Source organism: Hippopotamus amphibius, chromosome 10 (genome assembly GCF_030028045.1).
Source record: "Hippopotamus amphibius kiboko isolate mHipAmp2 chromosome 10, mHipAmp2.hap2, whole genome shotgun sequence".
Classification (NCBI taxonomy): domain Eukaryota; kingdom Metazoa; phylum Chordata; class Mammalia; order Artiodactyla; family Hippopotamidae; genus Hippopotamus; species Hippopotamus amphibius.
This window is the reverse complement of record NC_080195.1, coordinates 110517202-111081503: the sequence shown is the minus strand read 5'-3', so window position 1 is coordinate 111081503 and position 564302 is coordinate 110517202. Positions and strand designations below refer to the sequence as shown.

Here is a 564302-nt window from a genome sequence, read left to right as displayed (position 1 = left end):
GGGATTGAACCCATGTCCCCTGCATTGGCAGGCGGATTCTTAACCACTGCGCCACCAGGGAAGCCCTACCTCTGCACTACTGTTACAATGAAATGCAAACAGCTTGGCATGGCTTGCTAGCCTTGTCTCCTACTACCCTGCAAACCTGCCCCATGAGCCTCAAGATCCAGCCAAGGGAAGCAGAAGAGAGTGAGAAGAAGAGAGAAGAGAAATGTACTGAGGGCTTTGTGAATAATCATTGCTATCATCTGAGTGTTTGGGTGGCCCCCAAATTCCTATGCTGAAATCTAACCCCCCATGAGATGGTATTTGGAGGTGGGGGGTTGGGAAGGTGATTGGGTCACAAGGGCTCTGCTCACTTTGCATATGGTCCTTATAGTAACCTCACCGGCTCTCCGAGCCGATACCTGGGTCTTTATTCCTGGGCTGTCATGGTCAGTTTTGCCTGTTTCTAGAGACTCTAAGTTTCCTTAAGGCCCAGAAGATTCCCCTTCCACCTAGGCCTTGAACATCCTTGGGTGAAGGGAGTATCAGGATCTTTTAGAGGAGATGCAGGCGGTTCCTTCCAGGCTGGAGAGGCTGAGATTGAAATGGGCTCCACAGGCTCAGTGGGTGTCAGGATCCTGGCTGGTTGATTGCAAGACCTCCTCTTCCTTCCCAGAGATTTCCAGAAGAGGCAGCCTGGCCTGGTCTGTGGCTATGGTTACTGAATCATGGACTTACCAGGAACAGAAACAGTGGGTGGCCCTCAGAGGGCATATCTAACATAGCTGGAGACACTCCAGGGCTGGTGAACAGGGCCTGACCTGTGTCACTGCACTGAACTTGGAAGGCTCTCAGTGGATTCCAAGGCCTGGATCTATTCACAGACACAGAGCTCTCCTCACACCACCCATCTGGATCTGAGCCTTCCAGCTGAGCGCCTCCAAAGGGCTCTGAGTTCTTTCCTGAGAACTTGTGCATCTTTCAGGGTGAACTGGACACAGGCTCTCTATTAATACCAATTCCAGGGGGCTCAGACACCGCCAGGATCTACTGGAGATGGGGCTGCCTCCTGGGGTCGGATTATAGAGCCATGTTACAGAGGAAGCTACGACAGGAAGTTTGGGCTGTGCCACCACAGTGGGGTCTCTTGGTTTATTCCAATCTCATTTCAGATGAGAAAATGTGGGTCCCAATGTGAGTTTCTGAGAGCTTTTAGCTGTAGCATGTACTAAGGCTCAGATGCACCACCTTCACTTCCAATGCCTCAGTTCCTCCCGTGAAACAGAGATAATGCAACCTACCCTGTCAATTACACAGATACTGGAAGAGCTGTGTCCCTGTCTCCTCCCTCTCCCCCACCTCCCATCCACAGAGATGTATCAGGTGGCAGCCACGTGCCAGCCACCTTTCTAGGCGACTAATGAAGAAAAGAGATGAATATCTCAGCCCTCATGGAATTTATATAAGAGCAGGGGAATATGCATGACAAATAAGCATAACAAGTACGTGAAGTATTTAGTCATTAAAATGACCATAAGTGCACTACGGGTAAAGAGGGGGGGAAAAAAAAGGTCAACAAGGTAAGGAAAACCAAGTTAGAAATGACGAAGGACCCTTAAGAGGGTCTAATGCACTGGGTGTCAAATCTTTTTGTCTCAGGATTCCTGTGCAGGCTTCAAATTCCTTGTTTATGTGGATCCTGTACATTTTTTTAAAAGGAAATTTTTATTTTTATTTATTTGTTTTATTTATTTATTGGCTGCACTGGGTCTTGCTGCACACTGGCTTTCTCTAGTTGCTGTGAGCGGGGCCGTCTCTTCATTGTGGTGCGCAAACTCCTCATTGCTGTGACATCTCTTGTTGCAAAGCACAGGTCTAGGAGCGTGGGCTTCAATAGTTGCAACACATGGACTCAACAGTTGTGGCTCGTGGGCTCTAGAGCTCAGGCTCAGTAGTTGTGGCACACAGGCTTAGTTGCTGTGTGGCATGTGGGATCTTCCTGGCACAGGGGTTGAACCTGTGTCCCCTGTACTGGCAGGCAGATTCTTAACCACTGTGCTGCCTAGGAAGTCCCGATCCTATACATTTTTACCATGTTAGAAATCAAAACTGAAAAGTGTTGACAATATTTATTTATTTATTTAAAAATAATGACAATATACCTATTACATGTTCACATGAATAACATTTCTTAATGAAAAGTAACTCTGGGTTCGAAAACAACAAAACATTAGCATGACCCATGGAATTGTTTTACATTCTTGGAAATCTTCGTAATGTCTGGCTTAATGGAAGGCCCTTGGAGTCTCATATCTGCTTCTGAATTCAATCCCTTGTAACATCAGATTTCATGAAGCCTCTGAAATCTCCACTGGACCCTTATGAGAGAGTGAGAGTGAAAAAGCATGTTCTTATGTAAGTCTTGAGCTCACAGATGCCGGGAAAAGGCTCAGGGACCCCTAGGCACCCTTTGAGAACCGCTGCCCTGGTGTATTCCAGTCTCATTTCAGATGAGAAAACAGAGGTCCCAATGTGAGTTTCTGAGGGCTCTCAGCTGATCAGTAGCATGTGCTGAGGACCAGGTGCACGAGTTCTTACCTTAGCCCAAGATTCTCTCCCCAGCATGAGGTTTATTTGTTGCTAGATCATTTTAATGCAAAGCAAATGCAGAGGTGTTTCTGCTCAAAATGAAGGCACAACTTTTGAAATAAATACGGTACCAACTCAGTGGCCACCACAGCCCAAGGTAAGTCATAAGGGCCCGAGGGACACAGCTGTCAATGGCATGTTTACCACTCCATCATCTCACCAGCGGGCCCTGGCTCGCACAATGCCCCTTTGTGCTTTCTGAAAGGCCTGTGTGTTTTAGGTGTAGACTTGGGCAGGGTGAGAGGAGTCAATTACAATAACAGCAAATACTTCCTTTGATGAATGGAACAAAGGTGATTTAAGCTGCATCTTGAGGGAAGAAGGAGAGGTAATGAGCTGCTCTGTGTCAGCTGGTCACACTTAGAAGAGCATCTCACCTTCTGGACAGGTGTATCTGACACACCTTGACTTCAGTCCCTGGAGGCCCCAAGCTGGGTTCATCACAGCCAACTAGTGTGACTGGATCAACTCCTCTCGTTCAGGGACTGGTGGGACATAGTTGCCAACTGTCACCATTTGATTTCTTTTCCTGGAAGAACAGGCCCTTGGGGCCAGTGTGGTCTGAACAGACAGTGCCTCCCCCGAGCTCCCCAGGTGTTATAGGCATTAGTCATCTAGGTGTTATCAAAATGTAGAAAGTCCTGGCTGGGTTGGGAGTGAGTCACTGGACCATCAAAACCAGTGAGACAAACAGAAACGAAATAGAAAAATCAATATGGTGTCCTTCACCTGATAGGCTGGCAGGGATTGTGCAAGCAAAGATTTCATCACCCAGAAGGAAGGTGATGTTCCCGCAGCCCCCAGACATCTGCACCCAGCTGATGGGGCCTGGGGAATTTGTGAGGATCTCTAAGCTGGTGCCTAAGACCTGTTCTGTTCATCCACTACCTCTCTGATCTCTCAAGGTAGTCTGTCTCCCTTTTAGAATGTAAAAATGTAAAACCAGCCACTTGGGAAGGAGGAAAGGGAAGGGGGCTTTGCAAGAGAAAGAAATGGGTTGTTACTAGAATTAGGAAGACCAACTGCACAGTTCTAAAGTTGATTCCTTTAACAAACAGCTTTCACTAAGCACTTGTATTTTAAGATTTTACTTCCTTGTTTTTCTTCAGACGTTTTTGATATCATAAAAGAATTTGGTTGATAAGACTTTTATGGCCATCATAAATTTGAATTATTAAATATTTACCATGTTTACTGAGACTCTGGAGTAAGTTTAAGGTGACATTTAATGTACTGTACTCTATAAAATAGTTCATTTTCTTGTTTCCCTTTTCAAATTTTCAGCTTTTTACTTTGTTCATAAAGCTGTACTGTAATTAAGCATACATGGAAAAAATCTGGACCTGTAAATACTGTCTCATGAGAGGGCTCAAGAAGAATGCCAACTTAAAAAAAAAAGTTGTTGCATTAAAATCTAGAGAAATGATCTAGATGAAAGTTAGAATATGTAGCTAATTTCACACCATATTTAATGCTAGTGTTAAATAGTTTAAAGAACTATTGACTTATTTCTGTTGAAATGACTTCAATACCCTCTCTCTCTCACTGTAAGACCTGGAGATTGTTATTGACGACATTCACTCATCTGCATCATTTGCCACTGGGATACTCACCTAATACCCTGACCTTAGACTCTCTGCATTGGGTCAGTGTTGTGAGGGTGTGTAAGGTGAGAAGCTTTGCTTTTGTTTGTGTCTGACAAAGTCAATGCCCCTCTTTCCATGTATCCTAAGGACTTGGACCCCTTACTCGATTTAGCATGTTCATCAGAACATTCTAGATCTACCTGAATCAGAATCACTGTGTTTTCCCTAGGGGTGTAATATAGTGAATGAGAAAAATATGTATATTTTTTGGTCTTCGTTGCTGTGCATAGATTTTCTCTATTTGCGTCGAGCAGGGACTACTCTTCGTTGTGGTGTGTGGACTTCTCATTTCCGTGGCTTATCTTGTTGTGGAACGTGGGCTTCGGGTGTGCAGGCTTCAGTAGTCGCGGTGTGTGGGCTCAGTAGTTGTGGCTCGAGGGCTGTAGCACGTGGGCTCAGTAGTGTGTCGCATGGGCTTAGTTGCTCCGCAGCACGTGGAATCTTCACAGACCAGGGCTCGAACCCCTGTCCCTTGCATTGGCAGGTGGGTTCTTAACCACTGCACCACCAGAGAAGTCCTAGGCTTCTTAATGATGCATTTCCTGCTTCTTCTTATGTCATTTCACTCAGCAGGTAGTAGATGCTCAATAAATATTTAGTGAATGAATGTCAGGAACAGATTGCAGGAGAAAAAAATATGTATTACAAAGTCATTAAGCCATACATTTCACAAGAAAATTCCCATCTTTAACAAAAAAAACCCACAAACACTTAAAAAATGGGTGCTTAGTGGTGGATACTCAGGATGAGCAGGAATTTCAGGAGAAACTTGAGAAGAGTTAGGCAGTCAAGATACAGAGACGGAGACCATGATGACCCCACTGCGCTCACAGGCACCTGGCTTGACCCTCACAGGAAAAAATGATATAAGTCCCCCTGGAACCTCCATCCCCTCAGCCTCGAGGGCCAAGGTGATCACTAAACTCTGAAGCTTTCGGTATTGTTGAAAGAAATTACCAGGCCCCAGGTGGAGATGCTCTGGCCCCAGGGGGACCACCTCAGCAAACCGAAACAGACAACTTTGATATCCCTGTAAATGGTCTGCTTGACCAGAAACGCAGTGTCTCTGGCTGGCCACTCCCCAAACGCCACACCAACTCTGGGCTCTACACTCACGTCCTTGCTTTTGGTTCTTTAGCCTATAAATGCCTCCTGCCTTCCACCCCATTTGGCCGTTTTCCTAATGGAGACTGTCCACTTCATGAACAGTTAAGTAAAATTTGTATCACCTAAGTTGTCTTCTTTAATCATTTTTCAATGGTACCTTTGGGGCCTGTTAAAAGAGGAACTAAGGCATATTAAAATTTTTTGAGTCTCTTTGAGCAAAAATTTATTCAAATTGAGCAGCACCAGACTGGAAATGGTTCGCACCCCTCCACCCACTGGTCCCAGAGAAGAAAGATACAGATAGAGTGTGGAGGCCAAGCCGGGAAATCACTGGTTGGTTGTGGCTTGAGGCATAGTTGGCTGCTTGTGGCTGGTTGTCCTTAGCCTTTCATTTCAGAAGCTTGAGGCATTTACAGGCTTAGGTTCTGGTTTGCTTAGGAAGCCACGCCAGGCTAATGGGCTCCTTGTTTAATTAATTTAACGGGCCTAAACTGCCACATTTGGGATTAGAAACCTATAAAAACTTAATTAGGACACAGTTTTTAAAAGAAATAGTTGACCCCCAAACAGCCACATTTACATTAATATACAGTATGCTGGATTACTTTTTAAAATTTTTTTCTTTTTCTTTCTTTTTTTGCAACTGGATATTTTAGTTTACAGTGTACTAGAGTGTAATTCAATTCAGTAGCAACCCAGTGGATTAACTCTTCACACTATACGAAGTGTGAGTTCTGTTTTGGATGTATTTTGAGAGACAGCCAGATGGTGTGGATTAGATCCTGGCATGGATCAGATCTTGGCTTTGCCTTTCACGAGCTGTGTGACCTTGGGCTAGGTGCTGACCCTCTCTGGGCCTCAGCTGTAACATGGAGATCCTAACACCTACCTCAGTGGTGTGAGAATCAGTAGCCACTCTGATGGTTGATTGATCTATCTATGTATCCATCTTCTATCTATCTAGCTAGCTAGCTTTCTGTCTATCACACAGTCTATAGACTAGGCACAATGTTTTGGCACAATCTGTGCAGGAAATACAAATGCTGTCATTGACTACACTGCATCCAAACGTGATTCAGTTTTATGCCTCTCTCTCTCTTTAATTGAAGTATAGTTGATTTACAGTGTTGTGTTAGTTTCAGGTGTACAGCACAGTGACTCAGTTATATATATACATGTATCTATTTTTTTCATATTATTTTCCCTTATAGGTTATTATAAAATATTGAGTATAGTCCCCTGTGCTATACAGTAGGTCCTTGTTGGTCACCTATTTTATATGCAGGAGTGTGTAGGTGTTAATCCCAAACACCTAATTTATCCCCCCCGCCCCTTCACCTTTGGTAACCATAAGTTTGTTTTCTAAGATTGTGGGCCATTTTCTGTTTTGTAAATAAGTTTATTTGTATCTTTTAAAAAAAGATTCCACATGCGAGAAATATCACATGATATTTGTCTTTCTCTTTGATGCCGGAAACTCTGTGCACTGGTGCCAAAGCAAATCTTGGAGGCAGAGTCTTGGGTGACATAGAAAAGAAGAGGTTTATTGCTTTGCCAGGCGAAGGGGGATCCAGCAGGCTCTTACCCCTCAAAACGTGTGTCCCACTCGGGAGGATTTGGCGAGGCGTTTTATAGCAATAGTTCAAGGGCAGGGTTGCTGATAAGATTGGGGTGCATGCAAGGCCTGTACTCATTTAATCTGGTCTCAGGTCATCTCTTGATGAGCTTCTCTGGTTCCCTTAATCTGGCCTCAGGAGGTCTTTTCTGGAATGAAGAATGCTACACTTCCATTTGTTGGGGGTGTCAGTTCTATAAAGAGCTCAGAGATATTGTTATGTGCATCCCTTGAGGGGGAACCAGGACCTGCCCCAAGGCTGTTTCTTGGCGGTTCCCCCCTTGATTAGCAACTGTTTGAATCTGCCCTTTGGAACTCAGGGAAGGTCATGGAGAATGGAATCTGTTCCCTACAAACAAGGAACGGGGGACACAGAAAGCCTTCTGTTTCCAGGAGCCCCACGGGGTGCTGCTCAGTTTCATCTTTCTGACTTACTTAACTTGGTATGATCATCTCTAGGCCCATCTGGGTTGCCAAAAATGGCATTATTTCATTCTTTTTTTATGGCTGAGTAATAGTCCATTGTATATATGTACCAGATCTTCTTTATCCATTCCTCTGTTGATGGGCATTTAGGTTGCTTCCATGTCCTGGCTATTGTAAACAGTGCTGCAATGAACATTGGGGTGCACATATCTTTTCGAATTATGGTTTTCTCTCTATATATGCCCAGGAGTGGGATTGCAGGATCATATGGTAACTCTATTTTTAGGGTTTTTAAAAAATATTTTATTTATTTGGTTGTGCCAGGTCTTAGTTGTGCAGGCAGGCTCCTTAGTTGTGGCACATGGGCTCCTTAGTTGTGGCATGCATGTGGGATCTAGTTCCCTGACTAGGAATCGAACCCAGGCCCCCTGCATTGGCAGCTCGAAATCTTATCCACTGCACCACCAGGGAAGTCCCTATTTTTAGTTTTTTAAGGAACATCCATACTGTTCTCCATAGTTGAATCAATCTACATTCCCATCAATAGTAGGGGGGTTCCTTTTTCTCCACACCCTTCCTAGTGTTTATCATTTATAGACTTTTTGATGATGGCCATTCTGGCCAGAGGGAACTGTCACCTCATTGTGATTTTGTGCTTTTGTGTGAAGTAGGATTGTTTACTTCTCTCATCTGAGAACCTAGTATATTGACGGGAAGTTTGAGAATCTAGTAGAACCTGGTAAAAATGGAAAACTGAGAAGAAATGGTAAGGTATTGTTTTCTGGTCTTGGTTCTGTCCTACTGCTATGTAATAGGACAGAAATGAATTTTAGAAGTTCAGTTTAATTGTATCTGACAATGGAGTGAATCAACCTACTGTTTTAAATAAGAGATTATGGCCCCCAGGCGATGGGTAGCCACATGGGCACAAAGCCCATTTCTTACCCTATAAAATGGAAGGCTGAAGTTCTGAACCTCCCTTTACTGTAAGTGGGGAAGATTAATGAGACAATATTTGTTCAGAGCCTGAATGGAGGAAATACTTTTAACAAAGTCTGTTTCTTCCTTCTCGGAAGACCTTCTTTAAGTTATGTAAATAGAAACTATTTTGATTTAAATAGAACCCACTGCTTGGTGAGCAATGAGTGATGCTTCTGGCATGCCCAAAGTAAACCACTGGGTGAAAATGAAATTGCGGTCTGAAAGCCCTCCTCTTTGATAAGGACTTGATCAAACTGATAACCTTCCAGAGAGAGGGTTCTCTCTCCTTTCCCCAAAGAACTAAATTTGACTAATATACACACAATTTAAGGTGCCAAACAAATCCCTTACATTTAAAAGTTTTCTATCTATGATTTCAGGTGTAAAATGGTAGACCAGTGCCCTGCAGCCATTCAGTCAGTAAAGCTGGAAATTCTGGGCAAGAGTTTCCCTTTCTAACTGGGACCCTTCCTGCAGATCTCACTCTAAGTGTCACCTTATAGGGAGAACCTTCCTGACCTCAGGCTAGGTTCCATTCTGAGCAAAGGTTTCTGGCAGCAGGTGGTGGGACAGATGCTCAGGGCAGCTACAAAAGCAGAAAGGAACTTTTGCAAATTTCAAGGTCGCCTTGCTCTCTCCTCCTTTCCCATGCCCCTCCTCCCCTAACCAATGTAAGTGCCACTGGGGTGTTCAGAATGCTAGTTCCTTCTCCTAGAGGCTGATTCTTCATCCTGGCTTTTCCCCCAGATGGATGAGTGATGATCCTTGAGAACCTCTCCCCTTCCCCCCAGAGGTCTGGCTTCAGTTATGCTGCAACATCTTTCTTCTAATTCCCATCATGGCAGATTGTGAAAGCCAGGGAGGTGGACCTGAACCCCAGCCCTTCACTCCGCACTCCATTCCTGCCTTCAGATGTTCACCACCAACTGTTACAGGGAACCGGCCATGATCCTCTTAATTTCACTCTGCAATAATTAATTAATGCAGATTTATCCGCAACACAATCAACTGGGTGGGGTCTTGACGATTGTCTCCTGAGTATACAGAAAGAGGCATGGAGGTGGGGCTGGACTGGAGGTGGTGGGTCACAGCAGGGAGGTGAGCAAATTCACATTCCAAAAACATCCTTCAGGCCCCTGTGGAGAACAGATGAAAGGGGGAAGCCTGCTGCCTCATGAGGCCAGGTTAGAAAAGGGCTGTGAGGTAAGGGGAGAGGAGATGCAAATGAGCATTGCTGAGTCCAAGTCAAGAGCCAGTTCTTTATTGTGGAAATTGGTGAGAAAAAACCATCAGTACTATAGGACTTCCTAGGGGGCATAGTGGTGAAGAGTCTGCCTGCCAGTGCAGGGGACATGGATTCGAGCCCTGCCCTGGGAGGATTGCACATGCTGCGGAGCAACTAAGCCCGTGCACCACAACTATTGAGCCTGTGTTCTAGAGCCCGTGAGGCACAACTGCTGAGTCCATGTGCCACAATTATTGAAGCCCATGCACCTGGGGCCCGTGCTCCACAGCAAGTGAGGCCTCTACAATGTGGAGCCTGCACACCACAATGAAGAGTAGCCCCCGCTCGCAGCAACTGGAGAAAGCCCATGTGCGGGGGCGAAGACCCAACGCAGCCAATAAATAAAATAAATAAGTAAATAAATTTATTTTAAAAAAAAAAGCACTATAGTACTGAGTCCAAGCTTGCTCTGCTTGCTGCATGACAGGCCAATGAATCGGAGACAAGGTATTGAGACAAAGAATATGACTTCATTTGGAAAGCCGGCAGACTGAGAAGATGGCAGACTGTTGTCTCCAAAAAACCATCTTATCAGGGTCTGGATGCCAGTTTGTTTTATAGAATCAGAGAGGGAGAGGCTGTGAGGAAGTAAATTGAAAGGGCAGAATAGAGAGGGAGAAGTTGTGAGGAAGTAAAGTGAAATGGCTATCACTCTTGCAAAACATCTCTGGGAATGACCAGCCTCAATGAGGGGATATGTTAATTTCTTCTTTTCTGCAGCCATTTACACAGGTGGGCAGGGCAGATTGTCTGCCTGTGAGCTGAACAGAGGCACTTTAGTTTAACATTCAGGCAGAGGGGCTGGGTTCCCTGAGGCAGGCCATCATGTATCATTATAATAACAAAAGCAGCGAAAAGCATAGGTTAAAGTCAAAGAAAGATCTAACATGGAATCCGATTTAGCCCTTCCCTGTTACAGTACCAGACCACATTCCAGGTTAAAAAATAACAACCAAAAACGGTGGTTAGGATAACCAAAACAGCTAGACATGTGCGGAAATAAACAAAGACTACCCAAGTTTGAAAAGCAAAGGCTATTTATTGCTAGCTGGATGTAGCAAGGGAGTTGGCCACCATCACTTACCTCTCTTGAGCCCTCTTGCCTGACCCAACAGATACAGAAGGACCACGGAACCATGACTATAGATTCACCTTCTTGCCAAGCATTCATATAATATTTGCCTACATTGTACACATACTGGGCTAAAAGACAAGCCTCAACCAATTTCAAATGATTGATAAATTGAAGACCACATTTTCTGGCTACAATGCTATTACATTGGAAGTCAACAACAAAAAGGTAACTAGAAGAAAACCCAACTGATTGGAGTTGAAGAAACATAGTTATAAATAATTCACGATGTACAGATCAAAGATATTGTCTTTGCTATGATTTCCATCACTAAGTACCACAGACCAGGTGACTTAACAAAAATCTACCCTTTCCCACATCCTTCTATTGTTAGTTTTATCCAAATGTATTTAACCTATTTTATTTTATTTACATAATTTTATGTGTCAACTTGGCTGACCTAAGGAATGCCTAGGCAGCTGATAAAACTTAATTCTGAGTGTGTCTGTAAAGGCATTTCTGGAAGAGATTAGCACTGATTTAGTGGAATGAGCAGAGATTCACCTTCACCAATATGGACAAAAAGGTGGAGGAAGTGCAAATTGTCTCTCTCTTCTTTAGCGAGGACATCCATGTCTCCTTCCCTCGGACATCAGAACTTCTGGACTTCAGGCCTTTCTGGTTTTTCAGCTTGCAGTTGGCATATTGTGAGACTTCTCAGCCTTCATAATTATGAGCCAATTCCCACAATAAATTTACTTTTATGTATCTGTATGTATCCTGTTGGTTCTGTTTTTCCAGAAAACCCTGACTACTACACATATTATTTTGCTTGAGATACTCAGAGTTGGTTTTGCTACTGATAACCCTAGAACCACAACTATCTTAGACTTTCACTTCTGCTATACCACTTAGTAGCCATATGACCCCATATGAGGAATTTAACCTCTCTGAGCTTTAAGTTTCTCATCTGCAAAAGAAGCATAATAACAAAAAAAATGCAAAAATGTTGAGAAGATTAAATTAAACACATAGGTAGAATATCCTTCCTTGTGTCTCAAAAAGGAGCTGTAGTTCGATATAGCAGAGGAATAATTATTCTGTAGAATGAACACCATGATGCTAAGCTAGGTTTCATGTTGAATATCAACAAAAATAGCCAGCTGCACTCTCCTTTGGAACTGCCAGAAAGGAGAGACAACTTCTCCTGGCATAAATTCCAGGAATTCACAACTTTTCTTCCTAGAAGCTAGATGATATAACCCTCTTGCTCTGATCTGATTCTCAAGAAGAACAAAGCAGTTAGTCATTGCTACCACTTCATCAAAATCCTGAATATATTTGAATACATGGGAAAACAGTCCTTAACCTTACTATGCATGATGCTGGTTCATTTTAAATTTTCCCTCTGAGCGTCCCTCCCATGCTGGCATCTTTGTTAGCTCTTCTCTTCGTAATCGTCTCTTCTGTATCAGTTGTTAGAACTATATTTATAAAAACTTGATGGGAGGGTAATAACATGTTTCAGAATGTCAGAGTTTATTCATATTATGATTCCTGTTGTTAGAACTGCTTTCTATACAATTGGTGTTACTTTTCTCGTTAGTGTTGTCCCACTGTCATTTCTAGCACTTCCTTCTCTTTCATTAAAAAAAAAACCAAAACAACAATAACAATAACAACAACAACAGCAACAACAACAACAATTTATTTTCTAACAGTTCTGGAGTCTGAAAGTCCAAGATCAAGGTGTTGGCAAGTTTGGTTTCTCCTGAGGCCCCCCTCCTTGGCGAGCAAATAGTTGCCTTCTTTCTGTGTCTTCACCTGGTCACCTCTTCATCTGTGTGTCTGTGTCCTAATCTCCTGTTCTTATAAGGACACCAGTCAAATTGGATTAAGGACAACCCTAATGACCCTGTTTTAACCAATTACCTCTTTAAAGAATCTATCTCCACATACTGTCACATTCTGAGGTACTAGAGGTTGGGGTTTCAACATATGAATTTTAAGGGGACATAATTCAGCCCAAAGAGATGACCAGAAATTCTTTGCCATTTCTCCCACCCAGAGGCAGGGTCTGTGTTCCTTCCAATGAATCTGTGAGGTCTCTGTGGCTGCTTCGAGGAACAGAATATGGCTGAAGTGGTGCTGTGCCAGTTTCCAGGTCTGAACCTTAGACTGGCAGCTTCTTTCCTCTTGGAGCATTCTCTCTGGGAACCCTGAGACATCTTGAATTAGTCCAACCATCCTGAGACTACTGTGCGGCAGATGCCATGGGTGGACACAGCAGCCAATAGTCTCACCTGAGCCTACCCATCCCTCTCAAGATGCAAAACATGTAAGGGGTGCTGTCTTGGACCCTCCAAGTCAATCCATTTACCAGCTGAATATCAGCAGTTACCTCAGTCAACATTTAGGGGGGCAAAAGAATCATCCAGCTGAAAGTTGCCCAAATTCATGACCCACGACCTCATGAGAAAAAATTAAATGATTGTTGTTTTAAATTGATAAGCCTTTTTGTGTGTGTGTGCAGCAATAGATAACCAAACCAAAATGTCAAAGAAGAAATCATAGTGGCAAACAGAAAATATTTACAACTGAATGAAGAGGAATATACTAAATATTAAAACTTGGGGGATACAGCTAAAGCAGAACTTAGAAGTACATTCTTAGCTTTAAATGCTTATATTGAGGGGGAAGAGGCTGAAAATGAGTGAGTTAAATATCCATCTTAATATACAAGAGAGAGAATATCAAAATAAATAAACCTGGGATCCAAGTCTGCAGATTAGATCTTTAAGAAGTCAGTGGGACCCCTGAAATTGCAAAATTTTGTGTGCATGTGGAAGAGAGTCCACACATCTCAACAGATTTGCAAAGTTTCTCTGGGCTGGTTGCACAGATTTTTCTCACTTCTTTATTTAGTTTCTTTAATTGCTGCAGCCACTGTGGCTGTGGCTTTGGGGGTTACTACTTTTATGTGGGTCTCTGTGTTTGAACTGTTGTTCATTTCTCTTTCTCAGAAAGAGATGACAACTCTGTTAATCTAATCATAAAAGTAATGCAGGAAGCCCATGGTGCCTCTTATTTTGCTCAGGTCTGTCCCCTGGTATGGGCTCTCAAACCTGGCCTACTCTTGGCCACCATTATTACCCAAGTCCCTAAAGGTCCCTAATGATACACCTTGGCTCCACTGGTCCTCAAAGCCCATCTACTTCTGGCTACCTGACTTTGGCTACCATCCTGATGTTGAGTACCCTCCAGGCTCTGTCCACTGTCCACAGTCACACTGCTCCATTCAGGATGCACCTGGGCACATCATATACTTGCTAGTCTTTACTTCTTGTCCTGCCCTGCACTTGGCCCATGAGTTCCTCTCACTACACACTACCTTTTGTGCACTGATAAGAAGGAGTCTCAGGGGAGAAGAAGGACAAGGGCTCTAGACTCAGACTGACCTGAGTTTAAATTATGGCCCTACATCTTACTGGTGTGTCACCTTGGCCACATAATCATACCTATTTCCAATTTCTCACATTGCTATTGTGAAGGCATAGGAAAGGAATCGTTCCTCAAAAAGTTAAACATAGAGTTACTGTATTAACCAGCAATTCCACTCCTAGGTATGTACCCAAGAGAAGTGAAAATGTATGTCCATACAGAGACTTGAACATGAATGTTTATAGCAGCATTATTCATAATTGTCAAAAGGTGGAAACAACCTGAATGCCCGTTAACTGACAAACTGATAAAAAAAATTGTGCTGTATATGTACAACGGAACATCATCATTCAGTCATAAAAAGGAACGAAGTACTACAACATAGATGAACCATGGAAATATTATGTTAAGTGAAAGAAGCTAGTCACAAAAGATCTCATATTGCATGATTTTTTTCATATGAGATGTCCAGAATAAACAAGTTGATAGAGGCAGAACATAGATCAGTGGTTGCTTAGAACTGGGGGAACTGAAGGGATAGTGGCGTGATAGATAATGAGAACCAGGTTTTCTTGAGGTGATGAAAATACAGCTGACCATTGAACAACGTGGGGGTTAAGGGTGCTGACCCTCTGTGGACTTGAAAATCCAAGTGTAATTTTTAGTCAGCCGTCTATATATGCAGTTACTCGTATCTATGGTTCCTCCACTACTCAGTCTCAATTCCGTGGATTCAACCGACCAAGGATCACATGGTACTATAGTATTACTGTTGAAAAAAATCCTGATATAATTGGACCTGCACAGTTCAAACCCATGTTGTTCAAGGATCAATTTTATTCTAAAAAAGAAGCCAGACACAAAAGGTCATATATTGTATGATTTCGTTCATAGGAAATGTCCAGAAGAGGCAAATCCATAGGAAAGAGAGCAGATGAGTGGTTGTAGGGGATGGGGGGAGAAGAGAATGGGGAGTTAGTATTTGATGAGTACGGGGTATTTTTCCGAGAGGTGGGCAAGGTGGATAGTGAAATAGTTCAGGCAGGGGGGCAAGAGGACTTCCTAGAGACACTGTAGTCTTTACTACCCATGTTGTCATTCATCCAGAAAATACTCTACTGGGTTTCATCTGTGAGGCGGGCACTGTTCTCCCCTCTGGGGCCCTTGGGGACCAGTATAGGTAAGGACCTGTTTTGTGTTGCTTACAGAGACTTCCTGCAATGCACACGTGTAGGATGAATGATGGCATGCCTTCTGATTCCAAGACTCTGATTGCTTTACAGGTTACAGTCTCACCAGCCTCAAATTTCAAGTCCTGTGTATTAGTTTCTTATGGCTAGTGTAACAAATTACTGCAAACTTAGTGGCTCAAAACAACACACATTTATTCTTTTCCAGTTCTGGAGGTCAGAAGACCTAAAATCCAGGTGTCAGCAGGGCTGCACTTCTAACAGAGGCTCTAGTGGAGAATCTGTTTCTTAGCCTTTTCCGGCCTCTATAAGTCATGTGCATTCCTTGACTAATGGCTCCTCCTCTGTCTTCAAAGAATAGCATCTTGAAATCTCTCTCTGACCTTGGCCTTCCATTGTGATAGGTCCTTCTCCGAGTCAGGGACTCCTGTCTCGCTCTTATAAACACTTTTGTGATTACTTAGGTTCTACCTGGATGATCCAGAATAATCTCCCCATCTCAATATCCTTAACTTAGTCATATCTATTAAAGTCCCTTTTGCCATAGAAGGTAACATTCAAAGTCTTGGGAATTAGGAATTGAAACCCTTGCGGGGAGGACCATCATTCTGCCAACCACACCCTCCAAGACTAGATTTCATTCCCTTGAGCCTTCTTCTCTCTACTCCCCAATGGAAGTTTCCACTCCAGCCAAGCTGGGTTTCTCACAATCCTGCCCCACGCTCATCCTGGCCTCCATATTCTCTTGTCCCTCTCTTGCCCCCTTTTCCATGTTCTCACCATCTTTTAGGACCTCTGGAAGCCCGTTTTTTTCTGGGAGGAAGATGGCAGCCCATCTCCTCCTCCTCCTCAGATCCTTCTCATCCACTGTAAACCCAGTAAGACCCTGTCATCTTCTTTATGCCTCTTATCTCTTTGAGGGCAGAGACTGAGGCTCAGTCACTGCTGGTTGGATTAAATAAATTTCAGAGCAATGCATTGTTTTACCTAGTGAGAAAAGAGTCATGAGGCACTCGTGTGATGTCAGTAACCAAATAAACGAAGACATAACAGTATGGAAATTGTGAGCAGTCTGTACCTCATTGAACGGAATGAGTGGGAACAAGGTGCGGCTGCCAACGGGCTTGGGTTGGCTCTCAAAAAGAAGCTCCTGGTCCCTGACTTTTGAGTCACTGAATTACTAGGGTGGGCTGTGGAATCTCACACTTGGCTGCCTCTAGGAATAGGTTAACATACTATCCCTCACGGATGACGTGGGTGCAGCCGTGCTTATTTAGAATCAGGGAATGAAGTGAATAACCTTTTGCTCTGGGGATCTATGAGCATCAGGTCCAGAGTGAGCATCCCACTCTTTTCACTCCCCATTTCTTTTTCTCTTCCCAACGGTGACCCTTTGGGACTGATTTTGAACTACACACCTGATCAGGAAAAAATCTGAAAAAGAAGTTACCTGTATGCTCGGTGGTGTCTACTTATACTTCCCAGAACTAGAAGGATCAATCAGGATAAATGCTAAATGCTAGCTGCTGTAACCATAGCCAAATCTCAGTGTCTTAACATCATAAAGATCTGTTTTCCCTCCTCCACAGCCTGATGCAGGCTGCGCAGCTCTCTCCCAGGTGGTAACCCAAGGATCCAGTCTCCTGACATCTTACGAAGCCACCATCTTCATGCACGACCTTCAGGGTCATGATGCAAGAAGGGCGTGCACCAGAGATCACGCAAGGAGCTTTATGGCCAAGGCTACAGGTACCTCCCAGACCTTCTGCCCACTTCCCATTGGCCAGAACCCAGTGAAATGGCCAACCTAAGAGCAAGGGGTGCTGGGAAATGCATCCTTCTGTGTGCCCAAGCCAAGGACATGCAATTATGGACATCCTGCCTTGCCCACCTCTGCTTCAGAATGTCCACACAGACCAAGCATCACCTGCGGCTGCATCTGAATGTTTAATTAATATGACATTTTATCCCAATACTCACTATGTCTGGTGGCAAGGAGACCACCAGGCCACTAACTGCTGATTGTATTATATCAACACTGTAGAGATGCTTCTGCAGCTTCCGATAACATGCCGAACCTATGCATGCAATCCAGAGGTAATTTCCTATAAATAATAATGCCTGGCAGAAGACCTAAATAGACATTTCTCCAAAGAAGACATACGGATGACCGATAGACACATGAAAAGATGCTCAACATTACTAACTATTAGAGAAATGCAAATCAAAACTACAATGAGGTACCACCTCACACCGGCCAGAATGGCCATCATTAAAATGTCTACAAATAACAAATGCTGGAGAGGATGTGGAGAAAAGGAAACCCTCTTACACCGTTGATAGGAATGAAAATTGGTACAGCCACTATAGAGAACAGTATGGAGGTTCCTTAAGAAATTAAAAATAGAACTACCATAGGATCCAGCAACCCCACTCCTGGGCATATACCCAGACAAAACTATAATTCAAAAAGATACATGCACCCCAATGTTCATAGCAGCACTATTTACAGTAGCTGAGACATGGAAGCAACTTAAATGTCCATCAACAGATGAATGGATAAAGAAGATGTGGCACATGTATACAATGGAATATTACTCAGCCATAAAAAAGAATGAAAAAATGCCATTTGCAGCAACATGGATGAACCTATAGATTATCATACTAAGTGAAATAAGTCAGACAGAGACAAATTTCATATGATATCACTTATATGTGCAATCTTAAAAAAATGAACTTATTGTAAGTTACAAATGAACTTATTTACAAAACAGAAATAGACTCATAGACATAGAAAGCAAACTTATAGTTACTAAAAGGGAAGGGTGGGGAGGGATAACAGGAGTTTGGGATTAACAGATACACACTCCTAGATATGAAATAGAAAACCAACAAGGACCTACTGTATAGCACAGGGAACTGTACTCAGTACCTTATAATAACCTGTAATGGAAAAGAACCTGAAAAAGAATATCTGTATCTATATTGTGATTGGGGCTGTTTTTTGACTTTCTTTTCTTCTAGTTTGAGAAAGAACCCAGTTCTAGGTCATTTGGCTTCATGACAAATGAGACGAAAGTGGAGCTCTTCTACTTTAGACCTCAGCCAGCCTGTGTGTCCACACCTGCATGTGGTCAGCTAGGATGCCATGCCCTCAAGGTCAGAGGCGCCAGCCCTCCCTCCTGCGTCCACTGGCTGGACGGGGAGGGGACTACCAAAGACGACCCCTGGGCAGCTTTCCAGCCTGTTTCACCCTCCAGCTCTGGGCTCCTCCCACCCCCCACCCCCCACCCCCCCACCTCAGTCCTCAGCCCTTGCAAAACAGCCACAGTTTCCTTCTGGGGAAAGCTCCATTCAAGGGCAACGATCTTTGCCACAGGATCCTGGAAGGAAGCGAACCTGCTTTGCAGAGTCTGGTAGAATTTTTTTACCATATAAAGAGTAGTAGAGTAAAAACTCCATGCTTGTCTTCCGTCTCTCATTCCTTTAGAGTTCTGAATGCTTTACTGCATCACTCACACTCGGCGAGGGAATGCGTGTGAAAATGCTTCCTAGCACAGTGCCTGATACGCAAAAAATGTGAATTGCTCTATTTATAAATGACCTTTCTGCCTGCTTCTAGTTTTCTCGATAATCTCACTGAGAGTGTCATTCGCACTGAAATGCAGATTCGTTTATCAGCTTTCTGATCTCAGGTTCATTGCCCCAAGAGAATGAGAGGGAGGCCTGTTCCCAGTGAGGACCGTGGTGCTACGGCCGCTTTCGCTCCAGGATCCGGCCGGCTCCTAGCTGGTCTCCCACTGGTGTCAGCATGACTGACCCCCAAGTCCCCAGTGACATTTCCCAACATCTCCTACTGAGTACGCGCTGAAATAATATTCTGAAGCAGTCTGAGTCCAGGAGCCTTCTGGAATGTTCTTCAAATGAATCAATGAATACCATGAGAGTGTGTGAGTAAGAGAACATATCACAACACAGGTTAGTGGATGCTCTTTTCTACCATGTGCTGTTCGTACATCTGGTTCCACAGCACAAAACAAAATTTTCTCTCTTCCACCCCTTACTGTCACAGCCCAGTGAAGAGTCACCTACTGGGAAAAAAAACAAATGAAAGCCAAGATGTCTTTGAACTTAACCGTTTTATGAGTTTGCTTGACATTTTGGTCTGGGACATCTGTCTTTGCTTAAAAGCACATCTATTTATATCAACAACCATTTACATTGAGTCCTGGGAGACTGATTCACACAGATGTTGCATGATGTGGGTTTTTAATACAATTCACTCTGGAAAAAATGTGGCATTCATTTCTACTCTACTCTTCCCCCAGTCAAGTTAAATCTTAGAAATCTTCTAACCTTAGATTTCTGGGTACGAAGCATGCATCCTTTTGGCTTTTGTAACACGTGACTCATGTTATTCTGTGATGGATGCACAAATGAATCATTTTTGTACTATGGGGGCTGGAGGACAGTACTCCTTCAGGAGCCGGCTTGCTTAAAGACTGGTCATGAGATTACTCATTCAAATAGAGACCAGCACGAAGGCTGAGAGCTGCATACCCAGTGATATTTATACAACAACTGCCTTGGCCCAGAGCATGGGGCCTGGGCAGATTGGAAGCGGGTGGGGAATGCTGAGACTGGTGTTACAGAGCATGACAATGCCAACGAATCAGGCACTGATGGAGAGTTGAGGAAGAGAGACCCAGGGTGGAACCACCCTCCACTGCAGTTGAAAGTCATGCTCATGCAATGAGATTACTTGCACACGCAGACTCTTCTGGTCTCTTCTCTGTAGGGCTCCACTAGCTTCAGGTGGGAGGGCTTCCTGCTTTCAGGGGTCTGCACTGCCTTTCAGGGAAGCAGATTCACTAATAGAACCCTGTCCTGTGTTGGTCTGATTCTTCTTCTCGCTGCCCTGTATCCATCCCATTTATCGGTGCCTACAGGAGACTTAATCCTATTCAACTCATGTTTGTCTTGTATTTGTGCCTAAAGAGAGTTCCTACTGATGGGATATAATTTGTGAAGCCATTTCTTCCTTATTCTGTGAAATGATATATGTGAGTTTATATGCACAAGGACCTCTTTTCCTGGAGGATGCTTTCTACTGAATCGAGGTCACTTAAAGGGAACTTAATTAAGATCAGGAACATGATTTCATAGACCCAGTGGGAGAAAAGTGACAACTGGGACATCATCTTGAAAATAAAACCTTAGGGAATTCCCTGGTGGTCCAGTGGTTAGGACTCAGTGCTTTCACTGCAAGGGACCGGGTTCGATCCCTAGTTGCAGAACTAAGTTCCTGCAAGTTGTGCAGTGTGGACTTTAAAAAATGATGAAAATAAGTATCTTGGTTTTTAATTAATACATTTTAAGTTATAATTGCAATGCCAGCCTTCACGGCACACAGAACAATTTCAGTAGTCCCTCAATCGTGTTAACTTCAGGAAACCTGTTATTCCAGGCAAAGTTTGAAGTTCCCCTTTGTCATCAGCTTGCATTGTTTTTGCACATTGTTTTCCCATGGTTTCAGTATTTGTCTATTAATATGAGTGGTGTACACGCTGACCCGATAGTCTGCAATCAAGACTGTGTGCGGTGTGGAGGGGTTTGAGTGTCAGCTACTTCTTTAAGTGGACAGTTCATTAGAGAATATTTAAGAGTTATGGTTACTTTGACTTTGCCATGCAAAACTGTCATAATTCTAAATTCAGCAGGAATACCCTGTTAAAAAAAGACCCCTCTTTGATACATGCTGGTGTTTATATGAGCAAGGCACTATTCTCATTAATTCATCTGAGCCTCACGATAACTCTTTTAAGTGTGACTGCCCCATTTTATAGATGCGAATATCAGAGGCTCAGAGAGGTTAAATAATGCACCTGATGTCACACAGTGGATAATGGAGGAGCTGAGATCCATGATCACGTGTGCCTGATTTCACCACACGTGGTCCTAACTCCTCTACACACTCATCCAAGTCAGTCGTGCTGGGTGGCCAACAATCTAAGGGTCAAATCTACCCACCAACAGTAACCTGCCTTCGCTTTTCCAAACCTCCAAATCTCTGACCTGGACTAAAAGGAATCCCTCTCAATTCAGCTGAAAGGTAAGGCCAATGGTGGAAGCTGGTTTACACCAAGCCTGACACAGGACATAATTTTAATTCTGTGTGCCTCTGTTGTAATCCACCCCAGTTCTCTCACTGTCACGGAGCATCTATCTGTACTTAAGAGCATCAGAAACATAGGCTCACAAGGAACAACTTTCCAAGAACAACAGAAAGCCTAGCTGGCAGTGACTGTCTCTAGAGACCATGTGTATTTCGTTGCTGGATTTGAACGAGTTGACATCTACTTTGACTAAGGCGCTGCAGGAACATCACAGCTATTCCTGTTTTCTGATGAACTTTCCAACAGTATTTTGCAGCGTCTTTGTTGTCAACCACCGGATCAGGCAGTCTGCAGCCCGACACTGAGGAGGATTTTCACTTGCTCTTACTGTGCTCTATGAAAGACGCTGGTAAAAATGTCAAATCCTTCCTGGATGTTGAATGTACAGTGGGGACTGCGAATGCACTGGTGCAGTGGACCTGAGTCACTGGGTGTTTGTTATGGCGGCCCGTGATTGGCTGCTGGGCTGGGTGGCCCCGCCCACGGGGAGTGATGCTGTGTGAGGTGATGGTTTAGAGCAAGAAATCTGGTCCGGGACAAATCAGACCTTTGCAGGTGAGTTCTCCAGCAGGTGAACCTCAAGATCAGCCCGAGGAGATCTTGTGCTGGCCAGATAACCGTTTTCATCTTCCGTTTCCTCACTTCTAACTTGTAAAAGATAGCGACACCAGGATCCTGAAAGTATTGCAGAATCAGGTGAGATTTAGCTGGATAAAGTACGTGAGAATGTATTGTTAGCGATAAAAAGCTGATTTCTAGGGAAGGGCTGATGAGAAGCGAGCGCACTTTGCACAGGAAGTGAATTTTTTTTTTTTTAATTTAAGATTAGTGATATTATCTTTAGGGATAATATCATGTTGCCATGTTCGAAGACACTCTTTTGGAAGAAGACATCTGGGCATACAAATGCAAAAGAAAATCAAACCTAGTACTTTCCAACTTAGAACTTCAAGGAAACAAAGCTTCCGTAAACTTGAGAACTGAGAATTGAACTTCTGAGACTGATACTAGACCATATCCTGCAAGACTCTAATAAACAACCCTCTCACCATCGTACTTACCAGAAAGGTAGTTTATATGATGCATTTAAGTTTGAGGTACACCATTACCCCATTGCAAACCCCTGTTTAATGAACTACATTCCAAGCCCTGTTAATCATTTGTGTAGGGTGGATATTTGGATGTGACGTATCTGCAATTAGGCTTAATTAAAACCACCCACTTAGAGCATGCTGAAAGGCCAGCATTTAAAAATAGGAGCTGAATAATTAGGGTTGTTAATAGGAACTGATTATTTAGTTTATGATAGCTTACAAATAAATGGGGATCAGTGGTTTTCTCATGTCTAATGGAAACACAGAGAACAGAGCAAAGCTACTTTGGAGGGAACCCCTCATTATAAGACCAAGAGCGGCTATCATTCTGCATTTTCCTCCAAAGCATCTTTCCTCCAAAGCATCTGCTGTGTCAGTACTGCGCCCTGTGAGTGTTAGAGGAAAGCCCCCCTCCTGGGGCAGAACAAGGCCAGCCAGGTGGGGGCTGGAGTCAGCCTCCCAGGACCCCTGGATGGAGCCTTCGAGCTGGGTCTGAACTGCACAGCCCCAGGGGGCAGCCCTCATTCCCGCAGGGGCCTTGTAGAACTAATTCTTCGTCATCTCTGGTACTGTGATTACTGCGTGGATTTTTCTAAGGCCACCGGTGAGCCTCTTGATGAAACTCCTGGCTAACCCACAGTCTATTACTCCCTGCCCTTGAGTAAACAGTTTATGTACACAGTGCTGCTGCTGTCTGAGATGTGCCACATTCTTCTGCCTCGCTGGGGGGCTCAAAGAGGTTCAGACGACTTACTAAGACAATGGTGACTTTGAAAGCTGGTGTGAAGCAATGAGATACCCAACCTGTACCAGCACCCAAGGTGACCTCAGGAGTACGAAATCCATAGCTGTGCTTGGGTGGGGTGGGGGTGGAGTGGTGACAAGTTAAACTCGTGCAGGGCACCGGAAGCTAATACCTATTAGCTGGTACCCAGTGATAAAAGGGGAGATGTTTCTGGCCCTGGTTTTTTCCTAGGCTTGAACTGGATGTTACTCACAAAAAATTCAGAATAAGTAGGGGGTGTGTGTGTGTGTGTGTGTGTGTATGTGCGTGTGTGTGTGTGCATGTGTGTGTGTATGTGTGTGTGCGTGTATGTGTGTGCGTGTGTGTATGTGTGCATGTATGTGTGTGCGTGTGTGTATGTGTGCGTGTATGTGTGTTTGTGTGTGTATGTGTGTATGTGTGTGTGTGCGTGTGTGTGTATGTGTGTGTGTATGTGTGTGTGTATGTGCGTGTGTGTGTATGTGCGTATGTGTGTGTGTGTATCTGTGTGTGTGTGTGTGTGTGTGTGCATGTGCGTGTGTGTGTGTATGTGTGTGTATGTGTATGTGTGTGTATGTGCTTGTGTGTGTGTGTGTGTGTGTGTGTGTGTGTGTGTGTGTGCGTGTGTGTCTTATTAGGCAATGAACCATAGAAGAGGCTAAGTTTCTATTCCTTCCCTTTACGATGGAAATAACTTTAAACCTTGTTCACCAAGTTCACAGTGTCATTTCAAGCTACGAGTAGGTTCATTGTGAGGTACACAGTGGTGCCCAGATTAGCTCCATGAGAATCAACCTTCCCCTCCAGCGTCTGAAGTCACGTCTTGCCTGCCCCAGAAATCTGGTTCTGAGTTTTGGGTACCACTGTTTACCTCTACCTCGTAGTTTTACAAGTGGAGTAAATCTCATTCAAAATCTTCACTCCAGCGTTTTTGTGGGGGAGTTGGGTCGTTGAGTTTAGATTGGTTTACATTCACAAGAAAATGATATGAAGCTGTTTTGGATGTGTTTATGAAGTTGGTTAAATAGGCTTTCACACCCGTTATAAACAAAAAGCAAAAAGAAAAGCTGTGACACAGGGTTTCTCAGCCTCATTAGCTCTGACATTTTGGGCTGGGTCATTTTTTGTTGTTGGGGGGATGCCCTGTATGCTGTAGGATGTTGAAGGGCATCCCTGACCTCCCCCAACTAATGCCAGTAGCAGTCTCCTCTACCCCCACCCCAGGGTGACAATCAAAGCTGATTCCTGGCATGGCCACATGTTCTCTGGGGGGTGGGGGGCAAAATTGCCACGGTTGAGAACCTGATACAACATGATTTATCGGGGTAGGGGAAATTCATTCTGCCTTTCTCAGTGTCTAAAATATCTTGAATTTTGTTTTTCTGAGGTCCTCAAGGAATTACTGAATCTCAAGATTGTTTATCCTCTTCAAGAAGATAAAGTCTTTTGCTTTCTTTTTCTTTTTTTTTTTTTTTTTGCTTAAATACAGATTTATTGCAAACCAACACCGGAGACAAGGTGATTTCGCAGGCAGGCACCCCGCTTTCCTTGGACCTCAGCTGACAGAGCTCAGTGGCCAAACTGCTGCTGCCGTGTCTGAAGAGAGAAAACAGGCAGAGTGCACAGTCTCCAGGGCCCAGGCCGGCAGCGAGGGGCAGAGGTCGCCCACAAAACAGCAAGGGTGAGGGCAACCAGAAATCGGCAGGCATGTGCAACCAGCAGCACCTCCCCCAAAGCCCACCGCTCCCAGATGCCTGTGAGCTGCTGTTACAGCGGGCGGGGTGAGGAGAAACACAACACTGAAAATCAAATCGGGCAGAAGGAAGACAACTGACCGCGCAGTCCACGGCTCCCAAAGTCTCCCAAATAGCCAAGGTGCAGGCACCATACCCCACCTGGTCACGGCAGAAGACGCCACGGGGTTGGTGGAGGAGAGGAGGAGACAGAGGTGTGTTGAGAATAGTTCTCTCACAGACACGTGCCAGTGAGACCTTTCACTATGTGAGGCGGGTGTGCAAATCCCGAGGGCGCTGAAGAGGGGCCTCAGCAGCTCCGCCACCTCTTTTGCTTTCTTAAGCTCTTCTTTTTGGTCTGTATTTTTGTTTCTCTATGCCATTTACCTCCTAACATTTTAAGATTTAGAAATGAAATTGTACATTAGCCATCCTCACACTAGGAAAATTAGGTCTACCTTCTATTTGACTCCACATAAAAACATATCATTTCCCCTGGCTTTTCAGCTCCTTTATACATTGACAAAATGTCTAATTATCCATAACTGTTGGCTCTTTTGGGAGCTTCACTAGGGATCACTTTCTCCCAGCCGCAGAAGAAAGACTTCACACACATATGGTGGGAAGCCTTAGCATTAAAACTGGCTGATGAATTTTTTCTTCTACCTCTCCTCTTGATCCCCTTCAGATCCATTTCCTCCCAGCCTTTGTGCTGTGAAAAATTCACATGCTGAAAACTGCACCCACGGAAACATGTGGTATATTTCCCCAGGGCGCATTGTATACACAGATATCTTCCAGAGCTACCCCAAGACCGACTTACAGTTATTTTCTGAGATAAGTCTCCCCTCGTTGATGTGGGAAGATGTCAGTAACGTACTAGCGAGTGAAAAAGGAAGTTGTCAGACACTGTGCTTTTAAAATACAATGAACTGAAACAGGCAGTGTTACAGCATGTCTGCACGGGCAATGCAGAGTCTTCCGCTCAGCAGACTCAGGGCATGTTATATATAGTAGTTCCTGGGGAGTCCGAATGTGGAGGACAGGTTTTGGGGGTGAAAACAGAGGCAGAGGCACTTCTGTTTTGACTTTATACACTTCTATATGGTTTCAGCGTTTTGAATCACCATGCACTAACTTTATAACAAATCAGTGAAACACTTTCTCTTTCATTAAAGTGGCACTTTTGTGTTTTCACTTCTGACCCCTTTCCCTTCCACTTATGACACTATCTTTCAGTTACACTTTGAATAAGGGCTTCATTTTTTTCACTAGCCAAGGATGCTCTACAGCCCAGGATACCAGTAGCCGTTTCCCCTGGCCTCAGCCTACCCCACATATGTAATGGCGTGGGGGTAAAATTTGACATCATTTTCTAAATGTGTCCAATGTGCCTTTTACGTGGCAGCAGGGGCGTTGGGCACAGCAGGCTGGGCAAGGCCCCCCCCCCCCCCCCGCCTCCCTGCTTTCTCCCTGGCCTGCCCCTGCAGGGCTCAGAGCTAAGATCTCCACGGTTAGAGACCCCTGAAGAGCACAGGTGGGCAGAGGCAATCGGCTAATGCAAGTGGGGATGTTTATGCGGATGGAGAGTGAACACACAAACACTCCCAATCGAATGGCCTGAAAACAGTTACTTTCAGCAAGATCAATCAAAATAAGCACAAGGAGAAAAGGCTAAAGGCAGAGCAGCAGCTAAACTCAAGCCTTACCCTTGTGACTTGGATGCCGTGTGAGTATCCTGGGGCTGCAGTACCAAGGTTCCACAAACTGGTAGTTTTGGAAAGCTATTCTTAAAGTTTTGGAGGCCATCAAGGTGACAGCAAGGCGGTGCTCCCTCTGAAACTTGTAGGGAAGGGTCCTTGCTTCCTTTCCACAGCTTCTGCTGGTTTCTAGCAAAACTTGGCACTCCTTGGCATGTCGACACAACACTTTAGTCTCTGCCTCTGTCTTTACGTGGTCTTCTTCCTGCATCTCTGTTTCTGAGTCTCCTCTCTATATGGACAGCGGTCATGTGGGATTAGGGAGGGGCCCACCCTAATCCAGTATGATCACTTCTGAATTTAATTATAACTGCAAATAATCCAAATAAGGTCATGTTCTAGGGTACCAGGGTTAGGACTTCAACATAACGTTTTGGGGGACAAAATTCAACCTGTAACAGGGTCCTCCACAGACTTCGTTTTTGGACCGTGGTCATTATTGCATCTTCCTGGTCAGACCTAGGCGTGGGGACTGGGGAGGGTGCTGAGTCCCTCTGCAAGTTTCCTCTCTGCTGGCATTTCACAGCCCCTTTCCTAGTCCCCCTTCATGTGCTTGAGACTTCTCCCACACTTTCCTCTTGTCCCGCAGAAGTGATGCCAAACCTGTGACTCACCTGCCGTGCGCTTTGGGTTCCCATTTGGCCTCTTTGAGTTTCTCCAGGAGAAACATGAGGATATTGGTCTAGAGAGCCTCCAAGTTCTCTTCCTGGGTTTGTTAATAAGGGTGATTAAGAGAGAAACCCGCGATCCCTACCAATTATCTCTGGAAGCAGTTTGTCTATGAATTGCTCTAGAGAGGGCATTTCAATGGAAGGGGCCTGAGACTCTGATACAACACAAATCACATGTGATTTCAATTATATGAAATGTCCCCAACAGACAAATCTAGAGACCCAAAAAGGAAATTAAAGTTGCACAACTTCATGAATCTGTTAAAAAAAAACCTGGTGTATGTATTTTAAGGCTGAATTTTATAGCAGGTGGATTATATCTCAATGAAAAAACATTTTTTAAATCCTGGAGGAAACAGAGACTGTGCCTGCTGTTAACATCTTCAGAGAGATGAGAAGATTTTCAACTCTGAATAAAAAATGGGATACTATAAAAAAGCAACGTTTAGAAAACAACATCCAAAGGTCCTTTGGAAAAGTAACAACATGATGGCAGACATGGAAGACCCAGTGGAAGGGTTGGAAGGTATGGCTGAAAGATTTCATCAGAAAATAGAACAAAATAACAAAGAATGAAGAAGGGGAGAAAATGTAAGAAATTTGAGGCCCATTCCAGGAGGTGCAGTGTCCAGCTGGAAGTGTCCAGAAGGAGGGAACAGAGAAGATGGTGAGGGGTCTTCAAAATACAATTCAAGGAACTTTTCCAGGAATGAAGGTTGAAAGGGCCCAGTGCGATGGGTAAAAATAGACCCACAGTAAGGCCCAGCTTTGTGGAATTTCAGACCAACCAGGACAATAGAAGATTCTGCAAGCTTCCAGGGAATGAAAAAGAAAACACCATATAAAGAATCCAGACTTTATATCTAGACTCAGAATGGCTTCAGCTTCCCCAGCAGCAACTCTGGGAATGAGAAGGTCATAGATTGTTCTGCAGGAAGATAATTTTCAACCTGGCATTCTACACCCACAGAAACTATCAATGATGTGCGAAGGCAAAATAATGATATTTTCAGAAATTTGGGGCAGCAATTACAAATAATAAGTTAGATATTCATCCTGCAACAATGATTGAACTTAAAAATAATCCTAACACATAAGCCACCATGAGTTAAGATCAACAGAAACAACAAAAAATAAATTCATAAGAACTGGAAAAAAAAAAGTCCTAAAGGAAAAGAGTCAGAAACACAGTGAGATGCATGATACCAGGTACCAGGGCTTACGCGAAACACAACATACATCTTGTACATCCCACAGATGGTTGGCAAACGTGAGGCCTGGTGTGGAGGGGGGAAAGGAAGAGGGAGGAGAGTGGTGATGGGAGGGAAAGCGAGGAACGGAGAGAGGAGAGGGCAGCTAGCAGATGGCGTGGGGACCCCTGCGCCTTCTACTGAAGTCACCTCAGGACAGCACCCCAGCTTTGCAGAATTTGAAGAGCTTTGATGAAATAGCAGGAGCCCCACTCTAGCCCTGGGAGATGTTGCGTTGGCGTCTTCGTTGGCTCCAGCTGCCATAACAAAGCACCACAGACTGGGTGACTTGAACAACAGACACTTACTTTCTCAGTTCCAGAGGCTGGGTTCCTAGATCAAGGTGTTGGGTGCTTTGGTGTCTTCTGAGACCTCTCTGCTTGGCCTGTGGATGGTTCTCTTCTCCCCGTGTCCTCACACGGTCATACCTCTGTGCGTGTGTGTGTCCTAAGCTCCTCTTCTTATAAGGACACAAGTCATCTTGAATTAGGACCCACCTTAATGGCCTCATTTTAACTTATTCACGTCTTTACAGAACTTATCTTCAAATAAAGTCGCATTCTGAGGTACTGGGGGTTAGGACTTCAATGCATGAATTTGGGGATATATAATTTAGGCCGTCGTAACAGCTGGACAATCTTCAGACATCCAGTTTCCCCACCTCAAACATGCACAAAATAACAATGCCAAGCTCTTGGAGGCATTGGAGAATCAGCTGGATAAAGTGTGCAAGAGTATATTGTTCAAAGTGAAAGCACCAAACACACCTCGATTATCATTTCTGCAGATCGAGGACCCATTTTATGTGATATTTAATCTTATTAAAGATACGTTGGAACTTTTCCCCACTTTTCATCAGAAACCACATTAGCAGGGTTTTATTTTAAAATGTTTTTCCATCATGCCATCTCATAGTTTTTGCTTGGATCTGATAGAGCTTGATCATTTAGATGGTCAGTTTCTCTCTTGTGGGCTGCCTGGTGGCTGGCTGGGTCTGGTCAAGCATCGGGTAAGAAGCAGAAGTTTTTCCCTACAGTTCTTCTCCTCACTACCCACCCAAGAGCCTTTATCCATAGAAAAACGGGCTTTTTCTTTAGTATACACAGAAGCACACATGGAAGTTTGAGCTTTTTTTGCAGTTTTGAAACAAGGCTGTCATTTATGTTTTTGCCAAACTTGGCGTTTTATTGTGGATGTTGAAAGGAGCCTCCTTTTCTTAGATGTGAGGCGCCCTCTCTGCCGGGCCTCCCATGTAACACAGTATATAATGATGGGTTATTGGGGTCAGAAACTTCTGTGGGACTGCGTGGGTGGAAAGATCTTCTAATGAGAAATAGAGTCCAAGTTTGTTGGCATCGCGGTGGGAGCTGTTTACATGCAAACCTGAAACCCAACCAAACTGATGGAGTGAAACTTTCCAGGCCCTCAAATGTCATCGTACAGAGCAGTACCAACAAATACCAGATAAACAAGAACAGCTGTGGGAAAGCCCCTGAAACTACCAACCGGGTAGACAGAGGCTGGCAAACGGTATGTGTCGGGGGAGGGGAGTGCTCCAGAAACTTCCAGAAATTGCTGGTTGGTCACGATAAATTAATGGAGACATCCTGAAATGATTTTCTTGTTTAACAAGTATGTATCTGTGATGCCCAAGTGCTGTGTTAAGCCTTGTGGGCACTCACACATGAGACGGGCATTGTCACTGTTGTCAGGGGGTTGCCGGTGCGTGTGCGTGTGTGTCGCATCGGGGAGAAAGCACAATCAAGATGGCTTTTGTGATCATAAAACTGGGTGAGGTGGAATGTATACGTCTGCTCAGTGTAGTTCTTCCCACCCCTTTTCCCTGGTCAGTCCTTACCAGGAAAGATTTATTTTGTCCTGTTTTATTTTTCTTCAAAGCATATGGAACACGATGTTACATCTCACATGCGTTTGTTTACCATGTTGGGTGTCTCCATTCCCCTCCAGTCTGTAAATGCCACCAGGGCACCTACTTCCTTTTATTCCCAGCACTGGGAACGACGCCCTGTATATTTAGGCATCGTAAATATGTGTTGAGTGAACAAATGCAAAATGTGAGGACAAGACAACGTGAGAGTCCTGGGGGAGGGACTGAGTCTCCCTGAAGTCAGGGGACACACATTTCAAGAGTCCTACACCCACGAGGGTGAGGGAACTGAGGATTCTAGTTCCACTAAATGGTGGAGAATCTGGGCTGAAAAATGAAACTGTGTGCATCTTTATGTCACACTATGACAGATAAAATATTGTATGATCCAAAGATTGTTTTCCAAATCTTCCTTGGGTAAGTGGTAGAGGCACACGGAAACCTGTGAATGGGCGTGGGACCTGAACAAAAGAGGAAGTGCAACTGGTACTTAGTTTATGAGAAACAGTCCCACTAGCAACTGAGGAAATGGGAATTTAAGGAAAAACCAGTTTTTAACCTCTGAAATTCACAAGAAAACATAAAATGGCATGCTATTCCCCAGTCCTAGCACGGACAGGGTAGACACAATATTCAAAGTTAGGTAATAATACTCAAGTATTAATGTTGGTTGCTTTATGATGGTGGAATTATGGGAAATACTTCTCTTTGTTTAGCCTTTAACATTATTTCATTTTATAGACACATGCACATATGCACAAATGTATACCACTTATCACTGCCGTATAGGGATTCCGGTTTGGGCTGTGGCAGGGCAGGGGGGTCTGCTGCCCACACAGGTGAACATAAGTGGTTTACAGGAATAATGGGGGCGTAGGAACTTCAGAAACCTTCCCGACAACTTCTACCCCCTCAAAACAAACGTGGTTAGGAGACGCCGACGACGACTTCTGTGGCTTGTGGAATCTGTCATCATTTTGTGGGAACTCTTGGAACTTGTGCTTCTTAAATGTGTTCATGAACTTGTCAGATCATTCATGAAGAGGGATGTTATCACACCGTTAAGAAAGATACCACGAGGGTGCTTCCTGACAGTAATACCGGCCGTAGGGAAAGCACCATAATGCTTGCAAAGGCAGATAAAATGGTTAAAGAAGATCAGATCCCAAGAAACAGGGTGGCTGGAGGTGAGCAGGGGGCAGGGGGCAGGTGCACAGTGTTCACGTTTCTGGACATTTGGGAAAATCCATTTTCAGAAGTAACTTTTTTAGCCAAAAAGGTGGACTCGACCACCTCCCTCCTGTTACTAAAGTGTGAGAAAGACTAGGCTCAGGATTCCTCCATCCAAGGACAAGCCCTTTCTCTTACTTGTTATTGAAGACAACAAACTTTCATGAAAATGAATTGATGAAGACTTAGTCTTTGGAATGAATTGTGAGCAATTATATCAGCCCAATCTAAAAAAAATATGTAAAAAGTCAAGGTCCTGAAATAGGAACATGAGCAATGCCATGCAGACCAGCATGGAACCGGAAGAATGTGGAGGAAACAAAGTAAAGCCAAAGAACTGAAAAGATCTCTATAACCTGGAAAAAGCAGAATCTCAGTTGGATCAATACTAGAACGTTCCCATAATCTCACTAACGAAGAGTTCCTCAGAAAGAGAACCTGGAAGGGTCTACCTCAATCCAACAGTACAATTTTACAGTTATTGTATATGCTTATCCTCAGGTTAATGAACAAGAAAACAGACATAATTTTTACTTATGAACATGGATTCTATCATCAACACATTATTTTGCCACTAAAACAAGCATGGCTGTGCACACATGGGGCTTAAGTTTAAGAGAGGAATTTCATATTGCAGTAGTTGGCTAGGTAATTCAGGGCAGCCAGAAATTCTGGTGAAAATAGTTTAAAACTTTTTTCTTCCATTGACAGAAGAATGGATAAAGAAGATGTGGTACAGATATACAATGGAGTATTACTCAGCCATAAAAAGAATGAAATAATGCATTTGCAGCAACATGGATGGACCTAGAGCTTGTCATACTGAGTGAAGTAAGTCAGACAGAGAAGGAAAAATATCAAATAATGTCGCTTATATGCAGAATCTCAAAAAATGATACAATGAATTTATCTATAGGTAAGAAATAGAGTCACAGATGTAGGAAACAATCTTACGGCTGCCAGGGGGAAAGGATAGGAGGGGTGAATTGGGAGACTGGGATTAACATATACACACTCCTACATATAAGACAGATAACTAATAAGAACCTGCCGTGTAGCACAGGGCACTCTACTCAATACTCTGTAATGATCTGTATGGGAAAAAAAATCTTAAAAAGAGCTGATATATGTATACATATAACTGACTCACTTTGCTCAACAGCAGAAAGTAACACAACATTGTAAATCAACTATACCCCAATAAAAACATTTTAAAAAACATTTCCTAATATAGATTTCTTGGAATTTCCTAATAAATAAAGGGACTAATATATTTGAAATTAAAAAAAAAAATTCTTGGGAACAACAAAAAGCCAACAAAATAGTAAAGAATTACCTGGCCAAGATGCATGGGGGGATGAAATTCCAAGATGGTAGCCTGGACCTTAGGCTGCTTTTTTTTTTTCTCATTCCCACAAGGGCATCAGAAAGGTAGAGAGGCTGAGCCTCATGGAGATAAAACCATGGAACCCAGCGTTTGTCAAGAGGGGAGAGGAAATATTAAAGATAAGAGTAGGAATGAATGAGTCATATGTCTCTATAACAAGCACTTAATAGAGCAAATTAAAAAAGCCCAAGCCAAAGTTCTTTAGAAAGATTCACGAAAGTGATAAATCTCTGGCAAGACAGATTAAGAGGAAAGAAAAGACAGAAGACACAAATAATCAATACTAAGAATTAGAAAGGAGATAATATTATAATTTCTATGGTAAGTGGATATAATGGTTAACTTTGTTGCAAAACATTTAAAAATTAAATAATAATCGACAAATTCCTAGAAAAATGCAACCTACCAAAGTAACATTTAAAAGAATAAAAGTTAGAATAGTTCTACAACTATTAAAATAATTGAATCCAGAATTTAATACTGGCTACCTACCATGCCACCCACTCACACAAAAATTCTTGGAATCATAGGGCTTCAGTGGCAAACCTAACAAATATTTAAGGAAGGAATATCACTAAAACTACACAAACTGTTCCACAGAGTAGAAAAAGAGAACCACTTCTCAACTGCTCAGAAAAGCATATCTCTGATACAAAAACCTGACAGAGACATCACAGGAAAGAAAAATAACAGGCCAATCTCATGAATGCTATATAGATGCAAAAATCCAAAACCAAACCTTAACAAATCAAATCCAAAAATATAGAAATAGGATAGCACACGATAACCAAGTTGGGTTTAATCCAAGAATACAAGATGGGGAATATCTGGAGAAAAAATCATTGTAAATTTGCCACATTAACAGAATAAAGAAGAAAATAATAAGGTCTTCTCAGTAGACACAGGGAAAGCATTTTATAAAATTCAACATCTGTGCATGAGAAAACGTCTTAGCCTATCAGGAATGGATAGGAACTTCCTTGATTTGTCAGTTGATACCTATAGAAAACCTATAAAGAAATCTCCTCCATTATAGTACAGTGTTGAAAGCTTTACCTTCAAAATCAGCAACAAGACAAGGGCATCTTTATTGTTACTTCTAGTCTCCACTGCATTGGAGCTCTTAGCCACTGCAGTAAGACACGAAAACTACACACACACACACACACACACACACACACACGTGTGGTGAGGCAAAAAAAGAAACACAATACATAAGGTTTGCAAAGGAATAAATAAAATCGTAAGTATTCCCAAATGATATAATTATGTACCTAGAGAATCAAAAAACGAATTAGGATTCAGGTTGATTAGTCATATTGGTAAGTAAGTTTAGCAAGACTGCTTGATATGAGGTGTATATACAAAACTCAAGTTACCTTACAGAAAAATGGACAAAACTTGAAGATGTTTGACCAGGAAGGATATTCAAATGGCCAATAAACATGGGAAAAGATGCTCAACTTCATTAGTAATAGAAAATACAAGTTAAAAACATAGAGAGATTCTACAACATGCTCATGAGTAGCTGAAATTAAAGGGACTCTCCATATCAAGAAGAAGATAGGGAGCAATGGGACTCTCTCCCATACACTGCAGTGCTTATAACTCATGGAAGCAGTTTGATGGGAGCTACTAAAGTGAGTATGTGTGTACCTTCTTTCTTAGCAGTTCCACTCCTTCGTAGATGCACAGAAGAAAAGCCTGTCTGTGTTTCCCAAGAGACTCGCCAGGAATCTTCACAGCAGCATTATTCGTAATAGCTTTAGACTGGAAGCAACCTAACTGTCTATCAATAATCGAATGGATTCACGAAAATGTTTTCATATGATGAACGACTCTACAGCAGTGAAAGTAATCGAGCTACAGTCACATGAACACGAATGGTTCTCACAAACAGAATGAAGAGCAAAAGAAGGCAGACAGATACTCAAGAAAATCCTTGGTAGAATTCCATTGACGCAGAGGTTTAAAACAGGCAGAAGTTACCTGTGGTGTTAAGGGAGCCATGTTTAGGTGGTAAAACTATAGAAGAGCAAGAAAATGTTTCGCAAGAGTCAGGAAAGGATAACTGTTGACTTTGGAGGTGGGGAGGGTGTAGTACTAGGAGGGGACCCTAGAGGCTACCAGGTGCTCCCGATGTTCTTTTTCTTGACCTGCAGTGTTGTTACACAGGTGTGTGTGTGTATGATATTCATTGAGCTTCATTTCTTATTTGCGCACTTTTCTGTTGTGTAGTATATTTAACATGAAAATTCATAGCACAGACTCTCTACATATAAAAGAATACAAAGTTATTTGGGTCTAGTATTGGCAATGTTTAGGTATCCATAGTGAGGAAAGTCAGGTAATCTATACCAGGGTGCCTTGATGAGGCTCGGCTCCACTGTGTGTGTAAGTCATTACGTAACCATGGTGATAAAGCGCACAGTCCTCGCGATGAGGATGAACAACCCATCACTATGACTCCATGTTTGCACGGCACTTCTGGGGGCACTAAACACAAAGGGAAGGTCAGAGATACAATGTTTCCAACAAGCTTTAAAATTCACCTGGTCTAAAGAAACAGCAGTGCTACTGAGACAATAGGACAACAGCCGAGGGGGCCCGTGAGAGAGAACATTTTGAGCCGTTGCCAAGGCTAAAAGACAAAAGATTCCATGAGTCATTGAATCCACACAGCAGGAGCCCAGCGTACAACCACTGCGGCAAATAGGGAGTCCACATTCAAAGCAAATCTACACGGGGTTCTCTGGCATGTAGGTCAACAGATCCCAGGAGAGAACGTGCTCCTATTGGAATGTTGGTGATGAGAGACCACAGTGACCAAGTTGACAAAAGGTGCAGGCAGTGCAATCCTCTGCCTTACAGGGACCTTGGACCAGATGGTCCATTATAATAAACTTCCATAAGAATAAGCTATATGTGTGTGGTGCTTTGTAGCCTACAAAATCTGTTTGCATACATCAGTTTAATCTTCTTTTCAATCTTGTTGGATAGGGAGATCCACTGTTATTACTCCCATCTGCCACACAAGGAAACCAAGTCTTGGGGAGATCACGTGGTTTTGCTCAGGGTTGCATAGCTGGTGATAGGACCCAGTCTTCAGCATTTCAATTTATCATTTGCCCCCTTGCGTCAATGATTCTCAATGGATGGACCTTGGAGTGACTCCTAGGGGTGCACAAATCCGTAACAGTGATCAAATAATAGCTCATACACTCATACACACAGACCACCATTTTTACATGTATGTATTTATTGCATGTAATAAAAGACAGTTTTTCAATGCTGTTAAAGAATTCACAGTGCCTTTTGTCATTATAGTTCTTTGTTAATTAAGTAGCTCTACAAACATTTATTGAGCACCTACTATGTGACAGGTGTTTTTCTAAAAGCTAGGGACACAGAAGTGAATAAGACAGAGAGAGATCCTGTCCCCTTGGAGTTTCTTTTCTTGTTAGGAGAGAAAGTCAGTACATGAGTCGAGTAGTAGTATAGTTGAGAGGGGATTAAGTGTTGTGAAGAAAATGCAGCAGCTTTAGGGGAGAGTGTGATTGTGATGGAGTGAGGGTGGTAGGGACACCCCCCTCTGGAAAGCTGAGAATGCACAGGCCCCACAAAGCCTGCTCCAGCAGCAAGAGATGCAGGAAGATCATTGTATCAAGTCAACATCCATTCACGCGATGCTGGACATCCACAAGTCCTTGGCGGCAGGAGGGAGGGGTCACTAGGGAAACAGTTTTGTCAAAGGAAAATGATAAAAAAAAGTCACTAAAAGCATTTCCTTCCCTTGATGGAATTGGAACTATTTTTATAGCTTGAAGAGATTGGGGGCAATTGGGGGCAGTTTATGGAATAATATATCACAGTGCTTTAAAATCATAGACAGTTCTCGAAGAGAATTATCTTGGATGCTGTTAATGATGACTGATTTTGGGGGACAAAATGTCATAGTTCTAAATTTAAGACTCTGAGTGAGCTTAAAAAATCTGCTTAATGAAACATCAGCACCTGAAATATTTGACTTTCTTGCCCAAGGAGCTCTCACTTGGCCATCATCACGACTGTGTGTGTCACACCCAACTTGGCAAGTTTCACGTGGCAGGCTAAAAGAGGAACTGCCTTCCACCAAGATACTTTTGAAGCAACAGATACAGTTTAATTTTGTTTAAGAACAATTAAGGACAGATCATCTTGGCTTTCAGCTAAAGATTTCTTCTAGCCAGAGTTTTCTCCAATTACATAATAAATAATGGATGTCTCATACTTCAGATTATTTCCACATTTGTTGTGCAAGCTATAGCTTGTCTTTGAACGTAAAGCACATTCGGCTGTAAACTGGGAACAGAATGTTCTTGAGACTTGGAAACTCTATGTACTTTGCTTTCTTCTTTTTTTAAATATTATAGAGCTTGTCTAAACAAATTTAGCTCAGACTTTTACCAATCCTAGTTAAGACAAGGAAATGATAAGGTAAGCACCGCATTAAAAAGACTTGAGAGAGAGAGAATTAAAGGGATGAGATGTTATTACATTTTTGAAAAAAAATTTTTTTATCGGAGTATAGTTGACTTACAATGTTGTGTCACTCTTTTTTTAGATTCTTTTTGTATATAGGTCACTGCAAAATATTGAGTAGAGTTCCCCGTGCTATACAGTAAGTCCTTATTAGTTATCTATTTTACACATAGTAGTGTGTATATATATCAATCCCAATCTCCCCATTCATCCCTCCCCCTCTCCCCCCCACCCCGCCCCAGTAACCATGAGTTTGTTTGCTACATCTGTGAGTCTATTTCTGTTTTGCAAATAAGTTCATTTGTACCTTTTTAAAAAAGATTCCACATATAAGCCATATCATATGATATTTGTCTTTCTCTGACTTAATTCACTCAGTATGACAATCTCTAGGTCTATCCATGTTGCTGCAAGATATTACATTTTTAGGACAATCAACCTGATTTTTCCTTGCAAAGTTTTCAGCAACTGTCCACCGTGGCAAAGGCAGAGATCAATCATCTTCTCCATTTCCTGAAGATGCGGTGTGAGGTGCCTGGGTGGCTGTGGGCTTACCTGGCTTGTCCCCAAGGTGGTCACCTGCCCATTCTCCTCTCACTCAGAAGAACCACTTGCTTTCTGTGCTCGCTAAAGCAGCCCTGCCAATTTCACTGCCCATCAGCTTTTTCAAAAGCAAAGTGAGTTATTTTTTCCCCCAGAGATACAAGAAGCAGAATTACCATAGGAAGCAGAGTTCCCTGTGGCCCACCCTATGGTGAATGTTGGTGTGACTCCCCATTCTTCTCAGGAGGCCAAGTTGTTACTGGGGCCTCTGAGAAAGTGGCCCCTCCTGGGAGGTGGAGGTTTGTCCAGGCCCGATCTTGCCCTGTTAGCAGTGTCCTGTCCTGGGGAATCTGGCCCAGTCTATCCTTTCAGTCTTCCCAGGGTGACAGCAGGGACACAGAGAAAATGATCCTGGGGAGAAGGAGAGCCACCTTAACCCTGCTGGCCCTTGGAAGGGGGGCATTTATCTGTGTATCACAGGAGGAAGCTGGGGCTCTCAGGGGGAAGGAGCCCTTTTGACTCGTGGGAGGGGATCCTGCAGAGGCCCTCGGAGTCCAGAGCCCCTGGGTCATTTATGTGATGTGTCCCAGGTGGTGGGTGGGGTCCCTCTCTGCCCCATCCCTGTGACTCCCGACAGGACCCAGCCACAAAAGATGCTGGAAAACGTAAGTTTCTATCCTGCCTGCGTTCCCTAAACACCCCTCCTTTCGCTTGGTGGGGTCTGAAGTGGCCTCCAATGGGGCACCTTCCCTCCCGACAAGACAAGAGGCTGGGAATGCAAAGAACGTGGCAACTTAATTCTCGCCACGTTGTCAGTGTCGAATCTGGTGGCTTTCACCCCGAGAGTCATTTTCAAAGATGGCTGAAGCGGATGGAGAGATGCCATTCTGCTAAAGTGCAGGGCAGGGCTCAGCAGAGAGCAGGGGAAGCAGGAGCAGAGAGAATCCCGGGAGGTCAAGGGCAAGGTCGGCTCTGCCAACACACCGCCTTTCTTTGCTGGATTCTTGGGGACTGACTCCTACTCTAAGCCGTGGCTCAGGGAGGGATGCTGTGGTACAAGATGCTCCCTTCCAGGTGGAGGCCAGGCGATATGGCCCTGATGAGGAAAGAGGAAAAGAGCTATGTGGCATCCTTAATGTGCAGTTGCTGCAGGTGAAAATCTCCTCACCTGGCCTGAGTCCCTGTGGGTGTGCATTAGTGTCTGGTCCCCCTTAGGGCCTTACAGATGCCTGGTGCCAGCCTCCCATGGGACGTATCCGGATCCTTCCTGGTCAGGAGACATCTGCTCTCATTTCTCACTGGAGGGATTGTCTTCGGTCTGGCATATGTGTCCACGGAAGCCACAATCTTGGCTCCTGGGAGAATAAGTACATGGCTCTTTGCAGAGGGGAGAGGGGAGAAGGCATGAGAGGATGTGACCGAGTAGAACTGAGTTTGGAAATGATGCGATGGGCTGGATGGATTTTGGAGGAGAGAGATGGCAAGCATGATAGAAACAGGAAAAAATGAGAGAGGAGATAGAGGGGTTATTGGAAAGACCTGGAGAAGCAGCAGCAGCAGTAGGTGAGAGGTACCCAGGAGGCTTTCAAGAATTTGAGGAAAGGAAAAGAAGAGGTCTAGAAAGAGATGAACGAAACAAAGAGAAAGGTTAATGGGCAGACACTTGAAACACCAAGCTCTTAGCTCGATTCCCTTGTCTGTTTCTTACCCGTCCAGGGATGGCCGGCTTGTCGTGCACTGAGGTTCTGTGCTTGTTAAATCAGCAGGTGTGAAAGCTCACCACACCCTGGGTGGCGCCTGTGGGCACATGTTCTTGGACTCATTGCTCCGGTGGTGGCCTCGTGGCTCGTGGCTTCCCTGGGGGGCAGGGAGGGGGGTGTCCGTTCTGTGTGGTTCTGAGAGTCTTCCTTGAGGTCCATCCAATGTTCTGCAAGCGAGAGTCCCTGTTTTCAGTTCCTCCCTATGTGACTCACCTACGGTAGTTCCTGATCCAAGCATCCAAGCGCCGGGCGTTCACCTAATACGTCTCCCTGCGTGATAGGCTGAGTCGTGTGCCTCCCTGCTCCCACTCCCTACACGCTGAAGTGCCCACCTCCTGGACCTCCAAATGTGGCTGTATTTGGAGACACGGTCTTTAAGGAAGTAAATGAGGTCATTACAGTGGCCCCAACGCAGTCCTTACAGAGAGATGAGGTGGGACACACACACACGGGAAAGATCTTGTGAAGACACAGAAAAAAGACGCCATCTACCAACCAAGGACAGAGATCTCAAAAGAAACCAACCCTGCCGACACGTTGATCTGGGACTTCCGGCTTCCAGAACTGTGAGAAAATAAATGTCTGTTAAGTGAGCCTCCCAGTCCATGGTACCTGTTGTGACAGCCCTAGAAGATTGATACAACCTCCCTCATTTTGCCCCAGTTACGCTGGCTTCTTTGCTTCTCCCCGGACACACGGGCAGACTCCTGCCTCAGGACCTTGGCGCGGGCTGCTCCCTCTGCGTGGAACGCCCTTCCCCCAGACTTCTCAGAGCTCCCCTGCTTCAGGTCCTCCCTCAGAGACCACCTTCCATGACCTCTCTAACTAAAACCGGGAGCCCCCATCTGTCCCAATGCCTTCTCCATCTACCTTCTTTCCTTAGTGCTGATCACCCCTGAACACGCTACATCTTCCACTTCTCCTGTTTATCATGTCTCCCCGCTGGATGTAAGCTCCCTAAAGGCAGGTGGTTTTCTGTTTTGTCTGCTGTATATCCCAGGCCCAAGAACAGTGCCTGACACGTGGTGGTAGCTGCATTTTTTGGGGGGGGATGAATGAATGAATATATTGCTTGCTCTCCGTGTGCCACATATTAACACAATCCTCACAAGCAACCCCTAGAAGTAGGCTATCTGTCATCTCCACCTGAGAGCAGAAAGGTTAAGTCACCCACCTGAGGTTACGTTCTGTGCTGGCAGAAGAATGGGGATTTGAACCCAGGCAGCTGGGCTCCAGTGTCTTGGCCCCGAAACCTGTTGGCCTTGGACCAAAGGTTGACTGCCCCGTGCAGAGGTAGAGCTGGGGCGGGGGTGGGAGGTCCCGGGCAGGGGGCTGGAAATGGAGATCCAGGGCCTGGGTAGGGGGACCGGTTTGGGACCATCTACAAATGAGTGATGTTTGAAGCCCAGGTCCAGGGCAAGACAAGACCATGTTGAGGCCCTGACCTCTCCTTTGTTTTTAAGGAGGTGACCCCTGCCTACATCAAGTCACACATTTTAAAATGCAGCCACATCTCATCTCACATACGTATGTACATGGCTATAAAATAATTTGAAAGACTCTTTATACATTTGTTTTAAAAATGAGTTGTGTTATGCTTGACTCAGATGTCTAGGCCCTTACTCTGTATACTTAGGGATGCTTTCAAGTCATAAAATCAAACTTACACATTATTTTAAAATATAATGGAATTTTTTGAACACCAAATTTGGTTATTTTAAAGGTTGATAAATGCTGTGTTATGTACACACTCAAGCAGATTGGTTTTGTTTCTATAGTTTTCATATTCTGGAGACTGTATATATTTTTCTTTCACTGAATTTTAAATATTTTTTGTAGTCTTGTAAGAAGCTTGAGACCCAATGGTTACATTAGATCTGAGTGAGGACCACCCAGGGGAGCCAGGCCTAGGGGTCAAGGCCACAGGTTCTGAAGCCAGGCTCTCTGGTGACCTAAACAAGTTACCACCTCCCTCTGTGCCTCAGTTTCTTCTACAAAGTGGAAGCGATGCTAGTATCACTAGGCTGGTAGGGGCTTGTGAGGGTGAGGATGAAATGAGTTACAAGTAAGCATGCACTCAACAAATGTTGGTTTTTTAAAAAAAGGTGTTTAATTCATGTTTTCCTCTTTTTCCTAATGTGTGTGTTTTAATCTCTTCTATCATCTTGTTTTTCTGACATTGCTGACCAATTTTACTTTTTATTGCACGTAAACTTTAGACACAAAACAACCTCCTATCAAAGCAGAGCCTGCGTTGGAGAATTTGAAATAGGTGTTAACAAACATTCGTTCTTGTTGTCATGGGATGGAAGGGTGCTGGGGACAGCCTGAGGGGGCCCATATGTCAGGGGTGTCAGGAGAAAGTGGAGGCAGGAAGAGGAGACAGGGTGGGGATGGGGTGTGGGGGTGGGAGGTAGAGGGGATGGAGGGGAGGGTAAGGAAAGAGAGCTTTTGATACAGGAAGGATCCCTTCCAAAGATGGGACCTAGCCTGAGACACACTGACAAGTAGAAACAACAAGAATCCCAAGAACGTGGGAGGGGTACGCTTTCACAAATCTCTGTGATCCATTTGGGAAGAAATGAACCAGTTCACGTGTATAGACATTTAGCATATACAGCATTTGCACATTCATTCAGGACCAGAAAAAACGATCACACGCTGTGCAAAGTGATCTTACTAATCAGTGGGAAAATTTTCCATTGTCCTGTGACCTTAAAAAGATGTTGCCAGAAATTAAAAGTTGTCTTCTAAGTACCAGTTTTAAATGTGTAAGGAAGTTTTTAAAAACATAAAACTAATGTTTATTTCATACATTGTAATTTAAACACTAGAAGCATGGAGAATCAGCGTGTTTTATTTGTCTGTAAGAGCTCACAGAGAGTAGTTTGAACTGCTCCTCCCCATAGAGAGTGTGATACCGAGTGAGCAGTGCTCCTTTGCCTTGGCAAATTGCCATAGTCCATCCTAAGTCTGGGTCAGCTTCCCACATTTTAGCTTTTGTGTTTTCAATGTTGTGAAATATCTGCGAGAGTTCCTTTAATGACAAGATTTTTGCTTCCTCTGGGACATCCTTATTCTTTATATCACAACCACTGAGCTCACTGATGTCATTAAGTGGCTTTCACTCTGTTCCTCTGGCTGTATATCTAGAAGTTTCTGGAACAGTGATGGTGTTGACTTCCCATGATCAGCTATTTCTTCTATAACTCCATGTACATTTGACTCATATTTCACCTCAATATCATCCACTTTTTTTCCTTTGATATACTTCCTTTTTTTTTTTTTTTGGCCAATTCCACTTTTCAATTGTCCATTTTTGTAAAATGTCATGTGGGTTTATCAGTGGGTTACAAGGAAGCAACACAACTACACACTTTGCTGCCTGTGTGTGAACTGAATCACAGATGTGCAGTGACCGGTCAACCACAGGCTGAAAGAAGTGACAGGATTACTGTTTAAGCAGACACTTGTGGAGTGAAGAGCTAGCACCAAGGTTTGTACCCCATGCAATTACTCACGGCTAATGTACCCTGGCAAGCAAGATTTGGACCATGTTGTTGGGGAACCAGTGTTATTTAACTAGACCACAGTGAGTGAAATTTGTATGTGTAGTAACAAAAGGAGGACCCCATCCTTTAACTAGCTAACATTGATGACAGTGCTTTTCAAAAGGTGATGATTAGCTGGGGTTCCTACTGCTGCTTCCTTGCTCTGGAGACCACCTTCTACTGAAGATAAGATCTGAGTTTCTATAACACGCTACTGGAGTGAGGGGTTTGAGCCCAGGCTCAGCTACTTTTTCCTCTGTGTGAGTTTGGCACTTGCCCAAACCCTCTGTGTCTCTGTCTCCTCTTTTGCAACATGGGGATAGAATTAATAACACCTGCTCACAAGGTATTTGTGAGGGTTAAATAAGGTAATATACATAAAACAATTACAACAGAGCCTGGGTCATACTATGAACCGTAAATGTGTGAACTATTATTTTTATTCTTTAAAAATAGACTACGTTGGGCATTTCCTGAGTTTAGGGGCAATGCTAAGAAAACTAAAGGTATTGCCTTATCAAATCCCCGTAATAGTACTAAAATATCATTCATGAATCCCCTCTTCACAGATGAGGAGACTGAGGTTTGGAGAGATATTTAATATTTCCATGGCCACATTGGTCTCAAATCTGTCTGAATCCAAAAGCAAAGCTTTGAATCACTTTGTTAGATTTCTTCAGTCATAAAAACTCTGAGGATATCTGGCTGACAACCTTTCCCATACACACAGTTACCGTGCACTTACATCAGGTAAATGTAATACCTAAATTATTTCTTGTACAATCAGGTGACACCTATACATGTCTTTATGTTGTTACCATGGTCATAAGAATTGTCTGTATCCTGAAAAGTAGATTTCTGTCTTCTGGTTTATTCTTTAAGGTTTACATAAATTTAGGTCCTAGAACAGTTCTCCTTAGCACAAAATCTGGAGCTTACCACCCTAAAACAATAGAAATAACTTAGTTCTATAATTTCCGGGCAGCTTCAGATTAAATTTCTTTCAATCTACTTTGAGGTGTAAATATTTCTCCTGGGGAATCATTGGGTTTGGCTTTCTAATTTGATTTAGAAAAAAAAGGAAGTGGAATCTCTCTGTTTCTGGAGAGCAAGGCATTTCAGTGCATTTGGGAGATGTTCACATATCCGTGTAGGTGTTTTTAATAAGTTAGTTCACCTAATTGTATTTCCTCTCCACTAGAGAAGAAATGTCCTACCCTGATGGGTTTAATCTTCCTAAATTATTTGCTGGTTTTAATTGTGCTGTTTCCCACAAGCACATAACTTCATTATAAGATTGTTATGCTTTGCTGTGAAAAGCAAGCTTTCATGTCAGGAATGCTGGCATTCAGATGTTTAGAAGGAGACAAAAAAAGCGAGCTTATTCATCTTCTCAAGAGTGAGCAGAAAAGCGCCTGAATGTCCACCTGCCCCAGTCATTGGGGTCTTTGGAAGGTGTGGAATGTGAGGGGCCTGACCCAGTGAGGGGCTGAGGAGGACCCCTCGACCTGTCCAAAGACAAGTCCATGGGTCACTAAAGACTCACACTCCAAAGTCTGGGATGATGGTCCGTTGCCAGGAACACCTTCACTTCAAAACCCATTTGCTTTGGATAAAATGATAGCAAAGCAACTGACCTATAACCCTGCAAGGGATTCAGGAAACGTGTGTCCCACTGAACAATTAGTGTCTGGAGTTACATAGTGAGCAGTTATTTTTGTAATGTTGTTGAAAGATATTATGCCCATGCCAAATAAAGGAAGAAGCAGAGAAAAAGGAAGCACAGTTTTGCAGCGGTAGGAGAAAGATGGATGTTTTTGTAGTGTGAAGGCTTCAGCTACAGGAGAGGCTTCTAGTCTGTGAGATGCTGAACTGGCCCTGTATTTGCAAACCTACATGTCCCCTTTCCAGCTTTATCTTCCTCCAAGGACAGCAGGGTCCAGAGGGATGTCCTCCTGCCCCAATACCTCAATTATGAAACCACCGAAACTGCTCAAAGCTCGGATGAGTTCAGAAGTCCAGAGACACCCCGGGGGTCACAGCAGGTGCTTAAGAGGGTGCCGGTGGTGGCCAACAGTGGCTGGCACTTTGGACAATGCCCACAACAGGGAAACAGTGAGAGGGCCATGCAGAGGAGACAGACATGAGGCCCCTTACTGATTCTGCCCCAACGATTCCCATGGGTCCTAAGCTGCTGAAGCAGCAGTGTGGAGTGATGGACCCAGACACCACTTCTGTTTTCTTGGTAACGTATCTGCTATGCTGGAAAAAGGAAAAGAAGGAAGGGTTATTTATAAATGTGGGAAGTCAATCCCACTGCTTTAATTGGGAAATTAATGGCCTAACAGCAGAGCCAAGGACAGGAAGTGAACCCAATTCTGAGCCCCAAACCCTGGTCTTCCACTGCACCATGGTGCCTGTTAGGGACTAAATTGTGTCACCACTTCCCGAATCCTATGTTGAAGCCCTAACCCCTGATGTGACAGTATTTGGAGATCGGGTCTTTAAAGAGGTAACTAAGGTGAAATGAGGTCATATAGGACTGGTGTCCTTATAGGACATGAGGGAGCTCTCGCTCTGCACCTACAGAGGAAAGGCCTTGTGAGCAATGCCAGCACCTTGATCTAGAATGTCCAGCCTCTAGAACTGTGAGCGAAGACATGCCACTCAGTCTGTGGTATTTTGTTATGGCAGCCAAGGCAAATCTGGTCCTTAGGAACCACTGGTGGATGGGGAGAGGCCCAGGAGGCTGGGGGCTGAGGGGAAGGGCAGTGCACGGACCACTGGGGCCCCGTCAGGGATCGTCCTGGAGACGGAGGGATGAGTGGGGAGGGAGGAAGTCCCATCACCATGTTAAACGCCTCTTTCTTTGATGATAAAGGGAAGAAGAGTGAAAAACCCTGTAAGGAAATCCCAGATAGATGAAGGATCATGGATTTCTAGCTGTGCTTGGGAAAGGGAGTGGAGGAAGCCAGCACCACAGTCTAACAATGACTCATCTCTTTGCGCTTCTGATTCCTCAGCTGTAAGATGGGTTAGTAATAGTAACTACCCCGCTGGGATGTTATGAGTCTTAAACAGGTTAATATTTGTAAAGAGCTTAAAAAATGAGTGTTTCTACAGACTCACAGACATAAAGAACAGACTTGTGGTTGCCAAGGGGGAGGAGGGAGAGGGATGGCGTGGGAGTGTGGGATTAGCAGATACAAAGTATTATATATAGAACAGATAAACAATAAGGTCCTACTGTATAGCACAGGGAACTATATTCAATATCCTGTAATAAACTATAATGGGAAAGAATATGAAATAGAATGTATATGTATATGTATAATTGAATCACTGTGCTGTACACCAGAAATAAACACGTTGTAAATCAACTATACTTCTAAACAAATTTTTTTAATTATATGAAAATATGCTGTTTCTAAAGTAAAATAAAAGAAGATAAACTTAAAAGAAAATAAAATGGAATAGAATAAAATAGGACCTAACATTTATTGAACATCTACTACGTGCAGTCACCATGCTAGGTATTTTAGACACAATGTCTCATTTAAAAGTGTTAGTAAAAACAATCTAAATTAAAGTGATATGTAGTCCTCAAAACAAAAAAAAAGAAAAAAGAAAGAGTGTTAGTAAACTAATGGTACAGGGTTCCTAGTACAATCTGTGACATATTTCAGTGACATGCATGAAAAACCATAGGTATTGGCTGATTTACTTTGTTGTACATCAGAAACTGACAGAATACTGTAAAGCAATTATACTCCAATAAAGATTTTTAAAAAAATAGGTATGAGGTTGTAATACAAGCTTTATTTGTTAGTTCCCCAACTAAGGACTTTCTGCCCTAACAGCCTCAGGCAAGGGAGGTATATATTGAACAGATGCTAATTAAATGTTGATTCCACTGATAAAAAGCAAACAAGCCAAACAACAATGAACACTTTTGGTTTCATAGAATTAAGAGAGATATGCTGATATTGTACATCTGGTTTTTCTAGGCAGTACAATTAGTCATCAAATCTCAAGAAGGAAAATCAAGAGGCTTTGTCTACTGGGCATGGCTATCTCTTATTTACCCCTCAGTGTCCACATACGCCTCTGATTTAGGAACCTCAAGAGGCCCCCTCCTAGAGATGCAAAGGGCCTGATTTTATAGACAAGATTATTGAATATTTAGCTACTTTTGCAGAACAGAATTATCCTTTCAATTGTACAAAGTCTCGCAGGTAGGGTAATGCTTCCTCTCTTTCTTAGTAACGGTGCTATTTTTCGGCTTTGTTTTATTTTACTTTAGTTCTTATTTTTAGTTGCTTAAAGTGCTCCAGACATAGCTGTGTATCCCGCACATGTAATTGTGCCAGGGAGGTGGTTTCATACTGTGAGGAGGAGAGGGATTCCAGGTGACCTCAGTGACTGGGTTCCTTGTAAGGATACAGGATGAGGAGGAGGGATGTATGGAGAGAACAGAAAGCCCACCTCCGCCCGCGCCACAGAGAAACAGCCCCGCGGAGCCTGGCACCACAAAGAAACAGTGCCCACCTGAAACCCCAATCTCCCATCAACCCCTGCACTCTCACCAATCAGAATGGGTGCTGGGCCTTGCCAGGAGTGGGGTTCTGAAGACAAAGTGGGGCTGGGGGATGCCCCAGGGGAGAGGCTGGTGTGGCTGGGCAGCTGGGCTGCGACACTTACCAACCAGTGTGGACGTCACGCAGGCTGTGAGCTCTGGGTGCATCTGGACCAGTGGCGCCAGCCGCACAGCATCCTGGGCCGTGCGGAGGCTCCTGTGACCCCCTCCTCCATGGAGGTGGCCGCCCCCTGAAGGTGCTGCCCTCCTCTGCTTCTGTGCTCCTGCTGCTGCCTCATCAACGGCCTCTCAGACCCATGCTCTCTACTCTGTGTGTGTCTGAGGGTCTCTGTGTCACGTTATGGCTCTGTGGACTGTCTCCCTGGGCCTCCCATTAAACTCTGCATAATTCAGCCCAGGGCCCACATAGGCAGGAAGCTTATGCCAGCTCACCTCAGCACCCCCGTGTGCCTCTGGTAAGGTGACGACCCTGACCTGCGGCAGCCTTGTGATACTTGTGCATAAGGAACCACTATGGGTTGGCCCAAGAAGGGGGCTGTGGGTCTGGTAGGCACACTGGGCTTCTTAGAGGGGAGGAAGGCAGCAGGGAGTCCCCTCCATGGCTTTTTCTGTGTGTGTATGCAAAAATTTGATTTGGAAAAAACAATCAGTAAAGAAAGAAGGCTATGAAATAGGCTATGAAAAGATGCTCAATGTCACTAATTATTAGAGAAATGCAAACCAAAATTACAACGAGGTACCACCTCACACCGCTCAGATTGGCCATCATTAAAAGCACTATAAGTAATAAATGATGGGGATGGTGTGAAGAAAAGAGAACCCTCCTACACTGTTGGTGGGAATGTAATTGGTGCAGCCACTTTGGAGAACAGAATGGAGGTTCTTTAAAAAACTAAAAATACAGTTGCTATATAACCTAGCAATCCCACTCCTGGACATAAATCTGGAGGAAACTGTAATTCAAAAAGACACATGCACCCCTATGTTCACAGCAGCACTATTTACAATAGCCAAGACATGAAAGCAACTTAAATGTCCATAGACAGATGAATGGATAAAGATGTGGTCCATATATACAATGGAATACTACTTAGTCATAAAAAGTAATGAAATAATGCCATTTGCAGCAACAGGGATGAACCTAGAGATTATCATACTAAGTGAAGTAAGTCAGAAAGAGCAAGACGAATACCATATGATATCACTTATATGCAGAGTCTAAAATAGACACAAATGAACTTATTTACCGAACAGGAAGAGACTCACAGACATAGAAAACAAACTTATGGTTACCAAAGGGGAAAAGGGATGAGAGAGAGATAAATTAGGAGTTTGGGATTAGCAGATACAGACTATTATGTATAAAACAGATAAACAGCAAGGCCCTACAGTAGAGCACAAGGAACTATATTCAATATCCTGTAATAAACCATAATGGAAAAATGTATGAAAAAGAATATGTATATACATGAATATATAAGAATATGTATATATGTACATATATACACACATACATATATGTGTGTATATGCAAATCCCTGAATCACTTTGCTGTACACCAGAAACTAACACAACATCTTAAATCAACTCTAGTTCAATTTAAAAAAATAGAAAAGAGAAAAGAAGGCCAGAAGAAAGAAAGATGCCAAAATCCTACCTGTGGTGGGATTACTAATTTTTTTTCTCTGCATTTTCTAATTTTAAAATACTTTTGAATGATGATGGCCATACATTGCTGCATGTTTGCAAGAGGGGGGTGAGGGGGTAAGGAGAGAGAGGAGGTGTAACAGCAAGATAGCTATTTTGACTGATGATAATTATGATATTTTTAGTTGAAGTAAATTTTAGGCAGAATGATTCCCTAAGGAAAAAGCACAAGATACGAGAATGAATTCTGGGACCTTCCACAGCAGGTGAAAAACCTGGACATCATAGATTTGTTGTTGTTTCCCTAAAGCAGTGTTCCTGAGAACTTCCTAAAGGGTATATTCTTTAGAACAATTGTCTCAAGACAATTGCATGATAAAAATGATTCTAGGGTTAGATGAATTTTGGAAATGACCATCTGTTGCTGAATCCTTTTTTAAATTTAGTTAATAAATATTTATTGAGATCTTACTATGTTTGAGACACCATCCAAGACACAGAATATTTAAGAAGACACAGTCTTCACCTTCCAGGTGCTTATACTGCAGACACAGAAGGAAAGCAGGGTACCCAGGGGTAGGACCAATATAGTTGCTATGGTGACACAGACAGACACCCACCCTGCCATTCCAGGTCAAGGGCCCTGACAAGTCTTGTGGTTAAGAAATCTACTTCATTTCTCTTCATTCCATCTTGTCAAACCTTTCCATATAACATAGTTTGGCTTCTCTTAAAAAATCCACAGTCCAAGCTACGTGTAAAAGAATGAAATTAGAACACTCCGTAACACCATACACAAAAATAAACTCAAAATGGATTAAAGACCTAAACGTAAGGCCAGACACTATAAAACTCCTAGAGGAAAACATAGGAAGAACACTCTTTGACATACATCACAGCAAGGTCTTTTTTGACCCACCTCATAGAGTAATGGAAATAAAAACAAAAATAAACAAGTGGGACCTAATGAAACTTCAAAGCTTTTGCACAGCAATGGAAACTATAAACAAGACGAAAAGACAACCTTCAGAATGGGAGAAAATATTTGCAAATGAATCAACAGACAAAGGATTAATCTCCAAAATATATAAACAGTTCAGGCAGCTCAATATCAAAAAAAAAACCAACCCAATCAAAAAATGGGTAGAAGACCTAAATAGGCATTTCTCCAAAGAAGACATATGGATGGTTAAGAGGTACATGAAAAGCTGCTCAACATCACTAATTATTAGAGAAATGCAAATCAAAACTACAAAACTACCTCACACTGGTCAGAATGGGCATCATCAGAAAATCTACAAAGAACAAATGCTGGAGACAGTGTGAAGAAAAGGGAACCCTCTTGCTCTGTTGGTGGGAATGTAAATTGATACAGCCACTGTGAAGAACAGTATGGAGATTCCTTGAAAAATTAAAAATAGTATTACCATATGACCCAGCAATACCACTACTGGGCATATACCCAGAGAACACCATAATTCAGAAAGACACATGCACTCCAATGTTCATTGCAGCACTACTTACAATAGCCAGGACATGGAAGCAACCTAAATGTCCATCAACAGATGAATGAATAAAGAAGATGTGGTATATATATATATATACAATGGAATATTACTCAGCCATAAAAAGGAATGAAATTGGACATTTGTAGAGACATGGATGGACCTAGAGACTGTCACACAGAGTGAAGTAAGTCAGAATGAGAAAAACAAATATCGTATATTAACACATATACGTGGAATATAGAAAAAATGGTACGGATCAACCGGTTTGCAAGACCGAAATAGAGGCACAGATGTAGAGAACAAACATATGGACACCAAGAGGGGAAAGCGGGGGCGGGGGGGATCGAGTGGGATGAAGTGGGAGATTGGGATTGCCATATAGACATTACTAATAAGAAAGAAAATATCAAATTGTACACTTTAAATACATGCAGTTTATTGTATGTGAATTATATCTCAATAAAAGTTTCTTAAAAAAAATCCACAGTCCACACTTGGGGAAACACTGCCCTTTAATAAACCCAATAATTCAGTTCAAGTTGACTCCAAGCTTCTCTAAAACAGCTGCAGGGAAGCTCTTGTATTTGGATCGTTTGGGACCACAGTGGGTTTTGCATGAGTGAGGTAAGGGAAGCTACCCTGTTTCCCTTTCTTCCCCCTTCCTTCCTCAACTGACTGGAATCTTGAATTTTTATGGGAGAGGCCAAACCCTTCTGTGCTGCAATGAAAGATAAGACATAAAAAACAAGTCGCTGTTGTGACCGAGATACATACCACATGCGAGTGGAGGATACCCAAAGTGGTATAGAGGGTGTGTCTTTGTCTAGGGAGAAGGAGAAGGGCATTGGGGGGTGCGTCCTGGGAGCCTGGGTGTTTGCGGACGGAAGCTGTACTAGACTCGCTTGCATGTGGCTGATCTTTGCACTCAGATTAAAACCCACACCTGCAGCTCATCATCCGAGGCCTTGCAGGAACCAGTCCTTCCTGTCTAGGGATGTCATCTTGTGTTCTGACCCACTAAGCTCCAGCCGCACCGACCTTTCCAGTCTGAGACTCACCAACCAGGCTCTCTGTGGCCTTGGCCTTGCACCCTTAGCTGCCATCGTGGCTCCTTCACTCCCTCAGTTCTCCTTTTAAGTGTCCCTTCCCTGTGAGGTGTCCCCCTGCCCCATTTCCTCCAGGAGCGGTCCCCTTTCCTCCCTGGAACCACGAGAATAAGGAGTAATCTACGAGTCTGCATGGCTCCCTCATTTCCTATCTGTTTCCTGCTTCACCTCCTTGGGGTGCAGGTTCTGTGTTGTCCCCACTGGAGAACTGAGCTTCATAGAACCAGCCCCCTTAGAATAGGCTCTGAAATATTTGTTGGGTGAATGAATGGTTGATTGGCTTCCATTCGGTTGCTGGAAGGAGGAAGGGATTGGTATATAATAGTTGATGATGAAATATTTGTTCATTCATTCCCAAAACTCATTACATTTAGGGCTGAATATTAGGCTATTTCTCCTGTTGCCTGGGGCTCTAATGGGATACTGAAAAACCCAAGGGAAAGTCAGAGCTGTTGATGGCTGGTGGCTTCAAGCCCCATCCCTCAGGAGGGTGTGGTTGGCCTAAGGGTGATCAAGAAAAGCCCTGAGCAGAGGCATCTGGAGTGTTCAGTAGAATCCTGTGGGGTGAAAAGGAGGAAGGTCTTCCTTGGTGCCCAGAACACTCAGAGGAGAAAGGCAGCCTCTGTGGGCTCCTTACATTTCATTGTTCTAGAACTGCAATGTGAGAACAGGAAGAGCCTTGGGGAGACTCTGGTTCAGTCTCTCTTTTTTTCAGGTATGAAATTAGAGGCTTGAGAGATGAAGGGTCTTCCTCCTCATCACTCTGGGTCAGGACCATGAACTTCCTCGAGCCTTGAGATTCCAGGTCCCAGGGGCACATCGATCACTCTTTGTTTCTTGGGGTCCAGACACATCTTCTAAAAATTCTTTCTTAGACGCAAATTGTGCTCAAACTTGTTGCATCATGTGAGTTTTAATGTTAAATCTTAGAAAAGAAAGAAAGACTTTTTCACAACTCACCAAAACCACTTTTGTTCTGCAGAGCAGGAATATTTTACAATTTAGCTGCAGTTTCCTGGGAAAATCCCTATGTGAAGTCTGCTTACAGAGAGATGACATTGTCCTACTTTCATGTGTCCTGGTAAGACTGGGAGACAAAGGCCACCCTTTAGCTGAATTTTAAAGGCTAGAAGGAAGTCCGTTTCAAGGGTAAGAAAGCTCCTTTGATGCAAATAGAGTGGACTCCAATGGTTTCATTTTAGAAATCACAACGTTATGCAACTGTAGGATGGCCAGTGTAATTTGATTAAACAAACAGGCAAACAGAAAGGGGAAAGCCAGGAGGACATGGTTTTATGCCAGTTAGAGCTAATGAGGGCGTCTTGCTTTCAAATTCTTATGTGTGTTTTAATTCTCCAAAGTTCACTGCTTGAATGATGCTGCTTATTGTAGGTTTACTGCTGGCACAAGGATGAACAAAGCTTTCCCAGAATCTTTCACAAGTTCAGCTGCTAGCTTCCACCTCACATCACCATCCAAGTCCTTGTTCACCTTTATCATCATCTACCAACACACTTTCAAGGAGCAATCTTTATGTTTACTTCTTTAAAAGGAACCTTTGTCCAGAGTTGACATTGGATGGTTCAACACATCCCTGATCTTCTCTTTCCTGAGATCCAAACATCTGTAACTCTTTTTTTTTTTAACCTCAAACTTCTGGACTGAGCAGGCATTTCAGAAAGGATTTGCCAAATGCTATTAAATCTTAGAAATGTGACTGGCACAATTGAAGATATCCAATAAATATTTGTTGAACAAAAATATTGGAATGTCAGTTAATGGGGTGAATGGGCTTGGTCATTGCAAACTGCCACTTCCCATAATGCTGGGAGCTTGAACCAGCAATCCTTTTTTTTTAAGCTTCTCTTAAGATGCCAAATTGAATGTATTTTTAAATGAAGAAGAAGTATCTTCTTTTCCACTTCTGTGTTCAAATTCTTCACCTTGATCCTCAAAGAAGATACAAAATTAAATAAACTCTGGAATTTTGTGGAGGTTTATGTTTCTGAAATAAGTGGACGTCAGCTTTTATTCCCTGCTCAGTCTGTAAGTCTCTTTTCCACATGGCCATTTCCAGATCCAAATTGCAAAAAAATGTTCCAGATATCCTCAATTCAAATACACTTCTAAAAGCACATTTCTGTTAATGATATGGTAGCTTTGTCTTTTGTTTAGAGGAGAAATCTGGATTTGTATTTCTGGAAGGTACTTTCAACAGAGATATTGGAAAAAAATAATATTTTAGATAAATCAAAACAACACATACAATTTAGTGTTTTTCAAGTACTATTTTGGGCTGTATAAAGACTAAATCCATAATTTCTATGAAGAATGGTTGTTTTGTAAGCACCATATTTTGTCAAGACTTTTGTCTGACAAAATTAAATTCTTTAAAAGTGATCCTTTTTCCAGATTTTGGAGTGACGTATACATGAAGAGGCCATGTAGCTTGATGGCTTAGGGCATGCTGGAGTCAGAAGCCTGCTTTGGAACTCTGGCTCCTCCACGTAGTAGGGGTGTAGCCACAAGCAGTTTATTTATCCTCACTCTCCCTTATTTTCTTTCCATCTGTAACATGAGAACAATAGTGCCTCTAAGTACAACGGTGTTTGTGAGACTAAACGACTTAATACACATTAAACACTTAGAGATGTGCTTTGCACAAACTAACTGCTCAGTTAACTTTGTGAAAATTTGGCAAGTCTGGAAAAGTTCAGTGGAGAAAATAAAGCCCCCCATTTCCCACCAGTCACAGAACCACCTAAATAGCATTTGACTTTCAGTCCTTCCCTATCCATTTTATAACCTGTGCGAGAGTGCCCTATTTATAAAAATGTTCAAATCTTTGTTTCACTTAGCCTGTCACCAGCATCTGTTTATATTATTTAAATTATTTGTAAACATTCTGTGCCCCATCCATAATTTTCTTAACTATTCCCCTATTTTTGGATACACAGGTTGTTTCCCCAAACATCCAAACACATTTAAAAAAAATCCCAAACGCAGTTCCTCCCTTACTATACAGAGCTATCTCTAAACTAAAGAGCTGTTTTACCCTCTCTGCTAGTAAAGTAGCCTGCGTTTTTGAAAACCTTACAAAACATGATGGATTAGACAGGATTGTTGAGACATGGTGGGAACGAAGCTTTTTATCTGTGTGTTGGGAAAAATATGTTTCCAATGAGAAATAGTAATGGAGTAAAATTACACTAAGCACCTTACATGTTCTTGCCCCAGAATCGATCTTAAGTGCTTTACACGTATTAACTTGAACCTCGTAGCCACCTCAAGAGTGGTGATGATCTCCATTTAACACATGAAAAAACTGAGGCACTAAAAAGCTGACTGACTTGCCCATGGGCATTACTCTAATAATTTGCAGAGATGGGATTTGAACCCAGGAAATCTACCTCCAGAAGCTGTATTCCCAGCTACTTAATCTACATGGTCTTTTAATGTAGGGTTTTCATTCTGGGTATTTCATCAGGAGCGCTCCACTGCTGCTTGCCTTCCGTTAGTCTTTAGCGGGAAGAAAAAAGGTCAAGGAAATTTTAGTAAACTGATACTTGTTCTGAATCTAGTGCCCAAAGCTTAGACGAGCTTTCACATAACGAACTATTTAGGCATTTGGTTTTCTGAACTCTAATTTAGAGCTGGATCAAAACATCAGTGGGTTGCTTCCTACCCTGTTTTAAATTGGGTTATGGTATAACGTTGAGAAAATGACTACATTATTTTCAAATAAGCATTTCTTTTTCTTTCTTTTTCCCTTTTTTTTATACTAACCATGACCTTGGATTTCATAGAAGTGTACATTTCCTGTAAAGAATGTGTGCGGTAGTAAAAAATTGAGCATCAACTGTCTTTTCTGCATTGGTGTTCTCCAATCAGCCACCTGGAACACATTTGAACAACATACTTTCCATTTTTCTGCCTCCTCCAAATTGCACAATGAAGAGATCATATCCCAACATCTGCATATACTCTTGGGGGTTACAGGAGAGTTGAGTTTGGGAAGAGACTCCACATGCACAGATACTCAAAGGGCATTTCCTGGGGAAAGGAGTCTTCGTTTTTCGTTCTTATAGGACTTGGCTTCTCCCAGAAGCGCGAGAGCCCTTCTGAGTTTGAAAATGAAGTCAGAGAGAGTTTGCAAGGGATAAGGGACAAAATGAAACAGAAAAATAGGAAATGACACGACAGAGTATCTTGTTCTCTTCTCTTACTGAGAAGTCTATCGTGAAGAGTGTTTCTGGAAGAGGTGTGTGCTATTCTGCTCAATTTATTCCATGGCTCAGCCTCACAAAAAGTGGTGATTGCCCTGGAGGATGCTGGCTTTTTCTCACTCTTTTCATTACTCTTCCTTAAGGCACCGTTGCTAGCCACAAGCCTCTCTCTTTGTCCTTCCCTAAATTTTCAAGGAATTGAATGAAGTTTTTACAATTATGACTCCAATTAGAGGTTATTTAGAAATTAGAAATGAATCCAAATGTACACATCTCTAGATAGTTTATTTTATTCTTATAAAGGGTAGGGATGCAGAATAGGCTTTATTCTCTGAAAAGACTAGAAAATGTTGGGTTTCAGGAACACTCCAGTTTAGAAGTAGTTTTTTGAAAAAAATATGCAGACAAGCAAAATGTACAGTCCTAGCTTTTAGGAGAACTTCCTTCCTTAAATTGAACTTTTGCCTATGTGATCGTATTTTTTTGGGGGGGGGTTATTTAAAAAAAGACAATAATTACCCATATTTCAACAGTGACTGGAAAGACAGATCTTTTTACTTGCAAAAGGCAACCATAATTTTGTAAGGTAATAAAACACGGCAGAAAAACAATCACTTTGAATACATTTGCATATGAAGGGAGAATAAACGTAACTTGAAAAGGCCTCTCATTACAGCTGAAAGACAGAAATGGGGGTTAATTCTAAAATGCTTAATCCCAATAAGCCTGTCTAAGATTTGGTTTTTGTTCCTCGCTTTTACCTGCACAGCGGGTTCTAGGCTGCACGCTGGGCGGGAGGCTGCAGGGTGCTCGTAGGGACCCAGCCAAGCGCCCTCTTATTTCCAGGGCAGGGCCTGTCATTCGTGCTGCCGAGGGGCAGTAGCTTTCGTGCAATCCGTTTCTTTGCCCGCAGCTGCTCCAGGTGCTGCGCTTGGTCCTGGCTGTTCTGGCGTTTCCTCGTATCCAGTGGCCAGGTCTCCGTCTGGGGCGCCGCACTCCTTCTGGGCCCTTTTATGCGGCCTTGTGCAGAGCCTGTCTTCTCGGCATGGCTTCCAGATGCTTCTCCCATTCACCCCAAAGCGATGTTTCTGAGCATCTCAAGTCCATTCTCTGACGATGGTGTTTGGAGAGCATCTTCAGGATCCGCGCTTCCCGGGCCAATTTAGAAGCACTATTTGTCTCGAGCGCCACCGCCTGGCTGAAACGGGAACGACCTCTGCCCGTTGCTGAGGATCAACTTGGAAAATGGCTGCAAAGGCACTTCTAGTTTTTCTACAATCCTCGTCCTCATCCACTCTCTGTAAAGTGACTATGATGGAGATTCTCGCTGACTAATGCAGGTAGTTTTCCTCCGAATAGCTCTACACGTTTCTCTTGCAATAGTTTGAGTTTAAAGATACTGAAATAAGAACCCAAGCTGTTAACTAAAAATTATAGAAATTGTATTATCTATAAAAGGGGTGGCTAAAAGATGCTTTGGTGATATAAGCATACAGGACCATTCAGGAAGTACTCTTTTCTCACCTATTTTCTCAGCATCCTCTCTACCTCAGGGCAGGTCTAGATGGAAATGACTCAACCCCTCCATGGTCCCCAAACCACCTGGCATCCCAGCTGGTAGATGGCCAAGTCACAGCATTGATTCTACAGACCCAGGCTCCAGATGAGCTGGATTGGAAGGGTTTAAGAAGTGTGTACACCCCAGGGTGTGTGTGTAGTGTGTGTACACATGCTTTGCGAGCTGAACCCCGGAGTACTAAAGCAAAATTTAGGAATTCTACTTAGGCTTATTTTTTATCCCAAACTTCAACATGTATATTCTATAATGTATGTAAAATTATTAGAACTCTTGTCATATATCATTTACAGATCAGCATTTTAAAAGGTATTAGGAGTGTGGGTTAAATGTTCTACTGATAGAAGTTTGTGACCAAAATGCATTAACATTTTAAATGTCTAAAAAAGAGTTACAATTAAGAATGTTCTCAAAACAGTCCTAACTGGCATTGCAAGGCAATGTAATATATATCCAGGCAGTTGGAATGGGGCCTGGCCTGCAGGTAATTTCGCCAGCTTCTCTCTCTGGGTGGGGGTCTGGAATGAGATTAGACTCGGAAGGAGGTTCTAAATCTGACTCTGAGAGCCTCATTATGAAACCTGGGTAAATCATCTCACATCTGTGAGGCTTCTCCTTTGCTAAACAAATGTGTAAAGAGAAACAGCTAAGTGTTGGACACCAGGTGGGGTGGGTGTGTTGAGGATAATAAATGATAGGAGATTGAGCTTATGTTGAGGTGTTCAGAGTCAAGGCTAACTGAAAAATTATAGGACAGTTCAAAATAAAATACAAAGAAGATTAAAAGGAAAGGATCTAAAATGCCTATAGGAAGACGAATTATAGACACCTCTGAAGCTCTCGAAGATCCTGCATTTGCTTATAAAAGTTTGGTGCCCTCTATGTAGATTATCCTTACCAATTAAAAAAATTAGAAAGGGGACTTCCCTGGTGGCACAGTGGTTAAGAATCCGCCTGCAGGGGACATGGGTTCGAGCCCTGCTCCAGGAAGATCCCCCATGCCACGGAGCAACTAAGCCCATGCGCCACAACTGCTGAGCCCATGCACGGCAACTGCTGAAGCCTGCATGCCTAGAGCTCATGCTCTGCAACAAGAGAAGCCACTGCACAGAGAAGCGCGTGCACTGCAACAAAGAGTAGCCCCCACTCTCTGCAGCTAGAGTAAGCCCACACACAGCAATGAAGACCCAACACAGCTAAATAAATAAATAAAATTAAATAAAAATAAAATAAAGATCAACTGCTTAGAAATTTTTAAATGAAGAAAACTCTACTTTGAAGAGACACATGCATCCCAATGTTCATAGCAGCGCTATTTACAGTAGCCAAGACATGGAAGCAACCTAGGTGTCCATTAACAGATGAATGGATAAGGAAGATGTGGTACATATATGCAATGGAATATTACTCAGCCATAAAAAAGAACAAATTTTTGCCATCTGCAACAATATGGATGGACCTAGAGATAATCATGCTAAGTGAAGTAAGTGGGACAGAGAAAGACAAATACCATTTGCTGTCACTTACATGTGGAATCTAAAATATGACACAAATGAATAGAAACAGACTCACAGACACAGAAAACAAACTTATGGTTACCAAAGGGGAAAGAGGGTGAGGAGAGATAAAGTAGGAGTTAGGGATTAGCAGATACAAACTACTATACATAAAATAGATAAACAACAAGGACCTGCTGTGTAATACAGGAAACATACTCAGTATCTTGTAATAACCTGTAATAGAAAAGAATCTGAAAAAGAATATATATACTGTATATATACATATAAATTCTATATATACAAACCGAATTAAAATCCTGCATACTTGAAACTAGCACTACATTGTAAAGTAACTATAGTTGAAAAAAAATAAAATAAGTAACACACAAAAAATTTAGAACCTTGTGTGATAAATCTGCATTGTATATATCTTTGACTATATCTTTTTTTCCAAAGTGGATGAAGAAAACAGAATTAAAGATCCAAGGGTTGAATTGCCGTTTTTCAAAGATCATTTTTGATATTTGTTTGGACAAAGAAACAAAAAACTCCAGTTCTAAAAGGACAAGTGGGAATATCTTAATAAGCAGCCCTGGCCTTGGAATGGTGACATAAATTGTTCTTCAAGTGACAGCTTTGAATGAACTCTAAAACAAGTATGGTCCCACTGATGTGACCCAAAGCACTGTACCGGACAGAAATCTTGTCTTATTTTAAGAGAAAGGCAAAAGACAAAGACCTGTGTTTTTCGTTTCCCTATGACTTGCTGACAGCTCTCAAATTTACTATTATTTTTATTTTAGATTTGAAAACAGAGACTTCCCTTTGAACAGCTTGAGGCCAGGACATTTTATTGGTTTTGGATCTTGTCTGCAGTGAATAGCAACCTCCTCATCACATGGGTCATTTGGTGACTGCGTGGGTGAGAGAAATCATAATTTGACCACGATTTGGAAATGTTCTGGCAGTTTCTGGAATCACTGAAGATGCAGTGTGTTATTTGCTTTGCAAGAGAGTCTGTGGGTGGCCAGAAGTTGAGGGGTGGAGAGGTAACATCCCAGGCTGGGGAATCTCACCTGGCTCTTGGTCTACCTTCTCCTATTTCTGAGGAAATGCTATTTGTTGTTCCTGCCGGACTTTGCCACTCATCTTGGGCAAGGCACCCAGCTGAACTGGGCCCTCTTTCCTCATCTGTAAATTCTGGGTTTGGGTGCATAGGGAGGGCAGCATGACTGAGCCAAGAAACCACTAGTAACGGGGTTCTGGGGTTTTGTCTGCCCTGGTGGGAATGAGTGTTCGTCAAGCCTTCTGGGAGCATCACTTGGAAGCATGGACCGCATGCTTCGTTAGCCACATGCACACTTTCTGACCCAGCAAGTCTGCCTCTAGGAATTGGCCCTAAGGAAATAGTCTAGTGATGAACACAGAGATTCACGTACATGCTAGTTTGCTCCCCAAATCTTAACACAAGCTAAATGTTTAAGAGTAAGGGCATTTCTAAATAAATTAAAGCAATTTGTTCAATGGAATATTGTGTAGACGTTACATATTAGGTTTTCAAAGCGTATTAGCACAAAAAATATTCGTTATATAACATTAAGATTGTAAAAAGTAAGACAGAATGTTGAACAGTGTGATACTAATTTTGCATCAAATATTTGAGACATACATTTGCACGAAAGAAGTCCAGAATAAAAACAACCACTGGGGAACGGTACTTCTAGGTGATTTAATATTCTTATTTTTTTTTCCCCTGAATTTCCAAATTTTCTTCAATGAATATGTATTTTTCTTAATAATTGGAAACAACATAAAGTAAAATTCTAAACTCAAAACAACATGGAGTTCGTGGTCTGATCACCTCTGTGACTAGTGTGATAGTGGACGTTTCTGGGACGGAGAGGGAGAGTAGGAAAGTGCTGTAGACCATGAACTCTAGAACCAGACTACTTGGGTTCAACTTATGGCTGCACTTCATCTTGTTTGCATGGCTGGAGTGACCCCCTTAGCCTCTCTGTGCCTCGCTTTCTTCAACTGTGAAGTGAGGATAGTAGTAGTACCTGCCGAGAGAGTTATCGATCAACATATGTAAATCCCTGCTCCAACGTATGTAAATCCCTGCTCCAACATATGTATATCCCTGCTCCAACGTATGTAAATCCCTGCTCCATCATATGTAAATCCCTGCTCCAACATATGTAAATCCCTGCTCCATCGTATGTAAATCCCTGCTCCATCGCAAGTACTCAGTGAGTGTTAGTTACCATCATTAACATCTGTAAAGTGGAAGAACTAATATTGATTGAATAAATGTGTCTTGAGCACCTACTCTGTGCCAGGCACTGTCCTAGGTGCTGGGTATATGGCAGTCCAGGTGTAATTGATGTTGGCAGTGACTCTGCTCTTACGAAACTGTGTTTTAGTGTGGAAGGCAGACAACCAAAAAAACAGGGGGGTTAAAGTGTTAAGAATAATGAGAGAGAGAATGGGAGAGGTATGCTTGTCAGGGAGGCATCGGAAAGTAACACTGGAGTAGAGAATGAGTGGGCATGGGGTGAGCCAATCAAGTATATGGGAGAAGAGCATTAGGGGCAGAGTGAAAAGTCAGTGCAAAGGTCCTGAGGTATGCTCGGCTTGTTTAAGGAAGAGCAAGGAAACTGTATAAGATTGGGTTATCCCAAAAGCAGACTCTGAGACAAGGATTTCAGTGCAAGTAGACTGCTTGGAAAGTCATCCCAGGGAGGTGGGTAGACAAGTGGGGAAGTGAGATAGGGAAAGGAAGGAGGCAAATCTGAGGGGCATTGATGAATGAGCTGTGGGCAACTGCCCAGGACCCTGGACATGTCAAATAAGCCCTCGGTGTTGTCCCACCGGAGGGATGAGGAAACAGGGGTATTGATCCTCCAAATCCAGTCTGTCATTAGCCAGCATGGTGGCTTTCACTGAGTATGCGCCCCTTACAGCAGAGCAAGCACTCAAGCCGAGAGTCCCGGGTTCTTCGAGCAGGAAATCATCACCTGGGCTGATGAACTAAGTACTGAGGGATGGAGATAGGACATTGCCAACATCTGTCACAAAAGCCAACGTAGCTAGAGTGGAGCCAGCAAAGCTGACTGTGGCAGGAGTTCCATTCAAAGAGGTAAGGGACGGGGGTGTGGATCTCAGGGTGCTGTGGGCCATTGTAAGGAATTTTATTCTGAGTAATATGAGAGTCATTGTAAAGTTGTGAGCAGAAGAACGGCATGATCTGGCTTGTCTAGAAGGACAGTCTGGGTGCTGCATGGAGAATGGCGTGTTGGAGGGCAAGTGGAGAAGCAGAAGCACCAGTCAGGGGGGCGACAGTCAAAGTCCAGGTCAGGAAGGATTGTGGCTTTAAGTTGAGTAATAGGCATGAGATATACTTTTGGATTCTGGATATATTTTAAGCAAAGAGTCAAGGGAATTTGCTGATGAATTGGATGAGAACTGAAAGAAAGACAGGAATCAAGGACACTCTAAGGTTTTAACCTGGGCAACTGGTAGAACAAAGCACCCATTTTTCAAGATGGTGAGAGGTGGGGATGATGAGAGGATAAGAGTGGGAAAGAGGAGTTTGGCTTTCATTTATTAAATCACAGGCATTTATTAGGACTCTATCTCATCTTGGCTCTTTTCTGGGAATTAAAAGAATCTGTTTGGTGTCATGAGCTCTCAGTGAGTATTATTTTCCCTACCCTATTCACTTTCTCAAAGCTCTTTACAGCTTGCTTTTTGTATAGGTGTCCTACGGTCATAATCATGTTGTGTCACAAACAAAAGTCACAGTTTCATACAACAAAGAGGGTTTATTTTGAATCTTGTGTCTGGGGATCAGGTGGTCTAATCAAGGCTCATGTGCTCTTGGCTGGGTTCGCTCATGTATCTAGGAATTGGCTGGAAGTCAGTTGATCTCGGCTCAGCTCTGCCCCTGTGACTCTCATCCTCCTTGTGGGACCAGCAAGCCAGAGGGGGCTTCTTTTCTCAAGAAGGCAAGTGGAAACACATGAAGCCATCTGATACATCATCACTCTCATATTTGTTCTGTTGGCCAAAGCAAGTCATGTGGCTATCTGTAAAGCTAAGAGACAGCAAAACATATTCTTCCTTAGTGTGTGTGTGTGTGTGTGTTGGTCGTGGTTGTGGGAAGTGAATATTTGTGAACAGTAATCTAACTTGTAATCACCCTCTTGCTGATAACTATTAAATACTCTTCAGCATGCAAAATATCTTAACCCTTATTCAAAGAGCACCAAAGTTTGATCCAATCATGGTCAAGACTTGAAGGTCAGGATCTCATGATCTACATTGGGCCAGATGTAGTAACTCCTCTTTACTGGAGGCTTTAACATAAAAGAACAAGTTGATTCCTCCTCTCTACAAAACAATATAGTGAAACAGGCAGGGTAAGCACAGTGAACACACCCATCCAAAAGAGGGAAGAGTGGCAGTCATTTGTCCATAGCAATTTTGAAATCTTGCTTGGCAAACATTTCCAGGTCCTATGACATTGGGGTTGGTGAATTTTCCCTGATTAACACCAGGTTCAGTTCCCTGGGTATGGTTCCTTATTCCATTGTTCACTATGGCTCATGGCTATGTTCTCTGAGCTGTCCTCTCTTTTGCATCCCTTTTCTGAGACACTTCTGAAGAGGATTTTGGAAGATATGCTATTCTTGGTGACTCAGAACCTTTCTTGGTCTACTTTTTGTCTGCAGAAAGTTGGAGGCTGAGATGATTAATTTTATAGGTCAATTTGTCTAGGTCAAAGTACCCAGATATCTGGTCAAACATTATTCTAGATGTTTCTGTGAAGATATTCTTTAGATGAGATTAATATTTAGATCAGTAGATTTGAGTAAAGCAGATTTCCCTACATAATGTGTGTGGGCCTCATCCAACTGGTTCCTTAGTAGGCAAAAGACTGACTTCCTCCAGAGAGGAGGGAATTCTGCCAGCAGACAGCCTTAGGAGCCAAGCTGCAACACCAGTTCTTCCTTGGGTCACCCTGTGGGCTTATCATGCAGATTTTGGACTTGCTACCTTCCGCAGTCATGTGAGCCAGTTACTCAAAATAAACTATCATCTATCTATATCATCTATCTATCTATCTATCTATATCTATCTATCTATCTATCTCTATCTATCTATCTATCTATCTATCTATCTATCTATCTATCATCATCATCATCATCATCATCTATCTATCATCTATCATCTGTCTATCTATCTATCTATCATCTGTCAGGAGGTTCTATGGGTTCTGTTCTTTTGGAGACTGGTACAGAGTCCCAGAGATTTTTTTGTTTGTTTGTTTTGTTTTGTCTTGTATTTTGAACAATCTCTTTTACCCCAGCTGCCAACATTTTGCCTATATGGCTGCCTCAAAAATGTTGTTGTCATATATATTTGGCTCCAGTCGACTCCATGTACCGAAAACCACACACATAATTCATTCTGAGATGTTCATCTCTCAATGTACTTATGGGTATTATAGGAACATCAGGTTGCCCTTGCACCCCACCCTTATGTTTTAAAAAGTCTTTTTGTCCAAATGAGAAACATCAGACCTCACCTGAATTCTTACAAAATTCATAACAGAAGACCTTACATCCATCTGCTTAATTCAGTCTTTACTCTGAGGCCAGGTCTCACTGAAGGTGTCATTGTTGCCAGGCTGTATGCTGATGTGAAAATATTTTGCTACCCGGAAAGGCTGGAAATGAGAAACATTTTTATTTTCTAACTCAGCAAGTTCTGAATTCCTACATTCCCTCCAAATTCTGCTTGTAGACTGGCCAGTTCTTTCCCGATCTCAGCTCTTTCTTGAAGTAACTCATCATATGTGCTAAAAGCAACCAACTCACACTTTTGGTATTTTGTCTAGAGATCTCTTTGTCCAGGTTCACAAGTTCATTAGGTACATTTTTTCATTTTCTCCTCGCACCATGGATTAACACTATTTCAGCCTCCTAAAATGGTTTTCTCACCATTTTCTCAGCGTCTTTAAGTTTCTCAACCTCCTGCCACTCATCCCTCAAACCAATTCAACATACCTTGGATTTTGTTAGACTAGCACTCCAATTCTGGTACCAATGTTTGTTCTGGTTTCATGTGGCCAAAGCAATGCTGTGTAAGAGGCACCTACACAACCTCAGTAGCCTACAACAGTAAGCATTTGTTTAACTCCTGCATCTTGGAGTCAGCTGGGGGTCAGCTAATCTAGGCTGGGTTTGGCCAAGCAGGTCTGATGATTTTGGCCAGGTTTACTCACACATCTGGGGGTCAGCTAGTGATGAGCTGACCTGTGGTTGGTTCATCTGGGGCAGTTCATTTCTGCTCCATGTGTCCCTCTTCCTCTCCCTCAGCCAACAGTCCAGCCTCGTAGTTTAGTTTCCTGCCAATGGTAGAGGTAAAAGAGGGTGAGTGGAAACACATGAAGTCTCTTAAGGCTGAAGTTCGGGATTGGTACTTGTCTATTCTGGTTCCACTGATGAAACAAGGCACATGAATAAACTTTAATCCAAGCGATAGGAAATATACTCCACCCTGTATGAGAAGGATGGAGAGTGAATATGTCTGATCAGTAATCTAATCTTTCCATTCCTCAATCATTCCAATGATGCTGTGTTTCTAGAAAATGTTTTACCAGAATCTCCAGTTGAATGGTCCTGTGTGGGTCTGAGTTAGAGTTAGCCAGGAGAGAAGCGTGTGTGATTTTTTGAAAGGCAGTGAAGCAGTGCCGTCGCTCTCTGAGGTCTTTGGAGCATCTGGACGTGGAGGTGGGTAGACACAGGGGCCTGGTGGGTTTCAGTCGTCTTCTCCCTTCTCTGCTCCCCCTGATCTTGATCCTGACCGCTGGCTTTCTCAGGCTCCTGGCTGCAGACCAGAGGTGATAGCAGCCCTCTTCTCCCCAAATCTGCCTTTGTGCTCTCATTTTAACAGCTGGAAGTGATTGACTCTCACGCTGATGGGCTGGGGTCTCCAATGATCCTCTCCCCACCCTTCCGGATGTCGGCTTCCTCAGCTCCTCCCACAATTGTGGAAGTTCTGACTCCCATAATTCCTCTATCCCATGACACTCACCTTGACCTTGCTCCCCTGCCTGAGCCCCACCCGACTGAAACAGCCCCCAAGGCGTCCACAACCCTATGCTTCCTCCACTCCCGTGACTCAGCCATGGACCCCGTGTCCTTGTTCTGCCTCTTGACTGCCCAGCAGTTCAACATCTAACTCTTAAATGCTCCCTCCTTTCCTGAAATAATCCTCCTTCCACATCCCTTTATTTTTTTTTAACTTAAAAAAATTTAAATTTTTATTGAAGTGTAGTTGATTTACAAATGTTGTTTTAGTTTCAGGTGCATAGCTAAGTGATTTAGTTATACATATACATATGTATCTATTTTTTTCACATTCTTTTCCTTTATAGGTTATTACAAAATATTGAGTATATTCCCCTGAGCTATACAGTAGGTCCTTGTTGTTTATCTATTTTATATGTAGTAGCTTGTGTATGTTAATCCCAAACTCCTAATTAATTCCTTCTCCCCACCCCCCGTTTCCCCTCCTATGTCCCTTTAAATAGGCTCCTCTTCTCTGCTCCCCACAGTTCATCAAACTGAGATAATACCTGTTTCCTAGTGGACTCCAAATTGTTATTAGGTCATTTCGTCGTTTTACACCTACATCTTTCAGCAGGACCTCTGAGTGATGGCGTGAGTTTCAGGCTCTGTGACAGTCACTAGGAAGCCTCTCGGGCACTAGCTAGGGCTTTACATAGTCCCCTCAGGAACAAGTGGCTTTTGATGCCTCGGAAGCTGGGCTGGAGCTGGAATTCCCTCACTATTACGCTGCTTTGCCTAAATAAGTTTTGCTTTTCCTTTGGATAACAGGGAGGCTTTGTCATAAATAGGTGGGATTGTAAAATCCAGGTACTTTAAAAACAAATTGATGATTCATGATAACTTAGAGGAGTGGGATAGGGAGGGTGGGAAGGAGTCGCAGGAGGGAGGGGATATGGGGATATATGTATAAATACAGATGATTCACTTTGTTGTACAGCAGAGACTGGCACAACAGTGTAAAGCAATTATACTTCAATAAAGAGTTTAAAAAAACCCAAATCAATGTATTAGAACTTAAGTTTCTAAATAAAAACAGATCTTATCTGAGTAGTTACCTTGTGAGCTTACACCCTTACTCATAGGAAACCTTGCAGCAAATCTCTATCTTTTTCATAGGCCTTGTTCGGAATCTCATAAGTGGTGGCAACTGATCCCATGTAAGGATGAGCTCAGTCTTTTGAAACAACCAGAGTCAGTTAGAGTAAAGTGAGTTGTCAGGGTGAGTGAAATTACTATATCAATAAAAAGATTGTTCTGAAAAGCCACGTCCAAGAGGTGCTCGGGGGCTGTTACGATCTCTACATGTGAACCCTGGAAAAACGTCACAGTCTTTCCAAGAGACACATTGAAGAGGGATAAATGAATTTAGAGGTTGAATCTTGGTATTTAAAATCGTTCGGGTTTTCTGAAGCCTGAGACCGCTATTGTATTTTTACTAGTAGGTCTTATTGATTAAAAACCATCACTGGAAATTCTTAAACATCAAACTAATATTCCCTTTACTTCTGAACTAACACACTGCTCCTGAGAGTTTTTGTTTCCTTTGCTAGCAGAGTTTAAACAAGGCTGATTTGTCCTGGAGGGAATTAAAGGGTATGATCAACAAAGAGCACATGCTGAACGAAACACGGATGGTTTTGCGTCTTCCGACTCCGGAAGTGACCTGCAGGTTTCTGGCCGATCTCTCCAGCCAGGCAGAATGTTTTTGCAGTTGAGCTCAATCAGCATCATTGGGAACCCCATCAGCAAAACAGAAATGATGAGACACTGATATGAAACTGCATCTGTGGGTACAAAACAGACAGATATTGGTGATTTAATATGGTTAACCTAATACTTCCACTAGTTTCCTGCCTATGCTCCCCGCCAGGCAAACCCAGCTGGGATGCAGCAGGGAGGGGAGCCCAGCCTGCAGAACTGAGCAGGGGAAGGGGGCTGAGTGTCCACTCGGAGGCAGGAAACTTGGAAGTAATGTCCAGAGCATCCCCCCCAGATGAAGACCAGGTAGGCTTCAACAAAAAGAGCATCTCTGAAAGAGAGGACCACGACCTGGTCAAAACGGCATTGCACGTAAAGTCCTTCCCTCATTCCCTCCATCTGCTCTAAAAGCCATTCTTCTAAGTCCTGGTGGCTGCAGTCACCAGGAGGCACAGGCCCATTGGGGCCACACAACTCTGGGGGGCAGAGTGCTGTGTGGACATAGTGGTGGAGGTGGACTTTTTGTTATCATCACACCAGCCCTCGGTCATTTGACATCACAAGTATAATTTAAGATATGTCTTATGTCTGAGCTGTATGACCAAGGGGCTATTTACGCAGTGTAATTTGAGGAGGTTTTATAAGTTGAATTGTGTCCACCAAAAAGATACACTGAAGCTCTAACCACCCCCTACCCCCGCCCCACCCATACCTGTAAAATTTACCTGATTCAGAAACAGGGTCTTGGCAGATGTCAGCACATTAAGATGAGGCTGTACTGGGTTGGATGAGTTCTAACCCAATAACTGGTGCCCTTAAAAGAAGAGGGAAATTTGGACACAGAGTGACACAGACACACAGGGGACATCATGTGACAACAGAGGCAGAGATCAGTGTGATGTGTCTACAGACCAAGGACCATCAAGGACCGCTGGCAGCCACCAGGAGCTGGAGGAGGCAGGAAGGACGCTCTCCTAGATTCTTCAGAGGGAGCCCAGCCCTGCCAACACCTCGATGTCAGACTTCCGGCCTCCAGAACTGGGAGGGACCACATTTCTGTGGTTTTAATCCCCCCAGTTTGTGGTCATTTGTTATGGCCGCCCTGGGGGCTCACCCAGGAGTTGTCTAGCAAAGGTGGGTGTCTGAGAGAATTGACACCTGGGTAGCTCTGGGCCTGCTCCTCAACTTCCAGATTCTTCCCTCTGTTCCTCTCCTCCGGGGTCACCCATGCCTGAAACAAATGCTACTGACATGGCTTTCCATTCCAGAGGGCAGGTGAAAGGCCCATCAAAATCTCGTGTGGTCAAAAAATTCCACGGGGTATTTTAAAGACAGACAAGAGAAGGAAACATTTCCCTCCTTCCCATGTCTTCCTCCCTTACCTGTATGTTATTGGTTGATAGAGGTGTTAGAATTAGGAAGCAGGTTGTTCAGGCTCTCATTTGATCCTTGAACATTTACTGGTTTGTGGTCTATATGGCTTCGGGGAGTAGGAAAGCACACTGCAGTCCCCTTCCTTCCTTTTGGAATGTGTCTCTGTTACTTTATGACAAAATGTTCTAACTGGGCTGGGTTGATTTCATGCTCCTTTCAACACTATGCAAAAATGTGTGAAGAATGGATGGGAACTCAGTCCCAGCTGGTATGAATTATTGGCTATCCTCTATTTTCCAGAAAGCTGTTGTTGAACATTTTTACAAAAAGCAACACCTAGATCTTTCTATGTATCTCTGTCTCTGTCCTCTATGTGTACCTCTCAAGAGCCATCGGGCTAAGAGAAAGGAAACTCATTCCAAATTAGACAAATAGGGAGGAAATACCCGGTTAGTTCAACAGGATGGAGTAGAAGCCGGTTGGTCTCAACCTCTCAACCAGCGTTTCTGAAGGGTGTGCTTCCAAGTGTTCCGTTCTTGCTGGTGCAGAATCATCCCAGCATGACCTCAGCCAGTAAATACAGGTAGGGACCCCCAATTATCGTGACAAATGAAACCCACCCTCCAGCCACACGCACACCCTTTATCCCCAAAAATTGTTCGTCTCAGATGCTGTTGGTGTCCTTGGATGTCATCCTGACACAGACCACTGCTTTCTGTGAACACCTGAGACTTTCTGACTGCAGGGTTGCTGCTGGATGATACAGAGCCCACTCAGATGCACGGGACAACTGCGGGGGCTGGAGAATCCTCCCTGCTGGCCCTGGATCAGTGACGGATGCCCCAGCTCCTCACCTCGGTTGGGCGACCTGGAAGCACTGTCCACTGTCTTCCAGAAGCAGCCAGTGGGCTTGGGCTCCAGTTGCCTACGTGGTAGCTGACTCCTAACACTCTTGTGTCAGTTTCCTATTGCTGCTGTGACAAATGATCACACCTTAGTGATTAAAACAACAGGTACTTATTATCTTACAGTTTTGGAGGTTAAAAGTCAGGAATGAGCTAAGGATCAAGGTGCCAGCAGGTGCATCTGGAGGCTGTAGGGGAGAATCCATTTCCTGGCCTTTTCCATCTTTTAGAAGCTGCCCACCCTCCTTGGCTTGTGGCCAACTTCAAAGCCAGCACCATTGGGCTGAGTCCTTCTCATGCTACCATCTCTCTGCTTCTCCCTCTTCTCCCTCTTCTTTCAAAGACCCTTGTGATTACTTTGGGCTTACCCAGATAAGGCAGGATACTCTCCTTATCTTAAGGCCAGCTGATTAACAGACTTAGTTCCATCTGCAACTTTAATTCCCCTTTGCTTGTAATCCAACATATGGACAAATCTCAGGATGCAGACATCCTGGGGGACCATTATTCTTCCTACCATTGTACCCTTTATTGGCTTCCTTCCCTTCTCTGTCTCACTATTCCAATTCCGCATTGGTCTTTCTTGGGACCACTTCCCAAATAAACTACTTGCACTAGAAGTCTCATCTCATAGTCTGCTTGTGCAGAAATCCAAGCCAAAATGCTATCTAAAAGGGAATTTCAGACACTCAGATCCACTGGCATGGGACGCCAGTGCATCATCAGGACTTAGTTTCTCTGTGTCCCTTGGCTCTTCCTCTCACCACGTTTTACTGGTTGGCATAATGGCTAAGGTAACTCCAACTAAGCCAACAACCTTCCAGACTCTGTTCTTTGGGGAAAGAGTAACTTTTGTTCACATTCTGAGATAAATTCTAACTTGACTACTTTAGATCATGTATCTATCCCTCACCTGATCCTTAAGGCTGGAGGACTGTGGTGTTTTACTTGGCTAAGCCCGAGTTGCATCCTCCACTCCTGGAAATGGGGGTTGAGCCTCACCCAGGGTTCATGGACTCCATGGACTTCATGGAGTGGAAGAAGATGTGCAATAAAAATATCAGGAACTTCTACTCAAAGAGGCAGCAGTGAGTGCTGGAAAGGCCAATAACAAATATCAACTACATCGTCTTTTCTTTCTTCTCCTTAGCTCCCTCTTCAAGCCCCGCTGCATAGGGGGCCATGCACCTGTGCTTATATAACGCAGGACGCCTGAGCGGCTCCTAGGGAACATCCAGTGAACACATTCATTTCATAGATTGCAAAACTGAGGGCAAAACAAAGGCAAGGAATGGCTGTTGGTTGCACACCAGCTTTGTCAGAGTCTCCCTTGAGAATACCTGTCTCCTGATTCTAGACCCTGGGACCTGTCCACCACTGTCTGACCTCTTCCAGGCTAGCCTTTTGTAGCTCAGGTCAATTTTGTATTAAAAATGGATACATTTGAGATGATAGTGGGAGTTATCTCCCTGTTAGTAATTTATGTTCACTTATCTTTGTTTGTTTGCTTTTGTCCTTGCCCCAGATACACTTTTGTCACAAGACGCACACACTGGTGACATGGTGTAGAAGCAAATTGAAATGTGCATTCAACAGACCACATGAAAGAGAGTCAATGTGCTTTGTGATATGGATGTAATAGCTAATTTCATATGGCACTCAAGAAATGTGGCTTTGATTATGACAATGATGGTGGTGGTGATGATTAATAATGAATGACTTTAACAAGAAAAATGTCTTACAACTTCAGAAACTGCAATACATTAGATATTCATGTGGAGATAGAGAATCTCCTTTGGAACCCTTAGATGATGACATTCTTTTCCAAGAATTAACACCAGGAAATAGAGATCAGCTCCCTCCTTGCATCATTTATAATATGCATTACAAATTCATGAAGCAGAATTATGAGAGGAAAGGTACTCCTCTCTCTGAAATATGTTAGTTAGATCAGCTGTAAATCAGTTCAGTATTTCTTGGGCTTAGTTCTACATAGACGTCTCTCCCATCTTGAGTGCTTTCCCGAATCTCTACTACTTGGTTATCTCCTTTAGGTCACTCATTGTGTCTCTCAATCTTAGTTTTAGATGAGACCTTCAGCCAATTGCTTCCTTGAGCTGCTTTCTTTGAAACAAAAATAAAAATAGAAACCAAAAGCAAAACCAGAAACAGCTTTCCATCCGGCCTCTTCAAAATAATCCTCAGGACCCTGGGGAGGGGTGTGAAAGAGCGTGAACCTGTGGGTACACATGCTTTTGGTTGGCTGCGTGAATGTGCACGGAACATTTAAAGTGATGATTAGAAGTCAAAGTTTCTGTAAACTTTTCCCTTCCCCCTTGCAAATGGCAAACACCACTGTGGGACAGAGAGAGCTTTGTACTAAGAGCTGGTAGAGTGAAGGTGCACAAAGATAGACACTGGACCATTGGACCTTGGACTGGACTTGGGTTGGTGATGGTGGTGGGGAAGGCAGGTGGTCAAGTGGGAGAATATTTTATTTTGATCTTATTTTCTTTATGTTTTACTATCTTTAGGTTGGTTGAGTATAAAACTCATAAATGCACCAGAGTATCTTTTTTCTTTTGGTATTTATTTCTAGGCCAATTGTAGCCCAACATATGAAGAGAGAGCAGGAACAAATTGCACTGTTTAATGTAAGGTAGCAGTTAAAATTGGAAGGAGAGGTCTGCAGACCTTGACATCTTTGGGCCTTGGAGTTTTAATCTTTAAAATTAAAAAGTTGGTCAGGGTATCCCTAGGGCCATTTCTCAGCTCTAACACTTTAGAATTCATTGGGATAGGTCCCCGTGTTACAATTCTCAGAAACTTCTGCCTGAGGTGGTGCTAAATTAGTGAGGGGATATCCAACAAATACCCTCAAGGTAGCTCATTGGGAGGTGATGGAAAGGACCAGTTGTGAGAGGGGGATGGACACTCCCACCTGTGTCCAGTTGTCATACAGCAATCTGCACCTGTTTTCATTTGTAAATTTGGCCACCACCGAGAAATGAAATCATTGTCAGGCTTGAAATACAGAGACCTTATAATGATTAATCTTCCACATCTATAATTCATAATATGGAAGAAGAGTTGGGGGGAAGGAAAAGCATTTGGAAAGGGTAATGCTTTTATGAAGCAAGCTTTATTGAGTTTACTTAAAGATCACCCACACGTTTGTTTTTATGCTGTTAAAATGTTCAGGGAAGGAAGAAAGTTGGAACCGTTTAAGAAATACCTGGAAGAATTCCACAGTACAATGGAGGAACCATTCAGAAATCGACAGTGGTCCTGCTGGGTGAGTCAAAATCATAGGGGCCAGGGAGGCAGCTTCATGTCTGCATTTTGGGACTTCATTAAGGAGCCATGAGGTGTGCACACGTGTGTACACACACACACACTTACAAACATACACGCAAACAGTGCAGGGTAGAGCTCCTCTAAATAGAGGGCCGAAGGCAGTCTTTGCAGATACAAATTATTTCTCCCCTTAATAGGGGAGATAACAGTGGGAAAGGGTGATTTCATGCCTCTCCACTGATGAGCTGCTGAGGGCCCAGTAGTGAACCCACGGGCCCCTGGGGGCTTTGTCTGTGCCCCTGCAGGCTTGTCTGTGAGAAGGATGAGGGCTGAAGAAAGGAGAGCCTAACATAAGGAAACAGGGCTGAACACCAGGTAGGGTGGGTGATAGCCAGTGTCTAGGAGTTTGCATTCATTCTGAGACAGGCTGGGACCTGGGACCTGGAACCCTTTGCTGCAGTGCTTGCACCTGGACAAATGTCTCCTGGAGCAACAAAATACAAAGAAATTATAAGGGACTAAAAAGACTTGTGTGTATGGGCAGGTGCGGCAAATTATGGACAAAAGATACAAAACGACCAACCCCGCACCCCTCCAACCGCCACTTCTGAAGAACCAGGAGCAAAAACAGGGTGTCAGAGCAAAAGCAGGGTCCTGTGCATGCCTGCTGCACTCAACACCACCAAAGGGGTGGGCAGACCACCTAAGTCACCCCTCTGACCCAACCTCTGGACACACTCCTACCATCACTCCATATAAAGAACCAGCTCACCAACCCCCCTCCTTCCCACCTACCCCCATGGAGCAAACAAGGGAAACTGTTGCTTATTGTCCCTCCTGCCACAGCAGGGGCCCAAATAAAGCCTGGCCTGAACTTCTTGTCTGGCTGCTAATCAATTTTTATTGATTGGTGAAGACCAAGAACCCTGGTCAGTAACAATTCTACCACTTGCTGTAAAATAATTTAAAAGCAGAGACTAAAAATTCAATTTATCAATAAGGAGGATTCTTGGTGCTGTAGTTGTATATGTTTGCAGCAGATAATGCCAGCAGCTCACCCCAAATTCATGTTTTCCCCCTTCTTTCTTACTAACATAACTTTCATATGGCCTGGAAATCCAACCACGAGCTAAGGAAAAGTCACTTCCCCAAGCTTCTCTGCTGTTGACGAAGCCACGGGCATAGCTTAGGGCATGGAGAAGTAGCTGCTAATCTCAGGACGGGCAGCCCCTCCTGAATCGAAAGGAATCACCTTTTTGCCTTTTACCTGGTGATCCTTTTTTCTTTTTCCCACTGGATGGTGATCATGTGAATTGTGAGTGAAGCTGCCATCTTGTAAGAGACACGTTTCATTGAAGGAACATGGCAAATGTGTTTAAATGTCCTGGATTAAAAAAGGAACAGTGGTTTCCAATGAGGCCAAGAGTCACATGGAGAGCACCTCGAACATGCAGGCAGTGCTTTGTGATCTAGCTGCCTCTCACATGGTTAACCTATGTAGCATGGGCTAAGGTGATTATCAGCAACTTTGTTTATTTAATGGTAGATAATGCTTCTAAGGAGTACTGGGGAAGGCTGGCTGGCATTTTACACATCATTAGAAAGATGCTTATAGTGATGGTATATGAAAGACAACACCATGATTGTTGGCTAACCCAATATTCATTTTCAAACTCTCTTTACTTTTGCCCACCTCCGTTATAGAAGCTGGAAAGACTGATCATATTTTCCAGCCTTTTATGTGCCTATGGTGACCATGTGTCACGGTTCAATGGGACATAGCAAAAATCTTCACGGGGAGGGTTCTGGGAAGGAACAGATATGGCTGCCTTGTTCTTCTTTCTTCCTACCTTGAATAAGGATGTCATGCTGGATCTGGGGTAGCCATCTTGCCATCACGAGTGCAAGGCGGTGAAATTGGCAGAAACACTGTCATTGACACTACTGAGCTGCTGAACCAAAGATGACAGCCAATTTCTGCAGAATTCTGAAAAAAAGCTCTGTTTGTTTCCATTATTGTAAGTCAAATTTTTCTTTTACTTGCAGCTCACAGTATTCCAGACTAATACAGTGTGAAAACTAAGAAACAAAAATGCCCAGCAGGATATGAAAAAATTAAGCTTCAATAATAAATAAGTGAAATTTGACAAAGATTTGAAGTAACGACCACACTCAGTGCTTGGGAGGCTGTTGCAAGATGTGTCCTCATTCCCTACTGGTGGCATTATAAATGGGTAAAGATTTTCTCAAAAGGTGTGGATGAATTTATGAAGAGCCTTCAAAAATTTTCTACCCTTTGACCAAGTAATTTCACCCTTAAGAACCTATCCAAAGGAAATAGTAACAGAAACACAGACTTACATGAATTATTATCCAAATTTTGTAAGAAAAAAAAGTATCTTCATAGATATAGACTGTTAGGTAAGAGTACAAAAATGTTAAGAATTGTTATCTCTTGTTTTCAGTGATTTTTTTCCCCCAATTTTTTTAGAATGGACATGTATTCATTTGGAATTAGGAATATACAGCAGAAGTCATTTAAAAGAATAATTGTACTGAATGTCCTTGAAATCTACTGCTTTTGTGGAAATAACGGTGAAGCATCTTCACAGGATCACAAGTCCTTTTCGTTTATTTATTTATTTTTTTTAAGAACTTTTATTGAGATACAGTTAACATACAATAAACTGCATATATTTAGAGTGTACAATTTGGTATGCCAGTCTCCCAGTTCATTCCCTCGCAACCCTCCCCGCTTTCCCCACTTGGTGTCCATATGTTTAAATTTTTAGATTTGTTACTGAGATACTGAATTTACTAAACAGAGTCATCATATAAAAGAAACACTGGCTACAACTGCACGCACTCATCTACTCACTTGAACTTGACGATGGTTCTGGGAATTATGTAAGGATGTTTTTACTTTTTGGAAAGGCAAAGAAAGGAATAAGTATCTTCCTGAAGGTCAGTCTGCCCGTGAGAGGCGGAGCCAGGATCCGGGTCGACTGATTGTAACCTTGAGCTCCCTTTTTTTTAAGCTCTTTATTGGAATATAATTGCTTTACACTCTTGTACTAGTTTTTGAGGTACACCAAAGTGAATCAGCTGTATTTATACATATATCTGCATATCCCCTCCCTCCGGCGACTTCCTCCCACCCTCCACGTCCCAGCCCTCTAAAGCATCACCCATCATCGAGTTGATCTCCCTTTGTTATACAGCAACTTCCCACTAGCTATCTGTTTTACATTTGGTAGTGTATATCTGTCTATGCTACTCTCTCACTTCGTCCGTCCATTTCCCTTTCGTCCCCCACCCCAGCCCCATGTCCTCAAGTCCATTCTCTACATCTGCATCTTTATTCTTGCCCTGTCACTGGGTTCATCAGCACCATTTTTTTAGATTCCATATGTGTGAGTTAGCATACGGTATTTGTTTTTCTCTTTCCGGCTTACTTCGTTGAGCTGCCTTTGGACACCAGGATTTCTGTCCTGCACGGGTAAAATACACACGCAGTGCAGGCCACAGCTGAAGTTCCCTGTAATTGCAAAAAAGACCAAGGAGAGGAGCTGGTTTTACATCCAGACAGGAGAAGGGTGAGGGAGGCAACTGCAAGATTATACACACTCTGAATGCTTACTTACACAAACCCCTCTGCTCACATCTGTAACATAACCAATATGCAAAAAAGAAAATCTATTTTTGAGCTAAGTGCCAAATCAATCATTGATAAAAGAGAATAAACTACAAGTATGTTAAGTTCTTTAGGTCTCTATCAGGGGATTTGGAAGAGTGGGAATCAAAATTGTGTGTGATCCAGAAGACCTGCAGAATCATGTTTATATAAATTATGGGCAGAATTTAAGTGGCTGTGTTCACATTAATTTCCATTCTCTCCATGTACACGGAATGCCATGGCCAAACTTTTCATTTTAGAAATTACCTTTTCCTTTATAGATAGGAGTGACTGAAAACACTGTAGGTTAGAATATCCTTTTTTTTAAAATAAATTTATTTATTTATTGGCTACATTGGGTCTTTGTTGCTGCGTGCGGGCTTCTCATTGCACTGGCTTTTCTTGTTGTGGAGCTCGGGCACTAGGCACGTGGGCTTCAGTAGTTGTGACACTCAGTCTCAGTAACTGGGGCACCTGGGCTTAGTTGCTCCGAGGCATGTGGGATCTTCCAGGATCAGGGATCGAACCTGTGTCCCCTGCATTGGCAGGTGGATTCTTAACCACTGTGACACCAGGGAAGCCCCAGGTTAGAATATTCTTAAATAATGTTGTGCATAGGAAAGAGAGAGTTAAAGTGCGAGGGACGATATACTGTTCTCTCGTTTTTCAGAGAGATGAAAATAAATGCCAAAGTGTGAAGCAGCAATGATGGAGTTTTTGCTAGTTATGAGCAGTAGTTAACGGGGGTCTTTAAAACTGAACTACACGTAACAGAAAGCTGGCAAGTTTCTGCTAAAAGTAACCAGGCACAACAAACTTATCTTCTCTGTGTCAAGTTTGCAAGGTCCCAGCCCCACTTCCTGCTTGGGCTCCTAGACCCCACTCTTGCCCTAACTAGCTAGGCGGCCCCCCTCTCTCAGTAAAAGCCAATGCAAAGCAAACTCAGAGCGATTAGAAGTAAGAGGGTGAGGATATTACATTTCGTTATGGACTACTGCCTGATTTTCGCTAAGCTTATTTAGATTTATTTTACACTCTGGACACCTGAGTTAGTGCTTATTTTTAAGTTGTCAAGGGATACCTTCAGAAATGAAAAAATACGGCTTCTCTATTTATATAGACCTTTTCCTTCTCTGTTCACTTTGAGTTCCTTTGCCCCCTGTTTTTAATTTATGACTTTTTAAGTATCCCTTAAGTAGCAGATGTTTAAACACTTTTTAATCGGGGAAACTGCGAAGTGTAATTGCTGGGTTTGGCAGGCAGCCGTCTGGGAGTCCCTGGCCGGCTGATAAACGTGTTCTATGCCATGCCATCTCCCCCCCCAGAAGCAGCGAGACCCTATCGCAGCCTGCAGACGTCTTTTGTCAGGTTTGGGAAGAGTTCTTCAATTAATCAGTCGAATTGGCTTCCATTGAAAGGACACGTCAGGGAAACATCAGCTCCTACTGTTATAGGAGGATAAGGCAGAGGCTGGATCTGCACCCTGAATTAAAATGAAGACTCTCCGCATTCTGGGGGCAGGGGAGCCGAAAGCTACAAAGCGTGTTTGTCTGTTGGCTTGACTGGAAAAGCAAAGATGGAATCAATTAAGACACCAAACCATGTGTCTCCACTGTGAAGTGTCACGTGCGTTTCTGGTTGATTGTTCTCACCCCATGAGCCTGCCCGGGGCAGGCGAGGGAAGCAGTGTGGAGGAACATAAATGCCAATTCTCTACGCCGGCCATCTGTCTGGTCCTTCCAGAGTCTTAGTGAAAAGTGAACATTTCAAAATGAACACAGTAAGACACGGCAAGTTCTTCTTTCAGAAAAATCATCCAAGGGGCAAAATGGCATGAGTTGGTCACACAGGAACTCACTCACTTTGGGTGTTTTCTACTACCTACCTTTGACCCTAAGTGTATTCTGGTACCTACCTCTGTCCCCAGATAGAGGCACAGCAGCAAACCCGGATGTGGTCCATGCTATTTGCCCAGGGCACAGGGGACAGTGATGCAGTTCTCACCAGGAGGGAAGGAGTAGGGGAGGGGTGGTGCCAGAGAACAGGGACCGTCTGTGCTGCTCTCTAGCCGTGGGACCTGGGACCCGTCACTTACACCAGCTGTGTTCCCTCTCCTTGTTCCTGTAACAGGAATAATGATGGTCCCCCCACCCCACCCAACCTGGAACTTAGCAAGACTCTCTTAGGGGTTGTTTGTTAGAAATGCAAAGTCTGAAGCCAACCCAGACCTACTGGATCAGACGCCCTGAGCGGGGCTCTGGGCATCTGCATTTTGAACTATCTCTGTGTGTTCAGAACCACAGAGGTCATGTGGGGGATCCCTTCTGGACTGAAGACCCCAAGGCTCTGTATGATCTGTTGCCTGTGAGATGAGGGTGGAGGCAGATGACGCCCTGTCCCACTTTTCGTGTTGGCCTCGATCTACTTGATTTCTGCCTGGGATGCTGAGGCCCTGGTCCTGTTCCTCAACCACACAGTGAGCAGTAGTGCTGGCAGATACAGGGTCAGGGAGCGTGTGCCTGGGAGGTTAGATTCAGGGTGAGAGGTGCTGGGGCGTCCAGGGGCCTTGGGGGAGAGGAAGCATCTCACCAAGGTTTGTCATTTTCCGGTGCTGTCAGGTCCAATTTGAGGAGGAGGGAATTGCAAGGTTCGGGATGAAGTGGTGCCCCCAGCAGTCAGAACCCCGAGGCCCAGATGAGCAGCTGTGTATTCCTTCCCTCAGTGGTGTGGCCTCGGGTGAGATCTGTGCGCTTCTGTCTCTTCCTCTATGAACGGAGGATAATAATGTCTGATTAGTTTGCCCTGTGGGGCGACTTGAGGCTCCAGTGAAACAGGACAGGGATGTGAAAGTGTTTTGACAACTATACAGTTTTATCAGAAGCTCTTTTCTCCACGTCATGACCTGGGTCCTCTTTCCCTGCAGCTCATTGCTTTGGCCCTAATTAGGTCTTTATTTTCATTCATGATGGATAATGGGTTTGGAAAAGGTGGATGAGAATCTAAATGTTTTTCCCCATCAAACTGTACCTCCAGGAAGAATTTTGGCACCAGGGGCCTTGTGGGGATCTATGAAGACCACATTGGGCACTCCAAACACGGAATTCTGCACCCAGTCCTGCAGGCAAAATTAGCCAATAGCATCGCCACCTTTCTTTCTAGTTTTCTGTAACTATGATTTAGAAGACCATTTTGAACTCTCCCAATCTGACTGCTTGCTTTGCAGACCTCAAGCTCCAGCCCCAGACACAAAGACAACAGCCTTTGGGAGATTGTTTCACCAGCTCCCACACCTGTATACAGTTAAATTGCTTGTTGAATCGGTCACTTCCTAGGTGCTTCTGTTTCTCTGATCAAACTGATATAAGCATCATCCTATTTGCAAGACTAGATGGGGACCCACTGAGTGTCTTTCGTAACAGGCAGCTCCAGGCGTACACTCTTTAGGTACCCCTTGGGTTGAAGTCATTCTATTGTCTGACGATTCCATCTGGTTTGTGTAGATGAGGTAGCCCATAAAGATTCCAGCTAATTTCCTTCTCTCCATTCGTTGCAGCTTGATTGAATTCTGGGTTCTTTCCACATTTCCCTGTCTTTAGAGATTTTGAAATGATACCTGAGCAGTGACCAATGTCTCTCCCAGGCACTGGCACACAACTCTGGTGTCCTGATGTAACCAAGTCTTTGGAGGAGCAGGACTTGGCTTTGTTTGCAGCTGACCCTTTCTCGGGGGATCTCTGGGACCCCGCTTCCAGCATCCACCTGCCTTTCCATGAGGCAGGTGATGTAGGCTCCCCTGCAGCAGCTCAGCCTGCCCCTAGTTGTCAGAGGTCCTCTCTCCCAGAATCTCATTGTTGTAGTCCCAGGGCCCTTCCAGGAGGTCCCCCTGAGCAGACTTTAAGATCTGCCGTCTCTCCATTATAACCCACATCTGACCCATGGGAAACAGCCCCAAGTCCTGTGCACCCATCTGTGGGAGTGACCTCGTGCCCCCTGCAAACCATCTCCCACTCCCTGCCCTGCTACTGCCACAAACCTACAGCCCACAGCTTCTCATCTTTGGGTTCTTTGTGCAGATGTCAGACATCAGCCCACCAGGCCTCCCAGAGTCCAGGGCACACGGAGTGCCATCTCCAATCCATCCTACAGAAGTGTGAAATGAAGAAAAATGGCACACTTCCCCTTACCACCCCCACGGGAGTGTCTTGTAGTTTTCTCCAGGGAAATCCTTCTCACAAAGCCTCCATCTCCCATGCCTGACCGCTTTTATAGCCTTGATGTGGGTGAGTTCTCGAATTAGTTCTTGGCTATGTAAGATATTTACACTGAGGTCAATTTTACCATTTACTTGCAACCTGAAATCTACCGCTCCTGGCCGCCTTGGGGAAAGTGTCCCAGGTAACATCAGGTCCACAGATAGATGATCCTTCAGCAATGCCTCCCAGGGAGATGGTGCCCTGACTACAGTGTTACGTGTGGGGTCTGGGCCACAGGGAAGCCCCTCAGGGGAGAAAGGGGCATCAGAGTCCTAGTCTAATGACCACACATTAGATTCCCCCGACTCACTCTAATGGCTGTGATTTCAGGCTGGTCCAGCTGCCTTTTGACCATAATTTGTCTTCCTGCATGCATCTGCCTGAGTGAGGGAGGGGTGGCAGCACTACTCAGCTATCTGACAGTTATGCTTCTCCTTGCAATTCATTCATTCGTATCATGCCATGCTTTCACCTGACACTCCTCTGGGAAGAGCTGGAAACCCACGGGCCAACGGCTTAGTAAGGGCGACCCTCCCGGCAAGATGCTCCTTACTCTCTGGCGCCCCCAGCCATGCAGTATCCGGCTGTGCACCTTTGCTGCATCCTCCTCCACTCATTTCTCTCCGGTTGCATGTCCTTCTCCTTTGCCTCAAGCATTCCCCATTCATCAACACTTTTCTTGTCTCTGTCACTAGATGATCAGTGACTCGGTGACATAAAAGGCAATTTTTCAGACTTCGTGAGGTTTTGGGACTGCCCGGAGCTCAGACTGGAGCTTACCAACATTTGCTGAGAAGGATCAAGTTGGATGTTTCCAACGGCTCTGAGCATGAGAAATATTCTCAGAAGGGCAAAAACAGTAGAGAACTTGGCTTTAACTGAACTTTAATGCATAAGCTGGTATCTTCCAACCACCTTCTTCACCGAGGAAAGCTGCCATCTTAGAATCCCTCTGAGGAAGCTGGTTAGCAAGGTGCCCAAAAGTTTCCCGAGGCCGGGGCTCTGGGGTAGCTGGGGAGGCAGAGCCAGTTAGCGGAGACAACCACAAGGTCTGTGTTGTACCAGCCACCTTCCATGAATTCCCAGTTCCGCTCTCCCAAGAAATCTGTGTGGTAGGTACCCTCATTGGGAGTCCCCTGCACAGGCAGAGGTCTGGTGATGTTCATATCACGTTCGAGGTCACACCACTCCTAAGCGGTGGGGCTGAAATTTGAAACAGGAAGTCCTACTCCTGAATCCTACAATACAAATCACCATATTGTATTTTAATGGCTTTGCAGCCTGGGGGGAGAGGTACAAATCCTTGTCCTGCTACTGTGATTTGGGACCAATGACTTGATTTTTCTAAGTCTCAGCTTCTAAACTGAAAAGGAGCATAAGGCTCAGTTGGCTGTTATGGTGAAAAGAGAGAAAAGGACCAGCTGGTAAAAGAGGCTCCGCTCCATCCTCTCCCCTCAGCCCTGCGACACACAAGGATGGTGTCTAGTTTATCCTGGTAAAGGATAAAGCGATAGATGCGCCTGGATGGTGGGTGGGGGTGAGGTTCTAGGTTGTGGGTGCACCAGCGTGATGTGGGGCTGAAACTTCTAGAAAAGGAACATCATCTGAAGAGACCCGTCGTGTGTGTAGCTGGCAGTTGGGAGTCCAGGGGTGAATGAATGCCTGTCTTTGGCAGGTGTGGCCAGGGCACAACAGTGGGCCCCCCCTGGCCTTTCACACCCGTGACATCGTGTTCATCTTTCAATTGCATTCCTTTTTTTCCCCTGACTTCTATACTTTTTCCCCTTAAAAATAGAATTTTATTGATTTTTCTTTTTTAAAAAAGTAATTTATGTTCATGGGGGAAATTTTAGAAAGCAGAGGTAAGCAAAAGTAAAAGCCTTAAAGTCATATACATGTTAACCTTTCATTCACCTGGACCGGTGCCCCCTCAACCTCTCATCCTTACCCTCCTCAAATGAATTCCTTCTCTGCACTTAAGCCACTGATCTTTTTAAAATACAACAAGGTCCTATTGTACAGCACAGGGAACTATATTCAATAGGCCATGACAAACCATAATGCAAAAGATTATGAAAAAGAATGTATATATATGTTTCTCAGTTGGTAGTATAAATATGTGTAAGCTACTCTCTTGCTTCGTCCTAGTGGGAAGTTGCTATATAACAAAGGGAGATCAACTTGATGATGGGTGATGCCTTGGTGGGATGGTGGGGGGAGGGAGTCGCGGGAGGGAGGGGATATGGGGATGTATGTATAAATACAGCTGATTCACTTTGGTGTACCTCGAAAACTAGTACAAGAGTGTAAAGCAAATATATTCCAATAAAGAGCTTAAAAAAAAAAAAGAATGTATATATGTATACAACTGAGTCACTTTGCTGTAGAGCAGAAATTAACACATTGTAAATCAACTGTACTTCAATTAAAACTAAAAAAAAATAAAATGCAAATCTGATCCCATCACTCTCCCACCAAAAAGCCATTCATCCTGCCCCTTTGCCCACAGGATGAAGTTGAAAGTCATGGCCCTGCCTCCCGGCCTTGATGACCTCCTCTTGGAACCACGTGTTTCTGAACTTCTTTCTTCTCACCTTTGTGCTCTGCCCGCTTTGCCTGGCAAACCCCCCTCTCCGCCCTCGCCCACCACTCCAGGGTGAGCCTCGTCATCCTCCAGGTCTCAGTGCAGATGCCACTTCCATGACCTCCACTGGATGATGTTGGGGGCTTCTGCTCTGCACCCCGACTCCCCGAGCCCTCTTCCCTCAGCATATGACAGTTCACGCAGGCTCTGCGTCCTGCCCACCACTTCACTGCCGGGAATGTCTCTGGTCTGATTTTACGAGAGGTCGCTGGCAGCTCTTACAGCAAGACAGACTCAGGGCCTCTCCTCTCTTTGACCTCTAAGTGTTGAAATGCCCGGGACCACGTCTGAGGCCTCTTTTCTTCCCCATCAACACTCCTTTCTCAGGTCATACTATCCTTTTTCATAGCTTTAATGCCATCAGGGTGACCAACCGCCATGGTTTGGTTGGGACAGAGGGGTTTCACGGGGCATGGGACTTTGAGTGCTGAAAACCAGGAAAGCCCCAGGCAAACTGGGATGAGCTGGTCACCTTAAGTCCCACGCAGGGCTGGAAACTCCACAGATTTGCATCTGCAGCCCCGGTCTCTCCCCTGAGCTCCAGACATGAGGCTTTAATACCTAATTCCATTCTGACATGTCATCAGCGTCTCCAAGCTGAGGTGGCCCAGACAAGGCTCGCTGTGGTCTAGACTCTGCCCCACTTCCCTTCACACCTCATCCCACCCTCGCCCTAACTCACTGGACTCCAGCCATTCTCAAACATGCTGCCGACTCCCCACCCCAGGACCTTTGCACCTGCCATCTCTCCTGCAGGGCACACACTCCCCTCCTCTCCTCTGCTACCTGCTGCTTTTCCCACCAGTTACTCCCTAATAGTTACTCCCTTGGAGAGCCCTTTCCAGATCTAAAGCAGCCCCTTCCCTACTATTTTCTCAGTCACATCACCTGCCTTATGTCTCTCATGACACCGTGACCAGAAATTATCTTATTCATGGCATCGCTCACTTGTTGACTGCCGTTCTCTCCCTCATTCTGCCTGCCCTCACTTGGATGTAAGCCCATGAAGGGTTGTGTCGTGTTCATCTACAACAGTATCTGGCACATGGTAGGCTTAAAAAAAATTGATAAATGAAAGGATTAATCCATATATTGGAATAAGATGTGCTGGAGAGGCAGGGCAGACCAATTTTCCTAAAACAGGTTCTGCGTCAGAGTACATTATTCACAGAAAAAATGTTACCACTTTTCCACCACTTTATTTAGTTATGTGTCCTCTCTTGATAAAGACAGTTGATGGTGGAACAGAGCATTTCCTACCTGAGTACTGATGCGGAGAGCAAATTGGGAGAAAATTTGTCCTTAGCCCTGGAAGATATCATCTAACATTTTACTTGATGACTCGGACTGAAGATTTGTCGGGTTTTTTTTAAAGACAACTTTTCTAGAGCACTTTTGGGTTCATAGCAAAATTGAGGGGAAAGTACAGAAAGTTCCCACATGCCCCCTGCGCCCACATGTGCACAGCCTCCCCCACTGTCAACAGCTCTCCCCCCCAGAAGGGGACATTTGTCATAATTGATAAACTGCATTGACGCAAATGCATAGCTTACCTTAGGGTGCGCTCTTGGGGTTTCACACCCCATGGGTTTGGGCAAATGTGTAGTGACATGGACACATCATTAGGGTGTCACGCAGAGTGTTTTCACTGTCCCCAAATCACTTGAGCTCTGCCTAGTCACCTCTCCCACATGCCCAGCAACACTGATCTTTTTACTGTCGCCATAGTCTTGCCTTTGGACGATGTCATAGAGTTGGAATCACACAGTCTACAGCATTTTCAGATTGGCTTCTTTCACTTAGGAATATGCATTTAAGGTTCTTCCATATATGTTCATGGCTTGATAACGCATTTCTTTTTAGCGATGAATTCCACGGTCTGCACGTGCCGCAGTTTATTTATCCACTCGGCGGCTAAATATTCCATTCTCACCAGCAGCGAATGAGAGTTCCCACTGCTCCACACGGTCGCCAGCGCTTAATGTTGTCAGTGTTGCAGATTTTGGCAGTTTTAATAGGTGTTGTAGGTTCGTTGATTTTTAAAATAAGAAAAATAGGAAATACAAAGAACAGAACATTTTCTATAACGTTTCCAGACATAGATATCATTGTTAAGGTTCAACGATGATTCTTCAGGATTTTTTTTTCCTGCGAATACAGGCAGACCTCATTTTATCGTTTTATTGTGCTTTGCAGATATTGTATTCTTTACAAATTGAAGGTTTGTGGCAACCTTTGTCTGTTGGCACCATTTTTCCTACAGCATTTGCTAACTCTCTGATTCTGTGTCACATTTTGGTAATTCTTGGAATATTTCAAGCTGTTTCATTCTTATATTTGTTACAATGATCTGTGATCAGTAATCTTTTTTTAGATTTATTTTATTATTTATTTATTTATTAATTACTTTTTGGGCTGCATTGGGTCTTCGTTGCTGCACACGGGCTTTCTCTAGTTGCGGAGAGCAGGGGCTACTCTTCATTGCAGTGCGCAGGCTTCTCATTGCAGTGACTTCTCTTGTTGTGGAGCATGGGGTCTAGGCGCGTGGGCTTCAGTAGTTGTGGCATGTGGGCTCAATAGTTGTGACTCACAGGTTTAGCTGCTCTGTGGCATGTGGGATCTTCCCAGACCAGGGCTCGGACCTGTGTCCCCTGCATTGGCAGGTGGATTCTTAACCACTGCACCACCTGGGAAGCCCCAGTAATCTTTGATGTTCCCATTGTATTTGTTTTGGGGCCACACGAACCGTGCCCATGTAAGACAGCAAACTTTATCAGTAAACGTTACCGTGTGTTCTGATTGCTTCACCGACCGGCTGTTTCCCGTCTCTCACCCTTTCCCTAAGCCCCCCTATTTTCTGAGATACGACAATATTCAAATTAAGCCAATTAACAACCCCACAATGGCCCCTAAATGTTCAAGTGAAAGGAGGAGTCAATGCATGCAGCAGACTTCACTGTTGTCTGATTTTAAGTAATTGGCACAGACACGCCCTCTCAGTTACCACCCTGATCTGTTGGCAGCCATCAACATCGAGTCACAACCCTCCACCAGCAAAAAGATGATAACTCCTGAAGGCTCAGGTGACAGGTAGCATCTTCTAGCAATAAAGCATTTTTAAGTTAAGGTACATACTTTTTTTTTAGACATAACTCCATCGCGCACTTCATAGACTGCAGGATAGTATAAGCATGACTTTTATATGCACTGGGAAACCAGATGTGCTTTATTGCAACGGTCTGGACCAAACCCCCAATATCTCTGACGTATGCCTGTAGGTGTATTCGGATTTTTATAAAACTGATGTAATTGTACATGTTTTGTTTGGTAGTTGCTGTGATTTTTACTTGATAATATGCCATGATAATGTTTATACATCACTTTTAATAGCTGTATGAGATTCCATTATATATACAAGTCTTAATATATTTAACTAATTCTGTATTACTGGAAAGTTAGATTGTTTCCAAATTTTTACTATTATAAACAAGGTTGAGAGAAACACGCTAGTGAATTTCTCTCTGCATAGATTTTTGTTGTGGTTCCCTCTTAATAAATTCCTTGAAGTGAAATTAGGGGGCTACGAATGTTTTAAAACCTTTGATATTTGCAATCAAATAGCTCTACGGGACAAAGGATTAACCTCCAAAATATACAAGCAGCTCATGAAGCTTAATACCAAAAAAGCAAATAACCCAATCCACAAATGGGCAGAAGACCTAAATAGACACTTCTCCAAAGAAGACACACAGATGGCCAACAAACACATGAAAAGATGCTCAACATCACTAATCATCAGAGAAATGCAAGTCAAAGCCACAGTGAAGCATCACCTCACACCGATCAGAATGGCCATCATCACAAAATCTGGAAACAACAAATGTTGGAGAGGGCGTGGAGAAAAGGGAACTCTCCTGCACTGTTGGTGGGAATGTAAGTTGGTACAGCCACTATGCAAAACAATTTGGAGGTTCCTTAAAAAACTACAAATAGAACTACCATATGATCCAGTAATCCCACTCCTGGGCATATACCCAAAGAAAACCATAATCCCAAAAGAAACATGTACCATCATGTTTATTGCAGCACTATTTACAATAGCCAGGACATGGAAGCAACCTAAATGCCCATCAACAAACGAATGGATAAAGAAGATGTGGCATATGTATACAATGGAATATTACTCAGCTATAAAAAGGGATGAGATGGAGCTATATGTAATGAGGTGGATAGACCTACAGTCTGTCATACAGAGTGAAGTAAGTCAGAAAGAGAAAGACAAATATTGTATGCTAACTCACATATACGGAATCTAAAAATGGTACTGATGAACTCAGTGACAAGAACAAGGACGCAGATGCAGAGAGTGGACTGGAGAACTCGAGGTTTGGGAGGGGGCGGGGGGTGAAGGGGAAGCTGAGACGAAGCGAGAGAGTAGCACAGACATATATATACTACCAACTGTAAAATAGATAGCCAGTGGGAAGTTGTTGTATAACAAAGGGAGTTCAACTCAAGGATGGAAGATGCCTTAGAGGACTGGGGCGGGGAAGGTGGGGGGGACTCGAGGGAGGGTGGGGGGGAGTCAAGGAAGGGAGGGAATACGGGGATATGTGTATAAAAACAGATGATTGAACTTTGTGTACCCCCAAAAAAATAATAAATAAATAAATAAAAGTAATTTTAAAAAAACCAAGCAGATGTCATAAAAATCCAACAGAATATTACACAATTATTCACATCTATACAGTTGAATGCAAAATAAAATAGTTTAAGAAGTGTTTATCATTCTAAAAAAAAAATAGCTCTACGGCAAGGTTAAATGAGTTTATATTTCCCAGCATAGGAGAATATGCTCCAACTTCACCAATTTTAAGTTGGTGAGTTTCTTTTCTCAATCTTTGCCAATTTGAATTATACTTTACTGTTGTTTGATTTTCACTCTGTTGAGGATGGGGAACATGGCTTTTGGTATTACCTTCTGGAAGACAGAGCAGGATTTTTTTCTCTAGACTTTCTTAGGTGTCAAGAGGAGGAAGCATCCTGGGGCGGGGTGGGGGGGTGAAGAGGAGACAAGGGGTGGGTGGGTGGGATGGGGTGGGTCTGAGGGACAGCTAGTGCTGAAGGTGGTCACCTGAGAAAGGTCACTGCTACTGCTTTTGCTGCTCCTTAATTTCCAGATGGCGGGGCAGAGATGGGCAATGACGTCCCACAGAGTCAGGGGGAAACATTTCTTTCATCCTAATTTTTAGCATCATCCCTCACACCTAGCATAGCACTTGGCATGGATATCCTGCTCTTGTGGCTAAGGCTGTGGGGCAGGAGAGTTTCTCTGAATCTTTGAGGACTTACTATGGGCAAAAGGATCTCAAGGTCCACCCCTGGGGTCAGACGGGATGGAGATCCACAGGGGCCAGCTCAGCCAGAGTTTTGCAAAAAGGGTCTGGAGTTTACTGACAGCATCTCCAGCTTCAGAAGGTGGACCAAGACCTCCCACTGCCGCTTTCCATGGGGACGAGCCAGGGGGGCTGAGGCTGACATCGGTGGGGGAGGCAACCAGGGAAGGGCAAACAGCTGTGCTCCCATTAGGGTGAGGACCTGGGGAAGAGAGCTTCCTCTGCCTGCAAGTAACAGTGAACACAAATGTCCTCTGTCACTATTCAGTCTTGGTCACCGAGTGGCTTGCCAGAGGCGCCCTGTAGTTACACCTAAAAGCTGAGCCTTAAAAATGTGCTGACTGCCCTGATGTTTGAACAGATGCTCTGGCGGGAAAAGGAAGAAGAAGCATAAGGGTGAGAGTGAGAATGCTTCGGCAATGGAAGAGGGTGAAATTGCACTGGAAAGGCAGAGAGAAGTGGCAGTGATTTACAAAAGAAACAGAGAACCTGGATTCTCAAACGTGCAAATGTGTTTTGATCTCAGTGTTTTTTTTAACTCATAACAAATAAAGCCAGATAAATAAATAAATAAATAAATGTGCTGGCTGCTAATCTGCAAGGTCCCAGGGCTCTCTGAGTCTCCGGTGCAGTCCGTTGTAGGACAACCCATGCCTTTGCCTTTGCAAAGAGGACCAACATCTATAATGGTCTATTAAAAAAAGGAAAAAAAAGGAAAGAAAGGAGAACAATTTCGTAAACATTTTTCTTTGGAATTTTCACAAGACTCTGATGTTTTGTCTAATTTGAATCGTTCGTTGTTCTTTTTGGTTTGAAATTATGGGAGGTGCATGGAAATGCAATCCGTCGGACTCTCTCAAAACCGGACTTTCCAAATGTTTAATGCTTTCCTTGGCCAAATGGCTAGCACACCCAGAATCTATTTCCAGAACTGTAGAGAGATTCATCCCTCCTTCCCTGCTTGCCTGGGTGTGGACCCCTGGCGAGTGGTGGTGGATCGTGTTCACCCCAAGAGCACACTTTCTTAGTGAGCTGGAAACAAGCGCCCACCCAGAGGAGCACGTGCATCGCTTTTTTTAATTGTCCATCCCCTCTGATTCCTGAAAACACACGTGATGGAGATCTGGTGCTGGAAACACAAGCAAATGAGCAAGCAGCCTTTCTAGAAAGGTTTTATGCAGGTGTGCTGAATGAATCTCTTGGCAGGCAATAGCACATTCAATCCGGAGATGTCAAAACTTTGCTTTTGCTTTTACTTAGATGTTCTTGTAGCAGTAGAAGGTTGAACTAGGTGTGTGTGTGTATATATATATATATATATATATATAATTTATTTAATTTATTTATTTATTGGCTGCATTTGGGTCTTCATTGCTGCCGTCTTCCTTGCTGCACGTGGGCTTTCTCTAGGTGCAGTGAGCAGGGGCTACTCTTTGTTGCGGTGTGTGGGCTTCTCATTGTGGTGGCTTCTCTTGTTGTGGTACACGGGCTTAGTTGCTCTGTGGCATGTGGGATCTTTGCAGATCAAGGATGGAACCTGTGTCCCCTGAATTAGCAGGTGGATTCTTAACCACTGAGCACCAGGGAAGTCCCCAACTAGGTATATTTTTGAACCAGGCAGAGCACAGAAGGAGCTTCCTTTCATGCTCACTGACAACAGTTCAGTGTGAACGAACGCTAATCTTCCTGGATTTTAGACACCTTATCTCCTCATAAGGAAGTGAGGAAATGTCGGAGGGGGTCAGCCCACTCCACAGTTACTTTTATAGGTGATTGATACTTTCACTCAATTATTTATTCACCAAATATTTATTTAACACCATCCATTCACAGGGCCTGGGCTTATTGTTAAGAAGAAGATGAACAAGGCAAAATCAAATGAATTTGCAGAGGCAACAGGATGGGCGCTTTTGAAGGTCCGGAAGCCTTCATAGAGGAGGTGACTTAAAAAAATTTTATTAAAATATAGTTAATTTACAATGTTGTGTTAATTTCAGGTGCACAGCAAAGTGATTTGTATATGTGTGTGTATATATACATATTTATATTTATATATATATTCTTTTTTAGATTCTTTGCCATTATAGGTTATTACAAGATATTGAATGTAGTTCCCTGTGTTTTACAGCAGGGCTTTGTTGTTTGTCTATTTTATATATAGTCGTGTATTTCTGTCAATCCCAAACTCCTAACTTATCCCTCCCCTTACATTCCCCTTTGGTAACCATAAGTTTGTTTTCTATATCTGTGAGTCTATTTCTGTTTTGTAAATAAGTTCATTTGTATCATTTTTTAAAAGTCTACATGTAAGTGATATCATATAACATTTGTCTTTGTCTGACTTACTTCACTTAGTATGATCATCTCTAGGTCCATCCATATTGCTGCAAAAGAAAGTGACTTTTGAATGGGGTCTTGAAGGATGTATTGAGGTACAGCAATGCCTGATGTAGGGCCAAGGGATGCTTATTGCATAAGTATCACACTCGGCTTTTTTAAAAGGCTATTCCTGACTGAGAATCTTTTCGACATGTGTGGTTGGTGTTCTCCTTGGAGAAAAGAGGATGACACAAGAAAACACACAGCAAATGTCCATCAACAGAGGAATGGGTAAAGAAGATGTGGTACATATATACCATGGAATATTACTCAGCCATAAGAAAGAACGAAACTCGGTCATTTGTAGATACATGGGTGGACACAGAGACTGTCATATAGACTGAAGTAAGTCAGAAAGAGGAAAACAAATATCGTATATTAACGCATATATGTGGAATCTAGGAAAATGGTATAGATGATCTTTTTTGCAAAGCAGAAATAGAAACACAGATGTAGAGAACAAATGTATGGATACCAAGAGGGAAAGGGGGCGGTGGGCTAAATTGGGAGATTGGGATTGACACATACGCACTATTGATATTACGTATAAAATAGATAACTAATGAGAACCTACTGTATAGCACAGGGAACTCTACGCAATGCTCTGTGGTGACCTAAATGGGAAGGAAATCCAAAAAAAGAGGGGATATATGTATACATGAGGCTGATTCACTTTGCTATACAGTAGAAACTAACACAACATTGTAAAGCAACTATCTCCAATAAAAATTAATAATAAAAAAAAAGAAAACACACAGCATACACATCCCACACCCTATTCAGATGGAGAGGAAACATGAAAAAGCCATGGTGATTTTAATACGGTTGTGAGTATCCACTTTTTGCTTTTATCCATTGCCAATTGTTATTCTGTTTTCCGTTAAAGATAAAGCAGGTGGCATTGCTAATTAATATATAGTTTTTAGTTAGCGTGTGTACTGTTTTATTTTTTTCTCTTGCAATATTTTTTGATTTGCATTTTTAAAGGATGGACATACAGCAGTGATAATAACAGAAGTCATCATGTATCTTTGTAAAGCGCATGAAATTAATATGTATAGTTGTACTTTAAATAGGGACTTTAATGCATTCGAGAGATGTCACGTTCGCTCTGGTGGTGAAGCGTGGAGGGTCAGGCAATATCAGGTCTAACGGGAAGCCTCGGGGGTTTCTAAGCAGAGGAGGGACTTGCTTCTGTTTACATCTTGGGAGGAATGGGAGGCGGAGGCCCTTGCGGAGGCTCCTCCGGTGGTGCAGGAAGGGCTCAGATGCAGGATGTGTGGTGAAGGCGAGGGTAACAGGATTCACTGATGGATTGGATCTGGAGCATGAGAGGAAGAGAGGAAACAGGGACAAGGTCTAGGTTTCTGCACTGGGCAACTGTGCAAAGGTGCCATTTACGGCCACGAAGAGGATCCAGGGGTCCTAGGAGACACTTGGGAGGAGGTGATCAGTAGTATGGTTTGGGCTGGTAAGTGGGAAATGCCACCCTTAGATTGGGTTCCCTGGAAGCAGAGCCTGAGCTGGGGATTCTCGTGCAAGTGATTCACAGAGGAGGAGCTCCCCGGAGAAGGTGGTGGAAGACTGAGCAGGAGAATCAGCTGGGCAAAGACATGGTTGCAGCTGAAGTCTCATCTCAGCCTGATCCCACAGGGGACTCTGGGACATGAATGGCATCATGGAGTTGTCCCTCTTGGATGCACAGAGGCTGAGCTTCTGTGTCCCTGTAACAGCCAGTCATTTGCTAAGGTACCCGTTCACCCCTTCTAAGGTATAATCTCCCCAACATTTCTGGGTGAGGGGTTTTTCATCATCCAGAGCATCTTTCATCAGCCAAGGCAACACTCCAGAAAGGATGCAGCTGTGCACTATGAGCAGCCAACAGCCCCTGGGGGAGGGACGCCCTGGTCTGGTGAAGGTCTAGGACACCACCTAGCAGACCACCAAGTAGGAGTGTGGAGCGGGCAGCTAGAGGTCAGAAAGGAAGCTGGAGATGGGGATTTAAAGCTAGGGGATTGGCAGTGTCTATGGTGGCAATTAAAGCCATGAAACCAGCCAAGATCAAGTCAGGAGATAATGTGGATAAAGACAGAAGAGCCTGAAGAACTGAAACCTTGGGCACCTCCACTTTCAGGGGTTGGAAGAGGAGGAAGAGACTAGTGAGGTTAGGAGGACAGCCTGGGCAGTAAGGTTCCCTGAACATACTGTAAGTAAGAGGAGGACCGAGAAAGGACCACGTATTTGGGCCAAAGGGAGGTACCTGGTGACTCAAGGAGAAGAATCAGATGAGTGATGGTAACCAAAGCCAGGTCAGAGCGGGCTCCACAGAGGAGGTTTCGGAAATGGCAGAGCAGACTGTGAACTGGAGATTGTTTGCTCTTGCTGGAGTGAACCATGCCAGAAGCAGGGCGGGGGCGGAGAAAGGCAGTGATGATGGGATGGAGCAGAGGGGCGGGGGCTAGCTCATCAAGGTCTTTGGATGCCATGTCAAAAAAGCTGGGATTTTAGGCAATGAGAAGAAAACACTGAAGGATTTTAAGGAGAGAACAAATATGGTGGGATTTGTATCTTGTTCTGGAAATATTTTATGCCCTTGTACGTAGGTTTGCACATCTACACTGTACACTCTTTGTAAATTTATGGGAAATCATCACAAAGGTGTATCTCTGTAACTGTGGTTCCACTGTATTTTCCTGCAGTTTAAAAGAGACTTCACCTTTTTAAGTCTCCAGCCAGTTTGGAGGCTCACTTTCATTTTCTTTCAACTTTTTTTTTTTTTTTTTTTTTGAGCTAATGATGTTAGAAAATGAAGCATCAATGAGAAAAACTGGAAAATTATTAAAAATTTATCTGATGAGTTTTAAAATTTTCAGCATTTTCTTTCTGATGCATCCAAGGAAATTCTTCTGTGCAAAATAGGTCAGGCATTGCTGTCAGATAGCCCTGAGAGGTTGACATGTACAATTTTACCCAGATTTGGGCCAGCTGAGTTCAAAACAAGAACCATAATTTCCCGGAAACATCTGGTTCTCTAACCACCATCTGGCACGATCTTGGTAACTCTTAACTGTTATTTTGTGCCATTTTATCGATCTTTGTTTATTTTACAGTATTCATTCATCTTGGAAAGGAGTCCTTCATGCTTATCAGAACTCCCTTCTTTCTAGTCTTCTTCCTCTTAAAAACAGTACAGCTAACTCTTACTTTTGTTCTAAGAAAGCAAAGAAAATGTTTAATACTTAAGCTCTCAGGCCATGCTGACTTGGTAGAGAAGAGATTTCTTCAGTATATGTGTGTTGCCTGAGGGGGCATTAGAGTTTTTTGTTAACCAAATCTTATTGACTTTCGGACTGCTGGTGGGAATATAAATTTGTGCAACTGCTTTGGAAAGTTCCTTGGCAGAATCTACTAAATCTGACTGACAGTCCACAAACCCTATAACCTAGCAGTTCCGTCCTGGGTGTGTCACAAAAAGACAAGTACAGGAATGTTCACAGTAGTACCAGTCATAATAGCTCCAAACAGGAGCCCATCCAAATGCTCTTCAGCTGTAGAATGGACACATTGGCTGTGGTATATTCACACAATGAAACACTACACAGCAAAAAGGACAAGTAAAATATAACCATATATGACAATACTATTGAATCTCTTAAGCATGGTATCGGGCACGGTGTACACTATAAGATCACATTTATATAAAGGTCAAAAACAGGCAGAATGAATCTATGGAGTCAGAGGTCGGGTTAATGGTTCCCTCTGGGGACAGTTAGTGGCTGGAAGGGTCACAAAGGAGAGATTCTTAAATGATGGTCATGTGCAGTTTCTTGATCTAAATGCTGGTTCCTCAGGTGCATCAGCTATGGAAACCCTTCAAATGTACATTTTTGATTTGTTCCTTTTTCTGTACTTATGTTATACTCTAATTAAAGATTTTTTAAAAACCCAGAAAATATACACAGAAATTAAAAAATAGAAAACACTTAAAAAAACATGAAACAGATGATTGTGCCTGTATGTCAGACAAAGCTGGACTTTCTTACTGGCTTCATACCATTGCAAAGGGTATTAGATTTCACAACCTTGGTTGTATTCTTTTCCCTGGTTTAGGCCCAAAATGTAGGGCCCCCAGGCCCCCCTTTTTCTTTTTGAGGATGCTTCTTTGAGAGACCTATCGGCGAAATGGTTCACATCAGTTATCACCTTTGAACACTGATCAGTTTGTCTCCCGTGTGATGTCTTCCCAGACTTCTCAGTCTTCACCAGTTGCCATCTTTTCCTTGACTCTCAGGGAACACCAGGTCCACTCCTCACACTAACCATGACCTGTCTCCTTGCATTCTTGCTCTGTACCTGTCCATTCCACATGGCGTCAGGGGCTCTGTCAGTGCAGCTCCTGCAGAAGACCAGAGTCTTTGCTCCCTCATCTGTGTGACCACTGGCCCCACAGCCAAGTTCCTGATGGACACTTGGTAAATGGCTTCTGTAGGATTCCCTGGTGGGTTGTTGAATGATATTCCCTGGGTAGTGGTGGTGTGAATGCACTGTTGAACACATCCTAGGTCTTAGAAGCATCCTTCTAAAACAGAATCTGTGCAACCTGAGTACATGTCACTCTGATGTATTCTATGATAAATATGGCAGTTTAGTTCTGGGGTTGGTTTCCCAGCATTTTTGAAGGTTGTGTCATTTGATTACCTGGAGACTTTCCCACCAGGGAGAACTGTGACTGCTGCTCAAATGCTCTCGGCTTCTCCTTGATTGCAGCCGGAGGGATTGGATTGGAGGGAGGATTTATGTGCCCTTGACTACCTTACCTACAGGGGAGGAGAAACGTGTCAGATCCTTTTCCTTTTTAGCCATCAGACTCTCAATTACTCATGACAAGAGCGACATGTTCTCAACTTCCACCCAAATTAGACCATCTCACATTTTCTCATTTCTTGTTTTGAGCTCCATTTTCCTCCTGGCATCCAGTTTTTCAGAACATTGGTTTTTATAAACCCACAATATGCTACACATTGAGCATATTAATCCCATTGTTATCAAGCTCTCTGAAGACTGAATAAGACTGAATCATTTTCTGATTTAGAAAAGATATTTTTTTCCCCATAGTGCTATGTAATTTGACAGGCTTCCTTGTGAATATCAGAGGGTGCAGAGTTCACATTTAGCATGATTATACTTCATCCAGAAGAAAGAATTTTCCAGGTGGTTTGGAAGTCTGAGGGGCAATGTTTGGGAGACGAGGACAAATTCTCAGCATATAATTGATTGGAAATGCCCGTTTGGTCCTTTTCTTTTTTTAAAAAAAACACAGTCCGTTTTTACTTTCACCTCTGTCCCCTTCTGTGTTGTCTGAAACTTCTCTTCATGGGGTCTAAACCCCTGACTTTTGGATGCAATTTTTAGCACTTTTTAGTGCTGGGGGACAGTATTTCTAAGACAGTTTGTACATTAGATACAAGCATAAAATTGCCATTTTTAGTAGGTCAAAAGTCATCAAATATCAGCAATTTCATATGGCTTAATCTAAACATTGGTTCTTGTTATCGTATTTATTCGTAAGTCAAGTAAGCGTTCAACACTTATCAGGCATGTGTCCGACACAGTGCTAGGTTGTGAAGATACAACAGGGAATAAGGCAGAGCCCTTGCCTTCCAAACCCTGATGGGGAGCAGCTGTACAAACAGGTTGCTGCACCAGAAGAGTCATGGTGGGGCACTTAAGCCAATGCTGGGGCGACCCTTAGGGAAAGCAATGACCCTGCAGAAGGAGTGGAAGTTGGCTAACTGAAGGGGGAACAGGAATTGTAAGAATAACACTTCTGTTCTGGAATGTTCCAGGGCCTGGGGTGGTTTATGGGGAACAGAACATACTTGGCTATGGTGGAAATAGTGTAAAGGGGGTATTGGGGAGTTCTGAGGCCATGAAGATGGGTTGGCGTGTGTGAACCTTGGTATGGCTTTGGAAATGATTCCAGGGTAACAGGGAGGAGAGTTTTAAACCGAAGCATAGTTTATGCCATTCTGTGCCCATGCTGAGGACTAGAAGGAGGAGCAAAATTTCTGGCAGGGAGGACCACTGGGATGGAAGCCTGAGTGTACTTTTCCTTTGTTCTGTTGATTGTTCTTGGGGGAGTCACTTTATTTAATTTTGGTGTGAAAGCAGAAAAAAGATGGAGGAAATCTGTTCATGTTGATGACACAGTTCAGGAAGGAACCTGTTCCAAGGCCGTTGTGGGTGAAAAGGGCAGAAGCAGTGGCCTCAGGGCTTCAAGTGACCCAGGCCACTGCCTGTGTAGTGGGCCAGCCAGGGCCAGCAGGAGGGAGGACCTCAGATACTCAGCACAGCTTCTGGGCAGCTGTGGGGCAGCTTGTCCAGCTACCACAGGCAAGGATGGCAACCATTTCCTTGAGCTTGGAAGTCACACAAAAATACCAAGACACAAGCCAGTGCCCCAAGGCAGAGTCCTTCTTAACCGTATAAAGGAGGCATAAAAGTACACAAAAATGCAGATGGAAAAGAATTACATGTATGTATAGCAGAACACCTTATACTGAAAAATTGTCCCAATCTTTTAGAGGGAGGAAGAGTAGGACATAGGCAGAGACCTGCTTAAACACTTAGGCTGAGTGTTGCTTTCATTTATAATTTAATATTAAAATTTGAGTCTCTAAAGCACATAAATTTATCTGATCCTGTACTGTGCTTTGGCTACCTCCCCGAGCCCCCTGTTATTTTTCCAAGCTGGTCTAAATTTTCCAGGTTGTTGGAAACGCTGGTTATCCTGTGGCCTTCAAGAACATCTTACATTAAAGCCAGTCACACTGAGTTATGGTTTTTCCATCAAGTAAACCTTTTCACCAAATTGCCCACGGCTGAAACTATTTTCTGATAGATAAATATTTTCAAAGTTCCACTGTCAAACCCAGTTTAGAAATGTCAAGTTTGTAATGACTGTACCCACTGGTGTCTTTTTCCTTCTTATGGCACTTTTTTTTTTTTTCCAGAGCAACAAATCTGGGGGAAACACGTAGAGATCCACATATTAAAATGATATTAGCAAAGAAAGAAACAATGGCTTCTTTGTGATAATTTCTAGTTATCCAGAGGAGAAATCTCTTCATACCCTTATTTTTAAAATCACACCCACTCTTGTGCTCAAATCCAGCTCCTGTGCCCGTGACTGTTATGACTTAGTATGAACAGCACAGAGCGGCAAGAGATATTGTTTACATTCTGCAGAGTAAGGGGTGTGTAGTGTAAAAAGTCTGTGGACCTCACTTCCAAAAATCGAAAGATATTCATCTTGTCTGGCAAAGGTTAAAGAAGGGATGAAGACAGACTTTCTATCGGAAACTATAAGCCAGATGGTTTCAAGACTGGTATAAAGTTGGGCACAAACGAAAACTAACGTACTCTCGTTGTGGGATGTATCTAACGCACTCTCGTTGTGGGATGCATCACAGGATGTTTTCTGGTTTCTTTATAGGTTTATTCATCTGACCCCTGCCCGAGGATAATAGCTCCTTGCGGGGCAGCTGCTACCTCACCACTGTAACCCCAGGTCCCGGTGAATGCAAACTTTGGTGAACAGGTATTTAAGTAAGTGAACAAACACATGAAGGAAGAAGAGTGAAAGGGGTCCAGGAAGGTGCTTTTTTCACGTAACGGTTAGGGACTGAGGTTTCTGTTCCCCTCAATGCCTCCCCAACTCCCCCCCCCCCCCCCCATTCATGTGTTAAAGCTCCAGTTCCCAGTGTGGCTGTATTTGGCACTGGGGCCTTGAAGAAAGTAATTAAGGTTAAATGAGATCAAAGTGTGAGCCCTGCTTTGATAGGATTAGTGTGCTTCTAAGGAGAGATACCTGGGAGCTCGGTCCCTGTCTCTCTGTGAGGAAAGGCATGTGAGGACACAGTGAGAAGGCGGCCATCCACAAGGCAGGAGGAGAGACCTCACCAGGAACCCAACCCCACCAGAATCTTGACCTAGGACTCTGGCGTCTCCGGAACAGTGAGAAAATACATTTTCTGTGTTTAAGCCTGCCTGTCTGTGGTGTTTTGCAGGCCAAGCAGACTGTGCGTCTCCTGGAATTCAGTTGGAATGTGGACTCTAGAATCAGCTCTCCTCGGCCTCTATCAGCCGGCTGGTGAGCAGCCCCTGGTGAGAACTCTTCCGTTCATCTTATCCATAAACTATGAGAAACTTCTCTCTTAATGGCAAAGCTGGTGCGCCAGGCAGAGGGCCGTGATCTCAGGGCTGGAGTGACAGGGGCCACGCCCTTCCCTTAGAGGAGGTCACATTTAGGACCAGGGCACTGGGCAGAAAACTGCCAGGTAACTCAGAAAAACCGCAGTTTCTTTTTAGTCCTTGGAATCAGAGCAATACCATGTCACACAGCCCTCCTGGGGGCTGCACCCCAAGTTCACATCCTGAGCCGTTTAATATCCTAGGGATAGCAGTGCTGAGTATTAGTCATCTTTTAAAAATTCATTTAAGGAAGTCAGCGGTGAGGATGGGGCTGCATCGTGGTGGACATAACCTGAGAGTGATTATGTTCTCAGAATGAAAGTATCTTACCCGGCGGTGGTTTCTCATTTGTGTTGCCAGTCCGTAATACGGTTTCCTCTTTAACCAGTCCCTCTCGGTCTGTTTCTCTGATGGAAAGTCTCTGTGACCCATGCTGACCTGCCTGGACCGTTCTCGTCTGTGGGGTGCTGTTGGCGGAGATGGCCCTGGCTGCCCAGAAGACGAGGAGGTGTCTGATTCCCACAGATCACGTCAGCTTCCTGCCACCCTTTGGTTTCACTCCTGCCTCTGTGCTCTGGTTTCTCGCGGTGGCCTCACACCAAGAAGCTCTGCAAAAACTCAGTGCTTCAAAGCGAGCTCGGCTTGTGTCCCAGATTGGGAGAGGGGCAGAGCAGGGACTGGCAACCCCTAGGTGTCTGCGTGGTGCCGTGCACACTGGGCGCATGGAGGACAAAACAGCATTTCATGGCCATGTCCAGAGGACCTGGGCTGCTCTTGAACCTGTGACCCGGTGAAGAAAGTCACTATCCAATTACAAAGTCATCCAGGGGACTCGAGCGAGCAAACTGATGACGTTTGGTGAAGTTGCCAGCAAGTAATACTAAGGTTTGCCCGGGACTCATGGCCAGGAGATGTCCAGGTGGAGCTGCGCACCTGCCCTGGGCAGATGCCAAACTTGATTTCCATGCAGAGAGAGCTGTTGTCCCGCATCACTGCCTCTGTTGCAATCTGCTGACCTGGGCACCCTGAGTGAGTTCTTCAGCCCACAGCCCTTGCCCTCAAAGATTTTCCAATCGGAGATGGGGCTGAAGTGATGACGCATCTTAGGTCTGAGCCGACACGCCAGGTCTGAGCAGAGTCAGGCAGTGTCTCCTCCCCACTGGACTTAGTACTTGGGGAGAATATCCCATGGATATGTCTCTATTTTCCAAATATGGGCAGCATGTGGGTATGATGAAAACATAATTAACACCATGATTTAAGATGAACAGGGCAAGGCAAATTCTCGCATCCAAGTCAAAGTTTCTAATGCTATTTGAAAATTCCTTGGCATGGGACACATCACAAATACAACATGTACCTTCTCTCCATAACAAGGATTTCGTGATGCCTTATACTTCCTCTGAAAGGTGGACACCCTCTCACATGGACTTACCAGAGATGCACTTGCTGATTAATTACATACTAGAATGAAAAATAACATCACCAGCCTCTGCACGTATAGCCTGCAAATCCAAGCCACTATTCTGCACCTCAGAGATTTCCATAACTGTTCTTCAAGCAGCGGGTTGGATTTGCCTTCAGCACAGAGTAGAGAGGAGCCTGTAGTTCAGGAAATGGTTTTTGCAATAAAGAGATATCATCACACTGTGGGTTTTCAATCCCCACTCCAGCCACATTCAGGGAAGCTTCGCTGGGTACCACCCAGAGCTCTACGAAGCCGGTAAATCAGCGACATGGTATTGAACCTGAAACAGCTAAAGAGATGCTTAGGGCTGCTGCTGCAAGGGGGTGGGTGGTGGAGGGAGGGCACAGAGGCTGTCTAACAGGAAGTGTCGTGGTGTTCGTGTTTTGGCTCCATAAGAGAGCTGTTCTCAGCTCCTCTCAAAGTCAAAAATGACCCTGCCTACAACCAGAGGTTTCAACTCTAACCGCCACCCTTTGGCCAGAGCAAGGAGAAATCCTAATCCTAAAGGAGACTCTGACCAAGGGGAGCCAAGACTTGGAAGACAGTGGTGGGGGCTCCCCACTGAGCTGTCAACTCTCAGAATGCATTTGAAGCAAGGCTTTTCCGGAAATCCGTCGAAAAGGATGCAGGGCTGTGCAGGGACAAGCGGGTCAATATGGACCAAAAGGCACAAATCAGAACCTGAAAGGAAGAAACAGACATAAGGTGAAGAGGACTGTGTTTCACCAGGAGCAAAAAGGGATGGGGTCAGCCCACGAAGACCCCCAGCCAAGTCCGACCACCACGATTTCGAATGGCCTGTGAGCTCAGAAGGGTTTGATATTGTTAAATGTCGAAGAGAACCAGATGAGGAATCTGACACGTGCAGTGTGTATCCAAGACAAACGTCAGTGTTTATCTTAAAAAGTTTTACTGAAACTCCACCCCACTCGTTCTTTTGCATAGAGCTACCCTCACGGGACAAAGGCAGAGTGGAATATATGTGAAGAAGCAGGACGACTCACAAAGCCTAGAATGTCTGCTGCCTGGCCCTTTCGAGGAGAAGTTTTGCTGACTTCTCGATCAGAGCACCACCAAAGAGAGCGCCGGGGATCCCAGTCCACTGTATGGCTTTTATAGGATGTCGTGTCTGTTAAATCAGAAATAGTCCTCAGAGTACAGTCTGCCATCTTTCTGGAGTCTAGTGTTGGAGCATCTGAGATGTTGTCAGGAGTGTGATAGGGAAGAACAAATCTGACTTCACGTGAGATCTGCTTCTTCTACTTTAATCTTTGTCTTCTATTGCTTTTGCTTCCAGTTAAGCATGTTGCCTATAGCCTGAAATATACAGGATAGCCCAGTTCTCAAGGCTCTGACCTTTAAAGGTGTAACACTTTTCCATTCATACAGAGATAAAAAGTTGCAGGACAGAGAATAACCTGTCTTGCTGGAGGTTTACAGGAGCATGCTGACCTGACCTACAGGGACAGCTGCAAGAACAAAGGATCCTGACACCACGAAGTTTGCAACAACCAACCACACCCCTCTCCCACCTTGTCTTTAAAAACACTTTGCTGAAACCCCTCGGCAAGTTTTGCGTTTTGGGGGGCATGTACCACACGTTCCCTTTGCGTGGTCCTGCAATAAACATTTCTCTGCTCCAAACTCTGACATTTGGATATTGTCTGGCCTCACTATGCATTGGAAACACGAACTTGCATATGGTAACAGGAAGAGCATCTGGTCTCTGAATAGTGGTGTCTGCAGTAGGCAGGACCAGGGAGCAGCACCCCTTCCACAATTCACATTGGTTTTCCTCTCTCTGCATCTACCTGGGGGCTAAACGTGGAAGCAGAGCGCCTAGAGGGGTTACATAGATTTAATGACTAAGAAAGCCTAATATGTGTTAAAATTACAATGTAACAGACATTTATCTCTTACTTGCACCTTCCATCTGCAATGGGGAAGTGGTCCCTCCCCCACCCCCACCCCGAATTCATATGTTGAAATCCTGACCCCAGTACCTCAGAACCTAACCTTATTAGGAGACACGGCTTCACAGAGGTAATTAAGTTAAAATGAGGTCATCTGGGTGGGTCCTGATCCAGTAGGACTGGTTTCCTTCTAAGAAAAGAGATTAGGACACAGACACACGCAGAGGAGAGATGGTATGAAGATACAGAAAGAAGATGGCATCTGCAAGCCAACACCTTGATCTTGGACTTCTGACCTCCTGAGCTGTGAGAAAATAAGTTTCTATTGCTTTAAACCCCCCTGTCTGTGGTACTTTGCTACGACAGCCCTAGCAAATAAATGCACCACCTCATTCAATGTTAGAGTGACATTCTCCTTTTTTTTTTTTTTTGACATTCTCCTTTTAATATGCAAACATTTCTTCATGAATTGTTTCACATTTCTTGTCTAATTATTCACAGATTTTGTATAAATGATGATTCATATTTGAAGTGAAGGAAACAGCACTGATAAAGGGTGAGAGATTTTCATAAGTCATCTGGGCTGGTGGCTGGAATATTTTGAGTAATTTACTATAGACACTGTGAAAGCTGTGCAGCTGTTTTGCTTTAAACGTTAGTTTCTTCCATAGGGAGTGGAAAATTACTCTAAGAAGTGATTCTAAAAAGTTGATTCTTGTTCTTTGTGCCAAGTTTTCCAAAAGAAGCTACAAAAGAGATTGTCTTTATCTGGGGGAATTTTTTGAACCGCCGCCTCCTCGCTCACTAGAGTCTGCCCGTTTTTCGTCTCCACCCCCCACCTCATCCTATTGGGCACTTGTTAAACAAATAATACACACGCCCAGGGTTGGATGTGGGATTTTTATGCAGGTTTTTAAAAATAGCGGAACTGTGGGCAGAGGAATGACCACGGGAAGTGATTCACTTCCCCTGGTCAGTTTCTCTGACACCTACCGAGACCAGAGAAATACAAATAATGGACGGACTCATGTTGGAAAGTCATGGCCCCGTCTCTTGATTCCTGTTTCTGCCAGTGAATAACCCAATCCAGGATGAGCTTCCTTTGCCACCTAGACTATGTGTCTTTGAAGTCTGGGATCACGCTTCCGGTGCACGTCTTCACTCTGGTGTGTGTATGGCACTGTTGATACGAGTGGACTCTAACTATAGCAGAGACGCTTTCCCCTCCGCTTTTGGGGAGGTGATGGGGGCTCATGTTGCTGGTGCGGGTTCCCGTCGGGGGTCCTTGGTCTGCTTCAGTCCAGTTTCGGCAGACCTTCCACAATGGTTCTAACCATTTTGCCTGGCCTTGGTCCTAGACTGCATTTGCTTCCCTTAGGCGGTGGTATGACCGGATGAGTGTGTTTATGACCATCCTGAGCCTTGCCTGGTGTTTACAGATTGTGTTTTCTCCAACAGGGTCTCGTTAGTGTGCACCAGCCAATTCTGGAAGGTCACTGGCACCCTTCACTGAATTTGATATGTGGGCCATGGAACAGGGTTCAAAGACCCCACAGGCTGACAGTGAACCTTCCTCAGGGACCACTCAACCTGAGAAATCAGGAAATAAGATTTGACCCAGAGAGTTAATAGTATATAAGCGGCGGGGTAGGTCTGGGCCTTTGGAAGCCTTCTGTTCTCCTTCCTTATTCTTATTTTCAGAAGGGGTGTCATACACTATTGTTCTACTAAATCTTTAAGCCTTGAGTGAAGAATGGTTTTTTGAAAGATGTAAATATAGATTTTTAAAAATCACCCAATGAGGAGTTTAGAATAATGGGGATTAAAATATATAAATGAAGTGAGCAACCAAATCACAATAGTTACAAAAAAAATCTATCAGTGGCCATTAGGGGAAAAAACTCTTAAATCACTTGAGATGTTTTGGAAAAATATGAGGGTGAGTCAAATATTATCTGCACTCTGGCTATAGAATTAAACTAACTTTTAGAAAAGACAAGTATATCATTTTTCGACATAATCTCTTTGCTTTTCAATACACTTTGTGCATCTGTTGACAAGCTTTCGTATCCCCTCACTAAAAAATGTTTTAGGCAGAGCTGCGAGCCACGAAAGCACCACTGTCTTCACTTCTCCATCACAAGTGAACCTTCGTCCTTGTAAGGCTGCTTTCAGGGGACCAAACAGGTGAAAGTCCAATGGAGCAAGATCAGGACTATAGGAAGGATGCTTAACACCTCAAAATGAAGTAATCCGTGACAGACTTAGGTTTCCAAAAGTTTCTGAGAGATGGGTACTGAAACAACTCACAGAAGAGCATAAACAGAAGCTTTTGCATATCTGCAAACAAAATTTGGACCAGTACTCTAAGGAAGGTGAAAGTTCCTTAAAGAGAATCATTATTGGTGACCAGACATGGATTCATCACTATGAGCCTGAGAGTAAACGGCAGAGTATGGAATGGAAACATCCTCAATTGCCGACCAAGAAAAAGAAGTTCAAAAGTCAACCATCAGCTGGAAAATTGATGCTTACCGTTTTCTGGGACTCTCAAGTGCCAGTATTGGAATATTATCAGGAAAAAGGTTCAGCAATCAACAGTGCTTGTTACAGTGAGTTGCTTATTGAAGAACTGAAGCCTAAACTTCAGATTAAACTCAGAGGACTGCTATCCAAGGGCATTGCGATCTTGCATGACAATGCACGTCCGCACACGTCTGCTCACACTGTCAACACTCTGCAAAAACTTCGTTTTGAGGTGTTAAAGCATCCTCTCTATAGTCCTGATCTTGCTCCATTGGACTTTCACCTGTTTGGTCCCCTGAAAGCAGCCTTACAAGGACGAAGGTTCACTTCTGATGATGAAGTGAAGACAGCGGTGCGTTCGTGGCTCGCAGCTCAGCCTAAAACATTTTTTAGTGAGGGGATATGAAAGCTTGTCAACAGATGCACAAAGTGTATTGAAAAGCAAAGAGATTATGTCAAAAAATGATATACTTGACTTTTCTAAAAGTTAGCTAAAATAAATTCTATAGCCAGAGTGCAGGTAATTTTTGACTCACCCTCATAACTTTTAGAAATTACAAAATTAAAAGCATTATTTTTAATTCAACATACAAAAAGCAATGTTTTCTTTCCACATTCTGGTTAGGAAAGAGTTTGGGGAAGGAATATAAGAGGGAAAAAAGGAAGAGAGACGGGGGGTGGGAAAGATAGAGTGGAGGAAACAGGGCTGGAGAGGAATGTACCGGCAGGCTGGATGGCTGCTAAACGAAAGGGCAGCAGGACCCACAGGTTAAGTCAGAGACGCGCAGTGTGAGGAGCAGGGCAGGGCTAGAAGTCCAGGGACATTTTGAAGGGCTTGTAAATTATTCTTATTGCAGGCTGATCCCCAGCCCTGCCGGCCCTCCCTCACCCCATCCTATATGTATGACTGCCATCTGAACTGGAAGCTGGCTAGTCACCCAACATTTGGAAGTTTTCAATGGCTCTTTATCCACAAACACGCCAAAGTGGCATTTGAAATGGATGGTTTCAGACAGGGTAGGAAGGATGCCCTCCCGTGGGTCAGAGCAATAACCCCCAAGGTCTGGAAGAAGAGAGACAGGACAGAGGCCCTTCAGTGTGTGGGTCTCCCAAGACAGCCCACCAGAGGTTCTTAAGCTGGGGTGTACAAACCCCCGGACACAGTATCCCCAACGGTAAGGGATCGGGTACGGAGTGTTTTCCTGGGAGGCGGTGCTCGTCCTCCTCGCAGGATCACTGAGTCAGGCTGCGCCCAGGCGGGGGGGGGGGGGGGGGGGGCTGCCCAACAAGAGATAAGGCCCCTTCCAGCAGGAAGAGAAAGGGGGACAGTCATGAAGTTTGGTGTACAGCAATCCCATGGTCACTTCCAACTCCAGGAACCTCTGGTTCTGTGATTGAACAAAAAAGACTGGAGTGCTCACTAGCTGTCATTAAAATGTTTTTTTTTAATTATAAAATTCAAATGTAAAAAAAGTCAGCAATTCAGAAGTGTACAAAGAATAGGGGAAAGTACCATCTTTAATCCCATTCCCAGGCGATCATCCTAGTTCAATATTTGGGATATATCCATTTATTCTTCTATACTAAAAACATGCATAGTTCAACACAGAAAACATACCACACATAAACATAGATGATGTCTTTTGTAAGCAACTCACTAATTCTATTTGCCATCTCATGGCAAATAGTAGACTCATTGCTGTGTCAGTACCTACCATCTATTTTACTCCTTTAAAAATTTTTTTTGAAAAAATTATGTGTCCTGGAATAAAACACAATAGAAGAAAAAACGTGATTGGTCCTAAGACTTCAGCACTGTTAAGATCTACCGAGGGACTGTTGAGGGTCCAGAGAGAGGACGGCGGGGTTATTTCTGGCTAAATCCACCAGCCTCCCCCTGGGGTAGACTGAGCTTTTCATTGAATGTCTGAAAGCGGCAGCCATGGGAGCTCTTTCTCAAGGCTGCCAGGGGTCATGTTCTCGCAGGCACCCCCCTTGCTGTGATGCTTTCTCCTCTCCTACCCACGAGCCTGAGTGATCCCATCTCTGATGCTCTTGGATGTAAAAATCTGCTTGTGGGAAAGGCCTGGAATGTCGGCTCACTCTGGCTGTGTCTGCCTGTAAGTGACAACCGTGGAAACCCAAGTTCTGGCCCTTGGACAGCACATGTTGGAATGGAACACGGGGTGTGAAATTTCCACCAACGTCACAAAGACTGCTGTTGGGGAACGCTGATACAGTCCAGGCGTTTTCCTTCTTATCACCTCCGATTTTCAGAATCCCTAGGAGGAAAGTAATTACTATCTTTGCTTTATAGAAAAGGAGAATAAAGCCTAGAGAGCTCAAGGACCTTGTCCCACGTTGCACAGCTTGTAGAGGCAGAATTCCTTTTGGGGTCTCCCTGTGCCCTTCACGCTGCACCCTGCCAAGTTGGTGAAGGAGGCATTGCCCTCTGCAGTCACGCCGTGTGGCCTTAAGGCAGGCGCCTGGCCAGAGTCAAGCTTGCCTGTGGTCACTTAGAAAGTGGAGTCCCTGGCTGGGGTAGGATGCTGGAGGCCTTGTGTTCTCTCCGACTTCATGGGACCACGACCTCCAAAACCATCCTGGAAGGCAACCTCCGTTATCACGACCCACCTCCCTACCCCCTGGGCCGCTGGTCTCATAATAGAAACATTTCCTCATTGGTGTCTTAAACACTTGGGATCCAAGTTTGGCATCTAAGCCAGGGTTTTGGTAACACATATGTCACTCCCGGTGTCAAAGTCTTCTGATAACCTGGCTTGTCTATTGCAGGTCTCACGGCAAGTGTCTTTCATTGTAAACTATTTCGAACTTTCTTTGGAGGTCAAGGGTGTTCCAAAAAAATGGTAGAGGGGCATAGGAAAATTGGGTAGAATTCAGAAAAGAGCAAAAGCAATGACTGAAGATGGAAAACAGGGCTCTTAGGACAGGGGGTTAAGGTAATTATTTGTTTCCCGGAGGGACGTTGAGGGGTGGCTATCATTCTTAGGATCTTGGTTGGCTTCTGATCACTGACCAGCGATTCCTAACGCCACAGACAAACAGGCTCCGAGCCCTCTTAGGGGGCGTCCTGGCCAGATGTGGTTACTGCTCGCTGGTCCAGCCTCCTCTCACTCTTCAGAGCCCTTTGGTACCTGCCTTTCCTTTGGTTCTTGGAACCGCCTTGTGAGGGAGGGCGAGGATACTTACGGCTCTTCCACTTACTCTCTTACCAGACGCCGGCTGAACCTCCTGGCCTTTCTGTGCCTCGGATTCCTCGCCAGCAACAAGATATTAATTGTATCTATCTGGTGAGTAACTGAATTAATCTATGCAAATGTTCAGAACAGTGCTGGTCACATTGCAAAGACAATGTAAGTGTTAACTATGACTGCGGTTGAAATCAGAAACAGCGGAGCAGGGGAATGCAGAGACTTGCACAAGGCTTGGACGAGACTTAATTTTTTTAATTGATCAGTTTGCTGTGTATTAATGGGGCATGATTTATGCAGACGAAAATGAGGTGCTGGATGAGCTCTGGCCCTGCGGGGACCACCGCCCGCCCCCCCGCCCCCCGGTGTGTTTCCCGTGGCTGCACCGCGCATGGTGGATGGCAGGGGTTACCCCACTTTACTCAACAGTCCTTACCGAAGGGCGCACAGAATCTAATGTTAGAAGGGGCCCCTCATCTTCGGTGTTTTGTCCCCACCACCACCAGCATCACCCCTGGGCCCTGGTGGGATGACGGAGTCAGCCCTGGATCAGAGTCAGGGAAGTATTTCCGGACTCCTCCTCCTTCTGGTCCAGACTCACTGGCTCTGCAGCGGCCTCCTCTCGGTGCCCCACTGTCCCTGCTCCCTGCTGTCGCCAGGGAGCCTTCCACAAGGCGACCCAGCCCCGAAGCCCAGAGCGCCTGGCACCTTGACCACTGTCCACGAGGGTCCACCCTTCCTGGGCCCCTGCTGTTCTCCAAACCTGCCACACGTGACCCCTCCTCAATGATGTCCCTGCCCTCCTCCCTTCCTTCCTCCAGCTCCTGTGCAACAGTTGCTGTATCCAAGGCTTCCCTGATCTCTGCGCCTCCATGTCCTCGCTGCCCCTCAGTGTTTATCAGTGCCTGGCACCTGTTTATCACCTGGTGATCTCCCCCTCCACCCAACGGCAAATGCACGCTCCGCAAGAGCCAAGATTTGGCTTCTCCATTTCTGGTTACCAACGGGGAAAAGTCGGGGGATTAATTACGGGGAAAAGTCGGGGGATTAATTAGGAGTTTGGGATTAACAGATACACACTTCTATGTATAAAATGGATAACCAGCAAGGACCTACTGTATAGCACAGGGAACTATGGTCAGTATCTTGTAATAACCTATGACGGAAAAGAAGTCTATGGATATGTGGAACTGAATCACCTTGCTGTACACCTGAAACACTGTACACCTGAAACATTGCAAATCACCTATACTTCAATTAAAAAAAAAAAAAAAAAGGCAGCCTGAGGTTGAAAGTGAGGGTGTCCTCTTCGTGCCTCTACCCCCCCGCCCCCCAACGAGGCTGTGGCCATGTGACTCTCTGCTGCCCCCTCCTAGGGGCGGTCAGAGTGGGGCTATTGCTCAAGGGATTTTTAGAAGAGCTCTGCTCTGGCTGGGGTTAGTAACACGGTGTTGGTGACCTTGGAGGAGAAAAATATAACAATCCCCATGTTCACCACGGCCTTCCTGATGTTTATCATTTTCTTGACGTTTACGTGACGTAACTTCTCCCCGTGACTATTAGCAGGACGTGTGATTTTGTCACCCGTACCGTTCACCCATAGTTTCCTGACACATCGCACTTGCTGCAGGTGTTTTGGTAGGTGGTTTTTGCTTATCATGGCATTGCTATTATAACTATCAGAGGCACCAATAGATCATTTTGTTGAATGAGTTAATAAAGAAACTTGTCGACCACGAATTTATTTTTGTACTATTTTGATATCAAAATTGATTGTAAAATAGTACAATCAAGATCATTGATTTGCTTTGAGATCCTATGCACTCTACTTTATGAATTTAGAAACATTTCCTGAGAAGCAGTCCACAGGTGTCACCAGAGGGCCGAGGGGATCCACGACACGCAGAGAAAGGGGTTCCTGTCTGTAGGATTGAGGGTCCCATCGAGGAAGAAGACGGAACCTTGGCTGTGGGGAGGGGAAGCTCTCCTACAGACCAGGAGCCCTGGCCCCTACCACTCAACCTTGCTCCAGGTAGGGCCTGGGGCTTGGGCCAAGAGTGACCTCGGCCTTGACATGAGGCAGCTAAACCCTCCTCCCCAACCAGGCCTTTCCATCAGCTCTCTCATCCCTTCCCTCCAATTCTTCCATTCCAGTCCCGCCTCTTCCCATTAAACACCATGAAGGCCCTCTTATCCTCCCAGGATTTGCTGCTGTCAAAGAGGGAGACACACGGCCCTGCCCTTCCCTGGTTGTCAAGGTGAGGACATCTGCATGAAAGCCCTTCCAAGCCAGCTGCCACTCCTGGGCACCCAAGTCCCTAAACTAGACAGAGCCTTCCTATTTTGGACAAACCCGAAATTCATAAAGACAGAAGATCAAACTTGCCTATCACGTTCAAACAGAACATCAAACTGTTGTGACGAGTGAGTCTCTAAGTCTAAAGCAAAGATTTGCAGAAAGGATGCTGGTAGGCAAGAGAGACTTGCAGAAAGAGTAAAAACAGTTGCACGTGTTGGCAGATCATGAATCTGACTATGCTCATGAAATACCTTCTTCTGTTTAGTTTCCTTAGTGGAGGCTGGAGAACGTAAAGGAGATGATAGGAATTACTTTATTTTGGCCTCAATCATAAAGGCCACTGTGAGAACTTGGGCAAGCCGTTAAAACGTATTTCGTTGCTCATTTTATAAACCAGTCATTCTTTTCTCTCTCTCTGTATCTCTCTTTTTCTCTGTGTCTCTATCTGTCTTTCACATACACACACACACACACACACACATGCACACGTTAGTTAAGGATAGGGTCTGACCCCCTCCCCCCCACCCCTTTCATTTCTCTGCATAAAGAGCCCCCATGGCATGGAAGCCCGCACACAGCACCCTCTGCAGATTCAGCTCCTGGCTATGGCCTCATCTCCTCTCTCAGGTCCCAGGAATATTATGTGACCAAGTGTTAATATCTGAAAAATGCTTTGAAGTCTTGGGAAAAGACACTATATTAAAGGATTCTTAAAAATCATTATCCTTCCTGAAATGTAGAACCGTGCCCAGCAAGAAGGCTGTGATTGCAAGGGAAGTCCAAGCTAATGACTTAGAAGTTATCATTTTAACGACAAATCAACTTGAACTATAAATTAGATCCTAAAATAAGCCTTCGGACCTCAGAGTCCTCAGCTTACTCTTGAGTAAGTCTTTAGAATAGAAATGCGTCTCATTTCATGACATGTATAACCTACTTTCACATCTAAATAGTCTTCATAGAATGTGACCATTTGCCAAATTTAGAACACGCTAAACATTTTTTTTTTTTGGAGGACTGAGAGGAATCCTGACTTTCCTGAAATAAAAAAATCACGTTGCAAAATGCAGGGAGGAAGATATCCCACGTCCAGAGTATATACGGCTGGTTTAGTCGCCACCGTCCAAACGCGCCATCTGAGCATCTATTTTTCCAAGCAGTTGAGAGAAATGATGTGTACATTTTTCACGTGTAATTAGGCAGTGTAAGGCGATCCGCGCTGCCGCCGGGCTGCCGCTGCCCTCCCCGGGTGAATGGCTTCCAGATTTCACCCCCATCTCTTCTGTCTAGACTCTACGTTGCTACTTTTTTTCTTCCTCGCTTAAAACAGACTCCAATATAAAATGCCAAAAACAGAAGTTTGGTCCCTCTTTCTCATAAAGATGTGGGACAGAGCTCACTCTGCCAGACAAGCAGGGGCCCCAGACTTTCATAAGACACGTGTCGTCTGAAGCTGGCATTAAAGATTGTCCAGGCGTTTCAGCGGGTCATGCAAACCTTTTTTTTTTTTTTTTTTTTTTTTTTTTAAATATGGTTTTCATTAAGAAAGGGAGTATTTCTAGAGAGGTGTGGTTCGGTTTGGAGGCAGGGGAGGGCTGGGTAGGAAGAGAGGCGGGGAAAGCTGCCTTCTGAGTTTTCCAACAACGCTGTTATTGAGTCTGCTGCTGAAATGTACATTGTCTTATGAAATGGCTTTCGGGGAGTGAAAAAATTATCTCATTCTCTTACCAGGGGCAAATCTTGTTGAGTGTGCTGACAATTCACATTAAAATCCAGCCACTTAATAGAAGAAAATGGAGACATTCTTATGACACTAATGCCATTTTCTATTAATTGCAAGAATTTTTATATATCCCATTCTGGGGGTGGGGGAGGTAAAAAAGTCATTTTTTAAGGCTTAGACTTAAAAAAACACTCTTACTATGGAATTTATTTAATAAGATGAGATATTAGAAAAATGAGACAGGTAGTTGAAGGTCCACGTGATCTGAGCAATAAGGGTTGGGATACATTCATGTTCTGGTTGTTTAAAGCTGCCTTGTGTAATCTCATCCAAAACTCCTGCAGTTTCTATGGAGATGAAGCCCATATTCTTCTGTTTACCAAGCTGCTTCCATATGGGATTAACAAGCAAAGACAATTATATAGGAGAGTCATTTTTAAAGAAAAGGATGATAAAATAGTGCTGTTTATTGGGTATCAAAATAAAATAATATTTTCTCAGAAAGTTGAAGATGGGTTTCAGTTTTCACTGAAACAAAGCAAAACAGAAGTAGCGAACACTCAGTATGAAAATAAGCTTCAAATTAGTAAATGATAAGAAAATTCAAAGACTTCTGTGTATTTTCTTTTTCTGTCTCCCCCTCTAGTCTATTTTAAAATATACCTCACAACGTGGTACCCACGGGCCTGTTAACTAGAGGTTTAAAACCCGAGAACCTAGTTGTAGCTTGTGTTATAAGCTCTTTAGGGGTTACTGCTAGCCTTTTACTAAAAATGTGCAAAATCTTCCTTATATTATAGAACTTAGGTGGAATTTTCAAATATTCAGAATTGGTTAATTTGCTGAGAACTTTTTTTTAAAATCTACTTTATACATCGGTACTATGCAGGCTGTAGAAAATCAAATGTAACGGAACCATTTCAAAGGCGATTCAGCAACAACCGAGCTGAAACAAACGATTCAACAATACTTTAAAAATTTCTGCATGCGCCAGGGCTCCAGAGAACTCAAGAACTAGAAAAAGGGGGAGAATTGACTCGATTTTGAAAAGTCCTCAACCTCAGCGAAAAGACCAGCAGTCCTTCAGCTGAGAAATGACTCATGGGAAGAGGTAATGAAAAGCTGGTTGTATAAGGCAGAAAGAGACAAGCAGTAAGAGAAGAAGAGGGTTTCTGACACCTTGAATGAGAGATTTTTGTGGGCAAAGGTGGTCCGGGAAGGCCGCACAACATGATTTCACTTTTGAATTCATAACCAATTTTCTTAGCAGTGTGTCAGACCCCAGCACTAAATGTCTCCTTAAGAATATCATAAGCTCTTTAGGAGGCATTGCTAGCCTTTTATGGAATCTTATGCAAATTCATGCTTAGATTATAGAACACGGGCTGAATTCCCAACTCTTGAATCAAGAAATACAATAAAAATCCAAATATCTGACATATGCATTGTGTCGAATACATTTTATTCTCTTACTCCCAATTTAATTGTGTATGTTTGGATTTTCTCTGATTAGGATAATAATATGTCTATAAAGCAGGGTTTAACTTTAATCTACGGAATTTGTATTCCAAGATTTATCTGCTTTGAACCCTGCTCATTCACACAGGGATTTTATTTATAACGACATCATCGGTGATGTTGCTTGGACATCTCAATACAGCTTCCTAGACAGATACAGTTTGCATCTACTTACAATTAAGTGCCTCTGCTGAGTGAATGAGATCTTATCTAATATGTTTGTGCATCTGGGTTCATCTTCTGAACCAGTCAGTCTCTCTCTCTCATTACACTTAGCAAAGCCCTCTGCAAGGATGAGCTTGCTGACCTCCCTCCCCCAGCGCACGTGAATTTCTGGAGGGCAGAGGCATATCATCTCTTCATCTTCTGTGCCTGGCGCGATGCAGACACTTGCTAGGTGCTCAGTGTGTGTGTGCTGAACGCTTCAACGGATGTGTGCTTCTCTAGTTGGTGCCGGAGCCTCTTTCAGTAGAATGAAGAAAGCACAAAGGCAGTAAATCCCAGTTTGAACCTCTTACAGGAAGCCCAGCTTGGTTCCCGAGGCCAGAAAAAGATTTTGCCTGCAGCTAAACTCTGTAATAGTACTCTGCCCTTACTTCTATGGCCCTCATTTTACATATCCTTTTGCAGATTCTTGAGGAGGCGCCTTAACTTCCTTATAAGGAAGTGAGCCTGGGAAAACTGGGATCCTTTTGGTTCTACATCTCTGTATCCCGCCTTGCACCAGGCATGGGAAAGCGTGTGTTGTGGGTGGGAGGTAATAGTCTCTAGACTCTCTCCTTTCCGTCGGTCGAAGGCGTCACGAGTGGATGGATGGCAGGGCATCATGTTGGGTGTTTCTTTACGCAGTGCTGTGCTCACAGCCCTGGGGGAGCGGCAGTTTCTCTCTGGTGGTTTCATGAAGCTTTACTTCTCTGGAAAATATCTCAATGCTCTACTCTGTCTTTACGTGTCAAATGACCACCACAGATTCTTCTGGAAGTGACAGGACATTTTGGCCAAACAGAGGCTGAGCAGCCTGGCAGAATCCTGGCTTGTAACTCAGGCTCTGATGTATCCATTTAAAATGAGGAGACACGAAACCCCAGGAAAATCTAATGATGGATTTAACTGTAATAGAATGGAGAGATCTCTCTTCAAGGCAGAACCCGAGGTCCAATTCGCCAAACGGACGGGCCTGGAGCCCGCTGCAGGCCCGTCATAGAACACGTCTGCCCAGACAGGCACAACAGCCTACGGCGCAAAGCGTGCCATCTGCATGGGCTCAAATTCTGCACGTTGGTGCATAATTTTTTATTTTTTTCTGTTCACATCGGAGAACACAGGGTTGGAGTTGTTTTCAGAAGACTTAAGTAGCTCTCATTTAAATTATTCAAAAGTTGTATTTGGCTGAATGTTGAGTTTCATTCCTTCTTAAACTGGGATCATTTCCAAGGATTGTTAAAAAAAAAAAAATCCCAGTGACTTTAGCAGTGAAAGAATGTAACTACTTTGGTGATAGACCCGTAGAAACAGACAGCTAACTCAACAGACGTGGTCTGGTCTGGGGCGATGTAGCTGGCAGTTGGGACCTGGGGGCTGGTGGGGCTTTGCTGGAGCGCATGAAAGGGGCTCAGTCCCAGGAGTGGCCGCATAGGTGGTGGGAACTGGCAGGGGTGGGGGGAGGCAGAGCTGCCATGGCTTATCCTGGCCAGGGCGGGGGCGGGGGGGGGGATCATAAAAAGTATGTAACTTTCATCCTAATTGCCAAGAGTAAACGGACGGCTGAGGCTGCGTATTCATTAGCCATCTGGCTCTCCTGTGCGGCCGACAAACAATACGAAGAGGGAAAACCACTCTTTAGAACTGAATGTTTTGGAGAAAAAGTTCACTTTTTCTTTTCTTTGGAACTGGGTTGTGAGGCCCTGGATTCTGGGGTTGTCTTTCCACGATGATGATTTGGAATCCTCTGCTGAACCTCCTTATCAATGAACAGAACTCTGGATCTGATTGATTAATGGAATGAATGCAACTGATCTGCTTCAACTCAGACGCATTGGGAAGAGAGTGTGTGTTTCCACAAATATATATATTTTTCTATCATCATCTATCTATCTATCTATCTATCAATCATCTATCTATCTATCTAATCTATCATCTATCTATCTATCTATCTACCTACCTATCATCTATCGATCATCTATCTATCAATCATCTATCTCTGGAACAACTCACATAAACTATATTATGCTTTGTTCTTAGCTCCAGTGTATTTTAATCCAAGGCAAAGCAGATCCAATTTAATTCCTTTCAAACCGATTTAAAAAACATTTATTCAATATCTGCCACGTGCCAGGCTCTGAGAGTACTCAGATAAATAGGACAAAACCAAGCAGCAAGAAGCCCACAGTCTGGCAGGAGACAGAGGCAGACGTCACCAGCATCCCATGCTGAGTCCCATAGTGGACGAGCTGGCCTGTGGGGGGGAGGGCAGCGTGAGAAACCGCCGCGACCGCCCCGTGCAATGCCCTTTGCCACGTTCTCTCTGACTTTCGCGGAAGGATGCCCAGTGGGTCCGTGTTGCCCTGTGAGTTGCATGCACTCCATGCCGGGTGGGGCTTGCTTCCTCTGACACCATGAGTCATGCAGTCGGGGTCACCCCTGGGCAATGCAGATGACACCATGTGTATTTTACCCTGACCTCCCAGGACTTCTTTCTGTGAGGGGAGAGGGTTGTGCTGTTCGCGTTGCTGGTGATGGTTGGAAGGGTGAGGTCCTTCTGGATAATAGGGAGCTTTGGGCATTTTTAGACAGTGGCAGAATTGCCACCTTCTTTGCCACCAGCTGCCTCACCAGGCAGGTTGAGAGAGGGCAAGGCCCCAAATCTCTAAAGGTCCTATTCTCCACAGAGGTGGCCTTCTAGCACATTCTGGGTTCTAGAGGTTAGTGCTGGCCATACCACCTGGGCCTTGGTCCACCCCTGGATCAGGTCCAGGGGTCCACTCTGCCCCAGCGCTGGCAGGATGAGGGTCTGGGCGCATGTGACAACAAATGGGCACTTGATGATGTTTTGTATGATGCCCATCAAATGTAGACTTGAGACAGGGGTTAGAGATCGAGAAGTTTATCTGAAGAGTGATCCCAGCAAGCAAGAGTGAGGGGGTGGAGGAGAAGGATGGGGAGGGTAAACCAATGGAAAGAACGTGTTCTGGAGATGGTTACTGGGCCAAGCGGCAGTCATGGCCCAGTTCCATGAAAACCCTCTGAGGAGCTGTGTAGAATGCATTTCAGAGTCGGAGCTGGGACATTGGCCCACCACCTCACAGTTGAGGGGTGGCCTTTGGGCATCCCCGGCACTCCTGGGCCACCTCGCACAAGGGCTGAGCGAGCTCTAGGCAGGCTTCTCCAAGCAGTCAGAGATGCTCAGACAGAAACTGTGGGTGCAGGAGGAAGTGGTCCACCACACTGTGGGTGAGCTCCAGAGGCCCTTGGGGGCCAGGGCAGGGTGTTAACTGCGTTCATCAGATGTAGATACCAGGAGGTGAGTTAAGTCACAACTATGTGAGACTTAGGATGTGATGCTAAAGGCCCGTGAATCAATAGACATTTGTAAGATGGACTATCTTTCCAGTGCTGTGCTTGATGCTATGAAAATGAAAATGGTAGGCTATGTGTGCACTGTTAGAAAAGAGTGGGGGAGGAGTCTGGGTGTATTGAGAGATTCACGTAAGAAAGTGATGGGTGTCAAATTGGGAAGAAAACCGGGACCCAGATTGTGGGTCGATATCTACGTAGAACAAATACCTACGTCAAGGAGTCGCAAATCTTAATTCACACCACGATTTACATGTTCAGAGAAAGGTGATTTCTTCAGTGACTCTGAGCTTCCTTCTCTGTCCCACCTGCTGGTTAGTAGGAAAAATGTTTGCTTTACGAGCGGGTCTGGTTTAGCACTTTCAGCCTGACCCAATAAATTAAACAGTTTCTCTAGGCAGGGCTAGGCATCCCTGGTCTTCCCTAAATGGTGTCCAGATATGTGGGGTTGGGATGGTCTATGGCAGCCACGGTTAAACACGAGTTTCGTTTTATTTTATTAAAAAAATACCCAATATGTTGTAATGGATATTTGGTAACATATATAAAAAGAAGTTACTAGGAAAATGAAATGAAAGAAAGACATCAAATCCAAGCTTAACTTTTTCTAATTAGATTGAGCAGATGGAAAATTGCTATGGAAGTTTCTATGCGCTCGCTCTTAATTTCCAGACTTATCATGATGGTCACAGATTTCACAGACTGGTACTCATCCAGGGACCACGCTTGGAGTAGCCCTGTCTCCTGGAAGAGCTGGGGCTCTCAGACACGAATCCTCAGGTTTCAGAGGACGGTCCCTGATGCTCCGGGTTGCCGCTCACCCTGCTGGCAGCCTTGTGACCACAGCTGTGGCTGGTGGGGCCCACTGTCCACGCCCCTCCTGGGCACCTCTGAGGCTTGGCCGCACCCTCCACCTGGCCTGTGAGCCCAGAGGTTGACTTTCAATGGTGACAGTGATCTTGCCTCACCATGCGGGCGCTGGGGACCTCAATTCAGAATCCATGCCACAGGGGGACATGTGGGTCCCCCTGTGTCACTCCTGGCTCTGGGGCGTGGGAGCCTCTGGGTCCCTCATTAGGGATTGGGTGCTGGAACCCCCTTTTCCCCGCTGTTGGCCTCACGTCCCTGCATCTCTGTGCAGAAGCAGAACAAGGCAATAGGGACCCAGACTTTCTTATTCACAACTCCTCCCTTTATCTCTCACCAATCCATGGGCCTCAGAACGGCCTGGGCTTTCCCCTGTATTAGGCTCTCCTCTCCTGAATCCAAAGGCCCAGCTAAATCTCAATAGCAAAGAGGACTCTCATCTCCAGAGGACTCCCTGAGGGGGGCTCTCTAGGCCTGAGCAGTGCCAATGAAAAGTCCCGAGGGTCTTAGAGAAAGGAGCTCTTGTCCTGCTCCTTAATCCTCCCTGCAGGTCAGAATCTTCCACCTTTCGTTGCTTCTGCAACAAATCCTAATCCCCCTCCCCCCTACATGCAGATAAATACACCTGGAGGTGAAGAGCTTGCCCTCGGCAAGGCGTGCCGGTGATTTCCAAATTCTCACCTGGTGACACCTAGAAATGCATCTGGAATCTACCAGTCTGGACGAGTCTGGCCAAGATGTGCTCCTGAAGGTTTCTGAATCTGGCTGTGGTGTCAGGAGCTGAAGGCCCTTTGGCAAGATGGTGCTTGGTACAGTGCTGGGGGAGTGGGTGGGCAGCTAGGAGACAGCCCCCATGGCCAGAGGCTATAAACCCCCAAGTGAGAGGCCTGGGCCCTGGAAATAGAGAAAGCTGGGGTCCATGGGAGCTGTGGTGACTCCGTATGGCCCATGGTGACCATTTAGCTATGGGCCAAGTGATGGGCAGGTTCAAAGGTCAAATCTTATTGAGTATTTCTTACTGAGTTCCAATGTGTAAAGAAACTGGTTACAAGAAACTGGCACTGTCGCAAGGCTGGGAAGGCTTGCTGGAGGGCAGGAATTAAATCAGGCTCAGGGCTGGCCAAGAGGGGTCCAGAAGGAGGCTTTGAGTAAGGAAGGGTGACAAGTTGGCCACACAGTGAATACTCCCAAGACCTGAATCTGAGTCTCAACTCACTTTGGAGCCCTTTGAACTTGGAGCATCTCCAGACTTGTTACTGCTTAGTCACCTGCATGATAAACATGCCTGTAAGAGCCTCACAGATGGTAGGTCACAGTGAAGATGGGAAGGACAGTCCGAGAAACGGGGACAAAATGAGGAAGAAGTCCCAAGGTTCCAGGATTTGGGGACTGAATGAAGATCGACACTAAACACAGAAAGAGGGCACTCTGGACAGACAACTGTTTTGGGGGAGGGAGTTCATCTTGGAAGTGTATTTTCTGGAATTATCTCCTTGGATGGAGATTCTGAACTTCCTTCCTTATTCATTGAATGACATTTCAACGGCTGAGATCATTAACCCTGGAGGTCCATGCAACACCCTGGGGAGTTTAAAACATCTGTATTGGTGCCATAGGTGCTCCTGTCCCCCAGGATTCTGATTCACGTGGTCTGAGACGGGGCCCAGAGGATGGCGTTATTTTGGAAGCTGCCAGGTGATTCCGATGTAGTGGCAGTGCTCTGATCACTGCTGTATAGACTTCGGTTCTCCACCCACACCTGGACTGAAACCTAAGGGAACCTCTGCCCAGAGGGTGCTGCTCTCCCTGCATGGGTGCACGGAGAGAAGCAAGAGGTGTGTGCTCAGGGCTGAGTGAACAGAGTTGTAATTTCTAATAGGTGCCCTCAATTAATTAATCAGTCACAATGTCAAAAAGCAGGGAGATAAAGATGAGTAACCCAAATTCTTCCCTGGGAGGTCCTGTGTTTAGTCTATTTGAGGTCATCCACTCTCATAGCCTCAGTTAATAGATAAGAAAATTGAGATGTCAATCAAGAGGCTGTGACTTGCCCAAGGTCATAAGGCTAAAAAGGGCTGGATTCCTGTTCTCACACCTTCCTCATCAATTGTCTGTGCATTTTATCTGAAATAGACTTTTCACCCATTTCAATTATATCAGGTCACCCGTAATCATAAAATAATAATCTTCTACTCTAGGATACAAAAGAAAGTCAGTAAGATATTGATTTTATTTGCATGGAGGCACTGTTATGCCAAGGTCTTTATCAATACAAAAAAAAAGTCACCAAGAAGAAGTCGTGTCAATTTTCTAAAAATGCAACTATTTTCACACTCATGAGTAATCACACTGATGAAAACATACATGACAAAATTGTTCATTGATAGAATTAGTGTCACAGGACGTATGGAAAGCTCAAGAGCAAATAAACATTATCATTGGAAGAGCTGCAGCAAACCTCTTGACGTGCTCTGTGCAATTCCATTTTAAAACTGCAAATACGGTCTCTGATCTGTTTTTGTATAACCTTTGTCACCAAAGCGCACTGACAGACATACAATGTGTTTCATATCAGCTCATCATGTGCATTATGCAAGTTGATAGGAATGATGCATTATGCAATTGTATGCAGCAGTTTGTGGTCACCACGTGTTATTAAGAAATGCTGTGTATACTGCAGGCTTAAACTACATCTGTCAGCGATTGAAAAAGTGCCTCAGAGGATAAGAGTGTTGCATGAAATTAATTTGTGAGGGTAAAGAGCGTATAAGACTGACTTAGCAGCTGATGATAAAAGATCATGGTGATAATGGAGATGCTTTTGCAGTGGGCTGAAAACTCTCTGAAGAGATTTACACCTCTGTCCTATCCTGTTCACTTACAATCAATGACAGAAGTCAGGGAATGGGATGAGGATGGTGGTGGGGAGTGGGGCCCCAGAGAAGCTACACTTAGAACCCTAACTCTAGAGTTCTAACCCTTCTTCCCTTCCCTTCCCTGTCTTGGATTGTGCCAAGGGAATGGGAGGAGCCCCATCTGACCCACCTCCAGGATGAAAAGAAGGTGCCAATTGATTTTGTGGGGGCTGTAGGTGAGGGGGATCTGGATGCCCCGAGAAACACTGAAGACGCTCATGGCAAGAACAGTGGGAAGTGACCAGTGGCCGAAGCACACGTATTGTCTCCTCTCTCAAACCAGAGCTGTCCTTCCAAAGGGCTTCCCGCCAGGTCTGAGCTCACCCAAGACGTGAAAAGTGTCAGTGTGGGGAATCTCACTCCAGTACCTCGTTTAAAACCGAATCCGAGACTTCCTCCCCTGTGAGCCTTTACTGCAAAGGGATGCAATCCCCTTTCCATATATAACACATGCACACTCAGAACCGCTAAGCCATAAAGTAAGCTCAAAGACACTCCCTGCGAGGACTACAAAGACCAGACCTTACAAAACAATAACCAGGAGTTTATAACTCATAACTCCACGCACGTGATATTAAACATGGAAGGGTTTTTGAACTGCAACCTTTACATCCCAATCCAATAGTTCTTTCAGCTTTGAAATATCCACAATCTGAATTTTATAGGGATTATTTTTTATTATAGGTAAAGCAATTAAATCTCCATATTGAAGGATGTAAACCTTTTAAGGCCCTTCTCAGAATATCAAAAGAAAAGAGGGGCTTATATTTAACAGGTGTGACAACCCAATTCAGGACATTTCATTGAACAAGAACTTGACATTCTCCAGTAACAAATACTTAAATTAATCCAAAACATCTTTCGGATAAAAGGGATTTCAAAAAGAATTAAGTCGACCACAAAACTTTATATAGAAAGATCATCTCATGTATGAAATACTTTAAAATACTAATTCTTGTGGAATGTGTCAAGCAGTGTTTTTATAAAATCCTTCTTTTTAAATTATATTTTATGAACTTAGAATGACCATATTTCCTATCTGTCCTGTAGCACGGAGAGCTGGTGAATGTGTCTCCAGTACTTGTGTTCTGTTGCTCTCTCAAATTAACTCAATTGATTTAACTAGTTGAAACAGATTTCCTACTGTTTGACATTGATTATGGACCAGACTGAAGAGAATGCTGTGGTAGAGGATGAGGATTAGATTAGATGACAGGAGGAACTTCCTAACTGCAACTGCAAGATACAATCAGTTGGAGGAGATGGTGTCTTAACGTTGCAAAACTCTGGGACTCTGGGTTCTAAGATTTTTCATTGTTAATAACCTCAGCTTTGAGAGTGGGCTTAGTATGTACTTTTGTCTTTTATGCAATTCTCTTTCTCCCTTCTCCTCCCCTCCCTGCCCCCCTCCCCCCTTCCTCCTCTGGAAAGTGTGTGGAGAGGAGGCTTACTTGTGATGCCTCTCTCTGCAGTGGTATATTTGGGGGGATGGAAGAAAAGTAGCGAGGGGGAGCCACAGATGACATTGTTTCAAATATTGTGGTTTTTCTGAACTCATTTTTTTTCTGTTCTCAACAGTGGTAACTTGGACCTCTGAAATTATATTAAAGTACAGTTCTTTATTCATAAAGCACGCACCTTTGTCAGTTAGCACACAATATTACTTTCAGCATTGTTCTATATTATTAGACGTGATGATGCTGAAGGAACTTTGCTAGGGTAATGTATCAGAAAGCAGAGTCATTGCCATGGACTGCAGATCCCATTGGTCAGGTTGAGAATCTATTCACTTTAAAGCACTCCGCTAAACGATAAGGGCTCCCTCTGTGAGTTTTGGAAGATTTCAAAATACAGTGAGGTTTCTTGGATCTGGAATCTTTGGAGAATAATTCTAAAGAATAGGAACCAAAATATGCAATTGAGAGTTAAGGGGAGAGGCAGGTTGAATATATTTGAATATATTTGAAGACCACGTAAATGGCAATATTGTGACTTCTGTGATACTAGCAAGCAATTCAAAAGAGTCAACCAATTTTGCCAATTTTGATCCTAGCACAGAATGGGAAAACTTACATGACCCTATCACTAAATATGCACGTTTTAATATGCATTCTGCTTTTTGTACCAGGACCTCAGAAAGAAAAGGATTGCATGCTTCTCAGAAACTTAATCTGTTTTTCAATATTTATTTTTATTGGTATCTTCTTCTGGCCACCTATGGAGAGGTGGGCTTGCATCCCATCTACTACGGTGTGCTTGTTTGTTCAAGAAATTTCCTAAGAATGCATTTGTAGTTTGTGAAGATTGTCCATTTAAAAGAGAAGCACTTCCCTGGAGAGCGTGGAATGGTAGATTTTCATATCAATGGCCTCATTTTGGCATCTCTAGGGTTAAAGAACCTCTTGGAATCTATAGGTTCTGGAGAAGGCGGTTCCTAAACTCAGCTGCTTAGACCCATCCTATTTTTTCTCCAGCAAACAGGAAACGGAGCCCTGAAGGGCTTCTTTTTTTTTCAAACTGGAAAATGTGTGGGGAGGGGGCATACTCGTGATGCCCACTTACAACCCTGAGCCTGACCCAGACTTGGGGGTCTCTGTGTGTTTTTTCTTCCCTCTCTTTTTTTTCCTATTATTTTGGCAGACTTTTTGGAATGTCTGGGAGCTAAGGGCTTTGCTTCATGGAGCAGAATTCTGAAGCAAGAAAAAGAGAAAGTTATAGACTAAACCACAGAAATGTAAACACGTCTGCAGCTAAAATAACTCCACTTTCATTGAAAACACTCCTCCTTCACAATCAGACTTCTGTGTGCTATGGTCAATAAAACTGCATGTTAATAGTGACCAATTAATAGATTATGTTGCCTGGCCTTAAAAGTTGAGGGAGTTTTAATTATTATTTTTCAAATTAAAGGAGTGCTTATTCCCTCCCTTCCCTTGGCTGGGGGGTGGGGGGGGGACTTAGCTTTTCTTTCTGGCTGTTTGCTGAAATTCTTGGCTGTTAAAGTTTGGAGCGGGAGGGACACGAGTAGTTTTCACTTGGTCTGAAAGGGGAGAGTCTGCAAGAGGACGCTCTGGGATGGGTTCCTAGCGATCAGGCAGGGAGGGTCGTGACGGTCCCCGCGGGACATGAGTGACGAGAAGCAACACTCAGGTAAGCGCGATTTTGATGTCAGAATTCACTTATAACCTGAAACATCGGGAGGGGCTTCGCACAGTGCCCCCGGCCCGTTGAGCCAAACCTCGCGCCGCCCCCCCACCCCCCACGCCCCGGGAGGCTGTATCTTGCGGACACTGTTCTCAGGAGGGCTGCAGTCACCGCGTCTGTCCATCAGGCCAGGGTGTCTCCTGGACATCTTGGCATCCTCGCGACCGCATCCCGCTCCTCCTGAGCCGCCTGCATCCGGTCCCAACGCTCTCGGGATGCGCGGGTAGTGACTTCAGGTCTTACTAAAGCCGGCGGCACCTGGCACCGCGTCTCTTCATTAATCTGAGGGCGACGTCGTCTTAATTCTGATCAGCATCCGAGACAGTCGGTGGTCATTTCAAACTTCTCCGGAAACAAACAGTTTTAACTTTTAATATTTGTAATGTGTGTTACGGCTGAGGTTGGGGGAAAAAATTACTTCTCACTAAGTTCCGAGGAGCAGGCACCTCGGCGGCATCCTCCACCTCCCGGGCCCTCCCCTCCCCTCCCCTCCCCTCCCCTCCCCTCGCCTGTTCTCCGGTCCTCGCTCCTCTCCCCTCCTGGAGGCGCGTCCTGGGTTCGTCTCCCGCCGCCGCCGCCGCCGCCGCCGCCGCCGCCGGGGCCTGGACTCTGGCTCACTTTGTCCCAGGCTCCGCTCCTCCTCCTTCTCCTCCTCCTCCTCTTCTTCCTCCTCCTCTTCCTCCTCCGAGCCGCCAGCTGCTTCCTAAAGCCAAGCAGGGTCCAGACCTGCCCGCGCTGCCACCCCTCCCCAGCCCGAGGGCGCGCTCACGGACACGCGCGCTCGCACACCCACGCGCGCACGGACATCCACGCGCAGCTGGACTCGCGCGCGCACGGACATCCACGGGCACTTGGACACGCGCGCGCACTCGTACCCACGCGCACCGGGACACGCGCGCCCCCGTGCCCCCGCCCCGCCCCCGGCGCGCACTCCCGGATCTCGAGTCGTGCGTCGGGGAGACAACCCTGCTCGGCGATTGGCGGGAGCCGGAGCCTCCCGGAGGCCGGCGCGCACACCATGGGCTGAGCCCGTCGGCGCCCAGGGACTCAGTGCCGCCCGGCTCGGCGCCCACGGCCAGGCACGCGCGCGGGCGCACGCGGGCGCGGACACGCGCGGACACCCACGTGGGGGACACGCCCTCCCCCGACGGCGGCGCTCGCCTCCCGGTAAGTCCCGCGCCCCGCGCGCCCAGCCCGGCTCCCGCGCTGGAGGACGCGGCGGTGGCGGGGACTGTGGCGGCGGGGTGACCCGGCTCTTCCGACGGCGCGACCCGGCTCTTCCGACGGCGCCGGCACAGGTGGGGTGTGTGACGCCGGGAGGGACGGCTTATCATTGCCCAGGTCCTCGCGAGGCGCGCGAGGCCGGGATGGAGGGAGAGGAGAGGAGACCCCTGCAGTCGGCGAGGGCCGGGAAAGCAGACCTCGGGGGCCGCGTCTGGGGCACCGAGCAAGAGGTTATTTGTTGTTGTCTGGAATGGAAATAAGGCTTGAATTAAAGCCCACGGGGCTTGGCTGTCACTGCCGGGTCGGTGTTTCTGTGCGTGGAATCGCCCTCCGACGGCGCCCTCACCGCGCGCTCCTAAACCTGGACTTAGTCCCTTTTCTCTGCACCTCTGTCTGTCTTTTCACCTTCTGACATCTCAGCCTGCAGCTGTTATGTTTATATGCTTCCCGTTTACCACCTTAACTGGGAAACTTAGCGTGTTTAAGAATGATATATATATATATATATATATATATATATATGTATATATATATATATGTATATCAGCTAGCCGCCTTGGTTTCTATCTGAAATCCATCATCCATGTATCGCTATTATATATCGTATAGATGTTTTTACAAAAAGTACTGCATAGAGTTATTTGCAACATTTTAAAGCACTTTGAGAGTATTATTAATATCAGACTAAACTGCCCAATAAAATGGATAAACTAATGCAAATGTGAACTTAATAGAGTTCTTTCTGTATGCGTTGAGATAATTTCGTTATCCTTCCAAAGAACGTATTCATATGTACCACAGATTTCCCACTGTGCATGTTTCTGGAGCTTCCATCGTTCAGAAAACTTTCAGTGTGATTAAAAAAAATTTTTTTTTGTCTTCCCTGGGTGACATACATAGGGAATAGAGTTTATTTACCATTGAGATTATTTTTGAGTATTTTCAATTCTCTCCAAATAGCTTAGAGCCCTTGACCGGCCTCAGCTACCCGTCACCTTATCACCAGGAGAACTGTCACATTCCTGGGGTTAACCTTTGCTGTGCCGGCAGCAGCATGCGCTTTCATCTGTGGGAAGATCAGGCAATGGAAATTACATAAAAACCCAACCAGATACATTAACTCACTGTGTATCACATTATGAATGAGCTAGTCATACTACTGACATACTGGCGGAAACAGGATGAGCTATGCAAATTTGTGGCTGTTATGCAAAGTTTTCTAATTCTGAAGAAGGGCTTTAGGAATTGTACACATATCGCAAATACTGTTTGCGGTCTGGTACCCCAGGCTTCAATTTGCATCAGGGACTTTTGGAAATTACACTAAACTAGCAAACTGGTATTATATCTTTTTGAGTTATTTAAGAATATATAATTCCAGTTATGCTTAACATTTCGATTTCTTCTCTTTTCTGACACTTTGTAATTACTTCATTTTATTTTTAAAAATTCGGGGTAGCATCCTGATATATTATTTTCCACGTATCTATTCTCTCATGATGAGTTCTTGGTGATTTACTCTGTTGTGCCTTCTTTAGGTAAATTTTTGAGAATTCTTGTTTACCATTGGATTATGTAATGGTGCTGCATGTACACGTGTTAATAAGCATTGCCTACTCCAGTTCTTATTATATGTTTTGGTATTAAAGACAAATCTTGTTAAGTTTCTAGTCTCATAAAATCAGCTATTTTATTTGTGGTAAGGGCTGAGATCCCAGGGGAGTGCTAGGTATATGAGTAAGATGTAAAGCCTCTTTGAAAGATGTCAACCTTGATTTTGAACTTTCATACTATTCTAAAATTTTATATATTGTGCATACGTGGAAGATATTATATTTCGTAAGTAGGTAATAGGAAACTTTCAACTTTTTTTTCTAAAATTAATATTAGCTCTGGTTTTTCCTTGTTACCTATCCTTAAACAGCAAAAAATTATAGAGGGGGGGCGGATTCATTTCTTCACAGGACAGGGGAGCTCATGTTCCTAAGATCTTTTCCTATTCCCCAGTGAAAAACCAGAGCAGGTCAGCATCAGTCATATGACACAGAGGGTGGGGAGACAGTGTCATGTTAAATAAATGTAGAACTCCATTCAGGAGGTGTCGACAGAGAGACCCCCACGTCTAATGAGACTGCTAGAGCCTGGGAAGGAAGATGTGGTCCAGGTAACTTAGATCAGAAGGAAGTCATTATGAGCAGAATCCCAGCTTTGTGATGCCACAAGTCAGTTCTCCATTTAAGCTGGGGGTTGATCTCTCTAAATGCAGGTCTCTTTGTCACCTCCTGGCTTGATCACCCTTTGCTTCCCAGGCAAGTGTTTCCAGTGAGGAGGAGAATGCCAAAGGGCTTCCATTTTCTTTCCCTGTTGTGTAAAGGATACTGGGGCATTCCCGGGGTGTATCGTTCTTCAAAACACAGTCTTTGTTTATGATCTGCACCTTCAATTTGAAAGTCTTCAAAGCTTTCGAGTTGCATCTGTAAGAAAAAGAAGCGGACCCAACAGAGGGATTCAAATATTTTGGACACAGTTTCAGAGAATTTTGATACCTGGTAGTAACAGTGTGAGTTGGAGTCTTGGGGAGACTTTGAAAGTCCCTGCAGTAGTTGGTGACGCTCACACACAAGGTCTCCCAGCCGTCCCTGTATTGTTGATGTCACGATGGCATCTTCCTTTGTACTTGTTTGCACCGTCACGTGGCTTAGGAGCAGTTAATCAGTTGTACATTGTGCATTGTCAATATACACCTTCTCACATTTATTGATTGAAAGCAGTTATTCTGTAGATAAAAACAACAGAAGTCTCCAAAGGCGAGGCTGTGGTCGGCACCAATTTTTTCAAAATAGCCTGGGGGAAATGTTGCCCTTTTAACTTTTTACCTTTGATTTTAAACATTTTAGTATTTAAAGGAGAGAGGATTCGGTGCTCTATGTTTGTAGCATTGCAGATCTAGTGAAGGTAGTGAAGTGATCTAAAATTACTTTGCTAAATTTAAGTGTAAGTAAGATGTAGACACCACCAAGTAATTAAAGGGTGCATCTAAAAATGGAGCACTGGGTCTGAGTTTCAGATTTAAAGTAACTTTTAAGTTCTTCTATTTTGACAATAGCCTGTCATAATCTGGAAGACCCTGATTGCGTATGAGAAACAGTAATTTGACAATGAAAGTAAGGGGTTCAGTTACCTTGACTCAGTGCATGGTCAAAAGTGTGAGCAAAGGAAGCTTAGTTATGAGACTTTTTCCTATTTCAGAATGGCCGTGGGTGAAGCCAGAAATATCTTCAAAGTGCGTAAAATAGGCCTTTTGAATTAATTTATCACTTTAAAAAATCATAACCCTAGAGAATTAGATGGGAGATCTGATCTAGAACAAACCTTTAGCATGTCTAAGGGTTTTGAAAACCTAGATCTGTGGGTGCCTCCTGTTACAACATACTGTCTAATTTTGAACTGTTTAGTGGGAATGAGATTTTCACAGTGTCTTATATGGGGTTACTTTTAGTGCTACTATTATTTCAATAATTAGTCCTCCAGGGAAACCTACTCTAGGGGAGAAAAGCATTCCTCCAACAGATAGGAAGAAAAACATATATTGTAAAAAATAATAAACAAACAAAAAACAAAACCCACAGAATGGTTAAAAAAAAAAGAAAAGAAAAATAGGCACATCTACGGTGATTTTTCAAAAACAGGAAACCCTAACTTTCCCTTGATTAAGGGTTTGGCAAAGGTTCCCAAACCTTCATTTAAAAGTGAAGAAGAGTGTTTGCCTCTCAGTTTGAGCTCAGGGGAGTGAAGGGGTTCAGCCTTGTGTGGTGGTGTATTTGCTTGGTTATATTTCCGCTGAGTGATTCTCCGTCCTTGGTGGGGAGGTTCGTTTTCTCCGTGACGGAGTGGAAATGTGGGTTATGGAGCCTTGGGGCTTTACGAAAGTAGTTAAGTTGCAAAGTAAAAGAGAGACGAATGTGCATGTTTTTCTGTGCTCCGGGCGGGTTGGTGGGGCGGGGTGGGGGGCGTCGTGTCCACCTCGAGGCAGGATTAGTTTGTTAAAAGTTGTAAGCAGCATCGTGGAAATGGATTAGCTGGTGTTGTGCACCTTTCTGTCTGAACTAAGCTGGACGTCAGGCTCTGTGCTCTTCTGAACAACAGGAGAAATCCAAGATCTTGCTCTGTTAATGACCCGTTGCCTTAATATAATCAGTGGATTGGAACAGGCGACAGAAAAGTGCTGTTCCCTCCTCTCTGTGCTACCGAGGCTTGGAATTCTGCTTGTGCTGGAGCGAATGAGGATCTCAGGCTTTTGAGAAGAGATTGAAAGAAGTCGTTATGAGGAGCCTGGCGGGAAGGAAGGGATCACGGCGGCACCTTGGGACCCCAGGAATGAACAAGGACAATTTCAGGATTCTTCCATGGGATGTACAAAAAACCAAGCTGAATATAAATAATAGCCGAAGTGCACGCTAGTAAAATGAAATGTTTGGAAACACAAACCACGCACACTTGCCATCTCAACATAAAGCTTGAAATTAAAGATATTAGAAAGTTGAGATTTCTTTTATTGGGAAAAAAGGTAAAAACATTTCAAAAAGACATCAGTTGGAGACTTAGGAACATTTTAAGACAGTCTCATTTGAAGAAGAATGGAATCTCGTTAAAATCATACCCAACCTCACAAAGCCTGCCGCCGGATTTACAAATCTCGGTCTATCATTGCACACAATTCAAATGTGTCTTGTGCAAGGCTGGCTGTTTTTGGAGTGCAAGTCACAGCAGCAAGATGACAGAATAAGCAGAAGTGGAAGAAAAAATTTGCTTCTTCAGTATTGAAAAGCACTTTCTAGTCTGTTTGACCCCGGCAGGACAATTTACTTCACTACAGGGTCTTAAAATAGAAATAATGACGATGAAGATGAAACCCAGCGAATACTGTGAGCCTCTTTTGGAGAAGGGGTGTTAGGTCAGCATCTTAGCAGTATTTAAGTTCAGAAACCCCACCCAAAACCCTGCCATTAAAGCAGAGAAAGAGGTTGTTGCTCACTGCTTGCAGAGTCCAAGGGAGCGGGTTTTACAGCTGAAAGACTATCAGGTCTGAGTGGCTTATAATCCTACCTCATGATAAAATTTGATGGGTTTTTGCAGTTTTCTGAGACTTGTAAATATAGGTGATCAAACAGAACATCCCACAAGAACAGTTTCTCCTACGTACTCCATAGCCAAATTGTAAAACTGGAGGTGAGTCCAGAAAATCACCCCATAAGTATGTAGAAACCACAGTAAACTACCAGGAGGCAAAAAAAGGGTTATATAAATGTTAAGATCGCATTTGTAACTTCGTTTTGCATCCATGTGAGTTTTTCTTTGCAAACATTAAATATTAAATCACATTGAATTTTCTTTATTAAATTTAAGCAACCTGGAAACACATTTCTCAATCAAAATTTATTGATCACCTATTAAATGAGAGCACTGTCCTGAAAGAGAGATGGGAACATGGATCACATAGGGACTAAGACACTGGACATATCTAGAGATTAGAAAAGCAACTGCAAATGTAATGGAAGAGCCAGAACATTCCAGAGCTCACCTGTCTGCCTGTCTGACTCCAGCCATTAGTGGCCTGCCTAAGTTAGTCTTTGCTCAACTAGTGGTATTGACAACATGTAAACAAAACTATAGCCCTTTCCACTCCGAATAGCTGACAGCATTCACTCTGAATGCAGCGTCCTTGGGATAAATGTGTGGAAATTCACGCAGGAGGACACATGGAGTGCTGAGTAGGCAGAGACTCGCCTGAGGTCAGATTTGACCCAGACTTAGAAGGTTCAGGACTCCAGCAGAAGAGGGGCATTCTGAGTCACAGAAGAGCAAGTGCCAGGAAGAGACCAGAAGGGCAAGCTGACCTTTCAGTGCGAGGCCCTGTGGGGAAGCCTCGGATCAGGACTTCAGGAGCTGAAATTTAGAAAGGGAGTGAGTGCACGAGCTGTAGAATCTAGAAGTGAGCGCACAGGCCATGGGATCTAGAAAGGGATGAATGCATGTGTCATGGGATCTAGAAAGGGGGTGAATCAGAGGTCATGGGATCTAGAAAGAAGGAGAATGCACAGGCGATGAGATCTAGAAAGGGGGTGATTGCACAGGCTGTGGGATCTAGAAAGGAGGTGAGTACACAGGCCAAGGGATCTAGAAAGGGGTGAGTGCACAGGCCAACAAAAGTGGCACATTCAGCAATGCCACCTGCTTGAATCAGGTGGTTGCGACCTTAAGCCAGGGCCCTAGACTGTACAGTGATGGCGGCAGTGGTCCCTAGGGGATGCTGAAGTGCTCCATCTGGGGCCATGACAGAGACCACCCTTGTGCCTGCCCTAGATCAGCTGTTGGGCACAATTGTTATTTTATCACACAGCCCCTTTTCTCTTACAGACTTTGGGGGGAACTTCATTTTTCATCTCAGCATCAGGACTAGTTGTCTGAGTTGGATGCCATCCTGCTTGGAGGCCTGCGTGTGCCCCAGCTCCGGCATGGGTGCAGGACCCCGTGGCCTGCTTGGTGGGCTACCGACTTCTTAGCTCCTCTTCATGTTCTTCCCCTCGTTTAGCCTCATCTCTATTATTTATTTTGCTTCTACTTTGGAATTAAAAAAAAAAAAACACCTTGTTCTATCGCCTGTATCCTTATGGGTCAATTTAAATCCTTTTATGAAACAAGATAGAGTGTAAATGGTCCACCTTGTAAGAATAATGAAACAAAAAGGGATCACTTCCCTGGTGGCGCAGTGGTTAAGAATCTGCCCGCCAGTGCGGGGGACACAGGTTCGATCCCTGCTCCAGGAAGAGCCCACAACTGCTGAGCCTGCGCTCTGGAGCCCACAAGCCACAGCTACTGAAGCTCATGAGGGTAGAGCCTGTGCTCCATAAGAGAAGCCACTGCACTGAGAAGCCTGCACACCGCAACAAAGGGTAGCCCCCACTCACCGCAGCTAGAGAAAACCCACGCACAGCAAAGACCCAATGCAGACAAAAATAAAATGAATTTACAAAAAACCCCAAATAAGCAGAGATCTAGACTGTGCCAGAGGAAGGTCAGAAAATGCTTCTGGATGGTGGGTGCGTTGGGGCTGCACCATGGTGTATCCTGGCTCTAGACGGGCAGGGATTGGCGTTCTGGGCAGCAGTGTGGGGGAGTCAGGCACTGCGGTGCTTGGGCTGTAGGAAGGGCCACTTGGGAGGCTGGATGACACGGCGTAGGAAGGAGAAATCGAGACACCTATTTCAGGAACCCACGTGTGAAGTTAAAAGATAGGGAATGGTGGCTTCCCTGGTGGTCCAGTGGTTAAGACTCTGTGCTCCCAATGCGGGGGGTCTGGGTTCGATCCCTGGTCAGGGAACCGGATCCCGCGTGCGGCAACGAAGACCTGGTGCAGCCAAATACATTAAAAAAAAAAAAGGTAGAGAGTAAAGTAATCTTGCAAAAGCGACGTGAGATGTGACGTTTAGAGCACAGTCACTGACCTTAACTCCATCAGACGGTGCAGACATGGGGTCCCTGTTGCCCCAGGGCATCCTCACCACAGCTCTATGAAGGTGGTGCTGCATGGCCCCATTTTCCAGAGCAGCAGTGAGGCTCGGGATTGCCGAGTGATGTGCCCAGAGCTACACAGATCGTCAAAGCTAGAGTAGAGGCAGAACCCAGCTGGGGGTCGACCCTGCGTCTCTCTTGATCAGAGCAGAGGGTCCATGTACAGAAGTGACAAGAAGGGGGCAGGGTGACGTGGAGGCAGGGTGGGTGGAAGGTCAGAGGAGTACTGGACCGGGAACATAGAATGCGAGTCTCAAGAGTAGTTTTAAGTTTTCTAGTAGCCGTGTTAGAAAAGGAAAAAGAAACATGAAATTAATAATTAATAATTAATTGTTAAAATTATTAATCTTTATGTAACACATGTCCAAAATGTTATCACTTCGAGTGTCCTCTATATAAAAATATTGAAGCATGCTTTTACATTTTTTTCTGTATTAAATCTTCAAACTCCAGTGTATAGTCTGCATAGAGCACATCCCAGTTTGGACTGGCTACATCTCACGTGCTTAGTAGCCGTAGGTGGCTCCTCCGTTGGACACTGCAGGTCGAATAGGTTCAGCATAGGCGTTCAGATTTCATATAATTAGTAGTTATGAAGTCTATTATATAACTTGCTCACAGGAATGGAACTTTTGTGACTTCGTGTGCCCTGTGGCAGTAGTGCCCAGTACATCACACTGGAGTCAGAAATGACAGCAATAAAAAAGGGAAGGCTGGCATGGTACGTTCCGTATCACACCTGCAGTTTTCAGATCGGGGAGCGATCACATAAGGTATGATTTCCTGTTGACCCACTTCACGCGTTGCAAAGGCAAAACCAAATATCTACTTTCCGACTGAAACTTTATATGCCTGGTGACCAATAGCACTGTTTTTGTTGGAATCGTGCTGTGACAACTTCACGCGCAAACATCTTATTTGAGTATTCCCTGTTTAAGGAAAATCGCAGCAGGATGACATTTCTTATTTGGTGTGTGGACAGTGTCTTGAGGATAATGCAATTTATCACTTTGAGGAACAGCGTTCCTGAGGTGCTAGAATCCCAGAGAAAGAGAGGGTGACTGTCAGATGGATTGCTACAGAATAAACTCCTGAGAGCACACGTTCACACAGTTTGGTGATAGCAGATTGCATCTAATGCGGGCCTTTCCCCCTCCCTGTAATGCTGAAGTTCACGGCCAAGCCAGTCGCAACCCTCACATGCTGCTGGTTATTACCAATGTACCATATATAACGTGTCATCGAATAACTTAGCCCTTTTATCGTATGCATGTTTTAGAGCTGATTTCATTTAATTTTTATGCAAAGTAAAAACCTTCCCTGTAGATTCTTACTCATTCACAGTCCCCTGAATAAGAAGTTTGTGTTCCGTTCAGGGCTGGTCTGCCGCAAACTCCCTGTCTGCGCAGTTTTTCTAGATAGTTTGTGTTCATTACCACCCGTGCAGCAGGGAATTTCACTCCCTTGTTCTGGTTTATTTTTCCTGGTGGGCAGTGCTTACCGTAAACAAAACAAAACTGTGTTGAATAAGATACGTGTGCCTTTTCTCAACTTGAATTTGCTGTACAGAATCTAACACCTAATTCAGGGCAGTTATTGGCATCCAAATACAGAGAGAAAGGATTTTACGATTTATTAAAAAAAAAAAACAAACCAGAAAACTCAAAACTAACAAACGAGGCTTTGTGTGCTGGTCTATACGTTCCCTGTCTCTTGTTGTGGGGATGCTTCATTTTAGGTCAGCCAGGGATAAACCAAAAAGCGAGAGTGTTTGTGCGGGGTATGGGGGGGGTTGCTGCTTTCAAGCGCAGGCAACACGTTAAATCTTGTCGTTCTGTCCTGTTTCATTCAACATGGAACACTGGCCGCCAGGTGAGATCCTCTCCAGGTAACTGCAATCCTGTTCCGAGACCTACTGCACGTCCGCTTGATGCCACAGGCTGTGTTCCACGCACCACTTTCCCACGGGAGTACGGATTTAATTTCAAGTCTAAATTCTATTTGAGAAGTCTGAAGCCCATTAAGCCTTCTTAAATAATTCACTCGGGGTTACGTTCAGTGAACATGTGTAAATATGAGAACGTGCGAGGCAAGTGGCCTAAACACAGAGCGAATATGAGAACGCATTGATGCGAGCCACATGTGCTTAGAATCTTGGAGGAAAAACCGTGTCATCGCTGGCACCCAGAGCCTTAGCCTGGCAGCGTGGTTCGGGAGGGAAGGTTGAGGTCCAGCTGCTCCTGCGAGGGGTCCTTACCATTTGCCGCATCCTCAAATAAGACCTTGGAGACAGATTGCCGAACGACTCAGACAGCTCGTGACTGCAGCTCTGGACTGTGGCCCATAGAGACGATGACAAGGACCCAGTGGGGCTGCCCGCCCTGTCCCCACATGGATTCCCCACCAGCTTCTCCGGTCTGGTGTTTGCGGGTGTGAAATGGCTAAAATGTGCTCTTGGAAACTGCTATATTTAGGTAAAAACTTGGATTAAGAATGTCAACTGTGGAGGCTCTTTTTTTTGCCCCTTCAGGCTGAACAGCTTTCATATACTGTAGGGATGTGTGGGCGGATTCAGTGACAGGACCAGTAACACCCAGTAGAGTCACCTCGTAAAGTTGTTGCTAAGCGTTTCCCTGTCCCTGTGTCTCTAGACTTACCGATCCCCAATCCCCGTCTCTGCAGCCAGGGCCCCTGTCCCTCCTGCACGGGTCTTATTTCCTTAACTGTCTGGATAGCACCACGGTTTTGAAGGTCAGTGTCAGCGAAGTGTCACACGCACAGAGGCTAAAAGAAACAAGCCGGTGAGTCTAATGAAATCAGGCTGCAGATGTGAAGCGATTTTGGAATATCCTGCCCCTGGTTTCTGTCCTGTGTCTGGTTTTCATGGAAATTTGTGTCTGGGAATGAGGGGGAATCGGAGTGGATTTGCTGGAGCAGGTGCCTGCGTTCTTTGGCCCCGGCCGTCAGGACTCTAGCCCAGGCACCTCCGTGGAGGGGAGGGAGTCAGAGGCCTTAGGAGATTCGATGAGCACCGTGCAATCTTTATAAGACAGGGAGGATTTTCGCAGACTTCCTGATTTTTGAGAATTATTCATAAGTCTGTCCTCGTCTGCGAGTTTTAGGACAGAAAACAGACCCGACTTACTGACCATAAATTACCCTTTGAGGTCATCACAGCGTTACTTCTCTATTCTGTGATGCTGGTGTACGTAACCTCTGAGATTATGAGTCAAAATGACACCATTTTGCTCTCCGACAAGGGCACAGCCAGCGCAGATCAGGAAAACATGTAGCATCGAGGACCGCCCTGGTGGAAACATAGGCTACCTCTCCAAAAGGCTGGGGATAAATTCTGGCTAAGCTGGATGAAAGGAGATACAAAAAGTGCAGATGAGCATGAGAATCAGTTACGTTGGCAATGGCAAAGGAAGCAAAATTAAACACTGTTTTTTAGTCTTCGATCCAAGCAAGTAAAAATAAGAATTGCGCGTCATGTATTTGAGAAAGTTAAATGCATGCTTCCTTTCTGGAATAAGCAAGATTCTTAATAGACTAAGGCAAGGCAAAGATTGTTCGCTGCGTTGGATACTTAATATGGAGGAAATGATGTTCTGAGAGATCTTTAGTTTGTAGACGTTAAAAAAAATAGGCCATTATTTTCAAATAAGTACAGGCATCTGCTTCATTTGCATCAGAGTATGAGCTCTTTATTTCTTTCCTTTTCTATTTTTTGGTTTTTCTTTGGTTCTATTTTCTGCGCCCACTGGCTTCTAAAACAAGAGGAGATGGGTATGTGAGTTGATGGTTAAAGAGAATCTCCATGTAGCATAATTCTTTCAATTCCCAACTTAAAAAGAAATAATTATGGGGACATCCTAAACTGGAATAAATGCAAACAGGATTTATTTATCACTAAATTACCGGTGCTTTTTAAACACACCAAGAAGTCATAATATTTTGTGATGCAGTTACCCTTAGGCTTTAACCTTTTTAAAAAAATTTTTAAAAAATTTATTTTTATTGGCTATATGAGATCTTTGTTGCTGTGCACAGGCTTTCTGTAGTTGCAATGAGCTTTTGGTGCACAGGCTTCTCATTGCGGTGGCTTCTCTTGTTGTGGAGCATGGGCTCTAGGCGCACAGGCATAGGCTTCAGTAGTTGTGGCACACGGGCTCAAGAGTTGTGTCGCATGGGCTTAGTTGCTCTGTGGCATGTGGGATCTTCCCAGACCAGGGATCAAGCCCATGTCCCCTGCATTGGCAGGCAGATTCTTAACCACTGTGCCACCAGGGAAGGCCCTACGCTTAGGCTTAAATTAGTCTTTTTTAACCTTTTTCATGTCCAACCTCCTAAGGAGTCTTTTCAGACATTTTTCCCCCCTTATCAGCCCTTTCCCATATGACAATTTAATACCACAGATGTACTGCATATCGGTTTAGGAATTTTACATTATACATATACAAGTGTATCTACATTTAGATGAATCTGTGCTTTATACATAAAAGAGTAAGACATTTTTTTCATCCTTCAAGGACAGATTTCAGCCTCTCTGGGAACGCATGGCTTAACTTCAAGAGATGCTGATTGTTTAAGACAAAACACAGCCCATGCCAGCCCATGATCTTAGGAAGGACTGACAGAGAGGAGGAAATCCAAAGGGAGTCAGGACGTTATGCTGGGAATTACATTTGCTCTTGTTTCCAGAGTGGCCTGAAAACTGACGGTAGTAAAGCAAACGCAGGTTTTTTGTAATTTTTTTTTTATTGAAATATAGTTGATTTACAAGGCTGGGTTAATTTCAAGCAAAGGCAATTGGCAGCTCCTGGTGTATTTCTCAAAGGGCTCCATTGACCACGCACCACCGCTAACCATACACTCTGCATGCGAACAGGTGACGGGCGGGGAGCTTATCAGACTGAGGGTGTACACGATCAGCAGGTCTGCAGGAACACCCAAGTTGGGTGTCAGTGGCCAGAGAGGCTGCCTTTATTTCCCCATCTGGGCAGCAGCAGCCCTACTCTGCTTCTGCAGACAGCGCTTCCCCATCATCTAGGACGTAGAAATACAGGTTGTGTGGCCGATTGGGTGCAGCTGGATCCCATTGGCGCTCATATTTCCCCTGCAGTAAAAATGGAAATATATTAAACAATAAACAACCCCAAAAGACACGCCGAGTTGAAACGAAAAATCAATCAGAAGAGAAAAACACTTGAGCCAGTGTCAAGAGAAACAAAACCAAGCCAGCACAAATTTTTATGAAAATGATCACTGAATAGTATTTCCATGAACAGGCAGCTGACTCAGAGGTGGAGGGTGAGTGTTTTGAGCAGAGACGGAGCAGCCCGCCCACTCCCGGAGCTGACGGGACATTTACTAGAAGGGACCCGCTGATAGTGAAAATAGGAAAAACTGCATGAGGGGAAAAACCAGATTCTTAGGAAGGGAGAGACGTGTGTGCTGTGAAACCAGAGCGGTTTGGTGAGAAGCTCACACTGTATTTGAGTTTCCTCTCCTCACCAGCGGTCCTGCCAAATCCTCTGGTTCTCAATGTCAGTAATAGTATCCAGAGTCCCTTTTCTTCTAGGACAATCAAATGATAAATAATGTTACTGTGAGTGCAGAAGGCACAAAGATTAAGTTTTTTTTTTTGTTTTTTTAATGCTTACCTCCAGCTCATGGTATAGGAGGAGTTATGATGTTTTGTGGTAGTATGTTTCTTTCTGGAACGTCACCAAGAAATTTGCTTCTGTTGAGATAGGAGATCCAGGTGGGTATCTGGGCCTGAGCATCAGAGCCTGTGATGTGATGCAAAGCCTGGCTGCTCTTCTGTCCCTCCCCTGATGCTGTCTGTGCTGTGCATTTGGGAGGTAAAAGGTGCATTTTCATGGATTCTTTTTGTCTCTGTTGTCTGCATTTTAAGAAGTGCTAAACTCCAAGCAAGTAACATTTAGTTATGAAAGTTTTCTCTCCTCAGCCTTCCTCACTTCTTTTTTTTTTTTACATTGGGATATTGTTGTTTTACAATGTTGTGTTAGTTTCTACTGTTCAATGAAGTGAAGCAGAGTTCCCTGTGCTCTACAACAGGTTCTTATTATTTATCTCTTTTATGCATATTAGTGTATATATGTTAGCCCCAGTATCCCAGTTCATCCCCCCACCCTCCCCCACCCCCTTGGTGTCCATGTTTGTTCTCTACATCTGTGTCTCTATTTCTGCCTTACAAACCTGTACATCTGTACCATTTTTCTAGATTCCACATATATGCATTAATATACGATATTTGTTTTTCTCTTTCTGACTCACTTCACTCTGTATGACAGACTCTAGGTCCATCTGTGTCTCTACAGATGTCCCAATTTCGTTCCATTTTATGGCTGAGTAATATTCCATTGTATATATGTACCACATTTTCTTTATCCATTCAGGCTCCTTTTTAATTTCTTACAGATAGATGTTAGTTTGAGTCAGTTTTCATCCACAGTCAGAATTTTGAAAACCAATTAGGAGAATTGACCCAGTGCTATGTCATGGTCATGTGAAGAACAGATTTGGAAGTTGAGGAGTGCTTGCCCTTAAAAATCACTCAAAATACCTCTTTAAACTATGACTGCTCTCATAGTGCATGCCATAGTAAAATCACATCATTATTTCCTTTTTTTTTGGTAATAAGGCCAGATTAGATGACACACCACAAAGTTTGCCTAAACACTTATTTATAGTACAAGCTATATATCTGACCTTCTGCAGCCATAGTTGACACTGATTTCACTCCGCCTTTTCTGGATTCTCTTTGAATTTACTAATTGAGACTGTTGACTCTCAAACAGTTTAGGAATTTAGAAAACATTGAGGATCCTAACCAGCCAGGGTCAGTGATAATATGAAGTCCATGTCTGTATCCAGAAAAATAAATACCAAATACCATTTGGTTTCCTGGGTCATTTCAGCACTGTCTCACTGCTTGGCCCAGTTGTCTTTAACAGGATTTTTGCATGGCATTCCCCCTGCCCCCAAGCCTTTTAATAGATGTAAGCTATGTGTGTGTGTGTGTGTGTGTGTGTGTGTGTACACATTCATACACATGTACACACACATATATATATAATCTAGTGCATAGATTTCATGTATACTGTACCTATAATCTATTGCATAGATTACAATATTGCAATAATCCTGTGAATATTGTGATAACTCTCACCAGAGCCTAGAATTAAGGATAAGTTGTCTCGTCTTAGACCACATACAGAGAGGTCCGAGGAGGACCCCAGTCTTACTGAATTTCACTGTATTGCTAATTACTCAGGTAGAAAAAGACCGTGTTCTATGTGATCTCTTTCTATGGGGTTCCTGTCGGTCAAGGCACCTGCCGCCCTTGTACGGAAAGGCTCCACACCTAAACAGAAGCCTTCACGAGACTGGTGGAACCTGGGAAAGGTGCTTTTAACATTGGAGAGTTGAATCCCCTTTAAAAATGTAAGATGTTTAAAAGCAAAGATGCCTTCCCATCATTTTATAGTATGTTGTAACAAATAGAAGCTTCTTTTTAAAAGGAATTCTTCTACTGAGCAAAAAATAGCATCATGTTGGTTCTCAGACAGAATGCCACCCTCATAAATAGAGCCCCACTTTCACTGGGGTCAGAAAGGCAGTCACCGTCCCTGCTTCTTCCTCCCCTTTATGCCTTGGCCTTGAATCAGGCTGTCGACTCCGAGTCCATCCACAGTGGATCTGCAGGTGCCACCCAGAGAGGGGGTCAGTGTGGCTGGAAAGACTCTTGTAGTTTATTGAGCTGATGGGACAGAAAGGGAGAAGGGTTGTGGTCACTGTTGTGGTCCTGCTAGTCCCTGGGGACCCCAGCCTCGGCAGTGGCTGGTTTCTGTGGGAGCTGGGCTGTTAGTCACCTCCTGCAAGGGAGGGTGTGTTACCTGCCCTTCCTCACCAGTCAGTGTTCCCGTCAAGGCCTTTGTGCTTCTCTTCTCATATTGACTTGAAATCTCTCTGAGCACATGGAATTTATATAAACACACAATGTCATGATTCTCTACATTGAGCAAAAATGGAACTGGGAAGACTTTCAAATGATGCTGCCAGCACTGGAAATGAACATTCGCGGTTGAGTTGAACTTGGACCTTTTGAGTGTTGTTCTCATGGTTGAGGGTATTTCAGGAGTGGGTTGATCAAATGGGTCCTTTTGTTCTGCAGAACGCCTGAGTTTCTGTGTGTGGTCTGAAGGTCTCTTCTACCGCAAGAAAGCATTTTGCCTCTTAAATAAAGGACCAGGGACTACCATGCTCTTGGCTCTGGGATGTGTCAAGGTTAGAAGAAGGAAGAGCTGTGTCCTGGCTCTGTCCTCCTGGAGACTTGTGGGTCCACAGGCTGTAGGTGAGGTTCATGGAGTGCATGTGGCCTCACAGGATATGTCCAGAAAGATGTTTTTGTTCCCCCACTTGGGGTTTTAGTCCCGAGACTACCAATTAAACCATCCCATAAATCCTCCATTCGAGGTAGTAAAACCTAATTTTAGGTTTCCTGCTTGCTCCGGTGTCCTGCTTGATTGCTGCTACTTGGCGAAAGGCCGGCCTCAGGAGCAGACGGTTCACACTGTACCACATGTTCAAGCCTTTCTCTCACATATCTGGGGTTTGGTCTTAATTCTCTGACTGCTTTTATCTTGAGTGTCAAAACCTTTTGAAGATAGCGATTTGCAGAGCTCTGCAGCTTACCTGGTTGTTTCTAGTGGACAGCTTTGATGCCAAGACTGAGGGAAGGGGCTACCGAGAAGGGAGTGTGTGTCGGGTGGGTAAAGTGAAGGGTGAAGGCCTTTGCAATTTTTGCTCAGAATATGAGGGTCTGTCCCCAGCAGGTGTTTCACATTCTGTGCTCCATAACTCAGCTCCTTCCTTGTGCTGGAAGCTTCTTAAGGAAACACGTGAATGTTCTGAATGCCTATTAGAACCAGTTCTTCCTTCCTCCCTCTCCCAACATCTTCCACCAATGATCCTGAAGGTGACTGAGTGCAAGCTTATACTGCTGGTCGCATGACAGATCAGTAAATCGAGAGGTGAGTTATCGGGGCAGGAGTAGCGATTTTATTTGAAATACCAGCTGACCGAGAAGATGGTAGGCTAGTGTCCCAAGGAACCATCTTACCCAAATTAGAGTTCAGGCTTCTTTTAGACTGAAAAGGAGTGGGGGAGTTGTTGGTTCCTGCAGACTTCATGGTGCTGGATCCTTTTGTTCTTGCTGCTGTCCATGCAGGTCAGGCCATGATGGTCCTGTAAACCTCCAACAAGATACATGTTATCCTCTGTTCTGCAACTTTTTTTTTTATCTCTATGTGAATGGAAACGTGTTACACCTTTAAAGGTCAGAACCTTTAAGAGTGGGCTATCCTGTATATTTCAGGCTGTAGGCAACATTCTTAATTTGTAGCAAAAGCAATAGGAAACAGAGGTTAAAGTAAAAGAAACAGATCCCATATGGAGTCAGATCTGTTCTTCCCTATGACACCTAGGGTTTAGTGGGGCTGGAATTTGGGGGACTGGGAGGTGGGCTCGTGAGGTCCTCATTGTCTTTCTCAGAGTCACAAATCCGGCCTCTAGTTTCCTGATATTATTACAGTAAGGACAGCTCCTTTCTCACCCCTTTAATTTAGAAGGTCAGTGGGTGTAAGGAAGTTCACAAGGATATTCTGGGTTTGAGGCAGCCACTTCATCACCTGCAATGGAGAGGTGAAACTCATGGCAAAGTTGTTCTCTCACCCTGGAGACTTGGCAGGGAGCAGCGTGGCCTGCAAGACTCCTGGTGAGAGTTTGGGTGTGTCTGTGTATGTAGATTTATTGGTTGGGGCAGGAGTGGGGTGTGAGGTGAAATCTATGTGAGCAGTGGTCTAATGTTTGAAACTTACAAATGGCATGTCCGATCATTTTTGAACTTTAGAAGGCGATGTGTATAATAGGCAGCCTCTGTGATACTTTGTTCACTGTGGAAATAGTAGACCATACAGATGGACAAAAATATTTAAATTAAATCGTTCCACACTCAGACGTTATGGCTACCAACAATGATGTGTTTAATTTCAGAAGAGTGGCGATTCTTTTCTATACATTTTTTTCCCAAAGTCGATCATGTCACATATACTTTTTTTTTTTCACATTTTAAAGGTATTTATTGGAGTATAATTGCTTTACATTGTTGTGGCAGTTTTTGCTGCACAACAAAGTGAATCATCTGTATTTATACATATATCCCTATATCCCCTCCCTCCTGCGACTCCCTCCCACCCTCCCTGTCCCATCCCTCTAAGTCATCGCCCATCATCTCTTTGATCTCCCTGTTTTATGCAGCAGCTTCCCACTAGCTGTCTGTTTTACAGTTGATAGTGTACATATACTTTTATAACCTGTGTTTTTACTTAACATTGTAAGTATCTGTGCATGTCAATAAATATGCTTAATGAAATGTCATTTTTTCTGCCAGATTATTTTAAGACTGTCTAGGATTCCATGGTATGACCCTATCATTGTATGGTCTTAAGCCTCTCTGTTGAATATTTAAGCTGCTTCCAGTTTTCCTTGTTATAAACCAAGAGTTCTCCACCTTGGCTGCTGAATACAGATGCCCGGGCTGTGTCACAGACCAATTAAATCAGGCTGGCATGGGGGCGAGGCCCAGGAATCCGTATTCTCACATTCTCTTAGGGTTTAAGATCACTGCTGCAAACCTGTGGTCTAGTTTACCAAAGACCAGGATACCTTCTTGGAAGTGGAATTGTGGGGTCGAGGGTGTGTGTCTTTCATCTTTTGATGTGTACTGCCAAATTACCATTCAGAAGTGGGTTTTGTCTTAAACTAATTTTCACTTTAAGCTTTAAGGCTTTTAAAAGGTGAGGGATGAAAAAATTTGTGTGTGGATTTGGGGAAGAGGTTTGTGTAACACCAGATAGCTACACTGAGCTGTCTGGCTTTGCTCGTTTTTTGTGTTGTAACGCGCACTAGATAAACAAACGAGCATGTAACTAAATAATGAAGATGGGTGGGTTTGGTGCCTCTTTCTTGCCGTGTAGCTTTGGTCAGACCACTGCGCACACACCACAGCCCTGCTGATGCACCTGTGGCAGTCCTGTGAGAGGGGCTTTATACCACCTCTAGGCTCCTGATCCACTGATCCCTCCTCAGAAATCGGCTCCGCAACCGCCCGTGCAGTTTACTCACTCTGAAGGTCCCCTACGTGTTTTATCACTTTCCTAATGTAGTTGTTACTTTTCTCAAAATAATGCATATCTATCTATCTATCTATCTATCTATCTATCTATCATCTATCATTTATCTATCATCTATCATCCATCTATCTATCTATCATCTATCATCTATCATCCATCTATCTATCTATCATCTATCTATCATCTATCTATCTATCTATCTATCTATCTATCTATCTATCTATCATTTATCTATCATCTATCATCCATCTATCTATCTATCATCTATCTATCATCTATCATCTATCTATCTATCTGTCTGTCTGTCTGTCTATCTATCTATCTATCTTCTATCTATCTAAAGTTTAAAAGTCAAATAGTATTTCTAAGCTTATAATAAAAAATAGCAGTTCTCTGCCCAGTGCCTCCCAAAGGTAACTGCTGTCCTCTTAGCTGTTCTGTTATTTACTCCATGTTTATAAATCATGGGCTTGTGCTGCTCCTTTATGAGTTTTCAATTTGGACACTATTGATTTTCGGTTAAGGAAGATGAGAATATGCTCTTCTCCCCCAATCCCCTTTTCCTCCATCCTTCCAAGTAGTTAAGCAATGATGTCAATTACATCAATGTTTACTCCTAATGTGATTATAACTATGTAACAGTTATTAGATGTGAGCCATATGGTGCTGTGATCACCTTTTGTCTTTTCCTGGGTTTTGAGTGTTGCCTTAGTTTTTCTATGCGCTTATCAATAAGACAGCAGTCAACTCCCCAGCAGCACTGGCATCTCCTGCCAGGGTGGGGGAATGCATTCAGTAATCTCTCAGGTTTTTGGAAGGAAGGGAGAGGATGGCCTTGGGAGCCGTGTGTTCTCAGGTTCCAGATGTATTGGTTGCTTCCAGGCACTGGGGATCTCTTGTGTGGGCCTCCCTGTCCCCCCATTTTCTCATCCTTCTCATTCTTGGGGTGGCTCTCAGCTTGGCTGTTTGGCCAGGCATTCAGTTCTCTTTAAAAAACATTTTCCTCACGATTTGGAAAGTGATGCTTCATTGACTCCTGATTCCTGTTTCTTTTTTTTTAATTGAAGTATAGTTGATATACAATATTATATAGTTACAGGTGTACAGTATCGTGATTCACAATTTTTAAAGGTTATCTGTTTCCTGTTTCTTCTCTTTGAGTGCTTTCAGGTTTTTCTCCTTATTCCTGGTGTCCTGAAATTTCAAAGTGATGTACCTCAGTGAGAGTTTGCTTCCTTTTAATTGTGTTAGGTGCTCAGGGGGCCATTTCTGTCTAGAAGTTCACGCCTTTCAGTTATAAGAAATTTTCCTTTATTATTTCTTTGATAATTTTCCTTCCGTTTTTTAATATACTCTGTTCTTAGAATCCTTATCAACTAGGAGTTGAATCTCTTCTCTGATTTGTTATTTTAGCATCTTTTTTTTTAAAATGGAGGCAGCATCTGTACTTATCTGTAGTATCTTAATGATGGTTTTATGTTAAGATTTTTTTTCTGCTTCATGTCGTCTGTTTCCACTTTATGTTTTTCTTTGTTTCTGTTTGTTGTTTTTTGGTCTCTCACGTTGGAGGGTTTTCCCGCATCTGGTGGTACTTGGATGCTTGTTCTGATAAAGAATGAGCCCAAGTGGGGTTGTTGGCTGTTGTGTGTGCCGTGATGGGGGTGGGGCCTGACCATGGCGTTGGGGAACAAGTGGCCGTCTCAGTGCTTTTTCTTTGGGACAGATTGGTATCTCCAGAGAAGGGTCCTGCAGACATCTACCCAGGGGAGGTCAGTGGAGTGAGGCTGGGGCTTGTGAGAGCCTGGCGGCAGTGTGCTAAGGGTCACGTAGAGAGAAGGTCCCTGGTGGGGGGATGGGTCTCACCATTGACTGCTTCTTTCCAGTGCAGTGCCTCATCCCATACTCTGCAGGGCGTGGGGTCCTCACCACCTCCAGAGAGGGACCTCCAGTTACCTGCCAGGGTATACATCAACACTCACCTGTCTTCAGGGCTTGGAAAGGAAACCAGGAGAGGGGGCACCTGAATTGCTCCTTAAGCCAGCCAGATTCCTTATAGTCACATTTTTGCCCCTCCCCTCCCCTCTTCCATGTGTGGAGCCCTCAGACCTCTGGGCCTCTCTGGGTTTCCATGGTATGAATCAACTTTCCCTTACTGGCTTCCTCCCCCACTGGCCCAGAGGTCCCCTCCGCATCAGCCGACACTTAACCATGTGCTCCTAGTATTCTGAATTTTGTGGGTCTCTCCCTTAGGCTGATGTCTCCTCTTTCATTCCTCTGTCTGCCTAGGTTTCTACTTTTTGGAATATTATCCTGAAGGTAAGTGTGTGGGTCCAGCATGCCATTCTTAAATGGGATGTGCTGTGTTTTAGGGATGAAGTAAATTGCAAATGTTCACAGATACAGACTGCATTTTATCATGGATGACAACAGCTGTGCGTGGGAAGGACTAGATCCATGCAAAATGATTCATGATCCTAATAAAGCCAACATTTATAGAGCGCTGATTGTGACAGGTCTTACTTGTATTAACTCACTTAATTCTCACAACCTAATGGGGGAAGACCCATTCTCCCCAGTTCACAGAGGAGGACCCTGGGACTTGGAATCTCTGAGTGACTTGCCCAGGGTCCCATGGGGAGAAGTGGTTCAGCTGGATATTGGACCCAGGCTGGCTCATCCAGAGGCTGAGACCTGGACCACAGCACTGTCCTTAAGGAGGGAAGGGGGGTGTTTCCTGCAGCCTCTCAGAACTCTCCTCCCGGCATTGGGGAAAGCCTCAGATTCCACACGAGTTTCTCTCTCTGAAGAGTCCCATGAGCCACAGTTCCTCCCCTGATCACACCCCATCCCCAATATTTGTTTCCAAAATCGCATGGCACATATCCCATCTCTTAGTGTTTAGACCTTCGTTTTCGGGGATATGCCCAGGCAGTGTGTTCATGGGTATGGATATAGTGAGAACTCCCCTGGTCTGGAATCCATTCACTCAACATATTTTCAGTACTGAATGTCTTGCTTTTATTATTATACAGACTCCAGAGGAAAACTTCTAATGGGAAAATGGGAACTCCTGTTGGAACACCTACATGTGTGTACACACACACACACACACACACACACACACAGAACCTGTGAAGAGATGCAATGTAAAGGTGATAGATAACACCACAGATTAAAAAAAGACGTGCAGAATATATGACTGAGCACAAAACAAATCAATAAGGTATTACAGTGGAATTATTTAAAAATCTTTATCATTATTAATAATTTTAATAAAGTTATTAATAGTATTAACAGAATGGTACCTGCTACTTCTTGGGACCCTGTCTACACTAGCTTATTATCATGTCAACCTTGCAAGATGGACATTTTAATCCTTCTAAATTGAGAAACTGAAGCTTGGCGATATTAAGTCACTTCCTACAGACATCTAATTAGTAGCGCAGGGTCTTTTTTGTGTTTTGTTTTTTGTTTTTTTTGCGCCGGGTCTTTTTTAATGTGTGGGTTCTTTCCACTACACCATGGTACCCTTCAAAAAATTGAGTCCAAGTAGAAACTATTTTTAACATTCAAGTTTTGATGACAGTAAGAAATCCAAGTGGTTGTTTCTTAAACTCTCAATCAAGTGTTTCTTCACTCAGTCAGGTTCTGTTTGCCAATTTGCAGGTAGGTCATTTTCTTTTGTGAGCTTCAACAGAAAGGCACACACATACACGATGACACACACACAGACGTGAACACATAGACATGCGTGTGTGCCTTTCAGGAGACTATGAAGTCTGGGAAGGCAAGGCATTTGAGATGCTTTTTGCACTGATTAGCAAACACAGAGAAGCTGGTTCCTGAGCAGAAGGAGCTTCATCTAGATCCTCACTTGGAATAGATCATCACTGGCAGGACCAGCTAGGGATCCCAGATCCACCTCCTATATGTAACACTTCACAATGTTTTTCTCTTCTGTAGCTTTATTTCCCTCCTCACTGAAACTCTCTTATAACTTAAGAGTCCGTGATTCTTGTATGTCAACTATAAAGGGTGTTTGCCTCTTTCATTTTTGATAGTTGTCTTATTATTTAATAAATGCTTTTGAATAAACATTTGCTTCCTTCTAAGTAGGACGAACACTCAAATAACACTCACTCATCCCTCCATGGTCCCCAATATTTCAGGTAGAATCTTCCCCCCTTAGGCCATTGGAATGGGAGAGGAACTCTTTGGATGATGTCCTGCAGAACTGCAGCAGTGGGCCAAGGTGGGAGATGAGATATTGGATGGGTTTATAGGAGCCAAAGCACATTCCGCCTTCGATAATCCCCTTTGAAATGAAAAAATGGTTCCTTCAAGTTTTTATCTTTTCAGCTTTCATCTGCTCCTCGCCCACAGGTGCTTCATTCCTTGGCGCGAGCAAATACCTTCAGGGAAAAGGAACCAGATGTCTCTTTTAATTTTTTTTTTTAAGCTGAGGAGGGCTTTGTTCAAATAAAATTGTACACAAAAGCCCAGTAAGTTAAACCTCCCCCAAAACAGTGGAACTCTTTTGGTGGAAGCCAGTCTCCTCTTGCCCCTCTCTATCCAATGACCCCCACTGGACCCAGACCCTCTCTTCCTTCAGAGACCAATGTCAAAACTACTGGCTGGTCTATTCTGTTCACTTCTCATGTGAGAAAATAAGACACCCGTCAAAGTCAATTGCCCAGTATTGCAGAACTAGTGATTGGCAGTGGGAACCCTGCCCAGTATCTTATTTCCTGCATCTCATTCCACCTTTAGTCCTGCTGGGGTCAACCACGTTTGAACATCTGTGGTGATGAGCCAGAGGGGACCTCTGTTCACCATGACCCCAAACATCTACGGCTCAGCCTTCACCTATGCAGTTGACCTTACCTAAACACAGAAAGTCATTGCAAAGTTGTGTGTCATCACAGTGCGTCGTATACGCAATAATTTTGCTTTAAAAATATCACATTGAATTCTTTTATAATAGTTTTTGGGTTTTAGAGATGAGAACATCTCATTTTTTCTCCCTTAAAGGAAGATGGACCTGTGAAGTTTCGAGATTTTTTTCATTTCTTTAATTACTTACCATTTACTTATCTACGCATCTATTAATTTTTTTCTGTCTCAGTGTGGTTTTTTTGTTTGTTTTTAAGTGTGGTACATGTGTTATAACTGATGAACGAATATTGATACATTATTATTAAGTAAAGTCCATTGATTACATTAGGGTTCATCCTTTGCATTGTACTTCCTATGAGTTTTAACTAATGTCTAATGCTGTATATCCACCTTTACGGTATCATACTGAATAGTTTTACTGTCCTGAAAATCCCTTGTGCTCCACCACTTCATCCCTTCCTTCCTCCCCTCGAACCTATGGTGAACACTGACCCTCTTTACTGTCTCAATATTTTGCCATTTCCAGAATGTCATATAGTTGGAATCACACAGTATTGTGATCTTGAGGGGGCTCCTTTTTGTTAGTAATATGCATATCTTTTTGTGGCTTGCTAGCTCATTCTTTTCACAGCTGAATACTATCCCACAGTATGGATGTACCACAGTTGGTTTATCCATTCACCTATTGAAGGGCATCTTGGTTCCTTCCAAGTTTTAGCAATCGCTTTCATGATTGTTTTCAAAGCTGGAATGAAATCTGTGAGGAAGAGATACTACCTCTAGGTGAACTACTGTGCTATTGTAATTTACATGGCGATTCTAATAACAGAACATCAGTATGCACCCATGGGAAGAGACAGGTTATATTTGATATAATAAATGTTGCAGACTTAGTATAGGTCTGCATCATTCTAGGTCTCTGATCAAGTTGTCATGTGGAATGAGTAAGTGAAGTGTTTCTAAGCATTCTGTCCTGAGGTCACTCTGAAGGTACTTGCAGTCTCCCCACTTGGGGTGTTTTAAAACTAGATTTCATGGAGTTTCTGGTTGGAGGAGAGGTAGATTGTTACCTTCACAGTATGTACTTAGAACTTAGTGTAGATGTTTCTTTTCCACATTCTTTTTTTTTTTTAATTGGGGTATAGTTGTTTTACAATGTTGTGTTAGTACAGCAAAGTGAAGTAGAGTTCCCTGTGCTACACAGCAGGGTCTCATTATTTATCTGTTTTATACATATTAGTGTATATATGTTAGCTCCAATCTCCCAATTCATCCCACCCCCTCTTTCCCCCCTTGGTGTCCATATGTTTCTTCTCTACATCCGTGTCTGTATTTCTGCCTTGCAAACTGATTTATCTGTACCATTTTTCTAGATTCCACATATATGCATTAATATATGATATTTGTTTTTCTCTTTCTGACTGACTTCACTCTGTATGACAGTCTCCAGGTGCATCCGTGTCTCTACAAATGACCCAATTTCGTTCCTTTTTGTGGTCTTCTCCACATTCTAAATGCTCATATTGCCTCTGCCTGTGTAGCCCCGGGGACGGGGAACTCACTCCCTCACTAAATAGCCCTTTCCACAGCAAGGTAGCTGTTTATCAGTATGTGCTTCCTTAGGCTGACCTCAGATTTTCCCCTTCATCCTGTCTACTTTTACCTTCTAAGATAACATAGCAAAGTGTCTGTTTTTCCTCATAATTGGTACTATTAACACCTAGCACAGTGCCTGATTCTTAAAAATCTTACAAAACATTTATCAAAACTGAACAAATAAATGAATGAACATTTGACAGACCTTCGTGCATTTCAAATGAGTATTTCCTTAAACTTCTCTTTTTCAGATAAAACACAACTAATTTTTTAAACCTCTGTTTCTTATAATACATTTTTTTAGAGCTATCATATATTGGTTTTGTTTTTCTGGATATATTTTCAAAATCAATGTTCTTCTTAGAAATTCATGTCCAGAATAGTCCCTAAGAAATCTGGGACCGTTATATCTTGTTATCTGGGTTCTATGCTTATAACTGTGTTAGCTCTGGGGCAGCCCCATCGTACTGCCGTTGAAGGCGACCGTGTATGTCTCTTTTTGGTCAACTGCTGCAAGTTCATAGTAAATAGGAAGGCTCTCAAAAATTCTAAGCAAGGAGAATAATCCAAACTTAAAATTGTGTCTTATGAAGTTGAATCATTGGCAGTTGATTTTTTTTCTGAGAAAATTCATATTATACTTTTTATTGTTATTCAGATAATGAATAATTTTAAGATGGAATGTGTAAAGCTTCTAAAACAATTGGCCTTAGAGAGCAATACATGATATGGAAAATCTAGAAGATGAAAGGAAGTGAGAAAACAAAACCCCAAACAAATAGAAAGACGCCAAACCAAACGTGAAATAATTCACATACATTGCTGTAGTGTGGAACAAAATATGTGAATTCACTGATGAAGATGACATTTATAAAACATTCCCTCTGTCCAGCCAGTGTTCTGTGCTTTACACATATGAACTGGTTTAATCCATGTGACAGCCCTATGGGGAAGAACGTTTTTAATGATAATTTTTTTTTGTTCATTTGGTAAAAAACATACTATAAAAATTGACCATAATATAAAATTGACCATTTTTACCATTTTAAAGTATACAGTGAGCCAGTAGTGTTAAGTATATTCACATTGTTTCAAAGCAGGTCTGCAGGAGTATTCATCTTGCATATTGGAAATTCTGTCCCCATTAAACTTGAACTCCCCATCCTCCCTCCCTCCCTCCTCATCTTCCCTCCCTCCTGTCCCTGGTAACCAGCATTATACTACGTTGACTATTTTAGGTACCTCATATACGTGGAATCATATAGTATTTGTCCTTCTGTGACTGGCTTATTTCACCAAGCATAGTGTCCCCAAGGTTCATCCATGTTATAGCATGTAACAGAATTTCCTTCTTTTTCAGGCTGTATAATGTTCCATGATGTGTATATACCACATTTTCTTTATGCACTCATCTGTTGATGGACACTTGGGTTGCTTCCACTTCCTGGCCAGTGAAAAAGGCTGCTGTGAGTGTGCTATTCAAGACTCTGCACTCGATTCTTTTGAGTAAATACCCAGAGATGGAATTACTGGATCATATGGTTATTTTATGTTTAGTTTTCTGAGGAACCTCCATACTGTTTTCCATAGCAGTTGCACCATTTTGCAATCCCACCAACAGTGTGCAAGGATTCCAGTTTCTCCACATCCTGCGCAACACATTTTTTCTTTTCTTTTTTTTCTTTTCTTCTTTTCTTTTCCTTTCTCATAGTAGTCATCCTAATGAGTATGTAGTGGTATCTCATTGTGGTTTTGATTTGCATTTTTCTGATGACTAGTGATATCGAGCTTTTTTTTCGTGTGCTTGCTGGCCATTTGTGGTGGGGAGTCACTTTTACTATACCCATTTTAGGGATCAGAAAATGGAGGCAAAGGAAGGTTAGTCAGCCTGTTCAAAGTCATATAGATGGTAAAGTATGGAATCAGAATTTGAATCTGGATAGTGAGCTAGAGTCTTACTTTCACCTACTGCGTTGTGTTGCTCCCTTTGAAGGGAGAATGCTACTCTTTCAAGTAATGTTTCCTAACACTCATCCTTATATCCGGCTCATGGCTGGATTTTGAGTAAGAGAAGGAGTAGCAGAGGGTCCTTCTTTCTTTCCTCCCTCCCTCCCTCCCTCCCTTCTTTCTTTCCTCCCTCCCTTCCTTCCTCCCTTCCTTCCTTCCTTCCTTCCTTCCTTCCTTCCTTCCTTCCTTCCTTCCTCTCTCCCTCCCTCCCTCCCTTTCAGCAAGTCTCTACTTATACCTGGGTCAGCTGCTGTATGAGGGGAGACTCCTTGGAGAATGGAAAGGTCACCATGGTTCTGTCATGGTAACCTTGGAGAGATTAGCTGGGCGTCCATATAGTTTTTCTTCCAAACTCAAAGTGAAAGAAGACACCGTGAATAGCTATATTGACAACAGGCTAAACTAGAACTGTCTTGGACGAACTAGAATGTGTGATTCCCTTAGAGATAAGACAGATATGAAAAGCCGTAATATGAGATGGATAATAAATGCTAAAAATAATAAAAGGGGAGGGTTTAAAGTGTTCCAGAACTCGAGAGATGACTTTCTGTAGTGGTGATGCTGAGGGAGGGGTGATTCAAACAGAAGCCATTTAAGCTGGGTTTCCTCAGCCAAGCACACCCTCTAGAACTGTCTGCAGGATTTTGTTTGCAGGTCTTGGGTCTGACATGCTTCCTGACTTGAATCGGTGGCAGGAGACAGGTAATGCCAGGAGGGCTGAGTTGGGAGAAGGGCTGTGGCTGCCAGAACAGGGGTATGTGGGCTTTTTACCTCTACGTACAGATAGATCTCTGCCAAAACAGGGGGCGGAAAAGGCATGGGAATCAAGTGTGCTTATACAGTCCCCCAGAGTTGTTCTGGTATTACTGAAGATTACATGGATTTTGTCCAAAGGAAAGGAAAGTAGTAAAAGGAAGGTCAAAATTGGGACCACGCCATCCCTTAAAAAGGATGCGAAGGCTATAAAAGTCTTCCCAGGCGGTGAGCTATTTCGCCTCTGCTGAAAATGACATATATAGCCGCAACAGAATGTTAGGTTACCACTAAAAGCAACATTTCCCCCAATGCTTTAAAGAGACGAGACATGTGGGCGTTTAGTATTACTGATTCTTCCTGATGCTATTTTTTTTTTGAAACCAAATTTTCTGTGACTCATAAGAACTCCTGTTCTTTCTCTTAACTGTGTGAATAAGTGAAACCCTGTACTTGGCCTCCGAAATTTTCAACCAAAGGCAGCCTTCGTGGGAAACAAAGTGTCCCGTGGAACGGGGAGTTGTGAAGGTGCTGAGTCTTTCTTTCTTGAGGGCAGGAGGCACTCTGAGTTGAGGGAGGTGGGTGCCCTGGAAACTGCAAGTGTTTGTTACCCACCTGAAATGTGGAGAATGTGCTTCCTGGTCTCTGCCAAAGCTGAGTGCAGCCCAGGTTATGAGAGCTTTTCTTTGCATTCAGTTATTCCAGGTGTTTGAAATTCTACAAAATGGATGGGGTGAGGCATTAGGACCTTTTATATTCATCTTTTTGTTTTTAATTTTCTTCTTTTTTATCCTTCTTTGTCCTCCCTCCCTTCCTTCCTTTCTTCCCTCCCTCCCTCGCTTCTTCTCTTTCTCCCTCCTTCCCTCCATGCCTCTTTCTTGCTTTCTTTCGCTGTTTGGCTTGCTTTCTTTAACTCCTTCTCAATTTAGCTGTACTTATTTCTTGGAGTACGTGGTGAATAACAGCTTTTGTGTTACATGTCCCTGTAAGGGTCCACATTCCTTGTATGTTGCCAAGTGAGCTTACCGAAGAAGAAAGTACTCACTTGGTCACAGCTCTTTCTTAAAAGCTCCCCCTTTCTGTGTGTGATCCTAGGAAATCTTGAATATTTGCCACCTTGTGCCAAAAAACATTTGCAAGATGATTTTCAACTTGTGCATAGATGGCTTGTGGTCTGTCAGTCCTCATCCTTCCCTTCTTCCTCAGTAACAGAACTCCTGAATGTTAGCTGAGAAGACGGGTGGCTGGAACAGAGACCACATTTCCCAGCTTCCTTTGCAGCTGAGTGCAGCCATGTGACTACGTTCTGGCCAATAGAACATGGCCAATAGAAGGGCTTTGTGCAGCTTCTGGGAAGTTGACCTTCCAGGTAGAATCTTTAAAGGGAAAGGTGTGCCCTTCTCCTTTCCTTCCCCCATCCTACTTGCTGAATTGTGATGTGATGACTGGAGTTGGAGAAGCCATCTTGGTGCAAGCAGTAAGCTGTGCGTTGAGATGGTAGGACCTCAGAACAGAAGGACTTGGGTCCCTGATACACATAATCGCCTGTATCTGTCTATTTTGATATGATTTAAGCCACCATTAAAAAATTATGTAACAAAATTCACCATTGTAACCATTTTTAAGTGTGCAATTCAGTGGTATGAAGTATACTCACACTGTTGTGTAACCATCACCACTATCCATTTCTAGAACTTTTTCATCACCACAAATAGAATCTCTGTACCTGTTAAGCCAGCTCCCTTTTTTTTATTTATTTATTTTTTTTTGGGGGTACACCAGGTTCAATCAACTGTTTTTATACACATATCCCCATATTCCCTCCCTTCCTTGACGCCCCCCCCCGAGTCCCCCCCACCCTCCCTGCCCCAGTCCTCTAAGGCATCTTCCATCCTTGAGTTGGACTCCCTTTGTTATACAACAACTTCCCACTGACTATTTTACAGTTGGTAGTATATATATGTCTGTGCTACTCTCTCGCTTCTTCTCAGTTTCCCCTTCACCCCCCGCCCCCTCCCATACCTCGAGTTCTCCAGTCCATTCTCTGTATCTGCTTCCTTGTTCTTGTCACTGAGTTCATCAGTACCATTTTTAGATTCCGTATATGTGAGTTAGCATACAATATTTGTCCTTCTCTTTCTGACTTACTTCACTATGTATGACAGATTGTAGTTCTAGCCACCTCATGACATATAGCTCCATCTCATCCCTTTTTATAGCTGAGTAATATTCCATTGTATATATATGCCACATCTTCTGTATCCATTCATTTGTTGATGGGCATTTAGGTTGCTTCCATGTCCTGGCTATTGTAAAGAGTGCTGCAATAAACATTATGGTACAAGTTTCTTTTGGGATTATGGTTTTCTTTGGGTATATGCCCAGGAGTGGGATGACTGGATCATATGGTAGTTCTATTTGTAGTTTTTGAAGGAACCTCCAAATTGTTTTCCATAGTGGCTGTACCAACTTACAGTCCCACCAACAGTGCAGGAGAGTTCCCTTTTCTCCACACCCTCTCCAACATTTGTTGTTTCCAGACTTTGTGATGATGGCCATTCTGATTGGTGTGAGGTGATACCTCATTGTGGCTTTGACTTACATTTCTCTGATGATTAGTGATGTTGAGCATCTTTTCATGTGTTTGTTGGCCATCTGTATGTCTTCTTTGGAGAAATGTCTATTTAGGTCTTCTGCCCATTTGTGGATTGGGTTATTTGCTTTTTTGGTATGAAGCTGCATGAGCTGCTTGTATATTTTGGAGGTTAATCCTTTGTCCGTTGTTTCATAGGCAATTATTTTTTCCCATTCTGAGGGTTGCCTTTTAGTCTTGTTTATGGTTTCTTTTGCTGTGCAAAAGCTTTTAAGTTTCATGAGGTCCCATTCGTTTATTCTTGATTTTATTTCCATGATTCTAGGAAGTGGGTCAAAAAGGATGTTGCTTTGATGTATGTCAAAGAGTGTTCTGCCTATGTTTTCCTCTAGGAGCCAGCTCCCTTTTTGAGTGAGCTCGGGCTTCTATAAGAAAATTGTAGACTGGATGGCTTAAACAACATTTATTTCTTACAATTCTCGGGTCTGGGAAGTCCAAGATCAGGGTTCCAGCATGGTCAGGTTCTGGCGAGAGCCTTCTTCCTGCTCGTAGACAGTTGCCTTCTTGCTGTGTCCTCACGTGACGGAAAGAGAGAAGCAAACTTCTCTTGTCTCTTCTTATAAGGGCACTAATCCAATCATGAAGGCTCCCCTTCATGACCTAATTATATACTTCTGAAAGGCTCCATCTCCCAATATGATCACATTGGCAGTTAGGGCTTCAACATATGAATTTTAGGGGAACACAAACATTCAGTTCATAGTACTCCCCACTCCTCCATCCCCCCAGCCCCTGGTAACCTCTATTCTCCTTCCTTTTCTCTTTATGAATTTGACTACTCTAGGGACCTTATATAGGACATTTGGGTCACTTCTATCTGTTGGCTGCTGTGAGTAGTGCTGCTGTGAACATTGGTGTGCACATATCTGATTCTCTGCTCTCAGTTCTTTTGTGTATATACGCAGAAGTGAAGTTAATGGGTCACATGGTAATTTTATGCTTAACTTTTTGAGGAACTGCCGTACACTCTTCCACAGTGGCTACACCATTTTATATTCCCATCAGTAATGCCCAAAGGTTCCAATTTCTCTACATTCTCACCAGCACTAGTTGTTGTCTATTATTTTGATAGTCTACATCCTAATGAGTGTGAAGTGGTATCTCACTGGATTTGCATTTCATTAATGATTGATGGTGTTGGACACCTCTTCATGTGCTTATTGACCATCTGCATCTCTTCCTTGGAGAAATGTCTGTTCAAGTCTTTTGCCCATTTAAAAATTAGAGTTGCCCCAGCTTCTCCTCCCCGCCCCAAGTCTGTTCTCTACATCTGCATCTTTATTCTTCCTCTGCCACTGAGTTCGTCAGTACCATTTCTTTAGATTCCATATATATGCGTTAGCATATGGTATTTGTTTTTCTCTTTCTGACCTACTTCACTCTGTATGACAGGTCCATCCACCTCACTACAAATAACTCAGTTTCATTCCTTTTTATGGCTGAGTAATATCCCATTGTATATATGTGCCACATCTTCTTTATCCATTCATCTGTCGATGGACATTTACGTTGCTTCCATGTCCTGGCTATTGTAAATAATGCTGCAGTGAACATTGTGGTACATGTATCTTTTAAAATTATGGTTTTCTCTGGGTATATGCCCAGTAGTGGGATTGCTGGGTCATATGGTATTTCTATTTTTAGTTTTTTGAGGAACCTCCATACTGTTTTCCATAGTGGTTGTATCACTTTACAGTCCCACCAGCAGTGCAGAGGGTTCCCTTTTCTACACAGCCTCTCCAGCATTTATTGTTCCTAGATTTTTTTGATGATGGCCAATCTGACTGGTAAAAGGTGATACCTCATTCTGGTTTTGATTTGCATTTCTCTAATGCTGAGTGATGTTAAACATCTTTTCATGTGTTTGTTGGCCATCTGTATGTCTTTTTTGGAGAAATGTCTGTTTAGGTCTTCTACCCATGTTTGGATTTGAGTTGTTTGTTTTTTTGATATTGAGCTGCATGAGCTGCTTATATATTTTGGCGGTTAACCCTTTGTCAGTTGCTTCATTGGCAAATACTTATTCTCACTCTCTTGTCTTTTTGTCATATTTATGGTTTCCTTTGCTATTCAAAAACTTTTAAGTTTCATTAGGTCCCATTTGTTTATTTTTGTTTTTATTTCGTTTACTCTAGGAGGTGGGTCAAAAAAGATCTTGCTATCATTTATGTCATAGAGTGTTCTGCCTGTGTTTTCCTCTGAGAGATTCATAGTGTCAGGCTTTATATTTAGGTCTTTAATCCATTTGAGTTTATTTTTGTGTATGGTGTTGGAGGATGTTCTAAGTTCATTCTTTTACAAGTAGCTGTTCAGTTTTCCCAGCACCACTTATTAAAGAGGCTGTCTTTTCTCCATTGTATATTCTTGCCTCCTTTGTTGATGATAAGGTGACCCTATGTACATGGGTTTATCTCTGGGCTTTCTACCCTGTTCCATTGATCTATATTTCTGTTTTTGTGCCAGTACCATACTGTCTTGATTACTGTAGCTTTGTAGTATAGTCTGAAGTCAGGGAGCTTGATTCTTCCAGCTCTGTTTTTTCTTTTCAAGATTGCTTTGGCTATTCGGGTTTTTTTTGTGTTTCCATATAAATTGTATAATTTTTTGTTCTAGGTCTGTGAAAAATGCCATTGGTAATTTCATAGGGATTGCTTTGAATCTGTAGATTGTATTGTGTAGTGTAGCCATTTTCACCATGTTGATTCTTCCAATTCAAGAACATGGTGTATCTCTCCATCTGTTTGTGTTGTCTTTGATTTCTTTCATCAGTGTCTTATAATTTTCTGCATACAGGTCTTTTTGCCTCCTTAGGTAGGTTTATTCCTAGGTATTTTATTCTTTTTGTTGCAGTGGTAAATGGGAGTGTTTCCTTAATTTCTCTTTATGATTTTTAATTGTTGGTGTATAGGAATGCAAGAGATTTCTGTGCATTATCTTGCATCCTGCAACTTTACCAAATTCTGTGATTAACTAGTAGTTTTCTGGTAGCATCTTTAGGGTTTTCTATATATAGTATCTGGGACAAAGTGAAAGAGTAATATTGACATTTATACACTACCAAATGTAAAATAGATAGCTGGTGGGAAGCAACTGCATAACACAGGGAGATCAACTCGATGATTGGTGATGAGCTAGAGAGGTGGGATAGGGAGAGTGGGGGGGAGGCTCAAGAGGGAGGGGATATGGGGATATATGTATAAATACAGCTGATTTGCTTTGTTGTACAGTGGAAACTGGCACAACAGTGTAATGCTATTATATATATATATATCCAACAAAGATTGAAAGAAAAAAATTTAAAAAAAGAAAAATTGAGTGGTTTGTTTTGAAAAACCACCATTTTTAAAAGTTAATGTTATCTCTGTTGCTTACAAATAAAATGAATCCGAACTAACACACTGGTCTGTTGCTTTGGTTGTGATGAGAACCTCCTGGGTAGGGTATGTCATAGGGTCCTGGTGTACCAGTTCCAGAAATCAGTTTTAATTGCCTCTGGTCTAGGGCAGAGAGAATGAGTGATTGACCTCAGGTTAGCTGCTTAGAGCTTGAGCAGGGATGGAGGGGCCTAGGTTTCCTACCTCCTTTTCCAAGGGTTTACATCTCACTATCTCCCACTGGAGAGGTCTACAAGCGGGCATCTCTGAGCTTTATACATTCCTGTCCAGGGGCTGCAGGATGCTGTGAATTGTGTATTGAGAATGAGAAATTTTACTATTGAATTGTAAATGTTATCTACCTAAAAACAGGTCATTTCTTAGCATTAATAATAATAATGATAGTAATAACCACAATAATAATGATAATATTAATTAGTTTAGGATATTTCAGTAGAAGGGCGACACTTGGGAGGACGCTAGTCATTTCTAAACAAAAGCTGCGTATTGCTGTTCTCTTTATCCCTTGATAGAAGAGAAAAAAATTAATAGTGCAGATATCACAAATAGTGATTGTTTATGAGAAATTGTGTTAAAATGGTCAACTTAGCCTGGTTGGCTGTGAGCATGACGGGTTATTCTGAGAGCTTGGAGCATGTGGACAGAAGAGGTGGGAGGTTCGATGGGAAGGCAAGTGGGGCAGGGGAGTAGAGGTGCTGTGCTCTCCACCCCCCGGGAGGGCACCACTTCCACGGGAAGCAAAACCCTGAGAAGGAGGCGGCCAGGTAGACTCTTGAGCTGCCCAACTGGCAGGCTCTGCTGTGTTCCCAGTTATTCTGCCATAGGTATGTCCCATAATGAACACTCTCTTTGCTTGGCCCAGTAGCTGAGGGTGGGATGTTTTGTGTTTAATTGACTCTTCCTCATCCTCATCCTGAGGTCATCACATTCATACTTGATGTGTTTGTGGTTCTGGGTAGCATGTGGGGCCTATCAATGATTGACAGCTCACGTGATCCCCTAGACAGGCAAAGCTCTTAAAGATTTTTTGAAATAGCTGAACTCATGTCACCCTCTTATGGCTCTGTGGTCTTTGGTTCTTATGGCATGCATGGAATTCAGTGTAGAAAAATATTATAAATACAGATAAGCAAAAGGAAGAAAAAAACTCCCTGTAATGTCCCTGTAGGGTTACCAACTGTTACTATTTTGTTTTATATAGTTCCAGACTCTTCTATGCATAGTTATATAAATGTGCATTGAAAAAACACTGCATGCCTTATTTTCCTAGGAGTATTATGATATTTAAAAACACTGAGGAGATCAGATGAATAAGCAAGTCTAATTCACATCTTTAAAAAGTTGGGAAATACTGATTTCTTGGAGAAACCCTGGAGTTCATTTCTGTGTGTATTCCATAATATCGCATAAGGAAGACAGACATATTGAATGCAACACATTAGTTTTCAGGTCCTATGTCCCTAAGTGTGTTATGCAGCTGACATTTTTTTTCCCTTGTAGCACAAGACTTTCTCTAGAAGGGAAGTAGTTGTTGATTTTATATTCAAGCGTATGCACCTTAAGCTGGGCAGCTGTTTCACACTATAGCCCTGTAATTGCAGCTCTGTGCTCCACCCTGTCTTGAAAACATTGAGTTAGCATGTCATTGGGAAGTGATATTTGATCTATCTATTCTTTTTTTTGGCCACAGATTGATCTAACTTTCCCAAATAGACTCCTTTCATGTAGTTTTACATTAATGCCTTGACAGTTTTATGTTTTTGTTTGTTTTAGTTTTTGCAACCCAAGTCCCTCTTCACTAGAAGTCTTCAAAAGCATTCATTTTATATGTGAAATATTGAACATCTGCCTCTGTTGCTTTTCAGTGCAAGTCCTTTCTAGCAAATAATTTTTTTTTTGTTTTGAGCTTTAAAAAACTGTTGTGAATGTCAGGCTTCCTAGGTGGTGCAGTGGTTGAGAATCCGCATGCTAATGCAGGGGACACGGGTTCGAACCCTGGTCCAGGAAGATTCCATATGCTATGGAGCAACTAAGCCCGTGTGCCACAGCTGTTGAGCCTGCGCTTTAGAGCCCGTGAGCCACAACTACTGAGCCCATGTGCTGCAGCTCCTGAAGCCCACACACCTAGAGCCGTGCTCCACAACAAGAGAAGCCATGGCAATGAGGAGCCCATGCACCACAACGAAGAGTAGCCCCCACTCACCACAACTAAAAAAAAAAAGCCTGTGCAAGCAAAAAAGACCCACACCGCCAATAAAACAAACAAATAAATAAATAAATTTATAAAAAAAAATGTTGTGAATGTAAAATGCTGCTAAGTTTGATCGTTTCATTGTTTTGTTTGCTGGTGCATCTTTCCAAATGACATACAGTGTTTTTAGCACTTCTTTCTCATTGATTATGGCTATGAAACTGAATTTGGTTGGTCTCTGGGGGGTCATACCAGTGTCGCACAGCTGGCCAGTGGTGGAGCTGAGATTCAAACCCAGGTTGTCACACGAGGGTGGAGGGAGACAGGTGCTCCAGAAGGACCCATGGAAGTGCTGTTTCACCAAGGCTGTCAGGGGGTCAAGGATGGCTTCTCAGAAGAGCCAGTGCATGCATTGGGTGTAAAGCGCAAACACAAGTTAGCTGGATTGAGTAGGGAGGAAGTTTCTAGGAAGCATTTGCAAAAGTATGCCTCCTAGTGCTTGTGCATTCTGGAGACGGTCCGCGATTCACCGAGGCTGGACCGTAGGATGGGTGGTGAGGAATGGCCGGAGGTGACCCTGAAGGTAGGAGTGAGGACCTCTAAGTCTCATGGTTGGCTCAGCTCAGAGCTTTACTCTGAGGCTTCAGATATAGCCTGAAGGATGAAGAAAGCTGAGATTATTTAATAAATAGTTTCACTATTCAAAATGAAAAACATCTCAAGAATGTTTTTATTTGCTATGTGATGACTGTGACTCTGAGAGCTTTAAGACTTCCCTTGTAAAAAATTTGCTAGGTAAGAAATGGCTCACTTGAATTGTGCTTTAGCGAAGACAGAGCCAGGATGTCCTTTAAGAAATCTAATGACTGAGTATTATGCATTGCCTTGTTTCGTTATGGAAGGTTTCTTGCGTGTCACAGGCAAGGGGCCCAAATGCATAGATTCATTTCAAGTTCAGTTCCTCCCAGGGAGGTGGTCATCTGTACCTTTGTCATAGGTGTGCTGTCAGTGCAGGGCAACACATGTGCTTCATTTCTTTAGGGAGGAGCGCGTCTGAGCCTAGGACTTATATTTTCTGCTACAGTGATGTACAAAACAAGCTAACATGCGTGAAAACTCTATTGCACCATGATACTACAAAACGTGCTATTATTGTTCAGGTGACACCCCCCCCCCCAGACACTACCCGACAGGTGAAGAGATAAATGAGATTGTATTTTGAGCATGACAGACATTTCAGAGATAATGTATAAAGATCTTACATTTGGCTGGTCTACTCGAAGTTTGAATCTAATTTGCACTGCAAGAAAAATAAATCAGTGTTTTCATTTGCTTTCTGTTTACTTCATGCAAAGTGTGTGTGTGTGCATGTGTGCGTGTGAGTGCGTGTGTTAGCTGTTTGATACTGAAAGAGACTAAGAAACCTTTCCTTCAGGAAGGGCAGAGTCTTACTTTCCTAGATGCTAGTCAGCCTTCAATCTCCTCCACTGATGTGGCTGAGGACGCAAAGAGGAATGCTCTTTGGTGAGTTGTATTGACCTGTGGAGAGTGAAAAGCCCAGATTACGGTTAAAATGAGGGCGTCCCTCCTGGATGGAAGGCGTGTGACAGGTTGTGTCCTGGCACAGTGGATGGTGGCACCTGAGGTGGTAACTGCAGGGTGTGCCTACCCTTCTTCCCTGCGGCTTGGCACACCTGGGACTGCACTTGAGCGGTGTGGGTGTGACCAGAGTCCCACAGGTGCTGAGTCAGGCTGCCTTACAAAGCAGTCGTTTGCTTGTTTACCTGGCGGTTCAAGGCCGTCTCTGCCCTCTGTCAATTTCCCAGTCTTTTGCACTTAGTGAGCAGACTGGATGTCAGCCCACCAAAGGCCAGGATTGTGTCGTGTTCATCTTTGTATGTAAGCAACTCTGCTGGCTCATAAATCTTGTAATTGTTTGTCGAACTGAGCTGCCACAATGACTCATATCAGAACCTTTCTTCAGGGCAGGTTTTCCCTGTGGGAGGAGCACTGGTGGCGAGTGGGGTGGAGTGCACCTAAGGGAAGTCTGGAAGTTCTGATGGTAAACGTGGGCTGTTTCATCATCTGGCCTTGAAGGGCTGACCTCGCACAGGTCCCTGCAATGCTCTCAGGCTTGGGGGCCTGGCCTCTTTGAAGTAGACTTACTCTGCTTTTTGGGAAGTATCTACTGGTGGTGATAATTTTCACTTATGTATTAGTTAGCTTTTGCTGCAGTAAGAAACAGCCCTAAAACTCTCAGTGGGTTATTGCAACAGATATTTATTTCTTATTCAGAAGACTACAGGTCAGATGTGGCTCTGTTGGACTCCATCCTGGGTCCCAGGTGGAAGAGGCAGAAGCTGATGGGCCAGCAGGGTCCTGTGATTCCTCTCAGAGTTGCCTCCTGAAATGGGCACACTGTCACTTTTGCCCACATTTATTGGTCAAAGTCAAGCGCAGGGGCAAGGCCAAAGCTAATGGGGAGGCGAGTGCCCTGTGCCCACAGGAAGGCCAGGGCAAGTCACAGACAGCAGGTCACAGACTGCATTATCCTCTCACAGGAGGGACAGAGCTATGAGTTGAAACAGTAATCCACAGTAATCTGCCATAATTCCTTTATCACAGAAGGGGTTGGTCTGTTACTCCCTGAGTGGTGGCCTCATCCAGTCCCCCTGGCTTCCAACACCACCCATGGACTGGTGACTCCCAAACATCTCCATCCCTGATGGTCCCTCCTTATTCGAATTCCTATATCCAAGTGTGGACTTGACATCTTATTTGCATGCCTAATGGACATCCTTAAAATCATTCCTCCAATTGTCTGTACACTTTTAATAAATGATGGAAACCCTTGGCATCATCCTCAGCTCCTTCCCTGGAGGCCAGGGGTGACGTGTGTTAGATTATGCCTAAGACCCTTCTAACTCGACAAGTCTGTGTGTCAGTGAGTGTGTATAAGAGGCTTCCAAAGAGATTCTACTTTCCAAGTTCTTCAGACCAAATTTACCAGCCTGCTGCTCCCCACCTGCTGCCCCACCCCGACCACATCTGCAGTGGGAAACTTGACCTGGCTCTGGACTTGTGGGCAGAAAAGAAAGGCCTGCTTGTGGATAATAGTCAGTGGTGGTGCCCACATTCGAATCCACATCTTTCTGTCTCCTAAATCCGTGCTTTTTCCACTTGCACAGATGCCATTGATACAGTCAGCTGCTTGCGGCGTCCTTAAAATCTTGGTGATGGGAACATTTTAATGGCTCAGAACCTCTATTTTTTAATTTATCAAAAAAAAAATCTATTCCTTACGCATGAGACAGTGTAACCTGTACTTTAAAATAAATAAAACCAGTGTTCTCTTTCGTTGGTCATTTTCAAATTACGGTATTGTTCCTTCCTAAGCAGACAAGTTGGCACTGGCGATTTTGTAGCTAGAAACCAAAGGTTCGCTTTGGCTATTCACATGGCAGGAGAGTTGACTTGGCATTGTTCGTAGTCCTTGGAATAATGAAGGAGAGCAAAAGAACAAGTTATAGTTTTTCCGCTGCACAATCTCTCCAACCCCCAAACCAAACCAAACCCGCAACTGACCACATAAAACCCGACCAGACCAAACAGGCAAATAGCAGAAGATTCTTGCTGAAGACACCAGATCATGTGGAAGGAATATAATCCTGATTTATGGAGTCTCTTTATCTAACACTTAAAATGCTGATTTACAGAGGGAACCCAGCCCAGATATCCCAGCAGAACGCAGCACTCTGCTTGGCTGGCGTTCTGCGGATGTCAGTGGTCTCTTCACACCATACTTTCCCATTCAAGTGTGTCAAGCTTTTAGAGTTGAAATAACAATTCAAAAATCGTCCACAGACCGCAAACTTTATCAAGTCTCTCCTTTCCTTTTGGGATCGACTCAGGCAATTAGACCATAACCTACATATTTTCCTTCCTCTTGTGTTTATGTTGGTATTCTCTTAATAGCTGTGATGAATTACGTCCCAGGATAAAATTAATGCTCTCAGTACTGGAGAGCGATGACAGTGGTGCTACATGAAGCCAGCGTACCGTAAATTCACGGATACAACAGCACACTGAGATGATGGGGCAATGGCTTGACTAGCTAATTTATGAAGCCATAAGCCTGGTGATAAATTCTGGCCGTATAAATGGTGTCAGGCAGTGTAGATTGAAATATAATAGATTCACCTAGTACATCGCACATGGCCTCCTGAGCTGTCCCCATTAGTTAGAATCTCAGAAAAGTGATCCTCGCGGGTTTGCTAGGAGAGTCCATGTGCTGTTTTGTCTCTTTCCAGGGAAGACTGAGCACCATGGTGTTAATGAACCGTGAGGCCAAGGGGTGAGGCAGGCTGGGATTGCAGTGAGACTGAGTGGGAGAGAGAGGAAGAGGGAAGAAGGAAGAGAAAGGGAGAGAGGGAGAAGGAGGAAATGTCATGTCTTGGAGGAGACCTTTAGAAGTGCCCAAGGCTCTTCTGTGGTTCTTTGGATATCAGGTCTGTGGACCACAATTCCAGACCCCATTGGCTCATGAAGCTGGAGTCCTTGAAATACTTTCAACTTATTATCTGGACTGTCTTGGGATGAGGGAGGGACCGAGTCTACAGGTAGCGTCTGTCATTGGCGCTGGAGAAGGCAGGGGATGGGTAGCAGCAGGGCCCAGTGAATTTGATTTGATTTGAAATACCTGGCAGACCCGATAGGCTTCCCACTTCACCCAGCCTCGCATGACTCTTTACAGCGACATCTACTTGGTGTTTTAGGCGCCTCTTCAGCTGCTTCCTTAGTCATTAACTTTGATTTATTAAGTACTTGCTAAATTTTCCAAACTGGGTTCCAGTCTTCAACACAGCCACTCACTTAGTGGTCCCAGCAATCCAGGGGGCTTAGGATAATTTTATTCTCCTTTGATAGTTGGTGAAACTGAGGCACAAAGTTGTAAGTTGACCAGTGTCACGGTGCTAGTGAGTGGTGGAGGGGAGCTCGAACGCACCTCGGTGGGCTTAGTCCTCATGGACTCTGTTCCCCGTCTTCGGGAGGGATGCAAAATCAAGGTCAGTAGAGCAGCTTAGAATAAACAAAACAGCAAACATCAGGATATGAATTGGTAGAAATTTATACACAGGCCCCTTAGAAATAACAGTGGACAATGAAAAAGAAACACAGAGTGATCACCAGAAAGTATTTTTTCAGTACAGAAGGCACTGCTGGCTGGTGCTGAATGGGGGAGATGGGGCCATTGCTGTGCTTTACGGACAGAATAGCTGTGTTGCCCATAGGCCATGGTCTTTCTTAGAGGAATCTTCTGAAGGGCTCGGTATTATCTGTTTTATGAAGTTATGAATTTTTAAAGTTTTAAAACATTTTCTTTCTTTTCCTTTTTTTCCCCCAAAGTGAGGGAATTTGATCATTCTTGATAACCTTATAGTTATGGCGATCTAAAATGTTACCAACCAAGCTTCTTGCTTTTGGGGCCAAAGAATGTCTGTGAGGTTCAGCCTGATCTGCGTTACTTTCTGGTGATCACTCTGTGTTTCTTTTTCATTGTCCACTGTTATTTCTAAGGGGCCTGTGTATAAATTTCTACCAATTTATATCCTGATGTTTGCTGTTCTGTTTATTCTAAGCTGCTCTATTGACCTTGATTTTGCACAGGCTACAAGGCCACTTTCACTCCTTAAAGCTCCTTACACAATGGGGTCTTACTCCAGGTTTGGCTCCTGACTTCTATGGGGCTGGGGGCTGGGTTTTGGCAGGTGATTCTGTCAGTTTCCCACCTATGGCTTTGCCTTGATTTTCTATGTCCTCTTACTTTCTAATCTGACTGCTGATGGTCTGGAAGCCCCCCTCCCCCGTCCTCCCATGAAGCAGCAGAAGTTGTTCCTGACATGCGTGGCCTCACACCCACTCCCCTATCATCCCTTCAACTGCTGTTCCAGGCTGCCCCACGTCCCAGGCTGCCCGCCTCCCAGGGGCTGCCCCAGGCTGACTCAGGGCCACTGGGTGCTCACACCTCTGCTTGCTGTCACCTGTGAGAGCATCCTTACGGGGTCAATAGGGCCTTCCTTGCCTCTCTGCTCTGGAGATAGATTCTTCCTGGTGCTTCCTCAGCAGCAGACTCTCAACCAACCATTTAGGAAGCAAACGACATTTAGGTTCAGTCTGAACACGTCAAAGGAAGTGTTCACGGTGAAATGGAAGTAATAACAGGAACTGAGGAAATCTCCATATGGCCTCCGTGAAACAGAGACGTTATCAGGGACTTGAGTCACTCTATGGAGAAATGAGTTCGGGACTTGCACTGTCTCCTGTTCAGTGAATATTGACATGAGCTGAAGAGGTGAGGAAGGAGGTGAAGCAGTGTGCCTTGCTACACTTATTTCTTCTTTAAAAGAATCCGTCAAGGCCATTTAAAATGAAGGCAGAGGGATATTTTTCAGGACAACTCTGCTATTTTTGTTAAACTTATTTGTTTATTTATTTATTGGCCGCACTGGGTCTTTGTTGCTGCACACGGGCTTTCTCTAGTTGTGGCGAGCAGGGGCTACTCTTCATTGCAGTGTGAGGGCTTCTTATTGTGGTGGCTTCTCTTGTTGCAGAGCACGAGCTCGAGGTGTGCGGGCTTCAGTAGTTGCAGCACCCGGGCTCGGTAGTTGTGGTGCACAGGCTTAGTTGCTCCCACGGCATGTGGGATCTTCCTGGACCAGGGATCGAACACGTGTCCGTTGCATTGGCAGGGGGATTCTTAACCACTGTGCCACCAGGGAAGTCCCAGGACAACTCTAAATGTATTAACTAAAATGTTCTCCTAAATGTCAGCGGCAGCTGATGGTGGGTGGAGCGTTCCCTGTACTTGGCAGATTGTCTGCCAGCCCTTTCCATTTGGTGTGGGGGGAGAATCCTTGAGGCAGGCTGTTCCAGATCCGCTGTGGTTGGAGGAAAGGGCTGGAAAAGGGCACGTGCTCTGTGCCTGAGGTGTGTTGGGCCCATGTTTCGCCATGAACAGCTCTTTCCAGAGGAATTTTTCATTAAATCTCTTTAAGACATGTTTATGGTACCATCGAGTCTTATAATTGGAAGAACCTTGAAGCCAACTCTGCCAAAAGCCAAGAGGGGAAAAAATGACATTTACCCAGACACAGCAGTGTTACTAAATGCAGCTGTTTTCCCCAGGTGGAGTGTCATGCAGAAATTGGGTTTAGACAGACAGAACTTGATGTGACTCCTTAGGGCTCTCCCCTAGAAATCCAGGCAGATAAGTTGATGAGATGCTGTCTCTCTCAGTATATTCTGATGCGTGTACGGACCTTGGGTGAAGGGTTATCTCATTGTTTCCTTTGAGAATCTCCAAGGAATTTCTTGGTTTTCTGAATCCTTTGGCTCCAAGAACATTTCAGAGATCAATATATATGTCGATATGAACATAGATGAACAGAGGTGGTGGGAAAGCACTGTCCTTGCTCAGTGTGCTCACAGCTGAGTAGGGACAGTGACCCAAGCTCTTAAACATATCCTTTCCCTATTCTAATATTCATCAACACTTTTTTTCTGAGTCCCAGTTCAAATTTATGCCAAGTGATTACGCTGAGTCCTGAATAATAATAATCAAATATCCATTCATTCACGTAATGTTTCTTGGTGCCCACGTGCCAGGTGTCACGCCACACACTTGGGAACCCACCGTGAACAGCAGGCATCACTGCGGGGATGGACCAATGGTGAGCTACCGCCGGCTCTCACGGCCCGTAAGAGCTGAGAGTGTGCTTACCCTCCCAGGTCTGCGTGCAGCGACATCACGCTGACAGCCGGAAGCTGGCCCCCGTGGGAGGAATTGTGCCACGGAAATTGGTCGTGGCTACCGACTGGGGCTTTCTTTTCCGAAGAAGCAAACCATACTTTTACCAGCACACCTCTGCTTCAGGCTTACATTCTGATAATCAACTATCAAGTATTGTGAGTATCATTAAAGGCAGACCTCATTGTTTTGCATTCTTTTTTTTTTTTAAATTGTGCTTTGCAGTTGTGTTTTTTTTTTTGTGTTTTGTTTTTTTTTTTCAGATGGAAGGTTTGTGGCAACCCCATGCTGAGCAAGTCTGTTGGGGCTATTTTCCCAACAGCGTTTGTTCCGTTCATGTCTCTGTGTCACATTTTGGTAATGCTCACAATATTTCAAACTTTTTCTTTATTAGGATACTTGTCACGGCGATTGTGCCGTGGTGTCGTGGTGAGACAGTGAGTTTAGTCGATAAATGTGTGTGTTCTGTCTGCTCCACCAATCTGCTCTTCCCCGTCTCTCTCCCTCTCCTCAGGCCTCCCTATTTTCTGAGACACAACAATATTGAAATTAGGCCACTTCACAACCCTACAGTGGCTTCTGAGTGTTGAAGTGAATGGAAGAGCCCGTGGATGCGGCAAACTTCATTGCTGTCTGAGTGTACGTAATTGGCACAGACACGCCTTCCCAGTCACCACGCTGATCTGTCAGCAGCATCGACATCGAGGCAAGACCCTCCACCAACAAAATGCTTACGACTCACTGAATGCTAAAAGATAGCATTTTTAGCAATAAAGTGTTTTTTAAATGAAGCCACGTACATTTGTTTTTAGGCATCATGCTATACCACACACTTACTAGACCACAGTATCCTGTAAACATAACTTTTATATGCCCTGAGAGACAAAAAAAATTGGTGTAACTCATTTTTTTATGGTGGTCTGGAACCACATCTGCAATATCTCTAAGGTGTGCCTGTATTTAATATCATTATTATTATTTATATAATATAAGCCATGGATTTATCTGGCTTGCTGCATGCCAGATGCTTTACTGACCTTGTCTCAATATCTTTACAACTGCTTCTGAGATGGCTCCTATTGGTTACAAAACTGAGGCTCAGGTAGGCTAGAAATTTAACTAAAGTCACACAAATACAGTAAGTCCCCTACATACAGACGGGTTCTGTTCCCAGAGCACGTTTGTAAGTCCAATGAGTTTGTAAGTCCAACAAAGTTAGCCTAGGTACCAACTAACACCATCAGCTGTATAGTACTGCACTGTAATAGGTTTATAATACTTTTCACACAAATAATACATAAAAAACAAACACAAAAAATAAACATTTTTAATCTTACAGTATAGTACTTTGAAACGTACAGTAGTCCAGTACAACAGCTGGCTCTTTTTAGCAGTACCAACTACATCACCACTGCTTTTACACTTGCTTCTGGACATCCTGGGCTTGAAATAAAGACACCGTACTACTGTACCCTATACCGTACTGTACAGTAAACTACACAAAAGCACAACCATTTAGAGGATGCACACATGTGACTGTGTGCACCAGACACATGAGCTAACTTATGTGATTGGACATGAGTGAGAACACACTTTTGCATCTTTGAAAGCTTGCAACTTGAAGATTTGTATGTAGGGGGACTTACTGTAGTGAACGTCTGAGCCAGGATCAGAATTGAACCTGACCTCAAAGGCCATGGAGGCCACCTGCTGTGCTCTGCTGCCTCCTTCCAGAAGACCTTTCCAGAGGACCACAGGGGCATTTTAACAGGTGCCGTCCACACGTGCTACGGCTTCACTTCAAGGTGTAGGAACTGGGGGACCTTTAGGTCCCAAGTCAAGTCTGTTTGGACATTTTATTCAGATAATCGTTTTACTCAGCTAGATAATTCAGCACCTCTCAAATTTAAATTTACATCGCCTGGCATTTTATCTTCCGGCGAGGCAGCAGCGGGTTGTGCAGGAAGCACTGGTATTATCACTGAAACGCTGCAAGCAGTTTATTTGCTTTAGTGAAGCGCAGAATTAACCAGGTATCTTGGATGTCATGGTACCTCTTTGCTTCCTCATGGGAAGGAATGGGGCAACTTCAGGGCCATGTGTCACCCTCACTGTTTCACCAGGAGAGCAGTTTGTCTGCTGGTGAGGGAGTTGGTGGGAATGGATTGAAGGAGAAAGGGAAGAAAAGCGGTGCTGTCCCTCGCTTGTCCCCGCAATGAACAGTGAAGAACCCCCGTCTGCAGGTGTGTTGGCTGCTCTTTGCGGACGTCAGCGCTTTGGGGACAGCGTATGTGGGAGAGGATTCTTATGTTCTCGTGAGGGTGATGGGCAACCCACTGCAGCAGGGAGGAAGGGAATTCGTGCTGTCCGTGAGGACCGTGTTTTGTTTGTGTGGGAATGCGGTCGTGGGTGCTTTCGTGCCTGGGCTTCCCGAATTCATCCAACAGCTCTGATGACACTGCGATCGTCAGATTTTATACTCTGGTCACTTCTTAGAGGACACACATCAACAATAGACTAGAAAGTAGCTGTTTGTCCTAATTTTTATTTTGGAAACTAAGTCTGACTAAAGGCCGATGATTTCTTTTTTAAACTCATGGCCGTTTAGCATCTTGGACTCATTTGTGAGTTTACTAAACAGTCTTAGATAAGATGATCAAAATGTCCCCGGTTGTTCTGGGGTGGACACATCCAGAGTCCTCGCTACCCTGATTCAGTTGTATGCTTGAAATGCAGTTGACAAGATGACTATCTTGTTCATGCTGGTAAGAACCAGTGAGCAAACTGCGATGAACTGGGACTTCAAGGGTTCTCCTTGTTTAGATTTGTACATCTTTTTTTTTGATCTTTATTGAGTGTAATAGCTTTACAGTGTTGTGCCATTTTCCACTGTACAACAAAGTGAATCAACTGTATTTATACATATACCCCCACATCCCCTCCCTCCCGAGCCTCCTTCCCACCCTCCCTGTCCCACCCCTGGAGGTCGTCAGCAATCATCGAGTTGATCTCCCTGTGTTATGCAGTTGCTTCTCACTAGCCTTCTGTTTTACATTTGGTAGTGTATAAATGTCTGTACTACTCTTCCACTTTGTCCCAGCTTCTCCTCCCCTCAACCCCGTGTCCTCAAGTCTGTTCTCTCCCTCTGCGTCTTTATTCTTGCCCTGTCACTGGGTTCATCAATATCATTTTTTTAGATTCCATATATATTTGCTAGCATATGGTATTTGTTCTTCTCTTCCTGGCTTACTTCGCTCTGTATGACAGACTCTAGGTCCATCCACCTCACTACAGATAACTCAGTTTCATTCCTTTTTATGGCTGAGTAATATCCCATTGTATACATGTACCACATCTTCTTTATCCATTCATCTGTTGATGGACATGTAGGTTGCTTCCATGTCCTGGCTATTGTAAATAGTGCTGCAATGAACATTGTGGTACACGTTAGATTTGTGCATCTTTTACAAATAGCCTGATGTGCAAATATAGTCTGCTGCTTAGAAACGTCAAAGAAAATAATTATAAGGGTACCTAGTTTCTGTGTTTCATTTCTTCATCTTTTTATTCAGGAAGATTTGAATAATTCTTCAGTTGAAATGGAAGATGGAGGAAGGTAAGGAGATATTTCTAAAAAGAACATATAGGATTTAATAGGTGCAAATGCTCTTGCTGTAAAAGGAACCTGCCTGTTACACATGACTTTAGCCTTATGAAAAACAAACATTCTACAAAAGAGCCACCATGGATAATGATAGAAAATGAAAACATTTTATAACCAAATAAAATAAAATATCAAGGTTTTACTAATATGCTTTAATCAAAATGCTACTCCTTTAATGTTATTTCTAAAAAAAAAAAAAGGAAAAAGTCAAGAAAAAAGAGGGAAATTCATCCAAATCAATCACATTTTCAGAAAACTGTTCTTTGAGCAAAATTTTAAGGGCCCACTTAAAGAATAGATTAAACTTTTCTAAACATTTTATGACCATGATTTTGTAAAGTGGAATTCTTCAAAGTAGGACATAGCGGGACCCCCAGGACGTTTTGTGTGTGTTTTCCTGGCTGGCGTTTGCTATAGTCTTGGAAATGTCACCCACATTCTTCCTCCTATTTACGGGCTAGAGTACATACAACTTACTTGACAAAACTGATTTAGAAGATCTCCAACTAAATTTAGTTTATTTAAAAATCAAAGGCATTAACATTTTGACTCAGGAAAGAAGAATCACACAGAAGGCCTCTTTTTTTCCTGCTTAGCATGAATTTCATAAACCAGAAAGCAGAATTATGCCCTCTGCTCCCCTCCTGTTTTGTCGCAGACTCTCATCATAATTCAGTTCACAGATGTTTACTGCTCACAACCTCCGAGCCAGGCCTGGCTCTGGGTGCTGGGGTACAGCTGAGAGCAAAGCAGACTACGGGCCCTGTGCTCAGAGCATCCGTTCTCCCAGGGGCACCGTCCGAAAAAGAGAGAAATGGCAGAAGGCCTGATTGGGTAGAAATTAGTGCTAAGAAGAAAAATAAAACAGGGACAGGAAATAGAGAACGACGAAGGTTAGGATTTTATAGTGACCAGTAATGGAAGCAGTGACATTTGGGTGAAAGGCCTGCAGGAGGTGAGGGGGCTCCGTCAGCTAGCTGGGAATGAATATTCCAGATGGAGGGAACAGCCAGTGCCGAGTTTGAGGAGCAGCGAAGGGGCCAGTGTGGGAGGTGGACAGAGGGAGTGGAGATGAGGTGAGAGAAACAAGAGGTGCCGAGGATGAAGGATGCTGACAGGCCACGGGAAGGACGTGGGTCTTGGGTTTTTAAATCTGTGTGAGATGGGAGCCCAGTATTGAGGGTTTTGAGCAACGGGGGTGACATAGTATCACGTGTGTTTTTACGAGATCACACTGGCTGCCGTGTGGACAGTTGTGTTTTGCTTCCAAGCAGAAAACACAGGAAGCTCTGGGAATAATCTGGATGAGAAATGATAGTGTTTGGTGCAGGGTGGTTTCCTTGGAGGCGGGGGCCGAGTGTGTCACACTCTGGCTGTGGTTTGGGTGTGAGAGGAGGAGAGGAAGTGAAGATGGAGCCCACATTTGGGGACCTGAGCAGCTGGCAGGGATTTTACATCTGTGTCCCACCTTCCCCCCGTCTTGGTGGTTTCTGGGTGAGAGGAGTTTTTGGTGGCCACACAATGGGGAATGGTGCTGAAGGCTTTTTCTTTGAGCCGTCTTGCTCGAAAGCTTCTCTCCTCCTTCATGGGAAACACTTTCTTCCTCTTCTTCAGCCTCTCCGTAGACCTCCTCCTCCTCCTCATCCCTGCTTTGTGTGCAGGACCCGGCTCTGGATGGGGAGAGGCTGCCCAGATGCGCGTTGCTGTGTGGTCACAGGAAGCCGGGTATCATTCCTGAGGTTTCCTTTCTCACACCACAGAGCAGAATGATGGCTCGGATCAAAAGTTCATTGTCCTTAAGTGCTGGTACAATTGCAATTCAATCTCTCCTGCTTGGTCTGCATGCTGTGTTTTCATCGAAACTTCGAGGAATCCAGCCCCCTCCTGCTAGCACTCACACTGTCTGCAGGGATCAGGTTTACGATGGGGAAGCTGGAAGGCGGAGATGTGGGTGGACGCCGGCCAGGTCGACCTGTGCAGTGGGAGGCTGAGGCCGCCGATGGGCTGCTTTTGGGTCGTGACCTTTGCCATCGCACAGAAGCAGGTGTGGCCGGGAGCTGCCAGCAGCTCTGAAGATGTGCCCTTTGCACCACCAGGATCTGAGCTTGGAGCGCATTTGTCAGGAACCAATGTGTTTAGGAAAACATTTCAGTTCTCATTCCTTCCGGGAAGCTTTGCTTTTGTGGATAGGAGAAATCGAAGCATTAGCTGTGCTCAGTTACTTGCTGTGTGTTTGAACACTAATGGCAACGCTTCTGTGCTGAATCACAACCCACTGTGACCTCGCACCTCCCTCCATCTTTCATCGTGGCTTCTGGTCCATCCTGCACACAGGGCTCCAGCCAGAGCCCCAGTCAGAGGAGCAAAAGCCACCTTAGAAATGGCTTTGGGTCATCAAGTGGCTTTTCTTCTTTAACGATCTGTATTTGAAATACACAACGCCTGGTCATAATGAAACAAACAAAAATCTATGTATTCACCCACCCAATTTAACGTTGCTAACACTTAGCTGTAGTTTCTTTAGATTCTTTTGAAAGAAATACTTACAAATAGAGTCAATGATTCATTTATGTCCCTTCCTGGTCTCGGCTACCCCATCTCCATTCAGTAGCCAGAGACGGTGTGTATTCTTCCTCTCTCTGTGTGTATGTGCCATGCATCTCACACATGTCCACACAGGCGCACACACGTGTATTCTATAAATGCATTAAACATTTTTTACATAAAGTGTTATTCCATACATATCCTTCTGCGGTTTGCTTTTCTACTCAACATTATGGGTTTTTTAAAATTAGTTAATTTATTTATTGCTTGCGTTGGGTCTTCATTGCTGCACTTGGGCTTTCTCTAGTTGCGACCAGCCAGGGCTACTCTTTGTTGTGGTGCACGGGCTTCTCATTGCAATGGCTTCTCTTGTGGAGCTTGGGCTCTAGGCATGTGGGCTTCAGTAGTTGCAGCACTTGGGCTCAGTAGTTGTGACTCGAGGGCTCTAGAGCACAGGCTCAGTAGTGCTCATGTGGGATCTTCCCAGATCAGGGATTGAACCCGTGTCCCCTTCTTAACCACTGCACCACCAGGGAAGTCCCTTCACATTATGTTTTCAGGGTTATCCATACTGGTATTTGTAGGTCTAGTTTATATATTGATTTTTCTGGTGGTCCAGTGGTAATTTTTTTCTTAATTTTCTTTGACTCATAATATTTTGGTTTTTTTTTCAGTTTAAAAGTCCTTCTTTGTGAGATGTCTTTTTGTTACTTCTAATCTTATTTCATGTGGTGGGAGAGTGTGGAGAGCCATCCTTTGGCCTTTGTGGATGACGCGTATTTCTTTGGGACCTACTCCTTAGTCAGTTTTTATAAATCTTCCGCATGGGCATGAAAAGAGTGTAATTTTTCTATTTCGTGCAGGATCCTTTGAGAACCTGTTAGATCTTGCTGGACCATTGTGTTTTTCAGTCTATCTGTAATAGGCACATTCAGTGATTTTTTTTCACCCTCTGTTTTTATGCGTGTGTAGACAAATCTCTTTCACAGCCCTTCTTGCTGACTTGCTGGTAGATTTAAAAACTTTCCAGTTTCCTTCAGCCATGTGTGAGTCTGGTCTAGTGTAATTAAAAACTCTTACGTGATTTTACCGCACCTTCCTCCCTAATCTGCCCTCCAGTGAGTGAGGGACGGGCCATGGGGATACAGAGGAGGAGGTCTGTTGTGTTATCTGTTCCCCACCTGGTTCCTGCTCCCCTGTGTTAACTGTAGGTACGGTGTAAAGATTGTTTGAAGGAGAACCAACGCAGAACCTTCCGTTAGAACTGGGAAAGAAAAGATGGAAGATGTACAGGCCCTAGTTAACATTTCAGACTCCCGATAGGAGAGCAAACGGGTTGTGCATCCTGTAATGGCACGAGACTAATAGAACTTTTATGAAGCTTTTAAAATCGCTCCTATTCAAGCTGACCCTGTCAGAGAAAGATCTTCGAACATGGCCTAGACTGTTCTGCAGGACCCAACATGAACACGAGGACTGATTCGTATTTAGGTAGGGTAAAATAAGTAATAGCCATAATGTATAAATTATAAAAGTGACAAAGGAACTAACATTTATGTGAATATTTTTAGAAAGAGACACTCCAGTGGCTACAGACAGAATTGCTTTGATAGGTAGTGTATAATCATTTGAAGCTTCTTTTAATTTAAAAAATAATTCTATAGGAATATTAAAAAGAAATTAAAGAAAATTTACATTGTCCCAATTACACCATCCTTATGCAACTACTTTCATTTTGCATTTTATATCACATTTGTGTGTTATCTTTCTTGGCCGTAATCATACTGTATATACTATTTTGCACTTTCTTCTATTTATTTTATGATAAATGTTTTCAGGTATCTAATTAAATTCTCATCATTCTGCAGACAGTTTAGAGTGGAGACTTGCAATTAAGACATGGGTCTAGTGAAATAAAAAAGGAAAGGGAATCAGGATTTCCAAATTGTTTTGTTAAGTAAGGACATAAAAAGTAAAAAACAAACGAAAAAAGCCCCTATTCTGTAATTTCATAGCATTTCCGCTGTGAAATTTGTTTTTTTAAACACCAAAAATTGTTTTTTTAACACCAGAATTTGTTTTTTCTAACACCAAAAATAGAAGGATATAATCTCAAAAGAAAGGAAAATGCCTTCAGTTACTGTAATTTAGCTTCATGAATAAAATTAGCCTTCTTCCACTTTTCCCCCCGATTTCTCCAAGGATGCTTGGTTGAAAATCTCATCAGAGAACTTTCCTGATCCAAAAACTGGGTCAAGGATTCCCTGGACCTGGATGATGTCTGGAAGATCTTCCCGATGTCTGCGTTTGTGACTTTGTTTGCAAAATAGCTGATTAATTCAGTAAAACCATTGAGAAAGCTGTGTGTTTTGAATGTCGGACCCCAAATCCATTGCTTCCTACACAGGTGGGGCTTCCCCAAAAGTCCCAGAACAAGGAACCCCAAAGGATGGCTCTGATATTTCTCTGCTTTACTACAATTTTGTCTGAAAATCTTGAAAAATGTTCAGTTAAGGCCCATTGCTGGAGATCTTGACATCTTTATGTGCAATTTTGTTGAAAAGGTTCTAATTTGGATACATTTCAGATCTCTTCCTGTTGCTTTCAAAGGCAAGTTCTTTAGGTGATAAGGATATAAATCAAAAGTGTATATAGCACAGCAGCAAAAGCTGTGGAGCACAGGGAGAGCAACTTGATGACTGGTGATGACCTAGAGGGGTGGGATAGGGAGGGTGGGGAGAAGCTTACGAGGGAGGGATTATGGGGATATACATATAAATACAGCTGATTCACTTTGTTGTACAGCAGAAACTGGCACAACAGTGTAAAGCGATTATACACCAATGAAGATCTGGGAAGTAACAGTGTAACACTTTGGAACTGGCTCAGTTTGATATCAGGGCATGCTCCTGGTGCCTGTGCTGTACAGGTTTTCAGTGTCACCTTGCCCATGTCCCTGCCTGAAATAAGTCTGAGCCCCACTTCCTTGACAGTACAGTGGGGGTCCTGTCCCGGCCATGGCCAAGCTCACCCGTTCTCAGCAGAGACAAAAAGCGCTTCAGTACCTTTTTTGATGTGGTTCATCTTTCACTTCTCAGGAGGAAATTCCTTCCAACGGGATCATAATTTTTTGAGGGCTTTCACCAGATCTTAGAGTTGCAGGAATGAAAGCCTCGTGTGTTTTATTCAGGAAACTTCCAGCTGCTGAAAGGAATTGAACGTTAAGCATCAAATCACTGTGAGGTGTTCAGAGATTTTCTTCAAAAGGGCTTGAGAGGAAGAGGACAAAGCCCACACATCCGTGCGTTATTAAGCATTATTTTTAGTGCTGTTTTTCTGTGCTGCTAGTGACAAAAGGCAGAAGCATTTTTAATGATAATGTTGTATAACATATGATAATTGAATGAAGCATTTTAATGATAAGGGTGGATTTAAATTACTATAAATATATCCGTTTGCTGCTTTTTCAGTTCTCACTCCCTCCCCTCCCCATTTAAAGTCAATATTTATCAAAAATCGTTTGATTTTCAAATGTCAGCTGTTTGCACAGCTGTTGTGGTTTCTTTTTTTTCAAAGTTCCTACCTTTGCAACGAACATGTCAAAAGTTAGAGGCCGAAATTAAATCAAGAAGCAGGAGCTTTATGCCAAGTGCAAATAACAGGATGCAGCGCAGTCAGAGAGACAATGGAAACGGCTCTGAGGACCTTCAAAGTCTTCGCAAGTTCAAAATGCTTTTCATGAAATAACTTCCTTTTACAAAAGTGCTTGTTAGGCTTTGACTTCTGCTCATTTTGATTTTTTTTATGCCTATGAATTTATTTTAAAGTTGCTTCTATTATTATTCTAGGAGAAAACTGTCATCCTCTCTCCTTAAAGTGGTGACTGGAAATGCTCACAGAAATAGGAGGATCCGTGAAAATAGAAATAGGAGTAAAATGCTCATGGGAGCAAGTCAAAAGGGATGAGAAACTCCAGGAGTCAGGTCGTCTAAGAATTAAAATGGGAGAAATTCCTCTGGTATGGGAACAACGTTTAGTTGTGAGTCTAACCCCCTACTCCCACCCCATCCCCGTAATCATCCTGAGTTCTCTGGTTAGCCTTTGGCAGTTGAAACTGAAAATAATATCAGTAGCTGTCTATCATCTGTGTCTGTCTGTCTATCTGTCTATCCATCCATTCATCTATCTGTCTATCCATCCGTCCATCCATTCATGCATCTCTGTCTGTCCATCCATCCATTCCTATCATCTATCTATCTATCTATCTATCTATCTATCTATCTATCATCTATCCATCCATACATACATACGTCTATGCATCCATCCATCCATCCATCCATCCATTCATCTCTATCTGTCCATCCATCCATTCATATCTATCTGTATCTATCTATCTACCTATCTATCATCTATCATCTGTCATCTCTCTCTCTGATTTTTCTCCTATAGAACATGTCTAGTACAATAATATGGTATTGGATTTCTTCGTAACTTAACTTAGAGATTTGCCATGATTTCCTTTAGGCTTTACCAAGCTTTATAAATCTTTAGGGACCACGGCACCTTTGCAATTGAGCCTTCCCATCACTCGTGTGTTTTAAACATTAGATTGGACTCCCGCCTCATATGGCTGTTGTATTTTAGGCTCTGTCACCTGAGTTGGTGGGAGTGGGGAGTCGGGAATGGGGGTCCTGGGACCAATTCTGGAATCCAGTGATTCTCTGAGTCATATGACATCCATAAGTTCCAGCAATACAAGCGGATGAACCCTATGTCCTGTGGGTAGCGGTGATGCTTCTGGGTGTCTCTTGTTCTCCTGTAAACCAGACTGCTGTAACCAGAGAGGAAAAAAACGAATAGTGACTACGTGGGCATCTCAGAGCCAAGGGTTTCCAAGTGGGGCTAGACACACGGACAGGTTGGAATTGCAGGGCTGCCTTTCATTTCCCGTGAGCTCTGTCGGAGTTTAGGAATTGCCTGCAGTCTCAATCTGACGTCTTGTTGGCTCACCTATGGAAGATACTCACTACTAGTTATTGGTTGTCTCAGAAAATTAAAACATAAAGAAACAAACAAGAACATGGCATATTTCAGCCGGAAGTGTCTCTTAATTGTTTAATTCTGCTTTCAACTGGTGCTATGATTTCATCCTTATTAAGATCCCTTATTGTTGCATTTCTTGGTCACATGAAATGGAACTTCACCCTTCTCTTCACTCCTCTCAAGAGCAGGGAGGGGTTGTTGATAGGATTGATGATGTCCTACAGTCCTGGCAAAAGACAGGCTGCCACCTAGGGTGGGGTCACTGCAGTGCCCCCTGTGGACCCTTTCATTGGACCCTGGGGGCCTGGCTCCGGTGGAGCAGTGTGTGGAGGGGTCCCTGTGACACTGCACTGGAGCTGTTCTGAGTCCTGACCTTCAGGGGACGTTTTCTGTCTCACATCCCCTTCCTTGTGGGAACATGCGAACCCAGCTGGGAACTTTATTTTTTAATTAATTAGTTTTGGGGATGTGATTTCTTGAAAGTTTTCTCTTTTTTAAAAAATTGATGTGTAGTTGATTTATAATGTCTCAGGTATACAGCAAAGTGATTCTCATATATATATATATTTATTTTACAGATTCTTTTCTACTATAGGTTATTACAAGATATTGAATGTAGTTCCCTGTGCTATATACTGGGGCCTTGCTTATCTGTTCTATATATAGTAGTGTGTATCTGTTAATCCCAAATTCCCAATTTATCCAACCCCCCCTTTCCCCTTTGGTAATCATAAATTTGTTTCCTATGTCTGTGAGTCTGTTTCTGTTTTGTAAATAAGTTCATTTGTATGGTTTTTTTAGACTCCAGATGTAGGTGATATCATATGATATTTGTCTTTCTCTAAACATTAGTGTCTGTTATCTCAGGACATTTCTTCCAGCCACTGGCCTGCAGGCAAGTGCTTCTGATTGTCGTGTTATCAAAGCTCCTCTCTGCCCAGCCGTTCTCCCAGCCCGGTGTTTCCACTTGTTTCTGTGCAGTCCTGGGTGAGCCAAAGCAGGGGTGGGATGGATTGGGTGGGGCTTGACGTGTGGGTCTGTCACCAGCCTGGACTACTGACTCTCTCCAGGCCGTTCTGTCTCCTAGTGTTTGTCCAGATGTGTGTCTCAGTTTTGGGCTCTGTCCCCGAGGTTGGCCCCCCACTGCTCCCTGACTCCACCTCTTCTTGCTTCTCCGTCTCTTGCAGAGACCAGGTGGGCTGCTGCTCACTCTTGGTTCAGGTACCTGCTCCCACCTGGTTTGGTTCGCGGTCTTCCTCCCGTGGACTCCACCACACCTGTGAGAAGCTGAGCATCTGCATTTTGAATGCACTGGACTCAGTGGAAGGCAGTGCAGGATGAACTGCATCTCCCCCAAACTCACGGGTCAAGTCTAGAGCACATCTCACCCCCATCCCAGTCTCATAGATGCCTCACTTTCCCCAGCACTTCCAGGGGCAAAGCAACAGTCTAATTTTCAAGTACTGAGAAGCCTAGATCAGTCTAATCAATGCAAGTCTGTCTTTCAGTCCATTTAAAGATCTTTTGTGCACTGAGCCTGCCTCAGAAGGCCTTCTGGGGCCATGGGCAGCCCACCTCTCAGCCCCGCTCTTCCTCTGCCCCTTCCCCACTGCTCTCTGCCTTTGCTCTTCCGGGGCTGGAGCAGGAAGGGGAGGATGGTAAAGGGCTGTTGGAAGGCCTGTTCCCCAGGGCATTGTGATTTGAGAGCTGAAGTCCAAGCGTCAGCTGTCTTGTTTGGAGGGTGTCTGAAGGTTCCTCAGGGCTCTTGAAGGGACCACAGCTGTCCATGGTGTGGTGATGCCTCAGGGCTCTTGAAGGGACCACAGCTGTCCATGGTGTGGTGATGCCTCAGGGCTCTTGAAGGGACCACAGCTGTCCATGGCATGGTGAGGCCCCTGTGTCTGCTTCTGATGCCCTCCTCATAGCTTCTCCACCCCGGGACACCTCCAGCCTCCTTCTCTCAGGCTTGACTCGCCCAGAAGTCTGGCATCCAACCTTCCAGAGGATGCTCAGGCCTCTGGTTGGTGGTGGCTCAGCCCGCTCCCAGCATGGCCTATCCACCTACCTGCTCTCAGGTGGCTTCAGATGCCTGTCTGAGAGATTCTTCTCCTGGATGTTAGGCACCAGTCCCTGTGTCCTGGCAGCTTGGGACACTGGGGGCTCTGTGAGGCTCCCCAAATGGTTCTTCTGAAGCTTTGAGCTGTGTGTGTGTGTGTGTGTGTGTGTTTGTGCGTGTGTGCGCGTGTAATTTCACCATCTTAGTCCTTTTCCCGTCTCCCCTTGGGGCGGTGGAGACACTGCACAGACACTGACAACACTCCCGCTAAAGAAGTGCCTGGTCTCGGACTCCCCACTCAGTGGCCTACGTGACAGCCGTGAGGACCCGCGTGCACTTCTCTCCCACCTCCTCCTGTTGGTGCGTGGAGACCGGGGGTGGGGATATTTACAGCACACAGAAATCAGCAGACCCTCCAGGTCACCCCTCCCCGTTCTGACTCTGAATTTTAGAGACGCCCCCTCTCTCCTGTGGGTGGGGAAGGGGCAGGCCCCATCCTTGCTGTTCGGGAAGGTGCTGGGTCACCCGCTGTCAGAGGTCTCATCACTTCATGTGATGACCGACCCTGATGACCTGGGTCGGCTGAGATGGACCGTAAACAGCCGATGCGGCGCGTTTGTGCTGGCGTGTTTCACACTGAATTAGCGATGTCTAAGTTTTTTCCCAACTCTAAATTACATGATGTTATTATCCTGGGTTTTACCTGGCAGTTCTGGCCACTTACTCTGTATCTGTTCAGTTTGCCCAGTTGGCGTGGACTCTGGAACGTGCTGCCCCCTCAGGAACGGAGGACTTATTCCCTCAGATGCTGGGAGTGTGGCTGGAAGACGTCTCAGCTGTTGGCCCCCTTTGGGTGCTGCCAGCTGCAGAGGACCCCCTGCCCAATGTCAGGCCTCCTTCCTGAGGCAGCCAGTGCCTGCTCAGCACAGGGGTACCAGTCGGGTCCTCTAGGATGGATTTAGATATATATGTGTGGATATCTATCTACATCTATATCTGTATCTATATCTATATCTATCTATATCTTAATCTATATCTATATGTCAGTGCCTGTATATCTGATTTATATCATCTCTATGTATTTTTATACCTATTTTAATGAGATTTGTTGTAAGGAATTGGCCCTCACCACTGTGGAGGCTGGCAAGTCCAAAATCTATAGGATGGACCAGCAGATTGGAAACTTAGGCAAGAGATGATGTTCCAGTCTTTTTTTTTCTATTGAAGTGTAGTTGATCTACAATATTGTGTACTTTCTGGTGTACAACAAAGTGATTCCGTTATACATATATATATATATATATTTTCAGATTCTTTTCTATTATAGGATGTTACAAGATATTGAATATACGAGGGTGAGTCAAAAGTTATCCACACACTGGCTATAGGATTTATAGGAGTTTTAACGTAACCGAAGTGCAGATAATTTTTGACTCACCCTTGACTCACTCCCTGTGTTACACGGTGAATCCTTGTTGCTTGTCTATTTTACATACAGTGATGTGTGTCTGTTAATCCCGTACAGTTAATTGATCCCTCCCCCCTTTCCCCATTACAACCAGAAGTTTGTTTTCTCTGTTTGTGAGTCCGTTTCTGTTTCGTAAATAAGTTCATTTGTATTATGTTTAGATTCCACGTATAAGTGACCTTATGTCATATTTGTCTTTCTCGGTGTGACTTACTTCCCTCGGTATGAAAATCTCCAGGTCTGATGTTCCCGTCTTGATGCTGAAATTTGTTGGTCAGGCCGGCAGGCTGGATACCCAGGCAGGATTTCTGTGTTACAGTCCGGAGGCAGAATCCCTTCTTGCCCCTAAAGCCTCTTTTTTCCCCTCTTAAGACCTTCAACTGATTGGGTGAGGCTCACCCACATTAGGGAGAGTCATCTGCTTTACTTGCAGTCAACCCATTGTTGACCACATCTGCAGAATGTCATCACAGCAACACCTAGGCTAGTGTTTGACCAAACAGTTGGGGCACCAGAGCCTAGCCCAGTTGACGCATAGACGTCACCACACAGCAGGGGTTGAAGGCCTGGCCCCTTGCCCCTGACCCCCAGCTGTGAAGGGCCAGATCAGCTGCAGAGCGCCCCAGGGGGTTGCCTGAGGCCTTTCTTAGGGCTGCCTCACAGCTCCCTTCTCCCCCCGGCCCAGGCCTGCTTCCTCCCGCTGCGTTTGTGGGTTGATCCCAAGAGCACACCCTGTTGAACGCCCTTCAACTTTATATCCAACTCAGGTTCTGCTCCCCCCTGAGAACCCCGCCTGCAGAACCAGGTAACTGGCAAAGCTGAGCCACGGGCGTGGGCTGTCATTTCACACCTTTACTCTGGGTGTGTAATTCACGCTCACTGGAAGCACTCACCTTTAAATGATCTCTAATAGGTAATTATTAATGTGACTCCATGCACAAAGTATTTAAAGTTCACAAGTAATCCCCCAAAGCTTGTTGGAACTTTTTCTTCATAAACCATTTTATGCAGCTAATTTAATAGTTCACATTTATTGAATGCTTGCTGTGTTCCAAGAACTCTTCCAAGCTCTTTAAATATGTTAGCTCATTTCATTCCCCCAGCAGACTTGTAAGTAGGTATCACTATTGTATCCATTTTATGAATGTGCAAAGGGAGGCACAGAGAGGCTGAGTCACTCACCCAGGGTCACACAGCTTGTCCTTCTCTCACTCATGAAGGTATAACCGTGAAGCGTGGGTAGATGGAAGGGAGTGATGGGATTATCCTGGGTTCACTCATCCTGCTCGGCGCCAAGCGCAGCTGCAATGTTTTCTGGGCCCCAGATGGACTGAGAGCAGTGAATTGGAGTACAACCAGGGCCCCATTCTCTGCTTTGGGGGAAGGTTCTCTAGAGCAAGTGGCAGGCTGGTGGTCGTAGGGAGAGAAAAGCAGACGATGATGTCAGTGAGAGCAGCTGAGCTCTCCTTCCAGACCTGGTACGTGGGTGTCTGCTCAGCTTCCCTCTGCAAGGGCCTCAAGGCGTTTTGTTTGGCTCTCTAGCATTTTTGGTAAATGGGGATGGGCACGATGGGGCGGAGAGGGATCCTGTGATGTCTGGGTCCATGCCGCATCTGAAACACCAGCGAGGGGAACACCTTCGGGAGGGCGCCCACTACCTGCCCAGCCTGAGATGACATTCTTGAGCCTTCCCAAGAAGGCCACAGTGGCCGCGTGAGATTTTAGGAAGTTTGTTCAGAGAATGGATTGCCAACATTTAGCGTTTCAGAGATGTCTAGTAAAGGAAGGAGACCCCGGGAGGCATTAAGGCAGAGGCTGGCCGGCGTGTGTCCATACATGTGGATTTTTGTCTTTGGGGCATGAGTTGGTTCTGAGTGATCAGTGCTCAGCTCTCTAAGGGGCATCTTCCCACTCATTCAGGGTTTTAACCGAAAGAGGTTCACGGGAGGGGGCCCCACAGAGGACATGACTCACAGAAAGGGTTCAGGGATGCTTGCCTCCTGTTTGTCTTCTCTGCCGTTGAACCAGCGTGTGACTTTTCGTCCACGGAAAAGACAGCAAGTTTCATGGAATAAATAGAGGCTGGGTTTAAATCCTGAGTTCCAATCCCTGCTTGTCCATTTACCAGATTTGTGACCTTCACAGGCTTCAGCTTCCTTATCAGAGAAAGGAAGAGAGCGATAACTGCCTCCCAGGCTCTCGTACACCAGCCAATGATCAGTGTCACCCAAGGCTCCGCAGTTTGGGTGATAAACGAGGCCATTACTACCATTCAGGGAAGTTGCAGCAGCCTTGCTGGGTTAACTGGCTTCTGATGCACTTTTTACACAAAGATCAAGATATTCTGTCTGCCATAAAACGAGAAGAGAGAAGGGCCCCCATCCTCTCTTACAGAAAGATAGAGCCAGCTTAGAAGATCTGGTTTTGAGATTGCAAAACCTGGTCACATTTCAGAGAGTTAAACTGGCAAAGAAAAGTCCAGGTCCTTGGTAGCTCTTTTCCCAAAAAGAGAAAAAAAAGTGCCGAATAAACATTATCATTGTATCTCATGAATGCTGCAAATGGAAAACTCAGAGAAATTTCAAGCAAGAAAAGAAGTCCCGGGGGCTTCCTGGGTGGTGCAGTGGTTAAGAATCTGCCTGCCAGTGCCGGGGACACGGGTTCAATCCCTGCTCCAGGAAGATCCCGCATGCCGCGGAGCAACTAAGCCCGTGCGCCACAACTATTGAGCCTGTGCTTTGGAGCCCATGAGCCACAACTGTTGAGCCCATGTGCCGCAACTACTGAAGCCCACATGCGTAGAGCCCGTGCTCTACAAGAGAAGCCACGGCAGTGAGGCTCCTGTGCACTGCAAAGAAGAGTAGCCCCCCTCACCGCAACTAGAGAAAGCCTGTGTGCAGCAACAAAGACCCAACACAGCCAATAAATAAATAAATAAATAAATAAATAAATTTATTAAAAAGAAAAGAATTCCCACACAGAACAGCATGTGGGTTCAGCAGGTGGGTGTGTGGAGGCTGAGGGTCAGGCTCTACCCCCCAGGAGGACAAGAAGCCCCGTCCATCTCCCTGCATCCCCTCCCCCAGCCCCCATCTTAGTCCCACCCCCCACGCCCCAGGGAAACTGTCATTGCTCTGGGGCCCCGAGAAGTCCAAGCCCAGTCCCTACCCGGACCAAGCCCTGGAGCTCCCGTTCACCTCACCCAGCTTCACGGGTCAGGGTCTGAGGATGAAGTTTCTCATCCTTGGGGCTGGAACAGAATGCCCCATCTTCATCAAGCCCCCGCTTTCCCATTTTCCATCCTCTCTCCATCTCCCTCTCCCTCCTCTTCGGTGTCCGATGGGCCCCCATCTTGGCATCTCCTCTTCCCTCCATCCTGCCTCCTTGCTCTGTGGCTGCACCACCTTCACTCTGGGCTGGACCATGGCTGCAGCCTCTCGCTCCCTGCAGTCAGCTGCCTTGGGAATCTTCCCAAAAGCCTCTTTGGGAAACTCCATTCTGTAGATGCTCAGAATTCCCCAGCTGCTATTTTCAGAGCAAGGACCGCATTTCCTAGTCTGTACTTCCAGGCTCTCCCGATGGCTCCGTCTGGCCCTCCGAGATCCACACAAGCCTTCCTGGTCCAGCCAGGAAGGTGCTCACGGTCCCCTTCTCAGGCTCTCCTACTTCTCCGCTTTTCTAGAACATCTGCCTGAGGCACGGGTCCAGCTTCCCTCCACACCCTCTGTCTGCGGCCATTGTCCTGCTCTGAAAAGCCCTCCTTGACCACCGCAGGGGATGGCGAAGATGCTTTGGACGTTGTTATGCTGCTGGCAGAGGCTCTTCCTCACACGCAGAGGTGGCTGCATTGCGCCTCCTTTATAGGTGCGTCCTCTGCAATTGCATCGCACTTGATGGTCCACATCACTTATTCCTGCTGCCTGGACTGTCCCCTGCCCCATGTGTATATGCATTCTTCCTATTTTTCATTATCTGATTTAAATCCTGCTACCCAAAGCTGCAGCCTTTTCCTCTTCCCTGAGCTATCCCAGTGTGTCTTATCAAAGTTGCTATGTTGCGCCTTATTCTGTATCATAAAATATTAGGCCGCACACTAACTCTGCCGCAAGGCAAGAGGATACACCTTGGAACTTTTTCATCCTTCCTCAGCCCTGGACACAGGTCTTTGCAGGGTGTCATCAGTTAATACTTACTGGTGAGCTTGCTGATGATGAATTTCATAGAAAATTCTGTATGGATGGAGGGCATAGCTGTACAGCCAGAGGTTATAAACCTCACCTCCTGAGTACAGTAAGTCCTCTGCGTATGAATGTTCCAGCTGCAAACTTTCAAAGACGCGAAAGTGAGTTCTCATGTCCAATCATATAAGTTAGTTCCTGTGTCTGGCGTGCGTTGTCACGTGCGTGCATCCCCTACAAGTGGTTGTGTTTTTGTGTACTTTACTGTACAGTACTGTATAGGGTACAACAGTACAGTCTCTTTATTTCTTGCCTGTTCACTCGATGCCAGCCCCTGGGTGCCAGCTGTTGTACTGCACTCCTGTACTTTTCAAGGTACTGTCCTGTAAGATTAAAAATGTTTATTTTTTGTGTTTGGTTTTATGTATTATTGTGTGAAAAGTATTATAAACCTATTACAGTATAGTATTATATAGCTGATTGTGTTAGTTGGGTACCTAGGCTAACTTTGCCGGACTTACAAACACATTGGAGGTACGAACACACTCTCGAAATGGAGCTCAGTTGTATGTAGGGGACTTAACTGTATCAGCAAAGGGCATTTGTGGTGAGGCTCATGCCTTCTATTTAAATATATAAGAAGATTTAAAAGTCTTTATTTCCAAATTGTGTCCAGTACAAATGAGGCAATTTTGATGTAGTTCTCTTAAACTAGCCAAAAGTTAGCAGAAATGGGAAAGCTGGTTTCAGGGCTCCTGGTGGCGAAAATCCCTTTACCAGGGAGGCCAAAGTGTTTCAGCCAAGCCAGTGGGCACAGAACTACTTTCAGGACGAGTTCAAGGTTCTTTGAAATTCCTGACTTTTAAAGAGCACAAGGAAACCTTTCCCAGTTAATATTCTGTAAGTATTTGGCGGTTTGTTTGTTTTTTAACAACAGAGCAGTAATGGCACATAATGTAGAGAGTTATCTACGTTATTAGAGAGTCTTAGTATTTTTTCTCTCTGCTTTTATGGCAGTCGATTTTCCTTAGGAAAGCTTCTAATTCTCCCGATCTGCCTCTCCAGACTCTATTCAAAATAAACACATTTGCCTCCTCCAGAATGATGCTAACAGTAAGAATTTCATCTGAAAATGATGCTCCGTGATATTCTTTGGGTCCTTTACCTAGGCTCTCTCTATTCACGTAAGTTATTTTCCTTTTTTCTCCGTTATAGATCATCTTGCTGGTCAGGAATTTTGCATTTCTTATTTATAATATTGAGATGGTTTCATATAATATTGATTAACTAGCAGTTAGTTATTTGATATGCAGCCTCTAAAGCAGTTATGCACTAACCGTGTTTTAATTTTTTCTGCCCAATGTTGTTAATTTAAAAATATGAAACAGACCTCATTGTTTGCAGAGATGACTATCGATGCATCTGCTGTCTCTAAGATGTGACCTTGTGATTACATCAAGACAAAATTCATTTCGAAGGCCAAATTTGCTTCTAAAACAGATTTTGGGATTCTGTTCTCAAAGATATATTTTGTTTGATGAACTTTCTTAGAAATACATCATGTTCCTTTAATCTGTGCCCTGCTTGTCAGTTGTCTGCCGTTATGAAATGACTAAATATTTATGTTTTTCCAGTTGAGCTTAGGGAAAAAAAAAAACACAACTCTGGTAAATGTGTTTCCTTTAACAGAAGGCTCAGTGTAAAACGGGAAAGAAGTAGTATTTATAGTTGTTTTGCCTTTTCTTGATGTCACCCGCCTTTCAAACACAGCCTGTTTTCCTTCAAATGTCTCATTTTTACCGGGGACCTCGAGGCAGACCGTGGTCCCCGGGCCGAGTGGCTGGGGACCTGTTTGGTGGCTGGTTTTGTCCTGGTGGAAGGCGGTGGCCACCCTCCCACTTCTCCATCAGCTTGATCAGCTGGAACGCTTTCACGTGCATGTGACAAGGCCGAGAAGGAGAGAAATATCCAGTGTTTACTCCTCCAACCAGAGCATGGGCTCCAAAGGCACATTAATGTCTAGATTCGTTTTGCTCTCACCTCGGAAAAAGAACGAGGGAGGAGGTATTAAGGATGTGGTTGATTTAATGCTGTGAGTGGCAAAAAATTGACCCTAAGGGACAGCATGAAATGAAATCAGACAACCACAGAACAAAGCAAAATGGACAAGCAGCGTCCAGGCGTGGCCATGCTGCAGCACAGACCTGATTCATAAAGGCTCTTGCCATCTTCTTCCGGCAGAAGCGCTCTGGTATATTTTTACCACGTTTGTCTATGATGGAGAGTCAAAGGAGCCCCTTTGGGAAATTCGAAAAGATGCCAAGGATTGCCTCACTAAGTTCTGAGTTAGAGCAGATAACAGAGCACAGTGATCTACAAGTGAAAGTGTACACACGTGTGTGCACAAACAGTGTCAAGTTGAGGGACGATGATGGTGAAAAGCATATGTTTTGGGTACTGAGCAGGTCCGGGAGGCAGAAGAGCTGATGTGGATGCAAGGTCAGAGCCCTGCTGTGTTTTCTAGCTCTGGAACTCCGTGTCCCTTGTTTGTGCCCTGTGCACAGTGACATGTCTCAGGGACTCGGCTACTGGCAGAGCAGCCGCGTTGGTTGGTCTACACAGATTTCCTACGCCATCACCTCTTAACTTCACAGTAGTGTCAGGGCCCTTTGTCCCTGCTTGGCTTCTGGAGCACAGGTGTGCTGGGGCGGGCACCTCGGACTTTCTGGAAAGATAGCCCGGATCTCTATTCATCTCTGCACTCAGGGATTTCCGTTAGTTTCTTGAACGTGCCCGTGATAGTAGTTACTCCACAAGAATTGCCAAATGTTTCAAATCAGAGGTTTTCCCCAGGAGAGCCAGTTGCCAAACATTTAGCAACACAGCACTTCTGAGACACTGGGGTCCCTCCCACCGGCCAGAGCTGACGTTATGCCCTGACCTTTCCTCTGCCTCTTCCAGACTGGACCGTCCCTGTTCCTCTGTCTCTAGAGTTGATCTCGGATACTCCACCTCTCCCTCTATCCCGCCTATAGATGTACTTGCTTTCTCATCCGTGACAGACCAACTAGACCAATACGATAAACCCTCTTCTAATTGGATTGTAAACTTCCTGAGGGCAGGACTGAGTCTTGTGCACTCTTCATCCCTAAATGCTGGCCATTTCTGACGCACAGCAGGCACACAGCAGTGGTTGGATGAGTGGATGCACTCGTGCTTTTTTCCTTGAACTGCGCTCCCCGTTTCTCTCTTTGTCGCTCAGCGCCTCTCATGAATAGCCTATGTTGACCTTCACATACCCTCCCGACCTTCCACTAGTGAACCTTTGGAAACTGGCAACATTGTTGGAGGTCACCCAGAGGTTTTGACTTGCCAAATCCAGTGCCTTTTTATCACCATGTGTGGTTGGTTGATTGAATTTCTCATTCTTATTCAACTCTCTACAGATTGATACGGTGAGCTGTTTCTACCTTATTGAATGTCCTTCCTTGGCATTCAGGACTTGGGTCTTTTCTAGCTTTCTTCTAATTCTCTGACTGCTCCTCCCTGTGTTCTTGGCTGTCTGATTTTCCTCCTTCAAGCTCTCAAATAGTTCAAGTGCTGTGCATGATTGGATTCTGCCTGCTTAACTCCCTTGTGGGAGTTATTCTGTATCTGGGGGTCAAGTGAGGCGATGGAGGAGTTGGTACTTGTGATTGTTCCTTTACAACTTATCTTTCTCACTAGACTCTGAACTCATGGCAAAGCCCACCCCTACCTAGTGCTTAGCTCATTAATGGCACCTGGAGGAAAGTGACTTAGTGCATGTTGGATGGATGGATGGGCAGGTGGATGATGCATGGATAGATGAATGGATGGATGGATGGATGATGGATGATGCATGGATAGATGAATGGATGGATGGATGGATGATGGATGGATAGATTGATGGATGGATGGATGGATCAGTGGATGATGGTTGGATAGATGAAGGGATGGATGGATGGATGATGGATAAATGATAAGTGGATAGATTGATGGGTGGATGGATGATGGAGGTATAGGCTGATGGATGATGGATAGATGGATGATGGATAATGGATGATGGATGAATGGATGGAGGAACAATTGAATGAATGAATGGATTTGAAGGATAGGTTGAGCTTAGATTGTGGAAAGAAGCAGGTGTCAACATAACTTCTTAATTATAGAGACAAGTCATTCAACATTTCCGAGGTGTGTTCTGAGAGTAAAAGACACTCTACAATATGCCTCTTTCGAGTACTCTCTCGCTTTCATACTTTTGCTCATCTGTCTCTTCTACCTTGTATACTCTCCTCTCCATTCCCACCTATTGAATACTAAGTGCCCATGGTATACTCACTCTTTTGAAGAGGCATTGCCGTTCCATGGTGCTAGATAGAATTGCCACTTTTTTGGTGCTTCTCTTATGACCCTCACACATTCTGCCTCCAGTCAGTCATTTAACTAGAAGTGTAATCCTGCCATCAAACCCTTTGTTTATTGAAGGCACCATTCTAGTACCTGGTTGCTCAATACATATATAGACCAAGATGGATCACTTATCTTAATAGTTATTTGTTTCCCAAGTCTTAATATAATGTTGTTAGTAGAGAGATTTATGGGCTGGGCTAATTTCCAGCAGATTATTTCATTTAAAAATTAGAACAGAAAAGCATATTCAGCATGTCTGTTTGAGTTGGATCCAGATAATAAAAGAGAGGAAGATGGCTCTTTTGAACATAGACACTGTAATGTACAGGATGCTTTGTGCCTTTGGGATTGATTAATCCTGCTCTTCCCCACCCTAAAAAGAATCCCAGGGAATTGCCTTCATTCCCCCCTCCCCAATATCACAGCATATTGGTTTTGTCCTCACTCCCCCTCCTCTCATGGTCCTGAGATGGCTGTCACAGTTCCAAGTGTCCCCAAGACAGGACAATATCACATAACCTTTCTTTGTCGACCAAGAGACTTTCTCCAGACGTCTTCTCGTCATGTCTCCCAGGGTTGAATTGGCCAAAATTACATCACATGTTCATCCCGAAGCCGATCAGTGGCAAGTAGAATGGGTGCCTGGTGATAGGATTTGCCTCTGAACTTAGGGCAGGGTCAGCCTTTCCCAGGGCATGGCGGGGGGCTGGGCTACACACCCAAGCAAAGTTGGGTTTCCTCTGTAAGGAGAGGGGAGCAGTCACGTGTCTGCTGCCTTTGCCACCTATGGGGAGGGGGCTATAAATGGATGAAGGGGCTCCTCCATGACTGTTCACCGTGTCTGTCCCTCGTGTTGCTGGTGGGAATGGAGCCTTTTCCCAAAAGACGGCTGTTGTTCACTCAAGGTCCAGGGTGTTTTCTGTCGAGAAAGCAGCAGCTCTCCAGGCATCTAGTTTTTCATCCTCCCAGTAGTTGACCTCAGCTTATGAAACACTCACTGTTGCTGACACAGTGGCCAGGAAAATCTGTGCATAGGGAGTGACCTCTTGCCCAGTGCCTTTGGGAAAGGAGGACATTGCATATCCCTGGACACACGATGCCTTGCGTCTGTCCGCTTGGCACTGCTACAAACACTGTCTCACTGGACTCGCACCATCTCTCTGAACCCACAGCTTGCAGATGGGCACACTGAGGCTGAGAGCGGTCGGCTCGCAGGTCAGCATCAGCCTGGCTTCAAGCCCAGGTCTCTGTGTGCACCACGTCTGCTTTGCAAATTGAACTTGCCCTTGAGATGCTCAGGTGTGTTTGGCTTTGACCATTTCCAATGAGAATTTTCCAACGAACCCTGTCACATGTGTTCTCCTACTTCGTAGAACATGGGGCTCACCCCGTGGGTGGCTCCGGGAGTGACGGGGTTCAGAGCACTTGGCCTTGGCAGTGTTGGGTGCCAGGTGCCTCACCCTCTGTTTTCTGCAGGACCAGGGGCTGTTCGGCTGGCCTGGTTTGCTCTCATACCAAAGTTCTCCAATAGCTGTGGTTTTGACTTCTTGAGTCCGGTTTGCATAATGTTCTTTCTGCTTTGATTGGGCTGGCTGTTACCTCACGTGGCTGGTAGCGTGCCTTTCTCTGGCAAAGATTCTCTCTCCTCAGACGTTGTGACATCTTTTTGGATCCTTTGTGGCTTCTCAGCTGGGTTACGGATAATTTATGCTGTCAGGTAAATGCCCTCTGGACAGATGAAATACTAATAACATTATAACGCTAATTTAAAAATACCCATTGCACATATTTAGCAGAATCTTCTCTGGCCTTTGCCCTTGTCTTTAAATCAGGTCCAGAGGTAGTTGTAAAGATATTGAGACAAGGTGTGTAGAAAGCCAGATAAATAAATGGTTTATATCATATAAATCAGGTCCAACAATATTCCATCATACATCAAGTGTTTCTTTTGGCATAGAAGAGGTTTGGGCACAAACATATACTATAGGATGACACAGTATAGGAAATTTTAGCCCAGGCTTTTAAAACCCGTGTTCCCTTTGCAGCAGTTGGGAACTAAATACTATTTTAAATACTATTTCCACTTGTCCGTGGAAAGCATTTAATCAAGTAATAGTCAATATTGGCTTTTGGAGGTAGAGAAAAAGAAGTTTGGAAACACCTTAATTAACTCAAGATCTGTGTGGCCATGCAGAGCATGACCTAACTCACTGCTCTCCCGCACTTCCTGCTGAGCCGCCTGTCACTGAGCACGGAGACCCCACAGCTCCATGAAGCGGGATGCTTCTCCCGCATCACTGTGAAGAAAACACTTTGCAGATGTGTTTAGGAGTATACAGTGATTATTACGTAGTTCTTCTTTGATTATCAGGGTGAATATTCTTGATTCTGAAAATCTGGGAAATCCCATGATTATAAAGAGCAAAATAAGACTCACCATAATTCACGTCGGAAACCCAAAGACCACTTGCGGGAGCGATTTCCTGCACTTTCTTAGAGCCTTCCTCCTCCTCTTTCTATCTCCCCTCTTGTTTTTTTCTTTGTTTGTTTGTTTTTTAATTTTTATTGGAGTACAGTTGATTTACAGCGTTGTTCGTTTCTGCTGTATAGCAAAGTAATCAGTTATACATATACATATATCTGCTCTTCTTTTTTTTTTAGATTCTTTTCCCACATAGGCCATTACAGGGTATTGAGTAGAGTTCCCTGTGCTATACTGCAGGTCCTTATTAGGTATCTATTTTGTATTTAGTAGTGTGTACATGTCAATCCCAGTCTCCCAGTTTATCCCTACCCACCGCCCCCATCCCCTGGTAACCGTAAGTTTGTTTTCTACATTTGTGACTCTACTTCTGTCTTGTAACTAAGTTCATTTGTACTCTTTTTTTCCCCTCATGTTTTTCATTTCTCTGTTTTCTTTTTATAATATTGGAATCAGACTATATATATGGTTATGTGTCCTAATTTTTCCCCAAGACTTTGGATTTTCCACATCCTACCAAACCCTTTGCCCCACCAGTTGGGGCGATTTGTATTAAATGTGTCGATGCACAGGCCCACGGTCTCCAGGTGGAGTTGGCTGAGGGCCTCTTGGGTGGAGTGGGAGGCTCGCTGGCCTGTGGAGCCATTTAGAAATAATATTGCTCATTGCAAATATTGATTTTGATGCAATGCGTAAGGCATTTTCTAATTTGAAAATATTTTCAGCTGAAAAAGCTGCCTTTTGCAATTTGTCATGTTGTGAGGATTCTGTTAAATGTACTGAATATTTTGGGGTTGAATGTTTGACTTGGAAAATTGCATAAGCACAGAAATTCCTGTATCTCCAAAAAAAAAAAAAAATTGGATTTCTGGCATATCTAAGAAAGATTTTTTTTTTTTGTACGGTAGTGCTCTAATCTCTTAAAAAATACGGATTCTTGTAGCATCCACAAATTAAAAAGACTGTTTCTTTCCTGGGGCTAAAACAGTAGTCTAATTACAGTTCTCAGGATGTTGAATAAACCCCGTGACTCTTTGTTTTAAGCAGAGAAAAGTGCTAAAATAATGATCTGAGGAAACCATTATTACTAAAGCTGGGGGCTGCAAGGGAGAGGAAAACAGTTTCAAAATATTTTCTTCGCAAAAGTATACATGGACTTCAGTATGTCTGTTCAGGCTTGGCCTTCATTTCATTCCTAATTATTGCTTCGTGATGCTAAACTTTCCTTGGAGAAATGTTGCCCCAACGTTGCCCCCTCACTTTTTTTTTTTTTAAAAGGAAGCATTCTAAGTTTATTCCCCTTTTAGGATATTTTAAATAATGTTTCAGAAATAGCTTTTGTCACTAAATGTACAGGCGGTCCTTGGTTTTAATATTTGGGAAAAAAACCAAGGTTTAATATATTGAAATTCTCTTTCAGGTTGTTGCAAGATCTTGGAAGACCCAAGAAAAAGCTGTGTCGACCAAAAGCAAGACAAATGACTCACAGAGAAAAAAGATGGGGGAGCCAAGGGCAATTGAAGGTAAACCCCCCCAGAAAATCCTACTTTTCCTAGCAAGAATTTTTAGAAAAATGTGAACATAAATATTTTGTATCTTCAGTATTTGATGCTTGTGGTCCCAAACCTCCAAAGACCTTTTCTTGGATGCTTTGGTGTGCTTTGAGGACTCACGTTGGTTCCAGCGATTACCCCCCCACCCCCGGGCCCCCCGCCCCGGGGTAAGATGCTCCTCGCCCAGTACTACCTGTTCCTGCCCCCAACCCTGTAGAGTTTTTAAAATCACTGCTTTCTAAGGACTGTAGTAGGCATCATAACTCTTCCTTTCTACGCTGCCTTCCGCTTTCTTCTGCTCCTTCTAGGAGAACCAAAGGGCCAAGAACAATGTCTACAGACCTGTGCTTTTATGATAACTCTATTTTTCTGTCCTACTACTAGATTTGGTTTGTAGTTATTTTATAGTTATTTTATCCGAATTCAATTGAAACCTCATTTGAGAGGCAGTCCCAGAGGATGAGTCTCTGCATTCATTAGCTCTGCAAGGAAACCCAAATAAAACAAATAAAGGTGGAGGATTTCAGCACTTTATCTACAAAACACACCCCTTAGCTCTTCAGGACTGTCAGGCTTTTCTCAAAAAAGCGTTCCAGGGCTTGGCAGAGATTATGGCAGGGCCTGGGTAACACTCACTTAGGCCGTAGAATTTAAAAGAGTCCCTGCTCTGCTGACATGATGCCAGCAGTGATGAGCAGATGGCACCACAACACAAGGTGCCTGGGACGGGCCTCGAGCAGAGTTTGTGTCCAGTAAGAAACAGTGCGATTGAATTGGATGTGGTTCCTGAGGCCATGCCCCCATCAGGGCCTGTACTTTTTGTCAGTTAAAATATAGCAGCTAATTGATGACTGGTGATGACTTAGAGGGGCGGAGTGGGGGGATGGGAGGGAGTCTTGGGAGGGAGGGGAGATGGGGATGTATGTATAGATACTGATTCACTTTGTTGTACAGCGGAATCTGGCACAACAATGTAAAGCAATTATACTCCAATAAAGAGCTAAAAAATATATAGCAGTTAAAATTTTGAAAATAAAGGTGTGTTAGCTTGCAGGGCTGATGTAACATAGTGTCACAGAATGGGGGGCTTAGACAACAGAAATTTCTTCTCTCCCAGCTCTGGTGGCTGGAAGTCTGAGATCAAGGTGAGGGCAGGGTTGGTCTCACGGAGTGCTGTGAGGGACAGTTTGTCCCAGGCCCTTCTCCTTGACTTGTGGATGGTCATCTTCTCCCTATGTCTTCACATTGTCTTCCCTTTACACAGGTTTCTGTTTTGAAATTTCTCTTTTATTAAAAGTAAGGACACCAGTCATTGGGTTAGGGTCCACCCTAAGGACCCCACTTTAACTTCATTTTCTCCAGAAAGATCCTGTCTCCTAATAAGGTCATATTCTGAGCTACTGGGGATTTGGGCTCCAGCAGATGAAGGGTTGTGTGATGGAAAGAGGTCAATCCCTGGCGATAGTTAATGTATTCAGTTGGAAAGATAAGCCGTATCCTACTGAAGGAATTCAGTTTCTTACTTTTAGACAAATGTAAAGATACACTTGACTTCTCATACTTCCACGTCCCGCTGTTCTCTCATGCTTACCTCCAGGAGTGCAGGCGCCAGGCTTGGGACCAGGGTAAGCCACGCAAGGCACGAAGTTTAAGGAGATGCTCCCTCTCCGGGGCTGGCTGTGCCAGGAGCCCGAGAGGGGGCACCTCTTTAAATCGTGGGCCCTGAGCGGGTATCTCATTGGCCTCCCCCTCCACGCACTCCATTTAGGAGACCACTGCCCGGGGAAGAGTCAGACCTGTGCAGTCTTCAGGGCAGGCTTTGCCGGTAAGAGACTGACGTGCCTGATACCCACGCATCCAGAACGAGTGTACCTCTTGACCAGGTCGTTCAATGAATGCGTCCATTATGATGCGTTTGCTCAGAGCCATTTTCCCTAAAACGTCTTCACTTAATGACTAGTTAGCCTAAAATTAAAAATTCGGTTTTAAAATTAAGGACAAAGGAGCCTTATGAAGAATCAGCAGTTTATTTCTAGAGAATTATTTTTCACAAAATTGCAAGATTTTATACAGTATCGGAATGTTTGGTTTCTTCCCAGGAACGATTACCACTGATCAAGTGCTTACTCTGCACGTAGCACTGTGAGGTGTTTTGGAGGCATCACTCAACCTAGTCCTCACAAAGGCCTTATGGAGAAGGCAGGCGAGATTAGCCAAATCGTGGTTCAACTCGGGGCCTCGCCAGTTGGGATAAATGCTGGCCAAATGTTGTGTCACACCTGGGTGAACCACGGAACGTCAGTTTGAAAGTGGTAATGGAGAGTGTTTTCTTCCTGACATCAAATAGGTGGTGTCTTCTCCAATACCATCAACCAATTTTCCAACTCTCCAACACCAGCTGAGGATCCCACAGTTTGCTTCAATTCTGAGACTACTGGGCGTTAGCGCCAGACACCACCGGCTAAGGGCTCAGTCCCACAGGACTGCCTCCTACTCCAGAGGCTAGCAGACAGTGTCAGGTCCTCAGCTGACCCACCCTTCTGTCCACCTGGGCTTCAGAGTTGGGGGTTCCTGCAGTCCCCTCCCTCCAGGATTCAGTAATTTGCTCGAAGGAGTCACAGACCTCAGGACAATGCTGTACTTACTGTTCTAGTTTATTATAAAGGATACAAGTGAACAGATGGGTGGAGATTCGTATGCTGAGGTCCAGAAGGATCCAATGCACGGGAGCCTCTGTCTCTGGGGAGTTGGGAGGGCCCCACTTTCTCGGCACGTGGATGTGCTCACCAACTTGGAAACTCTGCGAATCCCGTCATTTAGGGGTTTTTATGAGGGTTTCATCATGTAGGCAAGAGCGATTATGAATTCAATCTCCAGCTCTTCCTCTCTCTCCAAAGGAGGGGGGTGGGGCTGAAGGTTCCAGGCCTCTCGTCAAGCCTGGGTGGTTCTGAGACCATCCTGAAGCTTTCTAGGGGTTTGCCAAGAGTCACTTCATTAGAACAAAATGTGGTCCTGTCACCCTTAACACTCCGGAGATTTAAGAGCTCTGTGCCAGGAACTGGCAACAAAGGCCAAGTGTGTTTTTTATTCTAGCACAGTACTGTTATCTCCATTTTACAGATGTGTAGCTAAAGCCCATAGAGGATAGAGTGACCTTTTCTAGGTTTCAGAGTCAGATGGAGGAGGGAAACTGAACCTGGCCTCCATCCTTCATCTGACTCTGCACCTCTGCGTGGATGCACTACCCTTCACGAGAGCCCTGCCACCATGCCTTCTAGGGCCTTCTCTTGCCCATCCCCCAGTCCACACCACACTTGAGGTGGCTGGGAACCCAGAGCTCCTGCCCAAACTGGTCTGAGCATCCTTGGGGCCTGCACAGGCCTGTTTCCTGCAGTGCATCTCCTTGGGCAGGTCCCATGTGTGCTTCTGTAGACCTGAAGGATGGCCACCAGCATGGCCGTGTGGACTGGGAGTGTCCCCATGACTGTGTGGGGGCCTCGCAAACAGGCCAGAACTGGGTTGGGAAGAGAAGAGGAGTAGGGAGCGTCCATTTCTATTCTCGCCCCAGCTGTGCGGATATTCAGGTCTTCTCTGAACCGTGTTTACAGTGTTACCTCCCTAATTACAAAATGCTTATTTTCCCTCTGGCCCTGTGTGTCATTCCACACTTGATGCAATTACAGCTAAAGCAACCCAAATCAGATATTTGTTTCTGTGTAGTAAGCCATTGGCATTTGCAAAACAAGAATGAAGAAGGGAGCATTTCATTTTTCAAGATAACCAGTAACAAAACAATACTGGATCACGAAACCCAAAGTCCTAAGCATTTACATTACCAAAGGAGTTTATCCCAAGAAATACGTAGTGAAGAAAGGGTTTTTAGATGACATGGATTCAGGTTTTGCAAGGGTTCAAGGGCAAGTAAAATAGAAAACAAAAGGCTCCCGCAGTGATATAAAAGCATCACGCCATTCATCAGCGACTGAATATTTGAGAAACGCTCATTAGAAACACAAAAGTAAATTAGAAGTGCTCTTAAAAAAATCCATAAAAACCCCTCAAATGGCAAAAGGGTACCAAATGACTGCGGAAACAGTCAAGGGTATTTGTGGAGGGAAGAGGCATGGGAAAGGTGATAGGATTTTCATCCTCCTGGGCTTTAGAGGCTTTGCTTAGAGCTGATCTGGTTTGGAGGATGACAGCACGTTGGCTGGTTAATAGATCCCTTGGGTCGATGGTGATCCTGGTGGTGGTGATGCGTTAGGGTCCTATACTCTGGCTGCCTAAGGTGGGGGAGCTGGGGGGAGTTTTTGTTCCCTGCTTCCCTGCCTTCCTGCCAACCCACACGTCTCTTGTTCTTCAAGGCTCCTTGGCACCTCCTCGACTCTCCGGATGACTCAGCTCTCTCCCTCCTCTAGGTGGTATCCACGTCCCTCCCCTGGCACTGCCACTGGCCGTCTGCTCTCAGGACTGACCTCTGGGTACCAGTGCGAATTGTTTCCCCATCTCCATCCCTTGAGGGGTGGGACCGTGTTGCATCTGGAATCTATATAACCCCTTCCCTGCAGTTTCGTCTTTATGCATTGAAAGTCCCCAAAACTTCCCCATAAAAGACATGAGACATAAACAGTCATTATTAAGTTTATGTCTTGCTTGGTTACAGATCGAATGGCCCTTGTAACTTCCATGATGTTTCTATAGTCTTGGATATCCAGAATGTTGATTCCGTTTCATTAAATTTGGAATCCCCAGTAGGCTGGCAGGATCCCATCATGTGAAGTGGGAGTTCAGCTGCTCCTGGGAAGGGCTCTGAGAATTGCAGTCTTCTGGTCGAAGTTTCTTGGTTACTTTTCAGTTTCTGAACTCATTTTGAGGGCAGGATCAGGGCTTGAGATCATGTCTCTTAGATGGTTGGGAATGCTTGTTTGTGGGTTGGGATGAATTTCCTTAGAAATTTCTGTTGGAGTCTCCTTTTATCTCTTGAGCTAGGAAAGTTTTAAGGGGCATCTTGATAACCTGGTTATTAAGAAAGTATTGTGTATATTAGGAATTGACTGTCACAAAAATGCTGTGTGACAATATACCTCCAATCTCAGGGGTTTAAAACAAGAAGCATTTGTTCTGCTTGTGAGCCTGTGGGTTGGCTGTTGACGGTGGCCTTGGCTGGGCGGTTCTGGTTTTGTAGTTTCCCTCTCATGCCTGGGTTAGGGTTAGGGTGGGGGTGGTCTCTCAGATGGGTGATGTAGAGTGGTCTTGGCTGGAGAGGTGGCATGACTGGGCCTTGTCCACGTCTCTCATCCCCAGCACGCCAGCCTGGGCGTGTCCCTATGGGGCTGAACAGTTACAAGTGCAAGCACTTGATGCCTCTTGAGACTTGGGCTGTCCCGCTGCGTTCTGTTGGATGAAGCAAGTCCCATGGGCCGCCCCAAAACAAAGGCTGGGGGAGTTGACCCTGCTTAGGGAGAGGAGCCGCGGTCACGTGGCAGAAGGCGTGGAGCCAGAGAGGAGCGGAGAATTGGAGCTATCATGTAATCTACCACAGTGAGACAGGAAAATGTAAGCTCTTTAGTCTCTATCTTCTCTGTATGTCTACAACACATGCAGGGTATTTTGATGATCTACGTGTGTAATCAGCTAGCCCCAAACTGAGTAGCTTCAAACAACAATCCACATATTATTTCTCATAATCCTGTTGCGTTGACTGGACCCGCTGGACAGTTCCTTCTTGATATCGGCTGCGGCTGCGGTCATCTGAGAGATGACCGCTCTGGAACGACCAGGAGGACTCCCTCGCGGGCCTGGCACGTGATGCAGGTGTCAGCCGGGCACCCACCTTGGGCCTCCGCCACACTGCTGTGCTGCCCTGGGGCCTGGGGCCTGGGTTTCCCAGGAGGGGAGAGCTTCTGGTTCTGTGAAGCTCTGAGCTCAGGACCCCAGAGCATCCCTCCTGCAGCGTGCTCTGCGTCAGAGGCGGTCGTTAAGGCAGCTGGGCTTTGGGGGGGCGGGGGGCGGCGGGCAGGGGACAAGCTAGTGGTGTGAGCAGCGTGTGGGTGCGGGGGCGGCTTGTGTGGGGTGAGCACCCCCGAGAGATGCTGGAACCCACAGAAAGAGCAGTCTGTTCCTGAGCGTGGGGTCCTGCAGTGGGGGCACTTCCTATGGTCAGGAAGCCTCCAGGATGGACCTCTGCTGGGCTGAATGACCCTGGGAGCAGAGAGGTCTTTTCCTGGGGTGACTCCTGCTCCCCTGAGGACCCCCCCCCACCAGAGGAGCCAGCTCTGAGACGCCTTTGGCCAGGCCCCCATCCTCTGTCCTCTCCCTTGTGCGCCAAGAGCATAGATTACCTTCAACAGCTGCCCAATACAATTTCAAGGCAGTGCTTCATTCCTTCTACAATTTTAGCAACTATTACCCTCCAAAAGGATGTGCTTTAGACTTAAGGGGGGGAATTGCATACTTTCCAAGATCAAGAAATTTGGCTATAGGAAAAAATAATGTCTAAAGTTCCAAGTTTGTCATCTTCTTGGACAGCCAGGCTCCCCCTGATCTTGGGAGGACTCCATGGAGCCGTTTGGGGGACAGACCCCCCAAGCACGCAGACCTGGAGGCGAAGGCTTCCGGTGAGAAGCCCGTCTATGTTGGAAGTGAATGTGTTTGTACCTTGAGAGGGTTGGAAGGCCCTGAACACAGATGTCCTTGGGACTCCGGCGAGTGCCTTGGCAGATCTCTGGAGTAACATGTTCAATAGCAAACTTGAAAGTCAGCTTTTGTGTCTGTAGTCCTGTAGTCAAGCTGTTTGTTCTTATTTTGCAGTTTACTGTTGCTAAGAGTCATAGGCCAGATTTATGAAAAAGAAAACACATAAAAATAATAGTTAATAAAAAAAAATGATGGCACCTAAAAATGCAAATTAGAAAAGGTATTTTCTGTGCCAGAAGACAACTGATGGCTAAAATTTATAAGAACCAAAGACAGGTTGGGGACCGGTTCCTGGAGCCTGGAGCCCTGGAGGAGGGTCCTGAGGATGGGAGAGGTGCCCGTAGGATCCAGCTATGGCCAGACCATGACCAAGAATGGAGGGAGCCTCGAGGGGGTGATGGGAAGGCGTGGGGACGAAGTCCCCTTATCCTTCTCTCCTCCCGCCCCTGATCTCCAGATGGTGTCACAGTGGTCAAACTTGACAGGGGCCAGAAAGCGAAGGAGCCCAGCTAAGGTCGTCTGCAGGGGTCACTCCTGGGGGGCACAGGGGGTGGGTAAGTGAGGGTGCGGAGTCTGGGATGGGGAGGGGCAGACAGATAAGAACCAGAACACACGGGTGTAGAATCTGAAGAAAGGAATGTATTGGATGAAGTATGTCTCCCCAGAGTATGGGCACCTGAAAACTTAATTCATTTAAATATAAATTAAATTTTCAAATGAATTAAACTGTCTTCAAGATACAGGGTAGGGACTTCCCTGGTGGCGCAGTGGTTAATAGCCCGCCTGCCAGTGCAGGGGACCTGGGTTGGATCCCTGGCCTGGGAAGATCCCACATGCCTCGGAGCAACTAAGCCCGTCACCACAACCACTGAGCCTGCGCTCTAGAGCCCATGAACCACAACTACTGAGCCCACATGCCACAACTGTTGAAACTCACACGCCTAGAGCCCGTGCTCTGTAACAAGAGAAGCCACTGCAATGAGAAGCCCGCGCATCACAACGAAGAATAGCCACCGTTCATCACAACTACAGAAAAGCCCGTGTGTGGCAACGAAGACCCAACACAGCCAAAGAATAAATAAATTAATTAATTAATTAAAAAAAAAACTGTACAGGGTAAAACCTGTGAAATATGTCAAACTAAAGTTTCTTATGGGCCTCGGAGTCAGGCCAGGGTGACTTGAATCCTGGCTCTGTTGCTTATTTACCAGGTGATCCTGGGCGAATTAGTGACCCCCTTGGGTGTCCGTGTCCCTGACCGGACGATGGGAAAGGGAGCTCTCAGAGTGATGGTCAAGGTTAAATGAGGAATGCATGTGGAGCCCTTAGCCCTGGGGCTGCCACGTAGGCACTCAGTGACCAGTAGCTGAGCTTTTTATTAAGCGCTTAATTATGGAGCTTCCAGATGTGTAGGTGGCATTCTTTTTGGTAGAAACTGAGAAAGTTCAATTCTCTCAATACAATAGAAAATATCATTTGGGGGATCTCATTGCTTCCATGAAACGATCACTCATAGATGTTGCCTATGTAAAATGATGTGTGTGAACTGAATTTGACTGGGGTTTTGGGGGCCTTGTCATATTAGGGTTTGGGGACTGGAAGTGGTATTTCCAGCAGAGGAGAAGTGGGCTTTCTAGTCACTTCATTTATCATGCGTATCTAAAGGCAAACATTTAGTGCAGAGCGGGGATTATTTTACCATGGGTGGGCTGTGTTCAGTCCTCATGGAAAACACAACACAGAAACGTGGTTGTTTATTACTGTTTGTGTTGCCCCTTTGTGTGTCCTAGCTGCCTCGGGTTCTGAACGACTGGTAACTGCGCTGGCCTCCTGAAGGACATGATTCAGACTGTCCCAGACCCAGCAGCTCATATCAAGGTAGGTTCCGACTCAGCCACGATGCTGCCCTGGCGTCCTCCTTGGCTGGATTTTCACAGATGCCTGCCCACCTGTCGGTGGACGCAAGGGTCAGCCAGCCACAGCTGTGGGGCAGACCCGGTCCACTGCCTGTCTTTATACAGCCCATGAACTAAGAAGATGCTTTTCACATTTTTAAATGGTTGAAAAAAATTCAAAAGAATAATATTTCATCGTGCATGTAACTTACAGGAAATTTAGATTTCATTGTCCAGAAGGCGAGTTTTCCTGGGCTGCAGCCACACTCTCATTTCCATACTGTCTAGGGCTGCTTTCATGCTGTCACGGCAGAGTTGAGTCCTTCCAACATGGACCACATGGGCTGCAAAGCTGACAATATTTACTATCTGGCTCTTTGCAGAAAAAGATCGCTGACCCCTGAGTTAACATCGAAAACCACATCCAAATTCCCTAACTTCTGTTCTAATTCCATCTCCTTTACACTTCCTGGGGTTACCTAGGGAGAGACAAGAGGGGTGAGCGCTTGGGTTTCCAACGCTCAGCTGTCGTTTTATCTGGGCGTGCCAACACTTCAGCAGCTTGTCACCGCACACCTGCCCCCTCCTGCTCACTGACAGCTCTTCCTGGGGCTCTGGAGGTGAGAGAACAGGGAAGTGAGACTCCAGCCAAGCAAGGCAAGTCCCTGTGAGGAAGCCGGCCCATTGCTTTCAATACTCTGCGTACACATGGTTATAGCCACCGGGAGGAAATCAAGTGATGGTTTTCATATACTTGACCCAAATAAAAGTTACAGAAAAAGTTGGGGCTTGAGCTACATAATCCAGATAGGCTGTCTACACCTGTGCTGATTGGTTCAGCTGTCTACATTGGCCCAACTCACTCACTGCCTTGCCAGTTCTTGACTTTCCCCATATAAATTCATTTCCCCAAATGGCCTGGGCGGTTTTACTAATTTTCACTCTTTATCTAAAACATTTATTGAAATGGGAAGGGGCTTGTAAAGGAGAGGAAAGTTTATGGTATTGAAAATTTTACCTTTTTTTTTTTTTACACTGAAACATAAAATGTCCTCCAAAATAATGCACACACACATTTACATACACACATGCATTTTAAAAGCAGTATATTTGGGAAAGGGTTGTGTACCATGTACAACTCACATTCACACACATTTGATTTCTTTGAAAATGCAGTTAGAAGTAATGAGTTTAAATGGATATTCTGAGCTTTCTGGGTGCTCCTGTAAGGGTCCAAAATACCAGGAATCCCAGGGCTGTGGAGGATTCTGGATTTCATCCAGGAACAGAGAGGAGCAGACCCTCTGGGTGACACCACTGTTTGATTTCTGTATGATGGTTTATTGGGACATGGCCGTCACGTCTACAAAAATGCAAGTGGGAAAACTCTTGTGGATGTGATAAGCTTTCTTCAGAAATATCTGGAACGTGTTTGGTGAGTGTGTTCGTGCTACGCACAGATGTGGGGAGGGGACTGTTTTCTTTTAGTCTCTGTTGACCATGAAGCCGCAGGGTGCAAAGAAAACCTCTCGGGGAAGGGAGGTGGTACAGGACATATTTTCTGTAGTTCAGAGTGTGAGCGACAACAGCTGAAATCCACTTTGACTGGTATTTTATTTGTAACCAACCAGAAGGAAAAGATGAAGTCGGCAAGAACTTATTGCAGATTTTAAAAAATTAATTCATCAAGTGCAAACAAACAAATGAGAAACATGATCTCTGGAAATGTGTTTAGTAGAAATGTTCTGTATTTGATCTCAGGAATGAGCTGTGTTTTTAGCTCTGATTTATCTTATTATCCTCACGTTGGTTAATGTAAATATAAGTGATGGATAATTCTGAGAAATGGTAACCCGGAGAGTTTCTTAAAAACAAATTTCAACTCAAATTGCTTCTGTCTTTTGAAGATGAGTTGGCAATTTAGGGTTGCAGATACTAATAGCTGATGTTGGCTTGGAGGTAGAGAGAATTCTATTAAAGACATTTGTTTCCTTTGTAAATCTATCAAATTCCACCTATTGGAATTTGAATAATTATTCCTGGACTTCCTTTTTTTTTTTTTTTTTTCCATATATGAAATTGGTATCCTTGACAACAGTCAGGAAAATAGATTGCCTTCCACTGTTCCCTTAAAATACCCAATTTGGGGAATTTATTCAGTAAAATTTTCTATGCTGAGAAGTTTCTGGTTCTGGGCTAAGGAATACAGCTCTTATATCTGGGAGAGGAAGTTCTTATAAATGACACGTGACAGGTTCCACTTGCTATGTTAATGTAGATAGTGGAAGATTTTTGTCTCTGGCTCACTGCTACAGAAATGTTTTTCTCATCTGAAAAGGACTTGAATTCTCCACAGAACTGACTTCTCATAGCAGGTGTGCAGGGAGACAGCAGTAAAGACTTTATGTGTCCTTCACAGCCTTCCATAGGCTGATCCAGAGGAAAGAAATGTTCCTTTTGTATTTAGGAAATGTCTTCTGCATAATTTCCTATAGTTCTTTTCTGCCAGAGCAAATGACTTTTACCCTTTCATATATTTAAGGAGCTGCAAATAGTTTTTATAAAGGCATGGTAAGTAATTATGAAATATTAGATATTCCTGATTTAAATAATGTAACAATTGTGGCAATGGATTTACAAAGAAAATGAACAGAACTTTAAAAATATTTTTAGCTTATTCTTTATTGATGAGAATATTAAGTTATTAAGCACATTTTGATTTTTCCTTCTTTTCCGGCCCTTCCAAGCACTTTCTTATAATAGAAGTTATGGGAAGTGTCACAGCAGTATGCTGTATGCTGGTTAGGTCATGTGACCTTGCTTCTGCTCTGTTAAGGGGTAGCGCCTTTCACCACCAAAGATAGACCCAGACTCTCATCCCTCTTACCGAGTCCAAGCTCGAACTGCTTGCCGCACGATAGGCCAGTGAATCAAGAGCCAAGTTGTCGGGGCAAGGAATAGTGACTTCATTCAGAAAGCCAGCAGACCAAGAAGACGGTGGACTAGTGTCCTGAAGAACAATCCTACCTGAGCTAGAACTCAGACTTCTTTTATGCTAAAAGGGGGGGGGGGGGGAGGGGGAGGGTGTGGCTGGCTGGTGCAAACTTCTTGGTGCCAGAATCTTTTGTTCCTGCAGCTTTCCAAGTAGGTCTGGTCACATGTTCCTCTAAACCTCCAACAGGACAATTGTTATTTTCTGCTCTGCAATTTTTAATCTCTGTATGAATGGAAAAGTGTTACACCTTTAAAGGTCAGAGCCTTGAGAAGGGCTCTCCTGTATATTTCAGGCTACAGGCAACATTTTTTCACAAAAGGTGCAGAGCCAGCAGGACTGAGCACAGGCAGCAGAGCATAAGGGTTAGAGCTGAAGGAGTAGATTCAACATGGAATCAGGTTTGTTCTTCTCTGTTCCATCCTGAGCAGGGAAAAAAGACTAGAAAATCCATCCTACTAGGATTTGACGAAGATTTTGGTCACGAATTCTCATTCTGATAAAGCAGTTCTCGGCTTATGTCATTGCATTTCTGCATAAGAACTCCGTTTCAGTACTTTCATTTACTGATGTCACAGATGAAGAGGGAGAGCAGAGTCAAGTTCACACCCTCAGGAGACATCTGATTGGTACATTTCGTAATTGTTCCCTTTGCCATTCATCAGCTACCCACTTGGAATACTATACAGTTGGGAGCTGACCAAAGGAGGATGGGACTGAGGGGGAAGGGTATGAATTTTAGTTTTGCCCCGTGGATCACAGGCTGTGTGAGCTAGAGATGCTGGTTCCCAGCGCTCTGAGCCGCATGTTCTTAGCTAGGTTCATGTCGTGGATAAGAGCAAGGGTCCTGGTGTCCGAAGACTTGACGTAAATCCTGCTCTATCATTTACTAACTCGGTGATGTTGTACAAGTTCCTTATTCTCTTGGGGCCTTGGTTTCCTCTTGTCGGAAGTGGAAGCACCTACTTTGGGGGTTAATGTGAGGATTCAGTGAGTTATTATTACAGGTAATGTACCAAGACCCTGCTGAGAGCTCTTGTGGTCTGTAAAATGAGGGTAACATATCCATCCAGAAGACAGAATATCGTTGTGTCTGATACACACAGAGCGAAATGGGTATGTCTTAAAAAATATTGAATTGAGAAAAAAAATCTAAAACAGGATGCGCTCTGTGGCATATTACTATTCGCAGGTAGAAAAACATGTACACTTCCCAAACAACATCATGGATATGTACATATCTAAAACATATCATGGGACTTCCCTGGTGGCACAGTGGTTACAAATCTGGCTGCCAGTGCAGGGGCCACAGGTTCGAGCCCTGTGGGAGGATCCCACATGCCGTGGAGCAGCTAAGCCCGTGTACCACAACTACTGAGCCTGTGCTCTAGAGCCTGCGAGCCACAACCACTGAGCCCAAGTGCCACAACTACTGAGGCCTGCGAGCCTAGAGCCTGTGCTCTAAAGCAAGAGAAGCCACCGCGATGAGAAGCCCATGCACGGCAACAAAGAATAGCCCCTGCTCGCCACAACCAGAGAAAAGCCCATGCACAGCAATGAAGACCCAATGCAGACAAAAGTAAATAAACAAATAAATAAATAAATTTATAAAACAAAAAATATATCGTGACCACATCAGAGGGAATGAGTACATATATGGGACATGTTGGCTAGTTGCTTTGAGAGGTAGTTAGGGGATAAGGGAAAGAATACTAATAATTTACAGATAATGTCAGTTACTGGCACCGAGGTTTGGATGTGGCACAGAGGGTCCTCTCCTCCACACTGGTGGTAAGTTGGTACAGTACCTGTTGTGCTTTGGTACCAGTTTGCTGTTACCTAGTGAAGCTAGTGATGGGCCCACCACATGCTCCAGCAGATTCATCCTAGTATATGCCCTCTTGCACACAGGAAACATGCATAAGCAAAAAACCGGAACAACCCAAATGCCAGGAGAATGGCTAGATTACTTGTGGTCTTGTCCTTGAGTGGATACTATACAGCAGTGAAGAATAGACCACAAGCGTCTGTCTGTGTCTGTGCATCAATGGGCATGATTCTCAAGGCTGAAAAAAAAGTCACAGAGGAATAAATACAGTATGATTCCGCGTATAAAGATCAAAAAGAGGCAAAACTACAAAACATGTTGTTCACAGACACACGCATATGTGGCAAAAAGCACAAAGGCACAGTATGTATATAATTCGGGATAGAAATTGCCTGTGGGGGAGGGGAGAGTTTGGGGGAGGGGCTCGGGGGGCTTCTGAGGTCCTGGTGTTGTCTGCTGTGGGCTGAGTACATGCAAGAGCATTTGCTTCTTATTCTTTAACTTGCACGAGTATCACATGTCCTATTTGTGCAGGAGTGATATTTACAATAAAGGACTTAAGAGACTGAAGGAAGAGAAAAGGAAGGTTGAGGCGGGCAGCTCAGAGTGGCATCATATTTGGGAAGACACTTTCTAATTGTAAACCATTCTGCGCTGTGGCAAATCAGTGTTAGAGATCACTTGGTCTAGGGCTGGTCTAGATGCTGAGGCAGGTGGGAGCAAGCTCTGGTCAAGTGATGTCTGGACAGGGACTGCGGTGAGAGGCTGTGTCTGCACTGAAGCTGAGCACAAGGCTCTCCAGGCAGCTCTGGTCATTTTTTTTTTACATTATAGTTGATTTACAATGTTGTGTTAATTTCTGCTCTACAGCAACGTGATTCAGTTATACATCTCTCTCTCTCTTTCTCTCTCTCCATATATATATACACATTCTTTTTTTTTATATTCTTTTCCATTATGGTTTATCACAGGATACTGAATATAGTTCCCTGTGCTGTGCAGTAGGACCTTGTTGTTTATCCATCCTATTTATACTAGTTTGCATCTACTAAGCCCAAACTCCCACTCCATCTCTCCCCCACCCTCCTCCCCACTGGCAACCACAAGTCTGTTCTCTATGTTTGTGAGTGTGTTGGTCATTTCTAAGTTGAGCAAGTCCACCTGCCTTTAGCTCTGTGGGTGACTCCACTGCACCCTTTCGCAACAAGGAATCTGTCTCTGATTCACTTGTTCATTCATTCAGCAAACATTTATCAAAGCCTTCCGTGTACTTGAAACGGATTGGGAGCGTGGGTGTGGGAATAAGAGATCATAAAGGCACAGCACCTGCCATTCGGGGCAGAGGACACGTGTTCCCAAACACACGTGCTGTGATGTGGCACAGGGCAGAGGCTGGGCCTCCCCCTCCCCTCCTCCCCCATCCCACCTCGTCCCACTCATAGCCCTGTGCTCGGCCAGCATTACTTCTGCCTGGAGATAGCCTGGCGGCCTCCAGCGTCTTCCTGGGGGTCCCACCTTGCCGGGTATTTCAGGTGGAGCACGCAGGTGATCTGGAGTGTGCTCCACGGGCCTGATGACTCCCAGGTCCGGCTCACGTGCTGCCGTGTCCACAAATGCCTGGAGTTTGTCACTGCCCTGTTGACCTCTGTCATCCTGAGGGGGGTGTCTGGCTCAGTTCTGGCGTCCACGACTAGCTCATCTCTGGCTCCTGCTCCCCGAGGTTTCATGTGAGGATCAGCCACAAAGAGTCGGCCACGGGGTAAACAGTTTCTCTGTTCCGGTTTCTAGTTGCTTCCACATGGGGAGAAGGACTGAAAGATCGGCTGACTCAGGATTTGTTTCTAATTATGATTTTTTGCCTTCCTGTTCCTTTCCCTTTTAACTTTTATATTTTATTGCCCATTTTTAGAAGTGGATTGGGGCCAGATGGTCTAGGTTTGAAGCCTGGCACCACTTCTTATCAGTTGCCTCAGTTTCCTCAGCTGTAAAATGGGGGTAAATAGTGTACCTACCTCATAGAATCCTGAGGATTAAATTAGTTAATGTTAATGCTTTTAAAGCACTCGTAGCAGTGCCTGGCTCCCATTAACCAATTATTATCCATTACGTATTATTATCAATATATTCTAAGGTCGTTAATATCATATTCATTATATAATGTATTATTAATATATGATGCAATATATTATATATTGTTGCATTTTATATATAGTAGTAATTATATAGTATAGTCTTATATTTATATATTACCTATATTAAAATTTTATATATTAATATATATAATTAATATATTATAAACATGTATATTAATATATTATTAACATGATTGTTAATAATATAGCAATGCATTATTAAAAACTAAAGCAGTTGTATAATATAGTTATATTATTAATATATAATATATATTAGTATGCTCTTACATAATGGCAGTAGAAGGGGAGAAGGAAGAAGAGGGACTATTTTGGAAAGAACTGGAAAGATAACAGGGTCAGTACTTGCCAAGAAGTCAACTGCTGAACTGACTTCTTTCCCACATGATTCCACGGCTGCCTCTCTGGAAGTAATGCTAAATATTTCTGACTATAAAAGATGCTAAACTTAAACCCTGTTTGCATTTCATAGAAGAAAGGGTCTGAAAGAGATTTCAGAAGTAGCCAGCATTAAGCACAAGGTCACTGGGAGGCCTGAGAACCCAGCAGATGAGCAGGATGCTTTCAAAGCAACGCGAAGCAGATGCAGACAGTGCCGTGGTCCACATCCCGAGTAAGCGATTATGGCTTCTGTGGCTGGTGGTGACTTATCCCATCACCCTGGAGAGGAGTGGATCTCACCACCCAGCTCCCACCCGACTGGCCAAGGACCCACTGAATTGTAAGCGTTTTGTAATCTTTGCAAATCTGATTTATAATGACTTTGCTTCCTGGGAAGGTGGACAGTTTATCCTTTCGATGATATACTCAGTAGAGACCAGAGAGTTTTCCTCCCCAAATCTGTGTACTGTGAAGGTGATGTAAGCATTTGATACGCTGCCTGTTTTTCCCTCAGTAAATCAGCTTTGATCAGATGCCAGTGGGGTTAGCACATCCCGGCAAGCCTGGTGACTCTGGCTGTTCATAGCTGCAAGTTCAGTTTTTGTACTTTCATTTTTTGGCGGGATGGTGGTACTTAATGAAACACAGAAGAGCAAATCTATGAAAATTCCCACAATGAGTGTATATTATTTTTATAACCAGAAGGTAACATTGTTTAAAAATATCAATATATTTGATATAGCAAGACTGTGGAGACTTTGACATCCGACCGTCTTGCCTGCAGGTATCCTAGGTGACGTTTGCTGGAGCAGGGCTGTGCTTTCTGTCTCTCTGCCCTGGCTTCCTGTGCCCCTTGGGGCTGAGCCTGGTCACCTGCGGGGGGCTGTGCTCAGGGTGCATGCAGGGGCCTTAATGGCGTGTGCCCCCCAAACTGGCAACTCCTCATTAGGATTCAGTGACACATATTCAGGGAGGGTACCAGCTTTACCAGCAGGTATAAACAGGGGTTGGAAGAAATTCAGATCACTTCCCTGGAGAATGGTTAGAAGTTGTTCGTGCTTGGCTTAGAGGCCCTCTGGGGCTATTTTCCTCCAGAGGTGGTTCTCAAAAGGTACCCTGGAAATCTAATCAAAATGCAGTTTCCTAGGCTGTCTGCCAGTGCTACTTCTCCAGTAAATTTGGGTTGGACTCAGAGATCTGCATCTTAACAAGCACCTGAGATGTTTTCATGGACTTTGCTTAGATAATGAATAATTACTAATTATTAACCTAGCCTTATGGTAAATATCGGAGCAACTGATTTTTTTTTTTCTGTCTACATTGGTGGCTGCGTTGCTCTGCACCCCTGGTCTGAATATCCAAGTCACATGTGTAAGGGTTTAGAGAACATTATTTGGACTTGAGTTTCAAAATGCCAGCAGGTTTCCTGGGTCCCGTGATTGGGTGTAATAGGAGTCCAGGAGAGAAGTGTCTCTCGTTCCTTTTCCTTATGGGAAATTGACTAATCAGGAATTGGAATCACGAATGTTTCAGGTCAGCCCTCAGCAACTGAGTGTTTTCGTGTCGCCAGTGTGGCTGGCCCCGATGTCGCCTGTGTGGCTCCTTTTGTGCATTTGGGGTTTCAGCATCGTTATCCTTATTACATGACTCAGTGTTGGGACCACTGATGGGGGGAGGCCTGAGCTGGAGGCGAGCTCAGGGGACTGAGTTCAAGATGTGACGTGTGCGTTTTCCAGTGAGGGCACCTAACTCTGCCTGCTCTTACTGATGAGCGGCGACAAGACTTACTTACAGGTTCTCCATGGTTTAATCCCACCTTCTCCTTTTCCTTTTGCATCAATACCTTCTTTACCTTCTGATCTCAAACTCTCATGGCTTCAGTTATCACGTTCGTGCAGGGCACTCTGTCTCTGGCTCTGGCTTCTCTCCCGAGCTCCAGTCTCACATCTCCAGGTGCAGGCTGGACATGTCACCTGGATGTGGGTACGGGTACCTTCAACTCAGCAACCAATCAGAGGAGCCATACTTCTGTTGTGTGATGCTTCGCGTCTTTGGAGCATCTTCATATACCCTGGTGCGCTGAATGCAGAGCTTAGGTTATTTGTCCAGGTCACAGAGAGTCCAGCCTCCTCCAAAGCCAGGCTCATCGTTCTACAACATCATGTCATTTCTGGTAAACTGCTTCCCTTTGGGACATGGCAGCTCCAGAGTAGCGGGTGATCTGGCAGGCTGTGGAGCCAGACTTACTGCTTTCTAATCCGAGGCATGACATTTGCTGTTTGACCTTGGACAAGTTACTGAGCCCCTCTGAGCCTCAGTTCTCTCATGAGTAAAATGAGGAGAGTGGTGTCTGCCTCCAAGGGTTGTAGGAGGATCAGATGAGGTGATTCATGCGAAGGTCTTGGAACAGCGTCTAGTGCACAGCAGAGGTTAGCTGTCATCATCCTCATCGTTCTCATCATTTAAAAATCTTCCTTAATCCCCCTTTTCCTTTTTTCATATGGTCACTTCACCCAGTTACCAGGCTTAAAACTTAGGGCACATCTTTAACACTTTTCCCTTTTTCACTTTTCACGTTGCGTCTCATCCGTAGCAACTTTTCATAGCAGGTCTGCTTTCTCTTTTGTCTCTGACTGTTCTCCTGCCTGCGGCTTTTCTCCACCCAGCCTTCCTTTTGTGCTTCTTATCTCATGCTGCCAGGTTCATCTTCCTATAATTGATTAATTCCAGGAGTAGGAACATTTTTAAGGCTTTTGATAACAATATCTCGCCACCCAATCAGGTCCTTCTTACTTCTCCAAGGGGTATCTGAAAATGCCATTTTATCACCTCCTATTGTGATTTGTAACCTTTACTGATTTGATGAGTGGAAAGTGGAGTTTTACCGATGTTATTTCATTTGGAAACTTGTGCAAGTGGTCATCTCCTCATATACGTATCAGCAGGTTATACTATCTCTTTTGTAATTTTTTCGGACCCGTTTCAATTAAACCATTCAATGTTGCTGGAGGTACAGCATGAACCAAACAGAAAGATGCCTGCTTGCACGGAGCTTACATTCTAGGGGCTGAGAGAGATGAAACTCAGATATGTTACCAGAGTTCCAGCATTACAACCAACAGTACAAGATATACGTGTATATAAACTATATGTATATTAATATACATATTTTAACGCTGGTTGGTGGTCTTTAGAATAAAAGTAAGGTAAACAAGAGGTCATCAAGAGAGTGATGGAGGGGAGAGGTGCCATTTTGCCCAGGAGATTAAGGAAGGCTTTGGGGAGGAGCTGAAATTCAGAGAGAGACCTGAAGAAAGGGGATCAAGGGATCAGGTGGGGGAATTGTGTCCCAGAAAGAGGGGACAGCACGTGCAAAGGCCGTTCGGCTGCAGCCTGCTTGGTGCGTTCAGGGAACAGCAAGGAGATTGGGGGCTGGTGTAGAGTAAGGGTGAGGCCATATGTTAACTTCTGATATGCAAGGACAGGGACTTTTGCATGTCAGGGGACAGGGAGCCATTGAGGAGGTTTAAGCAGAATGGGTGACATGATGAAAGTGTTTTAATTTTGTCAACAGCTTCGTTGACTTGTAATGTACCTTGGTTGAGTCATTTATGCTGTGAGTCATCGGCATGTGTTTGAGCCTGGGTGACTTATGAGCTCACCTGAGGACCAAAGTACAGAAGAGCCTTGGGATTGAGCTTTGAGTCCCTCCAGCAAGAGGCTGGGAAGAGGAGGAGGAACCCACAGAGGACGAGAGGAAGAGCTGGTGGGTGGAAGAAGAACAGAGAGAGTGCTGGGTCCGTAGAGAGGGGGACCGTCAGCTTTGGCAACACGGAACTCATTGCTGGCCACGGGAAGAGGGATTTGTCCGGAGTGGACAAAAGCCACGTTGGAGTGGGTTCAAACCCAAAAGGGAGCATGAATAAGTGTGGACAGCTCAGGCAGGCAACTCTTTTCAGTTGGATTTAGGAAGTTCAGTGCTTCTCTCAACAACTTGTATACGTGATACTTTAATGATATCCGCCCTGAGCTATGTCCTATTTGTCATACAGATTGTTTTTGGTGTTTATTCTGCCTCTGATTTTTACCCCTGTGATAAATATTTTCATTTGCCTGCGCCTCTTGATGTTCTCCTTTGCTATCTTTCCCTTAGCTTTTTTTTTTTTTTTTTTTTTTTGGCTGAGTTGGGTCTTTGTTGCTGCATGAGGGCTTTCTCTAGTTGTGGCAAATGGGGGCTGCTCTTCGTTGCGGTGCGTGGGCTTCTCAGGGTGGTGGCTTCTTGTCTTGTCGTGGAGCACGAGATCTAGGCACGCACGGGCTTCAGTAGTTGTGGCACATGGTCTCAGAAGTTGTGGTTCTTGGGCTCTAGAGCACAGGCTCTGTAGTTGTGGCACATGGGCTTAGTTGTTCTGTGGCATGTGGGATCTTCTCAGACCAGGGATCGAACCTGTGTCCCCTGCATTGGCAGGTGGATTCTTAACCACTGTGCCACCAGGGAAGTCCCTCCCTTAGCTTTTCAACTTAGAAAGTTCTTATCTGTTTTCCTTGCTTTTACTTGTGTGTATTTCCCAGTTTTCTATGGTGCTTGTTTAACAGAAATAAAAGAAAATGTATATTATTTTAAAAACCACCAAGAAAGTCATTCAGGGTTCACAGAAGACACATGGAATTGCTGTCAGCATCATACCCAGGGTCTTGCGTTCTGTGTTCTGTGCACAAGAAACCCAGCTAACTCTGCAGAAATTTTTTTCTGCTAGTTTCCCCTGGAGGGTAGGATAATCAAAATATAATGTTTGATGGCCGGCATGGGCACACCAGTCAGAAAGGGGCAGACCAGCCAGGAGAGATCACGGTTGGAAACCCCTGGTGCCTCTGCCAGAGTGTCTCCGTCCTTCCTCCAAGTGCCTGCTCGCCAGGGGACTGAATCTCTTTCTGCAGGCTCTTCTGGCCTCTCGCTTTTGTTTTTCACCCTCCAGATCTTGACATTTGCTCCTTGACATTTGGAGAGAGGAGCGAGTATTCACCATATGATGATTATTTTTGTGCCTGTTTTCTCTGCTTGTAGATTGTACGTTACTTAAAGTGACCCTGTCATCACCTTTGTGTCTCTCATGGTACCCTGTGCCTGGTAGATCCTTAGCATAGAGCTGTGGATGGAATTGACGAAGCAGTGGTCACAGGGGAGCAAGAGTGATCCAGGGCCTTTGTTCTATTCTGGAGCCGATGGCCCAGTTCAGTGCTCACCTATTCTTTACCCTCCTCTCTCCTCCTTGGCAGGTATGGCTGTAACCACACAGCTCATTTGCCGAAGAGACAGTGTGTTCTCAAGGGCAGTGTGTCTTGAGTTTATGTGTATAGTTTTATGTATGTAACTGTATATATGAGTTTTTTTTTTTTTAGAACGGTTTCAGGTTCACAGCACAATTGGGCAGAGTACAGAGGTTTCCCATCTGCCCTCTCTCCCCACAGCCCCTCCCACTATAAATATTCCCCACCACGGCGGCACATTCGCTAACAGTTGATGAACCTGCGTGACAGGTCATCATCACCCCAAGTCCATCATTTACATTCGGGTTCACTCTTGGTGCTGTCTATTCTGTGGCCTTGGACCAACATGTTTCTGTCACTGTAGTTTCATGCAGAGTATTTTCACTGCCCTAAAAATCCTCTGTGCTCGGCCTGTTCATTCCTTCTCTCCCTCCCACCCCCTCCTGCCTTTGGCAACCACTGATCTTTTTATAATTTCCATAGTCTTGTGGTTTTCAGACTGTCATAGACGTGGAATCATACAATATATAACCTTTTCAGATTAGCTTTTTTCACTAATATGCATTTAAGCTTCCTCTGTGTCTTTTCATAGCCTGATAGCTCATCTTAACTTTTTTGAATCTCAGAACTCTTTAAAAATGTAGTGAGTACTATATATTCTAACTCCCCCCCATCCAGAGTAAGCACGTGTGTGCACCCTGCCCTCCCTCCATGTGCCCACAGGTCTATTGCAGCCAATTCAGCACCCCACCCCCCAGACCCTGGAGGCGTAGGGATCGCAGGTGAGGAGCCCTGTGCTGGCAATGGAAACCCCATTGGATGCCGTTGATAAAACTGAAAAGAAGTTTTCATTTGCACCTAACTATCCTGCCAGAAAATGTGTTGCCTCTTAAAGTCAGTGGTATGACAGAGCTTCTTTGAACAAAGCTTGTTTCGAGGCACATTCTTGGTCTAAATTCAGTTCAGATGACAGATCCTCACTCTGCAGTCTTGTGTTCTGGAGCAGAGCTTCTCAAACTTTGCTGAGCACGTGAGTCACCTGGAGACTGGAATGGATGGACCTTGAGACTCTGCATGTCAAACAAGGCCCCTGCTAGTACTGCTGGCCCAAGGACCAGCCTTTTTACAGCAAGGTCCTGGAGCCCTGGTTTTCAAACTACAGGTCACGACCCATGTGTGGAAGTGACTCAAAGCCAGTAATAGCAAAAGGAAACGGAATGGAATGGAATAGGATGGAAACTATCAGGGTACCTCGCATATAGACACGAAAAGTATGCTTTTGAAAAACACTTGTTTTATTGTAGTTATATATGTATAGGTGTATATACCGGCTTCATTATATAACGGGATCGCTTACTCTGGATACATTTGGAAAACACTCCTCAAGATTTCTGTCGTGTGAGAAATGAGGGCGAAGCACCTCCCTAGTCATTTTCCTCAAAAAAGTAGTGGGTTTGCAGGCATAAAATTGCACATGTGTCTCCGTGGATTGCGCTGCTCTGATTCTGGTATCCAGATGTTGGGATTTATCCCAAAGCAGAAACTGTAAATAGCAGAGAAAGTTGTGTGTATGTGTGTGTGTGTGTGTTTTGTATTTTTTTTTTTTAATTTTAAAGATCAAATTCCAGGGTTAAATGAAAATCCTGGTTGTGTTTGGCCTAATTGAGAGTACATGTTACTTCTGAGAATGTACTTTAAAAAAGTAAATAAATTGAACCAAAACACGACTATTAAATTTTTAGTGATTCGTTGTAGATTTTCTGGAAAGTGCTGTTCATTTGCATTCTACGTGAACTGCTAATACACTGCTATTATCAATATCCCAAAATAAACAACACCAATTTATATGGACCTCCAAATTAGCTCCATAAAATTTTACTATAGTGGTATTATTGCACCAACTGAGTTTGAGACTGACAGAAATATAAAACTCTAACCACGTGATTCTCATATCCTTTGTTTTAAAACCCACGTTTGAAGTGTCCTTAAGTTTAACATCACAAATTAAAAGTGTATGCCTCAAGTAACAGTCAAAAACAAGTCAGATTTCTTTTCATCGCCCATCACAGTTTGTGTTAAAAATGGAACACTTTCGTCATGTTTCAGTAGAGAGTCGCATGTGGAAATACGGTCAAGAAGGTTTCTTTCCACTTAAGTGGAACCCAAACATGAAAGCTATTCACATACCCAAGCTGGTGCAGGTGATTTTCAGCGCTTGATTTGGATATTTTGACTATGTCGGCTGTCGCCCACGTGGTGTAATGTTGATTGTTCTTAATTAACATCTCAGTCTTGGTCACTGTCAACTTCAACGGGTCTGCCTGACCGTGGAGCATCATCCAGTGAGAAGTCTTCAGCCCGAAACTTCACAAACCACTTCTGATACGTTCGATCAGTCACCGCACCGTACACGGCACAAGTCTTTTTTGGCATTTTGGTTGCGTGTTTACCTTTCTTGAAATAATAAAGCATAATATGCCCAAAAAGGTTGCTTTTTTTTCTTCCATCTTCAATATTAAAATGGCTACACAATAAAAAAGTCAGAGTTTGCATGACTTATGTTGTTTGAAAAAGCCTGCAATTCAAATTCTTACTTTCCATTATCATTTGAAGAATAACAGTTTATGTAAATTTACCTATTTTGTTACACATTACAAAAGGTACCTAGAGCCTGCAGGTGAGAGGAGAGGGGATGGGTGGGTTTCCTATGTGGCCATCAGGGGAGGTGGTCCTGGAAGAATTGTGCGTAAAATAGGCAACGTTTGGAGTGAAGAAAGGCATCAAGAAAGAAAACCGACCCAAGGAGAGAAGGAGGTATTTTTGTCTTTGAGTAATTTAAAGAATATGCTGCTGTTCTAATTCCTTAGTCTTTAGGAATGGAAAATTCGCGCATATTCAATAAAAGGATTTAAAAAACCCTGTACTTTATTCCTCAAAAATTAAATTAAAAACAACAACAACAGCGATGTGCTGTACAGCACGGGGAACTATATTCAATATCTTATAATAACCTATGATGGAAAAGAACCTGAAAAAGTGTATATAACTGCGTCACTTTGTTGTACATGTGAAACTAACACAATGCTGTCAATCAACTATACTTCAATTAAAAAAAATAAGTAGGGCAGTGCTCTGGTGCTACAGTTTATCAAGTTTACAGTCATTTTTGCAGAGTGATTTTGATCTTAGGGATGTTGAAATAAAATGGATTGATGATAAAAACAAAACAAAACAGAACACCTTAGGTCGCACGAAACGTACATGGTGAAGAAATGTGGCCGTCACTAAGAAGAAATGACACGTTTTTTGTGTGTTTGCTTTTTTCTCCCCAGCTTTATTGAGACACAGTTGGTATTTAACATTGTGTCCTTTTAAGGTGTACAGTGTGAGGATTTGCTACATGTTTGTTGCGAAGTGGTTGCTATAATAGGGTTAAAGTCTTTTTTTTAAAATAAATTTTATTTATTTATTGGCTGTGTTGGGTCTTCGTTGCTGCACACGGGCTTTCTCTAGTTGTGGTGAGCGGGGGCTACTCTTTGTTGTGGTGTGTGGGTTTCTCATTGCAGTGGCTTCTCCTGTTGCAGAGCATGGGCTCTAGGTATATGTGGGCTTCAATAGTTGTGACACACGGGCTCAGTAGTTGTGGCTCAAGGGCTCTAGAGCACAGGCTCAGTCGTTGTGGCGCATGGGCTTAGATGCTCCGAGGCATGTGGGATCTTCCCGGACCAGGGATTGAACCCGTGTCCCCTGCATTGGCAGGTGGACTCTTACCCACTGTGCCGCCAGGGAAATCCTAGTTAATGTCTTATCACCTCACATAATTATCCTTTTTTTTCTTTTTTTGTGGTGAGAACATTTAAGGTCTACTCTCTTAGCAACTTTCAAATATACAGTACAGTATTGTCCACTGTGGTCATCACGCTGTCCATTAGACACCAGAATCGACTCATCTTGCAACTGGAAAGTTATGCTCTGACCAGCATTGCCCCATTTCCCTCACCCCAAGCCGCTGGCAACCACCATTCTTCTCTCAGTTTCTGTGAGTTTGGCTTTTGTAGATTCCACGTTTAAGTGAAATCATACAGCATTTGCCTTTATCTGATTTATTTCACTTCACATAACACCCTCCCAGGTTTTTTTCTCTTAAACGCATTTGACAGTGTTAAAATGTATATGTCTTAGAAAACCTTTTGATTGATATGATATAAATTACTTGAAGGATTTATTAAGTATCTGCTATTACTTTTGCCTCAAATGAAAGTATTTAGATTTACCTGAAAATGTAAAAGTCGCATGTTACATGCAGTCCGAATTATTTGTGTCATCATGACAGTAACAACATTTCAGTCATTGGTTCACTCACTGCTGATTAAAATTTGTGATACTCGTTTATTCCCTTTGAAATGGCCAAATAACATGGTTCATGGGAATTGCATGAAATATTTCTTTGGTATGAAATGATATAATTTTTTTCAATTGAAGTATACTTGATTTACAGTGTTGTGTTAATCTCTGCTGTACAGCAGTGACTCAGTTATATACATATATTCTTTTTTAAAATATTCTTTTCCATTACGGTTTATCCCAGGATGTTGGATAGAGTTCCCTGTGCTATGCAGTAGGACCCTGTTGTTTATCCATTCTGTATGTAATGGTTTGCAGCATGAAATGTTCATTTCTGGAAAGTTGATCTTCGGACTGGGGCGTGGAAAGTCACTTTCCCACTGGTATTGGTTTTAGGAGCATTGTGTTAGTTGGGTTCCCTGGGAAGCAGATGTTGGGACGGAATTAGGAACGCAGGAAGTTTATTTGAGGGGGTGGGGTGTTCCTGTGAATGATAAAATGAGGATGAAGCAGGATTCGGCAAAAATAGCCTCAGCTCGGATGGATATTGGACAGTTTGACCATCCCAGCGGGGAGCCCTGGAGCAGACACTGCCTTTGGAGCGAGCGGTCCAGTGATGGGCAGAAATGGCCAGGCTCTCGCACCCCGCTGGGTTCGGTTATTGGCTCCGGTGTCTGAGATGAGACAGAGGGGCTGCGAGCAGCTGGAGGCTGTTCAGGTGGATGCTGGGTTCTTTCTTGAAGGGGGATCTGAGAGGTGCACCTGCGGAGCTGCCAGGCGCGTCTGCAGAAGCAAGAACAGGAAGTAACCACCTCCTTTGAAAAGCCCGGCAGGGTCATCATTTGCCTGACACTGTTACCCCATCCTTTTTTTCTTTTTTTTGTGGAGGTGGAAATTTACCACTTGTGGGATTATCTTCTGCTGAATAGCAAGTGCCCTTTGTTCAAGAATCAATGTGATTTTCACAACAAGGATAGCTTCTTGTCCTAAGTACTTGGATTGTGGCACTTCACTGCTGGGAAGTTCTACTATTTACCTAGTACCACCATGATGGAAAATCGGAATGCTTAAAAAAATAGATGATTTAAAAAATCCTTTTAGACTGTTATTACTATTGTTTGGATATTTCTTGGGTTTAGACCTCTGGATAAACGATTTTTTACTCTATTTGTTCTATTATCTACCTCTTCAGTTACAATTCAGAGTTAACATTAGATTTCTCTTAGGGCTTTTGGTTAAGTCTTTTATTGGTTCCTCAGATCCCATGTCTAAACACCCAAATCATGTTGGTCATTTCATCAACCTTTGTCCTCCAGCATTTAATTCCAGTATTGGGGCTTTATTCTAATGCTGGGTTGCCCCACCATGATCTTCAGTGCTTGAAATGATATTCAAGGAGAGGAAATTGATTTCCTACCAAGTATGGTGCTAGAAAGCAGAAAGGTCCCCTCACATGTGGAGAAAAAGGAACCCTCCTACTGTTGGTGGAAATGTAAATTGGTGCAGCCACTGTGGAGAACAATATGGAGGTTCCTTAAAAACCTAAAAATAGAACTACCATATGCTCCAGCAATCCCACTCCTGGGCGTACATCCATAGAAAACTATAGTTTGAAAAGATACATGCACCCCAATGTTCATAGCAGCACTATTTACAATACCCAAGACATGGACGCAACCTACGTGTCCATCAACACATGAATGGATAAAGAAGATGTGGTATATATATATGTGTGTGTACACACGCACACATGCATGCACGCATGTATACACACACACACACACACACACACACACACACACACACAATGGAATATTACTCAGCCATAAAAAGGATTGAAATAATGCCATTTGCAGTGAAATGGATGGACCTAGAAATTATCGTACTAAGTGAAGTAAATCAGACAAAGACAAATATCATATGATATCACTTACATGTGGAATCTAAAAAATAAAGATACAAATGAACTTGGTTACAAAACAGAAATAGACTCACTGACATAGAAAACAAACTTATGGTTACCAAAGGGGAAAGGCGGGATAAATTAGGAGTTTGGGATTAATATATACACAATATTGTATATAAAATAGATAACTAATAAGGACCTACTGTACAGCACAGGGTACTGTGTTCAATATTTTATAATCACCTATAAGAATCTGAAAAAGAATATATATACACATAAGAATATATATACACAAAAGAATATATATATATGTAAACACAAATCACTGTGCTGTATACCTGAAACTAACATGATATTGTAAATCAGCTATACTTCAATTAAAAAAAAGAAAGGTCCCCCTCACATGTGGATCACCATGAGGCAGTTCTACCTATGTTTCTTTCTTTCTTTTTTTTTTAGAGTTATTTATTATTTTTTATTTATTATTTTTGGCTGTGTTGGGTCTTTGTTGCTGCGTGTGGGCTTTCTCTGGTTGTGGCAAGCGGGGGCTACTCTTCGTTGCCATGTGCGGGCTTCTCATCGCGGTGGCTTCTCTTGTTGTGGAGCACAGGCTCTAGGCCCATGGGCTCAGCACTTGTGGCACACAGGCTCAGCAGTTGTAGCGCTTGGGCTTAGTTGCTCTGTGGCATGTGGGATCTTCCCAGACCAGGGCTCGAACCCATGTCCCCTGCATTGGCAGGTGGATTCTTAACCACTGCGCCACCAGGGAAGTCCCCTACCTACGTCTCTGCCATGCGCCTGCTCCAACCTTTTGCTCCTACCAGATTTGGGGATTTCTAGACCAGAAAAAAAAACTGGGGGAGGGAAGTCACCTGGGTTCTACTCCTGGTAGTTCCAAACCAGGCTCCTTCTAGGTTTCCTCCAGCAGGGTCTGTGGCTTCAATCCTGGGCAAAGCTTTCCCTCCACTGTGGGGCATTTATCAACAGCCTTCATCCCTGTGGTACTCCTTCTGTTTGTCCCGTGTCCCCAGAGGAGACTGACTCTTGATCTCTCTTCTCTTTCTTGGCTCTCTAATATTTTCTTTACATTTTGATTAGCGAGTCAATAATGTTGGTATTATTTTGTATGTTTCCCTCCATCTTGATGAAGGACCTTGTCCATGTCTCACCTAGCCCTGTGTTGTTGATTAAGCTGTTTACAAATACTGCCATCATGACTTCATTTCTTTTAAATCTGCCTTAATGTTTTTAATTTATTCATTGGAGTCATTTGCTTTCCCCCTCATTTTGCAGTGTAATTTTTGTCACCTCTGTGTGTGGGAAGTACATCTGGGAGGTTTCTTCACATCTTACTTTTGGCTTACTTAAAGCCACTTTCTTTATTGATATATGATGGAAAATAAAGCTCTCAAGGAAGAGCTATTCCAGACTGTAGGAATGTTGGAGCGACATTAAACCCCACTGTATCTTGTATTTCCATGCCTTCACTATTTACCATTTGAGGATTTGGAGAGTGATGGAAAATGATGTCTTATTTGAAGCACACTCACAGTAATCTTTGCCTTTGGGCTAGACGTTTTTAAAGCCTTTGGAAAAATAGAATGCCTAATAGGACCTGATAGAAGGGATTATGATTTACTCTTTCTGGAAGAATTAAGTTGAAAACTTACCAGTATGATTTTTACAAAGTTGTCCTCATTTATTAGACTGCCAGCGTACATGTAGGTAACCATTTTACGAATGAGCTGGACTCAGTAAAGAGCACATAAAACCTTACTTTTCTTGCCACTGCTCCCCCCCACCTGCTGAGAGTCAATATCCTTTTCTTCTCTCAAATGATACCTCAGACGCATCCAGAGTTTTTACAATAGCTTATAATTGTTAATGCACAGTTTTATTTTCAGGTATTGAGAAATACAGTTAATTCTTCTTCTTCTTCCTCTTCCTCTTCCTCTTCCTCTCCCCCTCCCCCCGCCCCCTCCCCCTCCCCCCCCTCTCCCCCCTCCTCCCCCTCCTCCCTCTCCTCCCCCTCCTCCCCCTCCTCCTCCCCCTCCCCCCTCCCCCTCCCCCCCCCTCCTCCTCCTTCCTTTTTTTTTTTTTGTCCACATGTGGGATCTTAATTCCCCTGACCAGAGCCCGTGCCCTGTGCAGTGGAAGTGCAGAATCTTAATTACTGAAACGCCAGGGAAGTCCTGAGAAATGCAGTTAATTCTTAAACAAATTTCAATCTCCTATTCAGTTTAAGATTTGTTGCCTCCCCCTGCCCCCCGCGTTCTGACCTGTTTCAGGGTGAGACACTTCTTTCAGGGTGAGACACTTCTTTCAGGGTGAGACACTTCAGAGTGGAAAAGAAGGGTGTGGTCAGCCCCCTCTTGTTCCATCTTACTCACCCACGTCTCCCATCATCTCTTTCCTCCTCCTGTGCCCTTGAAATCGATGACAGGATGAGTTCACCAGACCAGATTTGGGGAAACTCTAAACATGTTCAAATTTAGTAGTCTGGTGCCTCCCTTCAGAATGAGGGCCTCTGCTGAGAGTCCGAGACCAAAACTCTTAAGTTGCGCCTGGAGCTTAATGTCCTGCTTCAGTTAAAAGAAAAAAGAAAACACGGAAAGTTAAAAATAAAATGCCAGTTGCCAGTAGCATATGTCAAACAATTCCAAGCCATAGAGAATTTTTAAACATTTTATTCACTTCTTGACACATAAGGAAAACCTTGTACATCTTCCCAGTCTCAGTTAATCATGTATCTTTAGGAGCGAAGAAGAAAGGTAAATATGCAGATGGTGTGGGGGCGTGCATCTTTGTGGAACAGTCACCCCAAAAGACATACTTTAGAACATTCTGAGACTCTTCTGAGGAAACACGGGAAATTGTCCACAACCCATATTGTTTTCCCCATGTGGTTAGGATTTTACCTGCACCTTGAAGAGCTTTTCCAGGTAAATCGTCAGTCTGTTGCTCTCATTGCTTAAAGCCCCAAGACTTCTAAGTGGCTAAACATGTAACCATTATCATTTTTAAAAATATTAGCTTTTTCTCAAGCTAATATATCTTGGGTCATTGAACCTCGCAGATCCCTGAAACCCCCAGTGTGGCCCTAAAAATATGGGAGTTGTCTCCTAATAGCACATGACACAAAGTCTTACCAATCCACTTGCAACTTGGAGGCACACCATCAGAGTGAAAACCAGCAGGGATTATATAACTTTACAGATCTTTCTGTACCGGATCTTTTAATTTTATTCTAAAACAGCATATTGCACTATTGAAATTCAATATGGAAATATTTCCTTTGGTTTTAAAGTTGCCAGAAATGCATATGTTAGCAACTAAAAATAGAGTCCCCAATTTCTCATTTTTCCATAGTTATCAGAGAGATTTAACACTTTTCTTGGCACTCCAAGGAATGTCATCAATGACATCACTGGTACCAGGTCACAGAAACAGAGCTTTCTCTCCATGAGCACTTGCAGCTTTGAGTGGCTGAATACATGTGCTTTGGGAGTGTTCAAGTGCAGAGTCTCACAAAGCATGGGGTGGGGTTGAGTGGCAGGTGCAGGAAGATCCCGTCACTCTAAGTGATGGCTGCTCTGCTGGGGGTGCTGGACAGGAGTGAGGGACTATCTCAGAGTTAATCAGGGAAGACTAACAGCTCTAACAAACCCCTAAATTTCAGTGGTCCACCAAAAAAAGTTTATTTCTCAGTCCAGTGGAGGGGTTCCTGGTGCGGTGGCTCTCCTGGTATCTTGTTTGTAAGCAGTGACTCAGGGATGCAGCTTCCTTCCCTCCCAGCCTCTGCCTAGACTTTGCCCTTCTCAGTGTCCCCAGAAGCCTTTCCGTTCAGCCACCGGGTGGGAAAGAGAATAGCAGATTGAGTGTGGCGGTGTTTGATAGACCAGGCTTCCATCCACTTCCCATGGGCCAGAGTTCAGTCACATGACCACACCTGACTGCAGAGGAGGCTGGGAAATATAGCCTACCTGGGTACCCAGGAGGAAACGGGACATTAGCAAATGCTTAGCCAGTTTGTCCTGTGCCACAAAGTGCTGTGCAAACCTGACTGAATCACAGAGGAGCTACAGGTACATCACTGCACATTCCTCTCTCCATAGGTGACTTTCTTTTCCTCCTGTCTCCTTCTGTGACCACAAAATTAAAGTCTTTTTGTTCGTTTCTCCCATGACAAAATTCTCTCTGTCATTGTGAGCAACTTACAAAAATAAGATAATTACATAAACCCTCACCTACTCAGCTACCCACAAGTAATGTTTTGTTTTGTTTTTTTAAGTGGAAGATTTTTTTTTAATTAAAAATTTATTTCTTATTTTTGGCTGCATTGGATCTTCGTTGCTGCGCACGGGCTTTCTCTAGTTGAGGCGAGCAGGGGCTACTCTCCTTTGTGGTGCGTGGGCTGCTCAGTGCGGTGGCTTCTCTTGTTGTGGAGCATGGGTTCTAGGCGTGTGGGCTTCAGCAGTTGCAGCATGCAGGCTCAATAGCTGTGGCTCTCGGGCTCTCGAGTGCAGGCTCAGTCGTTGCGGCACACGGGCTTAGTTGCTCTGAGGCATGTGGGATCTTCCCGGACCAGGGCTCGAACCTGTGTCCCCTGCATTGGCAGGTAGATTCTTAACCACTGCACCACCAGGAAAGTTCCCACAATTAATGTTTTGATGGACATCTTTCCAGTCAGTTTTTTCATGAACAAAATGACATATAACTGTTTTTGCCAGAAAGGGGCCATAGTAAATATTACATCAATGATTTTCCATGTCCTAAACACTGTTTAGTGACCCCATGGAATTTCATCCTATGCATATTCCATCAATTTTGAACTAAATATTTATTGATGCATTTTTAGATGGCTTCAAATTTTGGCTGTTACATGCACTGTGTTGAATATCCTGTATCTTTGCTTAGACCTAAGATGACTTTTTAGAGTTATAACCATAGAAATGGAATTTCTTAGTCAAAAATATGCAAAATTTTAATATTTTATGTGAATTTTCAAGTTTCCTTTTGAAGACTTGTAGCAGCTTAAGCATGTACCAGTATAAAGTACTTTTCCCCCCAATGCTTGTGAATATTTATTATTATATCTTTCTAACTTGACAATGTAAATGGGAAAAAATTGATATATCATTTTATTTGCACTTCTTTTAATATTAATTTTTCTAAAAAGTTCTTTGGTAATTATCCTTCTTCATACCCTTTGCCCATTTTTTCTATGTGGTCTTTTTTTTTAAACTTATTTATTTATTTTATTTTTTATTTATTGGCTGTATTGGGTCTTCATTGCTGCTCGCGGCCTTTCAGTATTTTGTGGAGAGCAGGGGCTACTATTCATTGCAGTGTGTGGGCTTCTTATTGTGGTGGCCTCTCTTGTTGTGGAACAGGGGCTCTACAGTAGTTGCAGTGTGTGGGCTCAGTAGTTGTGGCGCACAGGCTTCATTGCTCCATGGCCTGTGGGATCTTCCTGGAGCAGGGCTCGAACCTATGTCCCCTGCATTGGCAGGCAGATTCTTAACCACTGCACCACCAGGGAATCCCTCCATGTGGTCTTTTTTTTTTTTATAACTTTATTTATTTATTTATTTATTTATTTATTTATTTATTTATTTTATTGGCTGTGTTGGGTCTTTTTTGCTGTGCGTGGGCTTTCTTTTTAGTTGTGGTGAGTGAGGGCTACTCTTCGTTGTGGTGCGCGGGCTCCTCATTGCCGTGGCTTCTCTTATTGCAGAGCACGGGCTCTAGGTGCATGGGCTTCACTAGTTGCGGCACATGGGCTCAATAGTTGTGGCTCATGGGCTCTAAAGCACAGGCTCAATAGTTGTGGAGCATGGGCTTAGTTGCTCCGCAGCATGTGGGATCTTCCTTGAGCAGGGATCGAACTCGTGTCCCCTGCATTGGCGGGTGGATTCTTAACCACTGCACCACCTAGGAAGCCCTCCATGTGGTCTTAAATATTTCTTCTGCAGTTCCTCATATATCATGCTATACACCTAGATATGTCTATATATGTCTATTGCTATAGATAGGCAATAAACATTTGTTAAATGAACAAAGGAAAGTGGGAAGTCTTTTTTATATGTTAAGGATATTAAAATGCTGCCAAAGGTAGCCCAAATACTTTCCCCAGATGGTTGAAAATTTTCTAATCTTTCTTTTTTTTTACAAAGAATATATATATATATTTTTTTTTCATTAAGAATGAACAAACTTTGCTTTTTAATTTTGTTTAGAGTCTTTTTTTAAACATACAGAGTATCTTAATTTTTTTAAAGGTAACTTAATCTATCAATATTTTCCTTTATGGACTCTGTTAGTTCATCATGACAGAGGCTGTACCCACCGTAAATTATACAAATATTTATCTTTAAAATATTTCTTTTTTTAATGGCTTAATTTTTAAGATTCACATCTCACATTAATGTGGATATTTTTAGATATATAAGGTAGCTTTTTTTTTAGTGATTGTCTCAGTGCTATTTATTGAATAACTCATTTTAACCTAACTGATGTGAAAATGTCCCGTTTCCTCCTAAATTCTTATGTACACAGAGGTTTGTTTCCAGAGTGTCTGCTCTGTTTCATCCATCTCTTTAGTCGTCTCTTAATTCCTGACTGCCTGCCCTTGCTGATTCATCCACCTCATGGTTCTTAGGTCACACGTCTTGGGTGAAACTGAGTCCCATTTGCACTGGCCCATGTCCGGCCAGTTGCAGTTACAGGCGCTGTTTCCTCAGTTTCTACAAGTCAGCTGCTCACATAGTAGACGTTAAACAGAATATGTGTTTGAGCACATCCCGTGGCCTCTGCGAATCCCTGCCTTCAAGACCCTCAACTCCTCTGCTCCCACATCAGCAGACCAGCTCCTCCTGGTTCCACTGGCTGGAGCTGTCCAGTCACCTGCCCCAGAAATGCTGAGCCTTCCTCCCCGTGGCTGAGCAACCAGGTGGAAGGGTTTCTGGATCCTTTTGCCATTTCTGCACTGGATTGAAGCATCCCACACAGGCCGTCGTATCTGACTTTGGGAGTGGTCACCTCTGGGGCCAGATGACATCACCCAGAGCACAGGGTAACTCTGACTAATGGCCCCGAGGATGCAGGAATAACGTAGGCAACTGAAGTCCCTCTTCTCCCTGCCTCCGTCCCATGGGTTCTCCTAAAATCTTCCAGAAGGCATCTGCAGGTCTCCACAGAGACTGCTGTCTCCATCCGCGGCTCATCGTGAAGCTGGCAGTGACGTAGCACCTTGCCTTACTCCCCCTGCCTCCTTCCCTGCTTCTGTTCCCCTCACTTTCGCCGCCCTGGGTTTGCACCTCCCAAATGAAGCAACAGCACTTAGGCTTAGCTTCAGGCTAAGCGTTCTAAGAAATCCAGGCTAAAACACCGTGTATGAACAAAGACGACTGCTGGCATCTTTTTCCTTTATACTTTCTTTTTCCCATGAAAATAAATATATGCACACAAACTAGCCTCCGTTTCGAAAGGCTCATCTCCTGTGACATTGTCCTGTTATGCAACTAAAGAAGTCGTGAGTTGAAACAAATAATCCCCAGCACTGTGCCTTACTGTGTGTATGTGTGTGTGTGAGAGAGAGAGAGAGAGAGAGAGAGAGAGACATTCTTGACAGCAAATCACAGAAAAGCATACTGAACATCTAGGCTAGGGGAGCCTAAGCTTTACTAGGTGGAGAGACATTTTTAGTTATAGATTTTTGTAAAGCAGCTAAGCTAGTTGCTTGGATATGTCCCTGTCTTGGCTGCACAGCTGGTTAGTGTCAGGACGTGCAAGAGAGCATCATCTTAATTCAGAACTTCTCTAATACTCTAAGGAGCTGTCACATGATGCTTTTAACACACTGGTTTACAACCTGAGATCCCCAGGGATCACATCCTAGGGAGCATTAAAAAATGCCTATGCCTCGGCCCTACCCCTAGAGATTCTAATTTAATTGGTCAGGAGTGGGCTTGTCTGTCTTTTAAAAAAATGCCTCCAGGTGATTCTAATGGGCTTCCAAAGGTTTACACACCACTGTTCTAAATAGTAACAATAAAAATACTGTTCCAAAGTCATGCTTTGTAGAGTTCTAAAAAATTATCATTTATTTTTCCTTTAAAAAATCACATGAGAATGGTCTCTGCTCAGGGGAAGCAAATTTAAGAATCTCAGAATGGTTGCCTGCATTAGTTTAAGAGGCTTTATTTTTTAAACGTAATTTAAAAAATTAGATGAATACTGAATAATTATCAACTTATATATGGTGTCACAGTTTTTAAAATAAGGTGTCATACTCTGGTTTTTCTTCAGATCGAATAAATCTTTCGCCTTTTAAAATAAGGTGTCATAGATCTCTTGGTGGCTTGAGTCCAAAACCAGGCCCTTGGGGTGGGATGTGGCCCTTACTCTGAGATAATCAGAGATTGCTCAGGGGGACAAGAGGGGCATCTTCTGCTAGTTTTTGCTTTCACCGAGCTGGTGCGATTTGTGTCTCTGTAGCTCTTCCACATTTTTTAAACCTGAAGGGCTGGAGGAAGACCTGCAGAATGATATAGCAGCATTTTTTTAGAGAAAAATCTTATATACATCTCACCAAAGTCATTTTGATGCAGAACAATTATGATTGCGTAATTTTAGGGACCTTAACTGCTTGCCTGCTTGGCACCTATGTGTTGAATTAGACAAGAAGTAAAGGATTATGCCATGTTTTGCGTATTTTGTGCTTTTTATTACATGTGATTGTACCTCGCACATTAAAAATTGCCCCAAATTAAATAAGAATGGCGCAGTCTTAGAAATGCTGGCCGGGTTAACAGAGAGTCTGGTGTTCGGCTGTTTTTGGCCTGTTAGATTCATGGAAATATTTCAGGGGCCACGAGTGTAGTTGAATGGGCTGAGAGCACCATTCTGTCTTCCTTTTGTAAACATATGTGGTGATAACTGTATTTATTTTGCCTATAGAAGGCAAATCAATTTCCACAGAGTAAATAAAACAAACAAAGCACAACAAAAAACATCCACAGGCCAGCACCATCTGAGTGGCATTTTGGTGCTGAGGGGATCTGGCTGCCCCCTTTCAGAGTTAGAAGCTCACTGCTCACCTTGGCTTCTCTCGTGTTAGCTGTTAGGAGAAACGGTTCCAGGGATCCCAGATCGTGGCTCCATCCCCAGTCAGAGGCAGCCTTCCTGCTCGTTTTTATTTATTTATTTTTAAACTTTACTATTTTTTGCCATACACATTTTTTAAAAATTTATTTATTTTATTTTTTATTTATTGGCTGCATTGGGTCTTCGTTGCTGCGCTCGGGCTTTCTGTAGTTGCGGAGAGTGGGAGCTACTCTTCATTGCAGTGCACAGGCTTCTTATTGTGGTGGCTTCTCTTGTTGTGGAGCATGGCCTCTAGGCATGCAGGCTTCAGTAGTTGCGGCACGTGGGCTCAGTAGTTGTGGCTCTCAGGCTCTAGAGCACAGGCTCAGTAGTTGTGGCACATGGGCTTAGTTGCCCCAAGACATGTGGAATCTTCCCAGACCAGGGCTTGAACTCGTGTTCCCTGCACTGGCAGGTGGATTCTTAACCACTGCACCACCAGGGAAGCCCCCTTCTTGTTTTTTTAAGAATAAGGTTGATACCCTTTTCATTTTAGTGCATTGATAGTGGGGTTTGTAAATGTCACATACAGTCAAACACGTATGATGTTCAGCCAGGCTGGTCTTACTGTGCGTGCGGAATATACCCTCTTCCATCACTAACTTGATTCCAAATATTTTAGCAAGAATACACCCATGACCACATACATGGGAAGATGGATATTAATGCTAAGTGAGGACATTTGAGGTCAAGAAGATGGTAGAAAATCCATGTGTTTTCATTTAACCCTGCAAACTGACTCAGGGATAACCCTGTGAAGTTATCCAGGATAGACTAGACCAAACAGATGGGAAGTTCCCTGGTTCTCCCTTAGATTCTTCCTTCTTCCAACACCCTCGCTCATACTTCAACACAAAGGAAATTACAAGAAGCAATTCTACAGACAGGCAGACTGCCTGCAGACAGATAAAATCACTTTCGAGGCCTAGGGCAGGAATATTATTCCTAACGGTTGTCAACTGGGTTGAGAACCACCTCGTGTATCCACCCACACAAGAAATAAATCATCACTGATTCATTTTGCCAGGCACTAGACATGTTTAGATTAACCTGGATACCATTCTTATTCTTCAGAAATGTCCAGCTGAGGGAGAGAGCTTGACAAGGAGATGGATAACCAAGGTCAGCGGGAAGCTTGGCCTTGGCATCCTGCACTACCCACTCTAAGTTTCCCCGGAAGATGTGCAGTTGTTTCCAGGAAGTTAAGTCCAGGAGCAGGTACCTCTAATAAGCATCTCTATGGTGGCTGCAGCCTGGGACTGGACCAGCCTGTTTCCTAGCGCTACCTCCAGCCTCCTCCTCATTGTGTTTCCTTTGATGGAGACACAGAGATTAGGGAGAAAAAGACCTTGGCCGCAGAGAAGAGCTGTTGAAAACTGTATATCACAGAAAGGGAAAAATGCATTCTCTTAAGGATGTGGGCTCTTGTGCCAACTCCTGAAAATGAGCTCATGTCACAGTACTGTGATTGTGGCAAAGATGTGTTGCGTAGCAGTGCCTGTGATAGCATCCCATGAACCCACACCTGGATAAAGAAGGACATGTTAAATGAAGACTGGAGGAAGCCTTGGACAGCCCTTGTTGCGCGTGGCTCTGTGCTGGACAGGAAAAGAAACAGAACAGAGTCCCCGTATTTGGAGCACTTCTGTGAGTAGGGGAAGGTCAGACATAGCATAAAAAGTTCTAATATGAGTGGATGGGGTAACAGAAAAAAAAGCAAAACTTCTATGGGATTTTAAGGGGGAGGGTTGCCACTCATATCTGGGGTAGAAGCAGGCTTTACCTACAAAGGGACAAGGTGTGGGTGTGGAAGATGGAATTGGGTGATGGCAGTAAGGTGCTCCATGCAGAGCAAACACCTTTAGAACTGCCGGGGTCTGGGTGCCGGGGAAGGGAGGAGTTATAGGTGACCAGAGTCTGCATCTGGAAGCCCTGAAGGTGGGGAGGCCATTTCTAGGAATGGGAAGGTTCATGAGGAAGAGAAGGATGGAGCTGGATGGGAAAGAGAAGGGAGGAGAAGTTTGGAGAATTTGGTTTCTGACCTTTGGCTTTCAAGGATTGAGTAGAGCTGTTGGTCAGAGAGTAGATTGGAGCCAATGGGACAGCCCGGAGCTGGTGGGTTTTGAGGATCACTGAGGACGGGGGGTGGGGGGTGGGGGGGGAGAGTTTCACCCTTGGGAATGGGTGTGGTCACATCGTGGAAGCTCTCTCCGTGGAGTTCACTAGAAGCCATCTTGCAAGTAATTTAAAGAGAAAGCGAGCAAAATGGCAAGGAGTGTTGACTGTTCTTTCTTTTGAGAAACATGGTGGCAAGGGCCAGAACCCCATCGTGTTTGTCTTTGTGTCTGAGAATCTTAGCGCCTTCCTGGCTTAATTAGCTTTTGTTGAAACAAGGGAAAGTAAGATATTGAATGTTGGCTTAAGTGGAGTCAAGAGATGTTTTGGATTATTTGTTTTAGGATAGAAGAAATTTCTCTTGCACAGAGAAAATATCCATTGCAGAAAGAAAGATGGAAGGTGCAAAAGGGGAAAGATGGTGATTAAGAGAGCGTGCTAGCAAACCTTGGCAGGTCTGTTTCAAGGGCACAGAAGGAAGGGTTAAATTGGGAAAGGTGCAAAGGAGATCTTTTCCTCCGAGTCAAGAGAAAGGGGGGGGGGGGTAGGGGTGAAGCTCCTGAGAAACCTTGAGAGTGAGAGGCTCCCATTGAAAGCACGTACTTTTCATGGTTTCATTCTTCTCGACAAAATAAAAAGCAAGATCATCTATGAGGGACATGAAAGCAGGTTGGGGTAAGAGGCAGAAAAATAGAAGGTTTTCAAGAGCTGTGGTGGGTATTAGGTAGGAGGTGAATTAGAAATGAAAAAAAAAAAAAACGTTAAGGAGTAGAAGTAAATTCCAAATGAGTTTAAAAAAATTACAGGATTTGTGGTAGACCCAACCAGTATGGTTGCATGATTTCCCCAGCGATGCTAAGTCCCTGGGATCAAGCTGGAGAAGGAAGAGGAAGTGCCCATCCTCTTGGTTAGTAAGGGGACCAGTAAGATGAGGTAAGTGGAACCAGGAGTTTATAAGGGATCTGGGAAAACCGAGACTAGACACAGAAGAGGAAACTTAACAAAGGAAGTTTCCGAAAGAGAGCCGGCGAGGGAAAGATGGAAGGAGAGGCGGCTGTGGTTAACGGGAGGAATTTAGTTAGAGATACTTTTGCCCTCATCAGGTCAGACCCCGAGTGGGCTGTGTACCTTATGTAATCATTTTCATCACGCTGGCTGGCTCGCCTTTGGGGTTTCAGTGTTTGTGAGAATAGGATACCCTGGGAAAGGAAACGTAAAATCGTCTCTCTTCTGCTATGGTGAGACCACATTTGGAGTGTGGTGTTTAGTTCCAGACATTTCTTTTAACTGTGTTTTCTCCACAAATCCTGTGACTGAACCCTGGAAATGCAGAACAGGACCACTTCTCTGCTGCGGTTCCTTCTGGTCCAGGCCACCGTTGTCCTGTGCGGGGATCGTGACTCTGCCCTCCTTCCCAGCCTCCCTTCTTCTGCTCTAACCTTCTGTGGGTCTGTTCTACAGGCAGCTAAAGTGACCTGTTAAAACACTCAATAGACCCCATCACTCCACTGCAGCAGACCTTCCAGTGCCTTCCACCTCCCTGGGGGTAAAGGCCCAAATCTTCACAGTGCATCATCTGACCCACTGCTTCCTTGAGCTCTCCTAAGTCCTGACTGTTTGTTCTCTCCATTCCACTTACACAGGCTTTCTTGGTGTTTCTCAAGCATCCCAGGCTTCTCCTACCCCAGGGCCTTTGCACATGTTGTTCCTTCAGTCTGAAATGTCTCTGTCCACATAGAGCAGCTTATTCCCTTACTTCCTTTAGGTCTTTATCACTGTCATAGTAAAGCCTTCCATGTCCATCCTGTTTCTCAGCACTCCCCTCACTTCACCCCATTCTCCTCAATTTTATATCACCTTCGAACATGCTATTAATTTTACTTGTTTTTTTTTTTTTTGCTTTCTAACTGTGTGTCTCCTTCAGTGAGAAGGTAAGTTCACAAGGGCAGGGGTTTTCATTTCGCTTGTTTGTGGCTGCACCCTCACCTCACACGACACTTCCTGGCCCATAATGGGTGCTCAGTAATGGTTGTTGAATGAATGTTGAATTACTTGGCTGCAAAAGTCATGTATGCCTGTGGCAGAAGGTTGAGAAAACACAGAAAAGCATAAAGGAAAAAATAAAAACCGTCCATAATTCTATGTAGAAATAGTCTCCACTAATATTTCAATGTAATCTCTTTTTTTAACCTATGCATACCTACTTGATGTATTAATAGGGATATTGGTAAGTAGAATGTGATGGCAGGAAAATGACCAGGAGAGTAAAGATCTGAAATCACATCAGCTGAAGGATGTTTTGAGGGATGTTTGGCTTGAAGACTAGAAGGCTTTGGGGAACATGATGCATGCTTTAGATATTATGGTGGCTAAAACCAATTATACTTATTCTACATAAATCTAGATTAGGCAGAACCTACATTAATGGGGAAAGATACAGAAAGGGTGATTTCAGATGCATAGAAAGATCAGTTCTCTCTAATTGGCCATATATTAGTGGGACTAAATTCTAAAGGACAGAACTTTCCATCAGTGGAAGTTCAAATAGAAACTCTTTGGCCACATGTTAGCTCTGTTCTAGTTGAGGGTTTTCATTGAAGAATCTCAGGTACAGAACACATTCAAAATTTTTTTGACAGTTTTAAACTGGTAACAGTAAATTTGCATAGAGTAATCGGAAATTTCTTGTGTTCCTGTGGATATTTTTCCTTTTCTGTAAAATATCCCAATTATTTCCTATATAGTAATGGCTTGTAGGAAATATCTATTTAGTTTTTATTTATTTATTGTTCTGTGATAAACCCCTTTATATTCACAATGTAAGTGTCATATTTTCTGGGAAGAGTGTGAATTAGTTCTGCGTAGGATAGATCAGAGGAGTAATTGATTTTCTTTTAACAAAACTATTTCACGATTTTTAGAATACTGTCACTCCAGAAACATCAGGAATACATTAAGCTACATAATAACTAAGATTTTAAAGCCATGTTCTGAAGAGCCTCTAAACTCAATTGGTATAAACACGATTAAGCTTGTCATGATGATGATGTCATTTGTCCTGTAAACATCTTTTAGCCTTCGGGAATTATAGCAGACCTATCAGTAGAATTCATAAACAAGCCATTCAAAAATACATACAAAGAAAAGTCGGTAATTTGAGTAATTTAACTTGAAAAATCACAGGGCATCTTGATGGATTTATAAATGAGGTGATAGAACTAACAGTATATAGTATTTTTACTTTGAAGCTGTTGATATTTTCAGATTATCTATTTTTAAGAAGAATGACATAATTTCTACTTGAATTGCTGTGCTAAGTCCATTACAAATTGTACCTTTTATTCCATATATATTTTAAATCAATTTGAAATAAAACTTTTTTGCAATAAATCTGATGGCATTTTAATTTTAGTCGTTCACAAAATAAGTTTCAAATAGTGTGATTCTGTTTAAGCCTGACGTATTGCCTCAAAATGCATGTTGTGCTTGCTTTTTTTCAGTTAATACTGGTACTATGTCAGCTCTTTAAGGCTTGTTTTCTACTACAGCAAGTGGCAATCAATCTATGGCATAAAACAAGTCCTTCCCATCATTATAAACGAAGTGTAATTAAGTGTGTTATAATAACGTAAAGTGAAACGGGAGACAGAGCATTTTTTAGCCAGAGCTATCCAGGCAACCCACCTTCCTGCTCTGAATTTATTTGGATTACCAAAATGATTGAAGGGATTTTTACTCAGGTCATTGTGGTTGGGTAATCTGGACTTTTCTTCAAATTTCATTTGAATGAAGTGCCTTAAACAGAAACATCTGGGCATGTAAAAGCCAGCATCAGAACGCTTACAAGGCAATAAAAAGAGTAATAAGAATTTATAATTGGATGGCATCTTCCATCCAGATGGGTTTGACAGCATTAAAATCCCTGTATAGAAAGGCAAGACGGAGACACAGTGGTGTGCTTACCATTCACAGTTGTGGTCCAGTTAAGTGAAATTTGAAGTGTATAAATCCCCCCTCTCCCCAGACCTCTCACAACCACTAAAGTGCTGAAGGGGCAGCTGAAGAAGCAAACTCTCACCCCAAGGCCTCGACAGTGGCCCTTTCTTTGTGAATTCTGCTGGATTGTGAGACAGGTCCAGACATGGTCCTGGCCTGGCCATCCTCAGGTGCCTCCATTGGCCTCCGCGATGTCTGGCACCATTGTCATCACCAGATGTCCTCTCCCTGAGGTCTTAGAGGTTGACTAGTCAGCTGGTATGTGGCAAACATTGCATGGAGGCCGACGGAGAAGTCTCAAGACTCAAAAGAGCCTAATTCCTCAGAAGGATTAGATGGAGATGACCGGGGACATTGGAAAGCTCCCCAAGGCGGGGTGTGGTGCTTGCTTGTGTGTAGCTGTATCGTGGGGTCACAGGACCTGAGCCTGTCTGGGCCTCACTCTGCGGAGGGGGTTTCATTGTAGTTGGGGGTGGGGTGGAGATATATGTTCCTGTCAGGGTCTTTCACTGCGTTCTAGGTGAATCGTTCCATGTCAGGATATCAAGAGATTATAAGTAATTCACTCACCATGGGCGTGTAGTTTATTCATCATTTTATTTAAATTTTAACTTAATAGTTAAGAGCAAACCAATTGTGCACAAAATGATAGGGCTGCAGGCGGGAAATGGAGAGCAGGTTTCCTTTTGGGGTGATAGAATGTTTTGGAACTGGATAGAGGTGGTGGCTGCACACATTCTGAATGTGTTCTATGCCGCTGAATTGTTTACTTTAAAATGGTTAATTTCATGTTATGTGAGTTTCACTTCAATAACAAAATGGCAAGAGAAAACTAAATACTTTTGCGTCATGTTAAAATAGAAGGTGATCTAGGTGCTGGTTTTGCACATCAGACCTAGAGTCAAAGAACTGGAAAAGTGCTGCTCCCAGTGACACCCACGGGGATCAGAACTGTGCCCGAGTTCCTGGGCGTCACGTGCTTATTGCATGTACGGCTGGGTCCTAGGACTATTCCTGCCTGAGGGTGTCTGCACAGGAGCTGGACTTGTTAGCATAAACGAAAGGTGGGGAGAGGGGAAGTCAGGCAGTCAGTGGCTTAAATGGTCAGGAATATGTTCTAAAATTACCGCTTCAAAAAATACAGTCATGACTGCTAAATGTCTCTATTTTTTAACTCTTGGGCTTTATTCATTGATTTCTTTCTATCCTCCGATGCTTAAAAATAACTGAAAGGTTATATTAATTAGTCTAGAGCAGCACTGTCCAATAGAAATAAGAATGTGAGCCGTGTATGTAATTTTACATTTGTTACTGGCCACATTGATAGGGAGGCTGGGGGGGAGTGGCAGGAGGGAGGGGATATAGGGATATATGTATAAATACAGCTGGTTCACTTTGGTGTACCTCAAAAACTGGTACAAGAGTATAAAGCAATTATATTCCAATAAAGAGCTTAAAAAAATTTAAAAAGTAAAAGGTAAAAAGAAATGAATTTTAATCACGTATTTTCTTTAAATACTTTCTTTCAATACTGGGTCAGTATCTGCCTAGAGAGTCCAGTATAGCCTTTCAACATGTAATCAATATAAAAATATTTCACTTTCCTTTTTTGAACTAAGTCTTCAAAATCCAGTGTATATTTTATTCTTACAGCACATCCCCATTTGGACTTTCTACCTTCAAGTGCTCAAAAGCCACACGTGGCTAGTGGCTGCTGTAGGGGGCGCAGATCTAGAAGTTACTGTCTTTGGTGGATTCTCTGGGCTCCAGAGATGCTCTGTAGGTGGAGATGGGGACCATCACATGGACTTAGGGCTTCAACCTCATTGTCATTCAAGTGCCTTTACAAATAGGGCATCTCCTGACCTCATGACTTTGTGAGTGAGGTAAAAGAAGCATTACTCTTTTCCATTTTGTAGGTGAGGAATCTGAGATTCTGATGACTTAAGGAAGCTTGTTTACTCCTTCCTAGGAAGGCTGAACTGCTGTTCTGGTTCCCCATTTTCCTGGATAGGATCTGGGAAGTCTCAGTTTCTGGGGGAAAGGATTTATGCAACTGTCTCAGTTTACGGAATACAGAGTGAATTTTGCAGCAGTAAAGTAGCTGTCCTGGCGGTCACAGGAGAGTCAACCAGACCTTGAACAAGAGCCCCATGGAGCGCTCCTTTGACTTGCAGGTTACAACCGGGAATCCAGGGCACTTCCTGTCCCTGTCTCCTGGTCAGTATCAGTCACGCTTGGCCATGTGGCTGACAGCAGTGGGCTGTGGTACCTTGCAATATTGCACCACTCTGTTGAAACCGTGGAAACTGACAGGCTAGTTCACTGACTTAGCCACTTAGCCCTAGGACAAGCCTTAGCCAGACACCGATGCCAGAAATCTGGAATTGCCCCCAGCCAGTGTCTCTCAGTTGGGTAGTAAAGTGGTTAGTGACTGGACGGGAGCCCAGTTCTCATTAGACCTCTTCATCACTTTGGACATATTTCTATCTCTGTGGTCCAAGAGCTTGCGAAGGAAGGAGGACTCACTAGATCCAGGAACACTTAAGGACACATTTAGTTCTATTTTCCTTCCATAGTGCTAATTCCTGAGATTTTATCAAACCCCCCACCCTCACCCCACCCCGCCAAAAGTGCATCTGTTAAATTTATCAAAAAATTTTTTTGTGGTTAAGCAAAGACTTCACTTGCAAAAAGAAATTTTCGGGTTGAAATACTTTCAGGCAAATGAATTTGTCATTTCTAAGTACAGATCGGTCATGGCTAATTGCACAACTTCCAACTAGCACACTGAAATAGGAATACTGATGAGACCCCCTTGCTTTGCGTGTTCACGCATGTTTTTATCGCCCATGCACAGACTCTCAGGCTCTCTGTTGGGTTCTGAACATTCAGATGCGTGGCCTGTTGCCTCCAAGTGTGATGGTGGCTACAGCTGTACAAACAGGAGCTTTGACAGATGATGCACTGAATGCTGGGCACACAGAAGTGGGAGTGACTTTCCAGGAGAAGGCGTCACTACGAGGTGAGGCTAGATCTGGTACGGAAGGTTCGAGAGGAGTTCTCAAGGTAGATTAAAAAGAAGGAGAAGTATTTTAGACCTGGGAGTGAATGGCTGTTCTAGAAACCACGATTATTTGATGTGGGTTTCTTCTCCCTTCGGCTCACCCTTGGCATTACCTGACCGGCTTCCTAGTTTGTGCCCTGGATGGATATACCATGTTACTGTACAGCTCTGGTGGCTCCCAGAGCCCCTGTGTGTACTTTGGGTTTGGTTGGAGATAACCTCAGTGTCCACCTGGAGAGTTCAATTTCAGGGCTAATTTACCAGCAAGGTATTAAATCCTGGTCTGATGGAAGTCCTAACATGAGCTCCATCCCTCGGGGTGCAGAGGAGCTGATGGCCCTCAGTCATCAGATATAATAACCTAGGGTTGGATCCAGAGACAGCTTGTGTAGGCAGTGGAAAGCAGTGGAGAGGATGAGATGTGAAAAAGCACCAAGAAGATGGTGTTGATTAAAAGAACCCCAAGCAATTGTGTGTGTGCTTCTTAAAGGTTGAAGATCTGGATTCAATAGGAAGTTCCTCTTACTCCTGGAATCCCACAGCATTTTATCTGTATCCTTCCGGTGCAAAGGGAAGCTGTGTCAAAATCAAGCACATTAATTTGTAAACACTAGTGAATGTATGGGGCCAACATGGCAGAATATTTGAAATTGTGATCGAACCAAAAAAATCTAGGAAACACAGAAGGTTGCAGCAGTGAATGCATTCTACCTTGTATTCATGTTCCTGCAAAGTCTTTTTTAAAAATTAATTAATTAATTAATTATATTTATTTATTGGCTGCATTGAGTCTTCTTTGCTGCATGCAGGCTTTCTCTAGTTGCAGGGAGCAGAGGTGACTCTTTGTTGCGGTGTGTGGGCTTCTCATTGCGGTGGCTTCTCTTGTTGCGGAGCACGGGCTCTAGGTGTGGCAGGCTTCAGTAGCTGTGGCTCGCAGCCTCTAGAGCACAGGCTCAGTATTTGTGGTGCACGGGCTTAGTTGCTCAGTGACATGCAGAATCTTCCCAGACTAGAGATGGAATCCATGTCCCCTGCATTGGCAGGCAGATTCTTACACTGCATCACCAGGGAAGTCCTCTGCAAAGTCTTGAAATGTCGGGCACACCCCTGATTCATCTTTGGGTCTTCCAGGCTGAAGAATCTTCTTCACTTTTAATTTTAGTAAAATACACATAACAAAATTTATCATCTTAAGCATTTTAAGTGTACAGTTCAGTAATGTTCAGTATATTCACATTGCTGTACAGCTGGTCTTCAGAACTTTTTCATCTTCTAAAACCAAAACTCTGTGCCCCTCAGTCCACAACTTCCATTTCCTCCTCTCTCGAGCCCGTGGCAACCGCCGGTTCTACTTTCTGTTTCTATGAATTTGACTGTTCTAGTCCAATAGACCAGGCTCACATCTCAGTATTTGTCTTTTTGTGCCTGGTTCTTTTCACTGAGCGTAATGTCCTCCAGGTCCATGCATGCTGTGACAGGTGTCAGATTTGCTTCCTCTTTAAGGATGAGTAATATTCCATTATGTGGATGTACCTCATTTGTTTACTTGTTCGTCTGTTGATAGACACTTGGGTTGCTTCTACCTTTTGGCTGTTGTGAATGATGATGCTGTGAACATTCGTGTACAAATACCTCTTGAAGCTCTTGCTTTCAGTTCTTTGAGGTTTATATCCAGATGTGGAATTGCTGGATCATAGGGTAATCCTATTTTTAATTTTTTGAGGACCTACCATACTGTTTTTCCCTGGCAGCTGCACCATTTTACACTCCCATGAACGGCGTGGGAGGGATTCCGATTTCTCCACGTCCTCGCTAACACCTGCTATTTTCTGTTTCTGTTTTTGTTTTTGTTTTCATAGTAGCCATCCTTCTGGGTGTGAGGTGCAAAACTCTTTTTTTAAGATTCATGAATGAAGCTATTGAGTGCCACTTGCTTGTCTCCCATGAGTCAGTGCCTTTTAAGAAATCATTCTTCAAAGAAGACTGTATTTTGAAGTCATAGGCTTCTTATGTGTGACTTTCGAGAACTCTGAATCAAGTGTTGTTTTGGCAATCACAAGTGTGGTGAAACATCCAAAACAACCTCTTCTCCCAGACCTTTAAAAATAGTAGAAATTGTTTTTGAAAAATCACAAATCGGACTTCTGTCAACAATGATTTTCGGGCTCATGCAAAGCTTAAGATTAGTAAGTCAGTCATCCCAGGATTGAACTCAGAGAATGAAGATTGGAGTGGACCCTATGGTATTGTCTGCCTTGGGAAATACGTGGGTGAAGGAGCTGTCCAGCAGGAGAGAGGCAAGTTTTAAAGGCTTTATTTGCACATAATGTACTACAAGTGTTTGTTGCAGTGCAAGTAGAAGTGAAGTGTTTGGTGTGTGCTCTTGTGTGTGCCTGTGTGTGTGTGTGTGTGTGTGTGTGGCCGAGGGAGACGGGGTATTTGTTGTGTAGGAAGAAAAATGGCTCTGTTTACTCCTGAACCTCCCCTTGCTTACCGTATGAGAAAAAATATATACTTGCCAAAGGCAGGCAATTTTATGAGCATGGATCCTGTGACATCACCCAGCAGAGTGAAATATCAATTGAGCAGCTGGTATAAGAGCCGTTTGCAGTGAGTTGCAAGTGTCTGAAACTTTCCAAGTGAGTTTACGTATGCCCTTTGTGGCACGATATGAAGACTTGCGTTTAGCTTAAGTGTTTGTTTTAATGAGGTATTGCCATGTAGCACACACAAATGGAAAACAGATGATGTACCCCAGGCAAGAGAGAAGCAATAACTCTACAGATTTTTGAAGAAGACTAGTCATACCACAGGCTACCATTATAACAGAAAAAATAACAAGAATTTTAATACAGTTGTCTGGCCAAATATATTAATTTAAACTGAATGCCTTTAAAAAATATTATAGCTGTGAGGCAGGACGTTCCATTGGCAAGCATCTTCAAAACCTTCATTTTAGGGGATTCATTGAAAATTATTGAAGTGGGGCGGCCTTTGCCCGTCTGTGCATTTGGAGGAACCACTGAAAAGTCTTTGATCATTTATGTGAGGCTTCTTTGAGTTTGACACAGAGAAGCTCAAATAAGAAGAGATGCATCTTTAAGTGGGTTGACTTCTTTCCATTTACATAAGGGCATGGCTGATTTACTGATAGCAGACATGCGATGGAGAATTCTAGAGTAGGAACACGGGTTTGTGCCTTCCAGGTCAGCTGTTCCATTTCCTGGACCACATGCCGACCTGGGTTCACATTCAGTCCTTTGTCAGATTTCTGTGTATCTCATTTGGAAATGTTTTAGAAGAAGGTGTTCTGTGACCTTGCTTGGGTATTACTCCTAGGTTCTAATAATCCTTGTCTGAAAAAAGTACATTTTTGTGTATATCCTTTAATTTAGAAATCTGAAACCTCAAAGTGCTCTACTACGTTTTCATCCAAAAAGCGTTTTGTTGACTTTCAGGTTTGGGAAACACAGACATGAAAAAGAAATAGTGCCCTCAGGAAGCTCTGTAGCTTACGAAGCAGTTAATTTTTAGCCAAAGTCTCTGAAGTCAGTTGGTGACTGATACAGCACTGGGAAGCTTGTTGGGTCAAGTGATGTAATTTTCTTATGTGATTTCTTTATATTTCTTTTGAGTCTACCTCACACAAAACCACTAATGAGAATGTCCGGTAATCATGACTTTGTCTACAGAGACTGTTGAATTCCAGGTACGAGGAGTTGGGGGAGGGGGAGCTGAGAGTGTGTGTTGATGTTATTAAAGCTTCCTTCTCATCAGGATAATCTGAGATGCCAGATGGTCTGTCCTCAGTTTGAACACACCCAGGGACTAGCATCAGAGATGTTTGCTTTCAGCTGTTCTCCTCACTTCAGTCCCTGAAGCTTCTCCTGACCCTCCAGCCTTTTCCATACTGCTCCTCCTTTTAGATCCTCTACAAGGAGTCACCTTTTCCAAACTAAAATTGTTCCAGATGAAGGGAGGACACAGGTGTAGAGACTTCTTTCAGTTTCATGAAATAACCTTTAGAAGTGACTTCAGGAATTATTTCCCGTCAGTTGGAATGGAAGCCCACAGACACGTTTTCCCCCTAAATACTCTCTTCATCTCTAGCTACTGTTATGTGAAAAAAAAATTGATATTTTTTTTCCTGCACCTCAAGTGAAGCCAGAAATGAAGACCTTTGACTCACGTATTAACAGCTCGTCTTGTCAAAACTTTCATGCGTCTAGTTACCATTGGTTGTCCATCTGTGTCTGTGAATAATGGGAGAAGGTCTCCCTGTTTGTTAGCTTGCCTGGGCAAGGGTTGAGCTTTCTCTCTCGTGCGCATTCTCTTTGCCTCTTACTATTGTTCTGAAAGCAACCAAGAAAATACAAAACATTGGTTCTTACACTGACACAACTAGACTTTGTATTGAGAGGCAAAAGAGAGAAATCATAGGATAATATTTTTGTTTTTTACATATTTTTCTCTTTAATGAACTGAATTGTCTATGGGGTTGTTTCAAATGAAAGAATGACTTTGGGAAGCTTTTTCTGGATCAGGTTTTGCTTAACACCCTGCGCTTTGGTTCTGTCTGAACATGTGTAATTGGAAACATGCACATTCACAGCGGCCCTTGACTCTGAAGAATGGTACGGACGTTTTTCCCAGCTTTGTTCGTTCTTATTTTGTCCCTGTGCCATGATTTTTTTTTTAAATTGAATTCAAATTTGCAGCTTTTAAAAGCAAACCGCAAGAACATGGTTTTTAATCCCTTGAGATTTGTTTGCCCCTGTTCTACGTATAAAATAGCAATTACCTTAATATAGCCATGCCAGACTTATAAAACAATTAAAATGGCATCTCTTTATTCATTTAGGTTTTAAAAAAAATCTTTTACCAGTTAAGGAAGAGCATTTCTTACTGAAGCAAAGCAGAGGTTTTCCCCTCTGGCGAGTCCAAGGAGTAAGGGTAGCTATTTACACGGATCCTTCTTCAGCGTGTCAAGGAAGGGTCAATCCTTGTTTTAAGTGTTAATTTCAGCCTGTAGCCAGATTCCAATCTTGGGGGGAAAAAAGGTCCTGGAAAAACTGTGTGGCCACATGTCGAGTGATGTCACCAGGCGGGGGAGGGTACCAAGAGAAGATGAAGAATCTTATGGTTTATTTTATTTGTGAACTGTTTCTGATTATCCCAGTTGGGGGCGGGGGAGTCCTTTGAATAATGATGCCTTGACATCCCTTCCCTGGGGAATCCACACCACTGGTCACCAGATGTGTTAGGGCAGCCGCTTCAAGCTTCAGACCCGTCCTGTGAGCTACATGTGTTCAGATACTGCTCTCCACTGAGTCCTGTTAAAGGAAAACCAAACCTGAAACCCACTCTCCCAATTAAAGGAAGTTCAGGTTTATGATGATTAGTTATTAATATTCATGTCTTTGGACCCAGTCATTGTTTTTGGGCATGACTGTCGGGCATGGGCTGTAGCTCAGCAGCTGTCCAAGTAGAACTCTCTTGGTTCTTTTGAGCTAAATATTAAATACTATGAAATTTTTGTGATATAGGAATTTTTATGTTTATGCGTAACCACAAAGCCCTAGATTGTAAACCTTGAAGAGACTTTGAAGATCATTTCTCTTGCAGATCTTTACATTTTCAATTTCCCTTTTAGAATCTTGAAAACGATAGTCTGCAATCTTCTCTGTCTGCCGGCTTTCCGAACAAAGTAGTATTCCTTGCCTCAAAAAAACCAAAAACCAACCAAACAAACCGAAAACAAAAACAAAAACAAACAAACAAAGGAATCTTGCAAACTATAAAATGATTCCTATTAAAGTCAGGTTCACTATCTAGAAAAAGGTTGCTTTCTAGCCTGTGTCCCTGTCATTGGGAAAATCCATATGTAACTATCCGTGCATGAGAGATTTAGGGAAATGAAAACATCTCCTTCTCTCCAAGAAACCTAAAAAGGTAGACCAGGGATTGAGAGAAATTTGGAGCTGTACCTGCCAATCCCTCACCCAACGGAGGAATCTCCCCTCCCCCACCACCCCGCTCCCTGAATTATGACAGATGATATGTGATCTTTTCTTGCTTCTTTCTTCTACTGCAGGAACCCTTTGGCCTTTCTGAGAAGTTCACCCCTTGGTCTTAGATAGACCCTCCAGAACTACTCAAACCCAAAGAATAGGTGAATCCCTTTTTCAAGTGCAACCTTTCTGATATTTGAGGACAAGACATTCATGCCTCCCTCTGATCCTTATTTTTTCCTTTTCCAACACAGTGCCCCTGATTTCCTCCCCTGGTCTCTCCTGTGGCTTTTCTTTCATGTAGCATCCTGGTCGTTCTCCCGTGGATGTGTTTCCTGTACCTGAATCACTTAGTAAAATACTGTCACTTTATTCTGTGCTGGTCAGACCGCAGCTAATAAGTTAAAAACTAAAAGTAAATGCGATATTTCCAATTAGATCCAAGCAGCAGAGTTTCTTAAACTGTAGGGTGCTCTCTCTGAGGGACCTACAGTGTGTCACAAGAGCCTACTCTCCCTAATCTGATTTCACTCTTTTTTTTTTTTTCCATATGAGAAGAGCTTTACTGGAGAACTTCACTGCATTTGTATGTGTGAGGTTATATAAATAATGATCTGCTCATTTAAAAAGGACAAATAATTCACAAAGATATAAAGTTGTAAAACCTACTAAAGCCGGTGACCCCATTGATGGAGCTCCGAGGAATCTGGGGTAGCAAATTAACTCCAGATCCCAGGGGTTAACCTGACAAGTTTCCACACAGTTGCTCAGGCTGATGGAAGGCCCGGCATCGTGTGACTTGTTGTATCCACATGTGGCTTCCAGGGCCATCGTAGCAGGGGAAAGAAACACGCCCACCTGATACCTGTTCTATACCATCCCTGGAGCACCAGTCACATACTTCACTTGTGTTTATAGTCCGGTGGCCAGAGTCTATCACATGGTCCCAATAACTGCAAGGGCTGGGGATCTTCCAGGAAATTACTGTGAAATTCATTAAGCTTAAAAACTTTTTAAAAAGATAATAGTAGTAAATAAATAGTAAAAAAAAAAGATTGCTAAGAAATTGAGCTTAAAAATGTTTTTCAAATAATAAAAAAAAGATGATAAAAAGGATTATTGAGAAATTCAGTAAAGATTTTAAGTGTAACTAATTTCTTAGTAACCTTCGACAAATAGTTTACTTCCTAAACAAACACTTGAATGACTGAGGATTTTAGTGCTAATCCCTGAACTGAGATCTGAGCCACCCGACACTGTTTTGTCTGTAGCAGAGGATGAACAAAGGCGCCCTAACCACAGGATTCTAAATGTGACCTGCACTTGCCTCTATTTATGTGACCTGTGATTAATTGTATTAAAGCCCAACAAAGACCCCTGGAAAATTTTTTTTTTCAATTCAGAGCTTTTAAGCAATGCAATTGATTGGCTCCAAATCTTGTAAAAGTGTTTAATCCCTTGGGCATCATCCCCCTGAGATGGTTTGTATACATGATATTAAAAATGTTTGCTTCTGAGAACCGAATGTCAAGTTTATTCCTCTGTTGAATTAAAACTTAACATCTGATTTCTCATTAGTGACATCTCAGATGAGGGTGTCTCAGTTACATGTCTAACCTCAGGAATGGATAGGTTTTAGGATGGATTATTATATCATTAACTACTGTTAGATGATTGGGGTGATTTAAATGCGGTCATGTGTCTGAAAATAATTTATAAATTGTAAACTTGATAATCCAGTGTGCGGCACACATTTGGCACCATTAAAAAAACTTTCCAAACCTTCATATCCTTTGACTTAATACTATTTCTAGGTTTTTTTTCCTAAGTGAATTATTGGGCAGTTTTAAAAAGACCTTTGGTTTTTAATATTGAAATAGTGGAAGTGACCTTTCTACTACTAAGAAGGTAGTTCAATCATTCAACAGTTTTATTTAAGTCTGTGCTAAATGCTAAGCACTGTTCTTGACTAAACCCAAAGGATGAAATCCCTGTTCTTTAAGAGCTGTTATTCTGGTGGGGAAGACAGTTACCAGGGTAATTAAGTAAAATATGTAGCAGGGGATAAGTGAGATGGAGAAAAAACAAGCGAAGAAGAATAGGAGGTTCTGGGAAGCGGGGACTGGAGTGTTTCATGAACAGGTGAGCAAGGCTGCAGGGAAGGTGACCTTTGAGCCAACAATGGAAGGAGGGAGGGAGCGAGGCGGATGGATGAATTGGGGGAGATACCTTCAGGGCAGAAGGAAAAAGAACAAAGGCACCAAGGTGACAGTGTGCCTGACGTGGGAAAAACCAATGACCCAGCCATTCAAAGGACTCCTAGGCAGCCATTAAAATAATAACCTAGACCTCTATGTATTCACAGGGAAAGACGGCCATATTTAATTAGTGAAAAAACAAAAGCAAATTTTAAAATGACATACATAGAAAAATCCCATTATTTTTGGCTGAAACATTTTACCCGTGGTTATTTATAAACCTGTACTTAGAAAAATATCTAAAAGGATGTAACTCAAAAGGCTAACAGTGATTTTCTTATTTCCTTTATACCTGAAACATTTACTATGAATTAATTGGAATTCAGGTATAGGATCTTTTTATAATTAAAAGATTGTGCTGTTATTAGTGCCCATATCATGGTACTCTAAATGAACCTGAATATTTTAAATCTTGTCAGGAAAGGTATTTAAATATCTATTCTACTAAACTCAATAAATGGTCATTTTTGAAAAGGTTGCTATAGCTTCCTAGTATATAATGCTAAACGACCTGTTAGAGGTTGGGTTGTGTCCCTACAGAATTTATATGTTGAAGTTCTAACCCTCAGGGCCTCGGAATGTGCCCTTATTTAGAAATGGGTTCCCTGCAGATGTAATTAGTTAAGAATAGGTCATAGTGAAGTAGGGTGGGCTCCAATCCAGTAGGACCAGTGTCCTTATCAAAAGGGGAAGTTGGAGACAGATATGCTCTCAGGTGAGTGTGCGTTCATGCGTGTACTTGCGCGCGCGCGCGCGCGCGCGCGCACACACACACACACACACACACACACACACACACACACGGTGGACGCCAATGAAGATGAAGGCAGAGATCAGAGTGATGCCACGTCTACAAGCCGAGGGACACCAGAGGTGGCCAGCAAACCCCCAGAAGCTGGGAGAGCGCCCTGGAAGAGATCCTTCTTCAGAACCTCCAAAGAACCAAGCGTGCTGACACCTTGATCTTGGACTTCTGGCCTTCAGACTGTGAGACTATACCCTTCTCTTGTTGAAGCCCCCCAGTCTGGGGTACTTTGTTATGGCAGCCGTAGGACACTAACACAACCCGAGTGGACGTGAAGTCACTTAATCCGGAGCTTCACGCGGTCTCACACTGAAGGCAATTCCACAAAATCCTACATGTGATAAACAGGGTTGTTTAGCAACTGCTGACCTCCGAGCTTTTCTGGACAAGGCCATTCACACAATATTGAGTTGCCCTTTGGTCTTTAACAGACCCTGCTCTTAGTGGGAAGTTCTAGCTCTTTCTCTGGTGGCTGTCTAAGAGAGAGGGGCTGGGGGGCTCCATTAATGAGGAGCAGGAGCAGAAAACACTGGGGGCCGCCTCTCGTCTGCAGCCCCTCCCCGTCAGCGCAGTCCTGTTTGCCATCTGCTGTGCAGCATCCTGGCCGGGAGGGAAGTCAACAGACTAAGGAATGATGTAGGGAGTCATTCCTGGCATTCACTAAGCACTTGTCCTTCTACTAAGCAAGCAGGAAGTTGTCTCCTGCAAGGGTTTTCAAACGGGAAGGCGTGTTAAAATACGATTTCCTGGTCTACCACAGAAACGCTAATTCAGGGGGTCTGGGGAGGGGCCCATGCCCTTCATTTCCATCCAGCCCCCAGTGATGCTGATGCTGCTGGTCTGGAGACCACGTTTTGAGGAGCTCTGACCTCCCAGGACTGGACCACTTTCTTGTTCCCAGTCCAGGAGGAATTTTCTTCTCACAACTTCAATTGGATATTATGCCCTTGAATTTCACCAAGGACCAGTGTGGGATGGACCACACTTGTGGTGTCTGTGGCCATTTCAGAGACGTTCTTTCAAGGGCTTTTGCTCATTTTGTTGCTGGGTGTCCCTCATGGAAAATTACCCTCGAGTCTGAGGATGTAGATAAATTCACTCTATTCTTGTCAATTGGTGGGCTTCTTAGTAGATGGCAAAAATTAAAAGTTAGGGATTAACAGATACAAACTACTATATATAAAATAGATACAACAAGGACCTACTGTAGAGCACAGGGAACTATGCTCATATCTTGTAATAATTTATAACGGAAAAGAATCTAAAAAAGGATATATGTATATATGTATAATGGAATCATTTTGCTCTACACCTGAGGCTAACACATTTGTAAATCAAGTATATTTCAATAAAAAAATTGTGTAAGTCATTCATTTTCTCTTATTACTTTGTCTAATAAGATGCTAAGAAATAGGGTTTTTCTCAACTGCTACAGTTTCACATGGACAGAATTCCTAACATACTTTACCAATTCTTAAGATTTTTTGTGTTGCTTGATTTTGTTCTCTTTTCTTTTCTTTTCTTTTTTTTTTTGATCTCTTCAAAGATGTTATGTTTAATTTCTTTTTTTTAAGAACTTGTATTGAGATACAGTGAATATACAATAAACTGTATATATTTAGAGTGTACAATTGGGTATCCCAGTCTCCCAATTCATTCCCCTCCAACCCTCCCTGCTTTCCCCACTTGGTGTCCATATGTTTGTTCTCTGCATCTGCGTCTCTGTTTCTGCCTTGCAAACTGGTTGATTTGTACCATTTTTCTATATTCCATATATATGTGTTAATATACGATATTTGTTTTTCTCTTTCTGACTCACTTCACTCTATATGACAGTCTCTAGGTCCATCCATGTTTCTACAAATGTCCCAGTTTCATTGCTTTTTTTTTTACAGCTGAGCAATGTTCCATTGTATATATGTACCACATCTTTTTTATCCATTCACCTATTGATGGACATTTAGATTGCTTCCATGTCCTGGCTATTGTAAATAGTGCTGCAGTGAACATTGGGGTGCATGTGTCTTTTTGGATTATGATTTTGTTCTTTCATATGTTCTAATAATATTTATTTAACTGTGCTTCTTATTCACTTTTGAAAAAGTAATATTTTTATTACAAAGTTAATAATGGTAGATATTTTAGCAACTACAGTTAGTAAAAAGAAAAATAAAACCTTCCTAGCCCCATCACTCAGAAATAATATCTATTATTTTTCAGTAGTAGTCCTCTAGTTAATACATAAAATTTATTTTAATTAAATGATACAATTTATATTAGAATATAATGTAAATTTATTTTTAAAATAAAATTCAAATGATTTAAATTACTGAAATTAAAAATATTAAACCCAGTGACAGGGCAAGAATAAAGATGCAGATGTAGAGAACGAACTTGAGGATACAGGGTGGAGGGTGGTGCAAAGAGGAAGCTGGGATGAAGTGAGAGAGTAGCATTGACATATATACACTACCAAATGTAAAATAGCTCTTGGGAAGTTCCTGCATAACAGAGGGAGATAAACTCGATGATGGGTGATGACTTAGAGGGCTGGGATAGAGAGGGTGGGAGGGAGTCGCGGGAGGGAGGGGATATGGGGATATATGTACAAATACAGCTGATTCACTTTGGTGTACCTCAGAAACTGGCACAACAGTGTAAAGCAATTATATTCCAATAAAGAGCTTTAAAAAATAATAATATTTAACTTAGAGTTTTATTAATTGCTCTGTTTATCAGTAGAATTATGAGTATCTCCTGTCGTGACATAGTCTCATATAGTCTTAGAGTCCAACTTTGACTCTTCTAGGTAGTTTCTAGTTTTTCACTATCACAGACAAAATTGTGATTAATATTACAGTAAATGCATATAATTCATCTAGTATAAGATTCCAGAAATGGATTTGTTTGGTGAGGGAGAGTGAGGGGGGAAAGAAGGGGGGGGTGGAGAGAGAGAGAGTGGAGCTTACACTTTTTGCTAATCACCTCTGGCTCTGGGCTTCTGCTTCCAGGGAATTTGGTCCATTCACGGATTCTTTTCCTTTCCTTGACATTTAATCCCTGTCCTTCAACCACAGTCCCCAAGGAGAGAGTTCCTTGAGTTCCTTCCTTGAGTTTCTGCAGTGCCTCCCTCACGCACAGCATCCGTGTGTATAACAGACACATCCTCGCTTTTTCAGGACTCCTTTTACAATTCCACCTGTCTTTGAATTCACACCCCTCCCACCCTAGAGCTACCTTTCCCGCACACTGGTCAAAACAGTACTCTGTTCAAAAATGGGTTCCTTGGGTATCTCCGTGAACCTCGCTGCCTTACAGGAGAAACGAACTTGAGGTCTTGCTCATCCCCTTATCGCCAACTTGGCTTTGGGTTGACCTTTTCAAACCCACAGACCCACGTCTCAACCAAAGATGTGGTTGCTAAGGACAGGTGAAGGCTGCGATTTCAGGCTTCCTTTCTTTCTTTCCTGTGCCAGTTCTAGGATCTGAAGGGAGATGTACAGTGATCAGTTTTCCCACGGATGTAAATATGCCTCTCCTCCTCCACGAGAGCTGCCTGGCTGAAGTCAGTTAAATAGCAGCACGTAGGAGGTTAGGGTTAAGTCAGAGGGATCTTGGAGGTGGATTGGACAGTGGGGATGAGGCAGAGAGATGGCTCTCAAATGGCCCCTTGTATCTGGCTCCGGAGACTGGGAGTGGCGGGGGAGGAACCCTCAGGGGAGTGCCGAGGAGATCCCTGCACTTGGTGGGGATCTCGTTTCCTTGAAGGGCTAGTGTTCATCCAGGTGAGCCGTCTCACGGGCATATAGATGTACAGATCTGCGTCTGGAGGGGGGCAGAGCTTGGGTAGCTGTGAAGACATCAGTCTAAGAGGTGGGTGGGGATGTGGCCTTTCACGGGGGATGTGGGCAGAGACCTGATAGAGGACTAACGCCCAGGAGAGGTGGTGGAACCAGAGCCAGGAGGGAGATGTGAGTGGTGTCACCTCCACTGCCGTGAACCTCACATCACACCAGCAGAGATGGGTCTTGAGACTCCTCTTACGTTGTCTTTACTCATTTTCTTGAAATATCTGAAATAAATTTCCCCTTTAGTTTTTCAAATTCACTTTCTTTTTTATATTTATTTATTTATGGCTGCATTGGGTCTTTGTTGCTGTGCACGGGCTTTCTCTAGTAGTGGCAAGCGGGGGCTACTCTTCGTTGTGGTGCACGGGCTTCTCATTTTGGTGACTTCTCTTGTTGTGGAGCATGGGCTCTAGGCGCGAGGGCTTCAGTAGTTCTGGCATTTGGGCTCAGTAGTTGTGGCTTGCAGGCTCTAGAGCGCAGGCTCAGTAGGTGTGGCGCACGAGCTTAGTTGCTCTGCAGCACGTGGGATCTTCCCAGACCAGGGCTCGAACCCACGTCCCCTGCGTTGGCAGGTGGGTTCGTAACCACTGCGCCACCAGGGAAGTCCCTCAAATTCATTTTTGGATCTCTATCTATGATTACAAGTGCTGTTAATTCTAAATGAGTCTCCACTCCTTCCAGCAGTGGCTTTCATGTCTAAAGCAGCCTGCACACCTTCTACGATGGATTGATCCTTCATTTATGACTGTTGTTCTCTTTGTACGGAATTAGTATGAGCTCTTACATGTTGCATTAATTCTGTGCTTTCTTTGGGAAGAATTTCAAACAGAGGAGTCTTGAGAATTCTTTTGCAGGAGCAACTTTAGAAGTTATTTTCAGAAGTGCTCAGGTTGAACTGGGAGATCACTCCTTAGACTTTTAAATGTTTCCCAAATAAAGGGCACTGTTTCTAACTCTGGAATTTCTTGCTCTGGGGACTTCTACAGTGCAGTAGTTCCTGTCTTCTCTACTTCACTAAAAAAAAAAAACCTAACCTCTTCTCACCTCTTCTGTATTTGGGAATTTCTCATAACAGAATGTTTTATTATCCAGGCTTCTTTTGTTTATTATATTTTAAACATTCAGGGATGTTTCTAAAAAGGCTCTGAAAGGGAGCAGGAAAAGTCATCAACAGTTTTGTTCAGGCTCTGCCAGTTTAGATGGTTGAGGCTGAGGGATTTCAGGGCAGTAGCTCATTTAATGTTGTGCTGATTCTGTTGGTTCGTCATCTGAAATGAGCAGCCGGGAGTCATGGATGTGAAGACATTGACTCTTCTGCCGGTTAGCACTGGTTGAGTTGTCTTCCTAGTCCATTGGTCACCGACTTGCTGCCCCTTTGTGACACATCTGAATTTATTCTTTGTTTATAGAAATCCAAGCCAGAAAGACTCACAGTTTTGGCAGTTGATTAAAGCCGTTTAAGGTAGATTTTTGACACTGTAATTAAATGTGCGCACATGTCAAATAGCGCAGCCATATTCCTGACAGTGGGGAGGCCCCTGGAGCTGGCGAAGGGTCCCTGGCGAGTTTGGGTTAGGTCTCCGGGATTCCAAAGAAAGCTTTGATTTGTAAATGGTTGGGTTGAACGATGCCGTCCAAAATATATCTTTTAGAGGTATGAACTAACAAAATAAATGAAAGAAAATTGGATTAATTTGAATAATTCTACCTCTTTGATTCCAAATCCTTGAACACCTACAAAAACAGAGTGCCTCTTAAAAGCACAACTTTGCCATAAGAGACTGGGACTCTGTTTCTGTTTATGAGCGGGAGGAGCCAGACGTGTATTTTTAGATGGATAGAGGCGTCCAAAGGAGAGTGAAGGTAGCTGAGAAAGCCCTTCCAGGGTGCTGGTTGCAGATCACTGGGCTTCTTGGAGCTTTCAGAGTGAATTCCTTTCAAATTATGTTTTTGAAACCAGACCCAGGCCCTTTCTATTATTGATTGTTTTCATATGAAATAACATTGAAATCCAGTAGCAAATTGGGCTAAATGTAGATGAGTATTCCACATGGGTTACTGGATGTTATGAGAATTACAGTAATGAATGGAGTGAGAATAGACACAGAACATTAACTGGGGTGGAAGCCCAGAGAAGTAGGTCAGGACGACCACCACTTTCGTGGCCAGAGAGTTCTTTGTTGCAACTCTGACCGTGCCTCTTACTTTCTGACCTTGGATAAAGGACTTACCCTGTCTGAGCCTTAGTTTCTTCATCTGTAAAATGGGAAGAATAGCATCTCATTCATAGGACTATGGTTAAGAATTAATAGCTTAGAATTAATGTGCATAAAGCAGTTACAGGGATTCCTGGCATATGACAGATTAGTAGTGTTTGTCATTATTTTAATAACCAGTACCACTGTTTAGATGAAATAGAAAAGAGATATTTTCTCAGATATTTTTTTTTCTGAGTATTTTTGGGCAGATGTCAATGACAGGTAATCATTAGAATGTTTATTATAAATACAGACTTGGTGTTCTAGAAGATACAGCAACGACAACAGTACTGTGGATTCTGTGAAAAGGTACAGGGAGAACGTAATGGATTGTTTATCTGTAATAGACAATCATGGACGGGTTATAAAGATTAACCCACATTATTTTCAGACTGCCCTTTCTGCCACCTGCGTGTGTTTTTTGAGAACTATAGGCCCCATTTCATGGAGGGAGCCTGGAAGTGTGAGATCCAATGGCATTTGTTGAAATGATTTTGGATGGAGAGCTTGGCTCCCCTGAACACAAAGCCTCCTTTGACAAACCATTTTGTGCAGCCAAAGTTGCTCCCACGTAAGAAATAACTGCCCCTAGCTCATATGGAACAACTCATTTCTTCCCCAAACACATTTTATGTCCAAGAGAAATAGTCTAATAGAGCTTATATCTTCTTTTTTGTTGTTGTATTTCCATCATATCATATCTAAACAGATGGTCAGAGCAAGATCACTCAGATTTTTACTGGAAATTCACATGAGAATAACAACTCTGTCTTTGGGATCGGCTTGGAAAATACTGAAACAAACAAGAATTTGCTTATTCCTTTTGTCTAGTGTGAAATTGATTTATGAGACAGGACCATTACTGAACTTTGATAAATACCTTGGAAATATCTGATCGAACTTTCACAGTGTAAAATGAAGCCACATATAGATAATTGCTTGATTAAAATGAAATGTTTTGACATGCTTGATCTGCACTATAAACTGATGATTAAAAATAGTTGAGGTGTTTTTAACATTGCTGGTAGAGCAGTTATGGCCACATCTACTTTATAACTTTCAAACAGCTTTTATTGATTGTGACTTTACACAATCATTTGTCATATTGCAAATAAGAGAATACAGTTCATATATGGATTTTTAATTTATGATATCCTCTTCTTGCAATAGCAATACAATCCATCTTTTCAAATGTTAGTAAATCAAGACAAAACCTTTTATTAATAAATTTATAGATCCTAAGAAAAAGGAAACCAAAAATGCATATTTCATAAAGACCATTACTTTAGAAGTAAATCGTTCCTTTCATTCGAGAAAAAGTACATATCTTATTTTACATCTTTTAATTTAATTAACTATATTTTACCAGAATGTATATATGAAACAGGTCACGCTTATAACACTTTCTAAAAGCAAACCTCTTTTTCCCCCATTGCTTATTCATAGGGAGGGGACCACACATTTTGAAAAATTATTAATGCTACTCTCATTTTAGATTTAAGCAATTCTTTCCATAATAGAAAACTCTCCATTTTCGTATGGTACTATTTGTAGTTATTGCACATAACAAATTATAGTCCTTCACACTGAGAACTTTAGCTGCTGAGAGAACTAATTATCAGATTTACCCAGAAATAACTGAATTTCATTCACATCGTATTTTTAATATTCAATCCACACATTGCAAATATCTGATCAAGAATATCACAAATAAGGGTGTCTGGATCTGAACATGTACCACCAGAGCCCTTTCAATGCTTGTTTCATCGTAATTGTCAACCTGAGTCCTTCTATTTGGAGCTCCAGGTGGTCTCACTCTGCTTGCTTTGAGAAGCTTTGTCATCATTGTGTCTAATCTGGGCTGCAGATATCTAAAACATTTCCTAAATGGCTTCCCATTTTATTTTCGTTTCCAAAATTCGAAACCTGAATTATGGTTTCTTGCAAACAAATTCACTGACCTTCATTTGCATCATTTTCCTCTCTCATTTTATTATTTAAATGATGAACCATGTTGTATTTCTATGGAAGATACCTTTCCCAAGAACCCCGAATAGTGTTCTTAAGTTCCACACTTTGTCACTTTTGGTCAGTTTCCTTTTTGCGGGCTTCTCTTGTCTCAGAGTACCTTTTCCCCCTCTTCCTTTGGAAGTAGCATTAGAACAGTGTTTAAGGATATGAAATATGATTGAGAAAGACTTTGCCTCAAAGTTGATGATTCTCATTCTTGCCGCCCTGATTATAACTATCCCCTAATTTCTGTGACCGTGGGCACGTTACTTAATGTCTCTGGGCCTCCGTAGCTTCAGCTGTAAGATTCGGCTAAGAATAGACATACCTAGTAAGGTTTTGTGATGATTGGCCCTGGGCTTGGCTCCATTCATAGTAGCTGCACTTTGAGCTGTTGAACGTTGCCTGAGAAAACATACAGAACTATACTGGCCACTCTCGCTCGGCATCTGTGACTACACATCTCCGACGGGCATTCAAGGCTGCGTGGAAATCCTCCTTCACTGCCCTGAGTCATAGGCTGGCTCTATTTTCTCTGCTCAGCATCTAAGTGATGGACAGTCCCAAAGCTCAGCTTTACTCACTTTGTCTACAGTCACCTCCCTCTTAAAAAAATGTGGTCCAATCGCATGGTTTAACTCCCCTCTCCCACCACAAATTTCAGTGATTCCCAATCTTACCTCCCTGTTTACAAGCGTCCCTTAACTGATATCTCAACATGCAAATCCATAAACAACTTTTACGTTAAGTACAAATCCTGATCTGTCCTCCCCAAACTTGTATTCCCCAAGTCTCCCCATCGCTATGAAGTGGAAACACGATCTTCCCAGTTGCTAAGGCCATGCAATTAAACAAAACAACATCCAGAAACCACAAATCATCTCTGATTCTTTTCTTTCCTCTCTGCCTCCTGTGTATCAGCCAATCCTGTCAACCGTTTCTCCAGTGGCTCCTGGTCCACCATCCCTCACCTGGGTTGATGCTATAGCATCATAGCTGCGTTCTCCCAGCTTCCCTTTGTGCAGCATCTGGAGCCTTTAGGACATGTCTATCAGATCACACAGTCTCTATTCCATCTCCAGCCCCAGTGGCTTCTCGCCACACTGGGAATAAGTCCAAACTCCTCAGTATGATGTGGATCTTGCCTGCTTTGCAGACATCAGATGAAATGACTGGGCCCTGGCTCATGGCACTCTAGTATTCTCTCTTTCTCTGATGTGCCAAACAGCCTGACTCAGGAATATTGAAGTAGCTGGTCTCTCACCTGGACGGCTGCTTCTCTGCATCTGTAAATGGCTTCTATTTGTTGTGTGTGTTTTAACTTATTGCCACCTCCTGGGTGAGGGCCCCTTGGCACTGAGGGTCACTCCCTCCAGTTCCTGGACCCTCACCGAGGAGGTGCCCCTCATTGAGGAGTGGTGAGGGTCAGGAGAAATATTCACTATCCTTCATATTACTGGTCTCTCTCTTCCTCCCTCCTGAAAAGGTGGAACTGGTACCTTATTGCAAGTCACGATCATTCCCTTTTCACTGCCAAATCCCATGTTTCATCTAGCTGCCTGTAAAAATATTCCCTACGTGAAAAGTTTTGATCTGCTGACTTGAGGAGAAGAGGTAGCCCTTGAGATTTCTCTCTCCCACCCTTCCTCCCTTCTTTTTCTTTCTTTCTTTCTTTTTGAGGGAGAATTATGCAAAAGGTATTTTACATAAAATGTTTTCTGTGACCTGCTCTGAGTTCCCCTTATTTGGGAGCTAATTTATATCTTACCCATGTAGCTGTTACCAAGTCCAAGCTCACCACATGGCAAGCCAATAAATTGAGAAACGAGTTTCTGGGGCAAGGAATAGCAACTTTATTCAGAAAGCCAGCAGACTGAGAAGATGGTGGACTAGTGTCCCCCCAAAACCATATTCCCTGAGTTAGATTTCAGGCTTCTTTCACATTGGAAGGGGAGGGGGTAAAGTCTGGGTTTCAAGCAGACCCCTGAGGGGATGTGTGACTTTCTTCCTTCCCGCAGCCATTCATGGGTGGGCTGGGTCAGGGTGTTTCCCGTGAGCTAAACCCAGGTATTGTAGTTTAATGCTCATTACCTGGGAGGCAGGGTTCCCAGGGATATGCCATTATGTATAATTTAAGCTTATAGGCAGCATCCCTTTAGTGTTTAACTTGTCACAGAATACAAAGTTTCTTCCCTATTACATAGCCAGTTACAGTGTTTAACTGAGCAAACAAGAGAGTGCATTCCTAGCATCTAATAGTTCATGGTTACATAACCTTTTTATTAATTTCAAAAACTTTGAAGTGTAATATACAGAGAAAAGTACCTGAAAGATAAATGTGCACCAATGATTAATTATAATTCCGGGAATAGCCCCACTTGTTCCCCTTCCTTAGTCCTCCCTCCCTTCCTCTCAAGGTAGATATTATCTTAATTTTTAGGTCATTGCTTCTTTGCTGTTCTTTGTAGTTTTCTCATCTTACTATGCATACCTAGTCACTAGAATGTAGCTTTGCCTCCTTTTCAATCTTTATTTCAATATAATTGTGTCCCTTTGTGCGGGGCGTTCTCTCACCGTTACGTTTGTGGGATTTATCCATATTGCTGTGTGTAGCTTCTTCATTGCCGTTGCTGTAGAGGGTCCAGTGTGTCACGATAGGCCACACTGTATTGATTCATTCTACCACTGAAGGGCATTTGAGCTCTTTCCGGCATCAGACTATGACAGGTAATGCTGCTGAGAGCATTCCTGTATGTGTCTTTTGGTGCACATAGGCGTACATTTCATTGTGTATGTACTAAGCAGTGAAATTGCAAAGTCTTTCATGATATAGATGGACTAGATTTTCTCTGTTTACTTCTCCAATCCGCTGTCCATCCTTCCCTGCCCTGCTTCTTACCTGGGAGTTTGACACCTGCGGACTGAATCAGATGCGCTCTGTGGTCCTCTGTCTTCCATTGAGTTCAGCTCATGAGAAATACCAGAAGGAAATCAGAGGAGGAGGAGAGAGAGTTCATGTATTTATTTCCCCAACTTTCTCTCTTTGTCCATAGGTGGGCAGTGGCTTTTTCTCTCTAGGGGAAGCCACAGCTCCTATTGTTTGTCCTCGCCTATAGTTAAAGCTACAGCTGCATCTGTTTCTTGGTGTTAATAACCACCCCCTCCCTTGCTGTTTCGAGCCTGAGGATTATAATGCCTTCCTGTTCTTGCTGGCCCTCGGGACTTCATCGCCCTCTAGTTTTCATTCAATTCTGCCCTTATCTTTGCGAGTTCTTTCATTAAACTCTCTTTAGTTATACCTCTTTGAATATGCTATATGTTTCTTATAAGAACCCTGACTCATAAATAGATTTTCCAAATTCCAGCTTTGTGTGAAAGTTCTTGTTGCTCCACATCTTTGTGAAAAATGTTGTCATTCCTCTTCATTTCAGACATCCTGATGTATGTGTTGTGTTATCTCATTGTGGTTTTAATTTGCATTTCCTGGATTACAAACAAGGTAGAAGAGTTTTTCCTGTATTTAATAGACATTTGATAGCCTCTTTTATGAATGCCTGTTCAACTTTCTTCCCTGTTTTTCCATTGGGTTGTTTTCTTCTTATTGATTTATAGGGGTTCTTTACATAGTCTGGATATGAATAGTAGGTTAGATTTGTTAAAAATTATGTTCTACTCCATGGCGTGCCTTTTTATTCTTTTGATGAAAAGAAGTTCTTAATGTTTTTCTTAATTTTAATGTAGTTCAATTTACCAGTCTAATTTTATAGTTAGTGTTTTTGTTCCTTTTTACAAAATTTTCTACATCCCAAAGCTCTTCTATATTATGTTCCAGAAACCTTGCTTTCCTCTCGCATTTGTATCTATGGTTCACCTGGAACTGATTTTTGTGATGTGTGAGTTAGTTGTCAAGTTTCTTTTTTCTATATGGGTATCCCATTTCCTCAGCACTATTTTCTAAGAATTTCTTCCTTTCTTGACTGCTCTGCATGACACCTTTGTCAAAAATTGTGTGTCCATGTATGTGTGAATCCGTTTCTAAGCTCTTTTTTTCTTTTCCATTGTTTTGTTTATTTATACCTGCATGATTACCACCCTAGAGCAAGTTGTCTTACTCACTCTCCTTTAAGAATATCTAGTCTATTTTTGGCCTTTGCATTTTCATACAAATTTTAGAATCAATTTGTCGAATTCTACAAAAATCTTGTTGCAATTTTGATTGAATCTGCATTGAATCTATTGAGTAGTTTGAAGAGAGCAGACATCTTTATAGTATTAAGTTTTTCAATCCATGAGTATGGTATAGCTATCCACTTATTTAGGTCTTCTTTCAATAATATTCTGTAGTTTTTTTGTGTTAAGCTCCTGCACATCTTATATTAGAGTTATTCCCATATTTTAGGACTTGATGCTAATAAAAAAGTATCATTTAAAAATTTTATTTTCTACTGATGCTGATGTATAGAAATAAAATTGAATTATCTATACTGACCTATCTAGCAAAGTCCCCAAACTTGGTCATTCTAATTCATTTTTAAATTGTCTTGGAAATCCTTTGGAAAGAAACAATATCATCTGCAAATAAAGTTTTATCTATTTTTCCCCAATTCCTTGGCATTTTCTTGCTTTATGTACCATTTAGGACTGCCAATACAATTTGTGACACATGTGGTGATAGTGAGCCTTTTTGTCTTTTTCCCAACTTTAAAGAATAGATTTCAGTGTTTCACCATTAAAGTATGTGGTTTACTGTAGGGTTTGATAGATGCCTTTTATGAGATTGTTAAAGTTCCCTTTTATCTCTGATTTACTAAGAATTTTTATCATGGATTGATACTGAATTTTATCAGATGCCTTTTCCTCTTTTATTTGAGATTATCATATGAGTTTTCTTCTTTACAATGCAAATTTGATAATTTATATCGATTGAAATAACCTTGCATTCTTAGAATAAACCTAACTTGATCATAGTACATATTACTGTTTTATATAGTGTTAATTTGGTATTCTGGGATTTTTTCAGGTGTTTTGCATCTGCATTTATGTGTGAGATTAGTCTAGAGTTTTCCTTTCTCATTAAAAGGAAGTCCCCCTTTTTTATTGTTGACTTTGGTTATTTCAGTCTTCCCTCTTTTCTCCTTGTTTATACTCATCAAAGATTTTTAAATAACTAATCTTATCAAAGAACTAGCTTGGGCTTTGTTAGTCTTTTCCACTGTATGCTCATTATTTATTTTATAAATTTTGTTCTTGGACTTCCCTGGCAGTCCAGTGGTTAAGACTCTGTGCTTCCAATACAGGGAGTGCAGATTTGATCCCTGATTGGGGAACTAAGATCCCACATGCTGCATGCCCAAAAAATTAAAAAAAGTTTTTTTTTAAATTTTGTCCTTTTAAATTTTTTCTTTGGCTTTTTCTGACTTCTTAATACCCTTGTCTGTTTCCCATGAGAGATTGATCACAGAAACAGTAACGTTATTGTCTGATCCATTTCATATTTACTCTTCTTTTTTAAGTTGCAGAACCAAACCTAGTTAGGATATAAATAATTTCTGCAGCCATTTCTTCATGCCATGTCCTAAAATGTGTTCTTAATCAGAAGCATTTTATGTTGTGTCCTTTAAAATAGTCTTGTGAATCCTCATTGCCCAAATGAATCAGTAATAATCTGTCTGTAGATGCCAAGATATTCCCCCCATTTTGGCATGTTTCTTGAAATAATCTTACCTGTAGCTTCTTTGTTCCTTTCATGTTGAACCAACTCCTTTACCGGAGTTTTTAAATTTCTTATTCCTAAAATACTTTGACACTTTTTCCCCCTACAATGTGAACACACTCTAATCCTGTGGGACTCAACTAAAATTTTAATTTTTCCCAGGAGTCTTTTATTAATGAGTCTCACTTATTATTTTACTAACATTAACTTAATAATATAGATGCTCAAATATTTCTGGGATAAATGAGTAAACCTCTACCTCTTTGTATCTATATTACTGTTTATTTATATTATTTATTTATGTATTTTGTAAAGTCTATTCTGTAGCGTATTATATGTTTTTATTAATATATTTAAATTTTGTGACATTTTAATATTTATATATTAGACTATGAATTAAATTTTTTTCTGATTACAAAAGCAAGTTATAGCTCAGCTTTCTGCAAATGTTTGACTTAAAAAGAGGCAATTATCCCATGATCCCAACCTCTAAACTGAGGTTTATACCTCAGGATGTTTTCTCTGCATTTACAGACACACATCTGATAATTTTTAAAACTTTTTATACCTTGAACATTTCTATGCAGTGAATTTAGATCTCATTCTTTTTTAATACTGTGCAGTCTATTTAGTCTCTGATTGATAGCATTCAATTTTTTTTCTCATTTTTTTACTATTACTAAACAGGTAAGCATTCTTGCACCTGTTGTTGTCTATTGTGAATATTTCTAAAAGGTGGATTTCTAGAATAGGAATTGCTGAGTCAAAGGATAAATTACTTTCTGAGAAGGTATTAATCTATGTTCCTAATAAACATGAATGAGAGTGCTCTTTCCTGCTCATTCTTGCCAATGTGGCAAAAATTAAATTTTTTTCATTTTTGAAAATATTAAATATGGATAGGCCCCAAATACTGTTTTGATTTCCTTTAATTTCTTCCTTATTTTGATTTTCTTTAATTTCTTTTCATATTAATGGATAGTTTATATAAATAGTGAAATCTTGTGATAGTGACTTGCCTCATTCATGTTATTTAATTTTTTTAATTTAAAAAATTGGTATTGACATATAATTGACATCTGACATTGTATTAGTTTTAGACGTATAACATAATGATTTGATGCATGTATATGTTATGAAATGATTACCACAATAAGTCAACAGCCATCACCACAGTTACACATTTTTTTTTCTCGTGATGAGAACTTTTAAGATTTACTCTCTTAGCAACTTTCAAATATACAACATAGTATTGTTAACGTATAGCCATCATGCTGTATGTTACAGTCCCAGGGCTGTAAGAGAAATATCTTGTAACTGGGGGTCTGTGCCTTTTGAGCACCTTCACCCATTCCCGCCCACCCCCCACCTCTGGTGGTCCACAGTCTGTTCTCTGTACCCATGGGTTTGTTATTATTATTATTATTATTATTATTTTATTACTATTATTCCACATGTAAGTGAGATCGTGCAGTATTTGTCTTTCTCTGTGTCACTTGCTTTCCTTAGCATAATGCCCTCAAGGTTGATCCACACTGTTGAAAATGGCAGAATTTTATTTTTTTTTATGACCAGTATTCCATTTTATACATAAACCACATTTCTTTATCCATTCCCCTGCTGATGGGCACTTAGGTTGTTTCCGTGTCTTGACTATTGTTCATAATGCTGCTGTGAACATGAGGGTGCACATACCTTTTTGAGACAGTGATTTCATTTCCTTGGGATAAATATCCTTAGGTAGGATTGCTGGATCTTATGTTCGCTCTGTTTTTAATTTTTTGAGGAACCTCCATACTGTTTTCCATAGTGGCTGCATCAGTTTACATTCCCACCAACAGTGCGAGAGGGTTCCTTCTTCTCCGCACCCTTACCAACACTTGCTATTTCTTTTTTTGTGTTTGTTTTTGGTAATAGCAATTCTTACAGTTGTGAGGTGACGTCTCATTATGGTTTTGATTTGCATTTCCCTAATGATTGGTGATGTTGAGCACTTTTCAAAGCTCTTTTACATCCCGTTGGTTGGGATGGCCAACAGGTACCCTTATCCGTGCACCAACTGTTTGTTTACGTAATGTTTTCTAGGTCAATACATCTCATCTAACAATAATACACTTTCCAGCTGGCTTTCCAGTTTATCATTTATACATAGACTAAATTATGCTTTGAAGCTGATCAAACTGAATTGCTCTGTTCCATTGTTTCCCAACTGGGGTGATTTTGCTGCTACCTGCAGGGACATTTGGCAATGTCTGAAGACAGTTTTGGTTGTCATAACCAGGATAAGGAAGGTGCTACTGGTATCTAGTGGGTAGAGGCCAGGGCCGCTAATAAACATCCTACCATGCACAGGACAGTCCCCCACAACAAAAAGTTATCTAGCCCAAAAATGTCAATAGGGCACAGGTTGAGAAACCCTGCAGTCTGTTCCGAATAACTTTTTAGTGCTTTCATGATTTGCTCTTCTGTAAGTACACCACATTGCCTCTATGCTAATGCACATATTGGTTTTCAGAAGTTGGGATGTGTCTACAATTGATGGATAAGGAAGTATTATGGCTAATTTTGTTTGGCTGAATTTTTTTTCTTTCCTAGTGATACATTAAATCATGGTGTGCTTTACATCTTACCGTCCACAGTCTTACGTTGATGAAATATGATTAGGACTCTGTCTTATTCTTTTTCTTATTTATACATATGCACCAATCTAATTTCATGTAGCATTGGAAGTCCTATGTAGCATAACAGTGTAATTGGCATAGTTACAGGCATTAAAAATCAATCAATGTCTAGTTTTGTATCTATAGTCATTCCACGCTGTGCCTGCCTTAAGGTTAAAAAACAACACTCAATGTCTGAAACAATTTTATATTTGATTTTATGTTAAAATAGTTCCTCTTAGATTTAGTAAGTAGACAATATTGATAGAATGTTCAAATTTAGTGCAGGATGATTGATTTCTCCATTTGGAAAGTTCTGAATCACTCCTGTTTTTATTGATTTTTCTCTTTCACTTATATCCATTACCTTTAAAATTCAGGAAAATGATTTGAAATTCAAATGATTTCCATGTTAGGGAAATCTTTTAGGTTGCTAGATTTTTTTTTTTTGCCTTACATCTCTCTGTTTTCTTACATGTACAAGCACTTTGACTAATTCAAGGAATTCTGCACCTACTGAGTTTTGGGGAAAGGTAACAACAGAAATATCTCATGTTCAGTATAAATTCTCTTCTCTCAGATCTTGTTTTGTTACAGGCTAACCTAAGACCTAGTTGGATGACAGCAGCGCTGTTTAGTGGAGAGAGCTTTTATTCCTGACTCTTATCAGAGACAATCTGTATGTGTTCAGAGGGAAATGGATTTTAATGTGTACTGCCAATTCTTTTTTGCATTTATAAGTGAGAAAAAAATTAGATAGTTCACGGGTGGCAGTTTTGCGTTGTTAAGAGTGATCAGGATTGGCCTCAACTTCCCTGGGTCAGTACAAGGTAGCTGCTGATGCTCCACATCTGGCTTTGGTTTGCAGTAACTAACAAAAAAGCCCAAGGTATGTGTAGCCCCATCGTTAGGGGTCTCTGGGCTCTTTTAAAGACAAAGAGCTTCCCACTCCAAAGGTCCTGAAATACTTTTAACTCCAATTTACAGATTAGGCAAAACCTCTTAGGTTAAGGGTCATTTAAGGCAGCTGAACAATTTCTTTGTGAACTTCCCAGTTTTCTGGTTGTTAAAGAAAATAATAAAAGAAAAAGAGCTCCCCAGCGCAAGAATTCCATAAAACAGAGGGAGGCGTGTGAGACACATTAATGGTTTCCATTCCTGATGAAAAGCTCGAAACAGCTTTAAGTAATATGGAATCAAATATCTCAAATCCCAGCTCAGTCTGGGAGGTGAGGTTTGGGCTCTGGCTGCCAGGAGAGGAACAGTGATGCTTCGTCCACAAGAATTCAGTATGGGGGTTTAAAAGCAAGATAATGTATCTTCTTGAATTAAACCTCAAATGTTAGGGAGAATTCCACTCCAGGCTGCGCTTTTCCCCATCCTCTTCGTGGAAATGAGCACTGGGGACTGTGGTTCTTGGGAACAAAGACCTACTGTGTGTCCCTTTGCTCATAGTAAATCTCTCGTCCAGTGTTTGGCCAGACTCACCATTGCTGCCTTCCAGATGGCTCTCATTATAGTCAAAAATTGACCAATGGCAGCCCCCAAGGTGTCCTGGAAACCTTCGAGACAGCCATGGGGACACAGCCCCTGATTTCCAGGAGCTAATGTTTCAGGGAAAATAATAATACCTTCTAAACACTAGGGCTTTTCTTCTTAGTAACTCGAGGTGATGAATCCTCTCCCTCTGCTTCTCATTTCCCTCCCCCTTTTCTGTGATGTCACAGAAGGGGAAATTAAAGTTTTCCCACGTCTCCTTGGGAGAGGCATCTGGGGTTGATGGGCAGAGATGTTTCTAGAAAGTGGGCCTAGGGCACCAGCAGTAGGAAGCGTGGGCAGCTGCTGGCCTTGGGTGTGGACTGAGGGTAAAGGTCGGGGCAGAGCAGCAGGGGGGCCCGCTTATGTGGGGTCCAGTGACCCTGAGGCACGTATGCTTTTAATGAGCAGAGAGAGGACAAGGGCAGAGGAGGAGCGGGAAGAGCTGTTACTTTCATGTTTGTCCTTTCTCTCAAGTTAAGGTGCTGTTGTGATTTTGGCATCTTGTTCTTTCCAACTAATATGTAAGTTTTTTTGTTCATTTTTTTTTGAGGACTGCTTCTCTTCTTTCCTGCATCTTCAGAGGCTGACACAAAGCTGAGCGTATAATGGGTGCCAGTAAAGTTTTGATGACTGGATGAATAATCACATAGCAAAAATATTTTCCTCTGTAACAGTGTTGCAAAAAATGAAGGCTCTTCCGGTGACATCCTCATTCCTTATATGGCTGCTCACAAATCACTTCAAAACTTAGTGGTTTCAAATCACAATGATCCTCTGATCACTCCTTGTGGTTCCAGGGATTGACTGGGCTGAGAGAGACAGTTTTTGCTCAGGTCTCTCAGATGGTTGCAGTCAAGTGGCATTTGGGGCTGGAGTCATTACTTACACCACTGGGGGTTGGTGCTAGCTGCTGGCCGGATTGATGACTTACAAACGTCCTCGCCAGTGTGTCTTGGGCTTCTTCTCGGTATGGTGGTTGAGGTGTAAGTGTGGCTGTTCCCAAGAAAACCAGGTGGAAGCTGTATCATCTTTACAGGTAGCCTTGTAAGTCACATAGCTGAACTTACACTGTAGTCACAAGCCCACCAGCTTGGATGGGAGCACTGTCGATGTCACCCTGTAAGATGGGCTTGTGTGACAGGACATCTTAGTGGACCAGCCTGGGGAACATAATTGTCATGGGTGATACAGCAGGTGCCTAGAAATGCAATGAATCTGTCATTCGGCACACGTGAAGCCAACTCGGTTGCTGAAATCGTCTAGCTGGAAATAATTGTCATCAGAGTTACTTTGGAAAACGGCACGGGCTATGGCCCGTACAAATGGGAGCCGTTATTTCATTTTGCAGCTCGGGTGAATCTGCTGTAAATACAACGTGGTGCAGGCGAAATAGAGGGCATGTGCTCATTCACTCCTGCAGTCTTTTTCTGCTTGCTCATTCATTCAGTATTTATTTATAATTGAATATCTACTCACTGCCAGGTGTTTAGGTCAGTTACTGAGATGGCAATCCCATAATTTATAGAGTTGGAAGATCTCGGAGAGGCCCTTTGCCTTCTTCACTTCCCAGCACCTTGATCTGGGGCAATGGCTCAGGAAAGTCACCTCTAACGCTACCCAGGGCATGTGGCCTGACTTGGAAGAGGAGGTGCAAGGGGCATTGCAGGTCGGGGGGCATATAGACAGTCTCTCTCTCTCTCTGCATCTGTTTGCCTGCTGTCTGTCTATCTATCTATCATCTGTCATCTGTTGTGTGTGTGTGTGTGTGTGTGAGAGAGAGAGAGAGAGAGAGGGAAAGTGAGAGAGAGAAGTGAGGGAGGCGTAGCTGGCTCACCACTTAAGCAATAGCTTTCATCTTCTTCGTTTTGAGTGAAAATCTTCCCGGGACTCGGCCATCAAGCAGTTGGAAACCAGATGAACCGCACAGCTGCTGGGCACATTGTGTTCAGACTGGAGGAAAGAGATGGTGGTCTGGCCACACCTCTTCAGGTGAGCCACCGTGGCTGAACCTGGCACGAGGCTCTCACTGTCACTCTCACGACCCATCCTGGTAGAGTCTCAAGTTCAAGTCAATCTTCGGTCCCTCGAGGGCCCCCCCGGGCTGCCCATTGACACAGCCCATGCTGCCCTTCCCAGGGCTCCTCGTCTGTAGACGTCTTCATTCATTCATTCACTCAGCAAACGCTTGCTGACTGCCAGCGCTGTGACAAAGCCCTGAGGGCCCCTGGGGGCTGCTGCGCTCAGTCTGGGGGGTGCCAGAGGGTGGCACAGAGCAGCACGGTCACTGTGTCCTAATTCCTCTTTTGAAGAAGCCTGCGGAGTTCCTAATTGATGTGCAGATGGAAGATCCGCACAGGGGAATTAGGTGACTCCCTGAGTCGCTGAGCAGATGAGGATGAGGCCAGGCTGAGGCCCTGCTGCCCTGAGCCGAGGCCCCTGGGACTAGGGTGCTGCCCTGGGCTCGTGCTCCCTGAGATGTCTCCAGGTTCCCCCGCCAGCGTGTGCACGTCAGTTTCACCTGTGGAGGTAGGTGGTAGCTCTGCATCCCCATCCTCCGTTCCCACCTAAGCCAGCTTATTGGTGGCCGTTAGGATTGTGGGAGTGGCCGTGCTGTCCTCTGCTGCTGAGGTCCTGTACCTGGAGCTGGGTCAGGGTGAAGCGGGGAGAGGAGTCCCCTGCCCTTACAGTTTTCAACGCCTCTTCCCCCCACTCTGCGCCATTTACGTGCCCACGTCAAGGCTGTTGCTCCCTTTAACATTGCAGACGGAGAGATGAAATACTGCCTTAATTATCCTTCTGTAGAACACGCTGCACGTGAACCTCTGCTCCACTGGCAGACCCAGAGGAAAATCCACTGTCAACCGCAGTTCCTGGGTGGGGCCTCTTCAGAGGTGGGTGGGAGCCGTCCCCTCACAGCGCCCCCTCCGGACAGCCGGGGCACAAGCAACCCTCACCCACTGACCTCAGTCTTCCTTTGGTTCGCTCTTCATAGGAACCGCAGTGGAAGCAAATCAAGGAAATACGACAGGTATGTTTAAGTACAAGTGAAGACAAAAAGAGGAAAGCTGCAAAATCAGTTGACTTTTTTGGTTTTGCAGATATTTCCAAGACTGCATTTTGCTTGAAGTGGGTAGCCTTTCGATGACCTGAAAGTCAGTGTAATTGCATGATAAGATTATTTTCAAGAAAACTCTCGTATTTAGTTTTAAAGCTTATTTTATTTCTACTGTGTTTATATATACCTTCATATTGTATATCATTTTGATAAGTGTTGTATTACAAGCATACCCCAAGAGACTACAGGGTTTTTTTGTTTGTTTGTTTAATAAATGGATGGACCACAAAGTCTCTCTCACAGATTATAGTATAATCTATATCCCGCCCGCAGTTCTCATGTCTGGAAAGGATACGCTAATCTCTGAGTGTAGGCAAAGTGCTAACCCTGAAACCAGAAAATAAATGCACTCAGAATTTACTGTTTACTTCATGGGACTTGCTTGGGGATGTATTGAACTATTTAGAATTATTGTGAAATAGAATATTTTTCAGGATTTGAAATTATTAACATTGACATAGAATAGTTATGCAATTTCCATGGTCAAATCTCACCCAGAAAAATGATGCTGGTAATCTTATGTGCAGATCTTTCTTCTTCTTTTTTTTTTTTTTTTTTTTGACCTCACCGCAGCTTGTAGGATCTTAGTTCCCCAACCAGGGATGGAACCTGTGCCCTTGGCAGTGAAAGCACGGAGTGCTGATCCCTGGACTGCCAGGGAATTCCCTCTTCTGTGCAGATCAGTGTAATTTATATTTCTTTACGTTCCATAATAATGAAAAATTTTAAGTTTTGAAAAATGTTCTACATTTTGAATGTTGGACTTTGATTTTAGTGGATAAAATGATACAGCTTTGTAGGGTAATAATATTCAAGAAACTTAAAGGCGAGAATTAGGCATACTCATCTCCCCTCCAAGGACCTTTTAGAGGGACATTTAGCGCCCTCTGGTGACCACAATTCAAGCAGTTCGGAAGGAAATTCCCTGCACAGCTTACTTCTGGTTTCCAGCTAGCAAATAAACAAAGCAGTGTAGCTCTTTGGCCAATAGGTGGGTTGCTTCCTAAAATTCTTGAGGCAGGATTATTTTTGTAGCTGTAATAAAGGATAAAATAGTATCCACTAGGCAAACCGCATACATTCAGAAAGATCATTTCCGCTTGTCTCCAGAGACTGCAGCTTTTCCCAAATTATGTGCTGAGATTGGTGCTGGGATCGGATGCAAACTACGAATTAACGTACATCATAGTTTCGAGTCAGTTCAGTGTATTTAAATAGAATTAAACAAATTTTCTTTTCATGAGGGTGAACTGGAAAAAAACTGGCCTGTATTCTGTACCTGCAAGAGGGAAAGTTTCTTTACCTCACTTTGCAGAGGGAGAGGGTGCGCAGAGAGAGGCTGCTGTGCAGAGACAGAGCACCATGCAGAGAGGGTGCAGTGTAGGAAGCATACAGCCTCCGGGGGCTGTCAGAGTCAGACAGATTCTGCTTCACACACCTGCCTTCAGGTGTGGGCCTCGGACCAAGTCTGCAGGTAGCCTGATTACACTCACGCAGATCGAAATGCATCCTTCACCGCACAGCACTTTGTTCCTTCGCTTCCTTTCTGATTCCGTTTGCCATAGAAAGAAATCAGCGAAAACATAAACAAATTAAGCGACGTGGAAAGCACGGCCATCTCAATCTGAAACTAAAACAGCCTTTATAAACAGGGGGAATGACTGTGAAACATGGGCTTCTCTGTAAATTGGGTGACATTATGGTACAATTTGAATGATCTTTCTTTGAGAAACAGTATATAATTGCCTTAAGGAATAATTTACAAAATCATTACAGATCAAGATAAAAATAAATGCTGATGTCCAGTATCTTGTGAGACTGACAGACTTTGGGGGAAAAAAGCATTTAAAAATATAACTAGTGGTCAAAATCTAAGTTAATTTCAACAGCCCCAGATAACGTCTCGGGGTGGCCAGGAGTGATGGCTGAGGGCAGTCACTGGGGCACAGAACCCTAGATCTGAGTAGTGGGTGGAGAAGCAGGACAGCCTTTAGACAGATGGCCATGTACCTTTGTATGCCTTCCAGTTATGTGACATGGATGCTCTGTGGTGACCAGTGGCCATCTGATGACTATAACATTTATAAACATTTATGCCCCAATTAGATGGATGAAGACCTTGAGATGCATTTAATGGCTCACAAATTGTATATAGAAACATGATCTTTGAAATAGGAAGTTTAAATGTTCCTTTAAACTAAATGATTGTGTCAAAATAATTACTCTTGTTTCTTTTGTTTTTGCTTTTTAATTAAAAAATGTTTTTTTAGCCACAAGTATTAAGTTGACATATTTAGGGTTCCTGGTATGATTTTTAATACTCCTGCATTTTTAGAACCATTGGGTAAGAGGCAAAGTTGGCAAAATGTGAGGATATAGATGATGCTTATGAAACTGTGTGCACTGAAATCATTGCTCCATCTTCGCCTATAGAACTGAACTTGACACATGCTTCAAAATTAAGCAACTTGGTGTTGAGAAGTTGAGGATTTAGTGTGTGATAACAATTTCCTTGGTTTAGATTAGTTCCAATCCACCAAGACGGTGAAGAATATATTAACCACTTAGAGAAAGTGTTGAAACAGTAGTTATTTAAATTGTAATTGGATTATTTCTTCACGTGTGGCTGGAGGGTATATGCCACACACACACAGAGTCTTAGCTAATGGAGTGAAACTGTACTCTGAAGTCTGCTTTGAATAGAAAAATGGTCCTTAATCAGTATAAGATGGGTGACCTTGGGGGCTAAGAGCGCTTTATGCTGCCTGTGTTCTCAGGCAAATCCTCCAATTGATAGAGACGGAAAAGTTCCACTGAGTGATGTAGTTTTCCATTGTAGGGGCAGCTCCAGATGCTTGATCCTTATCTGCTATCTCAGGCATGTCCCTGCCAAAAATCCTGGGGACATCGTTCTTGCCAGGCTCTCTTGAATAATCCAAACATTGTACATTTTAAGATTCATGTGTCATCCTGGGGACAATAAATGGAGAGCACTTTTGTCCTATTGTCTTGCCCATAAAGAGTCTGCGGTTCAGGGATTGGTCCCAAGCTCTGAAGTTTTATGTGTGTGGAATTTGAGTTGCCGAACAGAGACTTCCTGAATGCTGAGACACCCAGGGACTGGACAGGGTCCTGTCATCCTTGTCTCCTAGTGGCCACCAGAGCGCCAGGCAAGGAAAGGCATTCATTGATTAGAGGGAATAATGCTGGAGAGATGACCGTTACAAACACATGAGAGTCTGCTGAGTTTCCTTACTGAAATTAATCAAAAAGAGCTACTTTATTCTTGTGGATGTCTATAAAAGGATGTGCATTTTGGTACACACACACACACACACACACACACACAGAGTTTGACAAATAGGTGTTGTGTGCTGCATGTTATACAGATATTTAGAAAAAAAGTAGAACATTGCTTATGTAACTTTTACATTACAATGTAACTTACGTTTATTGTAACTCTTTTAAGGAAGAAATCTATGAGAAATTTTTATTTAACACTATATTATAAAAATTTTAGAACTGGAAGGAGTGCACATAATACAGTGAACATGCATATATGTTATGATTGAGATTTGACAGTTGTACAATTTTGTCATATTTGCATTATGTTATTTTTCATGAATTCTTTTAAATAAATTATCGAAATTATTACCTTTTCATCTTCAGTACTTCAGAACGCAGCTCTAAATAACAAGGACATTTTCCTACAAAGCATTATTAAAGCTATATTAAAGCTATAAATAGTTAACAATAAATCTATCATATGATGTAACAACCATTACATATTCATATTTCTTTAGCAGTCCCGGAAAAGCCTTTGACTTCTCATTTGTTCATATCAATATCTAATTGTAGACCATGATTTGCATTTGGGCTTTGGATTTCTTAAGTTTCATTTAATCTAGAACTCTCCTCCCCTCTTCCCCACTTTGTTTTTCTTCATGATATTGGCTTGCTGATCATATGAAGCAATATGTTCCACATATTTTGTAGAATAGGTGAGTAAATTTTCTTCTGTTTTCCCATTTGTCTATTTTTATTGAAATTATTGTAATTGTTTTGAAAATATAAAAGAACCAAAGGGGAAAGGGGGAAAAACAAAAAAGATTCTCTAGTATTAGCATTATACTATATAGCCCACTAATATTTTTACTTTACCTTTTTATTTTTAACAAAATGAGTGTGTGATATAATTCTTCTTTATAACCTGATTTTTAACTCACCAGACATCGTGCCATAATTTTCCACATCACTAAGTGTTCATCTACTACATCATTTTCCTGCAGTGTTTTCAGTGACGATAAGTATGTCACTGTATGGATGTGAATACAGGGATCGATCAGTCCGTCATGAGTGAATATTATGTGGTGTCTCCAATTAAGATTCTGGCTCCCTAGCTCTTTGCCGTGCTCATACGTGATTTTTAGAACTGTGTTGCCCTCACCCAAAGTGGGCTCAACCCTTGCCCTTACTCTGTAGATCCCACACAGAGAAGTTGTCAGGAGAACGAGGATGAGAATTTGTTGACTCTTTGGAAAATGGGAAGTTGTGGTTTTAGGATAAATAAATAAATGACAGTGCTCTTTTTATAGATATGGTAATTGTAGGGTCTATTTCACATTCTTTCCTCACTTCGTTTGGAGTAAGATATGAACAGGCTTATGAAGGGCTTTGGTAAATTCATGGGTAATGGGTCCATGATGGATAAGTATAGAATGGAAATGTGCAGTTTGTTCTCCCAGATGCTGGGGTGCCACCCGGTTCCAGCTTGGTGCTTACTGGGTCCCATGAAGGCTGGAAAAGGACCCCATCTTGACAAGTTCATGGCAGGTTGATCCAGAAGGGGGCCACCTGCGATTGCCCCTAAGTGGGTCTGCATAGTGGCCTGAGGGTGGCTTCCCCCCAGGAGGGGTGGCATCTTGTTGGAAGGGCAACCTGGTCCTTAGGCTGCTGAGTGATCTGGTGCCAAGGCCATTTAACAGTAGAGGCTTGGGGAGGGGTGATGGGAGCATGAAGTGATACCTATATCTTCAAATGGTTAGGTGATTTCCACCTAGAATAATGTCTGGGAAATGGTTTCTGGATTACTAAATATATTCTAATTAATAGATATGCCTTATGCTATCAATAGCCAATTGAAGGGTTTTTTGTTTGTTTGTATGTTTGTTTTTAAAGAACTTTGTGTTAAACAGTCAGAGAATACTGAACTGTCATGCTGTCGCACCATTCTAGACACCACGAGTAATTCTCTTTGAAGATGATAGACATCAATCGGCATTTGTCATTAGAAATGAGAAAGGTTTACCTTTTTAAAATTTTGTAACTGGATTTACAACTCATTATCTCAAAACTGGATTTTTATTACATCACTTTTTCTGTTACATGCATTTTCAAAATTAGAAATGAAACTTTTGGGTAGAATCTTAAGGAAATAGATCAAAGAGTAGCATAGGGTTCTCTGTTTGTAAGTGCCAAGCAAATACATTAGCCTAATAAAGTTTTATTAAAGAATAAAATATGTATGTCTATTCATATATATGCATCAGGCATAAATGAGAGAGAGGGAGAGGGGAAGAGAGAGAGAGAGGTAGCAGATAGCAAAGCAAGTAATGTAAGTTACCAAAGTGGGAGGAGTTCCTAGCAAAGGATTTAGGAGTTCTTTGTATTATCTTGTAACTTTTCTATAAGTTTGACTTCTTTTTAATTTTATGGAAGTCTGGTTGATTTACAATGTTGTGTTAATTTCTGCTGTACAGCAGAGTGATTCAGTTATACATCTATATTATTTTTCACATTCTCCTCCATTATGCTTTATCACAGAATATGGAATACAGTTCCCTATGGTACACAGTAGGACCTTGTCGTTTATCCATCCTGTATATACCAGTTTGCATCTGCTAACCCCAAACTCCCAATCCTTCCCTCTTGCACCCTCCCTCCCTCTTAGAAACTACAAGTCTGTCCTGTATTTGTGAGTCTGTTTTTGTTTCGTTGATGGGTTCATTTGTGTCTTACTTTATTTTATTGCTTTTTTTTACATTAAAATGAGCTTTTTAAAAAATTTTTCATTGGTGTGTCATATTTTATATTGCACACATGTGATATCATATGGTATTTGAAGTTTGGCATTATTTCTGAATAAAGAGTTAAAAAATGGTACTGTTCACTGATTTGAATTAGGCAAGAACCAAGGAGTTCAAGGCAGACCCTCAAGGAAGAATTAGCTCTCCATAAAAATGCTGATGCTTTCCTGCTGCAGAGAATCAGTAAAGGACTGGGTCAGAAACCAGGCGGCAGTGGTTGGATAGGACCACGCAGAACTTTCTTCCATGGCTTTTTTTTTTTTTTTTTAGCACAGGGCTGCTCTTTGGAAAATTCATAATAGAACACTGCTTATTGGGATACTACAGTTCACACTTGAAATTGATGCTTCTTGGGAGAGTAAAAATCAAGGAATCTCAGTGGAGCTGAGTGTTTTTCCCAGCACTCCTGAATCCTAGTGGAAGCTGCCCAGATAAAACAACTCAGTACTTTGAAATTTTAGGGGAAACACGATTTTAATCAGCTTGCCGTCTCATTTATTGTTTGCAGATGAAAAGAGCGGAAATTGACATCCCCTCAAAATGTGGATGCTGAGAACTTGTCAGGTTCTGATTTTGACACGAAATTTCTTATATCTTCTCTCTTTCATTTTCCCTTTTCCCTCTTCTTTGTTTGTTTTCTTTTCTTTTTTCCTTCATTCTTTTTTCCTTCCCCTTCCTTCTTTCCTTCCTTCCTTCCTTCTTTCCTTCCTTCCTTCTTTCCTTCCTTCCTTCCTTCCTTCTTTCCTCTCTTCCCTCCCTCCCTCCTCTCTATCCTCTCCCTTTCTTTCTCTTTCTTTCTTTCTTTTTCTTTTTCTTTCTCTTTCTCTTTCTTTTTCTTTCTTTCTTTCTTTCTTTCTTTTTCCTTCCTTCCTTCCTTCCTTCCTTCCTTCCTTCCTTCCTTCCTTCCTTCCTTCCTTCCTTCCTTCTTTCCTCTCTTCCCTCCCTCCCTCCTCTCTCTCCTCTCCCTTTCTTTCTCTTTCTTTCTTTCTTTCTCTTTCTCTTTCTTTCTCTTTCTCTTTCTTTCTCTTTCTCTTTCTTTCTTTCTTTCTTTCTTTCTTTCTTTCTTTCTTTCTTTCTTTCTTTCTTTTTCTTTCTTTCTTTCTTTCTTTCTTTCCTTCCTTCCTTCCTTCCTCCCTCCCTCCCTCCCTCCCTCCCTCCCTCCCTCTCTCTCTCTCTCTCTCTCTCTCTCTCTCTTTCTTTCTTTCTTTCTTTCTTTCTTTCTTTCTTTCTTTCTTTCTCTTTCTCTCCTTCCTCCCATTCCTCCTCCTCATTTTTCCTTATGCTTCTGTCTTAACACAAGGGGGAAATCATGGGATCAGTAAAAAATATAGAAACTTGGGCTCATTTCTAGAGCTCTGACGTAGGCAGGACTGAAATCTTGAGTGAAATCAATTCACTGACCATCTGCCTCTGAAACCAAGGGCTGCTGGATGACTCAGGGTTTGGTCTATTGTGTTCGGCAGGTCCCCTATGGAGACCACACCTCTTTACTGGCCCCACTTTCGTGTAGCTAGATTCAAAGCAAAATGTTGTTTCTTCCAGAGAACAAGTAATTTCCTGAAAATGAGTAATTAAAAGGCCTGAAATCCTCTAAGGAATGTTCAGGCTTACATTAGCTGTACTTCCTCCTAGTGGAAAACAGACATGTGGCCCTGAACTTACAGCTTGGATTTTAAAACTCTTAATGAGGATGTGGCACCTCTGTGTAGCCAAGTGTTCTGTCCGGGGTCTGTTGTCTGCAACCGGGACATTTGTTAGAGTGGGGTCAGCTTGATGCCATCATAAAGCATTTGTAGTCATTTAAGTTCTTTGGATTTTAAGTGAATATTTGAAAACGAGGATTTATTTCTCTTAGTTACTTTCATTCTAGAGTCTTTACATTTTCAACTGGTTTACTGTGGAGCTGATAGCAATTACATACGTTTGGAAGGAGAAAATGAAACTGTTCTGGAACATTCACTTGAGATGCTGAACCAGTGAAGGCTGTTAAAAATCAGCAGGTGAATGGCTACTGTTAAACATCGTCGCCTATTAACATGAAATAAGTGCCACTTGCAAAGTTTCCTTTGAAGAGAATGGAGCGGGGCATGGGGCGGGGGCCTCAGGTCCTGCGTCCCCGGCATGTGGCAGACCCGGGGAGACACGACACGGGCCCAGCAGGCCCGTCACCCTGCTGCAGGGTGCCCCGCACGCCCCGGGGCCCTGAGGTGCTCGCCGCCCACATGAAGCCACGCGGAGCCCCGCCACATCTGCATCCTGCCCGGGGCGGCATGTCACACGGCGGCACACCGGGTCACACCTGCTGTGGCCATCGCAGGCTTAGGCAATTGATGTCTTTTTTTTTTAATTAAAAAAAAAAAAATCTCCTGGCTGCATATCATCAAGAAAAACAACATTGTTTTCAGGGTCTCTTATCTCTCCACTCCCAAATATCCTGTTTCTTCGGGCTGGGCGGCCAGGACCAATAGCAACCTCTTCCTGCCATTGGCTGACTTCATTTCCCAGACTTAGCACAATCTCATCCGCTCTAAACAACCTCATCAAAACTACTTTCTGGTCAGAGAGAAGCAATAATTATTATTAACATTTATTAACGATCAATAAACTTGATTGCATTATGGCCAGCACTATTAAGGTAAGGAGAGGGTTCCTTTTCATTTGACCAAATCTTGTGCTTGCTACTCTTTTCTTTGGTTTCCTTTATCAACGCAGATAAGTTAGCATTGGGCAACACCCCCACTGCCACAATAGAGGACAACAAGATTTCCTTTGCACTGCCTAGTAAATTTCCTTTTTCCTACTCCAACCATCCGCAAGGCTTAAAAACTTCAAACTCAGAAAAAAATTGGGGTTTCTAAATTCACGGTAGAGGGCTGTGGATGACTTTTGCAAAAGCTTTTCAGAGCGCGTCCGAATTTTCATATTCTTGAACTATCTCTAGCGGTGCCTGGATGGGTATCCTGCTGGAAGGCAATGGACTTGGAGAGGTTGGAGGGCAGGGTCGGAGAAAAAGATGGGCTTGGAAATGTTGAACTTTTGGATGTTCTCGAAGGCCTCCTTAGCATCAGGGATGCCAGCCGGTCCCGGTGGAAACGAAGAGATAGATGCCCGGCAAGTGGCTGTCGGTCATGGGACATGCCAGTGTTGACTTGATTTTTGGAACCTGCAGGCTGAGAACAGAGCGTTCTCATAACTCGAGTGATGGTACTTCGGTTTGTTCAGTTATGTACTTATCTTTAATAAAATATCTCCTCCTCGGTGCACTGTGAGTAGACATTCTTCCTGTGATGGTTGCTTTGTGGGAATTGTCTGTCGGTTCTCTGTGCTCTGGGATGTGTGGTCTGATGTGCTGTTTTTCTTGCAAATGTTTCTGGTAAACAGCATAGAGAGATTAAGGGAGAGGTGAATCCGTAGAGATAGAAACGTAAATGTGGCCTAATTCCTGGAACTTAAGCCAATTTGATGGTTAGCACAGGTCGGTGGCATAGAGTCCAAGAAGCGGTCTCTTACAATATTTTCGAGGCCTCTGCGGCTCAGTGACATTTGTAGAAGTGAGAAAAAGTCAGCAGCAAAAACAGACACTGAAAGGAGGAAAAAGCAAGTTTTACTGGTTGCATGTCTTTAGTTTTGCTGCATGTAGTGTTTGGTTGTGTTTTCAACAAGGTTCATTAGTTAATTTGAAAGCTCATGAATATGGAAGTTTGCCCAGAATTGGGCCAGGACAATTTTTAAAATCCTACTTGATTTGGAATTTGAAATGTTTGTGAGAGAGGATTTAATTAATACCCGTTCTATAAACTATGTGTCAGAAGTTCTATTCAGCTTTTATTTCTCAAGATATGTTTTGTTTTTCAAGATATGTTCAATAATATATATAAAAAAGTCATGTATCAAGATTTTAATCTTACAGAGATTTTTCTTTCTTTGGCTTCAAAGACTGCAGTCTGCTGAAATATAACTGTAGGAAGGAATTTTAAAATCTAGGGTTTGATGTTCTCTACTTTTCAGTTATATGAGCAGAAAGTATTTGATTTTATAACCCCAAATGCTGCCCTTTTAATTCTTATTTTCACTCTTATTTGTGTCCATATTTCATAGCAACTGAATCTAATGTTCTTTGTAAATTTTGAATAGCTTGGGTACAATTGTGTGTGTGTGTGTGTGTGTGTGTGTGTGTGTGTGTGTTTCAAAAAATCAGTGTATTAAAGGGCATTGAAATAACAGACCGTTCTTTATGGTGTGGGGGTATGTTTTGCATAGATTACAAATGTGTCACACTGTTTAATTTAAAGTATACATTTCTGAAGAGATGAAGATATTTTTGAAGCTTGAATGTTTTATGATTTTCAGAATGAATTTTGGGAAACAGTTTACACTTACCCAGGATATTATGCTTACTTTAACATTTGATTACACTGCATTGTCTGCCTATGGTGTATAGCCTCAGTGAACTCTCAAAATGACTTCAAGTGGCCTCTTTTTAATCCTCTGTTAAAATAAAATAGCCGCTCTTTATAGGTAACTTCCTTTAAGACATGTTTTGCTAGGCTTCCTGGGTAAAGTAATGAGATGATTTTACAGACTTGTTTATAGAGTGGAAAAAAGGAGGCTCGAGTCTGTTGACTACAGGTTTAATTATGTTAGTGCAAAGCTCAAATTAGCATAGGGAAAATTACGGCTGTCCGTTGGAATTAGGAAACAGTCTGTCATACGGGCAGTTTCCAGTCTCAGACGCACTCTGTTTTCTGTTGCTTCAGTAAATAAATCAATTAGTCAATCGACTGTCAGATACACGGGCTTTGGTTATGTTGTTCCTCCACATCTGAGTGGATTTTTTTGGGGGCATGAATATCTACAAGACCCTGTGAGGCACTATGAAATGCTCGATGTTTTATCCCGTCTTTATGATCCTCACCCTCATTTTCCCTTTGTATTTTGGAAATAGGAACAAAGTGTTTCCATGGAAAGAAGTAAAGAAATTTTAGGAGCTTATGTGAGTGTGTCCATTTATCCTTAAAGGTCCCTGAATTTTAAGATCAGATTAAGAGTTCTAATGAAAACGTATACGCATCAAAAGTGATGTTCCCATATGTGATTCACGAATCAGTCTTGGTGCTTCCACTGCTTCTGGGCCACCTGACAATACTGGGGGGGGGGGCGGGGATGCTTTACGCCCCCTCCCTTCCTTCTCCACAAAACAGCACTGCCCTTGCCTACAGACTCCAAGGAGCCAGTTGTTAGCCTTGGAACGTGATTTTGCTTCAGTTAGGATTTTCTATCCAATCTCCCAAAGACTTGCCTGATCCTTTGTCATGCCTTGGGCCACTCGGGACATCTAATGAAGCCTGCGACCCCTTCTCAGAATAATGGTTTTAAATGCAGGAAAGGCAACACACACAGTGACAACGGAAGCTAATTCGATCGGAATCCAGTTCTGTCCTTGGACTCCTTTGGTGGTCTGGGGACCCCAGGTTATAGCCCCTGATCCTAGAGTTTAAAGGTCTTCAGTCTTTAAGATGGGATTGTGGGGATTTTCTTTTGTCGCAGATCTGGCACTGGACGACCAGGAGAGAGCAGGCTGCGCACAGCAGCGTGAGCGGAGAGCATCTTAGAACCAGACAGGAGGTGGAAAGTTACTAACAAGGCTTGTGGAGGGAGAACACGATTACGGTTTCAATGAGTTTAAAGAAGTTCCTTTCTTTGATTTGACAGAGGTTGGAGGGTTTTGCTGAGCAGTGTGATATCATTTATAGGTGGAATCTAAAAAAATACAGCGAGCAAGTAAATGTAACAAAAGAGAGGCAGACTCACCGATCCAGAGAACAATCCAGTGGTCACAAGTGGGGAGGGGGAGGGGCATTACAGGGGGGCTGGGGGTGAGGAGGACAAACTGTTATGTATAAAATAAGCTACAAGGATATACTGTGCAATATATCCGATTATAGCCAATATTACGTAATATTTTATAAAAACTTGATTATAGCCAATATTTTATAAAACTAGAAATGGAGTAGAACCTTTAAAAATTGGGACTCACTAGATCATACACCTGTAGCTTATATAATTGTACATCAACTATACTTCAGTAAAAAAACAATTTAAAGACATAAAGCTTTTCTTACGTATTTCGTGCCTTGCACATAGTAGGCACTCTCTGAATATTTGCTGTTATGTGTGAAGCGGACCCGTTTAAAAGCTCAGGGTTCTGTAAAGGAAGTTCATCTCCTTCATATGTAGGATTTTGAGGGATGTGATGGACGAGGCTGATGGCTCCAGGACATAGGAATTTTCAGCAACTCATTGGCTCAAGTGGAATCTGAGTTGTTTCATTCCTTGTTACTTTAGAGGACTCTGTGACAGTGGAAGGAAGAGCAGACATAACGTACTGCTGCACCACTATGTGAATGTCGTGTTGCCCGAGCCCTGGCCTAGCGGTAGGATTACGGGCCATTATCTTAAAGTGACTTGCTGCTCGTGTCTGTGGGTGGCTCTGGACACGGTGTGCCCCCTCCGGACGGGATGCAGCGCTCTTCCCCCCCAGCTCTCTCTGAGCCTGGACACGCTTCCTCAGTGGCTGTGGAAAGGTGAATTGGAAAGGATAGAATTTGTGGATCTTTTTGTCCCATGAAATACACTTACGGAGGACTGTAATACTCTCAGAGAATGTTCTGGAAGTCTGAACGGTTTCTTAATTATCTATATGTTCTTGAAAGTGATTATTTCAATAATCACTTTTTGTGATTTTTGTTAATTTTTGTCAATTTTTTTTAACGAAACAGATCTTTGCTTAAATCTCTCCCCCTGCCCCTCACACACGTGTATGCTTGTTGGTGTCTCTTGAAAAACCATAAGTAGAAATAAAATAAATAAATGAGACAACCATTCCTGATGCTTTCAGGAGTATGACTTCTGTGTTTAGAACTTCAGAATAAGGTTCCCTCTGTGCGAGGCGAGACCTAAAGCCTTGGCATCCCAGGACCTGGGCAGATAGATCGATTTCACAGCTGACACAGTACAGGAGGCCGTGGGAAAGCCCGAGAGCTTCTCTGAAGTGTAAGATCTTCCAAAGAGAGGGTTCGACAGAGACAGTCTGCAGGCCTTTCCAGTGTTGCTGGCACGTCTGGTCTGGCAGGATCTTTTCTTTGGGCTGAGGGGACGCCTCAAGGGCAGCAGGGGACCCATCCCCTCCTTTCGTCCCCACAGGATGGAGGGCAGCTCTTCTCTGCCCTGCGACTCTGTCAGATCACCCCTGAGATTTCTTTTCCTATGTTATGTGGCCACAGACACGCCTGCATTTGAACCCTCCCTAATCACGTGACCTGGGCAAGGGCCCTAACCTGTCTGAGCTCCGTTGCCTCACCTGTAAGGTGGGATTATAATGACTGTCCCCAGCGAGTCCAGGGCGGGAGAGCCTCTAGTAGGTGCTCAATAAATGGCAGGTGCCATCAGACAATCCAAGTGCATCTAACCTTTGCTAATAGATTGCATTGTCTTTCTGGTCCTGCTCCAAATTCTCTCCGTGTGTTCCGTTACTGGCTTCAGGTGTGACGCCCAGAGGCAGGCAGACTCTGTGCTGACGCCTTTGAAGAGACAGGGAGGATAACAGGTCACTTCCACAGGTCCCTGTGGCGGCTTCCCAGCCAGGGCGGGGCACCGGGGAGCCGGGAGAGGTCCGGAGCAGGGAGCTCGTAGGGGTCCCTGGATGAGGGTGCAGCAGGGCAGGGACCAAACACCTGGGCACGCGCAGCACCCAGGGAGTCCTTCGAGGCACGGCTGGCCAGAGGATTAATTTAGTCCTGCTCTGAGGGTGGAGGCTGTTTGCTGCTTTGCTGAAGGAGGGTGGAGGCCTGCAATGCCTCCTGCTCCTGATGAGGGCAGGAGCCGGGTGACTGGAATCCTCCCACTGGCCTGTATTCTCGTTAATTTTGAAAAATGCGGCTTGTTATTTTGTACAAACGATAGTAATAAAACAGTCCCACTGTGGAGAAAATGAAAGACGAAATCATTACAAAGTCAATATAAATTCTTCCTAGCCCCAGCCAGCCAGAGAAAATGATCAGCATTTGGTGTGTCTTCCTACTGTGTGTTTCTGCCTGTCCTGCTTGTCTCAGTTAACATTGTTTTACAAACATTTCCCCATGTCACTACAGTTTTTTCATAAGCAGAATTTTTATGCTTAATTATATTCCATTGAAAATAAGTGTTATGATTTATATAACCAATGTCCTGTTGTAGGAAATAACATTGCTTTCAATTTTTCACTAATTACATTGCAATGCACCCTCTATATCATTTTCAAAAATTTTATTTTATTAATGTTAGTGCTTAGAAAAGGAATTATTGGACCAATGGGCATACATATTCTTAAAGTCTCTGCCAAATTTAAATAATTGCCAGTTTAAAAAAAATGACCATTTTACTCTCTCGAAGGGCTGTACCAGTTCCTACTTATAGCCATAGATAAGGCCAGTTCCACTGCACTCATAACAACTCTGAATATTTCACTCTTTGAATCTTTGCCATTGTGACAGGCAAAAATGGAATCTCATTTTTATTTGTATTTCCATAATTATAGTATTTCATTACACTTTTTTTTTTTTTTTGCTGTGAACCTATTTCAACTGGTGGCCGCTGTGACCTCTGGATCTTTTTCTTATTCACACTTTCATTCCCTGTTTGATCAAACCTATTTCCCACATGTTTTCCCTATTGAACTTGGCTGAGGCATGTTTTACAAAGTTTGGGATCATTCCTCATTCTCTCCACTCTCTCCTGCTTTTTTTTCCTCTCTTGCCAGCACAGGCTCCCAGCTTTGCTTGTGCTTGGGAGGGTGACTCTATGTCTACCTATGTAAACCATAGAACCTGTTTTTTGTGACAGTCTGTCCATCTCTTTGGTGACCTCGACAGAGCCTGGCAAAGCATAGGGGTTCAATAAATATTTGTTGAAAAATAAATTTTGATTAAAATCCTTAAAGGTCCTAAAGAGAAGGTTAAGATGTCAGTAAGATAATCATTATTACAGATTTTAAATAGATGTATTTCTTTAGAGATATTTCTCTCAGTTTAAATACAAATTAAGTAGAATTAAATTGCTGTTGAAAAGAGCATCGAAAAAAACATTTTTAAAAGGTAGATCCAAATTAATATCATCCTTATAACAGCTTGTTCCAGGCCAGGCTCTGTGCTGGGTACTCATGTTATCTCATGAGATGCTCACTGCAGCCTGCATCATGGTGCTTTTTGTCCAGATAAGCATAGAGGATTAGAGGGGCTAGGAAACTTGCTCAAGGCACACAAATCTGTTTATCCTCAATTTAGCATCATCTGATCTTTTTTCCCTGCTATTTGCCTTAGCTCCAAATATTAAATTACTATACAAGGGAAAAAACCCTGATGTATTAAATGATATAGTGATACATTAAATAATGAAAATTATTATAATTGGCTAACTTATGTAACCACTCTTGTGTGAAAAACCCCACAGGCAACAATTTCTCTGTTCTCACTGGCTAATTAAGATAAAATGCTAGAAAATTCAAGAGCTAAACCTCTAGCACCCAATTCTCCATTTGCTTGGTGACAAGAATTCTTTCCATATTTGGCAATATCCAAGGGGCCCGTGGTTCCAGATTCCAGATCAGCTGCTGATTTCAGTTTCCTCACCCCAAGTATCAACTTCCTTGCCCGCGTCTCCGAGTTTTCCATCAGGCCTTACCAAATCTTTCCGCAGGGGTGTTCATGGAATTAGACTCTGGGAAGAATGGTAATCTGCTGTCAGGCACAGATAAGTGCTGAGACATTTAGAAAAGAAATGCCAATGCCAAGGCCAAGGAACATTATTTATTTTTAAAGCCACATCATAATCCAATCAAAACACAAACATCAGAGCTGTTACTTCAAATGATTTTGTTCAGGACAATGCATGTCAGTTTCTGGAGCATAAAATAAAGAACATTTCTAACAGGTCATGCAGAGAACTCGCACTCCTGAATCTAACAGTGGCCTTTAAATCAGTCTACCTTGATAATTTAACATCTTTCTTTCCATTTTAAAATTATGATATAGCAAATTGCTCTTGTTTTTAATTTGGCAAGTATTGAAACAGAGTCAACGCTGAAGAGAAAGTCTCCACCCCCCCCCCCCCCACATCCACTTGCCCCTAAGTCCATTAATTCAAATCATCAGCCAATCGTAACTTTACCATTCCCGTTCCCTTTGGATCCCACTGGGTCTTGTTGAGTTTTATTTTTTAAAGTTAGCTGTAGGCATGTGGTGCTCACCTTTGAGGAAGAGGAAGCTGTTGAAACAACATTTGAGAATTTGTCAACACAATTAGTTTGTGTCTCAATTTGAGGTAGATTTCCCAAGACGTTGCTCCAAGTTTTTTAAAAAAAAAAGTATGTGGTTTGATATTGCGAAGTCCCCTTTGGATCTGTGCTGTATGCAGGTGTTATCTGATGTTCCCGAGAGCATCAGAAGCATGAAGGTGAAACAGAGCGAGCCCAGCCTGTGTTTATCTTATGCCCAGGGAGGCCTTTGAGACTCCATTTCTTCACGGCATCCTTAAAATAGCCTCTGTGGGGAAAGGATTGGTCTTATCTTGCTCACAAGGAAAGGGAGGTGTAGATGCAGAGGCTGGGGAGGGGAAGTGGAAAGAGGCTGGCCTGAGAGAGGGTAGCTGGGACTTCAGTTGATGTCGTGGGGCCTCAGCAGGTGAAGGCACCTCTCCGGGCCTTCATTCCTTCTTGGGAAAATAGAAATGGTCTTCCTGGCATTTCTCCCTGGGCAGGTCCCTCACCTCACAATCTCTGAGTGTTCCCACCTGTAAAAAGGAGTAACCATGGTTTCTGCTTCACAGGGCTATGGGGAGATGAACTGAGTTGGACTTGTATGGAGCACGTTAGAGGTACTAAATACTTGTTAGCTTATTTTATTATTCAGTCGAGTCAAATCAGTTTTCCTTGTAGGACTGAAATCAGGAAATCCATAAAAGGTTGCCTTTTTTTTTTTTTTCCTTCAATTTCCACAACAGGTTGTGGATTGATTCTTTTTTCTTCAAGTAGCCAATTTTCCTCTGATTAACATGTTCTTTTGTCTTTATTAAGAAATAAAGACCTTACAGAATGCTGAGTTCTCAGTTATTCACAGTACTTTATCTGCATTGGAGACGACCTAAAACAGTGCTAAGAGATGCTTGCTGTGGAGTCTGCCTGAGCCTCTGCATGGCCGGCCCTGGAGAAGACACTGGGGCCTTGCTACCCTCTGCTTCTCTCTGTAATTCTCACTCTTATGAGCCTTCCCTCCTCTTTCTTCCTCTGTGTGATCGTTAACCACCCAATAGGAGCTTTTCAAAACATAAGGATAACACTAAAGATGGGGAGGGCCCCCTTGAACAATTGCAGTGCTCAGGGGTTCTCCTTGGACCTGTTTCCATTCACCCCACACTGCCTCTCACGGATATCCAATCACTCCTGTCTTCCCAGGACGCCTGAGACAGTGCAGGCTCACAAGCTTTTCATCAGGAGTAAAGAAATAAAGAGAACATTGGCAGGAGGCTCTGCCTGCACCAGGTCAAGGTCAATGAAAGCGGTAGCCACGCGTCCACGTTTGAGTTCTATCTTTAACTTCTTCTTGTGTGAACACCTGGAACTAGAAGCATCTTTATATGCACATATACAATAAGAATCTTGCCTGAGGTCAAATACAAGTGACTTTATAGGTAATCCATTCTACCAGTTTGAGTTAACATGGAAAGTCTTGTTGACTTTACCTGTTCAGCCAAAGACCCTGACTCTGTTAAGCCTGTGTTAAGCTTAGAAGAAAAGTAAAATTTACTCTGCTAGAGTAGCATCTCGGCAGAGAAAACCAGGCTTTGTTTTTTGGGCATCCCTGAGAGAGAGACTTCGGTTCTACCCCAAAAGCTGTTCCTGTTGACTCACTCACGCTTGGAAGCACAGTCATATTGCCGACAGTTTTGATAAGGAGCTGGTTATGAAATAAGCGCACATACATTTTTTTAAGGCCTTGTTCTTTGGAGATGGAAAACATCTTTTTTTAGATTGCATGTTTACTGCTTTGGTAAACAGTAAAATGCTGCTGTAGCAATTACCTTGAGGATAAAGGGTCTGTAGACAGATACTTCCTGTGTCCACTTCCTACACAGATAGCCAGCCCCACCAGGGATGCAGAGTTGCAGGAAGAGCTCCCGATGGAAACTTCCTCTGCGAATGTGTCGTTTGTTATGCATTCTCCCCGCTGCAAGGGGAATGAGCCTATTGCTACAGATTTTCTGGCAGAATTCACTGTCTTGAAGAAGGTGAAAATATGATGTTTCTAAGGTAATGGCTTTAGACCCTTGTTCTCGTCCTTGGTCTTGGCTGCTGGCTAGATTTTACAGAGAGGACCGTAACTAGAGTAGACATGACTGTGAGTAAGACTCGTGCCCTGTGGGCACTTTAGTCTCCATGGAATCATGGAGAAGGATACATGAGGCTGTTTCTGTATTTGTTGAAAAATACACCTCTTTGAGATTCAGTTGGAGGTTTTCTTTTCTGTGGTTATTTAGATGTAAAGGTCATTTTAGATTTTGCTTTCTTTAGTCAAACAGAGATCACCCGATTTGGGTACAAAAATCTCAGTGCACAGATTGTGCTGATTTTACACCGGTTATTAAATTCCAATGAATGCCTTGTTTAGGTCCTTTGAACCAAAGCAAATAAAACCACAACGCACAAACACTGAACAATAGGGAATCATCAATTTTCCACCTACAGGATATGTCCTTACCGACTGGCCCCTTTGTGGGGGAAAAAATATATCAAGTCAATAAACAGTAACACTGAACAATAAACCAAACAAAATAAATAGCACCTGAAAGCCACTCAACTCAAGCACTGGCAAAACTCCAAAGAGTGATGTTTACATACTCTAAGCATAGAAACCTACGTCTCCACCCTGATCTCCTGCGGGTGCCTGAAATAATTAGAATGCTGAGCCGCTGTTAACTGTGGGTCACTTCATGCTAACGTGCCTCCTTTGATGATCAGAAAGTACCTGTGAGCTTTGCGTTGAAATGGACAAGAGGACAGTGTCTGACAGAGATTCTCCATCCAGTATGTATCCCGTACATGTTGATGGGCGTCCAGGGGGAAGCAGAGATTATATCTGACCCTGAGAAACTTCCAGACATGGTTGGATGTCATCCTCTCTTATGAAGGTGCTAGTATGTGAACATACTCCAGTGATTTTATTTACACAGTCACTCAATACACCTATTTTGGTGGAATTGACATGAAACTGCCCAAAGTGATATTTGTCTTCTGGAGACCCATCTGTTTATATGCTTGTGCTCATCTTGTTGGAAGACACGGTACCATCTCAGGAGCCTCCTGTCTGAATGAAGATCTTTCTTCCTCTGCACTTGTTCCCCTTCCATCTTCATTGTGCGGTTTTGTTACCTTCTCGTGAAACTCTGCGAGGCATCTCCCAACATGTTTCCTTCCAGATGTTGCCTCCTGCCACTTCTGCTTTTTTGCAAAATGACTTTTCTGGTCTCCTGAGTCTGTGTTGGTTCCGGCGCCACGGGAATCATGGTTGTGTGGTGCTGGTGCAGGGCCGTATAGCTGGTAGACTCATCTGTGACATCCTCTCTGAAAATCACCTCTGCCTGCCTGACGATGGTGGTTGGTTTTGGTTTGTTTCGTTTTCTTCAACCTGAATGCAGGTTCAGTAAACCCACCGGATAACATATCTTTTAAACAACAAAATAATAATAAAAACTTTGTTCTTTTCCCCCATTTCCAAAACAGTTATTGTAGGAATTTAGAAAATAATTTGGAAAAGGAAGTTAAATTAATTGATAGTACACCATCGGGAGTCTGTTAAGATTTTATTCTTTTTGGATTCTTTTGGCTTTTTTCCATGCACATAGATGTATTCTTTAAAAAGAATAATGAATTGGAGAAATTAAACTCATTTTAATAGCTCCTTTCCCACTTCTTTTTTTCCAGGATAGTGAAAAAAAGAGGAATGAGGGCTGAATTTTTATGACCCCCCTCTAGAGATTAAGGCCCCATATCCCTCCCTGAGGACCCGGTATCTTGTTTTGGAGCACAGCCAGACTGCCTAGGGCAGACACTTGTTCCAACATGCCTTGGCAAGGGCTTGCCACTTTTCTGTGCCTCAGTTTCCTCATCTGTAAAAGATTCAGTAGTAATATTAACACCAGCTTCTTGGTGGTGGTGCAAGGATCCAACAGGTTAATACATGTCCATGCTTGAGCAGTAGGGTGTTTTCATGTGCAGACTGGTGTGAGCTCTTTTTGGTTACTAATCCTAATCTCATACTTAGTATTTAATTTAGTCTCATACCGTATTTGCTTTCTCTGACGTAATCAGTTCTTAATTGTGTTTGTTTCTACTGTTCATCTTTTGAATGGATTCCTCCAGCACTCTTTAGATATTTATAGTTTCTTCTAAAGAGACGAAAGTATTTCCCTCTGTGTTACTGGTTTCTTTCTCACGGCATTCTTTTGAGTATCGTGGAATAAATGTAACAGAGTCACCATTGTGAGTGCATGTAGGAGTCTGAGCAGCATGTTAACCAAACTTTCAGCAGCTCAACTCAGAAATCCAATGGTTTGAGGATGCAAAAAGAAAACCAAGATGGAAGCCTTCGGGAGGCTCCCTGTCTCCTCCCTCACCTTTCTGCTGGCCTGTGCCAATGGATGAGTACGTTCCTGCAGCAGGGAGCCACAGCTGGTCTCTGGAGTGGTCCTAGTGCAGAAGGGGTCAAGCGCCATTTCGAACCAGCTACTTTGGCTGACACATTCTTTAGAGGCGAACAGACATCTACTGAGTTACCATGTTGCCAGTGAATGTTCAAGATTAGGAATCTGTGGAACCTCATTGCACAACAGAAACTCTCCAAACACTGCTTATTAAAGGTCAGCCCTCTGTGCCCTAAGTTATACGGCTGGTGTCGTGTAATCCTTCATCTGTGCCGACCATGCCTGGTAAGCAGCAGGCCTTTAATAATGTCTGTTCAATAACTAAATGAGTATAAGTACATGAATGATAAGTGCATTAATTAGTGAGGGGCTAACGTCATAGAGGCTCAAGGCATTCAGTGAACAGTTATTGACTTCTCATATGCAAAGCATCATGTTAGTCACCACCACGAGGTTAGGAGAGAAGTTGTCCTTATTGATCAGAAGACAGAATTACTACTCTATCTTGGGACCAGTGTCTTGCATGCCCCTGTGTCCAGTTTGAATGCTTCATGGTAGACACAAGCATGTGTTATCTTAAAGAACCTGCCTGTGCTTGGGAAGGTGGGATGATTGTGGGGTTACCCGGGACCTAATGGAGTTTTGAACACTTGTGAGCACATGCCCAGTAAATGCATGCATCTATGCTGGGCCATGGTTGGAGATGCTTCCACGTGAAAACGGACAGCAGAAATACAGCTCTCAGAACCTGCATTTTGTTATGTGATGCTTTTCTGGATGGGGCAAAACCCAGCAGCAGCTTCACTTTTACTGAGTGGCAACCCCTCCTGGTGTTTCTCCAAGGTTTGTGTTGGCTCATCCAAATGTTCAGCTGTTACAGTCCACTGTGCAAAAAGTCCTCCCGGGCACAGAATCATGAAAAGTTGTGTTTAATGGATTATGATGGGCACCATTTATTTTTCTTCTTTTGTTAACTGCAGTCACTCCTTAGAAATTTCAATGAAGCTGTTACTTGATCCCTTAAACACCTGTGCTGATATTCTATGCACTGGTTCACACTGAGGGTTTCCGTGTTCATTGGTAAGTCAGGCAGCCTCACCAGTACTGTAATTATTATATAGTTGACATCTGCAATGTATATGGTGTGAGAGAACATTTTCATAGATAGCTAAGTTCTTTGTATTTGATTGCAAGATAATCTACTTTATGAGAAAGATTAACTTTAATAGCAATTAACAACCAACTTCTCTAAGCCAGGTAATAAAATTGGATTCCCACTGAAATTTCAAATTTAGCAAACATATTATTAACTTAATGAGCTTTATGGTCAAACGTATTACATATAAGCCAAGGGAAATGTGATCTTTCATAAAACCTACAGAATTTGGTTATCTTGGTGAGATTTTTAAAATGCACTTCCAACCTAATAATTTTTCAATCTAATAATTCAAGAGTTTGGCTCACTGTCATTTCTCCAGTGCCTGGCTCATATCGTGCTGCCCCATAAACATTTGCTGAATGAATGAACACAAGAATAAATGGGTACCAAAATCCTCCCCTGAGGGAAGCGTGTCCTTGGCAGTATGTGTCGTGAGAAGAGGTCAGACTTTGTCCCTCTCCTAGCAAACACTACAATCTTGTTTTTAAGGAAGAGAAGGAAACAGCTTTTATTTGGGAGTCAAAATATTGGAAGAAACTTGATTGGCCATTGAGGAGTCCACTGTTTCTTAACCCAGTTATCCTTTGGGTCAGGAAAGTTTCAGTTGTCTTTAGGATAATTAAAAGGAACTCCTAAGAGAACGAGGATTTTGTTAGGGAAAGAATATGCCTGAGGCAGTGGGGAAGGATAAATTTGGAGTTTGGGATTAACAGATACACACTATTGTATATAAAATAGATAAACAAGAACCTACTGTATAGTGCAGGGAACTATGGTCAATATCTTGTAATAATCCATAATGGAAAAGAATCTGAAAAAGAATAGATATATGTATGTATGTATAACAGAATCACTTTGCTGTACATGTGAAACTAACACAACATTGTAAATCAACTATACTTCAATTTACATATATATGTGTATATACGTGTATATATGTGTGTGTGTGTGTATGAAGCAATCATAATTTGACAAATTTGCCCATAACTGTTGGTTGGAACAACATACTCAAGAAATTAGGTTTTAATTTCCATTGGCTGCGCTTTTTTGTTTTTTTTTAACTTCTAACATTCATTTCAAACAAATGTTGAGAGATTTAAAGATGTTTGTTAAAACACCTCGCCTCATGATAATAACTTTCACTAGAAGGTAAATCAGGCATTTTTCCCCCAGTGGCGCAAGAGACACGTTTTCCTAAGCAGAAAAATCAGGGCATGGTCAGACAAAGGAGTTTACATGAAAAGTTTTGCAAAGTTAGTATTATTCTGAAAAATTCAGGCTGTCTGGTTTCTGTAACCTGGAAGCTACCTTCGAGCACTTTTGGAAATGGTACTAATTCTGTAAGGCAGTTAGTGGACCATGTAAGGCCCTGAGATGGCACGCTGTTTGTTAAAAACAGCATCTGCAGGTAGTGCATTAGTGTCCTAGGGCTCCTGTGAAAATAGCCACAAGCTGGGGGCTTAAAACAACAGCAGTTTATTTTCTGAGTTTAGAAGGCCTGAAATCCAAAATCAAGGTGTCTCAGGGTTGGCTCTGGAGGCTCTCAGAGAGAATCCATTCCATGCCTCTCTCCCAGCTCCAGGTGGTTTCCCACAATCCTTACCTTCTTGGGATTGTAGCTGCATCACTTCCATGTCTGCCTCTGTCTTCACATCACCTTCTTTTTTTTAAAAATTAATTAATTAATAATTTATTTTATTGGCTTTGTTGGGTCTTTTTTGCTGTGCGCAGGCTTTCTTTTAGTTGCAGTGAGTGGGGGCTACTCTTCGTTGTGGTGCGTGGGCTCCTCGTTGCCGTGGCTTCTCTTGTTGCAGAGCACAGGCTCTAGGCACGTGGGCTTCAGTAGTTGCAGCACATGGGCTCAGTAGTTGCAGCACATGGGCTCTAAAGCGCAGGCTCAACATTTGTGGCGCACGGGCTTAGTTGCTCCACGGCATGTAGGATCTTCCTGGAGCAGGGCTCAAACCCGTGTACCCTGCATTGACAGGCAGATTCTTAACCACAGCGCCACCTAGGAAGCCCTCACCTTCTTTGAGTCTCTGTTTGTCCTTTTTGGTCTCTTATAAGGATGCTCTCCTTGGATTTAGGGACTATGTTAATCTAGTCCAGTCTTATCTCAATCCTTACCTTAATTACACCTGCAAAGACCCTATTTCCAAATAAGCTCTCATTCTGAGGTTCCAGGTGGACTTGGGGGCCACTCTTGAGGTAGGAAGGAGACAAAGTAGGGTTCAAGGTGGATCTTCTCTTCTGCGTGTTGCTTGCCCATTAGAAGAGCAGCTATGCATTGGTAAAGCCTAATGACTGAGGTGCCGCTGCCGGGATTCTTACATTCATGCTTAGGTACAAATGACTCGGGTGTCAATACCACTTTGGAAAGTGTAAATGCAATTTGTTTCATTGAAAAAAATATACAGTTTCACAGCATGGATGTCAACCATCCCATCGTTCAATGCAGTATGATGATCAAAACAAAAATCACTGTCAGGCAAAGTGTTTACTCTGCAGCCGTTTCAGTTTCACAAGATACTGAGTTCGAAGTTGTGGTTTCCCTGATCTCATCATTTTACTTGGTAAATGTCAAGAAGTGCGACAAGGTTAGGGCAGCCCACGCCAGCTCATCAAAGTCACATGGGGACTTAGGCAGCCTATCAGCCTCCTCCTGTCTGCCCGGTCTAGACGAATGGATGAGTGTGCTGTTTACACCTTATAAAAAAATGATTCATGTGGCTTTTTTCATAATGTCCTCGAGTTGAACCTGCACTGTTCTAAGGCATAAAATGGCATCGTAAACTGCGTGACTATCAGGCACTATGATTTCTCTTTTGTCTTCTGTCTATATATCTGCTGAGGTTATATACATAGAGGGTTTGGAACCAGAAGCGTGAACTGGCCCCTAAACATTCTGCTGTTAACTTCTTATGAAATGCATCTGACTCGAAGTAAAATTGAACTTCATCTTGTCACTGACACTGAAGCCTCTGCAAAATTTTCCTGGGAAAGAAATGCAAATTTAAATCAAGAGCCAGGCAGGGACTTTGGTCATGTTGTTTGTGTGTGCGCATGTGCGCTTCCAGTACACACGATGGCCACTCAGGGATGAAGAGTTGCCCAACTCGAGTGACTGTAGCCCATCTCTACCTTGCCTCAGGCTAAGTCATCAAAAAGCTCCCAGGGTGGCTGCGAGAATTGGGCCAGTGGAATCCCTTGCTGGCATCAACTTGGCTGCAAATACAGGTTTAAATCCCTGTGATGCACGAGTTGGTCCATTTGCTCTCCTCTCATGGCTCCTGCTCTGGAGGGTAGGGACGTCCTTACACACTCATGGCAGGAGGAGGCCCTGTGTGAAGCAAATGAGTGCAAACTCAGAAAGCAAGACCCCGAGAGCCGAATATTTTGTCCTGGTTGCATAACACTCGCTCATATGACTCGTACCCTCTACTGCGCCACACCCTCATGCTGTTCCTAGAGGCTGGTCCAGAGACGAGCATAGGCGAGATATACCCTGGAGGCTCAGCCTTGTTACGTACATGCAGACATAGCCCTGAGGCTGGCACACTGTGACTTATCCTCTGGAGAAAGAGAAACCAGGTTGAAAGGAAAGATAAGGTGCGATGTTAGGATGAACTATCTCGAGAGCTGTCTTTGGTCATCATGAAGACTGGATTAAAATCTTAGGAGAGATCCATTTGCTTAGAACATGCTAAATGAACCTTTTCCTTTTTTTTTATTTTTATTATTTTTAAAAATCTGAGTTACAGTTACACTAGCAGAACATAGAACGTAGAACATCTGTCCGTCTGTTACTTTGTATACATACTTGAATGTTTTCTTGTCTGAACGCCATATGTACGTATATTACGCACCCACATTGGTCTGTCACCAGTTCTAAGGTTCAGGGGCCTTCTCCTCTATCTATTTATTGTTTCATATCCTGGAGACCCACAACCCAATGGCTCAGTATAAACTGATGCTAAAGAAAGCGCTTGCCTGAGCGATAAGTTAAATGACCTCAGAGATTTCTCTTCGGTGTCGTGAAAGTGATTTTCAATTGTAGGTGATAGGTTTCCTAACCACTCAGTAGTTTACATGGGCCGGCTTGGTTAGTTCAACCGGTTACATTATATGCTGATAAAGGCCAGAGCACAGGTTTGCTCCACCTGAAAGCTAATAACTTCTCAGAGATGAAAAAAAAAAAAATGTCCCTTCGGTGACCACAAGCTGCATCACTTATGCAAATACCCACCGTGGTTGGAAGAGAGGAATTGAATGCAGGTGAGGAGGCCGGCTCCGTGCAGATATTCCTCCTGCTGGACAAGTTGTGTTTCTCCTAGCAGACGTGTTCTTGCATGCAAGCACCTCTGTCCAGCTCCTCTAAAGCTACTGATTGTACTTTAAAATGTTTCCCAAGTGATGTTTCACACTAAGAACCTCAATTTGAGCAAACCGAGCCCAAAGTTACCTGAGTGATAGCGTGGCCGTGACCCACCTGCCCCCCTGGACTTTGTCATCACTGCACATCTGCAGAGAGAGGCCGTTTACGTGGAATTCAAATCTGGTTGTTTAGTCTACAAGGAGGGGGGAAGGATTCTGTCTCTTTCATGTTTATAACGGTTGGACAGAGCTTGTCGGGTGAAGGTTAATTGCTCTCCAGTTGAAGCAGTTGTGTGCCCAGATGGGTTATCAGGGCTGAACACTCGTTACAAGATTAATCTCATTTCCGACAAGACTTCCCTTTCCTTCAACTGATTTTTGCCCAGCCATTGGAGCTGTCATCGGCCGTTAAAAGAAGGGTGGATTACTCTGGGATATTCACGCTGGTATGCAGGGAAACAATGCAAAGCGGTGTCATATCTCAGGGAACATCTTTAGGAGAACACATTTCAGGGGGTGTTACGAAGGCCGAGGCTCAAAAACAGTGGGGACAATTGGACCCCTTACACCAACGCTCCAGTGAAAAGGTGCAAAGGCAGTGCAGCTGCTCCAAGCATCCCACCGCCCCCGGCCCCCGGCAGGACCCTGCTTCTAGGATGGATGCCGAGTGACACTTAGGGCTCTGATCGCTGCTGAAGATGTAAAAAACAGTAACCATCAGATTTTCATTCTTAAGGCCCCCACCTAAGCAGTGAGGAGTTCTGTTTGCTGCGTCTACACTGAATTCTGTGGCAGTGGGCGCTTCATTTAATTCCTGTGCACATTTCAAGCTTCTGTTTAATTTCCGGGATTTCACAGACGTCGTCCTCACGTAGGTGCCTAAAAACAGTAGGCAGATTTTTGTTTATTATGACAAGGAGCTTCATGACGTTTGGTTTGCCTCAAGAAATTCCTCCAAGAGGATGGCAAAAGAGCAACGTTGTCTTATCCCTTTGAGATTTGGCTTTTGGGAATCAACTCATCTGTATATCCACTAATGAGCTATTGGGCACCCACTGTGGCTGTGGGTGCTGGGGGTGTGGGAAGCAGGACGGGCAGGCTCACACAGTGCTCTTGGTCCAGCGGGGGTGGGGAGGCCTGACAGATAGAACATGGCGGAAGAGTGATGATGCATCAGGAGGTGGGAAATGCAGGCATCAGACAGGGGAGAGCATGGTGGCGGGGCGGCAAGGGCTGTAGTCTAGACTAGGTGGTCGGGGAAGGCTGTCAGGCAGAGATCCGAAGGATGTGTGAGAACGGGGCTGGAGATCCATGGGGAAGTGCTGTGGGCTGAGCAGGGCAGCAAAGGCAAAGGCCCTGAGGCAGGGACGGGCTTGGGTGTCTGGGGGCAGTGACCATACTTGTGCAGCTGGAAGGGGAAGTCTGTGTACAGGCGGTGGGTATCATGCCTCTTGTAATTTCTCAGAGGAGGCGCTAAGAAGAGCATCCCACCTAAAGAAGAGGCCCACCTGCTTCAGTTGTAGTCAGGTTCCGTCTTGTACCAGGTCCCTGTCCATTAGGTGTGGAAAGATGGGAATGCCTTGGCCTTGGGGCACCAATGAAAACAGGGTGCCTTTTCAGGAGCCCACTGTTAAAGGGATGGAGAAAAAGTTAAATGATGTAGGTTACCTTCTCTTCTTACCTCGCGTCTCTGATACATTACCTCTTTTCATGGGCGGGGCCAGTTTTCAGTATCCTCTCGTTTCCTGTATTTCAGAGGGTCTGTGCAGCCACTTCACTGCTAGGCTCTTTGATGCAGCGTGTTCAGTGGGTAAACACATGCCTTTTGGAATCCGGCAGCTGGGTTAGAACACCGGTGTTTTCTAGCCATGTGCTCTAGGTAGCTTATTTAATCAGCTCAGTTTCCACATCTTTAAAGTGGGATCATGGTAGCTCCTACTTTAAAAGGTTGATGTGCAGGTTGAATGCGTGATTTCACACAGGCACTTGTCGTAGTGATAGCCATGCTCTGATCATGCCATTGAAGTTGTTACAAAGATCCAGCATGTCTGTCTCCCTTATGTAGAGCCACCCGTTTCTCTGAGAAAAGGGAGCATAAATTATTATTGTCTAGAGATATTTTTGTTGGTTGGAGACTTCTTGTCACAGTGTTTTCTCCAAAAAGATCAGTTGAGCTAAGTTTTTCATTTAACCCTTTTTGTTGTTGTTGCTGTTGTTGTTTTGTAACTAAGGGATGCATACTTAACCATCTTCTCCCCAGGCAGGAATCTCATTGTTTTCCAGTGGTCTTTTAAAAGTAAGTGCTTTATCTGTCCCACAAACCATCACGTGGCTTAATGAGATTTTTAAACCCACAAGAAGCACATGGTTTTCAGGGCGAAACGCTGAGACAGAGAAGAGATGGAAGTTTGAGTGGTTCTTGTAGTGTGTCCTTGGGGCCTCTGACAGACTGTGGCACTGTGGGGCGGGGGGCAGGCCCCCCCAGGGACCCAGCAGGCTCTGATGCTGGAGGTCACCTGAGGCAAACAGAAGATGCTGTTGCCAGGGGTGCTCGGCCAGCACGCCAGCCCTGTGGTCCCGAACACCTGTGAGGTTTGCCTCGAATGCCATTTGAGTTTGCAAGTCGCTGCCTTACTTCTTGGCGTTCCTTCCGAGAAAGTCTTCATTTTCAGTTGGAGAGTTCTTCTGAGGAATACGCAAACAGTGACTGCCTTGGGGAGGGTGGGGTTGGAAGGACGGACAGGAAATTCTCAGGCATGACCATTTTTGTCAGTGGATTCCAGGACCAACAATGGGTCTTACCTCTTACAGTTACTCCGAAGATGACTCATACGTGGGCAAGAACTGCCCCTCCCAGATTTCTCTGCTGTTTATGGGAAGGAAGTGCTCCTTGAAAGATATATTTACTCATGAGCAAACTTTTAACCATTTTTCTTTAGTCCCACGCTCATGCCAGTCTGAGGAAAGAAGTCATTTGGCTTATATTTCCAGCTTACTTCCTCCTTTGATGTCATATATATATGTATAAATGGGTATAAATAAATCATGCATACCTGTTTAGATCCAAACTCACCTACTTTACATAGGTAGAAAGTAAGTGAACTTTAAATATCTGTACCATACATTTAAATACAATATCATTTCACAAAGCAATAGTATCCCCATATTACGTCTTCCTCACCCACCTTGACTGTTTTCTTTTGGCCACAAAGTGCACGATATTTCCTCCTTGGCATTTATAAATGCTTCTGAATTTTTGACATTCCCAAACTTGAGTCAGTTTCCCATGTGTCAAGATAGGATCAAGTTTGATCATTACAAATTCACCACTCTCTGATGTCTAAAATAATTGTTTTCTTACTTAAAGTATTCTTCCAAAAAAAAAGAGAGAAACATTTTTATATATAGAATTGTGTAGGATCGTGTTAATATAAAAAAAGCAAAAGGGGCTCAGTGTCCCAAAGAACAATGAACAGCTGAACAAGATAAACTAAGGGATTTACTAAAGATAAATGATTTCACCCAACCCTCACCTGCCTGGACAGTGTGAGAGATGTCAAGATGGGGTTAAAGTGATTGGAAATCAAATTTGGGGAATGGCTTGACGTGGCTGAGTTCAGTACAACGTGTGCTCGTAGTGCTTGCACCGTGCCTGTGACTTACGAAACCTGAGTCATGAACTTGCATTTTGGAGGCAACTAGCACCTCCTTACTTATTCTGAGCAGTGTGGGGTGCACGAAAAGGGAAAAAGTTCAGCTTCCTGGAGGTGTCAGACCTCAAGTTCAGAGCCCCTCTGAGATGGCTCAAATTAAAGCTCCGGGTCAGGACCTTGGTCCTTCCCCCTAGGAAGGTCCAAGCCCTGCATCTCCCACCCTTTCTCCTGGGCCTTGGGATGTGGGGCCAGAGCTCATTCTCCTGGTTCACAGCCACAGTAGGCGCCCTGCAGTGGATCCCCCTCCCCTCTTGGTGCCGTCTTTCAGAAACACAGACTTGCCTGCTTACCTGCAGAAGTCCCTTTTTCCAGCTCCCCATCACATATGACAAAGGCCACGCTTGGTGTGGCAGACGGGTCCATTCAAGTCTAAGCCCAAGGACTCTCTGTGTCTCACCATCTGCTACCCTGGGGCCATGTTTTGGGTTCTCCAATGTGGTGGGGATTTCCAGGTCCTGCTTATGTGTGCTAGCAAACTCCTACTCATCCTCCATCAGCCCCAATGTCATTTCACTGTGAGGTTGTTTGCTTTATTTATTCCAGTCCTGCCTAAGAATGTGCTTAAAGAAAGGGTCCCATGACTATAGGATGGTTTTAATGCCACCATCGTAGAAGGAGGAGCACCCAGAGGTATGAACTCCAGTCCTGGTCATTCTACTTGCTAGCAAAGCAATTCTCATCTTTATTGGGAAGGGTCTGGAGTGGAAGATGGGGAGCACATTCAGTTTGCTATTCTGGGTTTTTGAAAATGGCACCATGACCTAGGTTTCAGTGGGATCTATCTAGCCGTTTTTATGAGCAGAAGCGCAGTGGAGCTATTGCCATCCAGAGTCACCCCTATTAGCCCCCTTTGGGGATCCATCCTGAGGCTTCGCCTCATTTCAGGAAGTACGTCCTGCTGCCACTTCCCATGCTCGTGTGGTGTAATGAGCCCGTTCTGTGCAGAGCAGACACAGGAAATTGGCCTTGGAATTGGCCTTGACTGTGGCATGTAATTCCTATATATGACCACTTTTTGAATAAATATAGTCACCAGGGAAAGAAGGTACAAAGTAGGGTAGCACAGACCATCTGAAAGTGGCACACAATCCCCAAATTATTTCTACTTTATCAAAAAAAATGTTTTGGAAATCATTTTAAACTTACAGAAGAGTTGTAAAAATAGTACAGAGAGATCCCGTATCCCGTCCGGCCTCCCCTTGTGTTACCCTCTTCCATAATCAGGACACAATGGTCAAAACCAAGAAACTAACATCAGTATAGTATTATGTCCAGGAGTCAGCAAACTCAGCTCACAGGCCAAATCCAGCCCACTTTTGTACGTAAGTTTTATTGGAATGTAGCTGCCCCCCATTTACTGCCATGTTATCTTCGAGCAGTTTTCCACTGCAGGGACAGGCACAAGTAGCTTCAAAGTTAGCACATGCCCTACAAAGAGAAGAATTTTTAGTATCTGCCTCTTTTGTAGAAAAAAAAATTGCCACCTCCTCCTTTTAAATAAACTACACACTTTATCCAAATTCTCCCGAGTTTCCACTGATGTCCTTTTTCTGGTTCAGGAAGCTGCATTGCATGTTCTTGTCATATCTCTTTGTATAAGACAGTTTCATGTTCTTTCCTTGTCTTTCATGACCTTGACGTTTCTGAAGAGTACAGCTCAGGTGTTTTGTACAATGTCCCTCGCTGGGGGTTTGTCCTGCTGAGGCAGAGGTTGTAGATTCTTAGGAAGGAAAGAGTGCAGAAGTGATGCGCCCGTCTCATTGCATCACAGCAGGTGGTGCATGACATCGCTGTGTCTTCTTGCTGGTGATGTGGACCTGGATCCTTTGGTGAAGGTGGTGTCTGCCAGTTTTCTTCACCACAAGGTCACTGCTTCCCCCCTTTCCATACTTCATTTCTTAGAAGCAAGTTACTAAGTGCAGCCCACACTCAAGTGGAGGGGAATTAAGCTCCACCTCCTGGAGGGGGAAGGATCAAAGATTTTGTGGACATACATTAACATAACAACAGTTATTAGGAAGAAACTTGGAGGGCATTCAGGTAGCCTGTTTCTCCTTAAAGTATCACCCACTAATTGGAGCCTCATCAGTACATCTCTCCTGCAGCAATCAGATCTGAGGGACTCAGGGTGACTTTCTATTTCCCTCACTCCTTCTATGTTTAGTATTTGGGATTCTTCTATAAAGAAGAGTTGTCTCTTCTCCCCCATATATTCACTTAATTCCATCACTTATTTATATCAGAAGAGGCATTTGATATTTATCTGATTTGGGGGGTTATAATCCAATACTCTCATTATTTACTTGTTGCCAAACTTGTCCAAGCTTTGGCCATTGGACGCCTCCCCACTTCTCTGTCTCTCTCTCTCCCCCTCTCTCAATCGTGAGCTCATTGGTTTCTTTGTCCTTTTGATATATCTCGGCCTCTTTCTTTTTACTTTTTTGAGCACGTTCTCCATTCATTTTGCAGTACATTTTTGTAGACTGTTCTGTGTTCTGGAAACCTGCCGCACTTCAAAACCCCACCTCAGAAGGGAGGAGACAGGGGTGCAGGTCCTGTGCAGTCTGCCCTGCCCCTCCCCGCCCCCAACCCTGTCTGCTGTGGCTGCTGCTGCCTCATGCCGGGACTGCAGGCAGGGAGCTGAGGGGCCGCACGAGGAGCCAAGGTCAAGTGTGGATGTGGGGCTGCAGAACTTATTTCCTTTGGGCGCTACGGGGGCTCTTCAAAATGGAAACAGTCAACACCAAGACCCAGCAGAGAAACTTACATAGTCTTGCAGGACGGAGCTCAAAACTGGTCCATGGGCGGTCGTTTCCTTCTTCAGGAAAAAGAGAAACGAACTTAGGAGCTGTGACTTCTTCCTCCCCCAGCCACCGCGGTTTAGGAATGCCTTTTCAAAATGTTCATTTTCTTCTTTTTGCCTCCTGAGTCTCAGAGCACCATCCCCCGCATCTTAGGACTCCAGCTCTCTGAGGAGCCCTGCACAGTCTGCTTCGCTCAGAGGGGATCCCAGACAGCAGGATCTTACCTCTCACCAAACTCACCACTAAGGTGACACATCTCTATGGGAGGGTCCGTGTTAGAAGTTAACAGCTAACAGACTCACAAGCAAACTTTTGCAACACAGCCAATGTATTTATCTATAAACTGGATGTCATAAAGTCTCCCCTCTGTCGAATAGGGATTAGTTAAGAGGATCGAATGAGATGATGATCCAAACATGTTTATTAAACTGTGAAGTGCTCAGCATATAATCCGGTAAATGACTGTTAGCCATTAGCATAATGGTTAATCCATTTCATAGCTCTTTAGAACATCAGGTGTTATATGAGCACCTGAAGGTGGTCTGTAGTGGTACCTCATGTCATTCATTCTTTCAGTCTACAAATATTCAGTGCCTGAGATTTGCCTGGAGTTGTTCGGGTTCTTGGGAAACCAGTCTCTGCTCTCCTGGGTTTTACATTTTTGTGTATCTAGTGTTTCAGTTAATAATCAAATACACAGATGTATATTATACACTCATCATGCATTCTGGGCAATTAAAGAAGGCAGGCAAAAGAGAGGGATGGGGAGAAGGGTTGTTTTGGAAGGAGAATCAGGCGATCTGTTCTGAGCCTGTTAGGTCTGAGGTGCTTTTTATTTTCATTTTTCTTCTTTTTCCTTAAAGTGTAGTTGATTTACAATGTTGTGTTAGTTTCAGGTGTCCAGCACAGTGATTCCTTTTCAAATTCTTTTTCCTTATAGGTTATTATGAAATATTGAATATAGTTTCCAGTGTTAGACAGTAGAATACACACACACATACACACATGCACATATATGTAAAACTAGAATTTGAGAAGATACATGCACCCCAATGCTCATTGCAGCACTATTTACAGTAGCCAAGACATGGAAACAACCTAAATGTCCATCGGCAGAGAAATGATAAAGAAGATGTGGTACATATATATAATGGAATACTACTCAGCCCCAAAAAAGAATGAAATAATGCCATTTGCAGCAACATGGGTGGACCTAGAGATGATCATACTAAGTGAAGTAAGTCAGACAGAGAAAGACAAATATCACATGATAATGCTTATGTAAGGTGCTTTTTAGACATTGAAAAAACTAGCCCAATCCGTCTTTTCCACAGTAGGATTATTGAATACTGCTATTTCCAAGTGTAATCAGAAAAGCAATTGCTTTTCTTCATTAACAGATAGATGGGGCTTTGAATCATGTTCATTCAGTCTTTCAGGCTAATGAATTCTCAGAATTTTTCATCTTAATGTTCAAATTCAAGAAAGAGAGGAATTAAACAAATAAAATAAACAATCAGAGATGCTAAACTCCTTTTTTTAACTTGTAGAAAGTGAATTATAGTTTGGTCATTGAGTAATTTTATTATCCGCTTAGGATCTTTTTTCTTAGGTTTAATACTCATGATGAATGTGTGGCCAATTTACTTGGAGAAGTAGAGATAGGATAAAGCATAAATGCTTAATGTGATTGGATGTATCCAGAAAGAATACAACGTTGGCCTCTCATGATTCTAGAAATTTGTCATCCTTTGGTGAGCTCTGTAGCCATTGTGCTTCTCGACAAGGGCAAGAGGCGCTGTTGGAATTTTGGGTCAACAGTCTTCTTTGATTATGTAGAACTAAACCATATTTTGCAGGTGTCCTCGCCTCTGCCCACTGCTTGCCAGGTGCTACCTCCACGGTCATGACAACCCAAAACGCCCCACATATTCCCAAACACCCTCCTGCCTGGGAGACAAGAAGCATTTACCTTTCGTTGAGAACCCAGATGTAGTCATTTCTGTAAGAGCTTTCTTTGTTTTTCCTTATTCTAATATTTCAATCAAGTGACAGAACTGTTTACGCACTTTCACTGAATTTCATAATCTAATTTTAGCCTTCATACAAATGAACATATTTTTAAAAAACTCGAATGTTTATGTATCGTCCACTGGCATCCACTATGGTGAACTAAGCTATAACATACAAAGCAGAATATACAAGCTGATTTTAAGCTTATAATGTATACAATGAATATATAAAGCAGAGAGTCAGTGCAGGGTAGACTACCTGAAGTACAGAGAAACAGCATCAATTTCTGCAGGTTTGCCGGTAGCATCACCTTGACCCTTCCCTAGCTCATAGTCCGGGCTTATGAAACAATTTACAAAGTGTCTTCCACGTTGGCCTTTCTTGTTAGTACTTGGTGTGTAGACTCAACAGGCACATCTTCCACTATTACTCAGTCTTCTACTCTCACTGTGGGGGGATTTTAATAGACTCTTAGATAAAGAAATAAATAGAATTTAATGGTGCCAAAGTTGATTATACTTTCAGTTTTCCTTTTTTATATTCTGAAAGCTGGATCAGTTTCGTTTGGTTCCTGGTACAAGGTTTTGCTTAGGAAGCTGTTTGACACATGTAATTATGAGATGCAAATGTGGAAGAAAAGCAACACCGCTGCAGAGTGAGTCCAGGCTTTACTATTACTGCATCCGCTCAGCTACCCAGTGTATTAATGTCCAATGAGTATTGGGCAAAGTCATTGGAATTTTGAAAGGGAAAGAAATACAGGTAATCCTTACAAGTAACTTATTTTTTTTATTGTATGAATGGAAATAATTTTGAAAAAACAAAAATCCTACAACTTTGGTAGACCAGACATAGCTATGGACCAGGATAGAGAATCCCTGATATTCCTTTCTTTCTGCCACTTATCTATCACCTTCACTTGTATGTGTTAGCTCACTTACAGGAATTTTCATTCAATCAACTCTAAATAACAACCACAGTAATAGTGGAAAACCCTTAGAGAGTACTTATTATATGCCAGACATTGTATTAAGTGTTTTATTGATCAGGGGCAATCATTATCCGCATTTAACAGCTAAGGACACGGAGCTGCAGAGAGGTTAAGTAACCAAGTAGGGCTGCATTCATTCTGTGCCTGGGGATACACACATGAATTTGATACCTCCCTGCCCTCCTAGAGCTTACAGTTTAATAGCCTGAGACAGACAAATAAATCATGGGGGTACAACCAAGTTGTTCACAAACTGTAAACATCTGCATGCAATACACATGACAAAATTAAAAACTCGAATTCCTGGCGAAATCTTTGTAACAAATATTTCAAGTGTTAATACCCATAATGTATACAGATTATATTAGATCCAAATGAGGCTGTGTATGTGCAGATACTCTGTACAGCAGGAGGGAACATGAGGGGTGATAATTCCTACCCAACGTTGCCTTACTAACAGAAGCCTGCGTGCTTAATTCCTTTTTCAAGTAAAAGCAAGACATACTTACAGGCTGCCTATAAATTCAGGCTTTCACTAGGTTTATTTGAAAATAAATATGAAAAATAATTTGTCATAAAATGTGTCTCTTACAAATTAATATTGCCTAAAAGTAAATAAAAGGAAACATTTCACAATATATCCTAAAAAGAAAGAGACTAGCCCAACGCAATAACATAAAGTGATTCTGGGGGGAGGATACAATTAATTATGTTCGTATATATTCATTCATTTTTCTAAGACAGCAGGATCTTCCAAAGCAATAGAACCCAGTTCACAAAGATGACGTCTATGAGCATTTGTGGCTGATTTTTTAATAAGATAATGGCATACAAATGGCAGGTGGCTAGAGCCCTCAGATCTTCTCGTAAGAGATGTTGAAATTGTATCTCCGTGCACGGCAGAAAGTAATGAGTCAGTACATGTTTGATGAGTGAATCAATTAGTTCATGAATGATCACTGTAATATTAAAAACAAGTATGTCCAAAGTCTAAAGAGGAGGTTGAATGTCACGGATTTCTTAGATTCTCTGACTGAGACGATTCTTGGTAGAAATGCTTCTATAGTGGAACCTTCAGTGTCATCAGGGGTCTCAGGAGCTACAATCTGATTGGACAAGGGGCTGGGGGCAGGTCTTCAAGTCACATTTTCCTCGTGAGGACACTGCATTTGTTTATTTGGGGTAGCTTCATGACGTGTGGAGTGAACCCAAGACTCTGCAAGGCTCCCTTTGAGTTGCAGTTGCCAAAGGGAAATTTAGAACATGGCATTCCTGCCTCTGCTGTGGTGTGTGTTTTAGCATCACTAGCTGCAGATTGGGGTGGCCAGAACTTCAGTCATTCCATGCTTCTTTAAAAAAAAAAAAAAAAACTTTAGGAACTGAGGCCAACGCTATGGGAATTTTGCACATCTTTGCTTGTTTCAAGTTTAATGTAATTTTTGTTTCAGAAAACAATTAAGTTCACAGTGTCCTTTCCATGTTAACCCCATTTCCCCTCCTCCACCTCCATATCCAGGGAAGCACTTGTGTTTTCCATTGCCCAGAGCTTCAGAGCATCTTAACAGGCCAACGGGAGAGAAGTGAGGTGGGTGGACCATCCCAGTTAGGAGAGAATCACTGCTGATGAACTGACTGACCAGTGAGGGCTGAGGAAGGTACAGATCTGTGTAAAGCACAAATCTCATCCACACACAGGCTTCCCCTGGCTCTCCACCAACAAACCTTTCCCCCGAAGCACAAATAAGTCCCAGTGTGGATGGAGAGGCGTTTCACCTTTTCCCGCTTTCCACACCCAGCTGCAGATCATTGGCTGAAGGCCAGTGAGATGGTTTAAGTCAGCAGGAAGCTGGAGGGAGGAAGGCAAAGGTTCCAGTACCTCCCAGAGTGGGTGACAGGCCATGGCATGACTGACCCCTGTTGGGTGTGCATGTGGCCTAGGGTCACAGATGACATACTGGCACACACACACTGCAAGTGTGCTTTTCATTTTACTGATTTCTACATCACTGTGCTGGGAAAGCAGACTTTTTCTTTTGGTATGCAGATTTCACTTGGAATTAACCAATTGATTGTGTGACTTGCATGTATACTTCTTCTCTGCTGTTTGAGCCCTGAGATGTAACTACTGAGTAATTCCTGGAAACCCCAAAACCAAGGTGCAAATTAGTGGATTTCTCTTTGGCCTCAGATCCAGGTCCTTTGAAGTTGGCAATTTGATGAGAGCACACTGACAGTTACAGAATCCTTCTCTGTGTGTCTGTTGGGGTTCCTTCTTGTTATTTTCATGTCTCAAATCTCAACATACTTCTTCCTGATCTCCTTCCTCTCCTGCTCCTCTAACCCCACAGACACACCTGCCCCTGCTGCACCTAACTTGTTGGTATAATGCACTTGTTCTTTGAAAATGTGTGTTTCTGATTTCACGCTTTGGTGTCTGACTGCTTTTTGGGAAACTATATCATGTATGGAAGATCTGGGGCCAGCTAGGAGGAGAGAGTATTGTTTGGGGCAACAGCACAAGAACTCAGTCCATCCTTTCCAGTGCACAGGCCGGGACTGTGCTTATTTCCTTGGAAACATTTGCAGCACAGGAATTTCACAGTGATGTGTTCTTGCTCATGAACTTGAGCTGTGGCACGTGGTTTCTGCTTTCATTTGTTGGATCTTTCTCTGAACTGCCAGGCGGGGCCTCATCCGGATAAAGAACAAGGTCCTTAACTCGGTGGTTTGAATCCCAAGATTGAATCCTGATTCCCAGCAGTCCATCCAAATGTTTCTTGAATTAGTCGAATAAGAGGATTTTCCCACAAAGTCAAAATGATGTAGGTCACGGCTGGCCACATTAACCTGCCTCTTCTGGCTGATTGGAAGTTATCTTCACTGCTCAGGTCACTAACAAGTGAATGCAGAAATAGTTTACAAGAATAACAAGCTCTAGACCTCTCTTTGCAGGATTTATGGGTTTCTAGGGACCAGAACATGTTGGGGAATTGGATTTTATTTTAGGGCAGGAGAGTGACATGGTAGAATTATCCTTCCCAAAGAGAAGGAAGAGCATCCTTCTCTCCCTTCCCTCCTTCCTTCTTTCCTTCCTCCCGCTGTCATCCAAGCAATAGACAAACTCAGCACTACACTTAGGACCTACAAACTAAGAATTCATGCAATAGATATTTACCATGTGTGTTTCATGTGGGGGTACTTTTCCAGACACTGGTGAAACATCACTGAAAAAAACACCCCTGTCTTCATGGAGCCTGCATCCCCCCAGTCCAGACGAGTCTTCTCTTCTTTTCTACTGGGTGTTTTGTCCTTCTATTAAAGTGATTACAGTCTGTATAGAATAATACACTTTGAGGGTAGTTCATCCTTATATCACTACCACCAGTGCCCACCCTAGTTGCTTTGGGCCTGGTGGGTGTCCAACTACTTGTCATTTGAATTAGATACCTTGGAGAATTGGTTTTAAAATGAGACAGCTACATGCAATCCCTAGCAAGGATAGAAACAGAGAGGATCTTCCAAGTATAAGAGATGAGTTTGAAACTTAAAACAACCTGGTCATTAAAAAAAAAAAAGAGTGGTCCTTAGCATTAATTGGAGAGTGCCACCTGTGGATTCAGAGATGCACCATGTGGGTCCGCTGGGGGATGGGCAGGGAGTCCATGCCTGACCCCTGCAGCCCCTCGGCCCTGGGACCAGTTTCTCAAGCTGGCTCGGATCCAAAGCACAGCCAGTTTCGCAGGGGTAGGAGGTCTGTAGCCTCTGCTCATTTCCTGCTGGTCTGGGGTCCTTCATGGACGTCTGCTCGTTTTGCCAAAAGACACGCCTCTTTTAAGAAGGCTCAGCTGGAAACAGATATTTGTAGGTAGTTTGTAGCTAGGAGGGGTTGGGTAGCCTGCTTCTTTAGTAGATTCTGTCCAATGTTAGGGAGTCTTGGGCCAATAGTCAGCAGAGCAGTTGGGATGCAAAAAAAAAAAAACAACAAAAAAACGTGGAACCTTTCCCCTGACTTGGTGTTTTAAGTTCTTAGGTTCCAAATTGAATACATCACTAAATCAAAATTGGCTTTTTTTTTTTTTTTCTTAATGAGAACTCTATTGTCAGCCTAAGGGGATGGCCAACAACTTCCTCTTTTGTGGCACTTAGCTACTAAAAATATGTTCTTCATAAGGCGTCTTATCACCCTAAGACTGTGGGTTACTTCAGAGAAGATAGATTGGGTCCTAGCCAGTTTACCTCTGTACAGCAGTGGTCCTCAAACTTGTAGGCTTAGGATCCTTGACACCCTGAAAAATGCCTGAGGACACTAAAGGACAGTGGTTGATAGGGGTTACATCTTTTGATGTTTACTAAATTAGAAATAAAAACTGAGATGTTCTTTAAACACTTATTTACAGATTCATTTTAAAATAACAATAATAAACCCATTATATGTTAATTTAAATAACATGTCTATGAAAAATCACTATGTCTTCCAAAAAGATATTTAGTGAGAAGTATCAGATTGTTTTACATTTTTGCACATCTTTTTAATGTCTGGCTTCACAGCCAGCAGCTGGATTGTCACATCTGCCCCTGCAGTCAGCCTGTTGTGCCATCACATGTCCTGGAATCTCTGGAAAATTTCACTGCACACCTGTGAGAGGATGAGCTGGGAAGACGCAGATAACGTTCTAGTATGTCATGAAAACTGTCAAGCAGCAGACTCCTTGGAAGGGTCTTGGAACCCCCCAGGGGTTCCTGGAACACACTTTGAGAACCACTGACCTATCGTTCTTATTCTGGTACCTCACCCTGTGCCAGGCAGTGAATTAAATGGACACGTTCCCTGCCCTGTTACGGATTGAATTGGGCCCCCCTAAATTCATATGTTAGAGTCCTCACCCCCAGAACTTCAGCATGTGATCGTGTTTGGAGATCGGGTCGTTTTACAGAGGTAATCGAGTTAGATGAGGTCACGAGGGCGGGCCTGATTCCAGTGTGGCTGTTTCCGTATGAAAGTGGGACGTTTGGGTGCGTAGAGGGAAGACTTTGTGAAGGCCCGGGGAGAAGACAGCCATCTACCAGCCAGGGAGGGAGGCTTGGGGCGGGGCAGCTCCCGGCCCTCGGGAGGGACCAGCCCTGCCCACACGCGTCTGGATTTCTGGCCTGCAGAGCTGTGACAGAGTGAGCTTCTGTGGGGTCAGCCCCCCAGTCCGAGGTACTTGGTTTTGCAGCCCTAGGAAACTAAGACACAGACTGTAGGCGGAGTGTGGAAATTGGATTCAGAGGTGGCTCCGAGGCCTGTGCTGAGGACTTGAGAAAATTCAGCAGCAGCAGGAGAGCCGCCCTTTATTAACGAGGAGGCACCTTCTGCCAGGTACAGCTCGGAGACTTGGGGTTCTCCACCTGCCAGCACAGTAGACAGTGCTTCTAAATGTCCCCTTCCTGAAGCAGGCTTATTACCGCACTTCAAGAGGAAACAGCGGGTCATCCTCACCCCTGCTCAAGCCCTGAGACTCGCAGTCCAGCGTGAGGTGGGCAGCAGGAAGTCACCATCTGGCCTGTCCTCTTGCCACCAGGGCTGTCAGAAGCTGCGGGCCTCACGCAGCGGACATGGGGACAGGGGATCCCTCTGGCGCTGTGTTTCCTCTTGATTCCAGAGGGAGGACTCCCTGGGGCTGCCCGTGAGAGGGGTGGGAGTCGGGGAGCCCAGCAAGCTGTTTCCTATCTGTGCAAAGCTTTTAACAGCGGTCATGGCCATTTACAGACTCTCTGAGTGGAAAGCACGTATTCTGAATTCCCACGGTTTCTGTGTAAGTGACACACCAGAGTTCCCATTGCCTAGGGTGCTGTAACGGGTTGTGATCTGTGGCTTTTGGTGTACACGGGGTGTGCGTGACACACGCATTCAGATCGCATGGAGCTTTGAAAATAATGAAACTCAAAAGATAGAAAGTATTTTCTTTGCAGAGCCCTTACGAGGTGGAAAATATTGGTTTATCTCAGGAAAGAAGACAATCCCTGGGATTTTAGCCAAGACATCCAGAGAGTAGATGGGCCGCCCAGGTCCTGCCAACAACCCCCAGCCTCAACTGGCTCACCTCCTGGTCCACTGCTAGCATGTCCTGTCCCTCCTCCCCTGTGACAATACTTCCTCGATCCCTGTGTCCCACCCTCAAATCCCGGTGCCCACCTCTGCCCTTGTTCTGCTACTGCGGGGCCTCCTTCAAGTTTGCTCAGGCCTCGCCTCCTCCATGAAGCCCTCCCTGACCCCTCGGATTAAAAACAGTAGTCTGCCCTCTCCTCCTCCCCCTCCTCACCCAGCCCTGCCTTTTCTTTCTTTTGAGAAACTTACCACCTCCTCACCCGGTGCTCAGCACTTAATGTGCCTGCCATTCCCCTTGTGAATCTTGTTAAATCAGGTTCTGATTCAGTAGCTCTTGGACGGGGCCTGGGATTCTGTGTATCTGACAAAGTCTGGGGTGGTGGTGCTGGTTCTGCTGGTCCAAGGATCAGACTTTGAAAAGCAAGGTTCTAATTCACAGGTCTTTATACTTTGTTTTAATTTTCAAATCACTTTAAAGTGTCCCTGTGCTTGCAAATAGTGATCAGTGCAAGTCTACCAGACGGGTAGACAGGAGGGCAAGTCATCCTTTGTACTAAGTAAGTTGCCCTTTTAAGTAGACGTGGCCCTGCCCCCATAAGGCTCGTTATGCAAATTAGATGGGTGGGTGACTTAGGAAACTCCACCGCTCAGAAAGGAGCTAGCTCTGCACAGACCCCTCACCTGTCCAGCAGTTCTCCTCGTGCAGTACAGTATGTGTACAATGGTGCACACAGTTCTGAGCCCTGGAAACTTCCTCTTTCTCCTGGAAAAGGTGGGTAGACGTGGGCATCCGTGGCTCTGCTTCCTCCCTGGGGATTCAGCGTAATAAGTAAAGAGGTCCCACATAAGGAGGCAATCTAAAAACCAAAGTTTAGACCCTTGGGTAGACATGAAGATTTCCAGGCCACCAAGCTTTTCTGCAGAGTAGAGTGGTTTTGGTAGGAATGGATCTACAGATTTTTTAAAGAGACCAATTTACAGAGGGACTCAGGAGAGCCTTGTTGGGTATGATATATGTATGTGTAGTTTGAAATTGTTGGACAGGTTAACAGTGAATAATTCAAACGTATTAGGTTTTCAGGTCAACACTCTCAGAATCGTAAAAATCAAGCCTCGCTGGCAACCAGCTTGTTGGTGCATGAGAAGTGTTCCGATGACGGCGTCCTCCCTGGTGCCCTGAGCTAGACCATGGGTGGAGAATGAGCTCAGCGCAGAGCGGGAACAAAGGTCATGATACCCTGGCCCCTGGGTCCCTTCCTGTGCAGCCACCAGTGCAGATTTATGTGCTGGAAAATCTGGTGCAACGCACAGGCTTAGCCTCCCAGCCCTGGGGATGGAGGCGTCCTCGCTCCCGGAGCCGAAGTGAGAGCTTGGCAAGGCTGGACCCTCCCCGTGGGTGAGCGCTTGGCTCTTTCCACAATGGGAGTCGGCGTCTTAGAAAATGTTCTTGTTTATGTCCGCTTTATACGTTGTGCAGCCCTTGATGACAGTTATTTGGGGATGAGGATGGAAAGGAAAGGAAGGTGGCCCCTTGGAGCACCTTGGGAAGAGTGGGGGCTTCGTACATATGCTTCACCCCCACGAGAGTCTGAGTCTCTGTAAGACTTTCTGTTAGTAGAACCGTATTTTATTGTTGCTGATGTGTTTTATGAATGGACCCAGAGTTCCCGTGCGGGAGATAAGGTTCTAACCGCACTTGAGGACTTGAAATGAGCTCTCAGAGTCTTGACTACCCTCCCACCATGAACGCGGAAGAAGTTATCCAGAGGAAATTAAAACCCAGGGCAGCCTGGAAAGGGCCCACAGTTCACTTTGAACCTGAACTCCTGGGAACTTTTGGCAACTCCCCAGGTGCTGGATTTCTTCCTTAGGCAACATAGCTGCTCAAAGATGGAGAAGGCGGGGCCTAAGGTTAGGCCCCCGGCAGGAAGAGAATGTCACTAGTTAAATACAATAGATTTCATTTTGGTGCTAGGAGGGACCTCAGGAAACAGCAGGAGACCAGACCCTCATTTAACAGATGAGGAGGCTGTGGCCCCAGGGCACGAGGCAAGGGCACAGCCTCTCACACCAGTGACCTTGTGCTCCTGCTTGCTCCTTTTAAATTCCCACGTGCCCGTCCTGACTCTTGTAGATTGCGTGTGGTACGGTGCGCCCATGTGGGGGGAACTGCATCACGTAAAAAAAAATTAAGGCCGTTATGTGTCTCCCCTTTATGGGAAATTTGGGGTTGGAAGTTTGAAGGCACGAGATAGGTACCTGATACCAAGGAGCCGAACCAGCAATGGGCCCTTGGGTGGAGGCCAGCACATCTGCGGCCGCTATCTCGCGTTTGCCAGCGTTTCCCATTGTGCCAGAATTTTCTCATGAATAAAATTCTTAGAATGTTCTCGAAAACAATGAAGCCATGTGTCAGAGATTCACGGGTGAGACACATTCCAGATGTGCCCTGCACTGTATGTTTAGCGTCTGGGTGTGTGTTTTGAAAAGGCTAAGCATAGAGCTGCCTGTTTTTCAAGGAGCTTCTGGAGATGAGAGGCATGATGTGTCATTCCCCCACCTTGGGGTTCAGAGAAGGGCTGTTCCAATAGAGGAAAACTGCTAATTAATTAAGACTTTGTCACCCTGTGGGCGTGGGGGTGCCCTTCAGAGGGTCCTCTGGGCCCCTTAGAACCTGAATCACCTGCAGCCCAGCCTGGGCGAGTCAGTTGCAGAAATCAGGAGGATGGAAGAGTCCCCTGAGCTTAGCAAGCCTGCCATAGAATCACTTCCTTGTCTAAGTTTGTTTAAAAGCCCGTGAGGCTTTAGGGAAACATGGATTCCACATCTCAGAAGAGAAGACTTTTTTGGGGAATTTGAGGAACGTCAACTGTGTGCCAAGTGCAATTCTAGGGAAATGAATGGGAATTATGTTATGAGAACATGGTATATTCATCCATTCATTCTTTCATTCATCTCTTCGTCCACTCATTTTATAGAAAACGACAACAGCATGCCAGGGAATGTACCAGCTGTTGAGGCTACAGTTTTCAACAGGGAGTAAAACACAAAACTTGTATTTAATTGACATCCAACAAACTCATGGAGAATTACAACCGAGAACCCACATAAGAACTGGACTGGGGATTGTGAAGTCTCAATCACATGGGACTAAATGTTCTTGACGATAAAAGAAGAGATGCTTTCTCCCCATGTTAGATAAAGATATCTGACTTTTAAACTTAGTACTCAACAAAGAATAAGTGACTGATGGCATACAAGAGACTTTTCCTGGATCTTTTTCTTGGCTTGTTAGAAGAATAGGACTTGAAACGGACAGTCCAAACCACTGCCTTGAACCATGTGGAGAATTTGGGTCGGTCACGTCAACTTTCTAGGGTGGGATAATAGTTGAAATGCAGTATTAAGGCTTATAAAACCTTTTACGCACACGAGCTCATTTGGCCCATGGGGAGCCCAGGTTGGGAACTGGGCAGCTCTTATCAGCATCACCTTTATCGTTGAAGAACTTGAGACTCAAGCAAGGATAAGGCAGCAGGACTTAAACTCGAATATGCGAGATTGCAGTATTCAAGTTCACCTGGGGATGATGTTATAAAGTGGATTTGGATTCCGCAGGGCTAGGGACGCACAGACTCTGTATCTGTAACCAGCCCTCAGCAGCTCACTGTGGGACTAAATTTGGAGCAGGGTGGGGTTGTGGAAGTTCCCGGGGTGACACAGTGACCAAGGGCAGCTTCCAACTCAGGTCTTCGGATCCCTAGTCCAGTGCCGCCATGCTCTACCATGCTGTCTCGCTCATTTGGGTGCATCTCCATTCTTGATCCTAAATTTGCTGATTAAAAAGTGAAAAGCAAATCATCGTTTCATCTCACATGAATTATTTCAAATGAGATGCGAATAAGATGGAGGCTTTTGATGAAGTCTCTCTGAGTGTCACGTGATGACAGTGATTAGAAAAACACAAACAAGTATGGAAAAAGTCAGGAGTAGAATCTGTCCCCCACAAAACCAAGAGGGCGCAGAAGGATCTGAAGGGACTAGTGACTGCATTCTTTGCACTCACTCCGACTTAAAACACACAAACAGGATGTTTCCACACATGTTTTTACACTTTTTTGTTCATCTCTAAAGAAGGAAAGAAGCCTGTGGGGGGAAAATGTGTTTCTTTGTAGGAGAACAAAGAAGCTATTAAGATGACTTACGCATTGTTTCTTTTGTTTTTTCAAAAAAGGACTTAACTGTGGCTTGATTGACATACTGAAATCTATATTGTATTGAATGTTTACAACTTAATGAGTTTGGAGATAAGTATCCACCCATGAAACCATCACCACAATCAATGCCATAAACATATCCACCCGCCTCTGAAAATTGCTCCTTCCCCCTCTTTATTTATTTTATACATTTTTTGTGATAAGAAAACAAACATAAGATCTACCCTCCTAGCAAAGCTGTGAGGAAACCATACCGAATTGCTAACTGTAGCACGATGCTGTGTGGTAGAACCCGGGACATTAACTCACCTTGCATACCTGAAACCCTGTACCCTCTGACTGCCAGGCTAAGTATTCCCATCTCATCCTGCTTTCACATGTTTCAGAGAGCATCTGCAGAGAACTAGAAAGTGAACAGAAGGATTGCTTTAAAATTATGTTTGGTTTCTAATTTTTTGAGATTCATCTAAATCTAGTTCTCATTATGTGGAATCCACTCTCTCCTTGACGTTTTTCTACAATGCTCCAATCTTTGCAAGAGTTCTAAGATTTCAGATTCACCATTGAATGCTTCTCTCCTCTCTTTGCTAATGTTCATTTTCTAGTAAGTTTTCTTTATTTCATATGTTCCCTAGCTATACAAAGTCCCTAGTTCAAGTCTACGTAGATTTCAGGTAACGCCCTGCAGTATTGTGCTCCAGGATCGTGTGACTGAGGACATAGTGCCAGGGCGATTCGCTTTCCTAAAATTTCATGACTTGGTTCTATGGTGAATACAAAGCGTCAACAGACACGTAATGTTAAGAAGCTATTTGGGTGCTAGGAACACACACACACACACACACACACACACACACACACGATCCTGCCCTGAAAATGCTCTTATCTTAATAAAGGCAGCAGTTGGGGGAGAAGTATGTGAGCAAACAGAATTCCCAGGACTGGCTAGGCTGCTCAGAGCCAAGGAGAAATCCAGTGAGTTCAGAGCAGGGAAATTCGTCTGGAGGTCATGGGAACTGGTTTCTAGCTCAGTCTTTTCTGAAGGGCTGTGCTGAGGGGAGGGAAAGCCCCGTTGAGTCTGAGAAAGAAACAAGTCAAGGTGAAAAGGGAAGAATCCTGGTTCTCTACATCGTTGAAGCAACGTCTGCCCTAGGGGGTCTGCTGACCAATAAGGACTGTGTTCAGGTTCTCTAAAGGGTCCAAAGAGCAAAGATAGTAAGGATGGAGAGATAGATGGATATATATAAGTATATGTGCGTGTGTGTGTACATGTGTATTTGAATATGTGTGTGTGTATTGTGTGTGAATATGCATGTGTGGATATATGTGAATGTGTGTGTGTGAATGTGCATGTGTGAATGCCTGTATGTGTGTGTATACGTGTATGTATGTGGACATACATGTGTGTATGAATGTATGTAAGTGTACATATATGCACACAAGTATGAATATCCATGTGTGTGAATATGCACCTATGGATATATGTGTGTGTGTGGATATGCACATATGCATGTTTGAATATGTATATCATGCACGTAGATGGATATATTTGTATGTCTGTATCTCTGCACTGGTCCTGGGTTTCATTCTTTTAGCGCTGGGCTGGTCCTGCAGTTGTAAACGTGTTTGATACTGAAGCGATACCACATTGGAGAAACACACTCTCTAGATGGACTTCATTTGCCTACGTACATTTTTCCTTTGAGGTTAATCCAAGATTTTTTTATGTTTTTGAAGGACTAAAATAGCAATGTGTTAAATGAGAAAAACGTGAGCACAAAGCTAGATGCTGCATTTAATATGTGATTTTAATGTTTCCTCCACTGAAGAATTAAGAAAAGATAATATCAAGATCGGGCAAAATGATCCCCACTCAGCCTAACGAGGCATCTTTAACTTACAGTGTTTGGCTTTTTTTGTGTTGTCATTAAGGGACACTGGTCAGATGAAGTTTCTTGTCTCATGAGATGTTGGCAATATCCAAATGCAGAAATACACACATTGAGGATAAAATTCCCACAGGATTGGCCTGTGGTTAGGCACGTGGAGTGGAGGTCTTCCCTAGGCGCCTTGTCTGTTTTATTTGTGTTGCTTTTTTCTCCGCTAAATATGGTTAGGAGTAGACTTTTCAGAAGCATCTACTGCATACACTCTGCCTTGAAGAGAAGCTATAGATGATTGGGCTTGAGACAGCCTAATAAATAGTTTTCTGGTATCATTAGGTCAGCTGACATCCATTTAAGGCCACCACGTGCACTGGCACTAGCATATTGATAAAGAGCGTTTCCTACCTGCTCTGTTATTCCTGTGCGGTATTGTTTGAGAAGCCAGGCATCGACCTGCAGTGAACACACCCCAACACATGGCCATCAGTTTGGGTCTGAATTATCTGATTAACCAATGAAAAGAACAGGTTTGTTGATTTAAACTATTAAGTAAGAAAGACTAATTAAATGTATCTGGGATCTATTTCTGCATAGCTTTTAGGCTCATAGGGGAGCATGTTTTACCTAGAAGATTCCTTTCTGGTTTCAAAACAGGTTTTCCACTTACTCTCCTGAGCCTTTAATTCCATCAGGAGTCCTGGGATTCTGGGCATTTATCGTCTCACCCTTCTCCCACCTCTTCCCTCCACCAGCCTCTCTCTTTCTAGAAGGTTCCATCTCTTGTCGATGCTGTCAGCTCTGCTCTTTCCACAGCTGTGACAAGACGGTGAAGCACCGTGCATGTGACCTCCATCAGCCCAGCCTCTTCTTTCTCCTTGCCACACCCAGAGTGGCAAGTATCCAGCCTCAGGGAGTGATTCCACTCCCCAACACGAACCCTGCTGCTACCTCGTCACGCTGACATTACTCTTCTTCCCAATCCTGCTTTCTCACCTGTGGGCAGGAATGACACCTGACCTTGTAAGACTATTGTCAGGACTGAAAAACCATATGTCATTGATGATAAAATGAACCATTATTTTACCGGCCATCAAAGGAGAAGAAATACTGCCAATAACCCGTGACATGCCATCAGTGGTGAGATGCATCCGATTTCAGAGCTGGTAAAGTGGGGGAAATGGTGTATCTTAAAAATCAGTGAAATAGGATTTAAAGGGATACTGCATGCAAAGTGCTCACCAAGGTAACCTGGTTTGTTCTGTGATAAATCAGCTGTTTACGAGAGAGACTGTGGCTAAAAGATGTCTTATTCATCGTAGTGTGAGCAGTTATGTGATGCACCAGCTTCTGCGTGGTTATACGCGGGCGAAAAGGCAGACTGTGGATTCAAGATGACCTTGGCTTCCTCAAGTAGATACTGTATTGTGATACCAAGGACTTCGATAAGAATTTTTTTTTTCTTAAAGCATGACCATATTCTTAACATGCTTGTTCCACTTAGTTTTTTCCATTTGTTTTTCATAACTATTTGAGGCACATAAGACTTGAGGGAACTGAGGGTTGATTTGGGAATTCTGTTCTCTGGACATCTAATTCTGGTCGTCTTCTGGATTTTTGAAAACCATGTAAGGATTTCCCTATGTGAACATTTCTTCACTGGCTCCAGCTGTGAAAGAGAGCTGATCATTCTTTCAAACTTTCTTAGTTTCAACACTTTACCACACCCAGATTTTCATGAAAATTGAAATGTGTTGGGCTCTCTGTATTGACATTTCCGGGTTTTTATGAACATGCGGATCAAAAGTTAGGAGCAAAATTGAGCCCAGACCCTTGTTTTATAATTCTTTTGCTGGAAGCATAGAAGCCTCTCAAAATATTCATCTGTTACAGAAAAAAAAAAAATCATCTCTTTCAGGATCTCTGAAATCTTTTGCTGGAAATGTCAGTATGCTTAAAAGTGCATTAGACTTCTAATTTTTTAAAAAAAATCTAGCATTTTGGATCCTTTGTTGTACCCAAATCTAGTCATTTAAAAATAGAGTCGTATTTTAGTCTCACGTATGAAATGTAATCTAGTTGAGTCCTCTTCACTTTCTAGAACTATCGGTCAACTGTTATGACCAAAATCCAAAGGCGTGGTCCTCATATGTTATTGGTGCATTCAGTATTCAAGTGAAATAATAAACACTGTATACTAACACAGCGGTCCCTTTTGTTTGGGGGCAGTTTGCTTAGAATTTATGCATTTCACTTAAGTTCATAAAAAATGGCGTTGGTAGGCTGCCACTGGCCACATCAGAATAGCCCAGCTTTCCTGGAGCTACAGAAAAAAACACCCCCACACACTAGCACACACCAATCTAAAGTTCATGTCTTTTTATAGTAACATAGAGGCAGGCATATTAAATTATTGTGCCACATTTCTGCCAGGTTTGGACTTTTTTTGAATTCTCTGTTATAGAACAACCAAAGCAGTTCGCACGTCCCCGCGGCTGGCCGAAGGTTCTGAGGGAGTAAGCCATACATGTTAACTAAGGCATCTGCCGATACCTCTGGCAGGTAGGCAGGTAGGTAGGTGAGATGGGCAAGGAGGAGGAGGGAAGCCAGGCGGCAGGGAAGCAGGGGCAGCATCTGCCGAGGCCAGGAAGAGCCACTTGCAGGGCTGCAGTTGAGGGACTCATGTGTTCCTGGTTACCAGCCATTGTACAGCCATCCATTCTGGTTTTAATCCTCCTGGGCTAGGTCCTTTCCCCGCTTTGAAGTCCCAGGACTGCTGGGGTGGGAGAATCCTCTCTATCAGCCTTTGTCATTCATACTCCAGCCAAAGGGATGATGAAACCTGCATGTCGTATGCAAAGTCAAGTGGATGAACAAAGGCATGCTGTGGGTATATAGCGTTTGTTTTCTTCTAAAGAACAGCAGTTAATTTTAGTGATCATCCTCGTTTGAAGCGGGTCTCTGAAGACCACCCTTCAGCTGCTTTGTACTCCCCCACTGTTCGGATGTGCTAAGTTGGTGTGTGTCTGTGTGTGTGTGTCTGTGTGTGTGTGATTCCATTTATTTGCTTGTTTTCTTTTCCCAACTTGTACTTAATCCTAGGTGTTTAGCTGCCTTGGTTTAATTAGCAACACTTTGGGATATGCTCTGTTTTTCTAGAATATGGACTGAACTTCACCGCTTTTGAAATGAGACGTTGATCCTGCAAGCCTTCTCATTTTTAGAATGCCTCTTCTCTAGCGAACAAAAGCAACTTTTGATATTCTGAATGTGTATGGCCTTTCTCATTTTTATGCAGAATTTACTCAGGGGAGAATTTTAAGATACGAAGAAGTGATGTGTTGCCCCCCTTTATCTCTAGCTTTTGTAAATTTTTTTCCCTAAATCGATCTCAATTAACTTTGATTTCTTTCTTTAGAAAACCATGTGGTGAAATAATGCTTTGCCAGATGTGAGAATGGGTTCCTCCCCCTCCAGACACACACTGAAGCCTTGTTTCAGTTCTAGTCATTTGGTCCAGTTTTAAAATCTTACCCTACATTTATTTGGTCATTGGATGTGTTTGCGAGAATATCCTACTTTATCTTGGGGATATACTCATATTTTAACATTGTTACTCTTTTTGTTGTGAAAGCCATATTCTTTCTCATTTGTGATTTAAAGCTTAGCTTGCTCCTCCTATCTGTTTCTGCCAATTTCTGATACAAATCACACATTTATTCACATTTCTCTTCATCGGTGAGCCAACGCTAACATTACATAGTATGTTATTCACCTCTGAGGCATGGTGGAGCCTGCAGGACCAGGCAGGAGAAGGGGGGTGGCCTTCAGCCTTGTTTTTTGTTCTGAGAGTGTAAAACCATCCTGTTCAGTGCTGCGATGGGAAGGGAGACCCTGTTTTGCAACATTTCTTGAAGCAGCTATAATTTTGCCTTTATTAATTAGCAGGACTACACTAAGTCCGTGGTGCCGATTCGTCTTTTAAACCCATGTCTGTGAATTTAGATTGCTTACATGCCCTCACTCTATTGGTGACCAGAAGAGAGAGCCACGCGACTCAGGCTCCCCCGAATCTACCATACCCATTCCTGGGATTGTTGCTGTCTGTTTGTTGATGTGTTTTTGCTGGGTATTCAAGATGCCTTACTATTTTTTTTTTCTTTCTTGCACCTGATCCTGGCTCTCTGGCTGGCACAACCCATCCTTTTGTACATTTTGAGTTATTGTTTAAACCCCCAGCTTACTCTTCCCCCAGAGTGTCAAAGGGCTGGGATTCTAAGGGATTTTAGAGATGCTGGAGGTAGGCGTGTTATACACATACAGACTCCTGGCCATCATTCTGAGAACCAAAGCATTGAGTTTGTTTCTTGTGATTCTCCCTGCTCACTGATTCATAGCACCGTGTGTCCCTGCAGTGAAGTTCATGTGCTTGGGGACCAATGAAGAAGTTGGTCCCTGGGTAGGTGGGGGACAGAGTGGGGGAGGACACACTGGATTGGGGGGCACTTTGTGAAATTGCATGTGTTCCCTAAAGATTCGGATCCTTCTGGATAGGGAGGGGGGTTTCTGTCTTAGAAGGGCTGCTTCCTAAGGCTCTCTTACTAACGGGGGTTGGGGGAGCATCCTTATTTATTTAAGTATCAATTCAACGAATAAGAAAGGAATGCTAATGTAGACACCTATCGGGAACCAGGGAATGTAAGAAGGGCATCTTAGGCTCTGGGGGCAGGAGGGAGCAGATGATAGAACACTCATCAGTGTTGTCATTAATTCCCTGGTTGATCTTGGGCGGCTCACTTCCAGATGAGGTCCAGACCTTTCTGGATCTCAGATTTTCCTATTTGTGGGATCAGAAGTTTGGACCACAAGGTATCCAGAGTCCCCACTGGCTCCAAAGTTTCCATTTTTAAAAAATGTGTGACCCAAACAACATTCGCTTCTCACCAGCTGCATAGCAATACTGAGGGTGCCCAGGAATAAAATGAATATAAACTACCGCACAGGTTTTTTTTTTTTTTTTTCAATTATAGAAAGCAAAATTGGATAGTCTCGTAGTTATTCTGTACAGTCGCTGCGTGATATATCATTCAAGTAGCTGAAACTTCCCAAATGTGCCTTTGCTGATTTGCCTGTAGAATGTCAGCCTAGCCATAGGCTAACCACTTGTTTGACTGAAAACCACAGAAGAATGCTCCAACAATGACACATTTCTGTTTCTTCTCGCCAAATCATGCAAAAGGAGCGAAGATGGGAATAGAAAGTAAGGGAAAAAAAGAGCTAGTTAGTGATCTAGATATTTTAAACACCCTGGTATTTAGAGGCCTCCGGCTAATTCACAGCTTTTTTTTTTTTTTTTTTTTTTGGTTCATTTATCATCCAGATGTTCACCATCATGGAAACACCACTTGAAACTCTAATTCAGCTAATAACTTAGAAGTGGAAAAATTCATATCTTTGTCCTTTGGTGCCCCATTTGCCCCTCACTCTTCTTCTAAGTAGCTCTTCTTTAAAATCTCCTGGGAATGTGGCAGTTTTGCCAGATGCTTAGGTGTTAGCCATCACGTCTTTTTTTAATCTTCATAACCATTCTGTACCCTGTCTGCTTGAATTATACATTGCATTTGTCAAATAATGACACATGCACTTGGATGTCTTCTAAGACCTTTGAAATTCAACTTCCTTGAGTTGAGATTAAAGTGGGTATTATCTGCACGGCTGCAGTCAAGCCTGGGACGTTTGGAGACCTGCACAAAAGTTTTCCTAGGTCGGCCAGTTCCAACTCTTAGGATATAGGGGAAAGAAAGCCAGCTTTTTTCTTCTGAAAGGTAGAAATGGATACCATGAAAACTGCCTAAAAATGGGGTCCCAGTTAGTGATGACTCTAAAGGTAGCAACTTTTTGAAACATGACTGTCCCTTGGAGTGTCCTGAATGTGTGTTTCTCTGGGCGTTCAGGAAGCGTTATCGGTCGTGAGCGAGGACCAGTCATTGTTTGAGTGCGCCTACGGCACGCCGCACCTGGCCAAGACCGACATGACCGCGTCCTCCTCTGGCGACTATGGACAGACATCCAAGATGAGCCCGCGCGTCCCTCAGCAGGACTGGCTGTCTCAACCCCCAGCCAGGGTCACCATCAAGATGGAATGTAACCCTAACCAGGTGAACGGCTCAAGGTAAGGAAACCGCCGGCTCTTGCTCTAGTTTTCCCATCCCTTGAAAAGGCAAAGTGGAAATTGATCAGATTTCCCCAAAGATGGTTTTAGAAACTGAGGTCATTGAACAGTAAATTGGGCGATGCTGAGAAAATGTGTTCTCCAGTGGTTTGCGTGGAGGATAGAGGTTGTAAAACCGGTAGTATATTTACCGAGAACTCGCTTTGAAGACGAGATGTTCAATTCCATTTCCCAGGCATGAGGGCTTTCTGGGAGGGGGCCTTGCCCACATATGGCAGAACTCATCTCTGAGGTTTTTACTGCCTGGAAAGTAAAGCTGTCTCCTGTTTTTATGGAGGGAGAGTGTAAGCTAGTGGCCAGGTGGTGTAGCATATGTCCAAGCCATATTATGTTGCTAATGGACCTACTTCCTGTGTCCTCCAGCTCCCCCCCCACCTTCCCCCCTCTGTCACCTTCTCTGAATGCCTGCTTTTTCTTCTCATCTTTACTTACACTTAAAACCAAGCACCGGTGTCACCCGTAAGTATTGCGGCTCCTGAGTTTGTCTTGATAACTTTGCCACACCTGGAGTGTATTAGCGAACTATTGAATGTATTGTTCCCGGACACTCAAAAGTATTTCACTGAATGTAGTTTAGAAAAGTAAAGGTGATTTCAATTATGATATAAATACCCCATATATATTCAGAAAGAATCATATAAAATCTCAGGACAAAGAAAGAATAATTTCATTTAAATTTGCATGATCGGCTTAAGAGTCACCAGGATAGCTTGCATTTTTTAGTGCTTTCCTGTGTATAAAAGCCCTTTTACATCCAAAGGCCTGTCAGTCCTCCAGGCAGCCCTGTGAGGAATGCTTATCCCCACTGGATGGATATGGAAACTGAGACCCAGGCATTTTCTGACTAACCCAAATCATCACTTAAAGCAGCTCAGAATTTGGATGCAAACTGAGGGTGTTTGACTCCACACCCAGAGCATTTTTTCCACTCTGTCGCAGCTATAATAGGCCATTTCGCTACGTATATATTTTAACGTGAAACATGTTTTTTATGTGTCATTCTTTATAAGTGCTGGAAACCATTGCGTCAACTTCTAGTATGGTGTCGGTGAAGGTGCCAAGCCACCGTCCTCAGAGGGAACGACAACCGTGAGGCTGGAGTGCCAAACAGGGAGATGGGAGGGGCCAGAACTTACCTTGACTCTGAGAAGTCAATTTGCTTCTGTGCATCAGTTTCTTCTTGGAAGTGGGAGCGATAATTCTGACGTTACCTATTTGCTACGACACTGGTCCTTTAAATGGAATTAAAGCCAAGGCAGGCCCATCTTAGACCTCATCAAGGGACCAATTCCTAGACTTCTGAAAGGACCATGGTAGAAAATGCATCATAGGGTCCAGGATGTCAGGGTTCCAGCAAGTTCATCGTTAGGTATAAATATGTTACCGCTAAATCCTATCCATCTGATAGAATGTTTCCACTGACCATTCCCTGTATCTGCTTCTGAGACTTGGAGGCATAAAGGTTAATCCTGTTCTGAAGGAGGCTGCAGTGTTTATATAAAAGGGTAGCTGTGGAACCAGCCCTGGAAACACTGATTGGATTCTAGTTTCTGATGGAGTCACGTGATCCCATACATGCCGGGAGTCAGGGTGGGAGCACCGAGAGCGAGATGCATTTCTAAAGCGTTCTTTTTCCCAGACTAGCTTCTACCTGTGAGAAATACGTCAGCACATGTGTGTGTGTGTGTGTGAGAGAGAGAGAGAGAGAGAGAGAGAGAGAGAGAGAGAGAGAGAGATTGTGTGTGCAAGGGAGAGATTATAAGGGAGATAGAGATGAAGAGAGAGGAGGAGAAAGAATTAGAGAGAGAGAGAGAAAATACTTCCGGCGAAGGGCGCTGAGATGGTTTCCAGCTGGCAGTTAGCAGAGTGAGCTGTGCCCTGGCCCTTATTTGCAGTCTGGCCTAGGGCCAGCTCCAGGAATGCCCGTCTGGATTTAGCTGCCTCAGAAAGGAGACTGAATGAGGAGGTGAGAACGATATTGCAGAAATAAAATTCTCTCCTTCTCGCTGAATTTAAGTGAATGAATGAATAAATAAATACATAAGCAAACAAACAAATGAATAAATAAGTAAGAGACGTGTGAACACCGTCTCCTTCGACGCAGGCCTGTGTGTCCCTTCAGGAGCTGATGTCCACTTGCCCTCCTGGCTGGGCCCTGGGGCTGCCTTCCCAGCCCGAGGTGGTCACCACAGGGATTTGGGATGGGGCGGGGGCGGGGGGGGGGCGGGGGGGACTCGAGGCAACCCTGAGCCTGGCCAAGGGGCTTCAAGTCCCCAAGAAAGACACGGGCCCCCTGGAAGCTTCTCCCACATTCCTCAGCTGGCTGGCTGGGGAAGGCTCCTTGGCCTCTCCTCTCTCAGGCAGGTATGAAGCTGTGGGCTTGGCCAAGGGTCTCTTTCATGGGAAATGAAATCATTTTCGGAGAAACTGGACAGTTTTCTTGCAAGCAGATGGTGGAAGCGTCAGTAGCTTCCTCTCTCAGGCCCTCACGGAGTCCTGAGATGCTGCTCCCATCAGAGGATCATTAAAGGCAGTTCCAGCTTTGGGAGCAAACTGAGATGTGCTTTGGTGGTGGCTACCGAGGGAAGTCAGTTTTGTCATCGTCCTCGTCTTCCACCTGGATGTGCGGTGGTGCCGGCAGGGCAGGCGCTGCCCAGGAGGAAGGCATGGCTGCCTCCGTCTGCCTGGGAGCCAGAGCTGAACGCTTCCTTGATGGGAAACGGTGGGCCTGGTGTGGAGCAGGGGGGAGGAGCTTGTGGAACTGAGCTATGATACGGATGTCAACCAGTCACCAAATGCCATCATCCCCCCCCCCCCAGAGAATGTTCTGGGGAGACAGGAGGGTGACATGTATTGATCCTCTTTTTGTAGAAGAGGCTTCTGCCCATCTTTTCTGAACTCAGTGTCTTCCGGAGTCCAGCTCCGTGGGGCCCGGTCTGGTGTATCAGCCGGGCTTCTCCAGAGAAACAGAACCAATGAGATACACATTGAGGAGCTTTATTATAAGAAATTGGCTCACAGAGTTGTGGTGGCTGTCAAGCCTGAGATCTGTAGGGCGTCCCGGCAGGCTGGAAACCCATGCAGGAGTAGATGCAACAGTCTTGAGGCAGAATGCCTGCTTCCTTAGGGAAAGCACGGGTTTTGCTCGTTAGACCTTCAGCTGTTGAGACGAGGCCCACCTATGTTATCAAGGAAAATCACCTTTATTTAACATCCCTGGATGGTAGACGTTAGCGGCATCTATGAAATACCTTCAGACCCACACCTCGATTGGCATTGGATGAAGTCCCTGCGTGCAACGGCCTGGCCAGGTGGACACAGGAAACTCACCGTACCTGGTGCTCCTGGTCCCTGGGCTGGTCAGTGGATCGTGGGCCATTCCTTTCAGATCTGCAAACCAGCATTTCCTGGGGTGGCCGGTTCCCTGTCCCTGAGGGGCTCCGCCGGGCTGGATGGGAAGTAGGGGTGGAGGCAGACATCAGATCGATGGGTCACCAGGACGAGCCTTCAGGCTGTGACCCCGTGGAATATCGCCAGGCGGGTGGCGGGGCACCGTCTGCTCTTCAGAACATAAAGGGCTGCCTCAAGGGGTGTGGAGGAGGGAAAAACTCAAAATTCCCCAGGGGAGCTGAGTCGCATTTCATCTCGAGGAGTAGAAGGGGCCAGCAGGCAGACTCAGGGCTGCCCCGGATCACATCCGCAGATGTTGCCGACTCGCTGCGTGATCTTTACACGCGTGTTGGCTTCAGCACCAAAGAAGGGAGCATGGACCTGCGTTGACTTTGCTTTCATTCTGGAGACCTTCAGTGGGCACCTGGCAGTACCAGCTCTGCCCAAAGTGGCAGGGGGCAGAGGCCGAGGTCACGGAGACAGGGATCCTCCCTGGAGGGGCCTGCGGCAGAGACACTGCAGGGGGAGGGCATGGTTCTCCTCCGCCTGAGCACCAGGGACGGGGATGCAGCTCCTGTACGTGCTGCCTCCCTGCATCTTTCTGGAGATGGTGGCTGCCTCGTCCACTACCTGGATGCCCCAGGCCAGGGGTGCCGTGGGTTCGGGACTGCAGCAAGAAGAGAACTGCATCTCTGGGCCCCCAGCCCCGTAGCCTCTTCTAATTGTCCTTGCTCTGAGCTTTTGTGTGGTGGACTTTCATGCAGCACACTTGCCTCTTGAAGTCAAGTCCAGGGGGAGCTCACATAAGTCAACAATCAGACTTTGGCTGGAACGCGTGGGTTGGCCCTCATCGTTCTTTTGCAAACACCCCCCAGGGGGAAGAATCCTCTCTATAGCCTGGGTGTTGCCAGAACAGGACCCCGCTCCTTTTGCATAGGATACAGTCCCTGGGAATGGTCCTCTCTGTCCCTATCCACCCTTTACCCTTGGAGGAAAAGGCCAAGGCTTGGAGGAGGGAGGAACTGCGTTTCGCAAGCAAGTGGTGGAATTCTGTAAAACCTCAGCCCCAACGTGCACACAAGCTCCCGAAATGAAATACAAATGGTGAAATGAGATCTGTTGCCATTATAATAGAGAGCTATAAAAAATAATAAAAGGAAAGCAGGAGAGAAAGGAACCATGCCTGGTGAGCCAACGGGGATGTAATTGCGGGTTTGGCTTGGTGGCTGCCGTATCAGAGGACATGATTCTTGCAGACACTAATTCAATTGCACGTTGTGTAGACACAAGACATCATTTCTCAGCTTCAGTGGTCCCCGGCCACCCTGCCTTTCCCCTTTCTTCACTCCGGCCTCACGCACAAGAAACCCCCAAGGATTTGCAAGTTGGAGATGTGTCAGTGCAGCCGAACTAGAACAGCTGGTGCACACAGGAGGTCCTGCTGGGGCTTAGGAACTGCCTGGCCTCCAGAGAGCCCCTTGCCTATGGCTTTAGTTCTATGTGAGGTTCCTAGGGCTCAAGCCACTGTAGACTGGCAGAATAGACGAAGGAACACACAAACACGCATACACACACACACACATACACACTCATACTCACATATGGTCCACAAACAAATTGCCTTCCATCACAAGCAGGCACTATGACGTGCAAACAGGCTGCTTTGGTCTTCTCAGGATCCCTGTCTCGGACATTCAGCTGCGTCTCAGGCGGGTTGCATTGGACATCCTTCATCTTTCCACAGGCAGTGAAGACTCCTAGGAGCGCACCAGGAGGTCATGGCAATTCCATGCTGCCTACCTGAAGGCTCCCTGCAGCTGGAACTGAATGACTTTGTGCGCCACGCTGTGAGTCCTGTTCCGAGCCCAATGCCCAAGCCACTTGGAGTCATTAACCTATTGTTGGAGTCTGTTGGGTGAGGGAATCACCCGATATGCGGATTTTCAAAGTGGGGCCCTAAGACCCACAGCATCAGCAGCACCTGGGAGCTTGTTAGAGATGCAGGTTCTCAGGCCCCGCCCAGACCTGCTGCGTTAGACGCTCTGGGGGAGGGGCCCAGCACTCTGTGTTTTAACAAGGCCCGCCCCCCCCCCCCCCCCCCACCGCCCTCACCTGCACTGGAATTTTGATGCTCACTGGTCTGAGAACCACAGTCCTGTGGCAGCATCCAGGGAGATGAAAAATGAGAATCCCCAGAGCTGGGTAAAGGTGGCCTGTAGAGTGGATATTCTGGGAGAACAACGTGCAGAGGAGGGTTTGCTCCCAGGAAGTCTGTTTGCCTGGGGGGAGGGGCACCCCACTTGCCTTCCACCACAGTGGCTTTTGTCTGGCTGAGCCTGTGCAGTGAGGGACTGGGCCTTGCTGTTCTCTGTGTCTGGGAAGGAGATTCACTGTGTGGTGTGAATAACTCCAGCTTAGGGTCGGATGGCAGGGTGCTTTTGATGTAGTATTTAAAAAGCGTGCTGTCTGGAGTGTGATGAAGATGACAGGAAAGGGGGCTGGCTGACTGGTCCATCTTGGCATCAGGTGTCCTGGTTTTGCATGCATTCCTTCATTCAGCCACAAGGATTTATTGAGCATCTACTATGTGCAGTCACCGTTTTAGGTACTTGACATACAGTCATCAAACATACACAGAAATATGGCCTCTCTGAGTTCACTTTCTAATGGGAAAGACAGCAGTGAACCGGATAGCTAATTAAAGGCTAGCAGGTCAGACTGTGATAAATGCTAAGGAAAAAAAATAAAGCAGGGCAGGGGGTGGCAGTTCTGGAAAGGGCAGCCTGAAAACATCACCTCTGAGAACATGACATTTGAGAAAAGCCTCAAAGTCAGTGAGGGAGAAGGTGCCATGGTTAACCAGCAGAAGAATATTCCAGGCAAAGGGAGCAGTAAGTGCAAAGGCCCTGAGGTCAGCCTGAAGTGCTGGAGGACAGTTGTGGCAGATGTTTAGTGACCAAGGGGCAGAGTAACAGGAGATGACGTTGAGGGATTGTGAGGCCAGTGAAGGGCTTTGCTCTTCAATCCGAGTGAGCTAGGACACGACTGGATGCCAGTCAGATTTGGCAGCATCTCCCTGGCTCCTTGTTGAAGCTGAGACCCCCTAGGGGGCCCCTGCAGGAATTCAGGTAAGAGATGATGAGGCCTGGATGAGGGTGGTTGTGATGTACGGATGGGAGAGATGATTGCATTCTAGACATAGTTTGAAGGTAGAGCTGATGTGTTTTGGTGATGGGTATGGAGTAAGGAAGAGGGAAGTGAGGCTGAGCCCCAGGTTTGGGGGTATACCTTAAATGAGGGGTGGACAGACCACAACTGGAATCCTCCTGGGAATCGAGCCTAGGCCCCTCCAAGTATCAGCCCAGACAGACACTGGGGACTTGCGCTTAGCTCTAGTAAATACCAGGCAAAATGGGAGGAGCTCTGGCCTCCTTGCTTGGGTTCAGGGGATCTTAGTCATTAAACCAGTGATCCCAGCATGATGGTGCCCCTGGGGGCTGTGGCAAGGTCTGCAGATATTGTTGACTGTCACGCCTGGGAGGTGTTCCTGGTGTCTAGTGACTTGAGGCTAGGAGTGCTGCTCAACGTCCTACAACACACAGGACGGCATCCACCCCAAAAAAGAATTATCTGGCCCCATGTGTCCGTAGTCTCAAAGTGGAGAAACGCTGCACTAAACTGGTCTGTTTGGTGTTTACCCTTCATCATGGACTGTGTTTGCTGTGAGGATGGGTTAGCAGAAGCTTCTGGCCCGTCAAAGGTGAAAAAAATTCCATGAGGTCGCATGACAAGTCCAAGTTCAAAGGGATGCTCTGGGCCCGGCCAAGGTGAAAAAAATTCCATGAGGTCGCATGACAAGTCCAAGTTCAAAGGAATGCTCTGGGCCCGGCCACAGCAGGAATGAGAGTGTGACTCACTCTGCCTGGGCAGGAAAGAAAGACTCCCAGGGGAGTGATATTAATATTTCTACAACACACTGTGATTTATTAATAGATTTTAGGATAGAATATACCATCCAGTTTCCTCATTAAATCTATGAGATGGCATTTAGATGATACCCACTTCATGGATGAAGACCACTGAGTTTCCATAACTTAAGTCCACCTGCCTTGGGCCATGAGCCCCCAGGCCTTTGCTCCTCTTCCTCCCTCGGGGCTGCTTCCTTTAGCCAGGCATCACCTCTGTGTCGGCGGGGAAGGTGGAGTTTGCTTCAGGTGTTGGATGAACAATATATCCGATCTTTTCTCTTCTGAGAGGCATTAAATCCAAACACTGACCATATTTTGATTTCTTGCATATATTACACATGAAAAAAATTTACTTTCATCTCATTTTACTTTATTATAACAGATCAATTAACCTGCACTCATCTTTACATTCCCTTCATGAGGTGATTCCAAACAGGACCACATTTCAAAAATAATTAGCGTGATGGGAGACCTGCAGTCTGAGTCCAGCGGTGGCTCTCAGTAAATACTCATTGGGCTGAAATTAAAAATGAAAAATTCTCAGTTTTAGGATGGTGACTGTTCAAATTCCCTATGTGTCATTGTGTTGCCCAACGCCTGCCTACAGAACAATATCTTGGCCAAAGCTCTTTTAACATCAGGTTTTCTCATTTTATGTGAAACATTCAATATTTGACATTTGGAAGTGGCTCCCTGGGACTGGTCTCTCTCACACCTTTCTACTCTGAGGCATTGAGATTTGACTTCATGTATAATTTCTTACATTTTCTAGAAGACTTTATGTCTTCTTTTAAGACAGTGAAATTTGCAGCTATAATCACATTTGTTGCTTTCTGCCTTAGGGTTCTGAATCTGATTGGCATAAAAGATGTCTACTAGTTAAGTTCGGCCACCTTCCAAACCTTCCAAGCTGTGGGCGGCTCAGTGTTGGAAACTGGAAAACTAGTGGTTTTCCCGACTGTTCTAGTGAGGTCGGGGAGTAATAGTTTGTCCCACTTGTAAGGGGCCTTGAGTCTTTACAGATGTTGGTTCATTGAGCTGCCAGGCTGAGACATGGATTGAAAGGGCCTCGCCTGGGGAGAAGTTAGTGGGAGAGACAAATTCTCTGCGTCTCCCTCTCTGTCTGGAGCAGACTTTTCCTCATCCTTCCTCTTTAGTAGTTCTCGTGCGCATCTTTGCCGTGTCTTGGGATGTCAAATGGAGGGGCGCCATTTTGTAGAAGAGCCTAAGAGCCCTGCTCTTCCTTGTGATGTAAGTGAATCCTGTCAGGTCGCTGTAGATATTGATGTTGGGGACAGAGGGACTGCTTGGCATTTTCTATCCTGAAAGGAAAATCATCTTGGTTAACCAGAATTTACACAGCCTGTTAGGAAAATAAAACCCTGAAGCACCATAATTGCTGTTGGGCTTAATTCTTTCCTCTCTGAAAAATGAAAATGTTTCAAGAAAAAAAAAAGACTCGCAGGATAGAAAAGATGCCACATCTTGGTCAGGTAACTGTTCGTAGAGATCGTATTCTATACAATATTTTTATTTCCAAAGGATGTGTCCCCAAAGGATGCATTTCCTCCCCAGTTTTCAAGATCTAAATGTGATGTGGTCTTGCTGATGCCTATTTTCAGTTGTTAAGAGAAATATATACTTAAATCATGAAACTTTCTCCAGGAAGCTTCAAACCGCTTTTGGGGACAAAGAACTAACTGTTGGTGGTGACTTTTTAATTAATTTCATCTTCGGCTGCTTCAGAGAAGCGGGGAGGGAACAGGCCTGGTGGGAAGAGGCTGAAATTCCAGGTGTAAGAGAGAATATTTAGTAAGGGTAAAAATAACACACAGCTGTGAAGACAAACATCTCCAGTTTCAGTTTGAGCCCGGAGTGCTACATGAATCACTGCCGAGCTCCACCCGCTGCTCGGGCCGTGGGCTCTGAAGCAGCTTTTCCACTGCCACTGATTCAGAAATAAAACAGACCCACAAATTACCCCGGAGCTCTCCAGACAATCCCCTCCTTGTCTGGGGTCCTAAAAATACCTTTTGTGGTGACTACCTCCATTCATGGCGTGAAACTTGATTAGGAGTTGGTTCGGTCGATTAGGACTCAGTATGTGCTTTTAGGATTCTTAGGAAGAAAACCACCTGTGGAGGGACTGATTCCTATTCGGGTTTGAGGCAGACCTGGGAGGTGGGCCTCCGCCAGCATCCTTAGGACCCTCTCGTGGAACTGACCTCTTTGGACTCTCAGGGTACAGCTGCCAAAGAAAGCCTTTGTAGTCCTCCCAGGTAGCTTCCTCACCAAGTTCTTAACATGAAGCCACCTAATCAACTAAAAGGAACATTTGGGAAGACAATGCCATTCCAATAAACTGTAAGGAGCTGAAGACTGCATGGGAGTAAACACTCACCTGCTCATCCACAGAAGAGTCAGAGGGGATGTGGACCCTGGTCTTCAAGGGCATAGTATGTGGAGCTGGGGACACAGGCTTCACCCACTCAAACGCAGGCACCATGAGAGTAGGGACACTGCTGTATCCCCAGTACCTGGGACAGTGCCCGGCATGGAGACTTGCTCTGTAAATATTTATTAAACGGATGAATGGACAAAGAAGATGTGGTACAGGACTTCCTAGGTGGCGCAATGGTTAAGAATCCTCCTGCCAATGCAGGGGACATGGGTTCGAGCCCTGGTCCGGGAAGATCCCACATGCCACAGAGCAGCTAAGCCCGTGCACCACAACTACTGAGCCTATGCTCTAAAGCCCGTGAGCCACAGCTATTGAGCCTGTGTGCTGCAACTATTGAAGCCCACGCACCTAGAGCCTGTGCTTCGCAACAAGAGAAGCCACCACAATGAGGAGCCCGTGCGCCACGATGAAGAGTAGCCCCGGCTCGCAGCAACTAGAGAAAGCCTGTGTGCAGCAACGAGGACCCAATGCAGCCAATAAATAAAATAAATAAATAAATAAATTTATATATAAAAAAAGATGTGGTACATATATACGATGGAATGTTAGTCATAAAAAAGAATGGAATCATGCCATTTGCAGCAATATGGATGGACCTCGAGATTATCATACTGAGTGAAGTAAGTCAGAGAAAGACAAATATATGATATCTGGTAGGTGGAATCTAAAAATGATACAAATGAACTTATTCACAGAACAAAAATAGATTCACAGTCATAGAAAACAAACATGCTTACCAAGGGGGAAAGGGCAGGGGGAAGGTAAATTAGGAGTCTGAGATTAACACTATCATATATAGAATAGATAACCAACAAGGACCTACTGTATAGCGCAGGGAGCTATACTCAGTATTTTGTAGTCACCTATAAGGGAAAAGAATCTGAAAAAGAATGTGTGTGTGTGTATCTGAATCACTTTGCTGTACACCTGAAATTAACACAACATTGTAAATGAACCATACGTCAATGAAAAAAATTTTTAAAAATGCATGAATTAGGAAGTCCAGAGCAGATAGCTGAGAAGGATCTAGGGAGCGTGGATTTGTCCTAAGGCACTATGGGCTTAGGAAAGGCTTGGATTGCACCTGGCCAGCATGGACGGGTATTGGGGGAATATGACTCTCATTAGGAGGAGAGCGGACTCCCTGAAGTAAAGCTTAAGAATATCCCACCAGCATGTGATGCAGAGCCAGGCAGGGGAAAGTCGTCTCCAAGTGCAACAGGAATTCAGGAACAGGAGGAAGATGGGCCTTGAAGAATGGGTAGATTTTTGAGAGGACTGGCGGGTTTGCTCCACCCACTAGGAGAAGTATTGGTTGCCCAAATTTGATTTCCACTTGCCTTTGGGTTTCTTCTCTCGTGCCTCAGCACCTCCACTAACTGTTGTGAAGTGAGGGTGAATCACAGATTTGATGTGGCCAGGGAGCTTGGGGCTGTCTCTCGGGGCTGCGTTCAGTGACATTGCTGGACAAATGAGGTCCGTTCACACTCAGCAAGGGCACAGAGAATCCTTGTCAAGCTAGTGGCCACGTCTGTGCTATTTCACTGCGGGCTTTTTCCGTGATGGAATCTGCCCCGCTGTAAGTAGACTATGATGTGAGAAAAGCAATGTCAGATGCCAAGTTGATTTTGTTTTTCAAAAACCAAAGCCCTAATTTTAATTCCTAGGTACATTTTTACAGGCATGTTACTCCTTTTCCAAAAAAAAGGGGGGGTGGGATTTTGTATGGAAACAGCTAAAAAAAGTTTTTGTCTTGGACTGGGCTCCACTTAATCTTAAAGCAGTTACACTGATGACTTTCCCAGTGGTCCAGCTTCTGTCCTGGTCCTCACTTCTCTCTTCAGCCCACAATGTGACTCACAGTCACTGCCACTCTGCCCTCTGAGCACAGAAGCTTCTCGTCTGATTTCCTCACACTCGTGAATGTTCACCCATCATCTCTGCAGAGCTTGCACCCTGCTGAGCACCTCGAGGAAGTTTGAGGAAGGAACATACAATGCTTAACTATAAATCGAGGTGATCAACTTTTTTTATTAACTAGACTTATCAAAATTCATATGTCTGGGACTTCCTTGGTGGCACAGTGGTTAAGACTCCAAGCTCCCAATACAGGGAGCCTGGGTTGGATCCCTGGTCAGGGAACTAGATCCCACATGCATGCTGCAACTGAGAGTTCGCATGCCACAAGTAAGGAGACTGCCTGCCCCAACTAAGACCTGGCACAGCCAAATAAATAAATGAATAAACAAATACATAAATAAATATTAAAAAAATTCATGTGTCTGTCCAAATAAACATTACCACATTTAGTGTTTCCCAAGAGGCTCTGTTTTTGTCTGCACGGAGCTGCCCCTGCTTTTCTCACATCTCCCGCCCGTTCCATGAATGTCTTCAGGGCCACTCCCAGGATATTCTTCAGAAAATACCCAATAGTGATGAAATTGTGACTTCTGAGGTTCCATCCCATTATGTGTTATGTCTGTGAAAGAGACCACTCATGTGGAGTTACCAGGGGAGGTCCTATGGCAGGATGGTCAAGTCCTTGGACTCAGGACCCCAACTGTCTAGGTTCAAATCCCAGCGCCTCCACAGCTGGTTGTGTAACCTTGGGCACAACCTGCGTCCAGACTCTCTGCATGTCACCTGTAATATCCCTGCTGCTTATTGGTATTTGACCTCGTGAAATTGTCCTGTGGATAAAATGAATAATAACAGCTAACACGTAGCATTTATTGTGTTAGGCACCATTTTGAATGTTTCATCCCATAATTACTATAACATGAATACATAAAAAGAATTTGGAGCCATCCCTAGCATACATAAACTGTCAAATACTGGACAGAAGATGAACCAAGTAAGGTCTGTAAATACTTATTTGCCCACCATATATTAGGTAAATTTCCCAGAGGCAAATCTGAAATTAAAACAGAAATTAGAGGACTGTGGAAACTGGAATATGTAGCATTCCATCTCTTAAGATTTTTTTCATTTTCTAATCATTTATTTTTTTTATATTTTTGCACTCATCTTTCTGGTCGGCCAGTTCTTTCCAAAATCGGGGTCAAGAAATGGTTAAGTATGGCGCACTGGCTAAGGACACAGTCTCCCGATTCCTGTAGCTGAAGCAGCTGAGAGCTGTGTGCTTGGAGCACCCTGCTTTACGTGTGGAATGTTCTCGGGTCTGTTATGGGATGCTGGGAAGGATGCTATTTGCTGCACCACCCAGTTCTCTTCAAGAGAAGCCACGAGAGAAACTTCTCTCAAGTTTTAGCCCAGGAAAAGCTTTGCTGCTGCTGAATAACTGCTTCACATGTATCTTTTTGACGCCTTGAATTGTCACAGGAGATGCTTCCTTTTTTTTTGCTTTGGCGAGTCGAAAGTTCAGAAATAAATTGATGTCCTACCTTGAGCCTCTATAAATAGTGAGCGCACTCAATGTGCTGGTTTTATCTCTTGATTAATTACTTTTCTGCCCTTATATAACATTCACTTCCATTCCTTTGATCATTTATGTCGTTATTTTGTCTTGTGTGCATTTTTGCAGTCTACCTCAGATGTCACGTAGTTTGAGGAAGGGCAGGGGAACAAGATGTATTCAGAGCCACCACACATACACATAAATATAACTCTGGAGTTGCAGAGGAAAACGATGGACTCTTCTCCTTAGAAAGATGTTAATATCAGCTAAACACTTGTTCATCCTCATAGCTTCTGGAGAGTCCTGCCTGGAGGCTTGGGAGTGGAGTTTCCCAGCCCTCTGAGAACCCAATCGGGTTTGGCAGCATGTGTGACTTTCACCTTAATTTAAATTTAGTAGATTTTCGTGGGATGAATTGGGAGATTGGGATTGCCATATATACATTACTAATAAGGAAAAAAAATCAAATTGTACACTTTAAATATATGCAGTTTATAGAAAAAAAAAGTTAAAGGCTATAAAAAAGCAAGTCACAGTAGAGATGTGAATGAACAATAAATATAGGTTCGAAAAGTTCTGCATTTTGCTAGTTATTTGCAAAATGCAAATTAAAACAGGGAACAACATGTTCTACTTTCTGTTTGTCAAAAAATCAAAGCTGACACTTGCGTGTATTAGTGAGCATATGGAAAGAAATATGTAATAAGCCACTGAAAGAAAAAAATACCTAATAGTAAAGCTGATACTTAACTAGTTAAAAAAATAAATAAATAAAATAAATAAATAAATATATGCAGTTTATTGTATGTCAATTGTATCTCAGTAAAAGTTCTTAAAGAACAAAAATCAATTTAGTAAATTTTCCAATTTATTTGATATTCTTTGCCATGTTCTTTCACCATTAATTCATAATACTTGTATGTTTTAAGAAGTCAACGCCCATGTTCTCAACTCACCTTAATTCTCCAAGTGCTACTTAAGAGTGATTAGTTAATTGAGGCTCAACAAGCCATCTTAGTGGGGCATGTGTCTCCAGTTGTCGGAAGAAGGGCACCAACACCCCATCTTGTTCATCACGGAGGTTGAACAGTCTTTGTACATTATTTCTTTATTTCCTAGAGTGACCACAAAATTATGCCCAAGTGACAGAAAATCTGTGAGATGGCTGCAGAGATTAAACTCCTAGAGTTGTATGGCTCCGAGGATGCTGTAAGGGACTCAGGGACTGATACACCCAACTTTTTGGCACCCCAGCAATTGTCCAGAGCCTTCCTGAAATTCTTCAGTCTGAACCAGCTCCCTGCCTCAGGGTGACCCCAGTCCAGTGAGGAATTTCTCCTGCTGTGAGCGGAAGGAACCAGCTGTCTTCCTGCCTCCTGTTCCCTCTCACTGGTGCCACGTATTTTAGGGGTTGTCAAGACCAGTGTTTTCTGGGTTATAAATAGAACCCAGACCTGAAAATGTGAGTTTGAGAATATGGTTAAGACACAGTAATGTTCTATGTATTTTATTGTGGTAAGAACACTTAACATGAGATCAGACAAGATTTAAACAAGTTTTTAAGTGTACGTTCTTGTTGACCAAAGGTACAAGGGTGTACCGCAGATCTCTGGAGCTTGTTTGTTCTGCTTGACTGAGACTTCATGCTTGTGGATTCGTAAACCTCCACTTCTCCCTCCCCCAGCTCCTGGCAGCTAACATTTCACTCTTCGAGTCTCTGAATTTGACTTTTTTAGATACCTCATATACAGAGGCATCATGCAGTATTTGTCTTTCTGTGACTGGCTTTTTTCACTTAGTGTAATGTCCTCAGGGTTCATCCATGCTAGCATCTATTTTCAAATTTCCTTCTTATTACGGACAGTAGTATTCTATTGCGAGCATGTACCACATTTTCTTTATCTATTCATCCATCAGTGGATATTTAGGTTGTTTCCACATCTTGACTATTGTGAATTGTACTGTAGTGAACATAAAAGTGCTAATATCTCTTGAAGAACCTGATTTTTTAAAAATAAATTTATTTATTTATTGGCTGCGTTGGGTCTTCGTTGCTGCACACAGGCTTTCTCTAGTTGCAGAGAGCAGGTGGGGGGTGGGGCTACCCTTCATTGTGGTGCGTGGGCTCCTCATTGGGGTGGCTTCTCTTGTTGCAGCACACAGTTGTGCTCCATAGTTGTGGTGCACGGGGCTTAGTTGCTCCGTGGCATGTGGGATCTTCCCAGCCCAGGGCTCGAACCCATGTCCCCTGCATTGGCAGGTGGATTCTTAACCACTGCACCACCAGGGAAGTCCAAGAACTTGATTTTAATTCTTGGGTAAATATGCATAAGTGAGATTGCTGGATCACATGGTTGTTCTTTTTAAAATGTTTCAAGGAACTGCCATACTGTTTTCCAGTGCAGCTTTACCATTTTGCATTCCCACCAACAGTATACAAGAGTTCCCATTTCTCTACTCCTCACCAACACTGTGGATGGAGGTTACTGCTCTCTTGCTATTAAAATTTCCAAGAGAACAAACAAGGGGAAATGACTGAACAATGAGATTAGAACACCTGGGGCCCCTTTAACCAGTGTTTATTGAATACCTGCCTTTAGTCCCTTGTGTCAGTGGCGCTATTATGGGGAGACCCTCTCTGCTTTTTGGAGTTAGAGTCCCTTTAGCTTTGTTATAAAAAACTATTTGAAATGATTATATACATGCTTCCCTTCTGTCTTCCTCTGAAGCTAAAACTAAATACAGTGGAAAGGAAGATGATGTTTTAGTTGTCTGGAAGGTATAGCTTTTGAAAGTAGGGTCTCATGTTGCTGGTTTTTTGTGTGTGTGTGTTTTTTTTTTTTTACAGTGAAAGCTGGGCTGGAAAATCTTAATGAGATGAATTGTGTCTTCTGGTTATAAAATGAAAACAAAGTAACCTTATTGAAGACTACCCTTCTTTTAAATAGTTACACATATTTTTAGAAAGCTCTGGTAAAATGCAATTTAATAGCTCATCATATTTCTGTATTTGATGAGGATCTATTTTAATGCCCTGGGAAAACTGATTTGTTCCTAGAGCTTTAGTCCTCAGAGATGGAAATTGAACAATAGAATTGTAAGAAAATGGAAGAGTTGATCTGTAGGATCCATAATCCCCCATGTTCCCTCTTTCTATAATTCTATACATCTCTTTGACTTTTTTTTTTTTTTTTTGGCTGTGTTTGGTCTTCGTTGCTGTGTGTGGGCTTTCTCTAGCTGCAGTGAGTGGGGCTACTCTTCATTGTGATGCAAGGGCTTCACAGTGCAGTGGCTTCTCTTGTTGCGGAGCATGGGCTCTAGGTGAATGGGCTTCAGTAGTTGCAGCATGCGGGCTCAAGAGCACAGTAGTTGTGGCACATGGGCTTAGTTGCTCCGTGGCACGTGGGAGCTTCCTGGACCAGGGATCAAACCCATGTCCCCTGCACTGGCAGGTGGATTCTTAACCACTGTGCCACCAGAGAAGTCTCTACATCTCTTTGACTTTTAACTTTTTAGATGGTTAACTGCCTTGCTGGAGAAGAAAGAATTTATGGTGCCTGGTATACAGCAGGCCCTCAATAAAAAATGGTCTAAATGGCAGAGTGAATGAATGAATCTGAACAGCGCTCATCTTAGACCTTACAGTTGTTACCTGAGTGACACTCATCACCTAAGTAGTATCTAAAGTCTTTTTCCTAAAGAACCAAACTCCTTTAACTCTCTTCCCTAGTAACTTCTCTTCTTGAGACAAATAGACCAAAACATACACACTCCACTCAACTGATGGAATTTTCCAAAAGGATAGGAAACTAAGTCTCAAGTGAAGACATTCAGTGTTTTGATATTAGGATGGGTCTTTTAGAGATAAATGTTGGAAGCCAGGAAAAATAGCATCAAGAGGAAATAATGCATGTGTAAGCAGCATTGGAAATACAGAGGATTCACACCATGGGAACTCTGACTGCTATTATTTTTAAATTTCTTTCATGTTAGTACAGCTGTGAGATGCCATGAAGCAGGGTTATGTATTTCTGGGCCTATGGTAGGGCCTTAGTCCTGAGTGACCCCAACTGTAACCTCCATCCACAGACATACCTGCTTCTTCCTCACTGAGAGCCCTAAGCTTTCTCCATCAGCACCAGGCACGTGCAAGGGATGCTGAGAACAAATTGGTATTTTCAAAATTCCCAGACGCTGAGCAAACTCTTTCCAGGGCCTTTGGTCTGCTCTTCCTGTCCACACCCCTGCCACGGCCCTTGAGTCTGGAATGACCTTCTCCATCCTGCCTTGGGCCTGATGCGTCCAGAGAGTGCCCTTCTGCCTCCGATGCCTCAGGCATACTCAAGCTTGAAGGTCACGTTCATGCCACGCCTGTAGTTCCAAGATTCTGCAAGTTGGCTGCAGAGTTCTAGCTAAAAAGGTGTGGAGTTCACAAAGGAAGGCTCCCTGGAGTGGAGCCCATGACATCAGGGCCTCAGACACTGGGATGGAAATCTAAAATCCAGTAGAGGTGTGTAGATTCCCAAGAGTATGAAAATTCCTTTGTTGGGTAGCGCTTGAGAGGAAATTTCCAGAAATCCACCTTAGAAGATATAACCCAACTATCAAGGTTCCTCAGCTACAGGGATCCTGGTTACTGGTCTATAGCTTAACTATCTAAGAAGGCATTGACATACTTTTCTGTTTCCTGTTAATTTGGATTTTCTCTTTGGAGTTTTCCCATTGTGTATGATTTCACTGTGTCCAGTAACTTTCAAATCTCACTTAAAAATATATATTCCCTTTTTTCTTTTTTTAAACATTTTTATTGGGGTATAGTTGCTTTACAATATTGTGTTAGGTTATATTGTACAGCAAAGTGAATCAGCTGTATATGTATACATATATCCCCTCTTTTTTGGATTTCCTTCCCATTTAGGTCACCACAGAGCATTGAGTAGAGTTCCCTGTGCTATGCAGTAGTGTCTCATTAGTTATCTATTTTATACATAGTATCACTAGTGTATATATGTCAATCCCAGTCTCCCAATTCATCCCACCTACCCCCTTTTCCCTTGGTATCCATACGTCTGTTCTCTAAGTCTATGTCTCTTTCTGCTTTGTAAATAAGATTGTCTATAAACAATTTTTTCAGATTCCACTATATGCGTTAATATACGATATTTGTTTTTCTCTTTCTGACTTACTTCACTCTATATGACAGTCTCTAGGTCCATCCACCTCACTACAAATGACCCAATTTCATTCCTTTTTAAGGCTGAGTAATATTCCATTGTATATCTGTAGTATACCTTTATCCATTTCTCTGTGGATGGAATCTAGAAAGGCAGGTTTGTCTGTATCTAAGTGGCTGTGGCTGCCTTAACTAACAGCAGCCCTGTGAGCTGTTCCCTGAGGTCCGGTAGCTGATTCCTTTCTGCAGGCACACAGCTGTTTTCACCCCCGATCCCAGTCCTACAGAGCTGCTGGGGTCTCCTGTCCTGCCCTCTCCCAGGGGGCCAGTGCTGCTCCCTCCCCTGGCCTTCCTTCCTGCACCTAAGCCAGGAACACTGGGAGCCCTCAAACTCTGTGTCTAAAGATTGGCTGCAGGGATTTGAACATCAACACAAGGGTTTCGTTCTGAGGTTGTGAAGAGGCATGCACTCTAGGCTAAACCTTGCTGAGGGTCACCTCCCAGCATCTGTGTGCATGGCCTGTTTACAGTCACATGAGGAGTACAAGTGCCAGTTCCCTGCACTCTGCAAGTGTTTCCAATCAGCTGTCACAGATGGGGTTTGACACGACAGTTTCAGAAGGAGCTGGCTGGAGAAATAGAATCCAGGTGCCTGCTCTCCACTTCCACTGAGTGGGGACTGTCTTAGTCTGCTTGGGCTACCATCATAAAATACCATGCACTGGAGGCTTAAACAAAAGTTCTGGAGACTGGAAGTCCAGGATCAAGGTGCTGGCAGAGTTGGTGTCTGGTGACAGCTCTCTCCTTGGGTGGAGGATGGCCGTCTTCTCACTGTAAACTCAGTGGGGGAGAGAGAGGGAGAGAGAGAGAGAAGGAAAAGGAGAGAGAGAGAGAAAGAGACAGCAAACAAAAGAGACAGAAAGAGAAGGAGAGAGAGAGATGGTCTCTTCTTTTTATAAGGGCACTAATCCCATGATGGGGGCCTCACCCTCATGACCCTGAGTAAACTTAATTATCTCCCAAAGGGCCCACCTCCAAATGCCATCACATTGGGATTAGGGCTTCAACATACGGATTTGGGGGTGGGGCACAGTCATTCAGCTCATAACAGACAGTGCTTTTGTCTTTTCAGACGTCTCCTGCTTCCTCACACCCCTCCACCTTGCCCTTCCCTGCTTCTCTCTGAGTATCATGGGAAGACAGGGAGGCGGGCTCTGGGTTGCCTCAATAATAGAAGGGTGTGTCTTTTTCTCCCCCAGGAACTCCCCCGATGAATGCAGCATGGCCAAAGGTGGGAAGATGGTGAGCAGCCCGGACACTGTCGGGATGAATTATGGCAGCTACATGGAGGAGAAGCACATGCCGCCCCCAAACATGACCACGAACGAGCGCAGAGTCATCGTCCCAGCAGGTCAGAGGCTCGGTCAACAACCCCCGCGTGCCTAGAGCTTCACTCAGCTCTGTCTTCTTGCCCTCAGCATTGGTCACCCTCCAATGCCTGAAGCAGTGATTGTGAGTGGAAGTCAGCAGAAGTTGGTCCATTGTTCTGGGTGTGTGTGTGTGAGAGAGAGAGAGAGAGAGAAAGAGAGAGCGAGAGAATCCATGAACTGTGACCCTTCTAAGGAGGAATTGCCTTTTCTATGAGATTATTTGGTGTTAAATATACTTTCTTTTACAAAGTGCTATTTATAATAGAAGTTAGGCTTAAATTTTTTTTTTCTACGTATCTGGCAAAATTTAAACGTTGGGAACTCTATATTGTTTGATCTCAAAATCTGAAATTCCAGCTATCACTGCCCTATAACACAGACTCCAAGAGTCAGAGAAATTCTTTACCAGAAGTGATTCTAATCCCAGCCCAAAACAATAGCTCTGGATTTGAGGAAAATGTGAGGGATTTATTTATTTAGCAAAACTGAAGGTAATAGGAAGGATGCCTTAAAACTCCTCAGAGGAAATGCGCTACGTAAAACCAAAACTACCACCACCACAATAGCAACGGTGACAGCCATCACTGCTCAGTGGGTCCTGCCTCTGTATTAGGTATTTGGTGAGCGATGGGGAGACATCAACTTTTTGGTATCATAAAATCTTGGGAAATAGGTGGTATCCTTGTCACAGGTGCCCTGATGAGGAAAACAAAGCTTGGAGAGGCCAGCCTACAGTTAATAAGAGCCCAAGTTAAACTCAGACAGGCCCTCCTGACTCCTTCATTCTGTTTCTTCGGGGATTGGAGTGAATCTCAGCCCCTTCCAGCAGTCCCTGGACATGCCCTCCCATCACCCACTGCAGACATCTGGTTCCCTCTGGTTCTGCCCCAGGGGCTGAACTTGCTGTCGCCTCAGCCCCAAATCCTTGATTCCAGGGGGTTCTGTCCTTCATCGGGGCTCTGTGCAAACACCTCCTCAGAAGCCTTTCCTGACCTCCCCCAGCCAGAGTCACCCTCTCCCCGACTCCGCCCAATGACTCTCAATGCACCCCCCGCCCCCACCTTCCTCATTTTCCTTTATCGCATTTGTTCCCATCTGTCACTATAGTGGACCTTTATGTGAAAGTTCTCTTATTCTCTGCCTCCCTCGATAGAGTATAAGCCCCACAAAGGCCCTGCCTCCGTGGCCAAGTGCAGTGCCTGGTGTGTAGTAGGTGCTCAATGAATATTAACCAAAGGAGGAACGGATGAAGGGGTGCCTAGCCACGGGGTAGCACTGCCCGGGCTGCTCCTCGTTGCCGGAGTCAGAAGAGGTGTGCGTGGGTGAGGTTGGCTCAAACTTGATTCTCTCTTGCCCCAGAGGTCACCTCAGTTCATCTGCACGAAGTGTGATGGCAGATGGGTTCAAATCCCCTCCATGGCATGATTCCCACCCCCGCCTCTTATTCTGTATCAGATCACATGCAGTGGACTTCTGTTCCCATCACCTTCCAAACAGCAGAGTGCAGAGTCCTTGGCAAAACGTCTGACTTGAGTTCATGGACTGGGTTTCTCTTCAAACTGCATGGAGCTGATTTGATGCAGTTAGGTACCAAAGGGATCATTCATCCCTGATCTTGAAGCACATTGTGAGGCTTCTATAGGAGACGGTGGGGAGAGTCTCATGTGTGCCTTATGAGAGGGACAAAGCTTACTTTGATGTTTCTTGAGAGGCAGTGGACATTTATACAGAAGGCATGTATTTGATTTCATCATGGAAACTTAGCTACATTCCTGAGACCCGCCACTTGTTTCTGTGACTTAGAACAGGAGGCATTTCCTGTTGAATGGAAAAAAATATGGAAGGGTAGATGTCCGAGGTGCCCATCCTGGATGTGTGGTACCTAAAAAAGGCTTGAGAACAGATATGTGCCAGGGGAGGAGTGGGAGGGCAGGGATGCCGTTGCCTTGGACACTGACGGGATGAGGTAGAAACCCAGAGGATGTGCGCCCAAGCCTATCTCACCCTTTGCCTTCCTCCTTACAAAAGTAATTTCTTCAGTTTAGCAAAATGAAGTCTTTGGTTCTCTAAGATGAGAGAAGCAGTCTGAGGACAGCCCTGCATTGAAGATGCTTATCTGGCTTCCGTGTGGAATCGCAGACCCAGGAGCTAAATAAGCCTGGTGCCATTACATCCTTTATCTGATGAGTCCTATTTCTGTCCTGCCAGCAATAGACTTTGATGTCATCAATATCCTTTCCAGTAGGGTCAGACTTGTGGCTTCCTATGTCAAATAAACTGTTTAGAAAACAGGAGCGATATTTACATGGGAAAGAAGCAACTTAACAAGTCAGAGCATCCACCATCTGTGATCTAGGTAGTAGGTGCTCATTAAATGTCAGTCGATTGGGTGGAAGCCTGGTTGCACAGATTGGCTCATATTAAGTTTTTGTGTAAAGGCTGGTTTCACCTCCTGAAGAAAGTCCTCTTTCAGCTGTTCCCTCCTTCGGTTGCTTCACGCCAATGGGGAGGCAGTTTTTCAGTTAATAGGATTTGTAAGAGAGCTCATTGTGGCTGGTTTTGCAAGTTGTGAGTCTTTCAGTTATTGGTCAAGCCTCATGTGTGTGTGCTCATACACAGACACACAGATGAACACACACACACACACACACACACACAGCTGCATTGCACAATCCAGAAAATTCCCCAGTATAGAGGCAGCAGGACGTGGGGACTGCTCCGTCAGCTGCTACCTCTGTACCTCAGCCCTACCTCTGGGATCCAGACATCTCACTCAGGCACATTTTGGGTGTAGAGAGCTCTGAATACTTAGTTAAAATTCTCCAAACCTGGTTCTGACTGGCTCATATAGTTCCTACTTCTTAAAAACATCGATTGGCATTTATAAGTGCAAGTCAAAAAGATAACCGAAAAAAACCCATTAATTATCCCTAAGCACTTGCACTGTTAATCAACTACATGCTGACATTCATGTCCTAGACCTAAAAATGGTCTTGATACACACTGAACCGAAAATTGGTGTGTAGACAGAGAGGAGAAAAAACAGAACCTGGGGTATCGTCTGCGTTCAGATTGGGCTCTTATACTTGGATTCCTTACGTCTCAAAGTCCCTGGTTTTGAGACTCACTGTCTTTAGTTAACTCAAGAGCTTTAGAGAAACTCATAAAGTATCCCTAATCAATCAATATATACCTTCATTTAATATATTTACATTTCCTCCTTATTTCAGAATAGATTTAAGAAAGCTCACATAAATGTAAATAAAGGAATAAGATAGAATCAATTTTCAAGGTAAATGGATAGGGAACATGGGCTAAAGTGAGAACTTAACGACAGTGAAACCAGGAGGGAGGTTTGTATGTTTCTGTATCTGTGTATCTCTTCCTAATGCAAACTTTTAAATCCTTCACGGTTGCGAAAAGTGGGTGTTACTTGGGCCCAAGGTGTCAGCAGGCTGCGAGAAGGGGATGCCTCAGTCAGTACGTGCCTCAGTGTCTCTAGGATAAATGGAAAACATGTGGGAAAGATGGCCCAGCTATTAGTTCCGAGGCTAGAAAAAAAATGTGTTCCTTGGTTTGTTGTAGGAGGGTGACAGGGAAGTCACAAGAAAAGCACTCAATCAGTAGGGCCGCCAGACATTCTGGGAAGCCCCGGCTCACACCTGTTATCCTGGCAAGGTTGGTGCCTCTCCCACTCAAAGTGTAGTGGTTAGAGAATACATCACACCTGTTTCTTTCTTTCCCTTTCCTTCCTTCCTTCCTTCCTTCCTTCCTTCCTTCCTTCCTTCCTTCCTTCCTTCCTTCCTTCCTTCCTTCCTCCTTCCTTTTTTTCTCTCTTTCTCTCTTTATTCCTTCTTCTGTCTTCCTTCCTTCCTTCCTTCTCTCTCTCTCCCCTCCCTCCCTTCCTTCCTTCCTCCCTTTCTCTATCATCTATCTATATCTACCTCTCTCTCTCTATCTAGCTATCACCTATCTTGTGTGAATATCCATACCTCTAGGTCTACATCTTATAGGGTTGGGCCATTCCTTATGTTCATGGTTGCAGGTCAAAGTCTCATTCAGTGAAATCATTCTTAATAAGAGGGGCCCCAGACGTGGGAGCCAGTTAAATGGCTGTTTGTTGGCTCAGCTTAATTTGGAAACTGACAGGGAAATGTTTTTCCAAGTATGATCAGAACCACTTGCATCAGGATTCCCTGGGAGACTTACGATTTAAAAAGGCTCATCTCCAAATTTTCTGAATCCGGGTGTGGGGTTGAAGATTCTGCATTGTTAACACATTCCTGGGTGATTTTCATGCATTGTAGGGTTTGAGGAGCTCTAGTCTAGATAGAAGACACTAAATACATTTTGCTTTAATACACCTTCATTATCTGAAATAAAGGCATCATTTAGAAAAGGGAGTTGGCACAAGAAAGACTTGTCCTAAAGCTTTTCCCTTCAGATGGATCAATGTTTTGGGGGCTGTCGTTGGTGGGCACAGTAAATTCTGTAAAGGTCCTGCGTCCAGGCGTCCACAGGAAAATCCAGGGACATTCAAGGCAAAAATGCAGAGTGAGAGCTGAGGAAGAAGCCCCACAGCTCCACTCATTGGTGGCAACACTGAGCTCCATTCAGACAGATCAGATCAAGCACAATACTCGACCTTATGCATTTTACGATGTTCTCATCCACAGCGAGACAACTCAGGGACAGCCCGGGAATCTGACTTCCTGGTGTTTCCAATTCTGCTTCACCAAGGCTGTGAACACAGATTGATGTTTAGAAACAATGGGTCCCCGTTGTACAAAGGAACTGATATGTTCTAGGGAACGTAAGTTTTGTGATGTGTGATGAAGCCTCTGCGTCAGGGATGCTGTCCCTCCATATGCAGGGTGGCCTCTGACCGTCACTGTTATATTTTTGGCCTTGACGGTGTACTCAGCGATGTGCTAAGAGGGCTGGCAAAGAGGAAGGCATGGTCTTCATCCACTTTTCTTCATAGTTGCAAAATGTTGACCAAAATGCAATAAACAGAACCTCTGGTTTCAGCAGCTTACATCATTTTGAGAAGATGTTTCTTTTTCTTTGTTTTTATTCCCTAAAATGGGAGCTAAGGCATGGGGCTCTTCAAACACTTCTATTTTTATTTTCTAAATATCCACCTTGAGCACAAATGCTCATGGGAGTCAGAAGTCTTAGAGATAAAGAGTGGTCACGTTCATCTTTTAACTGGCTCGCTGTCTGCATCCATCCATCCATCCATCCATCCATCCTTCCATCCATCCATCCTTCCATCTATCCATCCATCCATCCATCCATCCACTCACCCATCCATTCATTCATTCAATCATTCATTCACTGAACACTTGGAATATTCCAGTCACCAAGAATGAAAGCTCTTATGTGATTTAAAACCCCCTGTTCCTGGCTCCCAAACACACGTGGCTGGAACCTTACTCAGGCCCTCCCTGCTGGGTAACTTCTACTCAATGCGTGAGGTATTCACCAAGTACTTGTCACTCTCCTACTAGTCACAGAGGAAATGACCAAAGCCTGTGAGAAGCAGATAAGATCCAGCCACATGAAGTTAAGTAATTCATGACAGGAGAGAATATGATTAAGAGCTCCAGTGAGTGATTCAGACAAATGTTTCAAAATAGCTGAGGAACAAGATGACTATGTACATGACTAGTAAAGAAAAGCTTCCTTTGTGCCCCGATGACAGGATTTCTAAATCCCTTTGCAGCCTCCGCCATTTTCCTCTGCCCTGTCCTACCCTCCAGTCACATCCTTCCACTTGTATGTTTCCATGTTACCAGTGTCCTCACCCATGCTGTTCCTTCTGACGGAATGCCCTTCCTCCTCTGCTAATGAATCCTTCTCACTCTTCAAGGCATCTTTGAAATCTATCCTGCTAGGAAGCCATCCGTGATCTGCTGGCACCTTCATTGCTTCTCTGACAACGTCTTACCAATTCTTTCATTACCAGTTTATTTGGTTTTCTGTTACATTCTATAATGCATCTGTGTACTGGATATAGCATTTAATTCCATGAAGGATTTGAGAGGCCTTTTGAACTAAATGACTGATAATCATGTGAAACAAATAGCTGATCAGTTAGAAATGAGGGATCAGTACTAAGGCAATGACAGATATCAGTGGAAAGCCAAGGTCACGTGAAGGAAGAATGCGGCCATTTTGGCCACAAGCTTGGCCAAGATGCCGGAGCTAAGTTTCCAGTATGGCTTTGAGCTTCCTGGTGGCCAACATAAAAGGAGCTGTTTGAGAACACAATGCCTGTTTTCAAAAAGAAGTTTCACAGGGAAGGCAATGTTTTTCTCAGTGCAGAATCCTAAAAGCAGCATCCCTGGACTTTGTGTTCCGACTTCACTGAGGCTGCAGGCGTGACCACCTTCCTGCCACAGTGGCAGCACCGTGTAGCACCAGCCTGTTTCTTGTGATGCCCTCCACAGACAGAGTGAGTTACATTAGCGAACAGCTCAGTGCAGACAGAGCGCGTATGCCCAGCGTGAGTCTTTGCTGGTCTGGTTTCTTAGAAAGTCAGGATTTTGAGTTCTTAGATTGAAAGAAAGCTCCCATAGCCCGCCCATGATCCTTCCTACATATGACATCTCTAAGCTGGCCTCGAAAGCAGATGAATAACAAGCAATAGAAGAATACACTCTCCAACCAAGCCCAGATGGCCAACATATTATTATGACTTAATCTTGTTAGAGTTAGTTATTTATGAGCCTGTCTCTTCTATTAGATTGTGAGCATGGTGAGTTGGTGATTATGTCTTTTGCATTCTTCACCACCAGACAAAGCAGCAAGCTCATGGCCCGTGTGCAGAAGTCAGTAAACATGCATTTATTCAAGTTAGTGGGAATCTAGCTTTAGTTAGTGGGAATCACAGAATCTCAGGAGATGGATTTGCAGGATTCTTGATGATCTTCGGTCAGCTTTGTATTAGTCAGGGTTCTTCAAAGAAGCAGAACCAAGCGCGCGCTCTCTCTCTGTCCCCATCTCCCTGTCTTTGCTTTACTCAGTCTCACAATTCAAATGCTGGTATCTTCTGGAAACACCCTCACAGACACACTCAGAAATAATGTTGAACCAAATATCTAGGCATCCCACGATCCAATCAAGTGGACACAATACAATTAAATATCAAAACTCTCAAACATGAGAAAATCAAGCCCTAGGGAGGTGAAACAACTTTCCTGAGAACGCATGCGCAGATGGGTGAGAGCAGAGGCAGTTCCCAGGTCTGTGCTCCTTTGTACTTAAAGAACTTGTTGGTAAAACATTTCTTTTTCTTAATTGAAGTATAGCTGATGTACAATATTGTGTTACTTTTGGGTGTACAGCAGGGTGACGCTATTTTTACAGATTATACTCCATGATAGGTTGTTGTAAGATAATGGGTATTAGTCCCTGTGCTATACAGTATATCCTTGTTGCATATCTATGTTATACATAGAAGTTTGTGTCTGTTAATCCCACACCCCTAATTTGTCCCCCACCCTCCCTCTCCCCTTTGGTAACCACACATTTGTTTTCTATAAACTACACATTATTTTACTTTGTCCTGCATCTAAACACTCCCCAAAATCTCTCCCATTATGTCAGCATTATGGAATGTGTTTCTAAAGCTTCTGATTATAGTCTTTTATGCTAAGGCAAGCAACTAAACAACCCAACCAAGTGAAACTTAAATTCTGAAGTCAAAACTAATTCTATTTTTAAATTATGAGCTGAATTGAGGAAACCGCCACTGGGTTATGTGTGTGACTGAAATAATAAACACAGAGATAGCAACAGTCACCATCTGTTGAGTGCACACTCTTGTCAGGCACTTGACCATGTTCTTTATTCAAAAGCTATTATCTCATTTAAATCCCACCCTCCTATGGTGTAGGGACTGTTTATTATTCTCACTTTAGAGAGAAAGAAACTAAAACTAGGGAAACTAAGATAGTTGCCCAAGATATCCTAGCCAATGATATGGAGAGCCAGAATTGTAACCCAGTTCTGTCTGAATTCAGAGTCTGAGCTCTTACTGCTATTACGTGATCAAAAATGTCCAGGAAGAACACAAGGGAATAGAATGATGGGACAGATTTGTTAAATTGTTGTAGATTCTTAAGTGGCCTTTTCAAAGGAGATGTAAGTAATAAGTCAAGGGGTAGAGGAGATGTTCAAGAGCATCCACCATGTTGCTCAGACCTTACCCTTTACATTTCCATGAAGATGATGATGATTTCTCTGTTTTTCTTGAAAACCAAGAGAAGAATCGAATTGAAAATGGCTTTGATTTAGCAAGAGTGGCTGCGTGGATGTTAGCACAGGTAGAAAAAAAATTTAAGATAGATGATTCTTGTTTGGTTCCTCCTGTACTTAAGATACCCATGGGATACCCACAGGGCAGTTAGTTCACTGGGCCCGTATAGAGTGTAGGGTTAAAATCACTGCACTTGAGTTCTAAACGGTGCCATTTTCTAGCTCTGGAAAGTCACTTAATCTTGCTGATCCTTAGTTTTCATGCCACCAAAATAAGGATGATAGTAATGCCTACTTCATGCGGTGCTCTGTGGATTAAATAAGACATGTGTGAAGTGCATACACCGTGCTTAGGATATAGTGATACTTCCAAAAACTGCAGCTCTTCTTTGGTCAGGCATTTGGGAGAGAGCCCTAGACTCAAGGGATAAACATGTATTACAGGTTGAATTGTGCCCCCACAGAAACATACACCTAACTTCCACTGCCTTGGAATGTGACCTGATTTGGAAATAGAGTATTTTCAGATTTGATCAAGTCAAGATGAGGTCATGAGGGTGGGCCCAATAAAATGTCTAGTGTCCTTACCAAAAGGGTTCATTTGGGCCCAGACATACACAGAGGGAAGATGATGTGAAGATACAGGGAGAAGGACTTGTAAAGATGGAGGCAGAGATTGGAGGGATGCAGCTGGAAGCCAAGAAACACCGAGGGTTGCCAGCCACCACCAGAAGATAGAAGAGGAACGAAGGATTCTACCCAGAGTCCCAGAGGGAGCACAGCCCTCCTGACAGCTTGATTTCAGACTTCTAGCCTCCAGAACTATGAGGGACCACATTCCTGCTGTTTTAAGCCACTTAGTGTGTGGTCCTCTGTTATGGCAACCCTTGGAAACCAATAAACATGCATGTTGTGGTTGGAAGGTGAGAGGCTAGATGCCCAGGGATATCTATGGAGTGAGGAGAGTGGAGGACCAAGGACAAAACTCCGGGGACACTGACATTTAAAGAGGGGCAAAGAAAGCAAACCCAAGCAGGAAGAGACTTTGAAGTGGAACAAGTCATTCCATTTCTAAAACGTGATGCGTATAAGCAATGTTGTCATGGAGTAACTAAGGGGAGGTAACGGGAAAAAATAAAGAAAAACAAAATCCCCAAACTAGATAATCCACTCAAGAAGAGTTGAAAATGATGCCATCCACTGAAATATTTTGGCATGTCAGAATGTCAGAGACATCTTTAGAGCCCAACAAAAATAATGTAGTCATGTACTTTTTTGAATAAAATACATAATGGAATTGTTGATTCTCAGCGAATTGAAAGTAGGCACACTTTTTTTCCTTTACAGTTTTTGTGCCCTTGGGTACTGAACAATTCATATGTACAATTAACTTCTGACAACTGATTAATTAATAAATGAATGAAGTGCATAGTATGAGCTAGGTTGATGGCTACATTGAAAATGGAAAAGTTTTAAAGTAAATGGGTAGAAAATATGCAGAGAAGACTCTTGGTTCTAGTGAAATATTGAACTTAAAAGGATCTCTTGCAGAGCACCTGGAAATTATGCATAGAATCTAACATCCTTTTCAATGCACAGCTGAACTGGGAAGAAAGTCAGTGAAATTCTTAGGGACTAAAAAAAGGGGGGGAAATGAGAACAGGGCAGCCCATTCTCATGTTGTCACCTGCTTGTCTTAGGTGGCATTGGATGGGGGTGGAGTGCCAATGTCTATAATACAGAGATTTAAAGGTTAATTAGGGGCAGGAGATGAGATCTTGGTCTTGCACAAAGCAGGAGTTGGACCTGATCCATCGCCTCACCCTATAAACACATGCATACAACTGTGTGGTCCAACAATCCCCAGTTTGGGAAATTAACCATTGAAAAGTAGTTATGAGCTAGTGATAACCTTGGACACCTGGCAGAAGTAAGAGCAAAGTCTTCCTGGAGAAGCTTGTCTCCAACCCAAGCTTTACAGAATTCCTACAGATAAAGACCCACAGAAAATGATTCTGCAACCCCAAATTACGAAAATAGGAAGAAACAATCCACCAAGACCACGATTCAGCAGAAACAACAGATGGCATGATTAAACCCTCAAGAATATGAGATAATTGAAGTATGATGGAGAATATAGAGTGAATAGATTTAAAAGGGACTGGATACATAAAAGGAGGAACCAAAAAAGAGAGGAAGAAGATATTATGGAAAATAACAGATAATCTTGAGGAAGAAACAATAGATTTCCTAGAAACACAAAAAATTATTCAAACTCAGCATCAAAAAATATCAAAAACTTGGTAGATGGATTAAACAGTTGATTTGATAACATCAAAGAGTGAATGAGAGAAGGGAGACTTGCAATTGTTTTCAGAGTGCAGCACAGTGACAGAGAGGTAGAAAAGAAGGAAAAAAGTCAACATTTGGGAAGGACTCATAGTAATGTCTTACATAGATCTAATAGAAGTTCCAGCAAGAGGAAATAAAGAGAACAGAAGAGATGAAATACTTGAAGAGAGAAAAGCTAAGACTCTCCCAAAACTGATGGACAAATTCATTCTCCAAATACAGGAAGCACCAGTCAGAGAAGTGTAAATAAGAATTCATCTTCTTTAATTACATTGTGGTGAGACTGCAGAGCACCCAAGACAAAGTACTTCAGAGCCAATATGAAAGAAAAAGACAGACTATCTGAAAATAATGACAGTTATGAGGACAGCAAACTTCTCAACAACAAAACAGCGCACAGAGGGCAATAGAAGAAAATCTCCAGTGAGCTGGGAGAAACTGACAAAACTCTGGTTATCTTCTGGGCTCTCAACCATTTTTTTCCTGCCACAGACTTGAATAAGGTGGAACAAAAATATTGGCCAACGTTATCTTATAAGATTAGGGATGAATGGCTAGTGTTGAGTATTCCTAAATTCCTTGCATTCTTTGGGAAAAGAACATTTGGTGATTAAATTTAGATTTTGTTTAAAGATTAACAAGTAGAGAAACAAACAACAAAAAAGGCACAAAGAAAAATAGATCAATCCAATCAGATGTTTGGAAAAGAGAAATAAAGAACAGACACAGCAATAATGGAAAGCATAAAGTGGCAGAAATCAGATATATCAGTAACAATAAGTGTAAGTACACCAAACTTGCCATTAAAGATAGAAAGTGATGAAGTCGATTTTTAAAACATACTCCAAAGTTAGTTATGTACTATTTACAGAAACATCTAACACAGAGAAGGGGTGACAGCAAATAGACGGGATAAGATATAATAGTTAAATTTCAGTCAAAATAAAGCTGACAAGAATAGAAACAGAAAGGAGAAAGCATTCCTGGAGAAAATTGAGGGTTATCACATTAAAAAAAAGTTTGCATGTATGAAGAATGCGTAACAATGATAAAGTTGTATATTCCTAATAACATAGCCTCAAAATACATAAAGAACTGTACAGAGAAATAGACAAATCCACGTTAGTGAGAGATTTTAATTTGCCTTTCTCAGCCTTTGATAGATCAATGACATGGAAATTATATATGCATTACTAATTTTGATCCAGTGGTTATTCATAGACACCTTCAACAATTAGAAGATAAACCTTTTTTTTAAGCACTCAAAGGACATTTGCAGAAACTGACCATACCGTAGGCCACCAAAGGAGTAACAGCCAGTTTTCAAAAAATCAGTATCATGATACCTCCTTCACTGGCCAAAGTGCAATAGAATTAGAAATCAGGGAATATCAAAACAGTAACTGAACCCCATTCATAGTTTGGGAATGAAAAGGTTCAGAAGTAACCTTGACTGTAGGCTCTAGTTGAGTTCAAATTTCAATTTCTGGTGGAGTGAAGCTCAGACATGAGCCAGTTCTCTTTATTAAGCTTCTTTATAAATGTAAAATCTGTTGCGATGAGGAGGCAAAATGCTAAATCTTATTTTTGCAGGCTTCTGAGTGTCTAGGACAGCAGACTGGCAGCCTCACCGGGGTCTGGTTTTATAAACAAAGACCTCATAGGACTGTGATGTGATTTAGAGGTACATTTTATTTGTGTTAGTATTTTTTCATTACCAAGGGTGATTTTTCTTTCTGGAAGCCAATATTTTACATTAATATTGTTCAAGAAAAAAATGACACTCAGAGCTTATATTATCACCAATTTGGATCTTGCTTAATCTTGCTTTTATTCATTCCTCTGGGGTGAGGGGTCTCCGAAATATGATGTTTGCCTACATGAGGTATTTTGTTTAAAGAAGGCACAGTATGTCTTCAGCAATGCAATATCCTTTTGCTTAATTTAAATATCTACTTAATATTTTCCTGGCAGCAGTGGAATTCTGCTAGGTCAGAATCCAGTTTCAGGGAAATGTAAAAAAATCTTGCAACCCTAAGCCCACCCACTGCTTGTTCCCTCCCCACCCCCACCCCAAACCTTAAACAGGGCGACTCTGCTTTGCTTTTATTTATTGTTTTAATCCCAGTTTACTGAAATAGAGTTTGTAAAACCTTTGGATATTAACCATGTCATCTAAGATACAAATAAGACGCTGCAGAGCAAGAGAGATGTCTTCTTTTTTCTTTTACCTGGTACCACAGGGGTTTACCATTTTGATGTCCACAAAATGTGGAATGATGACACAGATGTTTTCAAAACAATTGGACTGGAGGGCTGAAAACAAAACAACTTATCTTCAGTGGCTCACAGTTCATCTGACAGAAGCACCTCCGAAAGCTTCTTAAAATAAAGTGATAAATCAGACTTTTGTGTTTAAAGGAAGAGGCTGCCCCTGTGATAATAGAGTGTTTATTTCATTTTAGCAGAGTTTGCAATGCAAAATCCAGTGTGTGGATGCATTATTGCTCTGTAATGTGTTATTGTTGGCAAAGTGCTTTCACATACATTATCTCCTGTACTTTTCTCTTCCCCTAACATTTCACTTAATTACCCACAGAATAAAGAAAACAAATTCCAGAGAGGTTAACTTTTACATCTAAGGAATGGTTGGATGAGAACCCAAATATGGGTATTCCGGCTCCCAATAGAGCCTTTTATTTGATCACCAACTTTGGTGTGCTTGATGTAATTTAAGACATTTCTTGATTCCCCACACATTTTCAATGACTCTGAAATTCCCAGATCGTAAAGTCCAGCCTTCTTAGCAAGATCCTCAAAGCTCTCCTTGATCTGCCTCCAACTTTCATTTCCATCCTCGTAAGTCTCCGTGCTGCCTCTTAAACCCTCCACTCCAGCCACACCGAACTTCTCACATGTCCCTCAAAACCATCAGATATTTCATGCCTCGGTGGGTGTGAAGCTGGGCTCAAGCTGTTCCCCTAAACTAAAGGTCTTCTCTGCTTCTGTCACCCTGTTTCTGCCAAAATCCTTTTTGTTAAGGCAGGCTCAAGCCAAACTCTCCTGCTGAAGACTTTCCCTTCTTTTTTCTGGTTAGGATGAGTTGCTGCTTCTCTGGACTCCCACGTCCTGCTTGGATAACACAGATTTCATCCCGATTTGTGGTTTGTCCTCATGGTTGCCTCCCTCGGTAGAATCTTAGCATCTTTGTCTGGGCTGCCTCCAGATCCCTGAAGTGCTTGTGTATGTAGTAGATGCTCAATAACTCAGTTAAATTCAGCTCAGTCCTTATCCTGTTGGGCCTTGGAGTCTACACATTGTTTTATAAATGTCCATCAACAGATGAATGGATAAAGAAGATGTGGTACATATATATAATGGAATATTATTCAGCCATAAAAAAGAATGAAATAATGCCTTTTGCAGCAACATGGATGAAACTAGAGATGATCATATTAAGTGAAGTAAGTCAGATGGAGAAAGACAAATACCATGTGATATCACTTATATGTGGAATCTAAAATATGACACAAATGACCCGATCTGTGTAATAGAAACAGAATCACGGACATAGAGAATAGACTGCTGGTTGTCAAGGGGGAGGGGGTGCGAGACGGATGGACTGGGAGTTTGGGATCAGCAGACGCAAACTGGTATATATAGAGTGGATAAACAACAAGGTCCTACTATAGAGCATAGGGAACTATACTCAGTATCCTGCGATAAACCATAATGGAAAGGAATATGAAAAAGAATGTATGTATATGTATAACTGAAACACTTTGCTGTACAGCAGAAACTAACACAACATTGTAAATCAGCTATACTTCAATTAAAAAAAAACCACAAATAATAAAATGACCAAAACAAAACAAAACAAAACAAACCAGGCTCCGTCATGACGTTAGGTGACAGGTCCCAAACTGCATTGCCTTGCTCCCCGGGGGCAGAGGGTGTGGGATGCCACCCCTGAACAGAGGCAAAGGTGACCCTTGGTCGGGGCTCATGCTGTCGCCACCCCCCCTTTCTCCTTCACATGCATAGTTGGGGAGGGAGATAAGAGCTGTTGAATCCTGTGGGACCTTGTGAGCTCCCTTCTGTGACGGCGGGTGGGGCAGAAGCAAGGCAACTTTGCTGACACATCATGGGCTATGGAGGAGACCTGGAAGCCTCTCCTGGGCGCTCTGTAGAGTTGAAGGGTGAGCTGGGACCCCACACACTCACCTGAACCCTAGATGACACTGTCTACAGCGACACCACCCATACCTGGCCCAGGGAGCTTGGGGGAGCCCAGTGTGGGCTCTGTCATCAGGGCAGGGATGGGGCCTCCTGTCTTGTGGTCACTTCTGTGCCCAGAGATTCACTCTAAGTGCTTACTCCTCGAGAGCGTGGAGGACAGACACCCAAAGGGGGTGTGAGTGTAGGCGAGGGTGCAAGAAGGGGCGAGTCCTCAAGCAGTGGGTGGTGTTTGGGCACAGGCAGGGGGCGTGGGTTCAGGAGATGGTAGCTGGGGGTGTGTGGCTGTAGGAGGTGGGAGAAGGCTGGGAATGCCACCTGTGAAGACAGTGGGCCCCAGAGACCTAAGGGCCACGTGCCTCAGGCTGAAGAGTTTGGACTTGTCCTTTGCAAACTCTTCTCTTTACCCCCATAGAGTAGGTCCAGAATAATGGCGCCCTATGGACAGGTTGGAAAGGAACATCCTCACTTACTTGAGTGGCTGTATTTTGTTTTTAATATTCTTTGCTTATGAATGTATAGGGTAGAGGTATGGAGATCAAATTCCAAAAGGATACAGGAGTAACCTTTGTGTAATTTTATTCTTTTCAAAAGCAGCAATTTCCATTGACAAACTGTATTAGACAGTAACATTAAAATGTTATACCCTTGAAAGTTTTATAAAAACACTTTAACAAATATATATATATATGTATTATATGTTATCCTTTTAAGACCTTGTTTTGATTTTGAAACATAAAGAATACTTTTTTTATAAATAACTTTTTAACCCAAGTATTATGTTTATTGTAGAAAAAAGAGAAAAAGTTTAGTGAAAAGAAAGTTTTAAAATCTCCATTGCCTTTTTTTTTTTCAGAGATAATGGTTGCCATTTCACTGCATATCTCTCCAAAATTCTTTCCTTGGATATATTTATATTTCTTTGCAAAATATAATTACACTACCATGTTTTCAAACTTTTAAATTTGATTTATTTTGAACATTTTTTCATTTCAATAACTACATTCAGCAGTGTAATTTTTAGTTTCTAAATATCACAGGACTGTTCCTAAATGTACAACTTAACTAATTTTCACTTGTGGGACATTTAGGGTGTTTCCAATGTTTCGCTATTATAAACAACACTACAAAGAACATCCTTGAAAATAAATCATTGCGCACTTCCTCTATGATTTCCTTAGGATAAATTTCTAGAAGTGGAATTTTTAGTTCAGAGACCATGCACACAGTTTTAAAAAAGGCATTTGAAATGTATTGCCAAATTGTTCATTGGAAAGGTTCTAGCAATTTACATTCACGCCAGCAGTGCAAGAGAATGGCCATTTGACCAATCCAAAGTGAGAATTTAGGGATTCTAACAGGGCAGGTCAAGGAGGATTTGGTCTCTGGGGTCTTGCACGTGATTCCCCTAAAGGAAAATTGAATGAGCCATCACGACCTTGGGCTTGGCAAGGGAAACAAATTAACGGGCACACCAAGGAATGCTGGAGAGATTGGACTTCTCTTTTTGGCTGTGTTCCTAAGATGTCATTTGACCATTTTAACATGAACCCAGGAACTTTCAGGAAGATGTTTATGTATCATTTTTGGAATATCTGTTTCCACCATTAAGAGAAGAAAATGCCTTCCCAGAATGAACTGATTTCTAGGAAGTAGTTACAGCAAAACATCTTCCTTCCGTGTTGTTAAAGGCAAAACAAAATGAAAAGAAGTTTGGCTAGTGCCTAGTGGTGGAATTTATAGGAAATGACTTGGGGACCCCTGTGGAAGGGAGGGTCTTCTGTCCGAGAGGGCTGTTTAACTGTCCTCTGCACGGTACCAAGGAAAGAGGACTTAAAATAAGGGCACCCTAAGACCAATATATGATCTGTTCCTGTATAATGAGGAGTCATGACATATCATGAGAAAAAAGGCAATAAAAAAAAAAAAAAAGACTTTCTATGGAAACAGTCTGGAATTTTGAACATTTTATCCCTGAAAGCAGAGTCCTGACCCAGTGGCAAAGAGCCATCTGAACTTCAGTGACTTGGACAGAGTTAACTTTCCCAATATGCATTCAGTTTTCACAGGCTAACAAAATGTTTCCATGTGTTTGGATTACAAAGGAACACACACACCTTTCTGTCAACAATGCCCTTTGAGCTTTTGTAGATGTTCTGTGCTGTGCAGCAGAACCAGAGTTCTTCATTTGCAGACTCACACATGGGCCCTGTGACCAGCGATTCTACATCTCGGTACTCCCCTAGGCCAGCACTTCACCAAGCTTCATGCACACAGATCCACTGAGAATCTCATGAAAATACAGACTCTGATTCAACAGGCCTGCAGCAGTACCTGGGATTCTGCATTTCTAATTAGCTCCCAGGGGATGCCAAGGCTTCTAGGTCCCATGACCACACTCTGAGTAGTGAAGCCCCAGTGGGTAGATGGCCTGAATCACATTAGAATTACCTGGACAGCTTTTAACAACCCTGATGTCCGGGCTGTCCTCCAGCAGAATTAATTCAGAAACTTTGTGAGTGAGACCAGTAGCTTTTTACCTCCCTGTGATTCTAATGTGGAGCCCAGGCTGTGGGCCAATGCAGATTCCTTCACATGTGGATGGGAAGGAAGACACAGCGGTGTTCGTTGATAAATAAATTGGGTATATTCATGGGGGTGGGGAGGATGCCCAAGAGCTGCTTAAATGATGGAATATACCTCTGTGGATTGACTTGGACACAACTTGAAAATAAAGTGCTGAGCACCAAAAGCAAATCAGATACCATTTACATAAACGTTAAAGGCACACAACAGTATATATATATAGTGGATATGGTAAGAGTATTCAGACATGTATAGGGCTCACACATGTATCTTTTCAGGATAGTGGTCCCTCCTGGAGTGTCCAAGAGGGGAATGGGATGGGGATGGATTCTACTGGAGATGCAATAATTTCTATTAAAAAAGATATGTAACAGTAGGGAATGAACAAAAGAAGGGAGGGAGGGGGAGATAGAAAGAGAGTGAGAAAGAAAAAGAAAGGAAAGAAGGAAGGACGGGAGGGAGGGAGAATTCTGGTGGCACGTGACTGTCTGTTTCTCACTGTGACTGCTACTGACTCTGGAAACTGAAAATGTATTCCAACAGCACATCACATGCCCATTCTTGAGCAGCCTGAAACATTAGTAAGACCAAACAGGCTTCTAAAACTATTAGCTTGAAAGCAATTCAAAAGGGTGATTTATTCCCACAGCAGATGTTTTCACTCACGATGATCTGAGTATCATGACACGCCTGCCCTCTACGAGCCTGTCCAGAGGACCCAGACCAGGGCTTTCATTTCACGTTTGAAACAGACACAGAAAGGAGAAGCAGCCTTTGGAGGCTGCAACGTTGAGAGACTGTGGGATCAGGACTCTGGGCTTCTGCTCCTGCCCAGGTGTCTCTCAGCCCTCAGGGACCCCAGGGAGGAGCCCCATCTGCCGGCGAGGTGCCCTGGGTACCCCTCCACCCAGGCTGTTTGCATGGGCTGGTCCCGACTTGTGTTTCCGTTGGGGGTCACCTACTCCTTCTCCCCCGGGCCCTGCCCTCCTGGTCCTACCGGGGTCCCCTCCCATATGTGGCAATGGAGCGTGATGACACTGCCTGCATCCTGTGGGGTGTTTGTGCCACAGCTGTGGAATGTGAGAGCCCCCCAGCCAGCCCCACTCCTGCAGGTGTGAGTTAGTTGCAAAACCAAGTTCCCTGCAGGAAAAGCGCATAACTGACAGCTCTCTCTTAGAAACACTAGCTTCTGGGAAGTGCTAGGTTCCTGGTTGACCTACACGTCATTTCCAATTCTGTGGTCAATATCTTTCAGTATTTCATACAAATACTATATGGGTTTTTTTTTTTTTTTTTTTTTGGCAATCTGTAATTAACATCTTCCTGATATGCATTGCTCTTCTTTTCATATAAAGATACCAGTAGTTTTCTAGGGAAAGAAAGTTTTTGTTTATTCTTATTCATTTTCTCCCATCCTTTTTTTAAATGGAAGTATAGTTGATTTACAAGGTTGTGTTAGTTTCAGGTGTACCACAAAGTGATTCAAATATATATATATGTATATGTATGTATAAATATGTATATATATATTTTATATGAATAAATGAATAAATAAAAATTAAAAGAAATGAATAAAAAGAAGATCCCATCTCTACAGGAAGCTTTAGATTATCTGAGCAACAAAAGGGCAGGTGGTGTGAATAATCGGAAACCTCAAGAACAATTCACTGGAAAGACAATAGTCTCCAACTGTGAGTCAGTTGGTGTCCTCCTGAGATATTCAGACATTCTCCTCGGACTGGTCACTGAGCCTGGCTGGAGGCTGTGCTTCTGGAAGAGCGGGAGGGGCCGCTCTGGAAGGCTATGGCTGGTGGGAGATCCCACCTGGGATATGGCTGTGCCCCAGGAATTTGCCTTTAGGAGCTGATCAAATACACTTCCATCCCTTTTCAGATCCTACGCTATGGAGTACGGACCACGTCCGGCAGTGGCTGGAGTGGGCAGTGAAAGAATACGGCCTCCCGGATGTCGACATTTTATTGTTCCAGAATATCGACGGGAAGGAGCTGTGCAAGATGACCAAAGATGACTTTCAGAGGCTCACCCCGAGCTACAACGCTGACATCCTTCTGTCACATCTCCACTACCTCAGAGAGAGTAAGACAGTCCCCTGCTCCCACAGAGAGCACTGTCGAGAGGTCCTTGTTAACCCGAGATGCAGAGGGTTCAGCCCCGTTACCGACTGCCTTCCTAACCTGATTTCTGTTAAGACCTGAGAGAACTAAATGCTTAGAAGGTGATGACTTAGGAAAATACGTAGTGAGAAGGGTCCTGTCTCACTTTTTATGAGAAGTGGCAAAATCACCTAGCATTCAGCTGCCTCCTCCAGGGTCCCCAGGCCAAGAAGATCACAGGGCAGAGGGAAACAGAGCTTTATCTGGTCACACATTATTTCATCTCTGTGATGCCCAAATAGAAACATTATGGAAAGGCTCCTCCTTGATGGGAATTATGGAGTTTATCTTCCCTAAAGCCAAACCAAGCTCCCCTTTATGTCCCACTGGAACACTAAATGAGGAACATTTGCACTTGGTGTCTTGAGATGTGGCTTAGCCTGTCAGAATGGGAATGGCGTCTTGGCGATGAGAGGCATGAATCCACAGAGTTTGCTGCATGCTTTAATGTTTCCAAATGTCAAGCATGATCAGAAGGAGATCGTAGACATAGTGCAACAGTGAGGTGGTGTGAACTCTATGGTGTAAATGCTTTGCCTGGCATCCCAACCATTTCTTCCCTCAATTCAGTATGGGCCCCCATCTAGGTTTTAACATGCTAACCTGTAGCAGGGCCATGGAGAGCTTTCCAAGCAGCCCGTGATCATAGGGTGGGGTGTGTGGGGGGGGATGTTTTCTCTCTTTCTCTTTTTTTCCAAAGAAGTTAATTCCCTCTCTTTTTTTCATTTGGATGTTGCTTTTTGTTTTGTTTTGTAGCACCTCTTCCACATTTGACTTCAGATGATGTTGATAAAGCCTTACAAAACTCTCCACGGTTAATGCATGCTAGAAACACAGGTAATGCTGGCCCTGCCCCTCCCCCCACCCCCGGACAAGTGTAGGGTTTTGTTTACAGGTTGCATGCCTTACCCGTAGAGTGGGCGACAGTGAGTGCATCAGGAAGGCAGAAGGCAGAGGTGGATGGAGGAGGGGTCCTTGGCAGGTGGAGGCTCTGTGTTGGTGGTACCACAGCCTCAAGGCAGGGGACGCTCTTCGGTCTCTGACCACTCCCCCGCTTCCCTTGCCAGTCAGAGGATTTCTTCCACCCAGGAGATGTGCAGAATTAGGCTCTAGCCATCGCCTTCACTTACATTTGCTGGGTTACAGTCTGCTGCTCTTAGTCCTCAAATACGCGCTGTGCTGACTGTAGACACTAAAAGCGTGTTCCATATAAAGGGGCCCTTAGCGCACTCCTTTCTTTTTCCTTTTAAAATTTTTATTCTTAAAGGAATGTTTACTAGGACAAGCAGGAGTTTTATTTTTCTCTGTTTGGTAAAGTTTTAGGCCATTTGACATGACTTGAATCTTCTTGCACAGAATTTGTACATTTGCAAAAGGCAATAGGAGGGAATGTCGGTTACTTTGGGGGCGATTTTGTTGAGAGGGAAAATGTGTTATGATTTTGGAAGGTTTGAAATTAGTGACTAACCAGATATACCTGCTATTCTATGTCTAACCAGTGATTCTACATTTTATTCATCTATCTGTTTTTTTGCCTGAGCCTGATACAGTTTAACATGATGCTTCTTCCTGGCTAACCATCCTCCCTCCCCTCATAGTAAAGGCTGAGAGTAGAGGCTGGGCTTTCTGTGGATGAATGTAGTCCCGGTCACATCCATTTCCCCCCCTTGTGATGGAGACACTACAGAAGCATGGCCGCAGGCTGCTCACCCCACTGTATCAGCCTGCAGGGACCCTCTGCCACCACTGGGCTAGGGAGAAAAGCATCAAGTGTTGGAAAGACTTAACCCCTCATCAGCAAGCTCTCACATAGAAATACAGCCACTTCCCAAATATTTGCCATGTTATTTTTAAATGTGTAATGTGAGTGAGTCCGGGCTTGAGTATTACAAAGAGATTGTGAGTTGATCTCTTGAGTTGGTCCTCGATATATAGAACACTGTGATTTTAATCTGAAATTTTTTAAAAAAATTGCTTTGAGTCAATAATACACTTTTTCGATGTAGGGTACACAGTCAGCCTATTAATGACCTTGTGGCCAGAAATAGCAAGCAACTTAGACAAAGTAATTCCCCTCCCCTAGGAAATGCCTTGGAGATACACACACTTGCTGATAATTTCATAGTCATTTAAAAAATTTTTAGCAGGGAGGAGTCAAGAAAGCTCTGATTTCATTATTTTTGCTGTTGCTAAACCCAGAAGCAATCGAAAAGCAGAACAACAAATTCCAAATGGATTGAACTGCGAAAAGAGAATATTTTCCACTAACAATCTGAGCACTGATTGAGAGAGAGAAGAGGGAAAACATGCATCTGAACAGAGATAGGCATTAATTTTTACTAAGATCCATATGTTCTTTGGCAAAATATTTAATCATTCTTTGGTACTGCTTTCCAAGGGCTCCGTAAAATGTTTTATGGGTTTTCATATGATTTGAAAATTAAAACACCCGCCATAGAATTGTTTTAATAAAAGGAGCTTGTGGGGGGTGGGGCGTGGGGAGACACACAGATGGGCTTTAGGAGGAAGCTGTAAAATCAAAACACGTGACACCTTATGCCACATGGGGCACAGAGTCACGTCTCCTCCATCTTGAGCATCTGTTTCTGACCCATGTCCTCGTCCCTCCTCCCGAAGTCTGGCGTGGCAGGTTCCGGGAGGCCACCTCCCTTGGTCATCATGGGGCAAAGTAGATTAGACATTGTTGCTGAGATCGACTACCACAGCAAAAGACCTTCACATGTTTTGTCTTTCCTTTTGTCTGCAGGGGGTGCAGCTTTTATTTTCCCAAATACTTCAGTATATCCTGAAGCTACGCAAAGAATTACAACTAGGCCAGGTACGAAAACACCCCTGTGTAATCTCTTTATTGAGAGACATCCCACGATGTCCTGTGAGATAGATCCGTGACCTACGTCACGTGACACAAAGACAGCTGATCTTGGATCGGACCCCTAAACAGTCTTATTCTGCCTCTGTGGACCTGGCGCCTAGAATCAGACCGTTTCATTCAGAGATCACATGAACAGTCCCTCAACTGCGGGATTAGAAGCAGGTCAGCCCCTTCACTAGCTACTCTCAAAGACAGACGGGCCAAGAACGTATCCTGGTTGCCTGGCAGTAAGGAATCCTTCCGATTTTGAGTTTACAGAAGGACACAGTGTCATCTATCTGTCCTCAGGGCACAGCACAGAGCAAGAGGTGTCCCTATAACATTAGTGACCAGTTCCCAGCTGTCACAAGAGCCAGTCTTTCAGAGCAAAAGCATGTAATCGATCATATTTACCTCTGAATCTTACTTTATGTCTTTCCCAATGACTTAATTAGGTTATTAATTTAAATGCCATTCACGAGAAAAATCACTGTTTATCAGTGCCTCTTAGTGCCAAGCATGATGTTAGCTTCTGAGAATCTAAAGATGAATCAGACTTCAGAAAGCTTCCTGTCTTCAGAAAGCTGGCCTGTTCATTCCTCAGATGTCCGTGGACCCTCCTGAGTGCCAGCCACAGGGGTGCAGTGGGGAACAAGGCCCCAGGCACAGAGCCTAAAGCTCTAGATGTTTCGATAAAGCCACCTAGAGCCAGAAACAGACTCACGCACGTAAATATTTAACCTTACGGGCTAGCGACCTAGAGCTGGAGAGACAGACATGGATGTTTAACCTAAAGCACTGATTTTACAGTGGAGGCACCACCTCTACCCAGAGAGGCTGTGGGAGCAGGAAGGGAAAGGAACCCATCCCTGTGTGAAAGGGGGAGGAAGCACTGCTGTATGCCAGAGGGGATTAGGTGTTGCCAGGGGGAGGAGGAGGGGTGGCATTGGGCAGGCGTGGCTCAAACATCTGTCCCCTGGCTGGGATGTACAACCCCATGAGCTAGATGACAGACACGTGCCAGCCTAACAGCTGAGGAATCGTGATTCAGTGCCGCGGGGTGGTGTTTCCCTCTTCACACGTGGATCTGGAGCTCACGTCTTCTTAGACCCAAGCTGTTGCTCTTCGACCTCTATCATGTGTCCAGGCTGCTCAGGTCTCACTTTGAATGGGTCCCAGACACTGAGCTTGGCGCTGCTGTTTCTTCCTAGTGAAGGGGGGGGCGGGGGGGGACCAGTGAGCTCAATAGCCTGAGTAAAGATGCTTCTTGGAGTTTTTCTCGCCCTAACACGGCCCCGGTACTGCGACCAGGCTGGCGATTTTCTGTCCTCTAACCTCATAAAGCTGGCCCCCCTGTTCCTCCTGGGCAGCAGAGTGGAAAGTCTCAAAGTGCTTAGTTACCTCTGACACAGGCTATTTAATCGTGAACGAGACCCAGGGTCTGGAGTGCACTAGTAGACTCACCCTAAAGAAACCCACCCTGCGTATTGAAAAAGGAAAGTCAGAGTGCACGTGTCACACTAGCTCTAGACATTCCTGAGTTTACCGCCAGTACATGCACCTTTGGGTGGACCTGGGAGGTGCAGGAAAATCACAGTGATTGTGTGAGTGGTTTAAAGACGTTTCCATGCATACTCACCAAAGGAAAAGCTATCTGTAAAACATCCGGTCGGGGTTGGTTTCTTTGTTTTTTGTTTGTTTGAAGCGATTTCATGGATGCCTCTGACTGAGCTGCAGAAGTCGGGGCTTGTGAGCTGGTGTCGGGGTTGCGTGGCCGTGCAGGTTGGTTGAGCATGAGAGTCAGAGCAGCCGGCTGGCTGCCTGTTGCTTCAGAGACAGAACAGTGGGTCCTGGAGCTCCTTTATCACTGTTTGAGGATATGGTGGATGAGTCCGGGTATCAGAGAGGAAAGTGGCCGGGAGGACTGTGGTGGGGACACCCCTCTGCACCTCAGCCCAGGAAGAGACCAGGCTGGCAGACGCTAATTCACCTGGCAAAGCCCTGATAAAGCTCTTTCCTTGGCTCTGTCATTCGAGTGTGACTTGGAAGAGACTCGTTTGCACCAGAATACCTGTTTTGGTGATTGCTGCTGTGATTCTGAAAGGAGATACAAAGATTGGTGTCAAGCCACAAAGAATTTAAATCAGAGTGAACGAGCCAGAGACAAATACGGCTGTCAGCCAGACTGAGGGATTTGAACTTGGAGAACAGACCTTGGGTACCCGGAGCAGTGATCAACCTTGCAGGAACGGCCTTGTGTGAAAGCCTGTAACGGTGCAGTTGGAGAACTTTGTGATGGCTCAAGGGGAGATGGGTATTGCAGGAGTCATTGGGGGAGGGGGGTCACTAGGAATCTGACTATGTCCCTGTGGTTGGTGCGTATCTGACTGTTTTCAGAAGGGGTAGTTGCTGACTCTTGCCTTGGGAGAGGTCCTTGGGTCCTTGGGGGTAGAGACCCGAGGTCCCGTTCCCCTGCCCACTCTTGGTTTGCTGTGTCCATCCGTTTCTCTGATCCCACATCCACGGAGACAGAGGATTCCTTCCCCCCACCTGTGTCATCCTGCTGAGTCCCACTTCCCAGTGCTCCCTCCGTACCGCCTTCCTTTCCTTCCTCCTCGAGGAGCCATCCCTGGGCTGCCTCCTCTCGTCTACCTTTTCTTCTTGTCAAGGCCCAACTTCCCAAATAGATCATTTATCCCAGAGTCCCCTTACTGCCTGACCTGTCCAGTCACTGCGTCATTTCAGTTTCTCCCCACAATTGGCCGGGACTGTTCAGTGACCTTACAGGATAACACATGATGGACAACAGACTGCTCTGTTCATGCCTCATTCCCTCTCTCCCAGTGCTTGTTCCTATTTATTTTTTTCCATTTCTTTCTGATTCAAAACGCACCCTCTTTCATGATCCCTTTGTTGAATTAGCATTTAGATGAGTCTCTCCTCTTCTCTTAGAAAGTGCTAGCGCATAGGCAGATCCGTTTACATTCCTTTCTTATGGTTGCGTTTTATGGTGTCGCATGTGTTTCTCTGGTAGTCAGTTATTACTACCAGAAGCCCTTTTCCCATCTTCCCCATAAACACCCTCCTTCTCTGGTGAACACATGCTTTTTGGGGGGCCATGGCCCCCCTGAGGCCTCAAGTGGCATAAATAGAGACAGGTCTGACTCAGAGAAACTTGCAAGCTGGATTTTGACCTCGTGATGTGAACCCTGCCTGGCATCTTAGGAGCAGTGTATGTGAAAGCTCTGGTGTGTGCCCAGCACAATCTGTAGCCCCACCCTCTCCTCCTCCATCGCCATGGCAACCCATGCACCATGATACACATCTAGGATGTTATCACAGGAGACTGGAGACAAGCGCAGCCTTGACTTTCCTTTTTCAGCTGGTGCTCCTCAAGGGTTTCTCAGAATCTGAAACAATTCCTCCTTTGGAGTTTGCACCTTGGTGACATTCAGCATCTCTAGTCATAGCAAGACAATGCAGCCAGTACACTGTCTCCTCTTTAAAGTAAAGAGTAAAGCCTGTATCCCGCCAAATGGCTGAAAATGCATTCTTGGCTTTGCCCTGACTATGCTATAAGCACAGGTCTGAAAACTAGTTGAGAAGGGGAGGCAAAGTGCCCCCAGGTCTCTGTGTCTGACAGAGGAGTTTAGAAGACTGTAGGGAGATCTGGAGGAAAACAAGAGAGTGATTTAATCATGTTAGTAGGCTTGACTCTAAAAATTCCTTGCATTAAATAGGGGTTTATAGATTGATTTAGGGCAATAGCTCTTGGTCTTTCTGTCTTTGCCATTAGCATCTAAGCTCATTGAGAGCTGGCAAAATTCATCCTTTCACATCCAGCACAGCATGGGACCTCCAAAGTTACTTTGTAAATGTGGCATGGATCCCACAGAATGTGGATAAGCTCTCCCATGATCCAAGTTCTGGTTCTTTAAAGAACAAAGTGGTGGGTGGACTTTAGGAGGACTAGCAGGCCATTCTTCAGTAATCTTGCTGAAAGGAGAGTATAGAACTTGGCGAACTTAATCCTGTAGGAAGTGCAGCAAGAATGCTGTCTTACATTATTGATGTCTAGGGAAGGGAGTGGATGCGGGGAAGGAGTCTCATTAAGAATCAGGAACTCATCTTGACTCCCAGGAAATAAACAAAGGTGGTGGTGTGGAGGGAGGCAACACCAGTCAAACTCCCTATTTGTAGTTTTCATGGTTTTTGGTCTAGATCCTGGCATATAGCATACTTCTTTGGTAACCCTCAGCTGCCTATGAAATGGCTTTTATAAGTTCAGTTTTAAAACACAGTCTGTTACAGAAAAAAAAAAAAAAAAAATAGCAGAGCCCATGCCAGAAAACAGCCTTCCCTGGCATGGGATCTTCTGCCAAGTATATGAGTTAATGACCTTAGAGATCAAAGTTGAAGAGAAATGGAGAATGGATTGAAATGACCACCAAAAATGAAATGTAAACTGTGTTCTTACTAGAAGTCTTATGATCTACTCTCCATAAGGGGCAAATAGCAAATGGACGTGGAGTAATCATTTTTCAAGCAGCCAAAGAGTAGAATTGCTCAAAACTGGCTCTGCTATGAGGTGGTGTAGCTGCTGACGAGGCCCCTGAGATGACTGTCTCCCATCTCAGCAACACTTAGTTCAACATTCCCCAGTGTCACATCCCACGGGAGGGGGTCTTGGTGCCCATGGCATGTGATTGGTAGCTGATAAGAGAGCACTGGACTAGAATTTCATGAACAAAAACAAAAGGCCACTTATCTTCCATGGCAATATGGTCATGAACACATTAATCACTGTTCGTATAAACATCTCCAGTTCTTGGCGAAAAATCAGACTTGGAGTTGTTTAGATCCTGACTGATTTTCAAGGGAGGATGGGAGATGGTTATACCCTCTAAGAAGGACTTTATGAATTAAGAGTTTCAAAATATTTTTCTATTAGTAGCTTGGTGTTTAATTTCTTCCAGTCACATTTCATGGGCAATCTTTTTATGTTTAAAATTGTATCAGACTAACCACTGACACTTGCTATTAATTCCATTTCTCATATTTCAGGTAGAAGCATTCAATCTAGAACTTTCCCCACATTATTTGTATTAACACACTCAGATAGCATTTCTGAAATCATGATCTGTAGGGACACAGATTTCTAGGAAGGAACGATGGAAATTGTCTAGAACAGCTTTCTCAAACTTCAGTGTACACCCAAGTCAAATGGGACCTTGTTAAAATGCAGACTCTCTTTTTTTAATTGAAGTATATATAGTTCACTTACAGTGTTGTGTTAGTTTCAGGTGTACAGCAAAGTGATTCAGTTTTATATATACATATAAAATTGTGTGTGTGTATATATATTATTTTTCAGATTCTTGTATAGGTTGTTACAAAATATTGAGTAGGCTTCCCTGTGCTATACAGTAGGATCCTTGTTGGTTATCTATTTTATTTATAGTAATGTGTATATGTTAATCCCAAAGTCCTAATTTATCCATCCCCGCCTTTGGTAACTATAAGTTTGTTTTCTGTGTCTGTGGATCTATTTCTGTTTTGTATATAAGCTCATTTGTATCATTTTTGTTAGATTTCTACATATAAGCAATATCATATGATATTTGTCTTTGTCTGGTTTACTTCACTTAGTATGATAACCTCTAGGTACATCTGTATTGTGTTGCTGCAAGTGACATTTCATTCTTTTTTATGGCTGAGCAATATTCCATTGTATTTATGAACCGCAATTTTTTATCCGTTCCTCTATTGATGGGCATTTGGGTTGCTTCCATGTCTTGGCTATTGTAAACAGTGCTGCAATGAACAGTGGGGTGCCTGTATCTTTTCTAATTAAGGTTTTCTCCAGATATACGCCCAGGAGTGGGATTGCAGGATCATATGTTAGCTCTTTTTTATCAGAATCTGGTAAAACGTAGATTCTGATTCAGTAGATCAAGAGTGAGGTTCTGCATTTCTAACAAGCTCCCAGACATTGCTGATATTGTTGGTCTGCGGAGAAACAAAGACCTAGAACGTATTTCTGGGTTCTCTTGGTTTTTTGCTTGGTAGACAGAAGCCCCTCGTGGATATGGCTGTCTGCTCCTGAAGCAGGCTAGATGCTGTTACAGTTGCCCTGCTGGTAGATTTTTCTTTCTGAGACAATTCTCAAATTGAAACTCTGGCTAATGATTTTCTAGACAAAATGCAACTAGATGAAAATCCATGTGCAAAGGCTCCCAGCGACTTAAGTTGAAATTTACTTGTAAATTGATAGCGGCTGCAGATTTAATTCCCACGTGTAACCCCAACAAGCAGAAAAGTGAGAATCTGAGGAACTGGGTGAGAAATGCTTACCGTCCAAAAATACAAAAATGCCAGCATAGAGGGAGTGGGGAGCAAGAGCAGAGTTTCAAAAGAAAAATTATCAAACTCAACCGAAGCTCTGGAGGGTAGGATTTCACAGACCACACTAGTCGAGATGCTTGTAGCCAAACAGACCAAATAAATTAAGGCAGTTCTGTGTTGGATTTCACGTTGCATTTCATTGCTATTCTCTCTGGGATATGAAAATAGGAAGAGACATGTCTTTTGCAACATAGCCAAGCTTTTTGAAGATTGACCCACCAAATGGCTAATTTTAAACAAAGTTTAAAATCTCTCCAAGTGAAGATTTTATAGTCATCTCCAGGTGTCTGGCAGTAGACACCTGCTGAAGTACCTGGCTATGGCTTTCAGCTGGCCCAGAATGACACATGGCATTGAACTGAGACCCATCAATCCAAGAAGACATAGTTTTCAAATGGTTCTGTAATCAGATTGCATGTAGAAATAGCTTTCTGTAGGCACCGTTAGGAAGAGAGTGCGTAATAACATTTCTGGAATATATTTTTAAAGGAAACTTGAAATGACAGAGTCATAATCATTAATAGAACTTGCACTGAGGATGCAGAAGTATCATGATTAAATTTGCATGTGCAAAGTGTGACGAAGGTTTATGGGACAAGTGACAATACATTATAAATACAAAAAAAATTCATTGGCATATACTTCAGCTCTACGGTCATAGCTAATACATTGCGGGACCAGTACTATTTCAGTCTTGCAACTGATTTCATGCAATTCATTTTGGAGAAATTCTAAATTCACTTAGAGAAGGAGAAAGAGTAGACGCTTGAGTAGAAAAATAACTAGACCCTTAAGATGGATTTAATATAATTGGATGAGGGGAAATGAGGGGTGACTGAGAGGGGCAACTGGCAAATAAGAGAAGACCGTGCTCCTTTCCAGGGAAGAAGAGGAAGGAACGTGAATGTCATTTGCTGGATTTAGGGTCAGACCTCAAGCAGGAATCGGCTGATTCCTCAGTGTTGTAGGCTGTTTCAGACAGGTCATGAAGCTAATAGAGGGGTGGTGGACTTAGGTCAATTCCAGCTGGAAGCAGGACAAATTAGATTGTAAGAAACTTTTGATATGGTCTTGACCTATGATTGTAGGAAATTACCTTAGAAGAGTCAGCCAGCTCTGAGAAAGTCCGTCCATGGGAGTCTTCAGTGAAAATGTTAGATCAAAAAGATACAAAATTATCATTTATAAATAAACTCCAAATCTTATGGAATCCAAGTTGAATAGTTCTTTGGATAACTGGGTTTCTTGCACAATATTTATTCTAATAAACACAAAATTTAAAAAGGACACAGAATAGCTATTATCAAGCTACATTATTCATCTTTTAGTCAATTTATGTGTCTTTACAGATTTACCTTACGAACCACCCAGGAGATCAGCCTGGACCAGTCACGGCCACCCCACCCCCCAGTCAAAAGGTACAGTGTTGGTTTCCACTGCCTTGAATCCTCACATCACAAGGCAGTGGATAACTCTTGATGCAGTAAATGATAATTTCTGTAGCCAAACTATGCTTTTTCAACTTGTAATGTATTTGTCCCTTTGGCAGCAAAGCGCGACTGATCTTTAAATGCAACGATTCTTTCTCTTTTGGCAGTATACCTATTTCTGTAACAAAAAAATATGAATGATGTAATGTATTTCCACATGGACAAATGCATGTCTCATGGGATGCTTGAGTACAGATTAAATACTGAGTGATTTCCCAATCTTGGCCATATTTAAAGTATTCCTAACTTTGTATTTTCCTGATGGTTTCCTTTATCTTTTCATTTTAGAGTTGATTCATTTTAATCTGTTTTATAAACCATCTCAATTTTTTTTTAGTTTTGCAAAAAGTGGGGTACAAATAAATTTTTAAAATAAGTCAAAGTGCCCTCTTTTTGCTATAGCATTTACATTTGGTTTCATTAGAAAGGAAATTTTTTTCTTTCTATAAGATGCTTCTTAGTATAAGAGTAAGACTATTATGTTAATAACTAAGACATGATAGAATGATGATACAACAGTATCAAAGTCTAGTAGCCAAATACAGGTTATAACTAATTGTCTCTTTCTTTTTTGGATTTTCAGCTGCTCAGCCATCTCCTTCCACAGTGCCCAAAACTGAAGACCAGCGTCCTCAGCTAGGTATGTTTCAGGGAGCATCTTGATGGCCATAAAAGAAGAAACACGTTTAGCAGCATCTTTCTAAGATGTGTCACTTTCTACACGAAATGAATGTTCCTTTGTCTTCTTTAGGACTGCTTCACATGTAAAATAGGGACCAAATTATCAGTCTATTCAATTGGGAATGACGAGATTTTGCTAAAACATTTCCAAAATCTATGCAATAAATATTAAAAAAAATTCTGCTTGTACAGAGGCAGCTTCTTTGTGGCTTAGGAATTCTTTGACTTTCGCCTTCTAGGCCACATACGGCAACATCAGCATGTGTGTCGAGTCCAACGCAGAAACGCAGTGGCAGGTTGCTGCTGCCGTGCGCTGAGCCGCATGGCCAGCACAGCCCTGGGACTGACTGGGCACTGAATATGTTTGTCCCGTTTATATCATGGGATGAGACAGTGGTGGGCTGGGTGTCGGGAACCCTGGGTCACATCAGAGCTCGGCCACCAGCTAGGAGATCTTTACCAAGAAGCATCTCTCAGATCCATGTGACATCTTTTCTAATACAGGAAGTGGTGCTGGGGGACTTTGGTGTGGGGGACATTCTCGCCTCTGAAATCTGCAACACCAGTGGGTCAGCATTATTCCTGCAGTCCCATCCTATCTGCTCACAACCATGTCTTTGGGATCTGACTTCTTTTCTTTTTGCTATAGATCCTTATCAGATTCTTGGACCCACAAGTAGCCGCCTTGCAAATCCAGGTGAGATACTGTTCGTGATTTTGCTCTTACAAAGTTCTCTTTTGGGCAGTAGCTATTTTAAAGTTAAACTTGTATAGGTAAGAAATCCCTTCCACTGAGCAAATTTAAGTTGTAGGTCTCTATTTGCCTAAGCGAAAAAAATGGGGGATGTAAATTAAGATTTAACTTCAGCAAAGAGCATCATTACCTAATCCAAACTGTATCAGTTTCCTAGGACTGCTCTAGCAAAGTACCACAGACTGGGGGCTTAGACATCAGACATTTATTGTCTCTAGTTCTAGAGGACAGAAGTCCACAATCGAGTTGTTGGGCCGTGAAAGAAGGACCCATTCCAGACCTCTCTTCTTGGCTTGTAGATGACCATCTTCTGCCTGATCTTACCTCTATGTCTCCGTGTCCAAATTTCCCTTTTTATAAGGACAGCAGTCATATTGGATTAGAGCCCACTCAAATGACATTACTTTAACTTGATTACTTCTCTAAAGACACGGTTTCCAAACAGCATCACATTCTGAGGTATTAGGCAAATTAACATATGAATTTGGGGAGAGGGCCACAATTCAACCCATCATAGGGGCAGATAAAATAATAGCTTAACGAAAAAAGGACCCTAATGACAGCCATAAGACCTCAAATTCAGGATCATCGTCAATGAATGGTCTTTTTCTGAACTCAGATGCCAGAAGATAGTGCAGATTCTTAATTGGCCCATTTGTAACCTGTCCTTTGCCAAGGATCATCACCTGTCATCATGCTTCAGTGCCAACCAAATGGTTTGATTTGTTTGTATTCCGATCGGAACCAGCTGTGCTGGCATCCACTTCAGAAATTCACAGCACATGCTGCATATTCTCAACAGCAAATTCACATGCCAAGATGTCACGGGCATATTGCAAATACAAGCTGGAATGTATATTTCCTAAACATTGAGGCCAAAATGGGGTTAGAAATGGGAACATTTAGATTCAATCAGTGTACATCCCCACAATATACTTTTGAAAACATAAAATACCATCATTATCTAGTGTTCACATCTTTGACATTTAAATTTTTTGTTGTTGTTTGCTTTTTTCTTTTTTTTGACATTTAAATTTTAGTTAATGTTAACTAATTCAGCAAATATTTTCTTTTTTTTTAATTTGTGAAACAAGTTTAGCAAAAATAAAATATTTATTTATTTATTTTTTGGTTGCATTGGACCTTCATTGCAGCAAATATTTTCTAAGCAGCTGAGCAGTGAGAAGGGTCTGCTTTGTTTATTGCTCTACCCCCGGGGACTAGACCAGATGCTCAATAATTATCGGTCAAATAAATGAATGCAAGGAGTAACAAGGTACCACCCTTCACCCTCAAGGAGCTTCCCTTCCAGCAGAGAAATGGACACAGGTTTTCCCCAGCACCCACCTGGTGGCTGCGTCTCCTGGGTATCTGGTCTGTCCTCATACCTGTGCTCAGCTTTCCATTTGCAGCTGCCTGTACAGCCATTCACATAAAAAGGATTACTGTTTCGAGATGATTATTATCGGTCAGGCTTCAGGAAGACTGATCCGGCAGCAATGTTCAGGATAGATTAGAAAGGGGAAAAGGACGGAAGCTGAAACACTCTGGGGAAGTTAATACAATAACGTGGAATAACAGTTCAAGCGCTCCCCCACCCCATCACGTCTGGGCAAATGCCTGTCTCAGAACAGCCCTGGGAGGTCATTGTCTTCATCCTACAGAAGAGGAATCAGAAATCCAGACAAATTAGGTGACTTCTCCTGGGTCGCACAACCCAGTAAGAAGGGAGGCCAGATTTGAACCCTGATTCTCCGTCTCCAAAATCTGCTTCTGTTGATAGTCTGTGGTCCTCCACTGCCACCGAGTGAGCCTGGAAGAGGGAGGTCTTGGAGAATGAGGACTGAGAGGATAGAAAGGGAGGGTTTCCATTCAGTTTAACAACTGTTTCGGTGCTTGGGATGGGGCTGAGGTGAGGGATGAAGAGGAGGAATGAGTTAAGCTGCATCCAAACAAAACCAAATCGGCTCTTTCACCCACACTAATTGGTTAAGTGCAATATGTCTGTGCCTGTGTGTCACCACTCAGAGGTGTGGCTTGGTTGGTGGCTTGGAGCCAAAGAGAGTTGCTGGCCCCTAAGCAGAGGGTTTCGTGTCTATTCACACTGTGCCCAGTGACCTGGGGTTGCCCACGGTAAGTAGAGGGACTTGGGGCAGAGCAAGGAGGAGACTGCAGACCCGTCACTGGCCAGGGAACATGTCTTGGTACCTAACAGGTCATCAGCACTGGCATCGTGGGTAAAGACTTCACTTTATCCCACCAAGACTGTGCCCATTGGGCCGGAGAAAGTGGCAACGTCCAACTTTTGACTCAAAGATGAAGGTTTCTTTTACTTAGTTTATAATGAATCAGGCCTTCTCTCCATCTCTCCTTAGGCTGTGTGTCACTTACATTCATGTGGTCTTTCCCCCTAAAACCAGCATGTCTTTTATCTTTCTATGAATGAGAATGCTTCTTCCTGTTTGATTTTAGTTTCCCAGCCTCTGATAAATAAATCCTTCACCACTTGAAACTGCTGCCTCTGTTCTTTACACAATGCAAACTTTTCAGAAACCATTTTAAATGGAAAGATGCCATCACATGGTGTGAATGCACCAGGTGAGAACAGCATCTTAACATCTCCATCCCAAATATGCATTTGCTGTGTACTTGGAACCATATTTCTCCTGCTGGGAAGAGCGTACCCCTGCATTATTAAGTCCTGGGTCAGATATTAGCCACATGGCCTCTCTCTATCCCATCAGAATGGCTGAGCATTTAATGTGGCTCCTGAGATGAACAGAAATTACCTTTCCATGAAAGAGCTGTCTTGGGAACAAGACTTCAGCAGCTCCTTTGGTGCTCACTGGATAGGCTTTAATGGTGGCCATGAAAGTGTAACCTGCTTCATGCAGAACCAGAGGCCAGTTTTAGGGATTTTTTGCCATTGATTAGGAGGTAGCAGTGTCCAGTCTTCTACTGGGAACCTCCTAAGCCCCAGGCACTGGGATGGACTGGGGGAGATTGCAGAGGCGTGTGCAGAAACCAGACCCCAAAGCAGTGCTGTTGTGCAGTGATCCAGTGCCAAGTCCTAGAGTCCAGGTTCCAACCCTTGCTGACCTTGGGCAGGATAAGTCACTCTACCTCTTTGGGCTCCAATTCCTCATCCCTCCAATGGGCTGTCACATGGTTCGGGGTCGGGGATTAAATAAACACACGGAAAGTGTTCAGAATGATGCCTGGTACCAGTCAGCTTTCAGTGATACTGGCCAGCCCTGAGAACAGCACCATTCCCAGCTTCTGCCCAGCCAACACGGAGTTTTTTTGGGGGGGGGGAGGGTGGTTGTTTTCCTTTGGCATCTCCTGGCTCTAGGCAAGGGATGTACCTTTCTTTAAACCCTGGTTTCCAGCTCAAAATAAATCACGATAAGAGCAATTGTGTATTGAGTTCATCCTCACAGTGATCCTGCAAGATAGTACTACCATCTTGGTAGTATTACCATCACCCCCACTTTGCAGATGAGGACACTGAGGCACAGAGAGCCAGGTGAGCTCCCCAAGCCCCGTAAGTGGCAGAGCCAGGATTCAGCTGAGATGGTGCCGACTCCAAAGGGAAGCTTCCAGCCACCATACTGCCCTGCCCCCCCACCCCTCAACAAGCCCTGTCTGAGCCACACTGAGCGCAGATCAAGCCTTCTGTCTGGAACACACGCCTGCTGCTTTGATCTTGACGTGGAGAGTCCAAGCTGTGCACATGGGTTTTTCTGCAGCACCTCCAGCTACTGTAGAAAGTAGCCCAAATGATTGCCACCGTGGTGTTGCTGGGCCCCTCTCTGCTTTACTTACTGCTCTTTCCCTCTGTCAGCTGGCGGCTGAGTGCTCTACTTGGGGACATGCCTCCTCCTTGACCCACCGCTGCTGAGTCACTCCCAGCTGTGCTTTTCTCTGCGGTTTATAAACGGTTTAGATGTTTTGCCCTTTTTGCTCAGTCTGTGCCTCTTCACTACTGTGCTTCTCTTCTTCTCTTTTAATTGCATTCAGAGGCCACTTTCCTCCCCCAAATTAAATTGCTTTTGTCTCCTTCAAGCCAGGCCCTGCCCCCCTTCATCCCACTGGGCTTTCCTGTAGGTGGGCAGCTGACATCTTTGGGTTCCCCCCACGCAATCCCCCCTTTTTAGTTAATTACCTTGGACAAAACTAGTACAAAAGTAGCTACTCCTTCCTGATGTTGCAAAGTTGGTTGTCAGGATAGAATGAGAAAGTAGATGTGAAGAGTTTTTCCAAAGAGGGTGATTGGTAAGGTGCAGGTGGTTAAGGCTGTTTGGTGGGAAGATCCTGTCCTTTAAGAGCTTCTCCTTTTACTTGTGGGTTTGGCCAGTGAAATACGCAAGTCACTCTTAGGCTTCCTAAATCTTAGGTATTCATGTTTTAGAATCCCTGCTCTATATTCTAAAATGCACCTGTAGCACACAGTAAGTATTATTGTTTTGACAGTAAACTAAGAATTTACAAAATCGTTTTAGAAATTCATGGCCACGAGTAACTCGTTTGATTTACCACCAATTAACTTCTCAGCAAACATTGTGCCCCCTTGGGAATTCTCCCATGGGGAGAAAATCTGCTGTGGCTTGCGAAATACAGTGGATTTTGTTACATTAAATTTAACAATTAATGAGCTTGACATACTGTTACATTTTATAACATCTACGTAAATATAATTGATTTGCATTTATGGTTTTGTTCTCAGGTTTGGAAGCTGATGAATTTTGTTTACAGATGTCCTATTTCCATAGACTCTTGAAATGCTCAGAGGCCCAAGTCCTGTGTCTTAAGGGATCGTCTAGGGAGAAATTCCTCATCCATCCTTTGCACTTTGAGTTTCTAGCCATGAATTTAGGTCCCTGACTTACTAGTTCTTCAGAAACAGGAGAGATGGGGAAACGCATTTGTCCACGGGTTCTCTGCTATACACGTTTATAAAGGAAGTGGGTGAGGGAAAGTTTCCTAAGAGGCAATGCCAAAGTTTGAATAGATACCAAGTATAATTTTGGCTGTTTAGGAAGAGCTGTGTATTTATGCAAGATCTGTGGGACTGCTCTCTCTATGGGAGGAGGTTGACAGTGGATATTTATTTTCAAACAACTCTATGTGTTTATATTGAAACACATGTTAGATCGTTAAATCAAAAATCCATGTTTTTCCCTATTCCCAGGTCATATATGGAATTTTTTTTCAAGTAGTAATCCTTTGGTTACAATCTATATACTAAAACCATATGGTTTTCTCAAACTCTTCTTTGTATTTTTTTTAAAATGCATATTAATGAAATGTTGGGGGCAACAAAACTTGATTGAGAACAGTTTGAATATGTGGTCCCCAAAAAAGCAAAGGCTTCCATTGCGATAAACTACAAGCTGTTAATACATTTCAAATGTGTTGCTAGACTGAAAATGCTAATTTTCCAGAACATATTCAGAAAAGGCCGACGTGTCTCACGATGCTATTGTATGGATAAATTCACAAACATATCCATTTCCATGCAGCCAACGTGGAAACAAAGCTTTAAGAGTTGGACAATTTATATAGGGCGCTCTAGTTAGGGGAGGATTTAGAGAAAACAAATTTATAATTGATTTTTACATTTCATCAATTCCCTGAATAGTTGACAGAGTTCCTTTAATGATTTTATCATATCCATTGACATTTACTGATAATATAATAAAAGGTCATCCTTTTGGTAATAAACTCAAGGCGGTGCCTGGGAGTTTGGGAGGAAAGACCTGTCTCATCCATTTTCAAAGCTTCTAAAATCTGCTTAAAGCATCTTAGCTTCTCCTGGTACTCAGTATGACGGTTGATGTTCATGTGTTTCTCTCTTTGAGGGAGTCAGTCATCTTAAAGTATTGTAGCCTAGAGGCCAGAGGGATGTGCCTGAATTTCTCTCTGAATGTAATAAAACCTAAAAGCCACATCTGTGGGTCTCCAGTGGAATCAAGAGGGTTCTGTGTCCACCCAGTCAAATGAGATCTCATTGACTCAGGTGGGGTCTCCTTCTGCCGCCCAAGAGGCCTTGCAGTCATTCATTGTTACAGTTTTTCTTTTGGAAACTCTGCTTAACACAATTGGCATTGCAACGCAGGGGCAACACATGGATTTCCGTTAAGATGCATTTGCCTAAGTACTGGAAATGGGTGACCTGGTTTGAAACAGAGCCAACTTTTTTCTAAACTTCCTCATTTTGAGTGGGTTAATTCTGTTCTAGGAAAAGTTTTGACAGAATGGCTTTCTGCGTGCCAGCCAAATGTTATGTTAGAAATAACGGTGTTTACTTCCATTCTCTATATTTTTCCATAAACTTTTCGAAGTTCATTTCCTAAATCTGACTTTTATTATTTTACTTGACCTAGCCAATATAAATGGTATTCAGTCATTATTGCCAGCTACATAACAGCACAAAAGAGGAAAAATAAGCCCTTCCACCCCCCAAACACAGAGTTGACCTGGCTGGTCTTCTAAGGAAGTCAGAAATGGATGGAACCAACTTGAACTCGGCCCCGTAGGAATTCTTTGCATTCCAGAAAGAACTGGGTCTGTAGATCAGCCTGGTGATCACCAAGGATCATCATCTTAGGTCAGGTTCCTCAGATGCAGAGCTTGGGCTAAGGATCCTTGTGCAAGTGGTTACTTAAGGGTATGTTCTCAGGAGAGAGGGAGTGAGGACACAGGATAGGGCAGGGAAAAGTGAAGGAAGCTTGTGGCTTTAGCTGGAACCTTGCTTCAGTCTGATCCAATGCAGAGCCCTGGGCATGACCGGTGTCACAGAATTGGTCCGTCTTTGAGGCCAGGGGGCCAGCCTCTGGTACCCTGTGTCCGTCCGTCGGGCTGTGGGCTACCTGGCGGAGGATGAGGCAGCTCCTGTTCAGCCAAGGGCAGTTCTCTGGAGGACGGGGGGGAGCTGGGGCCCAAGAGGAACCAATACGCCCAGCCTCTGAGGGATGAAAAGGAGTTCTGGGTGGGACACCACAGCACCCACTTCTGTCGTTGAAGAAAGAACCCCTTTAGTTCAGAGCCTGTTCTCACTGGTGTTTTACTTCCTTCTCCCACCTCATCAGGGAGTGGGCAGATCCAGCTGTGGCAGTTTCTCCTGGAGCTCCTGTCCGACAGCTCGAATTCCAACTGCATCACCTGGGAAGGCACCAACGGGGAGTTCAAGATGACAGATCCGGATGAGGTGGCCCGGCGTTGGGGAGAACGGAAGAGCAAGCCCAACATGAACTATGATAAACTCAGCCGGGCCCTCCGTTACTACTATGACAAAAACATCATGACCAAAGTCCACGGGAAGCGCTACGCCTACAAGTTTGACTTCCACGGCATCGCCCAGGCCCTCCAGCCCCACCCTCCGGAATCCTCTCTGTACAAGTACCCCTCGGACCTCCCCTACATGGGCTCCTATCACACCCACCCGCAGAAGATGAACTTTGTGGCCCCCCACCCTCCGGCCCTCCCTGTGACATCGTCCAGTTTTTTCGCTGCCCCAAACCCATACTGGAATTCACCCACGGGAGGGATCTACCCTAACACTCGGCTCCCAGCCAGCCACATGCCTTCCCACCTGGGCACTTACTACTAAAGACCCGAGAGGGGCCTTTCCCAGCAACGTGCAGTCAGCAACCAATTGCCACAAACTCTATCGGAGACCATGAATCAGAAGTGCCTCAAGAGGAATGAAAAAGCTTGACTGGGGCTGAGGGGGAGGAAGCCAGGGAAGAGACCCAGAGACTCTTAGTGGGAGGGAATTACTAAAATATTACTACAGAGACAAGAGGATGCTACAAATGTAATGTACATGGGCAGATCATCTGTGGACCAACCTTGTAAAAGGCATTGTAAGTAGAAGCATGAAGTCATGAGGAGAAAGTGCCAAAGAAAATGTTCTGAAGAAGTGTATAAACCTTAGAGTAGCCTTTGGAATCCTGCTAACGCATTCGACTGGGATTAAACTCAAGCAATAGAGGCAACACAGTCTGGACCTAACATGCCATTTCTAATGTCATTTGAAGGAAAACTACCCGTATTTAAAAAGAGAAACATATCAAAAGCAGAAAAAAGAGAAAAGAGACTGTGGCCCATCAATAGACGTTGTTATGAAGCAGCACTTGCTGTTTTGGGTGACATCAGATTCGTTCCCTTTGAAGGAGAGCAATCAGCTCTCACCGACTGTGAAGACAACCCAAAGCTTCCAACTCCTTTACAAAGGACAGGAACTCTGAGCCGAAGGGTGGGACTGAGAATGTGCTGGAGGGAGAGCATGTGGGTGTGGACGGAGGAGGCGGGAGAGGAGGAAGCAGAGGAGGAGGAGGCGGCAAGGACTGGGAAAGAAACTTCTTGAGCAGTAAAGACTGGACTTGGGACGGTGTTGGTTCTGCAGAGAGTTGAGTCATGGAGACCTGAGGCTTCAGGTGGTCAGTGTTATACCAAATCCAGTGTTACAGGACACAGCATGATGGAGACAGGGCAAGTAGTAGAAGTCAGAAACAAAATCATGCATCTCTTTTTTTGTTTGTTTGTTTATCAAAAGAAAAATTGTAACTGGAATTGTCTGATATTTAAAAGAAACATTCAGGACCTCATCCTTAGGTGGGGGCTCTGTCCTCCACAGGGTCGGGTAAGAGCTAGCCTTCTTGGCTACCACAGTCCGAAATCACCTAGGCGTCGGGGCAAGGCGGGCTCCAGGTTTCCTTTTGAGTCGCGAACGCTGTGCGTTTGTCAGAATGAAGTATACAAGTCAATGGGTTTTTTTTTTCCTTTTTATATAATAATTATATAACTTATGCATTTATACACTACGAGTTGATCTCGGCCAGCCAAAGATACACGACAAAAGAGACAATCAATGATCTAATGTGGCCTTGAACTTTAACTCTGTATGCTTAATGTTTACAATATGAAGTTATTAGTTCTTAGAATGCAGAATGTATGTAATAAAATAAGCTTGGCCTAGCATGGCAAATCAGATTTGCACAGGAGTCTGCATTTGCACTTTTTTAGTGACTAAAGTTGCCTGATAGAAACTTGTGCTGCATTGGGTGGGTTTTGTGTTAGAATTCTCCTTTGTGCAGGAACTCATACAAGGGAAAGCCAAACAGATAGCACATTTAGCACCTAAACAGTGGCGACCTCTCTGGGGCCTTATTGCCAGCTCGCCCCTTCTGGAGCAGAAGAACCAAAAGTTTCACCTGGGAGCCTCCAGATTTAGACCCAGAATGGAAAGAGGCCTCTAAAGCTGGGGTTGTAACTGAGAAATTCCAGATCCGCACCCAGTCACGAATCACCCTTAATTCCTGCTATAAAGCATCCATTGAATGGCGAACAAGCTATTGCTCTCAGTGCAAACTGTATTATTGTTGGTAAATAAAGCATCACAGATAGCAGCAACGTCTCACTTTAACCAGACGGGACAGCTTCTAAATGTGCCGTTTGGCTTCTCCGTCAGAAGCTCTCACCAGGTAGACTGTGGCCTTGACCTTCCCGCACCAGGATAATCTGGGCGTCCTGGTTTGGGATTCACCAGCCCTGAGCCTGACAGATGATTAGACACTGTTTATTTCTCTGATTCAAAGTCAATTCCCCTTGACATGTTTTCTCTCCTGTGTGCCACGAAGGATGCCAGGCTTGGCCAAGGTGAAGGCAGTTCGAGAGCTGGGATGCAGGGCCGTGTGAAAGGGAGCAAGCCTGAGCAGCTCTCCAGTCTGAGTCAGTTTCTGAATTGGCCCATCTCCTAGCTGTCTGGGGGCTTGTTTTGCACTCTGTAATCCTTTTGCAATGATTAAATGACGTTGCCAAACCTCTGTGCTCTGGCTATTTTGGCAGTGGTCTCTAAAGCTGGTAGGATCCGATTACTAAAGCTGCAGACACTCGGCATTACTTGGATTAAAAGAAGTCCAACTATCCATCAATTACAGCAGCCCCCCAAGTGCCTGTATCTCCTTAGCGAAGATAAATAAATAAGTAAAAGCATGAAAGCTGGCGGCTGGGGTGACCCACACTGTTTTAATGGAAAAGATCAGTCATTTTTATTTTGGAATGCAAAGTGGAAGCACACCTACATTCTGCATATAAATAGGCATTTACTCAGATAATCACTCAGTTCCCCTCTTTCAGGATTATATCATGAGCAGAAAAATAAAAACAAGGCATGATTCTCATATCATCAATTTTACCAGATGTTTTCAGTTAGGGTCCCCCGCCCCCGACCCCCCATCCAGATTCTTAGCAAACTTACGACAAGCACAAGCAACCGGGATCATTTTGGATAACATGATAAAGCCAAGTTCTCCCAAATAAGTAATTCTTCAGTTATGTCTTAAAATAACGTTCACTCTCTGCTCCTGCAGAATCCAATTCCAAAGCACTCCCCGGTCCATAATGACACCAAGAACCTTTTCCTCCCTGCCTCTCCCATCTCTCAGTTTACCCCAAGGTACAATCAAGATCCCTGTAGGACCTCCCTTCTGCTGGCAAGAGATGGGCTTCTTTTCTCGTTTTAAACAGTCTTCTGGGATTTGTACGTGGTGGAACCTCTGTGGATTCCCAAATCTCAGTCAGGACTTCAGTTTTGCTCCCAGTTTGATGTCCTTGCTGTGCGTCAGAGGGGTTCGTGATGAAGTGATTTGGCAGGACTGGTGCGGGTAGAGGACCTGCTGCTCCTCCAAAGCACCCCTGCGCTGCTGCAGCCCCTGCCACCTGGGAATAAGGGTCTGGAGGGGCGTCCCATGGATGGAAGTTGCTGCAGGGACCACTGACACCTGGGACGTGGGGTGGTGATGGCAAATAGGGAAAACATGGAGGTCCCGTAGCCTCCCTCCCGTTGACCTCTAACCTGTGGTTAAAGGGAACAGCATAATCTTCATTGGTCTTCCATCGTGCCCCCCAAATAGAAGTTCTGAGATGACTACTCGGATAATGAAAAACACTTTGACTGCTCAAAGGTGTATCACATTCCGTTCCTCCTTCTTATCTTAATCTTGGTTTAAAAAAATCCTGATGAAATGTTTTCATGTCAAAGGGAGAAAAGATTGGCTATAGAAATCAAATACTAAAAATAACTGGGACCTCTTCATTTATCGTAGAGCCGTGGTGCTCAAAGTGGGGTCCCAAGGCCAGCAGCAGCCTCACCTGGGAACTTGTTAAATATGCAAATTCTCAGGCCCCATGTCAAACCTGCTGCATCAGGAACTCTGGAGGTGGGGCTCAGCCATCAGGTCTAACACACCTTACAGGAGATTTGGAAGCGTGTTGGAGTTTGGAAACGACTGCAACAGAGAAAGAGATAATCTGTGTCTCTGTGTGGAATGTTCAGTGTGAAATCTCAATCCCATAACATTTTTCCCCCCTGTGGCCACATGACAATCAACCATCAGGAAAGGCAGTTTACTCTGGAAGTGTCATCCTAGTTATGCTCCCTCTGAGCAGCTCTCCTCCCTACTGCTAACTTGCCTTCATGTGTATTAGTTATCTACTGCTGAGTAACAAATTACCACAAACTCAGTGGTTTGAAACAACACCCATTTATTATCTCACAGTTTCTGTGGGTCAGGTATGCAGGCACAACTTAGCTGGGTCTTATGCTCAGGATCTTACCAGGCTGAAAGCAAGGAGTCAGCCAGGACTGTGATCTTCTCTAAGGATGGGGTCCTTTTCCAGGCTCACAGGTTGTTCATAGAGTTTAGTTCCTTATGGTTGTAGGACTGAAGTCCTATTTCCTTATAGGCCATCACCAGGGACTACTCTCAAGTCTTAGGGGCCACTTGAGATCCTTGCCACATGGGCCTCTCCAGAACAAGGCAGTTGCTTCTTCAAGGCAACTCACTTCAATTCTCTCTGACTTCTTTTAAGTGTTCACCGGCCTAGGTCAGGCCCACCCAGGAAAATCTCCTTTTTTATTAACTCAAAGTCTATTGATTAGGGGCCTTAATTATATCTGCAGAATTCCTTTTGCCATAGAATGTAACCTAATCATGGGAGTGATAACCCGTTATATTCACAGGCCCTGCTCATACTCAAGTAGAGAGGATTATGTAGGGCACGTACACCAGGGGCTGGGAATCTTAGGAGCCATCTCAGAATTCTGCTTAACACCATAGATTTACCACCTGTCTTCTAGCATTTTCTAAAACCCTTTGGCCAATCAAATCTTTTGAAAATATACATTGCTCAAAAGGCCAGCCTCTGTATTCCTATATACCTATATATATAGGCCAGCGACACTATACCCCTGAAATCCTGGGCACCATGGCTGCCTCTCCCACTGGCAATGGGGACTTCTTTGAACAAGTCTATTGGTCTTAATCGGACCACTCTGAAAATGTTGAAAATGTAAGGGCTTGTGCTAACTTTTTCATAGTATTTACAGATTCTTCTGATGTATTGAAAAAGCCCAACTTCATTCTATTGGGAAATCAATGTGCAAACTCTTCCACATTATAATTTTTATTTTAAATTAATTTTATAAAGTGAGATGGCTTCATTTGTTTTCTCATAAAACGTTTTAACAAGGTATTATTTTGTCAAGGCAAGCCCTAATATTACTTGATTATCATTTGTGTCAGAATGTTGAATTACAGACATGATGCAGGACACATATTAAACGTTAAGAACTATATGAAAAAAAGAAGTAGGAGGTTTTCAAGGTTCATAGATACACACAGCATGTTCCCTAAAGAAAATAATACAAAAATGGTAGCCAGGATTTCATTCTGAGAGGACTTCTAAAATAGTTTTGAGATTTTACCAAGTCATGACTGGTTGAGCACAGATAAAAAGTACTGATTAAAAGATTAATATCCATCCGGAACAGAGGTCTCAGGGGCAGCCTCCAGGCCTCTGCCCTTACCTTACTCATTCATACCTTACTAGGGTGAAGATACAGGAGGTACCGAAGATAACTCCAGGTGCTGTGGGCTGAAAAGAAAATAGGTTACATGACAATTTCAGGATCCAGAAGAGCAGGCTGAAGGGGTGGGCCAAGTTTAACAGACTGGAGCTTAATGACGTTAGGAGCTGCATCACATTCAAAGCACCTGAGAGTGGGACTGAGCACAAGCACGTGTGAAAATCACATTAGGGTTTTAGAGATGACGATGGTGATGTGTGGAATATACAATATGAATGAGGTAAGGGGCAGAGGCAGACCTTGCACTGAGTACTTCAAGTGCATTGTCTCATTACTCCTTCCAGGGGTCCTCATGATACCAACTAAAAATAAAAAATCCTGAACTAAGATTAGACAGTTTATCCGGCTCGCCCAAGGTAAGAGGGTGAACTAATGCTTGTCCCAGTATTGACCCCCAAAACTCTACTCTTAATCTTAAGCTATGTTGCCTCATATTGACAAGACATGAGAGGGTGACATGACTGCCCAAGTGTAAGTTGCATTAAAAGAAAACACTATGAAAGAGAACTTAGTTATGCTGTTTGGAACTGATTCCAACATCAATTCCGGACACATATGTGCCGAGGCACATAGGCCAGCTGGAGCAAGCCTAGCAGAGAATAGGGAGATGAGGAAACTCAAGATGATGCCGTGGAAGAAGAGCTGAAGGGACTGTCCAGTGTTTCCACTGGAAGCAGGATTACACTTATGGTCCATCAGTCTAGGAACCAGCATGGTGAATGGCAGTAGGAAGCTGTCAGTAAATGTCTTCAGCTGTGAGCATGAATGAACATCCAGAAAGGCAGCTGTCTGGACCAAAGGTGGACTCCGCACAGATTCCCACTGGCCAAACTCAACGAAGAACTTTTAAACAGTCAAAGGAGCTCCATATGGAATGGCCAACCCTTTGCCCAGCAGTTGCTGGACGTGGGTGCTCAAGTATAGACCTTGTGGTTATTCACTAGATATTTAGCAGCTGTCGGTATCTGGACTACTTGGCTGTTTAGGTCTTTTCCAGTTCTATGCAATTCGGGTTCTGCAAAATGATGAAATGTCATATATATGTTCCTGGAAGATCAGGGGAAAGGGTCTGAAATGCATGACAGCTTAGAAGTCTCACTCTTGGTCGGTATCACTCAGTCCCAAGGGCAGGAGCACATTTGGGGGTGAACATTACACAGACACTAGAATCCACCCAAATTTTCTTGGCCTGTGGCTTTGTGTCTCCAGATTGGCTTCAGCCCACTTTGCTTGGAGGTTAAAATGCATCATGTCTACTCAACACCGCAGGGCCCTGGTGAATGGGGAGAGACGGCCAGCTCGTGGGACCACTGAAGTTCCTCTCCACATTTTCTCACTTAAGAGGAAGACGGCCCCACTGCAACACTCTCCCATAAAGGCCCACGCCGTGGGGGTTGTTGGTCACAGCCTGCTCAGCATTAGTCATGGCTGAGCTACGGGAGTGTAGCTGCAGGAGCCTCAACCCAGCTCCAGACTAAAACCATTTCCACCTCCCAGCAGGCATCGGCAGGTGGGAGCCAAGGCTGGCTTTCTACTTAAGATGCTAAGGAAGGGGTAGGAGCAGAAGTTAAATATGTAGGAAAGAATTTGGGCTAGAAGTTATGAAGCCATTTGATAAGACCTCCTGACTAGACGGCCAGGATATTCCAAGAAGTTGGCAGAAGGAGAGCAGAGCACCAAGTGACCCGCCTTCTTCAGAGAGGGTGACACCCAGGGAGCGAGCGACCAGAATGATTTTGGAGAGGGTAAGTCCAGCCTCTTCCTGTGGGAGAGACCAGAAGGGGTGGGGAGAAAGCAAGAGTAACTGTGGGGAAGGCATCTCTGTGGAAGCATGTGTAGTGGGGAATAATAGGACCCGATCCAACTTGTCATGCTAATGTAACCAATTGTACAAAATAACAAAAGTCAACAAAGATAGTATAAAAAGGACAATCACACTTATGGACGTGAGATGCAAGAATGTTAAACAAAATATTAGCGAATAGAATTCAGCCATGTGTAACAAAGCACTTACATTATAACCAGGTCGGCCTTATCAAGATAGTGCAAAGTTGGGTTAATATTGGAAAATCAATTAATGTAATTCCCACATGAGCACATTATAGGAGCAAAACATGATCATCTGATAGACAGTAGACAGAAAATTTATTTAATGTAATCCAAGAGCTATATTTTATTAACTATTAGCAAATTAAGAATAGGATGTAACTTCTTTAACCTGTTAAAGTGTATCTGTAGAGGCATACAGCAATGTCAGACTTAAAGGTTTAAAATCAAAAGCATTTTCTTTGTTGTCAAGAGTAAGACAAAGATGCCTACTATTACCATTTATATTCCACATAATTTTGGAAGTTCTCACCAGATCACTAAGGCAAGAAAAAGAGAAATAAAAATTTTAAGTATTGGAAAGAAAAAAAACCAAATGTTTCGTTAGTCACAAAAATATGGCTGTTTATGTAGAAAATCCAAATTAATCCTTAGGTTAATTTTTTGAATTTTTAAGAGTCTTAGCAAAATTGTTGAAATAAAAATTCAATTGCATTTCTACACACTAACACATACACTTAGAAAATAAACTTTAAAATATTATTTACAGTAACATGAAATATGTAGTACCGAAGAATAAATCTAACAGAGATATGCAAGATCTCTATGGGAAAATAATAAAACTTCATTGAGAGACATCAAAGAAGATCTAAATAAAGAGATGAATCGTGTTCATGGAGTTAATGATTAGGTATTATAAAGATGTCTATTATTTGCAAAATCTGGAAATTCACTGCAATCCCTTTCAAAAATTCCCAAGGTTTTTTTCTTTTTAATTGTAAATACTGACTTTAGAATTTACACAGAAGGCCAGATTAACCAAGACACTTTTGAAGAAAACACAGTCTATATTTTGTGGGTTTTGTCCTCCCAGATACTAAATCTTATAAAGTTATAGTAATGAAGAATCATAGTGTGAGATGGCTCAAAAAGAGATAAATAGATCAGTGGAATAGAAGAGAAGTCCATAAACAAATCCGACATATCTGAATACCTGATATAATCATAGATGATAGGAATGGACTTTTTAACAAACGGAGCTAAAACAATTAGAAATCTATATTGGGAGAACATATGGTGGAGTGTTACGTAATACCACACAAAGATCAATTACACGTGGTTCAGGACTAAAATTTAAAATGTAAAAGTACAAAGATTTTCAAAGATCTTCCAGAAAAATATCTTCATGACCTTGAGGTGCAAAATAACTTTTTAACATGACAAAAACTCTAAGAAATGAGAGAAATATTGATAAAATCTTCTGTGTTAAAATTAAGAACTTCTTTTCATGAATAGATACCATCAAAGAGAGTGAAAAGACAAGCTACACTCTGGGAGAAGATATTTGTAACTCATATAACCTGCAAATTACTAGTATCCAGAATGTATAACTATTATAAATCCATAAGAAAGAAAGCAATAGAAAAATATGCAAAAGGATTGAATAGCTCACTTCTCAAGAGTGGAAATGGGATGGACAATAAAGGTATATACAGTAACCAGCTCATGGTAATCAAGGACATGTAAATTAAAACCAAAATCAAATCCATTTTATACCCACCGTATTGGCAAACATTAAAAAGGCCAATCAAGAACAGTGATGGTGGTGACGGGAAACACAGGGAGGTCTCATGCATTACTGGTAAGAGCAGAGATTGGTACAATCTCTTTGGAAAACGGTTTGGCATTCACTGTAGAACAGATGAAGTGTATACCCAAAATCCTGTTGGGGAAATTCCAAAGGAAACCAGGAACCTCCCCCAAGTCCGCTAGGATCCATGAACCACGGTGCCCCTACAAGCATGCTTATAATCATAACAGCTGGAAACAACCCAAGAACCTATCCACATTAGGTTAGATAAGCCAATTTTAGTATATCCACATAATGGAAATATAGGCAACGGTGAATGAAACTCACACATATGATATTGAGCTGAAGAAATAAATATCAGGAAAACGTACACAATGTGGTTTCATTTATCTGGATTTCAAAAGCAGGCAAAGACAACTAATGTATTGTTCAGAGATCATGCAAAAGTGTTCCAAGATCGGAACAAAAGTAAGGGACTGATGATCTCAACGCCAAGAGAGTGATCACTTCTCAGCGGGAAGAAGAGAAGTGAGGTCAAGGAGGGATGCTCAGGTATTTTAAGGACCTGGCCAGGTTCTCTTTTCCATCGTGGGAGCTATTTCTTTATTTGCTGTGTATTTTCATTTAAGACACTCTTCTGTACGTATAAAGTATCTTCCAATACAAATGTTTTTTAAATACTATGCAAAAAGAGGATAAACACATATGAAACCACACTTTCTCGCCTGCCAGCAGCATGCTTTTGGAGCAGTGTTTAGCAGCATTGCAAAACATGCTGCCCTCTGACTGCTCCTTACAGAGGATGCTGTTTCCTCCTGCGAGGTGGCTGAGAGTTCACTTTCAGTACAATGGGTTTCGGTATTCCCCAGCTTTTGCTTCCTCTGCCAGATGCTCTCTGTTGGTTAGTTACTGTTGATGAATGTCTGTGCATCATTCAGTCTCTCTCTAATACGAGTCTCTTGTAAGTTTTCTCCCTTCAAGAGATAGATCTCAGTTCCTCTCCTTTGAGTGCAGGCTGGACTCAATGATCTGCTGATAAATAGAAAGTTGTAGAGGTGACAGTGTGTGGCTTCTGAGATTAGGTGGTAAAAGACATGGTGACCTTCTCCTTGCCTTCTCCCTTGGAGAAATCATTCTGGGGAAAGCCAGCTGCCATGTCAGGAGGTCCCACAAGCAGCCCAGTGGTAGGGCCACAGGGTGAGGGACTGAGACCTCCTGCCGATACCCAATCATCCAGCCCCAGTCAAGCCTTCAGACGACCTCATTCCTGGTCAACATTTTGACCACAATCTCACAAGAGACCCGGAGCCAGAAAGACCCCACTAAGCTGCTTCTGAATTCCAGACCCACCGACACTGTGAGATGATAAATGTCTGCTGTTCTAAGCCACTGAATTTCAGGGAAATTGACATACTACATTAGATAGCAAACACAACTAGCTTTCCCAACCTTGCTGCCTAAGGGCTCTGCCTGACCTACCATACTGCTTTAGACTTTAAGACTGGCTGAGCCGACATAGCCTGGGTGGACCTCAGGTCTGGATGTCCCTCTGATTCTGAAATATCTCTGGCTGATTCTTCTGTCATTCCATTGACAAATTGTGTCAACTCTCAGGTTTTCTGAGGCTAAAGCATATTGCTTAATGAAATAATTTCCCCACAGATGTAAAGGGGTATTATAAGCACCTAGGACCCTAAAATTCTGGGTTTTGAAGATTCGTTGAAGTAGTGTGGGTTTCCAAACCCCATGGGCATGCGTTGAGTCCTACCATTTGCTGGTTGTTTGAACTTGGTTATAGCATTTAGCTTCTCAGAATTTCTCTTTCCTTCTTTGTTGGTCAAATAATAGTTACTTAGGATTAAGTTTGGCTATGGAAGAAGAAAAACAATGGTTTAATCACAGTAGAAGTTTGCATTTCTTCCATGTCAAAATCTCAAGGTGGGTAGATGGTCTAGGGCCAGAGTGGCATCTGTGATGTCAGGAAATCCAAGATCTTTGTCTCTTCTTGTTCCACTATGTGTGGTTATTCTGGTCAAAGGTAGATGCTCTAACTCCAAAATATTCACTGCAAAGCAGAAGTTGGACTTGGACTATATATCAGTTAGGGTTCTACCAGAAAAACAGAACTGGTAGAATACGAATATATGTACGTATGTATGTATGTATGTATGTATGTGTGTGTTAATGCATGTTTGTGTGTATATATGTATGTATGCATGTATTTCAAGGAGTTGGCTTCTGCAGTTGTGGCATCTGGCTGGCAAGTCTGAAATCTGGTGGGTGAATCAGCTGGATGGCAACTCTTAGGCCAGAGTGGACACTGCAGTCCACAGGCAGAATTTCTTCTTCCTTAATTTTGCTCCTAAGATCTTTCAACTGATTGGATGAGGCCCACCTAGGTTATTAAGGATAATCTCCTTTACTTAAAGTGAACGGATTTATGGATGGTGACCTCATCTACAACACACCTTAGAGTAACACCGGGATTAATGTTTGAATAACTGCCAAGAATACATGAAACTGAGCATCACCGGCTACAAGTCCAGCCTAACACTAATATCCCATCAGTTGGTCTCCTGTGAAGCTCCATGAGAAACAGCTACAGCTGAGGGCTGGAGGTGGCAAATCAGGTCCCTTCTGCCACATCATAGAAACTGCATCGGCAAGGTTTGGACCTCGAACACTGGTTCACCAGAAAAGGGATCAGTTCTCCCAGGCATGATCTGATCTGCTGGGACAGGGCTCCGGAGAAAGGCCTGCCACCCCTACTGCTGTTGTATCCTGGCTCCTTGTCTTGCTGGAAGAGGCAAGCTTAGACCCCTCTAAGGGTAAGAGTCCCTCTCCTGCAGATTGATGCCAGGCCCTCCGGCCCTCGGTGTCCTGGCAGCCACAGAGCAATGTGTCCACAGGTGACCCATGGGCCCACCTCTGCTCTCGAATCGCTGAGCTTTCTCCAGTTAATGCTTCCAGTAGGCCTTGTCTCTGTGTGTGTTTGTGTGGGAGCGGGTCATGCGTCTTTGGTTAAATAACATCTGCAATCCAGCTTGTGCCAATGAGGAAAGGATAAAGAAGAAGGACAAACAGCACGTGACAAAGTGTGCTTACTTCCCACTGACCGCACGCAGCAGCAGGGAGCCTGAAGAAGGCACTCATTGCTCTACTAACACGGAGACAGAGTGAGAGAGGAGGTTGGGTGACTGCTGGCTTTGGCCAGCAGGGCCACCACCAGCACACAGGAAGGGCACGTGCACTGGCCGACACACCATCTGGGCGACCGATTCACGGCAATGTTGCCCTGTCTCGAGGTGACATATCTCTGAGCCGGGGCGCAAGGCTTGGTGATAGGGCTGTGGGCTGGGGGTAAGCCTCTGCCCGCCCCTCAGCTATGTACCTTTCTGCGGTGCCCAGTCTGCTCGGAACAGTCTGTTCTTTCTGCTGACCTAAGTGATTTTCTGATGAATCTAAAGGCATCAAGGTCCTTTCAGAAACTGGCACAGACATGGGGGAAAGTGCTGGGAATCCTTTGTAACAAGCGTATGCCCTGTGCTCCCCGCCAGGAATAGAAGGCCGTTTGAAGGCAGAATCCTGCTTCTTGGCTGTTTTTGGAGATCAGAAGCACTCGCTCCTGTACAGGTGCCTACATAGCGATCCTCAAGGGGCTCTGAACTTGAGACTTGAACTTCTTTGTGAAGATGCTGAGAGGGTCTGATGACTGGGACCACAGCCACACTTTTTAAGGAGAGCTGGACCCTGCGTACTTTATACTTTATATTTTCTTATCTAGTTGGCCTGTAAGGGATACAACCAGAGAATGTTCAGTTTCCAGTTCCTTCTCACAAGGAAGCTGCAGTGGACTTTCAATTCTGGAAGCTTCCTGTCATGCTGAGATTAAAACTACACTCCTCACCAGACCCGCAAACTCTGCAGGGTCTGCCCCTGCCACCTTCTCTAGTTTCATGGCTCAGTTCTCCCCTCCCTCTCCTTCTCTCTCAAACCCATGGCCTTTTCCAAGTTCAGGCCTTTGCACTAGCAGCTCCCACTGCCTGGGGCACTCTTCCTCCAGATCTTCACGAAGCAGCCTTCGTTGTGTCCTCTGGGTCTCAGCGAGGCCATCTCTGACCTCATCTAATTCAGCCTTCTGCACAATCCCACTTCCCTGGGGCTACTTTCCTCAAGGCCCTGATCACTGGCCTCCTCCTCTTTTACATGTTTGTTTCTCATCAGCATCATTGCTTTTGAAACCTCCACAAAGGCACCTGGCAGGCTGACGCAGTAAGGAAGTTTTCACTTGTAAATGAGACAGATTTGGAAAATTCAGGGCTAGGCTTCAAGCAGAGATACCTCCGGGGCTTCATGGCTTGGTTTTACTCCACGTCTCAGCTTTATTTCCTGTCTGTGGGCGTTAGTCTTGGGCAGGTTTGTTTTATGTCGTATGGACACGGTCACCGAAACAAAACTCCAGGTAAAGGCTTACAGAGAATCTCTCAACCTCCAAGTACTGTTGGCATTTGGGGCCAAATGATTGTTGTGGGGCTGCTGTCCTGTGCCTTGTAGAATGCTCTGCAGCATCCCTGGCCTTTACCCACCAGCTTGCCAGCATCCTGGACACGACAGTCCGAAAGATACCCCATGAGGAATGAAATCACAACTGGTTGAGAATCACCAGCTACATCATGGCCTTCCAACCACTCCAACAGAAAGGGCATTTCTTTTTCCTAAGGGTTCAAAGAGGAAACCTGGAATGAACTGTCACTCCTGCACTTTGGCCACATGCCCTTCCCCGAACCCATCACTGTCGCCAAAGAAATGAAATGCGCTGATGGGCCAGCCTGGGTCATGTGCCCTAGAGTTAGGTTGGTTCCATCACATTCAAACCTTTGATGGTTCAGGAGGAGTTGTTACCTAAAGGGAAGTGAAGGAACTATGACCCCAAGAGGAAAATTTTCCCTCTGGTCTGAAGGAAGTGTCTCCGGAAGGGTCCACACTGTTAGTTGCATGCATGCATGCAGGGGTCTGCGCTGGGCCCACTTCATGCCAGTGTCACGGTAGCCCTCACGCTCTAAGAAAATGCAGACGATGTCAGCATTTTAATCCGTAGAGCAGAGATCTTTAACTGCGGCTGGTAACCCTCTAAATTGCATGGCAACATTTTTTACATTTGGGAATTTTTCTGGTGAGATGGCCCATTGCTTTCATCAAATCCCCAAAGTTTACTCTCACTGTAAAATATTAAAAGCAACTGCTCTAGAGACTGACCTCCATGTTTTAAGCCTTTTAATGGTGAATCAAGTACAAACCTAGGAAAAGTCATTTGTGCTTTATTGAATAACCCTTAATACTTACCCAAATCTGTTGGTTTCGGCCCACATAACACTTCTTTTATGTGAAACTGACTATGCATTTGTAGATAATGGAATTACTAGTTTAGATAAACCCAAATGTTCTCTGTGAGTTTATTTATCAAGGTTCCCAAATTTCTCTAATGAAGCTAAGAAATTAAAACTAGGTGATTCTAACCTTGTTTATGATTCTGTCCTCACCAGGAGAGCCTAAAGATGTGATTTCATGCAGAGAGCACCGGTTAGGAGGGCAAGGAGCATTTGGGATCCTGCTTCTGTTTTGAAAGGCTAGAGAAATCCAGGTAGCGAGTAGTCCCAGCAGAAGCAAGCATCAAGTCCACAAAACTTCCTTTTGAGAAACAGCCCTGTAGCAGCTTTCATGAAATGAAGATCATGGTGGGGTCAGATGCCATCAGGCTACTGGTCTGCATTATGATTTTGAACTCCTGTGGCTACTTGGTCCTGCTCTATGATGTCTTTGGCACCATCTGGTGCATGTTTTACATATGGACTTGGTTGAATTCATAGGGTTCCTGGGAGACACCGTGAGTGGATTTGGATAATATCAGTGTCTGCCCTTTGCACAGTCACCAGAAAAATCAATTCTGTGCCTCCTCCTCTGGGGAAGACCTCTGGTATCTCTTTACTGGTGCTATAATTATCTCCATAATCTCTGTGTGTATCTGAAGGTTTGAATTAAAGTGATAGGTAATTTTCCCAAGACGATTATGCCAAAGTCCCTGCCACTGGGGCATATGGTTTTGCTTCTTCTTTCCCAGCTTACTGAGGTATTCCCTTGGCTTCTCTCTCCCCCGTTTCCTCAGTCCCCCACTCCATCACTTCCTGGTTCCTCTCCTATCCCAGAAAAAATTTCAGGGATAGAGTAGCGATAGGTGAACGTACAGAGTTCCTTTTCTACCCAGTAACTCCAAGAATAGCCAGTCACATTTTTCCTAATATTTCCTGAGCATTCCAGGCACCTTAGCAGGGATGGAAGTGTTGAGGGACTTGAGGTCCCAGTGAGGACAAAAGCAGCTGTGATGGAGTTACCTGGCGGAGATGCAGAAGGGGAAGAAGTGAAGGGCAGACTCCTCACCTTAGGAGGATTGCTCTGATGGTCTGGGTGGGAGAAGAAACTGGCTGCAGGGTGACCAGAGCAGCTTGTGGGTCTGCAGGCTGATTAACGCCTTTGGAGTGCTGGACAGAAGTAGAGGCAAGTGCCCTTAGGGTAGGACCTGCTGATGGGTGCTCTGGCCAGATTGTTGGGAGTTAGTGATGCACTGGAGGGCAGGGAAGGCTGACACAGAAGAGGAGTCTAGAGCAAATGTAATGCCTTTCACAGTAAGATAAAACCTCTGGTGACAGAAGCCGTCTAGATGTAGAAGCTGGGGCGAGGCTGGGCCACATTGCCAGATTGTAGTTGGGCAAGATGAAGCTTCCTTTAGGTTAGAATAAAGGGTAACCAGGGGTTGAGCCAGGGCAGGGAAAGGCTATTCGTCATTGGTGGTAGAGACTTACATCGTGGGGTCCGTGAACTAGCCCACTGTCAGTGAATCCAGTGAAATGCTTCCAAGTAGAGGATGGTGACGGGGGATGTGAGTGATGGGAAGGTAAGCCTTCTAGATAAGGAAGGACAGAGTCTTGGAGATGAGTCCAGACAGGCTGGTGAATCACAGGCTGCCCACCTCCCCAGGGGGCTGTCTCACCCTCCTGGTCTTTGCACACGTGCTCCCTCTCCCTGAAGTGCTCCCCCCACATCACCACCTGCTTGGTGCTCACTCATCCTTCAAGGGCCACCTCAGATTGCCATCTTTCACATTTTAGAGCATCCCAGGTCTAGTCCTCAGAGCTCTTCTCTGGTTGATCCCACACAGTCTCATGACTTTGAGGACCGTCTGTGTGTTCTTAGGCTGTAAATGCAAAAAGATTCCCCCAAGTTGTAATTAGTTGACACCTTCCATAGGCTCCAATCTCCACTTGGATGTCTAACGAGCATCTCAAACTTAGCATGTCCTCAAAGACAATCAAACTCTCTCTTGCATGTCAAATTGAAATCTGATTGGCTTGACTTTATAGAAAATGTACAAAATCAGCTCACTTCACATCACTTCTACCAATACCTCTACAGTCTCATACCTTAACAGGCCTTGTATCAGTCAGCTCTGCTGACTAACAAACATCCTCAAACCTCAGAAGCTTTTGACCACAATCTATTTCTCATTCATGTTTCATGTCAGTGCCTGTGTTCAGTTTTTGTGGCTTTGCTCTGTGTTTTCTAATTCAAGGACCTGGGCTGAAAGACAGTCCCCTCCTTCTTCCTATTTGGGATGTCTGTTCTTGCAGAAGACAGAAAACAGTAAGAACCAGTCAGGCAATAGCACCTTAAACTTCTGTTCTGATGTGCCCACAGCTCTTGAGCCAAAGCAAGTCACATGGTCAAGAGCATGATCAACAGGATAGGGGGAGTTCACTCTGCAAGAGGGAGGCAGGTAGCCCAGGATGCAAACGCCTGGGACAGTAAAGAGACAGTGACACAGTCTACCATCTCTCCTAACTTGTCTCCCTATATCTACTCTCCCCACTTGCTCTGCAATTCCATTCTTAACTCAGCAGCTAGAAAATTCCTTTTAGAACCTTCATCCAATCATATTGCTCTGTTCAAGTCTTCCAATGGTGCCTGGTCTACTCGGAGTAAGAGTAAAAACCAGCATCCTCATAGTGACCAACAATGTCCTGAAGAATCTGACTGCCAGCCTCTGACCACCTATGAGGCTTCATCACCCACTACCCCCCTCAGTCACTCCACTCCAGGGATACTGACCACCTTGTTGATCCTCAAAACCCAACCCTGCCTCAGGGCCTTTGCACTTGCTGTTCTCTCTGCCTGAATCTCTTCAAGGCTCATGTCCCTCACTTCCTCAGAGCTCTGCTCAGATACACTGCCTTCTGGTCCACCCTGCTGAAACCTATGCCTGCTCACCACCACCCCTCCATCCCTGCCCTTGCCCCCACCCCCAACCCTGCCCCTGCCCCCACCCCCACCCTGGGCACCTGTCCCCATATCCTGCTTCATCATTTCCTCCATCACACCTGTCACCTCCACCACACTTACTTGTTTGTGTGTTTACTGTGTCTCCCTCATCAGAGGAAGCTCGTCTGAGGAAGAGACTTTGTCTTGCTTGCAGTTCACACCTGATGGGATGGTCAGAGCAAGTTTTAGATGCGTCCTCTCCCTGGATTTATTCTCGTGTTCAATTCACTTTATCTCAACTTTTGCATAAGTAGCATGATCTCAAGACTCAAAGTTTGGAAAATATGAAATAGTACGCAGTGAAAGCCTTATTTCTCACCCTATTATCCTCCCTCCCAGCCTCCCCTCAATATATAACAACAATTGTTCGATTGTGTATCTCTTATAGTTTTTAAAATGCATATGCAAGACACTGTGAATATAAACTCCTGCCTGGGACTTCCCTGGTGGTCCAATGGTTAAGACTCCATGCTTCTACTGCAGTTCCAATCCTGGTAGAGAAATTAGGATCCCACATGCCACGTGGCCAAAAACAAAAAACAAACAGCAAAAAAACCCCTCCTGCCTTCTTCACATTCTATATGAAAAATGGCAGGATAGGTACCTTGAACCCTGCTGGGTATCATGCATTTTCCACTTAAAAAAGTACTCTCGAGACTTTCCATATCCATTCAGAAGAAGCTTCCTGGTTTTTTTCTCATAGCTACCTGATTTTCTGTTGCTTGGATATGCAATTTTTATTTATTTCCTGTCGAAGGGATTTGGGGTTTGTTTTTTTTTTAAGAACTTTTATTGAGATACAATTGACATACAATAAACTGCATATATTTAAAGTGTACAATTTGATATATTTTTTTCTTATTAGTAATGTATATATGGCAGTCCCAATCTCCCAATTCATTCCCCCCCCACCCCTGCTTTCCCCACTTGGTGTCCATATGTTTGTTCTCTACATCTGTGTCTCTATTTCTGCCTTGCAAACTGGTTGATTTGTACCAATTTTCTATATTCCGCATATCTGTGTTAATATACGATATTTGTTTTTCTCTTTCTGACTCACTTCACTCTGTATGACAGTCTCTAGGTCCATCCATGTCTCTACAAATGTCGATTTTGGGTTGTTTTCAACCTATTGGTTATGCAGATAACACTGAAGTGAGTAATCACGGACACCCGGAGGAGAATTGACTAAAGCCAGAGGTGGTCAACTGATTCATTTAAAAGGAACAGTTTAAAAAATATTTAGAATGGCGATTTCTACTTTAGATGCAAATAAAATCACCTGGAGCATCTAAAAATTACTGATGCTGAGAACTAACCTCCAGAAATTCAGATTTCACTCATCCGCAGTGGGGCCCAGGTGTTGGCCTTTTGAAAATGTTTTCTGGTTTTTTTTGTTGGTGGTGTTGGTTTTAAATTTTATGGCAGTATACTTCATTTAAAATGTTGTGTTAATTTTTGCTGTACCGCAAAATGACTCAGTTATACATATATATTAGTATATACATATATTCAGTTATACACACGTATAGAATATATACATATTCTATAAGAATAAGAATATGAAAGGTTTTTTAGGGGCATCTAATGGGCAGCCAGAGCTGGGAACCATGAGTGTGAGGGGGGATTGGAATGCTTGGAAAGGACAATAATATTTGGGGGGAAGTCTTCAGGGGAGAGATGGGAGACTGGAGAGAGGGGGGAGATTTGGGACAGCCGTCCACTGCCAGGGACGTCAGCAAGATAAGTGGGTAAAGCTTGGTTGGTTGGTTTGCTTTAGTAAATTTAGCTGTTGTGTATTAAGTGACTGCCTCCCCACCTCCCTTCAAGTGACAATCAGTAAAGGCTCATGTTACTTTTCAAAGAGTACAGAGTCAACTCCGGGTCTTTTGGATGGAGTACCATGTAGGAGAGTCCTAAAAGGAGAAGCCACTTTTATTCAGATAAACGTGTATTGTTGACTCAGCAGGTCTCCATCATGAGACACACACTATCAGAATCTAGACCTGGAGGATGAGGAAGCTGTGGCTCAGAGAGGTTAAATGGGCTGCCCAAGGTCACACAGCTCAGAAGTATGAGATTCACACCCAGGCTGGAGAGCCGAGGTTTCCTGCCAGAAGGGAGCTGATTTCCTTCCCTGCAGCTGTCAGGACTTGCAGGCTCTTGGCACTTTCTGTTTGTTCATTTTCCTTCATCTTTTCGAAATCCTCTTTCCCTGGCCTCTTATAACTTACTTCACATCAGCTCCCACATGGTAAACCGCGTGTCTCGTGAAGTGCAGATCACCACTGGCTTTCTTTTTTCTCTCTGGGGAAGAGGCCATGAGCCTCTAAGTCATGTTACCAGCCCCCACTCACTAACCCTCGCCGGGAAGGTCTTCACAGCCAGGGGGACCAGCAGCCCCTGATAGAGGCAGGTGGGTGTGGTATGTGACCGGACCCCTGGAGTGTCTGTCGCTCCGAGGAGGGGGGCCAGGCAGAGCATGCGAGTGTAAACCATCGGCCTCTCTCTGCCCCACCGGAAGATGCCCAGCTTGTCCCATTGTTCCCTCTCCTGGGACGCCCAGGCCTGCATCCTTATCTGGGGTTGCCAGAAAAGGAGACTTAAAAAAAAAACAACAACAAAAAACCAGGGGCAGGACCTTGATAAGGCAGCTTGGACCACCAAGGATCACGGGTATAATGTCTCTTCCCCACTCTGGAATGCGGCAAGATTTGGGGAAGCCAGTCTGCTGTGGACAGGCAGTGCCCGTGAGCCTGGCAGGGCCTGGAGGGAGAGTGTGGCATTGAAGCTATGGGCAGACACTTCTTTTGTGTGTCCCTGTATGTGTGTCTGTGGGTATGTCTGTGTGTCTCTGTGTGTTTGTGTGTCCCTGTATGTGTGTGTCTGTGTGTATGTCTGTGTGTGTATCTGTGGGTGTGCCCCTGTGTGTGTTTGTCCCTGTATGTGTGTGACTATGTGTGTCTCTGTGTGTATGTGTGTGTTTTGCATGTTGCCATCTCAGAGCTCCAATTCCTTTGAAACATCTTTCCAGTTAGTTCATTGAGATGGGGAGGTTTGCAGTTGCTCCCCTCGTTACTGGGGGAGGCCCCCCAAAGAAGACACAATGTTAGAAGTACTCCTAGACACACCGTGCGGTTGCCAAGCCTAGGGAGCCATGGTCAGAGAGGACCTCTGGGCCAGGCGGGAGGTGGCTGCGTGTCTTGGTGGGTTCGTGTGAAAGCACAGGGATAACACCCATCCGTCCACGAGGTGGCGCTAGAGCTACATGCACGGCCTCTGCGGTCGGGGACCCAAGACCCAGTTCCTTCCTCACCCTTTGCCTTCCTAACGTTGATCGCTTTCTTTTTCAGGCATCACTCATCCCTCTAGAATAAGTCAGAGGTCAGTTGTGAGGTCACCTCCAGCATGCTGCGGGCCGGCTCCCCCCGTGAGCCTGGGCAGGGCTTGAAGAGAGATCTTGGGATTGAATCTGTCAGCACACACTTATTTTAAAAGTCGATGTGTGTGTGTCTAGGTTTTGTGGGCTACAACCTCAGAGCTCTTCAAATGTCCTTTCAGTTCATACTGATGGGGAGAAGTTTGAAGTAGGTCCTCCAGAGAAGAGCCAACTTTGGAAGATTTGGGTCAGCAGAGCTACCGATGGCCCTTGGGGTGAGGGAACATCCCAGTCCACGAACCCCGGAGCCTCCTGCAGATTCTGCTCTGGCCTTGACTTCCAGGACCCAGGCGCGGTCCTCTCGGGAACATCTGAATCCTTCAGGCACGAGGGCTGTGTGTTCCACAGCATCACAGGGAATGTCAGGTGCCAAGGGAAGAGCCAGCATGGCCGGGGTGACGGCTGAGGGCTTTGGTCCTGTTTCCGAATAAAAACAGCAATCTTTTCCTCTGGATCTCTGGTAAGAGCACAGACGTGATCCCCATCCCCATTGTAACTGCTTGCAAGTCCTTCACAAAGGTGGTGTGGACATCCATCTGGGAAGAGTAGTTTTGGCTTTTCCTCCTCTCAGTCCAATGTCCTTAAGTTTAAAGATGTGTCTGGTGGCTGATGCACCAGGGGAACAGCACCCCTTTGTAGCAAAACATCATTAAATTCAGAGCGAGGATCCCTGCCACTTTCACCACTTATCTGGTTCCATATATTTGTTTCATGAGAGCCTCATTTATTATTTCATCTCCTTTTTGGATAAAGTTCATAAAAACAGCTCAGATCTAACAGGGAAAATGGGTTCCTGTGTGTTCTTTGTGGAGAAAACAAAGGGCAGACGCAGACTCTAAGCAGCCCTGAGATGTCCTATTATTTTAACTTCATATCTAGTCAGTCTGTCACTTGTTCATTCAAAAACCATTTAGCAAAGGAGATGGAGAAGGAAACCAACAGGAGCAGAGCATTTCCGAGGGGCCAGGTGCTCACTTGACACAGGTGACAGGTGTTGGCGGGGGCAGACAATGGGGGAGTCACTGCCTGGAGGTGGGGCTAGGGCTTCCAGGTAAGTGCAGCCCAAAGGCCACCTGCATCCAAATCCCCGTGTCTACGTGTTAATGATGTCCGCTCCCGAGAGGGTGGCCCAGACTTAATCTGCTTGTACCACACACACTGCAGAAACACTGGCCTGGTGGGTGAAATCATAACTGGTGTGATAAGTACTGTGTGGCAGGAGAATCGCCTGAAAACCGAGGGTGCAAAACACTTAGCTCCTAATCCATCATGGACTTGTCCTAAGTGCACTAGGTATTAACTCATCTAATGCTACAACAGGCATTCTAGGTGGTTTCTGCACTTGGCCTTGTTTTCCAGATGCAGGGCTGAGGCACAGAGAGGTTAAGTAAGTTGCCCAAGGTCACACGATGGACAGCCGAGTGGAGGTGGGACCCTAATGCTGGCAGTCCAGCGGCAGAGTCCAGGAGCTGAACTGCTATGCCCCACTGCCTCCACTAAGATGTAAGAAGGAAGGCCCTTTGTGTCAAGAGGATAAACATAATCCTCTTAGAGAATTAGTTCTTTGAAGGTTTGGACTGATTTATAAATTTAGGAACTAGGACGGCAGCTTGGGAGAGTCCGGTCAAAGAGCTGATGGAACGAGAGAAAAAGAAATGTTTGGATGTAAGAGAGGAGAATAAAGATATGCAAGATTCTTATAAAGAAATAATAAAGAAATGTGTCTCTGGGAAGAAGCCCTGATGTTCTAATTAGAAAGCACAGTTGAGGGAATGAAACCCACCAGGGACTCCAGTCAATGCCACTCTCGGCCAGCAGATGGTGCTGGTGCTCCCCAAAAGAGACCCAGCGCACCTCATCTCTGCTTCTCATGGTAAGCCTGCAGGCTCCTATGCTGTTTGTGTTGTTGCTTCAAAACACAGGAAACCTTGACTGGGATTCCCCACAGTGGGAAACATCCGGCTCTGCTGGTGTTAGCGAGACCACAGTGGGCTGGCCACAATCAAAGCTTCCTTAGCTTTGTGCAGCTCTGCGAGGCTTTGGGGCCAGCCCAGGACCCCCTTGGTGTTGGACAAGGGCGACTGGATGGAGAAATTATGACAGAGAACTTAATCCTGGGGCGATTAGGAGATGGGAAGAATAGACATTCACTTTTACATTATTGGCAATATGTGCAGTGTTCTAAATAATGGCAAATATTAGTAGTCATTTTCATGGTTGGTTATCCAGCTTAAGTATGAACTGTGGCTTATTTTACACATGTTGTTGATGTACATTGTTTCTAATTATAGTTTTTTAAAAAAAAAAAAGAAAAAAAGACAGAGAACTTGTTCCTATTGAGAAGCTACCAGGTGAGCAGCTCCACAAAGTTCTAATCCTCTGGACAATGACTCTACTGAAAAGGTTATTATTTTTTTTAATCCCCAATGCATAGGCCACGAAATCGAGCCTGGGGGAGGTGAGATAAGTTGTCAAGCCTGTGCATGGTCACGCTGGGATGGAAACAGCTCTGTCATTGCCAGGCGCCCGTCCACCACACCACCCTGTCTGGGAGGAGGGCGGGGGGGGGCGCTGCCTGTGTCCGGACCCACTAGCTCTGAGTAGTACGAGAAGAAAAGAGGATAAATCCCAGGTGCTGCTTTGTTTTCTTAGTATTTGCTTTTCTTTTAAAGGTGGAAGCTAATCCGATTAATTGAGTGTTTCAATTAGCTGCGTGCACACTCACTCCAGGTTTAAGGTATTTCCTGCTCCAAATGGCTGTGTGATGAATCAGTCGTAATCCACGTGGCTTAATATCTCTTACAGGAACAGGGACCAAGGCCTCCCTTTTTAGGAAATGGAAGGCATAAGAGGTCTTTGATTTCAGGGTTCTTAAATTCCCCACCGTCTACTCCTACTGAACATCAGCAAAACTTACATGTAAAAAAAAGGAAAAAAAAAAATGAGAAGATGTGTCCTGAGGCCATACTGACCTTAAAAGGTCAGCTCTAGTGATTCTCAATCTCTCCCTCCTCTCTCCTTTCTTTCCCCCCCCCCATTCATTACTCCCAAACAATCAACCTCCTCCTTCCCTCCCTCTTTCCCTCCCCCCACCCTCCTCCCACTCCCGCCATTCCTTCCTTCCTTCTCTCCTCCCCTCTTTTCCTCCTCTCCCTTCCCTTTTTCTTCTTTCTTTGGGTGGGGGATCGGGGAGAACAGTGTACAGACGGCAGAGGAGGCAGAAAACAGAGCTTCTCAAATGTTAATGTGTACATCGATAAATCACTTCCGGATCTTGTGAAAGTACAGAGTTTGAGCCATGGGTCTGGGGTGAGCCCCAGATTTTGCATGTCCAACAAGGTCCCAGAAGCCCCTGCTGGGTGATGCTCTGGACAGCAAGGCATGAGGAGGTGTCAAAGGATACAGCGCCGTGCCCTGGCCGAGCCTCCTGGCTCTGATGACTGATGGTGATGAGACCTGGCCAGCGCGAAGCAGCTGGTGGCACCGGGACAGCCAGCCCCTGGGCCACTTCAGACCAGCTGCTCTGAGATCTGCAGCTTCGTGTCTTGGCTCTTGGGGATCTTCTTAGCTCAACAGGCTCTCCTCGTGTCCTGGGGAGATGGACTAGGTGGAAAGGGAGAGGCGTAGAAGTGGCAGCATCTTGGTGGGGGTCCCCTCGCTAGATGGTTGGGGAGGCGGGAGGTGCCCCTTTTGGGCTGGACACCCACTCAGCCCCTCTGGGCTTCAAATTCCTCCAAACTGAGAGAGTGAGACGACACCCCAGACGTGCAATGAGGGTGTCACAAAGTGTTGTGCAGTGGGAGAGGCAACCTCAGATGACATCTGAATTTCCTGGGGTGGGGCTTGGGCTGACCCACCGCCCGAGCCACCGCCCGACCCACCGCCCAGGTGATTCTGACCTGCACTAAAGTCTGAGAGCAAGCATCACCAAGGTGACCTCCAGCTCTAAAAGTTTCTCTTTTCCCAACCAATCAAGCTCTCCTCCCTACAGTGCCTCCGTAGGCTCACAGGAAGGGCTGCTGTATAGGAGGCTGGGGTTCACCTAGCCTCTTGCCTTCACTGTGGGGGAACTGAAGGCTGGAAACATTAAATCTTGGTGGCCCAGCTGCTGAGCGTAGAGCCAGAATCCCTAGTCTACAGTGCCTTCCTGAGTGACCGCCTCTCTCCCTTCCCCCACAATGCCCCACTGAGCTCCTCACTCTTTGCCACTCAGACTTTTGCTCTGGCCCATCTCTTATCCTTGCATTTCTCATCCACCTCTTTAATCCATTCTTCATACTGACAGCAGACTACACTTTCTCCCCAGATCCCTCGTTTTTTCTGCTCCTACTCATACATTTTCTGTGGTTCCCAGCTGCTACCAAAAAAAAAAAATAAATAAATAAAGGTCAAACTCCTATCTTCTGAAGATTCTCTAGGTTTTGCCATCTGCTCATTTGCTGTCGTAATTATCCGCCACTCCATCCTGCATCTTCCAGGTGTGGGTGAAAAATGTCACCTGCCATATCGGTAAACAAAGGATGTTGCAGCCATGAAGCTACCACAGCCACCCCGACTGTGCGCCCCGAGGGGATTCAGGATGGAGGAAAACAATATGCTCACAGCTAATAGTTCAGGTGCATTTCAAAGGAGTGATTTCAATGAGCCAAGACTCTTGCATCTTCCCATACACAGAGAAGTGCTAAATTCATTAACTGGAGAGGTCTGGTTTTCTTTTATTAACAGCAAGTTTTTGATGTTCTGACTACATGTTTTTTGGTTGCAAAAACTCCTATGTATCCTGGTTCCTCCCTGATCTCTTCAGAGCAGTCCTTCAGAGCAATCTGAGAGGCTATCTCCTGGGCATAGGTCCTCACCTAGGCCAATGAATAAAACATAATGCTTAATTTTTAGGTTGTACCTTTTTTTTTTTTTTTTTCAGTCAACACAGGCAACCGCCACTTTAATCACTCAGGTTTTTCTCATTTCTTGCTTGCTCAGTTTTCTTGAACTTGGAAAATCATCTACCTACAGTCCCTTTAAAACCCTTTATTTCTCCCTGCCAAAGTCCTTCCCATCCTTGTAGGCCAACAGCAATATTCTCCCTCTCTGGTGACTTAGAGGGCTGGGATAGGGAGGGTGGGAGGGAGTCGTGGGAGGGAGGGGATATGGGGATGTATGTATAAATACAGCTGATTCACTTTGTTGTGCAGCAGAAACTGGCACAACAGTGTAGAGCAATTATATTCCAATAAAGAGCTTAAAAAAAAAAACAAAAACTTCTCCTTCTCTGGGGATGTCCCTGAGAAGGAACCATGCCCTCCCCTGACCTCCCATGATGCTGTGCAAGCTGCTGTATCCCTGGAAAGCTCTCTGTATCCAGGGTGGGGTCAGGCTCCTGCAGGTATGGACCATATGCTGAGAGGCTGAGGGAATGAATGAATTATTGAACAAATGACCACGTGTAAATGATTGAGCTGACATGTGAGCTTCATTATCTGGAAGCTTAGGACTTTCCACTGATTACTGAAAGTAGTTAGGTAGAATTTTTGAGACCTTAACCCAAAATACAAAATCAAGTGTAACACAATTTCAGTTTATCTTTCCCCAAATAGATAGAGTGTAACAGACACGTGACACCACAAAGGGTAACCACAAAGACACGCCGGAGAGAAGGAACTAATTGTGATGGTCAAACAACCAAAACTTTCTGCTTTCCAGAATTTTTATTATTATTTATTGGGTTTATTCAGAGCTATGAACTGTTTACGTAAGCAGATAGGGTAGGGGGTCCGCAAAGAAAGAGACCAGGAATGGCGTTCTTGACATAAGAGAACCCATTTCTGGCCGAAGCCATTTTGGGATCTAAGCCTGGCCACGATCCTTGCCCTTGAACAGCTCCCAGTAATCAGTGATCTTAAGGGAACGAAGGAATGTAGGAACAGAGAAGGCAGTCAAACAACAGTAAAATGCAAAGCAGAGTCCTTGTTGCTCCTCAAGGAATACACAGTAATATGCCTTTGAGTTCTGCAGGAACTAATGCCCCCATCCAGGTGCAGGATGGAAGGATGTGGACCCCCCTGATTTCAATCAACTAAAGCTTGGACTCTGTCAACTTCTCTCTCAATTCAACTTGAATTCTCCTCTGCCCAAGCCCCTTCAGGAATATGCATGTACCCTTAGCTTAAAAATTCCCCAGTTTTGCTGTTTGGGGAGACACTGCTTTGGAGAAGATCCCTGGTGTTCTCCTTCCTTGCTGCAAGTACTCATAATAATAAATCCTTCTCCCCATCTTTGGCTTGGTTGGGTCTGTTGGCTTGATAGCTACCAAAAGAACCCAGCTTTTGGGTAACATTCATGCATTTATACTATAGGCTGTCACTACCTAACATCATCTTACAGTCACATCAAACAGTTTAGACTTTGGTTAACATGTAACAGGCTGACGTAAAAAGGGGATGAAGGGACTTCCCTGGTGGCTCAGTGGATAAGACTCTGAGCTCCCAATGCAGGGGTCCTGGGGTTCAGTCCTTGGTCAGGGAACTAGATCCCACATGCATGCCACAACTGAGTCCACATGCCACAACTGAGAGTCTACATGCCACAACTTAGAAGTCTGTGTGCCACAACTAAAGATCCCACATGCCGCAACTAAGACCCAGTGCAGCCTAGATACATAGATACATAGATAGATACATAGATAGATAAAAAAGAACTGCTTACAAATAAAAAAGGGCATGAAGGTCAGTCCTTTGAGGTTCACAGTGGGTAGATGTCAGAGATCTGAGCTACATCTCTGGGGAGTGTGGACCACAAATCAGATGAAGTAGATCCTCTTACTCCACTCCAAAGTCTAGCCAGCCTCCAGAAATCAGAACCTTCCCTCCTTCCACTTAAGTAAATGCACACTCTGGCTATGGAATTTCTCTGATAAGTGACACAGAAGATACTTTCCTGGCTCCCACCTTTTCTATCAGTTGTCTATCCTGCCCACATCCCCAGGTGATTTGCAAACATGGTTCCATTTTGCTTCCTGTAACTGCAGCCAGCGACATGTGGGACAGTGGAGAGAGTCATGATTTCCATAACTGTCCACGAGCAATTTTCTTACTGAAACCACATCTCTCCGACCCTCCTCTCAGAAAACAACCCAAACCAAGGGTGTGTTTTCTTAACAAACCTCAGTCAAATGTCTTGGCTGGTTTGCCATTTTCTTTCAGCAGATTCCAGGAATCAGGGATACAGGGCTGCCTTATGAATCCCCAGCTTGTAAGATTCCAGACACAATCCTCTCACCTTGAAAAAGGGTAGCTAGGGGTCAGGTGCACTTTTTTTGTTGTTGTTTTTTGTTTGTTTTTTTGCTGTTTCCTCTTCCTAGCACACACAAAAGTATAATTTTAGTTCTTTTGTTTGTTTGTTTTTCTCTTTTCTCTTAAGAAAACTGTTTTTAAAAAAACTGTGCTCACATGAGTTTTTCCTCTCTCAGTGCAGATGGCGATAATTACTGGGAAACTTAGTGACTTATTTCTAATGCAAACAGTGATAGAATTTCAAGGCATCTTAGCAAAGACACTGCACTCTCCCCTGTGGGTTGCTGGTGCCAAGGGTTGTAGAGAAGGGGGCAAGAGCTGTCTATAAAATTCTCCCTCCTCCACAAAATCCTGCACCCAGATTAGGCATGACTGTGCCCCACAAGGGTTCATAAGCAGAGAACTTTCCCTCCCAGGATCTGGGGTATTTAGGAATCCTCTTACCTGCAAAGCATCACACTATAAAATCAAGGTCTAAGGGACTCAGTTGCCTCACTTCCTGTCCTACCCTTGGGGTGAGAGGTCACCAGTGCCCTGAGCAGCTATAAAGCGTGTGGCTCAGTTGCCTGCTTTCTAATCACCCCACAAGGGGCCACAGCACATGGGACCCACCACCTTCCAAGACAGGTTGTATTTTGGGAGGCCTCAGTGAAGAAAGCTCATAAGTGGAGACAAGATACCCTTCCTGCCTCTGTCTCAAGAAAAGACTCCTCAGGGGTCACAGGAAGTGCTGACATTTTTTCCTTGGAACCAACCATGAGGAAAGAGAAGGAATCATTGCAAAGAGGATTGCTCCATCCATTAGTCACATGAAAAAACTACCTTTCAGTCTGAGACTGTCTTCAGATAAACTCCTTTCCCTCTGCCCTCCCCTCTTGCTCTCACTAAGCAAACTTTATAGGTGGTGCTACCATTTCATGCGAGGAAACAAATGGCTGAACAGATACAAAGCATCTTTGAGATGACGAGGAACTCTGTCTGAGAAGACATCTCAGTACTGTCCGCATGGTTCGCAATCATTATCCTTGCAAGACAGGCCACAGGATGAAAAGAAGAAGGATGGAAGTTAATTGGAGGGGATTCCTATGGTTCCAGGGAGTCAAGCTCTGACATGAACAACAATCCAAGCGTGATCATCTACTGTGATCGCCACCAGAGATAATAATTGCTACCATTGCTTGGCCACTGCATGTCAGGCTCTGGGCTCTCTATAGCTAATTTATGTTATCTCATTGTATCCTCCCAGTAACCATATTTTACAGACAGAAAGACTTAGATTTAGAAAGGTAATAAATTGTGCAAGAACATAATCTCAGCACTCAAAAATGATAGGGCTTGGAATATATGTTGAAGTCCTAACCCCCCAGTGTGACTGCCTGCAGAGATATGGCCTTTGAGGAGGTAATTAAGGTTAAACAAGGTCTAAAGGTGGAGCCATAATCTGATAGGACGTGTGTCCTTGTAAGAGGAGGAAATGTCAATAGAGCTTTTCTTTTTTCCATGATGTACACAAAGAATAGTCCACATGAGGATAGCCAGAGAGGCCCCACCAGAAACCAACCATGAAGGCACCTTGAACTTGGCTTTTAGCCTTCAGTACTGTAAGAAAATAAATATTTGTTGTTTAAGCCACCTGGTCTTTGTTGTTTTGTCATGGCTGGCTGAGCAGACTAACACAATGTCTGACTTAAAACCTATGCCCCATACTCACCTGTCCTCATGGTAAATGCTTCCATGCTTGATAGGATGATTTGGTGCTGATTTCCAGGGTTGAGGAGGGATGGGGGACTTGCTGGCCTCTGGAAAGAAACTTCAAGGGAGGAGTGGCACTTTCCTCTATGTGCACACTAGGTATATCGTGTTAACAAATGAATGTGCCAGATGGATCAGAACCAAGCAGAAAGAGCTGCAATCATGCGGGAGGATAGCACCATGTCTCCTTCCAAGAATTTAATACAACCAAATATGTCACTAAGGTGCCTCAGTTCTCTATACGTCCAAATGGACTCATGCTGTCTGCAGCCTCCTGCCCCAGCCCTGAAACGCCATGACCCTCGTTATCTTCCAGTGTCCCACATCTCAGTGACTGGCACCCCCTTTCTCACTTCCACCCCAGCACTATCCCTGAGAGCATTCCCTCCACGTCCTTATGACCTACTTACAACTGAACACTGTCTTGTCTTTTAATCTCCTACGTTCTTCAAAGTACATCCACTTCTCCCCAGCTTCATTGCTACCACCTAACTTAGATTACCGAAATAACCGTCCATCTGGTCTACCCCTAGGATAGTATTGTGTCGTTGCTTAAGTGTGTGGCTTTGTAACTAGACAGCTTGATTGGAATCTGGGCTATTTATTCTGTCTGTGTTTTCATCTCTTCAGGTTAAAATGAAGATCACAATAGTATCTGTTTTATTGGGTGCCTGTTCGTCATTTAAACTTACAAGTGTGCCAGGCACATAGTGAATCAATCGGTGTAAGTTGACACTAATATTATCCACTCTGTCCTCCTCTGCATCTGCAGCCAGAATAGTTTTCTAACTGCTCTACTCAGAACCCATCCATGTCTCCTCATTGCACTTGTGCTAAAGATGATGGGCTTTAATTGATCTGCTAGCAATTGATCACTGTGGCCCTCACCCACCTCTGCAGCCCTATCCCACCCCTCACTCCCCAGACCCTCCTGGCTTCACTCTCATGCTTCCAGACCTCATGCTCACTCATCTCCTTACCACAGGGACTTCTTTGCATTTTCTCAGATTTACAAATCACTTTCCCTTCCTTTTTATTGACATAACTCCTACCCATGATATATTTCTCAGTTCAAGCATCGCTTCCTTGGGGAGGCTTTCTCTGAGTGCTCTTACTTGGCTCATTTCCCTGTGGGAGGTTTTATTTATTTGTGGGATGTTTTTAGTTAATTTTCATGACACCCCCTCCCCCCACATGAGCACCTTGGAGGCAGGGACTGGCATGGTGCTTGGTGTGTAGCAGGTACTCAATACTACCTGCTGCATGAGGGTTTAATGAGACATGTTCCCCTCTCTCATCATTTCTGGTCCCTAACTCTTCCCTGCAATCGTTCCACCAGCCTGGGGATTGAAGAGCAGAGTAGAAACTCTTCCTTTCAGGCTATTGTTTTCAAGCTGCTGCTGGCTCTGCAAGCTTTGGTTGGAGGGGAGAGAAGTGGTCACCAGCTGATGGAGTTTTATGGTTTCCTGGGCATGTTCACATCTATTATCTTAACAGACCCTCAGGATGAATCAACTCTCAGGTAGGATCATTAGTCTCCTCATTTACCAACGAGCACACAGGGTCCCTGTGAAATTGACTTATCCAACATCATATAGCTAGTGACTGACAGAGCTAGAATGAGAATGAGGCCCTAGGAACCTAACTCCTGTACCCTTTCCACTGTGCCCTGGTGTCTGGCTGCAGCAGAAACCCAGACCAGGAAAGGTGATGACAGTACGAAAGAAGTCAGATCTGCTTTTGCCCATTTATTCTCCTCTTTGTCTTGGGGAATTTCATCTGTTCTGTTTCCTAGTTGTCACAAGTTGGGTCCCTGGGAGCAGACTCTGAGATGGAGTTTAAAGTATAGGATGTTCACTAAAGAGTGCCCTTGAAATTGATACCTGTGGAAGGGAGGAGGGGAAAGAATGAGTGGGACGAGGGGAGGCAGCCTCAGCTGACCCTATAGGGACCTTGGGGGTTAAAGTGGCCAAATGTTGGGACTTTATACTCCCTCTTCGATCTGTCATTGGTGGTGGCCCAGGGACATCTCTCTGCAATTGAGGCCATCCAAGAAGGAGCTGATAGCCCTCCTGGTGGCTGGAGCAAGATGTCCTTCATTGGGGGCAGGAAGGGAAGTGTGGGCAGGCATCCCACACTCTACTAAGCTTGTCTGAGCTGCCTGCTTTCTATACCTAACTTATGGTCCCTCCCTTGCTCCTACTCCTTCCCTGCTTGGTGAATCACTGAGCAGTCTGGAAAGACTTTTCCCGAAGGAGTCTTTCGTGGTATGTGGCCAAATGATCCAGGGATGGCTGTGTATCTGAGTGTGTGGAATTCTTCATCTGCGATACCTCCTGGCACTAGAGTGATCGCAGGGCCCAAGGGATGAAAAACAAAAAGTAAAGGTCAAAGGAATTTACTTGGCCTTTCCCACTAGAATTATTTTTTTCCAACCTACAGTTCCTATTCCATTGTCTCATTTCTACAAAACTGTATGATGACATAATGCATATCCTTGCAAAAGGCCCAGTAGTGATAGGACCCATGACCCAGGGACCTTGCTTCTGTTCTGCACTTTGTCCTTCTCGGAGGGCTTCCCCACCTGCTTGAGTTCCTATGAGGGCAGGCACAGCAGGTGGCAACACCTTCCTGGACCTGAGAGGAGACACAGAGGTCAGTGCCATGCTCAAGGCCATGGTACCAACTCACGGCAGAAGCAGGAGGAAAACATGGGTCTCTCAACACCCAGATCTTTTCACTTTTTGGGTTTTTAAGAAGGTCAGTCAGAAGGAGAATACCTTTTGCGTGATGGTTTAATTTTGGTGCAAATGTCTAGATCCTCTTTATTGTCCAATTAGGTTATTCAGGATGTAAAACTTGAGATGATTTGCTTTCGTTTTGGGGTTAGAAGGGCAAGAGTCTATTTTTTGCCACATTGCTCCTGTGACCCTCAAGGGAGCCTGAAATTGTCGACGCCAGCAGAACTGAGCAAACAGTTATAATAATAACAATAATTATAATAATAATTACCATTATCATTAGTATCTGCCCCATGGAAAGATGGGCTCTCGTCTCAGCTGACTGGAGCTTTAAGTTGGCTCTTGTTTTTATTCCATTCCTGGGATCCCAATCTGAAAGGCTGTCTATAAATCCATGCCACAGTCTATGGTTTTCAGACCTCTGGAAGATGTGTTGACTGGACTTGAGACTGATTTTCATTTTCCACAAGCAGATGCAAGCTCCCATCAGCTCACAACCTGACAGCCTCTGTGACTTGGGGCTGTTCTCTGCGTCCTTTCCTTTCCAGTCAGCAGGCTCCTAATCTCTCCTGGAATCAGGGCTCAGTCTGTTGCTGTGGGACTCGCACCAGTGGACACCATTCAACCACAGTGACCCTGAGATGGCCTCGGCATAAACACAGTTCCTCCTGAGTCTAGCGACTGGGATAAGTGAACCAATGCTGGGCTGAAAACCGGAAGTGGGTATTGTTTAAGAATGATCACCTGCCCCTTGGCTGTTTCTGCAGCCTGGGGCTGGCGGGGCTGTGGAGTGCATGCCTGGTCCAGAACCACACAGAGGCCAACATCTTATCAACCCTCAACAGCCACGTAAACACTTGATTCACTTGCTTTTTCCTGGCTTCGCTTTACTTGATAACAGAGGAAGTGTTCTTGCGGGAGAGAGGGTTACGGCAGTGTCAGCAGAAATAACTGCACCAGTGTCAGGTGTGGTAGGTTTCCTGCTCCCTCCTGGGATGTTTTCACGGGTGGGAAAGGACATTTCTCATCCAAGTCGACGGCGGCCTCTTGCATCCATCTTGACGGCGGTTGTTGCATTTGACCTCACTGAGGTTGAGGACTATTTGATTTTTATGAAGTGGGAAAGACTGAACAAAACAATTGTCTCACGGTCCAAGTTATTGAGGGCATTAGAAGAAAGGGACTGTTCTTTAATCTTCACATGATCCCTGCCTTTCGCAGAAGAACTACTTCACTCTAGTCTACTGGAATTCTTTTGGGGCATTTGAGGTCAGCATCTCTGGAGAAGATGCAAGAACAAAACTCTGTAGTTGTAAATATGGTTATAAATATGTTGATGACGATGCATTCTAGTAGACAGCTTGGGTGCCTCAGCGACCTTTTAGTCCTAAATTGTGGTTCTATGTTGTGATCATTTGGGGGAAGTGAAGACGTTGAGGTGCAGAAGATGAAAAGGAATTTGAGAAGATGGTTGTGGAGGGGAGGTTCCCTCCCTGCCAGTTTAGGAATTCCTGGGCTGAACCTCTTCCTAGATTCCTGATCACACTTGGAGATCAGCTGGGAAGTAAGATAATAGAAGAGCTCCAACCCAAGCCCTACAAGTGGGTAAGAGAGAGTGAGGCAGTTAATGAGTAATGTATTCAGAGACACAACCTTGGTAGTGAGGAGCTGATGTTTTCTCCCCAGGAAAAGATTTGGCAACATTTGCTGTTGGAAATATTCTGAGGCTGGCCTATCAGAAAGTGTGGGGCAAGTCAGGGAGAAAAATTTAGAATGAGTACAACTTCATCCTTTTATGAACCTAGTAGAAATAGGCTTATCTAGTAGAGTGTGGGATTTTCTAATCTTCTGGTCTACCTGACTGTGGTTAGAAAAGGATCTTTATTTAGAAGCATTGGAGAGCATTTGTATCTGGGATGAAAGGTAATACAGGTGCATAGGATGAGGGTGAAGCCCGTATCCTCTTGGGGTGGTGATGACGCCCTGCAAAGAAATCTTCACAAACTCTGAAAAGTTAGAGCAAAAGGGGTCATCATAAATGATTTCCTGTATTTGATGGAGTGAAAAGCTTGATACATGCGCTTTCAAATCAGAGTGATTATTCATCCCATCTGTATTTGTTCAGGACTTACTAGGTGTCAGCAGTGTGGTCTGTGCACCAGGGATAAAACAAGGAATAAGACAAGGATGTCCCTGCCCTCACTGAGGTAAAGTTCTGTTCCCTGGAACAACATGGCATAAGTTAATTGAAGACACGGTTACCACAGACGATGGGGAGCATTTTTCTGGATCTACCAGACTTCATACATTTTGGTAGATAATACATGAGATCTGAGTGTGAGACTTCTCATGCTTAATTAATTGTATAACCTTAAGCATCAAGATACCAGGGCGAAGACTCAACATAGACAGTGTCCATTTCGGCCTTCCGACCTCTCCAAGGCCGAGACACTTGACTTTGCTATATGGAGGGAATGAGAACCCTTTGTCACCCCAGGGACACCTCAGGCTCTACCAGGGGTGTGTTTGGAGCCACAGCAGTCATTGCAGATGACTTTACGTCACTCTTGTTGCCTGGGGTTTGTTGCCTTTGGCCCTCGGTCTAGGCTCTGCCCACATATGTCCTCTGGCTGAGGTTCTGATGATCGCATGAAGGACGTTTCCTCAGAGGCAAAAACAGGGTTGTTGGTTAGCTAGCAGGGTGGGCTGGTGGCCCACTGGCAAGGATGCTGGCTGTGACTCAGAGGCACCAGGAGGGGGCAAGGAAAACCCTCCTTTATGAAAACCGATAGGGTCCTGGGGGAACAAGAATGGAGACTTGTGGCGGGGAGTCTGCAACTCTGGGCAAAAATAGACCTGGAAGGAAAGCGAAGGCGTAACTGCCAGGAACCAGGTCTGCTGGGAACTGCCGGGGAAAGGGCCAGCCAGCAGCACCTGGCCAGGAAGCCAAGGACACTGCAGCCTCTGTGCTTCAAGGCTCTGAAGGTTGGGTGAGAAGATGTGTAGTCACAGGGACTATGTGCTCCATACCCCTCCCCCGAAGATGACACGTTATCTGACAGCTCTTCATCTCTCTAAGGAAAACAGATCAAAGTATTGGGATCTGGGATCTACCCCCAAAATCTAAGTTATGTGGCTGTTATGTCTGGGGTGGGGGCGATGCTTCTTCCCCACCCTATGTGGAGGGATAGCCATTACGTACTTTGGTCTCCTATTTGTCTTACTTGTTTCTTTATTTACTAAGTGCTTGAGAATATGGGAATGTATGCGTGAACGTATGCGTGGTACTATTTTTTCTATCGATAGTTACACTTTGTTGTTCACATACATCTTAAAAGAAGGATGAAAAAATCTATCTACCCTTGTGCATATTTATAAGTTAGCATCTAAATGTTTTCATCATAAAGTCGAACAAGTCTACTTCTTGGTAATAAATAAGACAAATACACAATACACGATAAGATGAAATCAGATGATGATGGATGGTGATTAGAATAAATGTGATGTGACTTGAAAAAATAGGTTTTAATTATTTTATTGACTAAAACACACCAACTCTAAAAGGAATCTCATAAAATGTTTACCTGCATGTTTTGTATAATGTATCTTGTTAATATGATAGTCCCACAAAGCGTTTTGTTTACAGTTATAAGAACAAATGACAATGACAGAAACTGCTTTGGCTGTGCTATATTCAGAGTATCACAGTATAGGTCCAGATACACCATTTCTAACACCAAGCCTCACCAATTAACAGAAATATCTGTCAGATAGGGAAAGACAGGAAGCCCTATAGTTCAATGGCCTTTGTTTAATCAAAGAAATAGCCTTTTTGTACCGTGCCACAGATATGTTTCAGCTGAGGACAAGGAACCACAGTGTATTTGAAGCTAGGTGAGACACTTGTTTTACAGTGGGAAAAGGGCTATTCTGAATGCAGGCTTGCTCTCAGACAGATCAGTTTTAGGAAAGGGTACTGTCATAGGTACTTTGAAAATAGACTCAGAGAGCTGAATGTCCAAGTTTATCGGGGAGTGTTCCTGGGAGGTGTACATCTAAGGAGGTAAGGAAGGCAGAGTGAGCAGAGGGAGAAGCTGGCCCACTGTAGAGCTACAGACGGGGCCTCAGTTGATCTCCAGGAGCTCTGTAGCTGGGATGATCCTTCACAGTTGTCCCAAATCAAGGAAAAGAGGTTGAGTGTATGTGTCCCTGCAGAAGCCAGTCATTGGTGACAGTTGTCCCCTAGGAGGAGGTATAAGATTAGGCCACGCAGGTCCCTGTGGCTGATGGAAGTTCCCATTAAGGGATGCAGCTGTAAACCATTAGCAGCCAATCACCCATCAGCTGGGAGATGAGTATATCTGCTGCAGCCGGGGTCTGGATGAAGCCCTGTAGTATCTGCTATGGACCTAGTGTGCACGTCCCCTCGAAATTCTTATTTTGAAAATCCTACCCCCCAAATCTGACAGATCCACAGACTTAGAGAATGAACTTATGGTTATCGGGGGGAAGAGTGGAGGGAAGGGATAGTTAGGGAGTTTGGGATTGACATGTATACATTGTTATATTTAAAATGGATAACCAATAAGGACCTAGTGTATAGCACAGGGAACTCTGCTCAGTATTATGTAACAGCACAACATCATTAATCAAGTAGACCCCAATATAAAGTTAAAAAAAATCCTACCCCTCCCCCAAGTTGACAGTATCAGGAGGTGGGGCCTTTAGTAGGTAATTAGGGGACTTCCCTGGTGGCACAGTGGTTAAGAATCCACCTGCTGATACAGGGGACATGGGTTCAAGCCTGGTCCTAGAAAATCCCACACGCCACAGAGCAACTAAGCCCGTGCGCCACAAGTACTAAGCCCATGTGCCGCAACTACTGAAGCCCATGTGCCTAGAGCCGGTGCTCCACAACAAGAGAAACCACTACACAGAGAAGCCTGCGCTCTGCAGTGAAGAGTAGCCCCCACTCACCACAACTAGAGAAAGCCTGCATGCAGCAACGAAGACCCAACGCAGCCAAAAATAAATAAATAAATAAAAGAATAAGTAAATCTTTCAAAAAAAAGAAATCTTAAATAAAAAAAGGAGGTAATTAGGTCGTGAGTGTGAAGCCTTCATGAATGGGATTCATGCCCTTCTAACAGCAACCCCAGATTGCCCTCCAGCCCATTTTCCACCGCGTGGGAGCACAGCGAGAGGTCGTTGGCAGTCTGCAACCTGGAAGAGGTTCCTCTCAAGAACCTCACCATCTGGCACCCTGATCTTGGACTTGCAGTCTCCATAATGTGAGAAATCAGTGTCTGTTGTTTATAGATCACCTAGTCTATGGTCTTCTGTTACAGCAGCTCAAACGAACTGACTGTCATTACCCCTTGCACAGTCCAGATCTACTTGATTCTTACAGTAGGTTTGCCCTGTGTAGAAATAACTTCTGTAGGATTTTTGTTCGGTCTTTTTTTTCCTGCAATTATATTAGAGGCACTATTAGAACAACTACCACTTCCACTGCTCAGTTGGTCTCAGATGGATACTTATCCTCCCCTTTATCAACTATCCAGCCTCGATTCCCTCATCCTCAGCCACATCTCTGCAGGTATAGGTAAACTGCCTGGTGGAATGATGCAGGCTCTCATCTCTGACGAACCCGAGTCCCTGTTTCCCATGTGCTCTCTAGGCCATGGCTACTTTCATCGTTTCAATTGGGCATGAGAGCATAAAGAGATGCCTTAGTCTTTTCTCCAAGTGCCAAACACACTTTATTCTGTGCCCTTTGTGTTAAAAAAAAAAAAGCAGCACAACCATCTTTTGAAGATCAGGTCCCTCACCACGGGCAGCACGGCAACCCCCTTCCTCGCCCGTAGGTCCCTTGGGCCTAAGGAGCCTGACGTTACTGGAAGGCAGCCATTGCTTACATTTCAAGGAGACTCTTGACGTGCCACCCTGTGGGAGCATTTCCCCACTCTGGGAACTAATACCTCTAGATCCAGAAATCCTAAAATTGTAGGGACATGAAACACAAATTCTGTAAATCATTAGCAGTAATGATTAGCAAGACCAATTCTACTCCCCACCTTTGGTTCCCAGACCCTCATAAATTATCTATTTTGGACACAGAACCGTGTGACCATCATTATTTGGAGAGTACCGCATCCTGCACGCTGGCACCCTATCCCCACAAAATGTCATCCCTAAACCCGAGCCTCAGCTGTACCTTTAGATCATCCCGCTGTCTTCCAGGTCAGTGGCTCCCGGGAGGAGGCTGTGTAGCAGGGGTTTGGGGACAGCACTGCCTTTTCTTCAGAGTCCCTGTTGAGGGATCAAACTTTCTATAAGAACTCAGACAGTGGGGCTGGTTGCGCCCCGTGAGCAGGAAAGACAAACCCATATTTTCAATAAATGTCTATTCATGAAAAGTAAATTATCGCCTCTCCCTGTTGGAAATGGGCCAATGTAATCAGTTGCCAACAAGTGGCTGGTTGATCACTTCATGGACCAATATGTCAGATTGGACATTCAGTGGAAGCAGGAGCTAGATCAGCCTTTGTGAGTAGGAACCCCTGCCATTGGGTCCATGTGTACCCTCCTTCCCTGATACCGTGCCTACTCTGTCCATGAGCCAGTCATGTCAGAGTTGAAGTGGTTGATGACCAGCTGGATGAATCACTCTGTTTATTTGTACCTTAGTGCTTGTTATAGATGGAATTGTTCCTTCCATAAATTCATAGGTTGAAGCTATAACCCTCAATGTGACTATATTTGAAGATACGGCCTTTGAGGAAATAACGAAGGTTAAATGAGGTCATAAGGGTGGGGCCCTAATCCAATAGGATGGTGTCCTTATAAGAAGCAGAAAAGACACCCGGGATGCACGTGCACAGAGAAAGACCATGTGCACAGTGGGAAGGAGGCCATCTGCAAGCCAAGGGGAGAGACCTCAGGAGAAACCCAACCTACTGGCACCTTGACCTTGGACTTCTAGCCTGTAGAACCATGAGAAAATAAACTTTAGTCACTTAGGCTCCCTAGTCTATCATGGCAGTGCAAGCAGGCAAATACAGTGTGTCTTCCATAGTGAGTGCTTTCTGGAGGACACAGACACACCATGCAAATCTCCTCACATTGGACCCACATACATCGTGTATGTTAACCCACACACATCATCCCCAGGCCTCCTCATCTCCTGGTCTTTCAATCTTATTTTTCTCCTTGACCAGCAACTAGGCCATTCCTCAGTGCCCATGACTCTGTGTGTATACTAACCACTTCCACACGAAGTGGATGCCCAGGGGCACTGCCCAAAGCTCTACCTAGTAGATTTTCCTTCACCGTTGTCTTCCAGGGCCACTCTAAGTGGGGCTGCAGTGCAGGAACAGATGCCCCAGGGAAAGAGCAGTTTCTGTGATGGAGAAGATCAGATGCTGTGGCAGAGGGGACAGAAAAGCCCCAGCTACAGGTGAAGCCAAGCTTCATCTTCACAGAGCCACAAGGAACCACAAGGCTGTCAGATCCCTAGCCTCCAGACATTCATGTGAACTTTCTCAATTTTTAAATGTTGACAAAACATTTTAAGAAAACCCATGCCTGCCACAACTAGAGTAGGACAAAGGGTCTCGATGAGATCCCTGTATTCTTAGGGACCTATGGATGGCTTCAAAGGACACATGTACCTGAGAAAATTGTGTCTTTTCTGGGGAAGGTCTCCATAGCTACATCAGTGTTCAGACACCCAAAAATGTTCGGGGTCACTGTCTTACAGTGAGGTTTATTTTTTTAAATTTTGGCTGTGCTGGGGGTGGGGGATGGTTTCCCTAGATGGTTTCCTGGACCTATGTGCAAATATCTCCTGGAAATTTTGCCTTCTAGTCGATCTCAACTTACATGTGATACCGAGCAGGGCCCCGTGGGGCTCCTGGGCACAAAGCCTTTCTGTGTCCCCTATTTCTTTGATTATAGGAAACAGCCTTCATTCAGCCTCCATGACCTTCCCTGAGTTCCAGTGGGCAGATTCAAGCCGTTGTTAATGAGGGAAGGGAGGGGATGCGTGAGACCTGGGGGAAACAGGCAAGAGCAGCCTTGGGGCAAGGTCCTGCTTCCCGAGCAACAATACACGCAACAATATCTTTGAGCTATTTTGCAGAAGTTGAAACCCCCTCCCGGTGGGACCAGTTAATGATGAACGATGGTATGCTGCCCACAAGCATGTAGACCCCAGACCAGCTGGACCTGAAGTTTGATGATGCTGACTCCCACTTAGCTCACCACCAGCCCATCAGAAGAAGGCAGGACTGTTACTGCCTTGATCCTTATCGCCTACCCTTGACCACGAGCCCCGACTGTAAGCCCTCTCCCTCTTCCCCAGAGAGGGGGGCACAGTTCTTGAGGCACTAGCCACTGTGTTCCCCCTTTGCCTGGCAAAGTAATAAATCTATTCCTTTCTACTCCTCCAAAGCTCTGTCTCCATATTTCTATTTGGCATCGGTGAATAGAGGCCAGGTTTTTCTCGGCAACACATGCGTGTTTCTTAAGTTCAAGCCTCTGGCTGCCTGTGGTTTTCCTAAGTGTGAATCAGAGAAGATTCTAGAATAGTCAGGTAAATGCCTTACATCTGTGCTCTTAAACTGGGGCATTTTTTATTCCCAGGGCACAGTGCCTTGCACCCAAGGTGACTTGAAACCACAGGCAAACTATGGGCACATGTTCCTGGGGCATTGTTTTTTTTTTTTTTTTTTTGAGGTTTCAGGCGATGACTAATTTTATATTTAATTTAAAATAGACATGGCGTATTTTGGAGTAGAATGTGAAAATTTCATGAATTATTAGGAAAAATTCAAGAGTTCAAAGACATTCTATGTTGATATGGGCTACTGCAGTCTACCCTCCAGATCTTGGGTACATGTTCACCTTCTTAGCAGCTGGAAATTCTCAGTACAAAATTCTGAGAAATGTTACCCTATATACACCACAAGCCTTGTAAACCTTTGCCTACTCTTAGTGGTCAAGGAGAGCTGGACTTATGGTGAGACAGGGATTTGGGACCCTGTAGGGATTTAGTTCTTAGTGAGGCACAGAGTTTCACAAATTCTCTGACTTCTGGAGGGAAGTGGAACCTCCTGGTAGGACCTTGGACTCAGAACAATCTCTATGATGTGGGAGACCACACCAAGAGTACGCCTGGTATGGGCTTGCCTCTGAGGCTCAGCTGGGGTATGGGCTTAGCCTCTCTGTCTTCCTGGCATTTGCCCACTGGCCTTCAGCACAGGGTGGGCCCTCACATTTGGCACGTGTTATCTTAGCTGAGTCCTGAGCTAAATCATAGTCTATAATAAACACATCATTTAAAATACATTCTCAACTACATATGGAAAACACAGCCTTAGGAGGATATACTGCATAAGATTTGCATACGTAGATATCTCTAAGTATTGTAAACCATACAAATGATTGTTGCCTGCTAAGTGTATTTGAAATCCCAGGATGATGGAAGGCTGACATTGACTCAGGACTCTTGCAACACAAAGCCACAGTTTGATGAAGGGTGGGGAGGGGGAGACTGAGCTCGAAGATCTCAGTTATCCACTCTATTAACCAGGAACCCCCACGTTCACACTACACTGTCTGCCAGTGAGAAGGAGAAGGCACCAAAGAATCAAGTGTGGGCCAATACTTCCTGAGCCCTCTTCCTAGATGTAAAAGGAAGCTGGAATTCTGGCTTCCTGCTTTCTGGCTGTGCAATCTCAGGCAAGAGTCCCATTAGCTGCTCTAAGCCCCTGGCCCTGCATCTTCAAAGTAGGAATCATAGAAATACAAATGGTAATAATGACTTCACGAAAGTTAATTCAGTGGGTGTATGTAAACCTTATCAGGGTGCCCAGCACATTGGAAGTGATCAATAAATCTGAGATTTTATTTTTTACTTGATCCCATCACAGTTTCTGGCTACCTTGATTAGAAGGTTGATGAAGACAAGGAAGTAAGGATGAATACAGCACACACGAGAATGCTGTGCCCTTTAGCCTCTGGGGTCACATGGGTGCCTGATGAAGCTGTTAGATTGGAGTAGGGCCAGAGAGAAGGTTGGTGGGTGGGGGAAGGATTCCAAGATGAATGGTGGTTCCTGCCTACAAGGAGCTCAGTATCAGGAGCAAAGAGACATGTTTTAAACCAGCAGTGATGAGGCATTTGGCATCTTCTAAACCAGAGGCCTGTAGAAGGCACTAGAAGAGGCTGGGAGAGGAAACTGGCTGCACAACCTTGGAGGAAAGAACGTGAACCTGAGTGCATGGAGAGCAGAAGCACAGGACTGGGGAGCAGGAGTGGGTGGGGGTGGCCCAGGTGGAGGGAGGGAAGGAAGGAGAGTTGTAAGAGGTGCCTGAAGGCGGAGGCTGGTGTTTGAAGGGAGTGGAGCTCTCAGCAGGCACTGGCTTCTCCAGAGGTGGGAGGGAGAGGAATGGGGGGGGCTGTTGCAGGCAGGCTGGTGAATGGAGTCAGGGCAGGCTTTGATCAGGTGGCAGGGCTAGGGCACCGTGCTGGCACAAGAGGACTGATTGATTCTGGCCTATGGACCATCCTGGTACGAAGGTCCTGCTGGGACGCTCCCGAGAGGCTCCAAGAAGCCTGGAGAGTGTGAACCGCTGTGGTCTGCATTGAACTTAATCTCCTTAGAGCCCCACGTTGCCTCCAAATTTCTGTCTTATTATAAAAATCAAGCTCTGTGTGACTTGACTAAACCATGAAACTTTGAGGGTGACGTTGGGACTGTGACAATCCCTAGACCTGGGGAAGCAGGTGCGAGTCATGGGCTTGGTGCAGCAGTTGAGGTTTAATTGGCCATGCTGCTGGGATGTCAGGATAGTCTCACCCCAGGAATGACATGAGTATAGTGAGAAGGTCTGGATGTGATGTCGGAGCAGATCCACCTGCTGGAAGGATGGACAGGCAGGGAACACACCCAGAGATTATGGGCTCCTCCTCAAAGTACAGTCTATGTACCAGCAGCAGCACAGGGATCCCCTGGGAGCTTTCAGAAATACAGAGTCTCAGGTCCAGTTGCTGTGTCAGCATCTGTGGGCTTCCCCTCATGGTTGAAAGACACTTTCTCCAGTTTTAAACGTCATGTTCTCCTAGGCCATTACATGAGCCAGGGAGCAGGGGATGGTATACTCATCCTACAGCTGCCTTGACAAAGGACCACAGACTGGGTGCTTAAACACAGAAACTTATTGTCTCACAGTTCTGGAGGCTGGAAGTCCAAGATCAAGGTGTTGGCAGGGTTGGTTTCTCTCCTCTTGGCTTGTAGGTGACCATCTTTTCCGTGTCCTCATGTAGTCTTCCACCTCTGCATGTTTGTGTCCTAATCTCCTTTTATAAGGACACCAGTCATATTAGACTACGGCTCACCCTAATGGTCTCAATTTAACTTGATTACCTCTTTAAAGGCTGCATCTCCAAATACAGTCACATTCCAAGGTACTGGGGGGTTAAGACTTCAACACATAAATTTGGCGGGGACACACAATTCAGTCCATAACAGGTGGCCAGGGAAACAATAGAGCTCTCTTTGCGTGCCCCTTTCCTTCTATCAGGGAGGAAAATTCTCTGCTGGATTCCCTCCAGCAGATCCTTTCTTGGCACAGCACCTGGAAATGGGTCGTAGTGTCACCTTAACTGCAAAGACCTTTATAAAGGGAGGGGTGCATGGGGGGAGGGAGTCAGTAAAGGGTTTAAGGAAGGGACCCAAGAAGGCTCTGATCTCACTAGCTGTGTAACCTTGGGGATACCACTTAACTTTAGTTTCTTTAACTGTGAGACGAGGGGGTTGGATTGGATGAGATCTAAGGTCTCTTTCAGTGCAAAGGAATTTATTCTAGAACTCTAAGCCCCACTGGCATGCCCAACATGCATGTACAGGAAGGTGACTAATTTGGGGCCGTCTTGGGCTTGGGATTTTGAAACACCTGGGAGGTGATCTGCTTGGACGGGTTCTTTCCTCTGGGCTGTGTAATCACAAGTGTGTCTGGAGGAGCTGGGCCTGTAGGCATTTCAGGGGCCACTCATTAAAGTACAAGGTTGGACATCAGAGGCAGAGCCCAGCTGCTAGTGGTTGGTGGGGTTGTGTTATTAACCCAGCTGCCTGGGGGGAATGCTGTGTAGGACTCAGAAAGTCAAATGGTGAACAGTGAAAGTGACCGTATATGTTTAAATTGAGCTTTCTATCTATGGGGTGAGGTGTGTTTGCTGATCTCCTTAATTTATTTCTCTTCCCCTCTCCTAATCCATTTCCAAGGTGGACTATTACATATTCCCCAGAAGCAATGACTTATGGGGTCAACAGACCCAAATTTGAATACCAGTTCACCCACTTACCATCTGGCCAACACTGGGCAGTCTACTACCTTTTCAGCCTTGAATCCACCATGTGTAAAATAATGTGAGGATATTTCATAAGAGTGTTTTGATGATAAAGTAACTTGGTGTTAGGCCTAAAATTAAGACTCATTATTACATACTTCCTTGACATCTGTTCAAATAAGGAAGGCCTCAAATGACCTAAATTTTGGATCTACTACTCCGGTAGATGAGGTTCCTCTCAACAAGCAACCCCCCCTTATCAAATGCACCAAATGCAGTTCCTGCTAATAGATTTTATTCAGTTCCTTGTCAGCCTACAGAATTATTTAAGCAAGCCAACTGCCACCTGGTGCCTGCGGGAACCACAGGTCACCCTACCCTCTTGTTACCTCAAAGCCTGCCCCACAGTCCCAGCTTTTTCCCTCTGTTTCCAAGTGCAACCCCTGTCTTTCTCCCCTGGGCTATGAGTGCATGTGACAAATAAACTGCTATTTATCTCATTTCTTCATTGTTGGGTGTTGTGCATTTGGCCATCCCCATAACCCTAGAATGAGAATCCCTTCCTTACCATCTGAGTGAATAAGAGGCAAATGTATGTGCATCACAGACTGAGAGACACTTTTAGAGCCCAGCAAATGTTAGCAATCTAAAGTTTCAATACTCTCCCCATCAAATTCCAATGACAATTTTAAAGACATAAAGTAATTCTGAAATTTGTATGGAATCACAAAAAACCCTGAACAGCCAAAGCACTCTTGAGAAAGAAAATCAAAGGTGGAGGTATCATGTTTCCTGATTTCAAACTATATTACAAAGGTATAGTAATTAAAACAGTAAGGTATTGGCATGAAAGCAGACACAAATGATACTGATGAGCCTAGTGGCAGGGCAGGAATGGAGATGCAGACTTAGATTTGAGGACATAGTGGGTGGGGGTGGGGAAGGGGAAGCTGGGATGTAGTGAGAGAGTAGCATTGACATATGCACACTACCAAATGTAAAATAGATAGCTAGTGGGAAGCTGCTACAGAGCACAGGGAGATCAGCTTGATGCTTTGTGAAGACCTAAAGAGGTGGGATAGGGAGGGTGGGAGGGAGGCTTAAGAGGGAGGGGATAAGGGGATATATGTATACATATAGTTGATTCACTTTGTTGTACAGCAGAAATTAACACAATACTGTAAAACAATTATACTCCAATAAAGATAAGAAAAGCAAAACAAAACAAAACAAAAAACCAGACACATAGATCAATGGAACAGAAAAGAGAGCCCAGATATAAACCCACACCTATATGCTCAATTAATTTACTACAAAAGAGCCAAGAATACACAATGGGGAATGGACAGTCTCTTCTGTATATGGTGTTGGGAAAACTGGACAACCACATGCAAAAGAATGAAACTTGACTGCCATCTTAACACCATACATGAAAGTTAACTCAAGGTGGCTTAAAGATTTGAACATAAGACCTGAAACCATAAAACTCCTAGAAGAAAACAGGCAGTAAGCTCCTTGACAGAGGTCTTGGTGATGATTTTCTGATTCTGACACCAAAAGCAAAACAACAAAATAAAAAAAATAATAAATGAGACTAGTTCATGCTAAAAAGCTTCTGCACAGCAAAGGAAACCATCAACAAAATGAAGAGGCAAGCTACTGAATGGGAGAAAATATTTGCAAATCATATATTTGATAATCTAAAATATATCTGAAATACATAAAGAACTCAAAAAATTCAATAGCACAACAACAACAATCCGATTAAAAAATGGGCAGATCTGAATAGACGTTTTTCCAAAGGAGATATGCAGGTAATCAATAGGTGTATGAAAAGATGCTTCAACATCATTGATCATCAGGAAAATGCAAATCAAGGCTGCGATGAGATATACTTCACACCTGTTAGAATGGTTATTATCAAAAAGATGACAAATAACGAGTGTTGGTGAGGATGTGGAGAAAACAACTGTCATGCGCTATTGGTGGGTATGAAAATTGGTGCAGCCAATATGGAAAACAGTATGGAGATCCCTCAAAAAATTAAAAATAGAGCTACTGTATGATCTAGCAATTCCACTTGGGGGTATTTATTCAAAGAAAGTGAAAATATTATCTCAAAAAGATATATGCACCTCCATGTTCATTGCAGCATAATTTAAAATAGCCAAGTTATAAAAACTAAGTGTCCATTAATGGGTGAATGGATAAAGAAGATGTGGTATGTGTGTGTGTGTATATATATAAATATATATACATATATAAAATGAAATATTATTTAGCCATAAAAGGAATGCAATATTGCCATTTTTGACACCATGAATGGGCCTCAAGTGCATTACATTAACCGAAATAAGTTAGACAGAGAGAGACAAATATTGCATGACCTCTATTATATGTGGAATCTAAAAAACAACAACAAACAAACAAACAAAAAAGGAAGCCCAAGATACAGAGAACAGATTGAGGTTGCCAGAGGAGGGAATGAGGAGGTAAGAGAAATAGGTGACAGGGATTGAAATGTAAAAAGAGAAAAAAAATGAGGTTGATGTAATACAGGCATAGAAATTTTGAATCTTATTGAAAACATTTTCTTTATGTATATGTTTATGTAGTAAAAACAAATGGAATTTATTAATGAGTGAAGGAATCAATGAAGCAAAACCTTCCTTCAACAACCTATTTAATCTCTAGCTATTCAACTCCCTCTCTGGTCTTCTTTATAGCATAACTTCTTGAGAGTGGTGTCTGTAATCATCAGTTCCATTTCCTAACCTTCATTTTCTACTCAACCCACCCCTCCCATCAATTTCTTCATCAGAACTGTCCTCCCATGATTGTCAGTGAGTTCCATGACCGTGAATTCAATGGAAACTTTTTTGTCCTTATTTTCTCGGATTTTCAGCTACATTTGAGACTGCTGACAGTGACCTTGGCTTCTGTGACATGATACTCTATTTTTTCTCCTCTTGATATTCAAAAAGATAAAAATAGAAACAAATGAAAGTCCTTTCTAAGTTAAAGCTGTAACTCACACAGGGATGCCCTATGTCACGAGTCTGATGTCATGCCCAGGCGAGAAGGAATTTTACTCCTTCCCTGGTTCTTTATTTGTCTATTTCTAGAAAGAGGAGACCAAACTCAGCTATGTTCGCTGAGGCTGGAGGTTGCTGCCCAAATCTGGGGGTCGGGGTGGAGTGGGGAACCTAAATAGATATTTGTTCTTACTGCTGCTAATAGCTTCTAGGGCCAGGCAGGCCGCTGTGACATGTTCAGCTTGACCACACTTTCCAGCTACCTCCAGTGGCTGCTTTCCATGGCTGCTGAAGCGAAAAGTATGGTGTCTGGTTACTGAAACGCCATCAGCCTGAGACTGCGTGGCTTGACTGAGCCTTCATCTCTGGCCCATGCCCTGCCTTCTGGTATAGATCCCACCATGGGCTCAGTCGAGGATGGGCCGCACCAGAATTGGATTGGACCCCAATATGATACCTTTATGGGCACTCACACAATCATTTCATCAGGGTGCAAGCCTGTCATCAGCACGGCCAGGATGGAAGTTTCTGACGCCAGCAACCTAACATCTAAAATTCCCACCGCCCTCTAGTTCCACTACTTCCTCTTCCATGGTGAGTGCTATCTCATCCAGTAAATGAAAGAAAAATATTCATCAAGGTGCTTATTGTATAGGGCATACTTTCATAATCACTATGGATACAGGAGAAAAGAAGGAAAATCCCAGCCCTCACGGAGCCAATATGTCCATTTCCAGTGTTATTGCCATTTCCTGACATTTGGGCTTAAATCAAGACTGCCTTCACCTACCCATTATGTTTTATGCAAAGGGAAGAGTTCCTCTTTCTATTCTATCTTTCCTATTCGATCCTATTTTATCCTATTCTTCTGTGCAAACTCCCCGAGTGTGTACCAGCAATCAGCATGCTGCACCACACTGGGCAAACTGGGACCTCAACAGGTGGCGATTACATCAGAGGAGGATGTTGCATCTCCACCTGCCTGCACAACCAGGGCCCCTGTTTCATGAGAATTAACTTCCTCTGCATCATGTAGAACGCAGTTTATAATTTACAGCAGTAAATGACGAGGAAGGCTTTTACATTCACCTTGACATCTCAGTATGTAGCTTCATGTCAGCGGCCTGGTCCACCTAGTTTGAATAGAACGGGTTGGACTCCCTTCATTTGCTCATGAGACTAGGGAACATTGTAAGAAGGGGGCACAGTTACATCACTGCACTCCATCAGGCTGATTTGTGATGGATCATTGGAGCCCCTCTTCCCAAACTTAGGTGCAACCCATCATTCCATCCCCCTCAGCTACCTACAAACTTGTTCTAGGGTGATGCGGTGTGTGTGGTTTGAACAATGTCTACAAATTCTTTGACACCCTCTTGAAAGGCTGTGCTCCTCCTCTTGAGTATGGGCTAGATTTAGTGACTTACTGCTAAAGAATAGGGGAAAAAAGCGAAAGTGACAAAGTGCTAAGGCTAAGTCACAGAAGGCATGGTGGATTCCTGTTTGCTTTCTCTCTTCGATCACTCTTTCTGGACGATGCTGGCTTCCATGTCATGAAAACGCCTATGGGGAGGCCCATGTGGTGAAGACTGAAAACTCCAGCCAATAGCCAATGAGAAATTTTCTCCTATCAACAGTGAATCCTCCAGCCCCAATCAAGCCTTCAGATGACTGCAGCTCCTGCCAACACCTTGCTTGTGCATCATAAAGACTTTGAGTCAGAATCATCTTAGTCACTCCCACATTCCTGACCATCAGAAGCACTGAGATAAGAAATACCTATTGTTATAAACTACCACCTTTCAAGATAATTTGTTATACAACAATAAGATAACCAATAGAAGGCAGTGTTACATTCTCAAAAATCACCAGTTTTATTACTACCAGAGCATCGCAATGACTTGTTCTAAATCAGCAACTCAAAGTTTACAGCATATGTTAGTCAGGCTGGTTACTGCTAGCTACTGTAACAAACAAGCTTCTCTCCACCCACAAATTCCGGTGGTTAACAGAATAGAGGTTTAGTTTTACTTTATACTCTGTTGGCCAGAACAAATCACAGGTTTCAGCCTAGCCGCAAATGAGACTGGCTAATGTTGGGGGTCCAAGGAACATTGATCACTGCTACTATCACTGCCACATGGCCCTATTTGAGTCTTCTAATTTCAAAGTCAGAATAAATACAGTTTTAAAGAGATGTGTAATTTATATTTGCTCTTTGTAACTAGGCTGATGATTAAAATGGGGGGTATATTGACCATAATAAACCTTATTGTTATTGCTCCCTGTATAAAGTCTCCACCATAAGTAGTTTTTCTGGGAATCCCCAGGGTATGTCTCCCAGGCACCTGACACAGACTTAATCAGATACCCAAGGAGTCCACCATTTCCTTCTTTTTTCTTGCTGGGTGGTGTCCACTGATCCACTAACCCCACTATGAACAGGAGTGGGCCCATTAGGGTCTGATGAGTTCTGTGCTTCCTGGACAATGGGAGGGGGGGACAACTGCCTCTTTCCTTTTTGCATCTTACTTTGTCCCCTGGAACATCAAGATGACCTTTAAGTGAAAACAGCTCTTTGGAACTCACACATGAGTCTGTGGTCTGAGCCATATCTCTGAAACAAAGATGGCGCTGGGTGTCCCCCCTACCCCACCTGTGCCCACCTCCTGGTAGGTCCATTTCTTCCAACTTCTCTGGTCATCCATCCACTGCTAAGCATTCCATAGCAACTCCTTTATCACATGTCCTATAAAAAGAAGAGATACATGGAGAATGAAGGAGATGCATGCAGGCGGGTGATGCTAGGATGCTGCAATTCTGCTGTACTCCACAATGGCTACTAGGGATGCTCTGACTGAATGTTAGAGATGAGAAAATTTGGACCATTTATTTAAAACTATATTGTCTTTTCCAGACTTCCCCTGAGCCTATCCTTATTGAACTTACTCATCTTTCCCTCACTTTCCAAGAGATTTTCAAGTACATTCCTTTAGCACCTTATGACTGCACACCTCATGTGTGTAATGCTGAGGCCCTAAAAATGCCTAAAAGTGTAAATTTTCACCGAAATCCACATTCTCTGGCATATGAATTTTCCAAACTTCCCCATTGTTTCCTTTCCCTAAATAAAAAAGCTTGAAAAAAAAGTTATAAAATATTTCTCAGACTTCCAGGAAATTGTATTAAACATCTTGATAAGTGAAGTGTAAAGAAGTTGAAATATGTAGATCGAATTCCCTTTAAAAAACGTGAAGGCTCATACAAATGAGGGGAAACGTGCTTTGCAGAACCATGGTTTTGGATTTTCTGAACCAAAAGCACTTGAAAAAAATAGCTGGAGACATTCAGCAATTCCAAACTGTGGCTGGGCTCACCCATCCCTAATTTCAAGGGAAATTAAATCCATGTGTTTCTCATTCATTTACACTCAGCTCACCAAAATACTGTTTGGTAAGAGCGATGGGCTGACCAGGAAGCTGCCCAGCCTGTTTTTCACTGTTATCCTCAACGGGGAAGTGGGCTTGGCCAACGGCCATCAGCTTCGCTGGCGGTTGATCTTCTACACGGAACCCACAAAGTCCTAATGGACTCGAAACTCGCTGAGGTAGACTCATAGACACGTGAGGGCTTGGAGAGGTCAATAGTCCAACTCCCTGCCTCAGGGCAGAGCTACATTTAGAGCCCTTGTTATTTCAGTTTAGTTCTGTTTTCTTTGCTAATCCATCCTTGTCATCAACAACCTTGCCCTTCAGGAAGTGCCTCCTTCTAGCTGCCCTGAAAGGCTTGTATACTGTACTGGACACTATTAATGCATCACTCAGATTTCCTTGGACATCTTTTTTTTTTAATTGAAGTACAGGTCATTTACAATGTTGTGTTAGTTTCAGGTGTACAGCAAAGTGATTCAGATACATATATATATCTGTATATGTATACATATAAACACACACACATATATATACACACATACAGATGTATACAGATTCAGATATATATATACAAATATGTATGTATGCATATATTTCCCTATGCTATATGGTAGGTCCTTGTTTATTTTATATATAGTAGTGTGTATACATTAATCCCAAACTCCTAATTTATCCCCCTCTTTCCCCTTTGGTAACCATAGTTTGCTTTCTATGTCTGTGGGTCTATTTCTGTTTTGTAAATAAGTTCATTTGTATCTTTTTTTACGATTCCACATATGAGTGATATCTTATGATATTTGTTTTTTTCTGTCTGACTTTTTTAGTATGATAATCTCTAGGTCCATCTATGTTGCTGCAAATGGCATTATTTCATTCTTTTTTATGGCTGAGTAATATTCCATCATATATGTATATATACCACATCTTCTTTAGTTATTCATCTGTTGATGGACACTTAGGTCATATCCATGTCTTGGCTATTGTGAATAGTGCTGCTGTGAGCATTGGGGTGCGTGTATCTTCTCAAATTAGAGTTTTCATCTTTTCCGGATATATGCCCACAAATGGGATTGCAAAATCATATGGTAACTCTATTTTTAGTTTTTTAAGGAACCTCCATACTGCTTTCCATAGTGGCTGCACCAATTTACATTCCTGCCAACAGTGTAGGAGGGTTCCCCTTTCTCCACTCCCTCTCCAGCATTTATTATTTGTAGACTTTTTGATCATGGCCATTCTGACCAGTGTGAGGTGATACCTTGTTGTACTTTTGATTTGCATTTCTCTAGTAATTCGCAATGTTGAGCATCTTTTCATGTGCCTGTTCCTGGGATACCTTTTACCAGCTTTCTGTACCCAGCTCCCAACTTGTGCAAACATGTCTACCAGGAGCTCTCTCAGGGGTCCTGAAGCTTTCTTACCCTCAGCTTAGGAGAGAAATCATGTATTTTAAGGAATAGTTACGTTACTTAAATTTTTTTTGTTATGCTCAGTCTGCTGTGGACACAGAATAACACCACAGAGAAGCATATGAAAATGAAAGAGATTTATTATACTCACAGGTCCTAGAGGAGGGAGGCACGGCTTGGCATGCAGGGGCCACAGGGGCAGAGCATCCAGGAACTGGGCTCAACCAGGCAGATGGGAAAGGGTGATGACCCCTGGGCCAGTGCCTTTATGGGAGTCAGGTGGACTACAAAAACAAAAGGCAGAAGTGGGTTTCACTGGTGTGTTTGAATGTCAACAGGTCATTGTCAGGGGAGGGCAAGAAGGGGAACTTGTGTCAGGGGACAACTTTATCAGTCTAGTGTACCTGGTCACCTGGGTGGGATGCTCACAGCCTGTTCTGGGGATGTTGAGGCAACTGGGAAATAGGAAGTTTTAAAAGTTTGCCTACCAATCAGAGTCTTCTTAGAGATGGATGATGAACCCAGGTTATCAGCTGTCTCCCAAGAGATAAGCTGGATGGGAATGTTTGACTGGCCAATAGGAGGGAACGTCAGAATCACTGCTGCCTTACATTTAGAGTCTCAATGAATTTCTGCAAGTTGCAGGGATATCCGAACAGTACTCTTCTCCCTAGGGAGCCAGAGATCAAAATGGAAGCTCAAGTGCCCAGTAACTCATAGCATGACTCTCTCATGGTGTGGTCTCTCTGGTAAGAGGAGACGCTAGGGCAAAGTGTGAGGCTGGTGCTGCTGGAACACGACACGACCACTGGGAGAATGGAGGAGGGTCATAGGGAGCACAGCAGGCACTCTTGGTAAACAGCTCAAAGAGCAGACACTGCTTGGATGCTGGGTCAGTTGGCAAAGGATAACACACTTTCAGGAGAACGTACAAAGAGCTGGCCCATCTTGTGGACAAAGCCTGATACGTGGCAAGGGCTGATTACATATTTGATGTTGAAAAAATCAAGTCCTCCATAAAGAACAGCAAAGTGGGAAGATTCTTGGATGTGGATTAGAGGTTCTGAATTTGCGACCAGAACCTGCCATATTTGGAGCATGATAATTTCTCTGAGAAGAAGCCCTAGAGGACAGTAGCTAGATGTGTGATGCTTGGGGTTGAATCTGCGTCCTCTGGGTTTCAGCTGTGACCTTGGGCAAGTCCCTTAAATTTTCTGTGCTTTGGTTTTTGACATTTGTTGTTTGGGGATAATAAGAGTACCTGCCTTTGCACTGAGGATTAAGTGAGTAAATTCATGTGCAGCTGTGAGAACAGTGTCCACCACTCGATGTGTACTTAATAAATGCCAGATGCGATTGTTAGTATCATCAGTCTCACGGATGAATAACACAGCCCCACAAGAATGAGAGAGGCGATGCTAATCACACAAGGAAAGAGGATTTACAAAAAGCCCTTCAGTTATATCTTATGTAAATTGAATAGTTCAGTTCAGGCTCCTTTAAGTTGGGACTCAGACCAGCAGCTTGGGTGTCACTGGGGAGCTTGTTAAAAATGCAGAATCTCAGGACCCAGCCCAGATCTAATGAATCAGAATCTTCACTTTAGCTCCATGGTGATTAGTATGTAAGTCAATTCTTTAATCCAATTTAATTTATTATGTTAAAATTAAGAAATAATAACTGCATGTTTTTAAATGATCCTGGTTGATGTGTGTGTGTTTAGCTTATTGAGGTACACAAAATTGCACACATATTAATGTATACATCTCAATGAGTTTGGTCATATGCTATCACCACAACCAAAGTACTAAACTTACCCATCACTTCCAAAGATGTCCTTGTGTTCTATAGTGTATGTGTGTGTGGGTGTGTGTTTGGAAAACCACCTGGCATGAGATATATCCTCTTAACATATCTGAAAGTGCACAATACTGTATTGTTAACTGTAGCTACTATGTCACAGAGCAGATCTCCAGAATTTAAAGTGATGCATAGACCTATGAACCATCATCACAATAAAAATTAAGAACATCTCCATCACCCTCAGGAGATTCCTCATGTCTTTTTGCAGTTCTTTTCTCTCTCCACCCTGACCCCAGACAACTGCTGATTAGCTTTCTGTTACAGTAGATTATTTGGAATATTTTAGAAATTTCTGTGAACAGAATCATACATAAGTACTCTTTTTATCTGGCTTCTTTTGCTCATAATGATGTTTTGAGATTCATCTACATTGTTGTCTTCATTAATTAATATTAGATCATTAATTTTTATTTATCCCATTGTATGGGTAGATCACATTTTGTTATCCATTCACCTACAGATGAACATTTAGGCTGTTTACAGATTTTCTGGCTATCATAAATGACAATGATGTGTAAGTCTTTGAGTAGATATATGTTTTCAGTTCACTTGGGTAATGCCTAAGAATGGAATAGCTAGGTCTTTGCTTGCCTGTACATTAGACATTTGACATTATTCCATAGGTTCCTGGGGCTTATTAACTTTTTACAACTCTTTTTTTCTTTCTCTTCCTTAGTTTGGATAACTTTACTGATATATATTCAAGTTCACCTATCCTTTCCTTTTCATTTCCATTCTGCTATTCAACCTATCTAGTAAATTTTGCAATGTCAGATATTTCAACTTGGTCCTTATTTATGTATTCCATATCTCTGGTAAGGTTTCTTGTTTTTTTTTCCTCATTCATTGCAACTGTATTTTCTCTATCTCACTGAGCATAGTTTTAACCACAGTCATCTTAGGGTTGACCTCTGTTACTTGTCACATTTTCCTGATTCCTCATGTGTCATTTAATTTTTGATTGTATCCTAAACATTGTCAAAGTTCTGTTGTAGATAATCTGAATTCTGTTCTCTTCTTACAAAGTATGCTAATGTTTTTCTTCTAGAGGCAATCATCTTGGTCAGAGTTAAACTTCAAACCTGACCTCACCTGTGGCTACGTAGTAGCTGTGTTCTCAGTTTGGACTTTGTAGCTGCCCCACGTGTGTATGGTTCAGTGGTCACCCACAGACTTTTCTAGAGTGTATGTATAGAATAGGGATTCCCATTCTGTGCTTTTCCCTTTCTGGGATTTCTCCCACCCTCCAGTAGCCCTGGTTGCCCTGGGCACATTTCCTTCTCTCTTGAGCCAGAAAACTGGTCAGTTTCCATTGGAATTTTAGCTAACCTATGAAATACCACAACTACAATTTTCCTTAGGGCAATGCTGGAAAGATGGGAACCTCCCCCACATTTGCTGCTTCCTATGAGTTTCAGCTTTCAAAAGTTTACTTACTTCTATTCACTCTGCAGAGACCTTGGGTAGTTGATTTTATGTATTGTTTTCCAGTGTATGTAGCTGTGATCTGTGGGAGGGTGTTTGTTACCAGTAACAGAGCCATTATTTGTGGATTTTCTACTCCATTGATTTCTGCTTTGTTTATAATATCTCCTCCCTTCCATTTAATTTGGATTCAATTTACTCTTTTTATTTTCTTCTTGAGGCTGGAACTTAAGTCATTGATTTTAGGCCTTTCTTCTCTAAAATAAACACCTGAAACTGTAAATGTTTCTTTGAGCACTCTCACTGATCTTTATTTAAAATTTTGATAGTTTGTCCAATATGGATTTTTAGGTGTTATTTTTTATTTTAAAAACATATTGCTTCAAAATATGGGCTTGAGTGCTTAACTTTTTAGCACCTCTTACATTTTGCACCTGAGGCAAATGTCTCATTATCTCACCTCACCCCACCCTAGTCTCATCAGAAGAACCAGTGTTGAGTCACTTACCTAAGTAAGCCAGGGCCTGAGTGCAGCCCAGTTGCAAGGCCTGGCTCTGGAGACACAGCTGGGCAGTTGTGGAATGTTACCCAGAGTCAGGGTGAGCTCAGTCAGGATGCCAGGGAAGTCTGCTGGGAGGTGGGTGATCATGGAGAGTGAATAGAGAGGATCCCTCATCAGGGAGATTGTAGGTGTTGCCAAGAAAGCCCTTCATGTAAGGCAGTGAGAAGACCCAGCAGGCATGGGCTGGGGACATCCCAGACAGAGGGAGAAGCATCACCAAAGGCCCAGAGGCCAGAAAGAGGAGGAAGCATTCAGGTACTTGCTAATAGTTGGGGATATTTGAGGATAGAATGCAAAGTAAAGGGAAGACAAGGGAGGAGATTATTAGGAGCCCGATCACAGGGAGCAGTGATTCCCATGTTAGGTCAGTTGGTCTTTATTCTGAAGGATGAGGTTTTGAGCAAGGGAGTCATATATCAGATAATCCAAGTTAGAATGCCCACTCTGGGTACCATGTGATGGCGTGGAGGGGAGAAAGACTAGAGGCAGTTCAGCCAGGGTAAAACTTTCGAAAAACAAATGAGGGATGATGGTGGCCTGAGCTAAGGGAGGAGCGATTAGAATGAAAGTGAAGGAACTGACTTGAGATCATTTCAGGGGTGGTGAGGACAGGGATGGGCGGTGCTTTAGATACTGGTGGCGAGGGAGCAGGAGAGGACAAGTGTGGATCTCAGGTTTCCTGCGCTGGAGGAGGAGACGCTTTGGGAGGATAACAGTGTGTAAGAGCATTATTAGTAGAACAACATGGTGCTGCCTGATTCAGCAACATGGTGCAAGTGTGAGCCCCCACCCGGCTTACCTCAACATATGAACCGGCAATGGCTGCAGAGCCACCTTGGTGAAGCACGTCTTGGTCAAAGGAAAGGTTTTCAGTACCCTTTATAGTAGGATACATGAAATGCCCCCAAATGACAGACACAGAATTATGAAATGCATTTAAAAGTCAGTTACTTCCAAGTCTTGGGAAATCAGCAAGCTCTCTGTGGATAGCAGTTGGGAGGGGAAGCCCAGTATATGATTAACTTGTAGAGGCTAAAACTCTACAAATAGCCTCTGACTACTTGAAAACCAGGGTTAAAAAGTCTTCTTGTGTATGGAAATTATGGAAAGAACATCCAAGGAAGAAAACACTTTGTTCTCTACACTAAGAATCAAAAACCCTCTTGGGGTGTCTGAGTGTCCTCCGGCATAGCTTTCACAGCGGAGCATCTGCTGGAGGTTTGCTCTGTCTGTCCATTCTGCAGAACTGGGAAATGCAGGACTGTCACTATTACTGTGGGGAACCCCTTGTCTCTTCCAGGGAGAAGAATAGGAGGAGGGTTGAGAGTCATCAAGCTGGTGATGGAGTGAAAAGGGAAAGATAGTGTTATAAGTTGAATTGTGCCCCCTCAAAAAGACATGAGGAAGTCCTAATTCCCAGTGCCTCAGAATGTAACCTTATTTGGAAAGGAGGTCTTTACAAAGGTAATCAAAATGAACTCACTAAGTGGTCCCTAATCAAACTTTTGTCCTTATAAAAAAAGATGAATTTGAACACAGAGACAGACACACAGAGAGGACAGATGATGTGAAGACCTAGGGAGAAGGCAATGGGAAAATGGAGGCAGAGATTAGAGTGATGCAACCATAAGCCAAGGAGCATCTGGGGTGCCAGAAGCTGGAGGAGGCCAGGAAGGATCCTATCCTACAGGTTTCAGAGGGGACACAGCCCTGCTTATGTTAACTTCACACTTCTTGCCTCCAGAGCGGTGAGACAATACATTTCCACAGTTCTAAACCACTAAATTTGTGTAATTTGTTACAGCAGCCTTAGGGAAAGAATACAGATCGCATGGCTCTCCCGGGAATCTGCCTTTACTTCCTAATATAATAAGTGTTGCCAAATCAATATTAATGTGGAGATCACAATACTTTAAGGACCTGGTTTGGTAATCAAGTGATTGTTAAAGGGTCTACTTTGGCTGGGTAAGTATTAAGTGAAGAAAGGAACCATGTTATCTGATGATGAACCACACACTTATGGTGGTGAGGATGGACTTACCTCCTGCCCTCCATCCTCTGCCTTGGAGAGCACTGAGGCTTGAGCTGGGGTTTCCACTTGGATTCCTACTCAGGGAAAATGAAGATGCTCTGGGCCTTTGGCTCCTCACCCAGTCCACCCCAGGTCCTGTTCCCTGCTTCTTCCCAATATTTTACCCAGGTCCACCCCTTTCATGGTCAGCTTATTTATGCCTGACTTCCAGTCTTCGATTTTTGCCCCAGAAATAAGGTTTTGCCTGTTTCCCTTCTTCACTGACTCCTCCTGATTTGGCTGCATTGAGTTTGGGTCCCGGAACTTCACTCTCTTGATCTCCACTCTTTGTGGTGGGTTCATTCACCACGTCCCTCTCATTCATTGGCCCTTTCCTTTTTGAGATGGGGAGATTTGCAGCCCAGTCTTCCTGAGCATCAGGACCCATCTGTCAGAACCTCCCTCTACAGTCAGCTTCCAGGGACTCCCTTGTGTGCTTGCCCTGTGTTTCCAGCTTTTCTCTGTGTCTGGGTCCTGATCCTGCCTGCTTAGCCCTGGCCATTATTACAGAGGTGACTGCGTGTGCTGGGGCCACTCCCTTGTCCCCACCAAGCTCCCTACACTCAGGATCAAATTCCAGCCTGCTCTGTTGGTTCTGTAGTGTCTGCTCATCTCTACAAAGTTCTCTTTGTCTCTCTATCAGCCAAGATCTTAAAATGGTTAGCTTTCTTAGAGTTTTCCTGAAGAGCCCAGTATAAATTCTTGCAAATCAGGTTTTTAGAGCTCAGCAAAACAGTCACTTGGAAACTTACCACACTATGTGTATTGGCAGCACTCTGGCAAATCCCTGACTGTTTACATTGCTGCTCTTCAGTATTAATTCAGTACCCAAGGGTCAGGTCTGTGGCAACAAAGCAACTCAACCGTGGTTTGTTTTCATTTGAAAAAAACACACGAGAGCTGAACAAGGGCTGCTTTGTTCCAAGAACATCAACCACCACATCCTCTTGGCTCCTTTGGTTGCTCTGTTCAGTGGCCCATACGGGAGTCAGGAGACAGCTTGGGGAGGAAGACAGGTTTCACTTTGGTCAGTCCTGGGTTTCACTCCTGGCTCTGTCACTCCCGAGCTACGTGACTTTGGACAAGTTACTTAACTTCTCTGAGCCTCAGTTCTGTCATCAATAAAATGGGGATCCTGACCATGATTAGCTGTTTTAAGGAGATACAACACAATCTTAATGAAGGTAAGGGCCTTCACACCAAACTAGGTACGTATGCTTGGCCACCAAGACCTTCCTCTGGTCTGGGATTTCTTGATTTCAGTCCCTCCCAAGTCTCGTGTTTGGCTAACTGTTCATCCCTACTAAGATAAGCAGCAGGGTTGTAGATTTTGTTTCCATCTTGGTGAGCAGCGTTGATGCACCTCTGCTCTTTTCTTTCAGGCTGATGGATTCATATCCTTTCTACCTTCCGACTACTTATTCCATGTGCTCAGCCCCTGAATAACAGACCCCTGGCAGCATGCAAGGCCCCCACAGAACTCTTCCAGGCTCCCAGCCTCTTGCTTTCCCTGGGTAGTCTATTCTGTCATCACCTAGCCCTGGTTTTGACCCTTCACACATAGAAATCAGCTCCGTGGTTAGATTCACATGTTGTAAATTTAGGGGATGGAATGTTAGACCAGAAGGGAGAATCCTGCATCACTGCACTGGCTCGCCGGGTCACACTGGCTGAGACATTGAACCTCAGTGAGCTGTAGGGTCTTCCATAAAGTATAGGAATTAGACATGTCCTACCGCCTTCATTGGGTATAAAATGGACCATGAAATGTTTTAAAGTTGCTTGAAGCATTAAGAACCCTACAAGTGTGTGTATTGTTTGCTCTCTGCAAATCCAAGGTGTGACCAGAAGTCCTGGGACGTGTGTGCGTGCATGCGTGCGTGTGTGTGTGTGTGTATGAGCAGAAAAGGCATGTTGCAGTAGAACACATTACAACATGCTTCCCATGTAGCAGGTCAGCCAGATTCGTGGTAGGGGCGGGGGTTAGAAAAAGAGCACATTGTTCTGTGTTGGTGTAACTGTGTGTCTGTTGTTTATAGTATACTTATGGCAGATCTTTAAATCACATGCAGATCTTTAAACCATATGCAAACAGAGTTTCTGACAGATTCAATAGAGGCAAACCATGAAATACGAAAAACAGCCCTTGGGACTGGTGAGAACACGTTTGGGACATTCAAATATACTACAGGCTAAGCACTATAGTGGAAGTATTAAATCAAGCAAAGGGATAGAAAATTTGGGGAACAAAAACTTCAAACAAGGTAAGAGTTTCTGGGAAGAATATGCACTTTGCATGAAAAATTAAACCATAAAACGTGTTTATCTGACTTTCTGAAGGCAGGTGAATGAAATCAAGGATTCCTGAGAAGATAAATTCTGGTTGCCAGGATGCTGTGTTTCCAGCCCAGAACCAAAGCTTCCCATGCTGCTGTGACAAAGTCCCATATATTCACTGCCCCAAAGACATGGTGTGGCAGAGTCAAATCTCTTTCACGTCTTGGACATGGACAGCTCAGTTCTTGGCCAAGGTCATCCCAGAAGGGCAAGCAGATGCTGGGAGATAATGGAGTAGAAAACAATATCTATCTGAGAAATTTCATGCAAATTAAAATTAATATAAAATGTGTCTCAACTGACGAGCCCCATGACTGTGTTTCAGATTCCTGTGCACTTTCTGGAAAATGTTTTGGCTTTCTTGCCCAAACAGCATCCTCCATTTTGACTTCATACCACACGCACCAGCCTTTTATATTTCCACCTGTCACATTCTCACTCAAAGAACTGAGTATTGCCACCACTGAGAATGTCGCAGTGAATGAGCCAAGATTCCAAAAGAGCAGCTTCCAAAAGAAACACCTGTAGAGGGTTTGGAGCTGTTGTGTCTACTTTGTTGTGTGCGTGTATGTGGTTTCCCCACAGGGGGCCAATGACTATTTCTCGGGTGCATGTCTCTGCAGTGTGGATCTTAAATAGCTGTGTTACTTTGCAGTCACACCCATACTGATGCCTTTAAGGCTTATATAATTATGTGTTTTCCTTCTTTTCATCCATCAAAGTAAAAGAGCAATGGAATGCAAGGGACTTTGGTAAGGAATACGGTGCTGAAAGGATGTTGTTAAATTGTTAACTTGATCTTTAATCATTGACTAAAATAAAATGAGCGAGTAGAGCATCATGGCACAAGAAAGGGAGGAGGCAGGGATTTTCTTTTCTTTGATTAGAAAAGAAACAAAATACATTCCTTTAGACACTGGTAGAAAATACCATCTTAACAAGGACATAGTCATCCCCAAATTATTGTATGTACCATCATCGGAAAAGGCTGTGAGAATGAGTTTATCTCCAAGCTCTCTAAGAAAATATTAAATCCCTGTCCACCAGAGCACCAACTATAGCATCACTACCCTTCCAAAGAAATGAGAAGAAACTCGACTGTAAAATTAGCTTTATTGTATTTGCTATTGTTTCACAGATGAGGGTGATTCCATATACATAAAAAAGAAAGGTGATGCAGATACATATGAAAACAAGAAATGATTTGACAAATAGAGGGATGATTTCATAGAACATAAAAGGACCTATTTAAAGTGGATTGGTCATAACATGATTGGGTTCAGTAGTGACCAAGTACGCACACATCAATTAGTTTGAGATTTCTAACATGCACCCAGTAGTAGCTCAGCCTTGAGAAACAGGAGTCACTATTATGCTAGGGCAAATTTAAGCCTAAGACTAGTTTAAAAATCCGAGGAAAGCAAGGACATGCATCCTGTGACATGGTGTAGCGATCAGATGGAGTGCTGTATATAGCAAGAGAGCGAGGCGTGACGAAAATTTTGGTAAATGCACACTGCCAGAATTTACAAAAAGTAGGACTGTTTGCTTGTAAAATCCGCATGTCATTTGGGATTTCCATCTTCATAACATTCCCGTGAATTTCATTAAGTGGTATTTTGGAGCGGATCCTTCTGGAATGGAGATGACTGTTTACCAAAGCATTCTTTTTTGTAACTTACAATTCCATGACACTCTACAGAAATAATTCTTCAAAAATAGATCCAAGTTGGCTGTCATCCTGCCTTTCTCTCCTGACTGCCGTTGAATACTTTGTGTCGGCACACAAACACAGCTTCCTCTTGTGATCTGGAAGTTTGTTTTTGTAAAAAGTCCCTGATACAGTCATACTTCCTGTAATGATTTGGTTTAATACAACATCCTTAGTCTTAAGATTTGATTGTAGATGAAAGAATATGGTTACATTATAGTAAATGAGAAAAACCATTCTTTTGAACTCCCCTCCAATCATGTTCTTGGAAGCTCTTTACTTTCTCAGCAATATTAGGACATTTGCAATAATAACAATCATAGGACTAACAAGCTAAGAGGTCATATTTCTTAGCTCAGAATCAACAACTTATGATTTTTTTAAGAGAATGGGTACTATGTAATCAATTGTAGTAGCTCCCTTGGAGTCTAATTTCGAGTAGGTTCTACCTTTAATATGAATATTTTTGAGGGGTGAAGTTGGATACCTTAAGTTGTTGGGAAGGCAGGGACACTAGATAACATTTGGCCTGGAGTAAAGGTAAGATCACAGTACCTCATAAGGCCAGAGCTGCTAAACCAAAAACTTGGTGATGGGCTTTTAGGTTGATGGCTTCATCTTTGGTTTTGCCCATGCGGTGCTGGTTAGGAATACAAAGCCGTCAGCCTGATTCTTCAACAGAGGTTGGGAGTCAGGACTCCTGTACGTCACGTGTAGGAAGATTTATAGCCCCTTGTTCCTGGCCTTTCCCTGATAGACAGGCACAAAGAACGTGCACAGAATGTACCAAAGGCTCCTGTGTTTGGCTGAAATTTACTGTTACTAGTTACATGTCCTTTATCTACATATATGACATCTTTGGTGTTTATACTCATGGGCCAGTTATGTCCTTCGACTTCCATAATCAATTCTTATAATTTTATTAGGAATTAACTATCCACTCCAATCAACAGCTTTTTCTCAGTCTTCTATTTTTACACACTAGCAACATACTAATTGAAAGATAAAAGTTCCTATTCCCAGTTTTTAGGCATCTAAATGTCTACAACTTACTAATTCGATTGATTATTTTTAACCCACAGGATTATTTGACCTGCTAGAATGGATGGCAAAGATGAAGAATCATTAACCAAGCACCTGTCAAGTTGCAAAGAAATTGAGTCTAACAGGAGAACTGACAGAGGATGAAGATGAAGTGAAATGGCTGGAGATTTATTTCTGCATCCCGTTTCCTTTCCATTAAACGTCTAGTGGAAAAACTTTGCGAAAAAGTTGGGCTTAATCCATCAATGTTTTTTAAAGTCTAGGAAAATTGCTACCCCTGGGAAGCCAGAAGGGTATGATGACACAATCTGTTGTGATGTGAGACTGAATGACCACTGCTTCTCTGGCAAAGAATTTCTTTTCCACTGATAGAAGTCTTTTTATGTGGAAGTCTAATTGATCAACAATTAGCTTTTATTTTTTACACATCTCTCACTGCCCTCCTTACTCTGAAAACAAAGACTTTGTTTCAGATTTCTTAAAAAAAGTCAAAACAACACAATGACAATAAAAACAAAGTCTACTGACAAATAGTGACGCCTCAAGAAGTTAAGTAACTCCTTTATTCTTTAAATTTCCAATTAAATTCTAATGATACCATTTCATTTGCCAATTCTTACTCTGGAGACTTAAACTCTGCTCCTAAGATACCTCACTCTGAGAGGAGAAACTGCTCATTTCTGCCCAGAGACCCAAGGACTGTTGGCAGGTCATTCTGATGAAAGATAAACTGAAAATCACAAAAGGCAAAACATATGTAGTTAGCCAGTTAGAAGTGAAATGTTAAGCTTTAGACCTTCAAGGGTAAGACTTTCCAGGGGAGGAAAATTAAGTGCACCTTGGACCTATGCAGAGTCCAATGCTGGAATTTGAGTGTATACCACAGAACTTGGAAATCAAGACTTGAGATGTTAACACTCTTCATTTGAAAAAAAATCCCATCCCAGAAAGCTATGATAAAATAACCTGCATTCAAAACTAGTTATTTCTAATATTTAACAGTAAAAGTCTAACAAGAATGAAAGCCAAGACTGAGAGCCTGGAAGGCTTTGTTATGCCACATGGTTGGATGTCTGACCCTATGACCACAGAGACCAAATACAGAACTAAGCCCGAGGATGAGGGTGGTCCTTTACTGAGCTACCAGTACGAAGGCCTCATGTCTTCCCTGCTTTGCTTTTCTCTTTTCTTCTTTCTCCAGATGATGTCTGAGTACTGAGGATCCAAGCTAGGGAGAAAGAATCATACTGAAGGAGCAGTGTCCCTTTTGTTTCCTGTATTAATTTACATTTCAATGGGATTGAAATCAATCAATTAAAATTGAAAATTCAAAGAAAATCAGACAAAATAGTTGTTGAAATGCATCTAAATATCTGGTCCATTCATGTTTTACTTTTAACCCGTTATCTTAGGGTTCTGGACTCTTATCTCTGGGTTGTAATTTCCTGATAAGTGGGAACGAGAACCAAAGATGCCTTGTCGTGAGGATCCATGTGTGAATCTCTGTCTGCTACGCTGCCTGGGGCCATTGGCTGCCGGGCACCCTGTCAGTACAAGGTATTTTATTACTTGAATAAGACATGGCTTGCAGATTACACTGATTTGCTGCTCTTTACATGATGGTTTCTCAAATGGAACACGACATTTTTGAACAGTCGCACGGAGAAGGCCTGATGCATTGGAAATGTTTTCAAAATGCAAAAAAACCTTTTTGGGTGAAAATACTCTGTTAGTTTGACAGTTGTTAGCTGGGTGTTGAGTATGAATCTGTTTCAGTCATCTTCATGTCCAGATAGAATCAAATAATTTTGCCTGAATCTTTTTGTTAGCATCTTAACACAACAGGATTTTGTACAAAGTAATAATAAGTTAAATGTGCCCAGAAAATGCTAAGTTTCAAACCAGACACAACTTTAGAGCTACTCATTGAATATTTTGTTATAATATGATTTATTGACTTGTACAAGTATTGGAGTTTAAGACACTACATATTTATTTTGTGTGTAGTGCAATAGATTAGATGATTGAGTCTTCCAAATTTGGCTGAAATAGGTATGTGAAATGAACACACAGTAAGATTTCTCAATCTTATGCTACATCATCATTGTACCATATACAAGTATGCAAGATTCCTAATTTTGATCACATTCAAATTAGCACTGACATAAATACTGTGAAAAAACTTAGTGCAACAGAAAAGCTGTAAACATGCCAAGGCATCATTTTCCTGTTGATTTTTACCACAATATACAATAAAAAAGGTTTAATAACTAAAATGGCTAATATCTAACTACATTAGCGTGATTTTCTTTTAAGAGAATGAAGATCTAAAACAACTTGCCGTAAAATGATCAACAGGAAAAGAAAAAAAAAAAACTTCCTGAATAATTGAAGACAATAACCTCTTGTGCACTGAGATTGTATTTTAAACTTTTACAACTTCGACCCCATTATTTTTACACCTGCATTAAAGGTTCAGTCCTGGGTCAGAGGTTTTAACCACATTTTCTGTTTAATGGAAGGAGACTTGACATGTGGTGACATCGTGATATGAATCCAGATTACTTGCCCCGTTTGCTGCAAGTCCCGGTGTTCCCACACTTACAGAACAAAATATATGTGAGCACCTTTGTCCAGGACTTGCTCTCTTAATCACAAATGTCTTCATGGATAACTTGTACGATTACGATGGAAGAGCCAGGACGAGCATGCCTCTGTGTGAGTGTGTGTGTGTGTCAGTGTATACATACATGTGGGCTCACGTGTACGTCCATGCCGTGCCTACACACTCAAAGTCACATTCTTCTTGAGTGAATGTACGAATCTGTCCTGGTTTGAATGAGCTGAGAATTCACCTTTTGCACATATAGCCAATCCTAGCCTATTTAGTCGCTGCCCCAAAGAAGCGCTCTAAATTCTTTTGAAATCCATAGGTTACCTCTATAACACTGAGTTGTATGAGATTTATTTCAATACTGTTGTGTGTTATCAGAGTATCAAATTTCATTCTTGCTTCAAGGAATCATCTGCCTTTGAATTCCTTATCCTGGGCTCCTCTTGTTCCTCAGGGCCCTGTCCAACCTCAGGGACTTCAATACAGGAGCAAATTTCCAATTGTTACATTGTTACGGAGCTGAATATTTCTTTTGTGTTCACTTAGCTTGAGAGAGACAACCAGTACTCTCAATAGTGTTATTCTGTTCTTGAAATGTCTGTGGCCGTTCCTGTGTGGACAAGGTATCTTAATAAGGAATGAAATCACTGAAAGGAATATTAGCCCATAACAAAGAAGTGGGGACATGGGACCCGCAGAGTCCCTGGGCTTCGGAAAGTTACTTTGAAAACATTGTCCGCAGTGAAGGTTTTCAGACTTTCCTTTTTATATGAATCCTTGGGGGTCCTGTTAAGATACAGCCTCTGATTCTCAAGTCCAGGTGGGGCTAGATGACTAATAAACTCCTGCATCATGCCGATGCTGCTGGTCTGTGAACCCATTTTGAATAGAAAGGGGTTAGTACATTCCAACAACAACAACAAAATGAATGTGAACAGTCACATCAGCTCCATTTGTATATGTTTTCACAACGATTACTTCCTGATTTGATCAATTTCACTCTGTACAATTACATTCACTGAGAAAGGTTAAGGTGGAATTATTATATTTTGTGAGTATAGAGTCCCCTTGCCCCTTTATATTATCAGATAGCCTCCATTATAAATACCATTTTCTTTGCTTGAAAACATGAGTGTGTTTTAGAGCCACGACATAAGTGGATACTGAACCATGTTTCAGCTCTTGGCCATCATGTCTTTGATATTTGGATTGAATAAACACCTTATATTACAGATGGCATCCTTGTATGGAAAGGCATTTCCTTTCAATATCAGCATTGCGAAATGTCTGTCCATCCAGATTGTTTCAATCGCCCTCCACCAAGGTCTTTGAAATGCAGCCCCCTTTTACAGAATTTGAATTTGGGGAATTCGCTTCCAACACAGCATTTAAAAAAGGAGTCCTCCCAGACGTGGAAATGCTTGTTTAGCCACCAGATCAAAGACCTGTTGGTCTGTACATCTGTGCAGGTTCTCAGAGTGCATCCACACGTTTTCGCTTCCCCGGTGATCTCTGCGTTTGAAGGGAGTTCCGATGCAGAAGCAGCTCGGACTTAAGCTGAGGCGACACCACTGCCATCAGACGTTGCTCTGTTGCAACAAAAGTGTTCTCAGCTCTCTTTCCCTCTGATCCTCCTGTCTGTACTTCTCCTCAAGTTTCTGCTTCTCAGAATCCGCACAGTAAAAGGTGCCATCTGGGCTCTTCCGGATCTGTTCGAACTGACTGAAATCCGCCACGTACTTGCCGGTCTTTGAGAGGGAAACCACAGGCACAAACTCAAAACCCCAGTAGATCTCCTCTGGGATGTAAGACGTGCGGCTCTGGCAGACTGCACTGGTGGACTCCACCGTGGCATTGAGGAGGACCACCAGCTCAAACTCCTTCTCCTTAAGGTTTTGGGGGGTGAGATCTCTCAGGGGGCTCGTCTCGTCCAGCACGTGGTAGAACGTCATGGGCAAGATGAGGAAGGGGCTCTCGGAAGAGGAGTCCACGTGGAATTTGACGGTGGCCTGGTTGAGGAGGATTTGCTCCCCCTCCTTGGTGACGTGGGTCTGGAGGAGCTTTCCCGAGAGCTGGCACTGAATCAGGAGGCTCTTCCTCATGTTGGCCACCTGGATCACCAGGCACAGCTTCCCGTTCTGCTTGGTGACGACAGCGCAGTGGCTGAACTTGATGGTCTCCGCCCGCTTCTTGGGTCTGGCGATTTTGGCCAAGAAGGTGCCCGTGATGAAGATCTCAATCAAGGTGGTGATGACCAGCTGAGCCACCAGGAGGAAGATGGCATGAGGGCATGCCTCCGTGATGGAACGGACTCCGTAGCCGATGGTTGTCTGGGATTCCAGGGAAAAGAGAAACGCCCCCGTGAGGGAGTCCACTTTCATGATGCAGGGGGTGTGATTTGAAAGGTGCTCACTGGGTTCTAAGTCCCCGTGAATGAAGGCGATGGCATAGTAGATCACTCCAAAAAGGAACCAGGTCATCACGAACGTGGCAGCAAACAGCGTGAGCTTGTATCTCCACTTCATGTCAATGACGGTGGTCCACAAGTCTTGGAGGTAGAGCAAGTATATGCCATCCACTTTGTCGATTCTCACGTTGCTGTGTCCGCTCTTGGACATGACTCGGGGTCTGCTGGTCTTGAGGCCAGCTCCAGCAGTGTGCTTCACCAGGGGAGCACTGGCCATGTGAATCGGGTCCATTGTCGGGCTTTGGGACCACCTAAGGAAATGACAAAGACAGACGTTCCATTACTGTCACGTGTGGTAGAATGTCCAGGAAAATCATGTGAGATCAATGCGCAGGTACATGGATGTTTACAGGAAAGGAGAATCCTGAAGGCAAGATTAATCGATGTGTACTCGAGGATGGCAGTAGGATGGAGTGAGAAGCACAGATTGGAGACAAGGAAACCTGGGTTGAATGCTGACTCTCCAACTCATTTGCTGTGAGACCTGAGGTAAGCTATTTAACCTTTCTGGACCTCAACTCCCTAATCTGTAAAATGGGAATAAAGTGCACTTCTCAGGGTTCTTGTGATGGTTAAATGAGATAATGGTATAAAGTGCCAAAACAGAGCTTCACACTCAAAAGAAAAAAAAAGGATGCTAATCTTCTCTTTGTGATGTCACACTCACAGATGTCGACCCCACAGGGTATTATGAATATTTATGGATATTCAGCTCTCATGGATTTCCAAGTATAGAAGATTTAAAAATAAGTTGACTGAGCATAAGGCCAGTCCTGATATAACTAAAATGCACCATCCGTAAGATACTTCTTGATACAGTGATGGGAAATGTTAATACAAATTTTAAAAACTTGGGTAGTATTCATAAATATTTTTTAAAAAGCTACCTTTTGCATGACCTATTGTTCCCTGTAATAGTAATTCATCTCCCCCCCAATCCAATGAATAATTTGAAATCCATAATCTGTCCTTGTTCTTGATTACAATGGAAAAGATCAAGTTATCAAATAACCAAAAACAAACATTGAGTGAATAATTAAGCTTTATTAATGGCTTGATCGATGTGCTGGTTATTCTTAGAAAAGTGTTATCCCTATAGAATATTAGGTGTGACACTTAGGTATGCCACAAAAATTCTGCTTTACTTCTTTTGAGTTAAGTAGAACCAGCATAAGAATCTATTTTAAAGAGCTAATGAACAAGTAAATAAGTACAGGCATCCAACATGGTAGCAGAACAGACTTACCTAGAAGAAGTGTTAGGCTCCCACACTGAGCCCCAGGCAGTGCTCTGCTCTGCGTTTACAGACAGGGACAAGTTGGGTGTGAGGCCACACAACATCTTATAGTGCCTGCCTGGTGGCTGAGATAAATCACTCCTACATTCCTTGAAAAACATAATGTGAGTGATTACAGGGTCACTCTACCTGGTTGTTATGTTTTTTCCACCTCATTGGCATTTTAAGAACAATAATAAAAAAATTTCTCCCTTTAAAAAGGAACTGGTATACAGTGGTCTGTGATTCATGCAATAATCTGTGCTGTCAGAGCAGTGTTATCTCAATAGAAGTTTCGAAAGTAATCCTCTGGGCAAATCCATTCAAGGAATCTGAAACTGTATCCATCACAGGATAACACCTGTTGAGGATGCAGTAAATCTGTTGGGCTTTCTAATTTTCCTGTTATGTTATTAAGAGTGGGTCATTTACTGAATGCCCCTTGAAATGATTTTTTTTTTCTCAGAGAGGAGAATCATTTTTTCATTTTCTTTGCAAAGAAGCGCCCTTAGCTATTCAGAAATTATTTTACATGTTGAAGACTATTCCATTTATTTGGGGATCAATTTAGATGAAAAGTACAAGATGTAATTTAGCATGGGCTTTATCAGACCCTCAGCGGCACTTCTCAGTAACCCAGAGGAAAGCGACCACAATGAAAGTTTAAAAACGTTAACGCCATGCTGGCATGCCCAAATGCATAGTCAAGCTCAGAACACGGGCGCTGCCAAAGACAAATGCAGCTTATGGACAAGTAATTTCATGCACTTAAAAAAAAAAAGAAACCGGTAGGGGAAAGTGCATGCCATTCAACCCACTGAAATAAAAACAGAAGCTTAGGTTTTCTCATGTGAACGATGCCCAGGGGTCCTGTGGCACCAGCTAGACTCCAAGCTCAGCCTTCCACCAGATTCTGGGAAACTTGGCCCTCTCTCTGTGAAGGCAGCACCATAAAGCTTCTATTTTAACCTCTCTTTCAAAGGGGCAACGGGGCCAGGCTTGGGCTGAGCTGACTCTTTTCCTTCTTTCTGCTGAAATCTCTTGTGCTGCATTTTTGCACAACTATTGCTGGAATCAGTGACACCAATGGCTATCAGAGGATGGCGGCATGTGTGGGGGGAAGAAAACCTAGAGTCTCTGGGTGGGGGCGGGGTCTTGGCATTAGCATCTCTCTTTAGACAGAGAGTAAACGCCCACTCCCTCCCTCTCAACACCCTGTGCCCTCAGAGCCGGCTGCTACCTGGTCACTCACTCCGCAGGTCAGATGGCGTCTTCTTCAAAGCAGGTAGACTGTCCTCGCTCCCCTTCGCCCACCTGGCTACCATGGGACTCTGCTACTTCCTGAAAGAAAGAGGGACAGGTGGTGTTCACAGGTGTTTACTAAGAAACTGACCCAGTGAAACTGACCCTTACTGATTCCCCCAAGGGCTAGGGCCCCAGCATTCACCTTCCAACCCCTGGTGATCTGGTGTGGTGCCCAGAAGAGATCCAAGCTCAAGGAGTGTTTTAGGAATGAAATTGAAGCCCCAGCCACAGCCCTCACTGTAGAATCCCCGCCCTCTGGAGGGGGCTCGCTAGTAAAACACCCTGGAAAGAGTGGGTTAACTCACCCCCACTGAAGCCCACTATCAACTGACCGGCAAACAGGGAGGCAGGAAGGGGAAGTGCAGAGGAAGTAAACAGTGAGAATTGGAAGGGAAGAGTCTAGAATATTTTTACCGCCTGTGGAAATGCATTATTACTGTTGAGTCATAGAACATTAGAGTCAAAAAGAAAGAATGTCCAAACCAAGGCATTTGACATGCGTTCTTCAAAGGAGGGGAACTGGGAGGTTGCAGTGACTTGTCTTCATCATACAGATGGTTCATGGCAGAAAGAACAAGGTCCAGAGTCTTTGGAAGCTAGACCAGAGTTCTTGTCAGTACACAAATCCCTCTTAAACCTCCAAAGTTTAGTGCGATCTGTTCTCAATCCACTAGATACTTTTGCATGCTGCTTTTCTGAAATACTTCTTCCTAAAGTATACATATATATCTCCCCGCATTTTTAATCTGTCTTATACACAGAGACATACATGTACTTCATACTTCTTTTCTGATCCACTAATTATTGTAAATAATTACAATAATTACTCTTTTATCATTTAAGTAGTCCCAATTGTCAGCTTGTAAAGCCTTTAAAATACTGGATTTTATATACTGGATTCTCCTGGTGTGTTTGGCAAATGACAGCTACATCATTGCTCTGTTAAGACCCACTATCTCCTTCTTTGTACCCATTTATTTTTACCTGCACGCTTTATCTTTTACACTTTATTATATCTCTTAATTTATAGTATTTCATTCCTCAGCAGACTTCTTTAATGAAATTTACTTCATTGCACACTCTTCTTTCATATAATTTTATGTTACTGCTTTAGATTTCCCCCCCTAGATCCTGCAATCTACCTGGCTTCACTTCTAAAATATTAAGGGACCATAACCATTTCCCAAAAGTTAAGGATGGAAAGAATGATAAAAGAGACTATCTTCTAATTTTCCCTCTCCTAATCCCACAAAGAAGCAATATTCCATACAAACCATTAGCAGTTTTCTTTAGTCTCTGGAAATTGTACTTATGTCTCCAGTTTTCATCATATGATTCCAACATGGGGGTTGGGATTGTAATTCTTAGAATGGCAATGTTTTATTGAAGTAAAGTCCTTGAAACTACTGAATGGAGAGCTCAGTATTACAGTCTCCTATTTCAAGTCAGTAATGTACACATGGCATGAAGTCACTTAGTGCTTAGGCTGTGTAGCATTTGTTTTCTGGAGATAAAGGGGAAAAAAACACATTTTGGAAACAGAATTAAACAGTAGGCACATTGGAAAAGATACTTATGTATACGAAGAACCACCTTGCAGTGTTGGACACAAAACAATGAGAATGGAAAAAATGGAAAGGAAGTCCCCATCACCATCCTTGGGGGAGGGGGGACTTCTGTCCAAGAAAGGAGATCTGGTAGGAATGGAAGGTGAAAGAAATTAATTACTGTCAGTTGGAGCACACTGTTCCGTCAGAAAGAAATCAACCTGCAAGTGGCCAGAAAGTCCCTGACCAATACTAGGCAAGAAGAGTCCAGATAGAGCGAGAAATGGTCCCAAGCAGGAAAGAGCCAGATAAGAAAATGACCAAAATAAAATAAAGATTCAGATAAGTGACAATGATACTGAAGCTTCAGGTCGCCAGCAGCAATCATCATCACCATAAACAGATAACACTAGAGCCATGTACGAGCCACTCTGCTAGGTGCTTTCCGTGTATGAACGAAATTAACACTCATATCATCCCCCTGAGGAGGAAACGGAGACACGAAGAGGTTCTGTGACTCATCCAAGTTCTCAAGAGCTGGTGCCTGGCAGTGAGGTCCCTGTGAAGTTGTTGTACTTACGCTCTCGACCAGCCTGACAAGGGTGCTCAGACTTTAGCTGCATCAGAACCGCCTGGAAGGCTTGGGGTCTCTGACTCTGTAGGTTTAGGGTGGAGCCCAAGAATTAGCATGTCTAAACAGTTCCCAGGTGAGGCTTCTGCTCCAGGAACAAACACTGAGAACCACCACACTGGGATACAGATGTTGGATCCTATCAACAGCTTAACGGCTTCCTCCCACCTTGATAAATATCCCATCCCTCACTTGCCCTTAGCATTCTAAAATAATACTATTGCACGTGGACATGGAGAAAACTGTTTATTACTTTTCAGAATCTTCAGCAAGACAAATGAGTGCCAATGACCCAGTGGTCCAAGGCTAAGGATTAATTTTTAAAGCAGCAATATATGGAGAATCTGATCAAAACTATAACAAATTATTTCTATTTATCACATAAATGTCAAGTAAATATTATGTTATAGGATATGTAAACATTATATATTATTAAATTTATGTTATATAACATTTATGGTAAATATATAGATATGCTATATTATTCACATTTATTAAATATATTATAAAATAATATAAATAACATTAGTAGAAATATTAGCCAAAATTAAGCACAGACAGTGTCTCATATCTACAATAGACTTTCACCCACCACTTTTACTAGCCAACCTGTGTTTACAGGGTATATAACTCTCAACAATGGGATAATACAACTAGCTTTCATGTCATGCTTGGCTAGGAAAAAAATAAATATGCTTTAAGAATGATTTTTTTTTTCCTCCTAGCTAGCACAACACTGAGCCCTTCTAAAAACTTAGAGCTCTGTTGAGTCAAATTTTGGAAGTTTTTGTACTTCCCTGGTGGGGAAGTGGTTAAGAATCCTCCTGCCAATTCAGGGAACATGGGTTCGATCCCTGGTCTGGGAAGATCCCACATGCTTCGGAGCAACTAAGTCCATTTGCCACAACTACTGAGCCTGCGCTCTAGAGCCCGCGAGCCACAACTACTGAAGCCCATGAGTCTAGAGCCCGTGCTCTGCAACAAGAGAAGCCACTGCAATGAGAATCCCGTGCACCACAGCAAAGAGTAGCCCCCACTTGCCACAACTAGAGAAAGCCTGAGTGCAGCAACAGAGATCCAATGTAGCCAAAAATATATAAATAAATTAATTTAAAAAATTAAGTTAAAAACAATTTTGGAAGTTTTTAGTTCGCCCATCCTGGGAAAAACTGCTTGTGTTCCACAGTGGGTTAACAAAGTATATGCACCTGCAGAAAAATAACTTTTAAAAATGGTGAGGCAGCAGCTCCCTAAACCTGGAATTTCTCAACCAGGCCTCAAGTGTTGTCATTCTATAGATGGGGTGGTGAGGCTTGGAAGATTGAAATCCAAATCCAACCATAATGGTGGACTTCCAGACTAAAATTAGCATTTGAGGGACTCTGACTTGAAAACACTGGCCAAACAGCTTCGTGTTTGTAAGAAAAGTTGCTTCAAAAGCTTTTTCGGATGTCAAATGTTTCTGACAGAACAATCCTTTGATGATCTCTCTCTTTGCTGCGCATCTGAAACACCTGGCTGAAATCTCACTTTAAGGGTACACGGGTTTAAATATTAAGGAGAGAAAAAGTGCTTGACAAGAATGTAGTCGGGGTTCACTGAGCTCAAAAAGGTTTAAAAATAATGGAAAATAAGCTCAGTGGGGCTTAGCTATCCTTTCTTGGATCCTGTGACTGTGGCTGCACAAGTGCAGGCACTGGGCCCTTTGGCACTGGCCCCGTACCATCTTCCACCTGCTCTTCGAAGCAGCCTAGGACTCGCTTCCGTGGCAGGGGTCCCTGTTCTGAATCCACTTCTTGACTTCATTAGGGTCAGCTGAGGACACGGATGATTTTGCCCAGGTGGTCTCAAAACAGGACAAGTTCATTGAAGACAACAAGGTGCCCAAAGTTGACTCTTAGCAGATTCCCAAGGGTGGCCTTTGGTTTCATCTGCTTGGGGAAATTACTCTTTCCTTCTGCAAACCCATTTTTCCTCTCAGGCCATTGAGGACTGAAGATGGCTGGAAGGAGTGGCAGCTTTGAGGAGGCGGTGAAGTTGGACATTCTTCTTTGTGAGGAGCAAGAGGCTCTGAAGGGAAACACCCGTCAAGGTTATGGCAGATTCACGGGTCCTAATGATCTGTGTTTTGAAGACATGAACTTGGAACCTCATTGGTAGAGCCATGTCAGTTTTGGTTGCTGTGGTACTTGTTGCTTCTAGTTACTAACTGATCCTCTCTGTGGGGTTCATCCATGAGAATCCTTCCCTAGGTTTGTCCCTGTGGGAGAGTGTGTTTTCACCCTTTTGTATCAGACGTGGTCATGTGACTGCTTCAGCCAATGGCGTGTGAGTTGCAGTGACTCAAGCCTCACCTGAACAGAGGCATAAGCGTGGCACGGTTGTGCCACTGCTTTCAGGTGAGGCTCTGATTGGACTGTTCCCTCCTCTGGACCAGTGGCAGGGAGTGGAGGGACACTTAGAGCTGAGCTACATACAGCTGATCCAAAGTTGACTTGTAACACAGGTAAGAAAAAAACTCTTGTTTCCTGGTTGAATTGTTGGACTTCTTTGTTATTGAGGCAAAACCTAGTGAAAGTCTGCCCTCAGTGATGCTCTTACTACATATTTTTGTATTTTAGGATTAAACATCTGATCTAAAAGTTACTGTATCTAAAGAAAACAAGTAAAGTGTTGAAATATCCCTCAGGGTAAACTTCGAATGTTGGTCTGTGGCTAAACACTTAATAGAAAAATAAATACAAATCTCACAAGATTTCAGTGGAAGAAAGACTTGCCTGTTCCCTAAGGATGACATAGAAAAAGTGAATAATTCTCATTCAATTACTTCTAAATGGTACTTAAATTTATGATGATGAGACAATTTTTCAGGGCAAGATATAAAAGCCTCAGATTCTGCCACTCATTTTTGTGGAGCAAGAAGCCCTTGGTTAAGGACCTGGTGACCTCTTAATCTGTGATGACAGACACACCAGGCATTATGTCATTAATTAAACATTATGTCATGAAAAAGGATCAGGCCCTTTTCAATGCAATTCCAGACAGTATTTTATTTAATCCTTCTCTTGACCTTATGAAGAAAGTGTTTCCTTGATTTTCTAAATGAGGAAACTAAGCTTAGAGAGATTCAATAATGTACACATGTTCATGAAGTTAATACATGCAGGACCTCGTTGGCAAAGCAGATCTGTCTTCACGCCTGTGCTCCTGACCACCGTGAACTTCTGCCCTCAACACTAACCCACATACATCACTCCTGACGGCGCAGTGCAAGGCATCGTAAAATAAGCTCCTGCATATGACCTGTTAGTAGCCCTTATAGAAAAAACAGCTTTGATTTGTGGTTTATCCTGTGCCAGACCTTATATAAGATGCCATATATTAATTTAGCTCTCAGATTCTGAAAGAGTTAATACAGGTGTTCCTGTCTTCCAGGTAAGGAAACGGATACAGCACAAGGTCTCTTTGAGCCTGTAATCCTCGCTTCTCATCTCCATAATGTGAGTTCGCCATCTCCAGGGAGCATCAGAATCACGTGGAGGTCTTGAAATACACATGGCTGGGGCCCAGAGTCTCTGATTCAGTGGGTCTAGAGGAAAGCCTGGGGATCTGCATTTCTAATAAGTTCGCAGGTGATGCTGTGGCTGCCGGTCTTGAGACCACACCTTGAGATCATGACCTATACTCTTCACCAGTTAGCACTGTATAGAATCTGTGGGAAATTCACAAGCACATGAACTGAGTTGCCTGAAAGTTTAGTATCATTACTTTCAAGCAAAAGAGTGGGCGCCTTGGTGTGAGAAGGAAGGAAAAAATCAGTGAGGCTGAATGTAAAAATATGGTAGCTGTCAGGGGCAGTTTTCAGTTAGCCAGGAAAGGTATCCCAGGGAACAAAAGTTTGGGTGAATTGTCTTGAGGGGAAAAATGAGAATTCTGGGGAAAAAGAAAGCAATTGGTTTAAAAATGCTCTAAGTTTTCTTCCTTGGATGATGGACATCATCCTACAGTAGCTTTGGGGTTTCACTGGCTGAGAACGTCAGAGGCCGGAGGAAAGATCCCAGATTAGGGCTGAGGGACCTGAAACTGATAGAAGAAACTTAGTGGTCCCCTTGCTCAGGCTTCCCGTAGGTGATTGGTATAGGTGTTCCACAAATAAGGCAATTTGTGGTCAGGTAATTTGGGAAGCTTTGCCTACTGAACCTCAAGCACCCCACTGTCTCCACCCACTGGAGATGCACACTGCACATTTGTATATTACAGGGTCTGAGACGTTCTGCTGCAAAGAAACATGCTTAGCTCTGTAAATCTGGCCTCTATCTGACATTTGGGAACACTCCGAGGAGTGCTGATCTGGTTGAAACTTTGCACTTTCTATGTGGGGAAGAAGAGGATCACAAAGGTTGAGTGATTTATTCAACGTCACTCAGCCAGTGGCAGGAGTAGGGCTGGAAACAAGGCTTTGTGAGTCTTAGTCCATTTGACGGGCAGGTATCTGTCTTGGTGGTCATGAAATATCTTGAGATGAGCTATCTATCTCCCTGGGCCCTGAAGACAGGGCAGCATGAGATAGAAGCAGGCAGCACCAACGTCACTTAAAAACGTTCATCAGAAATGCCAGCTCTGGGACTTCCCTGGTGGTGCGGTGGTTAAAAATCCACCTGCCAATGCAGGGGACATGGGTTCGATCCCTGGTCTGGGAAGATCCCACATACTGCAGAACAACTAAGCCCACGCACCACAACTACTGAGCCTATGCTCTAGGGTCTGCTAGCCACAACTATTGAGCCTGTGCACGACAACTACTGAGGCCCACAAGCCTAGAGCCTGTGATCCACACATTGCAACAAAGAGTAGCCCCTGCTCGCCGCAACTAGAGAAAGCCGGCTAGCAGCAACAAAGACCCAATGCAGCCAATTAATTAATTAATTAATTAAAAAGAAAAAGAAATGCCAGCTGTTGGGTCCCACACTAGAGCCACTGAATCAGAACAGTGTCTTAAAAGCACCCAACTTCCGAAAGGATTATGTAGCTGGCTTGGAGAACTGGCAAAGTCTTTCTTTTGCCTTATTATACATTGGAAAAGCAACAAGTACTGCTTTAAAGAGAAATCCCACATTTTACATTGCATGTGAACATCTAATGATCCAATTTGCCTCTGCGGTCAAATATTTAGCCTTTTTCCTATGTTTCCATTCCATTATTATTGTTTCAAATTCCATAAGTAACTAAAACATCCTTTTCTATCTCTAAATGCGGTTTACATAGTTATACCCTTTCCTCCTCAATGCAGATTCTTTTAACATTTTTTTCGTCCCGTAGAACATCGCTTTCTCCAGGCAAAGACAAGTTTAAACAGATACTGGGTTCACTAGGAGACTCATTTTCCATTTTCCATGGCAAAGAATCCGAGCACTGGAAAAAGGTATCATTTGCTGAATATTTTTGTAAAGACAGTTTAATTTCAGGCCCTTTATTTGGGAGAGAGCTGGCTAACCCAAATAAAACATTATACATCTGTCTGTTGTTATGAGTGACCAACTTCAGCTGAACATCATTACTTAATAACAGCTAACTTTCCTATAGAGTAAGAATGCGCAGCAGCTAAAAAGCAAATGGAAATTTCCTTTGGTTTACCACCCTTGATCTCTCTGTGCTCCAACATGTGAAGAACTTGGGTAATAAGCATATACTCCCCTCTAATCACAGCATGGCTTGGGCATGCATTGTTGCAAGATGACTGGTAAAACAGGAAAATTTATGTCTGAGGGGAAGAAAAAAAACAAGGCGGATTGGATTGCATTAGCCTCCCTAAGGCACTGCCCCCAATTTTCTCTTTAGGGAAGAGATTTAACTAGCTCATGGAATCTTACGCACTGTTCTTGTCTGGATTGGTTCAAATGTAACACAGACACGACGGCTCCGAATGGTCCCCTTTCGATAAGGAGATGCAAATGTAGAGCTTTGGATTTGATCATAATCCATAACCTGGAAATAGTTCAGAACGGAAGGCATCTATTTTTGCAGATGGTACTGCTAGAAACTAGTATTGTATTTAGTGTATTCTACTTAATGAAACTTCAAACTGGGCATAGTCAGAGCACTGAAAAGCCAAGAAAAAAACGGAAAACAAGCAAGCAAGTTTGTGTTCTCAAACCGCCATCTCTGTCCTTCAAAAGTTGCTTGAGGCCAGATCATTGCATTTTACATCGCATCATTATTTAATTTGCAACATTCAGATTGATTTTTCCCTAAATATATCTCTCACTCACTGAGACACTGAGCCCACCGCCTTTAACCACTCACATCTATCTTTCTTTGTCTCATGTTTATAATATTTTTTACCATGATGAAGTCATAGAAATATAGAAAACATATCACGTTATAAACATACGTACTGATATCAGGCTGGCTGGTTTTTCTGGCTTCATGGTCACTACTTTTTCTTCTGTTAAAAATAAATTTGGAATTGTTGGCCTCAATCAGTTGGTGATTAATGGGCTTTGGTGTGATTCACCTGGATGCAAGCATGAAATTCTCCTTGGTGATTTCTATGCTTCTTATTTTCATGATTGGAATCTCATTCCAGAAAAAGGAAATTATGAAATTTTTGGAAATTAGGAAATTATTTTTGCTTGATTTGGAAACTAGTTATTTAACAATGGAATGACTGTCAAAAGGTTTTGAAATTCGGTTTCACTATCCATCTAAACTTTGACCACATTTCTCTGATGTGGAAACTGGATTATTACAGGGTCTCGGGGGGACACAGTTAACACCAAAATTCTTCGATGGTGGTCAGTGTGTTCTAAGGACTGGTAATACTTCTGAGCTGTCTGCTTGTCCCAAAGTTGAAAACACAGGTGTTTGTGATCACTGGGTGATAATAAGAAAAGTTCAGACTTCAAAATACCTTCACGTTTAATCAAAGTCTGAGACCTTTGGCAGTTAACTAATGTCCATCAGTAAACGATGTAAGAAAACACGTTCTAACCACCTGTAGTTAATTAGTTGGGGGATACTGGCCCAATTTTGGTGTTTGTAGGGTTGCCAGGTAAAATACAAGATGTTGAGTTAAAACTGAATTTCATGTGGACAACAAATAATTTTTAGTTTAAGTATGTCCCATGCAATTTCTGATATATACTTATACTCAAAATTAGTCATTGTTTATTTGAAATCTATATATATACCATATAGATATAGTACAAAGGTGTCTCATATTTTTATTTGCTAAATCTGGCATCCCTAGGGAAGAGCAGATTGCTGCTCAAGAGTAGCTCAGAAGGTCAAAAAATTCAAAGACAAGGTTCAATGTATAGACAACTTTCTTAGAAGATCAGCAACCCAGATTTTCCCAGTACTAGGACTCCTAGAAACAGCTCTAACCATTATGGGATAAAAGCTTTTTCAAGCATGGTACACCAGAGGGTGTCAGGAAGTCTAGTGAGTCTAGTAAGCTGATCCCATTTCTAATATTTTAGCTCAGGGATTCTTTTTTTTTTTTTTTTTTAGTTTATTTTATTGAAGTAGAGTTGATTTACAATGTTGTATTAATTTCTCCTGTACAGCAAAGTGATTCAGATACATATAAATAAATATATATATGTATTCTTTTACATATTCTTTTCCATTATGGTTTATCACAGGATACTGAATATAGTTCCCTGTGCTCTACAGCAGGACCGTGTTGTTTATCCATTCTGTATATTGATATAACAGTTTGCATCTGCTAACCCCAAACTCTCACTCCATCCCTTCCCCCATTCCCTGTTGGCAACTGCAAGTCTGTTCTCTGTGTATCAAGAGCTCAGGGATTCTTAACCATCGTTGTGTTATAGTTCTTTTTGGCAGACAGGTAAGACCTAAGACTGCCTTTGCAGAATTTGTTTAAATAGATAAAAATAAACTAAATATGACTACAAAAGATACCAATAATATTAAAAGGCACTCACTAAAATATTTTAAGAATGAAATGTGCTTCATTTTCAAGTATTAATTAAGAAGAGCTAGTGTCTTGAAAGGGTGGTGAACAGAAATGTTATTTCACGATCTCACATGTTGAAATACTGTGACTTTCAGCATGACAAATCACAATTTAGGCTAAAATGATGGTGTGTTACACATTCGTAGTAAAAAAATAAGTCTAAGTTAGAGGTGATTGAGAATAAACAGTTCCTCTTCCCCTGCCCCACCTCCATCCCTCCCCACCATCCTAGGTCATGGACATTCCGGATTCTACCCCTAATCTCTCTAGGCTCCGTGGACCTGGGTGTAAACCCTACCATGAGTGAGGCGTCTACACACGGTAATTCTGAGAGCTCCCAGAAGTCGGGCCAACCTATCCTTCTTGGTTCATTTCCCTACCAACACTCTCTTGCCATTGTCAGAAATGAGCCTTTCAGATAGATGCTGTTTCTTCTTGAAGAATAGTCGAGGTATTTCACAATTAGAATTGCCGTTAACTCCCTTTCCACTAGGACATCATTAGGGGCACTAGTGTTGGCAGTGCCCATTCTCTTGGTGCTCATGACATTGGAGCAACGATACCCATGGGGAGACAGTCCAACACCCCCTCCTCTGGAAGTGATGGTACAGTTTCTTACTTGGAAACCAAGGAGGAAATAGCAGCTCAGGTACACACGTAATTCTGTTTTCACAGCCTCAAGGGCTGCATTTCTCAGAACTGTGAAGCTGAACTTTTACAGTTAACACACTGTTTGGTTGCATGCAACTTTATATTACCATGATTTCATCATAACTCTTACCAGGAAAAAAGAAAGCTTACTCATCTACAGGGTAATGCAGACAATAACCCCCTTTACAGATCCTCCAGCAGGCTCTACTGCTGACAGGATAAATCCTGATCACCTTTGCAAAGCAAAAGGCTCTTCTAAGCCCTGGCTCTCGTACCCTCTTCACTCCTTTGCCTCCAGGATTTAGCCGGGCTCATACTTGCCTTTTCCTGACTGCTCAGAGTGTTCATGGCTCCATGACAAGCAGATGCTCCTTCCTAAGGGTGCTTGTCCTGCTCTTTCCTTCTCCGTCAAATTCCACCTGTTCTTCAAAGGGCAGATTGAATATTACCTCCTCCGTACTTTAAAAAAAAAAAAAAAGAAACACTTCTTCAGAGGCAGCGTAGTGTAAAGGTTAAGAGTACAGGGTCCTGCTTCTGTTAATAGTTGCTGTGTGACTTTCAACAACTTATTTAACCCCTCTGTATTCAGTTTCCTCCTCTGGAGACCAACACTAGTAGTCATGCTCATTCAGGATAGGGTGGTATGAAGCACTGTAACTCTGCCTGTTCACACTAATGATTATATAAGAGTTAGCTGTTATCATTATATGTTTACAATAAACAAAACACACAAAACATGACTTATCCAAAGGAAATTTATCACAGATGACAGAAAGTTCTTAAGTCAATAAGAATCTTTTCCCCCCACACAGTAACATTTATAAGTAAACAATTCAAAAATAAATTAAAAGGTAAAAAAAAAAAAAACTTGAGGATATTTCAACAATTATTCATTCATTCATACACCAAGAGTTTATTGAGCACCTACTATGTGCTGCATGGCGCAGGGGCCTGGAGATCCGGCAAGGAAGAAGACTGACTTGGTCCTCACTTTCATGTAGTTTACAGAAAGGGAAGGGAGGTGTTAAGTAAATCATTAGAATAGAACATGGGGTGCATAACATGTCCCAGCCTGGGGTTCCAGGAAGAATTCCTTGGGGAGGTGGCATTAAGGTGGAGACATGAAGGACGAGCACTTGGCAGGTAAGGAGGCAGGCTGGGAGAGAGAAGAGTGTTCAGGGCACAGGGCCACATGGCATTTGCAAAGGCCTGGAGCTTGCACCTTCCAGGAAGTGAGGAAGGGTGCTGAGTTGGGGAGCATGTAGGGGGATGGAGGGGGTAGAGCAGGAGCTTAGGGCTGAGCCACACCATGCAGGGCTCGGGGGGCGCCCCTTGAGGACCATCAGCATCTTCCTAGCTGAACAAGCAGCATCTCAGGATTTTGATTAAGGAAGAGATAGGATCAGACTTGCTCTTTAAAGTCATCATTTGTGACGTGACACGGGAATGGGTTGGAAAGAGGCAAGCGTAGATGTTGGAAGCCGGGTTATCAGGTGCTTTCAGGAATCCAAGCTAAAATGACTGATGTGCGGACAAGGATGGTGCCAGTGGCCCTGGAGGAGCCAGGGGCTCCGAGTTTCATGTTCCAGACAGAGTCAATAGGCAGCTCTGGCACGTGGATGGGGAGAACTGGAGGGGCAGACAAGGTCTCAGAGATGACTTCTGACTTTCTGGCATGAAAAAGGTGGATTGGATGTGAGTGTGTTACTGATTCAGGGGACACTGGCTCTTCCTCTGTAGCTAAAAACCACTCATACCTTATCAGATACCCACGCTGTTAGAATGTCTTGATGTTATATCAGCATGGAGCTTGCTCTGATACACAATCTCAATACAGAAACAGGATCCAGCCCTGGGGCTGAGGTTTGAGGGAGTGCACTCGGGCTGCCTTGGAAGAGAACTGGGGTCTGTGCTGATGGATCTGATGTTCAAATGAGAGGGATGGGGGTGGGGGTGGGAGCCGCCTTTACTGTTTAAGTCTACAAATAGAATGTGAAACATTGACGTGCATGAGATTCTCCAAGACATAGGGTGTAGGAAAAGCAGTCCCAGACTGAGCCTCGGGGCCAGGCAGAGCACGAGACGTTGGCAAATGAGACCAAGAAGGAGCCAGAGGTCCAAGAAACACAGCTTTTCACTGATCAAATAATCAGAAGTTTTAAGAGACATGTTAACATTCTGTATTCACAAGCATGTACAGACGAATGGCTTCATACACGGCCTCGGATGGAGTAATTTGGCACAACTTTTTTGGCGGCAATTTGACAATGTATAACCAAAGTTTAAAGCTATTTATAATCTTTGACTCGGTAAATTGATGTCTAAGAATGAATAAGAAATATGCCTCAGGGTTACATATTACAGGACTGTTCATACTACATATTACAAGAGTGTTCTCTACATTAGTTGCAATGTTAAAACCTCCAAACCAACCTAGATCATCAGTAATACACACATGATTTTAAATGTATAAAATATTTAGAAGCTGAAATAGTATGTAGTCTTTAAAAGTCATGGCAAAGTGCTAAACATGTTAAATTTCAAAAAGGCATTAGGTAAAGCTGAAAAGACAGGATCAGTGCTCTGCTTTTCTCTTTCTAGATAAGATTAAAATGAAAGGTCTCTAAAATGTTAACAGCAGTTATCTCTTCAAAGGAAAACAAAATTAGGAAGGTTTTTTTTAACCGGACTTTCCATTTTTATGCAGTTAATCTGAAAATTCAATTTCCCTAGCACAGATCATTCCCAAACATTCCAGATTTTACTGTAAATGAGAAGTACTTACTGTGCTCTGCTGAGAAACTTTCCACACACTGCCGTGGCCAAACCATATGAAATAATTTACTCTCAGAGCCATTTCAATTCTACAAACCCAAGAGCCTACTGTTCAGTAAGTGTTCAGGGTTATTATTTCATGTCAATTTAAATTATTTCCTTTAATTAACTGAGTTAGAAGAGTTTGCACTTCACCTAAGAAGAACGCTGATAAAGCAGGTTTCCTGCCCAACACCTTCGCCCAGGCAGGTCCCTTTACCCCAGATTCCTTCTCTGTCCCCTGTGCCTGGCAAACTCCTATTCACCCCTTAAGGCCCAGCTCACTTCTCACCTCCTGCAGCTTCCAGGGGTGGCGGGGGTGGGGGGGGGAGTTCCTCTTATTCCTCTCTTCTGCATTTTGCAAGTTGTCCACACTCATGGTGACACTTATGCGTTGCTAATGATTTGATTTGAAGCTTTTTTTTTCTCCTTAAACCAGGCTCTGTGGGGTGAGTGATCCGTTTGTCTTTTAACCCCAATGCCAACACAAGGCCTGCCACATGGGGAGGACCTGCTGTTGGAGGAAGGAACAGAGTGGGCAGAGATGCCATTCCAGTGAACTCAGAGCCATCCAGGTTTAGTACTGAGGTACAACAGTTATGTTCTAGGTCACAGGGGAGCCTAGTCCAAAGCTAGATATGTCAGAGAGGAGACCAAATATATTACTGACTTGGATGACTAAACCAGAAATAAAATTTTAGACTTCCTATTTTGATTCATAGCCCAAAGAATATCTGACAGCATCTTACTTTGAAGAGAAAATGGGGTTTCCATTTCTTAACCTGATGAAATCAATAAACACTAAATATAAATGCCTATGCTGGGCACATGATTTTACCTATGGGAGGCATAAATATATTCAATTTAGCTCAACAAATTACTTTCTATGTGTGTTTTGTATTTCCTGAGGCCTTAAGCATCCTATATATATATAGGGTTCTAAGATTTCTTTCATCTCTCTACTTGCTTCCTTAGAACAGAGGTCTCCAATGTAAGCTAAGAGGGTACAGTAAGACAGTAATAGAATTATTCACTTGAAGCTTCTGCTTTATCCTTTTAAATGTTTGTGTTTTATGCATATTTTAAAGTGTATATCATATATTAGTAAAGGACAAAAATCTTATGTATGGTGCATATTTGTCCCAGAGTGTTCTTGTGTGTGTGTGTGTGTGTGTGTGTGCACTCAGAGGGGGATTGTATATATTTAATCCACTGCTTTAGACCAGTGCTTATTACACTTTAATGTGCAGACAGGTTCCCTGGAGATTATGTCAAAATGCAGATTCTGATTTAGAAGGCCTGGACTGAGGTCTGAGGAGCTGCATTTGTAACCAGCTCCCAGGTGATGTGATGCTGAGGCTGGAGGTGGCTACACTTTGCGTTGCAATCAGCCTTTTGCAACCCTGGTTTCTCATCTGAAACACACAGCACAGAACATGGAAGGTGGTTCCAGTAACTGTGTTCTGGTGACACCCACAGACAGCTGCAACTAGTACCACTCAAGAGCAGAGGAGAGAAGGTAAATCATTCCAAGCAAAGGAAGCTGTAGGGGCATGAAGGCTGACTCCTCTCACAGAGAAGGAAGCCTCTGAGGAGCATGCTGGCACATGGCTTTACCTATGGGAGAAAGTTCAGGGGCACTGGCTGATTTCATTTAGAAAAAAAAAGCACTGTTTATAAGTCACCGTCCAGTGTTACAAAACAGTCCTGGAGTCAGCAATTCTTTTCTAGTGTTGGGTTTCTATCTGGAAACTTCCTTTATGAGAAGCGTAGCTGGAAACCAAGGTCTTGACCACTTCTGATGGTCAAAGATCCTGGGGTGCTAATGTTAAGTGGTAGAGTGCTACGTCAGGAGTTTCTGACTAATAAGGACCACCCTCCATACACCCTCTCCCTAACGGGAGCCTGTGGGTTGGGAGTCGGTGGGTTATAAATGCTCTCTGTCCAAAAGAAGACAAGAAAAAAAGAAACCACACACACCTATAGCCACTAATACATATTTGTGAGTGAATATACACACTCACACATTGACAAATAAAATGATTCTCTTAATTCGCAAAATCTACTCAACAATTCATGTTTGTGTATCCAGTACAAGTTTTGAACGACTACTTCGGTCTAATTTGAACAGTATGCCTTAGCTTAATTTCTGAGTTGGTTTCCTATGCAATAGCGGTTACAAATACATTTCGTTTTCGAATATCTAACATTTTTCCCACTGTGTCACTGATGTCAACAAAAATTGATGTATAATTGAATTAGAGAGACGCTTCTTCTGACTCTAGGTCTGCTCTCTACACAAATGTAAGGCAGCCCAACAGGACTCAGCCTCTAACCACCTCGACACCAAAGAGCACATGTTCAAGATTAACAACAAAAAGGAGACAAGATGACGCAAGAGGAAATTCCACGGGACCTTTAAGTTGTCTGCTTGAGATGAGTTGGCCACTGAATTTAAACCTCATCGGCCAATTCTTAATGTTTTATTCTGGATCTATCTTCAGCCCTATTTTCAACTGAGAGATCCAATTTTTGGGGGGTGAAACTGGAAACGGGACCCTGGTTGAAAGGCCTGGGTACGGCCCTCTTGTTTGTTCTGTGTGCTGTCTTATGTTTCCTCTTGATCATTGGTGATAAAAGTCATGAAATGAGAAAAGTCAAATTACCTCTCTTCGGGTTGTGGGGAGAGACAAGGAGAATATCTTGTATCACAAAGCCAAGCTTCGGAGAACAGAATGGATGGCTATGGAGAAGAGCTTTAAGGAGGAAAGAAATGACGCTTTGCCTCCATGACTTCAGTGGCTTTGTGGTGACTCTCCAGCCCAGGGCAATAGTCCTCTGCCACCTCTCTGCTCCATCAGCTCAGCCGATGGGTATGTTCACCTACTTGACCCTTCTGTGGCATTTCAGACTGGTGCTACAGTCTTCTTCCAATTTCTCCCTACTTTTCTAGCTGTTTTCCAGTTTTATTTTAGACTCCTCCTCTTCTTCCAGCTCTTTAAAATGGTATTTTTCCCAAGGCCCCACCCTCCAAATTATTTTCTTCTCACTAAACACACTCCCGTATCCACTCTCATGGCTTGAGCTGCCACATTTATTGTCCAGGAAGCCCAGACCTTGCATCTTTATCCCAGGTCTCTCTTGTCCCTGTAAGAACTTCACTGCAAGTCAAGGAATCGTTCTGGTGTCCCGTTTGATTGCCCATAGCTTAGCTTTATCACCCACTGCCCAGGTCAGCTCCCCTCCTCCTGTACACCTGCAGGTGCTGAAAGATACTGAATCACCCTTAGTTCATCTCAATATCCCTTGAAGCTGTTGTTTCTCCCTTCCCACGTCTATTTCCTTGGTTTAAATGTGTGTCCTATCCTTTCTTCAGTGACTCCAGCAAGTCGTCCTCCCTCTAAAGCATCCCCCATAGTGCAGCTTCCGTGACTCCCTAAACACTCCTCAGCTACACAGCCCAGTGACCCCTGTTATCTACAAACCAAAGCCTCAGCTCCTGACCTTGTAAACATGGCATGTGAGCCCTTTAGGAACTGGCTCCGCCTATCTTTTAGCCTTGATACCAGCCATTCTTCAGCCTGCTTCCTGCTGAATGACTTTCAGTGGCCCAAATAGGTTGGTCCTCTATTGATTGATTCAATGCATTGAAATATACCAGGCCATCTGCTAGAAGCCCTCTTCCTTTCTTCCCCTGATTTCTCATATCTATTTTTTGAGACATTGCCCATTCTAGGCAGGTGCTTTTGCTACCTGTTCTCATGGGTTAGGTGCTTTCCCTGTGGTTCTGTCTCCCAGAATACTTATCTCAGTGTAGTGGAATTGTTAACTCATATATATCTAATTGCAATAATAATTATCAAACTAACAGCCACCAGTAGTGGAGAACACAGGTAATCAGTGCTGCGTTGGCAGTTCATATACTTGAACTCCAAACTGCAGAGAAATTCTGGTAAAACTCTGGTCAAAATAAGTAAATGGAGGCTCAGATAAATTAGAGAGTTTGCCTAAGGTCACACAAGTAGTCAGCAGTGGTGACAACATTTAGATCCTGGTTTGTCTAACTCAAAAGCCAGCTCGCTATCCATCATACCCTACTGCCTCTCACTGGAATGTGAGCTGCCATATGTTATGTGCCGATGCCTAGGTTCTAGCAGGGGCTTCATGTTTGTGAATGTATGAATAGAAGCAAAGGGAGCTTGTACTCTTCCAGTTCTGGAAAAGCAGCCTGGGGTCTCCAAAAAAATGTGCCTACATATTGGTTGTATTGATAAGCTAAGTGGAGGGAAAATCCCTTTGCCTTAGTCCTGTAGAGTACACAGAGCTGTTTACTGACGGATGGTGTTGTGCCTACAAAGTCAGTGTTCCCACCCCCAGAGATGCTTTGTGCTTTGCTGCCTGCAACCATCACCTGGGACTGTTTCTCATCCTGTATTATTTCTGTGAGTGGCTCCACAGAAACTCAACCCAGATGCTGGAGTCTGTTTTCCCTCCCCTTTCCTTCATGACCACAGCCACATGGCAACCAGTTTTATCTCCCGAATAAATTTGTTTCCACCCGCTGCTCCCCTGTCCTTTTATGGATTCAACCTGCTCACTGCATCCCTGGCCCTTCCTGACCCCCTCCACTCTGACCCCTTTACAGAGCCAATCTCTCTAACCGCAAATATAACTCTTCAAAAATTAGAACTTGTCCATGTCTGTTCCCTGTGCCGATCCTCAAACTGTTCTTCAATTCTCACATGATAAAGTCTATAAACTCTTTATCCAACGTCCGAATGTTCCAGCTACCATATTGGTCACATCTCTGGATGTTCTCTCCACCGCCCGCGCTTCAACAATGTTGAGTGGCTTTCACTTCACACACTGCACACTGCCCCACACTTTTCTACCTGCCCTTGCCCCCAGTGTCCCCCCTGCCTGAAAACCCCATCCTGGAACCAGATCCCTCAACTGTCCCGGTGGTTCTTCCTCTGGCTTATCCCTGCCCTGCATCTTCATTTAAGATCCTGCCTCTCCTTTACTGCTGTAAAGTGTAATATCAATACACTCACCACAGTGTCATGACTTTCTCTTCATGTTTCCTCTCCCCTTCTGGACGGCTAGTCCTTTGAGGGCAGGGATTGGGCCACGTTCATCTTTGCAGCCACAGTAACACAGCCCCGGGCATAGAGTATATGCTCAAACAAAAAAATGATAACTCATCCTCATGACTCTATAAATGAGTCAATGAATTAGTGAATAAATGGATTAACATTCAATCCATAAATTAAAGAATGAATAAATGTCAAAGACACGGCCTGAAAACATGTGAGCGGTTTCAACACATTTATCATGACGTGAAGTTTTCTAAATGGCTTTTTGGAAGTGATTTATATTTGCTCATTGTTGTATCTCTGTGGGAAATGAGTTTCCATGGTGTCGAAATCCTCCGGATTAAGAAACATTTCCTTTTATCTGTCCTGAGTCAGATGCTCCCGGAAGCTAGGTTAACCCTTTCAGCTCAGTTGAGGACTCTTAGGCTCTGGTGCACTAGTACCCCAAAGTACATGGATGTTCAGAGACGGCTTTCTCCCTGAGAACAGTTTACTTCTTAGACCGTGATTGATTACTTGAAGGATTAGAGGTTTCCACTGAAGCAGCACCATTACCTTCACATGTGCATTTGTGGTTCACTTGTTTACTTCTGTGCCCCTCACCCGCCATTAGCCTGAAAATTATTGCAGGGTCCTATTTGTCTTCATTCATTTGGTGGCCATTTTAGCTGCTTTTTCAGCAACACTTGTGGGATTGTTTGTGTTTGTTTGTTTGTTTGTTGACCACACCACATGGCAAGCGCGCGGAACTTCCTCAACCAGGGATCTAACTCGTGCCCCCTGCAGTGGAAGTGCGGAGTCTTAACCACTGGACCACCAGGGAAGTCTGGCAACATCTCTAAGAGGCCCAAGGACTTAACTTGAGGACCATGGCAAGGTCAAGAGGGAAGGAGGGAAGGCTCATGATCTGTAGGGTGGGCAGGTGTTTCTTCTAATCTGAGCTGCAAGCCATGAATGCACCACTGTCTTCCTCAGAAGTGAACCCTTGTCCTCGTAGCACTGCTTTCAGGGGACCAAATAGGTGGAAGTCCAAAGGAGCAAGATCAGGACTATAGGGAGGATGCTTTAACACCTCAAAATGAAGTAATACACAGCAGACTTAGGTTTTGAAAAGTTTGTGCGAGACGGGTACCAAAACAACTCATGAAAGAGCATAAACAGAAGCATTTGGATATCTGCAAACACAATTTGGACCAGTACTCTAAGGAAGGTGCAAGTTTCTTAAAAAGAATCGTTGCTGGTGACGAGATATGGATTCATTACTACGAGCCTGAGAGTAAACGGCAGAGTATGGAATGGAAACATCCTCAATCGCCGACCAAGAAGAAGTTCAAAAGTCAACCATCAGCTGGAAAATTGATGCTTACAGTTTTCTGGGATTCTCAAGAGCCATTATTGGAACATTATCAGGAAAAACATTCAACAATCAATAGTGCTTGTTACAGTGAGATGCTTATTGAAGAGCTGAAGCCTAAACTTTGGATTAAACGCAGAGGACTGCCATCCAAGGGCGTTGTGATCTTGCATGACAATGCACGTCCACACACTTCTGCCCACACTGTGGACACTCTGCAAAAACTTCATTTTGAGGTGTTAAAGCATCCTCCCTATAGTCCTGATCTTGCTCCTTCGACTTTCACCTGTTTGGTCCCCTGAAAGCAGTCCTAAGAGGAAGAAGATTCACTTCTGATGAAGAAGTGAAGAGAGCGGTGCCTTCGTGGCTCAGCCGAAAACATTTTTTAATGAGGGAATATGAAAGCTTGTTGACAGATGGACAAGGTGTATTGAAAAGCAAGGAGATTATGTCAAAAAATGATGTATTTGTTTTTTCTACAAGTTAATTAAAATAAATTCTACAGCCAGAGTGTGGATAATTTTGGACTCACCCTCGTAGATTTTAAAAGGCCTTGGAGATCAAACTGGAAAGTTGGATCTTTCAACGGGCATAAAGAAGCCAGGCTCATCTGGCTAGATAGATTGAGAAGAAGGGAGTAGCTGTAAAGAGATTATTTAGGAGGCTGTTGAATTGATTAAGCAGCATACGAACTTGGGGGCATCACCACCTATGTTCACCAACAGGTAAACCTCACGCACCTATTAGATGTGAAGTGGGGGGAGGGGGAAAAAGCTGAAATGACTCTGGAGTTCAGTGCCTGGATGAAGAGGAAGCCTTGCCTGAAAACCAGAAGGTATTGAAGGCAACACGACGAGGCTGGCTCTGAGCATGTTTGCTTTGAGGAGTCCATCTCTAGGAAATAAATTGGGGGGTGGTGATGGAGATTGGGGACCAATGCCCAAGAAATAGAAGCTGAGTCAATGAGATCTACAAAAAAGAAAAAATACCATGAGAAGAAGGCAGCTGAGGGCAGAATCTTGGGGACTGCCTGTACTGAAGAGAGAGAGAACTTCCTAGCAAAGCAGCTGGAGGAGGAGCAGCCAGATGGAGGGACATCTCTGTAGACTCATCAGAGTGGATGACTAAGGAGGCACGATTTCAAGAATGAGGACATGGTCCAGAGGTCAGAGATTTGAGGGGGAACAAGGAGGCACTGATGCTCCCGGGGGCTAAGTCTTAGAATGGAGGGAGACACCTGTAGACACTGGGGATACAAGAGTACAGACAAGATACTTGTTCCATGAAGCTTCTGCTCCAGTTGTGGGGCAGAGAAAGAAAGATGAGAAATGTATAAAAAAGTTTTGAGCAGTAGAGGATGAAACTGGAGGAACTGTGTCCTTAGTCTGGGAACTGATGGCTGGGTCCTTTGGTGTAAGAGGAATAAGTCTGGAAAATGTCGAACAAACCTGGGCCTGCTCCTGAGAAGCACAGAGGGGAAGTGATAAGAGTTGAAGAAAGGAGTCCAGGCAGCTGCAAGGGCCCTGGAAGCCTCCCAAGCATGAGCCAGCATCTTCAGCGACACTTGTCGTGACTTCGCAGCCTGGGGGTGCTGGCTGAGGAGGGAAGAGGTGGGCTGCTCCGAGTTAGGTATTGGCAAGACCGCCAGTGGTAAGAGGTGCCCAGGACTCGGGGTGACAAATACCACATTAGAAACCTAAACATTTGAAAACCACAGAATGGAAATGCGCAAGGTCACGGCAGACTCATCAGCTCATGGAATCCAGATAGTAATTGAGCACATTAAGAAGCCTACTAACTCTGCTATCTTGTTTTAGGAGAGCTGTAATTTGGGATCGCTAGCTATCAATTAGTCCTGTTTTTCTCATCTGTAAAATGAGAGGGTTGGACAAAATGACCTCAGAGTTCTCTCCCAGCATGGTCAGTGCTGAACCTGAGAGCACACGTGAAATTCTGAGAGTTAATTTGCTTCCTTAACATCTACATCTAATGTTTAACTATTAGTGTTCAGAAATGCAGCTGCAGAACAGACAGGACTCTGTTAGGCCTGTGCATGCAAAACCCTTAGTTTTATGGACCATCTTGGTTTTAAAATAAATTGCCCTGTGAAAATACACAACTTAATACTGGTGGGAGAAACCTCAAGTGTCATGGGTAATTGAGCAGAGTAATTGGTAGATCATTGATAGGACATTAATAGGACCGACTAGAAAATGATTAGAAATGAATGGGTTCTAATATTTGCAAGCCTGGGAAATTGCTTTGTGAATGATGGGAGAAAAGGGAGAGATATTGGTCAAAGGGTATTGAGAGAGAGAGAGAGGTGGGGGGGGGGGCGGAAAGAGCTTTAAGAATATTAGGATAAGAATAGGTAGGGATATTAAAGTTATGCAAATGACTTGTCTCACAGAGCTAAGATTCACTTAAAGTAATATCTGTAGGACATTTTGAAAAATTTTATTTTATTGAAGTATAGTTGATTTACAACATTGTGTTAATTTCTGCTGTACAGCAAAGTGACCCAGTTATACACACACACGTATATATACACATTCATTTTCATATTCTTTTCCATTATGGTTGGTCATAGGATACTGGATATAGTTCCCTGTGCTGTATGTAGGACCTTTGTTTTATCCCTCTCAAAACTTTTAAGAGTTAACCAGGCCTTGCGTAGATTCTGAAAATCTAAGATAAAATGTGATCACTGGGGTGCTAGTGAGCTCCCATCATTTAGTATTTTAAAAATCTTATCACTGTCCATATGCAGTGTGACTTGTCAATAATAATATACATGATCCTGAAAGAAACAAACCTAAGTATATGTGCTTTTTCAAACAGCTGCGTTTTTATACATCTTGTCATTGAAATCAAGGTCTTTAAGGGTCAAAACTCAGCATTAACCCTGCAAGTTATTTACTTGTAAATTTAATCTGGATTAATAGTTAATGGCTATTTACAGAAGCGTGTTCAAGGTATTACTGCTGAAAGGAGGTTTTGGCCTAACTAACTGCATTTTAGTTTTACACCAAGACCTTTGTTTATGCAAATACATTCTGGTTTCAGTCCTACCCTATAAGGTACAAGTCTTAATTGCTTGTTTTTCTGACAAAGTGAATATTCTACTTTATTTGCAGTGGCATAGAGTGTGCTTAGTCATTTTTAAGCACCGGAGTTTTCTTCAAATCAGTAAGATATATACGAATTGAAATTAGAAAGAGTGGAGAGTAGGGAAGAAAATCATGCCTGAGGTCAAGATGAATTGCTTTGGTTAGACCTTCCAGAAATTCCCTCATCCTTTGAGTTTTGGGTGTTTAATTTTCCCCTTCCTTCTCTACCACCCTGGGTGATCAGCTGGAAGCACTCTGGGGGTCTTACCTGGAGTCCGGGTGCCGGCGCCCAGCTCAGCTGAAGATTCCAGCCATCTGGGGAAGTGATGAAGGAGCATGGCTCTGCAGGGAGGAAGCTTGAGATGCTGGAGGCTGGTTTGCAACCCACACCTACAGGCTCTGTTCTCACATGACAACTGAGACAGTGGGCCTGATGTGCCCTCGACCACGGAGGCGGAAACCAGGCACTGAGCAGTGGCCTCTGTCCCTACCCACCTCCAAGTACAGAGTCCTTGGGCCACGAGTGCTTCTAACACAAGACTTGGTTTTTATGCATGAAAGATTGTCCTCTTGCATCATAAGATAATTATATCTGATATAGCTCCAGATTTTTTTTTAAAGCTATTTGACAACAAAAACTGCTAAGCAGAACTACCACAGAGGCCTGGGAGTCAGCACAGTGTTTTCTTATTCTTCTGAGGTGCTAAGAGACACCGGAAGTTCTTTCTCTCTCTTGAATTCTATCCAAAAAGCCCTGGGACCTTGGGGACATTATCTGTGGAAGCCTCACATGTTAGCAGCTCTCAAAGCCATCCTGGGCTTCACGCTTTCCCTCCTGGCTCCGACTGTGGCTCTAAGTCACAGGTTTTGTGATTTGGTCACCAAGCAGCCCCTTGTGGTGGATAATTATTACAAACAAGTAGGAACCCGCTAGAAACTTCCTGTGACGTTGGCTGGATCTCGTGCACCTTTGTCCGGATGACCTCCACATGCATTTGTACAGACGTTTCTTCCCTGTACAATCTGCTCCCGTAATGACCTCGGGACAGGATGTGGACAATCTGGACATGGTAACAGTGACCCGGTCCGGCAGCCAGGGCCTGGGTGATTATTATATAGTGTAAGGAGCAGAGTACACGGGCTCACCACTTTCTGATTAAGAGAGAATACTAACATGCCACTCAGCCCAGTTCCCAGAGATTTTCCTTATAGGACCGCCCTTAGGAACGAGAGTTCACAAAAAGAGCTGTTAACAAATGTCAGTGGTTTAGGAAAAGTAGGAATCCTCTATTTTTTTAGAACGGGCAAACGTTTAACTGATTTCCTATTTCTTTCCATTCATTCTTCTCCTCTGTTTCCAAACTATAAGATGGTTCAGTTATTTGGCATCCCCCTGAGTTGCAGTTCATCTTTTTCTCTTTGGTGCTGCCTGGGATAAGAGGAGCCCTGGTGAGGGGTCTTAAGCACTGTCAGAAGAACCAACTCCTCTATGTACTGCAAAACCCCAGGCAAATCACATGACTCCCCACCCCCGGGCTTTCGTTTTCTCATCTATAACGGAAGAGAGGGTCACATTCACTTCTCTGAAACCCCCTTAAGCTTTAACTTTCTGCGAAGTGAAATTTCAAGAAAGAGCACAGAGAGCCTAGACCCCAAGTCTGAGCTTATTTTAGCAGATACATAAGTTTTATAAGAGCACTTGTCTTGAAAGATGCCCTGCCCAGTTTTGCCACTGAGAAGATTTAGAAAGATGGAAGTTCCTGCAGCTAAGACCCCTGCTGCTTTTGGTCATTTCTGGTGCCTCGGGGGCCTTGGGTCCATGAGAGGGACGCTGTCACTCAGAGAGATCTGTGGCTCTTCAAGAAATCGTGCTAGAAATATATGTGCTACACTTAAAATCCCTAATGAGGCATGTGGCGTGTGTGAAAGTATATGTGACCCAGGTGATAAAATAGTTACACACTCGCTTAAACATTAACCTGCTTATAAACCTTTTTTAGCCTGTTACCATAAAGCAAAGAGCAAGGAGTCAAGCGTTGTCTTGGTCCTCTCATAAACATACAGGAAGAATGAGCTATCAAGTCAGGAAAAGACATGCAGCAAACTTCAGTGTATATTACCTGGTATAAGAAGCCGATCTGAAAAGGCTACTTACTGCGTGATTCCAACTACATGACTTCTGGAAAAGACAAAGCTATGGAAACAGAAAAAGACGAGTAGTTGCCAGAAATTAGGGAAGGGAAGGATGAATAGGGAAGCACAGAGGATTTTTAGGGCAGTGAAACTACTCTGCATGGTATTCTAATGACGGATACATGTCATCACACATTTGTCCAAACTCGTAGAATGTTCAGTACCACGAGTGAGCTCTATGGTAATCTGTGGATTTTGGATGATGCGAACGGGTCAGTGCGGGTTCATCCCTGGTAAGAAAAATCTCTGGGGAGTGATGTTGATAGCGGGGGAATCTATGCGTTTGTGGCAGCAGGTGGTGTGTGAGAACCCTCTGTACCTTCTTCTCAACTTTGTTGTAAACCTAAAACTGCTCTAAAAAAAGTGTTGGAAAATAATCTATATATATGTAATATTTATATTATTTTTGACTTTATTTTTTATGTATTTCATGTATTTATATATATTTTATACACATATATACATATACACTACATATACACACACACGCTCTCTCTATATATATATACATATATATTCATAACCATCTATACAGAGAGAGATAGAGAAAGAGGGAGAGAGTACTGTTGTTCTGGTCAGATTTGCAGGTTTTTGTCATATTCCCTTGGTTTTGACAAAACGAGGTGAATCATCGTGTATTCATTTCATATTGTGACGTGCTCAACTTTGTCTTGAACATTTTGGTGACAGGGAAGCAATGTGATACAGTGCAAAGTTACAGAGTTGGGGCCACACACAGACTTGGGTTCAAATCTCAGGTCTTTTGGTTATGACACTGGGGGGCAAGTTACATAAAGTCTGAAAGCTGGTGTCAGGGTCGACCTAATGGGATCACCCTGCTGATGGAGTGAGATGACTTGTGAAAGGTAATTGGGCCAGTGACTTCGAACAAGTGGTCTAGTCTTCTTGATCTTCAGCTCCCTTCTTTTGAAAAAGAGAGCAAATAAAGCTCACCTGGCATTAGACTCTGATTGCAAACAGTGAGCTGAATGCACCCAACTCAGGGTGCAAAATGAGGCTGGGCAGAGGGTAGCTAGCTGGTTTTCACTCAGTCAAGCGCAATGTGCCCTCCACCATCCAGGAGCTTATATCTAATGGAGAAAACAGGCAATACCTGTACCTAACAAAGGTCCGAATTGGGACACAAGATATGATTAGTTCTTAGTGGCCCAGACACACTCTAGGTTTGACTCAGCCTCGAGAAAATGAAATTCAGAAAGCGTGGAAGTGGTCAGGCTCCACGGGGAAGGGAAAAACCTGAGTCTAACAGTCCTCAAAGGGTCTTGAAGCATGGATAATGAGACTCTGATAGGAAAAGGAAAGACATGAGGGCTTTCAGGGAAGAGACCTCACAGGCAAAGGCAACAAGATGGGACGAATCCAGAAGCAACAGAACAGAAGGCCTGAGTGGCCGGGGACGGAGCGTGGGTAACTGACGTCAGGTGACAGAGAAGCTTGACGATAAGCAGGTCCTGGAACAGGTAACTGCAGGACGCCACAGTGGATGCTTACAACTACCGAGTTCCATGGAGCCAGTAAGACAGCTGCTAACTGCAAGCATCCCTGGCTCCCAAGGGCACCTGGTGTTCTCTTGATGCCACATTGACTCTGTCTCCTCTTCTCTGATTTTGGAAGCATTGTGGTTTCTTTCCATACCAGCCAGTGCAGTATGTAGTCAATTTATACTTTACAGGGATTTCTCCCACACCCGTATATGTTTTCCACTGAAGTCTGTACTTTTTCCTAGACCCACCCAAATTCCAGAGCATGGTTCAATGGTATGCCAAGTTCATAGTCTTTCTCTCTGTCACTCTCCTCTGCTTACAAAACCTAGGAGAATGTTACCTTTTCAATGCTTCTATGTATTTTTAACAGAAAAGAACGAAGGACCTCAAAAACTAATTACAAGGGTAATTTCTGATTCAGTTTGCATTGGGAAAAACAGTCATTTCTAGAGGGAAATGCTGTAAACGAGTCCTGCCAAAACTAAACTCTCCATCAAAGTTTGAGTAGCTATAATTCCTTTTAAAAATTAAAAAACAAAAAGGTATAATCCCTTTTAAAAATTAAAAAAAAAAAAATTAAAAGCTGCTGCAGATTTTGTAAGGGTGGTAACCCAGACTCTGGAATTGTGAGTTTCTTTATAAAATAAGTTTTTAAAAAGCAGAAGTGTATAAAAAGGGAATTAGGTCCTCAGGGAGGAAAGGAGGGTCGCTTTGGGTTATTTTGAGAGTGCTTGTTCCCTACTGATTCATAGAACCAGAAGTGGCTTCCCTACATTTGTATAAAAATCTGCTCATCAAACGCTCCTGCTTTATTCCTGCGGGTAGGAATTTCTCCAAGTTTACAGATGAGAAACTAAGAAGTTAGATAACGTTTGGAGAATCACACAGTACAGAAATGAAGGCTCCAATCCAGGGATTCTACTCCCAAGTCTAACTTTTTTTTTCACTAGCTGCCTTAAAGAAGAGCCTTATGTTGCCCTTGGGGGTAGGGGATGATGGTGAGGAATCAGTGGGGTAGGGTGGGGACCAGGAGTGGGGAGAGAAGGGAACCAACTTCTGTTGATCGCTTTCCATATGCCTCACAATATATACTGAGGCTCTGACAGTCAGTGCATCTCACTCAAGGGAGTTTGCACCCCCTGAAATTCACATCCAGGAATGTCAGCTCCCGGGTCCAAAGTCTTTTCCTGAGACCAGCCTGCCCCTTTTCACAGACGGCTCTCTGTTTGTCACATTTCCACCGTTATCTGCCTTGAGGCTTTTTCTCATTCCTCTCCCAACTTTTTTCCCCTGGTTCCTCAAGAACTCTTAGTAAACATATTCTGAAAAAAAAGGATCTACCCTTCCTTACTTCTGTCCCCCGTGTTTTATGACTTTGATGTCCTCTTTTACATCTTCATGTTTAGCCTTTTGCTGTTCATTGCAGTTCAACTATACTTCAATAAAAAGTTGAAAAAAGAACTCATCAGATATTCATATTCTCTTATCCAGAAGTTTCCAAAAGATTACTCATTGGACTTTTGCTAGGAAAATTAAGACTGTGATATTTTTAAGTCCACCTACATACTTTTCAAAATTAGGTTTTGCTGAAGTTTTGCTTAATCCCATTACAGCCCCGAAAAAGTAGAAGATAGTCCCAGCAAAACAAACTTTAAACTGTAGATTCAAAGCCAGTGGCAATGAACTGTCCTGAAGGAACTGGCCTGGCTCACTCTCTCTCTCCTTTGTTAAGACTATCTGTCAGAGCCTGCCTGTGTTCAAAAGATAGCCAAGCTTAGAAAAGAAGGAACTCGAAAAGTCTTGCTTTAATCATAGCAGTAATTAGCAGATTTGGACGCTGCATTATCTTTCCCTTATTCTTGGAAACACATTCAAGAATGGGCTTGTAGTTTATCCAAAGGATCTCAGAAAACTAAAGCACAAAACTTGCAAAGACCAGGTATTCAGCCAGTTCCCAGGGGCCGGAGTTATTGGAATCTTCCGTCGGGAACACATGTAACCAACCTCCTAGCTACACATAGACTTTTAAAATCATGATAAACGTTAATTTATGCAATAACTTGATTGACTTTAAAGAGGAAAGGGAATGAGTCAACGATACTGAGAGCAGGAAATAGAGAAAACAAAACTTGTGCCATTAACAGGTTTGGAAGTAGCCATCCTCCAGGCCTCTGAGACTCTGATTTACCAGCCAAACAATAATCTCTCAATTCCTCTGACTTTTTATCTGGAGGGTGAGTTGAGAGGGGGCTACCAAGCCCTCCTCCACCATCTTTTCTGGTTGGTACCTTCAGACTCCCTGCTGCTTCACTCCTTCAGCTCCCAAACATGCTTCTCCTATTCTCTGATGTGTGAGTCAGAGGGGTATTAGTAGCAGTGTCTTCAGAAAGTTCCTTCTGCCTTTTGCTACTGGATCAGAAGACTCTTTGGTCTTCCACCTGCTTCCCTCATTATTCATTCTCATTCTGCTCTGTGGACTTTTCCTCTTCTCCCTCCCACCCCCAGTTATATCCTCCAGGGTTTATAGTCATCCTCTTCTATTTCTCTTCACTCTCTCTCGGCATCCTCTACCTTACCCTCTCGACAAGTCCTGGTCCCATTTCTTTACCTGTGGCTCCTCTGAGATTCAATCTGTGTTTCCAATGTCCCCTGGCTCACCTCCTCTAGACAACTGCTCAGAAATGCCTCATCCAAAACACAACTCACATTGTTCTCCCTACATCCAAGTACATCCCGTATCAAACAATGGTGCCCTCATTCTCCCACCTGCCAGTCTTGATGCTACTCACTCCTGCCTAATTAGTGCGAGCCTAGAGGTCCTGCCTTCTTAGTGCATCTCATGTGTGTGTGGCCCTTTCCTTCTCTGCTGCCCTGCTCTACCCCAGCTCCCCAATCCCTTTGCCCGCCTCTTGAAACAGGCCTTCCCAACCAGCCTACCCTTCGGTCTCATCCCCCAAGGCGCAGAACTTCAGGGTGTGGGTCTGGAGACCAGTGGCCTCACTTCAAAGCCCAGGATCACCCCTTCTGAAGCCTGTGACTGTAAGCAAGTCGCGGAACCTCTGCCTTCTGCTTTCATCTCTAAAATGAGGCTAATAAGAAAGCCTATCTGAGAGGTAGTGGTTGTGAGAACTAAGACGCACCTGGAATGACCTGACCTTTAGTGAGCACTCAGCAGTGCCCATCATCATCAGCAACATCTAGATTCTGGTCCTCACTCCCTGCTTCCTTCCCTGCAGCAGACTCCACCCTCTGCCCACTGCAGGCCTCCCTGCCCTTTCCTTCGGGTGCACCTTGGTGCCTGCCTTTCTCCTGATCTCTGATGGCTTCTCCTGACCATCCTGACTTTCAAAGTCCTATTCATTCTCCAAGGTTCTCTCCAAGACCTTAACCAACTGTCCCAAACAGATCTGACCTTTCCGTCTTTGACTCTCCTTGGACCTACATCAGGGCCTCTTGTAATGCTCGACACATTCTGCTGGGCACTGCAGCCCTTCTTGTGTTTTGGGTATTTCTTACTATTTTCCCAACTTTGTCCCCGCCCATACCTCCTCCCAGCAGTGGAATAAAGAAAGGTTCCTTGAGATTAAAGACTAAGTCTTCTCCTGTGTCTTCCGAGACACAGCTACCCAGCCTCCTGCAGGGCAAGCTGCCAGCATACACATACCGGGCGGAGAGAACTGAGGGTCAGAGCCTAACCAGGCAAAATCCTGATGGGAGTTGTCTCAGAAACTCGTTAAATATACATTTCAACCAACGATAGTGCTAGGAAGTCGCAAACCGTTTCTTCAGGTATTGAAAATGAAACAAAGTGCTGTGCAAAAAGGCTAGTTAAGAGACCATCCCCAGGATATTGGACTAGAAAGGTTAATGTCCATAATTATAAAATGTCTGTTTCACTATGCATACCCGGGGGCAGCCTCAGACTCTGAAACCTCGTGCACTGGCATCCGCTACTCCCAGTCGGAATGAAATGCATTTGATTGCAATCACAGAAAAGTGGCTCTTAGTCCTATAATATTTTATCTCTAAAATGGGCAAATCTTAGAAAATTCTCTTCAACTTAAAATTTAAAACACACTGTGAGCCAAATACCCTCATTGCCACAGGTATGCTAACACAGACCATATCTAAACACAGGGAGACTGAAAGCATGTGAATGCCCTTGTCTCCTGGATGGGTCATGCCACGGATCAAATCACCCTTTCCTCCCCAAGATTGCAGTAAATTCTTTCACTCCTTTCTTGCCCTTATTTTCTTCCCCAGGATCAGACTTTCAGCCCGCACTGAAACCTGCTCGCTCTGCGTTTACTTTTCTATTTCATTTCAGTTTTCTTCTTTCCAAAGTACTCTGCGTGTTTCCTATTTTCCCTCTGTGGGGTTCACACAACTACAGCATTGTAGGTACTTGGTGGCCTGTTTCTTCACACTCATACAAATACGTCTCCCTCCTTAATAGCCTGCTTTAAGTGATTCTAACAGCTAATCTACCACTTTGTAATGGTCATCAAGGGAGAAAAGGCACTAGTCAGGAGTTTTCAGATACATGTATTTTCAAAACACTTCAGGGTTTTGAGTTTGCAGGATGGGAGGGAGGTAAATCACAGTTCAACTGAAGATGTAATTACAGCAGAAATTGTGCCTTCATGTCAATGCATGTTGATTCAACAAGCATTTCCTGAGGAACTATTTGGACCAAGCTCTGGGAGCACAGAGGAAGAATAAGGTAAAATCTCCATTGATGTTAAGCTTATAACTGGGTAGGGGATATAGATAAAGAGACAGGCCATTGCAAAATAGGACCAAGTGGGATGAACCAGCTACATTCTGCATACAGAAAGTGTATAACCTCACTTATAGACAATTAAATTATAGGAATAGTGAGAAAAAGAAAAAAGAGAAAGATCTCAAGAGACAGAATTAACATTGTCTTTCAAAAGAATTATAAAATAGGGTGCACATAAAACTAGATTCAGGGAGTGCTTGATTTCCAGGATCAAATATGAGGCATATTTTAAAACATGCTTTGAATTCTGAAGTCACAAACAAGATTCCACTGCTGTGGGTCTGTGTACATTTAATTTGTGTTTTTAAAAAATAGATTAAGATAGCTTCCTCCACAAGAGGACAGACAGCAGTATCAAGCAGTATCAGCAGTATTTCATCTTGTGGAACTGAAAACCACAGCCACAGAAAGAAAGAGAAAATGAAAAAGCAGAGGACTTTGTGTCAGAGGAAGGGACAGGATAAAACCCCGGAAAAACAACTAAATGAAGAGGAGATAGGCACCCTTTCTGAAAAAGAATTCAGAATACTTATGGTGAAGATGATCCAGGACTTTGAAAAAAGACTGGATGCAAAGATTGAAAAGTTTACCAAAGACCTAGAAGAATTAAAGAGCAAACAAACAGAGATATGCAACACAATAACTAAAATGAAAACTACACTAGAAGGAACCAATAGCAGATTAACTGAGGCAGAAGGGCCAATAAGTGACCTGGAAGACAGAATGGTGATCATCACTGATGCAGAAAAGAATAAAGAAAAAAGAATGAAAAGAACTGAAGACAGCCTAAGAGACCTCTGGGACAATGTTAAATGCACCAACATTTGCATTATAGGGGTCCCAGAAGGAGAAGAGAGAGAGAAAGGACCTGAGAAAATACTGGAAGAGATTATAGTTGAAAACTTCCCTAACATGAGAAAGGAAATGGCTACCCAAGTCCAGGAAGCGCAGAGAGTCCCAGGCAGCATAAACCCAAGGAGAAACACACCAAGACATATAGTAGTCAAACTGACAAAAATTAAAGACAAAGGAAAGTTATTAAAACAACAAGGGAAACATGATAAATAACATACAAGGGAACTCCCATAAGGGTAACAGCTGATTTCTCAGCAGAAACTCTGCAAGCCAGAGGGGAGTGGCACGATATATTTCAAGTGATGAAAAGGAAGAAACTACAACCAAGAATACTCTACCCAGCAAGGATCTCATTCAGATTCGACAGAGAAATCAAAAGCTTTACAGAGAAGCAACAGCTAAGAGAATTCAGCACCACCAAACCAGCCCTACAACAAATGTTAAAGGAACTTCTCTAAGTGGGAAACAGAAGAAAAGGACCTACAAAAAAAAAAATTAAGAAAATGGTAATAGGAACATACATATCAACAATTACCTTGAATGTAAATGGACTAAATGCACCAACCAAAAGACACAGACTGGCTGAATGGATACAAAAATAAGACCCATATATATGCTGTCTACAAGAGACCACTTCAGACCTAGGGACACACAGAGACTGAAAGTGAGGGGATGGAAAAAGATATTTCATGCAGATGGAAACCAAAAGAAAGCTGGAGTAGCAATACTCATATCAGATAAAATAGACTTTAAAATAAAAAATATTAAAAGAGACAAGAAAGGATATTACATAAAGATCAAGGGATCAATCCAAGAAGAGGAGGTAACAATTATAAATATATATGCCCCCAATATAGGAGCACCTCAATACATAAGGCAAATGCTAACAACTATGAAAGAGGAAATGCAAGGAAGAATTAGAGACACAGACGTAGAGAACAAACATATGGACCCCAAGTGGGGAAAGCAGGGCGGGTTGGGGGGGAATGAATTGGGAGATTGGGATACCAAATTGTACACTCTAAATATATGCTGTTTACTGTCTGTTAACTGTCTCTCAATAAAAGTTCTTAAAAAAAAATAAAACTTCACCTATGTCACTCCAAAGCCCACAAAAAAAAAAAAAAAAAAAAGGATTAAAATTCATATAAGTCAATGATTTCATCACATTACTTCTTTGAGTTTTACCCTTATTTTTCTTTTCCACCTACTTTTAATTTGTGTTGTATTTGTGTGAGTGTAGGTGGGTGTGTCTTTGTAAATTAACTTGAATCCTTTTGGGAATAAGATTTACATGAAGAAACAAAGAGACAAAAAGAAATAAATGATTTGCAACTGACTGTGGGTGGCCACTTTGCAATCCCAAAGGCTGGCTGGACCTGCACGTCCCTAAACTACAGCTCACAGCCAAGTGGAGTAGGAAACATAACATGTTCTTTTTTGAAGTACACAAAAACTCTCCAACCCACACCAATCAGAGTCTGCAACAGTGTCCCCAGTGGGGTCACATGAGGTATTATTTAGAGAGTGAATGAAAGCTGGAAGGAGGTAGAAGGAAGTGGCAGACAGTTTTGTAGTCCAACATGGTTAAACAACTTGGGATTCAAAGTTAAAGGATGCCTTTGCTGCTGGATTTCTTAGACTTTTTAATATGCTAATGATAACTAGGAAGTTGCAAAAGGGAATTCTAGACTAGGATGGTTTTTCCAAACTTATCAGAGTATAGACCTTCTTATTTCCTGCAGGGCAAGAGTTACACAGAACTCGCCTCAGGACCCCTAGCTGGCCAGCAGAACTCACCAGGAGAGATGCTGCTTTACTGTCAAACTTGACTGTGTTTTGGGACACTCCCTCCAGCCTTCTGGCTAGGGAATTTCTCCTGCCCCCAGACCCCCAAGACAAAAAGTAGAGGGCCAGCTTCCAAGGGGTCTTCCCCCAATTCCCATGAGATTGAGTCATGAAGACACTGGAGTGGAGCCTTAACTCCCCGCACCTCCCCAAGGCAGTAGGAGTCAGGTGGGTTGTGGTGCCAAGAGGTAGAACCCTAAGTGTTTGTTGATCAGATTATCATGGTATCTGTCTCTACAAGAATTGAGTCACATGAATATGATACCCACATCCTTTGTTAAAAGGTGGTGCTAAGATCAATGTCACCATGGCAGCACTATTTAGAGGGCAATTTTTTGGTACACTTAATCTTTACTATGGAACTTAGGTGTAAATTACAGAATTCAAATTTACTAAACAAGACAAGATGTTGAAAGTAAAGCACATTGTTGGTGTTGGGATACTCCCTCTACATCTACAGTCAGTTTCATTGTTAAGGTTAGGGTGAAATACACACCCACACTGCCTTTGTCATTTGCATATATATGTCTGCATGTGATGTAGCTCACTATTGGTTTATACATAAGTTCTTTCCATGGAATTTTGAAAATAAGAAGTCTGGGTGGGTTCTCATTCCTTAGTATTTAGAGAATTCTTGACAAAGGAGCCAGGTCCTCCTGGGCTCAGATATTTTCTTTAACTTGTAGCAGGTATGTGGGGATGGGGTTGGTAGGAAGAGTTGAGATGATGTCAAATTTCATGATATTTCAAAGCACATGATAAGCTTCTCAAATGTATTCTTGAAAGGTAGGACCAGACAAAGGGGTAACTCAGGAAGTAAGAAAGCCAGATTCATTCGGGGAGCCAACCTTGCATTCTTTGGCAAAGGAGACAAAGATAAGCAAGATATCAATCTGCAAATATCTGAAGACATAAACATCACTGAGTGAGAGCATTATTTGGCCTGGTAGGCATGGGTTTAGCCAGCGTTCATTTAGAGAAAATGACACTGATAAAAGCTATTGGAACTGGGAACAGCATTCATGGAAATAGAAGAGGCTGTCCCTTGCCAGACACATAGATATTTCCCTGGGCAAAGCCTCACTCCTGTTAAAAGAGAAGTGTGTTCTTGTTGCCTTTAATATCTTTCTAGGTTCTAGGGTGGCAACTAGCGTGCTCTACTTCAGTTTTTAACTTGAGCACTTTTCAAATGGAAAAAGTGCACCATGAACTTCAGTTCCCACATACTCTGCTGTAGGAGTTTTGATAACATCTTACCATTAGCATCTTACCATTGGGTAGTTATGACCTAAAGTTTTGACCACAGTACAAGGATCTACATTTCACACCACTGTGCCAGTGAAATGAGAAATGTTCTAGGTATCACCCAGGTCAATCTTCCATGTATCACCAATTGTTAGATGCATATAAGCATGATTATTTGATATTTCTGCTTATCAGTTTTTACAGTTACTTAGAGGGCAGCCAGCAGCCAAAATTTACATAAATTAATTCAACCATTCCTTCAGGAAACCAGTATGGGGCCTTTATTATGCATAACACAGAGTGGATTTGTCATGAAATTAATGAAATGCAACCTTCAGGGCTCTTCCCTTGTACCAAGCTTCTCCAAAGCTTTGTATCTAATTTTATAGTTATAATTTTGCACCCTTTTCCTTAAAAAGAGCCCTCAAAATTGCTTAACCTTCAAGCTCCATAAAATCTGACCGCCTCTCTTTCTAGTGCCTTGTGCTCTATTGGATTCAGTATTTGTGTGTCTTATACATGTATGTGTTTCCTTGACTGAGTATTTGTTTGACTCAACACTCTGCCATTAGTCTGGGGCTTGGACAGTCTTCTTTAAGCCCCTTAATTGCTCGGACAAGCAACCTCTGAAGTTTGGACTACTATGAGAAAGCAAAGAAACACCATGCAGGCAAAGAAGCAGGGAAAAAACCCACAAGAACAAATAAATGAAGAGGAAATAGGAAAAATGCCTGAAAAAGAATTCAGAGTAATGATAGTAAAGATGATACAAAATCTTGATAACAAAATACAGAAAATACAAGAAACAGTTAATAAGGACTTAGAAGAACTAAAGAGTAAACAAACAGTAATGCACAACAAAATAACTGAAATTAAAAATACTCTAGATGGTATAAACAACAGAATAATGGAGGCAGAAGAACGAATAAGTGAGTTGGAAGATAGACTGGGGGAAATAGCTGCCACAGAGCAGGAAAGAGAAAAAAGAATAAAAAGAATGGAAGACAGTCTCAGAGACCTTGGTGACAACATTAAGCACACCAACATTCGAATCATAGGCATCCCAGAAGAAAAAGAAAAACAGAAAGGGTCTGAGAAAATATTTGAAGACATTATAGTGGAAAACTTCCCCAACATGGGAAAGGAAATAATTAATCAAGTCCAAGAAGTACAGAGAGTCCCATACAAAATAAACCCAAAGAGAAATACACCAAGGCATATATTAATCAAACTAATGAAAATTAAACACAAAGAAAAAATATTAAAAGCAGCAAGAGAAAAGCAACAAAAAAACATATAAGGAAAACCCATAAGGATAACAGCTGATCTTTCTGCAGAATCTCTGCAGGCCAGAAGAGAATGGCAGGATATACTGAAAGTACTGAAAGAGAAAAACCTACAGCCAAGAATACTCTACCCAGCAAGAATCTCATTCAGATTTGAGGGACAAATCAAAAGCTTTACAGACAAGCAAAAGTTAAGAGAATTCAGCACCACCAAACCAGCCTTACAACAATTGCTTAAGGAACTTTTCTCAGTAGGAAACACAAGAGAAGGAAAAGACCTACAAAAACAAACCCAAAACAATTAAGAAAATGGTAACAGGAACACACATGTCAATAATCACCTTAAATGTAAATGGATTAAATGCTCCAACCAAAAGACACAGACTGGCTGAATGGATACAAACACAAGACCCTTCTACATGCTGCCTACAAGAAACCCACTTCAGACCAAGGGATACATATAGACTGAAAGTAAAGGGATGGAAAAAGATATTCCATGCAAATGGAAGTCAAAAGAAAGCTGGATTAGCAATACTCATATCAGAAAAATTAGACTTTAAAGTAAAGACTATTACAAGAGATAAGGAAGGACACTACATAATGATCAAGAGATTCATCCAAGAACATATCACAATGGTAAATATCTATGCACCCAACATAGGAGCACCTCAATACATAAGGTAAATGCTAACAGCTATAAAAGGGGACATCGACAGTAACACAATAATAGTAGGAGACTTTAACAACCCACTTACACCAATGGACAGATCATCCAAAAAGAAAATAAATAAGGACACACAAGCTTTAAATGACACATTAGACCATCTCGACTTAATTGATATTTATAGGACATTTCATCCAAAAATGACAGAATATACTTTCTTCTCAAGTGCACACGGAACATTTTCCAGGATCGATCACATCTTGGGTCACAAATCAAGCCTCGGTAAATTCAAGAAAATTGAAATCATATCAGGCATCTTCTCTGACCACAATGCCATGAGACTAGATATCAATTACAGGAAAAAAACTGTAAAAATTACAAACACATGGAGGCTAAACAATACCCTATTAAACAACCAAGGAATCACTAAAGAAATCAAAGAGGAAATCAAAAAATATCTAGAAACAAATGACAATGAAAACACAACAACCCAAAACCTATGGGACACAGCAAAAGCAGTTCTAAGAGGGAAGTTTATAGCAATCAGTCCCACCTTAAGAAACCAGAAAAATATCAAATAAACAACCTAACCCTACACCTAAAACAATTAGAGAAAGAAGAACAAAAAAATGCCAAAGTGAGCAGAAGGAAAGAAATCATAAAGATCAGAGCAGAAATAAATGAAAAAGAAAGGAAGGAAACAATAGCGAAGGTTAATGAAACTAAAAGCTGGTTCTTTGAGAAGGTAAGCAAAATTGATAAACCATTAGCCAGACTCATCAGGAAAAAAAGGGAGAAGATGCAAATCAACAGAATTAGAAATGAAAACGGAGAAGTAACAACTGACACCACAAAAATACAAAAGATTATGAGAGACTACTACAAGCAACTATATGCCGATAAATTGGATAACCTGGAAGAAATGGATAAATTCTTAGAAAAATACAATCTTCCAGGACTGAACCAGGAAGAAATAGAAAATATGAACAGACCAATCACAAGCACTGAAATTGAGACTGTGATTAAAAATCTCCCAACAAACAAAAGCCCAGGGCCAGATGGATTCCCAGGCAAATTCTCTCAAACATTTCGAGAAGAGCTAACGCCTATCCTCCTCAAACTCTTCCAAAATATAGCAGAAGGAGGAACACTCCCAAACTCATTCTACGAGGTCACCATCACCCTGATACCAAAACCAGGCAAAGATGTCACAAAAAAAAGAAAATTACAGGCCAATATCACTGATGAATATAGATGCAAAAATCCTCAACAAAATACTAGCTAACAGAATCCAACAGCGCATTAAAAAAATCATACACCATGATCAAATGGGGTTTATAACTGGGATGCAAGGACTCTTCAATATATGCAAATCAATCAACATGATACATCATATCAACAAATCGAAGGATAAAAACCAGATGACAATCTCAATAGATGCAGAAAAAGTTTTTGACAAAATTCAACATCCATTTATGATAAAAACTCTCCAGAAAATGGGCATAGAAGGAAATTACCTCAACATAATAAAAGCCATATATGACAAACCAAAAGCCAACATCATTCTAAATGGTGAAAACTGAAAGAATTCCCTCTAAGAACAGGAACAAGACAAGGCTGTCCACTCTCACCATTATTATTCAGCATAGTTTTGGAAGTTTTAGTCACAACAATCAGAGAAAAAAATGAAATAAAAGGAATCCAAATTGGAAAAGAAGAAGTAAAATTGTCACTCTTTGCAGATGACATGATATTATACATAGAAAACCCTAAAGAGTCTACCAGAAAACTGCTAGCACTAATTGATGAATTTAGTAAAGCAGCAGGACACAAAATTAATATGCAGAAATCTCTTGCATTCCTATACACTAAAAATGAAAAAGCAGAAAGAGGAATTAAGGAAACACTCCTATTTACCACTGCAACAAAAAGAATAAAATACCTAGGAATAAACCTGCCTAAGGAGGCAAAAGACCTGTATGCAGAAAACTATAAGACATTGATGAAAGAAATCAAAGATGATACAAACAGATAGAGGGACATACCATGTTCTTGGGTTGGAAGAATCAACATTGTAAAAATGACTGTACTACCCAAAGCAATTTACAGACTCAACACAATCCCTATCAAACTACCAACAGCATTTTTCACAGAACTAGAAATCTTACAATTTGTATGGAAACGTAAAAGACCCTGAATAGCCAAAGCAATCTTGAGAAGGAAAGACGGAGTTGGTGGAATTAGGCTTCCTGACTTCAAACTATACTACAAGGCCACAGTGATCAAGACAGTATGGTACTGGCACAAAAATAGAAAGGAAGATCAATGGAACAGAACAGAGAACTCAGAGGTAAACCCAAGCACATATGGGCACCTTATCTTTGACAAAGGAGGCAAGAATATACAATGGAAAAAAAGACAGCCTCTTCAATAAGTGGTGCTGGGAAAATTGGACAGCAACATGTAAAAGAATGAAATTGGAACACTTCCTAACACCATACACAAAAATAAACTCAACATGGATTAAAGACCTAAATGTAAGGCCAGACACTATAAAATTCCTGGAGGAAAACGTAGGCAGAATACTCTATGACATACATCAAAGCAAGATCCTTTTTGACCCACTTCCTAGAATAATGGAAATAAAATCAAGAATAAACAAATGGGACCTCATGAAACTTAAAAGCTTTTGCACAGTGAAAGAAACCATAAACAAGACAAGAAGACAACCCTCAGAATGGGAGAAAATACTTGCCAACGAAGCAACAGACAAAGGATTAACCTCCAAAATATACAAGCAGCTCATGCAGCTTAATACCAAAAAAGCAAATAACCCAATCCACAAATGGGCAGAAGACCTAAATAGACATTTCTGCAAAGAAGACATACAGATGGCCAACAAACACATGAAAAGATGCTCATCATCACTAATCATCAGAGAAATGCAAGTCAAAGCCACAATGAGGTATCACCTCACACCGGTCAGAATGGCCACCATCAAAACATCTAGAAACAAAAATGTTGGAGAGGGTGTGGAGCAAAGGGAACTCTCCTGCACTGTTGGTGGGAATGTAAGTTGATACAGCCACTATGGAAAACAGTTTGGAGGTTCCTTAAAAAACTACAAATAGAACTACCATATGATTCAATAATCCCACTACTGGGCATATACCAGAGAAAACCATAATCCCAAAAGAAATATATACCATAATGTTCATTGCAGCACTATTTACAATAGCCAGCACATGGAAGCAACCTAAATGCCCATCAACAAATGAATGGATAAGGAAGATATGGCATATATATACAATGGAATGTTATTCAGCTATAAAAAGGAATGAAATGGAGCTATATGTAATGATGTGGATGGACCTAGAGTCTGTCATACAGAGTTAAGACAGCCAGAAAGAGAAAAACAAATATTGTATGCTAACTCATATATACGGAATCTAAAAAAAAAAAAAAAAAAAATGATACTGATGAACCCAGTGACAGGGCAAGAATCAGGATGCAGATGCAGAGAATGGACTGGAGGACACGGGGTTGGGGGGGCAGGGGGCAAAGGGGAAGCTGGGATGAAGTGAGAGAGTAGCATAGACATATATATATACTATCAACTGTAAAATAGATAGCTAGTGGGAAGTTGCTGTATAACAAAGGGAGATCAACTCGATGATGGGTGATGCCTTAGAGGGCTGGGTTGGGGAGGGTTGGGGGGAGTCGCGAGAGGGAGGGGATATGGGCATATGTGTATAAATACAGCTGATTGACTTTGGCGTGCCTCATAAGCTGGTACAAGAGTGTAAAGCAATTATACCCCAATAAAGAGCTTAAAAAAAGAAAAAAATCTGACCGCCTCTGGTGCCAGCACTGGAGAAAACTCACAAGAAGTTCCTAGTTATCAGGCCAGAGCAGGGCAACTTTGGCTGAAACAGGATGTGGACTGAAATGCAAACTCGGCCACCTGAGCCCTCAAAACACCCTGAGAACCGGATCCTTTTCTGCGGTGTTCCTCCTCTGAGCTACCTCTTTATATTCTGATGGCCCTGATGGTGACTCTGAGGATTAGTGTGATTTGTAATCTCAGGGTCACGGTCAGGCCCTGAATGTCATCTTCCTGAACTTGGAACCCTGAATGGTGACCTAAGTAGCCAATGCAGCCATGTGGCTACAGACCAGCCCCGCATGGAAGGAACTGCTTGTTTTGTTTAATGTGGATCAATACACTTCTAGATTGCTCTGAATCTGAGCTGTAGGGTCATGGGGAAGAACAAAACAAAATGGTATTTATTCTATTGCTAATTCCTTTCAACAGCTCCTCTGGGTCTTCAGCCCCCAGGTAACACAGGCATACCCTTCAGCTTCACTGTTTTCTACAGACAGGTGTGTTCCTCTGGACAGGTGTGTTTGGGTACCACAAATCAACACCCTGTCCTTCTTGCATGTCTTCTGATGCTGTGAGCCTGATCAGGCAACCCTAGTTCATCTTTGTATCATGATGGAAATTTCTGGAATTCTGTGCTATATGATTTTTAGGTCTGAAAGCACAGACTGTTTTCTGAAATTAGTCCAGGTGTGAACTTCTAGAGTCCAACTGAATTGCAGTGACTATTGGTTTATGAATTCTTTCACCAGGTAAGTCACGGTACCAACTGAAGGGAAGGCAGGTATACAGACTCCTCAGAAGCTCTGACCTTTGTTTATGAGAAAAGCAGCAACATTTTTGGGTGAAAAGCCCTGGGAATACAGTGGGAATTTCTACGTGGACTCAGCTGCATTGTGAGCGGAGGCGCCTGCATCACTGCCTGCTTTGGTCCAAGGAGCATTTTGCAGGGAGAACAACAGACTCGCCTTTCTTGCTTTGTCTTTTACCAGGAGTGTCTACGTGCTCATTTTTTCCCTTTCATCTTAACAAAGTGACGCTTAGCAAATAAAACATCTTTCCCAGAACCTTTGCTTTTAGATTATAGGTTATTTTTTCCTTCCCTCAATTCTCTTTTTCGAGCTGGGGAAGCAGGCTGCCCTTACTTTCTTTAGTAGTGGGAGGTTTGGCACTTCTAGAGCTGCTCCTTCTGGTCATACAGTGCTTTCTCTGTCTGTAAAACCTGCAGCAGGAAACCACCCGAGTGGCAGCAAAGAGCAGGTGTTTGGGGTCAGATCTGCCCCCTTCCATGGCGCTGCATCCTTGAGGAGCAGAGAGCAACCCCCCCGGCTTAGATCACTTTGCTCCTCTGCTCTCCCCATACCCAGCCTGGCCACTCCAACTGCACCCAAGCCCCATCCCCAAGGTGCCCCTACAAGATGAAGGTGAAGGGCAGGAAAGAGGAGAATGAAGAATCACCCCTATCTGATATGCATCTTTCACTTACCCATTAATAAGCAACACAGTCTTCTTTGCAAGCATAAAAGCTAACATTAACTCTGGCCGTAGCTTTCTGACTATTATCAGAGCAGAATTCTTTTTACTGGAAAGAAGAATTGAAACAGTCCAATTGCAGATACGTGATTCACTCTGGCGTCAAGTGCTTGAATGGTTGCAGGGGAGAAGACAGTAGCTGAATTCCTTACAGAGTAAAGGCTGAAGGAAATGATTAGGGACGTTTATATGCCTTAAACAAACGTTCCCAGGGGCTGGGCATCAGCAGCTCTAGTGTGCTCATGGCTCATTCTGTGGACTCCTGTGCTGGTCCTAGGATTCTCATGCATCCACTAGGCAAACGCACTCAACGAACAACTCCGGACTCTGAAGCAGAGTCAGGAAGTAAGTCAGTGGGCTGCCCTGTGTCTCTGACAGATGAGAGGGGGTGTGGCAGGAAAGGAGATTTCAACTGCTTGACATTTATTGATTAAGTCTGAAAAAGTTTGCCTGTCTTTGATGCCTAAAGCCACAGATTGGTGGTTTTTCTTGTACAAAGCATGTTGTCATTCAGGTATATAATTACACACACACACACCCCCAAACAAGAAAGTTCAGCCCTTTTAAGATTTCCTCTACACAAGGGCAGAGCGAGAGTAGAAAGATCCAGCAGACCTGCTTTTGTTGGCTCTCCAGGACTAGTGGGCGTGGGAAGCCTGGGGTCTCATTCTGTCTCTTTTCCCCTCAAACACAGGCTGTCTGCAAATGTTCTAAGTGTCAGGAGAGGAAATTGGGGAAATAGCACTTTCCGCAAAATGACCACAGCGGTTGATGGAAGGAAGGAGTGGTGAGAGGGTGGGAGGACTTTTTAAAAATGTGTTTTCCTTAAGCAACCAGAATCACCAAATTCAGCTAAGTCTATTTCTAGAAACCCCCCAAACTACTTAGGCATTTATTTAACTCAGTGAGGACCTGTCAGCCCTCATTTGATTAGCATTTCTGAGGTACAAGTGCTGGTGGTTTAGTGAAACTCTCCTACTCTGCAGACTTTTGCAAAGACTTCTCATACGACCTCTGGTTTGCACCCTGCCTGGCCATTTATTATACTTATCACTAGGGAAGGAGGAAAACTGCTATAAATTAAAACCTGGGGAAAGAATAGCGCCGAGGGGAGCTGTGTGTAAGGTAAGTGTTTGATTGTTCAATTGGAAATCTCCTAAAACTTAGTTTTCATAAAATGATGGCATTTAAAAATGCATGATAGTTGTATTTGACTCTTCTCTTTGATTTTTAGGACAATTTTAAATTGAAAGAACTTATCACCTAAGGCTATTGTTGATCATTACATATTTGTTAAAACATTTATGAGAGAGGACGGAATGGAATAGGATCTATGATTAACAGTCGTGTGTGTGTGTGTGTGTGTGTGTGTGTGTGTGAGAGAGAGAGAGAGAGAGAGAGAGTGTGATTTTGAGGTTTCAAAAAAAGAACTTGTAATTTTTTTTTCCAAATCCTTCCTTTAGGTAAACAAAAAAAGAGATTAAGATATTTTCTGATAAGAAGAAATAAGTCTAAAGATTAGAGTTGAGTGGGACTAATTTTGGTCTTCAATTTTGCCGAGTTGAAGATTTTGCATTTGTTGTAAGTTTCTTAACTTATGACTTAAAGAAATCATGGGAGGAATCATGAGGTCAACAGACATCTATTGAACTACACATTCTTATTTCCTCCAGGCAACTAAATGTGGAAGGGCAGCGAGGAGATAAAAAGCTAGCTTCACAGGAACAATGTGGAAATTTCACCCAGTATAACATTGATTAGCTGAGCACCGTCTAGACTACCATGAAATTATACACAGATTATAAAACGCATTAGCCACGGATTGTGAACCAGGTTTCTAATGTTTCCAAAGTCAGAATTGTTTATATTCCTTATACCTACCATGGAAAACGTGCATTACTTTTTTCTCATAAGGATAGGTAACAGATTTTAAAATATTCCGGTGAGGTTTCGCCTTACGCCAACCTAAACTGATTTCTCCACCGACAAAGGAAAATAACTGCCGAATGACGCAAAAAAAAAAAACTATATAATCACTGAAAATCAATAACAAACTTGCTCTCACAGACACCAGGAGGAAAAAACACTTGCAAAGAGAATAATTCCTCTCCCTCCATCCAGATCACTTACACCCGCAGCAAACAAGACAACATCTGGATATTGTTTTAAGGCACGAATAAAGCCCTTTTCTTTTTTTTCCCTCCCTCATTAAGCAAAAACCTGTTTTCCACAGGCAAACAGCATGTGTAAATTCCCCCAGATAAGCTGGGACGTCTTGAATGATTTAAGTCAGTTTCAAAAGAATCACAACTTTTTCATTACCTTTCAAAGGGAAGTTTTTCAGAAGTCCCTCCAGCATGCAGCATACTCCAGTATTGACTTAAGCCTGTGCCTCTTACCTGCAAGGACTGGTGACTGCAGACGCCTGGCTAGATGTGAAGTTATGACAAGGCAAGGAAAGGAGCCCTCCACGCAGGTTGCCTTGGGAAGCCTAAGTCTTTAGGTTCTCTCAGAATGAAGAAAACTCTCTCGCTGTTCACTGTCAGTCAAAAACAAGTTGGTACAAGTTGGAGTAGGATTTACCTGAAGGAACTGAAGAGAGAAAGAAAGAGATTGGGAGAGATTGGGTGGAGGGAGGGAGGAACAGGGAAGGAGGGAGGGAGGGAAGGAGAGAAAGTGAGAGAGAGAGAGAGAGAGAGAGAGAGAGAGAGAGGAATCTGAGAAAGGAGGCCATGATGTCAGCAGTGTGTCTTAAGGGAATCTACAGACCAGCAAAACATTCTGATGGACACTCAGTCCTGAGTTCTCCAAACACCTGCATAAAAGAAAACTAATGCCCTTTTAAAGAATGCCAGTTCATCTTTAAGAAACTTTGGCCACTCTTATCAAAGCCTTTTTGAAGGTCCCTTTGCGGAAATAAAGTATAAATAAATAACTAGATTATCTTTTCTAACAAGCTCTCCTTCACCTCCTGTTCTCTCCTCCTCTTCCCTCTCCCCACTCCAGGTGAGTATTAACAAAAATTCCTCCTCCTGGGAAAGTCGGGATGAACCTGTACAGAGAACACACATATCAAATATTCATGTAGGCAAACATCGCAGAGCGACCCTCTGTGTTTTTAACTCAATCTCCTTATGGCCATATTGATTTGTTTCTGTAGCCTCTATTTTCCCTGATCAAAAAACATAAAAAAAGGTGGAACGATATGGGTAAAATCGAGTTCTTCCACAGCGTGGAAATTGGGAATGAGATTCCCTGTTGGAATCATCCCAGCATTGGTCCACAGAGTCTAGCACTTTTATGAGAAATGGCCAGAATTCTGGCATGTATTGTGTGTCCTTCCTACACCAAGCAGTTTCTTGTGGCCATCACGTCAAGGGAGGCCAGTCCACAGCCCTTGTCAGTCACCAGCTGTCTTGTGACCAGAGTGGACCCTGGGAAATCCTAAGAGAGAAGATTCCCACAGGTACTTTCCCCAGTGAGATCCCCTGCACGGGTCCAGAGGCAACACCTTGGTGGGAAGCAAAGACTCTGTTCCAATGGAGATGAGGACACACTCACACAGTCCCCTACACAGGCACCTGGGCAGGCCCAGGGTTCTGCAGCTGCTTCACATTGGAGGGAACAGGGAGTGACTTGATTTGCTGGAAGAAAATGTTACGTGTCCTTTCCTGAGTTTGGGTTCCACACGCCTGTGCATCCCCTCTCCTTGACCCTGGGTTCAGCTGCCTCTGTTCTGGAACCTTGAACGAAATGAAGGCAGGAAAGTGTGAGGAGTTATTCTGCTTTTGTGGGGGAAGGTCTGAGACCTCCCCATTGTCTCCTACTTTGTGCCCTGATTCCAAGCCCTGTCCCTGCTTCCCTAGTGGGAACATGCACCAATCTCCATCATTTCGTTCTTTTCTTTCCCATGGAGCAAGGGTTTCCTCTTCTGCTGAGGAGAGTGCAGTGACCTCCAAGAGAAGACCCTGGGCTCCCAGAGGCTCGGGACTTGAGACAGTGAAGATAGACCTCACAGGAGGGAGGGTATTATAAAAGTCCCATATAACATGAGCAAACCACAGAGATGGAGAAAATTTTTCCAGAGAAGGGAAAATGTAGCATTCAAGATCTGACCATATCCTACCTCTGATGATTTGCACGAGCTGTTCCCTCTGCCTGGAATGGTTTCCTTCAGACCTTCATTCACTCACTTGACCCCTTACCACCACCCAGGCTTAGCCCATATAGTACCTCTTCTTCTCCTGCGGCTCCAATCCAGTCTGTACCTCAGTTCTCCCTCTCACTTTGTATGTCGCTTAGCACAGTCTAAAGGGTCGTCTCTCATTTACTGTCTGTGCTCTATTTCAGAGCCTGTCCACCCCTGGCTGGTTCACTACATGTTCCTGGAGGAACACCTGACACTTCATCGCCCCTCAAATATTAATTGTCAAGTAGATTGATGAAAGATTATAAGTGGACAATATGGTTTGTTACAAGTCAACTTTAACTCTTATTTTTAATGCGTATTTCCAGTTTCAGCTTTTATTAGTAAACTAACATTTGAATGTTCTTTCTCAATTTATAAAGCTCTTTCAGAAATGTGGTTAATTGGATGCTCAGACCCAAAAGGCATAATTAGTTACATTTTAAAGGCAAAGAAGTGGAAGCCAGAGAGGGTGAGTGATTTTCTCAAAGTCACAGAGCCAGAAAGAGGTTGGTTGAGGCTCAAAACAGCTCTTCTCACACTCAGTCCATGCATTTTTCACTAGGCTACGTTCTTCTCAAATTAGTCTATTGTAGGCATACATGTGCATATATAGATCCCTTTGAGTATCAACTAATACACCACATGAATTATAATCACAGGCTAATCCTCTGGTAAGTTTTAGTTCTTGAAGGACCGTACACAGCAAAACTCGTGTTCATTCATAACAGTCTTTAAAAATGATGAAAGAAGAAAATGGGCCCCAAGTAGTATGAATCCACGAAATAATTTCAATGTGAAGACAATACTCTTCACTTTGGTGATGTTAACCTGTCTTTGCTCTTTTTCATTTGGGGATGTATCGGTAATCACATGCTGCTGCAGATCTGACAGAATTCACAAGGGATGGTGAGCCATTATAAATGCATGACTGAAGAGCTGAGAGGTGAGTGGGAAGATTCTAGAATCAGCATCCGTGAGATTTCTGTCACAGGGGACAGATTTTATTCTGCATATTTTAATAATTGGATGATCCATCTAAGTATTTCTGGAAATTTCTGAGGGTAAATGAGGGGAATAAGGCAAACTATTAATCTTGACAAAACATGGGTTTTTGTCACCCCATCTCCCTCCCATCCAGTGAGCAAAAGTTTTTTCACAATCTGGTTCTAAGGAGTAGATTCTGCAATCTACCATATAAGATTTCTTCAAAGAACACAGCTAATCATTTTGTAATGGAAAATGGTCAGTATTGTTGATCTTTTAGCCTAAAATAAAAAATAACATGAATCAATATTCAGTAAATCATCTTTCTCTCTTTCTTCCCACTTAACTGAAACCAAGACTCTTATATGCATCAAATTTGAAAAGAATATACATCTAAAGTCTAGATTTTTATTCAAAGTTCTAAAAAGATGTCTGAAAACTGGGCATAAAAGATCACAAGAACCAGCTTTTTCAAGAGAACCATTTCCCAAGAATACTTTCCTAAAAATAAAAAAAAAGGCTGGAGTGCTTCCAATTTTCATCTCAGTTTGAATCGAGATGTTAAAAACCTTGAAGTGTGATGAGAGGAAAAAATACACATTTTTACCTTTGACTAGATCTATTTAAATTGGGTTAGATATGGAACTATTTATGGAGGGTTATGTCAGTTTTTAAAACTCCTCGGAACCTCCTATGGCGCCACCCACTCAAAGCATCCTCCACAGACTAGGCGGGATTTGGGCAGTTGCCTCCAGTTTGCACCCACAATCCCCATCAGAGGTTCACAAAATGTCCCCTTGGAAGGTAAGTGAGCTGTGGAGGATGAATGATGCCCATTTCAATCATTTCAAGACTCTGCAGGCCAGGGGCGGAGACCTGCTTGCCTTTGGCCTTTCCAATGAGAAGCTTGTCTTAGAACACCATCAAGTTGGAATCCTGTCTTGAAGAAGGCTTTCTAGAAACAGATGTTGAGACAAGGTTGTACATGCAATTTATTAAAGAAGGATTCCTCCAAGGAATTCAGGGAGTGGGGGAAGTCAGGTGGGGGAAGGGAAGAAGTAAAGTAAGGGTGAGATTTCAGGCCAAGGCCAGTACCCTGCCTGATTCTGGAGGAATTCTGGAGTGAAAGTAGCATCTTAGGTAAGAGTACTGGGTACTGGATGATTAGGTAATGGGGCTTTCTAGCTCTTGCCCCAGTCAGCCTTTGATAAGACTGGGAGTGACAGGGCATGCAATCTCCCGAGCGCTCTGGCTCTCTGCATCTGCAAAGAAAAGGCTCCCATGGTCCAAGGGCAGGCTTACGGAGGTGGCAGTAGGAGCTCCAGGCCATCGGAAGCATAGGAACGGGCACCCAGGCGCAGAGAAGAATATCCAAGAGGATCTGGGCAGACAACCAACCACAATGGCTAAAATCGCTAATCCTGTGAATGCTGGAGTGATTCTCTTCCACTGGTGCCGCTATTCCCCCTTATCATGGCCCCCTCATTCCTTTAGCATCACTAGCCCTCCTCCCCCACTACAGCAGATTCTCAATCTAAATAAAACTGGGGATCTCAGAACTAACTCTGGAATTTCATTTAAGATGCACATAGCCTTACTGTGCACATGGTCAGTTACTCAGAGTGCCAGGAGGACCCCAGCACGGCCTTCGATTACTAACAGAACACTTTATTACAGATATCACGTCAATTTAATTTGATTACTACCTACATTGGGTGCCTTTTCTTTGCCAAAGTCCCTACCCTGAGTAAATTACAGTTCAGCAGAAAGATGGGCAAATAACTAACCGTAGTAGAGTGTCATAAGTGCTACATGATCAAAATATTCTAGAAGCCTATAGGAAAGGCAGTGAACTCTGCCCGGGAGTTCAAAGGTCGGCTTCCAGAAGAGGGAACAGTTAAGTTCAACTGACAAGATTTCCATAGGTGGAGCCAAAGAAAGGTTGTACACATTCCAGGAAAAAGAAACAGAACGAATAATGGTGAAGAGTAAAAGAGCTAAGAGATCTGAACTCTGGGTCCGCTTAACAGCGGTGGAGCCTGACAGTACAGCTCTACCTTAGCCTCGCAGAGTTCAGACAGCACCGTCAAGAAAAATCCTTCGGTTACATTACCATTAAGGGGGTTTCATTAAGTATAAAAGAATACAAGTCAAAAAAAAATTCAGGTCAAATTTGCCTTCGTATGGTCACATGGGGTGGAAAGTTACTTTTCTCTTAAAACATCAGAAAAATAAAAGCCACCTTTTATTTATTAACATTAACATTTTATGAATATGATTCATTTTTAAGCTGAGAAATCAGAGCCCCAAAGTGTTCTCTCTCATTTCTACCTTCCATTCAGACTTTTAAGTCACCAGGCAGAAATTAGCTGGCCCACAAATTTCATTTCATCAAGGCAACTCACCAGCTCTCCACGCCACCCCCACATGTATAAGTGGCTCCTCTTTCCCGTTGGCAGCCGGGCCTCCCCCACCCCACAGCTTTCTCCCACTCAGCCTCTCCTCTGCATGGCTGGGCTCTGAGGGAGGAGGAAACTTTCACTAATGGCTATGTTCCAGAAAGCGGGCAAAAAGTAGAATCACACAGGCTTAGTTAGAGCTTGAAGGAGCTTAGAAATTATCCTGTTCAGTTTCATAATGTTTCTATTTAAAACACTGAAAACCAGAGAGTGACTTTCACGGCATCTTCTCCAGAGCCTGAACCTAGAAATCTACGTCAACATCTCACCAAAGGTTCTCATTCACTGTACTGTGCTCTGCTAAGTGAGTCCCTGCATTGACACGTGTGTACCCATATCATTTTCAAGTACCAGAAACCTATGCACAAGTTTGTATTGATGTAAAAAGAGCCGTGAGTGTCAGTTTGGGGCTGTCAGGATGTGACAACAAGCTACCTGGCTGGCTCATTCTTTCCCCCAGATTTGGCTGATGGGCTTAAGCCAATGAAGTTTTGGTAGAACAGTAAGAAGAATTACTCCAAAGACTCAGGCATGAGATGCTCTCCTAGTGGATACTACACCAGATTAGGTGAGAAACAGAAGAGTGTCCCCAGGCATTAGCTCAAAGGGGAAGCAGCTGCCAGCCCCCATCTCCAGAGCCATCCTTTCCTTTTGGTGCTTCAGTGGCTGATCATTGAAGATCTTGGAACATCTCTGAAGATGCTGAGGGCTCACTCCCAGGACAGTTTCATTTTGCCTGGCGAGGATGGAGACAGGTTCCAGCATTCTCTCCCTCTCTTCTCCCCCCTTCCCATAGCATGTCATGTGGCCAAAACATCATCCATTCTGCATTAACTTCTTCCTGCTGTCAGTAGGAGTTCTGCCTCAACCCAGACCTCAAAGGCCATCTAATGTTTTTCCTAACTGAAGGTTTAGATTCTTAAGTGTGTGCCCCTCTCCTGTTAGACAGAATCATGACCAGAGATGCCAAGTTTTAGGGCATTATTTAGGGTGAGAAATGTGGCTGTTCTGTGTTCTGTAAAAGACCTGAGAGATTTTGAAACTACCAACAACAAATTCTAACTAGGAGCTTAAGAAGCCAATTACTTAAGTCACAGGGGCCAGCCCTGAACACGCAAGGCCAAGTAATGGTCTTCCTAGGATCATAATAGAAAAGCTGGCCTTGTGGGTGAGCTAGCTTTTAGAAGTTTTCCCAGCCCTTATGATAAGACCAATTACTCCTTTTGGGTTGAACAAAGATCTCTTGCAAAGAACAGGTGAATGGCCCTCCCTGAATTAGTTAAAAGTGCATATGTTCTTGAACTTGTTTCCATCTACTGGCTTTTACACCAAGTCCGGTAGCACAAAGCCCCCAGCCTCCAGCTGGCAGGTCACCTGCCTGTGGAATCTTCCACCACCTGTCTCCTCCTGCCCCTCGGCGTTCCCTGGCCGTCTCCTGCTGGAGATATCTCCATCTTTCCACCACCATTCCCAACTAAAAAGAATTCCTCCTTGGGAAAACATCGAGGCTGTTTTAGGGCTTTCTCACATTCTTCTTTAATGAGTTGGCACAAAAATCATCCTCAAATGGAAAAGTTACGTATTAGAAGTGTTACTTCCAAGTGATTTCTTTGTAGGGTGACAAGCCAGCCTGGTTCTCCCATGACTGTCCCGGTGTTATCCCTGAAAGTTGTCTCCTGGGACATCACTTGGTCCCAGACAAACAGAAATGGTTGGTCATTGTATTTCTCTGTCCCTGGCTCTTTAGTAGGCAACTGTCAAATTTTAACACTTAAAAAAATGGTTTTTTTTTAAGTATGAATATAGGCACGATTTCCTAATTTGTTAATACCAACTGGACATTTGCTAGGATGTATGTAAAATCCAATTTCTTCAAGTGGGAAGATGTATACTTAAAAAGTTAGATGTAGGAAATGTCCAATACTCTGTATACAGGCTAGTCACCTTCCTTTAAACCTCCCCTAGAGTTTGTTGGTGACTCCAGGTACCCACCCACAGTGTGGCTTGGGAGTTGGTGAGTTGCAAAGCACCACGGATGTTTATCCCCTGGTGATCCAGTTTCCTCTTGCCTTGTCCAAATTGGACTTTGTTGCTTTAGCTGTTGTTGGTGCAACCTTACACTGCATGTTAAATACACACATTTTGTTCCTGGTTCACTTCAGCTCCATCTTACTAAGTGAACTGTTCTGTGGCAATTTCCATCAATGAAAGGTATATGACTGTTTTTTGCTGTTGACAGCATGGCTGGCAAATAGGAATGCAACACCTGCAGGCTGCTGTAACCAGAATGATCCCACCTTCCTTACAAAGCCTAACCGTGTCATCCATCTGGCCACATGCTACCTGCTGGCTTGAATTAACTCACCTCTCCTATTGCTGTCTTACTGTTAAGTTTGAATCAACTATACAGGTGATCTAGGCCAGCCAGTGAGGTATCTGTGGCCATGGACCCCATCTCTATCAGGTGGCCAAATACAGTATTTTATACATGATAGATTTCATCTGAGTCTAAAACTCAGAGTCACAATTAGCCTATTTAAAATACAATAGTCCAGAAAATGCTGTTATCATCCCAAATAATTTCAGTGATTTATTGAGGAACACAAAAGTAGTGAATCATTCTACCTTTTCCCTTGGTTTCTGTATTTTAGTGATTTGTCTTCGGTTAGCAGTGAGGCACATACTTCAGCTTTGGAAAATCACCCAGTCGATGGAATATCTTTCTCCTTGAGTTGGATATATCAAGGTATAGGCAACATGTCTGATTCTATCTGCTGGACACAGGCATTATCCTTCATCACCAAGTTCCATCAAACTCTCTCTTCCTTACAGGTTTTGTTGTTCTGACGTTTCTTGCCACAACATTTTGGATCCTGAGCTCACCTAAAGCCTCTTTCCCACTTTTCCAAAGTTCCCAAGTCCCCAAGTCCCTGACCTCTGGCATAACCCATTAGGTGCACATTGTATGTTTTCTGACTCTTTATTTGCTTTGGCATTTAGTGATGTTATTATACTGTTACTCTTACATCTGTAACATCTCAAATCACTTTTTTATGAATCCATGTAATTTCTATCTCTGATAACCACATAGAAGAGAGTAATTAAAACCCTGATTCTCCATCAATACCCCTATTCCTACATGGTGTAAATGCAGAAGAGCCTAGGAGAATTCTCAGGACTCATTTTAGGTATCTGTTATTAGCAGAACTGGGTAAACAAGTAGGATTTTACTTTGGGATCCTTCCTATTGCAAAACTGTAACTTTTTGCCAAACATTCTAGTTATTGTGGAAAAACTAAGCAATGCAAATTGGCTAAATTATGTACAATGAAGATCCCAGCCAAACAGTCATAAACTCTAAAGGACTTCATACGGAGGGAGTGGTCTGGGTATGGAGAGACAGTGAGGGGCACTCAAAATCTCAGCTCCAAACCTCATCGAAACCTGAGCTCCCTCAGCCAAGCACAGATGCTAATTGAGCAAACACTGCCTAGAGAAGTTGTAGCTTGGCCTCAAAGGGAAAGCTTTCCCACGTCATTCACGTTCTAGCATCATGCTTCACCTTATGGGGTGCACTTGTAGAGATGGCTGAGTCACCAGCAGAACAAAAGAGATGGAAAGAATGCCAGTAAAAGGGTACTTTCTTCCTTATTGTTCTCCTTCTTGATGGTCCAAGAAGAATAGAAGCTGGGGATGTGGAAGGCAAGGTTGGGCTCCTAAAACCAAAGTGATACAGGATTTGACTTCCCTGATGTTCGACAACACCTACGCAGCCTGGAAAAGGAGCAACTGGATTTTCTTTACTCCTCCTTTAAGAAACATTCCTAAGGTTATCGCACCTTGGTGCATTTATTTTTGATTACATGCTGAAGAATGTTTTCTGTACCTGTCATTTGCTCTGTTCCATCAGTTTGGGTTTTCCATTGTGATCACCTGAACCCAGAGCAGGTGCTGACCTATGACTTGCTCTTCTTCAAACTCCTTTCCTTGGTGAACTTCTCCTAATCCCTGCAAACTTGCCTTCACTCACTTCTCTTCTGAAATCTGTGTGTACTTAACAAGCAGCACTAATTGCAAAAGCACAGCGTTAGGGTTTATCAGTCAGCAAATACCACTTATCAGGCATTGAAGCATGTACACCCACAGGAGTGCTTGGATTATCAGCTTACACTTATGGCAATCTCTTGGGCAAACATTGTTATGTTTTGTTTTTCAAATTGCTTAATGGTATATCTTATCTTACTAGTCAACTCTCACTTTATCCTTGCCTCAGAACACTGAATTGTTAGACTATTTCTTTCTGGCAAGCAACACCTTGTGAGGGTGGGGGGGGGGGGGGGAGAGTATAGGTTTAGTCTCAGATAGGCTTGGATTTAATTCCAAAATGGCTACATACTAACACAAATGCATGACCTGGGGCAAGTTCACTGAATGCTCTGAACTGGTTTTTGCACTAGTGAACCTAGGAAAACACATATACCTTCCAGGATTCTAATGCAGCCTAGATGAGGGCAAGTGCAGAAAGTGTCTGGCCCCATGAAGGGTTCTATCAGAGGGCTTTAGGGATCAGAGTTCCATGGTCAATGTGGCCAGTGTCTAGACACTCTCCCTGCCCACTGTGGTCTGCCACTGTGACAGGATGCTCACATGTCGTGTCTACAGTCTCATCCAAGAATGGTCACATGCAAATTCCTGTTCTAGAGATTCTCCTCTCTTCCGGGTTTGAATTGCAGGACAGGTAAACCAGGTATTCCAGTTCCTTTAAAATCTGTTTTCACTAGTCCTTCTGCAGAGACCCAGAACTGGCTTAAAACACCTTAAATGATCTGCATTCCTTAAGTGATTTGCATTCCTTAGATGCCCTGCTGCTTCTACCAAGGAAAGCCTGTAGGTAGGAGGGCTTTCTGAGTCCTACTGTATTTCCTTTATCACAAACCACTTGAGTAGTCAAATAGTTTAGATTACTTGAATAAATAGAACTTAATTAGATTGTTCCTAGGAAACTGAGTTTTCTCATGCCAGTTTTCCTGAAGTACGTTGCATTGCAGTGATAAGCTATACACTTTATGCCACTCAGTTAAGCATTGTTTCTTGACTTTTATGGGACCTTAGTATTCCCAGCAATGGAGAATGAGAATCTATCTCCTATCTTGGTTATAGAACCTAAAATAATATGTGATGTTGCTCAGATACCCTTTCTGTTCCTTATTTGCTGTTGAAGGGCTTACATCACCCAACCCTGAACCAAGCACAGATATAACTCATTTGCTGATGTGTGCAAGTGCGGAGGGGCAAAGATAAGGGGGTGGGGAGTGCAATGTATGGTGTTGGCTGTTCCTTGTGATGTAATGTGCTCTTACTGGCAATAAGTATACAATGAAAACTCCCACCTGAATTGTAGGAATCGCAAGGGCAGGTGATGGAAAACTTCTTTCTGGCCGTACACACTAAACCATGTGTGTGTTTATGAGGAACCTAGGAAAACATGGGACCCAGGCACAAGATGAAATCCACATAACAACAGCAACACCACATTTCCACCGGAAGGCTCACTGTACAAGGGGCCTTGGAGAACACGTGGTTGTACAGAGTAAAAAGATTTTTTTTAACTCCAGTGTTTTATTAAATCTGTCTATCTATCAGTTTACCCATCCATCCAGCCAGCCATCTGTCCTTTAGTTTTCCGGTTTTCTGGTGTAGGCTTCGCCTTTTCCTGGAAATTGAAGTTCAGGATAACTTTCAACTTTTATTTATTATTTATTTATTTATTTATGAACTTTTATTGAGATATAATTGACATACAATAAACTGCATGTTTTTAAAGTGTGCAATTTGATTTTCTTTTTCTTATTAGTAACGTATATATGGCAATCTCAATCTCCCAATTACTTTCAACTTTAAATGTCTCCTGTCAGAAGGGCTACATTCAAGTCTGGTTCTCAAACATGTGTTTACACTATTGTGAATGGCAAATCCCAAATGTTAAAATCTATGGAGTAGGACTGGTACTACCAATCTGATAGATATGTAGGTAGATACACGCCCCTTTAACTAACACACGTGCGCACGCGTGCACACACACACACACACACCCCGTACTGGCTGGGGAGCAAGTATTATGGTCATAATATAGGGCACAGGAAACATAATTTAAGTCCTAAAGATTATGTTGGAATTCTGCTTGTTTTGTAATATACTTATTCTTTATTTTTTAAAATTGATATCAAGCATTGGAGAGATTCATACTTCGCCTATATGCTTAACACTTATTTTAACCAAGATTTTAAAAACTCTCCCTTCAGGTCACTGTAATTCATCTCTTGACCACCAGCAGATAGTAGGGAATATGGAAATATCTTCACCTCTCACATGAGCTGCTCTCATTGTAAAGGAAATCAAAGGCAGCCCTGGAATTTTTATTTTTGGTCTGCATGCTGCAGACCAAAACTTCCTCCAAAATTTGTCTTCCTTGTATGCAGACAGCAACCAATACTCCTGGATCTCACTGAACTTGGCAACACAAGGAAACTCTAGTGAGCTCACTGCTTCAGGAAAAATCAAGACTTCATTATTAGTGGGTTCTATTCTTACTCCACAGGACAAGGAATTGAGACTCTGACATACAATTCATTTTAGTTCTAATGATAACTGTCATTTGTTGAAGGACTACCAAGGGTCAGGAAATTGATTTAGGTGTTTTATATCCACCATCCTAATTATTATTGATTGCTAAGTTATTTATTCTAATTTCTCATTTACTATCATATTAACAAACCTATCTGTAAGATAGGGATTATTCTTCACATTTTGTAGGTGAGAAAACTAAATCTTAAGTCACTGGCCTGAGGTCAAGCAGTTAGTGATTTGAGGCTTGGAGATTGAAACCTTCATCTCCCTTTCAAGTCCACACTCTGAATCACGGTATTTTACAGACACCCATGAATTCACAGCCCATGTAGGGGTCATCTCAGGTTTAGCTGAGCTGTAGTAATGGACCATACCATGCAGAAGGCTGACATGGACAACAATGAACTCATAATGTCTCACCCAAGTGAGACACAGCTGATTTCCATCTGTAGGCACCTTTCCTCTTTTCAAAAAATATGTATAAATGGAATTATTCATAAGGTGACCTCACAGCCTAGTTTCAGATGCAGCCTTATCTGAAACTTATCTGAAAGCCTTATCTGATGAGGTTCTCAGATGAAGGGACTGTGGGGGGCTGATAGCCTTCCTCATTTCCTTCCTGTAGTATTTCAGCATCAAGGTGATAATGAAGTAGAACAGTGGTCCCCATCCCTGAGTACCCATTAAAATAAGCCAGAGAGATTTTTGGTTAATATTAAAGACCATGTTTATTTATTTATTTTTATATTTTGGTTGCATTGGGTCTTAGTTGTGGCATGTGGGATCTTCGTTGTGGTGCATGGGCTTCTCTCTAGTTGTGGCCTGATGGTTTTCTCTTCTCTAGTTGTGGTGCACAGACTCAGTAGTTGTGGCACACAGGCTTAGTTGCTCCACGCCATGTGGGATCTTAGTTCCCTGACCAGGGATCGAACTCGCGTCCCCTGCATTGTGGGATGGATTCTTTACCACTGGACCACCAGGGAGACTTTTTAAAATGGCCGAGAGATTCTAATTTAGTTGGTCTAGGGTGAGATCTTGACAACAATGCTGTGTTTAAGAGCCTGAGATGGTTTAAAAGAAATCACGGTTGAGAATGGGGGGTGGGCACAGAGAGAAAACATTGGGAACAGAACCAGGAGGAGCTAAACTCAGCTTTCAATGTGGTCTCCAGCCCTCCATCTCTCCCCACTGAGCCTCTCTCTCTGACCTCTCCAGTTGTCAGACCCTGTGATGATGGCGCCTATAGAAACCTCCTGTGGTCAGGAGGGGGCTGGTCCTGTCCCTGCACGTCATGGATGAGTCACCAACCCCCAAAAGAACATCTTAGACCCACAGCGTCCATGTGGTCATTGACCTCAGGATGTGTCCATTTCCCTTAGCCGGCCTTTTGGTCTACTGCCAGTCCACAACTCTGGTGACTTTGATTACCTCATCTCAGGAAGAAAAAAAGCTGTTCTTAGTCCAGAGTACCTACTGGTTGCCATTAGTTCTGCAGAATAAATACCTTAAAAGTAGCAAGATGATCCCCCACTGTTTCATTAGCTGCTAGTGCAATTGCCCCCAGTGACTGGGGCAACACCTGGCTTTCCAGGGGTCCGTGACTTTAATTCATTTTGAAGTCAGGGGTGTGCAGTGAGTGGAGTAGAACCAGAGATCAAGATTTTACTGCTGGGGACTTAGTTCTGCCTAGAAGAAGCCATTGGAGTCCAGGCGGCCCTGGGTGTCCCCTCCTGCCAGGAGAGTGGACAGCTTCAGTGACAATCTCTGACCCACTCCAGATCTGACGGAGGCAGCGTTGGGTGAAGGAGAAGGCACAGCTACGAGGACGTTGGTTTTGTCACCACTGGATGAGGAAGGACAACAGCTCTGTATGCAGGTCCTAGACCCAGGTGAGGTTGGATTTCTGTGCCAAGCATGGAATGCAGACTCATCTCTGCTTCCTGCTGTTTTTAAAGTCTCAGCTAAAGGACTAAAGGCCACCCCTTTGTCCCGACTTGTATACAACTCATTCAAGGACCGCTTGTTTTGGGGCCTGGGAGAGCAAAGGAGGTACAGTCTGGTTTATATTACATATTGATCCCTCCTCAAAACACGTCTAATCTGGTGTTTCTTTCCCTCTTCCAGGTCTGGTGGGTGAGAAACCAGTTTAACCACAAAGAGCTTAGCGAGCCAGCATTGGAAGCTTTGTCTCAGGTTTATTTTACATAAACAAGATGGTCACAAAGATGGGACATTATTTGGAGAGAAAAAAAAAGAAGGAAAAAGAAAAGGCAGTGCCCTGGTACATTTCCTAAGTGGGTCAAGCTTTGTATAATCTAAAAATTAAATAAATAAGGACTCAAGCTTGGGAATCACTTCGCAAGTCTTTATTCAGTTAGCAAATAGACAACAATATAAATGGAACGAAATTGATCTTACGCAGCTGATTCTAAATCAGAAACACAATAGAACAAATTGTTTTCAGGAATAGTTGTTTTATGGCAAAAATAGCCGGTAAACTACAACCTACAGGTCAAATACCACCCACTACTTGTTTTGTAAATAAAGTTTTACTGCAACACAACCACATCTATTTGTTTACAAACTGTTTATGTCTGCTTTCGGGCTAAAATGGCAGAACTGCAGAGTGATGACAAGAAAAAAAAAAAAGTGTGAGACATATAGTCCACAAAACTGAAAATATTTTCTATCTGGTCTTTTCCAGAAAAAGTTTGTCAACCTGTGATCCAGCAGATCAAACAATAATATAAAATGTATCAGCTAAAACCAACTTCCTAGTCACAGTGAGTAGAAGTCTCCAGAAAAAAGAGGTTCTTTCCAACAAGTAATTGGTGGGCACTAAGTGCAAGATTTGTCTTATGAATGTTAGAGATTAAAAGTACATGCATTTTACAAACCTGCCCTTAAGAAAATTACAATCCACTAGGAAAAGTCAGAAAGGAGAATTTATTTCTTTACAAAGAAAATATCTCTAAAATGTTATAGCTTGAAAAACCATCCAAATTCTGAACTTTCTAAGAACTTAGCCTTCATCTCAATAATTGTACAGACAAGGGCCAGAGAAGTTCAAAGGTTCTGAATTAAACATAAGCTATATGAGATGATTTTAGTTGTATTCCTATTGTTGGACATTTGCTACTTGAATAAAGACTTGCTAAGTGACTCCCAAGCTTGAGTCTGTATTTATTTCATTTTTAAACTGAGCTGAGGTTACACAACCGGGTGGAGAGTCAGGAAAGTGAATCTCTACCGTTTGTTTCCTCCTTGTACACTGCACCATTTGATTTGATAATTTTGTTTAGTTAACACTCACCACTTTATTTATTTATTGGTTGCATCGGGTCCTCGTTGCTGTACGTGGGCTTTCTCACAGGGGCTATTCTTTGTTGCGGTACGTGGTCTTCTCATTGCAGTGGCTTCTTGTCTAGTTGCAGAGCACAGGCTCTAGGCTCGAGGGCTTCAGTAGTTGTGGCCTGTGTGCTCAGTAGTTGTGGCTCACGAGCTCTAGAGCGCAGGCTCAGTATTTGTGGTGCATGGGCTTAGTTGCTCCACGGCATGTGGCATCTTTCCAGAGCAGGGATCGAACCTGTGTCCCCTGCATTGGCAGGCAGATTCTTAACCACTGCGCCACCAGGAAAGTCCCAACACTCACCACTTTTAATGAAGAATCTAAACTATGGGCCAGGCACTCTTCTATTGGCTGTGGAAACAAACAGCAGTAAAGAAAACAGACCCTCCACCCAGTCCAGTTCCTTTGTCTCCCCTTGAATTTACAAGTAAGCGTATACATATAGCACATCAGATGAGGATGGAGAAAAAGAAAGTGAGGGTGCTGCGAAAAAATAGGGTGGTCGGGAGGCCAAGAAGGGGCCACAGATGAGGCTGCTTTTGGACAGAGCCCTGTAGGGACGGAGAAGTTAGCCAAGCAGATAGACATAAAGAGCCTTAGAGGGGACAACCTGGAGAACGACAGTCTGGATGTGTACTAGGAGAAGGGCCAGGACACCGTGTGGTAGGAGAGGCGTAGGGTTGTGGGCTTTGGGAGGAAATCCTGTAGAGCCTTGCAGACCTTTGTAAGAATTGGAAATGACGCTACTTGGGTATTTTATTTATTTATTTATTTAAATTTTTAAATATTTTTTAAGGTTACTCTCCATTTAGTTATTACAAAATATTGGCTGTACTTCTCGTGTTGTACAATGCATCCTTGAGCCTGTCTTACACCCCATAGTTTGTACCCGCCACTCCTCCACCCCTGTGGTGCCTCTCCCCCTTCCTTATACCCACCGGTAACCGCTAGTTTCTTCTCTATATCTGTAAGTCTGCTTCTTTTTTGTTTTATTTGCTAATTTGCTGTATTTTTTTAGATTCCACCTGTAAGTAATATCATACAGCATTTGTTTTTCTGTGACTTATTTCACTTAGCATAATACCCTCCAAGTCCATCCATGTTGCTGCAAATGGCAAAATTTCATTGCTTTTCATGACTGAGTGGTATTCCATTGTGTGTGTGTGTGTGTGTGTGTGTGTGTGTATACACATATATATACACATATACACTGCATCTTCTTTATCCATTCATCTGTTGATGGACACGTGGATTGTTTCCATGTCTGGGCTATTGTAAATAGTGTTGCTGTGAGCATTGGGGTGCACGTATCTTTTCGAATTTTTTTTTCTTTCAGATATTTTCCCAGTGGTGGGATTGCTGGATCATACGGTAATTCAATATTTAGCCTTTTGAGGCACCTCCACACTGTTTTCCACAGTGGCTGCACCAATTTGCATCCCCACCAACAGTGCACAGGCGTTCCCTTTTCTCTATTTGAGCATTTTAAATGATTTAAATGTTGGATGGCGCCGTCTCTCTTTAAACCCTTTGCCCTGAGGTTTCATTTGGTTTGTCCTCAAAGGGTGTACAGGAGGGCATGTGTGCAGGGGAAGGGATCTTCTCTCCATGCAGCCCATGTGAAACCCTGGCACCCAGGGAACCCCAGATCACTGTCAGTGCGGCAGAAACAAACATCAGAGAAGCAGCAGTGAGAACAGCACGTTTATAGGAATAACTTTGAGTCCCTCTGGGATGCACATAACTGCCACCTTGCTGGCTCCCTGATTACATTTTCTGTTTGGGTAAATAACCAAGACAGAGTGTGGAAAATGCACCATCCAAGTCTTGGCTGCAAAACCAAAATGACCCATGGACACAGAGTGGGGCAGAGGTGACAAGAGCCCCAAAGGCAGCCGTGACTCCAGGTACCCAACTGTCTGTAAAGATAATTGATCCCTCCCTGGACAGAGGAAAGCAGTTTACACACACCAGCACTGGGCCTTTGTGAACAAAAGGAAAAGGAGGACACAAGTCATTCTTGGAAAGTTTAGACTAAAAAATGAAAGTTTAGACTAAAAAGTTTAGACTACCATGGAGGGTAGAAATTCCATATTGCTCCAAGAGTATGTTTTGCCCAAATGTATTCAGGGAGCGGCCTCACCTCTACACACTGTCGCAAGTTTGCTGTTCATAGCAGAGAGCTCGGCTCTGCACAGCGAGCTTATCTGTACAAGGTGAAAATGCGCTCAGCTTCCTCTGGCCTCCACCATCCACCCAGAGCTGGCTTCTTCATGGAGGCTGTGAGCGCCTGCACCCACTGGTGCGTAAGCGCCAGTACCCCAACCTTCAGGGAGACAGCTGGAACAAAAGCGATACCACACTGCGTTGGAAGGTGACCTGGCTGCCTTGTGCTTGGGGAAATTGCAAACCTGAAAATTCTCAGCAAGAAAAACATGTCTTACCAAAGCACAAACCAGACACTTGGCACCCACACTCTGTGACGCAGGGCTCCCTGACTGGCAGGAAAACCACAGTAAAGAACTGATTATGCTGCTAGAACACATTCCACGGGCTGTCTAAGGCTATTTTTATTTTACAATAAGGTACAACGTGTTCCGTGATGCCCCCTACCCTGGACACTTTAAAAAAAATTGTATTTGCCTACTCATTAATCCCGGTAAATCACCAACTTCCCAAAAGTTGAGCAAATTAACTAGATGTGGGTGTGTTGATTAAATTCAACAGCAGTAATAATACACTCATGTAATTTTTATTATAAGCAGAACACTGATGCCTGGTACCACCTGTTGACTACGGAAATCTTTCTTGGGAGATGGGCATTTTGAAAGACTGTGCACCAGGAATTTTACAGTCCAAAAATACCTGCCTTTTTAAATCTTTTTTTTTTCCTTTTAAGAGAAGTTAATTGTGAAAATAATGTTTGGTCAAGTGTTATTTGGTCAAGAAATGGACTAAATCCTCATAACAGAGCATTCCAAGAATTTTCCCTGTAAGAAAATAAATATTCCTGTTTTAACTTAGACTCCATGAAAATTAAAATTGTTTTGGAAGAAGGAATGGCTTCCCTGAAATATAATGGATATTCCACAACTCAGAAGCATTTTGAGAGCCGCTTTCCACCCATCTCTAAAAGGAAAACAGACGACCGGTATAAGATTACGCTTAAAACTCAGAGTGTGATTGAGACTCATGTGCAAGAAAAACTCCCTTGCTAATGCTTAACTTGTTATCATAAGCACGTTTGCTTTTTCAGTACTTCCTAGCTCCTTTTTAACCATTTTTAATCAGGCAAACTGGACAGCGTGCATCAAACCCAATCATTAGGTCCACTAAGGAAGGACTAGACGTGATGAACTTTGAGCGTTCCCCATTGTTTTTTTTTTTTTTTTCTTTTCTTTGCAGACTTTGAAAAATCTAAGGGTCACCAGAGGGTTATCCATCTGCAGTGCCGTGCTGGGAGTCTATGTTTCTCGATGGCCATTGAAAAAGACAAGCGATCACTGTAACACAGTGTACTTTATTCTGGGGGTCCTTGGAGACACAAGGAGGGGAGAGAGAGAAATGACCAGTAAATTTAGTAATATATCTAACTACTCCTAACAAGGAGAAAGAATAGGAAATATTTCCCAGAACTAGAAGCTCTGTAAGGGACTGCAGTAAAAATAATGCTCATATATGCAAATTTACACCTCATAAGAAAACATAAATAAACCAAGAGTCTTATTCTAATACTTTAATGGCAATTTTGCTGACAAGATCAGGAGACTTGGGCCAAACATCTGTATCAAATGATAAAGTCACGGCAAAAATGTCCTTTTTCCACTGTAGGGCAGTCACCGCAAAGCAGGCACACAGAAATGTTGTCTGCTTTCACTTAAAGCTGAGATGAGGGTCCAAGCAGAGTTCCCCCTGCGGGGAGTGGTAGCACTTGTATTTCCCTTGTAACCCTAATTTCTATTTTAAGATAAAGTTGGAGGAGCTGACCTTTTTCATATCTTTGGTTTGCACACTGGCCTGCAAAGATCGCGCACGTCTATGCTGTGCTTTGTTCACTATTTAACTACCATTTTTATTTAGCTTTTATAGGGTACCAAAAATGCTGTTGGAGTTAAGTAACTTTTCTGCCTTTCCAGCTACAATGGAAATTATTTTTTTTGAAGATTTTAAAAGAAAAGAGGGAGAAAAGGGAAAATAAAAATAAATCAGGACCCCAGAAGAGATTTTTTCAGAACTCACGCGTTCAGATTCCCTGCCACGGAGTCCTGTGGGTTGCCCGTGGATTCTCGGGGGAGGCAGAATGTCTTCACTGGGTACCCTCGGTAGCTATTACATTTGATATACTTTCTGGGTGGGTGGCTTTGTGACCTTGGGCTGGTCCGACAGCGAGCTTGTGGGAACTGAGCAATATTACAGATATCAAAGTTGTAAAGTAATTGTCACATCAAAAAGAGTTCTGGTTGGACTCTTGGTAGTAAGTGTGACCACGCCTCTGGGACATCTGGCTCCCTGAAATATCAAAAACAAAACAGCCAGATCTGAATTCTTCTCCATCAGCTCCTGCTGATAGGTCTTTTCTCCTCCTGTAACAGTGAGCCAGCTTTTACAGTTACTGGAAAATGGCTTGTTTCTGCAAGTTTCTGACCCTCATCCAGAAACATCCCAGATGTTCCCTGTCACTTCTGCAAGGCTACGTGTAGGGTTTTAATTTTCAGACCTTCCCAAGTCACTTGCCTCCCAGTTACAGGGTCACGTCTAACCAGGGAACAACCTCTGAGTACAAAAACGCTTTGTGAGGGAAGGACAGGTAAAATATGCAGAGAACTGGAAGGGAGAAATATTTTTCCCTATGGTCTTTCTTTTCCACACCAATCCCTGGACATAGATTATTGGAACTATACTCAATATCTGGTAATAACCAATAATGGAAGAGAATGTAAAAACAAACAGACAAAAATATATATATACAAGAATATATATAAGAATGTATATATTTTATGTTATAAATTAAAAGATATATTAATATACATATATATATAAACTGAATCAGTTTGCTGTACACCTAAAAGTAACACAACTATAAAAATCAACCATAAGTCAACTACATTTCAATTTTAAAAAGTTATGGGCAAAAGGAAATGACACTACAATTGCAGAATAGAAATATTAGCACAGTGTAAATCATCTATCTTTAGAAAAATGATGTACTTATTCTAAAGAAAATCATCTTTGATTGGTGGTCATCAAAGATCCAAGTGTTTTCTCTTCACATTTCTCTTTGTTGTCTGTAAAAGTTAACAAACAACTTCCAGAGTACCTCACAGACCGATAGACACTGACGGCGTTAACTAGTTTTTTAAGTAGTTCTAAGTACTCAGTATCTTAGTATTTTTGGTGGTCCACATTTCAGACAAAATGTTAAACTTTTATGTTGTTCCTAGAGCAAAAGTACAATCACAGGAAACAAGGGGAACAAACTGTCCTCACTAGGCTCCCATCTCGGCACTCCCTGGGGTAGCAATGGGGGTGTCTGCACCTTCTTCTCTGGGAGTAATTAACAAAGCTCAAATTCTAGCTCAGCTTTTTGAGCAAAAGGAGAGAGAATTTAGTCAAAACCTGAAGCAGTTTGTTGAAAGGTTTTCCAACAAACAAAGGTAAAAAGAAAAGGGAAGAAACGTCTCATATGCTTCAAGAAAGGCCCCAAAGAAGAGTTTTTGTTTCCAAAACCTGTGAAATCTACTAAAAGTGTGCATGGACTATACTGATTTTCCTCAAGAGTTAAGATCTCAGTTGAAATTCCAGCATTTCTTGATTTTATCAGGAAACGACCTTCCTTGGTGTTTGCACATCACAGGTTGTTTGAGCATGGAGAAAGTGGTCTGGCCACACACTTAACCTGTCTGACAGGTATTGCCTTTACCTGGATGGCTTTTTCATGAGTCAGAAAATGCCTCTGTGGCCAGGGTTGTATTTCATTTTGTTCTTAGCCTTGTCTGACTCAGGATGCTCAAGTTTTAAAATTCAGAAATATAAAATGTTGTAACAAGCATGTGCTCATTATTCAGATTCCTCAAATAACAGATGTCTTTATACATAAACTCATTTATTGAAATGTTTATATAGACAAAAAGGAACCCTATAATAATGCCAATGCCAGCCCTCAAGCTGGGTCTCTACAGCTGCAGGAATATCAGACGTCGAAGAGGTTGTGATAGTTTCAGTGCCTGGTTGGGCTGTTCAGAAAGGGCTCCCAGTGGAGAAGTGCTGTTTAATAGATTGGAGGGGATCTTTAGACCCAACCTTGGTTGATCCTTCCAATGGATCACAAAGTCGTTAAGTCCCTTAATTTCTATCGTTGCATCTTGCTAGAAAAAAGTTGCTTTTTTGAGTGTTTCTATTTGGTCTACAAGGACCCAGGGCTGCAGTAACTAATCACTTTACTATGTGTAGAACTTTTATTCCACATATGATTCATATATATGAATATATATATATAAATGTAATATATCTGATAATAACAGCATAAAGGAGGTGGGAGGGAACAAAGTTATACTGGAGTAAAGAGATGACACCAGATGGTAACCTGAATCTATGGGAACAAATAGAATACCAGTGATGAAAAATAAGAAGATTGAGATAAACAAGTCTTTAGATATATATTTTCTCTCCTTTCTTATCTCAGCTTCCTTAAACGATCTAAAATTACACAAAGTAGTAACTAAAGTATTGTTGGGTTTATTATATATATATATTTGTATACATATATATATAGAGAGATGTATGTGTATATATATTTATACACACACACATATGTGTATATATATGTGTGAGAGAGACAGAGAGAACATGTATAACAATAACACCACAAAAAAGGGAGGAAGAGTGTATAGAGCTATATAAGAGTAAAGTTTCTATATCTCACTTGTTGGTATTAAGTTAGCACAAGTCTGAAGTCAATTCTGATAAATTAAGGTGTATAGTATAAGCCCTAGAAAATAAATTTTATAAGCCACTAAAAAAGTAACAAAAATATAGTAAAAAATTATTAGAGGAATTAAAATATCACACTAAAAATATTCACTTAACACAAAAGAAAGTAGTAAAGGAGAATAGAGCAACAAAATGTGACATGAGCTATATAGAAAGCAAAAAGTAAAATAGAAAATGTAAATCCAACCATATCAGTTACAATACTAAATGTGAATGTATTAAATAGTAAGATCAAAAAGCAGACATTGTTAGACTGGATAAAAAAACATGATTCAACTATATGTTGTCTATAGGTCATAAGCTTTAGATTCAAAGATACAAATTAAAATTAAAAAGTGGGAAAAGATACACCATGCAAATAGCAATCATAGGAGAGCTACTAATATCAGGCAAAACATACTTTAAGGCCAAAGAAATGATACTGGAAATAAACAGGATATCTTGTAATGATTGAGGGTCCATCTATCAGAAAAATATAATAATTATAAATATATTTGCACCTAACAAATCTAAATAGACCTATAAAAAATAAAAAGATTGAATGACTAATTTTAAAACTTTCCACAAAGGAAATCTCTGGCCCAGATAACTTCACTAGTGCATTTACCAAACATTAAAACAAAAAAAATAATAGCAGCTATTCAGAAATTATTTAAACAATAGAAGAGAACAATTTCCAAATCATTCTATGTGTCCAATATTACATAGACAAACACCAAACAAATTCATCATAAGAAAACCCTCAAAACTACAAACCAATGTCTCTTATGAATAAAGACACACAAAAATCCCTATCAAGATACTCGTCAACTGAATGCAGCAACATATAAGAAGGATTATTCACTATGACTGAGGGGGAAATATCCCAAGAAGGTAAGGCTCATTTAACCATCAATCACTGTTATATACCATATTGATAGAATAAAGGACAAAAACCACATGATTATCTCACTAGAACAGAAAAACACTTGACAAAAGCCAACACCCATTCATGATCAAAACACTCAATAAACTAGAAGGAAGTTTTTTCAACTTCAGAAAGGATAGTTATAAAAGCTCACAGATAACAATCACATGTAATAATGAAAAACTGAATGTTTCTTCTCCAGGATAAGGCAAAATACAAAGATGTCCACTCTCACCACTTCTATTCAACATTATATGGAAGGGTATAGCTTGGGAAATTAGGCAAACAAAATAAATAAAACCATTCAGATTGTAAAGGAAGAAAGAAAATCATCTCTATATATAGCATGCTGTTGTATATAGAAAACCCTAAGAAATCCACTAAAAAAAAATTAAAATAAATGAGTTCTGCAAGATTGTAGGATGCAAGATCAATTTACAAAAATCAATTTTGTATCACTATATGCTAGCAACTTGAAAATGAAATTAAGAAAACAACTCCATTTACAATAGCATCCAAAAAGAATAAAAATTTAAGAATAAATTTTTATAAAGTAGTGTAAGACTTGTACACTGAAAACTTTAAGACTTTGCTGAGAGGAATTAAAGAAGACCAAAATAAATGGCAAAACATTCCATGTTCATGGATCGAAAGTCTTGATATTGTTAAAATGGTGATATTCCTCAAACTAATCTACAGATTCAATGCAATATCTATCAAAATCCCAGCTGGTTACTTTTCAGAAATTAACCAGGTGATCCCAAAATTCATATAGGAAGTCAAAAGACCCAGAAGAGCTAAAACAATCTTGAATAAGAACAAAGATGAAGAACTCGCACTTCTTGATTTCAAAACTTATTACAAGACTATGGACAGTGTAGTACTAGCATAAGGATAGACATAGATCAATAGAACAGAACTGAGAGTCTGAAAATCAGCCCTCATATTTATGGTCAATTAATTTCCACAAGGACACCAAGGCAATTCAATGCCGACATAAAAGTCTTTTCAACAAATGGTGGTATAACAATTGTATACTCACATGCAAAAGATTGAAGTTGGATGTCTTCCTTACACTGTATAAAAATTAACTCAAAATAGATCATAGATCTAAATGTAAGAGCTAAAACTCTGAAACTCTTGAGAGAAAACATGGAAGGAAACCTTTGTCACCTAGTGTTAGGCAAAGCTTTAGATATGAAATTTTAAAAATGCAAAAGAAAAATATAGGTACAAAAAGACAAAAGAAAAAAATAGATAAGCTGGAACTTATCAAAATTAAAAACATTTGTGCTACAAATGACACCATCAAGAAAGTGAAAAGACAACCCACAGAATGAGAGAAAGTATTTGCAAATCATACACCTGATAAGGAATTTGTGTCTATATAAAGCCTTTTTAACAACTCAACTGAATTAAAAATGGGTGATTGGGGACTTCCCTGGTGGTCCAGTGGTTAAGGCTCTGCGTTCCCAATGCAAGGGACACGGGTTTGATTCCTGGTCAGGGAACTAAGATTCTGCATGCCTCGTGGCACAGATTAAAGAAAAAAAAAAAAAAAAAAAAAAAGGATGATTGATCTGAATAGACATTTCTTCTAAGAATAGGTTCATAAACACATGAAAAGATACTCAGCATCACTAGCCAATGGGGAAATGCAAATCAAAACCACAATGAGATACTGCTTCACACCCACTAGGGTAATAAGAATGAAAGGAGACAGTGATAAATGATGAGAATGAGGAGAAAGTGGTGGTGACATAAAATGGCTCAGCTACTTTAGCAACTTTTCAAAACGTGCAACACAGAGTTACGTGATCTAGCAATTCTATTCCTGGGTATATACCCAAGAGAAATGAAAACATACATTCACACAAAAACTTAGACGTGAATGTTCATAGCAGCACTATTCAAAGTAGTCCCGAAGCAGAAACAACCCAAGTGCCCACCAACTGACGAATGCATAAATAAGATACAGTTTATTTACAAACAGTATTATCCATCAGTGAAAAGAATGAAGTACTGAAACATGCCACGACATAGATGAACTTTGAAAACATTACGCTAAGTGAATGAAGCCAGACACAAAAGGTCACATATTGTATAATACAGAACAGACACATCTATAGAAATAGAAAGTTAGTGGTTGCCTAGCACTTGGGGAGGGGGTAGGGGAAGGGGGGGAGATTATGACTAAAGTGTATGGGCCTTCCTTTTAGGGTGATGAAAATGTAAAATTGATTATGGTGATTGTACAATTCTATGAACAAACAGAAACCATTAAACTGTACACTCCAAATGTGTGAATTATTTGGTGTGTGAATTACATCTCAATAAAGGTGTTAAAAATTTAACAGACTCATGAATCAGTTATGTAGTATAAAGCTTTGGTCTTTTTAGTAAAATCATTTAATGTAGTAACATTTATTAATGTTGTCACTTTTGATATTTGGGGCCACATCATTTGTTGTTGTGGGGAGTGGGGGGGTGGGGAGGGGTCCCTCTGTCCTGTGCATTGTAGGATGTATAGCTGCATCCTTGGCCTCTACTCCCCAGATGCTAGTAGAATCCTTTCTCCCAGTAGAATCCTACCCACCCGAACTGTCTCTACACAGTGACACATGTCCCTTGGGGGAGGGGTGACAAAAAGCTCCTGATTGAGAACCACTGTATACAGTAATTGGACACCATTTGAAGGCTTCAGCTTTTAACACTTCATATTTCTAGAAGCTTAAACATTTGCCCTTTATTACTCACAATGAAACTAAAGAATAGATTATTTTTGTTATTTTCAGCTTATATCCTAGAGCTCAAGGGGAATCCAGTTAGGAAAATGGTCTAGGTGCAATTATAACTTTCCACGGATTAGGTCTTGCACTATGCTTCTATTTAACTAGCATACTTGGGATTGCAACTTTAGTGAATGTCCAAAAAATATTAAATTTGCTTGCCACACATTTGATAGAGTCCCCCTAAGTATTAAAACAAATAAAACTGCCTTTATCTTTTACCAGTATTGGATTGGTAATAGAACGAATACTATTAATGCTTATACAAAGTAAGAAAAGAAGCAGGATTCTATGGGGGTTTTAATAAAAATATTTCTCTCTAATTTACTTGTTTTAGGTAAATTAGCCATCAGGCTTCTCAATCTGTATTCAAGGAGCTCAACAAAAACTCCAGTGATTGATTGGGAAACACAAAAGTTGATTTCCAGATAAAGTAAGAAGACCTATGATTTATTCTACTACTGTTTAACATGAAAGCTAAAAAGTGATGAATGAGAAAAATTAAGTATTGAAATCCCAGGAGAGAGCAGAAGCAGAACTGTGAACCCTAGGGAAAAAAATGAGAAAACTGTGACAAGTGTGACATCAGTCACTGATAAAAGGGAATGTATCACTTTCTCTCGATAAGCGTTTTGGCAATAAAAAAACAAAACCAAAAAAAAACAAGAAAAGCCACCATCCAGTGTAATGGGAAAACATCTGGGTTTTACACACATAGACTCATGAAAACATGACTTTTCACTGAACAGTAGTAATCATTATCATATATTCATTTCTTATTATGAAATTGGAAGTCTCACATGGACCAGCTTTCCCTCCACAGCAAAATAGTCTTTCCATGACGGTGCTTACATGCTGATGAAACATCTTGCCTTTTCCTCCAAAATATACATAAAGGACAATAGGATGCGGTGGGTGGGTGGGAGGTCGTCTGCGGAGTCACGTTCCGTCTTGTCAGGTTGCCCCAGATCAGCCCCAGCCACAGCAGGTATGTTCAGCCATGTGTGTTTCATGGTGCTTTCTTGCCTCACCCAATGCTTTTTATTTGTTTTCCAAACTATGCAATTTAAAGCGTCAGACAGCATCAAAGTCATCTTTCTACCCTTCCCTTTACATTCGCATCCTGATCTGAATATTTCGCATCATCGTTTTCCCTCTTCTTTTTGTGACTAAATCCTACCCTAGGCTTTTCCATTTTGAAGTTCTGCCCGATCTCTCGTGCTGAGCCTCCGGCTGCAAAAGCCCAGGTGACGGTGGCCACGTGTGAAGGAGACTGGGAGGCCTCCCACCACCAAGGCGTCTGTTGTGAGGAGCCGTTTTGGACCCTGCTTTAATTTGACACTAACTACTCGGATTGGCCCGTGTTTTGTTCCTCTGGTAAGTCCCGGATCCCAGTACTGGGGGAAGGAGAGAATGAGGAAACTCCTCCCCACCCCCTCCCGCCCCGCGTGGGTCCACGTGGGCGCTGGGGATGCGCGCTCGCCTGTGTGTGTCTCTCTGCTGCCACGTGTGGGGTGCGAGGTGGAATGAGGGCTTCCATTCCTCTTAATCAAGGCACCAAGGCCGCGGATTTTAAAGACTGCTCTTCTCCAAAGACTTCCTTGTCTCACGAGGAATTTCTTCTATGTCCTTGGAGTTGGCAGGAACTAGACAAGGCAGCGCGCTGCGCAATCTACAGGCAGGACTCCCTCCTCCTCAGTGTTGGGGTTGCCAGTTCAGAAGGACACGGGGTTCCTTTTCTGAAGAGGAAGGTCTGTGCTGGGGCAAAATCGACTGAGCATGGTTTATTTTTTGTTTGTTTTCTATCTGAGGGGTGGGGCGGGGTCATCTTTAATCCACCTAGGTAAGTAAAAGAAATGATGTTTTACCATCAAAGAAAGGACCACTTGGTGAAAATGTCCCACAAAACGCAGAATCCATCCTCCCTCCGCGGATATCTTCCCGCTTTTGTCCTCCTGCTCTGCTGTTGGAAAACCACTTTTCCCCCTTCTTTCAGCTCATGAGGAAGTTAAATGAAATTAAATAGAGTTGTGTTGGCATAAGATATTTTCCTGTACCATTTGGGACAGATTAAGTATACCAGCTTTCCTGATTGCCTCGAACTTGACACAACTCCAGCCCTCGGTCAAAACTCTGCTTTAAATGGTAAATCATTTTTCCTGTCTCTTCTGATTCCTGATTCTGGGGGAGCGCGCAGACCCTTCACTAAGGCCTGCTGCCTTTCCGCCACCTGCTGGAGGCTAGTGGAACTGCATCTGCTATTGCAAGCCGCGGTATCATTATTCCGTGCCCAAGGCTTCCAAGAAATTAGAGGTCTCAGCATTTATGGACAATTTAAGAAACACAAATATATAATTCACTTAGGACAATAAGAGGGACACATCAGATGTTAGTTTTATTTTTAGAAGTATTTTTTAAAAGGATACGTTCCCTATTTTGACTCTCCAGTTCTTCTTTATGTTGAGCCTAAGGAAGCGTGCTCTGAGATTGGATTGAATAGGTCAGGATGTAAATATGGTCTTAAAATGTCAGGGAATGTGGCCAGCATCGTGGCAGCCTACATAATCTTAAAAGTTTCAGGCCACAAATATTTAGAAATACTGCATAGTACTTAAAAGGAAAAAATGCATTGCTGAGCTTTCAGTAGAGGCGCCAGAAACATGCAATCTGATGCTAAAGTGGATGGGAGTAGAGTGAATTTTGATTTGTAAACACAGGAGCCTACATTTTCAGTGCCCATACAGGGGCAAGAGTTGAGGTCTTGGAGCCAGACAAAGTAAGAGTGGAAATGGAGATTGCCACATTAGGACAGGATTATGAAAGCTGGGCCAGAAAATTACCTACCCATTAGTACAGGGTTACAACAAGGAAGCCTGTCTCTTTCTGTCTGGATTTGGACATGAAGGTACAATCTCCTTTAGAACCCATCAGCACAGTCCTTTTCCAGTCATAGAGTTAGGGGTCAAATTTGCATTCCTCACTTTGTCTGGGAATTCTCTGGCTAAGAATTTAGCATAAAAATTGTTCCAGATCAACGTATCCCTCTGGAACCTTAGCGGAACAAAGATTAAAAACCTCTCTTGAGAAACACTCTCATAACACAGACCACATGGGAAAAAAGCAAACCTCCTTAAAGATTAATTCCCTTTTTAAAAAAAGATAAAAACACATAAGGATACAATACACCCCACATGGTGGTAAACAGGCACAAAATAAATAGCAGAATTAGAGCTCTGTACCTGGACTATAAGAAGATAATCTTAAAAAAATGCAAAATAAGTGTGGTTAAAATTATCAATGATATAGGTTAGAAGAGAGATCATAGTAAAAAAGAGAATAAACAGATTGAGGAAGAATAAGCTGTATCATTGAGAAATAAAACAGTCATTGAAATTAAAAACACAATTTGCAGGCTAAGTAACAAGAGAGATATGGCTGAAGAGAAGATTAGTAAACTGGAAGATAGATGTGAGAAAATTACTAAGAATGCACCATAGACGGATAAAGAGATGGTAAATATGCAAGAATAAATAACTTTAACATACATCTTATAGATGTTCCAGAAATAAAATAGGAAAAATGAGTCAGAGACAACACTCAAGGAGATACTTACTGAGAATTTTTCAGAGCTGTTCAAAGACAGGATACTCAGATTAAAAAAATATACTGGGTCCTGTACAGGAAGATGTGAATTTAAATCCACATCTGGACTCATTGTAGCAAATCCACAGACTGTTAAAACAAAGATGACATACTAAAAATTACCAAAGAGAAAAGCTGATCAAGTACAAGGGAACAGTGTAAAGCAGAGTTATCAAAAGCAATAATAGAGATCAGAAGATAATGAAATAATATAAAGTGCTGAAGGCAAAATGTTAATATAGAATTTTATATACAACTGAGCATAGTACATACAACATTTGAGAGTAAGGATGAAATAACAACATTTTGATTTATGCAAAAGCTGAGTAAGAACAACAAACTGCATTGAATGCACATATAACTGCAACTGATTGAGGGACTATTAAAAAAGTGGCAACTAAATATAAAACGTAAAAAGTGAGGTTCAATTAAACTAATAGATAACTATAGCTTGTAAGGTGAGAGGGAGTAATTGGACTTCAGGCAAACTCATATGTTTGTGTAGTTTTTGAGAGTGTCTGAGATACTCATTAACATTAGACTTAAGTATGCATGCTAAATATTTAAGTGTTACCAGTGAAAGACCAGAAGCACAATATATAACTTACAAAAGACTGGGAAAAGGAATTTCTAAAAAACTTAATTTCTAAAAGAAAATCAAGCAGGAGAGGAGAAGAAAATAAGCAAAAAATACGTGTTATATATAAAACTGAAAATAACATGGTACATATTCATTTTCTTAGTGACTAATTACAGTGGGCTATGTTCATTAATTAAAAAACTGAGCTTTTTAAATTGGATTTTTAAAAATCTAGCTACATGTTGTTCAAATTTTTAAAAAGTAGAGACATAAGAAAACTGATATCTTTATTATTAATGTCAGAAAAATAGGCATTAAGGTAAAAAACAAAACAAAAAAAATTGTTAGAGGTAAAAAGGGTCACCACATCATAAAAGAGGAATAATTCAAGAAAAATATATAAAAATTCTGGAATTATGTGTATCTAATTGTAACCTAAAAATAAATGCAGTAAAGGTAAGAAAATTATAGGGTAAAATTGAAAAATCTACAGTAAGAATTGAAAATTTTAGCACATTTCTCTCATAAAAACAGATCAAATAGAAAAAGCACTAGGTGTGTAGAAGTTTTAAGTGAGAAAATTGGCACCCTTGGTCTAGTTAGCATTTATGGAAGGCCTATCTCATCATTAGAGAATATACATTGTTTTTATGCACCTGTGGAACATATAAAACTTGACCTCTTAATATACCACAAAGCAAATCTTTAAAATATCAAAATACTTATGAATCATGGGGCCATGTTCTTTTGGCACAGTATTCTAAAAAACAGAAGATGACAATTTAAACTTAATTAAAATGTGTTTAAACATAGAAAGTTTAAAAACACTTCTAATAAACATAGGCCATAGAACAGGTTAAAATGGAAGATTGTTAGAAATAAATGAAAATACCATACCCCCAAATGTAACAGCATTTAAGAGGAAATGTATAGAAATATATGTCATAGGAATATATATCATATTCATTGGCGGGAAGAAAAGGAAAGTCAAAATTAATAAGCTAAGCAGTCAGTGTGAAAAGTTAGAAAAAGATCAGACCTAACTCTGAAGAAAATAGTACAGGGAAACAAAAGCAAAAGCCCAAATAATGAAATAATAATTGAAGAAAGAATAATCAATATCATCTGAGTTAAAAGAATATTTTTAACACCAAAATATCCCCCAAAACTACCCCCCAAAAAGAGAGAGAACATTATATCAAAATAAAAGATAGTCATGTAAACTGAATAAATACGTCTTTATGAAAACTCATATTTTCCTTATGTTTCACATTTTGTCCTTGACTCTTTTTTTAAATAAATCATTTTATTTATTTATTTTAAATATTTATTTATTCATTTTGTCTGTGCTGGGTCTTACTTTTGGCGTGCAGGCTCTAAGAGTTCACATGCCACAACTAAGACGCCTGCATACCACAACTAAAAAAGTGGTCTTGACTCTTGAAAATTTCTTTATACTAGAATGGCCTTAATTTTTGAGCTGTTTGTTGCAAATGACTGTGTTATACCCTGAAGTCTCCTATTTTGATTGAAAGTGATCAATACACTTCTAAAAACCAAGAAGTTTTTACATAAAATAACATTTTTATAACACATACATGAACTAGAAATTGTGTTTTATTTTCTTTGAAATATCCATGAGTTTAAAAATTAATGGGAAAAACTGTTTGTCTCAAAATGCCATGTGTTTGGAAAGAACTTTGATGTGTTTAGTGACCTCTCCTGTGGGGCATGTCTAGAATTTAGACTCCGCTCTCTTCTCTGACAACAATTTGACATGTGCTCCAAGCTGCATGTCAAAGAACCTCTCTTATTTTAGGACTTTTCTTTCACAGTCGAAGCAACCACAAGAGCTGATTGGCATCTTGTTCTTATTACCATTCAAGGCACTTTTACAGTCAATCTTTTCTCTTGCTACTCTTTTATTTTCCCTTTGCAACATTATCAGTAGTTTTATTTGAAAATACTCATAATACCTAGTATGATAAGAAAACTTTTTACAATGCCACATATTATCAATTAGTAAATGAAAAGCACGCACAAAATCTTCAACTCAAGATTAATCTTCAACTTATGCTCACGTGGAATCCATTAGACCCACAGGTTAGTTGAAAGAGGTGGCTTGTGTTATTTCAAAGAAGGACCTGTGTTCATACACTAGTTCTATTACTAGTTAGTGAGTTGCTCTGCCAGTCAGTGTCCTCATCTGTAAAAGCAAAATAATAATGATCTATTCCCCAGGGGATTGCTGTGGGTGAAATCAGGAATGTAATATTCTCAGTGCGAGTTGGTGCTCATGAAGCTTTACTCACATTCCCTTCCTTCCATAAAAGTAGTAGCAGCAGCAGCGTAGCACTAAATAAATAAAGTAATTAAATGAGTAAATACAAATCTCCCTTTACTTACGATGGGGTTACATCCCAACAGACCCAATGTAAACTGAAAACATTATAAATCAAAAATGCATTTAATACACCTAACCTGCTGAACATCCTAGCTGAGCCTAGCCTAACTTCAGTGTCCTCAGAACACTTACCTGAGCCTACAGTTGGGCAAAATCTCCCACCACAAAACCCACTTTATAATAAAGTGTTGAATATCTCATGTAATTTATTGAATATTGTCCTGAAAGGGAAAAACAGACCAGTTGTCTGGGTACAGAATGAATGTCAGTGTTACTGATTTTTACCTACGTGACTGTGTTATGATGGGAGCTGCCCTGCGTCATAACAGAGTTTCATACCACATGCTGCTAGCTAGCCCTGGAAAAGATCAAAATTCAAAATTTGAAGTATGGTTTTACTGAATGCATATTGTATGCATTCAATAAATGTAGAACTTCACACCATTGTAAAGTCAAAAACCGATAAGTGTAACCATCATATATAGGGGGCCATCTGTAATACTAAAAATAATAATAGCAACAATAATAATTGTTATTATATTTATGAGAATATTATTTACAGGGTACTAGGCTAAGCAGTTCCTGTGAACTGAATCATTAACTCATTCTCTAAACAACCACTTTGGGGAGGTACTATTCTCATTATCCCCATTTTACAGATGGAGAAACTGAGGGCTAGAGAAGTTAAATTAGAGGTCGGCTTCTAGGGAACAGGCCTAGAGCTGCATGCATCCCTTCTACTTGCATCTCCTGGGCCATAGCTCAGAAACACAGCTTTACTTAACTACAAAGACGGCTGAGGAATGTAGTCTGTCTGGAGAGGGAAATGGGTTTAGTATACATTCGGCTAGTCTCTGCAAACGTGTAATTCTGCAACTTGCTTTTTTCACTTGATATTACACATTTAAAATTTTACCCGTGCTGATGCGTGTAGACTGAGTTCATTTATTTTACTTTGATATATTATATCATTGTGTGGCTTTACCACCATTTATTTATGCATGCTACCGTTGATAGGCCTGTGGCTTGTTTCCAGTTTGGGGTTATTGCCATCAACGCTGCAATGAACACAGTTGAATTGGCCTCCTCGGACACAGAAGAAAAAGTTTCTATATTGTGTATACCAAGAAGGAGAATGGCCAGGCCTTATGGACCATTTACTTGCAACTTTACTAGATAGTGCCAAACTGCTCTCCAATGCATGTGAAACAATTTGCATACCCAGCAGAAGGAGCCAGGACTGTTTTCCCACATGCTTCTTGCATGTTTTAAATTTTGCCCATCTTATGCATATAAGGAAACATCTCAGACTTAATTAAGTATTAAATATACATTGAAAGGAAACATATCACAGCATAAAGGGTGATTTTAACAAGATGGATGATTTGGGTGATGTTTCTTTAGACATTCTGTACCTTCCCAGTTTTTCTATAATATTTTTATAAACAAAATAAGTATTAATTTTCAGTGAAAAGAGAAACTTGTTCATATACAAGTATGAAATGTGAAATCGTCAGTCAAGAAATGTTCAAGTCATGCACAAGTGTACAATCCCCACCTCTCTGGCTTCTTAAAGATACACCTTTCTAGGTCACCTCAAAACTTAATAGATAAAAGCTAAATTCACTTAAGGAAAAATGAATTATGTGCTTAATATGTACAAGGCACTTTCACATGTGTAAGCCTTTCACCTCTCCTGGGGGAGATTTTATTATCCCAGGCTTAAGATTAGGGAAAGGAAACTCAGCCAAGTCATGTGACTATCTCAAGACTCCACAGACAGAGCAGCTGAGCTGGGACTGACCTCAGAGCAACTGAATCAAGGCTTGAGCTCTTTCCAAGACCTGCCAGGCCCTTAATTCTGCAGAAATGGCTTCCATTCATAACTGAAGATGACCAAGGGCTGGACATGTTGCTGCAGGACAAGGGCAAAGCTTGACCAACCAGATATAAAGCCCATGGTAACTGCCAGGTCCCTCTCACTTCACATCACTCCAGATTTATGCTCCAACATTATGGGCTTCTGATCATGTTTAGTGCAGACTCCCCATTCCCAACCCCGAACCTTGTTGCCTGGATTTTGTAGAAGATATTTTGCGACACTGTTTTGACTCTGAGCATGTCCCAAGACACGCTGATGGCACACACACTGTGATGCTTCACACCCTGGTCCCTTGGGGCTACCTGCCCAACTCAGATCTCTGGGCCCTGAGATCACAAGAGAGTTCATGCTTAGTTATTTTCCAGTTATCATCAAGGTTTTGTTTGTTCCCAAGACGTGTATGGTCTAGAAGAACAATAGCTAAACATTGTTTCCAGACAAAATTAGGTTCTACCCAGGGCTGCCTTCTTCCAGCCATGTGCATGGACATGGACTCTCTCTCTCTCTCTCTCATACACATACACACACACACACACACACACAGCTTGGTTAAGAAGTCTGGCACTACTTGGCAAGCAGACTAAATGGTCATGACTTCCTGGGAACGAGTCTTTTCAGCAAACCTAAGAGTGTTTCAAGTGGAGAAAGCTCTCAGGTGAAGAGCATCACATTTCAATTTGTGCCCTTGAGCACATATCAGTGCCACTGATTCTGGGTATTGTTTCCTAATATTTGGACAGCAGTAGGCACACAGTCACATATTAGGTTCCTAAGCCTAATCTCTGTTGCTTAATATCTTGCTGCCAAATCTGTTCCAGCAATGCCCTGGAGCAGTGAGAGGCCCCCTCCTTCCCCATCAAGAGGCTGAGCGGTGGTCCTGCAGTACCACATGACGCCCATCATGGCACCTGTACAGATGTGACGCTGAAGGAGCCAATGGCTTCATCAAGTGGTCCCGCTGGAAAGACATTGAATGAAGCGGGTTCTGTATTCCCAGACATGAAGAGTGAGGATCATGGGAAGTAAATAAGGTTCTTTAAGATAAGTGGGAAATTGCACCTCCTATTGAGGGCTAATAATCATATTCTTTTTTATTTCCTCTGAGGTGACAAGTAGATTTTTCTTTTTTCTTTTTTTTTGTATAAACAAATTTTAAAAATGTGAAATCACAGCATCCTCAGGAGGCTTGCTGTTGTCACTATTATTGTTCTCTTAGTTGAAGATAGTTCTATGGGAAAAGTGAATCTTTGATCATTCAGTTTTTGAATTTTAACCTTTTTCTGGACAACACCTAGAGGCAAGGTCAAAATATCCCTCCAGGGAAATGGGTATAATTTATTTCTAAGTTCAGACACGATAGTGCAAATTTTTTAAGAAGCATTTAATAAAAGTCACACTAAGGAGGAGAAATCTCATGAAATTTAACTCTGAAAGACCATCTGGGGCTGGTCTGTCAATTTCCTAGCTTGGTGCAAGCATCCAGGTTGAGTTTTAATTTTTTGTGACCCTGCTGTGATTAGCTGGCTTTACTGGCTCCACATACATTGCTGAGGATGGGCCTGGACCCTTCGTGGGGCTGCAGGGGAATGATGAGAGGTACTTATTCAGCTTCTCAGAGCAAAGTGGAGGACCAGGTGCAGAACCAGGCCTGCTGTCTCCAGCCTCCAAGGGCACAGAGCAACATGGCTGAGAAAAACCCAGGGGGAAAGAGGAGGAGTTCAGGGCTGAAAGATGTTGAAGTCTCCAGGACCTTTGAGTGTGACCTTATTAGGAGACAGAGTCTTCACAGAGGAAATCAAGTTAAAGTGGGTTAATTAGGGTGCGCCCTAATCCAATATGACTGGCGTCCTTAGAAAAAGGGGAAATATGGACACGGAGACAGACAGTCACAGAAGAATGATGATGTGAAGACACAAGGAGAAGATGGCCATCTAGCCAAGGCATGCCTGAAGCTACCAGAAGCCTGGGAGGTGAGGCCTGGAACAGAATCCCCCCCATAGCCTCAGAAGGTACTAACCCTGTTGACACTACTAATATCCAGAACTGTTGAGACAATACATTTCCATTTTTTAAGTCAGGTACGTTGTTACGGAGCCCCAGGAAACTAATAAGGAGTCAAGTGGTGTCTTCCACCGTCGGGCTCTGCCATGGTAGGTGCCCTCAGACCCTACTTAGAAACAGCTGGTACCCAGACCTCTCTGCCGGGTCTCGTGCCTGAATGAAGGACAGAACTTCAGGGTGGGTGGGAGGCTTTGATCTGGGCCATGTAAACCACTTCCTAGGAGCATAGAAGGGACACAAAGGCTCCGATATTTGTTTTTCCCTTTTCATAGTGTATTTATACAAAGTACACAATTATTATACCCTCTTGGAGAAAGCAGTTAATAAATGACTACTACAGGAAAATCAGGGCTGATTCAGTGCCCTGTCCAGACTCCTCTTTTTGTACTTAATGATGGTTACTGAATTACCCCCAGAGATCATTATCTCCTCTGCAATGAAGAAAAGATTCATAATTGCATTCATCTCAGGATATACATTATTGGTTCTCAAATTCGAGTGTTCGTGGGATTCTCCTGGAGGGTTTACTAAAAATCAGATTCCCAGAACCCACCACAGAGCTATAGAATCAGAATCTCTTGAGAAATCTCCAATTAATCATCCTCCCTTTCCCCCTACCCCACCCTAGGATACTGCTATAGACAACTTCATCAACCTTCTTTGGGAAACTCTGTTGCAAATGACCAATTAAAGTATAAGGCTTTACCTCTGCGATATCTGAATTTTTGGAAGCAATACTGTCTCTGTAGACTAGAGCTAAAGGAATGAAGATCTAATTGGAATATTCGGCTTTGGTGAGTTGGAATGTGGAGACACCTCCACAAATAGCTCCTCGACTAGGCTGCACTCATTCCTCCAGTAAATGGTAAGTTACTGGGCTGGGGAGTCATGTCTCTGTCTTTCAGTCCAAGTGTCTTTGTGATGCCCAAGTGGACCGGATGGTCCCCTACAATAGTGACTGTCCATCTAGATCAGGTGGCACTGTGGGGATCCAGGTCACGCAATGAAGGGAGTCACAGCGTATTGATAGATTTAATTCCACTTAGAAATGCCACACCTGTGCCTGGAGAAAAAGTGACTTTATGACGTGCAATATAAGGTAACAGCCAGGAGAGCGTGTAGGAAGCAATGGCGATGTCCAGCATCGGTGCCCATTTCTGAATGGTCCTGTGACTCATCATCTGTCACATGGTGACGCGTCTTCTCACAGGCCAGCAAGTGACAACAGATGCCCAGACTGCACGTGAAATGCAGTGGAGAAAATTTTAAAGTGAAAAGCTATGACCCATTGCTTTTTATTTTTTCTGTAAATTGATACATTTTTGTCTAGTATATGAAAAATTACCACTGAATCTTTTCCACTGACATAGGGTATTTTGTAGATGCTATCCAAAATTGGGCAAACATTCTTAAGCTTGTGGTAAGTCAAAATGTTTAAGTGGTGTAAAACTAAAATTTCAAGAGTACAGGGAAATAGCATCTTTCACTTATGTAGAGCTTTGGTATTTATTTTATTTTTATATTCTTCATATATTTATCTATTTTATAAAATTATATTTTTGTTATATATTATATTTATTTACCTATAACAACCTTTACATTTTATATTTATATGATACATATTTTGTAGTAAAACATATATGGATATATTTTAGAGTAGACTGGAAAATTGAAATAAATGTTTTAAAATAACTTAACTTCAAAGAAATATTACGTTTGCATGCAGTATCCTAGAAGGCCAGCCACTCAGATATTACATTATGAAGCCATGATTACAGGAAGTGAAAAAGCACAGGACAAATACAAATAGATCATAAATACAATTTTGTGGAATAAGAAAATTATATACGTGTGCATACATACACACACAATAGAAAACGGTTATCTTTGATGGTAGAATTGGGTGATTTTTATTTTCTTCTACACACCATGTTTTTATTTTTCATATGCTCCGCAAAGAACATGTGTATTACTTCCATGATCAGAAAAAAAATATTTAATTCACTGCCAAATTTTCCATGCAGTTTCCTATTTACTTAATTACATTTTTACATCCATCTTCTAGATGATGTTGTAAGCTCCTGCTGAACAGAGTTGTTCAGGATTCAACAACTCCTGTTGCCCAGGGAATGCCAAGTCCCATCTTCAGATGTGTTTTTATGTTCCTATGTATTATCTGGCTCTCAAATTCTGCTCGCATTATTCCCAGCAAACACGCCTCTAGCTACAGGAACATTCACGTATGCATGGCTCTTTCATCATGTAGTGAGTAATTGATGTTCATTCCAAGGAGCTTTCTGAGACGGTCTTGGAAATATTTGCTCTAGTGTTTTGAAATAACAAAGTGTTTGATCTCTTTTAAGCTTTCGACATCGCGGAACAGGACTGCAGAGTTCAAGGGTATGTCTCTCTTGGCAAAGTTTAAAATGTGAACTCACCCAAAGAGTAGTTAGCAAATTGGAACCCCAAACATCCTGGTGCCTGTTCATCATGCCAGGTGCCAGGTCCTGATTCTTGGCACCCAGAGAACTTGCTAGAAGCAGTGGCCGTGGCCATATTTGACTGAGGTGTTATAAGGAAGGAACCACCAGGGACAGCCCCCTACTCTAGGAAAGGTGGTTCAAATTAACTGGAAAAACAAATTTCTTTTTACCTCCTCTTGAGACTTTCATAAAAGAGTGTTTATTCTTGGATGATGAGAATTAGGGGAAAAGGTATTTCAGATGTCGGTGCAAGGCCGGATACTGAAATGCTGGCTTTCAGCTCGTGATGGAATTATATAATGTGCACTTAGATAAGAGCTATTTAATCCCTCCTAGTTAGGGATCTTGCTAACTGAAAACAGGCTTCCTTCTTGATTTTTGTAGTGCGTTGGTAGTTCTTCTCATTAGTAACATATATATGGCCATCCCAATCTCCCAATTCACCCCCCCAACTGCCCCCAGCTTTCCCCACTTGGTGTCTACATGTTTGTCCTCTACATCTGTGTCTCTGTGTCTGCCTTGCAAACCGGTTGATCTGTACCATTTTTCTAGATTCCGCCTATATGTGTTGACATACACTATTTGTTTTTCTCTTTCTGACTCCACTTTGGTAGCCCTTGCTTAACTTGTTCTCTCTCAAAATTCAAGACAATTGTTTGTAACAATTCTTTCTAGCAGTATGATGAGGGAGATGATTATTTTCTCCCCTTTGGAGGGTGTGAACCCAAGCACATAAAGGGAGGTGAGTTTACAGGAAGCAAGGCACGATGAACTTGAGAACTACGAGAACAGACCACCCTGCTCTCTCCAGGCACTGATTCGTCCACCCCACAGCCATCCCACCCCGATACGGCCAGATCTGAGTGTTTGCACGCTGGCCTGAAGGTTGCTGTAATGTCAGCTTTGTCACTGTAATCCAGGACCAGTCCTGTTCCGAAACAGAGTCTTCCAAGAGCGGAGAGGAAGCCTGCCGCCTACCCCTAGGTATCTCTGTTCTGTGAGAGGTTTCAGGCAGCGTGTGGGATATACATCATTTCTTCAATCCTTTCAACTTAACTTTGAGGTTGACATTACAGGTGCTCAAACCAAGACTCAAAGAGTTAAAGAGAGAAGCCCAAAGTCATGCTCGTAGGCAGCAGCAGTGGAATTCAACGTAGGGTTATTTTGGAGCCTGAGCTATTTTCCACATACCATGCTACCTTGTTTGTTTTTTCTTTAACTTGCCTTTTAAATATTAGCAATAAAAGGAAGCTGAGAGAAGGGTCAACAGACAAGAGAGGAGCTAATTGCCAAGATGGATAAGTTTTCTTTCACATAAAGATTAAATTCTGATGGTTCCTTTCTGCCCTTTCAAAGTTAAAAGCCCTAAACAGGAGTGTGAATGAATTAGTCCTACCTGTGACCAAACTATGTCCATACAGGACCAGTGTAAGCATCAAAGCTGTGAGATGATTTTCTCATCTGTACACAAGGATGGCCCGACCTATGCCTCATGTTGCAGAGTTCTCTCGAGACAAAGCCTGAATCAGATTTCTTGATCCCCAAGTACCAGAGTTATTGTTACCATCGTTATTGTTTTTACAAAGTCTGGCCTTAGGTGCAGTGAGAAAGGCAGCCAGGATTTCTTCTACACAACTTAAAAGTGAAGGAAACCATTAGTTTTGTTCCTCTGGGCATGTAGTTCTAAACGATCCACGCTCAAAGTATACAGTCTGGATTTTTTCAGTTGATCAAATATGCAAGTAATTAACTTTTCTTTATCTTAGAGCCAAAATAACTAGAATGAGGTTGAACAGAAAAAAATTCAGTGGTTCTGAGATAGTCAACAAGCCATAGACCTCCACGAGGAGCAGAGAAGCTGGCAGTAGGCACCCCGTGTCCTAGACAAATATCTTGACAAACAGAGCCACGCACATCTTTCACTTTTCAGCATCCTGTGTAGGATTCACATGTGGGGCACACGATATGTTTAATATGCCTGCATTCTGCGAGCCAGGGTTGGGTATGGGAGGGGCATGCCAGTCTCAGTGGGATTGTAGAATAAAGATGGTGGAAGTTGAAAGAGGGGTGTGCGGGAGACTCTGAAAGGTGGGTGGAGGGAAGGAGTCCCATGCAAAGGTAAAATCTAGAATTAAGAAGAGACAAAGCTAAGCTGGGGGTTCTCAAATTACCCAGAAACTTCATGGGAATTGAGGCATCAATACAAGGTGTAATGGGTTGAATAGTGTTCCCCCAAAAGTTCACGTCAAACTGGAACCAAATAAGAATGTGACCTTATTTGGAAACAGGATCTTTGCAGATGTAATTAAGGATTGAGATGAGATCAGTTTGGAGGTTCCTTAAAAAACTACAAATAGAACTACCATATGATTCAATAATCCCACTCCTGGGCATATACCCAGAGAAAACCATAATCCCAAAAGAAATATGTACCATAATGTTCATTGCAGCACTATTTACAATAGCCAGGACATGGAAGCAACCGAAATGCCCATCAACAAATGAATGGATACAGAAGATGTGGCATATATATACAATGGAATATTACTCAGCTATAAAAAGGGATGAGATGGAGCTATGTGTCATGAGGTGGATAGAACTACAATCTGTCATACATAGTGAAGTAAGTCAGAAAGAGAAGGACAAATATTATATGCTAACTCACATATACGGAATCTAAAAATGGTACTGATGAACTCAGTGACAAGAATAAGGAAGCAGATACAGAGAATGGACTGGAGAACTCGAGGTATGGGAGGGGGCGGGGGGTGAAGGGGAAACTGAGATGAAGTGAGAGAGTAGCACAGACATACATATACTACCAACTGTAAAATAGTCAGTGGGAAGTTGTTGTATAACAAAGGGAGTCCAACTCGAGGATGGAAGATGCCTTAGAGGACTGGGACAGGGAGGGTGGGGGGGACTCGAGGGGGGGGCGGCAAGGAAGGGAGGGAATATGGGGATATGTGTATAAAAACAGATGATTGAACCTGGTGTACCCCCCCAAAAAAAAAAAAAAGAACGTGACCTTATTTGGAAACAGGATCTTTGCAGATGTAATTAAGGATTGAGATGAGATCACACTGGATTAGCACTGGCCCTAAATCCAAAGACTGATAAAGACAAGACAGAGAGACACACAGAGAAGGTCATACAAAGGTGAAGGCAGAGACGATGCAGCCACAAGCCAAAGAACAGCAAGGTGCTTGCTGACACCTTGATTTTAGAGTCCTGGCCTACAGGATTATAAGAGAACACATTTCGGTTGCTGTAAGCCGCCAGCTGTGGGCATTTAGAAAGAGAGCTTTTCACAGAAGCCAGTGGGGACCTGGGAGCCCAGAAAGTATTCAAGCTCTGAACCAGTTTGGACATTATAAAGTCAAGGGATGAGGCTGAAGGGAGAATTTGAAGACGGAATTGATTGGAGAAGGATGGTCACACACTCCAGGAGGAAATATGTGTTCTATACTCCTCGATATGTCCTTGGAGGAATCTGTCAGACACTGGGAGGCTCAAAGCAGATTGAGACCACCATAGGGTGTTGGTATGATTTTATATGCTATGTTTTCTCACTAAAGAAAGATTCCCACCCAGAAAACGAGGAGAAATCTAGCCTGAGGCATTGCTTGACTATGATGGCAGGAAGTGAATGTGGATGAGGACGTATTGGTAACTGACAACTTTTGACAAAGCTAAAGCCATAAAGTCCCTTGATGCCCTAAACATTGTAGTATTTCCTGACCGTAGTACAATGACCAAAACTGTACTTTAACATCGAAAAAGTGTTTATCTAATCCATTGTCTGTGTCTGAATTTTGTCAGTTTTGCGAATATTATCATTCCTGTTTTTCCCTCTAAGATCTAATCCAGGATCATGCATTGCATTTAAATGTCATGTTGCTTGAGTCTCTTTAATCTGCAACAATCCCCCAATTCCTTTCTCAGTCTTTCATGACTTTTATTGTTTTGAAGCACACGTGCCTGTAATTTTGGAGAACGTTCCTCTCTTCAGGTTTGTCTGATACTTCTTCGTGATTAGACTCCAGTTATGCATTTTTGGCAAAAAAAAAAACTAAGGAAATACTGTTGTGTTCTTTTCAGTGTGTCATATCTAGAGGCAGATGAGGTTGGGCTGTCCCAATATTATTCTTTTAAACCTTTATCACTTGATCAAGAGGGTTTGTACTACATATATGCTAAGTTACTGTTTCACTCTGCTTAGAAATCAAGAAGAAACTTTTCAACATGTATGGACATGAACTCCATATATCACAACCGCAACCTCTCCAGGAACGTAGCCGAAGACATGGACAAAGAATGGGAGAGAACCATGTCCTACTATCACCAGGAGATCCGCTTCTATGAGGAAAGAGCTCAAGAAAGCTGGGTGGCGGCTGTGGCCACGGAGAGAAAGCTCATGGAGCTGAGGAAAGAGAGTGACCGCAGCAGGCAGATGCTGGCCAAGGTCGAGTCCAGCTTCCAGCCTTTCCCAAGGGGCCCTTGTGCTGCCTCTGCTCCATCCGCAGCCCACAGAGGCCCGGAGGTGTCAGGGGGTCCCCTGGGTCAGCAGCCCCCCCTGCCCCCCGAAGGAGGAGGGTCACGCTGTGAGGGCTCAGGGACCCTGGGTCACCGGCAGGTTTGACTCCCCCTTTCACAGGTGCTGGGACACCAATAACCACAGCACAACATCTGTATGTGTTTCTGTCTTATAGTAATTTTGATGTATTTCTTTTTAGTTTAGCTACTGCTGTTTACCCGGTGGCATCATTGCTCTTATTGAGGTTTGGTATATAATTTTAAGTTAGTATCTTTAAAATATAAGTTCGTTAATATAATTCTCATGAATACATTAATTCTTCATCAGTGGAGCTTTTAGGATTAGTATAAGTATTGTATTTTTGTATAGTATTGTATTGTATTTTGTATTTTAGGATTAGTATAAGAAATGTCCACTATGACTGAGGCCAGCCTCAAATTTTGACATTAATAGAAACATTTAAAACAATACAGACCTTTTCTGTATGCTAGGACCTGCTATTAGAAATGTACAAGGAATTTAATATTTGCAGGGACGACTTTTGATTGGTTTTTTAAAACACCAAAAAAAAAAAAAAACGCCAAAAAAAAAAAAAAAAAACCTTAAAAACAACAATACAATATTCAAATTTTATGTTTCTATTAGTTTGGTCCTAAATTCACTGATAATTTAGGGGAGATGATATTCACAACAACTGGTTTCTTATTTAATGCTTTTTTAAAAACTTTGTTGTGTTGACTAAAAAAAAATGTGCAACTTAAAAGTTGAGAATTGTGTTTTATTCGGAGGATTTTCTGAGGACTTAAGCCTGTAAGGCAACCTCTCAGATCGCTCTGAGAGACTGCTCAGAAGAGGTAAGGGAGCAGCCAGGATATATAAAAGTTTTGCAGCAAAGACCAGGCAGTTGGAACATCAAAGGTTACTGTTGATTAAAGAAACATGTCAAGTTAATGACTTTAGCGCTTTTCTCTGTATGGGAAGATGCAAGAGTCTGGGCTTGTTGAAATCATCACTTTGATGTGCACCTTAACTATCTAGAGCTGGTATCCTGCTTTTCTCCATCCTGAGTCCCCGCAGGGTGCACAGTCTTCGGTGACTGCAGTGGCTGATGGCTTGATGACCACATCTTTTTGTTTACTGAAATGGCAGGTGACATTTTTCATCCACAGTTGTTTTGCTTAAAATAGTGTTTGTTATTTACATGTTACTAATACTTAGCTGTTAAAATAAAAATTTTCCCTTGACGGCAAACACACACACACACACAAACACACACATACACCAGGATGGGCCAGCTCAAAGGTGACAACGTGGTGGGAAGACTGGCATGGCTTTGCACAGGAAGGGGACCATAGGAGCTGACTAAGCCCAGACCCTGGGAAGAAATGAAGCCTGGGTTCTGGGTTACTGACCAGAAAGAGCTCTAGTCTGCTCAGGGGACCTGGTGCTTCCGTCTGGGGAGCAGAGGAAGTAAGAAGGAGCCGCTCACATCCTGGAGAAAGTGGGGCAGATCTCAGGGGCCACTGCAGGATCTGGGGGACCAAACCCCCACCTGGATACATGGAAATAAGAGTTACAAATTATATATGCTTGTATTAATAATATCAACATTTTATAAACATTAAAAAAACACAAAAGAGGAAAGACATAAGAAGATGGAAAAACAGAGGAGAGGCGAGAAAGGTGAAGGGAAGACAAAAGAGGCACAGTGAGGGGAGGAGAGGGGAGGAAGAGGAGGAGGAGGAGGAGGAGGAGGAGGAGGAGAAGATGGAGAGGTGGGGGTGCAAGAGGGGGATGGTGGTAGGGGAGAGACTACTTCCTGCTTCTTTAAAAGCCACCCCACAGAAGGGGTTTGGAGAAGTGCTACCAATCCAGAAACTATTCTGGAAACTTCTCTCTCTCTACTGTCTTGCTCCTACCATTTCAGTCAATAAAATATCTTGGACCTCTTCATGGGCCAGCAGTTTTAACTCCGTTTCACATATTTTAGAGCTGGCTGGGGACTCAGGAGAACACGGTCATTTCTTCAACCCACATGTGATTCCTTTTAAAGGTCAACCACGTGTACTTGCAGACTTGGGTCTTGCTGCCCTGAAAAGGGTCCGACTTTCCTTAGAAGGGGTTGCTGCCCCCAGACCACTCACTGTACCATAGGGCTCTTGAGGCCTGGCATCTGTCAGGACCCTCGCAAGGGTCTCAGTGCCAGTTCTCTTGCTTCCCTGTCCAGTAAAGGAACTGAGGATGAGGTTTCTGGGCAGAGTCCGAGAGCCTGACGAGGAGGCTCTGAGCCTGGGCCCGCCAGAGAGATACTAGAAGAGTTAGATGTGGTTTAATGAAATAAAAGAGGGTAAACTGAGCCAAAAGAAGGACCTACCCCCTCCCCAGAGGCCCACTTCTTTCGAGCACTCAGTGGGTTAAAGATCCACTCAGAGGCTGCCTTGGCAAGCCTGAGCTGAAAATGACAGGAACACACGAGGGAAATAGCCCGAGTCACTGTGTCAGCCCAGAACAGAGTCCCCTCCACCAGGGACACGAAGATGGAACAGGCGCCCGCTGGCTCCACAGAATCTGTGAGACTGTAAGACCCCGAAATTCATATTGATTTCTCCGAAGTTGTTAGCATGGCAATACTGGCCTCATAGCTGATACCTCTTGGAAATACCCTTCAGTCCTTTGCTGCGGCCTTCCACAGTGACCACACGCAAGGACAGCGGGAGCCCCAGAGGAGGGAGGTTCCCTGGGACTCTGAGGGCAGGACCAGGCTTCCCTGCAGCGGAGGGAAACGTTAAATCAGAAGAATGGGTTTCACCCAGGCAAGAGGCCCCCCCACTCTGCCCTGATGTGCTATTGTGCACAGAAGGGGGTGTGGCCAGGCCCTGCTCTGACCCCTTGGGTTTGCTGTAGGGCCAGGTGGGGCCTAGAGGGACCCAGCTCCAGGCTGCCATCAGCATTTTCCATCTGCCCCAGGGCCTGTAGAAGGGATCAGGTCACTTTCTATTTCAGAGCAGTTAGGGAGAACTGTTTCCTAGAACCAGGCTGTTCTCCCCACCGCCCCCCCCCCCACCCCAGCCTAACTGATGAGCCCTGGTTGTCAGGCACCTGTTTACCTTGGAGACGGAACACTGCGCAGGGCTCTGAGCGGTCAGTTGAGGCCCACAGGACACTGGGCCTCAGAGGCAGAGCTGTGGAGCCCGTACAGCCATGGAGGGTCTGCCGCCTGCCCCCGGGGCCACATTGCAGCTGATCCTGGAGCACCTGTGGGGCGCTCTGCTGGTGGTTCCTGAGAGCTTGATGCGCATCTCAGGTCTCCCTGCGTTTCCCTGGGAGATCCTGGTATGTGCTGTGGTGCTGGTTCTGATAGTAAGGAGATGGCACACTTTAAGAAGTGTGATGTTCCCACGGAAAGGTTCTTCTGCCCACGGTGAAGTCTGTGGAAAATGCAGTGAGAATATGGGACCAACGGCTCAGGCTGATGAAGCCCTCAGGCCACCTGGGGTGGAGGCCCGTCCTCCCACGTTACAAACCTTGTGCTTGTCGGCAATGCAGGCAGACCTGAGCAGGTCATCATTCAAGGACACTGTGGACTTTCTGGAAAGGGCACACAACAGCCGGCCTCCTCCACTTTCCCAAGTGACTGATGGAAAACACACCTTGAAAGCCTCAGAGGAGGATGGAGAACAACCTCAGAAAAAAGAAAGGAAAGATTTGCATAAAAGTATTGATTTTCCACAAAGTCCAGAACTGTGTGACCAAGACATTGAGAGAGAAAAGCAGCGAGTCCAGGACAAGGAGGAGCTGGGAGGAAGCCTGGAGCCGTCCAAGGCACGAAAGGAGCAGGTCCTGAAAGATAAACTCAGCCGATTAACATCCATGGCAGAACGCCTGCCGCCCACCTTCCCCTCGCCTGGCCCCCTTGGAGATCACATGGATGAAGGGAACCCAGACGTCCAGCCAAAGAAGGAGGCAGGAAATGGCCGTCGTCCTGTCCACGGCTCAGAAGTTGACCTGAAGGGCGTCCCTGACGATGCTGACGGCAGCGTGTCCCTGCCACGTCCTGAAGGGGGACATCAAGGAACAGCCAGACAACTGAGGGAAGAAAAGCAAATGATCGAAGCGCTTACAGGACAAATCACAAGTCTCCAAATTGAGGAGGCGTCTCTGCAGTGGGAAAATTCACTGCTTGACAGTGAGATTCAGCAGCTGAAGCGGAAACGTCAACGTCTGCCTGATTTACATGACGACTATGTGATGCAGCTTCACAGAAAATTGTTCAAGGAGGAAACACGCTGCTCAGAATTGAAGAAGAAACTTTTCAACGTGTGTAAAGACATGAACTCCATATATCAGATCCGCAACCTCTCCAAGAAGATAGCTGAAGACATGAGCAAAGAATTGGAGAGAACCACTTCCTACTATGACCAGGAGATCCGCTTCTATGAGGAAAGAGCCCAAGAAAGCTGGGTGGCGGCTGTGGCCACGGAGAGAAAGCTCATGGAGCTGAGGAAAGAGAGTGACCGCAGCAGGCAGATGCTGGCCAAGGTCGAGTCCAGCTTCCAGCCTTTCCCAAGGGGCCCTTGTGCTATCTCTGGTCCACCCGCAGCCCACAGAGGCCCGGAGGTGTCAGGGGGTCCCCTGGGTCAGCAGCCCCCCCTGCCCCCCGAAGGAGGAGGGTCACGCTGTGAGGGCTCAGGGACCCTGGGTCACTGGCAGGTTTGAATCCACTCACAGCAGCTGGGTCTGGACACTCACAACCAGGACACAACATCTGTATGTGTTTCCCTTTTTAAAATAATTTTATGTTTCTCTTTATTTTTAGCTACTGTAACTTAATTGATTATTCTTGTTCAAGTAGATAAAGCATTATAATTTGTAAATTTTTTTTCCAAATTTTCATTTATACTCCATGTATTTCTGCTGAAGTAATTTGGATTAGTCCTTCTTTAGTTAAGCTACTGTTACCAAATGGATACCACAATTATCCTTATTAGTATAGCATTATACATTTATGGTAGTATTATTTAAATATAGACTCCATAGTATAATTCTCATGAATACATAATATCTCCATTGAACCCTCCAGAATTCTATAAGCATTTTATTTTGATATAAATTAAATGCCCACTATGACTTAAATCATTCTTTAAGTTTGACATGAATAGAAAAGTTTGCCACAATATAGACCATTTCTCTGTACTCTAGCTATGTTTACAAATCTAAAGAGGTAACTCAATATTTACCTTAATAAACTTTGGTTGGTTTAAAAACAATGCAAAAAAAAAAAAAAACCATATACAAAACAACATGGGGACTTCCCTGGTGGCACAGTGGTTAAGAATCCACCTGCCAATGCAGGGGATACGGGTTCAATCCCTGGTCCGAGAAGATCCTACATGTCACGGAGCAACTAAGCCCGTGAGCCACAACTACTGAGCCTGCACTCTGGAGCCCTCGAGCCACAACTATTGAGTCCAAGTGCTGCAACTACTGAAGCCCGTGCGTCGAGAGCCCGTGCTCCACAAGAGAAGCCACTGCAATGAGAAGCCTGTGCACCACAAGGAAGAGTAGCCCCCACTCGCCACAACTAGAGAAAGCCCATGCACAGCTATGATGACCCAACGCAGCCAATAAAAATAAATAAATTCATTTATTTATTAAAACAAACACGCAACTGAGAAAACAACAACACCACATTCAAACTGTGTATTGTTAGTGTACTCCTAAATACATAGTTTAGTCCTAAATTCATAGCATTCGTTTAGTCCTAAATACACAGATTGGAAGACTTAAGCTTTTGCAATGGTTTCTTACTGTTTTGTAATTTTTTTCTTAACTTTTGTTGTTTTGTTCAAGATAGTGTTTGTTTTTTCACATCTCTAAAGTTTATGAAGTCAAAATTAAAACATTTTCTCTTGATGGCACACACACACACCCCACAGCACAGATAGATACTGGACCTATTTAGTTGTTTTGTGAGTAACAGGGACACTTGGCAAAGCTCTCAGCGGTTACACACTCAGTAAGCTCTGAGAACAAGAAACAGTGCGATGGAAATGCCAAAAGTGGCATTCCATGTCCCCTTCAGCACTCGTCATTGTATTAGCCACTTAAAATGCAGTTCCTGGGGGAAAGCATGATTCTTGTCGTCCCTTTTCACATTTTAATCTATTTCACAGAAAATCTTCCTTAAAGTACCTTAAGGAATTTCATTATAAGATTTTTTTTTTTTTTTTAAAGAATTAAGCTAAGCCGCAGAGGGAGAAATAACACCACATACCCTTCAGGCAATGAAAACAAAATCATTGCCCATGTGTTTATTTTCCAGTGGCACTTTGCTTTATTGCTTTGTTACTGTTTGGGGTCAGAAATACTAACCTTACTTAAAATTTAAGGCAACTTTTCTGTTTATTCGGAAATACAAGGATGAATTCAAAACTACTGAAGTGTAGTTTTCTAATGATTTTCTTGTGGTTTGTTTGACTCAGCCATCAAGCAGTCAGAGGAGATTATAATTTCTAATTAATGGGTCATGAAGTCCTTTGGTTAGAGTATAACTTTGGTCATATGAACTTAATAACCATAAATGCTGAAGAGTATTTCCTGGTTTATTTATTAATGATAACATAAATGGTTACTTTTATATAAGAAGACATAACATTATTTGAATGAGTTCCTACCAATAATCTGTAAGTTCTACTTGAATGAAAACACAGAAGTTCATGCCTGATGATGTTATAAGAGAGGAATAACAGCAATGCTAGTAGTTAATACTTAGTGAACATATATCATACTCTGCCTGGTACTATATACTTTGTATTTATTACTTGTTTTTCATTTATTTCTCACAGCAACCCTATCAGATGTGTAGGATGTTTGATTTGATTGTTTACCTTTTATAGATAAGAGAAGTAAGGCCTATCAAGATTAAGAAACCTGCCAAAACTCACACTTGAGAATATTAAAGTGTACTGAGTGCCTACGTGATGTGCTAATCATTGTGCTAAGCTTTTAACTTCTTCCTGCCTCCTTCTTTCCATCCCTTCTTCCTAGATCCCTTATCCTCTCCTTTCCTCCCTCCCTTCCTTCTTTCCTTCCTACTAATAGATATTTATCAAGTGACTGCTACATGCCAGGCATGTTTTCTGGCACTGGATATTAGACTGGTGAACAAGACAGCCAAGCTTTTCACTCTCACGATATTTATTTTCTTATAGAGGAAGTCAGATATGTGTTAAATTAGTATCAATAAAGCAGACGGTAACATGTGCTGTGAATCAAGATATAACAGAGTCACTGTGTAGCTACTTTGGGCTAATTGGTCCTGGCCAGGATTTCTAAAGCTGTGGCATTTGAATAACAGGAAGAAACCCCTGTGGGATGGTTGGGGCTGGGGAGTGGGAAGAATTTCAGGCAGGGGGAACCATGTTTAACCCTCTTAGTAACTCTATAAGAATTATTATTCCCACTGAAAAGAAAAATGGGTGCTCAAATATAGTGAAATAACCAGTCACAATCATGGAATCGGTGTGCTGCTGTATTGGCCTCCATCAGATGAGTCTAATTCTACAGTGTTGCTTTCGCCATAATACGAAACTACTGCCCATTTAGTGGATTTGAGAGTCACATGTGCACACACACAATACTCGTATGAAGTGTGTCCTGAAAGGGGCAAGACACGGGGATACGGTTGTGTGAGCGTGCTTGGGTGCGTGTGCTTACTTGTATCTATAGCAGCTACCATCAGATGCTTGGTTCTGTGACACCATTATTTGAAAAACTTTAATAAAACATTTTTCACCTCACATACACCCAGATACTTGACCAGCCTTTAAAAACCCGCTTCTTAGAGAAAACCTTATGCATACGTAAAGCTTAAAAATGTCAGCATGTCTGGGGCTATTAATCACATGAATAGGGCTTGTAAAGGAACAGCAAGTTAGCCGTATAAGAATTTATTTACAAATATCCACCTTGACTTTGTGAGTAATAACTTTTATATTACAAGCGAAAAATAGTGTAGTGCTAGATCCCTTGCTTAAATAATATTTGTTTCTTGAGAGGAAAATGTCTAAATCCTTAGTAAAAGAAGAAGGAATTCACTTTTCTTTGATTAAACACAAAGCAAAAGGGCTTCCCTGGTGGTGCAGTGGTTAAGAATCCGCCTGCCAATGCAGGGGACAAGGGTTCGAGTCCTGCTCCTGGAAGATACCACATGCCACGGAGCAACTAAGCCCATGTGTCACAACTACTGAGCCTGAGCTCTAGAGCCCATGAGCCACAACTGTTGAGCCCACGTGCCACAACTACTGAAGCCGGCCAGCCTAGAGCCCGTGCTCTGCAACAAGAGAAGCCACTGCAATGAGAAGCCTGCGCACCACAATGAAGAGTAGCCACCCATTCACTGCAACTAGAGAACGTCTGTGTGGAGCAACGAAGACCCAGTGCAGCCAATAAATAAACAAATATTTTAAAAACATAACAACAAAGAAAACAAAGCAAAAGACCGTTGGTAAGCTCCTGGAGTTTAGGAAAGTATGGAAGGTTGGTCTTAAAGCATGGGGTGTAAAATTAGGCAATTAAGAGCATTCTGGATGGCTATTCTAGGATAAAACCATTGCAATGGCATGGACAACGTATTGTATGAAGCAGGACTTATTTTGTTCCATTTGCGATTTTTTTTCCATTAGAAGATATTGGCTGCCTGCAGGAACCAGGTATTTTACTTGAATCTCTGCCTATTGTTCAGTTTTGTTCAGCAAAATCTTTCTCAACCTTCTATTTCTCTTTCAGCTTATACTAAGACTCTGTAAGAGGAGAAAAAAGCCAAGATGTTCTGGTTCTCCTTTGTGAAAGATTTTTTTTTGATATATAGAAAAATTTTCCAAAAAATTCCTGATGGAATCCAATCAGGGTCAAGATTTATCATCTGCATTTAGCATTTACACTTCTGAAGTTTGAGAGGATCAGAGTAGTGTATATATAGAAGGAAATACACACCAAATGACCTTATCAGTTGTTTTATGATAATAAGAATTATTACTTTATTTTTTGGAAGAGTTTAAGGTTTATAGAAAAATTAAAGGTGAAATATAGAGATTTCCCATGTATCTCCTGTCCCTACAAATGCATAACCTCCCCATTATCAACATCCCCCACCAGAGCTTTGTTCTAATTTTTTTTTTTTGGCCACTTCCCCGGCATGTGGTACCTTAGTTGCACAACCAGGGATCGAACCTGCACCCCCTGCAGTGGAAGCACGAAGTCTTAACCACTGGACCGTCAGGTATGTCCCATGTTATAATTGATGAAACTATATTGGCATATCATAACCACCCCAAATCCATAGTTTACATGATGGTTCACTCCTGATGCTGTACGTTCTATGACTTTGGACAAATATCCACCATTACAGTATCACACAGAATAGTTTCACTGCCCTAAAAATTCTCTGTGTCCCAACTACTCATCCCTTACCCTCCCCACCTCGGGCCCTGGCAAGTTGTTTGCTTTTAAGAACTGGGCAATCCTGGGAGGGACAGTCCTTCTCCAGTCAATAAGTTCCCAGATGCCAGAGCATAAGAATACGGAAAATAAGAAAATATAGTAATATGTAATTTATCAACAAAATAAAATGAAAGCGTCTTGGTTTTCTATTGCTGTATACCAAATTACCACAACCTGAGTGATTTAAAACAATAAGAGTGTGTTATCTCTCATGGCCTTGGGTCAAGAGTCCAGGCACAGAGCAGTGGGTCATCTGCTCAAAGTCTCATTAGGCTGAAATCAACCAATTAGCCAGGGCTGCCATCTCATCTGAGCCTCGAGGTCCTCTTCCAAATTCAGTGGTCATTGGCAGAATTAAGTTCCTTGCAGTTGTAGGACTCAGGTCCCCATTTTCTTGCCGGCAGTTGCCCTGGGTTTTTTCTTCAGCATGCAGAGGCCACCCTCCTGTCCTGGCTACGTGGAGCCCTCAAAGGGCAGTTCAAACGTGGCTGCTTGCTTCTTCCAGTAGCATGCCTCACTCTCAAGAACTCACCCGATTAGGTAAGGTCCACCCAAGACAATAGCTTTTGCATTAACTCTACTTTTCAGGGACCTTAACTGCATTTGCAAAAATCCCCTTAATCGTCTATGGGAATACAGTCACAGGAGTGATATCCTCTCATATCCACAGGTTTTGTCCACACTCTGAAGTGGGGTGATGCAAGGATGTGGGTCATCTTAGAATTCTGCCTGCCACAGAAGAAAAGTACTCCTTTGGAGACAAAATTAAAGAAACGCTGTCAGAAAGATTTTCTTCTTTCTCCTTGGGATGTTTTCTGTATTTGAAATGGATTTATTGAAAACTAGCATCAGGTAGTATATGGTCTCCCAGCAGAGGAGGTGGATGCTTCCTCTGAAGCATGGTTGCCTGACTTCCATGACTTATCCTTGACCCTAGTCCTAGGACCACCTCAATGCAAATATCCCAGAAGGTTGGTGAGGCTTTGGTGCATATGAGCGTTCAAATTCAGCAACAGCTGAAATGTTCTCGCATTAAGGGAGTTGGGTGCTACCATGGACTGAATGTCTGTCCCCACCCCCACCCCCCACCCCCCCGCAAATTCATAGGTGGGAGCCTAAATCTCCAACGTAATGGTATTTGGAGGTCGGGACATTGGAAGGTAATTGCGTCATGAGAGTGGAATCCTTGTGAATGGGATTGATGCTTTATAAGAAGATATGAGAGAGACAGAGAGAGAGAGAGAGAGAGACAGAGACAGAGAGAATATGAATCTCAGCCATGTGAGGACACAGTGAAAAGAGAACCAGGAAAAAGGCCTTCACCAGACACTAGGTCTGCCGACACCTTGATCTTGGACTTCCCAGCCTTCAGAACTGTAAGAAATAAATGTTTGTTGTTTAAGCAACCCAGTCTGTTGTATCCTGTTATAGCAGCCTAAATGGACGAAGACAGGTACTGCTAATGGAACAGACATTACACGGCATGTGGAAGATGACAGGGAGGATGCTGACGTCTGAGCAAGGGGGCCCTTTCCTCCTCTCTCTGGGGTTCCCAGACATGCATTTCAAACTCCGTAAATTACTCAAATGCTGGGCTCTGATGGTCAGTCATCATAGATTTGCCGGCTGCCTGCTGCTAAGAATAGTTTAAAGGTGATATGGGAGGGATGGGGAGTGTTCCGTGCATGTTCACATTTATTGTGCAAAGGATTTAGAGCTTTAATCTTTCTCAGCTTTGCTTCCAGAACTCCAGGGCCTCACTGTGACTGTTGCATTCAAAGCATGAAATGCTATTTTAGGCCCTTTCTGAAATCTCCTGTAAAGAATATTGAATGAGGTAGAGAAAAGCTGTGTTTACTTATTCAACACGCCTGAATGTTCCTTCCCAAATGGCACTGTCTCCCTCGCTCCATCCTTAGCCCATCTGAGAGGTCATTTCATGACTAATCTCAAATAATTTGGGAAAATTAGGTCGATGCTGGACTTGATCCAGAGGTCTCGGAGGGTTGAATTCAATTCCCAAAGCTGGGTTGTTTTGTTTTTTTTTTCCCTTGGTTCAGCGGTTATCAGACTAAACGAGTGGTTCTCAATTTTACATTTTCCGGTGTCACAACTAGAGAGGCACTCTTGGCATTCGGTGGAGACCAGGGATGCTGCTAACATCCTGCAGCGCGCAGGACGCCCCCCCACCCTCCAAGGCAAAGAATTATCTCGTCCAAAATTTCAATAGCGTGGAGGTTGAGAAAGCTTGGACTAAACCACACCCTTCGGCCTGCCAACGCTGTGTCTGTTGCGCTAAGGCAAGCTCATCCTGGAAGGCCAGAACATGGGGAAGCCGACTTTCTGGAGCTGTGGTCACTTCTGTCCCTCCTCACGCCCCTCTCCCAAGGAGGTGAAATGTCCCCTAACCCCCAGGGTTCTGTGTCTGTGGGCCTGCCCCACAGAACACTCAAGATCTTGGATCTAGAAGCCCAGCCCTTTGTAGGAGCTCCAAGCAGGACCTGGATGCAGCGGAGCTGTACATCAGGGGGTGACGTTGCCCACTCACACCCCTGGGTCCTCTCACCTTTAGGTGGAGGTGGGAAGGACCCAACGCCCAGGGCTTTAGCTGGTTATCATCTTATTCAGGACTTCATTCTCTGTCACATAGGTAAATCCTGAATAAATGGTATGCATTCCTGATTTTTACTTTCAGAAGAAAAGGTAAAGATCAGTCCAACGTAATGATATAAGGGAATCTGTAAAAGGAGAGAAAATATCCTTTCACGTTATGACAGAAGCACGTCAACATGGAAGACCTCAGCTTGAATCTCATGTGTGCTCACAAACAACACTCTTTTGCACGTTTGTGTTAAGTTCCAGAAAGAAATAGAAAATATTTGAATTCGGGGGATAGGAGAAGGTTTTGGGTGCTAAACCCCAAATCCCCGGTCACTCGCCTCTCTGGGTAAGGGCAACTTGACTTGTTCTCCTTGCTCTGTGACCTTGGGTGTGGTGTAGTGGCTTTGGAGCCAGACACACTGGGTGTGATTACTTATCGTCTGTGTGTCCTTGGGCTTGTTACTTAACCTTTCTGTGCCTTGGTTTCCTTATCTATCAATTGAGATAATAACACTGCCTGTGCATAGGGTTGTTGAGAGAATGAAGTGAATAAATATTTGTAAGGTGCTTAGAACAATGTCTGGCTTTTAGTTAATGTTGCCTAAATGTCTGTTGGCTAATTTTAAGGTCTTCTTTTTTTTTTGGCTGTAACGCTCTGTGAACCTATGACCCTTTTTTGTTACTGACCCTGGAGGCAGTGCCTCATTCAGAACCAGCAGGTACAGCACCATGATAGCCACTCCGCTTGGTTTTGTAAGCAGCACACACCTTTAAGGGATTTTCATCAACAAGAGAGAAACACAGAGGTCTTTAATTAAGATGAGCTTTGCCAGAAATTCAATTCACCCGAACTCTGGTCCAATGGCATCTTTGTGGCTGAGATTTTCCTTCGAGGCTTTCACTGTTCCCACTAGATGGCATGTCACTTTCTCGTGTTTCTGCTTCTTCCTGCTTCTCTTGGATATAGATCATGGATCTTGTTTTGTTTCGGAGAGAAAGCTGGCACTGGTGTGGTTCTAGAAGGATCATGGAGACTGAAATCTAACAGCTCCATTTAGCTGTGGGGAGACAGGGCCCGGGGAAATGAGATTTGTTCAAGGTTCAGGCAGCCTGGTACAGTACCAACAGTCCCCTCCAATCCCAGGCCCGTTAAACTCTGGACCGCACAGAAATGACAGATGGAGGGGGACCAGCCATCAGTCTTGCTCCCTTCCTGGTGAGAAGAAATGTGGCCCTCTGGCAACCCCTGAGGACGCTATGGGCAATGGGGGTGGGTAGGAATACATCCTCTTCCCCTCCCCCATCGCATTCCCCATGGCAGAGGTGCTGTCAGGACTGGGGGATGACAAGTTCCACCCCCCCGGTTATGATGCTGAAATCTCAGCCTCTGTCACTGGTGCCGAAGCAAATCTCAGAGACGGAGTTTTGGGTGACATAGAAAAGGAGAGCTTTAGAGCTTTGCCAGGCGAAGGGGGACACAATAGGCTCCTGCCCTGAAAAACTATGTGTCCCAGCCTGCGAGGATTTGGTGAGGAGTCTTGTGGCAACAGTTCAAGGGCGGGGCTGCTGATAAGACGAGCGTATGTCCAGGGTCTCAGGTGGTGGGTCTCCTAATCTTGATGAGCTTCTCTGGTCCCTTTAATCTCACCTCAGGTGGTCTCTTGGCGGCTCCTCCCTTGATCAGCAAGTGTTGGAATCTGCCCTTTGGGACTCAGGGAAGGTCATGGAGACTGGAGTCTAGTCTACAAGAAATGGGGGACAAAAAGGGCTCCAGTGCCCAAGAACCCCAAAAGGTCCTCCTCAGTTTCACCCACACAAAACCTGGATCGATCAGGCTCCCTTAGAAATACTCAGTGCCTGGCCTTTCCCCCTATGCCTTCTGGTCCCATTGCCTCCTCTGTCAAATGGGGAGAATGATGCGTCCTTTCCACCGGCTGTCCTTGCACAGTTACTGATGCCGAGCTGGGCCCTGTGGGGCTCCCAGGCATGGAGGAATTTTTGTCCACCATTTATTGTAGACAAGGCTCCAGCCTCCGTGACCTTCCCTGAGTTCCAAAGGGAGAATTCCAACACTTGATAATCAAGGGAGGAGCCGCCAAGAAACCACCGGAGGCGAGATTAAAGGGACCAGAGAAGCTCATCAAGATTCGGAGACCCACCACCTGAGACCCTGCACACACCCTAGTCTTGCCAGTAACCCCACCCTTTTGAAACTTTACAGGAGAAAGAAAAATGCAGGACTGTTATTGCCTTGATCCTTATCACACATTCTGACCACAAGTCCTGACTATATGACCTCTCCCTGTTCCCCAGGCAGCAGGGCACAGTTCTTGAGGCGATAGCTTACTGCGTTCCCTCTTTGTCTGGCAAAGAAAAAAGCCACTCTTTCTTTCTCCTCCATAACTCTGTCTCCATATTGCCATTCAGCATTGGTGCACAGAGAGCCAAGACTTTGGCGACACTATTAACAACGTCCCTTTTACTCTCAAAGGTGCTGCAGTTTGGAGGATGAGTTATTTGACCCTGCCCGTAGCATCTCCTGGAATTCAGCAGCTGGGAGGCATATTTGTGTGTCTTGGAGTTTGCACACGGGGGACGTCAGTTGCAGCATTGGGCCCCTTGCCCTTGTTTCCCTGCCCAGTGCTGGTCCGCAGGTACAGCCAGAAGGGGGCGCGTGCTTGGCAGGTATCACCGTTCAGGGTGTGATGGCCAAGACTCCACGCCAAGTAGAGAAAGGCCTGTGGACTCTGCCTCCAGGCAGACATGGGGAAGAATCCTGACAGATCTTTGCAGTGTTTGGAGGAAGATGAGGGATAAGGTTTACATCACACCTTGAAGGTTCAGTTGCTCAGCACCATAACAGATCTACCACGGGGCAGCCTGGATTAATATCCTCACACCACTAATGCCATTATACCATTAACATCATCACATTGCAAGTACCATGGCTGAACCTGGGCTCCAAACTCTGAGATCTTGGTGGGACTTCAGGGCATCCCTATATAGGGAGCTGCATAAACCAGTGCCTGCAGTCTTCTGTCTAGCAAGAGGGGGGCTTCGGTGGACGCCTGGGGTGGTCTCTACCCAAGTAGGACATCTAACTACACAAATATAAAGCAAGCTCCTCCTCCCAAAGGTGCACTTACGTCTCTTGCTTTCATGGGACCAAGGGACCTCTATGGAGTGAAAGGCTTTAAGCACCTTTTACTTGTGGGATTCACTGTCTGAGGGAGGCACCACGCTCACAGCAGCCTTCTGCAGGAGGGACACACAGGAGCAGGGGGAAGGTTTGAGATAGAGCCATCCAGGAAGGAGGGAAGAGCAGGTGAGCTTCCCCAAACCCAACACCAAGCCCCACAGACTGAAGCCAAATGATGGTTTTTCCCAGCCAGATCTAATGAGGCACTGTCCTCAATTATGAGTAATTAGTGACTATTTTTGTTAAAGGCTTACCTCTAACTCCCCCGCA

General features: G+C 43.4%; 4 protein-coding genes across 19 annotated transcripts; 2 read left to right on the top strand and 2 right to left on the bottom strand.

Annotated features, from left to right (window-relative positions):
* Positions 1-125696: 125696 nt before the first annotated feature.
* On the bottom strand, positions 125697-127017 carry LOC130830246 (uncharacterized). 3 transcript variants are annotated; one of them, XM_057697347.1, is made up of 3 exons: positions 126909-127017; positions 126625-126818; positions 125697-126510 (listed from the first exon to the last, which is right to left on the bottom strand). In XM_057697347.1, exons 1-3 carry the CDS (start codon positions 126954-126956, stop codon positions 126486-126488), a joined length of 267 nt encoding a protein of 88 aa, XP_057553330.1. In that variant the 5' UTR covers positions 126957-127017; the 3' UTR covers positions 125697-126485. The 3 variants fall into 3 exon arrangements, with proteins under 3 accessions (XP_057553330.1, XP_057553331.1, XP_057553329.1); XM_057697348.1 differs by having other exon boundaries at positions 125697-126457; XM_057697346.1 differs by having other exon boundaries at positions 125697-126420; positions 126909-127003.
* Positions 126690-388892, top strand: ERG (ETS transcription factor ERG). 12 transcript variants are annotated; one of them, XM_057697336.1, is made up of 13 exons: positions 126690-127282; positions 171425-171589; positions 198721-198823; positions 207340-207427; positions 328868-329085; positions 348815-348966; positions 368318-368521; positions 369355-369435; positions 371366-371437; positions 379225-379293; positions 379949-380005; positions 380696-380743; positions 387892-388892. In XM_057697336.1, exons 4-13 carry the CDS (start codon positions 207389-207391, stop codon positions 388410-388412), a joined length of 1461 nt encoding a protein of 486 aa, XP_057553319.1. In that variant the 5' UTR covers positions 126690-127282; positions 171425-171589; positions 198721-198823; positions 207340-207388; the 3' UTR covers positions 388413-388892. The 12 variants fall into 12 exon arrangements, with proteins under 12 accessions (XP_057553319.1, XP_057553318.1, XP_057553320.1 ...); XM_057697335.1 differs by lacking the exon at positions 171425-171589; XM_057697337.1 differs by lacking the exon at positions 171425-171589 and having other exon boundaries at positions 126690-127413.
* A 61651-nt stretch (positions 388893-450543) lies between these two features.
* On the bottom strand, positions 450544-505359 carry KCNJ15 (potassium inwardly rectifying channel subfamily J member 15). 3 transcript variants are annotated; one of them, XM_057697875.1, is made up of 4 exons: positions 505248-505359; positions 470997-471138; positions 459802-459898; positions 450544-457536 (listed from the first exon to the last, which is right to left on the bottom strand). In XM_057697875.1, the coding sequence occupies exon 4, from the start codon at positions 457515-457517 to the stop codon at positions 456396-456398; it is 1122 nt and encodes a 373-aa protein (XP_057553858.1). In that variant the 5' UTR covers positions 457518-457536; positions 459802-459898; positions 470997-471138; positions 505248-505359; the 3' UTR covers positions 450544-456395. The 3 variants fall into 3 exon arrangements, with proteins under 3 accessions (XP_057553858.1, XP_057553859.1, XP_057553860.1); XM_057697876.1 differs by having other exon boundaries at positions 505171-505343; XM_057697877.1 differs by lacking the exon at positions 505248-505359 and adding an exon at positions 478548-478583.
* A 46573-nt stretch (positions 505360-551932) lies between these two features.
* On the top strand, positions 551933-553447 carry LOC130829904 (cTAGE family member 15-like). The gene has a single exon (XM_057696446.1). The coding sequence runs from the start codon at positions 551933-551935 to the stop codon at positions 553445-553447; it is 1515 nt and encodes a 504-aa protein (XP_057552429.1).
* Positions 553448-564302: the final 10855 nt, after the last annotated feature.

Coding starts and splice junctions, on each gene's coding strand:
- LOC130830246 (XM_057697346.1), bottom strand. Junction 126,421..126,624: donor GAGCGAGGACCGGAGAACAG/GCGAGGGGAGGG, acceptor GATGCTGATCAG/AATTAAGACGACGTCGCCCT.
- ERG (XM_057697333.1), top strand. CDS start 274,216: ATGTCTCCAGGTTCCCCCGCCAGCGTGTGCACGTCAGTTTCACCTGTG. Junction 368,522..369,354: donor TCTCCACTACCTCAGAGAGA/GTAAGACAGTCC, acceptor TTTGTTTTGTAG/CACCTCTTCCACATTTGACT. Junction 380,006..380,695: donor AGACCAGCGTCCTCAGCTAG/GTATGTTTCAGG, acceptor TTTTTGCTATAG/ATCCTTATCAGATTCTTGGA.
- KCNJ15 (XM_057697875.1), bottom strand. CDS start 457,517: ATGGACCCGATTCACATGGCCAGTGCTCCCCTGGTGAAGCACACTGCT.
- LOC130829904 (XM_057696446.1), top strand. CDS start 551,933: ATGGAGGGTCTGCCGCCTGCCCCCGGGGCCACATTGCAGCTGATCCTG.